At 35.6% G+C, this 411,974-nt stretch overlaps 17 protein-coding genes, 7 long non-coding RNA genes, 1 other non-coding gene and 3 pseudogenes across 36 annotated transcripts; 13 read left to right on the top strand and 15 right to left on the bottom strand.

Annotated features, from left to right (window-relative positions):
* Window positions 1-118,950: 118,950 nt before the first annotated feature.
* On the top strand, window positions 118,951-152,524 carry LOC139773470 (neuroendocrine convertase 1). The gene is made up of 15 exons (XM_071707901.1): window positions 118,951-119,272; window positions 120,535-120,700; window positions 138,274-138,378; window positions 138,630-138,845; window positions 139,639-139,785; window positions 140,134-140,200; window positions 142,122-142,393; window positions 143,784-143,996; window positions 144,577-144,677; window positions 145,503-145,568; window positions 146,682-146,834; window positions 148,437-148,606; window positions 151,072-151,205; window positions 151,893-152,024; window positions 152,089-152,524. The coding sequence occupies exons 1-15, from the start codon at window positions 119,262-119,264 to the stop codon at window positions 152,212-152,214; spliced, it is 2,079 nt and encodes a 692-aa protein (XP_071564002.1). The 5' UTR covers window positions 118,951-119,261; the 3' UTR covers window positions 152,215-152,524.
* Hrb27c (Heterogeneous nuclear ribonucleoprotein at 27C) lies at window positions 144,205-240,271 on the bottom strand. Of its 5 annotated transcripts, none has more exons than XM_071707908.1 (8): window positions 240,100-240,271; window positions 238,344-238,551; window positions 237,810-237,996; window positions 235,238-235,320; window positions 234,274-234,664; window positions 232,273-232,473; window positions 228,585-228,740; window positions 144,205-145,606 (listed from the first exon to the last, which is right to left on the bottom strand). In XM_071707908.1, exons 1-8 carry the CDS (start codon window positions 240,135-240,137, stop codon window positions 145,527-145,529), a joined length of 1,344 nt encoding a protein of 447 aa, XP_071564009.1. In that variant the 5' UTR covers window positions 240,138-240,271; the 3' UTR covers window positions 144,205-145,526. The 5 variants fall into 5 exon arrangements, with proteins under 5 accessions (XP_071564009.1, XP_071564008.1, XP_071564010.1 ...); XM_071707907.1 differs by lacking the exon at window positions 144,205-145,606 and adding an exon at window positions 202,459-205,255 and having other exon boundaries at window positions 240,100-240,270; XM_071707909.1 differs by lacking the exon at window positions 144,205-145,606 and adding an exon at window positions 202,459-203,574 and having other exon boundaries at window positions 240,100-240,270.
* Window positions 169,429-201,818, top strand: LOC139773471 (uncharacterized). 4 transcript variants are annotated; one of them, XM_071707905.1, is made up of 14 exons: window positions 169,429-169,594; window positions 186,001-186,212; window positions 189,164-189,267; window positions 189,406-189,504; window positions 189,866-189,964; window positions 190,664-190,870; window positions 195,727-195,924; window positions 196,438-196,536; window positions 196,791-196,889; window positions 197,175-197,273; window positions 198,425-198,520; window positions 198,958-199,192; window positions 199,733-199,861; window positions 200,101-201,818. In XM_071707905.1, the coding sequence occupies exons 2-14, from the start codon at window positions 186,104-186,106 to the stop codon at window positions 200,181-200,183; spliced, it is 1,656 nt and encodes a 551-aa protein (XP_071564006.1). In that variant the 5' UTR covers window positions 169,429-169,594; window positions 186,001-186,103; the 3' UTR covers window positions 200,184-201,818. The 4 variants fall into 4 exon arrangements, with proteins under 4 accessions (XP_071564006.1, XP_071564005.1, XP_071564003.1 ...); XM_071707904.1 differs by having other exon boundaries at window positions 199,721-199,861; XM_071707902.1 differs by having other exon boundaries at window positions 199,685-199,861.
* Window positions 240,272-243,308: 3,037 nt separating the features above from the next.
* On the top strand, window positions 243,309-244,668 carry Prosbeta6 (proteasome beta6 subunit). Its single transcript, XM_071707897.1, has 4 exons — window positions 243,309-243,521; window positions 243,729-243,918; window positions 244,045-244,281; window positions 244,424-244,668. The coding sequence occupies exons 1-4, from the start codon at window positions 243,424-243,426 to the stop codon at window positions 244,607-244,609; spliced, it is 711 nt and encodes a 236-aa protein (XP_071563998.1). The 5' UTR covers window positions 243,309-243,423; the 3' UTR covers window positions 244,610-244,668.
* On the bottom strand, window positions 244,277-247,767 carry Mbf1 (multiprotein bridging factor 1). Of its 2 annotated transcripts, none has more exons than XM_071707899.1 (4): window positions 247,196-247,767; window positions 247,034-247,085; window positions 245,641-245,801; window positions 244,277-245,543 (listed from the first exon to the last, which is right to left on the bottom strand). In XM_071707899.1, exons 1-4 carry the CDS (start codon window positions 247,268-247,270, stop codon window positions 245,388-245,390), a joined length of 444 nt encoding a protein of 147 aa, XP_071564000.1. In that variant the 5' UTR covers window positions 247,271-247,767; the 3' UTR covers window positions 244,277-245,387. The 2 variants fall into 2 exon arrangements, with proteins under 2 accessions (XP_071564000.1, XP_071563999.1); XM_071707898.1 differs by having other exon boundaries at window positions 247,178-247,766.
* Window positions 247,768-250,346: 2,579 nt separating this feature from the next.
* LOC139773467 (KRAB-A domain-containing protein 2-like) lies at window positions 250,347-252,084 on the top strand. Its single transcript, XM_071707896.1, is given in 2 exon segments — window positions 250,347-250,733; window positions 250,736-252,084. Coding segments are annotated over 2 exon segments (951 nt in total). The 3' UTR covers window positions 251,300-252,084.
* A 1,061-nt stretch (window positions 252,085-253,145) lies between these two features.
* On the top strand, window positions 253,146-257,230 carry LOC139773466 (phosphatidylserine lipase ABHD16A). 2 transcript variants are annotated; one of them, XM_071707894.1, is made up of 11 exons: window positions 253,146-253,668; window positions 253,771-253,824; window positions 254,034-254,347; window positions 254,632-254,813; window positions 255,222-255,336; window positions 255,411-255,546; window positions 255,785-255,949; window positions 256,018-256,145; window positions 256,230-256,426; window positions 256,516-256,667; window positions 256,764-257,230. In XM_071707894.1, exons 1-11 carry the CDS (start codon window positions 253,582-253,584, stop codon window positions 256,866-256,868), a joined length of 1,635 nt encoding a protein of 544 aa, XP_071563995.1. In that variant the 5' UTR covers window positions 253,146-253,581; the 3' UTR covers window positions 256,869-257,230. The 2 variants fall into 2 exon arrangements, with proteins under 2 accessions (XP_071563995.1, XP_071563996.1); XM_071707895.1 differs by having other exon boundaries at window positions 253,147-253,644.
* On the bottom strand, window positions 256,977-260,163 carry Rangap (Ran GTPase activating protein). Its single transcript, XM_071707893.1, has 5 exons — window positions 259,848-260,163; window positions 259,193-259,612; window positions 258,322-259,109; window positions 258,023-258,250; window positions 256,977-257,938 (listed from the first exon to the last, which is right to left on the bottom strand). The coding sequence occupies exons 1-5, from the start codon at window positions 259,951-259,953 to the stop codon at window positions 257,717-257,719; spliced, it is 1,764 nt and encodes a 587-aa protein (XP_071563994.1). The 5' UTR covers window positions 259,954-260,163; the 3' UTR covers window positions 256,977-257,716.
* A 648-nt stretch (window positions 260,164-260,811) lies between these two features.
* On the top strand, window positions 260,812-265,240 carry LOC139773464 (F-box/LRR-repeat protein 4-like). The gene is made up of 8 exons (XM_071707891.1): window positions 260,812-260,955; window positions 261,887-262,123; window positions 262,547-262,646; window positions 262,736-263,291; window positions 263,376-263,574; window positions 263,658-264,036; window positions 264,110-264,494; window positions 264,632-265,240. Exons 2-8 carry the CDS (start codon window positions 261,896-261,898, stop codon window positions 264,975-264,977), a joined length of 2,193 nt encoding a protein of 730 aa, XP_071563992.1. The 5' UTR covers window positions 260,812-260,955; window positions 261,887-261,895; the 3' UTR covers window positions 264,978-265,240.
* Window positions 265,142-269,386, top strand: LOC139773495 (uncharacterized; annotated as a pseudogene).
* A 763-nt stretch (window positions 269,387-270,149) lies between these two features.
* Window positions 270,150-271,219, top strand: LOC139773494 (uncharacterized; annotated as a pseudogene).
* Window positions 271,220-271,294: 75 nt separating this feature from the next.
* On the bottom strand, window positions 271,295-273,678 carry LOC139773463 (uncharacterized). 2 transcript variants are annotated; one of them, XM_071707889.1, is made up of 5 exons: window positions 273,225-273,678; window positions 272,654-272,860; window positions 272,414-272,585; window positions 272,238-272,335; window positions 271,295-271,700 (listed from the first exon to the last, which is right to left on the bottom strand). In XM_071707889.1, exons 1-5 carry the CDS (start codon window positions 273,265-273,267, stop codon window positions 271,435-271,437), a joined length of 786 nt encoding a protein of 261 aa, XP_071563990.1. In that variant the 5' UTR covers window positions 273,268-273,678; the 3' UTR covers window positions 271,295-271,434. The 2 variants fall into 2 exon arrangements, with proteins under 2 accessions (XP_071563990.1, XP_071563991.1); XM_071707890.1 differs by having other exon boundaries at window positions 273,237-273,676.
* A 7,081-nt stretch (window positions 273,679-280,759) lies between these two features.
* On the bottom strand, window positions 280,760-281,882 carry LOC139773462 (uncharacterized). The gene is made up of 2 exons (XR_011718351.1): window positions 281,503-281,882; window positions 280,760-281,140 (listed from the first exon to the last, which is right to left on the bottom strand). It is a non-coding gene; the product is annotated as an uncharacterized lncRNA (long non-coding RNA).
* Window positions 281,883-282,065: 183 nt separating this feature from the next.
* Window positions 282,066-287,237, bottom strand: LOC139773460 (putative pre-mRNA-splicing factor ATP-dependent RNA helicase PRP1). The gene is made up of 9 exons (XM_071707888.1): window positions 287,065-287,237; window positions 286,127-286,482; window positions 285,320-286,014; window positions 285,005-285,235; window positions 284,693-284,912; window positions 284,351-284,473; window positions 283,951-284,141; window positions 283,703-283,865; window positions 282,066-283,559 (listed from the first exon to the last, which is right to left on the bottom strand). The coding sequence occupies exons 1-9, from the start codon at window positions 287,115-287,117 to the stop codon at window positions 283,432-283,434; spliced, it is 2,160 nt and encodes a 719-aa protein (XP_071563989.1). The 5' UTR covers window positions 287,118-287,237; the 3' UTR covers window positions 282,066-283,431.
* Window positions 287,238-288,087: 850 nt separating this feature from the next.
* LOC139773497 (nucleoporin Nup43-like) lies at window positions 288,088-290,017 on the bottom strand. Its single transcript, XM_071707963.1, has 7 exons — window positions 289,769-290,017; window positions 289,440-289,544; window positions 289,240-289,364; window positions 289,029-289,150; window positions 288,787-288,938; window positions 288,431-288,677; window positions 288,088-288,333 (listed from the first exon to the last, which is right to left on the bottom strand). The coding sequence occupies exons 1-7, from the start codon at window positions 289,880-289,882 to the stop codon at window positions 288,161-288,163; spliced, it is 1,038 nt and encodes a 345-aa protein (XP_071564064.1). The 5' UTR covers window positions 289,883-290,017; the 3' UTR covers window positions 288,088-288,160.
* Window positions 290,018-293,193: 3,176 nt separating this feature from the next.
* On the bottom strand, window positions 293,194-294,295 carry LOC139773500 (uncharacterized). Its single transcript, XR_011718361.1, has 2 exons — window positions 293,734-294,295; window positions 293,194-293,414 (listed from the first exon to the last, which is right to left on the bottom strand). It is a non-coding gene; the product is annotated as an uncharacterized lncRNA (long non-coding RNA).
* Window positions 294,296-300,108: 5,813 nt separating this feature from the next.
* Window positions 300,109-316,252, top strand: LOC139773458 (TNF receptor-associated factor 6). The gene is made up of 5 exons (XM_071707886.1): window positions 300,109-300,281; window positions 300,872-301,006; window positions 301,584-301,802; window positions 314,725-314,969; window positions 315,842-316,252. The coding sequence occupies exons 1-5, from the start codon at window positions 300,197-300,199 to the stop codon at window positions 316,091-316,093; spliced, it is 936 nt and encodes a 311-aa protein (XP_071563987.1). The 5' UTR covers window positions 300,109-300,196; the 3' UTR covers window positions 316,094-316,252.
* LOC139773456 (uncharacterized) lies at window positions 305,382-306,492 on the top strand. Its single transcript, XR_011718349.1, has 2 exons — window positions 305,382-305,567; window positions 306,204-306,492. It is a non-coding gene; the product is annotated as an uncharacterized lncRNA (long non-coding RNA).
* On the bottom strand, window positions 307,154-309,401 carry LOC139773457 (uncharacterized). The gene is made up of 2 exons (XR_011718350.1): window positions 308,984-309,401; window positions 307,154-307,465 (listed from the first exon to the last, which is right to left on the bottom strand). It is a non-coding gene; the product is annotated as an uncharacterized lncRNA (long non-coding RNA).
* Window positions 316,253-316,446: 194 nt separating the features above from the next.
* On the bottom strand, window positions 316,447-320,362 carry LOC139773459 (uncharacterized). Its single transcript, XM_071707887.1, has 4 exons — window positions 320,123-320,362; window positions 318,561-318,638; window positions 318,161-318,254; window positions 316,447-317,087 (listed from the first exon to the last, which is right to left on the bottom strand). The coding sequence occupies exons 1-4, from the start codon at window positions 320,126-320,128 to the stop codon at window positions 316,837-316,839; spliced, it is 429 nt and encodes a 142-aa protein (XP_071563988.1). The 5' UTR covers window positions 320,129-320,362; the 3' UTR covers window positions 316,447-316,836.
* A 3,539-nt stretch (window positions 320,363-323,901) lies between these two features.
* Window positions 323,902-326,774, bottom strand: Rpi (Ribose-5-phosphate isomerase). Its single transcript, XM_071707885.1, has 6 exons — window positions 326,606-326,774; window positions 326,462-326,522; window positions 325,726-325,841; window positions 325,515-325,648; window positions 325,241-325,382; window positions 323,902-325,140 (listed from the first exon to the last, which is right to left on the bottom strand). The coding sequence occupies exons 1-6, from the start codon at window positions 326,735-326,737 to the stop codon at window positions 324,940-324,942; spliced, it is 786 nt and encodes a 261-aa protein (XP_071563986.1). The 5' UTR covers window positions 326,738-326,774; the 3' UTR covers window positions 323,902-324,939.
* Trnak-uuu (transfer RNA lysine (anticodon UUU)) lies at window positions 324,065-324,137 on the top strand. Its single transcript has one exon. It is a non-coding gene; the product is annotated as a tRNA-Lys (tRNA).
* A 679-nt stretch (window positions 326,775-327,453) lies between the features above and the next one.
* LOC139773454 (uncharacterized) lies at window positions 327,454-328,271 on the bottom strand. The gene is made up of 2 exons (XR_011718348.1): window positions 327,876-328,271; window positions 327,454-327,799 (listed from the first exon to the last, which is right to left on the bottom strand). It is a non-coding gene; the product is annotated as an uncharacterized lncRNA (long non-coding RNA).
* A 3,908-nt stretch (window positions 328,272-332,179) lies between these two features.
* On the bottom strand, window positions 332,180-334,137 carry LOC139773453 (probable ATP-dependent RNA helicase DHX37). 2 transcript variants are annotated; one of them, XM_071707882.1, is made up of 5 exons: window positions 333,730-334,137; window positions 333,452-333,653; window positions 333,177-333,388; window positions 333,000-333,097; window positions 332,180-332,332 (listed from the first exon to the last, which is right to left on the bottom strand). In XM_071707882.1, exons 3-5 carry the CDS (start codon window positions 333,377-333,379, stop codon window positions 332,253-332,255), a joined length of 381 nt encoding a protein of 126 aa, XP_071563983.1. In that variant the 5' UTR covers window positions 333,380-333,388; window positions 333,452-333,653; window positions 333,730-334,137; the 3' UTR covers window positions 332,180-332,252. The 2 variants fall into 2 exon arrangements, with proteins under 2 accessions (XP_071563983.1, XP_071563985.1); XM_071707884.1 differs by having other exon boundaries at window positions 332,180-332,317.
* Window positions 334,138-335,098: 961 nt separating this feature from the next.
* Window positions 335,099-335,877, top strand: LOC139773502 (uncharacterized). The gene is made up of 3 exons (XR_011718363.1): window positions 335,099-335,213; window positions 335,308-335,764; window positions 335,863-335,877. It is a non-coding gene; the product is annotated as an uncharacterized lncRNA (long non-coding RNA).
* A 2,034-nt stretch (window positions 335,878-337,911) lies between these two features.
* Window positions 337,912-343,044, bottom strand: LOC139773493 (uncharacterized). The gene is made up of 3 exons (XM_071707961.1): window positions 340,270-343,044; window positions 338,992-339,893; window positions 337,912-338,899 (listed from the first exon to the last, which is right to left on the bottom strand). The coding sequence occupies exons 1-3, from the start codon at window positions 343,042-343,044 to the stop codon at window positions 337,912-337,914; spliced, it is 4,665 nt and encodes a 1,554-aa protein (XP_071564062.1).
* Window positions 343,045-356,898: 13,854 nt separating this feature from the next.
* LOC139773501 (uncharacterized) lies at window positions 356,899-357,978 on the top strand. The gene is made up of 2 exons (XR_011718362.1): window positions 356,899-357,290; window positions 357,836-357,978. It is a non-coding gene; the product is annotated as an uncharacterized lncRNA (long non-coding RNA).
* A 35,057-nt stretch (window positions 357,979-393,035) lies between these two features.
* On the bottom strand, window positions 393,036-393,898 carry LOC139773492 (uncharacterized; annotated as a pseudogene).
* Between the last annotated feature and the right edge of the window lie 18,076 nt (window positions 393,899-411,974).

Here is a 411,974-nt window from a genome sequence, read left to right as displayed (position 1 = left end):
TAGTTATCGCAAAGAAAAACGAAAGATTATTTCCACGAAAGTATTCAAAATGATGTTAATGATGGTAGACAATTTCAATCAAGTAAAGCTTTGTATTGTCCTAGAGTCGAGAAAATATTTTGTGATGCTCATTATTGGGCATTTATGAAGCGAACAGTTTCAATCGTGGCATTCGTATTGACGTTAATGGCTCGCTCTCGACGTGGTATGTCAATTATGCGTATACATAGGATATAATGCGCGCAATACACCGTGGATAGTAACGTACACTCCTGATCCGCCTCCGTTTGTTACATATCGCGATGTAACGTGTCAGAAGTGTCTATTGATCTCAGTGATGTCGAATGCATAGAATGGTCTAATGCGTTAGCTGTATCGAATGGCCGATGCGCCGGCAATAGATCATCCGAGCGGCCGGCTGAGATTTCGGAAATTACCTATCCGATATCGCGACGCCGCGCCGCGATTTGCAAAAACGGCCACCGACGTTGACTGATGCGCGAATGACTAGGAAACTCGATTTTGCGAAAAAAAAATAGGAAAAAAGAAAAAAAACAAGAGCGACCGGAACTTCCGTGTTCCGCCGCCGGTAGGCGAATTTTCGAATCAAGCGTAAAACAAGCGGAAGATCCGATCGACCGACACCTCATGGTCGCGCGGCTGGCGAACAAATACCTGTATACTACTTTGCGTACAAGCGGATAAAACGAGCGTGTCCGTTTTGCGTCGCGTCTTTTCTACGCAGCGTCCAAAACGGAAGATAGCGTGGCATCCGTTTCTTTCCACGAAACGGCACACGCTTGTTGTGAAAGCCCGTCTTTTTTCATCTATAGTAAAATACGATTCTTCTCGGTGCGTTATACGCCACCGCCTCTATATAGAATTTACATTCGAGATATTCAAATGACGTATTTGGTATACGTGAAATGTATTTAATTTGCGTAAAAATAAATCTATGTGCACGAAATGATACCTGGTATGTCGTAACCATGTAGTGTATTTAAAACTTTATAATCACGTGAAAATTACTAATTAAAGAAGAATTTTAAATAAATAACACACATTTTTTTCCGATAAGATCAATGCTATACATATAATAAAAAGTCAAAAGAATTAATTTTACAATAAAATTGTATAGAAATAAATGTAATATGTTCATAATATCTATATGTATATTTAAATAAATATAATAATGCACAAAAGTTTTGTTTTTTGAATAATATATTATAAAATGCGAGGAAATGTGAGAGAGAGAGAGAGAGAGAGAGAGAGAGAGAGAGAGAGAGAGAGAGAGAGAGAAGTAATAAATAATTCTTTTACAATTAGAAAAAACACGCCAACTTTAACTAAAATTTAAATTTAAATTTAAATTAAAATAATATGAATACTTTTTATTTAATATTCTTCATTTTACGGATATAACATATCAATTAATTTTAAACTAATAACGAAAATGCACGAAATAAATCAAACAAGACTATTATAGCAAATTTAATAAAAAATAAATTATATACGAGCAGTCGCAGGAAATATTCGAAACAGCAACGCTTGCAGCGCGAAAATAAATGCCTGTTTTCATTTTCGTCTCAAACGTATTGAAACTGTTTGTCATAAAATCAGACTATATCACAATGAATGTACGTTGAATTTTCACGTATATCAGATATTATTGCGAATATTTTGCAATTGTTGAAAAAAAAAAGCGAAATGCGCGTCTACATCGAAAGTCTTTCTAGTTTACTGCTCCATAATGTAAAACGTTCGGGGTTTATCGTGGAATCTGGGAGCTTCTTAAGGCTCCAGGTCCTGACCGCAGAAGTATAAGTAAGGTAAAACTAAACCAACTTTAGCGCCGTCGAGTTCAAGTTAAAATTAAAGTTTAAAGACTTATAACTTCCTAACGTGCTGCTTCCTGATCCCGAGGACGAGGATAGTTAACTCAATAGGTCCCCGACATATACACGCTCACACACGTACATACACACGCACGCAGATACATATACTCACACATAACGCTTAAGCGCCAGCATTTTCAATAACTATGATACTCTTGATCTCAGTTTTGACACGGAGCTTGCATAATACGCTTAAAACTTTCGTATCTTCTTTCTCGTCACGCAACTGTCACCCTTAACCGATGATCAAATAGCAAACCAGGGGAGAATCTTGTAATAAATATCAAGATATTTCTTTCTTCCAATTTAAGATTTCTAATCAAAATTGTTTTGGCATTTATAACATTTAATGTTTAAAATTAAATATATATTTTAGTTTGAAATCAAATCTATCAAGTTAAAACTCCTTCTTTTTTCATCGCTTGTCTCAAAAATACACTTCTACAAAACATCTTTCTTTTTATTAACAGACAAAATAATAAACGCTTCAATTTGCACTGTCCTGCTCTATCTATATCACATGTATAGGGAGTTCCTTTTGCATTATTTTTATTCTTATAAAATTTTATTTTATTTTATAAATTATTATAATTTTTATAAATGTGTTATTCTTTTAAAATTATATTATATTTCTGCTTTTTCTCAAATATTTATTACATTAGTACTCACAAAAACGTATATATGTATGTAAGATGCAAATGTGTGTGAGTGTTCGTAGTACATTGAGCTCGGGTCTGCGGATTAGCTAAGCCCAAATGATATACGGATCAGTCACCCCTGAAGAAAGAGACGAAACAAAAGAGGACTGACACTGAAACTCCATCAATAGATTACCGCGCATGCACTGCAGCTTCGTTATTGTTATTAGAAGAAATTACTGCATCGTAAATTAGCGACGAAATTAAGAGACCGCACTTAATAATAGACTTGAGCACATGCTTTAGGAATTAAACCATAGGAATTAAAATCGTCTCTTATGCTTTTTCCGTTTTCCAAATACATAATTAGCATAATTTGTACATCAAATATTTTTAGCTTTTAAAATAACTTGAAGATTTAAAAAGTTTTCCCATGTCTTGTCTACTGCGCGAAATAAAATTAAAAAGCAATTTGTCGCAGTAATTTACATTTGAACAGTCACATTCGAAAATGGTAATATAATTTATTTACAGATCAAACAATCTGCAGCATACATATGCAATGTAGTAACAAGATACGCCATCGAATGTAACGTACGAAAATGTACACGAAAAAATATAAGGCATATTTATGGGAAACGATTCGTATGCTATATCGAGAGTATTAAACAGTCCGCTGCAGACTTTTATTCCTAAAAATTTATTTTTCTGCGCAACACTATTGTGTGCTTGCACAATTATTTCTGTATAACTGACGCTTTTTGTACTTTATTCATACTCTTTTTTCTATTATTGCATACGTTCGCCGAGTCAATATACCAAAATCAATATAGCACGAATGTTAAATTTACGGATTTCTAAAGTCTTTAAAAAAAATAATTGACAGAAATGTCGTTAATTATTTTGAAAGTAACCGATACAATAAAAATTAAATTTCGAAATACATTAATTAAAGTAATTGTATTGTCAAAAATATGCAATAGCAAACACATGTCTCTTCTTACATTATTTAACAAAATATATTCTGTGATCTACAAATTAGATAATCAATTTTGTTACTGATTTTAAATGACAATTCATAAATCTTTATATAAATTTATCCAAATTAGTCTGTTTTTAGAATCCTTTCAAAGTTCTCTTTTTATTGCATAGTGTATAATAACACGTAACTCAAAATTAATTATGCGTTTTTCTGCCAATTATTTAAATCATATTGAACATTGACACATAATAAATATAGATATGTATTAATTATAAACTAACGAGGAAAAAGATACGACCAATGTTTTAACAAACTATATGAGGAAACAAAACAGGTGCTGCCCACAATCGTGTGGTTATCGTTCGTTCTGATAAAAACGATTGCCAACAATGACCGCGACGTATACCAATAGCCATTTGTCTCCGTCTCTTTTTTTGCCTACGTGGAAAGGGATTATACCTTCTGATAACGTTAAGGGTTATTAATCCTAATATTTCCGCGCTTCCAACTTTCATTACATCGGAGTGCCGTTATTATATCTATCCGTTTCGTCACAAAAATCCGAACTAATTGCTTGGCAATTTAAGCTCTTTTAAGTATTTACTTTTATACAATTAGAGAATATATAATATCTAATTTTAAAATATCTTCAATAACCAACCAACTTTAAAAAGGTATATTTTTTATTTAAAATTAAGAGATACAAAGCTAAAATTCGTAAAATTAAGAAATATAAATATTTTAAAAACCCCTCGTGCTCTAAAAAAGAAAGTAAAATGCAACAAGTTCCGTATCCTGCGTTGTACACGATATTCCAAGCTTCGCGTACTTACTCTGTTATAAATTCTTTAATTAAATTAAATTAAATTTGGAAGCAATATTTCCTTAACAACAATTTAATATAAAAAAATCATGTTTTGGAATAATTTTGTTATAATAAATTAATTATATATGATTGCCATAATAATTTACAATGGTATAAATGCGAATTTGAAACAGTCAACATATAATTATTACTTTTCAAAGATTAGAAGATTATTTCATTGTAACGTAAAAGCGATTGGTTTAATCAACTTCTTGGACATCAAGCATTCGCTCGTATAAAATTGCACAATAATAGAATAAGACGGTAACAATACTTTTACACGGATAAGCAAAAGTTATAAGCTTCCAGGACAATAATTAAGCTCCCTTGGTCCGCTACTGGGATGTCTGGATAGCGTCCAGTTACACTAGCTGTTCACTACACTGTGAAATACGTTCTCTTCGTATACGAGCAGATGTGCGAGGTTCCAGGAGCAATCAAAACTACCTTTCGATCGACAGTTTATGACTTTCTGTGCGTTATGGCGAGCTCCTAGGGAGACTTTATAACGGTTCTCGGGACGAACAGAAATTATCTGCGGTAACGGCGATTGAGAGATTCTACCGCTGTCTCGTCGCTCTTCCGCCAAGAGGAAAAGGAACATTCTGTAAAGAAAGTGCTGAGACATCGATTAATTCTTATTGTCAGGGTCAGGCAGCCTTGAGGAAAAATATAATATGTCCGAACGAGCGTCTGGCCAGTGATTATCGGAGCGAAGTCTGGCTATCAGTAGCCCCACTTGAAAGGGACTACGGCTGACTAGTCGTCGGCTTTGACCACTGCAATCTCTGACCGTCTTCGCGTACAAAGTTATCGTTAGGCGAATTTACTTTCTTGCGGGAGTAAGTAAAAGAAAATTTCGACAAACTTGACAGTAATGGATATCTTTTGCTGTTTGATTTGTGTCTTACTTAAAATTTCATTATATTAAAAAAACGCGTGTGGATTTGTCGAGCAAACATATATATGCTCTCTTTGAAAATTTTAGAAATCTATAATTTGTAAATATTTATGTAACATCAGAAAGATATTGTAATTATAAATTAATTTTGAATAAAGTTTTTTACAATAATATTAACGTAATAAAGCATAATGTAATAAAGTAATTTATAGTCGATTATTGATATGTAATTTTCCAGCTCAATAAAAAAATGTATGTAATTAAATGACATACAATATCTGAATTAATCAACTTTATACATAAGCATAGAATTATTTAATATAGGTTTTTCAATAAAACTTTTAATTGATTCGTTTAAATACATATTGATAAAGTCAACTTTTTCCGTAACGCAGCATGTTATACTTAAAATAACGATCGTTTAATCGATAATCCAATCTACATTGTATGCGTATTTCATATAAATTTTAATATCACGCATGTAATCGTAATTCTAGTTTTTTAGCCAGCCTTTCAAAAACTGATTTCGTATTTTACTTATTTAAAATAGAAAAAAGCCGTTTCCCCTTACCACTCATTATTTAGAACATACGATTTAACAAGTGAAACTGCAACAAATCCTGGTTTTCACATTTTTACATATAAATATACAAAACGTGAAACAATACACTTTTTAATAAAGTCGCTTTTTCTCGCAACATATCCAACATTTTACTATGCCGTTTCAACATTGACACAGTTTCTCTAAACCATACATAACAAAAGTCCGATATAAGAGCACTTTCCGTTATTTCAATATTGAGATATCAATATTTTTCGTGCTACGATGAATCCAAAAAGTTAAAAACTTTTAGTGACTGGATAAAACAATTAGTGTCAAAATATCTATTTTATTATAATAAATGATACAATTTCTATATATTTTTTATACAGCATTACTTAAAAGAACTAATATTTTTATGAGCACAATATATCATAATAAAAGTATACTACAAATTCTTAATTAAAAAAATTAAAGGGAATAAAATTCTTTTAACAAAGAATAATACTTCTTTATGTATATGCTTTATGTAATTTACATTATAAAGCTTTATATAAAATTATAATAATAATTTACGACTTAATAATTAAATTAATAATTATGCAGTATACGACACGCTCAACTCGCTATCATATCAAAGCTCTTAGAGAGCTCGATTCTGGATTGAGAGGAAATTAATTAAGATGGCACTGTCCTATAGATCAAACCACCCCTTTTCGCACCCCAAACCACCGGGCTCCTACGGGAACATTCCATGCATAGCTTGCGGCCACATCTCAGACTGCTACATCACCAAATCCGTACCGTGCATCGCCTTGCATCCTTTACTGAACCCCTAGTCAACTATTCCCAGGTGGTACCGGATGCTGCAGACGATATATCCCGTTCCATGCTCCTTCGATAGGTAGGATATATCTACGTACAAACGCGCAACATCGCGACCGAACGCATCAGCTACACATTTCAATAACAATAACAGAGAACCATCCGTTACCTTCGTCAAGACCCTGCGGCGTGCCACGGGATCCTCGCTCTTGCTGAGATTAAGTTAGGAAATTGGACCTAATCTCGCCGTCGGCAATGACGCGGAAGGATCTCTGCTTATTTCACTCGGACTCGCGCGTTCCTGGTCGCGCGGCAATAAACAGTGTCCGGTGGCGGAAGGGACGAATCACAGGCTTCAGGATGTTCGTGCAAAATTAAAATTGCAGATGAAAATCACGAACGTGATAATAGAACGCTATTGTTTGATTCGTTTAAACACTTTAAACAAATTGTTATAAACCAATAGTTTAATCACCTTTTAATCACCAAGAAAAACCAACAATTATTTAGTTTCAGAAATTAAAAGTTTTATTTCTATAGTACCAAGTTTAAATAATAATTTAAATATTCATAGATAAAAATAAATTATATTATAGTTGAAAAAATTTTGTGAAATCATGTTGCAAATTATTATATTTCATGAAGCGCGTCGATATTCGCGTTTCAAATCTGATTTCATTACATGATTCCATCTATCATACGGTTTAATGAGTCTGGAAACCTGATTACCGAATTTATAATGTAGCAGCTTTCATCGGAGCCCGGGGAATGTTATATTTCTTATTTACCAACGATACGTAATTACTCATAATTAATGTAGTTTTATCGAATTTCCCGAGAGAGAGAGAGAGAGAGAGAGAGAGAGAGAGAGAGAGAGAGAGAGAGAGAGAGAGAGAGAGAGAGAGAGAGAGAGAGAGAAAGCATAAAGTTGTATATTAACTTTATCTATTGTAAATTTACTAAACATATATTATTAGTGCTAATTGCAAGATATGTTAAAATTAAGGTAACATGATTATTTTGGTAAATATGTGAAAAAGATTTTTAAACTATACACGAAAGAGAATAATCAGAAAACGTGTAGGCACAAACAAGAGAAGAGAAAGGCAAAATGAAGAAAGTCGACGAGATGAAATTCCCAACGGGAGAAACGGAATCGTAGAAGATTTTAATTGGCATCATTAGACCCGCGCGAATAATTAGCACTCGAACGATCGAGGGCTTAATGGCGAACCGAGAATATGGTCTTTTCACAACTCGGGCCTGCATTATGGAACACTTTCGCGGATAGCTGCGCCCTTGGCGCAGATGACAAACTTTTAATCGTGTTAATTGCCGTCTAACTTGCTCGTAATAAATGCGTCATAGCTGGCTAAAAGTAAAAATACGTCCGTAAATTTTTATAAAAATATTACTGTTCCTCAGGAACTTTTATATCAATATAAAAAATTTTCATGTTTCAAGACTAAAGCTAAAGTATATCGTCATCTATCAACTACACTTAAATTTTACACAAATATACATTTAATTATACAAATAATTATACAAAAAGATTCCTACATTAATTTCATTTTCTCTTTTTCATATAAAATAAAAATAAAAATGTAAATAGCAATTATAAAATATATTTATTTAAAATTTTTTTTCCATACTTAAGTCTTTTTATAATATAAAGATAATATAAATTTGTGAAATATCTTTAAATATTTTTAGTATTTGCAAGAAAAAGAAATATTATTTTACATATGTTATACATATAATTTGATATTTATATAAAATATATTTGATTATTTTAGGCGGTTATTTACCAAAATCAACAAATTGTCAGAGCAAATAGCGCAGAATCGCAGAAAGGATTTTGCACAAAATTCATGCCTGGATTTTTATAATTTACTCATTACACAATATTTATCCGGCGTTTTTATGTCGGAACAATGAATTGGGGTATAATAACCCAGAGCAATTCGCAACTTGCGCTATTGTTCTAACTTCTGCATAGATGAAGCAATAAGCACAGCGTTCCACGGACTAAGAAGCGTCTTACTGTAACTGCATGCATTGCTATGCTGTTATGCGTTGAATACTCGCCGAAGAGAAATATAACAGTTGTATAACTGCATAATAAACCTATTGTTCGAAGTACGTAACTATAATTAAGTTTCCCGTCAAAAAGCCGTTCTTTATCCCATATTCTGTGCGATATTGTAAATGGCTTCACTTATAGCAATGACATGTGATAATTAATATATAAATTTATATGAGAAATAATAAAAAATCGATTCTTAAAACAATATATAAAAATATTATAAAAATATGATTATCAAATGTGTGTGTGGAGTTATATATCTATATTATGTTAATTATAAAAGTGTAAACTTGTATTGAAAAGGTTAAAAGCTGCAAATTGTAAGCTCAAATTGTAATAGTATATATAGAGCAAAAATTGATAGTGCGCACACACCTCTTGCCAGTCCCTGATCCAATTGAGAAAGGCTATCAGAAGTAGTGATTAAAATGGGAAGTGAGTGCTTGGTCCGCAAAAAGGGGTTGAAGGTAGTCTGAATGGTGGTCGGTGGGGGTCTCGTTTCGGGCTTGGGGAAACGTAGATAACACTTCTTACCCGAGGGACTTCCCGCGACCCCAATCTCAAGTCAGATATTGTTCCGAGCTTTGAAAGCTCAAAAGAACTTGTGAAAAGGCATTTCGTCCCGATTCGATGTATTATACCAGGCTCATACGTATTGTACTCCTCGATCTCTCGCTCGGAGACTTTGGGAAAAAGGAAAAATATCCTGCTTCGCGCGTCTCTAGACGGACACCGTTTGTAATTTGTAGCGGTTTTCTTGGGAAATCAAAAAAATATTCTGTCAATTGCGATGGAATTGTAAGACATCATGTTTATCAGTAATTAAAATTAAGACATTTTATCAATATTTTTTTTATTAGTTGACTACTACACAGAAGTTAGTAAAATATCTATAAATAATTATTAATTTATTTACATATTATGGTTAAAAAGAAACTACAAATGTATTGATTAATAACAATTAAAGGCCTCATTTTTTATAAAAATATATGCTACCTAATTTTAAAAATGCTTTGAAATGTAAAAGTCGAAAAAATGCTTAATAATAAAGCTTAATTTTTAAATATATATATTTTAAAATAATAATGCATTCATCTTACTAACAAACGTTTGCTAACATTCAAGAGCAATTGATGAAAACTAAATTGATGTTCCAAACCGTCGTTCCGGATTAATCCTTCGAAATCTAACGAAGATGCAATTCCTTTAATCCGGCTCACCGCAAAACGAGAGTGTCTCAGCCACTTCTAGTCTTAGTGCGACCATCAAATAACGCTTCAGAGATTAAACGAAGATCGGGATGCTCGAAGGCGATCATTAAGATAATTCGTCACAGCCGCATCCCCCCGTATTTTCGCGCTCCACGACAGCTAACGAAGAAGCCCGTGAGGCGGTCCATAAGGAATAGTCGAAGAGGGTCCACCCCGTGCAGAGCGATAAATAAATCTCGAATCTCGAAAGCTGCACCGAGAGTTGTCTGCCGCGACTACTGTACGTATATAGATACCGCTTTCATCCCCTTTAGCGAACGCGCCGCATCGTGGACGGGGGCAAAGTTGGTTCTGTATGTTCTTCACGGTGGCACCGCTCACTCCGAAGGATTTAGAGGCGGGAATGTAACTGCGCGATACATCTTCCGCTTCGCGAGACGAAAGAGGAGCGAAAAGAGAACGAGGGAGAGAAAATGGGGGGGGGAGAGTGAGAGAGAGCGCGCGCGATACACGAAGAGGAATCGCACCCAAGGTCCCTGACAGCATAGTTACAGAATAAGTGACAAGTTTGTGTACTGCTCGCGGATCGTTGGATCACTTATGCATGGTAGACCGGTCCAAATTGCTTTGCGAGAGCGCCAGCCTGGAACCGGAAGTTACTATGTCTCCTAACGTGCCAGGATTTATACCGACAGGTAACTCGGTAGTCTTGAGCCCCGCAGCTCATCCCTCTGAGCGGACTTTGGATACCTTAAGTCTCGTAACGGAGGAGTAAGTTTCGCTCAAGGCGACACTTTCGATCTTCGCCGTGCTGGATTTTTCAACGGCATGCGGTATTGCACCCGGGCGACAGGCAGAAATGAAAGAGACGGGCTTTATAAGATTTGATATCGAAAAGAGAAAAAGAATGCAAGGTGATGAGAAACTTGTCAAATTACATCTGTTTGACTGAAGGAAAGTTCATTCGAGAAATGAAATTATTTACAAGATTAAAGCTTTCAAATAATACGAGACGTACTCTTAAGAAAAATAAAATATATCTTGGAAAATAATATTACAAATAATTATGTTTAATATATGCTTTGTCAACCATTTTCAAATAAAGCAAGCAAGACAAATATGTACCAATATTTAAACGTTTTTTTAATGCAAGCCACACAGTGTCGAGCTTATTTATTGAATAAATGGCTGCGTAATGTGAGTGAAAAAAGTACTGTCTAAAAACGAAGAAACTTCTCTTACGATAAAACATACACGTCACATATCGAACTGCAACTTCCAAAAAATGCTTTTCAAAAATTACGAGCGAAGTGAAATACTTCAGACAAAATATATAGTGCCGCGAGTTTCAAAATCACTACTTTCGAACAATCAAAACTTCGCGTCCTCCTCGTGCCGTACGATATTTATATCTCGCGAAAGACTCAAGGGCGTGGTTGAGCTAAGTTTTATATGACCCGAAGGAACCGAACTAAAGTTTCTTTTATACATTTTCAGCGTGAGCTCGCACTTTTCTCTTGGAGAACTTACGCTCTACTCTGCATCTCAATAGTATAGCGAAGCAGCTTATTTAAAAAAATATATATATTATAACTAGAGCCTTCTGTCATTTCTAGTTATACATGTATAATGATGCGCAACATTTCGTTGTAACAAAATTTGTCCAAATTATCTTTTTATATATTTATAACATTTACGTTCATTTTCTTGCAGCGTGTCCTGCTAACTCTATCTTGATCAGATTTGTGATTTAGTGTTTTCTTTTTTCGCAAATTTCTTCCATCACATCGCTGATTTATTCCACGGTAACATGATAATAATGTAATAAAGCTGTTTTGTTTACAATCACAATGCAACGTGCGTTTAATAAACATGAGACATTTATTCGATTTCTCACAATCCCTTTTTCCGGATTTCTCTCTATTTCGCGTTGAGAGGAAGATTTATGCTGGCGCAAAATATTAAATCCGTCTGTAGTCGCATGCTGGGGTAGCGCTGCACGTGCAGAGTCAAGCAGAAGAAGCGATAAAGATATTCAAACACAGTGGAGGAATATTGTAAATATGTTCAGAAGACTCATAGGAAATGTTTATTTATCGCCATTTGCAGAAGAAATTATATTTCTCATATCGTGCCTCATCATTAAATAAACGCGACATTAATCCTATGCACACACTTCATTTATTTCCAATAGATAAAAATAAATCCGAACGAACGTTTCCATTTAACATGACGAAATCTTAAAACCTTTTAAAAATACCATTGTGACGTGATTACCAAGTTATTTATATTTCTAAATCAAACTCAATCATAGCAATGAAAATTTAATTAATACTTTTATACATAAAAGTATCTTATTCTGTAAGAGTACATTTTTTTATTCTGATGCTCTCTCTTCCATATTTATTGAAAACACTTCATACAAAATGCATGAAACAAAGAGAATATATCGAATATTTAGATATACCAGCAATGCGACTAGCCTTTAATATTATTAAAGATTATATTACAGTCAAATTATATTTTAACTTGCGTAATTTCCGGTTTATCGACATTAACGTCTAAAATTTGCTACATGGTGAAATAAAGATTACAGGGAGATCAAGAAAATAAAAACTTCTTGCTGAACGCATGATTACAAGCATGGAGCATCGGCATGAGAGAAATTTCAATATTATACATTTACAGACGTCGTCTAAACAAAAAGAGATGCAAGAGACACAAAAGAGAATGGGCCATGAAAGTGCGAGACCGAGAGCCACATTGGCTGGTAAGGTCTCAACAATTGCAGTTTCCTCTCTCTATCCTTCCATTCCCGTCGGCAATTCCCGGGCAAGACATTCAAATCTCGCTTCGCCTGATCAGCTCGCGTCCATGCCATTTTGGTCGCATCCCAATGTATTGGAATTCACTTTAAAGGGGTGTAGCCTAGGGTGTGGAGGCCAGATCGGCGCGAGGGGTCCAGTGGAGAGCGCGAGATCGTCATCAACGGGTGGGAGCAGAGAAACTTCGAGGAATGGGAGTGGGAAAAGAGAATTCAAGGGTGAAATGGCGGCGGGTGCGGAATAGTCGAGCGGTCGCGCTTTACGATGATGGTGGCTTCACCCGTAAAAGCCAATGTAGCGCTACCGTCCTGGCCCGCCTGTGCCGCAACGTGCATCCCTTGACCTTTTCCATACGGCTCTCTCTCGCCTATCTCCAAGCGGGATATACTTAACCCTGCCGTGCATGAAGCAGTTCGACATACGAAGATCCCGAGGAACAGCTTCATTATCCGCGGGTGCTTCCTATATCTCCGGCATACGCGATACCGATCCTCGTTGTCGATAGTTCGCGCAGAGTTTTCGGAAGCCGTACAATGCCCATCAATATTTTGCGCCGATCACGTTCTCCGCGTATTTTGGAAGTAGCCGCTCATAGTACGGCGGCGTCTTTGAGCGTCTTATCGGCACGACTTTATTGAATTCTTTGAAGTGTTCCAGAAGTACACTCTAACTTTCGAACGCGTTTGTCAGTTAATGGAGCGGTTTAATGGTATGCCACGACAGTTACGATTGCTTAAAAACTCGGCCGATTTCTTTTCTTACATAAGTTTAGTCTTTCTATTTCTTCCGAGTGCAAAAAAATTTTTTTAAACATAAAACATTAATGAAGGGCGCTAATATAATTTTTTATGCACAAACAAAAGAGAGTTTGTTGCAACGAACAATAAAAGCATGTTCTTCCGCAATTATTGCAGAATATTAAAGCAGGTAAAGTATATTTTGCGTATTCTCACTTAGCGGCAACGGCAACGGCGGCGGCGACGGTGGCAGCGACGACAAACTCTCAGAAAAGATATATAATTTCTACAGCTAACTCTTAATAAATGTTACAGCGACGAAAACTAATAAAGTTGCGGAGGCAACTGGGATTACTTCTCGCTCGTGCAGTAACGGGCAAAGTAACCAATTAGTCGGCTCAGGTATTTAAAATCTAATTAGTCGAAACTCAGGCAACTGTACAAAACATAAACTCCGCTAGGTAGGTGTGCTTAGAGACCGCAAATCTCGAATTAATTATGGCTGTGCATGTTGACTATAAAAAATTGCAACCGCGATTTACAACGCGGAGCTTAATCATTTCTCGGGGACATTTAGAACGCTACGTATATAGTACATGCCACCAGAAATATCTCGAGAGCGCGCACAGAGCGAAAGCTTATTTATCGTTTACTTAAAAAATTATACTCAATAATTCTCCGTATTCCAAAATGCAGGGATACGGACATGCAACATGCTGCTGATTGACGGGAAAGATACGATGATATCGGAGGCATGTTGTATTTATCTTGGAGCGATTTTCACTCGCAATTTTTCAAAGTGCTTTAACTTGATAAAGGAAGTTTATAAAATGTGCCACAAACTCTGCTATCAATCACGTAGACATGAACGATTAAATGTGGTAGCAGCTGAAAAAACGTTGTAAATCCAAGGTGAGCCTAGATTAGAGTTTCCACGTTTCGACGTGATATGTCGACTGATAGCAAAGTCTGTGACACGTTTTATAAGCCTGCTCTGTCGGGCTAAAGCCGCTTCGCTGACAAAAAGTCATTTACGTTGGAAGTGAGTCGCGATCGATCGCTCGCTTGTATTTCCTCGCTTCTGACGTCATAATTCAAGTTGACTGATGTAGATATTGTCAGCGCGCAACATTTTCCCTGATGTACCACTTCTAATATCAGAGGGATGACCATCGCTTGTGGATATGTCGCGCGCGAATGGAGGGCGCCCGTATGCGCGAAAGTGTTAAGACGTTATTCCGCGTAAAATAGCAACCATGGGGTACATCGTATTTCAGTGCCCGACACATTGTTCATTACATGGTCCGCGCGGACAACGGTTTCTAAAGTGCTCAAACAACAATCAAGCCGCGAGTTCGGGTTCGGTACATATTGTGGAACATCGTCACTCTGAATTGGAGACCCACCCCTCCCGCTACCATCGCTGACATCGCCTTCCTACTATCAATTTAACCCCTTTAACTCTCTGGCGTGCCTACTCGGACACTTCGACCGGTGGTCACCGTCGTTTCGCAGAACCCGCGGGTATATTGCTATTTGTACAGCGGCAACTATCAATTTGCTGTAATCCATTACGGTATTAGAGACGGATTCGACGATTTAGAGACGCCAGTTTGCCGCGCGCGCGCCGAAACACCCACGCCCGGGTGCTAATTACGCACGATTTGCGTGACGCATCTTTATGTTTCGAAACGGCTAATCGTATTTTCGTAGCGCGCGGGCGGTTAAGTAAGGTAATTAACGAAATCCTCGCGCATAATCAGTGAATTTATTTATCGCAACAGGCTGCAAAATCCCGGTTACTGCGTCCCTCGGCTGGATTATTCCAATCTCGAGATTCGCGACCGAAGATATACGCGATTATTGAAAAAAATCTCATATTTCTGCACGCATATCTAAATACTTATAATTTTTAAGAGCTTGAACTTTATTAAGGATTAATGTTAATTATACGGAAGCACTAACATATTATATTCCAAAATCCCATTATTGCATACAAATATTAAGTGTACAAACGTTAAGCTTCTCGAAACATCTGATTAATTTTTAATTAAATAAATTTAATTAATTCGGTTCTGTTCATCCTACAGAGAATTTTGAAATATTCATACTTTTTAATTTACAGACTCATAAGCTTACGGGATTTTTTGCCGGTAATTCCATGGCGTATTCTTTGGCATATTCATAATAAATTGGATAGTAATAAATACCACGGCTTTTAACCCGTGCTACAGCTTCGGGCTTGAATATCGACCTACCGCACAATAAACGCGCAATCAACATTTTTTGAAAAAAAAAAAAAAAAAAAAAAGGAACTCCATTTGGTATTCTATCAGGAATACTTGCTGCAATTCGCCACATATACAGGACACACCCCATATACATATACCCCGTGCATACGAGAAGGTGTCCTGTAGCTCTCTCGATGTATGCGTTATACGTATACATACATCTACATACATCGGCGTGTTACGACAATTAGGTAGCGGAATGCAGATTGCGGTTGGCTGCTACCCGTAGTTACCATACGAAGGGGACGTTCCAGAGGGAGAAGAGGTAAAGGGGCTGATCGTGACGTCGGACCGTTGCACCACCGTGACCGTCCCCAGAGACGCAAACCAATTGAAGCAGTCATTTCGGAAGGACTGCTAAACACCGCTAGCATTTCCTAATACACGAGCGATTACATGATCTATATATGACTGTATCTCTCTGTCGCCCTTTCGATTGATTTTTCTACTGACGTGCTCTCCGTCTGTAAATTTTGATTGATGACGAAATCATCGAGATCACTGAGTATATTTCAACAAATAGAACATTTAATTACATCAACAATGATATTAACGTGCACCAAGCTAACTTTATAATAAATGTAAAAATTGTCTTCTTTTTTATTAATTTCAATATAAACTCTATCTACTATCTATACTGAACTGTTTGTTCATCTTGAGCTAAATTTATAAATTGGTCAAATATATCATGCTTTAAGAGCCCAATTCTATATTATTAAGTTGTTTATCAATATCAATGAACTTTGTGATTATGATTAATTAATAAGTAATTTGAGAAACACTATGCTGCAAATTGAAAATACACAATACATGATATTACGAAGAGAAATTGATTGTTTTGTTTACAAAGCCCCAATCTGGTGAATGCACAGCGATTATGCACGATCTTGAAAGGGCAACTAAATAGGTAACACCTCGTAATTACCAGCAATTACGTATTCTCTCTCGCTTACAGGTGGTTTTAGGAAGCTGCGTATAGAGAAAGTGGCAATTATATCCACTTTAATCAGTTTATTTTGTTCAAATTTTTATTATAAAGTAAATTAATTGATTAATTACAGTATAACATTAGAATCACAAATAAAAAAGTATTAGTTACTATAAAATCGGAATTAAATGTATAATTTTAATTAGATACATAATATAATATTAAAATTTTATACTGACAAATTTAACTAAAAATATAATTAAGAAATGGAAATAGAGAAGGAGAGAATATTTTTAAGTGTAAAAATTTTTATATTTTCGAATTAATTGCATTTCTGAATTTTTGTTAACATATAACACAGCAATGCTCGTCGATAATTTCTATTCGTTGCGTGCCAATATCCGTGAGTAATCTTTATACGCGGCGTGAATATACGGCGCACCCGCTCGCACACCTGCGTCGTCCGGGAATGGCATAAACCCCAGGAAATTGCGCCCTCGGGGTATCGTCTTCGCGAAGTCGATCAGTCTACGGACGATTGCGTCTTCCGGATTTTCCGGATTATGCAAACGCGAGCAAGTCCATTTGTCGATAAGCGAATTGGAGAATGAGAGTGTAGAAATTAAAGTATCGTCTGTGCTAATGTCTTAATACTTGAATTATGTCATTGAAGTCGATACGTTTATATAGATTCTCTTTAGAAAAAGAGAGGAAGAGAGACAGAGAGATAATATTTTCTTCTTAGAAATATGACTAATTAATAATATCATAACTAAATAATATGTATGACATAATTTATAACTCTAAATATTAATTAATTGATATTTTTAATCAACTGATATTTTTTTAACATTACAATTACTTATCGCATGTGCAATCAAGTCGGGTAATCAGTTTCACAACGATTACATCAAAGTTTGAATAGATAGCATTTAAACGTCTGCTGCAGATTACTTTTTCAAGAGATCTATGTACTAGCAGGCAGGGATGTTCACATGGAAATACGAGGATTTAAAGTACGGACGATTGGAAACGCGATACGCAGACTACGGTATCACAAGAAAGAAATCAGGTGTCGAGCGATCGAGGATTTTCGAGAAAGCAGTTTACGTCACTCCGTTGCAGACCCATTTCAGACTTCCCTGTTGGTCGCCATCAGATAAGCCACTCCGGAAACAAACTTTTCGGCAGTATCGTTTCCCGGTTCTTCCCCGGTTTTTCTCCCGAGAACCGAGACCCTTATTATCGATACCCAGATCGCGGGGTTACCTCACGATATCTACAGTACTGCTAATAACTTCCGGTCTCTTTAATTCAATTTAACCGAGAGGCAATTCCCCCTCCCCGCCTCCGCTGCCTTCGTACTTCACAGTTTCTTGTAGACAAAGCACTTTCTCTTCATTTTCAAGAACTAACTTATCAATTAATTTCTTTAGCAGTATGCAAGAGGGTGCGCTAATTATTTACCTACTATTACGACAGCAACTACGCCAATTTTCTCCACAACACGAATCAATACTGTGCTCAAGTGAGACTAAGTGAAAATTGGTCTCGACGAAAAGTGTCTAAGAAACTTAATTATCTCTCAAGAGTTTTCGAAATAAGAAAATTACTTCGTAAAAATTACAAATAAAAAATAAGATAGTAACAATATCATGTTAATAATTAAATTTATACTAATAATTTGTAATATTTATGAACATCTCGATTAGTTTTAGAATTTTATAATATTTTTAAAGTATAGTATATAATATTATTCACGTTAATCACCAATTTTAGGTGATTAATGAGTAATAAAAATTAGACAATTATTTAATAAATAACTCATTATTTTATTTTTTATAATTTGATATATTGAATAAACTCATAAAGTTGGATTTTATATTTGTTATCTTGTAAAACGTTAAAGAAATATTTTTACTTTTACTTTTTTTAAAATCTTTTTTTAATAATTACTAATTTAAAAATATCTTTACCAAAATTTATCTTTAATTTAAGATGTATAAATACAAAAACAAGATTATTTATTACTATTATAAAACTAAAAAATCTTTCTTACAAAAATTTGATAAAAAATACTTTAAGGTATTATTAAGTTAATATACCTTACGCACATCAATCGCTTGATTAAACAAATAATAAGAGCTGGGCGATTGATTGGCCACGCTCCTCCGGAAAAATAATTGAACGTTTCATGTTTCAATATAGAAAAAAGGAGTGCTATCGAGAGCATCGAGTTCCTATTATCCAGCCTGACGCTTAATCGTTATCAAAGTTCAACGACGGCTCGGAGCGGAAATAAAGTTGAGACTATCTCGAGAAAAAGTCCTATGAATGCAGGCCCAAGCTAACGATTTATCACTGACTTTTCGTTTTCTATATTCTGCACTGGAGGATACCCCCAGAAATACGCAGAACTATTGTCCCTTATGGTACCTCCAGAAAGTCAGGAAATACGTCCCGACCGTCCCGGCGCTCTTCAATGCCAGCAATAAAAATTCGACGGGTTTTCACGGACACGTCTTTTTAACGCTACGCGAATGCGTCATGGTCTAAGCGCGACTCCTATTTTTACGAATGCTATCCAAGAGGACAAAAGATCCCCCAGTAGTTGCCACCAGAATTAATGACCCGTTCGGGTTCGTCACCTGTCACAGTATCACGTGATTAACGACGCGACAAAAGAGAGAAACGGAAACGTAAGAAGTAAACTCATCGCTTTTCGCATTCACCCTCTTCGATTCACAAGCAGGATATTCTTGCCCTCTGGTCACCGCTTAATAAATAAACTGCGCTTATTTATTTAAATCGAAACAACCCCCAGTCAGAGATCCCTCGAGACAAGTAGTCAAATCCTGTTGGGGACAGAGGTGGATTTTAGATTTACACCCTTATTGAGTTTTGTACCATACACAGGAAGATACTTGTGTGTGTGCGTATGCGTGGACACGAGAATTGGATTACATAACATTCGTTTTGGTCCAATTCTTTTGGGAGTAAATCGTTAAAAATCACAGTGCTACATCACGGCATAAAAAAGTGAGCGAGCATTCATTGAATTTTTTAATCTTCGGGCATATTTTTGCGATCTCTCTTTCACATTTTTATGTCATTTTACTTTAGATATGCACAAAAGTAATTTTTGAAGTATGCAAAGTACAAGTTTACAACAACTACAACGTTTTTTATAAGCATCCAAACAATGATAAAAAATAGTTTACTTTCTCTCTTACTATGCACTTGAAAAAAAAATATATAATAATTAGTTTTACAAAAGTAGGATTAACTAACCAGAAATCTGTTTAAGTTATAATAGCAACAAGTTTTCATCGTGATTTACATGAGCTACGGACAGAGTCATAGTTTACGCAATCAACTTTGTACAACGTACTGTGTTATTTTAGTACATTGCCGATATCAAAATCGTCCGCTAGCAATTATCGTATCTGTGATACATAATTGATACAATGATACATAATCAGCGACATATTAATTACAATACATTATGTACATAATTATTAGCTTGTTTAATTCGGTAATCTATTTAATAGAAGTTGTTGCTGCATTTATTATTATTAAGCTACGACTTAATTTGCGTTCGTGCATATGAAAATAGATGCTACGATAAAGGCGCGGTGCTCTTCGAAAATGATTTATACCAAAATCGATATTGAACTCGGCAGTATTCGCGCGATGTTTGTATTGCGTCAGCGTCGGAATTGTCCCGAAGTTCAGCGTCGTCCATTAAACATCGCGTAACGTCCACCGATGAGAGTGCGAGAGAGAGAAGACACGCATAATCTCTAGTAAACCCAAAACCATTACCATATACAAGTCCCGCCTTTGTATCCAGCGCGTCCCCTGTAAATATCGCCGTTTCCCTTTGTCAATGCTTTACTCGCCCACTTCCAACCCCCGCGTTTCCGCCGTTTCAACCCTTCCCCGGCCATCCTTTACTCACATACGCCTCTCCTCTCTTTCCCACCCAAGCGCATCCTCTCACGCGCGGATGCGGATACCTCTTTCTCTTTAACGCGGATTACGAGAAGTCTCGTTCCTCGGCTCTCTCGTCGGGTGATAAATTCGTTCGGGTAGGATGCGGCGCGAACGGCGCATCCCATCCAAACCACCTGAGATATCGCCCGTTCTTCCTCCCGGCAAAGAAGTCTCATGATAAATTCCGGAGATCTTGATATCTAACCGCATAATTTCAATACTGCGAACGACATCGAATGAATCCACGACCAACGACGAAATGTCATACTTTTACAATATTTATTACAAAATCGAAAAATAAAAAATTATCGTTTTAATTCTAAAGTAGAGGAGAGATTTGTTTTGTAAAGCTTTAGCCATATATCCGTTGGTAATTTATTTAACTTTAAAATTTGGATTAAATTTATTAAATCAATTATATTTTACTGGATTAAATTTATTTACTCTATTAAATTGATTATATTACATAATAAGGCCAACTTAAGTTCGACTTTCGGTACTTTTTGAAAGTTAATTTAATAGCTTCGGGAAAAGAGTAAAGTAGTTTGAAAAATAACAGTCATCAAGCAGCGACTCTATTCGGCACGATATGATTTTCTAACACGGATGAATCTTCATCCGATGTAATCCCCCATCAGTGGAGGTCCCTAAACGAGTTTGCGACGTAAACGAGTTCGCGGCTCCACGACTACACTGGCTCCCCGTTGCTTTATACGGACGTACATAAAGATACACGCTCTTTATCAGAAACGACGTCCTCGAGGAGTTCCTGATTGGACGACACTCTCCAAAGCGTAAAAGACGGTCGTTCGCGCCCGTGTTGAGCTTTTCCCGTGGATCGATAACCGGGAAAAGAGGCGATATCGTTGTCTACGTTAAGCTCTCGGCGTGCCGCCGGATATACAGACCCATCGACAAATCGATAGAGATCCTTTCTTTAAATCGATCATGAACGAGATGGTAGGATGTTCTATCGAAAATGTGATTTATGTGATGGTTATACTTGGGCATGCGCCCTCGTCTGCGGGTCAATACTGCACCGAGTTTATTTGATGACGCTCTCAACACGTTTCTCTGTCGCGCCGATGTACTCGAAAAGTCTTATGAAGACGTGAACCAAACGCGCGTTATCACTCAAATATGAAAAACGCAGAAAATGTTAATATATTGCATAAATATAACGAGTATTGTCGCTTTAACTTTTATTTTTTTCCAGACTTTCCCGAGACTACGCAATCGTGCTATAGCGCGAACGAAACCGAAACCGGCGTTAAAAGCATGTCCGTCTTGTCAAATCCTCAGTTTATACTGGAACTACATGAGTTCACAAAGTGCCATATTTCAAGTTTCTATTTGTTGTCACAAAATGTTTCAGCCTTTTCTCCTAGACCATATCTTTCAATATTCAAACATTATATAACTTTCATAAAAAAAGATGAGAGAGAGAGAAAGCAATTTGTAATATACATATATTAAATACATATTTAAATAAATATATCATGCAAAAAATATTATATTTTATTATACAATTTAAACAAATTAATTTATTAATATCTGCAAGTAATTTAAATGATAAAACTAATATAATTAATTTAATATTTAAAATAAAAAATTAAAAATTTCTAATAAAATATTTCTAATATAATATTTCATTATTTCTATTCTATTAATTCTTTTAACTTTTAATAAAATTTCCATACTTTAATTTGTTTAAAAAATTGTAAACATAACAATTAACGAATAATTGAACTTTGTTTACGTGTGCGTGTTTTTCTTTTTAATAAAATAGATGTCTAAATATTTGTTATAGTTTTAACAGGAGCATGTCAAGGCAATAAGGTCATAAAAATGTACGATATTATTATACGATGCTATAAGACATTATGCCGCAATATGTCATCCACATATCGCGCCATAAATACCCTGCTTGAATTACATCACAGCAAGTAATCTTCACGCATATTAACGCTCATTTTACTGTTACAATAGGTATCGTAAAAAAGAAAAGGGCAAAGTAACACATGTTCATTTTTAATACATTTAGTGTAAATCAAAGTAATAATCTACTGTCTCTCTTTCATATAGGCGATCTTTTTTAAAACATTTATAAAATACTATTACAATTCTGATAGCAAAAGGCATATCAGTTAAAATATTTCCGTACTTAAATATAAGAATTTGCATAATTGGAAATAACTACCAATAAATTCGTATAAAGAAGATAATTAAAGTTTTCATAAATTTAAAACCTGATGATATTAGAAACGTTAATAATAATTTAAAACAAATAATATAAAAGTTAGAATAAAAATTTCGATATGTTATATTTTATTGATATTAGGGTAACTCGGGGGAATATGCCACACTTAACAAAAATTTGATTTTTTTCATATTTTTCTTTCTCCTTGAAGTATCTTTGCATACTGATCTTCTTTTTCCTTCTTTTATCTGTTATTTGTATATGATTTTAATAAAATATTTTGATTGTTTATTATTGAAAAGAAAGAAATAAAAAAGTGTTGCAAAGTGGCATATTACCCAACCACATGAGTAATATGCCACATAGTATAAGATAATATACCACATACAAACATGTAGTAATTTAACTTCAAAAGTTACTTTATTCATAAAAACAGTACAAATAGTCTTCAAAATAAGTCAGTACAAATAGATTTTAACATAGAAAATAATATTTTATAATTAAATCGTATAATATTAAAATTATTGTAATATTGGATTGCAACATTTGAGATTAGAATAAAAAATAAATCTTGAAAACTTTAAAACCTTAAACCTTATAAACTTTAAAACCTTATAAACCTTAAAATCTTATAACTTTGTGTCAGCTACTTTTTTGTAGTCTTCCTCGTATATATTCGAGACATTCTTGTTTAAAACATGTAAAAAAATGTGTTTTTATTACTTTCTTTATATTTCAATAGTGTTGTGTACTACAAGTAGTCTAAATTATCCGGAATACCAATTTTGGAAAATATTAAAGTACGTAACTTATTCATAGCGCGTGAAATAAATATATAGGTTTATTTATTTTTAACATTTATATGGGAAAATATTTGTTTATACCGTTTACAATCCTTCCTAATCTACTGGCATTACGTTAGGAAACTATAAACTTTTTTATAGTACTGGCATTTTACCTATACCTATGTAGTTGCAGTTGTAATAAGCCTGTACAATACGGCTGTCAGTAAAACGAACCAGCGACTACTGAATACTTTCATTCTAAATAGAACGACAAGCTAATCAAGTTAAAAATAGTGTAACGCTTAAAGAATAACTTACATAAAGCATTAAGAGAGAGAGAGAGAGAGAGAGAGAGAGAGAGAGAGAGAAGTTCTAAAAAGCACGTTATCAAATGTACTTACCTCATAAAAACTATAATACTGCCAGGAATTGAACAAAACTTATGCAAAACGTCAGATATAGAACTATGAACAATTTCATGGTATTTACAAGAGCGCTTTTAGCCGTAGCTTTGTTAAACATAACGAGTGGCATATTCTCCTGAGTTACCCTATAATAAATTTTATGCTTTGTCAAAAGCCTTCATTACAACAGCACATTTGGCATTTAATTAATAAGGAAATTTTAACGTAACGTAAAACACAACGCGTAAGCCATTGTTTAATAACAGTAGCTTCATTCTGTTGCTTTTGGAATCTCTTAAGAAGAGGTGCCTAAAGAGCCTAAAGAGTGTTAATTGGCTTAAACGATGTTCAGCGAAGAATTCGGTATTATATTTGAAAATTCCATAAGCTCTTAAATACCCCTGTCAGTTCTGTCTTTTCTCTCCTTCTCGCTTTTAAAATTGTCACAAATTTTATTAAAATATCGATTGCCAAATTGAGTGATAATAAAAGTTATCGTTAACTGTAATCAATAAAATTTAAAAAAAAGTGTTGATATTTTGTGTAGGTATTTAGAATCTATTAGCTGATTAGATTTAAAGTCTCTGTCACCACCTTTTGCACATTAGCGAAATCGTTAATAGATTTAATCGCGAAAACACTTAAGTAGATCTTGCGCTTGGCTTTCTTCCCTTTCAACCGCGAACACGCGCAATTTAATTGAATTATCATTTACGAAATCTAATGCACAAAGACACGGTTCTTGGTGCCGCACCGCTGCCGCCGCCGCGCCGCGGCGCTTATTTCCCTCTGATTTTCCGGCGGATGATTCGATAAGCCTCGAAGTAATCAGGTTCCAGTGGCAGCTGCCTACGACACCGCAGCAAGGCCCCCGCTTGTAATCCGTGGAACGGCCATATTGAAACGGAAACACAGAGGCCGGTGACAGCAGAGATTAGAGAATTACTGCGAGCCAATAACCATTAAAGAGAACGACCGACAGTGCCAATGTTCCGCGGCCGCAAGCTGGCTTTAAACGGCCCAATATTAAACACCGTATACTGCGCGGATAGCTACGACACGGCGCAAACACACTTAAGCCGTATCATCATCCTCTACAAGGACGAAAAACGACAGGGAAGAAATGCCGACAAGTAACGCGACACGAACGATAATTAATATTTACGATACTATAAACTTAACCGCACAAATCTCCTCGTTCCGACCAAAAGATCTAAAGATTACTTTACCAATCAAAAGAAGATGCGATATCATACGATTTGAAGCAGTTATGGATTTCGCGAGAGGACATGTTCAATTCTCAAGAGCACGAATTTCTCTCATAAATATACTCCGTTAAAGTTTCATGTGCGCACGAAAATTTTAGAATGTATTGCAATCTCCCTCTCCCCGCCCTCCTCTTTTCTCTTTTTCTTTCTCATTCTTTCTCCTTGGAGGCGCACGCTGGATTACTTTTACTCTGTCGCCAACGCTTCAACCGATAGCCTGAACTTTACACGTTGAAAAATAGAAATTGGTTGTAGAAGAGGTTACGAAGTTTTAATAATGTTCGCGAAGAAATAAAGCGAAGAGCCCGCGCACGTCAGTCGTAGCGCAAAGATTCCGAAAAGTTTCGTGGCGAAATCCGTTTGTAAGTGCGGTCTAAATTCGTAAACATCTGCAAGATTATCGAAAATAAAGTATCTTTTTTATCAAATTTTCATGATGAAGGGCAACCCCAATGAAAATGTCGATCAAATGTAAATAAAATAAAAATGCTGCATAATACATAAATGCTGCAAAATCGTTACTAAAATAACATTAGAGAATATTTTTTACTTTTAGAAATTAAATAATATTAAATATTTTTTTATTAAAAAAAATATAGATATATCTTGTCTGCTAAATAAGTGCTAAATAAAATTTAATATTAAATATTAAATTAACGTTATTATATAAATATTTGCAAGCGTATTATTATAAAAAGGACAGCAAAGTTCCATCAGCAGTTTATTCGCATTAAACCAACTTCCTCTGTTGCTTTGTCTTCTTTGACGTCGGTTAAATTACCCTTGGAAAACGTTGGAAAGTTTTAATAATATTCGTGGAGAAATAAACGAGCACAGAGTGACTACATAGAAAATTTTCAACAGACTTGAAATTAAATAATTCTCTGTTTAAAAAACATAAACTTCTTTCTTTTAAACATCTTTTTTTTATATCTGAAACATTTAGAATCTCATAAATTATTATCATATTTAAGTAATATTTAATGTCATTTACATAACTGAAATGCAGTTTCATGCCAATCCTTTAAGATTTATAATAGATTACCAAAATTTCTCGCTAATGTTGAGAATCTGGAGGTGTGCTTAAGCAAGAAAATGAGTATCAAAGCCAAGAAGGAGGATTGATGAAAGTATTTAGCAAACTACTTCGCGGTCAAAGTGGATTAGCGAGTTAACGTGGATGGAACTTCTCAGGTGGTTGGAAACGAGTTGCAGTAGAGTACATAACTTCAAACGCTTTTCGAGGTAAGAGCACCGCTCGACGCTAAGTTAGGTTGATTGTGCGACCAGACAAACATTGGAGGCAGAAAATTTTTGGCCGAAAATCGGTATTTATCAAAATGAAATCTCTTTAGTCGGACACTCGGATTATAGTTGGCGGTTTTCTAACACGATAAATACCGCTCGCTATCGGACACTTTTATCCTTATTTATAAATGATAAACGAGCTCTTGTATGCCGTGTTCGCAAAACAGTCCTTATCCGCGCACCTCCAAAAGCCCCACGAACACGAAGCCACCCCGTTTTCACGAGAAAATCCTGTATTCCAACTTCTACATTTAAAAAATTAAAAAATCTGAAGATTATCATCTTCATCTTGTATTTCTGCATTCATTGCATAACTTCAGCATCTGCTTAGGTAAAAGAACACCGTGTTTTACGGAAATAGCATTACGGTAAAGAAATAAGTTACGTCTCTCAGTTGCATTTTCTCCTTCAATTTATTCTTCAGTTCGAGTTCTTCTCGACGTCGACTATTCTCAGCTTCCAGATTTTCTCAATTTGGTTTAAGTCCTACTTCCACGTTTATATATTATATTCTCGTTGTATCGTACACTAAGAAAACGGTCTTTATCGGCAATTTGTATATAATAAAACGCGAATTTCAGCCTCGCAACCATTTCAATCGCGCTTGACTTTCTCGGTCAAAAGAATACCGAATATATACTTAACTTGTAACACAAGTATTTTATCTTTTCGCCACGTGAGAATTTTACCGTAAGCCGTTGTCGATTGGCTGCTATACCACTTTTTTCTCCTTTCGAGCTTAACTTCGGTTCTATATCCAGGTAGGACCGTAGAGACCGTCCGATCAATCGCGAACAAAACTTTCCAATAGTGTGGAACTAGTTAGCGATTTTTATGTCACATATAGATATACTGCGCATGTTCAGTCCGCGGCTGTTACGGTCGCTTAGTTCAGGCACGTACTACCAAGTAACGGCAGCTTATCGGCTTTCGAGCAGTGACAATCTTAGTTTGTTACTTAAAGAATTGTTTGATAAAAAAAAAACATTTAGCCATCACATCAAATTGCTTGACAAAAAGTATCATTAAAAATTAGAAAAATGTTGGAGATGTTTCGAGATTTTAGATTATAAAATACTACTAAAAATTCTCGTTACAATTGAATGGTTTAAAGTAATAAAATTAGTAGATAAGTAGAATTATGGCAATTAAAACGACAAAGATTTAATCTTTCTAATTTTACGGCCATAGTATCAACAATTAATCGTTTCAATTCGAAATTGGTGCGTTATCTACAAGGATAAAATTAAAGACTTTATCAGAGATATGGCTGATTTAAGGTAATTGCTTGTGCATGACGTCGCTATTGAATATTTCTGTTAATGAATGATAATATTGTTTACTGCAAATGTTATTAACCATGCTCAACATTTATGTCACAATAATAATTAAATAAATAAATTTGTAAAATACGCCTATATTTTACAGATTATTCTTACTATCAATAATGATAAATAACAAGGTATGTCTTAAAATAAAATATTTCTTAAAAGAAATTGTAACATGTATACGCATAGCGCTAATGCTTTAAGCATTATGCAATAATCAAATGAAAATTATATCTTGACACTGAAAAAATAGTACTAGCTAATGTTTAACGTTTACATTTTCTATTTGCTCTTCCTTTTATTTGTATCTTTTATTAGAAGCTTTTTATCAGAATTTCTATTCTTTTTATATTTGTTTCCTGGTACCATAATATATAGCAAGATTGTACTCCGAGTATCACCTTATATTAGAAGAAAGCTTTAAATCCACTTGATGTCCGCGAGAGTAATCCGCAAAAAGTTTACATGTATATCATATAGGTACACGAGTCTTTCACTTTTACGCAAAGTACTGATATACACTCAACAACGGACCAGCAGCTTTTAATAAAGTAAGCAGCTTAAGCAACCCTTGTCCATCCCGCGGCAGGTACCTCTTTAAAGTTCCATTCACTTGCTAATAAAGCAATAGTATCCCGTAACTTCTCCAGACAAGTTCCTTCCGCGCCTGTCACTCCGCTCACGCTGTAAGTCCGCTTGACCATCATTTCCGGCGTGTTTCGCTCGACGGTCTGCTCCACCCGATCGCCATGTAGTACCTACCTTACCCGTCCCTCAGGAAGTCACGTAGACGGTGACGCCTGTATGCTCGGGTACACGGGGATATATCGCGCATATACAATATATACACGCCATACGTCTCTGATATAGTCTTCCGTCACGTCAGATTGAATGTTTTCGCGCATGTCCTCCGCTTTCTTTCACTGCGACGTCACTGTCCTTCCGCGAACTTATCGATTGTCTACCTCGTGGCGGGGTTCGATCACATCGAACGTAAATGCCTCATGTTCTAAGGGTGCCACTTAATCGAAATCAAAAGCCGCGATAAGGACGCTTTGAAAAATAACAAGAGACACCGCGGACGCGCGAGATTGCGTTCCTTTCGCGCTGCGTACGTTGAAACGCCGGATAGGATCTCGAGTGTCCTTTTCGTAATTAGAATCCGAGTCCGTGGGAGGAAGCTTTAATTAAAATTTCTTTGGCCGAAGATGTCTCGGCTTTTGCGCGCGGCGTAACGAGATCCTTTTAAGAAGTGAAACTGTACTTCAGCTGGACATGATTAACAAGATCTAACAAAAATACGCTTGCATAACTTCATTTTTCCATCGAGAGCCGCATTTTCTCGAATATTGCAAAAAAAGGTGGCACAGCTATCTAGGACAGCAAAAATTTCTTTCCACGTTTATATACTGCTTTTATGTAATAACTTTTTATTCATATATAGATTAGTAACCACATTATCTGCTCCGAAACTCAAATATTCTTGCCTGAATCCTCTCATCAATTAGCATCCAGATACAATCATTGAAAATGAGGGTGCGTTATCATCTATAATATGCATTGTTATATAAAAATCAAGTGTCCAAGAAAATATATTCTAATGGTAAAGCCAGTATAATACGTTACATGTAATAAAACACAAATCTATAATATTACCATACTAACTCCATTTGATCACATAGAACTCTATCCCATCCATATGTAATCGATATCGCAGTAATTATCTGATTAAACACGGTAATTAATTAATCTCTCCATGTTACCGAACGCAAACTGAAATTTACGATAAGAACCGGTCAACCACAAAATCCTTAAATAACAAGGATCTATACCGCTCGCTGTAAACCGGCACATTTTCGAAGCACCGTTATACATCTATTTATGAGTATAGCTACGCCCGTATCTACGTGACACGGGAATACATTGAATTGGACCTGCCTGTGAGGACATAGTATCGGGAACATACATCATATCTGCGGACTTATACGTGACTTCCGTATATGGGACACGTACGTATGTGACGATCGAGAATAAAGCAGGGTTGTAAGTGAAGTGTTTCGGAAATGGTGGTCAGATAGATATGCTATGAGCGGAAAAGCAATAGCTGCGTATCACCTAGCAGTCGTGCCCAAACGTCAAGCCCAAACGGAAACTTCGTTTGATTTGTATTAATCACGATTACGTAATTCGTACTCCCACGACGTACGATTTCCGACTTTACGAAAACAAACGCGTCGCGATCATTTTTGATCGCGTATACGCGGGCATTACACGAACAGTATTTTTATTGTTTATTGAGAGAATCGCTGATTATCTATCAGTTTGTAGAAACCGTCAACTTTATAACTTATATACCGCATCACGCTTCGTGTCTTCTTCTTTTTTATTTATTACCCACTATCATGTAATACTTTTATGTGCTGTGTACTGTTTTCAGGAGATTTAATCCTGGGCCATAAAATAAATTTTACTCCGCTCTGCTTATAAATCATTCTGCGACACTGCCGCACCGATAAATTCTTCGGAGCAGTCCAAGTTCAACAGCATTGTACCAACAACTCGCTCGTCGCTACCCCCACGGCATTCGAGATCATAAGTGGGCCCGTTTTATGCCGCCAAGCATATTTGAAGTTCTGAGCAGTCTCCTCCTCCTTATCAAATATTTCTCCGTCGTCTATAGACGCTAACCCGTGAAATGCAGTCAATAAGAATTTCGACGACGGATCGCGTCAACAATACGTTTGTTCGGCATGGCAAATAATATTTCGTCAAAGATGGAAGAGGCTGCATGCCTTCTCCGTTTCCACACATTTCCGTTCCTTTCTTCTTCCGCACACCGATACGCTTCATACATGAATATCTTATATCTGTATATCTGTTTGACCGCGTGCTACCCTGATATGTCCGTCCACTTCTTTTTCCGTAGCGTTTTTCCATAGAACTTACAAATCTGCTTTATTCTCAATCGTCACATATATACATGTCGTCCGTGAGTATATAGACGTATTGATATATATAGACATGTATAGGGACATCACAGACGTATCCATGTATTTACTCTTTTCACGGTAGATACGTCAAACTTAACGTATTCCAACATTACGTGAAACTAGACATGGCGCTAGTAAATTAAAAAATTAACATAAAAATATGATATAATGTAGTGTACTAAATTTATTTATTTTAATAATAACATCGTCATTCGTGATCATAATCTAAAAATTTTCTTACAATTAGATCTTTATTACGACTTTTAGAAAAAATATTTGTAACATTAGAATTGTTACTGGGTAAGTTTTCTATAAGATTGTAAATTTTTTAAGATTAAGTGTGTGTATGTTGTTAAATAATTTGTTAATAATAAATACGTGAGGACTTTTACTCCTGGTTGCACTTCGCTATCGTTATTATTATACACATATTAGTTGTGTGCAAAATTAGATGTCTAGCAGGATATCTAGATTTCAAAGCGCCATGCCGGTGCATTAGGAATGATGGCGTGATTATCTATCCACATCCCGCGGGAGGGTGAGGGTTCGCAAAGTGACGGTAAGGGGTGGCCTGGTGGTAAATGGCTGGGGTCATCGGGGAATATCGTAGTTACGCATTAGAGGGACACAGGCACAACTGCTCTCTGATAGGTTAACGATATTACCGGACTAACGACGAAACTCTATACTATCGAACTATCCCAGACGCCCACCCAGTCAAAAGATACGGAAACACGTTAATTCAAGATAAGGTATCATTACGATTATGCGCTTAAGTTATGCAGCAAATATGGTTCAGACTTTGATTATATGCATTCTTTGTAACTTTAATCACTTTTTATAGAAATTATTTCATTTATACGAACAAAACTGAAATTTATGATAGGAATATTATAGAATATTATTTAATAATAATAATTAACTGGCGACCCGAATTTTGAAAATGACTTCATCAAGGATGGGAAATTTATCAAGATTAATTGCTAATTGTCAACCGCGTTATAATTTTCGCTTTGCACGTCACGACGCTTTTGCTATAAACGAGAAGAGAGAAACGACGAACGTAGGAAAGATGCTCGCGATAGAGCGAATTTCCGCAACAATTTCCAAGAAAAACGCTTTGACACCATAGAGGTTGCGCAATCCGTTTACCATCCACTTTGGTATGATGCATCACAGCATCACTGGCAATGACAAATCCGCTTCCGCTGTCGGCCACGTTTGTTTCTCGATGCGTTGCGACGCCTACGACGCGACGTAAAAAAAAAATCTCCCGGTAAGAGCATCGAAAAATAGGAAATGAAAGGAAGAGACGATGAAATAAGAGAAGAAAAGAACATCAAAACGTAAATCCGAACCATTTTCTCGCTAATATTGTAATCGCCTTTCCGAGGCTTTAACTAATTCTCATATTTCAAGCTGCACTCTTCTCGTATAAAACAAAAATCTTTTTTACAGAAGCAATGCTGCAAAATGTTAATTAATGAATTATGATTTCCAGATTCTTTATTAAACAGATTTAACAAAGCACTTATTTTTATAATTTTCAGAATTCTTTTAAATATAAAATGTATGTATATAAAAAATTTAAGAAATTAAGATCCATGTAACAAATAACAGATGAAAAAATAAAGCATTTACTTCGGAAACAGTTATTTCGTTATGAAAACCCGATGCCTAATACCTGCTCTCTTTTTCTCTTGTTTCTCTATTTTTCCTTGGCACTCATACAATGCTCGTTCGCGAAAATACGTTAATTACTATCTACAGCGCTTTGCCCGGCACTTTCGACGTTAATGGCATGCGATGTGCACTTTATTATATTGGAATGGAAGAATAACGCGGAAAAAGTAGAGTCGCAGGGAATTATCCGCTCAACACTTGCGACGTCTCGCAACGAAAAAATATTTCTCGAACGACGAGAAAATTTGGTATCCGCGGTTCCTTGCAATTGGTTACCGTAACGTAACAAGAAACAATACATCGGCGATTGCCGATGTAAATGCATAGCAGGGATTAGTAAATATCGTGAATACATAACGTACCAACATGCTGTAATAATCGAGTTCATGAGTAGCAAATCGGGGCAGATCGATGATTAGGTACCTATTGACATACCTTACCACTGCAAATCTATTCGCCATTATCGCTGCATTAGCCCATAAACATCGGCAAAAACAAGAAGGTATCTCACATACGTACCCCAATACCGAAAGATTCAAATAAATTTGAAACACGCAATCAATAAAAAAAAATGATGAAAAAATAACAAAATTGAATATATTCTTTTTATATTAATAGAATGGCGATTTTTATATGAAATCTCGATTCGTGCTTCACACGTCAGTCCAATTTATTAAACCTGATACAGACATTCGATAGAAAGCATTTTCATGTTTCTTTTTTTTTTTATAAAAGCCCGAACTTTCATGTAATATAAAATATAAGCTTTTATTTAGAAATATATTTTTATTATCAAGAGAGTCACGATTAGTGGTGCAATCAACTAACAGAGCAAATAAAAGTCTTGTAGTCTTGTTTGTACTATCCGTATAGTGTGTACTTTACGGAAACTTTTTACATCGTAAATAGAAGTAAATAGAAAAGTAAAACTTTTAGAATGTTTTTCTAATACACGTACATATATAAGGCTTATAGAAGAATATTCTAATAATAAAATATGAGTTAAACTATTTTTCAACAATAATAAACCATTTTATGAAGCTTGATATTAATATGGTTCTTTCTGTTAAATAATTAAAAAAAATTTTTCCTAATATTCAAACTTAAAAAAAATAAAAAATTGTTTTAATAATTTCGGAAATTTCTATAATATTTTGTTTCTTAAAAATGTATCTTTTTACTGATATTTAAACACCAATTAGTTTTCATTCTGGCGCATTCTCAAAATTCCATCAAACAGATTATTACCGTTCCCTATTTTATGAAAAAGTAGATAAACGAAAAACCGAAAGTAATTGAATATTATAGAATTCATTGGATTTAATCTTTGAGATGTGATCTTCCAGTGTTGAAACTTTCAATCCAATCTCTTGTGATGTCATATCGATGCATTATGGAATCAGCAGCGTAATCTGCAATTCGATGTAATTAAAGCGCATGAGGTGAGCAGATAACCGCGGCATGGCAATGCCGCGTCATATCCACAGTTTCATTGAATTCGTGGCATCGAGCCGGAGTAGATCATTAATTACCTATTACTGACACCCTTGCGGTACAGTTAGCACCATTACTGTGTTAAATCACCATAACCGCCGAATCCTTTGTTGCAACGCGCAATAAGATTAAATTACCGTCACTTCGAAACTCGAGCAGTAATTTAACAATGACGTATAATTGCGTTGCGCAATCTGTACCCGTGGAAAAATTTAAAAGAAAATATTTCCCTAATTTTTACAACTCACCGAACAATTCCTATTATGACCCGTTAATGTTAATTTCGCAAATACATGAGATTATTAAAATCCTTGTTATACGCAATGAGTTTTTCGAAATGTGTTTTATAATTCATCATTTATGACGTAATATGTTTTAAAAGTAGAAGTACAAAGCTATACATATTCTGATAGATATAACAGAAGGACAAAGTTTTTTAAACACTTATTGTAAATTACAAAAAAATTGTTATCTATTCTAATTGTTTATATTACACAAATAATTAAAAAATTTTCAATTTCTTAAATGAAGCTATCGGATGACAATCTTACGTATTACGTACGGTGCAAAAAGAGGCGAATTCTCTCGATTCTGATTATCCGTTACACACTTTCTCGTTATGTCACAGACTCTAATTGTCCATTGCGTACAGGCACTGCCTTGGAGATCGTTAAACCTAACTAGGCGCCCATCATCGGGTCGTCTTTCGGATGACTTCCAGCAGTAGTTTCCAACAGCCGCGGCTTACACTAGATAAACCCGAGACAGTACCCGGAAAGAGACGGCTCGATCGAGCCGAGAAGGATGGAAAATAGCGGATATATAGGAGGGAGCAAAAGGGTGGACGGCATCTGGTATCGTGAGTCTGGGTTCCGCCTTTAACGTGTTGCCGCGTCAGCGTTACACCCCTGCCAACCCCCGTAGCGATTTACTGCTAAATAATATCTAAACAGCCGCATTCACCATCCTCACCGTGCGCTTTCGCGTACCCCCCGCACACCGACGCTGTCAGTCCGAACCGGTCCGGGCGCACGACCTTTTCTACGCCTGCATGCCGCGCTACGCTATTCTGTACGCCAAACCGCCCATCCCCGCGATGTAGATCGGCTCGGTGACGTGATCGTCCCGCTCGCACGCTCGCTCAACGTGCTACGTTTGGTCGCGCTAAATATTTGCGTTGATTAACAGTCTGCCCCCGGGGATAAGCCAAGTTACGCAGCGCGAGGACACTGGCACTTCTGTTGAGCGACCTGGTTGTCGCTCGAGCTTGCAACTGCGCCGACTGCATCCGTGGCGCACGGTGCACGGTGCACGGTGCACGCTGCGGCCTGGCGCCAACGGTTAATCAACGATCCACCTCGGCGGCGACTCGCGCCGCCACGGATTCATCCCGTAACGCTTCCCTATGACGAGTTGTCACCGCGTCGCGGTTTGTCCACCGATCGCCCGACGCGCTTTAATTATACAGGCTGCGCCGGATTATGTTGATACGTCCGTGATTGCGGTCACCGAGTTACATCACGTTACACAACGCCACGGGGAACGGGCACCGATAACTTGTTAAAATTCGATCGTCGCGTGTCATTGGGTTCTTGAATCGCCAATATTGCCGTAATTGTACATGCGAATATTTATTATTTGTTAGTAACATAATTTAGCCCCTCCCCCTACATGTACGGTATAGTAAAAGTATTGCATGGCTCCATGGCTTATTAAAATGGAAACCGTTACTTTAATGAAGAAAGACGAATAATAAATTATTCCGTGTCAATCATTAAGATCTTCATCGTTAGATGTGTCGATGTGTCTACGATACCGACACATTGCGTTTAGTAATTAGAAACGAACAATGCGGATTAAAACGACAAGCAGAACGGAAATATACGTGATACAAAGTTGCCTATTATGGCAACGCGCGATTTGTTATCCCTTGTGTACTGTCACTGCAGGTCGTGCTTCACCGAAATCCAGATTCACCGCTTTCTATTGTCCTCATATTTACATGCTGCCTTCACCCGGGCGAGAGAATTAGGAGCGTTTTGGAGTTTCCGGCGCGTACGAATGTGTATGTTTCGTACACTACTCGCGGAGATGCAGCTCCTAATTACAATCCGAAACTAGTCTATTGAATAGTTCATTGAAAACGGATTCAACCGCTCGTATCTCGCTGGTAGCCGATACGTAGTTATGTAATCATAAAGGGCGATTGCATGCTTAATCAAGAATATACCATCATAGCAATATTTATCAAACGTAGCTATTACTTTATAATAGAAAGTAATACGCAATGTTAAATATTACCGAGCGTAATTAAATATAATCCTTGAATAATAATATATCCCGCCTGCATTCTCTTTTTAAAGCAAAACAACAAAAAAGGAGTTTAAAGTTAATGTCCCTTTTTCATAATTATATAAGCTTTTCTACTTAAAGGGAAAAAAAAGAAGTTAAAATGAGAGGAGAGCTTGATGGATGGACGTATGCAAATTGTTTAGCTTTAGTTTCACTGCCATTTAAAAAATTTCAACGTGCAATATGCAAATGAGCGTCGTTGATTCGGCTTTAAAGTAAATTGACGGACGTTGACAAATCCATCAAGAGAGCTCCACTCGTAGTACATAGCAGGCAAAGCAGGAAAGCGCCAAATGGGTAACCGTTGCAGGTGCATCTATATATTCAGCAAACTAACAGGAGACACCAGCTGCAACCGGGCTCCTATCTCCACTAATTAGAATGACGACAACGCCCAATGAGATCCCTTCCGGAAGCAAGTTTCATAATGAAAAATGTATCGCTATAAGATATGCTATTTTTTATGATATTAAATGAACAAGCATGCGAGATACAAAACTTCGTAATTATGTTCTTTTAAACTTGATTATATTTTACTGCCACATGTGATACATTAAATAACTTAAATATTTATCGTTTTCATTATATTACTTAATTCAAATAATTATTTTGCTTTTTGATAATAATAGCTTAGGAGTACAAATATATAATTGAATGAAAAAAGTTTATAATATCCAGAGTAATAGATATTATATGTTTGCTTTAATGTAATAATACTACTCGAAATTGATAAACAACAAAGTACATATGTTGGAAATTTAAAAATGCATTCGTGTGATTTATACAAAGTATATAACTCATGTAATGCTTTTTATACCTCATTCGTCTACAACCATTAAAATTTAGACTATTATAATTATGGAGTTATTAAATACTTTAAAATGATAAGTGAAATTACATCATACGAGCGATCCAGCCATTCTGGTTTTCTGAGAACAATGATAATCTGCCCTTAATGATAATTACCCCTTGCATTTTCTACTAACTCTGTAAGCTTAATCCAAATAGTGCAAAAAGCTAAATAACTTTTTTATCTTTGCATTAAAATAAACATTCAATATTTATTAATTAATTTTCTCATCATTAATATATTTGACTATTATATATTATCATAAATTTTACTATTTTCTGCATAGGATTTGCAAAAGACCATAAATTTAAAATAAAAGTCTGACTAAATGTATCATTTCTGAATCATTTATACTTAAAAAAAACAGATCGCGCTTTTTCTTCTATACCAACAATATCCTACTTCTAACTTTTATATTCCTGTCTTTATTTATTTATCACGTTATATTCTATATTCGCTTTTTCTTTTTCTTTTGTCAAGGCGCATTCCCTTCATTGTTTCTATCTTTTACGTTCATGTGAGTGCTTTTATACATATAATTTAAACGAATACTATCCGTCGTTAACGGATTATTGCTCTTTAGAAACTATTTGGCAACTGTCGGATAAATTCAAGCAGCCGAATCGATTATGTACTGTGAGAATCTCGAATGGTTTGCGAACAGTTATACACGATGACAATTCCCACCGATGAAACTGCTAATTAAGGTCATTAGAATGCCATACAAGATTTACGAAGAGCAATAAAGAAAGAGTATTAATTCAATTTAACTTGTGTATATTAATACCTATAAATGCCTATTAATTATTTCATTTGTTTGCTAGTTAATTTGCTCAGTCTTTTCCGCACTATTAAAATATCTTTGTTATTTGTTCTTTGTCTGCTTACATATATTCGCTTCGACACGTGAATCATAATCCAAATGCCCAAGTTCGCGTTCAATGTTCGTATTTCTAACTAGAAACTTGGACGGATTTTACCGGCAGATTCGTTCCGGGGGTCATATAACGGAGGAATTTCACCGAGTTAGAGTAACGCGGAGATGCGGCAACAATTCCCATGGGCGCAGCTGCCAACTCGCTCTTGCTCCCTGACTGTAGTCGCTAATTAGAACGGTATGAACGCTTGACCATAGCCCGGAGGTGAGCGGCAATCAGGATTAAAATGATGACACAGCTACCTGCTCCTTTTACGATGGGCACTCGGATTGCGACTCACTTTTACGAGGAACAGTGAGTTTTTCAAGAATCCCTGATGTCCTTCCCTATTTCCCTGTTAAGTCTTCTTTTGCTTTCACACAAGATCATGGCAAAAAAAATACATATAAAGCCTGCATTACAATCAATTTATTTTAGACATTATTTTTATGATTCTCAAATTTAAAAAACGAGACACTGACAAGCAAAACACATTAAATTATTTTAAAATAAATCTTTAAAAAGTACGCTGTCGGTTTAAAACATCGAACTCAACTTGTTTTTTACTTTAACTGTTTTATTTTTAAGAATGCCTTGCTTTAGCCTTTTTCATTTTACGTTATTTTAAATCTATTCGTTTTATCTTTTTATTAATTAAAAAGTTGCGTAATAGAAGCTTAACTGACACCTGTAGAGCCAATCCTACTCGCTAATAAGGACTTTCAGATAGTTCGAACGCCCATTCAAATGGAAACGCGATTGAATCTGAGATGAAGATATCGTTACATTCTTTTTACGATGGATTTTATTAGTATTCATAATTATTAAAGTTCATGACAATTTACTTATAGCATTGAGCAGTATTTGAACAAGTATTATAATTTATTTCTTATAGCTTTATTTGAATATTATATAATTATTTTATGTTAACATTTAGTATTACTATTTAAGTGATAAAAATGTACCGCGTAACTATAATTTTATATTAAGAAATAACATAAATTTTATATAAAAGCTGCTGGGCAAATTCTTGTAATTCTCTCGAGTATACAGGGTGATTCAAAAGGTTATTGTCAAACTTAAGGAGTGTCTAGAAAGATCAAAATAGAACAACTTTCGAATTGGCGACCTCCACATTCAATGCAAGCATTGCATCGTCGAACAAACTCTGGCGCACTCTCTCAAATATCCTATATAGGTATCTCACGTAATCCTTAACAAAACCTTAATAAAAACAAAATAAAGTTAGTGGAAGAGTAGCAAATTACGATTATTTCATTGGTATATCATTCGACTTCCATACATTCAAAGACCTGTACTGACTCAGGATTACTTCGCAGAACATAGATTGTAGAACGTGTAGAACGAAAGTTGTTCTATTTTGATATCACCTTATTGTATATGTGTATGGTTACTGAAAAAAATTGCATAAACAATTCGCATTACGGATAAATTAGTAGGAGTAGCACTAGATTGATAGTTTCATTATTTGAAGCTTTTCATTATGTGATTTTCTCACTTGCTGCGGAATAACATCCGCATCTAATGCCGACAGGAGGCATGTATCAGTAAATTTTGCAAGTCATTTGTAAAACAAATTATATGAGCGTTTCGACTTTTCGCGTAATTCCGAGTGGTTATATTACACATTTTCTGGGGAAAAAAAATTCGCGTTATTATGCTATCGTGTCTCGGTGCTATGCTTAAATTATCTGTCAGAATATACAAAGGCTCCGACACCTGTTACCATCGCTACCAGCCACGGCTCATTTTATTGCAAAAATTCCACGCAGTGTGGAATCGCGCTTCATACCCCGAGCACGCCTTTAGCCCGAGGGTATCCTGCGGAATCTCATAAATCGTAGACATTCTTCGCGTGCGTCCAGCCAACAGCCACGGATCGTGGCAATTCAATTACAATACCAATTTTTCATAAGAGCCCACGGCTCTCCTAACGCAATCATGCCTGTCGGTTTTGACGTGCTGTCAGATAAGCATATCGGAAACGCGTACGCACTTATCGCCGCCATAAAATTTCAGCACCACCACGATGTCGGAGAGGTATATTACCAACCCTCTTACCTGAAAAATATTATCGCATTCCTCATTCTGTTTTCAGATCTCCGATTATCGTATAGAGTCAGTATATGTCAAAGGCGTCTGTGCGGGATTGCTTTTTAAACTACACTCGATACTTCCAGTTGTAAGGCTATTACGATTAACTCTCTAAGTATCGCGCAATTCCCTTGCACGTAAAAAAGCTAAAGCGCGGTAACCCTTTCATCGAATCGAATAGAAATTATCCTATACTTCGTATTTGATATTCGTGAATAATATAACACCTATCCATGCATTCTCTCGTTTATTACTGTTTGAACAATTGATTCAAAAGTGTTTTGAGCTACTCGAAAAAGAGACGATCCGAAATCAAATAAACGATTTTCTCGAATAAACTCCCTTTGTTACGCAAGTGTGTGTTGTTTCAACAGTTGCGCTAACTTGATGCTAAGGTAGGAATAAAATAGCGAAACACGTCGAAAAAGGGAAACGAAATAAATGTACGTTGGATAGAAGCGAATTTACGAGGCCACCGCGTCAGTATACTCTGCATTTACCTCGAAATGACGAATGCAAATCTTGCTTTTCAGATCACGTCTCGAGGTGCCTTACAAACACTAGTCGACGATATACGGTCTCCGCGCCCACAAACATACTTTATGTAATACAGATTCTTTAAGACGGTCGCGTAACACACGTAATAATTGCACCTATGTGAACTTAGCACCCGACTTTTATAAAAAAAAATTTTTATATAGAGGAAAGTCTCCTATTATGAGACAGGATCCTAATATGAGATATGTTAAGCTAAAAGGCCCTATATAGGCCCTATCTGTTGATCCCACCATGAAAAAACTCCGCCATCTCATATTAGGATCCTATCTCATAATAGGGGACTTTCCTCTATGCATTCGATTACGCTCGGTTTGTACCCGATTGTACATGTTATTTCGTTTGTACCTTAAAGGGGCAAAAGTTACAGGGGGTTAAAAAATCATCAGCACCCCACTTTGAGATACAATAATCTTTCAAATGCCATTCGATTAAGCATCGTTTGTACTCGTTTGTACCGCTTTTTGTTTCGTTTGTACCCTCACGGGGGTGGAAATACGGGTTATCGAAAATTTGTATATGGGTAACTTTGTCATTTTTAGAGATATTTTAAATCCGCAAGCGGGTGCTGTTTCGGAATCGTTTGTACCCGTTTGTACCACCGCCAGTTTCGTTTGTACCCTTAAGGGGGTGATTGTACCGAATTTTCAAAATAAGGTAAGAGCTATCTTCGCCGTTTTTAGAGATATTTTAAATCCGCAATTACTAATAAGGTATATAATTATAAATCGAATGGCTCATTTAATTGGCTCTTTGAACCATTATCAGCAGTGCGATAACAGTTAAATCAAAATAATATCACGTTCGCCGGCGAGCAATAAATATAACCTACTTCCAAGTTGTTTATTTTACTTGTTAATTTCATTATCGAGAGTACTTAGTTATTTATCCACTTATTTTCATAGTTTAATGTTCATAAAATCATATCTGGCGAAAGTTTAGTCCAACACGACTATATCGGTGAAGTAGATAACAAAAAGCGGTTTAATAATTGTCGTTACAATAAGAATCTTATGAATCAGCGTGACCTAAACTTCGCCGAAAGTTTTGTAGGGTATTTACTACGAAGGAACGTAAACGTAATGATTTTGTAGTGGATACCACTGCCATTCCGGATGTCCTTCCATCCTGCGAAGCAAACCCTTCCCGGCTTTTCCTTGGAAACTCACTCTGTCCAGGAACTTGAGCTAGTCCATTCTTCCTAGGCATCTTCAGCCCTTCTCTGTGAAACGTGAAACTTCAGCTTCAGCTTCGTGGGATCTCAGACGAGTGTTCAGAACTTTGGGAAGACCGGACTCTGGCTTGCGCAATCATTGCTCAAGCCTAACCGGACGTGGTGATGCATCGTTCTCGAAAGCATATTTGGAGAGAACTGCGATACTATGGTAAATATTTCCGAAGCAAAACGCTAAAGCAATTTATTTCATTGTAGGTATATGTAATAAATACAATATGTAGATCCAGAACAGCAGCGATATCCAGTAAAAATAATTACAGAACCGATGTGAAACGAGGTACGATTTTTTATTAGTAAACTTTATTTAGTAAAAAAAAAGCAAAATAATTTTAGTAGTAAATATGTTTTAAATAATTTTTCTATATAAAGTTTTAAGTTTTAAATGTACTACATTTTTTTTTAAATTTGTACCAATTTGCAATTAAAACTAATTATTAGTTAGCTAGTAATTTTTACACACTCTTATATAATTACTTTACATAACATTTTTATATCGTGTGTGAGTAGCACATGTTCACGTTTTGGAAACTCTACAGTACATAAAATTTTGTAACTCTTATTCAGTGATTAATTTTCTTACTAAAAAAACATTTCAAAACTTATTGAAAACGGGAAACCTATCTCTCTTAATTTTCTTCTACTCTTATTTTCTTCTAATGACATTAAAATATTTCTCGATCACGATAGCTGTTGCAAAACTTGTAGAAGCGGTATTTATTGTGTCGCAAATTTTCGTCGCTATGCTGGATATTATTCTTGCCGACTGTTAAGCTCGGCGGCGTCCAAGACGGTAGTAGCGACGGTGAAAGAGGAAAGTTGGACGCGCAGACGTCGGCTAAGTTTGCACGTCAGTTTGTCCAGTTATGTTGGTTTTAGAGTCGGCAAGAGATAAAGATGTCTGAGGGGTATCTATTAAACCTCATATACATGTATATAAAGTGATGGTCGGCGGAGAAAATAGTCTCTCTTTCCTTTATCCGGCTCTGCGGCGCACTATTAAACCCCGTTAAGAGTTCCTTAGTTATAATCGCAGCGCCTTCCGCTCCGCTTCTCAAGCGGCGCGACGAGTATTTGTATAAATTTTCGCGAGGAAAACTTGAAACTGAGAAGTTCATTTTCAACGGGAGAAATGACATGCCGGTGCAACTAGAGAGTAGTTCAGAGTTTTGCTTTTTTTAGATACGTACAAATGATTGCTCGTCCGTTTTCCTCCAAACTTTTGTGTCAAGTATTGCTTATATTACTTATATTGCGTATATGTGCGTATTTTATATAATTTTACATTTTTATTGTAATTCTATAGGATTACTGAAGATTCCAAGTGCTGAGAGAACGTAACACAAACGCTTTTAATGCCACCCCTCTTTCGGGAAATGAATTGAGAAAGACGACAGTTTGATTATATTATTTTACTTTACCTTTATTTGCAGAGCATTTTCCCCAGTACTTTCAATAACTCATAGAATCATTAATTATTGTCGTTACCAGGAATCTCCGGATCGTAAAATGTTTACGCGCCTTACTGGATCCAGCAGTTCGCTGCGAAAAAGTGACCCAATTACCAATGAAATTTATCTTAATTACTATCTGAAAAACTTAATTAAGCGATAACCGTCGCGGAACGTTACGGAAGGCAAAAGATTTTCTTCGTTTTCCGCGCACTTTTAGGCGAGGAATTCTAGCAGTCAAACTATTTCGACTTCACGCGCATTAATCATCATCTATAAAATTTATCCGTGACATTTCTGTAGTTTATTATTCTTTTTAAGCTTCGCGCAAACAATTTATGCGTGAGCAATGTTTCACTACACTCTTACGCGCTCGAATAACATTGTACCTGCCCAGAGCAGGAATGTGATCAGCAGAGGACGTTGAAATAAGAGCAGTGGAATTTCAATATGGATGTAATAAATCGGAGAACTTGGCTGCTTATTTAAATACTTTGATCCTATATCCTCAGATACATTTAGGTATTCCTAGGTAATGGAAATTCCGATTGAAATTCCGAGTGCTGTTTTTTAATTTCACCTTTGGAGAGGCCGACCCCACAAAAATTCACCCTTGCCGCGGCTCTGCCTGCATCGCGATACATTCGGGAGACGAATACCGCGACGCCCGACGTCGTGGACATTTATGTATAATTTGCGACTTACGGAATTGGTTTCAATCACGAATTCCGAACGCTAATAAGAAATTATGGATACATCGTCTAAAGAAGTTGGACACTCTTAGCACTCTGTGCGTTTCCCCTTAAGTGCCAGTAACTCGGCGTGTCGAGCTATAAAATAATTGAATTTCGAGTTCAAAGGGGTGTGCAGTAATATCATTACCTTACGCCGGGTGGTGCAATTAAGGTGTGTAAGGCATTCCGATGGTACTTCGCTATCGGCTTCGGACCTCCGTCGTCGGCGAAGTTTTCTGGGCACGTAGATATTTTTATCATTTTCTTTCCCGAGACGCGAGGACCCGATAAAGGAACTCGCGATCGGCGAGCAGTTGCACGTAGATCAGATACGCCGAGATCGCCTTCGAAAATTCATTCGCAGCATCGCACGGACTTGCTCGCACTTCCAACGAGAATTTCCTTAATTCCCCCGGAGGTAATACGGCGCGTTTTTCACGGTGTTGGCGCATTTCGTGCACTTTTAACCGGGCAATCGCGTATTGGATTCGTTATGTGAAAGGAGTGTATGAGAAAAAATTGCTCTGATTGAAATTCAAAGACGGTTCCTCGATAGAGCGGGCATGATTCCGTTAAAATGAGTCTTTAACGTAACAGATTGTGCATTGTTGTATCGTTTGACAATTCGCATTCAATACTTTCGACAGAAATTTTTCATAAATAAATTGCTTCAACCTCGGCAAATGGACAAATTCTTTCGCGATGTCAAACAACTTCTGGTAACTCGTAATTTTTCCTGCAATTTAAACTTCGTTTTCTGCAAACTTTTTACTCAAATTTTACGTCATGCCATCGTGAGTTCCACGCGAGAGTTATGTCAGAGGAAAGCGAAAAAATTTACATTAACCTTGTTCTACGAAATTCTTCTATTCAAAATATATTGTCACAAAATGGAAAATAAGCACGTAAGATAAAAATTGGCCTTAAATGGGTATTCTTAAATATTAAAAAAAAAAATTTAATAACAAAATACGTGTTCTATGAAAATTCTCTATTAATGATTTAAAATGAGTCATAATTAAAAGAAATTTAGATCTTTAAGAGCCAAACTGGTTAAATCCTTTAATTAAATTGAACGCATCTTGCAATTTATATTATCTAGATAAAAATTCATTGATTAAAAAACAAGCGTACCTTCATTATGTATATCATCATACTTTTTTTTAATATAAATTAACCTCGACAATCAAGGCACCAATCGTGGTACAAAGTAACTCGAGCGTGTCCAATTAGCGCTCATGCAGTTCCGTCATTAGTGAAGTACACGCAAGCGTGATGGTTAACGCGAAGATCGGTCCAGTTTAACGAGGACACAGGTAGCGACTTGCCGGTAAAGAGAACCAATCAACGCTTGACCAACGAACGAGAGAACGCGACACAGTTGTAGCCTGTTTGTGAATGCGAGGAGATAGAAGAATCCTTTTCTCTCTTTTGCCCCTCTCTTTCAATACACCAAACGCAATATTTTCTCTTATGTGTTCCTTTCTACTTTTGCGTACGCGCAAAGAGTGGCATATAAAGGAATGCAGTTGTTGAATTTTTACACGACAAAAGAATTGATGAAATGAAATTACGTCACGTCAGTTTTATTTTATATTACTTTAATATTGATTATTTTGTAAATTCGCATCTCTCGTTCAATGATTAACTTAGACATTGACAAAAATCATCAAAGAAAAAGAGTCTATAAAACTCTTTAATTTAAATAACCGTAATAAACGCTGATGTTTAATTAAACTGAAAGTAATAAAGTTAAGTACTTTTCTGCCTGTCTCGAAATAATGTGCCCTACAATTTTTCCCAAGCGAATCAGACCTTTGTCAACCTATTCACGCGCCGCAATGCGGAGAATCACAAAATGCGCGATGGAAAAAAAAGAATGCATTGTAGTTGAGGAGTACCGTGGCGAAGAGGATTTTATGATAAAATAAGAAAGCGCGAAAGAAGACTCGCGGGCTAATTAATCCGTAAGACGAGCCGCGGTCCAACTACGGGAAAATTATACTTTGGACAGCCTCGTGCTCGTTAGCCAGACGTAAGTACGAACAAAGTCGGAGGTGCTCTTCGATATTGATCTTTCGGGAACTGGAGATATACACAATCAACTGGAACGGGACAAATAAACTCGCAATATCGAAAGAACGATGCCGCGTGTGAGGCACAATCGATTTTCCTTCCGATTTTCTTTCTGCGTTCTCTCTTGGTTTTATAAAAATAAGATAACGCATGATAGAGAACGAAACCGCAAGAGTATGAGAAATTTGGTATCTATTCTATATTAGTTTCTACGTTGAAAATGGAACATGGATACGCTTACATTTCAGCGATGGAATGATAAAGAAAACTAAAAAAAAGTGGCTAAAAAAGTAGAAAATACAACTAAAAACCGATCTACTAATTACTTGCCTAAAATCATGTTTTATTTTCAAAATAATCAACTGATTCTTTTTGTTTGTTTCACGCGTAAAACTTGTAGCGCGGAATAAGAAGTACTTCCTAATTTAACTATCTTTACGATACTTCCAATAGTCTATTTGTATCAATTTGGACGTAAATGATCCGAGATAAAATTCAGAATGCAGCAAATGACGTATGAACCGCATTATCGATTCTCGACAAAATAACGAATGCGAATGTACATACATCTCTCGATCAAGTTGAACTCTCCCTCAAATCGATTCTTATTCAGACTCTCTTTAGACGGGAAAATTTTACTTTTCTGTTTGGACTGGCTGTTTGTCATTTGCGTTGTTCATTACTATCCGAATTTCGACAGAATGCATCGGGAGTCAGTAGCGAAACGAAAAGACAGAGTGCTTGGGCGAAGGAAACAGGCGGAAGTGGAAATTACCAAGAAACTTAAAGAAGTTTAATCAGTCCGAAGAATGATGCGAACGCTGCACTAGTATCTGTGCGCACGTACATGCGAGGATGTAGACTTCCCTGAGAAGAAGCATACTTCACTTGGAAGTAGCAAAGTTCGTTGAGTCTGTACGAATCGAAAGGTACATTTCATCGAGGTACAGCTAGGTGGCTCCGGCAATAATCACAAATATCGACTTCGAAGAGCGTATCGCGAAAACAGAGAAGAGAAAAATAACATATATCTTTCGCCGTTATTTTCCCTAATTCTCTAACTCTCCCCCACAAAACATGACATACGCTAGACAAGTTGAAATTATCTTAAATCATTAACTGTAAAATAAAATATTTTATTATATTTAAAGTCTGTAGTTTCTTTATGTAAGGAATAATATTTTGAATATTTACTTTTCCTTTCGACTTCAAAACTTTTATTCTAAGTTCGTGCGAATAAAAAGTTTTATTTATTCAGCAATAATATACTTATATGATACGTTGTGTGTGTTAATAGTTTTACGTAAATTGAAAAATAATTGGTAATAATACTTTAGAAAGATCTCTCTCTGAAAGATTTTTTGCTACAGCAATAAAAATCACAATGGAAGCCAAAAGCTTTAATCAATCCACGATGCAACTGGTTCTCTCTATCACTTTTCTTATTGTTCAATCTCGCACAAAGAGGTTCCTTTTTCTCGTTCTCTCGCTTTTTATCTCCAGTTTTTAACTTCACGTTTACACGACAGTACACACGTAGAATACGTTCGACTCGTTACGCGCCAGATAATGACCGGTAAATGTCGTTCACAGGCATTTCCTGGGTCAGCAGGAAGTCGCGAGATATTGTTACAGCATTACTTATATCTTCAGTAAAAGAGGGTACAAACTCGAGGCAGATAAAACGAGCGTGTACATGGGGAGAAAAGGGTAACACGAGAAGGTTCGAACGAGGAGCAGAATCCTGAGACGGTATATAACAATGAAGCCCTTCTTTTCGCGTCGCGCTCGACGAAGTTTCCCCATCGGCAGCTTTCGGCGAGCGATCGGCCGTGAATCCGCGTTCAATAATGATGCACTGTTTGTATTTCACAGACAAGCCTAGCCCTTCCTCCGGGCGCTACAGAGGAGAAGGCAACACGGCTGCAAGGAGGATGGCGGTTTCAAAGCCGCGGAATGGAGAATATCCGGCCCTACGCGTCTAAAGGGCCCCCAAGTTGCCAGGGATGATCAACACCGCGAGCTCGCTTTCATCGTTACCTGTAACAATGCTAGGTATACGTGCCCTAATGCAACAATTTACAAACATGCTCTGCTGCGCTCACAACACCGTGTCGCTTAATCTTCATTACATCGTGGCAACTTTAGAATTTGCGAACCAGATATCGAGATAGATGTTTTTCTTCTATCCCCTTATTGTTGTTTCGAAAATATATCGAAAAAGAAAAATGTTTCAGGCTTAGTGCTGCGAATTTCTCTTTCTTTTTTCTATTTGAAAATAAAAGACGATATATTTCCATTTTAGAATCCAAATAATACACCAAATTTTCTATTTAGATATTTTGATGTTATTAATATGCTTCAATTTATATATAGAATTATTATATATACATGTAAATAAAAATTAAATTAAAAATCTCATATATATTATAAGATTAAATGCAGAAGTGAGATACAATGCTGTCTCAAGCGTTCTTTCGTCTCTAAAACGAAACGCTTCTTGAATGTTCTTCAGATCCGAGAAACCGGATCGCATAATATACGGTTTTATTTTACTTTATCGCATAGAACCAATCCTTTCCCTTGGGTTATAAACTTTGCACGTTACATTACGGCACATCCTCAAACTTGAGTCTGAAGACTCATCTCGTCGTGTAATACAGACAAGTTACAAGCCTCTTGAGTCCGCGATTTACATAGGTAACGATTACGCAGCTTGACATCCGAGACGAGCTCAAACGCGCATTATCGAATGCACTGGACGCATTGGAGTGCTCTCGGTGCACGCGAATGCATCTTTGATGCAGTGACAGAGGATATGTGGCTGGAACTCGTCGTGCACGAAATGAAATTGCGGATTATAATTACGATTCTCTCCAAAGTATACTTCACGAAGAGTAGTAAAGTGCACCCGAGAGTCTCGTCACACACATATATTCACATGCATCGCGGCTTTGTAAAACAGATTCTACAAAGGTAGAGAAGTTCAGTACTTGTCAAAATCTTATTCGCATTTATGCACTGCAGCTATCAAATTGCTATGTGAAAATTATAAGAAATAAAAATCTGTTTCAAGGAATTTTTTATCAATTAATTGTACATTCTCGATTATTTTCTGAATAACTACAGATATTTATTTGCTCTTTAAAAATTTAATATCTTTTTTTAATTACTGTCAATAATTTATGGCACGTATTTTTCCTGAAAAACTAAATAATTCTTTGCTACTCTGTAGGGGACACTCAAATTATAGTGCAACGTCTGTCTATTTAAATGCTTTGAAAAAAACAATGTCTTATTCTTTCAATCTTATCAAAATTATTCAAGATTTAAAATAGAAATTTTTATTTTCATGATTTGTTCATAAATTTTGCATGTAACTCTCGATTTTCTTTGCATTGGAATATATTGCGAACTTAAATATTCACATATATGTACATTCTTATAATTAAATTATAACAATTTGACATTTTGCATATAATAAAATTTGTTTCAATCTACAGCTCTGGTATCTATGCGAATGTTATACATCGATTTCACGAATATATGAAGAATAATTATATTCTAAGTTAAGATAAAGACAATGACAACAGATCCATTAATATGTTTCCATCATCTTGATAGACGTACAGATGCTTCGGAGGATTGTCGGATTATGTTAAACATTAGATCGATAATATCTCTATCATTCACGGATCGACAGTGACGATAAGCACGCGCATCCGAAATTCCGCGTTTCAGCCTCGAGAGCTCATTAGGAAACACCTATTAGCATGACATAACGGCAGCATTAGCTATCACGAGATTATACAATCGGAAGGACAATTATATTAGGTATCGGCCACCTTGCCACTTTAATTCATCGATCGGCTTCATCTCCACCGTCGAAAACACTTATTCGCCTTCGATCACTACGTGACGGCTGTCCTTAATGAAATTCGCGTCCGATGAGCTTATATTTTGCATAATCTTTCCAGCGTAATATAAGTTGCCGGCTTCCACAAAGTATTGACTTCAACAAAATTATGTTGTACCGCGCGCGCGCTAATGGAGGAACTAAGGAAGATGTATGTCGCGTAGCCAATGCATTGTCAATTAATACAACGAGTACGGCCTTTAGTATGACTATATCATGCAATAAATATATGATTAACGCTAATGGAGTAATTATTATTTTAAAAACGACTTTTACATTCATAAAGATGTTAAAGTAGTGATCCTACTGCACTTTATTTAAAAAATGCTACGCGTACAGTTGTATAAATAGTCAAAGATATGTGTATAACTTAGAAACAGATCTTTACATGTTTACAATTCAGAGATTACATAGATATTACTTTTCTTGGTAAAGTAATACTATAGTAAACGAAGATTACATAAATTTTTAAAATAACATATTTTGTTAAATAATCAAAAAACCTCCCAAAATAGCGCACAGTATTGAAACATTTGTCATTTTGTATAGGTATTGTTGTGTATATTAGAAAAATAATTTTAGATTCTTGAAGGGGGGAGGGCGGACCTATTCAGTTAGCAGACTTTCATTGTTAAGACTGTCCGGAAATAACATAAAAATATCTGCGATATGCTCTGATGGCAGTTTGATTCTTGTGTTTGAGTGTTTGTCGTAGTCTGAACACCACATCAATGAATCGAACAAGTCCCATTTTTCTAAGTGCAATAAACGCTTTCATAGAATTCAATTCTTTGCCATTTCGTTCTGTTAAAACATAATATTTTGTTTTGTTTACATGCCTAGGCTTGATTGTATACCAGAGACTTAGCCGAACAAACAAATAAGTTTGTTACCGCTGTCACCACGGAAAGATGCCCTGAGCACAAGAAAGTCTGAACGATATTATAAAATATATTTTATGTAAAATTAGATATATTATAATATTTAAGTTAATTAATAAACTCTCTAAATCTGAATCAGTGAATAGTCACCGATTCAGATTTAGAGAAAAGTTTTTAGTGCCAATTAGCTAATATTAGATAATATGCAAAATTCATCTCTCACCAAAGTATCTTTTCTCCTGTTTTCGAGACTTGAGATTATGTTATTATTATTATTTCTACCAACCTCTTCTCTCTATAAATGTATATAGAATTCAAGTGTGTGCGTTCATGGCTCAGGACCCATCATAAAACAAGTGGAAACTTGTACATTGCTTTCTCATAGTTTTTAAGTGTGCAAGTAGAAACTTGTTTAAGTGAGCAAGTAGAAACTTGTACATTGCTTCCTTATAGTTTTTAAGTGTGCAAGTAGAAACCTGCACATTGCTTCCTCTACGAGGAAGCCTATTTTTTTATGCATAATTATTAGTAGATATTTATTAATTTGGCTTCCTCATAGAGGAAGCAATGTGCAGATTTCTACTTGCACACTTAAAAACTATAAGAAAGCAATGTGCAAGTTTCTACTTGCTCACTTAAACAAGTTTCTACTTGCACACTTAAAAACTATGAGAAAGCAATGTACAAGTTTCCACTTGCATACTTAAAAACTATGAGGAAGCAATGTACAAGTTTCTACTTGAACATTTAAAAACTATGAAGAAGCAATGTGCAAGTTTCTACTTGCACACTTTTTTTATGGATAGAGTATCATTAAAGATATATTGGTGTTGAATTTGGCAAGGATCGGTGAAGGGGTTACCAATTTTTGCCTAAATAGTGTATAAGTCATACATGTAATCTTATATATAAGGTATCATTAAAGGAAGATTGTTATTTAATTTGGCGAGAATCGTTGAAGGGATTACCGATTTCTGCTTAAAAAGTGTATAAGATGTACATGTAATTTTATACAGAGTATTATTAAAATAAAGTTGTTTTGAATATTGCGAGGGGTGCGCGTGGGGGTGCGCGGTCGCGCCGCGGGGTACGTTCGCAACGACGCCGCTAGGCGGCGCATAATAGTAGAACTAACTCGATAGCGCACTAAGTAGAAGCGTATTTTATAAATACTGCGACGATTTTAAAAGAATTCGTTTCAACACCGCCGATTATCGTTAGACAGTTCTGAAACTTGTGACGATAATCGGCAGCGTTGAAACGAATGCTTTTGCAGATGATATCTCTAGGGGCCGGTATTCATAGTCGGTTCTTATATTTAAGACCACCTTAAGTACAATCTTAAGATGTCATTAACCAATCACAGAGCCGTATTAGCATCTTAAGATATTACTTAAGACGGTCTTGAAATAAGATCTGATTATGAATACCGGCCTAGGAGTCTCGTGAGTCGAAAGGCTCAAAACAATGTGACACACCTACTAGGCGGCCGGTCCTCGCAGGCCGGTCGTCGCACGAGCCCGGTTTGCCGTACGGCGCCTCCGCCCGTCGTCGGGATCTCACCGCTTACGACGGCACGGCGTCTAACGGTCGAACATGAGTTTCGCGAGTTCGATGTCGAGACTCGGAATCGTCTGTAGACGACTTAGGTCCCCAACTTAGAGATATCAGGCTATTAAAATCTTCGCAGTCGCGTTCGCGCCGCGGGGTACGTTCGCAACGACGCCGCTAGACGCGACTTTCTTAAAAAATTCAACACAAGAATGTTTCTCAGAATTACGGGCAATATCGTAGTGTAGTATACGTATTTTACATCAACAGGAAAATACTCTTTTCATTAGCAGATAACGCGATTGTTTTTTCGCGTTCAAGTGCGGAAAATAATGCATGTTTTACACAATTCATTTATTGGAATGTTACTGAGAAAGCCAAGATTGACAACTGGTTGTTGCGAGTTATCATTTGGTCCAGCATGCTATGTGCGGAGAATTTTCGTATCAACTGCGGCATTATCACGCTATCACGTTTAATCTTGAAATGACGAGTAGAGAAGAACTGGTTGCTGCTGCTTGCTCTCAATACTAAAGTCGCAGCGAGACCGTGACGAATTTACGGCTAATTGTTAATTGAAAGAGACATGCTTAACAAATCAATAATAATCTTTTAATGAAACGAGGTCGTACAGATTTTCAAAATTAAAAGTACAAAGAATTTCACATCAAAATAGAAACAACATCCGCTGAGACATAACAAACTCAGAGATATAACAAAATGATAAATTATTATATATTTGTTAAATTGGAAGTGCAAAACATCGGACACTATCTAATTTGTTTTTATACTTGAATAAATATGTATAAAAACGGCATAACACTAATACTAATAATAAGCGTAAATTTGTCAAACGAATGAGAATTAATATACCATTTATTTTGATAATCTTGCTTTTGATTCGAAGTACCTTGTTAGAATCTATTATTTCGAATAATATCTCGTAATTATACAAGATTAAGCGTAATTGTATCACAATGTGCTTGCATGGGCGTGGTTGACCCGCATGGTCTTTGCGAGGTATATTAAGCTATCTAAGGCAAATTATCAGAAAAATTTTTATATAGAATTAATTTGCTAATTATTTGCTATTTTTTGCTTTTAAGAGTAATTTTTTTGCTCCAGCTATTAAAAAGTTACGAAGGGCTGGATAGCTTAAGATTAAGCTATCCAGCCATGGTAAAAAACAGCATATACATAAGTCAAAGCAAAAAAACCTGCACATTGCTTCCTTATAGTTTTTAAGTGTGCAAGTAGAAACCTTCAATATTTGCGGAAGTTAGAGCAACCACGGACATTTCTAAAAAAATTCAAAATTTTTTTAAAAAAGAAGCCTTTTACCGATCGTCGCCAAATTCAATACCAACCTTCCTTGAATGATACTCTATCGATTAAAAAAAAAAACAGCTCGATATCTCAATATTTGCGGAAATTAGAGCAACCACAACATCAAATGTGCACATACATACATACATACATACACACACACATACAGACATTTTTTTAAGGCGATATTTCGACGTTTTACAACAATCTGAACATATTGGCAGAAAAAACTCAAAAACCAATCTCTTCGTTGGTTTCTTCTACCCCTATTTCATATATAATTTTTTTAAATTTGGTTGACTAAACCCAACTTAAACGCAATCGAAGGTTCATATACGAAATTCATGAAAACAAAGCTTCCTCTATGAGGAAGCAATAGACGAAGTTTTTTCAGCTTTGGTTTAAATCAATAACTGCTTAAAATTATCGTATTATATTGATAATATCCACCAGGAAAACCAATACTTCATCTGTGAAGATAATTCTTCTTTGAGAATTCCTACTTTGAGAATTAAGAGCGCGATATACTTTATCTGAGACAGTTATTTAAGGACTTTAATATTCGCGGAATAATCCTCTCAGGCTCATTAAACTCTCGCAACATTCTGAATGCTGTGCCGTTAATATTTTAAACCGATCTGCATATTAAAACCTTGACGATTTCAACTGCTTTGACTCCTCGCAAAGGCTATTACTTCCTCAAGGCGCACGAATTCTTGCCCTTTAGAGCCGAAGATTCTTCGTCTTTCTTGCGCGGCACGTCGCGTCGTGTACGGTTTCGTGGTTAAATTAGCGGTCGAGAGATCGTAAATACGTTTAAAAAGCCGTACAGAGCAAACCCTTTTAACGATATCTCCGTAATTTGCCTTAAACGACCGGTCCTCCATTTGACGCTAATACTGCTAAATCTCGCGCGAGAACCGTTCGCGCAGGGGTTAACTCTAAGAAGGGGCGGAAGGGAGTGAGATCTGCCTCGGAACGGGGAAGCGAAAGTAAGATAGATGCTCCAAGGGATGCAGAAGAAATTTTCTCAAGGCCAGCGATAAATAGCCTCTAATTACGGCTCTTTCCGCGACGGTAAAGCGCTCTCCCCGTCGCCATTCACCGACAAAAGGTATCAATCAGTTAAAAAGGAGAAAAAGAAAAGGGACATCCGCGCTCAAGGACGCTGAAACAATGAAACTGGAGAAAAGAGATCTCTCTATGCGACGAACGAAGATATCCGTCCTTCTTGTTCCTCGTTTTCCACCCTCAGCCTTACTGTCTCTGCTCCAAGAATGTAGTCCTAAAATACGAGTCCTGAAGCAGTTTTGTTCAAAGTTGCGAGTCTGCGAGGAAATGAGTTTGAACTATGATAGTTCTTCTTATGCAAGCATATGCTTTCAAGAAATTCGTTCAAGCTTCTGGTATCTTCGCATATAATGCATGTATATCTCAAAATTCCATTCAACTCTTATCTCTTAAGTTAGGAAAATTGAAGTTTTAATTGCATGTAGTAAATAAGACTGATTTATGCAATATTAAAAAGTCTAAAATATGTTTAAAATATGTTTCGTATATTCACCACAACTAACTAAACAAATAATAACAAGTGCATCTTTATACTTGCAATACAAAAAAGAACACTAGACATGTAATTAATTTATATTATTCGGTATTTTCTAAGACAAAGCAAGAATCAATGATTAATAACGGCTATTTAAAATTCAAGTACAATTTATAATTTTCTTCTAATAATGAGATAATATACTGTTTGAATAAAATGAAAAATATTTGAAAAACGTACTTAAACCGATAAAATTAAAGCTTTTGCCATTTTTATTACAAATAACATTAAAATCAATAATATTCTCTCTCACTAAAGAATAAAATCTTTCTTTCCAATAAAAATTTTTTAGAATTATCTACAGGATTCTTTCACAGATTCGGAATTCTATAAGGTATAAAGTTTAAAATATATGTGTGTGCATAATTACATCAATAAATAGACAATTAAATTGTATCGCTAGAGAAATGGTCGTTTGTAAACATAAAACAATGATTCAATCTCGCCCCTTTAAGATTAGCACAAACAGCCTCATAAAGGAAATGCCTTCGTACTTTTCCGCGTTTATCATCGTGTCGCGACTATTTCGAGAACAATCCCGGTTTTAGTGGCGCACAAAATCGAAACACGGAGGATAAAAGACATCGTTATTACTTAAACGCGCGAGCAGGGGTAGAAAGTCGTTTGTCGTCGAACTAAACGTTAAGTGATTACAATAAATAAGGAAAATTGCGGGGACACGCGTTTTCACGACAAACAATAAACCACAGTTAGCATTACCCATTTGTACTACTTGTTTGAACTTGAGAATGCCTTTAATATCGTAATTATGAACTTACTACGATTCTACTAACTATTTTATGAATTTTCATAATCATACGTTTAATATGAGAGATAAGATATCGTAAAAAAAGATCGCATTTGCGTATTGAAGCGTTAAACAATACGGATGTAATAGACGAGCAATTTAAAAAATGAAAAATTATTAAGATTTGCTATTCTTTTCTGCAGTTTTTAACCTTACTTAATAAATTATCTTGAAAAGGAAAAAATTTTGGGTAACGTTATATAATTCACTATGTATTAAAAGTTAAAATTTAAATTTAAATGGAGCTTTCATTGAATAATACGAGGTCTGTCAAAAATGTAATGAGATTAAATCAGTAGCGCACAATGTGGCAACACTGAAAAATCGTAACCACGCAGAACATAAAGTATAATATTTCCTTTTAAAGCAGTACAAGTTTCGACTTGTTTGGTTCATGTGTCATTATAATTAAATAGTATAAACAACTTCAAAATATTATGCTGGATACTACAGGAACAGTGGAAACATCGTTGGCAACGGTGTGTAGATGCTGGTAAATCCTATTTTGAAAGAAACCATTGTAATTTAATTACAAATGTATAATAAAAAACTTTATCAATTTACAGAATAATAAATTTCTTTGCCAGTATATAGAATAACAATTAAAGTAATTTAAATCGACCGTAACTGGCAATATATAACGTCTTTCCGATATGAACATAGAAAAACTGTGAGCCAACTTGGTTTGTCGGATTCACACAGCACTTTTTCGGATCAAATCGAAACATTATTAATTTCGACCATAGGTTTTGATCAATTGATGTAATTTCTAAATTAAATAGTTTAAATTTTTTTTATGTTCATTTTCTATGTTCATATCGGAAAGACGTTATATATTGCCAGTTACGGTCGATTTAAATTACTTTAATTGTTTATCAATTTAATCTCATTAATTTCTGACAGACCTAGTATATTATATCATGTTTTCAAGAGACAGTTATCCCCAATTTATTTATATTATATTTATATATTTTTATGGAGGTTTTTTGGGTAAAATTTTATGTAATTCCTGATACGCATTTTATTCTGATACACAATAAACATTATATAATATTATTTTTATTTCTTATATTTATAGCGATAGCAATATGATATACTAAAATATATTTTATCTCACAATTTACATATTCAGATGTGTAGCATGAACCATAAAAGGAAATATTAACTGCGCAACGGACTCTCTTGCAGATACTGAACTAGCAACAGAACTTTGAACGTGTCCATATTGACCAAAGTCCGCTTCATCGAGCAGAGGTATTAAAATTCACCGACGAGAGCAATGATAAGGTCCTCTACAGTGTCATGAATACCTCATAACTTCGATCCGGAAACTGCAAATACCTTTCTGAAGGCCCGTATATCGGACATCCAACATCGACTTTGCCGCGAGACGTCGCGCGACTGTTTTACTGCTCGAAGAGATCGAATCGGGCCGGACGAGTTCGTTTGCGCGATTGCAGGAGCAACTGAACGCCAGTGGAGGTTCATAACTTCGTGTGGCTAGTAGGAAGCGACGACTGGAGGAAGAAGATGAAGGAAGGGGGGAAGGGGAGGGTTTATTTTCCGGATCACTGGAAGTCGTCATTCGAACGGACGGACATCACTGGAATCCCTTAACGGCGAGTCCGTCCATTCCCAATGGTGAGCCAAGCGACGTCAGTAGAAAGGTACCTTACTTCGTAAGCGTCACGACGCTCCGTCGAATCGTTCCACAGGCCACTCTGAAATCGTCCACAGATTTCACAGTGTAACGTGCGTGCTGCGATTTATGTCGCGTCGAAATGTCTCGACGGCCCTTGAGTACTGTCAAACCTCATTCCACGATTCACAATTTATACGATCTCTGTACTTGTCTGACAAATGAAATAAAATTATTCCTTCACCAAGTTGGTAAAAAAAATATGTTTCCTGTTATTCTAGAAATTTTCCTTCACGATTTTTTGATATATATCGTTTAACTACATCCGTATAAAATTTGCAGATAATAACTGTCTCGTAAATCCGTAAATTTTGATTTTATCGCATATAAAAAATTTGTTGAACTTATAGAAAAATAATTTTAAATACGTATGTGCGTATGTGTGTGTATTTATACATAATTGAAAATTTTCCGTCGCCAATGCAACCCGGATTTTGAAAAAGTCTAAAGATACATATATGACATGCAGTTTAATTCTTCATTGAAATTAAAGATCAATCAAATTTAAAGAAAATTCTTTTAATCAAATATTTTACCTAAAAAAGTTTGTCTTGAAAATGGAAGAATCAACTTTGCCCAACTTCTTAAAGTTTCTTTAAGTTTTATAATTTTTGTAATTATAAGCTACAGTTAATTTGAGTTTATAGTTACTTCGTAATACATATTCGTAATACAAAACGTGTAAAAAGATTTTTAAAAAAGAACAGATAATAAAATAAATTGTTTTCCCAGCCTAAATACTTTTTTTAATCATAATCTAACCGTTTTATTTCGATGACAAGCTAAGAATCGCCTACAGGATCGTCTTTCCGATGCGATGCTACAGGTGGCCGGTTTGAAACGCTTGATTTACGACGAGCCTTGCCTATGAAGTTTAAAGTTCGTGCGACGAGATCCGAGTAAACAGGCTCACTGATTCGCCTCGACGAGGCAGCGAAAATCGAGAGCGTCTCAAGAATTCGACTGCAAGCGCTTTGTTTCCTTAGACTTTTCTTACCAGATTGCACTGATGACCGAAAAGCATAGATTTCGCGCAAAACTGTTCACCGTATAAGAAAATTTCTAGTCACGGAAGAGATATTGTGTATAGAAAAATTTATATTTATAATTATTAATAGTATAAAGTATCGTTATATTGAATTAAAATTAACTCTGTTATTAAGAATTTTATTTTTTTCACATAATTCTTTCTCTACTCTATTTACAAGAAATATTTTTATTCGATTTTACTTTCAATCTCTATCAAACGTTCTTCAATCTGATTTGTCTCTGCATTTCGAACAAAAATAGTTCAACCGATTCATACTACATTCTCTGTGTCTTTTGCTTATATCAATGAAATCGGGATTTCCTTTTTTAAAACTAGCATTTTACTGATTACAAAATTATGACTTCGTCAAACGAATACTAACTATTTCGGCAAACGCGTAATTTTTATTGCATAAACGCACAATTTTATTTTACATCAATTTCGCATTTGCATTATATCATTATTGATAAAAAATTTAATATTTTAATACTTCAGGCAAATTGTGACAAATATAGCCAAAATGAATATCTAGGCTACATCATATCTTTGAGGTCCGTTTTATTCCCTATATCTGACCCAGTTTCCATAATCCAATCCTGACTTCACGAAATAAGTTAAAATTGAAATTCAAGAAAATAAAGGAAATAAAAGAATGAAGGAAAAACAACATAAACTGTCTGCCATTATAACTACAATAAAATTTTGAAGTAAAATACATTAAAACGAAATTATTCATTTTTAAATTATATATCTTGTGAAATTGACTTTTTGGTATCCTAATTTATGACTGTTTGCTTGTTTTGTTAAGTTCTTCATCTTTGTTCATGTAATTAAATATTTACATAAATCGATGTATCAATGCACGATCTAAGATTTCCATCACAATATTCTATTTCAATCAAGATAATCTTATATCATCTTTGAATTTTAATCTAAAATGAGATTTGCTGCCTTGAGAAGCCAACACGAGACTGCAAGAGAAGTCAACACAATGCTAAGAGAAGCAGTATTAGGTAATTTGAACATACCGCTAAACGGTTAATTGTAGTAGGGTGCATCGGTATCTGTTAACCGAGTGTGGCCGATCGATTGCCCAGTTAATCGATTGCAGACATAATCCAGTCGAGGGTCATGCACAGTAAACAGACTAATCGATTAACTGTATATATACAAATCGTTCAGCTATGTAAAACAATGGTAATCGATACCTAAATGTATCCTTAGCCCAATCCCAATATGTCATCATTAGATTGATGTTTATTTCATATACAGTTCTCAAGTTATTATATAAATTAATTTATTATTACATTATGTCAAATGATGATAATCGATACCTAAATGTTTCTTTAGCCCAATCCCAATATTTCATTAAAAAACTAATGTTTATTTAATATATAGTTCTCAAATTATTATATGAATTAATTTATTATTATTACATAATGTCAAATTTTTACATAACAAAATTTTTTATTTCGAGAGAATTGAATTTGTATGACTTTAATAAATCAAGAACTTTTCTTACAATTCTGACACAGCATAAAAATAAAAGTAAAGACTAATTACAGTCCTACGCGTACTAAGCATTAAAATATCTGATGATTGCACGGAGAATTCTATTGCTCTATTACATTTTTCATATTCATAGGCGATAGTAGTGCAATGAATACCGGTGGTTTTCCTATCATTAGCATTAGGATATTAAGCTCTTCATGGTACTGAGTCTCTCCACTTCTTCAAGATACTCACGAGATGAGTTATCATCAACGAAAAGCTACAAATTATATATAGGTATACTAGCAAAAATAAGCATTGTGCAGTATAAGTCATTGCATTATTATTATAATGCCGCAAAATATTTAGAGCAAGAAACAAGTCCTGAATAATTTCTAACAAATTACAAAGTGATTATTAATAAATAGTCAGTATATAACGGATATACCACTTAATTGAATCACTAATGATCCGGGAGTCTTAAGCTTCTGATCATATTCTGGTTATATATAGGTAGAAATCGATGAAAAGAAGAAATTCTCCTTCTACTGATAGATAATTATCATCGTCGACTGATATGCGTAAAAACTTTATGTTCCTTTGTGAGATACGCGAAACGCGTGACGAAAGAGCCATTCTATTAATTTAATTAATTAAATATGAAATTTACAATAATGTCCACTTAAATATTAATTAATTCCGCGTTTCTTCTTCAAACGCTAATTAACAATTACGGCCAAAAATTAAAAAATATATTTAATATAAGCCTTTTTATAAGATTTTATAAATATAAAAATCTCCTTCTCTATTCTTGTTTTGTGATTAATTTGAATGAACGCCAGCTAAAAAGAAATAGACAATCAATTCTCCAAAAAATTATATATAAATTAATTATAATAGATATACCTACTATATAAATTACTCACCTTAAGACTGCTTCGCTGTTGCTCAATTCCTCTCTTAAGCCTCCTCCTCCCTCAGGTGGTTGAGGTTGTTGAATTTGCACCCACTCAACACAACATTAGCGAAAATGCAGTTAATTACGATCGTTTGCACGACACGTTGCATGACATTCCCGAAATAAAAAGAATAGCTAAGGCCGGTATGCATAGTCGGTTCTTATATTTAAGACCATCTTAAGTACAATCTTAAGATGTCATTAACCAATCACAGAGCCGTATTAGCATCTTAAAATATTACTTAAGACGGTCTTAAAACAAGATCTGATTATGAATACCGGCCTAAGACGCGATGAACAATCGCTTATAATATGCATCACAGCAATTTGTCGAAACTGTCGCACCGTTCAGCATTTGCCACACATGAACAATTGAACAACTCGTGTTAATCAAGTTTTGAAGGATACACGGAGCAACTCGCGCCACTCTGTTCACACGAGTGTCAGCTAGAGTCTTAGATATTAGGCTGCGTTCGAGAACTACGCTCTTAGCGATAGAGCGTCGTTCTATCTAATCTATCTTATAGGTCTGTTTTCTATTGCTGAACTGGCTGCACCAGTTCAGAGTTTATCTTTTGCCTTCCAATGTGGAGTAAAAAAGATAAACTCTAAACTAGTACAATCAGATCAACAATAGAAAACAGACCCTTTGTTACTTACGGAAAGTTGAACAAGGACAGAGCACGCTCATAGCGCTAAAAAAGTGTAACTTTTTAATAGTGTAAGCAAAAAAATTATTTTGCAAGCAAAAAATAGCAAAAAGTAGCAAATAATTTTGGTATTATTAATTTATTGCTTTGACTTATGTATATGCTGTTTTTTACAATGGCGTGGCAGCTTAATCTTAAGTTATCCAGCCCTTCGTAACTTTTTAATAGCTGGAGCAAAAAAATTACTTTTAAAAGCAAAAAATAGCAAATAAATAATTAGCAAATTAATTCTATATAAAATTTTTTGTGTTCTGATAATTTGGCTTAGATAGCTTAATATACCTGCATATTATAGAGAAGCAACATTGAAGGTCTGATTGGCTAACTAAATCATGTAACACAGTGTCCTTATGTACGTGGCAGCCTTATTGTTAGATACGCAATGGTACGCTGTGTGCCGTAAAAGCAAACACCAGCCGCTGGCACTAGCCAGTATATTTGTTGTTCCCCTAGAGCCTAGAACGTTACTTCATTTGTAATATTATCCAATAAAATCCTGACATCACTCAAAACGATGCAATTAATAAAACCGAATTTATGGTTAATTAAGATTATCATAAATATCGATTCGAAAATATACTTAATATTGTCGTTTCAAAATATTACTTTTATGTCAAATATTTAACATTTTATAAAATAAATTTATTTTAAATATTCTGTTCATTGTATTTCAAATTAATTTTGATAAATGGGTTACAATGGGTTACAATAATTCTAATGTTTATTCGAGAAATAAAATTTACCTTATTTTATTCGAAGAAGTAAAATGATTTCTATGATAACCAATCAATTATCTATATACACTGGGCAACAAATTATCGCAACAAAATTTACGTAAAAAATTTGCCCAACTTCAAATAAGCATAACTCCGCGAAAAATTGTCATATCTGAAAGATTTTTTTTTTCATTTTAAAGGGTGAAGTCTGTATTTTAAGGAACCATTGTTAGATTTTGAATTTAGCCTCCCGCCCTCCCGCCGTTCTTCCAAAAGTAAGGACGTGTTACGTCTCCAAAAAATTGCATACTTTGACACATTCTACGGAGTAGAATGAATTTTTTTCGTAACTATTATGGCAACCATCGTAAAATATGGACTTTTCCCTGCAAATTAAAAAAAAATTAAGTCCGTACGATTTTTTTTTCGCCGAGTTATGGCTTATCAAAGTTACCTATGCATTTTTGTGCATTTAATCACCGCCAACATTAGTATTACCCGATGAACACTTCGGGGAGGTTATTGGTCGGATTTTGCCTATCGTGTATGTGTGTGTGTGTTAGCAGAGATTTGCGCAAACTAATTTTTATTCAAACGAGGCATTGTTACGATTTTGTCTTTTGGTTCCGAATGAGCAATACAATACAGTGACTGCAATACTGTGAAGTTTTGTAATACTGAAGTAAGTAACTTCACAGTACATTACTTCTGTAAGTATAACTTCACAGTATTGCAATCACTGTATTGTATCGTTAATTCGAAAACAAACGACAAAATCGTAACAATTCCTCGTTTGAATGAAAATCAGTGTGCCCAAATCTCTGCTAACACCACACACACACACACACACACACACACACACACACACACACACACACACACACACACACACACACACACACACACACACACACCACACACACACACACACACACACACACACACACACACACACACACACACACACGATAGGCAAAATCCGACCAATAACGTCCCCGTAGTGTTCATCGGGTAATACTAATGTTGGCGGTGATTGAATGCACAAAAATGCATAGGTAACTTTGATACAAATTGTTCAATATGTAATAAAATGATAATCAACATTTAAATGTACTTTTATATTGCCTAACTGTAATAGTTCACTAAAAAATTGATGTTTATAAATGTAAAATAGCTTTCTAAATTCGAGGCATTCTCTATAAAAAGTAAGATGTAGTAAAATATAAGTTAAAAATATATAATAAAATAGGAAATACACAGAAGAGAGACCTTAACAAAACATTCTCTATAAAAGAAAGATGTAATAAAATATAAATTAAAAATATATAATAAAATAGGCAATACAGAGAGACATTAATGAATAAACATTACATAAAATAGATTTACGTTTATTCAGTTATATAAAATTATAAATTCTAAAACAAATATTCCGATGTCTAAATTTCATGCTAGGTTCCAATTTTCCCTTTCCTCTATAGAAACTCGTAGTTTTTTTTATCGAAACTAAGCAATAACTGGCACAAATTGTTCCCGTACGACGAAATAATTAATATCGACTTTGCGGATAGCTTGAACAAAATGTTGGTTAGCCGGAGGCGAGCGGAGATTCGCTCGTTGCCGCGTCTCTACGTAGTAGACAGTTTTCCGGAAAGTACATACGCGACCCGCAAATTGTTTCCAGATTGTTCTGTTGCGAACAAACTGTGGTCACACACGAGACAAACAGTAAGCCATTAAAACCATTTGTGAGTACGAATCGTGTCTCGCGGTACGTAGTATAATACAATCTAATGCAACGTGCCGCAATCACACTCCATACCGAGATACTTTTTCTTCCTTTGACATTTTGTGCAATAAATTACTGCGGTGCACAACGTAGAACAAATGAGTATTTAGAGTATTTGTCTTTAAATCAACCTGTGGCGCGAATGATCGTAAAGTTACTTAGGAAATGATACAATTTATACAATTTAATTAAAATTTGACATAAATTTAATTGCAACAAATATATATTTAATTTGTTTCTTTTTTGTATCTCTTTCTGCTATTTTAATATACTTTTAATTATATATTATTATAATGTATAATTCCATTATACCTATATAATTCAATAAACATTGTTGTCTCAATACTTTTATTCAGGAACAATCAATTCCAAATTAGTAAGAAGATACGTAAAAAGTATTTAATTACATACTGAAAAAAATACAGAACTTTAATACACACTTTAGTCGCAAAAGGTTCATAGTTTAAAAACTATCATTTCAATAGGCTCAATAGCTCTCTGCTCTCTCTACAATGTACTTTTGGTTCATATAAAGTTTTTGAATGTAAAGAATTAAAAGCATTTTCTCTTTGATAAAAACTCACCAAGCTCCAGTATTTCGAGTATCATGATACGAGCGCGTGACAGTTCCAAGTGGAGAGCCAAGAATTAATGCCGATGCTGGCGTTCATCCAATTCGAAACCCACCCGTATCGATCCTTGTTATAAGCAATCTCGCAAAATTTTTTTACTACACAAAATCTTACGCTTAATAAATTAAAATCTTGTCGACACTGCTCTACATTCATAACATATTAATATAAAATATTTATAAATACTAGATATTATTTATATATACCTTACTTATGCAATTATAAATTAAGTAAAAATGTTAATTTTAAAAAGATAATATTGCGGCAAGTGAACTTAATAAATATTGCAAGACGTACAATATGATATAAGTTTATTTAATTCAATTTTACCGACTTGCTTTATATATCGACAAGTTTCATTTCTAGCTTTTAATTAAGAAGAAAACCGAGGTGAATGAACATCAATGTTTCATCAACGATATCATAACGAAGCTTTGGATAGTTTTACGACTGCTGCTTCATAAACAGCTTCAAGTGTATTTTCACGGAATAAAAAGAATAATATATCTTCTCTTCATAAACACAAATATACTCCCGAGAATTACGTTTGTATGTAAATTTTCAGTTCCTGAGAATAGTGGGGATTTGCATAAAACCATAAATTCTTTAAGACAGACGAGGTTTTGCCTAGAATTTTGTTAATTCACAATTTATATTCCAATGAAAAGATCGCTGTAATCGATTGATGTTGATATTTGTGCACTCTGTTAATTTCATTTAATGCATTATTTGAGGTTAAAACAGTACGATAATACAGATGTTATGATAAAAACAGAAAATTGGAACTATAACACAAAAATAAAAAATGCCGAAAATATATTTTTTAAATTAATATAGAATCTTATTTAATTATAGCTTAACATTTGTTAAACTAAAAGATTTGTGTCAAGTTTTAATTATAAATTATATAGACTGTATTTCTTCATAATGTTTTTTAAAAATTTTGATAAAAATCGGATAAAACCTTTAATCAATGACGCAAATAAATCGTGCATTTTTTAAAACATAGTTTCTTGCGAAAGCCCTAGACATATAATTATATAAACTTTGTAAATCATAAAACTTATTTGCGCATAACCTCTTACTTATTATAATACGAAATATCTGATTATATATATATATAATGCTGCTTTACTGTTTTCTATGCTATTCTTTCAGCCTATATACGACAAGAGTACGTAATTAAAATAACGATCTCCGAAAAGACAGTTCTAAACAATTTGTATGCTTGTTTCAAGTACTTGCAGAAAATATTACTTGAATTATGACGACGTTCGTGGGCACATTGAATAATAAATTGTATACCTATATACGAGTTTTCTCGAGAGAAATACGTTCTATAATTTTTTCACGAGAAATGTATATTTACTACATTGTGTTGTGAATATGTTGCACATTTTATACTCTTCTGTGAAGTGATAAAAGTTATACATATTTTCATATACTCAAAAAAGATGTTATATAAAAACATCGATGGTATCTCAGTGTGAAACTTATATGCGATATATCTACATTTTTTTATGTAGCAACGATGTAGAATTAACGCAATAATTTCCATTTGCTAACAAACTTTCATTCAACAATACCTTTGGCATTGTGTGTGTAATTTATAAACCCTTACAAAAGATAAATTACACCGTTTTACCATTTTATGTCTCAAAATACAAATGTTGTACAACATTCGTTAGATAAGTTGTAGAACGTTACTCCATAACAAACGATTATAAGAAATTAGAATAGTTTCTTGTTAACTATCATGATTATCTTTTAATGATATAAGAATAGATTTAATAGCCTCAGAGAGACTAATTAAATGCAATTATTTTGTCGACGATATACGTAAGAAAGTACTTAAAATGTTTCTATTTAAGTACATTATATCCGTATCATTTTATATAACATTGCCATTGCGCTCTTTCAAGCGTTCGCGAAACGGTGAGAGCAACGCGAACAAACGAATTGAAAACGAGCTGAGCAAAGCCTTTTTACTGCGCCGACGAAAGTGTGTGTGTAAACAATTTCCGCGCTTTCGCTCGCAATATATAGCACGAGCATGAAGAGTGCATTATGCGGGTTAACGTGATGAACCGCATCACGGGAGATAAATTTTTTCTCGTCCAAACTATCTCTCTCGCCGTTCCCACCCATTTCCAAGATTGAACGAACAGCATCTTACGCACGTGCACGCACAGTGTCGCGCGGATGCTGCACGTATAATATAATGTACGTATACGTATGCACGGAGTTCGCCGTTTTCTCTCTTTCCGCTCGTAGCTCCCGGCGCCCGACGCGCAGCAGCATCCTTTGAAAATATAAAGAACGGCAATATCCTGCGTTATACGCGATGCACCCTGTACCCTCGGAAAATAAGGGCGAAGAGAGAAGCGTCGCGCGCTCGGCATAAACATCTCCCCCCCCCCCCCCGTGTTGAGCAATGCGCATTGGATGCTCGTCGTTTTTGCGTTATATTCCGATGTAGAGCTACGCTTATGGTATTTAAATTGATTGCTCGACAAGAAACGGAGAGCTCATACGTTATGAGGCTCGCTGTGTGTACTACGCCCGATGGCGATTGTAGCCGTGCAATATATCCGATGTTATGTTCCAGGACAAGTCTATTTTATGTATCGGAGAGAAACTCACACTTCATGTTCGTTATTAAAAGCGCTACGGTTTTCTTGTAAATCTTGTTACGCGACACAGTTAAGCGTTTCGCGAAATATAGCAGCGATATAAACTTGATAGCTATGAAGTCCGGATGCCAACACGCCTGAGTCACTTCTATTATTCGGTTTGTTTAAAATCTGGTCATCTATTTTATGCGCAACTTGTCTTATTAAATGCCAAAATACTACAATAAAATAATAAATGGCAGAGTAAATTTGAATGAAAGAATATTAATTTAGGAATCTCGTTTTAACATTTTCACAGAGATATTTTTATAAATATAGCATATTTTAAAAAAAGATACGTTAATAATTTTTGGCTAGATATTGCGTTATTCATTCAACTCCGTGATGCAATATCGATTAAATACTATCATGCGTTCTACTAATGAGATTTGCATCAATGAGATAAATTGCATTAATTAAGCCGGAAGATAACGCACAGCAATGCCAAATTCAAAATCTAACAAAACAGTCAAGATTTCATCTATTCGCAGTTCATCGGGATACCATGTTATTCAAAATATGATCTCCGCGGGCTCGTTAAGCCCCTTCAAGCCAATGGAATCTTGGGATAAAATTTACCTCGGAGGAGGGTGTAACGCTTCCGGAATTCCGCCGCGTCCCGACGGCGTTCCTCGCACGTGTCGCGCCCCGCATGCGAGAATACGTCTGCGGAATATTGAGCGTTCTTACGCGATAATACTCCTCTCGACCTTCCTTCACCCCTATTTTTTTCCCCGCCGTCTACTATCGCCACCTTCTAGCATCCCGTGCAGTTTGACGGAGGAGGAGGAGGGCGAGAGGAGGAGGTAAGGCGAATTTACTGATGCTAAATCGTCGCGCGGTGGTGTGGCCGCGCGAATAAAACTTCGAAGGCGAATTTTCTACTGCCGTAGCGTCGCCGTCGATATCGCCGAAACGACTACTTTCCTCGCGGGCTAACGAGCGATTTCGTCGCCCCGGATCTCTCAGACTCGTTCCCGTACGGGGGGCGAAACTTTTATGTGCGCGATTGATCGACTGTAAATGCGAGGCTTGCTTTATGTATGTGTCGCGGACGCGGCCCAGAACCGTAGCGGCGTCTCTCGTGCATTATGCTCGCACGTCGCTGCGACGGAACGCGGAGTGGAATTTCAAGGCGAATTGCTTAGGGAGCGCTCACCCTCTCGTGATGCGCTTGTTAAATTTTCCAATGTGTGCTGGTGTGATATCACTGTGCGGTTAGTAAACATTCAGCGCACTAATATGTAGCTCCGCTACATCCGCAATCATAAAGGAACGTGGATAAATTAGATTCGCGAGCCAACGATGCTATTAATATGGATTGTACGTATTTTCGACATTAATAACTGTCAAATTGTGCTTCACGGAATGCGCGACGTGTAATGAAGATCACGAGAGAGTAGGATTAATGTAATGTTCTGAACGGTGATATACTCAATTTTCTATTGAGGCAAGAGAAGAAACATCCGTTTCAAATAATCTAATAAATGTTATGTTTTTTGGAAATAATGTTCTATTTTTAGGAAATAATTTGGATACTATAAACAATAATAATAAGTGAAACAAGAGAAGCAAGACCGTTATAATATACAATCAATTAAAGAGAGAAATGTTATTTGCGGTCCAGACTGGATCTTGATGGTAGCCTAATAACAATATTATATATGTGAATTTTTGTATACCTTTTCCAAACTCAGTACACTATTTCCGCGCCGATTTCTTGTTGATCTTTAAAACAGCTCCTTATTGGAACAGTAAACCTTTTCATGCCTAAATCAATAATTAATTTGAATTTTAATGTTAATAGGCAACTCTCATTAAATCACTGTAAACCATTTATTGCGAAAAATTTGCTACAAATTTACTCTAATTAATATTAATACTTATTTAATAAATCTTATATAAGATTATATATTAACAAGGAGATTTTAGCTTTAAAGCCATTAGAATCCTGTTTCTCGGCTATCTATCTATGATTTACATCATGTCGCCGCAATTCAGTCCATTTGGCAGTCACATGAATATTAGACGGACATCCGGATTTGATTTATCCATGTAATGCTCTAAATAGTATCCGTGTAATAGTATCCTAAATAACTCGATATTGCTAGCCGCATTATCAGCCAAAAAAATTTTATTTTCTTTTATTTCTCTATTCTAATTTTCTGATCTAATAACGATAAATTATGATTTCTATCAAAAGATATACCACGTAATAATTTGATTTTTGATCTATTTTGTGGCAAAAAAACTGAATATTCGTTTCAGATAATTACACGAGCGTTACATATTCTTTTTGGTACTCTATTTTTGAAGAAACTATCAAAGTCTGGACACTGGACACCATTAATCTCGAACTGATTACAAGAATATTAATGGCGCAGATTTTAACTTCAAAGCAAAGCTGAAACATATTCGATCTTTTAAATATAAATGAACCTCTAATTGCGTACTTTTGCAGGAGATAAAACCTGCATTATGAATTTTCAGAATTCCATTCTGAATTCGACAGAATTACACTCTGAGGAATTATAATGCAATCATTTCTTTAGATTGCGTCTCTGTTTAGAAAAAAGAACAAGGAGGGAATATTTATTCTTCCGATAAATGCTATCTCCTTCTCTTGGCATGATCAAATCGCGATCGATGAAGCAAAGCGTATCGTAACGCGCAAGCTTTACTTCGAATGGTTACACCATTCTGGGAATCTCGATATTCAACGCTAGGTAGATTACCCTACTTCGCCCTAATTCGTTTCTGGGAAAACGTTTAACCCGAAATGCGTCCGTTTTTATCGCGCCGGCTGGCTTTACTACCGGCTTGTCCCGGAGTACTGCTAACTCGCGAATTCTTCCAGATATGGGGTGATAAAAATCGGGACCGAGTTAAAATACGCCTCACGCTTTTTTACGACATTGTTACATCAAACGCGACAATATTATTTTTAGCGATATCCCCAGCTGGAGCTATGGCGACGGAACGCTGAAGGAAACACTTCAGTGAAATAGAGATCCTGTTCACCTTTGTGAAATCCGAGAATTCACAGCAATTACCAGGCACTATTATTGCTGCCGCGTTGGCCTTTGCGAGACTGCGACGTGATAAAACGTATAAAAGTCTGCGCTATACGTCGTGGATATATACGGTTTACGTAATTACATGCGCATCCAGAGAAACAGATTAAAATTTTTCATGAAAAAAAATCGCAGACATTTAAATTGGAAATGCGAAACGCGCATGTGGCATAACAGCTAAAAGCAAACTATGCCTTAGAAAACATTCATGCTTCGATTTCATCCGGATTTAATATGCATATATAAGTTTCTTTATGACAAAAAGGGTAGATGCAAAAAGAATTTATTTTGATGAACATCAAATTAAACATATAAAGTGGCAAGATTATAAACCACCCTGAACTGCAGAATATATTTCATAATGAGAGGATAGACATTTTAATAAAATATTTTAATAGAACATTTTCGTTTGTGGTGTTATCATTATGGCATTTTTTGTCTAAACATTTATAAAAGTTTCTGTAATATTTTTAGCCGGCAAAAATCCCTTTGATAAATATTATACCTAGTTATATTTTCCATATTTTACATACTCCTTACAAAGATAGAGATCTTTGTAGGGAGCAGAATCAAATAAATCTTTATATTTATTGAAAATCTTTTTCTTTACAAGAAATAGCTTATGTATTAAAATTTCTTTAACGACTTGACAGAATTTCGAAACATCTGTTTTCCGCAGTTACGAACCGAATCTGACTCACGCAATCACTTTGAGCGTAGCGTCGCCGTGAAGTATCATTCGATGCGATCGAATGGCGGCCAATTAATCTCACGTGTCCTTAATAGAGGACTCCTATCGCGAAAGACTTGGAGCGACTTAGCGCGGCGCGAGAAACTTTGTTCGCGCTGAGATATCGACGCGAACGATTACGACTTTCTTGGCTTCATCCCGCGAGCACACTCTACGTCACTCAATCCGCGTAATTGGCTGCAGTTGAAATGCCGGATGAGTAATTCACGTTTGAGAGTAATAAAGAGCAAACTTCCTCGCTCTCGATAATGCCACTAATATATGCTGCGCGGAAGCGTACGCGAAACTGGATGAATGCGAGCGAGAATCGCTCGTGTTTCGATCGACTATCGGCTGCTATACCGCGATAGCGGGAAAGATCGTGATGAAACGAATGAGTCGCGGAACGAGTACCGTATTTACATATTACGCGAAGAACAAATCACGAACGACGAACTTCGTTATCGTATGCAAAATTTCATCAACGGGTGACATTGTTGTTGGATCGGATTAATGTAAACTGACACGTAGTATAACCCGAGATATCGAAAACTCTACGAAAATAACGGTTGAATCCGGGAGGAAAGATTTGCAAAACATTCTAATCTGCATTGTCTACTGAAAAAATATTTAAATCCTTTGGAAAACTTTCGCAAACATCTGCTTTCTAACTTTATTTAATAAAGCCGATAAAATCTAGGGTGTTTAAGCTTGTTTAACGCTTACAAATAAATTGTTAGAATTAACATCGACAGAAAATACGGAAAACAAATCATCGTAATAAATTAAGAATTTAATATTTAACTGGCTTATCAAAGTTACTGATAAATTTGTGTGAGTTAAACATTTAAAACTAACTTTATATCCATAGTTATTAGGTTACTTTATAATTTTTATATATAGTATACCTATTGTAAATATTCTATACTTCGCAGAATCTATGCCATTTTTTTATACGCTGTTAACAAAATCACGCCGAGTACTCGTAGTATCGAACTTCGATGAGCGTTCAGTCCTTCGAGAATATCGACGGTCAACGAGCACCATCGATACTCACAGACCTCGCCGAAACTTTCCTCAGGCGTACTTAAAACAAATTAACGCCGTTAATTCCGGGTCCGTTGGCGCGGCGAAGCGGAATGGATGCGGCGGACGGAGAGGCGGTGGGCGAGAAAAGAGAGAAAACGAGGTGGGCGGTAAAATAAAAGGATCTGAATTTATATTCGTACTGATAGCGACCGAGCTGAGAAACTGCTTGACTAGCAAGATAGCGCCAGCTCAAGCCAATTACATTCACTTGCTCAGTCTTCTTGCTCTCGTCCTCCTTTAATCGGGGCTGTCCTTTTTGCCTAAGCCGATCTTGTCTCTCATCTTCCATTTCTCTCCACATCTTCTCCCGTCAACCCTCGCAAGTCTCGTCTTTTGTTTGCTCGTCACCCGTCAAGGACACGTCGTCATTCTGTCTCTCCGTACTTCCGTGGTGCTATCTTGTCTTATTTTAAGTTCTTACTACTCAACATTGAATATACCGCCGCGATATACGTTTGCACGATAGTGATAGTACGGAAATAGAATTTGAATATCTTACGTACATTGAAAAATTTTCTGACAGCTCTTGAGGATAAAATTACAAGATGTATCGAAAATTGTCATTCTTCACGAATTTCAGATTTCTTTTTAGTAAAAATTTCATCATGTAACTTATGATTGATCATAGCTTTGTAATTTTTAATGATAAACATTTTTCTTCATTTTTAGAAATTGCGTTATATGTTATATGTGTACTTATGTTATTTTTAGTATAGGCCCGGGATAGTAATATGGAAATTATCAAACTAAGTTTCTTTTAGATAATATCCAACCAATTATATATATATATATATATTTATATATATATTTATATATATATATATATATTACACATTATATTACATTTATTGCTTGAATTTTAATGCTGCGCATAATGCAATTACTTTTTGGATACGTAACGATATGTTTAAGTATCCAGTAATATAAATTCCAAACATTCGTGATTACGTTGCTGATAGTTTGTAGATCTTGCATTTCACGGAAGCTGAAGCAAGCTCGCGTTTTACGTTTGTCAAGACGTTATTCTTACTGCTTTTCCGCGCGCGCACGTATGTGTCACGAATTCGGAATTCGACGTTGCTATCGACAGCCGCATCTTCGCAGTTCGTGCATCTCGAGCTCACGGAGTGCATTACTGCATTACGTATCTACGGCGAAGCGCCCGCGACAATCGAGCCCTGTGTGCGCCGCCCGGAAAATATGAGCTTCATCTCGCAAGATGATTCCTTGTTTCCGCTGTTTTATTTTTATGGCGACTCTGTTTCCCGGTCGATCGCCCCTATTCGAAAACAAATTTATCGCACTGCTGTCCTCGCCTCGCATTCCCAATGTGTGCGTCTAAAGCAGCCTGTGGCTCTTTCGCTAGGTGTTCGTAATTTTGGCGTAATATGTGGGCCAGAAAAATAGAACGTACGTACTTCAAAAATCATGAAGATATATATAAAACTTTAGGAACTTTTAGGAACTGGACGAATTTTGAAATCGGAATTCCTTACTGAAATAAGGGAAATTTATGGAAAAAGCTCTCTAAGATTACAGATCACATTTGTCAAATACAACATTTTTCAATCTAAAATTATAATTAATCCGTAAACAATGGAAGCGTTTGTGTATGTATTAAACAAATATATCGAAGTACCTATACAATGACTGACAGTTATCATTATATGAAAGATATAAGAAAAACGATCGTAAAAGTAATTAAAGGATAAGCCGTATACCAACGCCTTGGTCACAAAATCAAATAAGAAAATGAGTTATTTGTTCCTTGTAAATAATAGGAAATAGAGTTGTTTTAAGAAGAATTTAATATGAAATATCCGGCAAAATCATCCGAGTGTAAATACGCTCAATGGCGAAGCGTTTCAATCTCGCCACGGTAAACACTTCGGAATAAATCGTATTTATCAGAAGTTTCCTATTATTACTCAAAGCAGCGGATTTCTTATTCGAAGACGAACGTAAGCGAGCGGGATGTAATATTCCGAGACGAGCTGTACCGATAAAATTTCGAATATACCTATTCGCGCATTATTTTATCCGTCCTTCGGAAAATTTGCACTTTCAACAGATTATTATCTTATTTGATCTTCCGCTTCCTCGGATCCTTCAGACGTTATAGTTATCGAACTGAATTTATATACGCCGAGAAAGTGACGGCGTCAGCTTCTTGAAGTAAATGATTAATTATCGCAATTTCATCAGTTAGGGCAGATGTCGGGGGGTTCGGGTAATTAGTTGGACACATCCCTCGAAATCGCGATCTCCGAGAGGAGAGAGAGAGAGAGACTTCGGGCTTTTCCCATCGCGATCCTTCGAAGTTCGAATCCATCGTCACGGTTAATGACGAGGGTGCGGGCTTAACTGCTCGCCGTTTGGCCGCGGATTGCCGGATAATCTGTTCGCCGGCACGTTTGCACGTTCTGCTGCCGAAATCGCCACTCTTTTCGGTTACTAGCACGGCCGAAAGCGCCGAAATCGCAGTGATTCCCGTACTTGCAAACTCGCATCAGCGAGCTTGTTACAGCACTCAGCCGTTACGGTCCGAAAGACGGAACAAATTGGACGAGTGAAATACGCGAGGGATGTAAATGCGGGCGAGATTAGTTAAGCGTTCTCTCGCAGAAATGAACCGGTGTGCGGTACGATCGGGTAAACAGCTCGAATGATATGTCGCTTCGAGTTCCTACGCGGAGTAAGAAGAGAGAAACTTGAGTTCTTCACTATCTTTCCATCTAAATCATCGAGTTATTCGAGCATGCTCGTGTAGTTGAACTCAACTCTGCGGGAGTGGAGGAACGTCTATAACGCGATGAAGGGTGAGGGGGCCCGAATTCCTTTTGTTCCATTAACTTTTTGGCTTCCTTGATTCTCTCCGCGGGAGGATAATTGGCTAGTATATATTCCGTCGGAGTATCCAAACGCCCGCAAATTAAATTGCAATAATTTATTAATATCGTGTCATGTTACAAGTTAATTGTGTTTCAATTTTACGATTATATAAAAATAAAAGCTTGAACGTTTACCTTTAGTTCTCTTTCCTATAATTATATGTAAATCTTTAATTGACTATTGTAAAAATAAATATTAAAGCCGATACGCGGAACGACGTAGAAGATTTTGTGTCTCAGGTCTTAGGTAAAGGCCAACAGACATCAAGCAGCTTTCAAGCTTTGACCAAAAGGAATATGGAATCAGGATTATCTGCTCTATAATATCACTACATTTTCCCAGATCAAAGAAACCGAATAAATGCACTTCCGCATGCAGTTGCAGCCGCTTGCACGTGTATGTGCGTGCACCCTTAACGAAGGTCGGCTACAAGATTGTATCAAGGTTACAGGGCCGGGCCGCGACCTCATGCTAGATAGCGATGAAAGGGATTGAGTTTATGGTCGTGCCGGGTTGCAACTCGATTTTCTCTGACGCGGCGCAATAGCGGGAAAGATGGAGGAGATCGTTTAAGGCACGTACGCGTAGAAATTCGAGCCCGCTCGCCTTCTTACATTTTATGCGCGCTTCACTTTTTCGCGACGGTTTCGAATTCGAACCAACGGTGGCAGCTTCTCCGTCGCGGATACTTTACGTACGTATGCCTCCTTCCGCGAGAGACAAGTGGCGTATTATCCGAATGGTCGCAAAATCGACGCAATCGTCGATCGATGACCATCCGAGCCCATAGAACCACGCCGAAGACGACCCAACGCGCACACCCACGAGACGACTGCGGTCGAAACCCTCCCATTCGGCTTAGCATACATATTTATTCCGCTCTGCCGAGAATTTCCTCCGCCTCAGCTCGGGACACCGCCCCTCGAGCGAGGCGTGGTATCGGGCAATAAAAAGGCGAAAGCCCGGAGTGAAATTTTCCTTTCGTCGTTCACGAAGTTCGCGGGGGACCGCGCCGAGCGGTGGAAACCAGAAACGGCAGAGAGGGATAGAATCGAGTTTGCATGACATTTAAGGAGCCCGAGCCGCTGTGTTTCATAACCCTTTGACTCTGCCGGCGAGTCTGATTCCGCGCCAGTCAGCGGCTTCCGGTTTCAACGTTTCTCTCGCTGCGCGCGAGAAGGAAGGAGCGCGCCGGGAACATGATGCGAGGTAACCCATTTTCGGATGCCGTCGCGTCTATGACCGGGCTAGGAACAAAGTTGCGCGCCCGCCGCGGCATTAGAATTTTAAATCGACATCATCGGCCGCGCGGCTTCGGGAAGGGAGGTCGCAGCGGTTAAAAGAAAAAGAACGAGCTCGACCAAGCGGGGGGCAGGGTAAGAAACCGGCGATAGAAACTGGAGGCTTGCCGCTCTACTCGGCGCGTTACGATGTTATTCAAATGTCGCTTGATACCTACGAGCAATGGGATCCGTATATATGACGTACGCGCGCGATATATAGGTCACATATTTCTCTAAAGACACCGCCGCTCTTCCTATCTACATCTGTGCGTAGACGGTTCCCTTTGAACCACCTTCTCTTTCTCGAATTCAGAATCACATCGCAAAAGTATCGCGACTCTTAGCATCTACAATTTTCTCAATGCGATCAAGATAATTTAAGTGTAACATTTAATTTTAGTTGTACATATTGAATGTTGTTTTTACGATTAAAATGTATTTTCTTGTGATAACTGGGAAATCTCTTTTTGATAACTATCGATAATCAATTTTGGAGTAACTAATCCGGACTAATCCTTTTCGTATGGATTATTTTTTTAAGATTCTTTCGAGTCCCATGAACCGGCTTTAATACTTCGTGATATATAGCTATCTCATACAAACATTATGCATCATTCATATTTTCGGATATTCCATCTCATGGCACATTACCCTCTAATTCATTCGCGCGTCTTCTCCTCTCATCACGCTAATGCATTACAATATATACTATTTATATCCCATAGAACCGAACAATGCTCCGCGTAAAGGATATACAGCAAAATGATCGCTTGGGGGGGATGCGCTTCTATATTTGATTTCAAATCGCTTTGCGCTCATCCGAGCGACATAATCCTTTCCCTATATGTGGGTCACCGCCGGCGGAGGTCTATAATCCCGACAAGTTTCCGCGAGTAAGGACGCGCGTGGTCGACCAACCGGCAATCGTTGATCGATCGACACGAGGGGAACCGCGGCTGATCGATCGATCGGTCAGCCACACCATTCACACAAACGAAACGTGAAGGTCCGACAGTCACCCTTTCACGCATTCCTCGCTCTTAATTTTCGGATCGCAACGCGACCGAAACCTTCGGCTGTCATCTCTCCCGCGCGACTCGCTTATCTTTCTTATCTTCCTATTCTCTTAGATACGCTTCTCCGTGGAAGTATTTTTTTCTCAGTGCACGTATTCTCTGTTATCCACGGACGCTTCTTTTTCAAACGGCGGTGAGCTCGTGAACCAACTACGTCGCCTCGAAACGTTATTTAAGTTTCCCTATGTGCGATCCGCGGGACGCGCGACCCGCTCTTCCGCCCGCAACTCGCCTACTCTCGCCCCCGCCCTATGTATTTTCCTCAGAAACTGCGCAACATCGACTGCAACGGCGAGAACGATATCGAGCTTAAATGCGACCAGCCTCGCTATATGTTTATTTTGTCGAGCGTGACAATGGAATACGTTACGCGCGCGATGCAACCGTGCGCGGTTCGATCATTTGCATCCGTTTATTTTGAGAAGGATCGCGGTTCTCTCCGCGCCAGGTTTGAAGCGCGACCGCATTTCGCGTTTGTATCTCGTGAAATATATTCATATATCCTACTTTATATCCTATACATTGTGGCGCTGGTTGGATATTTATTATTTTCCTTTCCACGGAGAGATATCGAGGTATCATTGGTATCAATAGAAGTTTTTCCATCACCTACTGTTAACGGGTACTCGACTCGATGAAGCTAAAACTGCGCTTTTAACGCAAAGTAATAATTGTAATCGGGCAATACTATTTCGCGGTATAAACGGAAAGTAAAGCTGCGTGTAAAAATTGGAAAAGTATAAACGAGCAAAAGTAAAACAGTGCCATTTGCAGAAAAAATTTAGATAAATGGATAATAAAACATTTGCGAAATAACGATTAATACGTGCAATTGAGCTTCTGTGGTTGGCAAAGAAATTCGTTCCGATCCGAAGCGGCTTTGCACCGTTTTGCGTAATACATGTTACACGGCGTTTGGATTTCCCCCTTTCCGCTTTTCGTCGTCTTTTTATCTCTCGGTCGCATCCGTTACTGCGGCGCGCGCGTGTCTCTCGCGTTTTCATTAAAAGTCATCACTCCCGCGTTTCCCGCTGCTACATATTAATGTCGGCCACTCCTCCTCCCCCAGTAATTCTTTCGTGGAAACGTTCCCGCATCATACCCGCGACGTTGCGCGGCGCGTCTCCTCGCTTGGCGAACGATATATAAATCCTCTCGAACCAGACGCATCTGCCAACATTGTGATCCAAGTAGCCTTGAGTCTGGCTTCGCTTGTAGCGCTCGTTACTGTCGGTAATTAAATCAGCCGGTCGCCCCTTTACGTGGCGAATGGGAGAAATTTTGCCTCGATGTTGTTACGCTCTCGTTCTACGCACGCAACAGAACTTGCAATTCAAGCCGCGGTAAAGTCTACTGCAAAATCATTCACCCGCATTCAGCTACAAGCGCCGCGTGGCTACAAGCTTTATTCTTTATGTATTATGGATATATACACTCACTAAAATACAAACGCGCTACTATTATATTTGTATTATTTGCACACATAAAACGATACGACAATCTATGGATTCTGTCGAAGATATTGCAATGGTTACTTTGCTACGATAACGGTATCTGATTGAATTTTTCTATCACGTTACATCAAAATTGATCAACTTCTTAAATGCGTTACTAATTTGTTTATTTATTAATATTAACTATTTAGATTAATAAACTTTCACATATACCATATCAAACAAGTATAAGTTGTTCTTTTTTATATTTTTTCTTTCTTTAGTTTTTAAATTTACGAGAAAATCATATATTCTAGTCTAAAAGAAGAAAGTGCTTGCAGCTGGCATATGAGCGAAAATTCTTTTCTTTAAATCCAGCTTCCACCTATTTATGCGCTGCTCGAGAGGGCCACCATGGGACAGAAAACGTACGAGACAAATATCTCAATTCTTCCCGCGATCGAAGCACTCTCAAAAAAGCCACACCATACCTTCTCCGTCTCATTCTCAAGAAGAGCTTCGAAAGCGTCAGTGAAAGTGTCCCCCAAGGGACGCGGCGGCGGGCGGCGGCGGCGGCCGCGAGAAGGGCAAAATGCAGAAGTAAAAAATCCGCAAGGTAACCGTGAGCGTTTACATTGGTATTCAATGGCTGCGATTGAGCTGTGGGTTTTCGGGGAGGGTTAAAATGGAGAAATAGGTGGAACGGGAAAACTCATCAAAACGAAATCCGGACGGATTCGGACCGACCCGACCGTGGCGGGCGGCGCGGCGAATCCCTTGAAAAAATACGGATATATTTTATATCACTTTCTGCTCGTATTCAAACGCTTTTTTTTCCTGCCCCCGCTTTTTCCCATCTCCGCGCGCGTGTTGTCCCCCTCGACGATCTCCGCCGGCCACCCTTTCGCCACCCCCGGCCCCGGCCGTCTAGCGTAAAAAGCCACGCTCCACTCTCTCGCGGGACGTCAAAGCAGAGAATTCATATAAATATATGTGATTAAAGCGACCTAGCGCGAGATGCTCGGCCGTGATATTCGACAACGACGAAGAACGCGGGTAATTATGTTTGCTGGATTATGCCGCAACTTGCATACGGACAGTCACTAAAACTCATAAACTGGAAAAAACAGCGGCCGACAGTGGAAATGACAGACGAATTACGTACCAGTCGCAATAATAGTTTAAGTACTTTAAGTAGACAGAAAGTGCAATTAATATAGAAAACATGTTTCATGCAAAATGTTACATAATTCGGCACAATAAATTATATAGATTTCAATGATATTTTTTTAAGGAATATAATGAAAGAATAATAAAAAAAGAAATTAAATATAATATATATGAAATCATATAAACCAAAGTAATTTGTATGATAATGAGATCAAAGAGAAATTGAAATTGGATAAGTTACGAAAATTTCAAATTATACAAATATCTATATATTTAAATGTTTTTGTTTAATTAATTATTTTGTTAATAAGCATCACATTGTTAATAATTGTTAATAAGCAATATTACAGTTAACGCAATATAGAGTGTGTATCTCTATATAAAGTTCCTTTTAACTGAGAACATAGGAAAATTGCGTCTCTGATGTGGTCATAGCTTTCAACAATTTTGTCGAGGAATTCCAATTAGTGCCGAGCTGATATTGGTCCAAATACATCTTTAACAAAACTATGATGTTATTCACCTGACAGTGATGCAGGATAGTAAAATATCGAAATATTTCCATAACGCAGTAATAATGTTAACCATGTGTTATCGTATCTCGCTTTGAATATAGAATACGTACCAAGAGTTGTTATTGAAAACTACAGATAGCAGAAGTCAAATTAAAAACATACCGTATCTCAAAAAAATTTTTTGATTAATTCGAGTCGTCATAGTTAGATCTCGTATAGGGTAAACTCGGGTAAGATGGCCATACAGGAAAGATGGCCAACCTATATGTTCTTTCAATCTAGCTCGCCATGAAACATCGAGTCGAACATGGGTTAGCCATCTTTCCTGTATGGCCATCTTACCCGAGTTTACCCTATTTTTGTATTTGCATCACGGACGCGAGTTACAATAAACTATCCGTAAAAATCGTCAGCACGTCTCGCCGCTTTTCCGCGAAGGAATGCAGGTGGACTGGAACGCTCTCGTGGATTCACCGAGCTTCCGCAATATTTGCCAGGACGACGCAATTGCGCTAATGACAAAGCCACGACGTGCGCGTCAAGGGCGAAGAGAAGAATGGCGTGGAAACGGTTGACAGGTAGCTAGTAATACCGCGTACCTCCCCTCCCCCCCCCCCCACACACACACACGAGCGAAACCACCCTTTCCGCGTGAACGAAAGACCACCTCCACGTCCAACGCGGTTTTCCTCGAGACTTCGTTACGTATTCATAAATGGAACGCATCCGGAATATAGACGGCGGACGGAACACGCGGAATTCGTAATGCCGGTCAGTGACGTGTTTCGCGCATGCAGAGCCGCCGTGCCAAGCTGAGCCGAGACGCGGTGAATTATTCGCTCGCTTTTGTACTTTCGACATTGAAGTATCATCGTGGACCGATACTTTGCGGCGCCGTTAATGCAAACTTGTTCCCGTGCATTAAATAAGAATATCATGTTTGTATGCGGCCGGTACGGTGTGTATGTGCCCGCGCGCTCTGTATAACAAGCATATAAACTCTGAAAATTGTAATTACAAAAATTGTACGAGCGCGGTAATATTGCTAAAAATTAATGAGAGTAGAAAATATTTCATATTAATTAGAATATATACCGAAACTTTGAGAAAAGATGTGACAGGGATGTGGATCATATTTTTACGTATATATTTGCAGTATGTATTTTCTCGTATATACCGTACGGTCTCGTATATGTATATGCAATGCATATATATGGACGGTCTTTGCTTTTTCTCGTGTATACGAAGTACCATTAATGATTCTCTAACTATGCATTCGCGCGCAAAGCGTGTAAAAGGGGAGTCTCATGCGCGGCTCTGCGCGGCGTACATCACGGAACAGAAGTCAGAGACTTTTTACATTTCGTAGTACTTTGGTACACATAATATTGGAGTCATACGATTAAACTTTGTCATAACGAAACCTTTGCTTTCGCTCTCGTGTTTAATGCACGCAGTTTTTTTTCCCGCGCGAGGACATTACGCAACATGCAACCGAAAGAATTTTTGTCTGTTATTTGAAAAAAAGAAAGAAATTTTCAAACAGCTGCACATCGGAATATTTAAATGCCGCAAGTAATTACTTTAATATATAAGAGGTAAAGACAAGTCGATTGATCATGAATCAGACAATTCACGTACAATTATAGTCTTACTCGTTCAAAGAGTTTTTGGGTTAGGGTCACGTATCCTCGCGTGTTCATCTTGTTTATTACTGTATTGATACGCTGACCAAATTGCTACTTCAACCGTTATCCAAGAATGGAAATAGAATTGCCCTTAGAAGATGAAATATAAAAGCGTGGCGTGCATTCACATATAGCTGATTATGCCCGCGCGGATGCGGGCAGTAAATCGCCCGATCATATTTATGAGCTTGCACGCGTGTGCGTAAATAAGGACACGAGTAGACCGCGTAATCGCGAGGCATCGATCGACGTGTGACGTATGGGCGAGAAGTTAATCAAATCGTTTTCAGCAATTTATCAAAGCAGTCGTCGGACCGTAACGACGTGCTGTCCGCGTGGACAACGCGATACAATACGCCTGGAAATATTGGTCAACTCTGAGTTTATTACCGCACTGCAATCGGAAGTCCTGATTGTCGCAACGTTCATGACTCTCAATAAATCGCCATGAATTTTTTATGCAACTCGCAAAGCGTAGAAAGTAATGAAAATAAAGAAAACTATAACTTCTTTCCCCTAACATTAATATATACACATATCATTATAAAATCTATTTATAAGTCTATTGAATATTATAGAGTTGTAGAAAGAGGAAATAATTTTATGGAATGTTTTGAAAGACACATAAATTCACACATTTTAAATTTATTTAAAAATTTACACATTCTAAATTTATATAAAATTTCACAGATAAAAGAAACAAATAATATATTTAATAAATTTACATGTAACATGTTTTATTTTCAACCAGTTGCATATCAGAATATCATTGTTTTGAAAGTGAATATTAATAAAGTTTATTAATATTAATCATCGTACTGAAATATAATATCAGACATATAATGTAGACATTATAAAAAAGCAAGTAAACATTTGCCAAGAATTAACAAGTAATACATTACATAGATTACATTGTTAACATAACAAAGCTCATTTTTCTTGTTATTTTTAATATTGAAAGTCTTTAGTCAATGAATCATTTATTTACAAAGAATGCCAACTTGTGAAAAAGGACAAATTATGTTAAGGGGGGCACCTGGTTTAGGAGGCTAAAAAAAAGGAGATTTTTATGAATTTTTTAAATTGACAATAATGCAGTTGAGGTTTCTAAACCTTTTACAATATTTAACTGCTTATTTGAAGAGATAAAAAAAATTTTATATTGTAAAATAATTGCAAAATGGCGCCGTGGTGTATCTCTAATCAGAGCGCCTCGCCAACAATCTGCAGGAAAGATAGAGAAAAAACTAATTGATCAATCGACTTGATTCAAAGTGCGTTAGCTAAAGGCTAAAAAATGAACAACCATTCTATGTGAACCTCAAACATTGGTAAAAACATTAATTTAAATAATTGTTATTGCATAAAAACGGAGGATATTTTTTCTCAAAAATGTCATTTTTTGTTCAAGTGCTAAAAAATTTTGTATTTTACAGTTTTTTAACCATGTTCCTGGTTCACATAGAATGGTTGTTCATTCTTTAGCTAACGCACTTTGAATCAAGTCGATTGATCAATTAGTTTTTTCTCTATCTTTCCCGCAGATTGGCAACTCGGTTGGCGAGGCGCTCTGATCAGAGATACACCACGGCGCCATTTTACAATATAAAAATTTTTTTTACCTCTTCAAATAAGCAGTTAAATATTGTAAAAGGTTTAGAAACCTCAACTGCATTATTGTCAATTTAAAAAATTCATAAAAATCTCCTTTTTTTTAGCCTCCTAAACCAGGTGCCCCCCTTAAATTAAGTGCTCCCCAAAGAAACAATTAAACATGTAATATTGCTTAACTGTTCCTTTTATCTTGCGAAATAACTTGGTGTATATGTCTCAATTATATTCATTACATAATCCAGCACTTGCTACACATGCAACGTGCGGTATGTAACTATCAACATAAAACACGTATAATAACACAATGCAGTTTCATGTATGACTATGTAACTTTCTGCGAACGGCTATGTTGCAATTTCGTACAACTTGACTTGGGACATGCCAGATTAAAACTTTGTTCTGTTTAGGGACGGTTGATTAACACATTACACTACCTGCTTTTTACTTTCTAATCGTTATATCAGATATCAATTTTTATTACACTGAATTTTACTGAATATTTTTATCTTTGAGATAAATGTAAGTCGGCTATCAACTAAATATAATATTAGATATTTCGACATTAAATTGTCCATGATAACTATTAACAGAAGATAGTTACATTTCTGAATACATAATAATTATTGAGAACTCTCTTTTAAAGAACAGTTAAGAAATCTAAGCGTCTTTCTTCCGCAATCCATTCCCGATCGATCAGAAGCGATCGGTGATGTCGATGCAAATCGAAGTAGTGGCTCCAAATGTTATTCTTTAATATCCAATAGGATATTGGACTGACGGCGGCAGTCGGGTGCCCCCGATCTACGATGAAAAAGTAACCATCCCCTACAGAAGCACTCATTTACTTTTATTCGGTAAAGTAACCAAAATTAAACCTTTACATCTTTATTAATTGCAGCTAATTTATTATTATTATGTACGTCAAAATATACGTATAATACTCCAAATGTTTTATTTATTTACGCAAAATCGATCTTTTAAAAATTCTAATTTCTTTTTTCATGAGTTTAAAGTATTTTCTTAATAAAATGTGAAAACATCGATACATTTGATAACTAACGAGAGACAGCAAATTATTTTTTGCAAAAAAAAAGTTTTACAAAAACAAATAAATAATTAATTTTAAGTAAAATTTTTAATTTTGCATATTTTGGCTTAAGACAAATCAATTTCAGTATTTTTGAAGTATCTATCATTAAACTTTGGATTGAATCAAAGAGCTTTTTGTACGTATGTATTACTGCAATAGAAATATCTTCGAGATGAAAACTCAGAAACCTCGGATATTTTTTTACTTCTTACCGGAGTTACACGGATGATAAACTATCGACTTTCCGACGCCCTTGGCGACGCAGTTATGGCAAGAAGAGAAAGTTCAGAAAGAAAAGCATCCTTCGTGCCGAGCAACACGTTTCGGATATTATGTCGCGGCGGCGATCATAATGAAGTATCGATGAAACGTACGGCGCTGGATGAGAAAGAGAGAGAGAGAGAGAGAGAAGATTTCATGACAACCCGTAGGGTGAGTAAAACGTGAACGGAATCGTATTTTCCCCCAAACTCTTTCCAGAGAATTTACCGGGCAAGTGCCAACTGCGAACCTGGACTTTCGAGCACAGAAGTGGCTGGAATCACCGTAAAACGGGAAACCACCGTTGCACCAGATGTTAGTACTTGAATTGGACACCCCACATTCCTTCTTCGTCTTTAATATCCTCTTTCTTTTATTATCTGGTTGACATTTTTCTCCTAAATATTATTTGTACTTGTGAATAATGTCTTTACAATAACCCCTTCACACACTTGTTAGGAAAAATGTTAAATGTTGAGTTTAAAAATTATAACATTTAAATAAAAGTGAAATAAAGTGGCCGAACAATTAAATTAATTTATATAAATGCTCTATTCAACTATGTTATAAGTCGAAAAGATCCTATAAAATTCGTATTTGTCATTTTTAGAGAGAGAGAGAGAGAGAGAGAGAGAGAGAGAGAGAGATCATATATCAAATTAATTAATTTAACAAAAAATAAAAAATTAGAATATCATATATTCCGATAAATAGAACATATGCGAAAATTAATTAACTAACACATAGATTACGTTTCATAACGTGTAGCATTGTTAGCTTGATTTGTTCTACTTATAGTAAAAATTATTATCAAACTTAATAATTTGTTAATTATTTAGCATATAGCGTTCTTTCAAGTATATTTACATACTACTAATTTATTATTTATATATTGCACATTTCACGTAATCACGCGACATTTCTATCTGTACATTTCTTTCACTCTACACACTTGTCCGAATGACTAATAACTTTTGTCTTTCTTCCGCTTTCCTTTTGTCTTTTTCTACTAGATCTACCATCCCATCCGACGCGAACACGTACAACGGAGCCAAAGCGGAAGTAGACCGTCTCGCTCCATACAACCATGATATTTTCCATCCACCTGATCGCTGCAGCGTGCTCAGGAAGATTGGATCGTACCAAAATATTGTCGTTACCGTCCGTTGCCGCGTGTTCCAAATCGCGGCAGTTCCGAGCATGCACTCTTAAAACAGGGGCCCGGCACCAGACCGCAATTTCAAGGTGATATAAGTATCGAGAGCAATACTGCGAGAGGGAATGTAAATACCGCGTGCAATCGATGCAAGTCGTTTCTTCCAGTTCCCGAGAAGTTAAGAGGACGCTACGTGAACGCAATCGCATAAGTGTCGTCTATAATTGAAATTTATTACGCCAGACTCTCTACGGTGGACGTATCGATTTTAATTAAAATATCGGGGAATAGCGTGTAACTTTCATAAGAGCCAAATAGAAAGATTAAATAAGACATTACATCCTTTACTTAAGCTTCCCTATTTGAAAATGTAAAGCTCGCGCTTATGCCCGTCGATAAATGTATAATGATCTATGTGCGCGTTCATCACTTTGCAATTGGATTTTCATCCCCGCTTTGACAGTTATTACGGGGGAGATGCATAAAAGTGAATAACCGCTATGCAAGGGTGTAGGGAGGTTTCTTTTTGAATTACGGCCCGGCTTTCCAATTCCGCGAGGATACATCAATCCGATTAAATCGTTTGCCAAGTTGAATCTCTTGCCGTACTCAAATCTTGTCAGCTCCACTTCCTTTGTCGCGTCGCCGAAGAACGGGCCGGCGCAGCGCGGCGAACGGAGCTCTTTCGGAATCAGCTCATGGTATGGCGTGACCCTATACCGAAAGTAATCAACCCCGACGGAGACATATCAGGAGCAACCCGGACTGTTCTGGCTGGTCAATAGCGAATGTCCGACTGTAACTCAAGTCAACGCTATTCAACGCTTCACCGTACTGTTTCTATGCATTGGCGTTTAAGAATGGCATACACGCTCCATCAGCGGAACTTCTTGAGTAGCCTTATCTCTCTCTTTCTCTCTCTCAGGAATGATAAATTGTACAAACTTTATAGGACCTCCTCGCTTATCGCATTGTTAAATTTGGAGCTTTTACAAAAATTAAATTAATCGTGCATCAACTTCTTTTCACCTTTCTTGTAATATCAATATCAATGTTATCATATATCAATATTATTTTAAACGTCACATCTCAGGCACTCCTAAGGACTGATTTCTCCGAAACAAGAGGGAGTCGCGGTAAACCAGTCATTCGCTCACCCAGGCAAAAGCTCGTCTATCTTCTCGCGGTTCGAGCCATCATTTCTTGCACGAGCCGTCAGGCGCAGATTACAGAGCGCGCCGCGCAGACACGGTTGTTCTAAAATCTGCCCGCTGTGTGACCCGCTGCTAAAAGCAATCAACTTTAACCGAGACTTATCAGCGGCAGTCAAGCGCGGCGGGCAGCTGAATACAGGGCGTGACGGGGCCAACTTCATTAACCGTTAGATACGTGCCACTATACGAAGCCTCGCAGCCGCTCCGCTTCGCGCTGGGGCGCGCGCAAAAAGCTGTAATTCGCGGAATCGGGGCGGTCAGCGCGGTCGCGGGTGTAGTAGGTAGAGTATAGTATTATTTTTCACGGGTAGTTCTTTGTACGAGAGAGAGTGGGTGGACTCTCCCAGCCTTCCAACATCCTCTTTTATCCCCACTCGGCGACGACTCTTTGCTCGCGGATCCGGTTGACCGCGTGCACGCTTGGCATTTGTCATCCGAGATTCCTTTGTTCCGGCGCGAAACAAACGAGAAACTCCCCGCCGCGCCCCTCGTTACCCTTCCTCGCGCCAACTGAGTGCTCGCTAACTCACCCTCCGCCCAGCAGTAACGCTCCACGATCGCGCTAGTTCTACCCTTCCCTTTTCTTCGCGGCACCCCCGGTCTCCTTCACGCCCTCTTGTCCTCATGAGCGACTTAATCAGAAGTTTTTTTTTCACCCGACTCGGAGGTTACTGAATTGTCTCGCCCGTTGTGTGTCTCTACATCCAGTAGATTCAGCACCCGGCAAGATTCCGCTTCGTTATACGCTGCTTCGTACGGCACGGAAGTGCATACGGTTAGTTACACGCCAAATTATTTTACGCTATTTAATGGACTGTTCTCTGAGAAAATTTGAAGAGAGAAGAAATAGTCACACACACAGACACGTGGATTATAATTAAAATTAATAAACGCTAAACTATTGTATTCATTAATTTCGTCGATCTTCAATTCAAATAAAATAACTGTTATTACTATTAAAAAATAACGCACACTGCCACAGCGTTAACAAAATTTCTTTGTAAGGTAACAGGTGGCTTCTGAAATTTTTATAGTACACAAAGGAAAATAGAAAAATATATAGATTTCTTTTCTACTGAGTATTTCTGAACATACCGAACGAGAAATGTAATAAGAACTACTGTTAGTGCAATCGGCAAATAAACGCAAGAGGACGGGAAATATGCCCGACCTAACGGAATGAGGGATTCAAAGGGGTAACTTTACGAGGTAGGTCAAGTGGCTCACGGTTGGTCGGCTGGTACGTCCTCCAGAAGCCGCCGTTAGATACGACGGAGTTCATCCGTCACGACGTTATCGCATTGCCCGGTCCGACTACGTGACGAAGATCGAATCTCGTCACGGTGGTGGATGGCGATCGTGCCGGCATGAGAACATCGGCCTGGGGCGCCGTTTGATCGACTTGCCACCCCCTGAAGGGACTTTAGCAACGCGGGCGATGTCAGGCGATGACGTTCGAGCGTTGGGAAACGACTGAAATTATCAATACGCGCCTGCGTACACACGTTACATTACACCACGAAGAAGCGTTCGTTCGGAATTGTGGCAGAACTTGACGGATAACAAATATCTCGTGACTGTAATTGTATAAGGTAGGACTGTGAAAGCTATAAGCATTGCTGATATATTTTTAAGTTATTAACAACTATCAAACGTACTAATATTGTTTTCGATATTTATTTCAAATCGTTTCTTTAGAGAATATTAAATAACATATAATTATATCAAGTGCTTAATAAATGCATTGTTTAACTAAACGACGACAAAACTCAAGACAAAATAAAACAGATACAAAATTTTTGCTATTTTAACTTGTAAATTTAGATAAATGTAAAATAATGTTATGCGTAACAATAAAATTAATATCCCTGTGGAAAATAAAGGTAAAATTTGGGAGAAGAAATCTAATCGGATACGTATAATCCGTATCTTTTTATTGCGGCGAGCAAGCTGTATGCTCGAGCGAAATAATTTCCGAAGTTCCCACGCGACGTTAAGAAGCAAGGAGGGGAAAAAATAAGAAGGCGGAAGATCAGACAGCTTCTCCCATCGCGAAAAGTTTGATTGCGATACGACGGCGATGGCGGCACGGGGAACTTCGTTCATCACTCCGGAGAATTTTCCAGCGGAAATAATAATTCCCGTGGAAAACGGCGGGGCAGTCCGCGGAACTCGAGGGACAGTAAGTAACGTCAGAGCACAGCCGTCTTAATTCCTTCCACCATCTTTGTTCCGCCGCGTCGGCATCCACCCGCCGCCGGTTGCAGGACCGCATAAACTTCCCGACCGAAACCCCCGCGCCCGCGCGCTCCTCTTTCATCTTATATGAAGTTAATTACATTTTTATGAGCCACCATCCTTCTTCACGGGCGCACCCATACACCGTCGCCTTTATGTTTCACTCTGTAAGAAGCCAAGTGCGAACACTTGCCCCATTCCCCACCTGCCATCTTCGCCGCCACTTTTCTCGCTTTTTGCATCATCCGCCGCTTGCCCCCGCCGTATCGTTTTTCCACGACGGAATTGGTCGAACGGCGGGGCTAGCGGGGAACGGTGAGGAACGCGCCGTGGCGGGAAGTAAATGAGAATGACTTTATTGTCCTCATTTCGGAGCGTCTACCGTGCTACCTGATTGTGAAGAGGTGCCGAGGGAGAGAGAGATAGAGAGGGGAGGAAGTGAATAGCGCGGCGGAGTTTCCCTTAGGAGAGACGCGGAGAGGGTTAACGCGCCGGTGGAGAAAAGTCGAGGGATGCTACGCCGTGAGTGGAGGGAAAGACGTTACGTTTTTCATTTCCTCCGCTTAAAGGTGATTTCCCGAATCACCTTTAAAGTGGAACCGACGGTGTGAGTAGTTTTTAATCTCGCCGCTTAGCCCCGGGGAGTGTATTTATTGTGGAGGGTATAAAACGCGCTGTCGGCACTGCCAGCTGTCCGGGGGAGCACCCGCACCCCCCCGGTACATTACTTGAATTCCGTTCAATACTTTTACAAACGCCACACGCGGAATTAACATATCGGTCGGAGTGAGTGAATGTCAATCAAAACGTGCGTGTCGGAAGTACGATCCCTCCCCCGTTTGTCGACCCTTTCCTCGCGTGATGTTGACAATGCGTGGAGTTTCGCCGCGACAATGCTGGAGAATGTTTTTTTCTTTTTATTTTAATTGCAAACACATGCTAATTTTCGAGATACTGTCTCAACGAATCGTTTTTGCATTCAGGGCGACAGGCATCAGAAAGTGCACAACGCAACATTCTATTTCTTATAAGAAACGGATAGATAAAATAGAAACTCGTAATGCTCAACGTGGAAACTTTGTAACTTATTAGTTTTCTTTCTTCGTCCTTTTACAAATGGCTGAACCTTCCCCCGAGCTCCTCCCCGAAACTTTTAACGACGTATTAATGCGATGCTCGGAATTTCGCAGTTCTTAATGTATGGAGGTTCGGAATTACTATCTCCGATATTCAATATAAATGCAAATGCAATGTTTCGCCAACTCTGCTCTTTTCATTTTTGTCCATAATTATTTACAAGTCTATTTCATAATACTAAGAATTTTATAATTTAGGTACTTTCAAATTGTAGAAAATTATAATTTTTTTCGGATTACGTTGCATATTGTATAAATTCACATCGATGTTTGATAGACTAACAAAAAAATGTTTTCTCTCCAATTTCATGAGCTCTGAATAAAATTATATTATTAAAAAATATAATATTTAGATTTTGATTTAAAAAGTCTTTTATAAACGCTACAAAAATTTATCCAAATATTATTTGATTATTTGACGTTTCTCTTTACAAGCAGATAAATATATAAATGGAAAAAAAGATATGCAAACGAGAGGAGGAAAACGAACATAAAATTTTAAAAATTGCACTCCACACTTCTATCAAGCGCATAATTTTCCATCCGAAAAAATATTATTCCACTCACTCCGCAAGTCAGTTGGAAATCTTGATTACATCGCATATAAAACTCAAATTCTACAGCAAGCATACACATGAAATGATTTCGTTTATGCCTATCTTTTTATTAAATATATTTAAAGTCTTTTGGATCTCCAATTCTAAGCTGTAATTACAAATATTCTTTAAACATTTTTACACTGAGAGAAATAATTATTTTTTTTTAAAACATTTTGTTGATTTAATAAAACCGGAAGATTGTATGTTGCCAAGCAGATGATTTGATTGGCTTAACAAAATATTTGTACAAAATATTTTGTTCTTTTTGTTCTTTTGACTATTTTGTTTGTTGACTATATTGATTTGTTCTTTTTAACTAAACATTTTATACTATCAATTATACATAATATAACATTAACTAAATATTTCTTTGAATAAATTTACTATTTTTAAAAACGTTAATGTTCTTGGTTCAACAAAATTATTTTATTGAGTTAACAAAATTGATCATTAACTTAAAAAAATGATTTTGTATGATACCATTTTCAGAATTCAATTATTTCATTTTGTTCAAATAATAGACGTGTACTTAATTCAATAAAATAAATAATTGGATCAATAAATTGAAAAATCAACAATATTGTTTTGTTGATTCTACAATATTTTTCCCTCAGTGTATGAATAATAAGAAGTCTTATATCTTCGGAATAAAGTTCTTGGATATTCTGTTTCTAAATCCGTCTTCTACTGTCTATGCAGTTTATGCAGTTGTTATTCAACTGTAATTCGAAATATTCAGAAAATATTCTCAGAACAATTAACAAAAAGAAATATAGGAACTATATACAGTTGTAATCTCGCTAAACAAATTCTTTCTCTGAACATTTTGTTTCATAAAATAATGTTTGTAAAACCGAGTTAATTAATTATAACGAGTTAACGCCACATACAGTTATATTTTAAATTAGTAATATCTTTGTAATAAAATTATGAGAACTAATTGTTAGCAGTTGCTTTCGTTAACATTATCGACCTTGGATTATTTTCAAGAAATTCAGCTAATCGCATAAATCTTAGCGAAACGACTAACGAGTAACCGGATATCCATGTCCTGGGATTTAATGTCTGGTCTCATCGTTAGATCCATGATTCAATAAAGGAGTACCACGTTCAGCTATTGCAATCCCCGCGAACCCTTCATTGCCTCCTACCTTGGCCAACTTTGTTTAAGTCTCACAGGGTCATTCATGATAACCTTCGCGATAAGGCTGTTCCATCGAATAAGTATTTCACCCACGGCGAAACGATAAGGCCCATTCTTTTCTCTCTTGCTTCTTACTAAAGCTACCAATAAATCTCATTAACTACGTGATGCTTTCAAGATAGCTCGATCTGCCGAATATACCGCTAATTTGACGAAACGTTCGCGCCGAGAATAATGCAGCAGCATTTACGCACGTATCCGAGTTCGGTTATGCGACGGGGAGTTGGAATTATCACAAACGCGAAAATTATTTATTACTTTCTTATCGACATAACGAAAGAGAAATGGTTGAGTAAAATTCTTTGAGTCGCCTCTTAATCCTTACTTTATTTGTCTTTGACACTTGAACGACGAGGGATTCTATATATTTCTCTAAAAATTATATCGAGAACTTACATTAAAAATAATTGCTCGTGCCCAGTACCATCTCCTTCATAATCATCTTATAATATTTAATATTTCGGAGATTAGAGTTAAAGATTCTAATAAAAAAATATCGAGCTATTATAATTTTCGAGTTATGAACACGTTTGTTATCTACCGTGTAACTTGAATTACGTAAATTGTAAAACGTTATATACATCAGCTATACAATCAATGAATAATATACTAACAGATTGTTTCGTAGCTGATTATGGCAACAGATAATCAAATGTAGTTTTGCCATAAATTTGAAGCAAAAAAATAACTCACCGACCGATGCGCAACAGCGGAGAAGTAACCCTGCGTTGATCTGTAAAATATTTTTATATTAAAGCAATGTCCAAGAGAGATAATCAATACTTGAATACTAAATAATTATCGCGCCCGTTAAATTTTTAAAACGTCATTTGCATAACAACCGATTTATCTGATTTTAAAATGTTAATACAAGAAACAATAATCGCGGCTGCATATTTCCGTATTAACTCGCTCGCATAATTAATCCGCGAAAAATCGTGCAAGTAATATTACGACCGTGCGAATAAGAGAGACGCGACGTTCGCGACGTAACATCTCTTCTCGCATATGCCGGAGATCGAACTCCGAAATTACGAAATTGCGCCGGAATTAAACCTCGAACGCGGTATTGTACGAGTAATGAGTACCATGTAACGTGGACGAATCAAGTCGCGCTTGAGAAAGTGGAATCCGTCACGGGACAGCAAAATAATAAAGGGACAACAATTACTCACCCCACGGTCGCTCCGCCGTCGCCCGATGCCTCCCAGGCCTCCTCCTCCTCTCCTCGGTCCTCCTCCGTTGTCGCATCTCGCATCTCCGTCGATGCACTCACTCACGACGTTCACGGGCGAAAATATCGACACTTTGCACGGCACTCCCGGTATTAATCTCGCGACGCGGCGCGTACACGCGTTTATTACACGGCGACGGAGGAATTACGGCGGAGAAACTACGAACGAAACTATACGATCCGCTCGACGCCCGTGAATGCGGCGCGAATCCCGCAAGTAGACGCTAACATGGCGGAGAGAATTTCGTAAATCGCGCGGCCAACTTCACTCGGAGCAACTGTCGCAAGGACGCTACACACTTGCTGCTCCCACACCCGTACTTTTCGCACTTTGAACAACGAATATATAATGTCGAGAATGAGATTACTTTTATATATTGCGTATTGCGTATTGCGATATATAAGCGACATAAGAGAAATAAATGTATGAATTAAAGTCAAAGAAATATATCCGCGGAACATACCAACCGAAACTAATACGATCGTTGCTTTACTGATTATTGTCAAGCGGTTTTGGTTAACTGCAATTAAATCATCGATTTATGAACATTATTGTGTCTAGTCCCCCCGATCGCCAAATCTCAAAGCACGAGGTTAAACGTACGACGTTAACAGAAACTGTGATCGCTAATTAAACACGTCGCGGCGTTACTCGATTTATTTAGGGTCCGTTCGTATCCTTTATCTGCGTTCCGAAAACGATCCGACGGCAACTTCATTAATTCTGAAGCCGCGCGACGCGACGCGAGTCAAGTTGACGGTTGAGAAAAGCGAGACCGATCGTCCGAAATAATGTAATCTAAAGTCAGTATTATCGAATGTGACATACCTATTAGCTAATCATTCGATATATCACAGTTTTCGGCAATCTAAATCGCCGGACTCGGCGTTTCGTGCGTTACGCCCCGAACTACGATGTCTACGATCCAAGAGCAGCGCGAGCGGCGCGGGCGCCGCGGCTAAGGCTAGGACTACACTATGCGCGTTTTCGCGAATCGGATTCGCGAATCGTGCATTTGTATACCATGTGTGCTTAGCACGAATGGCATACAAATGCACGATTCGCGAATCCGATTCGCGAAAACGCGCATAGTGTAGCCCCAGCATAACGGCTTCTCGACACTCGAGTAGTGGGGGTAGGGTGACTGGCACGGTGCGCGTTTGGCGTGCCTACCAGCCTACGTCATCCTTCCCCCTACTCTATCCCCCCCTACCCGTGTTACCGCGCCACCGCGACCTCGCTCATTGTTCTGGTGTTTTCGGATCGCAGCGGAGCAATAATAAGTATGTCGTCGGACTCCGACGGTACAGATTACAGAAAACTGTGATATATCGAATGTTCATTTAGTGCATGTGCTTCGCGGAATTTCTTATCGCGTTCGGATAATACTGACTTGAGATTATCATTCTTTCGAATTACCGGTCTCGCTTTTCTCAACCAATCAATTTCTCAACTTGACTCGCGTCTCGCGTCGCGTCGCATGGCTTCAGAATGAAGTTATTTCCGTTGTTTTCGGAACACGGATAATACGAGTGGGCCCTATAAGATTCATATTTTGGCGCGAACTGTTCCGCGTGTCGTCGCATTATATTCTTCGTGATACGACATTATACGATATAACGACGAGTAGTAGGAAATGCCAAACGCGATCGTCCCTCACGAATACATATCAGGTATCGATCCGCGTGATTAAACATTAAACTCCCGCGATTAATAGTTTTGTATAGGCACATCGAGACGACCATCGACAGCTCTTTATTGAAAGTATATACTAAGGTTTTTATTTTGCTTTATTCGAGAATTGAAACGACCGATCAGAATGGGAGTTTATAAGAATGAATCCTCGTATTGTGCTTTACGCCAAACACGATCGTTCCCTCTACGAATATTACTTAATTCACTCATTCGAAGTTAAGAAAAAAGCTATAAGTTGTGTCATGATATTTATTCATTAACGATCGAGGTTGCATGTATAACGTGTTTCTTTAATGACGTGTTTCGATCGGATTAAATCTCGCGCATCACGCTTTTAAATCTTCTCTCGTTGAATTAAGTGTATTTATGTAAATTTATAACTTATAAAAAAGTCCAAAAGAAAGTCGTAATATATCGAGCGATTTATAAACGCGATCTATACGTGTGTTTCGCGTGCATAAGCTATGCATAAGCATAGCATAAAATCGGTGGACCAATGAACATCTTATGTAAATCAATATGGCAACTTTATGCTGGATGCGCATTGCATTTAGCGGTCTTATGCTATGCTTATGCTAAGCTATGCATTTTGTGTGCGATGGCCTTTTAGAGTGAAATTGCCGGCGTCATCGTCTTCGAGTCTTTCGTCGTCGAAAACGAAACGTCACGGATAACTAGAACGAATTAGCTACAAGTCCGGATAATGTCGCAACGTATTTGACTAAGGCTGCGGTCCACTTGACGCTACAAATGCTTCGAAGCATTCCTTTTCTCCTTTCTTTTAATGAAGAAAGAAGGAGAAGAAGAACGCTTCGAAGCATTTGTAGCGTCAAATGGACCGCAGCCTAAGTCGATTCATTATTATACACTCCGTATCAATGTTTGACAATCATTGCGTAAATCGTTGAAACGCAAACGGCAAAGTGACGATCATATTTGTGATCTCGTGTTCCGCAAACGTTTATTTCCAACCTATGCATATTTATCCACGTTATCAGACGAGATTCCAATTGCGCGGAAAACGCGGACGTATGTTATTTAATATTCAATGTACTTATAGAAAGTATATAAGAAAGTGTAGCTACACGAGCTACGAGCGACAGGTGTAGCGTCGTCGCGGCAGTAATCGCTTCTAAGGCCGCGAACACACTTTTTCGTAACAGTAACAGTAAGATTTCGACCAATCGCGTTGCTCGATTCGGGAACGTACGACCGTACGTTTCCGAATCGAGTAACGCGATTGGTCGAAATCCTACTGTTATGTTCTACGAAGAATGTGTGTGGCCAGCTTAACGCGTGAGGTTGGTCGTGCGATTTAACCAAATTTCTCCGCCATTTTAGATCGTCTGTTGCGTTTGTTTACATTAAAAGAAATCTAGTTACGACAAATAGATATCACCTCTTCTTTCTAGTAAGAATTAAATCATGATGAATTATTATTTCACCATGAATCTTAAGAATCTAAAGAATCTTAAATAATTTAAAAACAAAACCAGAGAGCTTGAGTTGCCAGTGAATAATTAGGAATTAACAGAGAATCTCTATTAATTAAATAAATTAATCTGTACAGTATCATGATTCCCTAAATTAAACTAAGTAATTCTAAACTCTTTATTCTCAATTCTCAATTCTCAATTCTCAATTCTCAATTCTCAATTCTCAATTCTCAATTCTCAATTCTCAATTCTCAATTCTCAATTCTCAATTCTCAATTCTCAATTCTCAATTCTCAATTCTCAATTCTCAATTCTCAATTCTCAATTCTCAATTCTCAATTCTCAATTCTCAATTCTCAATTCTCAATTCTCAATTCTCAATTCTCAATTCTCAATTCCCAATTCTCAATTCTCAATTCTCAATTCCCAATTCTCAATTCTCAATTCTAATTATAAATATTCATTATTTAATTTAGAAATATCAGATATCCGTTATTCAAACCCGATTTTCTATTCCCTCTATCCTTTATATAAAGAAATCTAGTTACGACAAATAGATATCACCTCTTCTTTCTAGTAAGAATTATATCATGATGAATTATTATTTCACCATGAATCTTAAGAATCTAAAGAATCTTAAATAATTTAAAAACAAAACCAGAGAGCTTGAGTTGCCAGTGAATAATTAGGAATTAACAGAGAATCTCTATTAATTAAATAAATTAATCTGTACAGTATCATGATTCCCTAAATTAAACTAAGTAATTCTAAACCCTTTATTCTCAATTCTCAATTCTCAATTCTCAATTCTCAATTCTCAATTCTAAATTCTAAATTCTAAATTCTCAATTCTCAATTCTCAATTCTCAATTCTCAATTCTCAATTCTCAATTCTCAATTCTCAATTCTCAATTCCCAATTCTCAATTCTCAATTCTCAATTCTAATTATAAATATTCATTATTTAATTTAGAAATATCAGATATCCGTTATTCAAACCCGATTTTCTACAGTCAAAGGTGGCAATGATATCTCTAGGAGTCTCGTGAGTCGAAAGGCTCAAAACAATGTGACACACTACTCTGTCCTTTATATAAATGTTTACAATTTACGATACGTCGCGCGTTGCGTCGCAGATATCGAGCGGGTCGTAGTATCGTAAGTTAATATCGCTCTTTTCTCGTTGTTCGTCACAAAGGGAAGCAATGATACGCGTCGTGTATGTTCATTGTTCAACGCCGGGAGTGCCGTTTAAAATGACGCGCGAGGGGTTTAATTAATATTATCGTATCGATTAATGCGCGAGCTAGTTTGACTGTTTCCGCGAGCGAGTGTTGTGCCAGTGCAACGAAGGAATCTGAGGGGAGGAGGAGCTGCCAGGGAGGCATCAGGCGACGGCGGAGCAACCGTGGGTGAGTCTCATTTTATTGTCATTTATACATATATTATGTATTTATCACGCTATTATATTATATTGTTTTATATTATATTATATATTATGCCAAAATGTCAAATTATGTACGATTCGTGATTCGTCATTTGCGTGAGATTCGCGAACAGTATGGACATTCATTAATTACGTGCCGATTCTCCAGCAGAGCGATTTTTCGACGAAATGAAAGGTCGCGAATATCAAAGAATCAATTAATTCGCGTTAATTTGCGGGTAGAACTATACACCACGCAAACGAATAAATCACGAAAGATTCGATACTGACGAACGACGAAACGAATTTCATTACTACAAATCGCGAATTGCGAATTGAGAATTACGAATGGCACATAATCGAGTTTTATATGTTACACTTACGGAATTATTCGTCTTTATTTGTTTGGATTGTTTAAATAATTTGCATAAGAATTAGAGAAAAACATTTTTACTCATTATGAAAATTTATATTTGAGGAAATAATTCTTTCGGACAATATACAATAGTTTTCCTAAATATACTATTTGACAGTCGAATAAAAAAACGCGTGCATTACTTTTTCAGATATTAATTATTTTGGACAATACTATAATTGAGATATGTATATCTTTATTTTGCAGATGAAAGCGTCGTGCTGCAACTCCGCTGCTGCGCGTCGTACCGGTGAGTTAAATTATCTTTTATTTTCAATAATGAGACGAAAGATGCGAGTAACAATTATAAGTAGTTTAATCGTGCTTGTGCATGCTGTACGATGTACGGTGCTCAGATTGAATGAACGCATAGAAAAAGCACGTGTGCGAGGTAGCGCTGCAAGACTTGTTCGTTTTGTTAGGTAAATCTCAGGGCGAGGGCGAGGCGCGTGGCTTTCGCGACCGACCGGCATCGCAGGTGGTGAACCCACGCGAAATTAAAATTTATTCCGCATCGGTAATAAGCGACTCCCTACACTCCCGGGGGGTTCCACACACAGTGCTACGAATAGCCTCCGAGGTCTCCAGCGAGATCGGCCCACACATACGCTATTAGACAGCTTGTCTAATGGTAAACTCGATTCTGTGATTTATGTATAATTATACCGCGATTCGTAATCTGAAACTATTTAGTCTATATTTGATTAGACTATATATTTAGTCTATATTGAACTATAGTTACTGTCCAACTTAAAATGTTTCTGTTGATAAATTTTTAAAATATTTTCATTATTGAGTTTTATTATAATGATTGAAGGCGTGGAACGCCCAGTGTCTAAACTCTCTCGCTTCTCGGCCACTTCGGAATTTAAACCATTCGCGCCCCGATCGCTCCGTACCGAAAAGGTTAATTAGAATTAAAGATCCTAATAATGTCGAGCTATTATAGTTTTCGAGTTATGAACATGCTTGTCATCTACCGTGCAACTTGAATTATGTAAAACATCAACTACAGTCAATGAATAACATACTAACAGATTGTTTCGTAGCTGATTATGGCAACAGATCATCAAATGTAATTTTGCCATAAATTACGGGCATGAGCAACGGATCGATTTACAAAGGCACAAACCGCACTCACGACCGCGAATTGATTTTCCAGTCGAGAGCCAATTCTCGAAACAGATTTTCTAAAAATAATATTTAACCGCCGAACATAATTAGCTTAATGGCCATGCGCCGCGAGGCGCCTAGCCGCGCCTGCGGATTATGTTAACGACTTTGATACAAATATCCTGCCATTATTGGCGTTTCATTCTCTCATCAGAGAGAGAGATATATATATATATATATATATATATGCTCAAGTTGATTAAATTATTCCTCGGGACAGGCAAACATTATTCGCTTGCTCCGAACTGCTCGCGCTCGTGCCGAGCAGAACCCGCTCGCCGAGTGTCATCGGTCCGGCGGAGATTTAAATTGTGCCCGGCAACAAAATGGAAATGAGGGTTGTAGAATGGAAAATGGAAGGCAGCTTAAAATACAGAGCGAATTGGAGAGAGAAAGCGGGAGAGATGGAGTGAGAGGAGGAATCGAGAGAGCGGGGACAGAGCGAGAGCGAGATGGGGAATAGGAGAGAACGTTACACACGCGGGAAAATGGGAAAAAGACAGAAAGAGACAGACTGTCGGCATAATTTTACAGCGGTCCGCGCGACCATTCCGCACTCACCCCGCCATGGAAAATAATGGCCGACGGATGCGCCTGTTGTTCCATTTTTGAATTCGCCACCATTCGTGCGGTCTTGTTTATGCGTTTTTTCTTCCCCGCCCCGGTCTGTTTGTCTCGCCGCGCGTTCGTTCGTCTTCCCGAGAACACGAGCTAAGGGAAAACGCGCGCGTCTGAGAAACGCGTAACCCTCTCGGCTGAGAAGCCAGCTCCGTTAACCCTATACTCTTAGCGCGAGTGCAACGCGCGTGTTTCAAGTTTCAACCCCCTTGATGAATATTCACGTAAATAAGGCTGCGTGTAACGCGGGGCGGGTTAATGTAAATTCACGGTGTACATCGGGACGTTAAAGGAGACGAGAAGAGGCCGGGGAGTGGCGTGCATTCATTTAACCGGATAATAAAGCACTGATAATTATATCAATAGAACGGGACGGGGAATACGCATTGTAGGGATTGTTATCACAACGTTGTAATTGTTTATTAGAAATTTAAATTAGATTGCGATACCTACAGGTGGTCCGGCGTTTATCAAAATTGTTTCCATTATCCTTATCCATTAGGATTCATAGATTTTGTCAGAATTAGCAATTAAACGCAAGTTCCAATTTTTATAATTTAATAAATATCCAATGCAATTGTAATTCGCCAGTACGAAATAATAACTATAAGACGTATGAATCAGCCTGACTGGCAATAATTTTATCGTCGTGACGATTCGACCATTGATTTTGGCCCGATTAATCGTCAAGACGTTTATAATCTTTGATACTTATATATATATATATATATAAAAGCATCTCATTTTTAAAATAATTTAAATTAAATTATTAAATTTATTGCGAAAAATATTACCTCAGCCAGGGTTCGAACCTGGAACCTCCTTCATTCCGTGAAATTATTGCCAGTCAGGCCGATTCATACGTCTTATAGTTATTATTTCGTACTGGCGAATTACAATTGCATTGAATTTGATACACCTGGCCTAGTAATGGTGCTCCAACCGAATAAAAATTTCGGTGTTTCCATCTTCTATTATTATTTCTCTAATATAAATTATTGCGATAAATATTACCACATGCCTCAGTAGTCGAATTGGTACGACACCTTCACGGAATGAAGGAGGTTCCAGGTTCGAACCCTGGCTGAGGTAATATTTTTCGCAATAAATTTAATAATTTAATTTAAATTATTTTAAAAATGAGATGCTTATATATATAAGTATCAAAGATTATAAACGTCTTGACGATTAATCGGGTCAAAATCAATGGTCGAATCGTCACGACGATAAAATTATTGCCAGTCAGGCCGATTCATACGTCTTATAGTTAATAAATATCGTTATTCAAAAGACAAAAATGTATCTGAGCTTCTTGAATAAAACTTGAAAAATAGAGCGTATACTATTTTATCGAAATTTATGTGAACTAGAATTATATAAATAATATGTTATCGATATTATAGATTTATAAAATTACAGCTTTCAAAAAGATACACTGGGAAAGAAAATTCCCTTACTATCTACATCTATTCAAATATTTTATTAAATTATATTTAATGATTTAAAAAAGTTTAATTTATCGAAATTTTTCCGAGGAAAATGTACATAATAAAATCTTTATTCGCACGAACAAAAGATGACATTATAAATTTTTATAATGCTTTTATTCTTTATCATACGGTTCGCTAAAGACGTTTGAATTTAATAAAATTATAAAGAAATATGAAAATATGATTTCACGGAGTTATAAATATAAATGCAAACGATCGGTGTGTAAAACACGTACTTGAAGGTACGTGTTGAAAAGTGGAGGTGTCGACCGTAGAAATTGCCGCAACCTTAGATGGTTCGTTCAAAGAGAGCGAGACCTGCTTACCGCGGATCTTCGTTAAAATTATTCATAAAGTTAATGTAATACCAGAATCCAATTAATTCAAAGAAACGGCACTGTGGTCGCGAAGAATTCTTACTCTTCCTGCCCACCGCGCGATTCGTGAAATATTAATAACTTCGTAAAACGCAAATCTTTCAGTGACCCGCAACGATGTTAGCCTCGCGATGAAACAAATTGAAAAAAAAAATAACCTGCTGTTTATATAGGGTTGGACTTCGAATGAGTATACCGTTTGTTTTCCGAAGTGGAGCTTCCCCAGACATTGCGGACGACGTCTGAAGGAGATATAAAGATCCCGGTGGCATAGAATTCGCGATTTTCTGCAGCGCAGATGGTACGGAATGATACTTTTCACTCTACATTATACGCTGCAAGCGGCTGCTTCCATTCCCGCAATTGCGGGGAAAAAAGCGGAATATATTTTGTTGTCGAACAGCGAAATTTCTTCTTGCTCTTCAATCTTACTTTATCCCGAAGCGAATAATATCTTCCACTCGACGTTTTGCGACAATTGTTAAGCGCTTAATAGCATCGGCGGAAAATTGACGTACTGCTCTATCATAAACAAATAATCGGAAAATTTTCTTATACTGGGGAGAGATCTTTTATATCGAAAAAATATTGCAGATTATTACCTTTATTATTTTAAAATTTACTTCAAATACATTTTAATTGCTATTACTTTACTTTCTTTTTTTTCTACTACACTTTTCTTTCTATATCTTTTACTTTCAGAAATGAAAAACTAGAAATCTTTTATAAGCAATTTACTACTGTTTCTTCCATTATTGTCGCATGATCAGTTAGAAACCTATGTTAGCCGTTCCATCCTCGCACGAGTGTAAATTCAATTCACCAGAGGACGTTTAAAATCAAGCAAAGCGACGCAAAGAAAGAGTTAAAAAGGGATTGAGATAATCGCGTTCGTCCATTAAAGTATTGTAAGAATAACAGGCAGATACTTCTCTCCCGAGATTACTCATAATATCGTCATTACACATTTGCGCGAGCACATTATCCACTTTAATCACTTTAGCCAAAAGTGGCTGGTTTTACTGTACTATTGTTTCCGCTTTAAATGCAGCTAGCTCGTGTATATGAGGCGAATTTAATACTCATAATACACCAACGGTGCATTATCTATTACATCTGATCTGTCAGCTTATCGAGTTATAATTTTACACGTACGTTGTAACTAGATAATGATCGACGCTGAATGGATATTTAGCGACATATTACACGTTACATATCAGATCAATTAATTATTAAGGCTGCGCTCAGTGCACTATTCGATTTATTTAACGATGCGATTATCGAGAACATTACATTGCAGAGAATGGCATAAATTTCCATTATCGATTCCAAGCGAAAGAAATATCAGAAAGAGAAATTCCATAATTCCTAATTGTATTTATTGTTAGAACAGAATCAAGAAATGATATATGTCTAAAACGTTTAATCGATGTATGAAAATAACAAGGCATATTTTATAGTCAGAAAAAACTATTCTTTTACTTTTAAAATATACTAGAAAGAAATATTGTAAAGTTTTAAAACAAGAAATTTCTTATACAAAATATTATAATAAAATAAAATAAAATTTCCCTTTTCTCTGATGTTAGAAAGTGTGTGAATAATTCATCATTTAATATAGACATGGCATTCATAAGAGAGACTTTGTCCACCGTGACTTAGAGACTCAATTCTACGAATACAAACTACGCAAATTTAAATCCGAACAGATTTTGCATAAGCGGCGACCTGATAATCCGGATCCTCACCACGAGGATACGCGTCTATGAAGAGACTTTCGGGGACGAGCAATCTGCTTCCATTTCCGCGACGGACACCTCCGACATCCTCGAAGAGAACTCGTGTTCCGAAAGTAAATGCTTCCCGCGACCGTCCGATTCCATTCTCGATCTTTTGTGTCCTGTTCTCTTGCCGCTTAGTTACGCACCTCCGCTTACCAGGAGTGTTCGCCGTTCTGTCGTTCCACCCCTGAAAGCCTGCCAACCCTTTCCGGTCGGTCTGGACAATCGGACTTTCGCAAATAGCCTCTTGTCCAACCGCCGCACTAATACTGGGAGATTTTGAAATGTAATACGTACGAAATTGGTGTACCACTAATACCTTGCGTCACCGGTCCAATCCCGCCTATGCGATTCTCCGCGAAATTCCCGCAAGAAATCCGGATAAATCAAGATTCACCGAAATTTGATGTATAGTCAGATCTTTTGGGATTCGTGACTAAACACGACGTCGTTCTAACGACGATTGCTACATGAAACTTGATCGTACATAATTAATATGATGTATTTGAGAATATTTCGGGATTGTACGTCGCGTATCATATAAACATTATAAACGATTAATATCAGAAATATCGCGTAATATTTTCACGCGTCATATATACTCTTACAATTAGTCATGTTCGATACTTAGTTCGCGCGTAAACATGATTAATGTGTTTTCGTTATTGTTATGTGATTGTAATCAAGAAACTCGAAAGGTGGTAATCTAGACGGCATCAGGCAACGGCAAAGCAACCATGAGGTAATTTAATATTTATATACGTTATTCGTTATTATCGTCAAGCCTCGCCTACTACATATATGCATCATATCGATAAATTCCTTATAATTATTTTGAATCAAAATACTGTAATTTAAATATAATATTGATGATTTTTATTTTAATAATAGAGAGATATTTGGGCAGATTTTACTCTCATTTAATCAATGATATCTTGCACGCTAATTATTGGAGATAAGTGATCTCGCACTGCTTGAAAGCGTTAAAATTCTAGCTTTCAAATGAGATTAAAATCATTTCGCTGTGATTTTTCTGTGCGAAGATATTGGCGATTATAATTTATCCATGATATCGATCTAAAGCGAAGTCGACCAGCGCGTGCGTTTCGCGCACGTATCATGTTTCAAAGCACTTATACTACACGTCTTTCCATACTTTTTTAAGTATCGTAGCATCACGCTTGTCACATGTACGTTTACACACTTGTATAAGCAACGTTTTTTCATAAAGAGTGCACCATGCTGAATTTTTAAAATGTTATAACTCCGCGAAAAATCGACGTAGCAACATGCGACAAGAGCGAATCTTTTGCATTTTGCGTTCCGCATGGCATATGTCTATGTTAAATGCATATACGCTTTTATCATGAAACTTGTTCCCGTTATACACGTGTGTAGGTACACGGAGAGAATTTTCTCTTAAAATTTACCCTGAAATCATGGTAGTTGTGGGACAACATGTACCACCAAGAATTTTATGCGAGCTGTTCTGATTAATATCTACCATAATAAAAAATATTAATATCTATTACATTAAAATATAAAATATGTTTGATTAATTTTACTAAGATATATCTAGAAAATTTCAATAATTTTTCAAAATTTACCAATCTGCTTGGTAATTTTTGTCACGTTGTTTGTAAAATGTCTTTTGTATATTTTAAAAATTCCTTGGTGTTGCCAAGTTGTCCCAAGTTTGTAGTAAATTTAAGGGTAAAATATAACAAAAAATTCTCTCCGTGTAGTGTATAACGGGAACAAGTTTCATGATAAGAAACAGAAAATATAATGTTAAAATATAAAATATAATGATTAATCGTCAATGAAGATAATAAAAACCGCCTAAAAGATATACCAGAAATATGAAGAAAGCATCAAACACATATTTCTCTTTATCAAAAATAATTGTGACTCAAAAGGTGATAACATAATGAATAATTAATAAATGATACAATCAGCAAAAAATTAGGCCTTTCAGTAAAATGGTAATAATAAAAATAAATAATAAAATAGTATTAAAAATAACTTTCGAACTTTCGCACAATATTAAGACTTCTTCTTTTTCTATTTACTAATTATACTTTTACTAATTACTTTTTTTAATTATTAATTGTGCGGAAAATTCATATTTTACAAATCTTAAATTATTCACTTTTTAAAGTGAGATTTGAATACTTTGTTGTAATCTCCGCAAATTATTTTTGTCATTACACACATATGTGTCACAGTCTCTAAATTTCATTGTCAGTTGTTATAAAAAATATTTTTGTGTATTAACGTTAAACACATTTTCTGAAATATTGTAATCCACTAATTCAATAATACATATTCTATAAAATAATTCACAAATAACTTATTGGAATAAAAATGTTTATCATTTTTTATTAAAGATTGAGCATTTTGAACGTCACACGAAAGAAATCTTGATATATTACAACATATCGCAAACTAAAGCCGAAAGAACGGAATTTTACAAAGAGAAATCTCTTGTAATGAAATTTAATAATCTGGATATCATCAAAATTGCGTAGGGCACCATCTCGAAAATAAATCCCGGACATGTATTCGGCACACAAAAGCAACGGAAACATTACGAATGCAAATTGTTCGTTTACGCATATATGCGCGCTTACGTAGAATCGACACTCGTTTGGCGTATCGATCGTGAATTACTGGATAATCCGAGCTTACGGCGTTCCACTCATGGAAACGTGCATGTAACAATAACGCCACATCGATGCAATAACAACAGCAACAACGGCGCATATCCAATAAATTATAGTACCCTTATTAAAAACCTAGGATGCGAAAGCGAACAATTGCCAGCGACGCCTGCGGCGACGGTGTGTATCTGCTAAACGGGCCACCTCTCCTTTTCCATTTCCTGTTCCACCGCATCCCCGGAACCGCTCTTAATGTCCACTTGATGGACATGGAATGGAAAGTCCGGACATAGGCGCGCACTCGTGCATATATGAGACGAAGGAGTTACAAATGGCGTTTCTCGTATCGTGATCTGGTGAGATAAAACGCGTTCGCGCACGCATATAAAGTTAGTGCGTGCATATGCTCCAATATATAGAAGACGTATACACTGTATACAGCGACCGGAGTCACTTGATGACCTGTTAAGCTTTGTGGAAGATATATACGTTTTCGGGCTGTACGTACGTGAGTATGGATCGCGTATATGGTAATTATATCGTTGCAAGCTCAGACCGCAACACTAGTTTCGCATTCGCATTCGCGTTCGCGGTTACTCGCATGTATATATCCCCGATCACGTTCGGGTTAATATAACTGAATCGATATGACCGAAGAACCGTTGATTACAAAAAGGAAATCTTAATGAAACCCCTCGTAACGTGTTAACATTGTTAAGAATATTATTGGAAAAAATATAGCAAGGTATTTCGAGATTGTCTCTGATGACAAATAAAAAACTTAGTCTTTTCGTTACATATTTGATCACGTATTGCTGCCTGAATTTAATCATTTATATCAAGAATACTTTCCGTTTGGACGAATAGAACCCAAAATCGATATTATGTGACGCTAAAAAACAGCATAAACTGGAATGTATATTGTCAATTACTTATTATTATTTTCTAAAATTCCTTTTGTTTGAATAATTTGTTTCTACATGAGTCTTTAAAAAAAAAATCGTAATATATGCATTGCAATAACAGTTTTGATATACAGCATTTAACGATAAATTAACAAACACACTGAGAGCCGAAAAACATTAATAATTCCTGTATTTTTGCTCACTCTCAACTTTTAATCTTTCTTACAGTAACCATTACGCACTACTACAGTAAACATTCTCCCCAGTAACCATCAGTACGGATTTCACAGTAATCATTACGATAGAGACCAGTAATGATTCCGGTGCAATATTTTAACGGAAAAACAAAATGAATTTTTTTCTTTTTTATTTTCAAATAGTTTTTATTTTTTTTCTAATATTTTTATAGTTTAATTTGTATTTGTGGTTCCGCATATATTTTATTTTATTAATTAAAATTACGCACTGTTTTACAATTTTTGAAAACACATTGACGGGAGACGGGAGTCGAGCCTAAGATTCCAGAATAACAGCCTAATACGCTAACGCTGAGCTAACAATCTATTCTACAATAACTATTATGGAATCTCATATATCTCTCTGAACTGCTCTGAACTCGCGCGATAGAACGAATATGGAGAGCCAACAGTAATGGTTACAGAATCGCACATGATTGAATAATGGAACTTCTCAGTAATTATTTCTTTTCTATTATTTCTTTCAGACAGTATCGCTTACGATCTTAATCTTTAGGTATTAATGTATTTTTTAGCAGACATTAATTTTTTTTAAGTAAGCATCTGTGTACTGAGATTAAAAGTTGAGGATGAATGAAAATTCAGAGACTATTACTGTTTTTCGGCTCTCAGTGCACATTTCGGAGATTAAACAATCGGCGTAGTGTATAGTTTTACGTTTGTTATTCACAGGCAGAAATCCTCGCTTTCCAGTCATCCCCCTAACGCGTCCAGTTTTCTCTTTCTCTCTCGCCCGCAACCCTTTTGCTCCGCACGAAGGTGGAGGCAGATGCGCTAAATAGCCGGCAGAGAAACCGAACCACCACCACCACCCCCACCGTCTTGAATGCGGGCGAGGGGTGCATTTTATGGGACATCGCAAGCATCCCCACCGACCTTTCCCTCGAGCTGACCTTCTTGTGCTTTCATTTCGAGATCAATCACCGCGGCGTTTACGTGCTTCTCGCGACGGGCATTCAATATCTTTTATAGATAAACAATTCCATCAAACTATACCATATAATTAATTTTTATGAGCGATATCTCTTCTTTTATAGACATAATAATTAATATTTATATCTGATAATCTCTGTCTAACAATAAGAAAAACACAAGTTTTAACAATTATTATTAAGCATTAATTGACGTCCCAAGATGATATAATTAACAAATGAAATTTTGAGATATAATTGTTAAAAAAATTCAAGGATAGGTTTAAATAATGCAATTTATTTCTTATTCTACTTACAAGCACATAATTCTGATATTTGGAAATATTGCCTGCAGTATTTTCAAACTTTTATAAAACTAAACATGCATAAATATGCAGTATACTCTATACGTATTTAATATATTTATATGAACAATATCGTAAATATGCGCCATCCGTTAGACCGGTTAGACATAAGCGATGAAGTTGACCGCGTGTGCTTTATGGGCGCTTATTGATCCGATAGTAGAAGAAAAAGAATTCGGTTTATGAAGGATCGGGCGTGGAGAGCAGGGACCCTCGTTGCCATCGATCTCGCAACTTATTCATTAAATGTAGGTATACGATAAATCAATACAATCGCAAAATAATAATGATTACATTGCAGGAAGAATTATGTAGTGTGACGATCTATCCTGTTTATGGATCATAAATATAATCGCTAATATTTATTTCGTTCTAATAATCACAGTTATTAATATTCACGATTAATCGTTAATAATATAAAAAAACCTATCGAATTAGATTCCGCAATATCTGTGACGAGATGAATGCCATGGAAATTCTTAAACCCGTGGTAGAATATAGTCGTCTCTACTGCGGCGCGATAAAGTTAATATTAACATTAACGTTAATTTGGTTCGGGTATGAGTGCGGAAGAGGTACAAGCAAGGTACATTTTCTGCGAGTGCAGCAAACATTTGGATATCATTATTGTTCCTCAGACCGATTGCAGATAAGAGCTTCAGATATTAAATACACGGGATAAGGTTTCCGCGACTTTGTACGGATTTATCTTAAGGCCAAACAAGTCTCTACGGAATTTATGGCTTGAATTCTTTCGACCATGCGATAAGGACTTCCGCGCGAGCAATTAAACAATTCTTAATTATTCGATTGAGATAACGCGAATAAGTACCTGGGTACTTGTTTTTCGCGCGCGTATCCTTATCTCGATGGACGAAATGGGTGTTCTTCGCGCCGGACAAGATCTTCTGGATTATATAGAAGTGATTATTTCGCCAACGTACTTTCCCCCCCCCCCCCCATTTTATCACCCCGCAAAACTTACAAAATTGCACGCAGAAATTATTTCTTCAGTGATTCTTTATGTAACTTTGTAAACAAGCAACGTTTCGGAGGACAAGATGCTTTCGGAAGCTAATCTTACAATCGCACTTCTCAACTATTGTGTACATTTTAGGTCGACTTGCGCTACGAGTCGAGTCGAAAAATTCTATTTATCCGGATTTACGAGAGTACCTACCGAATGTTCCAGGAACACACGAGGGTTTATCGCGCAAGAAAAAATTACGCTCTCGCATCTCTTCGTGACCAAAATTTTTCTGAAACGGTCCGGACCTACCAATCTGACTCGCAACAGCTTACTTCGTGTCCGCCAGGCGTACAGTAAAAACGTGATCATAAAAGCGACTGACACGATATCGTTTTTATCGAAACGATCTCTCCTTTTTTTTCTCCACGACCGGCAGCCATAGGTTCGATCCATTCGACAACTCGTACCTGCGAAATGGCAAGTTTTATCGCGCGATGCAGTTTCCGACGTGCCGGAAAGAAACACATCTTTATTTCAGTGACGTTTTCATAGGGTTCTATTGTGTTTAAAGGCGCGAGAACCCGTATATACACAGCGAACGCTAAAGTCTTCACGAGCGTTAAACCGAAAGTTACCGAAATGCGCCACGCAGAAGGCGACAGGGCCGAGTGGCCGTATAATTTATGCGATCATAGATGTAATCGCATTTGAATATTCACAACTATGCGCGCGTCGCCGAAGAGAGGGACGAGGAGAGAGCCAGTAACTTTATAATTACCAAGTAAATTACCTTTCCTCCAGCTCCTCGCCCTCCAGTTAGCGTCAAACCATGTACGAAAGCGAGCGCGCTCCGCGCTCCGTGGAAGAGAGGTGAATTTATTGAAAATTAAGTCCGATTTTATCGCGCGGAAAGTTTCCAATTTTCCACGGTTACTTTCGCGTTCTATTTCGACGGCCGCGAAGAATTTGTGACGAAAGCCGACGGAGTGCTTAATAAACGGTCCTACTTTCCCTCCATCTAGCTCGCGCGCGCGCTATCGCCTCTCTCCATATCTTTCATAGCTTCTTTCCCCTCCATATATTCTTCACCACTTCTCATCATCTTTGTGAAAACAAACTCGCTGCGAGATCGTTAAAATATCTCCCACGCAAATTATCGGGCGGATTTGAAATGATATTTCTCGACGTCCACATAAATGTCACGTTGCATTGCCAATAAAACTTAAATACATGTTACAAGTAGGAAAACCGAGAATAGACAAGCTTTCATAAAATACGCATTATTTTTGCAAAAAAGAACTTATTATTTATATCACAAATTATTATATCGTAAATTAAAACATGTTATATGTTGGCTTCGTTAATACTAACGATTTATCAAACTTAACTGGAAAGTCAACAAATCTGCTTGCGCTCACGATGTGCCACCTATCGATTTAATTCAGATGCTTGAAAAAACATTTATTTCTTTCGTCGCGAACAACGTCCGATTTCGGTTTTCGTATATTAATGACTCGCAAAAGTTTCGTGCTCCGCAACGCGAAATAGGGGTAGGCACGACCGTGATATGGGAAAAGAGCGTACCCGGGGGGTAGGATGTAGGAGGAGATACAGGGATGGAGGCGAACACAAAATACACCGAGTTACCTAATGGAATATGAACTTCCGATAACTATTGTAATGAAATTATCTGAAAACTGTCGGGGCACCGCGCACGGGGTGTGCACTAACACAAAATTAATGCGCGACCGAGCGCGTTATGTGTTTTACTTGTTAAATTTCAAAATTACCGTTTAGGCATCGCGCGTTTACATTTTTGCACTTTTGTTAAATAACGAAACGCGAGCGAGACACGGTTAGTGCATAGCGTATAAATTTATTGACGAGATGCCATCGACGTGTGGACAGATTTTGATCCGAGAGAGAGAGAAACGCAAATTTATAATCCCCAATATGATCATATATCGATAATACACTACGTATAAACCAAACGGGATTTAGAACAGTAATGTTATATTAACCACTTTCGATTACTGTTCGTGTTAAATACACGATGTGAACTAGTTGCAATTCCAGTCGTAAAATTTGAAATATTGGAATCCGTGATTCACACGAATATAGCAAAATTTATGGATGAAGCCAGCGCAGACGTATTGGATTTATACTTTATAGCGTACAAAAATAATCGAGGAAAACAATCGTCAGAAAATAACTTTTTATTATGTGCCTGATTGACCTAAAACATCCAACCTTGAATGTTCATAATTGACGTTTCTCAGCACATTCGATATTGAAGAATCATAGACAAAAATTAAAATACTAAAATATAGTGAATGAATAATATGAATATATCAAGAATATACGTAATATAAGGTAGTTATCGTATATGTTATAATACTGTAATAATAGCTATTATTTCTCCAACAAAAGGACAGATTTGATTCAGTGTATCATTCACCGCAATCGTCGAAGTTTTCGCATAAACAGCTGAGAAGCGGGGTCATCGTTTTAAGGGCGATATCGTTACCAAAAGTGTCGATAAAAAACAGAAGTTACGCCGTCGTAATTCTTTTGTTCCTTTAAGGGAAAATCTGTGTAAGAAAGAGAGAGCGAAAGGAAGGAAAGAGAGATAGAATGTGCAGGAGAGGTAAGGATTTATCCCAAATTCAACGTGAGCTGAAGCGAAACGAGTCCCTTTTATCGGCGGATATTCTCATCTCTCTCTCCCGCGGACTTTACGACGCTCGCTGGCTCTCTGTTTCGACTTTTATCGGCCGCCCTTCGCGCGCGTATACATCTATCCCGGGGACAGACAGTAAAAAAGAAAGGGCCGAATTTATTTATAAGCATTACCCTCGGGAGAACGACAAAGTGGAGTCGTTTCGCCGACCGAAAACTGTAAAACGCTTGGCCACGCTCGTATTTCAATTACGCGGATTTGTATGCCGCGTCGTCGTTCCACTCGAATAAGGAAATGCTTTAGCTGATGTTCATGTCGGGGATTTTCGGGGGGACGCGGGAATCCTCGATGGCCATTGTCGGTGGAATTACTCGAGGAGCGGTATTGGAAGCAAATGTCGGATAGCATAACGTTAGGATATTTACTGCTCCGTACATATTTCGGCAAATATGTGAGGGGCATTCTTAATTGCAAATTTTCTCACAAATTTCTTCTAATAATTAATAAATGTTGAACTAAATAATTAACCGTGGTTAATAACTCGACTTTTAGCCACAATTCTCTAATAAGATAGGACTAAGTTTTTTTTATTCTATAAGTATATTTTTGAAATAGTGACCCAAAATCTTGTTTTGGGCATATCTCTTGATTAATTCGAAGTTCGCAAAGATGTAATACCTGGATTTCACCGATACACTTTGGATTGAATAAACCCAGCTTACAATTAATGATTTACATCATTTTTTTTTAACTTGTAACGTTTCCTATAATATAGATAGTATCTATATAGGAGGAAAGTCTAATTAACTTAATTGAACTTAGCTTTAAGCGACGTTGGTGCAGGCGGTCCTAAATGGATTATATCCAGGATTTGGGGCAGTTTAAATCGTATGCGGAAGGTTCCCACGAGAGGCGATGGCCAACTCCAGAAACCGGCGGGGTTGGCAATATGCGAGTGAAATTCCGTATCAGCGTTAAATCCATACGGAAGTACACTCGGTACGTGTGCCTGTAGAATGCCCGACATAATTACACAGTCGGGGCCGCATAACGGCATTTAACCAGTCGTTTGTAATTGCCAAGTTACTGTACCGCGGAAATGAAACAAATCAGAAATGAAGCATATGCATATAGATGTTAATTAGCTGATGATGCACCTTGAAATGAATCACACGTCGACGGCGGGCACACAGTCTAAACGCGGGTCGATTAAACGTGACATCCCGAAAGTTAAATTGCGTTTACTTAATGGTAATCCGCGTCTAAATGCGCTTACGTGTTACGCTACTCCAAGCGTAACCTGCGAAGCGCGTATCTACTTCACATTGGTTCAATGTTAACTCTCGATTTAGGCGCGAAATGGAGTAAGATTTGTGTACTACTTTCCAAGAATATAAATTAACAGCTTATACATAGCGTTATATATATATATAATATATATATGTTATATATATTAAATATACATTTCTATAGTTTTAATTAATTCTTAATAAATTATCTAAAACTAAAGAAATTATCATTTTATCATATACTATACCTATATATTTTTATATTATAAGCGGAAAGGGATCAAAGATAAGATTTTTCTGTCTCTTTTTTATTGTTGTTGCCATTAGCTTTTAACACATAAGAGCTTATTACTTCAGTTAGCATTTTGTGTGTGTGTGTGTGTGTGTGTGTGTGTGTGTGTGTACCCTTAATTGAGTTTTTCTATTCCTTCCTCTAACTATATTATAGATGAAGCATAACTTTGGAAGCTACTACAAGTCGTTAAAATTAGTTTTTTTATGATATAGATATAGAAGTATAGATGACAGAAGAAGGTAAATCATATTTTAGCCGAAAGATTTCTGTACAAATAATTCTAAAAATTATAATTTACTAATATGTGATAAACATAAAGTGTATAAACAAATATTTAATATCCAAAAACATTAATGTGCTTACGTTACAATCCATTCAGATTACTCTGAAAAAACCTATTTTCGAACCTATAATCTTTCAGTATAAAGTCAAAGAGTTAATCCGAACTAATCTCTAAATTTTTAAAACAGTGAAAAAAAATCATTAATCGGCATTAAATATCCATTTGTCACAAAATTACAAGTATCAACATCAACTATCGCGCCCGCGCTCGCGAAGAATTAATTGAGCGTACAAAAGTAAGTTTTGCGCCAAGATTATTAGGTACGTTGACTTTCAGTTTAATAATCAGAGAGACGTGGAGGTTGAATTTTGAAGTGCGATTAATTTTGATATCATCATAAACGTCGGTACAACTGAGCATTTACATTGCAGCGGGGGAATCGTATAGGAGCAAGCGCGACGTAAAGCATCTGTTTGATGCTGTTATTTCGTGTCTCAATTACATCGCAACTAACCCATTTCGTGGGGCAATGGCTCGGAATAATTTCCTCAACAAAATTGCCGCACGCCATTCTCCTCCGCGGACTCTCGTGGGACTCGGCAACGAATGTCTTCTTGTTTCAAACGGTGTCGATTCGAATTCTCATTGTATCCCTGCATAGATTCGCCCAGTTATATGTTGAGTCAACTGACTTAAGAAACTCTGCAATACTCTTCGATAATTAACTACAATTGACTATGCAAAAAGATATTGTCTTATTATTATTCAATATTATCAATATTCTCGAAAAAATAAAAAATTCTATTTAAAAATGAGGTAAAGAAGTACACATTGTAGATATATAAGATAGGTATATAAAAGCGAATTTTTTTTTAATTTTGCTTGTGCCAATATTTGCGTGTTACGCTTATCACTTCTTTTTACTGAAAGTGGCGTGGCAGTTGCAATTAACTTTATCGATTTTTGAAGATAACCAACGCACATTTTATCTCATGTGGATTGTTATCAGTATCGAAGTTTGTATCTTTTTGATCATTTTATTCAGAATATTCGCAAATTTCAACTCTTATTCCGAGTACGTATATGAAATAATAATAAAAGAAAGAAGAATAGAAATCCCCGACTGATAGGAAAAAAATAGCACGGCTAATTGCCGAGCACACTCTTACGACCTGTTGTCGCTCAGCCGGCGAACTTTATTGCTCGGATTACCAGCGCACACTTGCCTGGATAATAGATAGTGTCTCTTTCTTTTAATCCATCCATCTGTTTTCGAATACATTATTTCAAATACAGAAAACAAAGTCGCGTGATACGAATAATTTCAAGCAGCACAACAAAATTAAATTAATAACGGAGCAAAAACGACACTTTATTAATGAATTAAATATAAATATATAATAACTTGAACCAAAATACGATAAGTTCTATTAGTTTTGCAACTATCTTTTTAACGCTTAATTAATCTGCTTTCTTCTCGCCACTCTTTATAGAAAATGAAAGAGAACAAAAGAATAGAGATATGATGAATTAAAAATTCTCAAATTTTTAATTAAATAAGACAAAAGATAATAACGTAATATTAATAAAGGTTAACAAGAACCCTAAAACGCAGATTACAATTACAAAGTAATTGTACTCTGTAAGTTGCATCTTAAGTTTTTCTTAGCTTTAATTTGTTCCGTTTAAGAAAACAGGAAATACCTTAGAGCAACATCCCAAGTTATTGCCATGTATACATACGCCTACATACACACGGTTCGATCGCTTGTCATTCCAAAAGCAATCATTGAATTTAATTATACTAAATTGCTTCTCCAATTGGTATCCTTTTTTTCACCTAAGCGTGCCAATAATCAATAAAAAACTTTAACTTAGAGCATTAGATGAATGAATATTTATCAACTTATTTATAACATAGATATCGAAATATAAGCATTCTTCTGTTATCATTTTTCTTATACGTTCTTATTGCAAGACTTTAGCAAAAGTATATAGGAATGACAAATGTATAAGTGAATGTGTAAATGAATACATGTCGATATTGCTGATCGCTATAATAATAAAAGGAACATATAAAAATGTACTAATTATTTTAATTATGATAATCCAGCAAAAAATCGTAGTTCTGTTTCTAAAAAATTATATCAAAAAGAATACTAATTGTAAGTATACTAATTGTAAGAATAATACTTTAAGCTTCCAGAATATCTCAAGCTAAACTGAAAAGAATAATTCTTTTTAACTCCACGTATAATCTTAAAATTGAAGTTTTTTTCTCAACTTTGCACGATTGACTTGGAAATGGTGTCATTTGTGAACAAAAGCGTCATCAAGAAAAAAAACTTGATAGAATTTAAAAATAAAATCCTTGGGCTTTAAAATGCTTTTTTGAAAATCGATTTACAGCTATTTTTCTCAAAGTTATGTCAAGTTTAAATTTTGTCATTTTTACTATCGATTTTGAAATGGCGTTTTGAGAATTTAAGTGTATATTTATATAACTTATAAACTATTAATATATTATATACATAAAATATATATATTTACGTAAGATATGGTTACGAAATATTATAACACTGAATTAAATTTTTGAAACTAAAATTATAGATAATAGTTTGATTTTAGAAAACCAGATGCATATAATACTATATTTTATAACAGCTTCGCCGTATTTTAAATAAAGCTATATCATCATTGACAATTAACTGTTTTTTTACATTGCCCATGAAAAAGTAGAAGCCAGATGTAAAATCCTGAGCGGAAAATAATTCGATCGATTCACAATAGGAAACAATAGCAGTACACCATAGCTTCGCTCACCGTCGCGGGAATCGCCCACAAATCGTTATCACCCGGCTTGTTCCGTCCCACGCGCGTCCGCTACGTCATGTTTGCTTAGTTTAATCCGCTACCCTTCCAATCCCTCAGCTTCGTCCACCATAGCCGTGGAGCGTGAGGGCAACGAGACACTCCCCTCTCCCCAGACGGACAAAAAGACAATCGCGGTTAATTGCCACGCACACTGTCCGATCACTTGTCACTCGCGATCCAATAGCCGGCGAATTCCGTCACCATTGTCCTCCCAGTCGCGTAGACGGTACGCGCGCGGCAGAGAAATCGCACGGGGACTGTCAGAACTCGAGGGACAGTATCGCGAAGAAAGCGATAAGAAAAAGGACGACGATTCCTTCGGAGTGACCGTAGTGCGGCGGAAGTATTAATTGCGCGATCGTCGCTATTTATTTGCTCCTCACCACCTCCCGCGTGTCCCATCGAACAAATTGCCATGGCGGTCAGGTACGTGTTACGGCGCGACGACAATGGAAACAACGTATCTTTTCTGTTGAAAATTGTATACCGCCGGCGAGAGAATCCCATGACTACGGATGATAAGTAGTTTTTATACGCCGTGCGAATGCCTCGTGCGCCACAAGTGATAAGAATGTAAAGGATCAACGAGTGCAGTGTTAAATTCGCTGTCGCGACATGTAACGTCATTTTTCTTATAAACCATAAAAGAATAAAAGATTTCATACAACACATACTGCTGCCTTCTAGAGATGTGCGAACTATTCGAACTCGAATTTCTACATGAATCTGAACTAATTGAATCGAGTCTAGATTGTTTCGAATACGAATTATATAAATTGTCAATTTTATAAAATCATATTTCCCGTTAATAAGCAAAACAGTACGGTCATGTTAATGCATTCAGTATATTACAACCGTTCACTGAGCGGCTAAATAGCAGTCAAAAAGTTTATTTCTAATTTTTTACATGCCTTGTGACCCTATCAAATTGTAAGTAAAAGTTTGAATGAAAAAAAATAGTATTTAAGCTATGAGTACTGATAATAAAATTAACAATATATTATTTTATTTTAATTTCTGTGTATGTAATTGGATAATGTTATTGGATACTACATTAGAGTATTTTAATAATTTATCTATTTTTTCGCTTAATTGTTTCAGTTACTGCGACATTAAATATTTAAATGTGTTTCTTGCCTTAAAAATAATTTATATTATATAATCAATATTATTTTTCCACATGCATCAAAATATTCTCTTGTTATTTACCTGTTAAATTTCAATCTAATAATAATTATAATGTTAATTAAAAATTATAATTCAACGATTCGATTCGAATATGAAAAAAGTAATAAAATTCGATTCGGTTTAACATAAAAAATTCTTGACTCGCACATCTCTACTGATGCCTTCAATTTACGTTAATTGTAGTGACTTATTATTAACTTCCGCTTAACAATAAATCGGAAAAACGCGTTGACCGCGTTTCTTCCCAAAAATAGATATCAGACGTTATTAAACCACATTATTAATAATGAGAATCGATCAAAAAATTCGTGAAAATAGGGCAATCGCGCATCCCTGATACTTTCGCATCTGTGATGGTAATCGAACATTCTTAATAATCCGTAACAGAACGGCTCGTGAGAAATCCGCTTAGGAAGTTTACTTCAATCTTCTTTCCCCCGCGCTGCGACGACGCGAACGAAAGAATCGCGCTAATATTCGAAACTTCACTTATTCCCCAGAGTGTGCGCGCGCGTTATTATGCAGCTCGTCATCGTTGTATCCGCATCCAATTTCATCGCCGACGCCAGCGTAGATCATCGCGAGGAGTGGGTTGTCAGGGTACACGGGGGATCGCAAGTGGCGTCGCTATTAGCCGCTCAGTCCGGCTACAAACACCATGGTTCGGTAAATCTTTAACTATTAATTTCACGTAAACGGCATGATATAACAGAGTCCCTTCGTCTGTGATTTTACATAATATCGCGAAAAAATTGCGAAACCTATTATTACATCGCATTTATATTTTCAAAAAATTAAAAAATTAAATTTTTTTTTAAATTGGCATGTGGAATCAATAACAAGATACGATATATAACATTTCCGTTACTTTAAATCCTTAATTGCTATATGCCCCGAGAATGAGCAAAAACTGCGATACGTGATTCGAACGTGATTACATGTGATCCATGCGATTATTTAATCGGTGGATATACGATATCGCGAAATGATTTCCGATTTACGTATATCGAATGTTATTAATTTCATATTTTTCCGCTCTACTAGTATATCCTAAGAGGGGAAAAAACATGTATTACTCCATATGCGTCACTGTTTAACGAATACTTAAAAATAGATTGATTTTATTCGGGGATTATCTCGCGTAGGATGATATTGTGTCAGACGTCTGACATATGGCGTGCAATAAGTGCCGCGTTACGATATCAAGTCGTATCTAAAAGCATATCATATGTCATACGCATTAAAGATATTTAATTGTAAATATATTTATTTATAATGCCGCCTTAACTTTGGACAAAATATCTTCTTTCAGTTCCAGATCAAACATTTATAAAATAACATTTCCTATGTTTAATATATATATATCATTTAATTTGTTTAATTTATTTCATCTAAAAATATACATATAGGTATGTGTATTACTGTATGTCATATGACAAAACTGTTGAAGTTTACTCAACTTCCGCAATAAGTTCTTTAAAAAATTTACTCAGAGTCATGACCTTGACAACATATGTCAAGGTCAAGGTCGTTGGCAAGTGGGGTCTTTTTATGCATAATTACCGTTTATTTTTGTATTTATTATTTTTATCTTTTCTCAGCCTGTATCTCCGAAACTATTTGTGTGTGTGAGTCCGGCCCTTATTGTATATATATGTATATGAAATGACTCGGGAAGACATCCCCAACAACATATTTAAAAATAAAGCAAATCGGAGAGAAGGCCCCTTTTATGCATAAATACCAAAAAATTTTGTACCATCTCGAAAATCGTTAAAATAATTAATAAAATTTAAAAATGGTTAAAAATATGATGTTTTATTGTCGTTAAGAAAAAAATTAAAATTAATTAAAATATTCATATATGAAAAGCTTTACATATATTTTATATATATATGTATATGCATAGATATAGCATACAAATAATTTCATTCTATGGTAACTTTTTTATTTTCAAAAAACCGTCTATCTTTAGAAAAGTCTTACTGTCTTAAGAAACATAAAAAAGTTTGGTTTTATATATATAATGTGAACAGAATAAAAAGTTAAACTAAAATTGGACGTTGCACAAATGGCTAACAATAAGTTATCAAACAGTTGTTCAACTTTTAATTGCATCCCACTGTCTTTCACTTTACTTCTAAAGGAGTTACAGATATCTTGACAAACTTATTCTTTGACTCAGCGAATGTCCGACGAAAGAAAACCTAATTGATTTTTTAGTTAACAGTAATAATGATCCAATAAACATACAAGATTTGTCAGGGATTTTTATTGAAATTTTGCAAACGCATCTTACAAGTTAGATATTTATTCCATTAATAAAGATATCTGCAATCATTTTTCGCAAAAAGATTTCTGCGATTTTTGTTTTAAAAAGAATAATATGAAGAAGGATGTTTTTATACTTTAAATAATATCTACTAGAAAAAGATTAATAAATATTCGCGCAGATGTAGAAATACATATAGATATATACCAAAGAAAGGCTGATCCTATCTGATCTCTATATGAAAGCTGTAAAAAGTATCCCAATTTCTGCGAAAAGTTTCCACCCTGTGGGTACCATTCAGCTCGCAAATACAGTTCAGGAAAAAAGGGATGTTCGTCGCGCGGGAATGAAAAAATTTTCACCTCACCCGGCCGAGTCTTTGAGTCTGGGAGGCATCGCTTTCGTACACATACCTCGAATCTGACCGAGGAGAGCGAAATGTGTTTCGGAGTTTCGGCAGCGTGCTGTGGATATACGAGAGTGCTGGATACGCCGGCGGCCGCCAAATCGTTTCCTTTGCTATACGGATGACTGCAAAGAGATTATCCCCGTAAGGGGAGCCTCACGAGCCATTTGATCGTTCGTTCATTCCGTTCCGTTCGCGTCCGTTCCGCCAACGTCGCCTTTACCGCGCGCTCGCAGACGTCTCTCTCGCGCGCGGATCTCAGGGCCTGTGGTGTACTTTGCAAAACGAGTTTCACTGCGAGATCACCGCGAGAACCCGAGAGAAAATATCGGGGCGAATAGGGCCGATATCGTATCTTTTTCCTTTTCCTTTGACGGGAACGTCTCAGGCAATCGCCTTATTTTCATCCGTAAACGCCGCCGAGCGCCGGGTGCTCCCTGCAGTTTTCGATGCGTAATATCGGAAGACGTACGAGGAGCGGCAGCAATACCAGTCCAATTTCCTAGGAATATCTCGTTAATCGTGTGTTAAATCGAGCAGCATATTACGTGCCGTAGTGCGCTATTTTCATGCGGATTCGTAATGTAGTTTAGGATATCTCGCTTTATATGGACGTACGCCGTAATCCGATATGAATTCGAACAATTAAATTTCAAAATATATATCGCGCAAATAAAATTTATTCGGGTTTTATTTGCGATATGTTATATCGAGTTACATTGTCCAAAAATTTCAAATATAAAACCACAGATGCTTATATTTGCATATAAATTAATAATTATTATAATGGAAATATACATTAAAGAAGCAAGGATTTGAAACTCGATTTTAACCGTTTATAATGGTACTTGTAATATTTTGCATATCTTAAGAACTACACAAATCTTAACGTCTCCATGCACTGCAATAAACCGAAAACGGGATCGCAGTTGTAAGGCATTGCCGCCGCCTACATTCGCAAACGATAATATCTATAGTTATCGTGAACTTTACACAACGAGTTTTGCCACTCGTGTGCGAGAAGCATCGGCCAAACGATATCGTATCTTTTCCCTGGGCTTTGACGAGAACACTGTGCAATCGATCCCTTCCATCTGTCCCACGATACGTGGTTTGCACTGAAAATACTAAGTGCTAGAAAAATTATATTTGCTCGTTCTCCTCTCGGAAGGCAATGGCAAACCACCGAGAGTATTCTTGCCATGAACACTTCTCTAAAAAAAAATATAGCCGTTCGGAATCGGCGTTAAACTGTGTAGGTCCCATGTATGTACAATGTGTATAATCTACGTGCGCAACACATGTATATGAAGAGAAGTCACCACGCTCGGACAATTATGGACATGCTGTATAAAATCAAAGAGTTGCATGGTTTCTTCGGTAATCCTCAGTCCTATTACATAAGTAATAATTAAACCATGCAACTCTTTGATTTTAAACAGCAGGTCCATAATTTTATTTCTTTAATCAATGAAATATTCATATAGATAAGAGATGAATATCTTTTTACCTGCGTATTCTTTTTTTATCAACAATGCAAAACAAAATTGTTTAACAAAAAATCTTATCAGTTAATTTTAATTACACTTTAACGATCTTTATTTTTCTTAGTTTTAGTTCTGAACAAAAACAAACAGATATTAAAAGCAAAATTAATTCTTTATTCTCGACAAACTGGCAAAAATATAAATAATGTGCACTACGTTTCAAATTGATTGTGAAAATTGTGATGCGTCTTATATAGGGCGGACAAAGAGACACCTAGAGACTAGAGTCAAGGAGCATTGTAATGATATTAAAAAACATTGCAGCAATCACTCGGTTGTGAGCAAACATCGACTACACAACAACCATAATTTCAAGTGGTCAGAGCCTAAAATCTTGCACAAGGAGTGTAATGTGAGAATGAGAGAGATTGCTGAAATGTTTTTTATAAAGAAACAGAAAGATACCATTAATCTTCAAAGAGACACTGAGAATCTAAACTCCGTATATGACGGTGTCATCTCGTCTGTTTAATTGTTTATACTTTATTTTTCCTCTTGTCAACCTTTCTGACCCCTTGATTCGTTTCTCTTTGTCAGCGTTTAGTCTCCTGAATACTTCCATTCGCATGACACGTCACATTGGAGATCCTCTCACTCGATATATGCATAATTGTGGATTTTTGATATATGAGACACGTAAGAATCGATTTTCACATTTTCTATCCACTTATGATTTCTATATGAGCAATTGTCTACAGTTGTACTTATGACTATGTTGGAACATTCCCATAAACACAAGGATGTCTTTTAAGTACCACATGACGAGTCAAAATTGACGATTAGGTAATGCTCTCTAATTTTAATGACTATCTTTTATTTATTGTATTATACAACTCTATGTTCTTAGTTTTTAGACCGCACTTGAGAAGGGCTCGAACCAAGAGCCGAAACGTAGTGCACATTATTTATATTTTTGCCAGTTTGTCGAGAATAAAGAATTAATTTTGTTTTTAATTACTGGCGGAGGAAGTTATTGTTTTAGATATTAAAAGTATAGAAAGTAATATTAAATAAAATAAAAGTAATATTAAATAACATTAAAAGAGTAAATAACCTTAATATAATAGATACATGTTTAAAGAAAAGAAAAAGAAACGAACAGTGAGGTAAATATTTAAATCTATGATTGCGCACGTAAATTTTTCAACGCAAGAGTTTCATGTGTCTCAAAGGATTCCTGATTTGTCGCGCCGCTACTATGTGTTTGGCTGCTCGCATTACGGTACGCGTTTTCTTAATGAGTTCGGCATAATTACGTAAATGTAGTTGCTTTTTTAACCTCCCGAACGTCTCCGAAAGTCTCCCTTCTTTAAGTGCGACACTTTTACCCGAGAAACTGCGAGCTGCACGCGAGAGGAGGGCATCGCGAGGGCACCGTACCGCAGCAACTGCAACTGCTTCGCCAAGCACGCGCGGTCTACCGCAATCCGCGAGCGAGCGCAACGCGTGAGATTGCTCTTAGGTTGTCTGTAAGTGCATATATCCAGCGCGGTTACGACATGTAATTATTTCATATAATTAAGCCCACTCGTAACGACCAACCAGGAGTATGCGACGTAACCGCGATGTTAACGGGCCGAATGGAAAAGTGATGAACACGTTTCAAAGAGTTTAATTACATAGCGCACGCAAATTCGTCGTAGCTCTGTAGAGTGCCCTGTAATTCGTAGCGTTTATTATCATTTATGCCTACTCTTTATTCTGCACCGCCGTACGTACTATTAAATAATACAATGTGTGCATGAATTCGCACAAACGAGCATGAGTCGAGTCAGTTTGCAACTTGTTTAGTGTTCATCATTTTACGATATAATGAGGAACAAAGATAGCGTTTGGTGCGTCCAAATATAAGGCCAGAACAAATCTTTTTCAAAGAGATAAATTTCTGAAAATATCACACAGACTTTTCTATATCAAATCTTTATATCGCGAATATATAAATTGCCGAAAATAATAAATTTTGGTACTACATTTATACATATATTGTCACCTTTATTATACTTAATATTAAATAAAGATTTCTAAATCAAAAATTCAAATATAATGTCGTTTATCAAGATCAAGTGTATGTGGAATATACCGTGAATGCCGTGTTTCAGACATAACTAGCTTCCAAAGGTAGGGAGGTTTACGCAAGGATGACTGATCCGCACAGTCATTTGGGCTTAACGAACCCACAGACCCGAGTTCAATACACTGCGGACATTCATATTTATTTACATACATATACATATATCCATTTTTTTGAACGAAAATGCAATAAACATTTAAGGAAAAGTTGACATAGACACAGCATGATAGTAAAAGCTTATTTTGTATTTATATTCCTTAATAAAAAAAAAAGAATATGTAAGTTTGGCATCGTCGACGGTAGAACGTATAATAAGAATAGGCCTTTTATAAGTGTCGTTATGCAATAATGCTAAATAGTAAATTGTGAATAACACATCATTTAAATTTAGTGCAAATTTTTGAACTAAAAATAGTATGTCATAAATGTTATTCATGTTAAATGCATTTACAATCTATGCTTATTTAATGCTCCTTATTGATAGCAAATTTAACTATGCAAAATCACAATTAGGCCTGGTTGCACCAACATTGCATAACTTTAACCTTAGATTAACTCACTCTTTATCTCTTTCTAACTGTCCCCCTTAGAAAGAGATAAAAAGTGAGTTAAGTTAAGGTTAAAGTTATGCGACGTTGCGTTGACACCGGGCCTTAATCGTCTTTTATTTACATATCTATAAAAAAAATTAATATTATAGCAGTTAATTAGCAGTGGATTGTCAAGACATTTATATATTAAAGGGATCGAATTTTTATATAGCAAAATTATAAAATTGTCAAAGTATCTGATAAAATGATATTTGATCAACGAGCAATTAGTTGAGCTGGAACTTAAGATATCTCCCTGATTTGTTTCTCATTATCATACATCTTACGCACAATCTTCTATTATAAAGGGCCGAGATTGCCCTTTCAATCAAGTCTGGGCCTCAGGGCAAATTGGAATTCGGTTATCGAGAATCTGTTATAGAATTGTCGGAATGAATTTCCTGACATGAATTTTCCTGTCGATAGATAGAAACTGTTTCTTTATTTTAGAGGCACAGCAGCGTGGATGTTTGGAGAGACGGGGATATTATCGTTAGGAATATTATCGTCGGACGGAGATATTGTCACAATAGCATCTGTTTTAATTGAAATAAAGTATTTTAAATGTTTGCTAAATATTTTATAATAAGGTATATGTGTATTACTAAGAAAAAAGTTTCCATACATTTTTATATATGTTCAAAATTAATTATTGATTTCGTTATGTTATAGATTAGAATAAGCTTCATTTTTTAATATTTTCTAAGAAAGAGAAACGTATTACGCGATAAAGTATACATATCTAAAGTTATATTTTACAAAATTTATCTAGCATTGTTTAACCCTAATAGCTCGCCACACGTCCAGTGGACCGCTGAATGTTTTTCGGTTTTTTAGTTTTCACATAATTTTCTATAAGTTTCCCTTATAATAAATTCAGTTTAAGTTTAAATCATTTTCTTAACCTGGATATTATCATAAACATCTTATTCAGATATAATAGTAAAGGCTCACAAGATTAGAAATCAACCAAAGAAAAATGGAGCGTGGAGCCGTAACAAGGTGTTGGTGTTCATATATTCTATACTTAAGTAAAGAATTAACGAATTGTAATGTACATACTGTACATATACATATATTCCAACTTAATAGACTGCGCGCCGATTATTTGTCGGACTTGAAACACAGCTATCTTGGAACATTAATACCCTTCCCTCCCCGGAATTAAATCGACATGATTTAATTATTTTAAAAATATATGAACACCAACACCTTGTTACGGCTTCACGCTCCATTTTTCTTTGATTGATCTTATTCAGAGTCTGTATTTCCAATTTCTACAGTAGTACAAGCTTAAAAATATTAATTAGAATGAAAATGACAATGCGACAAAGTCGAGCGGTCTCACGGACCATGCAGAGTGTAGCGAATTAAGGACTCGAAAATAAGTGTGGTTAGCTAAGGTTAAGAGAATTGGCAAACTAGAAATAATCTATATAGCAGTTATCATGTTCGTTATATGAAAAATAACTTGTTTTATAGGCACAAACATATTAAAACCAGTTTATGATCCGCACGGATTGTTTATAATAATGGTATTTTTAGGCGACATCTCTAACGCGAACATTAATGATGTACGTTTGTAAATTATCGGAAATTACCAATACGGTAGTTCGTTGATTCAGCGTTTGTCAATAATTGAAATAAACGACGTGGCGTCCTGCTGATCACTATAATGAACTTCCCGTGAAGTTATGTCCGTTGACAAATCGTCACAGCAATTTACTGTTCGGAGTGTGTTGCCTTTTCGTTAGCTTCCTTCCTTCGGTTCTCCGGAAAAGATTTAATCTCAATGCGGAATTAACCCACGCCAATATTCCGGCTGATAATAAATATTTGATAGAGCGTAAATCACTGTAAATGTAATTTCGCGTAATTTATATATACAAGTTACAGCTCGTGTAACTTAGATACGGCCGCACCAAAATTTGGTATATTTATAGACATGATTAGTTAGACACAATCTTATAAAATTCCAATATTCTTTATTTTTTATTTAAATATTAAATATTTTATTTTATTTTATTTAAATATCAGTCATTTATTTCAAAAATTGCGAGAGTTTCGAAAATGTCAAAAACTAAAGACTCATTTTGTTTATATTCTTATTTCATTGAATTTTCTTTTATAAACTGAATTACCTATATAATTTCTAGTGAGCGACTTTTATGGATCTGAATTATAATTGTATAACATGCATTATACTTATTTTATTTATAACATTATAAATTAATTCTAAAAGTAATCTGCAAATATCGACGAGACATTTATCAAGCAAATCTCTGTAGGTAGTTATTTTGTTACTATTGCACAACTATTTTCTTGTTTGCAATGCATACAGTTGCTAACTTTTTGTTTTAGGCATAGGGTTAGAATATATAATCAATATAACGTTAATCGGTTCAAAACAATCGACTGTATAGAACTAGTTAGAACTCTTTGATCAAATTCACGTGATGCTGGTTACAGCGTTGATTTCAATTAAAACTTTAACTTTGACATCGACTTCGATACGATAAAGTTTCAAAAGTCAAACACATTAATGCAATTTCTCTTTGCTTATATATATATAAGCAAAGTAAATTTTTTAACTCAATATTCATAAACTACATGAATTGACGAAGATTCCCTGAAAATTTCATGCCTCTATCATTAAAACTCGAAAAGTTATGCAATTTTGAATATTTGAAAAAAAAACCGATTTTTTAATCGAAAATATTGAAAATCGCTGGTAGCGACCTCTAAAACTTGTTCGATTTTGCTCCCCTTTTGAGGAAAATTCTTTTTTTAGGTAAGCTTTGATATTTTGGAGTGTATCGCGAAAAATACAAAAAGAAGGTTTTTTTGAATCACCCTATTGAATATGTAGCATTTGGATAATTTATTATTCTATCAACTTAAATTTGACAACAAAAGTTAGAATGCAATACAGACACCTAAATAAAGATTATGACATGCATTATTTCTACATTACGGGTAACGTGGTTTTTTGAATTTGTTGTTTAAACAAATTTTTAGCAACAAATTAACCGATGTTCAAGCATTTGATTATTGAAATGTGTTTTTGGATTACCTAGATGTAATTTAAAATCAAAACCAAATCCCAGATCGCTGGCGCCTATTAGTTACAGACAATTATTTTTTTATTATAAACAAAAGAAACGTAAAAAAATTGTTTCCGAAAATAAATTTTTTAACTCAATATTCATAAACTACATGAATTGACGAAGATTCCCTGAAAATTTCATGCCTCTATCATTAAAACTCGAAAAGTTATGCAATTTTGAATATTTGAAAAAAAAACCGATTTTTTAATCGAAAATATTGAAAATCGCTGGTAGCGACCTCTAAAACTTGTTCGATTTTGCTCCCCTTTTGAGGAAAATTCTTTTTTTAGGTAAGCTTTGATATTTTGGGGTGTATCGCGAAAAATAAAAAAAGAAGGTTTTTTTGAATCACCCTAATATATATATATATACGCTTGCTACAGTCCAACTATTGTAAAGATTGCCAACTTTCACTGCCTCTTTGCATTTCTCATCGTTGCTCTTCAAAATGCTCAAGACTCTCTCAGATATCTTTCAAAAAGCACATAAATATATACAAGATTATAGCTACTTCTCTCTTTGCAACGTAGACACCGTTTCTCCGAATGTTAAAATGTTAACCATTTACTATACACTCTATAAATTCGAATCCTGTATGATTTCGGAACGCGATTAAATTAAATACATTTATTTCTTACAATTTAAACATGTTAAAAACCATAACCAGAAACATAGAAACTCACTTATTTCCGATTCTTTTTGCTTTGAGTAGAAACAATTTCGAATTTAACACAAAGCATAAAGGAAAGGTTATTATCCGTGCGTTTTCTCTAAAATACTAAATTGCAAAGACTCTGATAACAATGTGGTCGTTTGTTTGTGCATGCATAACAAAGTTTAGGGTATCATTGTCAGTTTAGGTATTTACTGTTACATATCACCGTGGCTGTATAAACGCTTGCCTAAAGTGTGAGTACTGCCAGTTTGGGAACCTGCACGTGAACTTGTAGATCGTTGAGAACTTCTACCCTCCGCTGAATTCAATGCATGTAATTGAATTTGCAGTCCAGAAGTGCCAGACATCGCGTAATCCCAAGTAATACGTACATCAGAGTGTCATGGGCCGCCACTCACAATATGTTCAGCTGTTAAGAAAAATTCCACGCTGCGGTCTAGCATTTCGAAATCTAAAGCTTTGCAGCCCAAGTATAATAGTCTCGCAAAATGAAAAGATATTTGACAGATCAACTCGAATTTCTTTTTTTAATTCACATATTATATTAACGAGATGTGTATTTTAAATACTATATATATTTATATGCATTATTAATATTTATATATGCATATAGGTACATATATATTAATATTTTCAAGTCAGTTAACGCAGATAAGTAAATAATATGTTTCAAATTTAAAAATATTGTGGATATTATCAATTCATATTGCTTTAATTTATATAGAAAAGTAATGAACTTTTTTGTTATGTCTCACAAAAATGTGTAAACAAATATAACGGAAAATTATATGTTAACAAAATTTCGAAATATAAAACATACAGAAAAAGGATTAGAAAATGATCTCGCAACAAAAACCGTGATCGAGCTATTTCTTTTATATAAAAACATATCGAACACTCGATTTTATTACATATAAAAGCTATAGAGAGAGAAAAAAAAGAAATTATTTGTAGTTGCAGTCAAAAAACCGGATTTCCTGTACACTCGTATCTACTCCCGTTTGCTTCCGGTAGCATAGTAACAACGACTATGTACCAATCGCTTATGTAATATGAACAGTAAATACACGTGTCGCGTACATAATCATGCATGCGATACATACGTCAGCATTCACATATACGGCTTACATAAGACGAAACATGTACTGTAAATGCAATATCTGAAGATTGTCACGCATACACATGCGAGCTTTCACGTGCGCTTTGTGCGATTGTTGACCTATATTTTAACTGTATTTATCTTATTTATTTTAGCAAAAATCCTTTTAAACGCTACAATGTTATCTATTAAAAAATATTCTTGTAAGTTATTAATAAATTCTTTTACGAATAAATAAATAAAGTATTCTGTAAAATATTCAAAGTGAACAATATATATATATATATATATATATATATATTACATATATGAAAATTGAAGTAAGAATGTATTGATTAATTTGATGGAAATTGCTTCTTTTGAACACGCTTAAGCAAAGGGAACAAGCTTTATTAAGAAAATTTAAAACGAAGTACGATTAGATATTATCCTCTTTACAATTTTTTAATATTTTTTAATATTTTTTAATATTATCTCAACAAGTAAACTACAAATTAAAAATTCTAGTATAATAAAATTTATTTCAAATTTCATGAGAAACAAGAATCGTAAATCATTTATGTCTTTCAACCGCTTTAATTTAGGAATTATTGATATCTCGACATTAAAACTACATGCACTCTGAGATAAATCTCTAATTATACATAAGTTGGATCATTTTTTATTCATAAATTATTTGAGCAGTTTTACAAATCTGTTAAATTATAGCCTACTTAAAATTAAATGAAGAATATGATATCATTGATTGATATCTACATTTTTTAAGCTTTCCAGAAAAAGCACTTTATTTTTATAGTTTATAATTCATTGTTTGCGGGATGTTTCTTTTAAGGAAAAAAATCGACTCCTGTTTTCAAAAACTCCATATGGCTTGGCAGATCAAGAGCCTGTAAAAAGTTTGGAGAGAACACTCGTCGCCTACGACACCCCGTATAACCGTACGCCATACACACATTCGTGTACGCAGAATACACGGAGAACGCGGAGAATGCTCAAAGGAATTCGAGAGACAGGGACGAAGGTGTGGTCGGGAAACGACGAGGGTTGCTATAGAGCGGGCAAGGCCGGGTAGGGAGAAGAGGATAGAGACGTTAGGGTTTTCATTGGAAACTGACGACGCCTGCGGGAGCTTACGGGTGCGGGATTACGAGAGACAGTTGGAAATCCGATCAAAACAAATGGACTGCGAAAATACTTTGTCTCTCTCTCTCTCTCTCTCTCTCTCTCTCTCTCTCTCTCTCTCTCTCTCTCTCTCTCTCTCTCTCTCTCTCTCTCTCTCTCTCTCTCTCTCTCTCTCTCTCTCTCTCTCTCTCTCTCTCTCTCTCTCTCTCTCTCTCTCTCTCTCTCTCTCTCTCTCTCTCTCTCTCTCTCTCTCTCTCTCTCTCTCTCTCTCTCTCTCTCTCTCTCTCTCTCTCTCTCTCTCTCTCTCTCTCTCTCTCTCTCTCTCTCTCTCTCTCTCTCTCTCTCTCTCTCTCCCCCTCTCCCTGTCTTTCTCTGCGTGCGCCCTTCCCTCTTCCCATTTCTCTCATCTTTACCCACGGTTCACGCCCAATATTCGCCCGGAGGGGGTTATAAGCGACTTGGACCGCCAATTCGCAGATTTTCCTGTATCTATACCGAATACGAGACATCCCTCTTAGCAGTCGGAAAGCGCAATCTGAATACCGATAAGACGGGATCGTCCGTTGATCGCGAAGTAATGACCGGCACTGATTTCTCGCCTCTATCTATTTCTTCCCTTTTACGTGCACGAAGATATTTCTCACGGGCACCTTCGCACACGCGGAAAATACTACTATTGGTGGTGTGATGATGCTTAAGCTTCGAAACCATCGTCTTCGCGCGAGCTTAAGACGATGGAATATATAGAAAATGTACAGAATAGCATCCTTCCGAGAGGTGTTACATGTATTAGGAATCATTAAATGGCGAGGAAGTCAAGTAAGATGCAATTAAGCGAAACTTTACCAATTAGCGAATAATATCTGTTTACCAGGACAATATAATACAATAATGTGAAATTAGGAGTTTAAATTGTAAACATAATTGAATTATGCATATGAAATCAATTTTTACAATTTGAATAGATTAATATTTTTTTTATACGTATAAAACATTGATCCAGAATTAGCAAATAATAAAGTTGTCGTTTATATGGGATAGGTATATCTAAAATCAATTCTTTCTTGAAGGAAAATTGTTAAAAATTATTTTATGTCACAATTTCCCACTAAATTAAAATAATGTTAATTATCTGTTTATGCCTCTAAAGATTCGCAAAAGGCCTTTTATTTTCAATGGCTTATAGTTTCAAAATTGAAGCTAAAAATCCACTTCTTTTACTTCATCAAGTTTAGAATACAACACTTGCTTAGTTTAATTATTATATGTTTAATTGGATTGTTGAAGAAAAATCAATTAGGCGAAATTGAATTAGTTTACGTTTATTTAAGGAAAAACCGATATGTACATTCTCGGCTTAATGTTACTAAGGAAAGCCATTTCGTATCAGATTAACATCGCGATATCACGGTAATACTCGGTAATAACCGTAATATTCGCCTCGTCGCTCGCTGATTGCGAAGTAATGACCGTCCCCGATTTTCTCTTCGTGCTTCTCACGTACACGTTCCGTACAACCGCCGAATTCTCCCCGACCGCTGTGCTTACCGATTACGAGGAAAGAGGAAAGGGCCATTATCACGTAGTCGACGAATTCGAGTTTGAAGCGTTCCCACGTGGAATTTAAGAGAAGCACCCGCGTGACACCTCGAAAGCACGTGCCCTATCTACCCAAACGCTGTTCCGCGTTAAAAGCGGCGACCTTGAAGTCGTCGCTCGGTAAAAGGGTCGGAAATGCTCACGTGCCGATCGCGAACCTCTTTAAGAATTCGACGTCGGAGAAGTTTGCGGAAGCTATATCGAACCGCAAGATTTCCGGAATTAACCCCTTTCACAACGGAACACGTACTCATGAAGTAGAAGTTTCTGCGGAATTTTATTATCAGTTGTTTTAAAACTTACTTCAAAATCCGTTCACGAGATATCTTGCACAGAACATGACTTCGCTTTATCAGTGAAATAAACGACAATTAATGTCAAATTAAAAAAATATATCGTTTAATGAATTTGATTTTCCACAGCAAGCATCGTAACAGAAATAAGAAAAAGTCACAATTAATGTAAGCTTTTTACAAATAAAAGAACATTATTATAATTAGTTGAATCTTATTAATAATAAGTAAATCATTGACCGATAAGTGATTCTCACAAGTAAATAGAGATATGCCATTTACAATAAGACTGGTTTTTTATACCTGTTAATATTTACGTGAATTTATATACTTTTTTTCAACTTAAACTGCGCGCCGATTATTTGTCGATCTTGAAACATAATTATTCGTTGGAAATAAATTCAACATACTTAAATCGATAATCGATTTAACTTTTTAATGCTAATAAGTATGCTAATAAGCACGTGCACCCTTGGCTGGAGTTTTTCGCAATTAATTCTTTACAGTGATTGCAAAAGTTAAATTAATTATCGATCTAAATATATTGAATTTACTGTTCTAACAAATAACTATGTTCCAAGGCTGTCAAATAACCAGCGCGCAATTTAAGTGGAAAAAAATATATAAATTCACACAAATATTTATAGTTTAATTATAAGTTACAAGAAATACTAGCCCGACTGTAGGATGGTATATCTCTATTCATTTGTGATAATCTTATAATATAGTATCTCTCTTTTCTTTAGTTAATTAAGCTATTCGAGAAAACGTTAATAAACCTTCCTTTCGGTAAATTGTTCCGTACGCCATCATTTAATATTAAATTCATATAGTTTACATTTGTAGATCTGTGTTTGCGGAGGGTAGAAAGATTTCCGATCGATCCATGAGTCGCGATGTAAAATCCTAAATGCTTAATGCGGCGTGCGTGGCATACGTGATCATGGATACGCAAACGTGCAACATTTATTACACCGCTGTATTGAAAAGTGTATCCTGCCGGATATTCAGTAGTTTATCAGCGAGTTCAGTGAAGCATTTTGACGATCAAATTTATTCCTTCCAATCGGATGCACAACAGATATGATGGATAGTGGATTAAAGGATTTTTGCGCATGTTGTATGGGATTAAGAGGATAGCAGACGAAAGGATTATTGTTTTATAATCCCGGTGCCCTGAATTTCCTTGGATCTCTGCCGCGGAGTTTGATTGCGCTTAGTATTATCTATATCCATGAAAAATACAATACGAAAGAAATCACTGTTGTCGATCTGTCACAATTAATAGAATTAATAAAATATAATAAAAAATGTAAAATAATATACTGTAAAGATAGCAATTAATTAATTATGAATTCTTATAAAAAGAGATATACCTAAATCATTGCAAAGATATCAAAACGTTTAACAATTTATTTTGTAATTATTTTGTTATTAATTACGTATATAAAATACAAATTTAATATTAAATAATATTTTAAAGGAATAATTAAACAATCTTATATAAAAATCTTATAACAACAGAAATATAGCTAAAAATTAAAAGTAATTAGTATTAAAAATAATAATTACATATAGCATTTTAAATTTACAACTTATTTAGAACTAATACTTTTGTAGGTAATGAATTGATTCATTTTTTTTTTACATTGTCCAACTGTCAAATTGAAACTGCAATTTGTGCAGAATAGATACACGTATCAAAATGCTACTGTAACATCGCTCAAACCAATTTACGATATAAATGCCAATACGCAATCTCATGTAAAAAAGAATAACGTATATCGACAATTACCAGGAGCTGTAGGTCGGACAGTTAGGAGGTATTTCGAAATAAACGGCACGTGCCTGATGCGTTACGGAAATATCATAGCCTTTCCCCCTTGCACAAACGACATCCAGTTTCCTACCAGGTGGTCTCCCCCTCCAACACTCTTTCTCCCTCGCTCAGTCTCTGTCATATATTGCTTTACGCCAAGCGGAACATCGCATGCGGATGCCATATAAAAACGAAGGCAAACCGGCCACGTGACACCGTGGATAATAATAACGTTACGATACCCTATTTAGACTTTCGATAGTTCCCCCCAAAAGAGTCGCTCGATCTACCAACTGCTTTCGTATGCTATCCTGATCGCAGCGTCCCTTTCATCCGTTTAAAGGGCGCGGACGTCGGGACGTCTAGTTTTACCCTCACCCTAAGCGTCAACGAAGGGTTGTTGCGTCGTCGCGCATGAGATAGAGGTGTGATCGTGTGATGTTGATGAACGTTCGAAGAAGTCATTTAATTCACGTATTGAACGTGTCGATTTTACACAATGGTGTATTAACTTCTCTTCTTCTTAATTTAAAATGTAAACTTTTAATTTAAATAAATCTGATAATATTTATTTTTTGCGTATAACAAGCGTTCTATAACCGTAAAATGTTTCAATATTTTTAGATAAATAATTGATTAACTAAAGACTCTCGATATTAAAATTAATGAATAACAAGGGAAAGTGGGGCTTTGAGAGTCAAATGTGATTAATTATGCGTAAGTTAATGTGATGTAACATTTAATTAATAATTTAATACAAATTATAAATCGTCTTATAATTTGTATTGAATTATTAATTAAATGTTACCTAACGTTATTATTATTTTATTATTTATTTCTTAATCCGTGCCTTGCGGCTTTGGATAATGACTTCCAGTTTATATATCTGATGTGTTTTGTAAATTTCTTATAGTTATATAAGAGTGGGTATAAGTGCGCGCGCTCTCAGTTATTACACACACACACACACACACACACACACACACACACACACACACACACACACACACACACACACACACACACACACACACACACACACACACACACACACACACACACACACATTTTAGTTATCACTTAATAATTAATTTAAACTAAATGTTACCTAACGTTAACTCATGCACCAACTAACGCACGTGCGTTTGACTTTTAAAGCTCACTTTTCTTTGTGTTACTCGTTAATTTTAACATTTTCTATTTCTATAATTAAATTGTTTAATAAAAATAATATTAATAATATTTATTTATATTTTAAAAATTAGCTGTATTTATATAAACAATTCTCTTTAACTATATTACTAACAATAAGTACATCTCTCTATAAAGTTATATAATTAATGAAGAGAGAATGTGTCAAATTGCGAAGAAACAATTTATGTATATATAAACGGTATATATCCACCGATTCTATAGACAGTGTAGACCAAATATATCATAGTATTAATCTATGCTGATGAACACCGAGGAAAAAGGATGAGCTGCGAAAAGAGAACAGATGGAAGGACGGAGTTTTAACACTTATTTAAGCAAAAATTTAAATAAAGGCTTAATCCGACTTCAAGTTCATTAAATATGCAACCAGTATCATTGGGGCTCGCTTGATAAATTTACATGTAATGGATCTCTTCATTCCAGGTTCTCGGATTCAAGGACACATATATATGGCTTAAGGATGATAATCCGAGCCAAAAGAAAAGGGGAAATATTCGCTTGACGAAGGCTCTTAATGCAAACTCTAAGGTAACACTTTTACTCTTTATTTTATGATTTCAAATAACGTTCTATAGAGAGGATTCTGTAACGGAGCTTTGTGAAAAATTAATAATTTCTATAAATAATTTTCTTAAGTTAAGAAATTAATAATATTTCTGCATATAAATAAAAATAATATTAGTAATAAGGTTTGCAACAACAAATACAGTTGTATAAATGCAAAATTATAAGAGATAGAGGCAATCTTCTTAACATAATTTGCGTTTTATCGAGGAAAGATCATCTGGGCGGATCAGCAGAAAACCGTAAAACGACTTAAACGCGATTATGTCTCATTAGCCGATTTGGAGTCTGAAAAACCATTAACGCGAGAAAAACGTGTACAACTAAACATATACGGAGATGCATCAAATGCCATTAATAGCGAGAATCATGTTGCTGATGTCCGCAAACGGATATTCAACGATGAACTTTGGGATCAGGAATGGTATCTGGTAATAATATTTTATAACATTTATGCAGTTTTCTGTAATATTTCATTAAATAATACTCTGATGATACTAGATTATGCAATGCGGATTCGTAACAAAAAAGATTTAAGATTAAAATAATTTTAACAAATCTTCAATTAATATATAAAAGGTACATATTGCCCATGTATTACATTGTTATCTATATCATTAATATAATTCCAGAATTATAAATATTATACACAGATGTCAATTTCAAAATATTTTAAAAATCTAGTTTATTTTGATACACCCATACGAGTGAACCCGAAGAAAGTCACTTCGTAAAAGTTATAAGAAAAAATCCAAAAAAGCAGAAGCTGTAAGCAACAGTACAAATAAATACAGTTAATAGTTTTGTAGGTTTGCATAACTAATATATTTTATTTTATTTATTATTTATTATTTATACAAAACGCGTAATAGAGGTGTACATAGGGTAGTATGTTTCCAATAATGAAATCAAGAGACACGGTAGTGTCTCGCGCCAAGTACACGCGAAGCGAGACCGCACCGTGACTCTTTTACGCGACGCGACGAGTTGCGAGTACTCGAGATGTGTACACTAACTTGGCAGCGACATATATATGAGCCTCTCAGAAGCCAAAGCTGATTAACTTCACTTTTTGTAAATGATTAGTTTATAATTTCATCAACTTTCTCTATAACTTTCTCCGCTTCATGAAGTTGAGTAATTTGGTTTTTTAGGAGCTCATATATCATATTGTGTTTTTCTCACTTTTTATTTTTAACGAATTCTCTTTATCAACCGCCGTAGCAAGATACGAGGACGAATAAAGCTTTGCCGAAGCTCGACTTGAACGTTCTGCCTCTCTATCGACTGGGGATAACTGGTCGGGGAGTGAAGATTGCTGTTCTCGACGATGGTTTAGAGTACACTCATGATGACCTGCGGAACAATTATGTATGTAACAGTTACTTAAAACTTCGTGCTCGCTTCATAGATGACGAAACAAGTAACTTTAGAATTTATTTTAAACAAAAAAAATTATTTTGTTTTTATATTTATGTTATACGTATTTTATTATAAGCTATCATTATATTTAGATATTCAGATATATTATATGCAAATCATATTCATATTGTATCTAATATTAAATGTTATATCTTTATATAAATTGATATTATATGTCTTTACAATTTAACATTTAAAGTAGAATAAGGAATTATTTTTGACAAATAACGAGAACATGGTATTACTATAATATGTATGTTAATTAATTCTGTCTATAATTATAACATTTAAAATTAGGATGCGGCTATTAGTTATGACATAAATGAAGGCGATGATGATCCTTTTCCAAGATACGATGTGTCAGGTAATTTCTATTTATTAAATTTTTCTATAAATATATAATACACTGTATATAATATAGTTATAAAGTTATATTAATAAAATAATATTCGTTGAAGTATCTATTTTGCATGCTTGTTTAAACTAAATTTAAAATGTTTATGTAATTTAAATCACGAAAGCGTAATAGCTCGCTTGAAATAGCTTATGAAACATCAAGTAAAATGCATTCAGAGTATTTAGTAATGCACTTAAATCACTATAGGTACATAAACCCGTTGGTAGCGAAATTAGTTGAAAACTCGCTTGCAGAAAACTTTGCTATTTTAAAGCTTTACAAATTTTGCGCTATCCGTATAAACTAGACTATTTATTTTTTCAATTTTAACCTATGTGTAGAGTTATTACCTCCAATTGCTAATTTAACATTGGTTTTGTTTTTATATTTGAAATTATTTATGTCTTGATATCTGTCGAAAATCAGATTATCATTTATAATTAATATTCTTTTATATTAAATCTGGCTAGAGTTGACCAGCAGAATAAAATATAAAAAAAATTTAAATGACTAATTTAAAAGTATAAAAGTTTTTCTTAACAGAAAAGTTTGTCAGATCGCTTATAAAATATATAATACAATTCTTATAGTATATACAATATCTGTGTATGTATATATAGGAGAGACCGGGGCAAACTCGACACCGGGGCAAACTTGACACTAGGCTTTTTGCCAATTTAAATCTATTGGAGAAACTTGCCTTTCCTACTGTAAATGCGTCTTTATGTGCCAGTATTATCAACGGAATTTGATGACATTCTGAGTTATGGTGTAATTTTTAGCGCGACATAAGCGTTTTTGATGGTGAAAAGTAATTTTTCTGATCTCTCGAAAATTTCTACTCTTCTACTCCTCTGCATTACATATAATACATATATATATTTTTTTATCTTTTAATGTTATACGGATATACATGATATGTATATTTATAAAACAAAAATGCGAAAATATTATCCACAAAACGTATAAAATTATTTTGTAAATTCAATTTTAATTATCAAAAATAATTTACGAAAATACTATATATTTCAAAGAAACAGTTTGTATTTTTTATATAGAATTGTTATATTTTTACGTTATATTATTTATCACGTAGTATTATCATATTTTTATAAATGTTAAAACGCAAGATGGAAGTATTTGTAACTCGGTCATTCGAATAATGTAGTAACGACGTGAAAGATCAGTCAATAATATGGTCTAATAAATAATTCACTCGCTGATAAAAGTGTTAACGTTTGACTATAATTAACGTGTCGATATTAATGAAATTCGCGTGAAATCGGATCGAATATGGTTAGTCGCTTCGTTCGCAAATCAATCCATTCACAGATTTACAATCTAATTATTAATTAAATGTAGCTCTACAGGGTAAAATCATTTATGCAAAACGCAAGCGATCTAACTTCGATTGCTGAACATTAAATAAAATAAACGTTGATAATAAATTACTTAACTTTAAAGTGTTATTTAAAAAATATTTTTTCCATCAAATTCTTTTCTCTCTAGAGAACGATCTCTATATTTCTAAAAACAATTTTTATAGATACAAGGGAACACAATAGGTTTAGGATACTCCGCAGACTTCACTTGTAATAAAATACGTGTGAAAAGTATTTTATTTCTTTTTACATAACTATGTCCGAGGCATAATGCTTGCATTTTTATCCATGGATGTTATATCGTCCGCGTGAAATTACGTACTTGTATTCTGAATTTCAAAGTCGAGTAATGCGGTATATTACAGAGTGAAATCTTAAGACCTCCCACGTAGATGTTCCTATTATTTGATTCCTCTCCTCGTGCACGACGTACTTTGGCCGGCATCGCCGACCCCGATTGAACATTACTGTTTCACGATCGTATTACAAATTCAACTACTCCTCAGGGATGAACGGTCACGGCACCAGATGCGCCGGCGAAATAGCGATGGAGGCCAACAACCAAAAGTGTGGCGTCGGTGTCGCCTTCGAGGCTTCCGTCGGTGGCATCAAGCTCCTCGATGGCCTGGTGAACGACCGTGTGGAAGGTGAAGCTCTGGGATTCAAATCGGGACTTATTGATATCTACACAGCTTCCTGGGGACCGGCGGACGATGGAAAAAGTTTGGAGGCACCTGGTAGACTCGCTATCGAAGCGCTCGAACGTGGCGTAACAGAAGTCAGTTTGCCACCAAATTATCTACTAATATATATAATAAACAATATCTGTAAAAATAAAATATATTTGTCTTTAATAGAAGAAAGTTTATGCAGTAATTTAGATTTGAGGCTTAGGATTGAAACAAATAATAGATTATCCTAAAGGCAAAACTATACTTTGCCATGATCGTATTATTATCGATGACTTTTAAAAATGCGGCAAAATTTTTGCGATAATTATATTTCAGTTTTTGTCAAATATAATATTTATTTTCTGTTTCTGGTAACATTTCTGAAAAGAAAGAGAGAAGGTTATGAGCTTTGTACTCAAAGGTCTCTTTAATCGGATTACGAATGGGTTGACTTTACGTCAGAGTGAAACAGATTTTCTGGTCATTTAACGTTTAAACAAGCTTTTAACACCGACTAAGCTTAACTCGGTGTAGTTAAACTTTAATCGCGTTTTCAACGGTGATACATTACTTGTTGATCATTTTTGCAAACAGTAAAAAAATTCTAAACTGTTTTTCTCCTCCGCTTTTTTACTTGTTACATCCCTCTACTGGCGTAATTTTTTACAATATTCAGTTATCTACGAACTGCGTACTCTACGTGAATGTCCGGTAAAGTAAATTATGTCTCGCGATAATTAAGTTTATCTTTTAATTAATAAATTCCTGTAGAAATTATTAACTCAGAAATATTTATTAACTCATTTAACACTCGAAAGTTTGACTGAAATTAAGGATGATTAGGAAGGTGTGACGAAAAAAGATTTGAGAATAATTTAATCTCATAAATGTATAATATGAGACTCGAAAGTTATTGCGCGTCCCAACTTTTATCGAAAATTTTGTTACCTTAGTATAAATCCGTTTTGATTCCAAAAATGTGTCAGCTTTAATGAGCTCCATTTTTGGCGGGAACATTTGAAAATATATCATTCTAAAGGGTCTGGGGTCCGCTGGACCCCGGGTGGCATTTAAGGGTTAATATTATCGGCGCAGACATTAATTCCGAAGCTTCAAAGAGACGCTAGCAAGACACTCGCGTTTATAAAGTGTTCTCTTCTCATTTCTTTTCGAGGATTAAATATGAACGAAAAGAGTGTAACAACGACCAGAGAGAAAGGCTCGATTTACTTGTGCATATTTTATAGCGACATCTTTTATGCAACAGCATCTTTCTTTCTGCGAAACTATAGCATATTTTCTAAATGACGCAGCAATTTTTGAATATATCATAATTTTCTCTTTTATTTATCTTTTAGCTTGTTGATGAATTATTATATGCCCGAGTAAATTATTTGCGATTCGATATTTCGACGTAACATGAAAATTTTATTACTTCGTAATTTAATTTTGCTTTGACGTCGCTTGTGGAAATATTAATAACTAAATATTTGACAGGGTCGTAAAGGCAAAGGTAACATTTATGTATGGGCTTCTGGGAACGGTGGCTCCAAATCGGATGACTGCGGATGTGACGGATACGTTGGGAGCATATACACCGTGGCTGTCGGATCAGCCAGTCAAACCGGAAGATTTCCTTGGTATGGGGAAAGATGTCCTGCTACTCTCGCTACGACGTACAGTAGCGGCGCGTATCATGATCAGATGATAGTAAGTATTTCCCTTGGTGTGTTAAGCCCCTTGCACAATAGGCGATAGCGATAGCGATAGCGACAGCGACAAAGGTGCCGACAAAGCTGTAGCTTTGTCGGCAACTTTGTCGCTGTCGCTATATCGCTAACGCTATCGCCTATTGTGCAATGGGGTTTAGTTGAATTTAATAAAGATACAAATAGAATAAAAGATAGCTGATAATTCGTCTATTTCAATTTGCTTTATTGATAAAAACATATAAAACATTTACAAGGCTCGCAATATCTTAATATCTTAATCACACATGTATGTTTTTTCTTAATTTTCTCTTAAACGTATTTGCAAAGTAAGGAAAGTATATTATTCTTATCTAAAACAAGAACTGTTGCTGTAATCATAAATGTATCAGAATTAAAATGTCATAGCTTTTGCTGATGGTAGTAATCTCTGATTCAGTGATTTTCTCAATTATCTTAATTCGACTTTTTTACATCTTCCTTGGAATCGAACGAAAAGATAAATATCTGCGTATATGAAAAGAAAGATTTATATTACGAAAGGCCCGAATAATTTAATAACTTTCCTTTGCACTGCGTAGGCAACAACGGATCTACGAAACACCTGCACGACTAGGCACACGGGTACTTCAGCTTCCGCCCCATTAGCCGCCGGAATATTGGCTCTCGCGCTGCAAGTAAAGTACGAACATATCCCAGCAATCTCCCATTGAAACTTTTCTTTGAAACCCGGAAGCGCTAACTAACTTGATTATAAGTACTCAACTACATATTATTTTTCGTTGCGCCGTCAATAAAAAGGAATACTTCTTTAGCCCAAACTTTCTTCTCTCGTATTCACGATATTCGCTCTATTAACACGCATTTCGCCATTAACTCCGAACTTTAGGAACTCAAGAGAAATTGAATTTGGAATTTTATTACCACATAATAACGTATAATTATAATTATAATAATTATAATTATAACAGAATAAACAGTATAATTATATAACAATTAATGTAGAATAAAGGTGAACGTACATTAAACAAATATGTTGAGATAGTAGTTTATAACGATATACACATTGAAGACTTTTATTGTTTTATCAAATATTCGCACGCATGTAATAAATAATTTAGATCATAAATTATAACGTTATTATTAAAAAACTTTTTTTTTTTTTCAAAGTTAATTTTAATTTTTACTAATATTATTTTTACATTTTATAATATAATTCTTTTTGAGATTGAATTTCTCATTCTATTCTTGAAATCGAAATATTTCTTCATGGTTTATCCTTTTCTGTCTTCATTACGTCTTAAGTATGTATATGTACGACCGATATATGTGATGTATGTGAAATATACAATATTCGATATATCGAGAGAATGAGAATATATTGAGTTTTTAATTTATCCTCGATTAACCTACGACCCAAAAATAAAGACGTTATAAAGACGTTGTCAGCAATATTGCCAATATTTTAATCGAAGATCGAACTAACGACTTTACTTTATTTTTACAGCGAGGACTTAACGTGGAGAGACATTCAGCATCTGATAGCTTGGTCATCGGAATACAGTCCTCTCCGGTGAGCGTCTCCCGAATAGCAATTCAGGCCACGTGTATCTGCAATTGTGCCAGTTTAAATTCTTATTCTCTCATACTGCGGCAGAATAGGTCGCGGCGTCGTTTGCAATATAAAACTGTAATTCAGGTGAAATCATTTTTCTCGATCTACCGTTAGAAATTCTCAGTGCAATCAACCGTGATTGACAAGTAAGGCGGAGGGTTCACGAAGCAAAATTATGTTGAGTGATAATTGAGCTTCTCAGAAGCCAAACTGATCAATCCTACTTTTTATAAAGTTCTTTTCCAATATTTAATTTTATGTATGACAGAGCACATAATTAGATTATGGCTTCATCAATTTTCTCTCTTTTTTATTTTATTGAGTCGATCAGTTTTGCTTCTGAGAAACTTTTAATTATGATTGCCTTTAAACACTTTTTTCCGATCTTTTCAAGCACGTTTACAGAAATAACTTAATCCGTTTGAAAAATCTGAAATAACTTTTTGACATTCTATGGTATCGGATATATTTGTTACATTTTTCACGATATCAAACACATAAATTAACTGTGCTATACGTGAAAATTATTTCAAACAATGATGTGTAACTTTTATCGAATAGTTGTCAAAGAAACGAGGTCGTGCATACGATGGCGGAAGAAAAATTGCTGCTCGATCATGCCCACTGGGATACATACGCAGATGGTCATGCATATTTCTAACCGTTATTGCTTGTTCACGTAATTTATATTCCGTGCTAATTGCGTTCTATTGTCGTCTCGTAAAAGCGATCATGATAGCTTTCGCATAAACGTATTCCATTTACGTTGATGACAATTATTCGTAATCGTCTTTTATTAGCATACATGTGATATTTGACAATTGATGCTTCGAAATATTTTACTTTTTGTTCAAAGGACAATATCAAGCTTTGTAATAATATTCTTTATAAATCTATCATTGTTGATTTGAAGAATTTCAATAATAGTGAATATCATTTTTTTTCCATTATTATAGAAATTTTAACGAGAAAAAAGAAGTCTGAGAGAGAACAATTTTTCTACTTTACATCCGCTTATGGCGCAACTTCTTTCCCAGAATAAAAGCTTTAATATTTGCATAAATTTTCCAGCGAAAATCCGGGCTGGTTTAAAAACGCGGCTGGATTTTGGTTCAACTCGCGCTTCGGTTTCGGACTTATGAACGCGTACGCGCTGGTGACGACGAGTTATAACTGGACGACAGTGCCGGAGAAAACTATTTGCAAAGTGGATAACGCGTACATGTGAGTAAATTAGTTCAGCGGATTTAGTGCGGTGGCTTAATTGCGCGATACGCGAACGTCGTACTAAACGAGCAGCACAGGTCGTACGAATAAAATTGATTAAATGCTTCTGCTCTTGCTTGTAGAAGCAAATATATTTGCGCGGCATTTAGTGCAATATATATTTAAATTATTAGAGCGGCAAAGCGTTCAATTTACAGATCTTTTTTCTTTTTTTCTATTTTATTTTGGTTGCTCAAAACCGCCTAATTTCAATATTAGATTTTTCTATATTATATATATATATATATATATATATTTGTTTTTCAATATTTTTAATACATTATATTTGTTTTTCAATATTAGATTTTTCTAATTTAAATAAGATTAATTCAGATTGATGGTGAGATATTAATGCGGATCGGACATTTACGATGTGCCACATATTTACGCTGGATTATTATTAGATTTTATTTCACGTGATCTATAAGTACTAAAAGAATAACGATTTTTCGCACCGTTCTATAATCCCCGAATGTCGCATCAATCGAATGAGGCGACCTCCTTTTTCAGGGAGGCATTTGCGGATGCTCGAAGAAGCGCGAGATAAGAAGCGCATCGTTAAGTTCAACAAGAATTTAACGACGCGATCAACAAGATCGTAAAGGTCCTCATTTGTTACGTTACGACAGTGGGCAGAGAAAATGGAGCGTCTTTTGTGGAGGATTTTACTCGAAATACGTTTCTGAAAGGGCAATTTGTTTAACAGCCGGAACTCTCCGTACTTAGATCGCTAAATGCAAATGTGCATGATCATTTCAAATAGCCATGACCGTACGCGTAACCGAGAACATATGCTAATCTCGTTACAAAACGTCCCGTCCTCTCAACCCATGTAATTCAAATACACACGTATCTGCATACTTTGAGGATTTACCTTGTTTCATGTCCGCGTTGTTACCTACTTCACGCCGAGCCATTTGCGATTACTCTCATAATCTCACTGTGAGTGATGAGATATTATAGTCACGAAGGCAGCTTCATTAATTCAGACTTTTTACATGCTCTAAGTATTATCATCATATCTTACCTATAATTTCAAAATTATTCCCCCTTACGATTACGTAATCTCATACGTTAGAATATAGATGTTTCAAATGCCGAAGAAACGATTTATAATCATATTAGGTATGTGTATGTGTGTATGTATATATACACTGAAAAAATTTTTATTATTTGTAAGAAAATAGATTTCTTTGAATTTAGTTTCCTTAATTCAAAGAAGTATTAGATTTGAGAAAATATTTTAAACTCAGAAAAATGTTTTTTTAAATCTACTCAATACTTCTTTGAATTAAGGAAATTAAATTCAAAGAGATCTATTTTCTTGCAAATAATAAATTTTTTCTCAGTGTATATATATCTATATACTATGCGTTTTTTAAATAGGATACTGTTTGAATAAAGAATTTCTGCACATTTCAATTGTACATGAAGGCCCTTAGATCCTTCGTACGACCTGTCAATATTTCAAGAATATTCAACGGCTCCGGCGTCTTGCGAAATGCTTGTTTCCAAAACTTCACTTGCCTACGCATAAATATTCAATGTTTTTCGTTGCAGCGCCGATACGAGACTGATTTATGGAAATTCAAAGAAACTGCAATTCAATGCCGGTAACGTTTGTCGAACATCGGGGAACAAAATAATTTCTTTGGAGCACGTGGAAGTCGAGGCGAATCTCAAGTACTCTTGTCGCGGCGCGCTGCAAATGCATCTGACTGCGCCTTCAGGTATTACATTTTTGACTTCAACCATTTATCATATCTTCAAAAGTTTCCTCTACGTGTCCCGGCTGATAAATAAAGTTCATGTACATGCTCAACGAGATCGGGAAAAAGCACTTTTTTTCTCATTTCTAAACTTCTGACTGTAGAAAAAGAGATAAAAAAGTAAGTGGTGCTTTTAATAAAACTTATGCAACAAATGGAGCGAATTAGTCTCTTGAGTCAGTTTACTCGGCTATGCTTCATTTTAAATGCACCTCTGGAAACGTCAATCTTCATTTATATCCGACTTACAGAAGTGAAAAGCACGGAAAGTCGAGGGAATGAGAATAGCAACCATATGAGAATGGTCGCGGAATAGGCCATTTTACGTTCGTAGATAGGAAAGAGAGACTTCTAAAAATACCATGCAAGGAAAGTCCTCTATAATTATATCGGGGCTAAAGTCTCCGAGAATATTCTTCGAGGCTAAATGTAAATACATTTAACTACATTCATAGAAACTCGCTTGTCAACTGAATTTATCGAGTTCTATTCATTGTTCTATTGGAGTTTATGAAAGAGAGAAAAACTAACAAATGTGCGAATGGAAGTAATACGAAATTTCTTAATACGCATCTCTATTGCGTCGTATATTTACCGCAGAATCAAATATCCATCTGCGTCTTTTGCAAATTTATTATTTAAAATACTTTTATTTGTTTAGAAACTAAAACTTTAGTTACTTTAAAATACTTTAAAATACTTTTATTTGGTTAGCAGCTTAGAACTTTAAACGATATTTTAAATTACATTAAATATTTTATTAGTAATTCAAAAAGTAAAGCATCAAGATGATTAAAAGAAAAAGCACTAAAAATAAAATCTATATCCTATTATTAAAAAATAAGTTTTTAAAAGAATTTCTCTAAGTTTATGGGATGAATAGATATTACGCAATTTTAAGATTATCAATCAAGAGTATTGCATAATTTGATATAACACAGCTCTGTTAAGGAAAGGTGACGAATAGCGAACGGATCATTTCAACGGAATTAATACCACCATTAATATTGCAAGTCACGTTTCTGTGTCGCATAGCAAATGCAGTTAACAGCACAAATACGTTCTTACTTCAATTTATAGCTGGAAATTCAATTTGATGCTACTTCGATGCGGCCTGTTTATTCGAAGAGGGACAGAATTCGATGGAAATAGGATTTATTCGTTCAATAAAGATTGCGCCGCGTTTAGTAACGTACATTACTATATAAACTTGATAAATGTATAATAAATGTCAGAAAGGAACTCAATAACTTCGTGTCAAATAGAACGGTGCTTCAGACGTGGACATGAACGAATAGATAGGCAATCATCACGTTGGCCAATGCGTTATTTAATTCCATACACGTTTACCGATTGACGTTGTTATCGACAGACGATGTCACTCGCATCGAAATACCGAAAGAAATCCGAAATGTATTGAAATGCAAGAAAAGAATGACGAGTAAAAACATCCAGACTCATCTAATGCAACAATATCGTGGTTTTCGGATGTAATACTTTTTTATTTTTATATATTCACAGATTTTACTGGCAATATTTTAGCAAGAGCACTCTCCATTTCAAACAAAATCAATATCATATTGCATTTTTTATGAATACGATAAGGGGAAGAAAGTCGTTTTAAACGTGAGGCAACTTTTAATAGCAATTTTTTTCCTTCAATTTCAAGGAAAAAGTTTTTCAGACGATTAATTTACATTCTTTATTAAAACCTTTTAATTTTTTGTTCAACTTTCCTAAAAAACATTTAATATTACTTATAACAAATATCTGTAAATAAAACAGTCTAATTTTTATTATATTTCATATTTTTATCATTATTTTTAATATCACAAAATTAAAAAATATAAAATTTTATTTTGGACTTATTTCTATTTCCTGTGAGACAGAAAAAAGTTTTATTAAAAATACTTGGATAATAATATTTATATTTTATTTGTTGTAAAAAATATTATAATTTTTTATGTATTAAATAAATCAAGAATGTTTGCAATTAAAATAATTTAAGATTTCGTGAAAGTTTAATTTAAAGAGAGAGAGAGAGAGAGAGAGAGAGAGAGAGAGAGAGAGAGAGAGAGATTATTCCTTTTACTTTACAAAATCTGTAATTAGGTCATATAATATTATTCAAAATTACAAGCTTTACTGTACACATGCGAGAAAAAATCAATAACGTTCGTATGCAACTGTAATTAACATCCATGGAACCGATCGTATTTAATTATTTTAAACTAGGATGTATGCGCGTGCTTGTAATAAATTAAATTTAACTTGACGTTTTTACATTAACGTGATCTTTCTTTTTTGTAACGTAGCAAAAAAAACACCATAAGAAAATATTTATCACGACATTCTTAAAATTGCGTCTGTGAATTGATGTATACACAAATTTCACTTATGCAAATCACGTATACTTCGTTTCTTAGGGACCTTAGTCCGGATTCTAAGTCCAAGGAAGCTGGATAATTCTGACGCTGGTTTTACGAAGTGGAAATTCATGTCGGTCGCGACGTGGGGCGAAGATCCTCGTGGAACGTGGACTTTGGATATACTTGATGAAGTAAGACTTTGAAAGTGTCTTATCGCAGATTCTGCGGTTATCGATATATCAACATGTTGTGAGAGATCTTCAAGTATATGTAACCTCCTTATTATTTCTAAGAAAATGTTACGCAATCATACATTGTACTAACACATAAGCAATGAAAACAGAACATAAATTTGATCATAACACGAAATATAGCTATATTCCTTTCGTGAAATACAAATTTCCATAAGGAAACTTCACGTTACCTTAGAAGCATTTTATATTAAAAATATAAATACATTATATACTCGGTACAATGTATTGCTCAGAACATAATAATAGTAAATACATACATTAATTCAGGGAAGAATATCTCGATTAGGCACATAAGGTAAGAGGGTTCACTCCCTTTTCCATCAACCACCTTAAATTATAGCCCGTGGATTTCAAAGGTCTATATACCACACAGGAATATGAATAAATTTATATATATATATGTACAGAATATCTACATATAAATAAAAATGTTGTAAATTTTCAAGGCACTTTTTTTCAAACGATATATTGAGACCCACGGTTCCATCGGGCGATTACATGGGTTACCAAAATGTTTAATGCGACTGATTGATCGAATATTGATCGGTTGAAATTACCTCTCCGCATATCGGTATCTGTCATGCGAGTATATTTAATTGATCGTGTATATTTACGCGCTTTCAGATAGGCCCGGAGCGGAATAATGGCACAATTGAGGCATTTACATTAATTTTGCACGGTACCGTGCAAATTCCACTTTACCGCAGGAATGGACCGCGAATCTACAACGAAGACTACAATCGAATACGCAAAACCGTAAATAAATACCATATAATTTAATTGTTTATTATATATTTTACTAATATCACCTTTTTTTCAGTACGACATGGTGGAATCGAACTCAGTAAATTCCGAAGATGAATACGACCAAAATATATCATCGCCAGAAATTAATACCATCTTGTATAAGCAGTGGTTGAAAAAGCTATTGTTAAAAAGATTATGATAGTCAACTTTCTAGTTGTATCGTTGAATATTAAATTATTGAAACAATTAGAAACACTCGAATAATTATCACAATCCGCCAAAACGTTCACATTTATTAATACTCACGCAGGCTTACGTCACGCTTTTAAAATAGACTAATCGTAATAGTAATATTTTTCATTAATTACATCGAGCTTCCGTTCTGAGAATACGACACAATATAATAATGGCAAATTTATGAGAATTTATCAGCATGCATTAACAAATGCTAGATAATGAATTGTGATATCTTTGTAATGATGGTAACATAATTAAATGTTTCCTACGTATATGCCAGCGTGAGTAGTTCTTTGTAACATCTCCTGTGTGTGCGTGTGCGTGTGCGTGTGCGTGTGTGTGTGTGTGTGTGTGTGTGTGTGTAATACATACACATAATGACGCGCCGTAGTTCGTATAACGATGGGAATAACAGTGCATTATGACGCGACAAACAGTTTTACATCGAATTTAACACTTCTGTGTTTAATCAAAAACCACTTTATCCCAGAAAAACTGTGCAGATGCATTAAAAAATTTTATATCTTTTTATTAACTATACTAGGCTACTATCCCTATTTTTTGTATACGTGTTACTCTCATGAAACTGGGAGTACCATTATCTGTAGGGGAGACCAGGGCAAACTCGACACGATTTTTTCAAAGGCAATTTTCAACAATTAATTAAAATTTTCAAGCAAATTTAATGGTACACATTTAAAGAGCGTTCCTTCAGGTACAAAATTGCTTAAGGAAATTTTGCTGTACGTCGCTTAGTTTTGCCCCCAGGAAAGGAAAAGTAACGCAAAGACAAATTTTCAAATTGGAAAATGCCGGGGCAAACTCGACACTTTGCCTGATCGACACAATTTAATCTGGAACTTATTTTTTATTGTTTGAAACTAAATATACATTTCTTTATCGTGTATTTAGAAAGTACAAAAATTTGGAATTAAGTAAAACAATCATTGGAAATAATGAGAACAAAAATTGTTGAACATTCAATTATTTTCATCTAAACTCATGTCTGAAAAACAATTTATGCAAGTAAATTCGCGATTACACGTGCGCACACATTTGTCATGGGCCATATAGCTGCATCACAAGCATCATTTATTATTGGGAGCCAATAAAACAGCGTGTCGACTTTGCCCCGTCGACTTTGCCCCGAACGTCGTTTTTTACTTTTGTTACTCCAAAAATATACAAATTTTGAAAATATGCAAAAACTATTATCGGATTCGTATAAAGCATCGAATTTCCCATCAAAATCACTTACCGGTAGATTCGCAAGAGTAAAGCTCGATGAAAGAGTAGACATTTTCGAGAGATCAGAAAAATTACTTTTCACTATCAAAAACGCTTATGTCGCGCTAAAAACTACACCATAACTCAGAATGTCACAAAATTCCTTTGATAATACTGGCACATAAAAACGCATTTACAGTAGAAAAGGCAAGTTTCTACGATAGATTTAAATTGGCAAAAAGCCTAGTGTCAAATTTGGCCCGGTGTCGAGTTTGCCCCGGTCTCCCCTACATATCTCAGGAAAGTATAAATATTTTTATCTTTTCTTTTTTTTAAATTGAAATACCTAAGCGAACAAAGCTTTATTTTGGAACCATAAATAGGGAAAGTTATAAAGGCTTAAAGCAAAGGAGAGAAGGAAAATTTTCCTTTTTATATAGCCGGAAAAATCATATTTTAGTAAAAAATATAAAACTGATACTTACGTTTAAAAAAGTTTAAAACAACCTACAGTATTATAAAATATAAGGTTGTAATATATTATTGAAAAAAATGTTTTTCTAGAATTAAGGGGTTAAGTATATTTTAAAGTTTCTTTAAAAGTTTTGTAACTTCATGGATAAAGAAACGTTTACACAAAAATACATATTAATGCGCTTACTCTTATTCATACTGTACTAATATATTTTGCAGACAAGTCATTAAAACATATAATTAAAAAATTATCTTAAGTATTAATTTATTGGTGCACATTGTTCGCTTAACATCGAGCGATGCTTCTCGCATCGTGAGTTAAAAAGAAAGCATCGAGAACAAACAAATTAAACATACGTATTATTAAAGGGAAGGCGATATTTGCATCTTACACGTTTAGTTAATTCGCAAGTAATGGGATGATACGTGTATAATTCGATGTCTTGTGAATCTCGTTCCTAATGATGCTTTTCGTTTGAATTTGTATAATTCAGGAGAGATTTTAAAACATACACGCAAGCAACTTTTTATAAATGGTGTACATAAACTTTTAACTGATGTTTCGAAAAACACATATTTTATCATTAGTTTGTTTTCTCCGCTTAAAGTATATAAAATATAACTATAAATAACGCTTTGATCTAACATAGCACAAAAAAATCTCATAGGGTATCGATTAGACATTCGTGAAGTAGGTACTGTATTCACGACATGCTTGGTCAAATGTGTTGGTGCCTTCTTTAGTAGAATTGAATGATATTTGACTCTTTTCTAACATCTACATCTTCTCGTAAAGAAGACAATATGATAACTATTTTATTTCTTTTCGGACAATTAATATGAAAGTAATGAAAGTAAATTTACTGCAATTAATGATTCACGTTTACTTTATGCTAATAATATTATTAGCATAAAGTAAACGTGAATCATTAATTGCAGTGAATCTTTTAATATTCTTTGGTATCTCTCTTTTTTTGCTTGAATTGTCTCTATCATACTAACAAGTAAGTATAAAGTTATTTTTCATGTTTTGCACTAGAAGCACTGAAGTGAACCGTTTATTACAAGTAAGTTTTTTTCTTGTTTAAGTGTTGAGAACTCACCACCAAAGTACAAGTATTTCTGTGAATCACCCTGTACATAAAGACGCATCGTGGTTTTATGACGATGGGATAACAGCGCATTATGACGCGACACACAGTTTTACATCAAATTTAACACTCCTGTATTTAATCAGAAACCTTTTTCCGAAGAAAAATTGTGCAGACACATTAAAAAATTCTATATCTTTTTATTAACCCTAGGTTACTATCCCTATTTCTTGTCTACGTTCATTACTTATGAATCTGAAAATACTTTTATCAGTTCATATCTCTAGCAAGCATTAATATTTTTTACCTCCTTTTTTAAAAATCGAAATATCAAAACTTAAGCGAACTATATAAGCTTTACTTTGGAAGACCATAAAGAGGACAGAAGTTATAAAAGCTTAAAACGAAGGAAAATTTATGTATAGCCAGTAAAATCATATTTTCGCAAAAGATATAAAACTGAAACGTTTAAAAAAGCTTTAAAGCGGCTAACTGCATCATAAAACATAAAATTTAAATATTATTAAAAATAAATGTTTTGCTAGAATTTAAACAATTTTAATATAAAGCTGCAAGGGATCAAGTACATTTTTAAGTTTTCTTAGAAGTTTTGTAGCTTCTTGGATAAAGGAGCGGTTACATAAAAATACATGTAATACACTTATTCATTCATGCTATAACAATATATTTTGCAGACAAATCATTAAAACATACAATTAAAAAAAATTATCTTAAATATTAATTATAGGTGCACACTATTCGCATAACATCGAGCGATGCTTCTCGCATCGTGGTCTTTTGCATTGAAAGGACAAGTAAATCGAGTTTTCCTATCACTAAAGGCAGAACTTTATCTGGACCTTACACATGTATCTAATTTGTAAGTAAGGGGATCATATATGTGTTATGATTCGCTATTTTCTCCCTTAACAACGCTTTCCATTAGTTTTCGTAATTTCTCGGTGATTCCCTTACCATGTAATAAACGTCTTTTTATATGTGGTATGTATAATTGTTTAGCTAATGTTTTTAAAAACTCAGATTTTGTTAACTTTGCGTCGTCCTCTTTGTTTAAATTATGTAAAATATAACTATTAGTAAAGCTTTCATCTAACATAGCATAAAAGAATTTCATTACCCAACGAATAGACTTTCGTGCAGTACTGTATTCACGACATAATTGGTCAAATCTGTCAGTGCCTCCTTTGGTAGAATTATAAAATTTAATGATTTCTTGTTCTTTTTCAACAACTGCATCTCCTCGTTTATGTAAAGAAGACGAAGACAATACTAAAATTATTTTACTTTGTTTCGGACAATGTGAAAGTAATGTCACATTATCAGCATAAATAAAACGCGAATCATTAATTTCAGTGAAATTTTTCATTTTTAGTGGTATCTCTCTTTCTTTTGCTCGAATTGTCCCTACCATACTAAGCGAACATTTATTTTTCATGCTTTGCACTAGAGGCACTGAAGTGAAACGTTTATTACAAGTAATGTTTCTGTGACTGTCATAGATCGGCTCTGATAATTTACGAACATAATAAGAAGGCATAGACTTTTGAGGTCTCTTATCGTCTTTTCCAACGTGAGGAATAGCATTTATCATATAATAAGTGTCTGAATCGTTCATCATAACAATTCTAAGTCCCACTTGTTCCTTTTTAGGACCCATTTTCACATGAAAAGGACATTTACCGCGAAAATTTACTAACTGCTCGCCTATTGTCACATTTTTACCCGGCGAATAATACTTTGTACAATTCGATATAAATGAATCCCAAAGGTCACGAATTGGTGCTAATCTATCACTTTGGCGACGTTCTTGACGTGTACTTTTATCATCGAACTGTAAAAATGCTATTAAAATTTCAAAACGTTGTAGTGCCATGGTTGAGCGATAGATAGGTGTTTCATGGTCTGGTTTTCATAATTTCTTTACACTAATATAATTTTTTTTTTTTTTGAATCCACAAAAGTATGAAATTCCTATAAGGGCTTTTAATTCCTCGAGAGTAATATCTGATAAATAACATATATATTAGATTTTTTACAATTTTTTCGTTTTTGTGCCATCTCAGCATTAGTATATTTGACAATTTTACTTAGCATTTCGTCAGTAAAAAGGAGAGACCATACTTCTATTGGAGTATCCTTATTCTTCGCATCGTTCAACACTTCAGGTTCATAATCCGGTACTTTATCTGCTTCTGTTTCATCTTCTTCCGTCGGCGGTGTAACGGACCATTTAAAGTAGTTGGGGCTATACATAAAACGACCCGCCAAGGATTCAGTTCCTCGCATTGACGCATGCTCTGGCTTTTCTTCACTTTCAGCCTGATGCTCTATGTTTTCTACGATGTCATATGTTTCTTCTTCCGATTCGATAGCTGCGATAGCACTTAATTCTTCAACATTATCTTTATCTGAGGAACTTTCATTACTTGCCAAGGATATAGTTTTTCGCGTCGACGCATGCGCTGCCCCTTCTTCTTCACTTTCAGTCGATTGTTCTACGTCCTCTACGATATCATATGCTTCTTCTTCCGATTCGATATTACTTAATTCTTCAACATTATCGTCCTCTGAAGAACTTTCGTTATCAATAGGTTTTTCAGGTTGAGTTCGCAACTGCTCTTGCATATCTTTCTTCTGTTCGCCGCTGGGCGTTTCCATTGCTGACTAAAAGTGATTGAAGATACTAGTTTATATTACAAATATAAAATATTATTAAAAAGTATGAACATGCATAATATAACAAAAATATAAAGTTACGTTGACAAAATATTGTTCTTTTGATATATATACTTACTGGATAATAATGCGACGCAGTTACTTTGATCACGTTTGTAAAATCTATAAACACTTTTGCGATGTTTTCGTTTTCGCTGCTGAGGTCGATTTGGCATTGTCGTTATAACTGCCACTTCGGGAGAGTCAAAACTTTATTCTCTTCCCACCACAATAAGGCAAAGATATCACTAGTGAAATCCTATGAGATACCAACCGATAAAAGTTTCTACTCGAGTTTCTCAGGGTAACCTGGTGTTAATTCTATATATTTTTTGGGTGTAGACTAGTGTAGATGAGCGCACCATCTACACTAGGCGTGCAAAATATATAAAATGATACAGAGTATGAGGTAACGCATGAAATACATTTAAATGATGATAGCAATTTCTAGTGCGAGAAAAGATACGTGTGATTAGAAATCGGGAGATCTAGAAATGGCGCACTCATCTACACTAAACGAACGGACGATTTAGAATGGTTAAACCGATCAAAAATACGCAAAAACATCAGTGCATTATCCCTATTGGCAACGGGAAAGTTATCGCTAAAAGATATTCTTTTTCGAAAGATATCGAGTACTATAGCTTAATTAAATAGAATTAGTTATTAAACGTAGCACAGTAGGCTTTTTTGTACAAAAAATTCATTACGGCCAATAAAATATGACACCAAAAAATGTCTTTTTTTAAATTCGTAATAACAATATAATATCAAGATACATAATATTAATCTGCCACTAACGAATGCTTTTTGACTATTTTTAGTCTGAGTAATGTTGAATTCAAGTTGTTACAAAAACTTAAATTAGGTAGAACTTTTCCAAAAAAATTCTTGCCAAAAGGTTTCAAAAATGTCGTAATTTTCAAAAGAATTTTTATAAATTTTGGTATTTTATTTAAATGACGAACTACACGAAATACGATTTTTTGCTCTTTAACATCGTAAAACACAACTTTAGACTGTTCAGAAATAAAAAAAACCAAAATATTATAATATAAATAAAGATATATTGTATTACACATATTGCATTAGAATTATTAAATATATGCATGTTATATTTAATTTCTTAAAAGTGTTTCTATTTAACATGGAATATACTAATTATTTAGGCAAATATAAAAAAATACAAAAATAATTAAAAATAAGTCATTAAAAAAAGATACAGAATTAACTCTAAATTAATACTCTTGGATCCGGGAAATTCGAGTAGAAACTTTCATCGGTTGGTACTCAGGTAATAATAATGATTTCTTTGGCTTGTGGTGGGAAGGGAACAGAGTTTTGATTCTCCCGAAGTGGCAGCTATAACGATAATGCCAAATCGACCTCAGCAGCGAAAACGAAAACATCTTAAAAGTGTTTATATATTTCACGAACGTGATCAAAGTAACTGCGTCGCATTATTATCCAGTAAGTATACATATTAAAAGAACAATATTTTGTCAACGTAACTTTATATTTTTGTTATATTATGCACGTTCCTACTTTTTAATAATATTTTATATTTGTAATATAAACTAGTATCTTCAATCACTTTTAGTCAACAATGGAAACGCCCAGCGAGAAGAAAGATATGCAAAAGCAATTTCGAACTCAACCTGAAAAACCTATTGATAACGAAAGTTCTTCAGAGGACGATAATGTTGAAGAATTAAGTAATATCGAATCGGAAGAAGAAGCATATGATATCGTAGAGGACGCAGAACAATCGACTGAAAGTGAAGAAGAAGGGACAGCGCATGCGCCGACGCGAAAAACTATATCCTTGGCAAGTAATGAAAGTTCCTCAGAAGAAGATAATGTTGAAGAATTAAGCGCTATCGAATCGGAAGGAGAAACATATTACATCGTAGAAAACATAGAGCAACAGGCTGAAAGTGAAGAAAAGGCAGCGCATGCGTCGATGCGAGAAACTAAATCCTTGGCGAGTCGTTTTATGTATAGCGCCAACTACTTTAAATGGTCCGTTACACCGCCGACGGAAGAAGAAACAGAAGCAGATAAAGTACCGGATTATGAACCTGAAGTGTTGTGCGTTGCGAAAGATAAGGATACTCCAATAGAAGTATGGTCTCTCTTTTTTACTGACGAAATGCTAAGTATAATTGTCAAATATACTAATGCTGAGATTGCACGAAAACGAAAAAATTGTAAAAGATTAAATATATCTTATTTATCAGATATTAATCTCGAGGAATTAAAAGCCCTTATAGGAATTTTATACTTTAGCGCATTAGAAGAAAATTCTAGTAATGTAGAAAAACTATGGAAATCATCACCTGTCTTTTGCTCAACCATGACACAACAACGTTTTATATATTTAATATCATTGTTACAGTTCGATGATAAAATTACACGTCAAGAACGTCGCCAAAGTGATAGATTAGCACCAATTCGTGACCTTTGGGATTCATTTATATCGAATTGTACAAAGTATTATTCGCCGGGTAAAAATGTGACAATAGGCGAGCAGTTAGTAAATTTTCACGGTAAATGTCCTTTTAAATGTGTTAAAATGGGTACTAAACGGGAAAAACTGGGACTTAGAATTGTTATGATGAACGATTCAGACACTTATTATATGATAAATGCTATTCCTCACGTTGGAAAAGACGATAAGAGACCTCAAAAGTCTATGCCTTCTTATTATGTTCGTAAATTATCAGAGCCGATCTATGACAGTCACAGAAACATTACTTGTAATAAACGTTTCACTTCAGTGCCTCTAGTGCAAAGCATGAAAAATAAATGTTCGCTTAGTATGGTAGGGACAATTCGAGCAAAAGAAAGAGAGATACCACTAAAAATGAAAAATTTCACTGAAATTAATGATTCGCGTTATCTTTATGCTGATAATGTGACATTACTTTCACATTGTCCGAAACAAAATAAAATAATTTTAGTATTGTCTTCGTCTTCTTTACATAAACGAGGAGATGCAGTTGTTAAAAAAGAACAAGAAATCATTGAATTTTATAATTCTACCAAAGAAGGCACTGACAGATTTGACCAATTATGTTTTGAATACAGTACTGCACGAAAGTCTAATCGTTGGGTGATGAAATTATTTTTTGCTATGTTAGATCAAAGCTTTACTAATAGTTATATTTTACATAATTTAAACAAAAAGAACAACACAAAGTTAACAAAATCTGAGTTTTTTAAAACATTAGCTAAACAATTATACATACCACATATAAAAAGACGTTTATTACAACGTAAAGGAATCACCGAGAAATTACGAAAACTAATGGAAGGCGTTGTTAAGGGAGAAAATAGCGAATCATAACACATATATAATCCCCTTACTTACAAATTAGATAAATGTGTAAAGTGCAGATAAAATGCTGCCTTTGTGATAAGAAAACTCGATTTATTTGTCCTCAATGCAAGAAACTACGATGCGAGAAGCTTCGCTCGATGTTATGCGAATAGTGTGCACCTATAATTAATATTTAAAATGATTTTTTTTTAATTGTATGTTTCAATGATTTGTCTGCAAAATATATTGTTATAGCATGAATAAATAAGTGTATTATTATGTATTTTTATGTAACCGCTCATTTATATATCCAAGAAGCTACAAGACTTCTAAGAAAACTTAAAAATGTACTTGATCCCTTGCAGCTTTATATTAAAATTGTTTAAATTCTAGCAAAACATTTTTCAATAATATTTTAATTTTATGTTTTATGATGCAGTTAGCCGCTTTAAAGCTTTTTTAAACGTTTCAGTTTTATATCTTTTGCGAAAAGATGATTTTACTGGCTATACATAAATTTTCCTTCGCTTTAAGCCTTTATAACTTCTGTCCTCTTTATGGTTTTCCAAAATTAAACTTATATAGTTTTGGTTAAGTTTTGGTATTTCGATTTCTAAAAAAGAAGGTAAAAAATATTAATGTTTGCTAAAGATATGAACAGATGAAGGTATTTCCAGATTCATAGTAGTAATGGACGTAGACAAGAAATAGGGATAGTAACCTTGGGTTAATAAAAAGATATAGAATTTTTTTGATGTGTCTGCACAATTCTTCCTCCGAAAAAGGTTTCTGCTTAAATACAGAATTGTTAAATTCGATGTAAAACTGTGTGTCGCGTCATAATGCGCTGTTATCCCATCGTCATAAAACTACGACGCGTATTTATGTACGGAGTGATTAACAGAAATACTTGTACTTTAGTGGTGAACACCACCAACAATGGTTCTCCACACTTAAACAAGAAAACAAAATTATGGACCTTTGATCGCGTATAAAGCTGGGTCTAATCAACCAAATCTTAAAAAATTATATATGAAATAAGGGTAGAAAAGACTGAAAAATATAATAAAATTAGAAATAGATCGATATCTGAATATTTGCGAAAGTTAGAGCTACCACGGACATTTTTTAAAAAATTCAAAATTTTTTTAAAAAAGAACCCCTTTACCGATCATCGCCAAATTCAATACCAACCTTCCTTGAATGATACTCTATCGATTAAAAAAAAAAACAGCCCGATATCTCAATATTTGCGGAAGTTAGAGCACATACGGACAACATATGCACACACATACATACATACATACATACAGACGGACATTTTTTTTTAGGCGATATTTTGACGTTTTACAACGATCTGAACATATTGGCAGAAAAAACTCAAAAACCAATCTCTTCGTTGGTTTCTTCTACCCCTATTTCATATATAATTCATTTAAATTTGATTGACTAGACCCAACTTTATGCGCAATCAAAGGTTCATATATGAAATTCACGAAAACAAAGCTTCCTCTATGAGGAAGCAAAAACTTACTTGTAATAAACGGTTCACTTCAGTGCTTCTAGTGCAAAACATGAAAAATAACTTTATATATAGTATGATAGGGACAATTCAAGCAAAAGAAAGAAAGATGCCAAAGAATATTAAAAGATTCACTGCAATTAATGATTCACATTTTCTTGATGCTAATATATTATTAGCATAAAGAAAACGTGAATCATTAATTGCAGTGAATTTACTTTCATTACTTTTATATTAACCCTTAGCTGGCACTGTGGGGTATTAAACGCCCCAGACTAGTTCAGCTCTAATTTAAACCCCCCTATAGTACGAAAATGGTACTTGTGGCGCCATGTCTTGTTAGTTCGAAGAACCCTCTTCCTCCTGGAGTATAGAGCGTAATTTTAAAAGCGTTAATGTAACTGTGACAATCAAATGAAATGAACCGGGGTCATCAGGGACCAGTGTGCCAGCCATAATTATTCAAAGAATTTTTTCCTGAATTTTTTTTTCATTGGTTTTCGTCATCAGTGTGTAGTAGAAAAAGATAAGTCCATCATGTTGTACGATATTTAATTTTTTTTCAAGAGCGTATAATATTATTCCGGTTTTATTAGATGGCGTATCAATTACGGCCTTATCTAATAAATAAATAATAAATAAATTGGATAAATAAATTTTACTTAATTAATATAGAAAAATGAATGAAAAATATCAGGGAATTTTGTCCAAATTATTCTCACGATTTTCCTCGAGCAGCTGTTGGCGTATGGGCCGAGACCGTAATTGATACGCCATCTAATAAAACCGGAATAATATTATACGCTCTTGAAAAAAAATTAAATATCGTACAGCATGATGGACTTACCTTTTTCTACACACTGATGACAAAAACCAATGAAAAAAACAAGCATACTTTGAAAAAATAAGTAGTACTTTTTTGGCTGAAATTCGTCTCTTCAACTCCCCAAATAAATACCTTTTGTGAAACGACCATTATCAAACTATTTTTTTCCTTAAAGTGTTGTATTTCAAGAGTGTCAAGTTAAATTTTTAGCTCTTAATATGAATTCTTGAAATGGAAAAGTTATGAATTTTTGAGTAAAAATAGTCATTTTGCTTCCTCATAGAGGAAGCTTTGTGATGGTGAAAAAAAAATTTCTCGAGATTTTGATGGAAATAGGTTTAGAATGTTCCAAAATGTCGAGAAATCATATTAGTAAAAAATGTCCGGAAGTATGTATGTATGTATGTGTGTGTGTGTGTGTGTACGGATTTTTTGTACACGCATCTACTTCTATTTTTTAGATACCGGGTTGAATTTTGGTACACAAATAGAGTATCATAGAAAGTATGTTCTCCTCTAATTTTATTAAAATCTGTCGACCGGTATGGATTTTAAGGAGATTTTCATTTTTTAGAAAAGTGCATGTTTTACGCTGTAGCTTTCTCAATATTTGAGATATCGATCTATTTCTAATTCTATTATATTTTTCAGTTTTTTCTACCCCTATTTCATATATAATTCTTTAAAATTTGATTAATCAGTTCTTGAGTTATAGAAATTTCAGTAAACTTGACTGTTTTTTTTAACAGAAATTTTAAAGAATTATTGATTAATTAATTTGTTATAGAACGTCGAGCGTATCTCTCCTATTCCTTTGTGTGCGGCTGTCTGGACCATTTAACAACTGACATTGGCAGTAATAAACATTGCTGAAATTCGAGACTGTACGGAACTAGATAACAGCCCTTGCCTCTGTGCATACAAGGTATAGTGTAAATCATGAGTTACAGGCGGACGTAACTGAACCGAGGTGGACTTGCAAATGACGAGCATTAATTCCTTTGCAATTGGATGCGGCTAACAATAAGATTCAGGAATGAGCTTCGAACAATAGCATATTTATGCGTACTTATCTCATTGCGTCAATTAAGATTTCATTAGCGTATTATTTTTAACTTTGATACATAAATGCTTCATATACTTTCAATCCTCTTTCTCGAAAAACAAGATATTTCTGGAAAAACAGGGTTTGGATGACATAGTTAAAGGTTTTAATATTATCGACATAAATAAACAGACTTATTGTAAAATTTCTCTCAATTCAAATTTTCCGGGAAATTTCCTTTCCGCGAATATTTGCTTTAGATATGCAGGCTCTTTTATGCACCATTCTAGAAATCTACATATATTCGGTTTTGCAATCTTGAAATGTCGTATAGATTCAAAGATACCTACATGCGAGCGTTTCCTTTTGCACGTACCAGCGATTACCATAGAAGAAGAGAAAGAAAAATATTTGAGTTTACAATCTGAATCATCTTTACAACAGGTAACATTTGCGCTCTACTTTGAACATTTAAGTTCAGTAGTACAAAACACATGCAAAATTAAATAGTATTTTATTCTCTATTATATATTGTAAAGATGATATTTTACATAAACAATAAAAAACATCAAGTTTTTATTTTGTAATAAAGTAAAAAATATTGCAATAAAGTATCGATAATATAATAAAATATTACCAGTGTAAATAAAAGATTTCATGGTTACAATATTTTATAAATAAAAATAAACATTAATTATTAAAATATAAAAATATTAAACAACATATATTTATAACATACATATTTATAATACTACAATTGCACAAAAGTTTTACATGTTTGACAAATTAAATTATTTTCATTTTTTCTATTTCATAAACTACAAGTATCCAATTTTTAATTTTATTTTAATTCAATTCAATTCTATTTCAATTCCATTTGAGAAATCGAATATTATACTGTTTCAAAATAACGCTTGATTAATTTAAAAGTAATAAAATATAAATTCAATATTCCATACTGTATTAAATTAGGTATTCTTTAAATTAATAATCTACATAATTCGCAAAAATATTCCGATCTATGTAGGAACGGCTTTTACAAAACTGATATACCGTATACTGTTAATACTACCGCTGTTGTATATCTGCACGTTCCGACTATAAATCATTTGCTGTACGAACCTGCAAGAATTGAACTTACACAAGCTCCCGAGTATATTTTACGATGATATATAACTTCACAAGCACGAGCAAAATATTGCAAAACTATTTATCGTAACTAAGAAGCATCAGAATCCTTTGCTCTTTCCGATGCAATATAACTTTCGAATCAATTATTTTATTTATTTCTTTTAAACATTAAGCCTGTAGCAACATTTGAAACGGATGGATTTAGTCTGGTACGTAGTTTACCGCTGCTCATTTAGAAAATTAGTTTTGCGACGAGTTAATTTAACGCCGAGAAGTTGGCCTAAAGTAATTTCGCGAGAAAGATGATCCTGCGCGTCGCTCTAATGTCATGTACTGAAATTTTACACAGTAATATTCCAGCATAATTCATCAAAGAGAACCGCAATGGCAAAATCAAATAGCTTCATAATTGGTGAAATCAAATGATACCATAATTTCAATTTATTAATACGCTTACATACATGAATGAAGTGGCAAATAATAATCCTCACAAAGTAATTGATCAATATAATAAATAACGTGAGCAGTTAGTTAATTTCATATTGTTTGTAAATTTCTATTTCTTCTTAATTACTCTGATTGGCGTGTCAAATGCGGATTGGATTTCTTGAGTCGTTTCCTGTAGATTTCTCGGCCGCTAAATTCGAATATATCAGTAAAATTTTTCTATCACATCTGGTTTTTGGAAAAACTGAGGTCAAATATGTAAAAAAAAAGACGTGTTTTTGACCATTTTTGACAAAATATAGGAGATGAACTCGATGTGTTAAAAAATTCGAAAAAATCTTAATATAAAGGTTAGACAATATATTTTAGATTAAGCAAACCCATAATTAATCCGTAATCCCCTATCGCGAGCTACAACGTTTCTTTGTGATGGGTTGCGCGCGCGCTGACGCCTCACCAGTGTTGGCCACCACAAAGAAACGTTAAAGCTCGCGATAGATAATTGCGGATTAATTATGGGTTTACTTAGCCTAAAGTATATTGTCTAACCTTCATTTTATGATTCTTTCGAATTTTCTAACACATCGAGTTCATCACCTATATTTTGTCAAAAATGGCTAAAAACATGTTTTTTTTTACATATCTGATCTTAATTTTTCCAAAAACTAGATACGCTAGAAAAATTTTACTGACAGATTCGAATTCAGCGGCCAAAAATCTACAAGAAACAATACAAGAAACCCAATCAGCATTTGACACGTTGACCAGTGTTATCATTGTTTTTTATAAACGTCAAAATAATACGTTACTTATAGGTATAAATTACTAAAATCGTTTTATAAATTAAATTTCGAATTTAGTAATAGAAGGTTCTTCGTTTCTTCGTATAATTGTAGATTTAAAAATTACATATTGAAATATCTTTCAAGGGATTTTTAGGAATTATATAAAATAATGAAATTTGTCTATAATATAATTTAATATTAAATTTGATATTCTGCGTAGCTTTTAAGAACATTAATTATTTCCAATAAACTAATAACTAATGAACTAACTAGAAAACTACTTATACAGCTGGAGCGTGAATTGGAAAGATAAGATCTGAATTAAATTGAAGAGACGAGATCTAAATTATACAAAACAAAATTAAATTTTTGAGTATCCAGAGACACGCGGTGTAGCAAATCACGACATATTCTCGGAGAGTTCTACTATTTTAAATTCCTTTAAACCTCCAATAACGAAATTAATTAAAGCTATTTGCTTTAATTTATCTCTCCAAATATTCCACATCTCATTTTTGCTAATAACAAAACATGTTTCCTCTATAGTCTTATATATTGGAACTAATTTTTCTGCTTTATATTTCCTTGTATACAACGTCCGCGCATATAAAACTTGTATGTAGTTTATTCACCAGGGAATTGCAAGTTTGATGTACTTTTTATTACAGGTAGAGCGCCTCCATTTTTAAAACTTTAGATTCATGAGACCAGATACGGTAAAAAATAGCACTATATGTATCAACGCATATGTATTGCTTCCTGGAAGTTTACCCGTTGAAATAACGCGTTTGAATCACTTTATGGAAAGATTCCGATACACGAAAGGAATCGTATTACTTTCATGCATCGGAATCTTTCTATAAATAACAGCTTTCATTTTACTATCCGGCATTAAAAATGCTATCCTGAGACACTTATTCTTAGATAATTAAATAATTAAACTATTATAACTAAAATTACTTTATCAATTGCGTAAGATCTTTCTTGCGAGATAATGTTCAACTTACATGCCCTCAGGCGCGATGAGTTTTATCAAAGACCAGAAAAAAAACGCTCGTAATAATATATACGCAATTATTCTGCAAACATGCAACGATCGATTGCTACGCAATATTATTTATTTGTACCACGTTATTGCTAAAGTTTTGATTAGTGACAGCCAATATATATCGCGTAAAAACCGCGTGTAGAAATTTTCGATGCGACGCAAATTATGATGTAATTACATTTCGTATCGATTGGGCACGAATAAAAATTATTGACGCCTACTCATATCGTTCCAAAAAAAGGTCTCCTTGACCTTTCTCAACGAACGAATTTCAGTGGACGACTTTCGGTGTATTTTGTAAAATCGGAGGGCTATACGTTTTTACCAGAGGACGCGCGATATTAGTGACAGCTTAATAGTGCTGAAATAGTGCGAATATAAAGATTTAGGCGACAAAAGTACAAATCGGTATACATTAGAGTTATTTTAGCTTTCTTTTTCCATACAAAAATTCGGGACTTTTTTTTATCAAAAATCAATATTTTTATATTTTATCTTTTCGTATTTCATGTTTACAGTTTCCAATTCTATAAGGAATCAAACGTTACATTTCTTTAAGATTGTACTTCATTTATTAACAATCGATATACAGTACAACCTCTGATGTACAATAGAAGAATACTTATATAAGTATATGTAAGATGAAAATTAAAAAGAAAAGTAAATAACATATAAATATAATTATTCTAATTAAAATTATTTTGATATATACTTTGACAAAACTTTTTAATTATGATGGACGTATTCTGATCACGAAATATTTAGCAGCAGAAATTATATTTTCCTATTGATTTAATAATTTAGTGTGTCTACTAAAAATCTTTAAAATGTATGTTTATATAGCATTATACCTTTCACGATTATCATTTAAAATCAGTATAATTTAGTTTCTAAAAAATTATCGCACGGATTTATCATAAAAAGTAGCCAGTCTTGTTACAAAGCGCATGTTAATAAATCCTTTCTAAAAAAAGGCATGTTAAGTCGATACTCGCATATCTCGAAGTTTATTGTTGCCGCTTTTCCGCGATGCTGCTTGGTTCTCTCGCTGTGCTTACTTCATGAGCAGCTGTCATCTTGTATATTTTGATTTGGCAGTTGTGTATTGTGTTAAAGCTAAATAGCGCGCGCGAAGCGCGCGTTTGTGATGTCTAGTATTTTAAAAAATAGATTTAAAGAAAAATTAATATTTCTATTAGAAAATGGTATATATGTAATTGTAATATATTGTCAGTATATTATTTAAATTGCAAAAAATGCAAAATTTCTTAAATCAGACAATTGTACTTTTGTTCGCTGATGCTTTTATCATGGTCGGACAATGAAGAATAGAAAAGAATCGCTACGATTTCAAGGCAATTTCAAGCTGTTTCCAAACGGACAAGTACGAATACACGCCAACTGTAATAGTGAGCGACTATAATAGTGGTTCAACCCTCCACATGGCTGCGCTACCGTCGACCTAATAACGGAGGGTGCCTCGCAGGCGAAAGGGGGATGATTCGGCCAGTAGCATGCCACCTCTCGTAGCGTGAATATCGGGCGAGCTCTCGTCGCGGAGGAATCGTGGCGGAAGAACGCGGCACACATTGCTCATCTGACTTTTTAACCCCGTTGTACCGTGATCGAAGATCGAGAGAAGAGTGGTGTTTTATCGCTGGGACATTTTCAGGGAAACGAAACAACGCGTAAGTGCACATTTAACAGAAAACATCTCTGCAAATTTGAAATTAAAAATATATATTTAAGGGACGCGTGGCGGAAATGGCTAAACTTCACTTTAATTGACGCATACACGAGTGTGTGAAGGAAAATTAACGCCGGTGCGTGTATAAATATATGATGGAAGTTGCGCAGTAAAATCATTAAGACTAATGAAGCGGTCTCGCTACTTGTGGTAAACTCTGAATAATAAAAGCTAAATGAAACCGAGTCCCGTTATTATAAATGTTTTATTCTTATTTTAGGCACGAATATAATTTTATGTCAAGTACTACGTTAATTGCAGGCACCGAGATGTGTTAGAATTTTTTTGTAGAATACATTTTACGTGTATTCTAGAAAAAAAGCTGTGTGACGGAACAATTTATGTGTTTGTACGGATTACCTTTGCAAGTATAAACGTGTGACCCAATTGAATTCTAATGAAGGAAAAAGGTCGTGAAGATTGCTGACACGACCTGCGTCGTATGACCCTGTACCTACACACTCGGCATCCATTTCTCATGTGTAGTCTCGCAGGGGAGGCATTCGCGTTCAAGGCGATCTAATTAATCATTAGAAACGCATACCCTTGACAGCTCTGCTCATGGCAATTTAACAGATTCTTTAGCAAATTACGCTTCGCGCGACTCCACGAACTAGTTAGAACCCATTTTCCGCGCTTCAAACTCCGATTTACTCTGCCCGATTCACTGTTCTACGTTCTACGCATCATTAGAGATTTCGAAAAATTTGAGACATTATAAGAAATGAGAGATTTACTTGTTCGCTTACACAATTTCTTTTTATACATGAGTGAAATAGTCCTGTAAATAATATTTCAAATTATTTAATTCTTTTTTTTAATTCGTTTCTTTAGCAAAAACTTTGCTATATACATTAATATCCTTTAAAAATACTTTTTGAGAACTAAATCAATCAATTTTATTTTAGCAAAATCGTGATTTAAAACTGTCAAATTGTTTGATGTGACGAATCAGCAAATTATGAAAAAATTAAATTTTCTTGAGAAAAAATTTGGAATCAATCAAAAAATACTGCAAATTTTTGTGCTTTATTGTAATATTTTTTTATTATTCGATTCTATCGCATTCTCTCTCTCTTTCTACATACGTCAGCCTCATTACGTTACAAAATACAGCTTTTCCATTGCTGTATAACAGAATGATGAGAGAGGAGTAACGAACTTTAAAATTAAATCCCTTAAGAGATTTATAAAAGCCACTCGTTAGCCTTGGAAGTAGTAGCTATTGTTATAACGCTAACGAAAGCATATTCAGAAAGTTGGGACATCAAAGTTTTTACAAAAGCATAAACTATGATTTCAGAGGATTAATCGTAGTATGGTACTATTGGGATTGAAAATGTGTACTTTGTCACAAAAGAGAGATTTTAAAAAAACATATACGCGTTCTGCTTTTTTTTTAATATAAAATCGGGATTGCCCCATAAATCTTACAAATGTGAAGGGGAAAAAAAACGAAAAAAATATGACATTCATATTTTACCGTGACTCATCAATTTTAATAAATTTTTACTTTTTAAATTGAATAATCAAAGTAATATGAGATGATAATTACGGTATTTTCAACGTCTCCATATAATAACTCGCCATCTGAAACGGTATTGTGCATGTTTTGTATATTAACATAGCCGATTTATGAATCTATCGATTAATCACAATAATAACGTTGTCTTTTGCGAGGAAAACTATTTTTAATAAAAAGATTAAAAGTTGAATATTTCCTTTATATAACCATCGGGTCAAAGCGTAATAACAAAATAGAACGTTGCAAACGAAGCGAGCCAATAAATTAATTATGTATATTATCAAACCATTAGTACCTACCACATTTAATATTTCGTAAAAGCTAAATTTATAAGAGAATACATAAAATTAAAACAGAAATAGTAACAACAAGAAAAAATTTCACGAAAAAAAGAATGTAATACGACCCGTTTCCAAATACGAAAAAGTCTCGCGTTCAAGCCGGTTCCACGATTTTCCAGGTCAACTCTGGCTCTGGTATGACAAGAGCTGGAACCAGCGGTAGAGAACGAAACTTACATACCTGGCGAACCAGCCAGGTGATATTTTTCACGAAATTCAGAGTTGGATGCATGCGCGTGACGCTAACAAGCGAGGATAATACCCGGCAGCTAACGCTAAAATAATTTAAGCGTTGCGCGCGAACGTATATATCACATTCGTGCATTCCGCTCGCATACGTGTACACGCGATAGTCGCGATACGGATGATTTGCCACGAGACTGATCGACGTTCGTGTTTCGCCCAACGCCTGTCATTTTACATCGATATAATCGACGGGGATATGCGAAAACACGCGACGGGGGAATTGAAACTGACAGCGACGTAAACAAGAAGCAAATTAACAACTGCATTACGCACCTTACTGCACCCTCGTTAACAAATCAACGTGAACTAAAATGTTCGAGACAATTAAAGAACCATCGCCGCGAATCATCTTGCCGTATCGTTTTTTTATGTGTACCTGGAGTTTGAAAAGGTTCTCTTATACTCTGGGAAAAAAAAGACAGTTAAGCAACCCACGATTAGTAATCAAATTATTTAGATTCGTAACTCTAATAAACCCTGCGTAACTAAAAATCGTAATTAGCTATTCTATCTATTTCAAAGATTTTTAAGTTATATTAGTATATTTTCAAGTTATACTAGTCAATTCTCTCAATTAGTTATGTCGATATTCAGTTACGCAAAGATAATTTTCACTTAATAAGGGGCACTAACCAAAATGTTAAGTTGCTTAACTGTGGGACAAACCGGTCAAAATTTCTCCCAGAGAATAAGGATGAAACCTATATTGTCTATACGTCTATATATTATACAAAGGCACATACAAAGAATAAATTTTAATATTATCCTATGGGTAGAGATTGTTTGATATTTCTGCAAGCTTCGAACGAGAGGAACTCCCTGTTGCGCCGTAAATATTAAAACACTCAGGGATACTTCCCTTCTCTCTATCCAAATTTGTTCCTCAGTCAACATTTTCAGACAGTGCAAACAAAATATTAAAAATTTTGCCAATTACTGATATTCGGTTCAATCTGTGGAATATTATTTAAAGAAATGATCTTTCATTGTTTACCGAACTTTATTGTGTGTTCAGTGAAACTGCATGCATTATTCAGTCGTTTACCTTGGCATATCGGCTGCGTTCAACAGAGAATTGCGCAATCGCTAAATAGCAATCGCAAGCGTCTGATACTTACCTTCAGGTCCAGCAAATTAGGGTCAAATACCGCAAACCAATACTCAGTAATTTTCTCTGCTTAACGCGCTCATTAATAGCTAATTATTTCTCACAGTAAGTGAACACTTACCGTTCTCTTCATGCTACGCCCAAGTAAATATAATATCGGGTGTCCTAAATTGGATTAAATGTATACATTAAATAAATAAGTACCAAAAGACGGTATTTCAAATTCAAGTTTTCAAACGCTACACTGTAGAGTGTAGACATACCTACTTTTTTAACTTTGCAGACTGAGGATTAATTAGTAAAATTATTTTTACGTAACTGTTTAGTAGATAAAACAAACCTCAAAGAGGTCTCTAACAAATTTTTAATAATCGAATAACTGTTTAAGTAACTTTTACTAAATTTTTTAAAGTGTTTAAATTTAATGCTGGCTCTCGAGTATCATTAGAGAAACATGTTACATTATGTACAGTGTAGGGGAAGGATATAGCGTACCCTAGTTCCCGACTTTCTTTGGTAAAGCCTTAGAAGATAGTTGAGATACAGCTATGAGATCACGTATATAGGATCTAAAACATTCTGAACCCAATTTTAAATTTTATCTCTATTACTACACTTCTATAACTTAATTATTTCTTCAACAAAGTTAATAACTGTCTTTCAGCTAATAAACGATTAAAGTTCAATCGAAGGGAAGTGTAATTCGCTCGCGAATTCCGTCTAACTTCCTGTATACTTTATGAAAGATAGTAACTGGTGGCTGCACGCTGGAAATTCTAGATGCTCGATATATGTTTGTGCCCATGTTCGGGCGCTTGGTAGGTCCGTAGAAAGTTTCGTTCGACAGAAAGCTTGAGTTATCGAGAAAGCGTGAACAAGTTCCTAAACCCCGCTTGGCAAACTATGCTGCCGGTATAAGACAGACGACTTAAGCGTCAGGTAATTACACTTGCGGAAACTTGAAAGTGATTATTTAGCCAGAACGTCTTTCACGCGAAGCGACGGCAAGGTGACCAAGTGACTTGAGAATTTATTTGCAACTAATCTAGCCAGTTTCCGTTTTGGAGAAATCTTTCGTTCCCTTCTTATTAAAACCTTTAAATCTACGTGCACGCAAAGTTTTTGTTTTTCCATATTCGTTTCTTTGTATCGCGATCTCGCGTGATGCTCGCCGATACGATCGCGGTTAGCATTCACTGCGCATTCACTGCGATTACTGTAGTATTTCAAATTCATATCCCACGCAACATATTTTTTAATCCTTAATATTATTTGCGCTACGTTTGATACACTGGAAAAGAAAGTATTGAAACTATAAATCAAAATGATATTAAGATATCGATAATTTCCTCTATAGATCCTCAATTATTTATTGAGTATAAACATTTAAGTCTTAAAACGAAATATTTCTACTTAACTAAAATTTTGTTCAAGATAAATGGAGAATAATTTTATTAACTAATCTACAAATTCCTTACATAAGTTAATAAATATTTATTGTATAAACTGTAGCATATGATTTATCGTTGAGTTCAGTTCAAAAGTGAAATCGTGTATTTATGCATAGGTGCTTATATGCGCGTGTAATTATTTACCAATATTATTACCTTATCTATCCACAAAATTAATGAAGACACCTTGGGTTCGTGACACGAGAAATACGAGTTAATTACGTTATCATGGGCCGCCTGATTGTATCGCGGTCTTATATTTAGCGTGGCTGCGATAACTGTGTACACGTCAAGGCGTTAGTTTAATGAAGTCCTGGACGATTCTTCCCCCCTGAGCAATACGAGTACTCTATTTCTCTTCCATCCGGCCGAGCTCGTCCCTTTTCGAAACGAGACTTGTGGGGAAAAGAGCAAATACGCGAACCTCAGAGAAGCGAGCATCATTCATTCGGAGCACGATTTTTCATCGATCATCCGGCAACTGAGTGATAGAGCAAACGTGCAGTCAGACATCAGTATAATTTCATAATAGAGAAACGTGCGCCCAGTTCTACTACGCAATAAGTTTCCGTTCTTATGATTGCATGAGGACTATATGCCGTATGCAACAATTGAAATGTGTTTTTATATGATGATTTTTAAGTTCATCTTCAATTCACCGTAATTTTATTCATCATATGAAAGTTTGTCCTCCTCGCTACGTAAATAAAATCGTATGCAAAATTAAGTACGTAAAGAAACATGACGTTCATATCTTAACGTTTGTTATTGGAAAAAAATCAACTTTACCGACTTGCTCAAATGCAAATGTGTGCGCATTCTTAATTAAAGTTGTAAAAATAGCTCTCTAAGTTAAAAAATAAAAGTATTATTTTCTGTCAAAATTTATAAAATGACATTTCCAAAAAATTTAAGTTTCAATTTCAGAGTGCGCAATATATTTTTATATTTTTATGTATATTTCTATATTTACAAATATTTCAATCTGTATCGCAATATGTAATGGCAAAATGTTATTATTTGCACGATTATTGTACATATATATACATATATACAACATATATACAACATATATATACATATATACACACACACTATTAATTTATTCTCTACCATAAAGTCTATTTTAAAACAAAAGCCCACTCAGCTTTATAAAACTAGACTGTGAAAAATCGGAAATTGTAAAACATTCATATATACTGATATATACAGTTAAAAGCAATTTCAATACCTTTTCCCTTCGTGTATCAGAAATATAATTTCATACGTAATTTTAATTTTGTACGCTGATATCCTTCGCCTTTAAAACTCTATTAGCGTGCTTTATTATTCCATAAAAATAGAAACGATTGCATGCATATAATATCTGACAATTGACCTAGTAATAGAGTGTAACGTGCGTTTCATTTGATCGGGAATTATATTCATCGATTCATAAACGTCATCCGCTTGTGCTCGATCAAGGCTGCTCGATTAAGTGCGACGAATTATACGAGAGAAATTCAAGTCGAGCACATTCTTCCATCAGTACGGGATCAAGTGTCATTTCGATGTTTATCGCATTACTCAAACTACGTCAAACCGGGCGAAATTTGTACAAATTAGAACACACTTGTTTCTCTCGCATCGCAGTTCTATTAATGTTGCTTTCATATTACTTCTAAATTATATATTAAATAATAAACAATTTTGTAAATCGCCAGTGATGAATAACAATGTATTTCAGTTTTTTCGACTTAACTGGCAAGCGGGTTTCGTACAGTCACGACGTTTCGGCACCTTGGTTTGGGCCCTTATCAAGTGAAAAACTATAAATAACATAACGCAAAATATAACGAATCAATCTAACATAATTTAAAGGAAGTAACAAAAAACTTTTGTTACTTTTTAATTTAAAGGTAAAGTAACTTTTGTTACTTTCTTTAAATTATGTTAGATTGACTCGTTATATTTTGCGTTATGTTATTTATAGTTTTTCACTTGATAAGGGCCCAAACCAAGGTGCCGAAACGTCGTGACTGTACGAAACCCGCTTGCCAGTTAAGTCGAAAAAACTGAAATACATTATATATTAAATGTTTAATTATTATTGTCGATATGCAGATTTCGAGTTTTACAGTAGTTGTTTTTTATGCTTCAAACTTATAAAATTATAAAATGAAAAATAAAGATAACAATAGGCTAATTAAGACTGATTAAAACTTTCTTAAAATCTATAATTTCAATAAATCTTTAAAGTTTTAAAATTTTAAACTTATAATCCTTATAATAAATTTCAATATTCCAATTTTTAATTTCATTGTTACTACTACTTGATTTGATTTCTGCGTGTTAACTTTAAATATTGTATAATTTCTTAAAATGTACCAAGTTTACTCAAGTAATAAGTTAATTTTGGGGACATCTTTCTCTCTTCTATTGCTCAATCATCTTCAGTTTCGGCATGCGTCTATCTTATATCTGGCCGTGACAGGGCCGTGACATTCGAGTTCCATTCGAGAAATCAGTATACCGTAACATTGCACAGCATCAAAACCTTATCGCATGTGTTTGGGTTATATTGAGAGAACAATGGTACACCTCCAAACGTTCCTCGAAATCCAATTGTGCATCTGTCATCGGCCGCGTGCTATAAACGCTCTTCGATCGCAGTACCACGAAACCGTGTATAATATTAAGTACATTGATAAAAAACTGACCAATTCTTGGAAAATTTATGTCTTACACAAGGTTCCTGTAGAATAAAAGTTACCTGCCAAACTATTTTATTAATATTAAAGTGGAACAATTCTCTTTTATGAAACAATTGCTTTAATTCTCCTTCGCGTCTTGACTTCTTTTAAAGTACCTCAAATAAAATACTCAGAGTGACAGTGGAATAAGCTCACAATTTATAAAATCTACTTTGAATGCAACTTTGTAGTTTAAGTGAATCTTGCAAATTAGTATTCTAGGCTATTTTATCTCTGAATGTTAAAAGATTATTTAATTCATCAAATACGCAGTCAAAATTTCGATTCTTGTGACGTTAAAAATTATCACATTACAGTATTAAGATTGTTATATAATATTGATAAACGACAAGCAACACGACTTTGCTAGGATAACAATATTAATATATCGGCGCAACCACATAAAATTTTATCCTGTATATTCTTTTCTCTGAAAAAATTCTCAAGCGAGTGTGCATCTCATTACACGTAATTACAAAAAAATATTTCTTTATCAGCACAATGCATGTCTCATAAAACAAAATGCATAAATGCAACAGCGAGATTTTAGACTGGACGTTAACAGAAAAGGAGCAAAAATATCAGAAAGAAAGAGTTTCAGGCAGAACCGAAGAAATATGAAATTCTCTTTAGAACCCCGGCATCTCGTCGCTGCCCGCTTTAACTCTTTAGAGAAAAATGTCGACTTATACACCTGCGTGACAGTAAAATATGAAAAATGGCGGCGGCTTGAAGATAATATATTTCAAAGTAACGCCTCTCTCGGCGATAGAGATTTATGACTATATTTGTTGAATGCTCGCTCGCTGCATCTTTTATTAATTTAATAACTGCACTTATCCCGCCGACAAGATGCTAATGCGACCAAGTTGCGAATAATAAAGCATCTGACATTGCATTTCAAAGATGCTCTATTTGTGAGAAATAAAATCTCCTTGGAAATATCACTTGCATCCCACGTACATCTAATAATTCGTTATTTAATATGCTTATCTATTAGGGGAGAATGGGGGAATGACAGTCATCAGGCAATGCCGGTCACCTGTATTTTACATAATCCAACAGTTATATCAAACTTTTTTTGTCTCTATCCGTTTACATACATGATTATCGAGTAATTTATTATGCCGTGCCTATTAAACCAACATAAATTAATAAAAATCTGGTGATTCTTATTTTACGCCCTTTTTCTTATAAGAATCGATGTACTTTTAATAAGAGTTTTGCGAAATTTTTAGTAGTTAAAATTACATCTAACCGTTATTTATGACTTTTTTGGACTTTAGCTTCCATGTCGCCCATATTAAAACGATGGCATCGTATAAATATATTATTATTAATATAACAAATTCACTCGGTTTTTGGGGTAACGGTAGTCGCTCGCACGGGGAAATTGCAGTCGTGGCGCACTTGTTAACCATCGGGCACATGCCTGCAAACGTCGAGTGACAGCGTAACGCCGGAATTTTAGGTTAAAATTTCAATTTTTCTGTTAATCATTAATTGTAATTATATTTTCAATTTAAGATGCCTCGTTGTAGACCAAGAAAAACCGAAAGAGAAAAATGGTCCTCAGACGAGCTCAGAGCAGCTATCGGGGCAGTAAAAGCTGGAATTCCGCTGACCGCGGTTATCCAAGATAGGCCAGTCAGTAAAGACACTAAAATTCGAAAATTTAACTTTAATTACAAAAGTTTTCAAATTTTGATGGAATATTGGGTGAGTTGAAATAACAATAAATCTCATTTTGCAACCATCCCCGAGGTCCGGAACATGTTAAACATTGCAAAAAAATGTTTATTTATTATAACTTTGCGAAAAAAATTGCAAAAATCCTGCAAATTTAAAGCAATGTCTATTGTAATATTTTCCACAATGTGTTAGATTTGCAACCTATTTCGAGACGCGCAACATTGAAATTTATTGTAAAATAACGTTTTTATTTATAACCTGGAGGAAAAAATTGCAAAAGTGCTGCAAACCGATAGAATAACTTTTACAATTGCCCCGAACAGTTGTGCCAATTTGCAACCTTCTATGTTGCACGCAATATATATTTTTGGTAAATATGCATAATAGGGGACCCAGCCCCAATGACCTTGACCTTGACATATGTTGTCAAGGTCACCCTCCTGAGTGACTTACAGAAAGTTTTAGCCGTCGCTTGTTTTTTATTAAAAAATTATTAACAAAAAAAGTTTCAAAAATATAGTAGTTATTTTGAGTATTGAAAGGTATAAATGACTAATAAATATGTCGAAATAGTTCACACATACACTTTCCTACATCCTCACTAACCTATGTATTTTTTAAAATATCCTACTTACATAGGTTAGATGACGCGTTTTAAACACTTAAATACTTTTAAAGCGCGTCATCTAACCTATGTATTTTTTTAAATATCCTACCTACATAGGTTAGATGACGCACTTTAAACACTTAAATACTTTTAAAGCGCGTCATCTAACCTATGTAAGTTAGTGACGCGCTTTAAACAGTTAAATTTCATGGCAGAGAATAGTTAGTATATTGAAAAGTATATATTTCTACTTTAACAAAAAGACTGTTCAATGTATCAACGATTAGCTGCTTTAAATGACTTTTCTTTGTTCATACATGTACTATTTTTACATACACTTAGTCATTTATGCCTTTCAATATACTCAAAATAACTATCTACTATATTTTTGAAACTTTTTTTGTTAATAACTTTTTAATAAAAAACGAGCGACGGCTAAAACTTTCTGTAGGTCACTCAGGAGGGTAACCTTGACAACATATGTCAAGGTCAAGGTCATTGGGGCTGGGTCCCCTATTATGCATATTTACCATATTTTTTAAATCAATGATGGAACAATTGTTTATTTGGTCGTAATTTTGCCAAAAAAATTGCAAAAGTTTTGCAAATTGGTTGCAAACGTTGAGATTATTTTTCGTCACAAACTGTTAAGTTTGCAACCTCGGACAAGATCCGCAACAGTGAAAAATTAGCAACAATTATTATTTTGCACTTTTTACAAGCGTGAAAAAAATTGCAAAAGTTTTGCAAATTTTACGGAGTGCTTCAAATGTCTTCCCTTATCCAAATATAAATTTGCAACCCTCTACTAGTTACGCAAATTATTGTAACTTATTAATGACTAATTTTGTGTTACAAAATTAATACAAAAGTGTTGCAAATCCAGGGAAACAAATTAAAAATACATTTACACATAATGTCGAATTTGCAACCTCCTGCTTGTCACGCAAAATATTCAAATCATGCTCAATACTACGAGGCCCCGATGGTTGCTTCGCACCTGTGTATGAGGCTTTAGTTTTCTATGTTGTTGTGGTGCGTGACACACAATAGAAAAGTACGCGGACTTTTCTTATCATTTCTCCTATTTTAACGGTACACATTTTCGGCTTATTTTCTGACCTTTCTTGTTGTTTTTTATTCACGTAAGAAAACGTTACACGAGCAGCATCGTTTGACAGCATCGTGCTTATAAATTAATTATGGAAAACGAAAATGTTTGTTTTATTTGCGGTAATGATTTACAAAGTGGAGCTATTGACGACGTTAAAGAAAAAGGTATCAGTTAAGCAAATAAAAATTTCTTAAATCTATAAGACATTACGAAATAATTTTAAGATTAAAATATACTAATGTACCTTCAAAAAATATTTTGCGTTAAATATATTTAAAAATCATTATAGGTATCAGTTCTTTAATTAATAGTAGTGAAAAAAGACAGGACGGGAAGGCAGCTCTTATTGTCGGACTGAAAAATGTGAGAGTGCATCAGAAATTTAGAGAAATTTACCCTGAGAATGCGGAGATGAATGTTTCTGACAATCCTGGACCTTCTGGCAGTAAGAGATGAAAACTCTCATAACTATAGTGATTTTTATGTTATGCTCGAAATTTTATTTTAACTACAATAAAACAATTGCATAGTACTTTTAGTTACAGATTGTTGCATTTCGGAAAACTTAGAACTCGAGAGTGTCTTGTTCCCTTTTTCAATTCTGCAAAAATCGTAAAGTAGTTGTATTTTGAATAAAGAAATCATCATTTTCCTAACTCTTCAAAACTTTCTAAATGTAACAATCGTCGGAGTCAAAATATTGTATTCGATCTCCTTAACTCACATTCCATCAATAAATACTCAGTACATTAATACAATCATCGAAAAGTAAAGAAAAATATATTTGATTTGAATATTTTGCGTGACAGATAAAAGGTTGCAAATTCGACATTATGTGTAAATGTATTTTTAATTTGTTTCCCTGAATTTGCAACACTTTTGCATTAATTTTGTAACACAAAATTAGTCATTAATAAGTTGCAATAATTTGCGTAACTAGTGGAGGGTTGCAAATTTATATTTGGATAGGGGAAGACATTTGAAGCACTCCGTAAAATTTGCGTAAAACTTTTGCAATTTTTTTACGCTTGTAAAAAATGCAAAATAATAATTGTTACTAATTTTTCAAGGTTGCGGACCTTGTCCGAGGTTGCAAACTTAACAGCTTGTGACGAAAAATAATCTCAACGTTTGCAACCAATTTGAAAAACTTTTGCAATTTTTTTGGCAAAATTACGACTAAATAAACAATTGTTCCATCATTGATTTAAAAAAAAATATGTTGCGTGTAACATAGAAAGTTGCAAATTGGTACAGCTGTTCGGGGCAGTTGTAAAAGTTATTCTATCGGTTTGCAGCACTTTTGCAATTTTTTCCTCCAAGTTACAAACAAAAACGTTATTTTATAAAAAATTTCAATGTTGCGCGCCTCGAAATAAGTTGCAAATCTAATACATTGCGGAAAATATTACAATAGACATTGCTTTAAGTTTGCAGGACTTTTGCAATTTTTTTCGCAAAGTTATAATAAATTCACGTTTTTTGCAATGTTTAGCATGTTCCGGACCTCGGGGATGGTTGCAAAATGAGATTTATTGTTATTTCAACTCACCCAATATTCCATCAAAATTTGAAAACTTTTGTAATTAAAGTGAATTGATTGTCTTTAATGACTGGCCTAAGAGGCGACCGTAATTACCCCACACGTCGGACAATTGCGGTCAATTCAGAGATTTTTATAATCAATGCAGGTTTAATTATTTATTAGCTTACTTGACTTTTATGCTTCTACTTTCGAAGAATGATTGATGAAGTATCCGTCAACTATTCCATTTTAGTTCTAAAGACATTTCTTTTTCAGAAAATAAGAAATAATTCTTACTGACTGCAATTCCCCCATTCTCCCCTAATAACTTTCTCTTATACATACCTGTAAATTAAGTAAACGATTAGTGCTAACATTTTTATGGGGTTGGTGCAAAAGAAATCAAATTTCAATTTACAGGTGTCTTTATCATTATTACTATATTCTTTTTATATTTAAAATATTTATTTTAATTGTCAATAATCATGACTCAACTTAACACTGTCACAAAGTTTGTTATTGTGGAATTCTACTTTTTAGCTGACGATGAAAGGGTCGTTGTGTTGTGCAGTTAAATTATATTTTCAATCTGAAGCACGAATAATAAAGCATTGTAATCCGAGAAGCTTCAGTGACAGTAATTTATGCCGCTTTGTTTAACACATTGCGCGAATCGTACATTTACTTTTCAATATACGGATGATGAATGCGCGTTGCGGATGATCAGGAAACGGAAACATTGTCCCCGATATTACATTATTAACGAAACAACACGCTACTAGCTGAAAAGGCACTCTAGCTGATCGCATACAGCCATGAAATGTACAATAGCGCGCGATGTATCGGATAATGGAACTAATATCTGCTTCGAAACAATAAAATAAATGCAAAGATGTAATATAACAAATATATGTAGCAAGAAAAATCTATTCTTCATTTATCTCATTATAAAATAAATCTTTTAAATTATATATATAATATAATGTTAAAATTTAATGCCCAAAGTATGTTTTTCGCATATAACAATTCATAAATAATTACATACTACAAAATTTAACGGAGAGACAGGAAGAATTAATATAATTTTTCGCGTTATGTGCATATTACATGTTTAGATTAATTTCATGTAGTCATTAAATATATGCCATTGTAACGTCTACGATATTTTTAGCATTTTTAATCTGTTTGTATAGTAATGACAACAGCTGAGATGTATCGAGTTACTTTGTAACAGTGAGAAACGGAAGTGTTCGAGAAGTCATACAAGATTAAACGAATGCAAACTTCAACAAGTTCAGCAATATTGAATTATGTAGGATTTCAGCGATAAACTCCGACGGCGGCAGCGCTTTGGCTCGACAGTAAAGTCAAGCATAATCAATCATTAAAAACAGATGGCAGTCGTAACTTGCAATGCTATTTATGCTAATGAATGTCTTATGGATAAAAGCGCATTTTCCCAAGCGACAGACGTACAATGATGAGATATATTCTGCAACTCGCAAACATCGGTAACCCGTCGCGGCGCGCGGCGCGCGGCGCGCGGCGCGCTTTCCCGCGCTATCTCTCTCAAGAATATTCTTCGCTGAATTAGAGAATTAGACATAAGGATATTGTATTTATTATAATACTAGTATTACATTGTATTCACCGCGAAGGATGTTTTCGTCCAATAGACAGACACGTATTCTACGCATATTACGATCATGCCGACACATATCTTATATTACATATCTCTCTTCTAGTATAAAGTTTCTAGTATAAAGTTTCTAGTATAAAGAAAGACGAATATTAATTACAGCGGGAAATAGTTGCTGACAAAAATAGCGAGAGTTCCTGTTAACAATTTGTGATCTCTATCCGACGGAAACACTTGATATAATTTCCAGTTCCGTTTAAACGTCGATCATTATTGAAGTTTCGTGAAAATCTGATTCAGCTGCGAAATACTGCTGAATTATGAGATATTGCCGCAAGTGCGCCGCAACAGATATCACTGTAATCATGCGGTAGGTAACTTCATCAACGAAATTAATATGTGACTTGCCACATATTCGAGCGAGCGATGCCGATTCATATTAAATATATCTAATTCGCTCCAGAAATTCGCAACTCGAATAGCAAGATAAAAGTATAGTACGTTATAAACTCGCAATGCGTGATCTCTTGATTTTCTTTTAAATAGATATGTTTAAAAATAAAAAAAATTGTACAATTTTAGGAAATAAGAAATGTGAAGATAAATGATAATTTCTTATTATTACGCGCGCGTATTAGAAAAATTAATAGTTTCTCCGATTCATCTCATTAACTAATCCCTGAAATAATGTCTTATGGTATCCATTTAAACGTTCAAAAATTTAATGTGTGCAAAATTAATAATACTAGCGTATTTGTAAAGTTAACATTTCTTTGCTTATAAATATCTACATTTATCCACGAAATAGCATCTCTAGAAACGAGGTAAAGCGGAGGATAGAGATTAAACGAAGCGGAGATATATGCCTCGCAAGCGAAAGGGTTGGGGAAGCTTTTCTTGTTACGGTGTAGCTGACTAATGTAGAGAAAATTTAGACATTTCTGCCATTGCGATTGCACTTTTCTCTCTTTCTCTCTCTTTCTTTTTCTCTCTCACTCTCTACATAATTCTGGTTCTGCGGTGATAAAACAAACATTACTACATAACAAACTTCGAGAAAATTCCGAGTAAATATGCACGATGTAACTGCGTTTAAACGAATGTCGAATTACGAACGTAGGGGTTGTTTGTAGTTCACTGTGGAATATGAAATAATAAGCGTCGAAATTAGAAATTGAAAAAACCGAAATAATGAAACAATTTCACAACTACACTAAAAAAAAAAATTTATTATTTACAAGAAAATAGATGTCTTTGAATTTAGTTTCCTTAATTCAAAGAAGTATTAGGTAGATTCGAGAAAATATTTTTAAAATGTTTCAGAAAAATGTTTCTTCAAATCTACCCAATATACTTCTTTGAATTAAGGAAACTAAATTCGAAGAAATCTATTTTCTTGCAAATAATACATTTTTTTTCAGTGCACTGATTAACTCTAACTGATTAACTCTAACGTTGCTTAAGAAACGACAACACATCTTTAATGATATTTTCGTAGTATTTTGTTTCGTTTTGTATTCAATGTTAATCGAGCAGCACAAATTATATTATTGAGAAGTAACATATTTATGTTGCCTCAATGTTCGGAAACGTGTTATAATTCGTAATGCTGGCTAATTTGAAATATTAAAATTTATGTAAATTCATGAAATTTAGTGTCATAGCGTCTCTGATATAATTCGAAATCTGTGAATGAATTAATTAGCCTCTATGAATTATATATATCATACTCCGCTTACCAACCCTCCGCACATGTATTATTCGCCCTGACCGTATTGTGACCGCACGAACAGTAAATTGTAATAACAGATTTTACCGCAATAAAACGGGAAAATTCAAAACGCGACAAATTGAAATGTAAAGAACGAGAAAACTCGTGATTAATTCATCTGTCATTGATATATGTATATATATTCAGCCGGCTACAAGCTGTAATTGCATAAGATATATATACAAGTTTTAATAGACAGTAATTCCAATTTCACATAACAAGCACTCAGAATATTTCTGATAATTGGTATAATAAATTAACACCTGCAACATAATAAACGAATACGGCAAATAACTGTCGTCGTATTTCAATTTAACTTTCAAATATATCAGTGAAAAGAGAAGCCATTAAGTCTACAGATCTGCTATATAATAGTTAAATCATAACTTCAAGAAACATTTTATTCGTATTTTTCCTCAATTCAAATATAACCCTAGATTTATATAATCCAGATATATCGTTACATTGACTTCTTTTTTTTTATTTAAAGCCCACTGTGTTTCAGCGATTCACTCTCGCGATTTTGATCTCTTTTGAACTCGTAGACTTCCACACTGATCGTACACTTCGCCACTCATCATCGCTCGACTTTCCAGATCGTTGATAATTAGCAGTTGAGCTGCAACCCAGGTGCATTAACCCAGTCGCGCAACGACGCCGATGACAATGCCAGGCTCGGAACAACGGCATCAGTGAAAGATGGTGGACAAGGAAGAGTTGAGAATAACGAAGGCGAAGACCCCACCACCGCCGCTGAATCTCAGCGAGGCGATCGAAGATGAAGTGCTGAACCAAAAGACTGCTAGAAGTGAGTAAAGTACCGCATCTGCCTCCACGCAAAATGTCCTGCGAAGCGTGCGAAGATTTAAAGCTGTCTCGGCAATCCCAAGCAAAATGTGAATATATGAGATGTGTAGAAGCGAAATTCACATTCTCCATTTTCCAAGATTTACCGGTAAAGCCGGAAAAACCACTCATACATTTCAGGCACTGAATTGCCTGGATTTTCTTTTAACCGATTGGCTTTTTCCGTAATTTCCGCTTTCTTCAGAACGAACAAATTTTTCGTTTTCACGGTGTATTAATTTATGATCATCCCCTGTGTCAAGAGGGTATTATCATTGAATGAAGTTTGACAATACGTATATGCAGTGAAATAGAACTCCATTATGCAGAAGCGATAATAACATAATATTGTATGAAAACTTTAATCACTATCTTTTATCTTGCATACACAGACGAGAGGAAGATAATTTCTTTAAAGCAACCAACCGTGTATGCTTTTCGGTCTCTTTATTAAAAAAAAAACACACGAGAGAGAAAGAGAAATTAATAATTACGTGTAATTAAAAGATGTTTTGTGTATTTTTCTATTTTGCTTTGTGGACCGTGCAGTCTATTAACATGCAGTCCCGCGGAAGTAAAAAAGTATTCAATTTGCATTAAACATTCGCAAAATCAGCCATTCAACTAATTAACAACACACTGTGCACACACTCGCGTATTTCATCCCCGTCTGCCTTCCGTCCTTTCACCTCAATTGCACACACGATCGATATCCGTGCGGACCGAATTTATAAAAAACAGTGTGTGCAGCGGTAACGACAGCACGTGTGCCGCTACGACGTAACTGTCGGAAGTTTAAAATAAAAAGCCCGTAACGCGCGCACGGGAATTAATTGAATCCGCACTCAGAAAAAAGTGTAGCATCAGATAGTACAATTGTGAAGATCTCTTCTACAAATAATAGTACAAATAGGGACAGGGATAAATTGTAGTAAATGAGTCTAAAAAATTGTTCTAAAAAATTATTCTCAGATTGTCTGAAATCAATTGACAAACTGTTTAAGACTGTAAAATATTATAATATTAATTCGCACGTTTGTTTCACAGAATCACAGTTTTTGTGTTTGCATGTGACAAAATAAATTTGCTACAAAATTGTAGTTAATCGGTGTATTTCATATTTTCTATTACATTACAATTTAAAGTTACTTATCTGACAAAATAAGGTCTACAATATTGTGTTAACTTTTTCCGAGAGATTTTTCTCAGTGCGTACTATTTCACGTTTCTCGTTCGAGATCCTACTTTCCACAAAAACCATTACAAAGTAATGGAAAAATTAATCCGTGGTATATCCACGTTGTATTGAAAATATGATTCATATTTTGCAAAAACCAGATGCTAAATATTAAAAAATTGGAGATTTAATCCATGTATATCCATATTACGTAGGAAGAAAAATATTACGTAGATAGAAAAATATTGTCACGTATTTCGTAAAACAAATAAAAGTTCGAAGAGATCAAAAAACGTTACGATATAGAATACTATAGAATACTATATTTCGATATAGAAAATTCAAATAAAGTCATTTCGTAAATGCATATAGTTTTATCACAAAAATTGATTTAATGATGGATATCATAAAGATAAAGCAACTGATATATTTTAATTAGAGAGAAAAATGCCATTTTTTATGGTCCGGGGACTGGATATTGGTAGCCTAATAATAATAACAATACTGTGTGACCTTTGTATACTTTTTCCAAACTTGTCAGTAAACTGCGTGCGACTGATTTTTTGTCGGTCTTTAAAACACAACCCCTTGTTGGAACAGCAAATCCCCCATATCTAAATCGATAATCGATTTAAATTTTGACGTTAATAAGCATCTTTATTAAGTCACTGTCAAGAATTTATTGTAAATGTAGGGAGGTCCAAGTTCGAACGGTGGATGGGATGATACTTTTCGCAATAAATTCTTTACAGTGACTTATTAATAAGGATCATTAGCATTAAAATTTAAATCGATTATCGATTTAAATATGTAAATTTACTGTTTCAACTAGAAGCTGTGTTTTAAAGAGCGGCAAAAAATCGGCGCGCAGTTTACTCAGTTTGGAAAAAGTATACAAAATTTACACAATATTATTATTAGACTACCAAGACCCAGTCCCTAAGCCGTAAAATGACAGTTTTCTCTCTAATTAATTGTATATCATAACGGTCCTGTTTCTTATTATAAAAGTTATTATTATAACTTTGAAACTATAAAGTAAGTTATTGATATAGAAATGAATTTCTTAAAGACCGCCCACTAACTATTAGTGCTATTTCTTATTAAAAATTGAATCGAAAAGTCCTGAGCCATTTTTTTCCATAATGCTTAATAAAACAGTAATTATTAAGTAAAGTCAATCCAAACAGCATTGTCTTTTAGCCGATCGTATATGAGTGATCCGCGCGCCTGATAGAATGCATGAGCGCGTGGATCACTCACATACGGTGGGCTAAAACATGATTTGTAACAAACATTAAAATAAAATACCTCCATCTCCAAATTTCAATACGAGATGGCAATATTATATATCGATTAATATCGAATGTCACAGTAACTCTGTTGATTTTATTTCAAAGAAGGTAAAAGAAAGTGCCAAGTACACGCTTTCCCATACAAAAGATTTGATATCAAAGACTAGCACCAATTTGTAGTTGTCATAATATATAATTATAATACATATGACTATATATATTATTATTACAAAATCTGATACATAAAATGGTATAATAATAATAATAATAATAATAATAATAATGTTTCGTTACATAATTATTCTTTATATTTTTAACTAATAAGCGTTTAACTTTAAAAATCGACTGTTATCTCACAATGTACATATGTATTTTTTAAACAACATCTTTTTTATTCTACGTTTTATATCTATTTTCTATATTGTGTTTTTTTTTCCTCAGTCCTTAAGAATGATCTTCTTCTACACGAGGCTGTGATAAAGAACGAAGCGGACACCGTTCGCAAAGTACTTAAGGAGACTGTCGACGTAGATTCCAGAAATAATGTAAGTCACTAAAGGTATACTCCGAAAACAAAAATACATAATAAAACACCATTTGTCGTTCAATTTGTCGACTTTTTTGACAAGATTTATTAAAAGCGACAAGCGCTTCTAATATTTATTACTAAAAATATGTCTCAGTATGGTCGTGCTCCGATTCATTGGGCAGCGTCTAGAGGAAACACAGAAATTATTGAAATGCTGATACAAGCTAAATGCGATATTGAAGCAAGAGATAAGGTATGACACATCTCTCTTCTTTTTCTTTTAATTATAATCTATTAAAGAGAGAAAGGTTCATTTAAGAAATAACTGTAAATTGAGGTATATAGCAAAGTAAAATACATTTTCTCGTAAAAGAGAAAAACTCTTGCACGTTAAAAACAAGTGGAGTCTCTATAAAGATTTAATATCGTCGAGTGCTTTCATACAGGAAATTAATGTGAACGTGCCGATTGATAAATGGTTACTTTATTACGAAACATTAAATATGTTTTTTGGTGCGACACTTCTTTCGGAATTTTTAATCTAACCGGCGACCGACTTGATGAAATTCCTCGCGTCGAACATTAATTTCCGAGCTGTTCATTTCTCTTTCAAGTATGGAATGCGACCCTTACATATGGCCGCCCAACACGGACACCGAGACGCGGTGAAGATGCTGATAAATGCCGGGGCAAGCGTATCTGCGATCAACAAGGTATAACCTTCAAAAATCGCTTAACAATCGCTTCATTAAATATTTTCATGTAAAAGTAGATTCAAGCTGTTCCTTCGTAATACGACTTTGAACTTTGAAGTACGACTTCGTAAATGTCGAGGCTCGTTGAGAAAGTTAAGCATATAGGAAAGTTGCGCGGAATATTGCGATAATAATCGCACACAAAAAAACTTTATTTAGATAACGAGAAAACTTTATTCAAATAACGCAAAAAAATTTATCCGTTACGTAAATTTACAGAACACATCGTGCGGGATCAAATCGTATACGTTTAATTGGAGTTTATTGATCGCGAACATTGTAGTAAAAGCGAAAATACCGAAACAGAAATCTCGCGGAGATTGTGGGAAAAAAAGTGAAATAAGTCACCGGGAAACCGCGGCGAGGTTGAAATCAATAACGTGTCAATATTGATATTGGCATCGGTCCTAAATAGTAGGCGTACGCTTTCATCGCGCCCCTCCGGCACGTCGCGCAGAATTTTATCACGCGCGTGCCGATGCGAAGAAAGTGAGAGAATTATAGAAGAATTCGCGATGTGCGCGCGAAGGCAATCGCGGGGATTCCTTTACGGATTGAAATTACGAGAAGCATTTACGGCGCGGTGTAGCGAATTCTCCTTCGCGGGGAAGTCCTCCCTTCGCAGCGGATATAAACAACAGATTTCTTTCTGTTTAGAAACAGTACACACTCCTAATGTGCGGTGCTCGCGGCAGCAACGTAGCCGTGGTGGAATACCTCGCGGAAGCGGTGGAATCGTTAAACGGCGAGGCCACCGACAGCACCGGGGCGACTGCCCTTCACCATGCAGCCATCACCGGACATCCCGCGGTAATCACGGCGCTTGCAAATATCCCGCGGATCGTGCTGGACGCCACGGACAAGGTAAGCGGGAATATCAGTGAAGTATGACATACCGTGACCAGAGGAATCCTCTGATTACAGTATGTCACTTCAATTTTTACTACACGTGAATACGCCGGTATGTTCGAATTTTGCAGAAAAAATAATTTACAAGTTTAAGACAGTATTTCAATTTTCTAACAAAAGATCATTTTATTTCGTTGGTTTCTGCAGAGAGATGCAATAAGACAAGCTTTCAAAAATTTGACGTTAAAGATATAAAGATAAAGGAAACAGGTTTTGTTCGAAAATAAAACGGATTCTACGCGACGTCAAAGGAGCTCGAGAAGTCACTACTTCGATAGTTATATTGTCAATAAAATAAGATAGAAAAAGATATATATATCAAAATATTGATGGTTTGAATTAAATTTAATCGTAATCAAAGGGAAGATACTTTCCATAATTTTTATAAAAGTTAAACCAATAAATAAACCAAATGACAAACGATGACTAATTTATCTCGTCCAAATTGGAGATCGACAAGATTGAATATATCAATGTGCGCATCGCGTGCATACCGAAATGGACCAATACAGGTTCTCGCGCAATACGGGCATGCTCCGACCTCAGTTTCTCGAATTTCGCGTTGCAATGAGATATTCCACACCCGGAAATCTGATTCCCACCGAATTTCGCCCCAATTCAATGTATACATATATGTATTTCGGTATATACATTGTATATATTTCAAGGGATACCCGTCCATCTGTCCATCCATTAACATCTTGGTTGCCTGAACTTCGCTCGCAAAAGTTCTCTCATGTAACAACACCACCAGTCAAAAGTAAATTCTCCTGCGTAAATTCCGCATAGGAAATGCATTCGCGACTGTATATACACAATTCGCTGTCATAAATTATTAATTAGTTATCTCTTTCAGAAAGTATTTGCATACATGAATTATGCACAATTTTATGCATCCCGTCCTTCGCTCGAAAATCACAAACTAATTGCCTGCAACAATATTTTGAAACATAATTTCGCCTTTAAAAGCCAAAATTATTAATTATTTGTAAAATAATGCGGAAGAGAGCGCATTTAATGTAAATGCGACGCTTTCGATGTAATCATAATTGTTGCGCGCAGGCAGGTTGAAAGTAAGATGATATGTTTGTTCGATTTAGCGCGAGTGACGCGGTCAATTAGCAACTCGATGCAGCGTCCAATTAGCCGCAACGTCCGAGCAAATAAAAATTCATTATCCTCAAGCTAATAATAATTCGATGTATCCATCAGGGATCGTATATAAAGCGGATTTTTAGAAGAGGGAAATAACCGCTGGAATCAGTTATCTCCTGGCAACGCCAGTTCCCCAATAAATCATTCGTGCGATCAATCCTCGCGTGTACATCTCTCTCCCTCCCTCCCTGCCTCCCTCTTCCTCTTCTCGCTATTTCCGGTAGATGGAAATAGCGGGTCTCCTATAGCTTTTATTCATGTGCCGCAGCGACGATAAACATCTGTCTACAATCCAGGATCAGTTTTGACGCGTGACGCGGGCAATCCCTGGGACATCTCAAGCTGCTTGCCGATACCCAGAGAATACCGTATATACACTTGTTAGCATCCCTACGAGCACGTTTGGGACATGCTTAAGAGTCCTGTTGAGCCCTGGCCTTTTGAACATCGGGGATGTGTGTTATATAAGGAATACGTAAAAACGTAGCTCGATAAACGTAAAACGGAGGAGAAGATGAAATTCTTTCGAAATATTTCGCTCGAATATTGCAGCCAAGCAACCATGTGCGTAATAAAGATTGACGATCGAAGCCGAATTATACAGGGTGTCCCAGGACCTCTCCGACAAACTTTGAGGAATGATAGGTCACACAGAGGGGATCATTTTTTGTTAAGGAACATATGGTCGCTGACGCGTCCTTAAGGAGCTATGCATCCGAATAGTCAGATCTCCGGTAAAATGTTTTGAACAAATAACATTTATTTTTTCTTGCATGTTCTGACAATTTACAATAATAGCTGTTCAAATTGCCTGCCCTATACCTCATTACATTGTTGACACCTTCGCAGCATTGATCCGAAACAACCCTGCCATACTCGACAGAGTTGGACAATCAATGCTGCGAAGGTGTCAACAATGTAATGAGGTACAGGGCAGGCAATTTGAACAGCTATTATTGTAAATTGTCAGAACATGCAAGAAAAAATAAATGTTATTTGTTCAAAACATTTTACCGGAGATCTGACTATTCGGATGCATAGCTCCTTAAGGACGCGTCAGCGATCATATGTTCCTTAACAAAAAATGATCCCCTCTGTGTGACCTATCATTCCTCAAAGTTTGTCGGTGAGGTCCTGGGCACCCTGTATAGCAGACTTAATAAATTATATCAAGCTATATTATATTATTATTTGCTTGCTATATTATAAATTATCTGTCGCGATATATTAAACTCTCTCGCTCGCACACGGGAATGTAATAATAATAAATTTCTCCTTCTCTCCGTCGCATTTTACGAGAGTGATGACAAAATTAAATATCTCGCATGTCCGAGAAACAGCGAAAACGCGTCAAAAATTGTACGAGAATAATAGCACAGTGACTCGGCCATGGAGCAGTGCGGTATCGATCGCTGGGCGAATGAAGACACAAAAGGGGATATTTATAATTTATCGACAGGAACAATCGACCGTCCGTTTAACGCCGCGGCGGCAAGAGGAACCGCTCGGATTTCCGCGTGTGTAGTCGATAGATATATATGTACACACGCTCGCCAGGTAGGTCAGAGCGTGAGCGAGCATTATCTCCCTCTCTTCCTCTCTTGTTTTAAATCCTGGGAAAGTGGGTCTCTCTCTGCCCCCGGTTGTTGTCGACTGCCATAGTGTTGGTGTCCTTATCGAGAGGCAAGCGCGCAATCCCCCGAGGATGGTCCCCGCGAACTGCAATGTGAAACTCGACCAACCGTCGGCTTGAGTACATTTTACGGGAGCCTTTGTAAACAGACTCTCACTTCCCCGTATCCCGGATTCTCTTGTGCCTTCTCATTCAATTTACTCGTGTATCCCTTCTCGATTCTCCTCGCACGCGGAATTCTAATTTCCCTGAGATAGGCACGGTGCACGGGCGTTCCACCTCCGTCTTTACATTCCGCGCGGCTTGCCGCGTCGGTTAATCATTCTTGGGCAATCGGTCGCTTTTTCGCCCCTTTGAAAATATCGATTTGATGCCAGTTAAGAAAAGCCATAGAATTTATTGGGATAATTATGAATGAATATAATCGCGTATCAATATTTTCTAATAATAATATAATTGATAATCGTCAAATCTTGATAATTTCGTGATATTTTAAGTTACTTCCAGCCCCTCAGAAATATCTATTTGATGCCGACTAAGAAAAGCTGTAAGACCTATTGAAATAATAATGGATAAAAATAATCGCATTTATCTTCTCAACATTTTCTAATAATGCAATTAATATCAAATCGAATTTCTATAATCTCGTGATATCTATTAAGTTTTCATCTCCTTGAAAATATCTACTTTATTAAAAAAAGGGAAATATCTCATAGATATCTATTGGATAAAGATAATTGTGGATAAAGATAATTATATATCAATATTTTCTAATAATCCAATTGATAATCGTCAAATTTCTATAATTTCGTGATATATATTAAATAGGGATTCCTTTATCACTTTTAATAATTTTATTATCAAATTGGTCAGATTGAAATATATTCGAATGTAACATTTATTCAATATTAAATAATCATAATTTGCAATATTGATATATTTGATAATCTGTTATATGTAGTAACAGAAAATATCGGAAATGGATTCGATATACGAATTTAAAAGATGTTTCAATGATAAGATATTCAGCAACTCCATTATAAGCATTGTAATGCCGGTAGCATCGCTACAGGCAAAAACTCCCGCCAAAAGTTTCTTTAAATAAAAGAGTTCCTTTACTCCCTTTCTCTATAAATAAGATTGATAGGCATCGTTGTAGATAACTCTGGCGACGTGAATTTGTGTCGAGTTCATTTCCGATGTTGCATAATGTTAGATCATAAGTGTAACGAGTGTAATGGATAATATCTGACAAAGAAAAACGAAACATTCTTAGAACTAAAACTATTACATTCAGAAGTTTCAAACAGCTGTTTTTAATATCCTGTCCAAAGTTTGTACACTGTAATAATAATCAATATGGCTCATGGATATTTACAAAAAAAATAAAAAATCTACACTGTTTTTATTCGTTGAAATAAACGTTCTGTAAAACAAGAAAAACATGGAATAACATGTTTTTCCATCACCAACTGCAAAAAGTATGAAGAATATGTTATATAAAAATACAGGTGACCCTCGAATAACGCAGTACTTGGAATTGCACGGCGTCTCGAAAAACGCGGTAAAAAAATTGTAACAACTCTACTTTTTAAAAGTTTTTTTTAGATAATCCTTTGAAACCAAATTCCCAATTTTATTGTCGATCTAGAGTCTTGAATTGCACACGGTTTTCCATACGTAACAGCACGAAACGTGATCTCTAAAATTGTATGACTTCCAAGTCTCGAATAACATGCGATTTTCAATAAGACGGAACCAATTAATCGTGTTATTCGAGGGTATTGTATTTTCTCTTACACAAATATTATTGTTCGAATAAAAGCTTTAAGTAATTTTTAGAAAGCTCTTTTGGTTTTGAAAATGATTAATGCATATGTGTCAGTGCTAGGTCATGAGAGTGACCTATATCGTAAATATGGGAAAATTATGATAGTCGCGATATTTTTTTATAATTACAATTCGAAGTCGTTCAAGCACTGATTGAACTTCTAATATTACATAAATCTGGATTTATTTCCAGAAAGGACAAACGGCGTTGCACTGTGCTTGCGCTGAGGAACACTTGGACGCGGTTGAGGCCCTTATAGGATTAGGAGCGAATGTAGACGCCCAGGATAACGATGGCAATACCCCACTTCACGTAGCTACCAGAACGAGGCACACAGGGATCGCGCAATTATTATTAAAGGCTGGAGCGAATACCGAGCTAATCGACGCGGTAAATTGAATAGCTGAGCGAACATTTGACCCTTTGTTGCATATGTATAGTGTCCCTATTTGAAGACACCTATTTCTATTCATTGAATCAGCCATTAATTAAATCTCGATTTCAGATTTGCAATTAGAGATTTGTGCAACCCTAAAAATCCTCATATACTAAAATTCAGCAAAGTATGTTTAACAGAAAAATTTGTACAACAAAGAGTTAAACGACAGGTAAAAAAGGAATGACTAGATAAACAGAATTACACGTATAAATCTGTATTTTCAGCAATTATAAAATATTAATAGATATTAATTTTTTTTAATAACTGAAAAAAAATTAGAATAACTTCTATAACAAATTTATGTTTTTACTCAGCGATAGCTTCTTCATATTTAATTGGATGAATCGGCATAATTCGTAGAAACGAAGCATCATTGTATATAACAACGTATCATTATCTTGTATCGCGTATTCCATATCACGGATCGTTATTTCGTATGATTAATCTGTATCAACTATCTCCAGGAGGGTTTTACTCCCCTTCATGTCGCCGCAAGCCAGGGATGTAAAGGAATACTCGACTCCATGATTCAGCACGGGGCCGATCTTAACAAGCAGTGTAAGGTACAGATATATCTCGTTATTTCCAAATATAATCCGTCCCGAGACTGGTTGCATGTATAACGATGGCCAGCAATATATTGTCGATGCATTATTGCGCACAGAAATATCTCGACGTTCGATCGCAGGCACGCAATCGTGATGCGATGAACAATATTAAATTAGCAAAAAGAAAAAGGGACGCGAGAGAATTTAATTCCACCGCGAAAAAAAACGTACGAACGGATCGTATGAATTTTCTCCGTTATCTGTTGCAGAACGGTAATACACCTTTGCATCTGGCCTGCCAAAACAACGAAGTAGAAACGGTAGAGATATTAATTAACAAAGGCGTCGATCTCAATTGTTTGAATTCGGTATGTAAAACACGGACTACATTTTGTGTATTTAATTCCTTTTCATTATATTATATTATATTATTATAATGTTAATTAATTTAACTCCTAATAATCATTGTATTATTAATGCCATGAGGAATAAGGTTGCATAAACTTATTTCACTCTAGTCTACGCAAGCAATATTACGCTTGCTAAATCTCCAGACTAAAAATGGAATTTTTACAGTCACACTCGCGGTATCAATATCGGAAAACTTGTAATAGAATTGTTTAATTTTTCTGTTTCCTATCGATTTGCTTCAGAGGCTCCAATCGTCCATACATATCGCGGCCGAGATGGGACATACGGATATCTGCGAATTACTTCTTGCAGCAGGCGCGAATATCGAGCAGAAAGAACAGGTAAATACCGTCCAAGTATTGTACCGTATAATTAAGAGAATTGGATATTATCGTGTTATATCCTTTGACGATATAATTAACTAAATCCGTTTATATTCCAACCCCATATTATCGACGCTTGACTAAATCATTTGTGGACATTGTCTCGTTTTATTGAATAAATTGCTATGCCATGAATTTAGAGCTTGATCTACGGTAGAATTATAATCGAGCACAAATTATTCAATAATCAATTAAACTTTACTTATAAACTAATCACTAAATCCGCTTGACAAGTTAAGTCGTAATTCTTATGATGCGCTAAGAAGGTTCCAAAGACATAACAACTAATTAAAAAGGGAATCTAATTAAATCTCCGTAAATCAAAAGAAGCGCTGAAATATTGTTATAAGCTAAAAAATAACTCTTAAATACTCTTTGTATATTATTGCATTCTTTGATAATGTCCCTTAATTAACAGATCTGCTTTAATAGTGACCTCCTACGTTGTAATGCTTTAAATTCGATCAAGTAATTCAATAACGTTATCGTTTATTAACAATTATTATTCCACATGAACAAATAGCTACAATAATCTTGACAATAGTAATAAAAATAGAAATAAAATAGCAGTAAGTATGTGTATAAAAATGTTGATAAAATTAATGAAAGTACTTATACTAGCAAAATAAAGAACTAGAAACATGATGAGAATTCGTTCGTCGTTTATTAAAGCATTAATTATTAACAATAATGCAAAATAACAAAAAGAACTTTAACGACTTAAGTTTCCTCAATATTTTGTTCCTTACAACTTTTTGCTTTGCATGCAGAAGCGCTGCAAAAGGATAAGAGTGCTATAAAAGATTTAATCTCACGACACACAGCTCCAATAATATAACATCCCACTCTTAATTAACACATCGGACGAAAAGTCTGTCGCGCGTGCACAGCACGAGACGAGATGGGGGAGAGAGAGAGAGGAGGTTGATTCCGTCGACAATGTGACACGTGCCACGGGAAATTGACTTGCGCTATTTGCAGAAAGCTCCGAACGCCTTATTCCCCTGATCCAGTCGCGCTGCGGTTAACGCGATATGGGTGCCAGACTGACGGCAACCGTCGCGAACTCGATAATAAAGTTAACCCGAAGTTTATCCTGATGTTTGCAGAGCGGCCGGACGCCACTTTACATCGCAGCGAGGGGCAGTTTCACGGCCATCGTCGACATGATCATTAAGACCGCCAGATTGGATTATCCGACCCCGGTAGGCACACATCCGCCGTAGTTATAAGAATTTCGTTTAACGTCGATCGCCTGTCCTTTCACCTTCCGGCCTAGACGCCGTAAGCTACTTTTACAAACCTTGGAATTTCGATAATGTTAAAAAAAAATACGCAATATGACGTAGTATCTCACATATTTTAATCGCGAAAATTTTCAATCTTCAATTTAAATTTGTTTAGTTTGCTTGTGGCGCTCTTTATTTTTCTATTGAATTATTATATATTCACTCACACGAAAATGTTATATTGCTCCAGGTATTGTTCCAATAAAAAGCATGAATTTGATGCGAGTTTAAATTAAAATAACAATCAAACAAAATACTTAAATACGCGTTTTATTGTCAGTCACCACGTGCTCTATTTGTTCTACACACATTAAATTAAAGTCAGATAATAAAAACAAAAAACTGAAATTCAGGAAATCTCGAATTCTGACAAAGAGGTCCGAGAGCTGACTCCGGCGCGAAGATGGTGGAGGGAAGGATCGCGCGGTGGCAGCATCTCCAGCAACAACGGCCGTCTCACGGAGCAAGTTCGATCCGTTTTATGGAAATTGGCCTACAAGCAACTGGCACCTGGAGACTGGAAAAAGTTGGCCTTTCATTGGGCTTTCACCCCCGAGCAGATCAGAGCTATCGAGCATCAGTATACGGGTAAATCGGTATTATGAGTCGTTATTTCTTGAGACATATCGATCGATATGACAATTATTTATCATACATCTCTGCGATTTTCATACATATTGATGCATATTTTACAATTTTTACATCATTAGTTTTAAGGTATTAATTAAAATTCACATTTAAAAATTTTTTAACTCACAATCAGTTAAAGATGAAAAAACATAATCATTTGAAAACTTAGATTTATACCAATCCATCGAGATACAAAAGTAAATATACGTTACTCGCAAAATAGTAATTCGGAAAATAATAATAAACATACATCATACATTATATCACAACCCAGGTAGCAGAGTGACTTCAAATGACGTATTAATAACCTTTTAATGATGACTCTAAAGTCAATAAGACGTCTTTAAACGTCATCCTGCTACCTGGGAAGTATGATAAAGTGACTAACACAAAATTAATTACGGATTATATACATATACGTGTAGAATTTGTACCTCGATATTTCTATAGTGCGTCTAGAGCAGCTTTATGAAAAGGACGATAAAGCCTCAATTGTAGGTCCCTCGAGTTACAAGGAGCACGGATTTCGAATGTTAATGATCTGGGCCTCCGGATTGAATCCTGACATACCATTGATAAAAGAGCTCTGTGAAGCTTTATCAGCGGTGGACAAGAAGGCAGTTGCTGGTATAAATTCATTTCATTATTATTATTATTATGATTATTATTATTATTTGATTGTTATCTCAACAAACTTCTTGCCGTGCACAATAAAAATATCCCTTATTCACGAGGATAACAATGGACTACAGCGCCACTGGCGTTTATAGAGATAATAATAATACGCGTGATATGTCTAAGATTAAATTTCATATTGAATACATTTTCCAACAAAGAGATTCTAGTTGCTTTTACCCATTTTGCAGATTCCATTCGCAAACAGATGGAGCAGGGAGACGACGGTAAGAAATCGAAAGGACAACGATGTCACAAATGCTCCATCACGTGAATATTTACAAGTGCCAAGTGCTCACACGTTAATTTTACACACACATATGATATATGAAAATGTAACAAATGGATATTGTAATTTACGATATAATAGCTGTTCTCGTTAAAAGCTTACTTGCAATGTAATGAGGAGAGTTCAACGAACTTGGCGAATGCCATTAACGAAGAATTTATGAGAAAGAAAAAGAAAAAAGTATATACGATGTTGTATAAATGCCTTTTGTACCAATGATACGTAATGTTTACGCCAAATTCTTAGGAATAACCCGAATAACGAATATATAATTTTATGGCAAAGCTATCATAGCTGTCATAGATCATTTCGAGAGAACAAGAATTTTTCTTTATAAAACATCAGGCATATAATTCCCTCGACGAGAGTTTTTACATCAATACTCGCAAACTTTTTAGTCAAAATTTAACGTTCGAACTTAACTCAAAGTAAGACTCGTCGTAAATAAAATTAATCTGTCGGTGTTATTGTGTAAAAAATCACGTAATTTAAAAATTCGAAAGAAAATAAAATTTATAATAAATTATTCACAAATTTTTGGACCAGGAAGATTGTATAATCTTATCCTATCGTATTCTAGACAAGTTGATTGAAGATTATAATTACATACAGTAGCTTCACTTTAGAGTCACTCACTTTAAAAAAGTCTATAGACCCGTTATATCGTCGCTGGGTTAAATATCATTTACATGACGCGACAACGGTGAAGAAGATATCTGAATTATATACAAATAATATGTGCAAAAAGAGAAATACTTAAAATGGAGTATTTGAACAATTATACGTACGAAACCAAGCCGTCCTAAGCTAATCTTAATTCAGGCGGACTATCACGTTTCCGTTTTACTTCCGCGATTCTTTTATAGAGAAGCGCCTCCGTAATTCGTAGAAACAAAAGTACAGTTAGTACACAGAAGCCATCGAAAAAGCGATACAATTGTAAAATCAAAGTAACAATCGAATGTAGAGACTCTTCGGAATATTAATAACGCATAGAGTAAGTGTGAGAGTAAATTTTGCAGGGCTTTCGATGTGATAACAGTTTATTAAACTAGATCTCGAATAAGGAATGTAATGTAAAATCCATAGCGATGATCGCACGGTTCTCGAGAGAGAGAGAGACAATCTACATATCTGAAACTTACAAATTTAGATCTAACTACGAACGATAACATTGTACGCGCGTAATTTCATCTTGTATTTCGCAGAATTATATAAATTAAAAGTTATATATATGTATATATATATATATATATGAAACTTTTGATTACACAAAATCAAATACGTCATAATACATTTTTAAGCGAAAAGCAAATCATTTCTTCTCTATCACATTTAGCTTACATAATTTTATAACGTTGATGAGAACTACATGATTAAAAAGCTATCGAGAAATAATTAAGTGTAAAAATACTTTTTCTGCATTTTGTCTATAATTTTCAATTCTCTCACAAAATTAAAACAATTATTAACAATGCGATAATATGAAATATAGATGAGTAAATACTTACCGCATGGATTATAAAAAAAATCATGGACTTCCGAAGCTGCTTTCTGAAAGTACGATTTTACAACAATGTACATATCTCGTCTTGATGTAATAAATCGTTGTATTCTGTATATCATCGTATATGTTATTGTTGCAAACATTATATAAATTATATGATATATGTAGAATAACGTAGGTTTTTAAAATTATACATACTTATTAATAAGTTGTATTGTGTGGCAATCGTGGCGCAGAATGATGGTATTTGGAGAGGAAACCGACCTTCAAGGCTGACAACCTATTCTCAGGAAACAAAATCGTATTTCGAAATCTAAAAAATTATGAGACGGCCGAGGTTCGACTTTGATTGTAGCGCCATTGATTGATTGAATCCCTACCAAAGATGGCACCACACTAATTAACCGCGTTTTCTCGCGAGCGCTCGACCGCGCCGACTTAAGTATATAAACAAATTCGACAACAATATTCATCGCCCCGATCGACGCTCCCACCGAGATCTCATCGGATGACGAGAGCTAGGCGGGCATATACCTGGGGAGTCTCACCATCGCGACCCGCAGAGAGTCGCATGGTATTACTTGGTATAACTTGTCTTGATAAATAAGTTCAAATTTTCACGAAAGAACGCAGCTTTCACTCCCAAATTACAAACAAGAAACCGAGCTGAAGGGAAAAAGGATCAAGGTAGAACGTCGAGCAAGACAAAGTGATATATAGGGTGATTCGTAAATAATTGACAACTCCAAAGCGTTTCTATTAAAATGTGAACGTTTATTAATCCGTATGGAATATCAATTACTCTATGCTATAAAAGAATGCATCTGTTGCTAGCTTCTTGGTTCGACAGTATGTAACAAAATACTATAAACAATAATATGGTATTAGAGTGGCGAATAGTAGAGAAATGGAGATGGTGCCATCAACAGCAGTCGTATCGCGACGGGTATTATTCTATAACTCTTTAGTTAATATTATCATTAGACGCGTTACACGACTGTACATCCTAATGCGTGTCTTCCTTCGTTGTCACAAAAATCTTCAGGATCTCTTTTCGAAATTCATCGCGGAGGTGCGTGTACCGGGACGCAGGTGCATCACAAAATATAAGTCGACGCGCGTGTCTCGTAGGACACGCGGTCGGGGCCCTATATTCCTCATCCCCTATTTTACAGTCGAGTACATTTTACAGGTGTACATGCGTATAAATGTATCTCCGTGTCTAAAACACTACTCTTATCCCTTAGACCACTATCGCAATTTGCAGTAAATACATTTGGCGTTTTGACCTTACGCAATTTTTTTGCTGCAGGGTAATTCGCGCGCTCGCTCCATTCGTTATAACGGGCCTTTGCAAATGGGGCCTTGAAATAACGACGAGAGAGCTGTATAAGACAAATGCAATATATTTTTCAAATTGAAATGCACAGATTAATTCATTTCTCCGGGTTTCTGTATACGAATACGCTCTGCCTCTTGAAAACAATCGATTCTAAACAAATAAATAATTTGGCAATATCGATATTACGCAAATCAATGCATTATTGCATTCTCGTTAATAACGTCGCGGACGACAGTGTTAATTGCCCTACGTAAATATAATTTTTTAATCTAACTGATTGTGAGAATCGGAAAAAAAGTGTATTTCCTCGGATGCTCTGAGACTTTGAAAGCGAGACTAACCGCGAAAAGAAGAAAAGGGAAAAAAAGATATCGAGAGGATCGTGTCGAATGATCGGGAGTCACATCTGTGTGCTCGCAGTGCGTTAAACTTGACGCGCGCTTTTAACTTTTTTCTTTTACCTCAAGTCCACAAGCCTCACGTCATCCAGTCAGTAAAATGAATAGGATGTCTAGCAAATAAACTCCCTACGGCAGAAATCGAAAAAAAGAAAGTATTAGGTTTCCATATTCTAACGCTGTCGTCGCGCGCGCGACAATTAATAATTGGAAGGAAAAACACGAAAATAGGAGAGGGTGGAGGAGAAAGCGACAATCTAATCGCCCGCAAACGAAAATGAAAGAGAACTCGGAAGAGACTTAACACGGTAGGATGAACGCTGCCGTTGAGAATAAACCTAATTAATGGAGAGCCCTCGAGTCGATCTCTCGAGCTGTACGGCACGTAAATAAAAATAAAAGAAAAAAAGATATCGTCTTCCACGGTACAGCCGTCGTGTATTCTTGCAACACGACCGTCGATGGTTCGTTATCCGTCCGATTGACTGTTTCCTCCATTGTTTTACGACACTTCTCGATAAAGGGGACGCAAGGATAAGGATGCGTTACTTTACTATTTCTTACGCTATAGTCCGCGGTACAATTCTAACTTGCGTGTAAACCAATCCGTGAACGTGCATCGACGTTAATATATATATTCACAATCACACAAGCTGTTTGGCTTGTTCTTTATCTGCATCTTCCAAAATCTAGGTGCCGAGGCTCGCTGTCTGTCGCTTAAAATCCGGACACGCAGGGCATGCAAACGTGCGCGCGTTTCGAAATAGTGAAAAAGAGAAATGATAAACACAAGTCAATCGCTGTAAGAGTTTTGCACGTTTAAACCTGCCAAAAATATATATGTATTAATGACAGATCATTGATAAGTTCTCACGAGTCTATTTATCAATAGATGTATTGCAAATGTTTAGACTTAAATGTTATTCTACTGGGGAAAAACTGAACTTTTTGTAGAAAAGTTATCGTCACTATCCATATCATTACATTATATTATGTATATAATTTTTTTATAATTATCCAATATATAAAACTCTTAGAAATCAATCAATAGCAATTATAATGTTTAATCTCAATTGTAAAAGCCGTGCATTCTCTCGACTTCGTTCAAAAGCTCGAACAATTCGCGTTTTAGGTGCGCGCGAGATGTATTCAGGTCGAAAAGTCAAGTGGTCTAAAATCAATTTTAAACTTCAATCGGCACTTCGCTACACGTACATAAAAGTATCTCGACGTACGACCTCGCGAGTGGCACCAATCAATGAAGTGTCGTGCTAAACCTTAAATCTACTTGACACCGCTCGATCCGCCGTAACGGATGTATCCTCGAACTGGGTTTTTCGTCGCGATTTCCGCAAATCTTCTCCCTCTTCTCCGTTGAATACACCTATACAAGCCGACGTCGAGTAAATTTGCGGCAAGTAACGTTGCGCCTTCTTCGATTGTTCGCACTTGTTTCTCCCTCGCTCGTCCCACGAAGTACCATACGCCGATCCCTTTTTCTTGACGAGTTTTTCTCCAATGCAGACTTAAAGTAAAATAGGGCGGGTGTATTCTATTACAAACTATTTCAGTAGTAAGTATGCATATGCACGAATGTGTATACGTTAGCAACAAAGAGGGGAAGAAGGTGATCTCGGAACCAAAGCCGAGACCGGGACTCTGTCTTATTCCTTCTAGCGGCGATAAGGATGATAATTGTTGGTGCTCGACGTGGTGGATCCTGTGTAACCCCTTTGGGGCCCACCGGCACCGCTGTAGTTGTCGGTTCCTGGCGCAGCAGGAACACTCGACGACGATCCATATCTGGCGCCTGTGTAGAATCGCATAAAAGAACATAGTACTGCGTGCCAGGACGTGGCAAGAGGACGTAATCGGAGAGGGTGGTAACAGAGCAGTGGCTCGCGTTATTTCTACAATAACTCAAGAGACTGATCCTCGATAGGAGACCTGAGACACGTGAAAAACGATGGAAGCTTTAACTCTTTGCAACCCGAATCACGAATGTCGATCATTGTGATCGAAAGTAGATAAAATTTTCGTAATACAATGCTTTTACTATTGCGTGTAAATCCTTCGTAGATATATGCATTGGCCGCCAATGTAAATCTGATATATAAATTTGAGCGTTAATAAATAACTAATTAATTATTTGAATAATTTATTAATGTTCGTGTATTTAGATATTTGTTAGTCCAAATGATTAGATACATGTTTGTGTTACTTCCAAGTTGTTAAAAGTATCCTTCGTTGCGGAATATTGTAGCAGCTTGGAGATACGGTAATATTTTTAACGTGATATAGGACTGCAAAGAATTAAGAGTGTCGGGATTAGCTGAGAAAAGAAGTTAGAACGGAGAACGGAGACTAAGCAGGGCAATCTAAAGTTTTCACACACTCCAAATTTAATCGATAATTTGGATAAACATTTGAGATCAAATAATTACCAATTTGATAATAAAATAATAATTACAACTTATGTATTTTATTATTATTATTATTATTAATAGCACATTGCGATCATAAAAATAGCTTTGGTTGAATTTTATATTTGGTTTAATTTTAGAAATCAAAATATTACTGAAAAATCAGAAAGATAAATATAAGTAAAGTTAATCAAATAACTTTACAAACAATTAAAAAATATGAGTCGCGATATATAAACAAAAATAAACACTTTATATGAGAAAATTACGCTATGCAAATTGATAATGATTGTACAAGTTAAAGCATCAGATTTCCAATCATAATTTTAATAAAGATTTTATTTTTAAAGAAATATATCTGTTAAAATGGAATCGATTTAAAAAAAGATAAATAATAGGAAATGCAAAAAACTTTAATAAAATATTGCCTTTATTTAAATTGCTTGGATTTATAAATAACTGACCAACTTTTCTGCAATTATATATATATATATATATATATATATATATATATATATGTATATTAGATACACAGAAACGACAAGTAGCAATGTGAGAAAGTAAAATAAAAACAAAAAAGAAAAGGCAGAAGAGGGAAGATATTTGGAGCGAGCAAAAGTGAAATCCGAGGTAAGCAGTTTAAAGGTGCTTTGTGTAGGATCAGAGAACATATGTCTCGCTTCTAAAACGATCTGAGGCGCAGAATGGATGGGCGGATGAATAGATGGATAGATAGATAAATGAATGGATCAATGGATAACGGATGACTGAATGGATGGATAGATGAATAGACGAATACTTGGATGGGTGGGCAGATGGATGGTATGGATGAACAGACGGATGGAGTTTTGCGGAGAGTAATTCGAAAACTCGAGAGCGAACGGGCTAAATTAACATCACCGACCTAGATCTCGTATAAGAGGCTACCACACATCTTCCTTCCGTATCCGAGAGATCCGAGCGTGCATCATAGCGGCGGCTTTTTAGGACCTCCGGACGAGTTTCGGATCGCGACGAGAGTTCGTGATTAATTTACAAAAAAGGGACGCCTGAAAAGCGAGGTCAATTCGTTCGCACTGACCTTACCGATCCGTTCACGGCAGGCATAAAACCGGAGTGTCATCACGATTTATCGATTCCCTTTCAACGCTTTCCAATTCAATCTTATCTTTATCAATCTTTAACGTTTTTGCGCTGAGAAAAATATGTCGATCAAGTATCATCGAATTGAAAAAAAAAGTTACTTTCTGAAACTAACCCAGCGATGCGAAGCGAATAATTAAATCTATTTAATTGATAGTTTATAATCGTGATATTCTATCCGAGTTCTACTTTTGTCTAACTAGAAACTAAAGAATTTAAATAATACGTTAAAAAAAAACAATAAAGTGATTGTAATAAATTAAATTTTCTCGAAGACCGTAACGGACATCGTTTATCGGTTGTTATCTCGTAGCATTCGCAATTGAAAAGCGTTAAATGAATCTATCGTTTAACGGCTTATACCTTTAACGTTTAATTACTTAAGACAATTATAGAAACATCGTCACGGTTAGAGATAACACATGTATATCCATAAAAAAGCGGGACACACCTTAAGACTTACTACAAAGATATTACGCTCTAAAGGTTAAGCGATAAAATTTAATGTTAGCTTAATAATGAAAAATCGTACAGCTAACATATGTGACGGTGGCTTAGTTAATCTTACTGTATAAAACCGAGACACACTTACTTCTGGCTAATTTAATTAATTAATCCTTACTCGGTAATCTTACTGCGCGCCATTCTCGATTGCTGGAGAAACGAGCTCAAAGTCACCGCTATAAAATTAACAAATTGCAATATATAATCGAAACTATGAAGATACAACCGGCACGTGTGTTACGCGCATGTGGGGAGATTCCGGCCGGAAGTTGCGCGCGTCTCCACTCTTGCACCCATTCTCTCGCATTCTCTTGCGCTTTCCGCCACTCTCGCACTCTTCCCCTTTCCCGTTTTACTCGCGCACTTGTGAAAACCTGTTTCTCTCTCGGCCTGTTCGGACGACGTCGACGGGGTTTTTTTTTTTAGCGTCTATAAGGATGGTAATTCGTATGTTGGATCAAGGAGAACCGTTGGGGACCAGGGGCTGCGTCTCCGTTGGGAATGAAGGTCGGACTTCCGGTTTCGACGTTTTTGAATTTGGGGATCGGGAGGACGTCTGCGGGGAAAAAAAGGTAGGGAAGATCGTTAGAGCTCGTTTCATCTCTGGGAAACGCACTTTTCTCCCTCGAGTGCCACTCCTCTGGAGGGAAACTCTCGAGCGAGTTTCGTGCAACGGTCGAGGGATAGTACAAAATGAGACAGAAGAGGAATAAGAGGGAGAAGAATGGAGAGAGAAAGAGGTGGATAGAGGGTTCGAGCGTTTTCTTTTTCTCTTCGAGGATGGTCTTACTTCAAGTGGCTGAACGGTCTTATGAAGCTCCTAATTTAACCCTTTAACCGAGTTCTTTTCGTAACATTAACGCTGTAATTGTATATTCTATGTTCATTGCAGCCTAATGATCTAAATCTTATCTAAAATTATTATTTACGTATGATAATATGTGATATACGAATTCAAAAACAACATCGTACATTATTATAATACACAAATCGTCTCTATATCAAATAACTTATAAATTAGAAATCGTATTATCTAAAAATTTGTCCTGAGTTTATTTAGTTGAAAATTATATATATATGTATATTTTCGTGCCATTTTGATATCGATGCACTTTTGGACGATTATTTCGTCATCTATATGTGTGTATATATATATATATGTCTATCTATATCTACATACGTCATTATATCTATTGTATCATATTAATATATGAAACTATGTTACGTATGTTGCGATCTTTAACGTATAAAAATTATACGCACATTAAAATTACGGACGCCGGAGAAATATTTTAACTGCCTGCCCGGTTAATGGGTTAAGTGTACTTAGAGATTAAGCTTCGATTTATGAACATGTCAACACTAATGATACAAATCTCTCAATTACGAAATCAGGAAACTAAAAAAAAAAGAAACTCTAAAAAAAGCTTTTAAAGTAAATCTGTATTCAATTTGCACGTATAGCTTCGCGAATTAAATCACCTTTAAGTAAATACACTGAAAGTGCTGACATGTCTAGTACCAGGCCAACTCGAAACTGAGACTTTCCCGTAACGCGAGAAAGAATTCGTTATTTAAAAAAAAAAGGAGAAATTATATCCAATGCAACAGAGCTCTGTTTTCAATGTATACCAATTATTATGCAGAACGCCTCAGATTCGAGAGAACATGGCGGGATATGTACGTTGGGACGCGCATAAAACACTGCACTAATTAAAAGCTTGTTTCCACCGTTTCCGATACGTTTCTGAATTGCCTGCGGCAATGGAAAATCCAAAGAATCCGGTCAATATTTTTTAACAGTGGACCACCTCTGTAATTTCGTTCTCGTTAATGACAACGGACACCGTGCATACGTAAAATTGTCGCAACATCAATTTCGTTAATTTCTTTCCGCATAAAAAGCGTCAATTTGCACGCGTCAGAAATTCTCGTTCCTGCACGTTTAAATATAATTATATTCACGATATATCACTTTTCCAATGAAACATCCTTCGCACGTCGATGCAGTCGTATTTCGATTGTGCGCACATGATCGCGTATGCACGGTGGGAATCGCAATGCGTGAGGTAATTGCAAAACAGAAGCGGCAAAAAGAAAGTAGAAGGTCATCTGGAACGTATATACCGGATGGACCGGTGTATCGATGGCGCTGATCCGAGGGATCGAGGGGGATCGATCGACGGACAGGTGCGTCATCGCAATCAAAGTTTCTAAGAAGACACATGTATAATCTCTCTTCTCTCGCGCACTCGCATGCTCGCTGTCATTCACACCATGTATTATATATACAAATTATATATATATATATATATTAAATTATATATATATAAATTGTTCTCTTTGAAAGAAAATTCTTGAAAAAACAAGAGGTATTCAAACTGATCACTGGCACTCATATACAGCATCCCGCGATAATAACTCTATGCTAATGCGATCGTCACTAGGAATAAAAATTTATGCTGTGCAGTGTTTTAAGTCTCTCAACCACATGAAATTATAGTTACACGCAACTATGTAAGGTGCGAACTAATTTAAGTGAAGGGATCGAGATTAGTTCGAGATTGACAAGATGGAAAAAAATTTTTTTTTCATCAATATCATTTTCTATTTAATCATAATTTCTCATAATCTATACCAGTGTGTATTTTTACGAATAATGATCCATTTTTTCTCTATATTATATCATCATAGTAATCAGCATATCAACTTATCATCATTATATCATTATATATATGTGTTGTATATAGATTTATGTATATATATAATATTATATATATATGTCTCATTATGATCGTTATTAATATTATTAATATATCTTAAGTATCAATTAATCAATTAATCCACTAGAAACACCGTTAAGCATATTAATATTAATATATATATATTTTATATATATATGTGTATATGTGTTCAATGAATAATAATAATAGCGGTAAGAATAATCATAGTAATAATAATAATAGTATAAGTAGTAATTGTAATAGTAATAATAGTGGTAGTAGTAATAATAGTAGTAATAGTACAGTAACTATCATAATAGAGTACTGTTATTTTATGTGTCGTCGAGAGTGGGGGGAGGGAGTAAGAGCGTATGGTGTATGACGTACTCGTATGGGCTAAATAACACGACGAAAGCAACGTGTGTACGCGCGTGTGTGTGTGTGTGTGCGTGTGTATGTATTCGAACATGCTTACCGACAAAAATTAAGTAGCAAAGCAAAATTACTCCCAAATTGTTATATACATCTCATTTGTTCATACGTCTATGTAATCGATTGCACCAAGTACAAGAAATACATTTCGCAGAACAAATATATGGCTCTTGCGTTTCACGCAGTCAATTACATATATATGGATAAGTATTAAAATATATTAAACAATTCACGAGTAATTTATTTGTTCCTTAACGTTTATCGGCAAGCGCAAAATGTGTCGAAAGTAAAAAAGGAACAACGAGAAGAAATCAACGGAACGAGTCGACGTCGATCCCTTCTTTGGACCATCCTATCTTTACCGTTTTGCTACCACATCGAATTGATTGATGTCCTTCCTTCGAAGACACGTCAAGGATTCTTCCGAAAAAAGAACGAACAGACACGTTTTTCTAACACACATCTTTTTCCCGACTCCGGACAACTATATGTGTTCCTATCTTTGATTCGTCCTCTTTCTACTGCCCGCCTATTTACCTTCAATCCTTCCGAATTTCCTAATCGATCCTTCTACCTCTGAATCCCTGACCTATGCCAGTTATCTGTGGGATTCATTTTCAAAGTGCCTGTTTCGTCCCGATTTCGACGTCCAACTTCTGAACATCCCTACTTATCGCTTCAAACTTCTGCTAACATCTGAGATTAATATCGGGGGTACGGTTCACTTAATAAATCTGCTCGCGATACTTTTCTCATATATTCATATCTAGTTTCAGATTCATACTATACGTAACGTTACCGTTGTATCAATGTAACATCAGATATTCTATGAGTTTCAAATGGAACAATTTGCACTAGCCATTATAGAACCAGATTATCGCCGACATTTAACGTTCAACATTCTCCAGGAGAATATTTAAGAGCTCATGCACAATGAGAGAAATAAGGAACAAGGAATTGAACATAGAGAGAATTCATAGTTGCATCTTATTTCAAGACACAGTCTTGAAATACAATTTTTTAGATTTATTTTATTTTGAAAATTTTATGTTTGAAGCAAGAAAGCACTTTTTGCTGGAAGCACATTGAAACGGTTAGCAACACGCATTAGCTTGCAATAATTATTTAAGAATTAAATTTTAATATTTCATTAATTATATGACTGAGCTAAAAAATCTATATTCATGCATTTTCGTCTTCTATAGGAAACACGAAAATAGTTTTAAAAATCATTTTAAATAGGCTAAAGTTGATGAAAAAAATCCAGTTCCCATATATTTTTATTAAAAATCGTAATTACATATAAAAATATATTTCAATTCACATGGTTCTCAAAGCAGAAAAATGATATAAAAATATAGCTTATTAAAATTGTTATTTCGCGCTATATTGATTCAGTAGCAATATTAACTATATTAGTCAAAAAATTCGTACTAATACAGTTTCCACCGAGCAGATGAAATTATCAAGAACAATCTGCAACAGATGTTTCATTAAGAAATGATCATTCTGGCGCTAAACGGCTCTATGAGAAACAGTTTGGCGGTACGTTACGTACAGTCTGAATCTCAATTTATAATGCAGCTTAATTAAACTTCGGCACGTGCTTTCGTTAATCCCGAAGGAACGCCTCGACCGACTTCGGTCTCGTCACACCCACACCACCACGCGAACCACAACGCCAATCGCAGAGCTCCGCTATTCCGCGTGAAAACAAACGCAGAAATTCGCGTCACGTCAAATCAATCTGATACGTGTACCGAAAACGCCATTCGTGCCTCCCTCGTCATTTGTCGTTCGCCCACGCCAAATCTCCCGTGGTCTCTCCCCCACCTATCGTGTCGGAGATAACATCGCTAAAAATAGATAACGATCGTTAATTATTTTTTTTTTAACTACTTTCGTAATTTTCACTCGTCGATTCATCTCTGCCAGCTTCTCCGTTTCCTCGCTCTCTCCTTTTTTTTTTTCATTTTTGCACGCAGGACACCAACAACGTCCCGACGAGTTCTATTTTGACGATCGTTTCTTGTCACATTTTGATAATTAACATTACGCACGTGCCCTACGAACCTACGAAACGCTCCGTCGACGATAAGGATATACGTCCGCGAAAAGAAAAACGGAGACACAAAGACACGAGATCGCAAGAGAAGTGCGATGACCGAGAGTCTCCTTCAAAGTTTGATTTGTGATCACGCGATTTCCTCTTCATTTCTCCCTCCCATTCTCTCTTTTTTTTCTTTTTGCATTACGAATTCGTTCGGGGATCGGAGGGTGGTCCCTTCCGACAAGCGGCAGATTCGAGGGGGGCTTCGATTTGGAAATATTGCGCCGGCACTTTTCATCACATCTTCGTTTTAATAAACACTAATGGTTTTTAGCTATGCGTTTTTTTTCCTTTAATGCAATAATACTCCCTATAGTGCTATAGTGCAGCTTAATAAACTTTACTCTGTTTCGCGTGGTTTTTTTACTTAGTAAGATTTGGCAAATCTTAAACCCCTGATTTCGACGCGCGACGGTCGCGCGCCAGCTTGTATCCCCGTACGATCTATGCTCCTGTATTACTAAAATGTATATCTGTGAACGTTTCTCTAAATATGTGTACGTATGTGTGTCTGCCATTTAGTTGTTAACGTCGGATATTTACGCCTACATGCTCACTCGTCGTCTCCTGATCGCTCATAATCGCGCAATCCTTTCGCTCGTTTTTCACCTTTTCACACGATCCTCTCACACCGTCCTTCCCCCGTTGAGGAATCGAATCTATTCGTATTTCTCCCCAAAATCTCTCATACTCTTCCTATCTCCTGTAGTTTTATGGTTTCTTCTACTTATTATCATCACTTTCTTAAATAATATTGACATCACAAAGACCAAAAGCTTGCGCAACAGACTTAACTTCAATTCACGATTCTTTCTACCCAGAAAGGTTTACTAAATTTTTCAGGCAATAAAATTGATAATATCAATGAATAAATTCCAATAAATTATTCGACCTACTAAGTAGCTTTTTTAATGAACTTTTATGAATATATCAAACCTGTTTAAAAAGCACGAATGTATTCGATTCCTCCTTTAATCCATTCATTATCAGTCGCTCGATCACCTCTCCTATCAATTCATTATCATGCAATTTCGTCAATCACTCGATATTTCATTCTCTCGCATCGTGTGTGCGCACGTCCATTCGCTTCAGTCACTTCGTACGTTTTGTCCTGCCTGTGATTTATCATATCCCATTTTTACTTTCGCCCATCGTCTTGCTTTCTAACAAAAGAATTAAATTACAACGACTTATATAATCAACGACTTAGATACGCTTTCCTTTTTCCTTTTACTTAAGAATTACGGAATAATTATGATTCTCACGAGAACACAATAGTTGGCATTTGTTGGTTTCATTAAAAATATTTCACTTTTCCTATTTTAATACTTGTCTACAACGGCCTTATTTCGAGAGTTACGAGTTTAATTAATTAATTAGACAATAATCGATACCTTAATTATTGATCCTATGCACCGTACCCTCCCTCGTCCCCGCCCGTTCGGAAAGAAGCGGGGCGTCTCGGGTGTCTCTATATATATAATGTGTTTATGATAATTAAAACGAGTCAAGTGAGTTTCATTAATTACTTTTTTTCCTTTCCTGCGTTAAGGTACTCTGAGATAATTGTTAATTTATAATACATTTGTACACACACACAACTTATCTCTTAATCAATAATTATATCGATTTACCGCTACGACGTCTTGCCCAAGAGTTTTTCCACATTCATTCGTCTTTCACCCCGTTCGCCTTTTGCCGACGCCGTCGCACCCTCCGGAAAGGGTGCACACGACGACCGTATATCGTCGCGATTTTAAGACACGTTTAAAAAGAGTCCGCTTTATCATGTCATCGAAGCACGAAGTAAAACGTTCGTACCGATAGTATAGTAAAAGAGAACGAAAATAAGCCGTCGACTTTGTTTCGCGCGTTGTTAGAGCAATTCATTTTTAGAGCTTACCTCGATAACTGCGAATCTTAATCTTTGTTTGTTCAGACCTTTTTTAATAAATGTTAAATGTTTTAGAATCGTTCGCGACGTGATGGGATATCGAGAACCGCGCTCGAGATGGAACGAAAGCGAGTTAATAAAAAAAAATTTGCTGATTCCGGGCAAACGGAAATTTCCTTCGCATTTGTCTTCCCTCCGTAAACTACCTCGCGTTAAAAGAAAAGGAGACCTGTGGTGTAGCACTTTCGGTGTGTACTTTCTATCCTCGTATTATTTAATGCGATTTCGGCCTTACCCAGCTAAACCTTACGATTTTTCGTAACAGCTATCATCCTTAGGCGGAGGTAACGAGTTTATTAAACAACTTTTATTTCTTTTTTGTCCCTTTATCGAGTAAACTAGACCGTAAGACGTTAGAGATAGCCCATTAACTATTAGTAACAATAAACGCGAACAGTCAGTTTGACCTTACAGCCAGCCTTTCCTAATTAACTCTACTCCGAGGATGTGGTTTAATTAATTTCCAGTCTTTTCCAGGTTCGTCTTATATATGTCCCTATTTATCTACCTAACCGAGTCCAGGTTTTCTTTTTTGCCGCGCCCGTTTCGTCTCACATGCACACCGGCACACCCACGCAGCATTCGGCCGCACAGGATTCTTACAGGACCACCAATTAAAAGCTCTCACTCTCATCGTCGATTTTTTAATTAACGTTAAACATGCGCTCGCCTTACTAATCTAAGCTACGCTCTTTCTCACACGCGCCTTATTACTCCGTAGCCTCGAGAAGCTGTCGATATAGTACTTTATCAAGAAAATAGTAAAGCCATGGCTGATGACAATTAATTAATTAATTAATTAATTACAAATAGAAATTAATAACAACAGTAGTTTTCGCCTCTATTTATCTCTCTCTCTCTCTCTCTCTCTCTTTCTCTCTCTCACTTCCATCCCCGATCTTTCGTTTTAAGTGGTACTAACGCGTTAATAGTTAATAGTTAATTAGTGATAATTGTAGCAGTACTTTGACACTTCTTTTATCTTTTAATAAGGTTTTGTTTTTCCGCTTTTATCCTAAGCCTAAGTGTCACGGCAATATTTCCAAATCGGGCTGAAGCGCGCGAGTACGCGGCGTGCACGACGCGGCCTCGCGAGGAGAAACAGCAGACGCGCGATTGTGTTATTTTCCCTCTTTTCTTTTTTATTCAGCTCGATAAAATACGCTAACTACTCGTTTGTATCGTATTATGCTTCGCGACGACCCTTCTCTCCGGCTGTCCCTGTCCACGAAGGGACTGTCAGACACGAAAAGGGCCGTCGCTGTCGTGTCTCTACGGAGGGCAGTGGTCGGTTGAACGTATTTCGCTCGGCGAAATAATATGTTGGACGAAAATAATTGTAGCGCCGACGAGACGCGAAAATTGAAAGCGATAGTTCCGGCCTAGACTAGAGGCAATCTAGTCCGTTCTGACGAAACCCCGAAATTCCGAAATGAGCGAAACGCGAATTCAATCTCGATTCAATAATTGTCGCGTCGTAGTCGATAATTGAATCCCAGGATTGGAAATGCAAACCGTTTTGACATCAACCCAAACTATTCTCTTGATTGATAAATTTTTCGAGCGGCTTCCCTGGCGAGCAAAATTTGAGCCAATATAGGGATGAAAGCGAAAAGAATTATTCGAATCTGTAACCCGCGCGTGTATTCATATTCAGATCAATCGGATTAAACGCAACATTGCGATAATTTTCCAATAGAGTTACTAATCTCCATTTTCCCACAATTCCCACAATGATCAGATAAATTGCCGCAATTTTTCAATGTTTATGTAATTACCGCTATTTTCGTCATTAAAAGTGATGTCGCAATTTCGAAATTGCTCTGATTCGCGACTCTGATTTTGCGATCCTATTCACCAGAGATACCGAGTCAAATCGTAACGAGCGGAAAAGAATTAAGTTAAAAGTTAACGTATTAAAAGATATCCCCGAAACGTTCCAACCACCAACCCGTCCTAGATTTGTCTATCAATATTAACACAATGACATCCATTGTGTTTTGCTACATCTCTGGCTGTTCTCCTACACTTACGCACACAAGTACAATGTGGCGTGGATGAAACATCAAACATTAAATATTACTCGTTAAAATATAAACAGTTATCTAGTTAGTATATGCGCATACAGACTCGTAAATACTATACTCGGTGTAGCTCGGCTGTATATCCGCCGTTGTTTGCTTAGTAAATGATGTAAACGACGACGGGGCGAGCGCGGGTCCCTCCCGACATAAAGGGGTAAAACGCGATACTCTAGTCGACAAAGTTCCCCAAGCGCTCGCTTGTATATAAATCTCTCTCGTGTATGCGCTACTTTGAAAGCGTCTACGATGTGTTTGTGTGTTTATTCGATTTCTTGTGTGTCACATTTGCGTCGCGTCTGAATCACAAGCATTAGAGAATCGTTAAATGCAAAAGGTTCGACATATTAGCGAGCTACACTGAAAAAAAAATAGTTAGATTTGAGAAAATATTTTTTCACATAGTACCAATGGCCTATTTACTTAATATAATCACATATTTATTTAGAATTAGATATCTTTACTTAATTTAAGTAAAGATATCTAATTCTAAATAAATATGTGATTATATTAAGTAAATAGGCCATTGGTACTATGTGAAGAAATATTTTCTCAAATCTAACTATTTTTTTTTTCAGTGTAGGGTTGAGTTGGTCGGCAACTGTATAAACTTTGCGGCCGAAAAATTAATAAATGATCAAAATGCGTTTAAAAGGGTAAGTCAATTTATTCATAAATAAATATAACGAGCAGACGCTTAGATGAAAACTTACATGATATCTCACTGATACAGCTCATTGATTTAAAATCAATGCAGGTAAGGCCAGTACGATATGATCGCGGGCGATTCTTTCGTTCAAACAATTAAATTCACGAACGTTTCGGCGTTGGAAATGTCAAAAGAGTTAAAAACTGACGCTCTGAACGTTCCGAAAATTTAATTATTTTAACGAAAGAATCGTTTAGCCCCACGAACATTTGTACTCTTAAGATCTATCCAGACAAACTTGCACAAGTGCATAAGCATATGCATAAGGAAATGGATTGGTCCAATTAATTTTACTTATGCTTATGTTTATACGCTATGTGCCAGTTTGCCTGGCTAGACCCTTAGCCTTACTTACAATTACATGAGAGCACAAAGGTGCAATTATTTTCATCCCGTTCGAAATTTCTTCCGTCCGAAACTTTATTATCGTCCAAAACTCTTTGTCATCTCGTCGGTCACAACTTCGTTACGTGTCGTTACATGACTTTGTCCAAAAGACCGTGATAACTGGTCAACGCGATTCTCGAACGAATTCGGCCAGACACATGTACGTTGCCATTGTGCACCTATATAATTAAATAAAACAGAAAAAAAATTTTTTTAAAATATAAAAAAAATTCCTAAAATAAAGATATAACAGTATTTGCTTTATAAACCGCCGCTGTTAAAGATTTATATAGGTTGCCAAACCATCGTACGATGATAGGGGATGCACTCCTATTCACACGCATGATCAATGATCGCGATTGGTCATTTAATTAGCCATTAGTAGTAATTCCTTAATTAAGTTCCCATAACGATCTAGTTACTGAGATTGAACGTACCATCTAATATTAACCATGACGTTTTATTATGAGAAAGATAAACTATTGATTCACAGGTTTCACGTTATCCTCTCCCTTATCAAGCCGCGAAATGCATTTATTATCTCGTCGCGCACTCTTCGACGTACTTATACGTCGTAGAATGAAATTTACAAGTATCGTATCTCTATCGAGTATAAGTTTGTATAGTAACCAAAGTCTAATTAAATATTTAAAAAAATCCAACAATTATTACAAAAACCCTCGCCGCGCAGTCAGTTCTTTTCGTCAGTTAGTTAAGTTTACGAATTACAACTAGTTTTATGCTTTACATCGATCTATTGGCAATGTTTACATAAGCATACATGTGCCAGGCATTAATTACTTATTTCATTCAAACGGAATCGAATATTGTGTTTACACGCGTGTGATACTCCCACTCGGCCCCTGTGATATCTCTAAGAGTTACCGTTAATTAACTAGTACTTAAACAAGAAAGTGTTTCTTTTCGGGTCCCAAGTGACTTAGAGACTGGCTTACTTAAGGAGAACGGATTAACTGTGTCACTAAGACTTCCCGACTGGTTTCTTTTTTAAAGGAGTTTTACTTTCGAGTTTCGCTTAGAATACACCCTGACAGATCGATTGGGATATAACCGAGCCCCTCTCGAGATCGGTTTACGTGACGCGGCCGCAAATGTGACGTGCCAAGTAATACCAAAGAGATGCCAAAACAAATGATGTCCTTGCGACAGGGCAATGGCAATCCCCGATTGTTCCTTCCAAGTTTTTTTTTTCCATTTGTCACCGTTCGTTCTGCTATCCCGAACCTCAGTAGTCTCAGTTGCAAGAAATATCTTGAACGCGGATCTGCAGAAACGGATTGCCAAAAATTGGCGCAGCCCAGAAAAATTGCGCAATGAAATAACTGCATCGATGCTGAACTAAATTATAGCAACCGTTTGCCAAGGATTGATGAAGATAACTGTAAAAATGACCTAATTCCATAGACTGAAATTGCTGTGGATAACCCTGTAGAAAAGACGTACGAAAGATAAGATCCAACTTCCCTAAAAAGAAAAAAATTGATGATTCTTACGAATATCCCTCCGCACTTTACCCTACGCATATTCACCAAAGTACTCGAGATAAACATCATCGTCTATTTTGTATTTTCACGATTAAACAAGAATAACTGCCTACGATTAAGCAAGTTAAAAGCTTCAGTCTCGATTTGTGCAATGCTATGTCGATCCGAGTCGATCGAATAACAATCGTCGAATAGAATCTAAGCCTTATTTCTACAACGGTTGACGAAAAATATCCTTGCAACCAACATTACTCCGTCAACAGCGTCGATAACGCGCCTATTTTCCACAAAAAGGAAAAAAAAAGGTAGTGTTATGTATCTGGTGTAGCTGTTGTATTTATCTAGTATAGATTTTATATATGTATTATATATATATATGTACGCACGTGTGTGTTGTGTGAGGGAGCATATATTTACGTATCGGACATACGCGTGCACGAATGACCGTGCATACAATGTACATACCTTTAAAAAAATACTTATGACCCCTGTACGATATACGCATATATTTTTAAAGGTATACATTTATACGAGCAGACATACGAGTGCGTGTACATACACATATGTCGTAATGAATATATATATATATAGATACATGATAGAAGTAGTGTGTAAACAGTGTTCTTTCAACATATGCTTTATGTTGGTTATTCATCAATCATTAATCATTAATATAGGAGCTACAAAAGAAATTATGCTCTCAAATATCGTTCACTTGCCTTTTTAAACTTAACTCTCTCTCGCTCTCTCTCTCGCTCTCTTTCTCTCTCTCTTTCTCTCTCTCTCTCTCTCTCTCTTTCTCACATTTCCCTGTCTCTCTCCAAAAGAAAACCTCCTACACCCTTCCTTCCTCTCTGTTTTTCAATTCTATATCGTATCTTTTGGCTTTTTTTTTTGCGTGAAAGAATTCAAATAGAGATCATGCGCCTCGGCCTGGAACGTACACCTCTGTGCTGTCCAAAAGATGTCCGACTTCAAATCTCATGATTGCTTATTTTCCATTTTTATCTCCCGTTTTTCTCTACTTCACCATTTTTATCTACAGAGTTGTTATAATTTCACTGACTTTCTTGTAAAGATGTAAACTTTATTTAATATAATTATTTAATATAATATATTTATTTAATGTAATCAACCTTCAGAATACTTGAATATTTTTCACTCAACAATTCTTGTTTAAAAAAAATAAATAAATAAATAAAGATACGTCAACTTTACCTGTTGTTTACAAAACTTCTTTAGTCATAAAAATATAAACAAAATGAATTATTACTTAAAATTCATTTTCTTTTTTAATAAATATCTTTTTAATAAATTTTGCTTTAATAACTGTCAAGAATAAATTTTGCGTACATGTTCTTTTATAAATAATAATTATATCTAAAGCTCAAGATGTTTGATAACTTTCGATATAATTTACTCTCATTAGATTTTTTTATATCATCACAGCTAATAATGTTCAAAGGCTCATAAATTGCATGTCATAAATATAGAAAGTAATTCACCCGGGCTTATCTGTCTCTTATCTTACAATAATTGTTCAATGTGAGAATCAATAGTGTCAGGTCTGCATCTATCATCTATTGATGGTGAGAAATGGTTATCAGTAGAAGAGATAGTTCATTGAACATTAATTGTAAGATAAAAGTTTAACGGTAATCTATCTGCAACGTAATAGACCGATTAAAAATTATTCGATGTTGTAAACAGAGCAAACTGACAGATAAAATTAAATGAAACGTTTCGTTGAGGTACATTCGTCGCAGGCATAGACCTTTCATGCGCAAAATGTTCTTAGAAGCTTACAGCTTCCACTGCGGAATTCCTTTTGTTGTAACGGATATTCTAGATTGGATCGAACACAATTGAATAGAATATTTCGTCGTGACATCATCAAACCGGAAAGTCGAAAAGTCGAACATCCTCTTTCAGCACAGGGAGACATTAAATTCGGGGCACTGGGAGTAAGACGGATGGAAAGCGCGCGAGCGTAAAGATCATTTAACAAATATATTCTTATTATTGAGACGGGCATTACGGCGTCCGCCACGTTTTTATTTTTTTTTTTTTTTTATATTTTTCAGAAAATCGCATATCGCATATGCAAATAGCCAAATGCGCATGCAGCACACTTGTGTGATACTACTAAACTTACTACCATAGATTTATCTCATTTATTCTCTATTTTATTCTATTCACGATTAGCTCGTAAGGGGATACGACCTTACCAATACAATGCTAAAAGTTTACAAGTATACAGGTCATGTTATTACAGTTAATAATTTCATTTATTATCGTTACAATCATTACCAACTTTACGTCTATTACCTTATTACTTCACACTAAAATATGATAAAAGTAGATCAATCGATTCTCTCATCGTACCGTGTGCGAGATATTATTTTAAAGCATCCCAACGACTGTAGGAATTCCATTCTACTAAAATCGAAATAACCATTCGACCGTTCTCGAGCGAAATAAATAGCGGCAGAATATATTCCCCCCCTTCTTGCGTCAAAAAAAAACTAAAAACACCCTCTCTTTGTATATATCATTTTATCTCTTCTCTTTTTTTTTGTATTAGTGGCTCTCAAAGCAATCTAATAAGATCTGAGAATCATTAAGTCTCTCGATCACGTGCCTCAAGATTCGATGATCAAAATAATTATACGTTTTATAAGACTTTATTTATTCGTTTCATCTCCTAGCTAACTTGCCCAATTCGCTAATGCACTCGTGGTTTTTTTTTTGTTTGTTAAAAATCGCTGATCACTCTCCCGATACACTCATTACTTCTCAGTACTGTGTATTTTCGGATCATTGGATTGTGTGCGTGTGTGTGTAAGAATCGTGGATAGAGTATATCTGTCTTGCGTGTGATTTATCCCGCTAAGGCGGTCTCTCGATTCCTTCTTCTCTCATCTTTTCTCCTCTCGTAACGATTGAAATATCAGCCCGCTGCACAAACCTTAACATAAACATATTTTAGAATTTTCCCTTATATAAAACTCACTTGTTTAAATCTCTACATTGTTTTTCGCATTACTATATACGTTTAAGACAATAATTACCTTGTCCTATCAGACTCGCAGGAGAGAAAATCACCTTGTAATTATAATTTAATGCCTTAACTGCTTCTATGTAAACGTAATTTAGAATATATCTCGTGTGTGTACAACACATTTGTCTCTTATATTAATCAGCTTTGTCCCATTTGAAATTATTATTTTTTTTTACTGCCTTTTACTCGCGCCCGCACGTGCGAGCGATTATCACACTACCTGAGTACAATATATACCGGCGGCCTCTTCTTTATTATCTGACCTCACGCATTGTCTTAATATAGCTAAAGAAAAAGCAGGCTAATGAAGGTTTTGGTCTCTGTCGAGATTTCCGAGGGGAATCGTACGTCGATATTGGTTTTCGGTTCTTCGCGAAAATTACGTTGTGTCGATCGATATTCAATTATCCGAAACGAAGCAAGATCGATTTGACAAAGAGTAGACTCAGGCAGTGACAAAACGATACTTTATCGCCGAAAATGTGTCCTTCTTCTCTCGATTAATTAGACGCGTTATCGCGGCTGCACTATGATGTTCGTTTCTCGACCAGATCTCACGGTTTATCGGCAGATAAATGCCCATCCTGTCTAATATCGGTCTTACCTATCTACTATTGAACGACGCGATTCCGTTGGAGAGATTATGGTGCACTATGATAATAATAAAAATAATAATAAAGAAGAGGAACTGCGCGATGTTCGCAATTTTAAAGATTAACAATCGCTTTGATGAAAATGCAACAGCCAATGATTACACATTGCGGTACCAACTAAGACATATATATTATAATAATTAAAAACGGCAGGAGAAACTCATGTATATCAATAGAAAGTGTTTTTTCCACGATGGAGTTACGATACGAGTAATAAGTAGTTAAGTGTAATATTTAATTATACGACCAGTCTTTAGTGTGCGGGACGCTAAAATGTGCGCTTAACGTTAAAAACAGACATTTCGCGACGTCCCCGGAATTATTTATACATTTAAGGACATTTCTTTAAATATCGAAATACTTAACTTGCCTGGCAAAAAAAAAACCTAACTCGCATGCTACGCATTCGCTTGTAGGATGAACAAAGATGAATCCACATATTATCTAATTAAGTTAATAGAGAAAAAAACCAACGACTTAACTTAGTGGCTGTAATATTTATAGTTTCCTTCTTTATATATGCTGCGTTTCGCTCTATTGACTGTACGTTAAAAAAAAAATAGTTTAACACGAAATCGTCTAAATGCATGAAAAACGGAGAGAGGCATTTACAGATACATGTGTGTGTTTGTGTGTATGTGTGCGTGTGCGTGTGTGTGTGTGAAAAGATAGTAAAATTTCTCATTTTCGATTTAAGAAATGGAATAAGAGATTACAATTACGGATACGTTCTTTACAATTATGAAAAGTCACCATAATTTATAAATTGCGAAAACTGGTACAATGATTGGTTTAGCATTAATAAAAAAAAAAAGCAAGTAAAACTGCTGAAATTTGTACGCTCTTTTGCAAGCATACGTAACAGCGCAGAGAAATAAAAAAAAATTAATTGAAATCTAAAAAAGTTCTAACAGTCAAACTTCTTATGAGCAGTAAAACGAATTTTTTATAAGCAACCCAAATAGATAATATTTTTGATCCAACAGTAATAATTTCACCAAAGAAATTGTTTCATTTTTAAGAAAAATGTTTTAAAAATATATACAACACTCAATTCGCTCTCCCCGTTTCTCAAAGTCATGATTATCATATAGAATAAGAAACCTAACGATCTGTAGCAGATGTTGAATACAAAGTTATCTTTTTTAAACGCGTTTAATGTCCCATATAGAACAGAAATGAGGGATGCCTCGATCTACTTAAATAAAGATGACGGATTGTCGAAAGTATCGCAATAAAGGCGTTTCAATACTGAACCTAGGGCTTCCTTACAGGATACTCGGCATGTAAAGTGCCTTCCTTTAAAAACGAAATAAATACGAGCGATTCAGAGCAGTAAGAGTAGATAAACATAAGACAGGGAGGAAAAAAAAGCTCAAAGAAACAATAATAAAAAAAAGAGAACAACAACAACCCTGAGAGCAAGCCGCACAGTTCGCGAAAACCGCGAATGAGGCAGGTAGTATAACAACGGCTAGAATCAAAGTATATCTTCCCTATATGCTATCTATTACATTAATTAGATGCGTCATTTCTGTATTTAAAAATACTAATAATATTGCGTTGAATATAAATATATTATCTGTTATAATTAGTAATCGTCAATTATAATCGAATAGTCCCGCTCTAAAGCCTCCTTCGTCCTGCTTTCGTTTTGTGTGTTTTTTTTTAATTTCATTTGTGCCACCGCTTCCGCTTCCTTCTCCCAACTATATTACCGTCTCATAATCTAAAATATTTTGTATGTACATATAGTTGCAGCCATTAACTCTTTGTAATCCTTTCTTTTTTTCCCTCCCCCGTCTCCGCGCTAGTATTTAAATTTACTTTTATCCGTCTGAGACTCGTTAATATAATAAATTAATTAGCTCGTTTATACCAATCCTCATACCAAACGCATCGATTATACTTAAGTGTCCTGTACAAATCAAATGTAATAACCGCATTTCCTTAACACCTCGCATACACTTAAGACTTTAAAATTCACGCTTTAACTTTAGTTAAAAATCGATAATAGTAAGGAATACAATATTAGTAGTAATAATTATAATTGATACACTATAAAGGTTCTTATTCCGCATCGTTATTTATCGGTATTTATTCTCTATAAAATAAGTTGTAAAAAACAGCCGTAGATAAAACACGTCGCTATTATTTGCCGCTCCCTCCTTTGCAAGTTAGGTATTAAATAACGCGTTATTTATTTAGAACAACCATAGTGTTTTTTCATCACGTTTTCATTTATATATTTTTCCCTTACGAATTTATCGCTTGAATGTTCGATAATATGTTAACTATTTAACCCTTTAGTTTGCAAACGCTGTAAATATATTTTTTTTTCCGTGATTAAAAACTAAAATTGAAAATTAGGATTTGCTTTTTTAGAAGTTCTCAATCCAAATTGGGTAGAGGCAAATAAAAGTTTAAGTAAATCAGCATCGAAACTCTATCTTCTTACTAAAATTTGACATCGTTACATTGTATATATGTATTGAAATTTTATTTAGAATATAGGACTTAAAATATAATAAATTTATATAAATATAATGCATTTTAATTTTATTTATTAAGAATTTTGGAACAGCCGCAGCGCTAAAGGGTTAATTAGTTTGCTTATTTTGCGCGTTTAGAGGTAAAAGTGTGTGTGTGTGTGTGTGTGTGTGTGTGTGTGTGTGAATACGTGTTCATGAGTGTATATCGTTTATATCTGTTTCCTTTGTATTATCATAATAATTAGGGTGTAAAATTGGTTGTTTGATTGAGCTCTCTAGTTCGCACTTTTGTTTCGTTATGTGTTTAGTTAAGTGTGTTATTGCGTTGATCCCAAAAGTTCACACGAGTCGCGTTTGTTAACATTGCACTCGTTTTTTTTTTCTTCATCCGATTGGCGTGTACAACACCGGCTTTTTCTCTGCGATACATTTCGTCGCAGACGAAAAAGAGAAGTTACCATTATAAGATTTCTAACAAAATGCAAAGTGGTTTCTAAATTCGAAATCGATACGTCGATCGATATACCCCGGTAATAAATACCGTCGTAAAAAAAAAGAAAAGATTGGCTTATTCTACAGCTTTGAATGCAACGCGATTCAACACTTTATTGTCAGGATGCGTAACAAGCACTAATGACATGAAACAGCGAAATGAATAACGGAAAGAATACGAAGAAGAAAAATTAAATTAACAGTCGATCGTTTTGCACTTAAGATACAATGAAGCCTTACACTGTCGTTCGATGGACAAGGAAAAAAAAAATTATGGGCAATAGTAAAATTACGTTATATGAGATCACATTTATAACGCTTAACGAAATTGCTGGATTCTGTAACCGTAATCTATTTAATTACACCTTTACGTGTGGTATATAAGGTCTATCTTGGTGAATTATACATTAGCATAATACTCGCCATTCTCATCGATAAAGTAAGACACAACGCGACCCGCTCGGTAATTAAACATGAGCATTTGGAGAGCACTCTTCCGAAATATTCCTCGTTTAGATCTATGGTAAATCCTACAGAGTAAATACAATTAAGTCATATATTTAATCAGGTAAACTTTTCAGGTCGATATCCCCCACCGAGATATATCCACACGATTACAATATACCCCTCCCTCCACCTTATCTATCAATGATCTCGTTCTACTGATCTAAAATTTAAACACTTATAAGCATCATCGCATATTTCATAATTATCGTCGACAGTAATAATAGTGTAATAGTAATAGTGCAGTTGTAGTACTTGCAGTAGTAGCAATATAGCAAGAGTAAACAGTGATAAGTATTAATAGTAATAATAGTTGTATACAATAGTAATAATAATATAGAATTAATAGTAACAATAATAATCGTAGCCTTAAACGTGCCTAATAGTATTATAAATCGGAGGTAAAAAATAAACCAGTTTCCACGTGCATTACAGTATGGTCGAACAGAAGCCAGTCCGACGGCCACACACTAAGTTCTTATAATACAATTTGTAAAAATATTTATGATTGTTTGTCGGGTTTTCTTTTCTCCTTATCCCCTCCCATTTCACGCGTTGATATCATTTCCAAATCGTTGGAAGAATAGGAAAGCAGCTTGCTAAACTAATTTAAGGAATCAGTATTCAAGTATCAGTAAACAAGAAAAAAGAGAAAAAAGGAACTGAGAAAAATACGTATTTAAGATATTACTAGTGATATGACATGAAAGTAAAAAAGGACGCCTGCAGAAATTGCATCCTGCTGCTGTGTGTCAAAGATTTATATAGATATACATACACCATATTAAAATGTTCTATATATTTTACACTATTCTCTGTAGTCAGCCTGTGTGATCGTCTTACTTAATTATCTCGTCAATTATCTCGTTATATCATTTTTCTTTTTTTCTTCAATTATCCGGTAATAACAACTATTTAATAAATACAAGATCGTGGAGGGACGAGTGTCTCGAATGTGCAAGTCATTCGCGCTGACTTTCCATCAGAGACCATAGTTTAAATATTTCTTTTCGTTTATTCTTATCATCTGTGTTACATATACCGTGTCTGCTAACGATTAGGAAGTGAACAAGCATCTAATTTTGTGCTTGCCTTGAGAAGAATTTCTTCTCGAACGAAAACTTATTCACCTCCATAATAAATGCCATTAACGATTAAATGATTAGCATTCCTGATTCTTTACGCTCGCTTTTACTTTGTTTACACGCTTTAGAATCTTTTCCTTAGAATCTTTTTTTAGCACATTATTTGTATTTTTACAATTTGATATCGCGCTTTCTTTCGTCTATTTCCCAGTGCCATACAAACTTCACTTGCATCATGGGTATGTACCCTAACACTGTCGATTTGTTTATTTTACTTAACAATTAATATTTAATTTATATTCTTTATCCAGAAAGATCGTGAGCCGTTCTCACGAGCGATCAATGAAGAAATCAATATCTGAAAAAAAGCCTTAAACTCCTTCTTTGATACTTCCGTTGGCCAAGTTTACAAGATGTTTCAATATTATAAAAAAAAAAAAGGTATCCGTTAATTCGACCGCTCGCGAACGACATGCTGGCATGAACAAGAGACACTCCGTTTTTTGTCGTCGATTTTGTTTGCAGATCTTAGCGACTTTTTTATCGAGTATTTTATTGTACAACTAATCGTAACTCTAATTGGCTGGTTTCTACAAAAATACATAGTGCCAAATTTCTCTAAATGACAGGTATCTTCCTCTAAATGACATTCCTAATGCGTAAGAAACGTGAATCGATAGAATGTCTCATGTCATAGCGCAGATTTCACGATCAACATACAGTTTGCGTTTATCTTGAATATGAAGAAATAACCCACGAGCAAGGCCAAGCCATTCAGCGCATCTCTCCAACTCGAGTTAATTAAAATGGTCATGAGGTGGGCCACTCTTTGAAATCAAAGCCTTGCTGGCCGGGTTTAGGAGCGCTGGCGGCATACCCACCTTGACTATTTTCTCCTCCTTGATACGAACGCTGAGGATAAGAAGTATCAGGGTAATTACTGTATGCAGAGTACCCAGTGTAATCTGGAGTCTTGGTTGAACTGCTGCTGGATCCTGGCGCACCTGAACCGGTATTTTGCCGTGAATACATGTCACCTGCAACATTTTTATACAACACTTAAGTCATCGTGCTTATCTCGTTCTAATAAGTTGTAAAAAAAAATGTAAAGAAAGTGAAGTTAAACATCATGGTGCTTAAAAAATTATTAAATCTAATTATTTACGGTGTACACAATTTACATGGTACACTACCTTATACTACTATCTAAACATCGTATATTCAAAAATCAAAAGAATAAATAATAAAATTAACATACAGAAATATACAACTATTACTTTTATATATGAAATAATATTATTGAAGAATATATACAAGGTTTTTTCTGTTTATTTTCTGTCCGCATTTATTAATTTTATTTTTTTGCATCTTTCAATATTGAGAAATAAAGATAAATAATCAAACATCTTTACTACATGACAAAGATAGATTTTTGAAACAACTTTTCAGAGACAACAAAATAACATTATTTTATTCCGCTTATGTAACAAATTGTAAAAAGCATCGTAATAGTAATAGTTTTCTGTTTATGAAAGTCTTAATCATTCTGTTCAATTATTAAGTTTCTTTTAAAAAAATTATATTTAATCACACATAATATATAACATATATATATATATATATATATATATATATATATACATAAATATACATAAATAATATATGTATACATATGTGTGATATAAGTATATATTAAAAGATATAGTTTATAAATAATTATAAATATACATGAATTTTTTGAAATAAAACTTAATAATAAAAAATTTATAAGAATTTATATTATTTACTCTTATATCCTTATAACACTGCAAATAATTTTACTCTGCAAACATCTGTGCATAAAAGAATCTCGCACCTAGTATCTAAAGTCTTATAAAATTAAATCATATACAACTATTACATGAACTTTAAATCAGCTATCACAACATCAAGATAATGAGATCAGTATTCATATATTAATTTATATATGCGATTAATTTACCTTTCAATATCAATCTTTACATGAGAAATTTAGAGCCACGTAATAATAAATTATAATTATATCAGAAATTTTCTAAGCAACTTATAAAATATCTAAATCTTGTTAAAAATATTTTAAAGTAATAAATAATATACACTCGAGATATATAACTGCTTTAATCATGCACTTAGTATCAAATAACTAATAAATGTATGAACAAGCCATTTTAGCATCTTAAATATTTAAATGTCTCATATTTCTCATATACAATTATAGTTTTTGTACTATACATTTGTGCTCACAATTATCATTTACAAATTGTAAAAATCAAGAGACACGGCAGTGTCTCGCGCCAAGTTGCACGTTACACTGACGCTATATTACTTTAAACAACAAATAATATAAAAATATTCACATAGAAATAACTCGATTTTTACAAATAAGATATTTATATTAATTACAGGCTTCATTACAGTTACAGTTAAATACGAACTATGTTTTACAATAAAAAGCACTAGGTAGACATACATTTATTACACACAGGCAAAGATATTAAAAATATTATACTGATCTCAGGATCTTAAAGACGAATTGATGTCGGTTGTATAATTTCCAATGTCTTTTTAAATTTTTATAGCCTATAAAGCAAATAGCTGATAGTTATTGACGTTTCTTACAATAGATCATATTTGTAATTGTCAATAGAGAAGACATTAATTCGTCATTAGTCAGACAGGCGATAAAAGGAAATAGAAGAAGAGACTACAGAATATTATTATCCTGCATCACAAATAATTATAGAACATTAATTTTCTTTAACTTTCGGCATTTGTAAAGTGATTATTTTTGTTTTATAAATTATAAATTATAACATGCTCTCGGATCTTGGGACAAAAGTATCTTTTGAGAATCTGTTCTAAATCTGTTATGATATGTATACTATAAAAGTATGCAATACATATATATGTGTATATTATATATATATATTATATACACACATCACATACACACACATATATATGTATATGTAATTTCCAATGGTAAAGATGGTTAAATAACCCGATAAATGGGTACTGGCAGGGTACATGCTTTTCGAGAATCTATACGTAAAAAGTTAAGCGTAAAAGGTGTATTTGAAAGACAGATTAACAAAATGTAATAAAAAAATTTGCAGAGGAAAGGAATATCTGGGATAGGTCAGGACGCTTCAGTAAAAAAAAAAAAACTGTAATTTAACGTTATGGCTCAGAAATTACCGTTTCTAATACTCGAGGCGTGATCTATAACATCGTGTAGCGAATAAAACATGAGATAATAAAGCAGATATGATGGGAATAGAATAGTTGGGCGAGCGGCAGTGCGTCAAGCGTACAGCAAGCATTACTTTCGATCCAAAGAATAAACAATATGCAACGAGCATATGGCTATATCCCACTATCCCCACTCAGTTCAAGCAGAAGCCAGTATCTATACGCCGTCTTCTATTTATTCTATATATATATATATATATATATATATATATATATATATATATATATTATATACAAAATGTACACGTATAAAAATATAAATGTGCACACGCGCACATATGTATGAAATTATATTTCAAATAAAATTATAATATGAAATTATATTTCAAATAAAAAAGGGTGATTTCTGAGCCTTGTATACTCATTGTAAATGTAAGTACAAATTTTATTCTACTTCCTTCAATCTCCATTGTAATAGCTATCACGTTATTCGTCAAATGTATCAAATTTTCAGTGTATTAATTATTAGAAACTCAAGCATAGTATGTTAATGCAATTTTTTATTTAAAAAATAAATGTTATACATGCTACACATAATCTATACAAAAATAATTAACGTAATACTTTAACCATTCATTACTTTCTTCTTAAAAGCAGAGTTACTGTTAAAATCGTACAATCTTGAAAAAGTACAAAAACGTTAATATGTTACAAAATTCATCAAGCCTATTTATCTCGCAATTGTTAAACTATTAATCCAATTGTTAACATACATGTGTGCTATCACATAAAATATCGCAGTTAACAAAATCAGTTATGAGAATTGGAGGAAGTCTCTACATCACAAACCAAAAAAGACAATGAACATTCTATATGTTGAAAGCATCAACCCTTTGAGTACGATGAACCTATATGTACGTTCAGCGAAACTCATCGGTGTGATCTATGGATTCATATGTATACGACGAAAATCGTTGGCGTGGCTTATGGACTTATATATGCGTTCGATGAAAGTCATCAGCATGGCTATGGACTCATGGACTCATATATACGTTTGGCGACGTCTCCATTATATTCTCAACATAAGTAAAAACTATGATATACATATGTATATCACAATTCCAATCACAGCCGTCATTATCGCGATCACCAAGTGCATCCATAGAGAACGTTCAGCTTCTAAGTGCTCCGTACTCAAAGAGTTAATTCTCTCGAAGACCACTAGACATAAAATCAGGCTGGTATAAGAAATTACATTGCTGTAGCTAGGCGCATAGAATTAGGTTCAGAATGGAACTAATTGCGATGCCAAAAGGGTGGAAAGAGGAAACTTTGCTTGACTTGAGCTTGAAGACTCACCCTGCGGGCCAGAGGGGTTCGAGTTGGAGTTGGGCTGCGAGGAGTTGGGCTGAGGGGGCTGGGGTGGGGGCTGGGTCCCAGGAGGAGGCCCATTCTGTGGCATGTTCCAGGAGCTCCAGGAGCCCCCAGGCCCGCCTCCCGCAGCCCCGCCAGTACCCGCCGTGGGCCCGTAGCCCCCTGAAGCGGCCGCCGCCGGCCCACCTGCGATCATCAACCACACAAAACACGTGTCACCGACCGCATGTCACAGCTCACCTCATTTTTCTTACCACTCTGTTTAATTTATATCACTATTGTTTTTCCTCTAATTTGTTACAAATGTAAAGATGTCTCTACTTCTTCAGCGTTACTTAAGAATGCCTCTTCGGCGACTTAAACATTCATGCTTGGTTCTCTTAATGAATAACGTGGAAGAAGAAGAAAAAGAAGAAGAAAAATAAAGCGGTAGATAGGCGATGATAGTATATGCAAAAGTTGGTCTTGCACAAAATATTATTAAATATGTGTACATGTCGTAGTATAGATTGCAGCAGTATAGGTAGCGTCTCTATTTTATAATACATAAATGTGACACTTGTTACCGTGAAATGTAAGCATGTGACATGTTATCATACCCAATGTTAGTACTTGCTATCTTTAAGCATATTAGAGATAGTACACTATTTTTAACATAGCAATTGGTGCTTTAAGATAATATGTTGTAGATAAGTGGAGTAAGAATATCGTTTTAGTGTAAAACAAAGTCTGTGTAAAGATTCAGGCAAGTAAATTTCAATTTAAAAAAAAGATAGAAAGATTAAACTTAAAGAGAATCAAGCATATTTATAGATAAATAACGTCTAATAGAAAAAACGATATAAGAAAGATTAAACTTGAAGAGAATCAAGCATAATATTTATAGATAAGATTATGAGGTTCAATATTTCGAATACGTATATATTTAAGATATATGTTATGTCAATCCAAACTAAGTGTTATTCACAATACTTGGAGATAATTAGTCAAAGTTATATCATAATTACAGTTGCATATTTTACATGATTACTATAATATAATAATTACTAATAAAATCTATACATATCTATACATTTATATCAGACCTGGAAAAATTAAAAACTAAAAAAAATAAGTTATTTTTAAGAATATTTATAAAAATAACATTCTCTCTTTTAAAATTGCATTATGTTAAAGTTATACGATCCGCTTGTTATATAATAATAATAATAAACAAAACACACAAGTCTGGGCTGACATAATTACTTAGTTTTTTAACTTTCTTTGTATCACAACAGCCTATTATATATTTTTCTAAATTTTTTCTAAAAATCTCCAGGGGGCATCGTAAAAGTAGATCGTATTATATTGTAATTTGTAAATTTCTCATGTTCTTATCTTTTTCTTTCTTCTTCTAACCTTTCTAAGCAGGATGGAAGAGGATAGGAACAGGATCTATTATATTCATTTAAGTAAAATTTTATTGCTACCTAAAGTAGGTATAAACGAAGTTGATACTTTTGATCAGACTTTAACAACTTTAGAAAAATTGTTCATAGCGGTTTAACCACATGTGTCAATAATATTACCGTAAATTTTAATTTTTCCAGCGAGTATTGATATCAACGTCGTTCATAATCATGTACCCTGTGTAAAATAATGCAGTAATCCATTCAATAATATTGTCAATTTCTATTGCTCAAATAAATTTTCTTTAAAAAATCTCTTTAACTTTGCCAACTGAATATCAGCTGTTAATATTGTACACCGACAATATAATCGAGAGAGATTGGAAGAACATTTTTTTTACATATATCAAAATTTTCTAAAATTTGCGTACCTCGGTCAATAAGTTATTGCTATCAATATCGGGCGAAAAGGGTGTTGAATTGCATTAAAACTGTCTCATACTAATTCACAATCGATTGGATTAAGATCTCGATTAATATTTGCTAACAAACAGAAGAGGGGAAATGCGTGGCTTTTCGGAATTACATCCGAACTCACCATAGCTTCCGTAACCTTGGGTAGCTGCAGTAGGTTGAACGTTATAACTGCTACCCCATTGATGCGGCGGCGGCGGCGGAATTTGCTGCTGCTGCGGTGGTCCTGGCGGTGCGCCCCAGCCCTGAGTATTGTACTGGGTGCTGTATCCCGCGTATCCACCGGTTGGCGGATTGGTACCCCAACCCTGATATTGTTGCATCATATTACCAGGCGGACCCATGGGTCCTCCCATCATGGGCCCACCCATCTGCCCGTTCGGTCCACCCATAGGCCCCATATTACCAGCCATTCCCATTGGTGGGCCACCCTGTTGAGGTGGGCCCCACTGACCCTGATGACTATCGTTCATTTTGCTCGATGAATCCCGCGGTTCTGCCCTTTTAATCTCAACCTGAAATGAACAGATACCACACAAATGTATTATAAATTTCATTCTTTCTAACAAAAATAATAAAGATTTCAGACTTGTATCAATTATCAAATTTAAAAAAAAACTATAGAAATTTACATTATCGTCATCTACAATTATCTTTACAAATTAATGTATATTTTAGGCTAACAAGTGGGCTATCGTTAATTAATTTTATACTCTGCACTAACGCTTGTGCTACCTTATATAGAAATAATATTTAACTCTAATTATAAAATAGAGAGCCATTAACTGAACTTATATTGTAAACTAACACATTTTTTAGTGTAATAATACTTATATAATAAATATTTAAAAATATTTATCACACTTAATACTATTCAAGTTATAAAATTAATTCAATTCTATCCCTTTCAATTCTACGTATAGTTTGTATATACAGTAATGTTCGTATTAGTAAATAATTTATGTGACTAAAATTCTTATATAATATTAATAGGCTTCAAGGGAGGAACAATATCATCACATACTTATTTTCTATCTTTTGCATAAAGTCACACAGTTACATGATGATGGTGTATTGATGTGCTATACCTGCTTTCCATTCAGGTTGACAAAATGTTCCGCAACACATCGGTCCACTGCTTCTTCATCCTCAAAACTGAGAAAGCCGAATCCTGTCGTCCAAACGTGAGAGTATAATCAAAAAATGTTGGCCACAATAATGCGAGAAAACAGATTTTACAATACAATGCATAAAATATGCACACAACCAAAACCTTTCCCCTCCCAAAAAAAAAAACAACTAACAACCTTCAGTCTTATGATACTTATTAAGTAATAATTTTGTCATTTATATTACTAAATTAATAAAATAATCGCTTTATATATTGCGCAATGTAAATTCAGTAATTCATGGTATGATTGCCACATTGTGATGATCTATATATTATGATGGTAAGATTTAACAAATTAAAGTTAACACAGCTCAAAGTCCATTAGAACGCTAATTTAATTAACATACTAATACACAAACTTGCTTAAAAGAAAAAACATCATATAAGTGACAGACAGCAGGAATTGAGGAAGAGATTATTGTGCCACATGACTATTGGCTGAGCACATCTCTCCTTGTTGCAACAGATTTATCGCAATGTTTCATTACGTCATTGTGACTTTTACTAAAGGTACTTTTTAAATAACATAAACATTTAATATTATGAGGAGTGTGAAAAATTACACTATTACACTAAATATAAAAATCAATAATTTATTTTTTATGTTTACAATTTAATTTAAAAATTATTCCTCAACTATCCATGCTTACTTTTTTATTACAAAATTAAGAATTAATAAATATTTATTTATTATAAATAATTAATCATTTATTTCTTATCTATATTGATTAATGTCAATACTATTACGCAATTAGTGGTTGTAATTATTAATCTTTCTATACATAATCTAGATTAATATATAACAAATATCGCGTTTAAATTGTGGGTGGAATTGTATCTAAAAGTTTTAGTAAACAATCGCAAATAATGGTAACAATTTTAATAGTGATAAGATTCAGACTTAAAATTTTCATATTAGATTTATAGCACACACCATCTGTATTTCTATGGCCGGTATTCATAGTCGTTTTTTATTTTAAGACCGTCTTAAGTAATGTCTTAAGATGCTAATACAGCTCTGTGATTGATTCATAACAGCTTAAGATCGTACTTAAGATTGTCTTAAATATAAGATTCGACTATGAATGCCGGCCTGAATGTATTTTTGTATATAAGTTCTATGTACAATATAATATGCAATAAAAATTACGATGCCTTATGATACAGATAGGATAAGCATTATTAAACAAAGAATATGTCCGTGTTATCAGACGATTTTGTAAGATTAAAATTGTCTTGCTTTTTCTACAATTTCAATGACGGCTGACTTTAAGAAGCTTCTAAACAGAAATAGAATTTCGTTCAATGTAAGGAAATAGCATAAAGCCTTAGAGTATCGGCTTCTTGAACGCAGCCGTTCAGTCTTTATAGCTGAAAAATATTTTAAAATAATTGATAATTGCTCATATCTAATTGGATTTGCTAAATACTAGTCACAATCTTATTTGTAAGCATAGCAATGATGCTTAGCCAATAGTTTCCAACTAAATATTTAATCGTTACTTAATTCAGTGTTATTGTGATTAACAATTCTTTTTTAAGATAACATGCGTTATTATCCGTTTTACAAAGTAACTTTTATATAAGATTAATATAAATAAGATTATAATTATGGACAAAAAATACATAATTATAGATAAAAAATTACATAAATGAGTTATTCAATAAGATGTCTAATAGATAATATCTAATAAAAAAATGGAACTTGTAAGATTTCTTCCTAATTACATAGCAAACTTAAGCTATGTGTGATTTACAGTAGCATAATCTGACTTATACTTAATAAAACTTAGCCGGAAACGCATTATTTATAAATAACTGTATTTAATTTAATGTAAAATACCGCAATATGTGTGTAACAATAATGAAAAAAGCAAGATATATTATTACAAGAGATAAATCAGGATATCGTAATAATTGCGCAATATTAGATAGATTTAAATATAATTGTTAAAAATCTTACAACAATCAATATAAACTGCACTAGACAAATATAAATTACAAATATAAAAATTATTTATTCTTATTAATCTTATATCAATTTTTATTGTACATCAATAATGGGTGTGCTGTAATCGTCAGAATTTTTGATCCAAACGAGTTTGCTTTTAAAAAATTATTTTTAATGCCAATTAAATATTCAACTTTATTTTCATTTATCCTCCTATATTTACAATATAATAAAAAAACATTTTTCAAGAATTCTGACTGTAACTCTGATCATCATAATAAAAATATTTATTTCATCACTTTGATGCATTATTTTATAGTTTTCACGACTTATTTTCGAAATTTATAACACTTAGAATATTGAAAATATGTTACTTTGAAACTAGCAAAATATATATAACTCTTCCTCTCTTAAGGAGAGAAAGAAAAAGAAATAATGAAATATCTGCAATGCTAATAAAAATATCTTACAAAAATGCCGTGAAAATCATCAAATGCATCAACGAATATATCTTGATAAAAGAATCACTCGTACTCACCTCTCGATTTCTTCTTCTCCTGATCATACATTATGACTACTTCCATGACTTTACCAAAGCGAGTAAAATAGGATCTTAAATCAGTCTCCGTCACGTTACTTGGCAAGCCACCAAGAAAGACTTTCGGGAAACCACCGCTGCGTTTTGGCTTTTGTAGAGTACGCGGGTTACACGGTTTTGGATCAATCTGTAATGCGAAACATCAACAAAATAGGTTTCATGTAACTTTTACTTAATGTACATTTAAGATCATTGTAGTGTCTCAATCTCCTCAATTTCAATGTCCTCAATTTCACAAAAATATAACGTCATTATATATAAGGGGCGAAGTATGGCTCCATATAAGAGTATTCAACTCATAGTTAACAAGTTGGTTAAAAAATTGAAATTTTTGAGTGGAAAAATACGAGATCGTATAAGATTGAGTTTCAGGAATCATAAACCGATACATACATGACACTAAATACAAATTTTCTGCAATATATTTAAATACGATTCTACAATCTTATTTAAGATAAGTATTAGGATACATACCGTACGTCCATCAAGCTGGTGGGGACCATTTTGAAGGACCAGAGAAACATTAGCGGGATCGCTGAATGTTACAAATCCAAATCCACGACTGCGACCAGATTCGCTGTTTTTCATAACAACACAATCGATGACTTCACCATAACGGCCGAAGTAACGTTGGAGATTTTCTTGGGTTGTCTCCCATGATAATCCACCAACGAACAATTTTCTGGAACGAGACGAGAGTATCTCTTCAGTATCGTTAACATACTAATTTATTCACTACGCATTAATACAATTTGTATGACAGATAAATAATATGTCGCTGTCGATGGGTCTTAAATCTACTTCTTATCTTTACAGGAAAAATACTCGGTGATATTTCTCGAAACACGGAGTCACACACACGAGTTCTTCAAGTCATTTTTATCCTTCATATTAGTAGTAATATTTGAAAAAGAATATTTTTTTGGATAAAAAGAGATCCTAAAATTGTTTCAAAACAGTTTCTGAAAATAACATTAACATGTAACAATATGTATAATTTACATCTCAAGCATATTAATTCATTTCAATGTTTTAATTAATATTGTTTAATAATTAGATATTCTATAAACATATCTGAAGAGAGATTGGTTTATAATAAAAGTGGACGCTTCAAGCTCATCACACAAACGTACAAATCTTCGCAAAGCACAGCGACAATCGTATCCTTTTTCATTATTACAATAATGCAACTCTTATACCGACACTTTCATACGCGGTATAAATATTCATGAACAACAAACGTGATAATTCCACATATCGCTTTCTAAACTACTTCAAAGTAACCATGCTCAAGGTAGACACTTTGGGGAGTCAGCGTCCCAATACTTTGGAGCACGCGAATTTGTAGAAAGGGAGAACCGGCTGCTCCGAAAAGATAAAAACGTGCTGAGTCATACGAGGCATAAATACCGCCGGCGCGGCGCCGTGCCGATGCTCGCGAATATCAAAATCAATTGATATCCACAACGCCATTCGTCCCCCCGTCGCCACCGCTGTCGCCGCCGTTTCGAAAACTCAAACACGCCATACCTAAACGTTATCGTTCGCATCCGCTCTCTCGTTACCGCGCGCGGAGGCGCCGCGCCGGGATCCTCCAGACGGGACCGCCGCGCGGGCTCCGCTCGGGAATTGGAGCGTAAAAATAGAGAGCAAACCGGCAGAGGACGGGCGCCCGAGGACGCGAGGCGCTTTCGCGCACCGCTCTCAGCGTGCGCTGCCATAAAAGAATGCGCGGGCGACGAACGGGGCCGCGGAGGCAGTGGCGGCGGCGGCGGCGGCGGCGGGGCGGGAGGGGAGGGGGATCCCGAATTTTCGCGGAAGATCCTGACGGGTCGAGAGACTCGAGAGAGAGCCCGACGGCGCGAACGCGCGGCAGAGCGAGGAGTCGCCGCGTCTCGCCGCCGCCGTCGCCAAAAAGGAAAAAAAAGCGAGAGCCGCCAGCGTATACGGCGGCATAGTGTCCGCCGTTGACCGCGATGACGTTCCACGCCGTCGCAGGACGGAATCCGGGAACGCGACGACGGAACGACGGCGTGGAAGGGTCGAGAGAGGGACGAAGGGATCCGTTCCCGCGATCGCCGGCGACGGCGACGGCGGCGGTGGTGGTGGCGGTGAGCGGTAAACGGGAACGATGATGGCCCCGCCGAATACGGGGAGCGCGAAGGACGGCGCGGGGGGTTACGCGATACCGCCCGCGCCGACACCGGGGGGGCACCCGGTTTCTACTCACCCCTTTTCGTCGTCGTCCATTTCGGTCTTCACTCTCATAATATTTCACTTAAAACTACGAGAACGCGGTCAATTTCAGGGCGCGAGTGGGAATATGGCACGATGCTTTAGCGCGGACGAGGGTAATGGCTCCGCACAATGCGACGTCGGGAACAGAATGTAAACGTAACGAAGCGACGCGCGTCACTTCCGGTCTCTGGGCGCGACGACGCTGGTCGAATCAGCGACCCGGCAGGGGCGTCGCCAGTGTCGCAGCCACGTGGCCACGTGGGCGACTACGACTGGAATTCCGATTAACTTTTACGTTCGTTTGTACCAATTCAGATTGACTTTGATCTCGGTTTAACTTACTTTTTATCTTTTTCTAATTCTTTAGAAGCAGAAAGGAATGAAAAGTAAGTTAAACCGAGATTAAAATTATAATCTGCGTTAATAGAAATGGACATTTAATCGGCGATTGATTTGTCAGTAATTGCAATCGATCAATCAAAGATTGACAATAAGTTATACAGGTTTTATTATAAAAATTTTGCTTCGAGCAATTCTTCCAGTCAATTTAATCTTCGATTAAGCTAATCGGAACCTATAAATTAAAATATGACAGATTGCAAATGACGCCGAGTGCAGCTACGAGTAAATCAATTTCCGACGATAAAGACGCATCTTTGCGAAAGAAGGATCGATGATTGCATATGGGCCATATGGCATTCAATTATGCATAAATCGACAGATAAACGCGCAAATCGAAAAAAGTAAAATATAAATTATCTCGCGCTGTTTGCCAAATTCGATTTATCTGCACCGAGCCTCTCTCGATTTACATCTCGAACCGACTCAAATCACCCAGGGAAACCTGGGTTCCCCTCTCTGCGCACGGCCCTGGGAGGAGAGCCGTTTATTCGCGTCGTGCGATATATATATGTATTTCGCGCGATATTCGTGTCGCGTTCATCACGCTCGCGTGCGACGATTTACTCGCTGGAAACGGGAATATCCACGTATCAACGACGTGCGAATGTTAAAACGTCGCCTGAACACGCCGGTCATTCCGAGTTCAACGATCTGTCCGTCGCGAGGTCCGTTCCGCGCGCCGCGTTCGCACTGTTCGCAGCCTCTTTCCTCTTTCCCTGCAGTTGCCTGCAGTTTCTGCACTCCGGGCACTCGGCGAGTGCGGAACGAATCGCGCGGAACGCGTCGGACGGAAGGGACGAAAGTCACGAAAGGTGCAGAAAGCGAGGGCCGAAAGGAGTAGATCTATAATACACGCGTCACGGTTCCCGAAAGGGTTTTCTAACCGCCGAATGCACTTTTTTTACAGGAATCTTGAACAAAGAATAATAGGAAAACGTGCACGTGGCAGCAAAATGCGCGGCTTGACGCAAACTGGAAAAGAGCTTCGAGCTTCGAGCGACAGTAATAGAGGACGATGGATTCGACTGCGTCGATGAGTCGATCTCGTCCCGGAGATTTTTTCACGTGTCCTTCGGCGAACGTTATAGAACTCGTCGAAGGCATGGTCGCCCAATTCGTGAAGCGACGATATGTCACGTCCGACGTTTTATGTCGCCCTGACGAGACAAAGACGAGAAAAAGCGTTTATAAAGAAAAATTAAAACTATTTAATAAAATTATGTAACGTTGCATGGTTTGCTGAGGTGAAAGAATTGTACTTAAAATTCACGCGAATAATATATTAAACAAGATCCAGTATCCAGTCCCGACCGGTTTAACGGTCGTTTTCCTTAATCTGAATGAAAATTAATAAGATGATGTCTGCGCGAGGCTCTCTTTCTCTGCGAACGAATAAGCTAAAAAGAAAAAGAAACCCGCGGGAGATTATATATATAGAGATACATATCGATTTTAATTGTAACTAATATTTCCATCGCGTCGTTTGTCCCCTACTTTATATACATGTTACAGCATTGTGTTACAACCGGATTTTCGTCTCAAAAATCTCACGATCATGGTGTGTACGTGGCAATCGAGAAGTTGTTGAAACTAAATAACTTAATTATTTCGCGTGATAGATAAAAAACACAGAATGTTAAATATTATATTAATCCATCATTTTTATTAGCATATAATGCAAAAATGTAAACTTGTAAAAATAGACATGTAAAAAATATATTTTCGAAATGACGAAGATCAAACTTGCGCAATAATCGAGGGGTGTCTTTGAAAAAACTATTCTAGAGAAATTTTTTTCATAGAAATGACTGGAATCTAAACATGCAGACTCATATATATGTTGAGTCACGCAACCTATTATAGCTATTAAATTTTCAACTTTTTTACGTTTGTTTGAACAAGTCCATAAATGCACATTCTTTTCGTATGCCATGTGCAAATAAAAATAACAAATTTTAATTTATACAAGCTGGTTACGAATTTTTTCCTCCGTATTTATATTATATATCCTTACAGAAATTTAATACTGTAAAGGCCATTGCACGTAACAGAGTTTTAGTCATAATCGTAAGGCCGTAAGAAAATAGACCAATCACACTCGATTATTCTTTGAGCTCAAGAAGATTGGTCTATTTTCTTACGGCCTTACGATTATGACTAAAACTTTGTTACGTGCTATGGCCTTAAGTGATTATTTGGCAAGTATTTAATTACTTATTTTGAGTATTAAAAGCACTGTTTTTAATGCTAGCCAAATAATCACAGTATTGAAATTTCTGTAAGGGTACAGTGTATAGAAGTTATAAGTATACAATAAAATAACAGCGATATTTTTATCGCGCTATATACATCAGTCGTTTTAACGAGCGCAACATTGAATAGAGGATATCTGTTAATTATTTTCCTCCAATTTACACGCATTTCTGCCTTTGTAGGCCTTCCGAGAGTTATAAGCGGGAAACACAGACTTTTGCATAACGCATAATGCATAAGCATAAGAAAATTGATTGGTCTATTTCCTTATGCATATGTATATGGACCAATCAATTTTCTTATGTTTACGCATTATGCGTTGTGCAGAAGTGTGTGCTCCCCGATTTATATATCCCGGCAAACCGGCCTCACTTTAAGGCTGCGTTCGGAAACGTCACCCGGGTACACACGGGTATACTCCCTTCTCCTTCTAACTCGCTGAGATAGAAAGAGAAGGGAGTATACTCGTGTGCACTCGGGTGACGTTTCCGAACGCAGCCTAACATGGCGATGACGAATGGAATTACGAACACGCGTAAATCCGCCGTGTCTGTTTTGCCGTCCGATGTTACGCTGCGCTGTTGCGAGAAAACTGTAGTGTCATTCGGTGTCATTCGATCTCGAGCAATTGCATTCGGGACACCTTAACGAACCAAGCGCGATGGATCTGTTGACAGAAACCGGGAAAGGACGTTTACCCGATTACGAGGTGCAGGGAGCGAGAAAAGTGAGCTTCAGCCCGTACTCCGACAACGGAGGGTAGGTCGAGTGGAAGTAACCTATACCTCTATTGATTTCGAGCATCACGACTGAAGGACAGTCATTTATACATTCCTACGGTTGATCGTTATTCCTGATTTTCACTTTCTGACACTTCTTTGTTTCTACAAGCTTCATATTCTTTATATACTTATTATGGAGTACTTGAAGTTCACATAACTGTGAAGATTCTGTCTCATCCTCCAGGAGTGTGGTGGCTCTCGCTGGGGAAGATTTCTGCGTCATAGCCGCGGACACGCGTCTCAGCACCGGATTCTCCATCTACACTCGGGAACAGGATAAATTGTTCCGCTTGTCGGACACCACTATCTTAGGATGCTCCGGCTGCTGGTGCGACACCTTGACGCTAACCCGTCTTCTATCCGCTCGCATGCAGGTATAAACTTTCCACTTCCGAACTATGTAGATTAGGATTGGAAAATAGTAAAGTATAATTATATGATATCATACAATATACATATTAAATTGTCAGACAGTATGTATAACAGTTGTCTTGTTTCAGATGTATAAACATGAACATCAAAAGGAAATGACGACACCAGCAGCGGCACAAATGCTGTCGATAATGCTGTATCACAAAAGATTCTTTCCTTATTACGTCAGTAACATACTTGCTGGATTAGATGAGAACGGGAAAGGCTGTATATACAGTTATGATCCAATTGGGCATTGCGAGAAAACTACGTATAGAGCTGGTGGTTCAGCCGGCGCACTTTTGCAACCACTCCTCGATAATCAGGTATATACATATATTTTAACCTCTAATGTATACATATAAATTTATCTTTATACAATGTGAAACGGGAGTTACATTAAGAAAAGGGAGTTACATAATTGATACTGCAACTTATAACTATAACTTATAATTTTATATCTTCTAGATTGGCTACAAGAACCAAGAAGGCGTCACTCCTGCGCCCCTGACTCAAGAAAAAGCTGTAGCAATCTTGAAAGACGTTTTCACTTCTGCGGCTGAGAGAGATATATACACAGGTGATGGAATAACTATCAAAATTATTACCAAGGATGGAATAAAAGACACCAGCTTTGCTCTGAGAAAGGACTAATGGGGGAAAGAAAGCATTTATACTATATCTGCGCAAATAAAGTTATTTGACTATTCCAACACTGTTACTAAATTCTTTCTCTTTCAAATATTCTTTGAAGAAGGTAACACGGAGAGAGGGAATCTAATAATTTTTTTGTAATAGATCTTGAATGCACATATTGAAATTGCATACATGAAAATCTGAAATATATAAATACACGTAAGCGATACTTGAGACGTTTTTTCTTTTAAATATTTATGAACTACATTTTCCACTTAATATATGAGCGTGAAAATCTTATCTATATTTATTTTATAAATTTTTAATAAATCTTTTTGATGCTCTCATTCAGAACAAATACCTAATACTTTATCATAAATTAAGAATTTTATTCTGTCACTCAAACATACGTTTCGCTTTTATTTCATGATTAGCATTGGTAATGTACACTTAAAAATCTATAACAAACGATTTACGCGCGAAGGTAACTCAATAAGCCTTGTTTAACGTTATACGCTATGTTACTTTATGCACCGTATGTAATCTTATATTACTCCGTACGTATTCGTGATATCCTAAAATATGTTTCTTTTTATTTCATACATAAAGACAAGTTAATTATAACCCATTTTTTTACCATTTTCACAATATCCATATAACCAAAGGAAAAGAGGGTAGGGGTTTGTGTTTCTTTTTCTTTTTTTGTTGCGTTCCATTCTACCGTCTTCCTTCTCATAGTTCTTCCTTGGGAACAGTATATAAGGATCGAAAGATAGACATTGCTTCCCCCCGAGATTCACTTCTTCGTCCCGGGGGCTGTCATCGGTTTACCACGATCTTTACCGCGCAATTTCATTCCGAGTACTCGCTCGATTTTGCCGATCACCATCTGGTTCGGTATTCCACGTCCCGCCTCGTAGTCATTGATGACTTGCGCCTTCTCGTTTACTTTCTGTAAGAAGCACATTGAAAATAAATGAAAATATTCGTGCTTTATTCTCCTCTATTAATAAGTGGTTTGATGAAATTGTATGACACAAATACTTTACCGTAGCCAGATCTTTTTGCGACATTCCTTTGCTCTGTCGTCCTTGCTGGATAAGTTTGCCAAGTTCGAGTGGAACGTGATCATGCTTCAATTCCTCTGTCTCACGATCCAATTTGGCCGTGTTCTTCGTCGTCACATGTTGTCTGTTCGCACCACCACCCCCTAGTCAGAAACATTATTTGCCTCAGTGGTCGAATTGGCAAAGATGCCCGTCACGGATTGGAAGGAAGTGCAGGCAGGTAGGTACGAACCCTGGCTGGGGTGATATTTCCGCAATAAGTTCTTTATACAATAGTTTTAAAGGATGCTTATTGATCAAGATAAACATCAAGGAGTTAAATTGATTATTGATTTAGGACTGGTTGTTCCAACCTATTGGTGAACTAACTAATAGTTAAATCATGTCTATCCTTGTTTAACTTGAAGGAAAAACAAAGACACATATATGATTTAACTATTAGTTAGTTTACCAACAGGACCCTTGGAACAACCGACCCTTAATGTGTATTAATTAGACCAACAAAACTGTGTTTCAAGACCGACAAACAATCGGCGCGCAGTGAGTGGAAAAAAGTATATAAAACATTATATCACATAAAATATTATTAGACTGCAAAGATCCGACCAAAGATGGCACTTCTCTCCGTTTAATTGTGGTATTATTTTTCTGTTTCAAAATTATTGTATTTTCGATAAAATATTATCAGGAAAAAATAGCAAGACAACATATGTTTGCGGCAAGACACTTTTAGAATATTATTATTCTATATATGTAGAAACCGCGTCACTTAAAATCTTGCTTAATGGAAAATCGACGATATATGCTGTCTCTTTCTATTATAGTATAATAATTTATGTAGTATATTGATAATATATTATACATACTTCCTGAAATAGGTAACCTATATACATAATATTTACATATATTTATTCTACAGGTACATTAACATTAACGCATCAAAGTGCTTTTAAATTACTTTGAACTTTTTACCTATGACTCAATATGATATAATAATGCGGATTACGTGCACTTTTTTTACTGCAACCGTGCTAATACTTGCATACCTTGTCATTCTCAAGAAAGGAAATAAAAACATGATAATTAGCATTTTTACAATTCGCAGTTCAGTGGAACTGTTTTTTTAAAGATTGTTTGGAATAAGACAAGTCTTATCATTGTCTCCAACTGATTGCTCCAGTTTTTTGACACAAATCTTTCAGCACCTTTTCCCCTTATGGAACCGTGATGTAACTCGGTTCCTCTTATCATAGATAAGAGAGTACGCAGAATCGTTCGCTCGGTACGCAGACTTTGTTTATGTCGCGACAGGAACAATCGCGAAAAGAATATGCAAAATCACCCGGCGGGTGAGAGTCGGACTCGTGCTACTCACACTTCGCCTGCGTCTCCACGGCGTAGCCCTGTCGCCGAGCGTCGTTAACCGCCTGTAAACAAACACAATCCGGTTACACAATCGCGCGGCGCAAATACCTATTGTACGCGGCGGCTGACCAGCCGCTGCGGACCACGTACGTACACGAGCTACATTGGTTACCTTCTCAGTTTTCAGCGTGGACGACTTCGGAGCGCGTTTACGGAGAGTGATAGGCGCGGTGTCCCAGTCTGACATGGCGTTTAAAAAAAAAAAAATAAAAAGAGGGAATATCTCACAACAACAACAACGGGGGACTGCGGAGGAGGTTTTGTTCGCGGTGTCCGGGGGGGGTGGGAGGAACACGAAGCGCTCGCGCGAAGGACGTTTTCTCGGACACGCGTGTGGCCACTGCGACGATAGCGACCGCTCTATACTCCCGCCGCCGTGGTGCGTGGTGTCGTGGTTGCGTTTCCAGCGAGGTCCCCCCAAGCAAGGTCTTCTCTCCGCCTCGCGGACGTTCCGAAAATCATGCGGCGCGGCCGCTCGATCGACCGGCGCGAAGCCGTGATGATTCCGCGAACATCGGGGGGGTCGTCCGATTTACCGAAGATACCGCGGGGATACCGCGCGGCGTGCCCTCGCAGCTCGCAGCTCGCCGGATTCGGCCGGATCTTTTCCTCGCTTAATTTTTTTCGCCGCGACGCCGGCCGGAAAAATTGCGACGCGGCGCGACGCGACACATTCCCGCGAGTCCCACGAGCATCGACCCGTGCGACGGCGTGACCGCGAATTTCGAAATCCGTTATCCGAAACGCGACTGCGGTGTCCCAGGACTGCCAGGGGTGAACCGGTGAAGTCCCGTGAATGGCCGTGAAGCCAGCGTATGGCGTACCGGCGTATGGCGGAATTAAAGAATTAATTGAACTTGGCTAATCTCAGGCTCGTTTTCGTTTACGCCGGCACAAACATCGGCTGTCCCATGGAGCGTATTTAAAGCGGCGTAATGATTGACAAGCCAATCACAGTGTTGTTTTACAAAGCTTATTTTCAAAATGGATACTCAAGGGGTCTTGTGATTGGCTTATCGATTATTTCACCGGCGTAAATATATCTCTGTCCATGGGACAGCTGATGAAGTTTTCAACGCGATTTTTTTAACATATACATTCATACATTAAGCAATATTCCATAATTTCCATATGCGTGTACGTGGGTGTGTATCATTGTAGCATAAACGTCAGAACGCGCTGCAAAAACTAGCGTAAAATCTGTGCTGGCGTAACGAAAACGAGCGTAAAGCTTGTGATTGGTCAAGTTTCCTTTACAGCGTACGCCGGTACGCCGTACGCTGGCTCCATGGGACTTTATTCCCAGCGTGACAAAACTCCAAACTGTGAAATAATACAAGTTTAATAGGGAAATTATGAAAAACGTTTATTGTAATTTTACGTATATAATTTTTTTTATTACAAGATATTTCTACTTTTATTGCATGCGTTTGGGATATGATGCAGATTTTATGATGATTTAAAGCCTTATTTTAACCCTTTGTAACTCATGTTATCAAAAATAAAAAATATGACAACTATTTTAAATTGATTTACAACAGATAAATTCATGATTTAGAATGTTGATGGAAACTTTCCCGGTTTGTAATAGTAATGTCACCAGGAGTTACAAAGGGTTTCGAAGAAAAATGGAGCGTTGAGCCGTAACAAGGTCATATATTCTATACTTATAATGTACATACTGTACATATACACATATTCCAACTTAATAGCTATTACATTATATATAAGTATAGAATATGAGAGAGAGAGAGAGAGAGAGGGGAGAGAGAGGGAGAGAGAGAGAGAGAGAGGGAGAGGGAGAGGAGAGAGAGAGAGAGAGAGAGAGAGAGAGAGAGAGAGAGAGAGAGAGAGAGAGAGAGAGAGGAGAGAGAGAGAGAGAGAGAGAGAGAGAGAGAGGAGAGAGAGAGAGAGAGAGAGAGAGAGAGAGAGAGAGAGAGAGAGAGAGAGAGAGAGAGAGAGAGGAGAGAGAGAGAGAGAGAGAGAGGAGAGAGAGAGAGAGAGAGAGAGAGAGAGAGAGAGAGAGAGAGAGAGAGGAGAGAGAGAGAGAGAGAGAGAGAGAGAGAGCACCAACACCTTGTTACGGCTCAACGCTCCATTTTTCTTCGATTGATTTCTAATCTTGTGAGCCTTTATTATTATAAAGCCTTTTACATGTGTTTATAATATCTACAACATTATCAAGTTTTTTTTATTGTAGAATTGTAGATGTTAATAAATGCGAGCAATTAACAATGTTGGTGATAATATATGTATAATGGAGAAACAAGACTTTAATATATGAAACTGATTTAAAAGACTAATATGTTTAAAGAGCGGCGGATTACACGCGCAATTCTTACTTTTAATAATTATATAATAATTATATACGTGCTTGCTTTATCAGCGTTTACACATATATAAAATATAATAAATCTACATCTACGTGTATATGTTACGGGCAAAATCAGCATTGCACAACGCGACTGGGCAAAGTAGTTTATTAGCGGACATTATTGCCCGGTTTGATGTGGGCAAAGTTAACACTGCCCATCCAGCGATGGCAATGTCAGCAACTATTATCAGATTGCGGACTTTGCTCGGTTCCAAGTGGGCAATGTCGACAATGCTAAATGTCCGTCCATTTAGCGCAGCTTAGTCCATGGAGATTTAGCATTGTCGACATTGCCCACGGAATCCGTAATAGTCTAGGTTTCTCAATTTTTGGGACAGATATTTATATAATAAAATTACTAGGTGCAAATTTAACAGTATTTATTAGAATACAGATCATGATACAATACTACATCATCCCGCGCTCACGCCAGTGTCGCCAACTGATCCGCGGGGAGAAGCCACTCGAGACTCTCGAGAGTCGGGCGGTGGGGATACACACACGAAAAGGAAGCACGTTCGCGTTCGCAGTGTTCGCACATGTGCGTATCTCGAGAGTCTCGAGTGGCTCTCAGCAGAGAGAAAGATGAGAGTGATCATGCCCGCGTTTTGGCTGTACCCGAATTCTATCGGTATGTGCACGTTTTTGTGCTTCTCTTCTGTGCTATGTCCACTATTTTGTGGTAATGTCAACGATTTCTTTCTCTCTGCTCTCAGTCCCCGCGGATCAGCTGGCGACACTGGCGTGAGCACGAGATGATGTAGTATTGTATCATGCGATTAAGTTAACGTACGAGACTCGTAACAGTGGAAAATTGTCGAATATTTTACGCAAAACTGTACCTTGTCTTTGAAATTTTGAGCGAAATTGTATTCATTACTTGTGTACCATGTCAGTCATGTGTGATACGGACTCAGATAGAGATGAAATGCGTCAGAAGTTCGAAGAAAAGTTAAAATCTTTAAAGCTACGTGTAAATTCTTTTTTAATAGAAAATGCAAACGCATATGAAAATTTAATTTCTGCGGTAGAAGAAGCAAAGGTGAGGACCAAAAAGACACACACCGATTACAGGCGCCTTAAAAGATACGATGTATTATCTATAGGTGAATCTAAGAAACTTATTCAACCTTTGTTAAAAAACGAGAAGGAGATTAAGTATTACACACATAATGAACAAGTTTTTGATATTATCCATGCGGCACATCTGGAAACCGGACATGGCGGAAAACATAAATTAGAAAAGAATATTAAAACGAAATACATAAATATAACGATCGAGAGGTAATTCATATCTACCTTGAGGTTTGTCTCATCTGTAAAAAGAAGAAAGCCCACCCCAAAGAAATCAATCACCGAGCACAAGTAGACCTGATCGATATGCAAACGAGCCAGGATGGAGAATATAAATTCATTTTAAATTATCAAGAATACTTAACCAAATTTGTGTATCTTCGCCCGCTAAAGACCAAGACTGCTGCAGAAGTCGCTTATAATCTTGTAGACATATTTTGCGTTATCGGTGCTCCATCCGTCTTACAATCAGACAATGGAAGAGAATTCTGTAACAGCGTTATAGAGGAATTAAAAAATATCTGGCCTGATCTTAAAATAGTGCACGGCAAACCAAGACATTCTCAGAGCCAGGGTAGCGTTGAACGTGCGAACCAAGATGTACAGGATATACTCGCCTGGATGGAGGACAACAATTTGACTAAATGGAGTGAAGGATTACGTTTCTGCCAATGGAAGAAAAATACCAGTTGGCATTCTGCAATCAAACAAACACCCTATGAAGCAATGTTTGGAAGAAAGGCTCACGTTGGTCTTCAATCATCTTAAGGGTCGACAGGAGTAACACTACCGACCTCTGTCGGGTTGCTTAGCTGCGAGTCCGTATTTTATTTATTATAAATTGTTTAAGAGCCAAAATGGAAAATCCGGCTATGTACCGGGTTGCGGCTGATCTTACTGATTAAAACAAGCATAAGTTTAATAAGATTTGTTAATTAATTTGGCTAAAATTTGGGAAAAACCGTTTCTAAGCAGCTTTGCAAGCCTGAAAAGCTGCTTAGAAACGGTTTTTCCCAAATTTTAGCCAAATTAATTAACGAATCTCATTAAACTTATGCTCGTTTTAATCAGTAAGATCAGCCGCAACCCGGTACATAGCCGGATTTTCCATTTTGGCTCTTAAAAAATTTATAATAAATAAAATACGGACTCGCAGCTAAGCAACCCGACAGAGGTCGGTAGTGTTACTCCTGTCGACCCTTAATTACCGTCGTCAGTAATAAATGATATAGTAACAGAAGAAGAATTTAGAACACGTAATTGATTCAACTGAAGTACGTAATGACAACGGATCATCTAATTAGTTTAACACATTATACAATTATCTATGTAAATAACGAATAATCTATGGAGGGAATCAACGAAGATTTATTCGTCAGAAAATATCAGAAATTAATTTTCTTTTTTTTTTGCAATTTAATTTTTGCAATGCTATTATTTTATAGCCTTGGCACAATTTTCAGAATGCCAGGGAAAGTTAATTCAATGGTTTGTAAAAGCTTCGATTTTATATATTTTTGAAAAAAGAAAATAAATATTATGCATATTCTGTATTGCAACTGCGAACTAAACAATTATACGGTTTTTTGTCGTTTAAAACTTTACAGGTCAGCGTAGAGATAACAGTATTAGTATTATATATATATATATATATATATATATATATATAATCTTATATGTACAGGTGATAAATAAATTATTATAATTGAAATATATGTACATCTAATCTAAAACCTAATCTAAAACTACTTTTTTATTGTTATAGAACTGATTACAAAAATACAGTTTTAAGAAATCAATCAATCAATCAGTCAATTTACAATAATTTACACTGCTTACATATATTGTCTCTACAATCTCTCTTAAAAAAAATTCGCGTAAACATAACGTAAACAATACGTAAACAATCCATGTAATCTTGAAATTTACGACAAAAATTTCTAGTTACGATTAATATTTATCGACGTTTTTATTCCTTGATACGTGACTCGATGATAGCGTAATTTCTCCCGTTATCATCTATGCTGATATTTTGACCATCTGCTTTTTACTTTTTGCGATACTGATGATCGCGAGGACGTTGACGAACTACATATTGCACTACGATTTGTCTACGATCGCACGAAATTCGTTTGATTTTCTACCGCGCCTCTATACTACTATAATATGTACACTATTCGTTAAAATGTACAACTTATTGACGACAAAATCAATTTTGTAGATTACATGCACTTGGCGATAGCCGAGAGCATCCATCGCTTTCGATATACCTAAAAACGAAAATGACGAAATGTACATAGAAATGATCTAGATCCAACCCACGGGAGACTGTGCGACTCCCCGGGATCTTAGGTCTGTTCTGTTTAGCTGAATTTCTTGCACAATTAATCTTTTCTCTTATTCTCTCCAGCATGAAAAGAAAAAGAGAAAAGGTGAACCGTGCAAGAAGTCCAGCTAAAAACGAACAGGCTTCGTAGCGTAAACGTGGCAAGTTCGAGAATCGCAATATCGCAGTTCAAAATTTCGACAATCGTAAATATCGCAACGTTCAAGGTGGCGAGCCAATCGGCGTCGAAAACCGTCGAAATTGGGTCGAAATGCAGAGGGCGCACGTGACGGAAGTACAGTCGAAGAGTCAAAACGTTGAAACGAACGGGTTAACTCCTGAATTCTTTATTAATTAAATCTCTCTTTTCTTTCTTTTTTTTTGGTTCAGCGTCTCATCTAGGAAAAAAAGATATGTAGTACGTATTCGCGCTTATCGGAGAAAATTCAGGAGCAAGCTTCTCATCCATCTTTACGTCTCTGTCTCTGTTCCTCGCCCGCTCTCTCTTTCTCTCCTACTTGCCGTCCTCGCCGATCTATTGCGCGCGTTCGATCGACGAGAGTCCAGTCGTCGAACCCCCCCCCCCCCCGCCCCCTACGCCGTTGTTGTTGGTCCTGGCATCGCTGTCGAGGACCCTCGATCCGCATCGCGACGTCCGCACCGCACGATCTGCAGTAGCATATTCATATATCGGAGGCTGTTCGGCTGACCGCGCGCGGGCGAGATGTCGTTGATCAGGACGCTGTGGAAGTGCGCGTTCAGTCCGCGGCTTTTCAAGATTTACGAGGTAACGTGGATCGGTCTGGTCGACGTAAGTACGACACACTTATTCAGCGACTCAGCGTTTTCCCCCCCGGAAATTTGCATAAAAAGTTGAGGTTATAATACGCGTATGCGTGTGTCCGATTTACAGAAGTCGTACGAGGCGAAGAACCTGGAGCGATGGGGCGATCATATCGTGATCTCCGTAAGTGTTCCGCGCGACAGATAGAACGGAGGTTGTGACGTTGCCGAGTGTTCGTCGCGCTCTCTTATCGCGCCGCTCCACGCGGGCGAGGATCTTCCAAATACCGGCGAACGCGAATTTCCGTCACAACTTACTAATCGTCTGAATATATCTTATTATTGTGACTGTAAGGATGTGCAAATTCATAAATTGTTCTTGCGCTGTTGCAGTTTGCGGCGATATGGTCCATGAGCCTGTACGCCGTACCGGTCATTGCCATGTTCGCCATGTACCAACGTGGCTACTCCTTGACGGATAACGTTTCTTGCTTGAGCAAATTGGCAGCTGGCGCCGGCGCGCTTCTCGTCGCCTCGTTGGCCGCACGCGGTTACTCCAGGGTTAATAATCCGGTGTACGTGAAGTTTGTGGAAACCTTGAACGAGACACAGTTACATTATAATGCCAGTACGAAGCAGGAACTTAATAAGTACGATTTTGAATTCTGGGCATGGCCTGTGGACTTTGATGTGTCGGAACTAAACAGGTTGGTCTCTATCTTTATCGATAATTAATATGTTAAAGATGTTCGAGAATCTTCAGCTTTCATTCAAGTGACAAATCTAATAAATTTTAGTAAAATTGGGATGTTTGTAGCAAAAATTTTTCAAGTTTTGACTCAAATGTCTTGGAAAATCGATATATATTTCAACATTTTGCTTAATTCCCTCTGAAAACTTGGAAAGTAGGGCTCGCACATGAAATATTGATGTTCTAAGTTAAAACTAAGATTGGCGATTTTAAATGGCTCTAATTATATGTTTCTTGTAGTGATACTGCAGATAAGTTGACACTAGAAAAAATTGCAAAGGCTAGCGGACGCCTCAGACGACAAAGCGGCAAAGAATTTGTATTTGCTATACCATGTAAATTGCTTTCTTATACGATAGCACATACATTCGCGGGTAAATTGATTTATCCTGGCAGTATATCTTTCATCGGCTGGATACTCGGTAACGCATTACGATTACACAGGCACACAAAAAAAAAAGTGTCTTGGCCGAGACACTACACTAGTGTATTCCCATGTACTTTTTCCCGCTGAATCCGAATCCGAAGTCAGAATTGTCAGATTGGCTAAAATTTATGAGATAACCACAAAAAAACTCAAAAACACGAATTTTTTTTCCCTTTAATTCGTGTTTTTGAGCAAAAAAATTGTTTTTTTGTGGTTATCTCATAAATTTTAGCCAATCTGACAATTCTGACTTCGGATTCGGATTCAGCGGGAAAAAGTACATGGGAATACACTAGTGTAGTGTCTCGGCCAAGACACTTTTTTTTTTGTGTGCCTGTGTTATTATTGTATTTACGTTTTCACGTTTTTACGGTACTAATTATTTTGCATCGCAATGTTAAAGGCTCCACGTTGGTGAAAGGAAGAGTAGATTTGATGAAACTAGGTGGAGAAAGATTCAAATTAATGACTGCTGATAAAAATCAAATTGACGCGATGTTTGTTGATCGGCGTAACAAGTAATGTAAACGATAACTTTATCGACATCTTATGTTATGCTGAAAACTGTTTTCTGATGTGCACCATATTGCAGAAGTGCTTATGGCGATGTATTGGTTGTAACTTGCGAAGGGAACTGTGGTTTTTATGAAACAGGGATTATATCCACTCCTCTAACCAAGGGCTATTCGGTGTTGGGCTGGAATCATCCGGGTTTCGCCAGCAGTACTGTAAGTGTTATCGCTTGCAAAGGAGTGAGCCTCGCGTATATTTCACAATAACAATCCGACGGGAAGAATTGCTGTTACTCCGCCGTAAGACTCTTTTTATTGCAACGATAAAATTTTTGCCGATGTTGCAGTTATTGTCATTCAGACAGTAAATGCAAAATTGGAGTAATGGCAAGCCTTCTTCTTCGAGGGCCGACTTGTATCTCGTATAACAGTAACAGTAAGTCATGACACAAAGGGTGCGCCATATCCAGAGCAAGAGGAAAACGCCATCGATTGTATAATGCGTTTTGCGATCGAGCGTCTAAAGTTTCCCGAAGAACGGATCATCGTGTACGGTTGGAGCATCGGAGGCTATCCCGCTACTTGGGCCGCTATGAATTATCCTTCTATTCGGAGCTTGGTAATATTCGGTTCAACTGATTACACACGTAAAATCGATTCCATAAATTGATGAATTAATCACCGCAGGTTTTAGATGCTACGTTCGATGATGTACTTCCATTAGCTATTAAAACAATGCCACCGTCCCTAGAAGGTTTAGTCCGCAACATAATCAGAGATTACTTCAATTTAAACATAGCAGAACAATTGAATAGGTATATTCTATGGCACATCATCATGATATAACAAAATTATAGTATCCCATGTGTATCTCTATATATTATCTTTTAATTTGATAGATATAACGGGACCGTATTGTTAGTGAGAAGAACAGACGACGAGATCCTCTCTATACCTCCCAACAGCTTATCTGGAAATCGCGGCAATATGTTGCTGATGAAATTACTCCTTAGACGTTATCCGCATCTATTTTCCGAAACCTCTGAATCTGGGACAGTCTTATCGAGGTTCTTATCCGCTGAAGCGTCTGACAGAAGTAAGGAATTGAGTATTAAAAGCGTTACTTAAAAAAACATATGAAAAGAAGTATATCATTATCAAATTGATTCTTTATATTTGCGACAGCGTCGATATTGGGATCGTTCCAAGTGGAGGAGAAACGTTGCCTAGAATTGATAACGGCTAATATACGAAGCGATGATGGGGTGATAAATTATCCGTCTACTCTAGGACAGAATTGTAATACTAGGACAAAATTACAGTTGGTTCTCTTCCTTGTACGTATTACATACACAAAGATTCGTAGATTTGAAATCGAAAAACAGCAAGAAAATTGTACTTTGATTGCTATTATTCCCCAAACTATTTTCTAGGCAACAATGTATATGAAAGATCAATCATCGTCGCACTGTATCCCGTTGTCTGTTGATCTGTTTCATCCGGGTTGGGATCCAGCATCCGCCATTGCTGTGAAGTAGCTTTCACAATACTATACTTGGAATATCAGAATAAGCTTCCCGAGCTTTTCTTATTTATATTAGTACATTATGAACAAATGAAAGCGGTAATAACGGTGCAATTTCGTATTAAGTTTTACTAGCACACATACACACAGGCGTTATTTATTCCATATTAATCTATAATCAATCTTACAAATTTTTGTGAAAAATTTTACATATTAGATATAATTTTTAATTCATAACAAGCATTTTAGTTGAGTTGCAATAGTTATTTGCATTTTTAAATTGATTATACGAGTCGCATATCACCAAGTACTGCTTTGTATAAAATTCATTTGTATTACAATATACATATTAAAATTTAAAAATTGATTCTTTAATATATTGACATTAATTTTAAGAAATAGCTTTTACAATGGTATGTATTACATTTTATTAGTAATTTAAAACCAGATAAAAGTAATTTGCATTAAAACTCTGAAATGAGAATATATATATACACACACATACATGTACATTGTAAGATAATAACTGTATTTTTCATTTCGATATTATAACTTAATTATTACGTAATTATTATTCGTAATCATTACTCATTTTTTAATAAAAAGAAGCGACTTCTTATTGTGAAATAAAAATAACATTGCAAAAAGAAGTTTGCATTGAAAACATTTAATATTAAAAGTACAAAATTCCGCTTTAAAATTATCAAAATTTATCTGAAAGATTACTTATGTATATATTTTGCAAAATTCATATATAATGATGATATCTTAGTTCTAATTTTACATGAAATTTCCACTATTTTCCATACAATGTATAAAAATAAATAACTATATGTCATACCCCGATAATTTCCGGTAATTTTACGTAACTTGAATATTGTCTAGAACAGTTTTAAGAGCAGTTTTAGAATCTTGGAATGGATCGACTACATTTGCGCGACTAGTCTTCATTGGTTTCTCTAGAAATACTTTCAGCACACTCCTTGTTTGCGCTAAGAAATAATCTCTCTGAGTAACTTTTTCCAAAGCCTTGAAACATCCTTCCAAATTCCAGTCAATTTTCCTACTGGCTTTGTCCTCGCCCTAAGAAACAGATTGTTAATCGTTTTACTCGCTTTCATGTATCTTCTACATGCATAAATAATAGTAATTCTTAATTTTTCTTACTTTCATTAAACCAAGATTAACTAGCAATGCATTATTCAAAATGGAGATTTGATTATTCTCTACGGCATAAGAAAACAGCTTTGCGTATAAAGCATCTGACAAGGATTCTGCTTTCATTCTCACATCCATGTAGCCACTGCCGCATAATGCCGATACTTTCATAATTATCCGTAAAAGCTCCTCTATATATTTCTGTTCTGTAGCTGTGTTACTTTGATTTGCCAAATTCTGGAACAAGAAGTAAAAATCTCGCTAGAAATATCACTAATTAGTACAGATATCCACACATTAATACGTACCGTTGCATAGTCGATAAAAGCTTGCACATTATCATCTTGCAACAGGTGCAACAGCAACAGTTTCTCAGCTGTTGGCGATTTCACAAAGTCCGTTACTGTTACCACTGTGGTTTCTGCAATATTATCTTGTTCCTTGTTGTCCTCTTTGTCACTTGCTTCATCCTCATCACTTTCGTTCTCTTCGCTCTGTTCATCCTCATTATCATCTTCCTCCTCCTCGTCCTCAGTATAATCCTCATCCAAAGAATTCAATGCATCAATTCTTCCCAATTTTGTGAGAATTTGTCGAAGGTTCTCGCGTCCTTCCGTTCCAAAGCAATTACCGTCCAGCTGTAGATTTGTCAGAAGAGTTTTATCATGCATGGCTTTGGCGACAGTATTTCCAGCATCCGCGCGTAGCTCGTTATTACTCAAGTCCAGATATCTGAGGGACGTATGATTGCCGTGAATCTCTAACGCCTCCGCTAAGACTGAAGCCCCTTTAGTCTTTAGTAAACAATCACCGAGGTTTAGTTCCTCCAGACCCCGGAAAGTCGGTAAAGCTTTAGCGAGCGCTCTGGCTCCTTTCAGTCCGATCGTATTGTCGTTCAAATTTAACATCCGCAAATTAGGATTGGCAGATAAACCCTGTGCAATCGCTGCGATGCCTACGTGATATATGCCGTTCTGTTGCATCACAACTTCCTCCAATGTCTTTAACCTTTCAAACACGGACGCCAATGCTTGCGCGCCCTCGTTCTCCAGCCGATTTCTGCCGACGATGAAAACTTTCAGCGCGAGCGGCGTGCCTATAGTAGAATTCAACTCGATTAAGCATTAAGAATACATTACAATACGTATAATTGCATACACATGTTACATAATATCTCACCTTCTTTAGAACTGTTCTCATGGCACTTCTCCAATGCTTTAGCCAACATCTTTCCACCTGATATACCGAGACCATTGTTGTTCAGTTTCAACTGTTGAAGGGTATAGCACGGACTCGACGCCAACAGATTTGCTAACCCTTGAATGCCGATTGGGCCGAAAGCATTGTCGCTCATGTCGAGCTCGGTTAGCTGGCTACCAGCGGTGCACAATGCCGTTCCTAGATGCTCCAACGCTTTTGGGATTTCTGTTTTCAGACGACCAGTGAACATGTCCTTCCATAGAGCCTTCTTCAACGGAGTCCCCTTCTCCTTCAACGCCTCCGCTATAGCCTCTGCGGCCGGCGTTCCCAACGTATTTCCTTCCAAATCCAAGTACTCCAAGCACGGACATGCTTTAATCGCTTCCACCACTTGGAGAGCTGTACAACACAATAAATTCATCAAATTCTCTGATAATAAATAAATAAATAATTTAATTTATACACACACGTGTAAATATAGAATTCAAACGTTTGCAGTGAAAATTTCGCAAAGCAACAGCTGCGTTTAGAGACCGAATTAAAAAAACACAATCGTTTCAATAGTTTCGTGCGCTTTACGTACAACGTGAGAAACACGAGGGGATACATCGTCGAGAAGATTCTAACGACTTACCGTCATCCGCAGTGTCCAATACGAGCGACTGACCGGCGAACGAAACTCCGACCGATTTCCGGCTCACGTCCTTCAACTGCTCGCCAATCTCGCCTAGACTGAACATGTTGCGCGTTTGCGATTGTCACAGATATTTTGTAAAACGATCCTGATGGACGATCCTTCGATATAAGGCTACGAAACTGCGAAGCACTGCGAAGTGCGAATAAGCGTCGACAAACTCGTCCCTTTGTTGGCTTTGTTGATATCGCTTCCCCACAGTGCGTGTTTCGCGTTCCGCCAGGTGGTAGTAAACGCGACGAAATTCGTATGCGCGGGAAACCGCTGCCAACACGTGCCAAGCACTGGAAAGAAAGTCACTATTCGGTCACGAACGTAATCGCGGCCATCGTGGGGTTAGGCTTGGTTAGGCTGCAGGGTGATCTTCATGAAGCTTCGATGAACTTTGTCCACATTTCTACTGATGCAATTTGACTTTAAAGCTGGCCACACACACTTTTTCGTAACAGTAACAGTAGGATTTCGACCAATCGGGTTACTCGATTCGGGAACGTACGGCCGTACGGCCGTACGTTTCCAAATCGAGTAACCCGATTGGTCGAAATCCTACTGTTACTGTTACGAAAAAGTGTGTGTGGCCAGCTTAAATTAATTTACTTTTTATCTTTTTTTAATTATAAGAATTAGAAAAAGATAGAAAGTAAGTTAAACCGAGAATAAAGTTAATCGATCTGCATTGACAGAAATGAATAATGATCGATGATTGAGGGGATCCTAAAGCCGTCTGTATTACCGACCAAATTCTATATCTATCCTTGTATAGACAATAATAATAGACAAGGATAGACAAGGTTATAGGTTATATTGCATTCATTACAATTAATCTTTTTTTGTAGGCTTTTATTCTTAGTTCCAATTGCACGATATTGTAACGTCCTTTGCAATTTCTTCGTGCAATGCCTAGTCTCTGTCGGTAACACAGGTCACTGTGTTTATCGACAGCGCGCTGCAAATACTGACGCGAGAAACCATTGTTCGTCACTGCCTGTCTCATTTATCGTATCTCGTATCGTCACTTACTTCAACACGTGGTCCACGTGGAAGCAAGGTAATAAACTTGTACAAGTAGATATGAATCTTTGCAATATAATTATAATAAATATATCGGGTGAGTTTTATTTCATGTGCCAATTATCTTTGCCAATTATCTCAGAATAAAGTATTGGTTTATTGGAAAAATGTTTCAGATAAAAGTTGGACGGTTCAAAGGGGCTAATAAACGCCGCGATCTTATTAGAATATTAGATTTTTGGTCCGGGGCCCGTGTTAAGCCCAGTAGGGCTCTAGTCACATTTTTTAAAATAAAAACTACCATTTTTTATTATATCGTCTTTCTACTAATTAATTTCAACAACTTTTGTCTGAAACATTTTTTATTTGCTTTATACTTTTTTAGATATTTAAAGAAAACTTGGTAATTTTTTCAATGTTTAGCTTACGGTATCTCAATAATTGTTTGTCGGAGGAAAAAGTGGTACAGGAATTTTGACTTAAATTTGTCTCAAGAATATACTGTTGCAATAGTACCCTAATTTTTTAAATATTATATGTATATATGAAAGTTTCAAGGAAAAATGGGGGTTTCCATTAAAAAAATTTAACTTGGGCGCTACCGGGCCGAACACCGGACTCGGACCTAAAATCTAGTAAAATCGTTTATTGGCCCTTTCTGAACCCTTCAACTTTTATCTAAAATATTTCTCCAGTAAACCAATACTTTCTGAGATAATTGGTGGAGATAATTGGCATACGAAATAAACTCACTCTTTATGATATTATAATATAGCATTTTGTATGACATATATACATGGCTAACAAAGCACAAAGATTATTACATTGGCTGCATTCCGATATTCACTGTCAGTAGTGAACGTCTATATTTTACGTCACGTATACTATAGATTTTCAGTACTGAAAGTTGCTGACAGTGAATATCGGAATGCAGCCATTATTACTTTATATCTTTTATCTTTTTTCAGAGAGAGAACATGACATCCAATTATAATTATCATTCTTTACATTGTGAGAGTGATGTCCAATATCCTTATACTGACAGAGTAGTGGTAGGAGAGGATTATGTTGATTTCATATATCAATTTGTGAAGGACAGCAACATATCCGCAAAAAACTGTATGAATACTACTAGCATAAGTAATATTCGTAATAATATAATTGGAACACCTAGCAATTTTCCAAACCATGAAAATATTCTTATGGTATGTGCATTTTCTGATATTATCTGTTATTCACGAATATAAAAGAAGCGGATTAATTAAGACGCGATGAATGATGCGCAAAAGTTATTGTAAAGTTTTAAATTTTTATATATTTTCCAACCTTATTAAACTGCGCGCCGACTAAATTGTCAGACTTGAAACACAGCTCTGGGTTGGAATAGTAATAATCCTCTCCTGATATTATCTGTATAATTATTATCTCTATAATTATTATTGTTCTATAGAATTATTATATTTCTATAGAAAGTAATCGCAATCTAATTTTATGCTACAACATTTGGTAATAGTACTTTTTTCCAAGTAGCAAAGATGACGTCTAAAGATGTCTTATTAACGTCATAGACGTTATTAAGACGTTATTTGACGTCACTTTGCTACTTGGGTTTTTGCTCTTTAATACAGAAGAAGTATGATTTCGATATTTCAATATCTCCATGGCAAAAACAAGTGCCATATACTTTTGCATCAAAGCGTTTTAGAGATGCTTATTATCATTATATTGGTACGTAACATCTGAATTGATAAACAAGATATTGGCAAGAAAAATGTTTATGTTCAGAAAAGGTTATACGTAAATTTTCTATTTTGAAGATCTCGAATTTCATGAAGCTGTATATCCAATTAGAGTCTCTATATATGAAGTATATAATTATGGGAACGTAACTGAAGTTTGGGCCCAAGATTCTGATGATGAGAGTCGGTGGTTTCCATTGTGGGATGGAGACCCTCAATTCTACGGAATTTCTACATCCTATAGACGCAGACATTCGGGATCACGGATATTTTCCCCGCTTTTACGGTCTTGTAACTTTAAAACCAAAAAGTTCAGACTACAATTTATATCCAACTCTTGCACACAGCTAGATGCTGTGTTGCTGATTGGTACATCAAAATTGATTTTCCCTAAAAATCCTGAAGATAAGAGTTTATCTGAACTGTTACATCGTATTTGGGTACAAAGACATTCTTGTTCGAGTTATTGTATTTGTTGTTCTAAACAAGAACAAAATGACTCTCAAGAGAAAGATGCTTGGAACATGTATCTATTGGAGGACTTTTATAATACAACACGTGATTATGAAAATGCACACTCGGATATACTTGATCTTCAAAAGGAATTTCCTAAATATTGCGTTATTTGTAAAAGGTATTATAAATTGTCGATATTAAGTAATATTCAATCTTATTTTATTTACTTAATAATGAAAATATGTTTCAATGTTATTTGCAGCGATGTAGCAACGAATTTTCACAAGAGCAAGCTCGCGCACAAGCAAGTATCTCGAGAGGAAGATGTGCCATCTTCTAAGCAGGGATATGTGAATCACCCTTTATTAAGAAATCATTGGAATTATGTAAAATTTATAGAAGATATCAAACTCTCTTCGGGAGAATCCAAGAAGCAACTTGACAGTTTTTCTACGCTTCCTGTAAAATATTTGAAGTTTATTTTTTGTAATAATTTATTACAATATAATCTCATGTATTAAAATTTTATATTTTGTTTTTGCAGGATGAAATAATACTAATGATATTAAAATACTTGGATATGAGGTCGTTTTGCCGTATGAGTAAAGTAAATAAACGCCTCAATAATTTAACACAGGATCCTTTTCTCTTTAAATGTTTGAACTTACGAAATTTAAGAAATGCATACTCTGAGGATTCATCCTTTTGTTATGATAAAATTCTATTTTATTTTGCATCCAAATGTAAATATTTACAACAGTTAGATCTTACAAAGAGCTGCATTTCTGCTCCGGATTTCGTAAACTTTCTTCAGAGTTGCGGCAATTGTTTAACGCACTTACGATTAAGTAGTAGTCTAAATGGCAATTTTGTTGACAAATTATCTCTATTAAAAATTTCAGAGATATGCAAAAATTTGAAAGGTACATAAATAAATATGATTGTTAAGATTACAGATAAACTGTATATGACTAATATGTACATTCTTTTTTTAAGTATTGGATCTCAGTTATTGTACTCTGGAGGGAATGGACCAAGAAGTTTCGAGTCTCGAAAATCTAGAATTTCTAGAGAATTTAGATCTTAGAGGGTCATGTATAAAAGCTGAATCTCTTTGCAAAATACTGCAAAAGACTCGCCGGATGCGTGACTTAAATTTGAACATGTTTCTTTATGAGGATGATGATGATGATGATGATGATGATGATGATGATGATACAAGATCATTTACACGCATACATTTAGACGCAATTACGATACAATTAAGAAATTCGTGTCCAGACTTGGAAATAATAGATTTATCGGGCAATATTATTACATCGCGAGGTATTCATGCCCTCGCCGAATGCAAGAATTTACGAAAACTGACAATGATGGAGATGTACGTGTGTGTTACATTTTCTTTTAAAACATTCTTTATCAAAATGTGTGTTTACATTTCTTGCAAACACCATGAAACGGTTATTATTTTTCTGTTTGCGATTGGAAAACCACTTAATAGTATGACTTTTGTTACAGGAATTGTATAATCAATAAGCATAGCTTGCATAGATTGTTTTCCTCCTGTCAATACTTAGAAGAAGTCAATTTGATGTATCTCAGTATGACGGGTCCCTATAAGGATGTCTATGAAGGACTGAGACTGTGTAAAAACTTAAGACAATTATACTTGGATAATATATCTAGTTTCGCAATTCTCGAGCAGTGTCCTAAACTGCAAACAATCTATGTTAATATGCGGAACAGAACTGACGACATGCGTGATAGCCAGGCGTTCGTTGCTCAGGCGAAGGAAAAATATCCACACGTGTCCATCCTTGAATATCAAAAGGGAATATGTGATGAGGATGATGAAGAATGGTGAATGTGAAGGAAAATGGCTTCCTTACCGATTTCGCTGAAATTTAACAATATATTATGTATTTTGACGTGTTAAATTCGAATATATAAGTTAAAATCGTCGCTCTCAAGTAGAACGAAAGTTATAAAGATAAAGTACTAAAAGTGACAATTTTCGGGTTAAGAAATATGCTATATCGGCAGGGTACAAGTACATACCAGAGAAAGCATGCGCAGTGATGTAAAAGTGCGCAAAATTATTTGAAATAAATAAGACTTTAGAAATGATTCTTGTATATAGTATTAAAAAATATTAGAAGTGGGCGGGGGAGGGCTTTCACCCTTCCCCCTGCACTTCCACCCCGAAAAAAATCTATCCAAACCCAAACCTATTTCTGACAAACTGAAATTTTCATTTTGCACTTTATTAATCCAGTAGAATTGCAAAAATAATTTCTCACGATAGTCTCAGTTTGCAGACCATGAGCCATGTCTGCAGTCATTCTTCCATGACACTTTTTACTTTTAAATTGAATTGGCAAGTTCTTTAAAATTTTGTTTCCTTGTTTTGATTTAATGTGCTTTGCGATCGACAGAACTGTTTAAAGCAAAATTTCTAACTATATAGATTTGTCATTCGTAATTCTTTTTATATAATGTATATTAAACGACAAAATATTATTAATTCTATCTAAGTTAACAAAATAGTATAGATATTACTTGATAAATTAATCGGCGATTAATTCAACCGACAGAATTGCTTAAAAATTATTTGATAAATTAATCGATATAATTATAATTTTATTGGCAGAATTTTATTGAAAGCAAAATTATTCCTGTTCTTTTTTTTTCATGATAAAGCCCATGTACATAAATTAACAGAATAGTGCAGGCATTGCTTGACAAGTTTATCAACGATTAAATTAATCAGGAGTTCGATTGAAATTATCCTAAAAGACCTAAAGTAATGAATCGTCTTCGTCTCTTTCTCATACTACGTTTACGCGAGCGTTACTTTTGTAGTAACTTACGATAATTTCTTCGCGTAAACGGGATTTTCCTTCGCGTAAACGGGATTTTGTAGTAACTTGCGATAATTTACTCCGCGTAAACGAGTGATATATCGTAAGTTACTACAGAAGTAAAGCCCCTTGCACAATGCCAGGCAACAAGCAATAGGAACAGGAAATAACCAAAAAATCGTTAATTACAACCTAAAAAATTCGAATGCTATGATTGGTTGGCAACAGGCAATAGGCACAGAATTTCGAACGTGACGGAAACTCTGTGTCTATTGCCTGTGTCACTGTTTATTCTGCATTTATACATGATTTCTGATTTCTATTCCCTGTTCCTATGCCTGTTGCCTGGCATTGTGCAAGGGGTTTAACGCTCGCGTAAACGTAGTATCAGAATTATTTCTTTTCTCGCTGCTATCATTAAATATTTATCTGAAAATTCTATTCACCGATTAAAGCGAATTTCCATACTCTCACGAATATATTCACCTTGGGGCTTTTCACATCATGATGGCGTACTTTAAGGCTGTTGGTAAATTTATTGACAACTGCGGTCTTACGAATGTAATGGTGAATTCGCAAATGCTGGCGAACGGATCTGTAAACAGTTACATTGCAGGAAAACACTTCAACAGATGCAAAAGATTACATCCAAACGTATCATTGGCTCTGCAAATTTTGCATTTTGAACAATATTTAAACCTGCATAATACTGTATGTAGTGAAGAAATGAAAATGTATTTAGTTGAATATCAAAAAACAAGATCTGATAAACCATGTATACAAGAACGCGATTTACTAGATTTATTCAATAACTATGAAGAATTCAAGCAGCAAACGGAGATCATGGCAAAACTCCGCAGTTTTATATGATGTATATTACCTTTATAGAATATTATTTAACACTGAGTGCAAGCATACGAACTGTAAATTTTGAACTATTTACATCTATTTTGCCAAAAATAGCAAACCTATTTTTTGCTTTCAATCAACAAAACTACGCACGTTATCTAGTCAAATATTATAATAATCTGATAAAAGTTGATCAAACTCATCCAGGATTAAGGGAACAATTCGAAAAGGGATCATTCGGTGTGAAGAGAACTAACAAACCAAGTTCAAGACAACCGATTGATTTAACCCTGGAACAGACGATAAACGCTGATGCTGCCAATAAGCTCACAGGTATAAGTCACACAACAAACTCTATTTCTGCAAGACAACGGTGGTGCAAAAGCCACACCTTAAGATCAACAATCATTAGTTTTATAATGAGTGAGACAGGACTGAGAAAAGGTCAAGACATAACGGCCGACCTGAAAAAGAGCAGGATCGAAAAAAGTTCGCAACAGCTTCAAGATTTTCTTTCTCACATTAAACAAAATATTAATCCGTTTTCAGCCGAATTGGATAAAAATTATTTATTCAATATTTCGACAGGACAAACAGCTAAAGAAGAAATTGAGTTTTTTATTAAATGTTGAAACAATGGGTAACGAACAGAGACTTAAATTTATTACGGAATGTGTAGAAAATGAAAAAAGGTTTGAAAATCCTATCAAGAGAAACAAAATTCTTAACTTTACTGACAACATTCAAAAAAAGAAAATGTCAGTTTCAGGAAAAGTCGTCGAACTCCGTATGCAACGTGATTTGTTTGGGCAATTTCTATGCATATCTCTCAAAAAAACTTTAGATATAGATAAAGTTTTATCGTATCCTCTAACGCCGGTGCCATTGTCAATGTGCCACATAGATGGTTCTATTTGCAAAACAAATAAAGCAATATTATTGAAAGTTCTCGAGCAGCACATTATTGAAACACATACTCCACAGCGCACTGACGTTAAAGTTTTCGATGGTTTTTTAATGCTCCATCTAATGAGGGACATTCTAGCAAAGTACGAAAATATATCGATCAAAATCCTTCAAATGTTTTGCTCGAATGAAGCTAAAGTTGTAATAATCGCCTTTGATCGATACCTTTTTCCATCAATAAAAGATAACGAGCACTCTTTGAGAGGAATGGAAGTCGCACAGTTTCACATCGAGGGACCCGAGCAAATACGCAACACCGATTTTAATAATGATTTGAAAAATATAAATTTCAAACGAGCTCTGGTTGAATTTCTTTTAGAGCACTGGACACTCGATCACGTAGCACCTTTCATTGGTGATAAAACTATTTATGTTAACTACGATCAGTGCTACAAATACGTTGTACGCAATGGCGTTGTAGAGAAAACAGTCGATCAATCTTTAAGCTGCCCGGTGCACGAAGAAGCCGACACGAAAATTGTTTATCACGTCTGTCACATCGATTACGACGCGCATGTAACAATTAGATGCTCTGACACTGACGTGGCCGTCATAATGCTCGGCAACATGAGCGTTATAAGTAATCGTAAGATTGAAATATCTATGGAAGTCGGTGTCGGCAATAAACAACGCTTTATAAATATCAGCAAATTATATAAAAAAATAGGCCCTCAACTGAGCGCAGCACTGCCGGCTTTCCATGCCTTCACTGGCTGCGATTATAATCCTTCCTTTTTCAAGAAAGGGAAAAGCCGTCCCTACAAATTATTACATAACTCTGCAGTATACATTGATAGTTTCATTAAACTAAGTAACGCACCTGACGGAAACTTGGAGAGCACGTTTACAACAATTGAAGAATATGTTTGCCGACTATACAATTTTAAAAAAATTAACAGTGTAAACGAAGCAAGAGCTGCTATGTTTTTCAAAACGTACAACATCTTGGACAACGATATGACATATTTCGTCTGCCAGCAAAAAATATAGACGGGTCAGCTCTACCGCCTTGCAAAATCGAACTGCACCAACATTTGCTTCGGACGACGTACATCGCTAATATTTGGGCCCATGCACATCTCGCTGTTCCAACTGAATTGCACCCGACTGATTACGGCTGGAGAGAAGAGGACAACAAATTTTTGTTCAAATAGTTCGACGGCGATCAGCTACCCCCTTCTCTTGGCGATATTACCATCGAGGAAGAAAAAGAAAGTACTGCAGGTCAGAATTATACTTCACTATTTCACTATTTCTTTATTCAAGTGTAATTTTTAGATTAGTTTTGTTTTTAATTTAAAAATACAGTTTAGAAACAATTAAAACAATTTTTTATTATAACGTGAACACTTTTTATAAATAATATTCTAATTAATTTCAAAATTTTGCTCTTGCGTTATTATATTATTATATTATATATGTATTAAAATTATAAAACTAAATTAAAAAACTTTTTTATGCGATTATTTTTTATGTAATAATATATTATTTATTATATTTGCTTACAGATGATGAGGATCGGACGCCGATGATCGATATGGATTACAGCGACCACGAAAGCGAGCAAGAGTTTGAGGGCGATGATGAGGAAGACTGAAGAGTAAATGTCTCATACCTCATACGTATTTAAAAAAAAAAACGTAAATTAAAAATTATTTTTGTCAATAAATGCGTTAAATATAATTACATATTTGAATATAATCAATAGCATAATTTAGCGTGAGAGAGAAGCAGCTGATGCCGTGAGATAGGCGCAACGCGCCCGCGCGCATATACGCACCGTTTTATTAATAAAAATCAAGTTATCTGAAACCAAGAAAGCTAAAACTTTGTAAACTTATAGTTATCTGTAACAGTTACACGAAAATAATTGTCCGCTGAGGTTTTCGCAGTGGAAAAGTGCTCAGCTGATGCAGTGAAGAATGCCACGCGCCCGCGCTCATAGCGACGCGCCGTATCTTTCAGTCGTCAGCTGAGCACTTTTCCACCGCGAAAAGCTCAGCGGACAATTATTTTCGTGAAACTGTTAAAGTCGACTATCACTTCCCCAAATTTCAGCTTTCTTAGTATAAGTTTACTCAGCGCATATTTTTCGCATGTTTGGGCGGGAAGCTGACGTACAACCCCCCACCATGAAGTCAGCTGACTATTATTTTCCGTCTATTTAGATCATAATAAACGTACAAACAAAGTCTCAGCTTTCTTTATGTCGGTTTATTTTTATTATAATTATACGTGTGTGGGTGGCTGCCGCGGCAACACCCACCGCAAATGCGCAAGCTAACGGTCACTTCGTTTAGTAGCAATACTAAATGAACCATACAGCAAAATCTTAGGTTTCTTAATTTTGGTCATAAAAAATGGCAGCGGGCTCCCGGACTATTACTACAGCAAGTAACATTATTGGGGAAACATGCCCTTTGGAATTGTCTCAGAAAAGAAGTACTGCCGTTTCCATTGAAAACAACAGACTGGTTGAACATTGCTCGAGAATTTGAAAACCAATGGCAGTTCAATCATTGTATAGGTGCTATTGACGGGAAACATATATTAATTGAGGTATGTAGAAATATTAAAGAGTTTAATGAATGATAAATTGCATCAGTAAATAATATTTTTTTGTAGTGTCCTGACAATGCTGGCTCCGCATATTTTAATTATAAAAATGCTCACAGCATTGTATTGTTGGGAATCTGTGATGCAAAATATATATTCACATTAGTCGAAATAGGTGCCTATGGCCGTCGCAGTGATGGCGGAATTTTTAGAGATTCCATAATGGGCCAAAAATTCAACGAGAGACAAATGAATGTACCGAAACCAGAACGGCTGACAGTCGATGGAATGCCTTTGCCGTATGTTCTTGTCGGTGACGAAGCATTTCAACTAAGTGATTATTTACTTCGACCGTATCCTGGCAGAGGAGGTCTTAGCCAAGATCGGAATATTTTTAACTATCGTCTCAGCCGTGCTCGAAGAACTATTGAAAATGCCTTCGGAATATTGGTCAGTCAGTGGAGAATTCTAAAAAGACCCATCAATGCTACTGTTGATAACACAATTAACATGATTAAGGCCATCATATGTCTCCATAATTGGCTTCGAAAGCGTGACGATACAAATGAATATATTTCACCAAATATGGTTGATCAATATGGTTCTAACGGTTTAATTCCTGCATCTTGGAGACAAGAAGTAAAGGATTCGGCACTCCAAGATGTTGGTATTTACGGTAACCATAACAGTAGCCGATCTGCCATAGCTATTAGGGAAGAATTTTCTAATTTTTTCAATGGAGAAGGAGCTGTTCCCTGGCAATATAATCGTAACTAAAACAATCCCTTTAATTTGAGCGATGATGGAATAGCTTAGTACATTTTAAGTAGGATTAATACTTTATTTTTAATACGCTCTCTGTTCGGTTATATAAATATTCTGCTGTAAAGAAATTTGAAGCACCCGTTGCAGTTTCGTTATAGGTAAAGGATTAAATAAAAATCACAACTGAATTTGTTACTCGTATTGCACGCTTCAATGCCGCACGCTGTCATATTAATATATTAAACTATTACATTTTTATATGTAATGTATAAACTATATTTTAAACGAAAATATAATGTTTTTATTGCATTTCCTCGATTCGTTTTATTGCGTTTCCTCATTCATCACTCGAGTGTGAACCATTTGTACGATGTCCAAAAGTGTTTCCAACCGTCTCGCGTACGGTAGTCGACGCAATTGAAGTCCTGCTGCATGCAACATAGCGTCAACTTCATCCGATGGAGGGGGCGCTAGTAAAACGATATTTGGCTCCTCTCTAGACAAGGCATCTGCGATTCTATTCATTACGCTTACAGATTCTTCATCTGTGACTGTGTTTCTGCGAGATCTTCTATGTGAGTCTGGTGAAGCTGTAACATAATCATCATTGCCATTATTATCATTATCACTATTGCTATTATTATTATTATTATTATTATTATTCATCTGTTTACTCTAAGAAAAAGAAAGAAATAGAAGGATATTAGTATTTGACCTTAAGAAAATCGATGAAACATTTTAAAGAGGTTCGAGTTTTCAGAAAATGTGTTTTTACGCTGGAAAGTTCTGTGATAACTGGCTACATTTTTGTACGCTAATACAGCATCATAAAAGATATGTATATATAAAATTGCTAAGAAAATTTAGATTTTCAGGGGATTGAGATTTGTAAAAAAATTATTTTTCACGCAAACTTTATAAAAAAAGCGTGCAAATTAGAAACTTGCCATTGCTTTCTCATCAGTTCAAATCAATTTCGTTCTCGAAGCTTCCTCCAGGAGGAAACAAAAATTGAAAGATCCTCTTGCTCAGAGAGATTTTTTATGATCGAAATAAAATAATGATGCAACGTGCAAGTTTCTAATTTACACAATTTTTATATTGGAATATCTATGAATTTCCCATACTTGATATTGTGGTGCTAATGTCATCTCTGTCGTCATCATTTGGTGTAGTTGTATGATCAGCTTCTTCTTGCAAATCCTGACTCACATTTGTGTGGGTTCTACCAAAAAAATTGTAATAATAATAATTACTATTATAAAACCAACATTAAAATAAGATTTAAGGAAAGAAGTATTACGTTCGTAACAGGCAAGAATCGCGCAGAAATTCCATCGTGTCGTAATATTTCCACTTCTCCTTGATGTCAATTCTTGCGGAACCGCTGGCATGCTGCTCAGCTTGAACAATTTTTCGAAATGTGTCTCGCAAGCTTTTAAATTTTTTTTGAGCATCTGTTGCATTTAGTTTGCCTATAACAGTAAATTACAATCAAGACGAGGCTCAAATCACTTATGTGAAGAGACATATTATTCCTTACCATTCAGTTCTGCGGAGACTTCATCCCAGAGACGCCGTACAGTCTCTCGATTTCTTTGCTCCAACGGTAATGAGATATCCCATAAAGGAGTCCGTTTCTGCACTCCCAGGATGAGAAGTTCCACTTCTACATCGGTCAGTTTTTTGTTTCGGGCAGTTTTCGCGATGGGTACTCCAGTCGATTTTCTGGAGAGTCTGACCGGTTCAGCTGCAAAATGACGAATTACAAGGATTTGTCATTCTCAAAAAATTTTCAAAGTGTCTGGTTGTGCGGCAACCGCACGAATAACTATATATTAATGTCCGAATATAAAGTCCGTAAATATTGACTAAATTTAAGGGGATTTTGTCAGGACAGTGATCTCTGCAACGAGACGGGATAAGACAGACAGGCAGGGTAAGTGGAAACCACTCTCCCCTCGTACGACCCTGACTGGGACCGTTTTTACTCGCGCGATACATTGCACGGGGCAGAAAATTAATTAGGTAGTTAGCCCGGTTAAATTAGAACCCATCGATAATCGGAAACCGAGGTAATGAATCGGCTCGGCTTGTCTATCCCGCAAGCTTACATCTCGACTTACATCCCTCGTGCTTGAACGGCAGATCTCTCATTTGGGCTAAAAACCAGTTCTCCTATGATTCCTATGCGGATCCTCAGCCGCCCCCGCTTCGGGAAGAAGAACGAGACACCCGCGGGGGGGAGGAATGTGCGACGATTGCACCCGGTTAAGGGTCGACAGGAGTAACACTACCGACCTCTGTCGGGTTGCTTAGCTGCGAGTCCGTATTTTATTTATTATAAATTTTTTAAGAGCCAAAATGGAAAATCCGGCTATGTACCGGGTTGCGGCTGATCTTACTGATTAAAACAAGCATAAGTTTAATGAGATTTGTTAATTAATTTGGCTAAAATTTGGGAAAAACCGTTTCTAGCCGGATTTTCCATTTTGGCTCTTAAAAAATTTATAATAAATAAAATACGGACTCGCAGCTAAGCAACCCGACAGAGGTCGGTAGTGTTACTCCTGTCGACCCTTAAGGGGATCCTGCAGCCGTATGATTTACCGACAAGGCATAATCGGTCTAAGCAATATCTTTGAATTGGCTGAACAGAATGGAAAATCCTTTTACACGATTAAAGTACGCACAAAAATGTAGAGGGCTGTACATGATTTTTTCTGATAAACTAAAAAAAAAATTTATTTTTATAAATATTGTCTTCACCTGACGACAATATTTGCTTTATACAAAAATTCTGCAGTATTTCTATAGAAAATAGTGATGCAGCCCTCTACAAAAAACTGTCAGGAATAATATCGTGCAATTAGAAGTAAGATTTGAAGCCTAAAAAGAAAGATATTACTTAGACCAGTGGAAGATGCAAGGTTAGGTGCTATCCTTGTCTATATCCTTGTCTATACAAGGACAGATATAGTCGGTGAGCACTTCTTTATCGACGCTGATCGAGTTCGCCTGCGGCTCCAGCATCCCCTTAAGGGGATCCTGCAGCCGTATGATTTACCGACATTATCGTTTTCACATAAATCTTTTAATTGGCTTTATAGAATTGCAAAAATCTTTTACAGAATTAAAGTACGCACAAAAATCTAGGCTAGCAAACGCGATTTTATATAAAAAAAACACTAAAAAATTAAAAATGTTACTTATTTGGGCACATACAGCTGTCACCTGACGACAATATTTGGTTAAAACAAAAATTCTGCAGTTTATACATACATAATGTTTGTCTCCTAGCCTTAGGAAAACATGTAGGAATAATATCGTGCAAGTAGAAGTAAGATTCAATGCGTACAATAAAAGAAAAATGTGAATTTTATTTTAGTACTGCAAATACGGATGCAGACTGACAAGAAGAGCAGCAACAGTAGTTGTCGAATCTTGCAAGAGATGGCGAGCAATCAAACAAGGACAGATGTCATTTCGTTAGACAAAGACAGATATAGGGAAAACAAAATTAGAAAGGTTGACATTATCGACATCGAGGAAGTTCGTCTGTCACTGCAGGATCCCCTTAAGGGGATGCTAAGGGCCTGAGCAGAATAGCTGACTTATAATTTTAAGACAGTGTTTTATGCTTTAGATCTTTGTTTTTAGCAACGCACAATACTGTCTTATGTCTCAAGTCTTACAATGTTGACACTTTGTACACTCGTTTAAGACTTGAGACACAAGACAGTATTGTGCGTTGCTAAAAACAAAGATTTAAAGCATAAAACACTGTCTTGAAATTATAAGTCAGCTATTCTGCTCAGGCCCTAAAGCTAAGGCCGAACTTCCTCGACGTCGGTAATGTCAACTCTGTCAACTAAAGCAAAGGCCGAACTGATATTGGAGACCTCGCGTGGTGACAACGCGAAACTCCGGTTTCAGTGTTACCAACTAATTTCAGGTTCTATGAAGTGGTGTATGTCCGTACACGTACACACACCACTGAATTGCTCACACGGACGCACGGTAGAGAGACATATGCTATAGACGCGGCAACGCCGCGCGGCGTTGCCGCGTCTATGGATTCTTTAGCAATACGGCCTGAACCTGAAAATGCTTTCTGGCCGTCCGTAGCAGAAGGCAGTAACGTATCAAGGCTGATAAGCACCCGCTTTTTATAAATTACATATATTCTTATGCACACATGTGCGTATATATATATAATATGTATCTAATTATTATGTGTATGTTTATAATTGTCTGATGACAAATAATAACAGTAGCATAATTGAGAATGTGAATTAGTATACATAGTATGTATTGACGCGGGTACTTATTAGACGTGGCAATTTACTGCATCTCTTGCACCTCAAATAATTTTTTTCTTGTAATGTAAATGAATGATGTAAAACTCTTTCAAAGGATCTATCCATTCTTGATGGGGTAAAATAATAACTTCTATAACAAATGCAATAAATATTAAATTTATAGTATTGATTTATATAACTAATTTTATTCTGTCCTTATATATAGAAAAATATACACTCAGTCTTAGCATCAGAGTAGAGGGTAACGCAGCTGATGAACAGTATAGATAACAAACTGAATAAAAATCTTAATTATTATAACATAATGATATATTAATAAGATTTTTATTCAGTTTGTTATTATATCTATACTGTTCATCAGCTGCGTTACCCTCTACTCTGATGCTAAGACTGAGTGTATATTTTTCTATATAAAGACAGAATAAAATTAATTATATAAATCAATACTATAAATTTAATATTTATTGCATTTGTTATAGAAGTTATTATTTTACCCCATCAAGAATGGATAGATCCTTTGAAAGAGTTTACATAAAAAGCTCAGCGTTGGAAACCTCATATTATTCATAATTCTCCATTATTTGTTTAAATCTACGCAGGTTCCTTTTCAGTAAGATTGATAGTCTGAAGTAATAGGTGATGGCAAAAAATCTGAAATTATTGCACTATCATGCAGAAGCACTAAGAATTTAAATATATATTTTTATGCATATTAAAAGATATATTAGCAATCAGTCTAATTAGAAAAAAGATGTACCAGATAATAAAAAAGAAATTGTATATAAAAAAATGGTTTCTAATATGTATTCAGAGAATGTTGATTTATCATATTATTCTTTCAAACTTGCTTTCCTCCTTTTGAAAATTTACACCAAGAGAAACTTTTGTAACATATTATATACTTTGTATTGATTTTTTTTAACATCTTTATTTCTTAAAAAGGAAACGAAAACCGTAGAAGAAAATTATTAAACTTATTTTTATTGTGTTGAGAATTCATTCAATTTTATCGCTACGTGTCTCAACTTCTCTTGTTCAAAACAAAAAACTAATTTATAGCTTTTGATTTTATATATAATTGTTAAATTTCAGTTTTGTCAGATGCAATTTGTGCGAGCTTATTTCGTGGAGCAAATATTTTGTTGCGTTTTCGAGAGTGTTTATCCGATCATTAGCGAAGCGACGCGATGCATTTATATTTGATCACGAGGGACTATGCGCAAATTTTCGCATTGTTTGCGGATTTTATAACTTTATTGACGAATATAAGATCTAATATTTTTCGCATAATTGATTTACGATTACTCGCGTTTTATTGAGGCTCAGATGTACACCCGTCTGTATCACGTCAATAAAAATCTGGCAGCAAAATGAGTATGAATTCATTCGTTTAGCAAAGGATGCACGTTGACCTTAGAAGCGCACGTTGGAATTTCATCCGGAGGGAAAAAACTTTGTCGCGTTTTTTTAATCTTTCTGATTCTCAAAATAAATTCTTCGTGTATATTTTTCGCGCTCATAATATTATTTGATTTGTGCAGATTAATTTTCTTTTCATGCATGAAATATATTTTGGCAACTATGCCGTCTATAGGAAGAAATCTGTCGGACTGTGCTAACTCGGACCACGTGCGTTTCTGACGTTTAGATATTAGTGAAATTCGGTTAGAAAACAAAAAAATGACCTGTCTCGTTTCTTGATAGAAATTCGAGATGCTAAATACTAATTTATTGGGTGCGTTCGGGAAGACACTATTAGTGCTATTTGCTTATTTTATCCTTGTTTTACACCTGATGAACGATAAAGATAGAATGATGCAATAGCGCTAATAGCGCGCTTCCCGAACGCAGCCATTGTGTTATAAATTCGACGTTCGCTTTTCGCGTGAGACTGGCATCGGCTTCCTATGTCGCTAAACGGGCCTTTTTCAGTTGGATACGTTTTTTTTCATTATAATATACAGAGGAGAAGAAGCTAGGGATAGTGGGATAGGTAGACATACATTTGTACGACAATATCGGGGGTCTATCGATCGTTAGTACGATTATTTTTTCTCTGGGCCCGGAGCCTCGTCCACGATGACAATATCGCGGACACGGGACGTCTCCAGAATCGTGCTCCGATTACTTTGTACTAAGAATAATTCTGCATAAATTTCTTTTGTGCCTTTATATCATATGTATTTTTCAAGCAAAGTTCATTTGCAGAATTTACGCGATGGAAGATATATGTATACATATATAATTAGTAATAATTGAAAAAATGTAAAAAATGCCTAACGAGGCATCTGTATGACATATCTGTCAAGCTCGTTCTTTGAAACGGCTTTATAATCGCAAAATCCTTTTACAGGAGTAAAGTAGAGGTACTAATGAAGAGTGGGAATATATAAAAAAAGTAGTAATAATTGGAAAAAATGTAAAAATGCCTAACGAGGCATCTGTACATCATGTCAACAGTGTGTCTGCTGAACGCGGCCATTTTACATTTTTTTCAATTATTACTAATTATTTTACAATCCCACCCTTCATTAGTACCTATACTTTACTCCTGTAAAAGGATTTTGCGATCTATGAAGCCGTTTCAAAGAACGAGTTTTAGACAGATATATCGTTGAGTTCATCTGATCAACACTCTGCGTGATTGGTTGGTTCTAAAAGTAAGAGCCAATCACGTTCGACTGCTACTCAGCGGCTTGGTCTGCTTGAACGCGCCCAATGCCTAACGAGGCATCTGTACGACATATCTGTCAAAGCTCGTTCTTTGAAACGGCTTCATAGATCGCAAAATCCTTTTACAGGAGTAAAGTTTAGGTACTAATGAAGGGTGGGATTGTAAAATAATTAGTAATAATTGAAAAAAAATGTAAAAATACCTAACGGGATATCTGTACCACATATCTTTCAAAGCTCGTTCTTTGAAACGGCTTCATAGATCGCAAATTCCTTTTACAGGAGTAAAGTAGAGGTACTAATGAAGTGCGGGATTGTAAAATAATTAGTAATAATTGAAAAAAATGTAAAAAATGCCTAACGAGATATCTGTACCACATATCTTTCAAAGCTCGTTCTTTGAAACGGCTTCATAGATCGCAAAATCCTTTTACAGGAGTAAAGTTTAGGTACTAATGAAGGGTGGGATTGTAAAATAATTAGTAATAATTGAAAAAAATGTAAAAATGCCTAACGAGATATCTGTATCATATATCTGTCCTGGTTCGATTGCTGTGTAGGAATCAGACAATGTAGCCAACCCCGAAACTGCCCACAACTGCGTGCGCCATCACGCCGTCTCTCGCAAGATCCGTGAACTACTGCTGTGACATGATTGCTGCTCTGCGTGAATATTTTTGTGAAAAATATACACGATCGTTTCAAAGCTCCCATTTTTATTCTAGGCTTTCGATCTCAATTTCAAAGGTACGTTATTGTTTGTGCACGTCTTCTGAAGTGCGGGAAAGTTTAATTTCGTACATATTACGTATACAACTGTTTATATTAGAAAATAAGGTTATGAGGTGACAGCATTTTAAAAATTTTTTCAATTATTACTAATTATTTGACAATCCCGCACTTCATTAGTACCTCTACTTTACTCCTGTAAAAGGATTTTGCGATCTGTAAAGCCGTTTCAAAATAGGAGCTTTGACTGTTTTTGTCGGTAATTTGAACGGCTTTAGCATCCCCTTAAGGGAATCCTGCAGTGACAAGCGAACTTCCTCGATGTCGATAATGTCAACTTTTCTAATTTTGTTTTCTCTATATCTGTCTTTGTCTAACGAAATGACATCTGTCCTTTTTTCGATTGCTCGCCATCTCTCGCAAGATCCGGCAACTACTGTTGCTGCTCTTCTTGTCATTCTGCATCCGTATTTGCATTACTAAAATAATTTTTCGATGGATCTTTTTTTGTGCGCATTGAATCTTACTTCTACTTGCACGATATTATTCCTACATGTTTTCCCAAGGGCAGATGATAAACATTATGTATGTATAAACTGCAGAATTTTTGTTTTAAGCAAATATTGTCGTCAGGTGACAGCTGCGTATGTGCCCAAATAAGTAATATTTTTAATTTTTTGGTGTTTTTGATATAAAATCGCGTTTGCTACCCTAGATTTTTGTGCGGACTTTAATTCTGTAAAAGATTTTTGCAATTCTATAAAGCCAATTAAAAGATCCATCGAAAAACGATAATGTCGGTAAATCATACGGCTGCAGGATCCCCTTAACAAAGCTGATCGCGCCCAGCGGGCGAAATTGCGCCCGTTGCGACGAGACGACACGACACGACACGACACGACACGACACGGCACGGCACGGCGCGGTACAGCGACGGTGACGATACAGGGCGAATCGCGAGACGAGACGAGACGACACAGACACGAATGCCACGCGAGAGGGGAACGAAGCAACGTATCGGCGGATCGACGATCAATGGCGTCGTAGGTTTTTTATATAAATAAAATTGACTAAAAATTACAGATACAAAATGTAAAAGTGATTGATTTGGGCGATGACTGGTAAAGGGATTTACAAAAAGAAAAGAGAATGAGATACACCCGCTTCGCGCGGGCTCAAAAGCTAGTTTTGTTTATAAAAGACATCACGCTTCAAAATGATAAGCGTGTAAAACATCTTGTCCGTAGTAGACATCACGCTTAAAGAGTATAAGCGTGTAATAAATAATGTCCGTAATGAACATCACGCTTAAAAATTAGAAGCGTAAGAAATCTTTCCGTAATAGACATCTCGATCGCTTGTGGAACATAAATGCATGTGTAGTGTACACACACACACACACACACACACACACACACACACACACACACACACACACACACACACTCAAACACACACACCCAGGGTGCAAAAATTATTTTTACATTTCTCTCCTGGCGGAAGAGACCACCACCTTCTCGCGGTTTCCGTTGAGCAACAATATGTACGTTACCCTTATTCTACATAGAAGTCGTAGTCGTGAGTTGTAAGAAATTGACCAATCACAGATTGAATATTCTCTTCAACTTCGAATGTGATTGGTCAATTTCTTACAACTCACGACTACGACTTCTATGTAGAATAACCTTTATACATTTAATGGAAAATAAATTCAAAGACAGAAAGAAGAACAGTGTATAAACTATAATTTTTTTTAGTACTTAATAATATCATATTGCGCTGAAATTAATTCTTTAAATAGAGATTGTTGAATAAACAGTGATTCTTTTTAAATAAAAAAACGTACATATTGACCAAGAGTGGATTTTTATATTTTAATTTAAATTTTAATTTTGTATTAACATATAAAAAAATGTATATAATAATTCTTTATTAAATAATTTTTTAGATTTATTAATATGTAGGAAAATACATCGATAATTAATGTCGCGCGCCGATATAATGTCACGCGTCGCCTGGTCGCCTCGTCAACTCGGCATTCACGAGATCCGAAATCGCATAGCCAATAGCCATAGCTCGAGAGAGAAGAAAAAGACAGCAGATCTGTCTATCCTTTTCTACCGCTGACGCTCGAAGCTGGCCGAAGCCAGCCGAAGCGCTCGGCTGCGTTGCTGAACCGTAAAGTTGGCATCTCTGCCCATCCCCACCACTGGCTGGCAGTGGCTGGCAAAAACCGCGAGTCTGGCATCCTTCTACGATCAATGATCGCGAGAACCGTACCGATCGACCGTCTCGCGGAGAAGGTCCTGTTTACAAAACGGGATTTTGTAGTAACTTACAATAATTTCTTCCGCGTAAACGAGTGAATTATCGCAAGTTACTACAGAAGTATGCTCGCGTAAACGTAGTATTTGTTTAAAAATTCAGAGGGACGCGAAATATAACCTAACCACTGCACTGAGAAAAGCCGTAGTGTACAAGGCACCTAACCTCCTCACCCGAGGAACTGGAAAAAACCCCCCCTGACAGAGAAAAGAATCGTTGTAGCGTCGAGCGTCAAAGCTAAACGCAGTTTAGCTTTTTTCACTCGACGCGGAAATTAAAAAATCTATCACGTGACCAGATTTGACGCTCGAATCCAGCGTCGAGCGTCATCGTGAAATCGCACCTTTATGCGTTATGCAAAAGTCTGTGTTCCCCGCTTTACTTCCGTAGTAACTTAAAGCCCCTTGCACAATAGGCGATAGCGATAGCGACAAGGTTGTCGACAAAGCTAGCTTTGTCGGCACCCTTGTCGCTGTCGCTATCGCTATCGCCTATTGTGCAAGGGGCTTAAGGGTCAACAGGGCTGCGTTCGGAAACGTCACCCGAGTGCACACGAGTGTATACTCCCTTCTCTTTCTATATCTCAGCGAGTTAAAATCGCCGATTAAGTTAATCGGAATTTAGTCACAAGTCGTTCATGATGTAATTTCACGAACAAAAATTCCTTCCATCTTCCATGCAGGTCCGTGTAACATACGATGATTCACATTTGCAACGACCGTGTACTCCAAAATAAGAAATGTCAAAATCCACGAACGTACAAACAATAATAAAGTAAGATCAGTATAAGGCTAATCTCGAATCGTTTTCTCCACAGAAAATTATTAAAATCAGAATTATTAATTTAATAAAATAATACATACCGATTTTTTGGCCAGACGTGAGACACATAAAAATCAATATTAATATTGAGATAAAAGCTTCGAGTTTATTGGAATGAAAACGTATATAATGCAATAAAACATTTGTTATAACTAATTTCACATTTCCATAAAAATCTTTTTTTCGCGCATTTTATGTACAAAATCGAAAAAGTATCTATATAGTTATATCAAAGTATAACAAAAAAAAAAAAAAAAAAAAAAAGAAACTGTTACAGTAGCTAGCTGTAACACAATTCCGGAGTTAGTTACAAAAATCGTTTCGAATATTCGAGACAGAATTATTTCATCTTTCCTTCCCTCTAAAAAAAATCCATATTTTTATTGTTAATATGTGTAGATTATTAATGATGAACAATAAACATATAGGATACTCAAGTTCAATTTTTCTTTCAGGTGCTAATAAAGATGCTTTATTACACTGAATGCTGCTTTTTCATAAACTGGCCACCGTCTATGTAGATGTGTGTGTATGTGTGTATCATGCATGTTGTGTGCTTATGAACTTTATTATATTAATATATCATAAATACTTTTTTCTTCATTAATTTGATTCTTTCAGACGTGTCTAGAAATGTTTCTCAGCTTTATTCTAACAATTTAGTAAAAAGTTTATGCGCGTTTACAAGCATAGGTCATTCTCGCTATCCATATCATTAAAAAAAAATGCCACCGTACACACTGCGACATATTCTAAATTTGAGAAGGGGGCACAGAATATGAAGCGTTAAATCGTATCCGAGTCCACGGCAAAAAGAGCGACATGTTATGAATGAAAAAGAAATGTTTTTTTTTTCAAGACAATCTTTAGGCGAATATGAGAAGACTATGTTCTTTTTTACTGTATATAGTGGCCATTTTATATACCTTCACATTATATGGTCAACATTTAATACAAAAATTAATCTATTATATCTAGTGACAATCCGAATGCGTTCGAATGTAAACGTCGATTAATGAACTCTACTGTTAAAATACTTAGAGACTAAGCATTCTCTTAAATGTACATAAATAACCCTCTTATCGATTAACTATGCTTTTGCTTGTGTGTCTCAAGTTAATAAATTGTCCATTTCCATTCCCTTTTTTTTGGGCTTAAATATCGAAAGTTTAAATTAAATTTTTCAAATGTTCAATTTTTACATCGTACAAGCCAGCACTGAGCTTGTACAGAAACCTAAATGTTTTAATATACTTCTTCTGTGCCTTTTGAGTTGAAGGACAGAAAGTGTGATTCTTCATAATGTGTCTCACAATGTTTCGTATGTGATGTGACTCCGATAGGTGAGAAAGTCGCGTGCCGAAGTTCGCCACGTTAAAAAGCAGATTTTGACTGAGCATTCTCGACAGTTTCTTGCGATTTTCAAATCCACGTCTAAAGTATATAGAGGTTAGAAGCCTTCCTGATACTGTTTCGAATCTAATTTCGCTTGAGTGAGCTCCAGCTGTCTCTTCGCTTCACACTGGGGGAAATTTTGTAGATCGTAATATTGCGGTGCTATCATGAGCAACCAATCAGCTGTAAAAAGATATATAAAATCTCAATAAAAAAACAATTAAATTAACGGATGCTACTAATTGTAATAAATCGACGAAAAGAAAAAGTATAGTCTAGCCCGAATGTGCACCGATTGTATAATAAAATAACACGAGAAAACTTACGTTTAATGTCAGTGACTGTTCTGATGTAATTTTTAGTGGTGAGCACAAATTCATTATAAATAACCCACTCTGGTTTGTGATCGAGACAACTGCTCGGATGAAGTTGTACTACCTGGTTATCTTTGATGGTCAGATAATGTCCCGTTCTCTCTAAATGCGCTACCTGCATGTTGAAATAACAATATTAAGATGCATATAAAATAAAATAAAAGCATGGTATATAAAGAGAAACTCAATATTTATGTTACCTGCATGAAGAAACCATTAACAAGAGCTTTCCTGATGTTAATGTAATAATCTTTTGAATTGAAGTCCGTCGAAGTGCGTTTTAATACAAATCTGTCCATTATTCTGCTCAACTGTTGTCTTACGTTGTCTCCGCTCTTCAGCGATCGATAATTCACGTAATTGTCGTAACACCATTGAACATCGTCCATATCTGTAATTAATTCATCACAGGTAGAACCGTAGAACTATCAAACTACAGGCCTGTTCGTTTTCGCTGCACTTCTGAACCAGTGCGATAAGTTAGAATTAAAGAAAATATATTTGTTTCATTCTAAGTTATTACACTAGGTCAGAAGTGCAGCGAAAACGAACAGGCCTAATATTTCAGATTGATAGAAATAATAAGAAGCAAGTACTTACGTTGTTTGAAAGAGTGATACACGTTAAGTAATGTTAGATGATCACCATCAATGTGTGCAAATTTCATTTTTGCGTCATCCGCAGCCTTTTTCGATTCATTCGGCCTCACAAAGCACTGTGGGACTAATACCATGTCAATCATCAATATACTACCATGTCATCTTACCACAATTCTGATTCTATTACTTTACTTTTAGAACTCTTTCTTATATATTTTACGTATGATTTTCGTAATATTATATATTAATAGTTAATAATACATAATATAAATAAAATAATTATTAAATTATTAGTAAACAGTTGCACGGGTATTATCGCGTACAGCAAACCCCAATACGTTACCTGAGAGCATAGCAGTAATGCTGAGTATCTCATTGCTGCAATTATGATTGCAAGAAGCTATAAGCATCTTCGCCAACTGTGGATCTAATGGAAACTCTGCCATTACCGCGCCAAGATCCGTCAGGTTTCCATCATCGTCAAGAGCTGCTAGATAATTCAGAAGTTCCAAAGCTCTCATAAGAGTTTCGGGCGCAGGTGGATCCATAAAGTCAAAATGTACCTGTCGTATAATATGCAATAAGTTTTACGATGTTTACTTAAAAACACATGATCAGTTATTATTTTAATAATATAATATTACGATAAACGCACCAGATCATCAATGCCAAGCTTCTTCAATTGCAATACGACGCTTCCAAGATTAGAACGCAAAATCTCGGGGTAGGTATTATCTTGCATCTCGTTTTTGTACGCCTTTTCTGTGTATAATCTGAAACATTTCCCGGGTCTTGTTCTGCCAGCGCGACCGGCTCTCTGTTGCGCTGAAGCCTTGCTGATAGGTGACACTAAAAGAGATTCGACACGAATCCTAGGGTTGTATACCTATAAAAAGCATTAGAAATTAATAACAAGGTTTATTGATAGTAAAAGATTATTAATTTAAATTAATTAAAACGTCGCATTTACTTTTTGCTTGGCAAAACCAGGATCTATGACAAAGACGACCCCATCGATAGTCAACGATGTCTCCGCGATATTAGTCGAAACGACGACTTTCCGGCCGATAGCACCGTTAGGTTTGGTAGGCGGAGCAGCTTCGAATATTCTCTGTTGAAGATTCGGTGGCAGTGTCGAATACAGTGGTATACACTTTAGTTCACCAACTTCAGGTCCCAGGTTGTCCATTTCTCGTTTAATTCTCTTGCAAGCTTCCTCAATTTCCTCCTGACCGGTCAAAAACAGCAGAAGGTCCCCGGGAATCTCTTCGCACATCTGTATCTGAATGACAGTTCTGATTGCCGCCTCCAAGTAGTCCCTCTCCGGCTCTGGCGTATAAAATATCTCGACCGGATGTGTTCTACCAGGTACGTTCATGAGCGGTGCATTGTCGAAATATTGCTGAAACTTTCCAGCGTCCAAGGTAGCACTCATAATCACAAGTTTCAAGTCCGGTCTCTGTTTGATCACTTCTTTCAAAACACCCATCAGCAAGTCAGTAGCTAATGTTCTTTCATGAGCTTCATCTAGCAGTATCACTTGATAGGCATCCAACATGGGATCAGACATGCCTTCCCGAAGCAACATACCGTCAGTCATGTACTTCAGCACGGTCCTTGGCGAACTGCAATCTTCAAAACGGATGCTGTATCCTACTTCTTGACCTGTAACAAAGTTACAGAAATTTTTTTTTAATTTATTACCGTCACAGCACTGTTCTGATAATATTACAATATTCTTTAATTATCCAACATAACAAATAATTATAATACGTACCTAAGGCAACGTCCATTTCTTCTGAAACTCTTTGAGCAACGCTCATAGCTGCCACTCTTCTGGGTTGAGTACAGGCGACTCCTTTCGTTCCAATACTTCTTGAATATTCTACACACCATTGCGGTATCTGGGTAGTTTTGCCGGAGCCTGTCTCTCCAACAAGAACAATGCATTGATGCTGCGACAGCAATCTCATAAAATCCGCGCGATATTCAAACACAGGCAGAGTTATTCTTTTCTTATAAAGTTCATAGTATCTCGGCGTGTATGGCAGCATGGTATATGGATTGAACTGTACTTGGCTCTTCGCCGCCGTGGGCCCTGGGATTGTTGCATTGTTGGAAACGGAGCCGTCCCTGCAAAATGATCATTGTATGAAATTTTCCATTCTACATACGTATGCAACAAGCAGTACGCAAACTAATGGCGTACGCACTGAGTTGAAAGCAAGTATCTCTATGCAGAACAGAGGGGCCTCGAGATATTGTTAACGCACGCATCGGCACACGTGCGAGATTAATAAAATCACGGCGATGTGTGCGAACAAGCATATATAATGTGCTCGCTAGAGAAAGAGCGACTATTAAAAACATAGTTTTATTTTATTGCAAATGCGAAACACAGGTCAGACAGAAGAACCGTTACGAAGCGCAGCGACGAGAGTTTTCCTCGTTGCCGGAAGTGAGGGGCTGTCGAAGTGACGAGCCCGAGACACGTCCGAGACTCGTCGTCTCCGTGGACACGACGTCGGAAAATCAGCACGCACGTGCCAGGACGCGGAACGCCAGGACGCGCGTGACAAGTGCTGGCACTGGCACGGGGTGCTGATACTGATGCCCGCGATATTGCACATGGCAAAGGGGAACGACTGACCGCCGCCGAGTACCCGCCGTCACGCGTCGTCCGCGCGAACGCGGGGAACACGTTGGTGCACTCACGTGGCTTTCCGTTTGACATAGGGATCCATGACCTCGATCCTGCGCTTCGACATAGCGTCCCCGTCGCTCCAGACGCGGTCAAGCAGGAGCCAAAACTGTTTACGAAATTCCAAGCGAGGCGTCAGTCAAGATGGCAAGCAGGCGCCAGCAGCAGCGGCTTGGAGCTTCCTGCCTTTGTGGTAGAGGCAAGGGACAGCAGATGGTGTTGACGGCGGTCGCGATGTGTGTGTGAGAGAGAGAGAGAGAGAGAGAGAGAGAGAGAGAGAGAGAGAGAGAGAGAGAGAGAGAGAGAGAGAGAGAGAGAGAGAGAGGAAAAAAGGAAAAGAAGATAAAAACCCTGATAGAAATATTTTACTGAAAATATAATGAAATTTTACTGAAAATCTCTCTCAATTGACCTAATTTCATTATTTCATCAATATTTCAGTAAAATTTCAGTTTTCAGTTAGATTCAGTAAATTTTATCATACCTGGTATAAAAAAAATTTTGTTATTACTTTTTAATAGTATAATTTAACTTTCCTTATATTTCACAGTATCACATTACATTTCATAAAGAAAATTATTTATTTTAAATTTATTTTAAATATATTCAGTAATTTTTCAGTAACTTTTATTTTACTTTTCATCCCCAGTACAGATTTCATTACAGTACTTTCAGCAAGATATTTCCATCAGGGAAGAAGAATTTGAGAGGAGAAAGAAGAGAGAGAGCAGAATGTCTTTTATAATAAAAGAATAAAAGAGAAATTAAAAATATTGGAAAATAGAATTTTCTACAAAAACAGTCTATTGGGCAGTCTATTGCAAATTATAATGCAAGTAGACAATTGCTTAATTAATCAAGTACACTTTTAGTAAAGTAGTTGATGATAGAATTTCGATATAATGCTTGATAACTGAAGTAATTAGTATTAAATATTAGTGGCGTTTCACTACTTTTTTACTGAGGTAAAGTTAATTTCGCATACGCAGTACAGATGGATGACATATATTGTCGGAAAAATAATAAATGCCAATAAGTACAGAAAAGATGGCGATTTCAAGTTTATTCTAAATGTAATAAAGATATAAAAAATAAAATATATACACACTGTTAAATAAGTACATTTCTTACAATATACATAGCTTCATTGTCACATCCAAACAGCAGCGTCGATCTGTTGATGTCGATACTGTTTATCGGTTTGTGCATAGCGGCGCACAATGAAGTCACGTTAACTTTTCCATTTGTACTAATTGTATTCAACCAATGCATGTCCGTAGAATCTAGTATCACAAAAAACAGAATGTTAGAATCAATCTTTATGACGCAATTGCATCGTGTGTAGTTGAGCTCCTTACTAATTGCTTTCAAGTCACTTACCGAGTTTCAGTTTTGAACTCTGTGCATTGTTCCAATGCCACAATTCTCCGTTGACGGAACAGGTGAAAAGATTGTCGGGTCTGTCCTGATGGAATAGTATCTCGCTGACAGCTTTGGTGTGCGCATTAAGTTGAGACATTGGATAAGTATTCTGCCTTAAATCCCACACGGTTAAACTGCCGTCGTCTCCGCCGGCGATCACGATATGCCTTTGCGTAGGATGGTGCGTAATACTCGTAGCCGCTGTCTGTGAAATCATTTGTCACTTGTATAAAACTCACAAGATTTTATAAGACTTAAAAAGATTAAAGGTTTATATATTGGAATTATAATAAAAAATAATATAAAACACTTACTTTAACTTGATCGGAAAGCATAAAAGTAGTTGCAGGCACATCGCGATTGTTTCTCAAGTCCCAAACTTTCATATGTCCTCTCGAATTTCCGGTAAGCACCTCATTGTGTTTTAAGAAATCGGCGCAATATATGGAGCAGCTATCAGCATTTTCTGAGAATAAAAGATAACAAATATTTAAATACAATAATCAGACTGTATATTACAAACATATATTAGTATACATGTTAATGCAATATTTACCGATAATCCTAACTGGTTTCTTCTCTGCAGCCGTGAGAAGATTAAGCTTTCCGTCCTCTCCCACTGAAGCTATATCTTGTTCAAAAGTGGACAATGCGGTACAAGAAGCATAATCCGTTGTTCTGTAAAAATACATTGGTAAGAATGTAATAATACTTAATATATTTCGACTTCAAAGCTTAGCACAATCAATTTAACCAAGTTTGCTCACTTAAAACTATGTATAAACTCCCATGCCATGTGCTCCTTAAATTCGGTACAGGTATCCTCATCAATTTGCAGTAGTCTTATCGAGCCTAAAGACGAGGCGGCGACAAAGAAATCTTTGCTGATAAACTGAAAATTCATGTTCCATTAATTCTTAATGCGTAAGAATAAAATTAATTTTATCAGGAAAGAATGGTGTACTACCTTCAGTTCAGTTACATCCCCAAGGAATGAGTACGACGACAGGACTGCAGGGTATGGTTCCTCATCGTAATTCGTTCTAAATGTCCAATATGTTATTTTATTTATCTGCGGAAGAGAAATTTGAGATCAAGATTAAGTTCCAAGACTACTTGAACTCCTCATCATTATAGATTCTTAAATTTCTATTACTGAAATATATAAATGTACAAAGTTTCAACTAATTATTATTAATTAAAAGACACAGTTTTATTACATATACAAAAACACTGATAAAGTATGTACAATTATCTGGAACAAATTTATAGGTTAGGTATGCCAGAAATCCTTACCGGGTTATCCCAACTGCCGGTTAAAAAATTTTTCGCTTCCGTAAAATTTCCATGCTGCCACCTTATCTTGGAAATTTTCTCGGATACGAACGTCCCTTGTACATTCTCGCCCATTTTTCGATAAAAGTCGCTGTAGATGTAGATATAGCCAAAAAAAGTCGAATATCACAGTAGTCCAACTGACCGCTTCTCCCGCCTCCCGCCCGAATGTTAACGATGCCGCCATTGTGCACGTTGCTTAAGCCCATTTCATACAACAATGCGGTCCACTTGACGCTACAAATGCTTTGGAGCGTTCTTCTTCTCCTTCTTTCTTCATTGAAAGAAAAGAGAAGAGGAATGCTTCGAAGCATTTGTAGCGTCAAGTGGACCGCAGCCAATAAAGCTTGTCCCTCATGAGCTGCTTAATTAAGCAGCTTATATTGTTTTATATTTTATATTTTTAGTTGAAAAGTGCTATTCTCTTTTTATTCATACGAATAATTATATTGTATGCTTTTCACTCCGTTTAAAATGCAGAAAGATGTTTGCATGATATCAAAACAGATAATTATAAACTTCAGTAATCAAACACAATGGATAAATATATAGATGCAAATTACTCTTGTCTCTTTTCTCGTAATCTGAATGCCGTCTGTTACTCGCGCACTTACCCTCCTTACTTCTTATCCATTATCCCCACTCGGCATGTAATATTTCAGAGGCATTTCTGCAAATTTCCATTTGAAATATTACATCTTTCATTAATATTTCAGAAATTTTTCACGACCGTTTCTACATCATTTCGGCAATGTTTCAATGTCCGCAATTATTTCAAATGCGACTATGCTGAAAGATTTCGGCAATGTTATGAAGTATTTCTCAAACATATCTACGAAATATTGCGGAAACACTTCAGAGATGTTTCAAATACATTTTACACTAAAAAAATGTTTCGTATTAGCAAACAAAATTTTCTTACTGACGCAAAAACTATTTGTTGATATGTGAAAAATAAAATATTTTATTACCGGAACAAAAAAAAATATATTAAGCCGTATATGTGCGTATAGCCGTCGCGCGTTTGTCCGAAGAAATCCGCTCTCTCAACCGGTCACCCATCCAAGTAGTATACCGGCGCCCTTGTCGCTTGACATCGATGATCGAACAGGGTAGTTTTTTTTTTTTTAACGAGGATAATTTATTAACTCATATAAATACACTATTATTTTACTATATACATTGTAGTTCTTGCCTATTTTAGCTTAACCTACTTTGTCAATTAAATACAAGTTGAACTTATGTCCATTTCCGGTACTTTTTACTTTATTCTCATTACATTATATACCTATCCTTTGGAATATACTTTGTAGGAAAAACATGAAAAAACCTACTTGTCAGATGAACATTTAGTGCAATAAACATTTGCAACACTTTTGAACTTACTTAAATATTGCTTTTTTATATATATTTAATTTTTGGTAAGGCACTTATTCATACTTAAAGTGTTTTGGCATGTTATCAGCTCTAAGCTGAGTTATATCTTTTGTTAGATTATTATGTTCTAATTGTGTGTTGTAGAATCTTTCCGCTATACTATAAATAAAATCTCTTATATATGGCATTTCCGCTTGTTTATGTAGATCTACTATTTTACAATATCTACCTTCGTTTAGAATCAGTCTTAAGCACTTATTTTGGAATCTTTGTATAGGTAACAAATTCGTTATAGCTGTTCCGCACCAAGCTGCCGCCGCATATGTGACTATCGGCCTTAATATCATCTTATATATCAAAGCCTTATTGTTATGCTTACTAACTGCAGAGCTTCTTACTAACAATGGATAAAGTTGTTTCATTACCATGTATGTTTTTCTTAAAACTATACTGATATGTCTTTTATACGTCAACTTATGATCTAAATTTACTCCTAAGTATTTAGGAATACTTTTACAATTTATTGTCTGGTTGTATACTCTTATTGGTTGTATAATACGTGAATCTTTGATTTTTCTCGTAAAGACTATTACTTCTGTTTTCGCTGCGTTTAGTGTTATTTTCCATTTATCATAATATTTCTGTAACATATCGATGTGTATCTGTATCTGTTTGGCCGCAACTATCGCGCTAAAGGAGTGTGCGTATGACGCCGTATCATCCGCAAACATCGCTAATTTGGTTTTCTCAAATCTATCTATATCATTTAAATATATCGTAAACAGAGGTGGACCAAGTACCGAGCCTTGTGGTACACCTGCTCTAACATCTCTTTCTGTGGAGTAAGTATTATTTATTCTTACTTGCAGCTTTCTGTTTCTTAAATACGAATATATTAGTTTGATAATATAAATAGGATAATTATTCTTTATCATTTTATATATTAGACCATCCCTCCATACTTTGTCGAACGCTTTCTCAATATCCAAAAGCATCATAACTGTAACATTACCCTTATTATAATTAAGTCTTATATCATTAATTATTCTAACTACTTGTTGCACCGTATTGTGTTTCTTTCTGAATCCAAATTGTTCATCTATTATTATATTGTTTTGTTCTTCATATTTCCTTATTCTAGTCGCTATTATCTTCTCTACTACCTTACTAATACTTGATAGGAGACTAATCGGTCTATAGCTAGATGGTTTGGTCGGATCCTTGCCTGGTAACAGGGTAGTGGTGATCCTCTGACTCTGACGTGCTTCTTTCTTTCTTATACTTGCTTATTTTGGTGAGCATAAAGCTATCGCATAACAATATTAACAATACAGATATACGAATAAATCTTTTTTGCCAGTCAGCGTCGAATATTATTTTATATTAAATATTATTAAATATTTTATATTTTATATTTTATATTAAAAATGCCATATGACAAAATTTGGAATATCAGAAAATTCTTAATAAAAGAGAAAAAATGCAATAATTATATAATAATAAATTTAATGTTTATAAGTTCTAAAGTTTGTCAGCAACTTTTCGGAAATATTACAAATGCAATGTTGTATGTGAAACATTCAAAAATATAACGCGTACAATGCAAACGTAATAATAGTTTTATCATGTATCAGAAATGTTTCTAAACCATTGCATCTGCAATATTTCTCCCGCAATATTGTAGAAAATTCACTGCCTGCAATTCAATTTTTCATTACCGACGCAATCTTTCGGAGATTTTTCACAGGTATTTTAGATGCGGTGTTGCGTTTGATATGTTACAGAAATATTATTCGTGCAAAGTAAACGTAATAGTGCTTTTGTAGAGTTTTGGAAATGTTTCTGAAATGTTTGCGAACTAGCACGGAAAGATGCTCTACCATGCATCTTTCTTAATTAAGAATATTTCATATTTCAAAAATATTTGAAAAAAATTATAGAACCAATAAATTTAAAATATTTTGTAAATATTTTGGCTCGGGTTTAATTGTTTATAACAAAGCCGTGAATGAACATAAAACATTTTTATTGTTAAGGGTATTAATTACTACATTATAAAATAAGAAAATCTATTGAAAGTCATTCCCAGATCAATAATATCGGCGTCCCAATGTAATTGGAGGAAAACTGTCAAATTCACGGTTTTACCACGATTCCAGTCGAACGGATAAAGGTTTTAGCAAATCTCAGGAATATTTCTTCTCCTTAGGCTTCCCTCTATTGATTATACCTGAAAAATTAAAAATAAAAATAAAATTAACAAAATGGCGTTCAGAAAACAAAAAATTCGGGAAAATTCGAGTTATTTGTTATTATAAAATTGTAGCAATATTTTTTTACAATTTGATTTCAGGTATAATTCATGCATCATAGTGTTTTACAACTTCTGTATAAATTTCAAGTTGAAATCACGGTGAAGTCGAGTTCTGAAGATCAAGTTGAAGTCGCGGTTCTCGAGATATCGTGGTAAAATCATCAAAAAATGTAGTTTCGAGAAAATTGCATTCAAAGTTTTGGTACAATATTTATGTTAGAACAGTCGTACTTACACGGTTAAAAAATTTCCTGCACTGTAGAATGCAGTGCATCTCCAAACTACGTTCGGTTTCAGCAGCAGCCGCAAAACTTCTTTTTTCCTCTCGTCGAGTCTGCTTTGTACTGCTAAGCTCCTTTTTATCCGCGCCTGCTAAGCGAATACTGGGACCGACCGCGCGAATATCTGCGTTCAGCCGGCCGCGCGCCACACTACGTTTTACACTCTCCTGACCTCAATTTTGCGAATTTTTCAAAAAGACAAACGGGAAGATATTTCTAAAGGATCACAGTATCGGAATATGCAAAAAACTGAAAATCAATTTTTTCAAAATTTTAACCCTCCCTAGTCCCCTTAAGACATATTACTTAAGACAGTCTTAAAATAAGAACCGACTATGAATACTGGCCTTAAAATAATTATTCACGACCGGGTTATTTTTTAAGATACATATTTTATTTATCTACACATCCTGAAGTCGGTGAATATGTTTCTGTTAGTCGATACCCAGGTAGCACATACACGTTTCAGAAATGTTTTATAAGCGTTTTTCCGAAACGTTTTATAACCGATTTCTAGAAATGTTTCTCACGAGTAAAAATGTCCATTCGAAAAACGTTCGATGGAACGTTTCTTTTCCGATAAAATAACGTTTAAAAAACTATTATAGAAACGTTTTGTTTTAATGATAAAGACATTTTAGATAAAGACATTTAAAATTCTTACTTTTCACGTCTTTTGAACGTGTTTATGACGTCTTTGAGACATGCGTGAGAATGTTCTAGAAGCTTTATGCATATACCATCTATGACGTCTATTCTTTTTCGAAGAAATTCCTGAACTGGTGCATATTCGTGCAATAAGTTAAAGTGAAACAAAAATGGGCCTACGCACAAGGATTGTCGTAACCGTTTACGACTCTGTCGTAAGTCATACGCCGGTGTCGGAAGTCAATGCACAAGGATTGATGTTAGCGTATGTCGTATCCATCGCGTCGCATACGCGACGGATACGACATACGCTAACGTCAATCCTTGTGCGTTGACTTCCGACACCGGCGTATGACTTACGACAGAGTTGTAAACGTTACAACAATCTTTGTGCTCTGGCCCTATACTTGTCTTACTCTAACTTAATTGCATTACTGATGTACACCAGTTCAGGAAGTTCTTCAAAACGGAACACACGTATAAATGTTCTTTCAATGGCCACGTTCAGCAGAACGTTTATTTTGCAACTGTTGGAAGTTTTCTAAGCTCAGATTTGTCCGATGACAAATAGATTAAGACAAAATTAATTTAAGTAAATAAGTGGATATATGTGCATGGATAAAACGATTTATTTTGTGCAATAATAATTAGTGCAATATAAATTTAAATGTTTCAAAAAAGGCTATTGAAGCTATTATATATATAGATAAAGCAAATTATAATTTTGAAAGGAAAAATTTAACAAATCGGTATTTTTGGTAACTTGTGAAACGTAAAAAATACGTTTCTTAAATCATGGTTTCAAAAACATTTTTGTTCAAACGTTTCTTAATGGTTCTTTACGGTTATGGAACTATGTATACATTCAAAAAACGTATATAAAACTAATGTGCTACCTGGGTAATCTCTTATCTTTCGGGATAGGTAATAAACGAGGTTTTGTTCCTAATTCTCGATACAATATCTGCGCATTATCTCTTATTTTAAGGATAAAACTGTAGGGGAGAGTTGGCAATTACCGCGCGGTTGACAATTCCGCGCCATTGTTTATCTCAATAACTATTTGTATTACGCGCCTACAATGATGTTAATATCATAGAGTAACACGAAATACCCCACCCGCATGCGCCGTCAATGCGTTCCGGCCGTCCATGTAAACACAGTGCGCTCTGGAAGCTTCTCTGCTTGCTCGTTGCAATTTTGCTGGTAGTTTCGATAAGAGGTGAGTAATATAATATTTACATTAGAGAAATAAATTTGACCGATTTGATAGGCTAAAACACTATAAAATTAGGTTGCAAAGTGATTTTAGAAACACGCGTTTCTTTCCTATATATTTTAAGGTTGTAAAGTGAAATGATTGAGTTTGATAATTTCGCGCCCAAGGTATAATACTCATAGGTATAACGATAACTGTGTGTTAAGAGTTACCAAGACTGTTTAGTTTACAATGTAAGGTGCTTACAGAAAAGATCGTTGCTTAAGTTTTGATTTGAATTTATAATGATTGTTATTTGTTAACGCATTCACTTATTTTTATATGTAGGTACCTACTAGACGATATTAATGCATAAATATAAAAAAAACATTTTGTTATTGTGTTCTACTTCATGTCACTGGCTGAAGCCAGAGTAATTTTTATAGGTATGGCTTTATTAAACTGGGCACGATTTTATCAGACCTGATCACGATATTATCAGACCAGTTTGATAATACCGCGTTTTCTCATTTTTTGGAAAATTATTAATATTTCAGTTTGTGTTTAACTTTCAAGATTATTGCTATGATATATGGATAGCCAAATAAATGACCTATCTAAAACTGCACAGTTTGTTTTTTTGAAGCATTTCTGAGCTTAGATATACGCTTCGGTTCTTAGGGGCTCGGTAATTGCCAACTCTCCCCTAAATGTGTAGAATTTTCCTACGTAAATAACATTTCAAAAGAATTACATTAAGAAAAAAAATATACATATTCTAGTCTATTAATGTAAATAAATGTTCATTTTAATGTTCTTCTTAAAATAAAGATAATTTTAAATGTATATTTTCTTAAGTTTAAATATACTTTCTCTTATTTTAAAATCATTACTTTTCAGCTTTGCATTGTCTTAATCTTTGTCATAAAACCTTAATCTTTTATCATAAAAGTAGTGTGGGAAGTTGATTCAAGCTGTCCTGCCACTAATTAGAACAAGAGATAATGGATAAGAAGTAAGGAGGGTAAGGGTGCGGTCACATGGACTGATATTTTCCGCGTAACGCGTATCGCGTAACCAATCAAAAGCGCGAATATGCGTAACCGAAAATGCGAAACGCTTTTAATTGGTTACGCGGTTACGCGTTACGCGGAAAATACATGCCATATGACTTCAGCCTAAGTGCGCGAGTAACAGACGGCATTCAGATTACGAGAAAAGAGACAAGAGTAACTTGCATCCATATATTTATCCATTGTGTTTGATTCAGTACTTCGAAAAAACTTAAATTAAATTCTCATGCGTTCGTATTCTTCCTTTTTTTTAAAAATTGTTTATATTAAATTGTTTTAATTATTTTTACGAAAATTCTCGAATACGCACTCCACCAATTATCAAGAAAAATTGTCTAAAAAATTTAAATAGCTATAACTTTGTTTAAAAAAAATGGGAATCTAAATCTAAAAAAGGAGTTTAAAATCTCTACTTTCGAAAGATCGCGGCAGTTGTTTTTCATTTTCTTCAATTATTGTAATTTTAACGATAACCAGAAAACGATGTAAGTACCCGATAAAATGCGAAATTTTCTTGTTACTTTGTGGTGAGCGTGTCACGTACACAAAAAGGACCTGAAAAAATGTTTTGACTTTCTCATGTTAACAAAACAATGGATACATTGAATCATCGATACACCTACGGGCATCAACTAAATATATAATTAAGGGGATCCTGCAGCTGTATGATTTACCGACATTATCGTTCTTAGCTGGATCTTTTAATTGGCTTTATAGAATTGCAAAAATCTTTTATAAAATTAAAGTCCGCACAAAAATCTAGGGAGACAAACGCGATTTTATATCAAAAACATCAAAAAATTAAAAATATTACTTATTTGGGCACATATGGGGCGGCAGTGTGGTCTAGTGGTAGAGCGCCAGACTCGTAATCTGAGGAACCAGGTTCGAGTCCACTAGAGCCATGTAGTATGGAAAAAGTTTTTTTCCGAAGAAACTGCGCCCTCCGTGCAAGATAGGATCTTGTGCGGAAAAACTGGGCTCCGTCTTTCGGAAGAGACGTTAAACCGTTGGTCCAAAGGAAAGGGATGAGTGGGATAGGGTTGGGTACGTCCCTTCAAAAACGCCGTAAGATACTAGACTGTGAACCCTACGGGGATATACAGTAAATAATAGTTTACTAGTTTTTTTTACTTATTTGGGCACATACAGCTGTCACCTGACGACAATATTTGCTTAAAACAAAAATTCTGCAGTTTATACATACATAATGTTTATCATCCTCCTTTGGGAAAACATGTAGGAATAATATCGTGTAAGTAGAAGTAAGATTCAATGCGTACAAAAAAAGATCTTACATACGTCATCCTGCAACCATACACTCCTCAGTCCTCTCCATCATCATCCCACGCTTACCGATTCCCAAATTGTTTTAAGCAATTGTGCCGATTGAATTATCGCCGATTAAGCTAATCGGAGTTTGGTCAAAGTCGTCAAGCTTACAATTATCGGTCTGTTATATTAGATCTTATACTATTTTAAATTTCGCAATTTTGATTTCAGATTTGAATTTAGCGACTCCAAAAACATAAAGATATAGGGTCCTATTCCAATTGCTCCGTAAAAAGTATCTCTTCTTAAATGTGTGGATTTTTCCGTCATTGACGGTCAAGGAATTAATTATACCGCAAAATAAATGTTTAATGTTCCAATAAGTAATTAATAAGTAAAAAATAAGAATGCTTAATAATATGGCACTAAACCAAGGTAATATCAATGTCTCTAACTGAACTCTAACAGACAAATCAAATTGGTAATGTTAGACTTGCGCACTGAGCAAAAATAATCAGCTCAACTCCGCTTACAAGTCATTATACATATTTGTCTTGATGTGATCACCTGTCCGTACTCTAGATAATAGACGATGTAACGTTCCTTAACTCTAAAACCCTAAATATGGGTAAAATTTACCCAGACCAACTTTTGACACGTTTATCGCTCTTAAAATGTGAGAGATCAGAAGCACTACATTAGGTTTAAAATTAGTTTATTAGTCTTCATATTGGAAGACACGATTTATGTTGGCTGCTTTATCACATAAGCATTCTCGACAAGGAAAAACAACAAAATTTCGTTTGAGTAAATTTTACTCATGTTTAGGGTTTACGTAGTTTTAATCGTTTATGGTTCTATAACGTTAACGCTTGATTTGAAATGAGATTATCTTATCCGACAATGATATTAATTATATTTCAACAAATAAACTTACGAACTTAATAGCAATCACAGAGAGGAATACAAAAACCTTGATCTATATATAACATATCGAAAAATTCAATATTTAAAGATATAAAATGTATTTATCAATTTCGTAATAAATGTAGCTTGAATTGTTGTTATGTATCACTAGCACTTACATATTCCGCGTTTTCCGATTAGTGAAACGGATGTAGATATTTGATTAATTAAATGAAAATATTAGTCGTTGATAATTTTATTAAAATACTTTATACACAGTTTATATCATGCATTTTTATTTTATGTTATACTTTACACTGTTACGTAAATTCCGACATATGTCTACGTCAAATATTTAGTAAAAAGGAAAAAAAATACATTTTCTTTATTATACGAATTTATAAAAATAATATAATTTTTGGATTCCTTATTTGAAGAGCATATATAGGTGTGTGTATATTACACGCGTGCGCGCATAAGCGCGTGTGTACAGAAATAGGTATTTTCTTCTCTTATAATCATCCAAATCTCCAAAACAAGAATGCTTGGCTGCGTATCGCTTACAATTTTGATAATAGCTGGTGTCTTCCCTTATCTCTAATCGTTTTCGAGAAAAACGTGGTGGACTTCCTATCAGACTCACTCTGTATTACAATTTTATATGAAAATTTTTTTCCCGGGAAGTTTCATAGAGCTGATAAAAAAATTGATTTTTTAAATTTGCTTTTTATTTGTAATATTCCGCAAACAAGCGTATATTTTTTTTCTCCAGAAACGACTTTCGAAAGTCGATTTTTCAAGTTATTTTTTTTTATTCCATGTCAATTTCCTTAAGTTGTATTAAGTGAGTCTTTTTATCTGTCCTGATGATAACCGATATTCATGTTTAAACTCGACGATAATTTTCAGCTTAAAACAACTTTGACCATACTCAGATTAGCTTAATCGGCGATTAATTCAATCGGCACTTGCCAATTGAATTAATCTCTCAAAATAAAATTTTTATATAGTTAATAATTTAATTTGAATATTTATTTATTAAATTAAAATCCGAATACAGATACAATTGATAAAAACGGAACATATTACTTGAAGTAATATTGAAAATTCTACACATAGAATAATATGCACGCCGCGTAATGAGAAATAATTTTTTATGAAGTATCTCGCTATATTATCTACGTAATTTTTCTTCAACGCCTTCTCATCGGTAAGAAGACGATAAAATCTATTTTTAAGAGCGAGTGGAAGCTACTCGCTGTTTATAATTTCGGCCACACGTTGTAATGAATTCACAACGTGTCGTTCACGTGCGGCGAGATGTCGAAGATCATACGCTACTCCATATCACTGTTTTCACTCTATTTGGCATGCAGTGGTGCGAGTGAATCTTTGCGAAAAACACGTAGGTGTGAAACAGTTGTTTATCACGTGCTAATAGCTTCTAGTGCCCGATAAAATTAATAAATAACAACACAATTAAAAATCCTATCTTAATATGTGCTGTAACTAGTAAAACTCAAAACAGAACTAGAATTTCGATAAATCAATTTTAAAAATTGGAAACATACATTAGGTAATATCATTAATTGAATTAAGTCTTGTTTGTCTGATTCTTTTTCCTTTATATTTATTATATAGATAAGAAATATAAGATTTGTGCATAATTAATAATATATATATACAGTATAAAATTATTAAATAATAAATCTGTTTGTTAAATTTAATGAAATCTGAAAATAAAATGATAGAAATAAAAATATAGAAAACAGATTAAACGTCTATATTATATTCGATATAATATTTTACAATAAATTTCTGATTTCAAAATATGGAAAAGTTTGTAATCTCGAAGAGAGAATATAGTTTTGTTATAAAATAACATGTATAAAAATCGTTTTATAATCTATATATGTTTGACAAAGTTGCACGCACTTTCTTTGGCGCGTTCGCTAAAAAGTACAGATTTATCTACAGACACATTGCAATTTTTAGCGACGATTGAGGCCAATGTCAGCAGCGACGATGTCACGGAAACGCAGCATACCACTTGCAAGATCGCAACGGAAGATGTGGTCGCGTATGCACGTGCCACTGTTACAACAGTACTCACTGGAGTATGTAAATCGAGTGAGTAAAAATCAAAATTGATAAAATACAATATATTGATAAAATTAAAATTATAATATAAATATTACTATTGAATTAACTATAAATATTAATATTAATATTATCTTGACACATATTAAAGAACGCTATAGCAATTATCTTTCAATGTACATAATATTTACAATAATATCTGCAATCAGTTAGAAGAGAATAAAAATGAAATCGTTAGACAATAACTTAGGTATCTTTCTTCAAAAAAATAAGTAATTCTGATCATTTAAATTTTATTAGAAGAGAACTTCTTACGCATCCAAGTATCAATTCTTATGATTTTCCAAGCTGCAGTCTTAACTTATATTATTATATCAAAATAATAACGCAAAAGAGTTATGAGCAATAATACTGCATGCGGAAAATTTCAAACTTCTGGCGCGTCGAATAAAAGCTCTTACAATTAAGTAACTATAAATAAAGACGATCGCCAATCCATCCGATGCCGTTGAGCATTAAAAGTCGATTGGATTTTTTTATTGGGACGAAGATAATTCCGCTTTCGTAAACGTACAAAAAGTTAATCGATGATTACGCATGCTTTCAGAGACGATGGACGAAAAATTCGCGAGTCTGGAGGAAAAGTTGAGCAAGGAATTTACGGATATTAAGTGGTTACTTTACAGCATTCTGGAGCAGCAACCGAATTATTTGAAAAGTGTAAGAAACGCTAATCTTCACGGAACGTTCAACGGTTATTTATCCCCGAGGCAAGATGAAATCGATAAATTCAACAATACCATGCAAAATTTGTCAGTATTGAACGGTTAGTGCAATCATTACGAAATAATCTAGCTGTGCTTTATGGATCAAAATACGTTATAATACTCTTTGTGAGATATAAAATTTTTTAAAGTAATTTTTAGCGCGTATAGGAAAATAATTTATTAACACAGTTTATAATAGCAGTAGACTCTAAAGTTAACTTTACGCTCTCAACTAAATATGGAGTAGTTCTTCGTGCAACTGGTGGACTTGAAGTGCTCAAAACTTCGCAAGTGCCTCCGCTACTATACAACGGCCTATCTATTTTGCATGTATGAATGAGATTAGTGAACTTGCTAACGAAAGAACGATCTTGTAACAACTACAAGTGTTGTTAAGTTTCAATTAACTATACATCTGTACAATAACTGAAAGGAAACTTCTATCTTAATATTTTTATATTATAATTATTAACATATACGTGGTCTGTTTAAAAAGTAACGAGACTGAATTTTTTTCTCAACAACTAGTCAAAACGGGACTGCAGTGGATCGAAAGCTACATTCATACTCTACTTTCAGTTAAAATTTCAAGTCGATAACATTAACACTTGTGATTCTACAATCATTTGTATAACAGTACGTTTGGGTGACGCGTCGAAAATGGAACACAAAAAAATCGAGCAGCGTTATGCGAAGTTTGGCACGGTAAATTCTTAGGTCAGTCATATTAGACATCCATATTAGAACCTTCCAATTAATCTTCCCAGGTTGCAACCATCATGAATCGCTTTGATTTGAGGTGCTATAAGTGGGATTTATTTTGCTTCGCAAAATTAACGCGCAATAAAAAGTTACTAACAGTATTATCAACAAAAAACGCGATTTTTTTATTTTTTTTCAAATATCTCGAAAACTAAGCAAGATAGGGTAACTAACTATACGTACCTTTTTTGTAGAGCGTAAAATTATCTACAATAATGATCTGAACAACATTTATCGTCAAGTCAGTCGTTTAGCTTGCACGCGCCGTCAAAGTCCGAGACTCGGATCTCGAAAACTCTCGATTTCATCGTTTTTTTGATGTTGCGCCGGTGATTTTTTTCCGTCATTTAAAATGGAATTAAAAATCCCCAAAAAATCACACATTATCTGAGAACTACAAAGAAATACTTCTCATGATGCAACCGATTTTTTAGACCCTTTTTTTTAGTTTGTAGCTATGTAAGCAAAAAATTTTGATTTTTTTGGAATAGTCTTACAAGGAGATGCTACGAACTGCTAACTCTACTTTTGAATAAGCTTTAGTGCATTCAAAAGGGGAGGTCGAGAGTATAAACCGCGTCAGGGCTTTTGGGTGTATGGGCTTTAGTTTCGGAGAAAATTTATTGTAAAATTATTTATCTTAAAAAATAAAACAAAATTGTGTTACCTAACTCAACCCAAGTGGTATGTATCTTTGTATTCCTGAGGGTCTTTCTATCAACCCAAGTGGTAGTAGTTTTAATTCTCCTTGATAAAATTATAATATTACAAAGAATTATTTTAATCACAAAGAATTAAAGAGTAACATTATACAATAAAAATATTTAATTAAAATAAAATAAATAAATTTTTCTTCACATTTTACATTTTGACTCTCAGATATTTATTATTTTATTCTTTTGACGCACTTAACATCGTTCGCACGATGTAGCTTGGATACAACATCTGGCGACGCATGATTTAGTGCTGCGTGCTTAATTTTGTATATCTCACTTGAGAAGGACCAAATTGTGGTCGAAACGTCGTGAGTAAAATAAATAGGAACTGGCCAGTTGGGTCGCTTAATTTCGAACTTATTAAATTTTTCTTGTAAAAAACTTGACGCTGCTTTTTTAAGGTCAATCCAGACAAACTTGCATAGGTGCATAAGCATATGCATAAAGAGATGGATTGGCCTATTTCCTTTTGCACATATATATGAACCAATCAATTTCTTACGCTTATGTTTATGCGCGATGCAAATTTGTCTGGATAGACCTTAAAAAAGCAGCGCCAAGTTTTTTACATAAAAAATTTATTTATTTTATTTTAATTAAATATTTTCATTTTATAATGTTACCTCTTTAATTCTTTGTGATTAAAGTGATTCTTTGTAATATTATAATTTTATCAAGGAGAATTAAAACAACTACCACTTGGGTTGATAGAAAGACCCTCAGGAATACAAAGATACATACCACTTGGGTTGAGTTAGGTAACACAATTTTATTTTATTTTTTAAGGTAAATAATTTTACAATAAATTTTCTCCGAAACTAAAGCCCATACACCCAAAAGCCTTGACACGGTTTATACTCTCGACCTCCCCTTTCGAATGCACTAAAGCTCATTCAAAAGTAGAGTTAGCAGTTCGTGGCATCTTCTTGTTAGTTTTTCGCTGTTTTTAGTCCTTAGAATTTATTTGAGACAAATTTTATTATATGCATCTTGTTGTGGACAAAATTTGCAACAAAAAAGGACCTCTGTATTTTTTTCGTACGACAAACGCTGATTTTTTTATTGACGCGCAAAGTTATCCAATATTGCGCACAGGTCGGATAACGCATGTTTTGCACAAAAATAATTATTTTTTATTAAAATTTACGTGATTTTTCGCATTATTATTGAACCATATTGCAAAGCCGTTTTTGTCTCCTTTAAAATTTCTTGAAAATGATGACATGTATGACACGACTTACATTGAAATCATATGTCCTCCTTCAAACCAAACAACTTTCGTCTAAAGCATTTTTTTCTAGAATCACAAATAAAAAAGTTTTTGGGGGTTGATTAAAATGGGACACTCTATATGTATTATATGTGTGTATATATATATCAGTACAAAATTACCTTTTTCAAAAAAGGTAAAAAAAAGGCGCCAAGTACACGCGCAATGTATATTGTAAATCCAAAAATCTTAAATGGTATAATAGTAGCTTTATTTCTCCCTAACAAAATAATTCACAAAATTGCGTTACCTAACTCAACCCAAGTGATATGTATTTCAAAAAAAGATGTGAAATCTTTAAATTGCGCCAATTGCAAAGAGAATATATATACTTTGAAAAATAATTGTTGCGCAACTACTTTTAAAAAATAAAACTCAAGTGGTACGTATCTTTATATTCACATTCAAGGGTCTTCTCGTCTTAACCCAAGCTTTAATTCTTTTTAACAAAATTATAATATTACAAAGAATCATTTTAATCACAAAGAATTAAAGAGATAACAGTACAAAATAAAAATATTTAATTAAAATAAAATAAATAAATTTTTTTTGTAAAAAAACTTGGCCCTACTAGACATTGAAATTTAATAAAATATTAAAATTTTGATTGAATTTAATAAAGCACAGAATTTTTGATTGAATAAAAAAGCAGCGCCAAGTTTTTTTACAAGAAAAATTTATTTATTTTATTGATGAAGCCTGATAAACGATAATAGATATCAGCGACGGGCATAAATAGGCTGTAGGCTGATAAAAACTTTCAAGGTGCACACCCACATACTTAAAGAGATTATCATTCTATATTTCTATGCACCAATGATTCTGTATATAAGCTGAGCGATCACCGAACTGATTCACTTTGAATTTCACTGAGCTGACTACAGGTGAGGATACGAAAGCTTCATCTCTATATAGTTTAAAAGTATTGTTCTACTTTCTCAATAGTTCTACATATACTTTATAAAACAGGAAATCTCTCAAGCAATTAATCGAAAATGGGAAAATTTATCGTGCTTCTTTGCTTTACGCTTCTCGCAATGACTTCGGTCAGGGCCTGCCTATTGCCCGGATGGAACGTAAGTACCATTGCATGATATTATGTTTTGAACTGTAATATATGAGTATCTCCACATTTTTTATTAATTCATATATTTGTTTCGTGAAAACCATTAAATTAATTAATATAACTTAATAGTATACTTTTTTAAAAATATGATGGATTCTATATGTAATTTATAGAGATGACATAAATTAAAAATTTAACAAATGTAGTAAGATTTTTATACTTGATTGTTATTTATATATTATATATATTTATGTATATGTATATACATATATATACATATGCATATATATATATATATATATACATATATACATATATACATGTACATAATATTTTAATTCGGTGTATTAAATGTTTTCTGTATGTAAGGAACACATTTCATCTCTTTCCTCCAAGTTATACACAATTAAGCAGAATAAAGAAAGAGTAAAATATATTGTTGTATAAAGTGTCACATTTTGAATATTTTAAGTAGTGAGTAATGACAAGATTTGAGTGTTGATTACAGGGAACAATTTTATAAATGTGTGGATAATACGGATTAAGTCAGAAGTGACGAAAGTGCATTGAGTTTAAGTTTAAATAATTAAGTTATGTAATACGAAAGACATCGTGCAAGATAATAATCTCGCGTAATCTTTTTCAGTGCTTTGGCGGCGTACTTAAGTGTTGCAAGGGACTTGTGTGTGATAAAAATTTTCGTTGCATCAAAGCATTGGGCATAAACAGCGCAGGACCCGGAGGACCATGGGGACCCGCAGGCCCAGCAGGCGCAGGAGTAGAATGGCCACAAAATGAACCTGCCCCTGCCCAATAATCATAAATGGTAGCTCGACCTGGACTTTGTTGCGTAGAACTATGATTTAATCTTGATTGATTTAAAAATATGTGAAAATTTATACAATAATTGGAAATATACACTTGCTTAATCATTACCCAGCAATATACTCTTTATGTCTCAATGACTAAGAACCCTTCTTCACATTATCAACCAAATTGAAGTCAATTTGTTGAACAGCAATTTTTTTTCTCAACAATTAGTAACACTGTCAAAACGAGACTGCAGTGGATCGAAAGCTACATTCATACTCTACTTTCAGTTAAAATTTCAAGTTGATAACATTAACATTTGTGACTCTACAATCATTTGTATAACAGTATGTTTGGGTGACGCGTCACAAAATTGGAACATAAGAATATCGAGCAGCGTTATGCGACCAAATTCTATGTCAAACTCCAGGACAATGCAATGGGAACATTTAAGAAGTTAAAACAGACTTACAGAGATCAAATTCTATCCTGGGCATAAGGCATTTTTAGATGATGGTGAAATTATGAAGATGCCATGAATCCCGTTTTGGACCAACAATGACATTGTACATGAGTTATTACATGGGTTGATTATCGTGGTTGTTTATTTTATAATTTACGTCATGTATATGTATACTTGTTTCTAATATAAATACCAGGGTACGTTCTTATTTTTATAAAAATATTATCATATAAAAAGAATTATTTTTGCTGTTCAACAAATTGACTTCAATTTGGTTGATAATGTGAAGAAGGGTTCTTAGTCATTGAGACATAAAGAGTATATTGCTGGGTAATGATTAAGCAAGTGTATATTTCCAATTATTGTGTAAATTTTTACATATTTTTAGATCAATCAAGATTAAATCATAGTTCTACGCAATAAAATCCAGGTCGAGCTACTATTTATGATTATTGGGCAGGGGCAGGTTCATTTTGTGGCCATTTTATTCCTGCGCCTGCTGGGCCTGCGGGTCCCCATAGTCCTCCTGGTCCCCATGGTCCTCCTGCGCTGTTTATGCCCAATGCTTTGGTGCAAGTAAAAGTTATATAATTACACACATATCCCGTGCAACACTTAGGCCCGCCATCAAAGCACTGAAAAAGATTACGCGAGATTATTATCTTGCACGATGTCTTTCGTATTACATAACTTAATTATTTAAACCTAAACTCAATGCACTTTCGTCACTTCTGACTTAATCCGTATTATCCACACATTTATAAAATTGTTCCCTGTAATCAACACTCAAATCTTGTCATTACTCATTACTTAAAATATTCAAAATGTGACACTTTATACAACAATATATTTTACTCTTTCTTTATTCTGCTTATTTGTGTATAACTTGGAGGAAAGAGATGAAACGTGTTCCTTACATACAGAAAACATGTTTAATACACCGGATTAAAATATTATGTATATGTATATGTATATATATATATATATATATACTAGCTGGTTACCCGGGCTTCGCCCCGGAGGACATATGTAATAAGACACACAAATAGTCTCTCTCTCTCTCTCTCTCTCTCTCTCTCTCTCCTCTCTCTCTCTCCCTCTCCCTCTCTCTTCCTCTCTCTCTCTCTCTCTCCTCTCTCTCTCCTCTCTCTCTCTCTCTCTCTCTCTCTCCTCTCTCTCTCTCTCTCTCTCCTCTCTCTCTCTCTCTCCCTCTCCTCTCCCTCTCCTCTCCCTCTCCCTCTCCCTCTCCCTCTCCCTCTCCCTCTCCCTCTCCTCTCCCTCTCTCTCTTCCTCTCTCCCCCTCTCCCTCTCCCTCTCCCTCTCCCTCTCCTCTCCCTCTCCCTCCCTCCCTCCCTCCCTCTCCCTCTCCCTCTCCCTCTCCCTCTCCCTCTCCCTCCCTCTCTCCCTCCCTCTCTCCCTCCCTCTCTCTCCCTCTCTCTCCCTCTCTCTCCCTCCCTCCCTCTCTCTCTCTCTCTCTCTCTCTCTCTCTCTCTCTCTCTCTCTCTCTCTCTCTCTCTCGATTATTTCCGAAAAATTGAAAAAATTTGAAAAACCGGTTTCCAGAAAATCGATAACAAAAAACTATACACATAGTGGCACTCCCCGGAAAATTCTACCCTTATTTCATATACATTTGGTAAAAATTCGGTTCAGAGGTTTAGGCTGAGCGATATTAAAGAATCCGTGAAAACACGTTTTACTCCTTTTCACCCCGTTAGGGCTCGAATTTCTAAAAATCCCTTCTTAGTGGCACTCCCCGGAAAATTCTACCCCTATTTCATATACTTTTGGTAAAAATTCGGTTCAGGGGTTTGGGCTGGGCGTTGATGAGTGAGTGAGTGAGTGAGTGAGTGAGTGAGTCAGGACATCTTCCTTTATATATATGTATATGTATATATATGTATATACATATACATAAATATATAATATATAAATAACAATCAAGTATAAAAATCTCACTACATTTGTTAAATTTTCAATTTATGTCATCTCTATAAATTACATATAGAATCCATCATATTTTTAAAAAGTATACTATTAAGTTATATTAATTAATTTAATGGTTTTCACGAAACAAATATATGAATTAATAAAATGTGGAGATACACATATATATTACAGTTTAAAACATAATATCATGCAATGGTACTTACGATCCATCCGGGTTTTGAGCAGGCCATGACCGAAGTCATTGCGAGAAGCGTAAAGCAAAGCAGCATGATGAATTTTCCCATTTTCGATTAATTGCTTGAGAGATTTCCTGTTTTATAAAGTATATGTAGAACTATTGAGAAAGTAGAACAATACTTTTAAACTATATAGAGATGAAGCTTTCGTATCCTCACCTGTAGTCAGCTCAGTGAAATTCAAAGTGAATCAGTTCGGTGATCGCTCAGCTTATATACAGAATCATTGGTGCATAGAAATATAGAATGATAATCTCTTTAAGTATGTGGGTGTGCACCTTGAAAGTTTTTATCAGCCTACAGCCTATTTATGCCCGTCGCTGATATCTATTATCGTTTATCAGGCTTCATCAATAAAATAAATAAATTTTTCTTGTAAAAAAACTTGGCGCTGTTTTTTTATTCAATCAAAAATTCTGTGCTTTATTAAATTTAATCAAAATTTTAATACTTTATTAAAGGGTACCCCACGTTAAGATAGGCAAAATGCCACTGTCAATGAAACGGAAAATTGACTTTGGATTTGCATAAGTACACTAAAAAAAGAATTTTCTACGATTTTTTCGACCATCCATCCCCCCTCCTTTTCCTAGTGGCACCAAAAAACCGCTTTTTTTGAAAATTAGTTTTTTTCTCCGGTTCCTCCATGTTAAAAATTTTGAAAAAATTTGAGAATATAGCTTATAAAAAGTACTTAGCACACAATTTTTTTGAACTTTAGGCGCGTTGAATACCTAACCTAAAAAAATAAAATAAATATTTGAATCAATTTTTTTCTAATTTCTTTGATAGTTGCAGGTCTAATTACTCTAGAAAATTGTATATTTTAGTGTTCTACATGTATTAGAATTTTTTTCAGATTTTTCGGAATGGTGGGCCGTACTCAAAAATGCGAAAAACCCTATTTTTAGCCACTTTTGGGCCTTTTATGGTCCTCAAATGATTGATAGTGCCTTAACTGACTCTAAAATAAACATAACATATTACTTTTGGATATATGTTGTCAATATTTGATACATTCCGATACGTCTCATATGTTTTTGAGCATGAAATCGGTCATAACTCAACGAGAAAACCCTACTTTTTGTATAAAAGTGCCTATTTTTCGTCGATTTCTGGATTTTTGGTTATTTTATCTAAGTTTTTTTTGCATATGATTGGTAAATGTGAATATAAATATAATAAAAAATTGTACCTCTTATACATATATATTTCAAAGAAATCGTTTATTTATTCAAATATATACATTTTCATGAAAAAAAAATTAATTTTTATTATTTCATGATCGTCTCTTTAATCCTCCTCGTCACTATCTTCCTCAATTACTGGTGTTACTTCTTCGAAGTCAAACAATGTTGTAAGTATCTCAGCTGGTCGAATAATCCTTGACAAGTATCTTGCATGAGACAGGTAAAAAACTATGGCGGCTATATGCGAGCAACACCCTATAGTTCTGTTACCATTAACGCCGTTACAGCAATAACGTCTGACAACGTTGAGTCCCACACTATCAGGTTGATATTGTAAATAAGATTTGTAATATTAACCTGATATCGCCATAGTTTTTTACCTGTCTCATGCAAGATACTTGTCAAGGATTATTCGACCAGCTGAGATACTTACAACATTGTTTGACTTCGAAGAAGTAACACCAGTAATTGAGGAAGATAGTGACGAGGAGGATTAAAGAGACGATCATGGAATCATAAAAATTAATTTTTTTTCATGAAAATGTATATATTTGAATAAATGAACGATTTCTTTGAAATATATGTATAAGAGGTACAATTTTTTTTATTATATTTATATTCACATTTACCAATCATATGCAAAAAAACTTAGATAAAATAACCAAAAATCCAGAAATCGACGAAAAATAGGCACTTTTATACAAAAAGTAGGGTTTTCTCGTTGAGTTATGACTGATTTCATGCTCAAGAACATATGAGACGTATCGGAATGTATCAAATATTGACAACATATATCCAAAAGTAATATATTATGTTTATTTTAGAGTCAGTTAAGGCACTATCAATCATTTGAGGACCATAAAAAGCCCAAAAGTGGCTAAAAATAGGGTTTTTCGCATTTTTGAGTACGGCCCACCATTCCAAAAAATCTGAAAAAATTCTAATACATGTAGAACACTAAAATATACAATTTTCTAGAGTAATTAGACCTGCAACTATCAAAGAAATTAGAAAAAAATTGATTCAAATACTTATTTTATTTTTTTAGGTTAGATATTCAACGCGCCTAAAGCTCAAAAATATTGTGTGTTAAGTACTTTTTATAAGCTATATTCTCAAATTTTTTCAAAATTTTTAACATGAAGGAACCGGAGAAAAAAAATAATTTTTGAAAAAAGCGGTTTTTTGGTGCCACTAGAAAAAGGAGGGGGAATGGATGGTCGGAAAAATCGTAGAAAATTCTTCTTTTAGTGTACTTATGCAAATCCAAAGTAATTTTTCCGTTTCATTGACAGTGGCATTTTGCCTATCTTACCGTGGGGTACCCTTTCAAGGTCTAGTAGCGCCAAGTTCTTTTTACAAGAAAAATTTATTAATTTTATTTTAATTAAATATTTTTAACTATAAGACGTATGAATCGGCCTGACTGGCAATAATTTTATCGTCGTGACGATTCGACCATTGATTTTGGCCCGATTAAATATTTTTATTTTGTACTGTTATCTCTTTAATTCTTTGTGATTAAAATGATTCTTTGTAATATTATAATTTTGTTAAAAAGAATTAAAGCTTGGGTTAAAACGAGAAGACCCTTGAATGGGAATATAAAGATACGTACCACTTAAGTTTTATTTTTTAAAAGTAGTTGCGCAACAATTATTTTTTAAAGTATATATATTCTCTTTGCAATTGGCGCAATTTAAAGATTTTACATCTTTTTTGAAATACATATCACTTGGGTTGAGTTAGGTAACGCAATTTTGTGAATTATTTTGTTAGGATATATATTCTCTTTGCAATTGGTGCAATTTAAAGATTTCACATCTTTTTTTGAAATACATATCACTTGGGTTGAGTTAGGTAACGCAATTTTGTGAATTATTTTGTTAGGGAGAAATAAAGCTACTATTATACCATTTAAGATTTTTGGATTTACAATATACATTGCGCGTGTACTTGGCGCCTTTTTTTACCTTTTTTGAAAAAGGTAATTTTGTACTGATATATATATACACACATATAATACATATAGAGTGTCCCATTTTAATCAACCCCCAAAAACTTTTTTATTTGTGATTCTAGAAAAAAATGCTTTAGACGAAAGTTGTTTGGTTTGAAGGAGGACATATGATTTCAATGTAAGTCGTGTCATACATGTCATCATTTTCAAGAAATTTTAAAGGAGACAAAAACGGCTTTGCAATATGGTTCAATAATAATGCGAAAAATCACGTAAATTTTAATAAAAAATAATTATTTTTGTGCAAAACATGCGTTATCCGACCTGTGCGCAATATTGGATAACTTTGCGCGTCAATAAAAAAATCAGCGTTTGTCGTACGAAAAAAATACAGAGGTCCTTTTTTGTTGCAAATTTTGTCCACAACAAGATGCATATGATAAAATTCGTCTCAAATAAATTCTAAGGACTGAAAACAGCGAAAAACTAAGACTATTCCAAAAAATCAAAATTTTTTGCTTACATAGCTACAAATGAAAGAAAAAGGGTCTAAAAAATCGGTTGCATTATGAGAAGTATTCTTTGTAGTTCTCAGATAAGTGTGATTTTTTAGGGATTTTTAATTTCATTTTAAATGACGGAAAAAAATCACTGGCGCAACATCAAAAAAACGATGAAATCGAGGGTTTTCGAGATCCGAGTCTCGAACTTTGACGGAGCGTGCAAGCTAAACGACTGACTTGACGATAAATGTTGTTCAGATCATTATTGTAGAAAATTTTACGCTCTACAAAAAAGGTACGTATAGTTAGTTACCCTATCTTGCTTAGTTTTCGAGATATTTGAGAAAAAATAAAAAAATCGCGTTTTTTGTTGATAATATTGTTAATAACTTTTTATTGCGCAATTAATTTTGCGAAGCAAAATAAATCCCACTCATAGCACCTCAAATCAAAGCGATTTATGATGGTTGCAACCTGGGAAGATTAATTGGAAGGTTCGATGTCTAATATGACTGGCCTAAGAATTTACCGTGTCAAACTTCGCATAACGCTGCTCGATTTTCTTATGTTCCAATTTTGTGACGCGTCACCCAAACATACTGTTATACAAATGATTGTATAATCACAAATGTTAATGTTATCGATTTGAAATTTTAACTGAAAGTAGAGTATGAATGTAGCTTTCGATCCACTGCAGTCTCGTTTTGACAGTGTTACTAGTTGTTGAGAAAAAAAATTCAGTCTCATTACTTTTTAAACAGACCACGTATATTGGTTCTAAGAAACAATGTATCGCAGAACGCATACTTCCTTTAAAATTTTAATTTTAAATGAATTTCAAATAAATAATAAATACATCTGTAATAAATAATAATTTGTGTTGCAAATTTTAATAATTGCCATAAAATATATAGTTATCAAAATTTTAATTTGAGCTCTGAACAAACAAATAATTTTTGCGCAATTCGTTCGCGCTTCAAAGCTTTTAATACAAAAAATTAAATAATTTTCTTTTTAGTCGCATACAATTCGAATTATAATGTTATAATCCATTTTCTAGAAGCAAAGGCTACGCAAGATGTGACATTTTAACTTCGTATGTGTTATCGCATGTGTGCGAGATTCTATTCTGGAATAATGAGATCCAAAATATAACGTGGATGACGCGTGTAGAAGTCTTACATTTCTTGCATAATATGCATTGTTATACTTATTCATAGCCTAAGCTAAGCATTTGTATGTAAGAGATCCATGGTTTTATGTAAATGGATTCTACGTTGAGAAGGGAGGGAAGGTGAGAGTTCGCCTTGTCCATGGGATGACAAAGCTGAAGCTTAAGTCGGGATAAACACGATTCAAACAAAATGAATAGTGGAACGAAGTACCGAGATTTATTTCGAGTTGCAGTACATGATTAACTCCGTTGCGTTTGAATAGTAAAAGCTTCGTGTAATCCGCTGAGAAACCGGTAAAACTTATAATACGACCGCTGTTAAATTTATAGTTTTATTATTAAACTTTAATTATTAAGGTATATATGCAATAAATTATCAAATATTATAATAAGTATGGCTATAAATCAATCAATTTTTATGTAAATAATAATTATTTATTTAAAATATTTTGCATCATTGATTTAATAATCTTCTAGTATACATTAATCCTTTTTGGTAAAAATTTGATGACAGGCTTATTTGAGCGAATATTTAATATTATAGATAGTTAAATTTTTAATTTAACATTATGTAATATCTTATAAATTTAACTGTTGACGCAAGATTTACTCCAAATTAATTAAAATACGAGATTTTATCGTTTGAAGCATACTTTGTCCTAATTTAATAATTTCCGATCCTTTAATTAGTTTGTTAATTAGAGTGCTCGCCTCGTGTGATATCGAGAATAAAATTCTAGATCCAATATCTGATAACTTAATTCACGAAAATCTCTATGTTCTTTTACATAAAAGATCACATAAAAATAATACGTCGACAGAAGGAAAGTAAATATGAATTGAGAATTAAAATTCTAAATTAACAATCATCCTTATTCCAGGTTCGACGAATGCGTTCGTCTATTACTGGCAGGTAAGGAACTTCAACGTGATGCTGGCGAGCTGGCAGACCGGCCGTTCGATGCGCAGCCCTACCTTCTACGCGGGTCGCAGCGGCTACGCCATGTATCTAAGAATTGCTCCGAAATACTTTCCCGATGGCACAGTCTTCGTAGGTGTTGGATTGACCCGCGGCCGTTACGATTCCGTTCTCGAGTGGCCGTTTCCTTACAGAATCCGCCTCGAGGTACGCACAGGGACACTATGATCGAAACCAAGTCGGACGATCCCGCGGGATAAGTCGGTAACCCCCCTGAATAAAAGAAAATTTTACAGGAGATCCTGGAATCATGATGGGTAATACAGTTGCGAAGTATAAAGGAGGGCTCGCGGGCGAGCAGGCGGCCCTTTAAAGGGGTGGAAAGGAGGACGTCGTATCGAACCCTCGTCGCGGCTACTTACGAAAATTTTTTGAGACGTTTTCAGAACAGAAGAACTTTCCTAACGCGATCAAATGATTTCAAACAAAGTTAGAAAGTTGCGACCTTGCGAACACGATCCCTTGTTGCTTGCATTCCATTATATAAAAAGGATGGATAAAATCAATGGAGTTATCTTATTTTTTTCAATTTTACTTTACTATTCTTAGATAAATTTTATATACGCATAATTGGTTAAGAAATATCAGATAATTTAAATCCTTTAACAAATAGATTTATTTCTTCTATCTCGAGTTTTATGTGTTATCAGTGATTTAAATTTTCGAATATTTTCTGTTACACTTTTACACGAGAAGTTTATTATTCAGAATTAATGAAGTAAAAAAATGTTAAAGTTGATAAGTTATTAATAAATAAATATTAAACTTACTAAATTAATTACACACTTTTTTATATTCACTTATTATTTCATTTATAATAATAAAAAAATATACTGCCTTAACAATATAATTATGTTTCTTTATGCAAAGAAACAAGCAGATATAATAGAGTTATTTTCCATGAAATTATTTCTTGATAAATCTGTTTTATCTAACTAGCTTTATATTATATTATTAATAAAATGCAACATTAAATATTTATTTATGTATAAATAATTGTTATTGATGCGTCTTCGCAGGTATTAGATCATTCTTTAAAAGGCGTACGTGAGGATCGACGGTCTCGAATTTGGGATCCGGCCACGCTTTGTACAGAAGATTTCTGGGGTAGACCCGCAGGAGTGGCGGATAATCCGGAGTGCGTCGGACTCAGTATTCCCAGGCGTATAATTTTATCAAAATCATTATCAATATCGGTTCAACGATATTCAGGAAACACCAGGTATATGTGGAATGGAAGTGTACTAATAAAACTCATCGTTTATTTGTAAACTGTTTAAGGCAAATGTATAGTTATAAAAAAGCAATATTTATTGTGTTTTTACCATATTGCTACAAACAATATTATTAATACTTTTGCTACTATTATTAAGCAGAATATGCATTGTGATTTATTTTGAAAATAAACAAGAAAGAGCAAAATCAATAAAGTCATTTTATCTTGCGTATTAATTAATTAGATAACAAATTTTATAGAATTTATTGAATACACTCCAGATCCAATTTAACAGTTGTTTAAAAAATATGTAATTTTTTTAAATTTACTGTTAGCAAATTATTTGAGTTTGTCGGGAGGATGAGGTACGTACAAATAAATGCATAATTGTCAAAATGCTCCAGCAAATAAATGAATATTTCTAATTTAATTCTAGCTAACATCAATATTATACTGATTACATTTTTATATGCTTCTTTTGCGAATTATACATTCGTAGCGGTAAAATTCTCGCGGAAGTTGCACATAAAATAAAATGTGTAATTATAATTGTACAATTTTCTTCTTTCAATTTAGATTTCTTCAATTATGACGAGACAGAAAAACGGAAATAAATGTATCAAGGCATAGGCACCGCTTCAGTTAAAACGGTATAATCTCATAACTTAATTCTCATGAAATATTTAATTAGTATTATAGATAAATTTCTAATACACATTTAAAAACAAGAAGACAAAGTATAACTCCATCTGTTACAAATTCTGGCGGTGCCCATGCATCAAGTTACGTCCGTCAAAATTAGCTTTCCATCGTGTCACGTAGGGGCATTTGACCCGAGAGATAAATTCGCGGCATTTGTTGTAATCGATAATCGTACTCCTCACGATCTATCGCTTTCCAAACGTTTTGTTTGGCGGCATTCAGCAGTGCCCTGTACAGAGAAACCGGAAGCTGAATGTTGTCGCTCGTTACTTCAAGGTCCTGTAAATCCCGCAGCGTGGAAGGTCCTTTCTTCTTCACTCTCCTTTTATCCGTAAATCTACCGCATCCTATGAGATATCAAAAATACTTAATCGATTCCTAAAAAGCTTTAAATCACGCTGCCGTCTTACGATTCTATTTCATACAAGTGTTTTTACAAAAACAAAACATTTTTAGTTTTTAAAAAGTATTCAATCCTAGCTAGCCACACTTATTTTCGAGTTCTTAATTCGCCACCCTCTAATCCGTGAGACCGCTCGATTTTTGTCGCATTGCCATTTTCAGTCTAATTGATATTTTTAAGGTAGGGATAACATGAACCATTATGTATAGAAGAGTGTAGTTGGACAAAGAATTGGTTTATTGAGTTAGGTAAGAATAATAAGGAAAGGTTGAAGAGACTCTGGAATTAGGTGGTTAGACACCACCAAAGGGAAGGTAGTTGAAGAAAATATAGATATATAGGAAAAGGTTAGCGAAAGGAAAAGAAGAGAGGAAGAGTAGGTTGGAGAGTAGAATAGATGGATAGGCCGATGCGTTGTGATAATGATAAAATAAGTTAGCAATGTATGGATGGAGTGAATAATTAAGGAAATTTTTAAATCAAGTTCACTTTTTAGCTATGTAGCTGAAGTTAATAAACTATATTGTAAGAAAAAGATTGCAAGAAAATAGAGAAAAAGAATGTTTTCGGAAAAAAATTCTCAAATAGTTTTGCAAATACGATTTAGGAAAAAGTAATGTTTGTTTGTTGTAACGGATACCTGATACTTAAAAAAAAAATCACGATTTGTTCCAAAAAGTATATTAATTTAGTCATTTAAATTGTAGCAATTTTCGCAAAGAAATAATTTAATGGGTGCAAATACAGATAGTATAAAATAATAAGATGTATAAATGGAAAAAATACAAACTTTTTACTTTTAGCATGACTTCACATCAAACATAGATTGTTATAAGTATTTGGATTTGTTAAAAAATTATTTTAAAAACTTATAATTTCTTTAAACACATATAATATGGTAAACTAGAAAACCGAAAAAGTTCCGCGGTTCACTAAACAGGAATGTGGCAAACTAGAATTAAAATTATTTATGGAAAATATTGTTAATCGCTAATAAAAGTAAAAATTATTTCTTACCCGTGAAAGCATTGCAAAATGGTCTCTTCGACTTGATTGTTTTCTCCGCTTTTAAAGCATTTAGAAGCTGCCGTTCGAACTGTAAAAGTGAATTCTGCCCGCGCCCACTTCCATTAGAACTATTTTTATCCTTCCAAAATGTGTAAAACTCGGTTGATATTTAGTATTGAATTTGTACAGAGAATAATCCTCTTATTATTAATCTATTGTGTACATTTAAAACCAAGTCGTACATCAGAGATTTTTCCACATTTTTTTCGTTCGATAATAATTGATTTAAAAGAGCAAGCATTTTTAAAAAATAGGTATTATAATAGTTTACAAATTATAAGCAATTTAGAATTTATGAAACGCTCTGATGCGAATTGAGTAAATTATTCATTAAAATGTATATGTTTACCTTGTCTTTTAAAACCTCAGTATTTGCCACCTTCAACAGGCACATGCAAGCCAGAGTACAGCAAAGATATTTGATAATCTGTGTAATGAAACAAGGAATTAACAGACACGCAAAGCTGTTTAAACATTTTTTTTTCGTGCAACGCCGTGAATAATGTAATAAAAATAACATTTGACAAGTAAACGCCGCACTATATCCTGTACGGATGATGATTCACAACATAAATGTTCGCGTTACATAAGCGTATAGAAGCGTTATAGAATCAATGTTTAAGCTGCTTAAACATCCGAAATCAATATTATATTATGGTTAATTAACAATTAATGAAGTGGTTACGTTATTTGGAACGCCATACGAAATGAATTCGATTTGATTTAATTAACTTAACGGAGATAATCGATAACAATTCCGCATGTATTAACATTTTTTTAAATATAATTATATAATACGTTTCGCAGAAAATTACAATTGGTTTGCATATATAAGAGTAAAAAAAACAAGATGTACGTCAACATTCATTACTTAATATGCAGTTGTTCTTGTAAAAACGATCGGTTCGTTATTTTATACTGAGAGCGTCGGCGTCCATATGTTAAATGTTTTTTTTTTATTATTGTAATATGTTCGTAATATGCATTTAAATCCAATATTTGCATATTTTCTTAAATCAAGAGTGACTTTTTACCAATGAGTTTATTACAGAAAGTTTACATATTACTGTTTTTCAAATTTAAATGTTAAATGTATTAGCAGATAAATCACAAATTAAATTTTCATTAAAATAGAACTTTTTTTGTATTTACATGAAAAATAATGTTCTGTTATCTATATACAAATTTAAAATTTAATTTACACTTGGAATTTTATATGATGTTATGACATATTCGCGTTTACTAAAAATTATTAATTGGTAATTAAGTGGTCTGCATAGATTTATAATACTTGATTGTTATGAAAAGGTATAATCAACTTCTTATTAATATTTAAATTTAATATTATTAGCAATTATGTTTATTATTAATACTTAATGTTATAAATATTTAAATTTATATATATGCAATCATAATAATAGCAATCAAAAGAATTGCAGTATGTGGAAGCATGTTCCATCCAAGAGCCTTATTTCATAAATGCGTGATCTAAACCGTATGCACACAGTATCTAATAAAACGTTTCCATAGTTGATGAATTTTTCATCGTAAGAATTCTTTTTAAATTACTTATTTTATGTCCAATCTTAAAAATGGTAATATAAAAAGAAGATTTTACTTTCTACAAATATATATAATAAAATATTTCGCAATGTCTTTATAAATCGATATAAATATTAAATATGCGCCAGATATTATAATGTTTAACTTAAAATATTTTTAAAACATATATACATGTCTCAAAAGTATATAAAGTATTAAAGTATAATATTAAAGTTTCAGAAGTAACTGTAATGTGTACTCGATAAAATTGATCACTACATACACATTTAAAATCAGTTTTAGTTTCTATACTTCATAATTAAGATGTTCATAAAGATGTTAGATGAAAAAATCGAAAGTACAACCAACCTTCATATCGCGATTTTTTCGAGCAGTTTATAGGACCTTCGGAGATTCTTCAAGACGCACCTCTGAAGCGCGACACCTCTCTCTCTCTCTCTCTCTCTTCTCTCTCTTCAGAAGAAGTTACGTACTCGATCAACTATCAATACAGGATACGCGTTCGTATGCCAAAGGACAGGTCGCGCGCGGTTGAAGCCGTGGCTTCTCCCTCTCGTTTGAGGGGTGAAATCGCGCGGTCGCTCTTCAAATACAATCCCCGCAAACCCCCTCCGCGTGGTAAGTACCACGGGGGGATGCAAGCGACCGGAGAACGCATGACCACAAGGGCGCGGGCGACTGTCGTATTTCACACTTCAAAAAATCCTTCTTCATCGAGTACACGTGTTCCAGACCTATGATTTCGTGGGCGACTTATACATCTGATATTTAACTCTTGCAAGACAATCTTTTTTTGTTCATTATTAAATCTTGCTAGGTGGGAATGCAAACAGGAAATACTCTGCGCGATCAGAGATTTTTATTTTGTATTACTTTTAATAAAAAGATGAGTGATAGTAGATAATTTATTAATAACCGTCAAAAATAATTATGTCAATAATAATTATTCTATAATTATCAGAATGTAACTCTTTCTCCTCCCATTTCCCTCCCTCTCTCTCTCTCTCTCTCTCTCTCTCTCTCTCTTTCTCTCATTTTATCTGTTAACATTTTACTTAAACTTAATTAAAAAACAAATTAAATTTTTATTTTAACTTTAATACATTCAAGTTTAATTGTATAAATAATCAGCCATATAAGACATCATATTCTTATCTAGAATATTTTTTAAATATTTTCTGTGTAAACGTGTGTAAGCGAAATTATACAAGATAGCGGAATCTATTTTTGGAAGATATTAAATATTTTCTTCAAGAGATGCGTTTGCATAACACTCAAACTTTTGCATAACTGTTCACTATAGATTATAGTCGAGAGCTCCGATGCCGTGACTGCTCGCGGGATATACATCTTATGCAGATCTAATAATTCATGTTGCCCCTTAAGATTCACGGATCATAAGTTGTCATAGGTCACGGGGTTTAACGGCAAAGTCTCAACGGCATACTGACGCAGCAATGCATCCCAACTATTTTATTGCGTATCAGCCCGCCCGCGAGAGAGAATTCTCGTTCTCGCACTTCGTTACGATATTGTACTAATTGGTTACAGATTTCAAAACAATTCGATGTGCGCGGTATTCAAATCTATTGCAATACAATGACGATTTAATTGTTATTTTTTTACGTAAAAATAGTAGTGCAGTTTGTAGAAAATTTTTTTGCGCTTCGGAAGCATGTACGAAATAAAAATTGACATACACACAGGTATCCATCGTTGAGATCAGTAAAATTTCGATCGTTACTTCAAAGTGCTACACGAAATATATATTGTTCTTTCCAGATTTGTTTGTCTTTGATTTGACTAAAGTTAAAATCTCAACTCGATCTCCATGCTTTTACACGGCAAATTTTTAATAGCGCAAGTATTTGATAAGATGTATAATAATTTGTTTTGATAATATTTGAGAAGATAACATATATTATAGACTTTCTGAGCAGAAATTTAGAAAGAATATACAATTAGTAACTATCCAATAAGCAAACTGTCCGCAGTATGACAATTAATAGATTGGCAGCAGATTTGCTCAGATACCTCGCAACAGATTCGGCTGCGTCCGCATTTAAACTCGTGTGCGGCCGGAAGCCTGCCGATAATCTGACAGCAGATTGTCGGCAGAAACCGAGCAGAATCTGTCATTTCGCAAACATTTAAATGCGAATATATCATTAAATGCAGATTTTATTACTCAGTTTCCGCAATCAATTTTTCATTATATTCGATTAGCAAAGTCTGTTATATTTCGGCTGGCATTCCATCGACAAAATTTGCAGCAGACATTTTTAAAATCTGTTTTCAACATATTTGGCTATGCGGGTAGGCCGGGTAGCAAATCTTAGATGTGCATAAATTTAAACAGTTATCATCAACAATAAATGCTTTGCTTTTCAGTTTTACGGATGTAAGATGAGGCAATGTGAATACCTCCTTATAGCGCTCCACGTGGGTACGATTTATCGCGTACTTACGCACAACAAACGAGAGCTTGGACTACGCAAAGGGAAATCGAAAGCGACGGTATCGGAACTGAGGATTAGTGCTGATTAAATCGATGCCAGGAAGCGAAGTATGGCAGGTTGGCCGATAAGAGTGTCCGTGTAAAAATCGTAGAAAAAACAGTCGGGGGGGGGGGGGAGAGGGGACTTAAGTACTTACACCATTCTCACATCAGAACCTGCTGAGTTACGATTAGGTCGTTCAACCTTGTCGGCTAGTGGCTATTCACATTTTCCTTTTCTCTTTTTCTTTAGCTTTCACACATCACCATCGACAAAATTTTCGGTAAGATCGCTTGAAAAGTCGCTAATAGATAAAAAAAATACTCAATTAGTATTTTAGTAATATTAAAAAACCAACACCTTCTTCAGCGGCCAAACGAAGGCGCGATAATATACAGAAGCCGATAAAATAGCGAAATTTAAAGAAAGATGAGATCTTTGAAATAACCATTTTCTGATTCTAAAGCCTTGTGTACACGATACTAGAAATCGGTCCGAGTTTCGGTTTAAGCCAATGAAACTGCTGCTTTTCTGTAAGAGCTGCAAGTTGATTGGCTTAAACCGAAACTCGGACCGATTTCTAGTATCGTGTACACAAGGCTTAATGAAGTAATTTTTTGAAAGGATTTTCTCATTTATTAGATTTAAAAATATTTTTTAGATATTTTTGGAGCAAAAAATTGAAAATTGTGATTTTGGCGACTAAAAAATAAAAGAAGATGCACAATTGAATATTTTACATTTTTCTCCGCTCCCCGTAAATTTACCATAAATTAATATTTGCGTTAATATTAATTGCAAATATATTAAAAGTCTCTTTTACTATTGTTAAAGTAATTATCTTGCGAGAGAGAGACTTTTCCAAATTTTCATGATTATAACCAAATGATTAAGACGATAAAAGATATATAAAAAGATATATCAACTAATAAAAGACTAATCTAGATATCACTAATAAAAGATATATCACTAATAAAAAGATATATCAATAAATATATTTCTTAATACTTAATTCAAAATTATCAAAGGATGCTTCTTTCAGCATAAGATACATATAGCTTCATAATTATCATGAACGCCGAATAATAAACAACGTAATAAAATCAGCAGACTAGCTATTTAAATAAAGACGACCTTTAATTTTACGACAGATATAAACGCTGGTGCTGAATTAACGACGCGGGATAGTAAATCACTGTTTATAGCTACTGGATGATAGTTCACTTATAAATAGGAGATGAGGATTTCATTTATAAATATGTGCCTTATGTAAAATATATAGCCGTCTGTTGCATAAATGAAAATAGATACATATATTATCGTTTATAGCAGTCCAGATTTTATGCGAAAACATTCAACACGTTGATTCTCAAAAACGTTCGTTGATAAATCAATGGCTTAAATGAGTCAGAAAGAAAAGGTCAGAATACAAACTAATTTTTTTTAATTTAAGTAGGCATTTAATTCCTTTCTTGGCTGTTATATTTAAAAAATAATAATATAAATAAAATTTCTAGAATTTTAGCAGCAATTTCTGGTTTCGAAAATAAAAAATTTATCTTTTATGGAAAAAATTCTAGTTTTTTAAAAAGCTTATAAAGGAAGAAGAACAACTCGTATTATCTATACTTTTAAATTCTTTAAATTGTATGTTTTATTGATAAACGTCATTATAGATTTTATTTAATACAATATTGGTTGTTATATTTCAAAGTATAATATATATATATACATATACACGTTTTCAACTGGGTGAGATACAGTATAATATTAACCTCCACATCTCTTAGTCGCCCGGATAGCTCAGTCGGTAGAGCATCAGACTTTTAATCTGAGGGTCCAGGGTTCGAGTCCCTGTTCGGGCGATTTTTTTTATTCCTTATAATACGAATAACTTTTTTAATCAGAACACGGTCAGTATTAACAATAATTATAATTGCACTGGTTATTTTTTAATTTATAAATTTTTCTTTTGTTGTGTAAATGATAAACGTATATAGTTAGTTGATTCTAGACTCAGCATACTCTAGACTATGCTTATGAAACTGAACTACTTGAAATTGTAAAATTATATGCGCATAAATATAAAAAATATTGTTTAAAATAATATAAAATTTAAATAAGATCTTTTGTTTGTGTGATTATTTATATATAGTTATTCTTATTTTTATCTATAAATGTACTAAAATATATATACAAAAAATATTGTGTAAAAATCTATATATTTCGAGCTTTTTATAGCTGTATAACTTTTGTACCTCGAGATAAATGTATAATACAAAATAAACATTTTGTATTATACATTTCACATGTAAAAATTCTCTTATTTACACTTACAAAATGTACTTATAAGAGGATTGTGTGACTCGATCTTACATAAGATATACGTTTTGACTAAAAATAAGTTCATATGATAGTAACAAAGAACATAATAAAGTATGATACGTACAAATTGCATATATAGTAAACAGGAATATAAAAAAATGTATTAAAAAAATAGCAATGATAACGCAACTGGAATAACACAAAATAAAAGCCAAGGTCGCAAAAAAAGATTATCGAGAATCTTGACAGCATTAACTGTAGGTTATCGGACAGTTGTTGCTCAACAATGTAATTCGCGCGTTAACGTTTTCCATCCAATTCCGTGAAATTGGATGAAAAACGTTAGACATTGGATGACTTTAGTTCCATTACACTGCCATCCGGCATGCCAAAGAAAGCTTTTTCAGCCATATTCAAGAATAGACCAGTCTCTATGACTCCAGGTATCAAGGATATTTCGTTGTTAGTTTTGTTCAAACATGTTACATCTTGAGGAAACTTCCAATCCAAAATAAAATTACCATTATCCGTTATTACTGGACCCTGCAAAAGTAACAAATTATAATCAAGTTTGTTATTCATATTATTTATTGATTTTATAATAATCTAGAGATAATACTGTAGATAATAAAAATATATTTACAGCTTTAGCGACAGCCATTCTAATTTTCACAATTCCTCCATATCTGTTTTCAATTCTACGTTGAATTGGTACATACGCCATAGGAACTACTTCAATAGGAATTCCCTTCTTATAATGCTCACCAAGCCTTTGTGAAATTTTTCTGTAAGTTGAGGAAAAACGTAAGAGCGAATCATTTAAACTCTGTATCATAAAGTCCGTTGTCAATATGTAAAATCAATACTAAAATCAATTACAACAAGATTAATATATCAATAGACACAATAATACTTACGTATAGTCTGCTATGATAATAAGCCGCTTGGCACAGCAAGCAACAATTTTTTCTTGTAACATACATCCTCCTCCACCCTTAATGAGATTCAAGTTCTCGTCAACTTCATCTGCTCCATCAATTGCGCAATCCAGCTGTGCCGATATTAAATAATGTTCATAAAAATATATAATAAGAAATACAACATAAAGAATAAAAGTTTATAAATTACCTGTGAATGAGTTTCTAAATCACCTAAGGTCAGATGACTATCCAGTACAAGTTGACGAGCTTGAAACGACGTAGGAACACAGATAACACTAAGTCCTTCTTCTTTAACGCGTTCGGCTGGAAATAAAGTACAAGAAACTGTACTGTTGTAAATTGCAAGGAGTTAATTTTTGAAGATAATATTTGGTATGTATACTTCAACATGACAAAGAAGCATTTCATGAAAAAAGTCCAGAGAATAAAATATTATTACGTATTATATCTCAACAAGTAAAAATGATTATAATGAGGGCAAAAGTATGCTATATAAGTAATACAGAGATCAAATCTTAAAACAGAGCTACATGTGTCTTATTAAAATAATTCAAAGAATGCACAAGATATAAAACATCTCTTAAAATGTTTAAAACTTTTAATTATATATATATATATATATATAGATCAAGAAAATAATTTTCTATCAGCAATATGTCAATGCGTTGCACTGTGCAACAATAATTTACATATTACAAGAAGACGTCTCAAGATTTTCCTCTATACGTGTTCTTCTTTATGGACACACATGCATATATAAAAACAACGGAAGGCCTTTATGATTTTATTTTTAAAAATATGAGAATGTGTGTGGAGCTAATGCTAAGATAATTGACTGAATTGCAATATTTGAAGTGCGAGTCTTTAAATGAAATTATTTTCAATTATGAAACATAATTGCAAATATTAAATATCACTATTACCAAGTCTCTGAACAACGTAAACCACAGTGGATCCGCTGCCAATCCCGATGGCAGTGTTATTCTAGAAGACAACGTGTTAGTATAACCTCCAACAGAAAACTATACCGATCGGTCGTGCGATTTCTCTCAAGCAAGTCGACTTACCTGGACGTATTCATCCACAGCTTTGTAAGCCGCAATTTTCTTGGCGTTCTCGATCGGATTTCCGCCCATTCTCGGTGAATTTCTCGGAACACTGTGCAGCGATCTGGATATTCGAACAAGCGAACGGATCATGTGCGCACAAAACGTATTTGAAGTTATCTCGTAGAAATAGAATCATTTTCACAACTACGTCGTTTCGCTCGGTAATGGTACATGGTTCGTGTCCGCACTATGGTTCATGTCCAAACTACCCACACTTCCGAAAACGCGAGTTTGGCGTAAAAGGTCGTCAGGCTGATTTTTCAGAATACGGGACGCGACGTTATTACGGCAATAAGCTCGAACTCGTCGAACGCAACGACATACAGTCTTTAAAAAAGCTTAAAAAAAGCATAAATTTATAGACAGATAGCCCTGGTCTCCCCTATTCAAATGTATATATCGATGATAGTTTATACAGCATCGAAAAATTGCAAAAACGTTGCAGAAATAAGCACGATTACAATAACTTTGGCCCCTCAAAATGTTAGTGGTTTTTGGAGGCATTTTTGGCGAGAAACCCGGGAAAAATAGTTAAAAAATTGAAATCGTCGCAATTGAAATACGCACGAAAACACATCGCGCGAGTGTTGATTTCAAGACAAAAATCGAAAAAAATTAAAAAATCACATTTTTGAGCTGTCACCTACCGTAAACGTTTGCTTAATACAGGAGTTGTACAGTTTGTATGTACAAAATAAGATACACGCGCCATTCGTATAATGTGAACAAAGAATACCGTACATGAAAAACTAAAATTAATAACGTAACAAAAAAGTAAATAAATTCAAACGGCCAATTTCGAGCAATTATCAGGTGTTAAAGAAAATTATTTAATACATTCAATATAGTATACAAATTCGTTAACGTTTCGCGCCTTACTTGGCCTTCCTCAGAACAATAAAAATTACAAAAACGCATATATATCTCGCATTATTCTAAGAGTACAACGAATCAACTCATTACGACGCCACAATTTGCATTAATCCGGTCTCACCAAAGCAATCGGACAGTTAGTCATATTGAAGTCAGAAGTGTCAATTATTCGTCAATCCACGCACTGAGTCGGTCGCTTCTCCCGCTGTATGTCCCTTATTCGTCCATCAAAACTCATATGGATGTAAATTCCTTGTCTCACAACCATCTTAGTGACAACTATGTTAAAAATAGAATTCACATAAGACCGAAAAGAACTTTTGATTTAAAACGAGCTTAGCCACAAATGACTCACATAAGTAGTCGATGAAACAAAGAGCCGGGGTGAATTCATTACAACGTCTCGCAAAACGTGTGTTCATCGTGAGAGATAGCGGACGACTGAGACGATACCCGCATTACAAGGACACGAAAACATAAATCTTTGTTATTAACCCAACGTTCAAGATAATCGATTCAAGATGTCAAAATAAGCATCGTTTAGCAGTTCCGTGTCTTTATTTAAATTTATACCATTAATCTGCTCTTTAATATGTATCATTTCTGCGGTTAATCTCTTTTTGTAATTATGCTCAACTTCCAGAATGCGCGTATTATCCCAGTCAAACGAATGATTAAATTTAGTAGAATGTTCCGAAACAACAGAATGCTTTGAATCATCTAATCTTATATTGTTTTTATGTTCCTTTAGTCTAGTTTGCAACTGCTTTTTTGTTTGACCGACATAAGAGGCATCACAATTTTTACAACATATTTTTTATAAACTACGTCATTATTAGAAAAATGGGCGTTCTTATCCTTATGGACCTTAATGATGCTACTAAGATTGTTAAGAATGCGATATCCCACCGAATTTTCAGATTTATCGATTGCTGAAGCGATGATTTCGGAAGTGTGCCCCAAATACGGAATAACAATAAAACTTTTTTTCCCTGCATTTTCGGAATCATCACTCGTATTGTTATGCTTAATCGACTGAAGTTTCCTCAGTCTCTTATTAATATGTAAAAAAATCAAATCAATGGGATACCCATTACCAAGCAATACTTTGATGACAAAATTTAAATTTTTCTTATAAAAGCTAGGATGTGATAGCATAATTCCTCTGTCCACTAAACTATAAATTGTTCCTATTTTATGTTGAATCGGATGATTAGAAAAGAAGGACAGTAGCCTACCAGAAAACGTTTCTTTATGGAACCAATCTGTTATAATTGTGTTTCCCTTTACAATCAACATCAAATCCAAAAAGCTAAGACGGCCATTATTCTCGTATTCGATTGTAAAATTAAGTCTATCATGATAACCATTAAAGTGATCCAGAACATCTTGAACGCTATCCCTCGGAATCTTCATAATAATATCATCCACATAACGTTTATAAAACGATAAATGGATGTCCAATGCACTCAGAACACTCTCCTCCAAATCCTCCATGACAATGTCGGCCAATGTCGGGGACAAAGGGGAGCCCATTGGAGATCCAAAAGTCTGCTTATATGTGACACCATTAAACGTGAAAAAAGTGGAAGCCAAAACAAATTGGACTGCAGTAATAAACTCAGCGCGAGATAACCTTGTTTTTTCTTTTATAAACTTCCATCTCTTTTTTAAACCTTCCACGACCAACTCAGAAGGTACGTTCGTAAATAACGAAACCGCGTCCAGTGAGATTAAAATCTCCGATTTCTGCACATTTATTTTCGATAGGTCAGTACATAATTCAAAACTGTTATCGACGTGGCTCTTTGGTTTTGGTAAACTATCAGCTAAAATTTTTTGCAAAAAAGCTGCTAAATTATATAGTGCCGTGTTGACAGATGAGACTATTATTGAATGTATTAAATAATTTTCTTTAACACCTGATAATTGCTCGAAATTGGCCGTTTGAATTTATTTAGTTGTTACTTTGTCGAGCGAAACATTTGTTTATTGTAACAAAAAAGTTTGAGCCTTCGCTACTATTTTGTGCCAAAACACATGCAGGTTAATAGAATAAGCAGTATTGCGTGTAGCGAGAGATGGCGCAGCGATCGAACAAAGACAGATTACTATAGTTAAACAAGGACAGATATAGAGAAAACAGGATTAGAAATGTTAACATTATAACCGACGTCGAGGAAGTTCGGCCTTCGCTTTAGGATCCCCTTAAGGGGGGAGACTCGTGTCTTTGACCCTTTTTTTTTGATAATTTTTTATAAAGAACTGAGAGTATTTATTGAATCCTAATAAAATACACCCAGGTAGCAAGACTCGTCATTTTGACGTCAATTGACGTCAAAAGTCTGTCATTTTGACGTCTTTTGACGTCATTTGACGTCAAAATGACGAGTGCTTGCTACCTGGGCATGATAATGTTGACGATTAAATGTACAAGAAAAAAATTTTTTATAGTAGAAAAAATACAAAATAGCGGCGCTCGAAGTTGTCGTCTAGATTTTGCGCGGGAGAATGCCCAGGTCCTTGTAATGAACTGAAATCAACGAACCAACATTTTTTCGTTAAATTATGATCCTCCGATGCGCATGAACCTAAATATACATTAAAATTTTTATAATAAATATTATTTTTGGCCATTTGTGTTTATAAAAAAAATCGTGAAATTTTTTTAAAACGTCCTCTATTTTTCAATTTCTTTTTTGCTAAATTTAGGTTCATGCGCATCGGAGGATCATAATTTAACGAAAAAATTTTGGTTCGTTGATTTCAGTTCATTACAAGGACCTGGGCATTCTCCCGCGCAAAATCTAGACGACAACTTCGAGCAGCTGCAGCGCCGCCATTTTGTATTTTTTCTACTATAAAAAAATGTTTTCTTGTACATTTGATCGTCAACATTATCATGTATTTTATTAGGATTCAATAAATATTCTCAGTTCTTTATAAAAAATTATCAAAAAAAGGGTCAAAGACACGAGTCTCCTCCATTAAGGGGATCCCCTTAAGGGGATCCTATAGTGGAGGCCGAACTTCCTCGACGTCGGTAATGTCAACCAAAGAGAATTTTCTAATCCTGTTTTCTATGTTATATATCTATACCTGTCCTTGTTTAACAAGAGGCATCTGTCTTTGTTCGATTGCTGCGCCATCTCTCGCTACACGCAATACTGCTTATCCTATCAACCTGAATGTGCTTTTGCTTAATAAACCTTCATTAAAGAAAATCTTTTTTTCTAGGCGTTGAATCTTAGTTCTATTTACACAATATTGTTCCTACACGTTTGCTCTAGGGCGCTGAGGTGTCATTATATATATATAAACTGCAGTATTTTTGTTATTGTCGTCAAATGACAGCTGTATGTGCCCAAATTAGTAAAATTTTTAATTTTTTTTCGTTCCCGATATGAAATCGTGTGTAGCGCCGTAGATTTTTGTGCGTACTTTAATTCAAGTACAAGAACTTGCAATTCTGTAAAGCCAATTTAAAGATTTCTTAAAATAAAAAAATGTCGGTAACTACTGCCACTATAGGAGCCCCTTAAGGTAGTCGACTCGCTACGTGCTAGTCATGTGACTGTTTGTAGGTTTTCACGTTCAGAAATATATTTCAGGCAATTTTTGCTAAGGGAAAAATAATTTTATGAATTATGGTGTAAAATTTCATACGTGACAAAGTATGTTACTTTTTCCAAATTCTGTGATTTTTCTCATTTGACTCCGTTTTGATCAGCTGATCATGCGAGTCGTCGAGAAAGGTTACAAGTGAGAAAAATACTTGGCAACGTCGCATTTTACGTCAATTACTGAGAAAGGGTTTCAAAACGTATGACAGGGGTGTCAATCACTATCCAATTCGGCTAAGAAAGACGAGCCCCATAACCTGCAACTACAGTGATTAGCCAGCGGCGTTGCCAAGTCTTCCCAACCTAACCTCGACCAAAAAATGTCTGCTCGATTACCGCATTTCCACTAAAATAAACTAAAAAATTAGCAGCGAAATCTCCGGTAAACTATATATTTTATGGTTGCATCGGATTCTTCGAAATCTAATGTACAAAAAGCAATGTTTTTTCTCACTTCATCTAATCGAAAAATGCGAAAATATGTGATTGAAACCGTGATAGAGCCTTCTTTTTCTGGCCGTCTGGTATGAAGTAATGCAAAATTTGTGATTTTCGAGATCGATTTTCTAGAGTAAATAGTCGGTAAGAAGCCACAGAAAAAATCGACTGCAAAGCTGACCCTAAGAGCAAAAAGTCGACTTTAAGTCGACTTGAAGTCGACTTCTACCGAAACTGACTTGGCAGAGAAGTCGACATTTTTAAGGACGAAAGTCGACTTGAAGTCGGCGAATGTCGCAAAAACCACCGACTTAAAGTCGACTTCCCGTCATGATGAAAAGTCGACTTCCCGTCATGACGAAAAGTCGACTTCCCGCCAACTTTTAAAGTCGATAAAATAAACCGCCGCGTACGTCTGGAGGTCGATTGTGTATCTTGAAACGAGGTAAAAATAACAAAAGTTAACAGATTTTATTAGATTTTGATAAATAAAATCGTAGATACGCTAATGAATTTTCTCACTTTTGTAATTTTTACCTCATTATTTCAAGATACACAATCGACCCCTTGCTGGAGGGCTAAAACTGATGCATTTCGATTTTTTTTCATATATAAAATAATTTAATTATCTAAAAAACTGTATAATTACAATCCTAATGTTTTATTCTTAATTACAAAGGCGGCCATATCTGTGCCACTTCTGCGTGCGCGGATTCCGGCAGCCACTTCTGGTAAGCTGACAATAACAGAACTAAAATTAAAACATTCCAGCGTTAATCGCGAAACAATATGCAAAATTAGCTATATAAATATATATCATATTATTATCATAATGTTGTAAATATATAATAATATTATATATATATATATATATATATATATATATGTATATATTATTATAAATATATAATATCCACAGACTTTTATACTAGACCACTAACATCTATGGACGCACTGCCGAAAAGCTGATGCGAGTGCAAGGTGCAAGTGTTAGTGAAGGGTGCGGCCATATTGAATTAACAATAAGTCACTATCGGGTGTTCAGTTGCTCATGATGTGCGTTTATCTGCATTCGTTATTACAGTACATAACGAAGCAGGCGAATGTTTTTGTGTTAAATATTGGTACATGTTATCAATAAGTTTGTAAGTCATGCCTTCGACGTGTAGCGTACTTGGATGCCGAAATCGAACCACTACTCCTGTAGTATTAAACCCTTTCTTTTGGACATTCTGTATATGCCAGACTATTGTATAGAAATCTTGTATAAAACCACTTGTATAGAATAGTAGTATAGCATATCTTGACTAAAATCAACATGGCGGCAAGCATCACGGGCGAGATGTCTGTCAGCGGTCTAGTATTGTATAGAAGTCTATGATAATATCTAAATATTATTTTATAAATTAAAATCTCACATTTTTTATCCGAACCCCAGATTTCTAGCAGTTTGTGTTTGGACACGACTCCCTGCGACTGCAGCGTTTGTACTATTGCTTGAGTGCGTGGTATCAACCTGAAAAAATCGTATTGAATTGATGTAATCTATTCGATAAATCAACGTGAAATCAAAAGGAGATAGAATAACGATTTACCTAGCCCATGACTTGGTGATGCTCCCAGGTGTTGTCAGCAGCGACGGGACAAATCGTTTCAGCTTAGGGCACACTTGACCCTCCAAGAAGAAATACGCTAACCACTTGACACCGTCCACGGATGCTCTATATCCATCGATGGTAGTGCCCATTCGGCCTTTCCGAATGTACCAGACACGCGGCAAATGATCTTTCCGGTTCATTGATTATATCTATAAATATCTTTATAAATAAGTAGGAAAAACATTATAAAGCAACAATTGTGATAAAAATACCTTGGCGGTGGATCAACCAATGGTTCACTAAGATGGCATAGCATGAGCGAATTTCGGCAATCATTCGGGTTCTATCATCGTGACACCTCGCATGTACATCTTATTCGTTTCGTACACCTCTTTATAAACCACCTATTCCGGACTGATTTTCCGTAGAACGCACGAAGAATGCATGAACACAGGTTCCTTCATTTCTGGTGTTCTGAAAGATGATACAGAATGGAGAGGTCGCATTCAATAGGTCTTAATTATCGATGATAATTAATAACACACCATACCTAACCTGTAAGCATGTTTCCACTTGGCCTTATCCTGATCCTCTTTTACCTCGTCGGGCAAAACCTTTCTCGCGACTTGATCCGCCATACCTGCAAGAACTATCTGGCGTCTTATCGTGTCCTGTCTCGCGGCACGTATTCCTCGCACTCGCGTAAACTCTGGTCCACTCATCTGGTCCTCCAGCCTCCTCGAGATTCGCCGCCATATTGATGATGCATGACGCGCCGCTTGACTGTTTTCCGTCTTTTTATAAGTCGACTATTTAAAAGTCGACTTTTAGTCGACTTTCCGCCATTTTTAGAAGTCGACTATTTAGAAGTCGACTTTTAGTCGACTTTTCGCCATTTTTAGAAGTCGACTAGAAGTCGACTTATAAAAGTCGACTTGCCGTCGACTTTCCGTCAACTGTGCTCTTAGGGGATCATATAATTTGATATAAAATCCAAAATCGAAAACTTTATCTAATACATGCCCTGACGAGGCGACTACCTTAAGTCGAGGCGCCATCCCCGAGTATATTTTAAGAAAATTATTCTCAACGCACAGACCCATGTCCGGTCACAGCCGAACGCCGAGCACACAGCCGCCGCACACGTACACGGCTGTATTCGCTGCTGTATGCGCGCGTCCGTGCCAGATGGTGGGAGGTCCCAACGTCCACGAACTAACAGTACTGTGTGGACCTACAGAAATAGATGCAATAGTATGTGCTCACCACGTGTTCCAACATTTCTTTTCTTTCATGATTTTTTCATTCTACACGGAAAAAATCAAAACTGCCTTGCTGATAAACAGTAAGTAGTATGAAAATCGATAGAAATTAGTTTTACTGATTAATTTTTTGATTCAGTTTCGAGTTAAATTTCCGGTAGATAATTAATTATTTTTATTCACTGTGTGATCTTTTGTGTAACTTATTGTTAGATCGCTATAACCTATATCAAACAATGAGATAAAAGATACATTAAATAAATAAAAAAATACATTTTGAAAAAGTTTAGTCATTTAAAAGCGTAAGCGTAAGTGTAGCGAACGTAAGCAATTTAAATTTTGCAATTTTTTTCTTTGGTGCACGTGAACGTGTGTAAGCCGTATGTTCTTCTACCGTGTGAAACACAGTACCACGTGGTAGAACATGTTATAACGTGTATCGGAAAATGAGATATGCCCCTGACATAATTGGGCCACCCAAATTTCAAAATTACGGACAACCATTTCATTTACCAATCTCTTTTTGTGATATGGAGGTACGTGTATTTTCTGGTACTACCTATCTCTGTTATAGTCCTGTACAAAGTAATCGCTATATATTATATGTTACAAGATTTTCTACTATTTGACAATTTTGATTTTCTAATGTAGAGGATAATGGATGGTAAAAGTATTTCAATATCTCCGTGGCAAAACAAAGATTTCATGAGACCCATTGATAGGTCGATCAGACAAACCAATTGTTATGCGACAGGCGAAAAAAGATATATTGGTATGTAATATTTAAATCGATAAATAAGACTTTGTTAAGGAAGATACGCTTTTGCTGAGAAGAGAGTAAATATAATAATATTTCCTATTTAAAGATATCGAGTTTCATGAAGCTGTATATCCAATCAGAGTCTGTATTTACGAAATATGTAATCCTGGAAGCGTAATTCAAATTTCGGCTCAAGATTCCAATAATCACTGGATTCAGTTGTGGGATGAATCGTCTCAGATTGTACCCCCGAAATCAAGATTATTTTCTCCACCGTTGTCGCATCCGTGTAACTTTAAAACCAAAATGCTCAAACTAGTATTTAAGGAGAGTTCACATGTCTCTTACACAAAGCTAGATGCTGTGATGCTCATCGGTACATCAGAATTGATCCTATCTAGAAATCCTAACGAGAGTTTAACTAATCTGTTCAAAGAAATTAACTGCATGTACTCTCCATACCATGACGATGTTCATAATTTAACAACAGATTCAGAAAGTGCACACTTAGATATAGTTTATCTGCAACAGAATTTTTCCAAATACTGTGTTATTTGTAAAAGGTATTATTATCATCGACATTAAATAATATTTGAATCTATTTTTTCTGTTAATAATAAAAATTAATTTAAAAATTAATTTGTTCCGATAATATTTGCAGCGACATAAGAAGGGTTTCTACATATCCTATATATTCAAATTATAAGAATAATTTGAAGCACAAAAAGGTATCTCAGGAGGTAACCCCTGGTTATGAGCAACCTCTTGATCAGAGATATCCGCGTCGTATTTTCTTAAAAAGTAATTCGAATTGTGCTAAGAGAGTGAAACTCTCATTGGATGAATCCAAGGAGCTATCGTTAGCTTTTTCCCAGGTGCATCAGACCCTCTCCAAGGAGCTATCACGTTGCAGTTTATCTGCGCTTCCTGTAAAGTATTCTAAGAAATCTATTTCTCATCACAATATTTATTACAATAATGACATTTCGTACTTTGAGTATTAAAGTATTTATTTTGTATTATATTAATTATATATTATCTTTACACAGAATGAAAAATACTACTAAAAATATTTAAATACTTAAATAAAAGTAAATAATAGGCGCTTTGATATTTTAACACGGGATCCTCTACTCTATACATGTTTGAACATGCGATATATTAGCTCTGAGAAAAAAATGTGCGATATATTTTATTATTTTACACCTAGATGTAAATATTTGCAACAATTAGATCTTACAGATTGCATCTTTGATGTTAATGATTTCGTAAACTTTCTTGACAATTGCGGCAGGCGTTTAACGCATTTAAAATTAAGTGAGTTCTCATTAAGTATCATCGACTTAAATCCTGTCCTACTTAAAACTTCAGAGACATGCAAAAATTTGAAAGGTATATGCATATAGTATATGTATATAATTGTCAAGATTATTGGTAAATTGTATAACAATTTGTAATACAAATTTTTTTTAGAATTGGATCTAAGTTATTCTGACATACCCTGGTAGAAATGTATGCAGTTTTCCTAGACACCCTTCCAGTTACTGTCTAGTATTACTGCATTCTCATTTGTGTAACAAGACTGCGTAGGAAATGGACAAGAACTTGATAGAATTTTATTCAGTATCTGAAGCAGTTTTCCTGGTAAAAATATATGCAGTTTGCGTGGACACCTGCCCAGTTATTGTCTAGTATTAATAGATGATTATTAGTTAAAATACTGCGCAGGAACTGGATAAGAACTGAACAAAGTTTCATTGAGTTTCTATTGTTTCCAAGACATATTGTAATATTGATTCAGTTTTATAACGTGCGCGTATTATACAGTCTGTATAAAATTAATTTAAAAGATTGCGTAAAGTGTTAAAAGATCTTAAAACTGCGTGAAGAATGAGTGAACGTGTAGAAAAACATAGAGCAAGGAAAAAGAAATTGGAGAAAATAAGGAATATGACAGGACAAAATTTTGTTGCAGAAATGACAACTAATAAGGCTATGATTGTAAGTGAGCAAAAGACAACAGAAATGTATATTAATAATACAGATTTGAATTGCGATGAGAACACATCAGACTATTCTGATAATAATAATATTAATGATATAAAAAGTAAAACTAAAACTAATCCTTAAAAATGAAATTTTTGAAGAAAAATGTAAAAGTGTTTATGATATATATGCAATCCGAATATAAAAATAAGGTCAATGAGAGTGTCATTGTTATTTCCTTGTTTATCGTGAGGAAATGGAATGCTGATAGGAAGAATAACTCTCCAAGTAACTTATTCGTCACTTTATTTCTTCGAGCAGTCAACGGAACGTCTAGTCGGTACGAGAGCCTGGCAAACACTAAATTCGTGGATGGGGGTAGCGCGAGACGGTGAAGATACTGGGACTAAATACAACATAGATCGTCCTGTCGATAATACAAATCGTACATACCGCCCGCCATTGAAATCTTAATTTCAATTAGAATCAAATTACAAATATAATAATATGGGGTGACTTTATACAATTCAAATAATACGAACAAACTAAAATTCTAAAGAATGCTTCTCCGTTGACTGATACAATAAATTAGATTTAACGTGAATATATAAATTGGATATAAAGATAAATTATAGAATTTACAGATCTTTGACTATAGTCAATCATGAGTCAATTTTACAAATGCAGAAGGGAAAATACATTCTTCTTCAATGGTACATGAGGTTCAGTCCTGCGGTAGCAGGCTGATTTTGCTGATGGGCCTCTTGATGATCCCGTTCTTTGTCTTCAATGTAAGAACTCGAACCAGTTGATCCTTTCCAGGGTGAACATCAATGATTCTTGCCAGCTTCCAACACAAGGGTGGAGTGTTGTCCTCCCTCAATACCACGATTCGCCCAGTAAGAGAGGAGGAAGATTTTATCGTCCTCCACTTTGTCCTTTGGTGCAGCTGCGTCAAATATTCAGTCGACCATCTCTTCCAAAAATGTTGGACCATTGTTTGAACTCTTTGCCATCGAGAAAGTCTATGCTCATTAATTTCTGTGAGATTTGGCTCAGGCAAAGCTTGGAGAGGACTGCCAATAAGGAAATGACCTGGTGTTAAGGCACAAGGATCATTTGGATCACTGGAGATTGCGGTAATAGGACGAGAATTAAGACATGATTCAATTTGGGTCAATACAGTATACATCTCTTCATACGTTAATAACGCATTTCCTACTATTCGCTTTAAGTGGTATTTAGTCGATTTTATACCAGCCTCCCAAATACCTCCAAAATGAGGCGCACTCGGAGGAATAAAATGCCAGTCTATCCGATCAACAGACAATTCAGACACAACTTTATTCTCAAATTGTTGTAAACGCAGTAAATTTCTTAATTCTTTCAATTCTTTATTTGCACCAACAAAGTTTGTGCCATTATCCGAGTATATGTCACTCGGCTTTCCTCGCCTTGATATAAATCGCTTTAGAGCATGGAGAAACGTTTCCGCGGTGCAATCGTAAACTAATTCTATATGAAGCGCTTTAGTAACGAAACAAACGAACAACGCAATATATGATTTTATCGTACGCTTTCCACGACCAGGACCCTCCTTTATCAAAATCGGTCCGCCATAATCGACACCACATCGCAAGAATGGGCGTGCAGGCTCAGTTCGACTCAATGGCAAGTTACCCATAAATTGCTCTACGGGAGTCGGATTCGCTCTAAAACATTTAACGCATTTTCGAATAACGCCTCTAACGGAACTTTTCCCATTCAAAGGCCAAAATCGCAACCGTAGTGAATTTAAGCTAACGTTAATTGCACACCTGCATGCAACTGCCGAATATGTTCATGCTCTATTATCAGTTTTGTTACATGATGTCGGGGTGGCAATACTATTGGGTGCTTAGTGTCAAACGCGAGACTTGCCTCTCGCAACCTTCCCCCAACACGAACAACACCATCTGCATCGACAAATGGATTTAATGACAACAATTTGCTAGCCTTATCCACCGATTGCTGCCTAGACAGATCCCTCATTTCAGGAAGGAATTCTTCGCGTTGAATTAATTTTATAATTTTAATAGTTGCTTTCTGCAGCTCTGCAGTTGTTAATTTTCCAGTATCTTTAACTGTCGGGCTCTTAAGATTATGTATAAAACGCAAACAAAATGCTATGACTCGCTGGAGCTTATTATAACTCGAGAATTTATATAATAATTCAACCTTTTCATTGGTATTAACGGCAACGAATATCCTCCGCGGTTCTAGAGCTTGATCATCAACAAAGGTTTCAGCCTTTCTACTCGGGTAAGCATTAGACGAAAGCCAATCTGGACCCTTCCACCAAATTTTCGACTCAATTAATTTTTCAGGCAGGAGACCACGCGAAACTACATCAGCAGGGTTATCATGACTGGAAACATGATGCCAGTCTTTAATTTCCGTTAAAGATTGAATTTGCGCGACTCTGTTGCTTACAAATGTTTTCCACGTGTTAGCCTCTTTAGAAATCCATGCTAAAACTATCTCTGAATCAGTCCAACAAAATTTTCTTGTGACATTGATGTTAAGTTGACTTGTCTTGTCTAATTCTTCAGCTGCTAATAAAGCGCCACACAATTCTAAACGCGGTAGAGATATAGATTTTAGTGGAGCTACTCGAGATTTAGCACAAAGCAATTCTACGTTTGATTTACCCGAATTATCAATGCTCTTTATATATATACACGCGCCGTAAGCAGATTGCGAAGCATCACAGAATGCATGTATTTCTATTTCTTGCCTATAGCCAATAACTTTCCTAGGTACCTCTAAATTGTTAAGTAGAAAGATTTGTTCAGTAAGTTTACATAAACCATTGTTTATGTATAGTTTGTGGTACCGTTTCGTCCCACGTTAATTTTAAAGACCACAATTTTTGCAATATAATTTTTACTAAAACTGATACAGGAGCAACTAATCCCAAAGGATCAAAAAATTGAGCTATAGTAGACAATATTGTTCTTTTAGTAACTTTAGCATTTTTGCAATTAAAATTGATAATAAATTTAATAGTGTTTGACTCGTGATTCCACCAAATGCCTAATACCTTTGTTTCTTGTTTATCTAAATTTATTTCAGAAGCTGACGTGTCGTTTGTATTGATCTCTGATATTATATCTGGGTTATTTGAAGCCCATTTATGCAAATGGAAGCCTCCCCCCGCCAGAATTTCTTTAATCTGCCTTGCTAATTCAATAGTTTTCTCAACCGTATCAGCACCCGTAAGCAGGTCATCCACATAGAAATCTTCTAATATCGCGGCTTGAGCCTTTGGATATTTTTTCCCATCTTTCTTTGCTGTCTCTTGTACACAATTAATCGCAAGAAATGGTGCGGAGGTAATACCGTAAGTTACTGTAGTTAGTCTTTTAAATTTAAGTTTTAATTCAGAAGCCTCTCTCCATACTATTTTGTGAAACTTACGATGTTGAGGAGCTAATTTAATTTGCCGATACATTTGTTTAATGTCTGCACAAATAACGTATGGATGACATCTGAATCTTTTTAATACGATAACTAGATCTTGTTGCAAAGGAGGACCCGCCATCAGAGCGTCGTTAAGACTAACTTGATTACTACTTTTCATTGACCCGTTAAATACTACGCGTAACTTTGTTGTTAAACTATCCTCGCGTAAAACCGCATGATGAGGAAGGTAAAACTCATCGCCAGTATCAGATAAATCTTCATCAGGAATAGGCTCCATATGCCCCAATGCTTCATATTCCCGCATGAATTCAATGTATCTCTTTTTAATAGAAGGATCCCGATCAAGCCTTCTTTCTAATGCATAAAAACGCTTAATTGCGATCTGTTTTGAAGATCCTAATTCGATACCCGGTTTAAACGGTAATTGCACACAAAACCTACCACTAGCATCTCGAGTAGTAGTATTCTGGAAAAATTGTTCACACTCGACATCTTGTGATACTTGACTAACTATATTCGGTTCTTCAATCTCCCAGAACCTTGACAATTGTTCCTCAAGAGAAATGGTACAATAAGCGCCTGCCACAGAACGAACTATATTATTTACAGCTCCTCCGGCTACCCATCCCAACAAGGTTTTCTGAAAAATAAGGTTGTTAGGTCCTGTTTGGATTTGACCCACACACAATAATTTCCAGAAAAGTTCTGCACCGAGTAATAAATCAATCGGCCCCGACAAGCAAAAGGATGGATCTGCTAGATTTAAATTATCAGGCACTGCTATGCTAGACATCGAGAAGGCCGCGACAGGCAAATTTTGCGTGATTTTTGGCAAAATCAAGCAATTAATTCTGGCAGAAAATGAGTTAAATCTCGACTTAATGCGGATATCTACTGATCGAGTAACTGCATTCACCGCCTGATTAATGCCTGATATAGCGATATTTGTAGAGTCTGATTTTAGACCAAGTTTTTCAAACATTCGTTTTGAAATAAAGTTAGACTGAGAACCCACATCAAGAAGGCCCCGACATTCATGTGTTATGTTATTTCGATCATAGATATAAACTATAAATGTAGACAATAGAACCTGAGCACCAACACGTTGTTGTTGGTAACAGCAATTCGTACTAAAGGTGACTGCTGAGCACATTCCATTCACGTTAGATGTGTGTTTATCGTGATCTTCTATATTCGAATAATGAAGAATGCTATGATGTCGTTTCTTACAATGTTTACAAGGACCGCTACGACATTGACTTGTCTTATGATTTTCTCGAAGACAGTTAGTACATAATTTAAGTTCCTTGACTTTGTCGCAACGTTCTTTTCCTTGCAAAGTTAATAATGTAGGACATACGTAAATGGAATGCGCTTCTTTGCATACGGAACATTGCGCATTTATGGCAATATTTACTGATTTTATATTCGACCTGCATACTTGCGGTTTGAATTTATTATTAATTTGCGTTTTTTCGCTTACTTTATGCGTTTGTAGATTTTCCAACGATCGGCAGCGATGCTTCAAGAATTCCCGTAGATCCTGGATTTCGGGCATTTCATTGGAATACAATGAATTTTCCCATTCGCGTCTAGTAGCATAATCAACTCTAGATAAAATAATAGGTATTACGATAGCATTCCAGGAATCCACCGGAACCTTCAGCCTTCTCAATGATTCGAAACTGCTGTTAAAATTGTCGAGTAATAATCTGAGCGATTCATAAGAGTTATTTGCTACAGTAGGAAGATTTAACAAAGTATTTACTTGGCTCTGAATTAGCATTCGAGGATTTTTAAAACGCTCTTCAATCGTTGACCACGCGAGATCATAGTTATCCGACGCGACCGTAATAAATTCAATAGATTTTAATGCACTTCCCATTAATGCGGAACGCAGATATTGAAATTTCTGTATATTATTTAAAGCATGATTGTTATGAACCAAGGAAGAGAAAGCATCGTGGAAAGGTAACCACTCAGAGTAATCTCCAGAAAATTTTGGTATATCAATGACTGGTAACTTAACTTGAGACACAGTCATATTTGCGGGGAAGTTAACGGGCGATGAATTACCTGAATTTACAGAAGTAATTACATCACGCTCAATTAAATGTTTAATTTTGGAGATCACCCGGAAATATTGAGTTTCGAATGCTTCGCGTTCATCTTCATGATCGTTAGATGGTTGCAAGATTTCAATTTTCGATTGCACAGTGTCAAATTCACTGAACACTGATTCGTATTTTTCTAAACGTGTTTCCAGCTCTTTTATGTCTGGTTGATCGGACAATTTGCTAAGATATGATTCCAATCGAGTGGTTTTTGCTTTTAATTGCGCTCTACGAGTCACAAGCTCGCGTGTATCAATAGCCGTACTAGCCGTAGCCATGATTTGTCATGTATAAATTAATGAAAGAATAAATAAGAATAAATAATGTATAATATATTGACCCGAATCAAATTTAGGAATTTGGAATTCGAGGATGTAGCCACTCACCTGAGCGATTTCTTATTTAGAGTTCTTATATACCGTTTGTTGTTCGTGCGTTCGTCCTTGGCCGTAACGTTCACGAAATTCCGTGCGCGAGGGCTGCGACGTGTATTATAGCTGAGTCCAGTCCTCGCTTCTCATCCAATAATTATGCTGATTGCTCGTTCGTGTGATGGGATGAGTTGAGATAATTCTCAATGTGTAGATGTTTGCAACTAATATACGATTAGTTAGGCTCTCGACGTTACCGTGCTCTTATGACTTGCTCCTCGGAAACTGCCGATGGAAAAATGGAGTAATTTCGTGCTCCAGATTTACCGGAGTACGTAACTTGTACATCCGGCTCGAAGGACCATATGTTATTTCCTTGTTTATCGTGAGGAAATGGAATGCTGATAGGAAGAATAACTCTCCAAGTAACTTATTCGTCACTTTATTTCTTCGAGCAGTCAACGGAACGTCTAGTCGGTACGAGAGCCTGGCAAACACTAAATTCGTGGATGGGGGTAGCGCGAGACGGTGAAGATACTGGGACTAAATACAACATAGATCGTCCTGTCGATAATACAAATCGTACAGTCATACTGCAAAACATCTTTGGTATATAAAATATATTATATACCGCTACTTTTAGTATAATACGCACGAAAGATTTCCTGCACTATGACTCTCATTAACCTCAAAATTTTACATTTAGCAATAAAATATTACTAGGGCAAAACTGTCCATTTCTTTATCAGTAGATTTGCTTATTAATCAATTCAATCGTTCATTTATTGTCCAGTTATTGTTCAGTAAATGAGTTCAGATTTTGCGCATCTTTTGTGCGCAGTAACTGAAGGAAAAGCGTTACATCTTGATTGAAATCCCAAGTAGTTTTACTTCTCAGTTATTAGACAGAAGTTAATATAACTGTCCAGTAACAGCTAAAAAAATGCATGACATTTCTACCAGGGTAGATGACGAAGGATTTTCGTATCTCGAGGGGCTAAATAATTTGGAACATTTATACCTTTTTGATACTGATGGATTATACTTTTTTGATACTGGTATAAGAACCGAACGTTTTTGCAAAATACTGCAAAATAATCAACGGATGCGTCAGTTATCGGTAGATAGCGTCTTAATAGACGATGCAGTTCTAATAGAGTTGGGAAATTCGTGTCGTGACTTGGAAATAATATATTCACTGAACACATGTAATCTTACATCTCAGGGTATTAATGATCTCCCCTGGTAAAAATTACCGTTAGAAACAGTTAGAAACAGATAGAATTTCTGACGGTATGTAACGGAATCCTATCCGCTGTAACTGCAAGCTTGTCTAGCTCTATCCGTTTCTGTAAGCAGCACTATTGTATCTGCAAATACAGACAGAAAATGTAACGACGTATAACTGTATCTAATGGAAATCTATCGGCATACAGCATCTATAAGCTTTTGCAATAGAAAAACTTGTCTGTTTCTGTCCGCATTCTGTACGCATCAGATGCTGACGGTATCTATCCGTAATTGCGGATACCGCATCCATCTGCATCTGTACGCAATGTCGACCTACAAGAATTTGTCTGCAGCTACGAATACGAATCCTGTCTGTTTCTGTCCGCATTCTGTACGCATCAGATGCTGACGGTATCTATCCGTAATTGCGGATACCGCATCCATCTGCATCTGTACGCAATGTCGACCTACAGGAATTTGTCTGCAACTACGGATGCGAATCCTGTCTGTTTTTGTCCGCATTCTGTACGCATCAGATGCTGACGGTATCTATCCGTAATTGCGGATACCGCATCCATCTGCATCTGTACGCAATGTCGACCTACAGGAATTTGTCTGCAACTACGGATGCGAATCCTGTCTGTTTCTGTCCGCATTCTGTACGCATTAGATGCTGACGGTATCTATCCGTAATTGCGGATACCGCATCCATCTGCATCTGTACGCAATGTCGACCTATAGGAATTTGTCTGCAACTACGGATACGAATCCTGTATGTTTCTGTCCGCATTCTGTACGCATCAGATGCTGACGGTATCTATCCGTGATTGCGGATACCGCATCCATCTGCATCTGTACGCAATGTCGACCTACAGGAATTTGTCTGCAACTACGGATACGAATCCTGTATGTTTCTATCCGCAGTCTGTACGCATCAGATGCTGACGGTATCTATCCGTAATTGCGGATACCGCATCCATCTGCATCTGTACGCAATGTCGACCTACAGGAATTTGTCTGCAACTACGGATGCGAATCCTGTCTGTTTTTGTCCGCATTCTGTACGCATCAGATGCTGACGGTATCTATCCGTAATTGCGGATGCCGCATCCATCTGCATCTGTACGCAATGTCGACCTACAGGAATTTGTCTGCAACTACGAATACGAATCCTGTCTGTTTCTGTCCGCATTCTGTACGCATCAGATGCTGACGGTATCTATCCGTAATTGCGGATACCGCATCCATCTGCATCTGTACGCAATGTCGACCTATAGGAATTTGTCTGCAACTACGGATACGAATCCTGTATGTTTCTGTCCGCATTCTGTACGCATCAGATGCTGACGGTATCTATCCGTGATTGCGGATACCGCATCCATCTGCATCTGTACGCAATGTCGACCTACAGGAATTTGTCTGCAACTACGGATACGAATCCTGTATGTTTCTATCCGCAGTCTGTACGCATCAGATGCTGACGGTATCTATCCGTAATTGCGGATACCGCATTCATCTGCATCTGTACGCAATGTCGACCTATAGGAATTTGTCTGCAACTACAGATACGAATCCTGTATGTTTCTGTCCGTATTCTGTACGCATCAAATGCTGACGGTATCTATCCGTAATTGCGGATACCGCATCCATCTGCATCTTCGCGACGACGCCGCTAGGCGGCGCATGATGGAAAGCGTTTCTCACATTTAAAATACAACCAGCCATAATATATAAGCAGGCGTTCTGTCAGGCGACAACCAGAAAAATTACAGTGTCGTAACTAAAGGAATCCCTTCTCCTGGCGTTTAAAGGTAGAATCTACCTGATAACTACAAACCTCCCACAATGTACATGTATTTGCAGTAATAAGAAATGAATAAAATGCATTTGCAGTTAGAAACGGATAGAGCGGGCAAATCATAATTGCATGCAAATGCAGATAGATATCCTGCCTGGTTTTGCAATCAGATGCGGATAGACATTCAAAACTGGTTACGTATAGAAACGGATAGGATTCGTAATTACGTTTGCGCATAGATTCGGATAAGTTCCGTTCCGTTAGGAATCAGTTAGATGCAGTTAGCCTTTCCCCACCGTCTTTGCGTACACAGTCTTATAGAATCTGCAACACTTTTCATCTGTTTCTATCCGTAATTGCAGGGAAAGAAACGCATAGTAAAGCAGTCAGAAACGGATAGAATGCACGTTCTATCCGTTTTTAACGGTAATTTTTACCAGGGTCGCTAACTGTAAGAATTTACAAAAAGTGAACCTTCATCTGTAAGTGTGTGTGCTACATTTTCTTTTAAAACACACATTATTGTATTCTTTATTGAAATTTGTTTGCTTCTTTTGCGAGCATCTTGAAGAAGTCACATGAATTTTCTTTTTGCAATTAAAGTACTGTACTAATTACATCATTTTTGTTACAGACACAGATACCCAGCTCATGATGAAAGCTTATTTAAATTACTTTCCTCTTATCAAAACTTGCAAGAAGTTCATTTGTCCCGTGCTATCCTCACTGATCACCGGTTGGAATTACTAGCGCAGTGCAAAAACTTAAAAAAGTTATATCTTGTTGACGTTGTACTTGATATACCTGATAAATGTTCCGTTATTTTGAAACAATGTCCTAAACTGCAGGAGTTTTATTTCATGTACTGTAATATAAATCAATTGGTTAATGAATTGATTAATCAATGGAAGGAAAGATATCCGCACGTGTCCGTCTATACATTCTGCTGACAATTGAAATAGTTTTTGTTTAATAGGTTAGGACAAATCAATTTACTTTTTATATGTTTACTTTTTATATTTTTATACTTACAAATTTACTTTATAAAAATTATGTGCTAAATTAGGTTTAAAATAAGTTAATATTTAATAAAAACTAAATATTCACATTTATTTATAGTTTTGTTATTTTCGAACCGTTTTATCTTTCTTTTCTTTTTCATAATTTGAATTTTTTGGGCGATGGTGTCATTTCTTTGTTTGAAATAATTGTTCAGCGAAATACTAGAAAAACTACAATACATTAATAACATCGTTAGTAAATTTTTGATATTTTTTTATGTTTCTTTCGTTTAGAAATAGATCTTCTGTGATACTTTTTCTAGTTGCAGTTTCTAAAACAGCTTTCCGTAAAGTTCGTTGTAAAAATTTATTTTTATACTGTTCTGAAAATACTCATGAAAGCTACTATAAATATTGGCAGAATTTGTCCGCTGTTTTCTCTTGAAAATTACACTATAATCTTTATATATTTAATTTTAAAATTTATCGTTTCTCCATAAAATAAAAAAAGGACACTTTTAGAATAAAATATTGCTCGAAGTATTCGAACCTTCCCACTCTATCATATTTCTGCTTTCACGCGAGATGAGATGTCACATGGGTTTACAACTTTCCACGCGTGGAAAGTTCACGCATGTACTTTGCAAGGCGCACTATGTGTCCAGTTGTTGGAAAAATTTTTACAAAGATTTTTACCAAGAGAGCCGCAAAAAATATCAAAATTCGGAAAAGGCCCTATTCTGAATAATTACCTACAATTTATTTCCATGTTCCTAGAAAGCGTACAAATCAATTTCATAGGCAAATAGCATTTGAACACAAATAAACGGGCGAAAGCCATTGGACCAGGCAGATAGCATTTGCCTAGTCAAAAGCTATTTTCTTAAAATAACTTTGCCTACGACACATAATATATATATATATATATATATATATATAGATATAGATATATATATCTTTATGGTTTGGCATAAGTTGGGGCCAACCATAAGCGATGTGTACATACGTATACGTTGATATACATCGACATTCTAACTTGTATTTCGGAAGTATTTTCCATATGTATAATCAAAATACAAAGATATATCAAAATTTAGTTTCCTTATATAATTTGTTAATTGTCGGTACCACTAAAAAATACATAAAAATATGATTATAAGCAATATACATAACGTGAAATGCAGTATTCATGTTTTTGCAATAGCCATTTACATCGTATTTCGTATTTAGTTATCGTTTGTACACATTATATAAACTATTATATAAAAAAGGATGCTAAGCGCGAGCCCGAAGTGGGAGATGTTTTGAGGGGAAGCGAGGTCTTTTCCTCGTGAACCATTGCACCTCGTGTGCACGTGCACATCGTTAGATGGTCTTTTCCTGCCGAACCGTCGTCGGGTCTACTCGCCTATCCGAGTGATCCGTGAATAAATCGTTCGACATCCGACGAGTAGGGTAAGTATCCGGCCGCGACCGTTATCCGCAGGCTTAATTACAAGCTTATTAACATCCGGAAGTGAATATTTTTCGGAAATATATCGTTTTTCATACGAAAATCGCGAGTGAAGCGAGATAATGCAATCGGGGCGTTACCCATTGTAATCCTGTACTTCGAGTACAAAATATATATTCTTGTTATTTGTTATCAGAAAAGCAATTGCAAGTCAATTAATCCGCCCTCATTAATCCGAATCCCAGCAAAAGCTTTCCGAATCCGAAATACTAGTTCGCGACTTCGTAAAGGGCGTAGTCGACAAAAACGCATTATTGCAGCGGAAGTGCGACGAAGCTGAGGATCGAGAGGAAGTATTCCACGGCAATCGGAAGTCAACCGCAGTTTATCAGCGTTCTTCGTAATCGCAGTTAAAACGAAGTGGCGACCGTTTATACGTACGAGTGAGTACATTTTAAGAAAATTATTCAACGCACAGACCCATGTCCGGTCACAGCCGAACGCCGAGCACACAGCCGCCGCCCACGTGCATGGCTGTTCGCTGCTGTGTGCGCGCGTCCGTGCCAGATGGTGGAGGGTCCCAACGTCCACGAAATAACAGTACTGTGTGGACCTACAGAAATAGTATGCAATAGTATGTGCTCACCACGTGTTCCAACATTTTTTTTCTTTCATGATTTTTTTATTCTATACGGAAAAAATCAAAACTGCCTTGCTGATAAACAATAAGTAGTATGAAAATCGATAGAAATTAGTTTTACTGATTAATTTTTTGATTCAGTTCCGAGTTAAATTTCCGGTAGATAATTAATTTTTTTTATTCACTGTGTGATCTTTTGTATAACTTATTGTTAGATCGCTATAATCTATATCAAACAATGAGATAAAAGATACATTAAATAAATAAAAAAATACATTTTGAAAAATTTTATAGTCATTTAAAAGCGTAAGCGTAAGTGTAGCGAACGTAAGCAATTTAAATTTTGCAATTTTTTTCTTTGGTGCACGTGAACGTGTGTATGCCGTATGTTCTTCTACCGTGTGAAACACAGTACCACGTGGTAGAACGTTATAACTTGTATCGGAAAATAAAATAAAAGATACTTTGAGTAAGATAAAAAATACATTTTGGAAAATCTTAAACCCATTGTACAATAACTGTAAGAGTATGCGGTAAGACGTAAGCAGTAAAAGTTGACCAACTACAATCGATTATTCTTGGATTGTAAAAATCTTATTAGTCAATGGCTTACTGCTTACGCGTCTTACATCTACTCTTACGACTATTGTAAAATGGAACTTTATAGTCATTTAGAAACTATAAGCGTAAGTCTGGCGAATGTGAGCAATCTAAATTGTGTAATTTTTATGTTCTTTCTTTTGTGCTCGTCAACGTGTGTGCCACGTGGTAGTAGAAGAACACAGAGCTCCCGATATTTCAGATTTATAAAAGAACATTTTTCTACATTAACAAAATTAAAAAATAACTGTTATTTTCTTTAAAATAATTAATTATTTAATAATGATATTCAACACACACATGCAGACTATGTAATAATGTCAGTACTTAGCAACCCGTGAAACACTCATTGATATAAATATGGTATAATATACGTATCAATGGTTTAGAATTGGTACCTATAGGTATAAGTAATAGACGATTATTATACCGTATAGCAGTATACGTTAAGAAATTGTAATAAATATACATTTTTTAAACGTTTCTACTACGGTGATATACGTATTAATAATTTAGGATTGGCAAATAATTATATAATAAACGATTATTATACCGTATAGCAGTATACGTTAAGAAATTGTAATAAATATACATTTTTTAAACGTTTTTAATAAACCTAATTAATACTTACTGGTATAAAGTAAAGTAATAGACGATTATTATACCGTATAGCAATATACGTTAAGAAATTGTAATAAATATACATTTTTTAAACGTTTTTAATAAACCTAAGTAATACTTACTGGTATAAAGTAAAGTAATAGACGATTATTATACCGTATAGCAATATACGTTAAGAAATTGTAATAAATATACATTTTTTAAACGTTTTTAATAAACCTAATTAATACTTACTGGTATAAAGTAAAGTAATAGACGATTATTATACCGTATAGCAGTATACGTTAAGAAATTGTAATAAATATACATTTTTTAAACGTTTATAATAAACGTAATTAATGGGTTGGGTACGTCCCTACAAAACGCCCTTTCAGACCCCTTGGGGTAATAAAGTATCATTTCTATCTATCTATAAACCTAATTAATACTTACTGGTATAAAGTAAAGTAAAGTACATTTGTAAATTGCCAATATAATAAACAAATAAATACGTTAATAATCTTTGATACTTATATATAAGCATCTCATATTTAAAATAATTTAAATTAAATTAAATTATTAAATTTATTGCGAAAAATATTACCGAATGTACTTTACTTTACTTTACTTTACTTTACTTTACTTTATACCAGTAAGTATTAATTAGGTTTATTAGAAACGTTTAAAAAATGTATATTTATTACAATTTCTTAACGTATACTGCTATATAATATAAGAATCGTTTATTATATAATTATTTGCCAATCCTAAATTATTGATACGTATATTACACCATATTTATACCAGTAAGTATTAATTAGGTTTATTAGAAACGTTTAAAAAATGTATATTTATTACAATTTCTTAACGTATACTGCTATATGGTATAATAATCGTCTATTACTTATACCTATATCAATTCTAAACCATTGATACGTATATCATACCATATTTATATCAATGAGTGTTTCACGGATGGTAGCGCATCTTTCCGTGCTAGTTTGGAACGACGCCGCTAGGCAGCGCATAATGGTAAGACTAACTCGTAAGTAAATTTCAGTTGAGTGCTAATATAAGCAGGTCTCTGGCGAAGCAAAATCATGACATTCGCAAGATATGTATATTTTTCAAATATCGAGATGTACCTATATTTTACAGATATTTAAAAAATCTTTCAAACATGAAACACAATTATTACTAATTGTTAAGTGTATAAAAAACGTATCAAAACTCATAGAACATACGTATTACACACTACGTGTAAAAAACGCATTAGATATAGGTGTATAATCGGTGGACATGTCCGCAATCTATCCCATTTAATATATGTATTTATGAACGTATTTATATACGTATATGAATATACGCATATAAATACGTTTACAAATACGTTTGTAAAACGTTCATAAATACGTATATTAAATGGGATAGGTTGCGGACATGTCCACCGATTATACACGTTTATCTAATACGTTTTTTATACCGTACGGTACGTATGGTTCTATGAGTTTTTATACGTTTTCTACACCAATCCGTGTTTCACGGGAATGCAAATGGAAGCAAGATAAATTTATTGTTAGATTATACATATAATCTTAACGCTATAATTATAAATATATATGATATTATAATGCATTTTAGCATATGCTAAAAAAGAAAGGATTATTATCCCGTGAAACACGGATTGGTGTAAAAAACGTATAAAAACTCATAGAACCATACGTACCGTACGGTATAAAAAACGTATTAGATAAACGTGTATAATCGGTGGACATGTCCGCAACCTATCCCATTTAATATACGTATTTATGAACGTTTTACAAACGTATTTGTAAACGTATTTATATGCGTATATTCATATACGTATATAAATACGTTCATAAATACATATATTAAATGGGATAGGTTGCGGACATGTCCACCGATTATACACGTATATCTAATGCGTTTTTTACACGTAGTGTGTAATACGTATGTTCTATGAGTTTTGATACTTTTTTTATACACTTAACAATCAGTAATAATTGTGTTTCATGTTTGAAAGATTTTTTAAATATCTGTAAAATATACCCCTCCATATGTAGTAGGCAAATAGTTATTTTAGGAAAATAGCTTTTGATTAGGTAAATGCTATCTGTCTGGTCAAATGGCTTTCGCCCGTTTATTTGTGTTAAAATGCTATTTTCCTAGGCAAATAGCATTTGCCTGAACGCTTTTTAGGAAAATGGAAATAAATTGTAGTTAATTATTCAAAATAAGGCCTTTTCCGAATTTTGATATTTTTTGCGGCTCTCTTGGTAAAAATCTTTGTAAAAATCTTTCCCAACAATTGGGTTGGATTTGATTAGCTTTTTGGATGTATTTCCGAATGACCCCTGCTCCCGATCGACCTAAAGTTTTACACATAAGTTTTCAATGTGAGCAATAAAGTGCGCGTGGTCCCAACTTCGGGAAATTATCCCCTCCCTGCAAGGGGGCAAAACTTACAGTCTCCACGCATACACTTTCCACGCGAGACGAGGTGTCACATGGGTTTACAACTTTCCACGCGTGGAAAGTCAACGCATGTACTTTGCAAGGTACACTATGTGTCTAGTTTAACGGTAGTGCAGCTCCCCGCAGGGGGGCGGAACCAACTGGATCCACGCATACACGTTTTCACCCACACAACATTCTTTTGTTTCGTACAAAAACGTGTCGAATGAGCATCGTTTTATCAACATTGGAGGTGAGGATCTATGTAAGTTTTTTTAAGGGGGGATTCTACTGTAATGGGTCAAAAAAATCGAATTTTTTTTGCATAAATAAATAGTATAAGGTTTCAAGAACATATTCCCAAAGCGTTATCATCGAATTCGTAAAATTGACGAAACTACAGCTCCTTTTAGTGAGGCGCGCGGAGGATCGATACAGCAGAAGTACGCTGTACTGACTTCGCAGCGTTCTCGGCATTCTATCGTTGTGGGAACAAAAAGATCCTTTGTACCTGCCTAGACCCTCGACTATTTTGTTTGACCCTACATGTGTTTATATTTATGTGTTAGTATTTTTGTGTGTATGTGTATGTGTGTGTGTGTAAAGAAGTTCGAACAGCCAAAAGAATGACAAAAACTGCCGAACAGGAGTTCTACGAGGAAGAGGAAGGCATTTTATATGGGCCCGGAATAGCGGATTGAGCGTTATTTAACTGTAAGTATCGTGGAAATATCAAAAACTTTATTTCTTTATTCAACTGCGACTCTTTTGACCCGCCATATTAAATCCGCCATTTTGAATTTTAAAAATCTGATATCAGATTCGGATTCAGCGACCTCAAAAACCTTTATATTGAAATCTTCATGCATTTCTACGTGCTTTTTTGGCTGACAGCAAAAAATAAACTTTAAACGCGTTTTTCTCAAAACCACTTTTTCCAACTTTGCGTACAGGATAACTCAAAAAGTAATCAATCAAATAACTTTTGCCACGCATGATTCGATTCCTTACAATTTTCTCCAGGGATTGAACCTACCGTTACATTTTATTGTTTATTTATAAAATTTTTATCAACAATAGAAGATTGATTTTTTGATCGAAAAAATGTCACTTTTCTTACGATTGCTGTAACTTCTTCAATTTTTCATATTTTTATTTGCAAATAGGTTCAATCCCCGCGTAATTTATTAAGCTTTAAAGAAAATTTTTGTTTTTTGCTTTCAGATAACTCAGCTCGTTGCTACATTGTACGCAGATAACCGTTGCGCTACCGACATTGTGCCACAAAATTGTACGTCAACACAATAAAAATTAATGAAATTGAAAAAAAAAATATTTTTTTTCTTCTTTAAGAATGCCTCTTTATATTGCAAAAAAATTAATCCAATATCACTTATAGTTTTCTTAAAAAAAATTCCCAAAAAATCATTATTTTTCGCCCGGCTACAGTAGAATCCCCCCTTAAAGAATTACCTAACTTTTTAATAACGATCCTCAACTAAAACCTTCACAACATTACTCAAAGTGATGACCTTAACAACATATTTTAAAATTATAGAAATTAGGGGTGGCTCCCTATAATAATAAATATTCACCGTTTTTAAAAATAGATTTGGAGTTAGATTAGTTTTTTATGCGGAGGAAGGGTTTTCCCCGCCTATACATGTGTACTTGCTTGAAATACATCAATGCATGTTTCGCTGAATGCCATTTGCCTAGGAAAATAGCATTCGACTAGGAAAATAGCAAAAATAAATGGGCGAAAGCTATTTGACCAGACAGCATTTACCTAGTCAAAAGTTATTTTTCTAAAATAACCATTGCCTACGACATATATATTAAAAATTCCTCAGGAGATTGTTGTTTGTCTGTGAGATACTCTGCAACACCTCTAACATTTTGAAGAGTTGGATCCAGAAATGCACTGTAAACATGATAGACGGAGAGCTCGGAGCCAAAAAAGTCTCTGAAATGACAAAAGCTAGTTTTTTGATAGTCGATTACAGTACTGGTGTACATGAATATGCTCTGGTCAGTCAAGCAATCTAAAAAATAAATTTAAATTCAATATATTATCAAAGATAATAGACTTTTATAAATATAAATTGTATACCTGTATCTTCCAACGGTGGTTGAATTACGACGTCATTAATGAATTTTCTCTCTCTTTCTATTTTCGCATAGAAGAAATAGCGACATTTAGTAATAGCATTTAAAAGTTTCGTTTCTTACCTGTCATCTGTTACCTCTCACCTGTCACTATACCACAAATTTTGTACGCGCGAATTTCAATTTGGTAATGAAGTTGATGAATTTCATTATTGCAAATAAAATTTTGTATATATAATACTATAATAATTTTTACGTAGGGGAGACCGGGGCTAAAAGGTCAGTTTTTTTTCGGTGCCGATTTTTAACAACAAAATAAATAATTTTAGTTAAATGTGTTATACCACTGTAAAGAGTGAACCTTTAGCTACAAAATTTATATAGGAAATTTTTGTCTACGTCGCTTTGTTTAACCGGTATAGAGCAAAAACGACAACGGTGGAAAAATTAAAATCTCAAAAATGCCGGGGTTTAAACGTCACACTGCATTTTCAATACATATACGTACATCTAATCCTGAAAAATGATAGAATACATTTTAATAATTGTTTTTTAAGAGAAAAATATAAAAATTTATTTAAAATTTTTATGCGAAACATTATTAAAAAATAGTTACGAGGGTTCCTCTTTCCGCAGAAGTCACTCGCCCGACTTGTTTCACTCCTCGACGTCCGATGACTCTATTCGGTGTCTGAACGGTTGTAATTCCCGTCTCATCCATATTCCATATGCAGTGAGCCTGGAAATGCCCGGAAATGCCTTGGAAAAGCATCTGGACTGCTTACTGACCGATTAGCCCCAAACACAAATTTCAGGTCTGATCGCCCACGAAATATCAGACATCAACGATAATGAAAAAACTACACTGGATTCGTGTTCAGCATGCATTACTCTTTATAATCACGTACCTCGAGATTTGGAGAGCAAATATTATTGCAGATATTACAAAATTTCCACGCGCAGAAAATGTAACTTTCACCTTCCGAAAACACGTTTGCCCTCGTAAAAATCATAATACGGCAGGTAACCTGCCGAAACTCCGTTGGTCACATGGGTACCATAAGCAGCGTTTACAATGTTAATAGCGAGTTCACACAATATACAGGTTCCGAGATATTTGATTTGACGCTTCAACCCCGTTGACCTTTTAGCCCCGGTCTCCCCTACTTAAATTGCTCAATATTTATTTTCTAATGATTGTAATTACATTTTTTTTTATTAAAAATCAGATTTTCATAGGAAATTAATACTATGAATATTATTATTAATAATTCAATTATATTTTAAACTAAAATTAGTAGGAATGACGTCAATCAATAACGAAGACAAGAGCGAGCCGCCGCCCGCCGCACCGATCGCGCGCGCACAATGTTCACACTTTTTTACGCTGACTGACGGGCGTTGTCCTATCGAATGGTTGACTGACTACTTTTTTTATGTTTGATATCGTATAAAGTACCTATAAGAATTTTTTTAGACTTTGTAAATGAGTTGCACATTATTATTTTTTCATACATGCTCCGGGCCTGACCGACCACCCCCGTCCTAACACACATCTGACTGACTAAGATAATTCTTCTTTATATGCAATGTGTAACCTGCAGAAAAACTTTCAGTCTTTGTCAATTCATTTTATGCACTCGTTAATCGCGACATGTTTGACAGCTCACCTATGACACCTGTCCTAATGATTGCTTGACTGACCAGAGCATATTCATGTACACCAGTACTGTAATCGACTATCAAAAAACTAGCTTTTGTCATTTCAGAGACTTTTTTGGCTCCGAGCTCTTGGACTATTACCGGTCCGCGCTCGCGACACGATTCTTGTAGCAACGCGTTAAATTGCGTAGTCAGTCGAAGCACGCGGAAGCGACAACACGCGAGATATATTCTCTTCTTTGTTCGGACTTGCGATATTCAGTAACCTCTCGTTGTAAAGTTTATTTGGCAGTATTATCAGAAACGTCTTATAATTCACACGAATAGTGACTTTTGCTGCTCATTAACGTTAATGTTCACGGTGCGCGGCATTTATCGAGCGATCTTGGGGCGCGCAAGCCGGCGAGGCCTCGGCGTTGCCTCATTACACCTGCGATAGAGCGAAGTGTAATTCTCGCGCCCGCTATAGAGGAAGAGAGGGTGCGCGGGTTTCCTCTCCGTACGAGATATCCAGGAGAAAGGACGTTCCATGCTTTGCCGACATCGTCCTTGACGATAAGACTACGATCGAACGCTAAGTACTCTGTACGTGTTATTTTCTATGCAATATCGGACAAGCTCTTGTATCTCTTTCGACATCATTCGGTTGAGTCGGTTTCGCGATAGGTGCGATCCTATTCGGTATGCATTCTATCGGGCCCGCGATGGCCATGACTGATGAGTAATATTGCGTTAGTGCAATTATTCCGTTTGATTGAATGATTTCGTATGTTCTGTCGTGACCGATACATCTCGCCGCCTCGACGGGATTCGAGATCTTTACAGTTGTTTACATTCTCGTCGGCAGTCTTGCCTTTGATTTGACTTACCCCCTCGTCGCGTCAATTGTTGTATTGTGAACTACCGTTACGCTTATCCGTATTCGATTCCCGATTACTATATAACATTATTCGAGCTAACAGCCTTGCACTGATTCATTTGCGTGATATTACTCGTACTTTATTCACATGTGTTATATTACTCGCAACATATCTTTGGTGGATTTATTGGCATTACATTACTTACATTATTTTTTTCACTGATATTTTTTGTTGGGATTTTGACATTTCTTTTATTTTGTGTTATTTCAGCGGCAGTTAAAAAATTGAGAGGAGACAAGCTAGACACAGGAAAAGCAGAAGATGGGATAAAGGAGTGGTTAAAAGAAAGATGTTTTAGAAAAAAATAAATTTTGTGAAATAAATTTTGTGAAATAAATAGCTTTTCTTTGAAATACTAGCTTTTCTTTTTCTTTCTAATGTTTCGTGAACGTTTATTCGCACGTTCTCTGAACGTTTCTTAGCACGTTCTCTGAACGTTAGGAACAAACGTTCCATGCAAACGTCAGACGAACGTTTTTGTGGTGGCACTTCCGAACTATTTCCGAACGGATCAGGTTCGAACGTTACCTAAACGTTTTACCGGCGTGCGTGTGCTGGTAGGGTAGGCTACAAAAGATTATGGATTAAATTATGTATAATGTACTTTTTTTTTAAATACGTATGTAACAGAATAAATCAACAAATAGTAGACTCCAGCAAGATTAAATATTTGTCGTAATATATTCTAGCCTATCCATTTTAAGGTAACGGATTAGTGAGATATAATTATCATGTGCAATTAATTTATTATTATAATTCAACACGTATGTATATTATAAATCTGCTATATTTCACATAATTGTTACAGATCCATTCTTTCAATAAAAAATAAAAAAAAAAGAATTTGCATTCACCGATCCATGCAGAACAGCGAAGTTATCAGCTACGACTGTAACACAAATTTATTTAATTAAACGTTCAAAAAGCAATCAATATTTTAAGAAATAATTATATTATAAGGATCGAATATTTTATATTCGATCTTTGAATAAATATTTAATAAAATAATCATATAATTTTCGAAAAGATACTATATACTTTTTAAGTAAAAGCTTTTTAAATTTTTTAATACAAAACTTTTCTAATTCTTGCTTAAATCTTAAAATAAACAAGTTAAGTACTAATTAAATAGACAATTGATATAAATTATAATGATATATGAATAATAAATTATTTACTGTACAGTTACTACGCTAAAGGTCGGCCCATCCTGGGGTGCGTTCCGATTTCCCACCTGCATGGGTGCTGAAAATCTATAGTGCACGTAACATATACTATAGGATTTTTAGCACTCGGGTGGGGAATCCGAACGCAGCCCAGCTGCAAGTTTGGCTCGGCGAGCTTGATTCACGAGCCGGATTCGAACGTTTTTTCACCACATACGAAAGGAAAATGTGTGAATTTGGCTCGTCTGACGTCGAGCCCGCGCGACTCGTGACATCCCACCCACGAACAAGTAGAAACCGAGCCGAGCCGGACTTGCGAGCCAAACTCGTACGTAGATAGACCCCCTTAGTCTGATTACCTGAACGGGATTTCTGAACGCGATACGACGTGACGTAATAAACCGCCGGGAGTTCGTTTATTGTTTATTCGATCGGTGGCGGCAACATATGTCAAGGTCAAGGTCATTGGCGGGGACTGTGTAAAGCGGGGAGCACACACTTCTGCACAACGCATAATGCGTGAGCATAAGAAAATTGATTGGTCCATATACATATGCATAAGGAAAGACCAATCAATTTTCTTATGCTTATATGCATTATGCGTTATGCAAAAGTCTGCGTTTCCCGCTTAAAGCGGGGAGCACACACTTCTGCACAACGCATAATGTGTAAGGATAAGAAAATTGATTGGTCTATTTATTTCCTTATGCACATGTGTATGGCCCAATCAATTTTCTTATGCTTACGCATTATGCGTTGTGCAGAAGTGTGTGCTCCCCGCTTAAAGGTAAATATTTGCCAAAAACACAGCAAATTTTACAATAAAATATCTAATATTTCTATAATATGTTATTAACCACAGTAATTTCTTTTATCGACTGTATAAAATCGAGAATCCATACCTATCTTTATACTTTCATTCGAAGGTTCTGAGACCAAAAAACCCAACCCGCAATAAAAAAAATGTATGACATGTACCTATATTCATACAGGCTGTAAATTTTTACAGACCTAGAAGTATAGTAAGCGTTTATACTATATAAATTTGAAATAATAATATGAGCTTGAATGAGGTTATAAGTATATGTAATATATTTATAAATAAATAATAATGTTTATAAATTATAGTTATAACAGTTAATAGTATAGTTAATAGTAAAATAAAAAAAATAACAATTCAATGAAAATATAAGTGTATGCTTAGAAAAAAATAACAAGTAATAAAATAATTGTTATAAAGAACGATGCTGAAATGGGATCAAAATTTGCCTATCAGGGAAATATATAAAATTAATCTATCTATCTATCTATCTATCTTTATATTTTTAGGCCTGTTGAATTCGAATATAAAGTTTAAAATTGTCTAAACTATAGGGAAATTTGTGAAAAGACTCGTTTTGCAGCAAATAATTTTTAATGAACAAATTGTGAATAAAAGAAGTCTTTTTTTATTAGTATTTTTGAGAGAGAGAAAGGGGGGGGGGAGCTGGGACCGCTCATTTTCATCGAAATTCTACATTTTTATAGTTCTATGCTTTACAGGCTCACGCTGCGTTTCCTATTTTTTTCATTGTTTGTTATAATATCTCGCATACGCATTTTTCTTCTCTAATGGTGCCTCTTTATGTTGACGCTTGATGCTCATTTTCAGCGAGCAAAAATCTTCAGAAATAATATTTTATATTTATATATATCTGTAAAATATTACTACTTGAAGATATTACTTAAAATTAATTAATATTACTGAAGATCAGTCATTGCGATAGTAATCCTGCTCAGTACGAGAGGAACCGCAGGTTCGGACATTTGGTTTACGCACTCGGTCGAGCGGTCGGTGGTGCGAAGCTACCATCCGTGGGATTATGCCGAACGCCTCTAAAGCCCGTATCAGACTACGGATTGGGATTGAGATTGGATTGAAATTTAATCAATCAGAACAGAGAAAACTGATCTCAAGTTTAGTAAACTTTGCTCTAATTGATTAAATTTCAATCCAATCTCAATCCCAATCCGTAGTCTGATCACGGCTTAAGGCCGTATCCTCTCTAGTCAAAGGTGGCAATGATATCTCTAGGAGTCTCGTGAGTCGAAAGGCTCAAAACAATGTGACACACTACTAGGCGGCCGGTCCTCGCTACGCGGGCCGGTCGTCGCACGAGCCCGGCCGTACGGCGCCTCTGTCCGTCGCGCGTCGTCGGGATCTCACCGCTTACGACGGCACGGCGTCTAACGGTCGAACATGAGTTTCGCGAGTTCGATGTCGAGACTCGGAATCGTCTGTAGACGACTTAGGTCTACACGATATAAAAGTTTCAAAAAATAATTGTCTTAAGAAAAATGGAGATTCTTACTGAAATGAATTAAAATTATGTCAAACATAATAAAAATTGGATAAATTAAAATTATGTCGGGACATCAAAATAATTCCGAATTTTTATTATGTCCCGACATAATTGTAAGTCATCCAACTTTTTTAATGTTCGACATAATTTTAATTCATTAGTAAGAATCGCCATTTTTTTAAGACAATTATTTTTTGAAACTTTCATATTGTGTAGAATATTATTTATGCTATTAAAAAGGCTATAAGAATATGCAATAAAAAATGGGGGGGTTTTATTTAAGAAAACTCTGATTATATTGACCTGGCCTTGAAAAGGTCATTCAAAGTCAAGTCCATATTTTCATCATCTGTCTCCCTTTTTGTACTACAACTTTTATCTGAAACATTTTTTCATATCTAAAGCCGGTTCCGAAATCCGAAGAAGGGTGCTGGGTCAGACTTTAGAGATACCCATATAAATAAAAAATATTACTTCTGAACATTTTCGCTCGCTGAAAATGAGCGTCAACGTGAAAAGCACCTTTACTGTGGGGATATATGTAACAGTAGTTAATATAACAGCTGTTACATTTATATATGACTAGCCGGTTACCCGGGCTTCGGCCCGGAGGACATATGTAATAAGACACGCAAATAGTCTCTCTCTCTCTCTCTCTCTCTCTCTCTCTCTCTCTCTCTCTCTCTCTCTCTCTCTCTCTCTCTCTCTCTCTCTCTCTCTCTCTCTCTCTCTCTCTCTCTCTCTCTCTCTCTCTCTCTCTCTCTCTCTCTCTCTCTCTCTCTCTCTCTCTCTCCTCTCTCTCTCTCTCTCTCCTCTCCTCCCCTCTCCTCCCTCCCTCTCTCCCCCCCTCTATCTCTCTCTCTCTCCCCCTCTCCCTCCCTCCCTCTCTCCCCCCTCTCTCTCTCTCTCCCCCTCTCCCTCCCTCCCTCTCTCCCCCCTCTCTCCCCCCTCTCTCTCTCCCTCTCTCCCTCTCTCCCTCCCGTAAAATTATATCCCTACTTCATATACAATTTTTTAAGATTCGGTCAATTAATTCCCGAAAAATTGAAAAAATTTCGGTACCGGCTTCCAAAAAGATCGGTAACGAAAAATTATACACTTTATAGCACTCCCCAGAAAATTCTACCCCTGTTTGATCTATAATTCTTTGAGATTTGGTCAATTATTTCCCAAAAAATTAGAAAAATTAAAAAAATCGGTTTCCAAAAAATCGGTAACGAAAAACTACACACTCTATAGCATCCCCAGAAAATTCTACCCCTATTTTATATGGTTTTAATACAAATTCGGTCCAATAGAGTTTTTAAATTAAAAACGCACAAACATACACCACCCGTAAGAATTAAAAAAATAAAAAAAATCAGTTTCCAGAAAATCGGTAACGAAAAACTACACACTCTATAGCACTTTCCGGAAAATTCTCTCGGGTGGTGTATGTTTGTGCGTTTTTAACTTAAAAACTCTATTGGACCGAATTTTTACCACAAGTACATAAAATAGGGGTAGAATTTTCCGGGGAGTGCTATAGAGTGTATAGTTTTTCGTTATCTATTTTCTGGAAACTGATTTTTTTAATTTCACCACCCGTAAGAATTAAAAAAATCGGTTTCCAGAAAATAGATAACGAAAAACTACACACTCTATAGCACTTTCCGGAAAATTCTACCCCTATTTTATATACTTGTGGTAAAAATTCGGTCCAATAGTTTTTAAGTTAATAACGTTCAAACACATACCACCCGTAAGGATTTTATATAATAGTATAGATTATATATAGACAAATTTTTCTCATTTCCTCAAACTTTACTTTTTATAAAAAATGCAATGCAAAGATAATCTTTTTAATTATTTTTAGGTTCTTTTTTTATTATAAAGTGTGAAAGACCCTCGAAATTCAAATATAGATTAGAATAGGCTATAAGGGTCACACGCGGATCAAGGTGCGTTTAAATATTATAGTGATTTATTAATCAAATTCCAACAATCCAAACGTTTCGGCTCCTGTCCGAGCCATCCTCAGTGGTATAATGTTAACAATAATAATATGTTCTCCTTCAACATGGTGAGATTACTGTTTCAATTTTACAGAAACCTAGTGAGACTACAAGGTCCAAATCTGTAAAGTAATTAAGGAGTTACATCCTTGTCTTAAATTAGAATTCTAGAATAACTCACCAGGTACACTGAAAAAAAAATTTGTTTATATTAAGTAAATATATTTATTTTAGTATTATTTCCTTGATTTAAAGAAATATTTTGTAACTTTATAAAGAATTTATTTTATACTTGCAAATATTTATTTAAATATTGGAAATATTTGTTTAACATTTTATTTTTTTGTTTTTAAGTACACAAATTTTTTATTTAAATATTATTTTCTTAAAAACAGCAATTTATTTTTTAACATGAAAAGCATTGCCTTTTTTAATATTAATAAAACAAGTTAAATAAATATTTTATTAAATTTACGAACTAAATTTCTTAATTTAAAAAAATTAGATACTTTGCTTTACTAAACATGCAATTATATTAAAATAAATAAATGAAAGCTTAATGGAAAGAATAAGTTATTTCAAATAAAATAATGACTTATCTGAATATATTAAATTATTTTTTCAAGTAAGTAAATTAATTACTTGGATATAAAATAAATATATTTTTAATGTAGACAAATAATTATAAAAATCTGTAATAATAAAAAATATAAAAATATATTTTCTTCAATGAAAGAAATAAAAATATTATGATTTAGTAATCTACGGCCGAGAGTCGGCTCAGTACTGGGCATGTATTGGGTCGACTTAGAAAATTTTCGCTCGAGCGGCGCCGGAGGTAACAACCGCGCGAAAGCAACACGCCGCGAGGGGACTTAGAAAGCTTTTTGCTCAAGCGGCGCCGGAGGTAACGACCGCGGCACAAAAGCAATACGTCGCGAGGGGACTTAGAAAGCTTTTTGCTCGAGCGGCGCCGGAGGTAACGACCGCGGCGCGGAAGCAACACGCCGCGAGAGACTTTTCGCTAGAGCCCACGCCGGAGGGTAACAACCGCGTTTGTGCCTCTCGGTTACAAGTACCCCGAATTATGGTGTCATTCGTCTCGCTTTACGTCAACGTGGCGTATCGTCGACCCCCGAGACCAGCTGCCGGATATCCCGTACGATAATCGAATTCGCGTCGTCGTCGCTCTCAGCGGTCAAGCCCCGATGGTCTCGATATTTCGCCTCCGGCGCCCGTAAGCGACCGTGCGTAAGACCGTGCGTCGCCGATCGCTCGGCCGGCTGGTTGGGTACTATAAGAGGTGCGGTGCGCTCGGCGAGCCGAGCGACACGAGCGATACGTACGGATGTGCAAACGCGTTTCGCTTGGTCTGTACGAATGTGTAAAACGTTTGTGGAATACGTACACGAAAGGGGCACGTACGACGAAGTCGATGCGGGGAGCATCGTTTCCCGTTCGCTCGCGCTCGTAGTCGATCGCCACCGTCGTGTAACTTATACGAACACAACACTGCCACGAGTCGGTGTCGAAAGACCGAATTGGACTTGGAGAAATTCTCGCTCGAGCGGCGCCGGAGGTAACGACCGCGGCACGAAAGCAACACGTCGCGAGTATGATATGGCAATCAGTGTTGTCCCCGTACTAGTACTCTGTGTCGATGATATTGTTTTTCAAATTTAATAAACATGGTTTTTATTTAAAAAAATATTTTTTTATTTTGAAAATATATTTTGTTACTTTGAAAAATGAGTTTCTTTATTTAAAAATATATTTTGTTACTGTAGATTTATAAATTAACTTTCTTATTATACAGAAAAAAATAATTTACTTAAAAAATGATATCGTTTTTCAAATTTAGTAATTATGGTTTCCATTTAAAAATGAATTTTTTTATTTTTAAAATATATTTCTTTTTTTGAAAAATGAGTTTTTTTATTTGAAAATATATTTTGTTATTGAAGGTTTATAAAATGTATTGCTTATTTAATTCAACTAACAATTTACTTAAAACAAAAAATGATTTTTTTTGTTCAAAATAGCAGTTTTTTGGTTTAAAAATATATTTTCTTATTACTACTGCAGAAATCAAACCTTTTGATTCATTAAAAAAAAGATTTACTTATTTTAAAAATTTGCATATTTATTTGAAAAACAAAATTTCTTTTATTTTGTAATGCGTTTTATAGTTTAAAATATTAGTTATTCAATTGAAGTATATACTTTTTGTTTAATAAATAACATTTACTTACTTTAAAGAAATAATTTTTCTACATTAATAAATGTTTTTTTTCTTTCTAAAAATACAAATGTTTCAAATTATGAAAATAATTTTCTTGCAAATAGTCAAAACAATGGTTTTCTTAATTCAAATTAAATTTTCTTGAATCTAGCAATTTTTTTTTTCAGTGTAGTCTGGAGAAACGAATACATCGCAGAGTCAAATAAAAAGATGTGAACATATGGCAAAAGCAATGATCAGTACAAAGAGATCTGTACGAGGAGATCCCGTCGACACGACGCACAACACAATAATGATTCGGTAACACAGGCAGGGACACGTCTTATGACAAACTTTGGCAGATATAAATTGAAAAACGTGTAGGTCAAACGTAGCAAATAATAAATAATATGAAGTGAACGATGATAAATACAAAAATTTTTCGCTGGTCGGGAATGTCTTAGTCAAACATTGGTAAAAATAAATTTAAACGTAGGGGAGACCGGGGCTAAAAAGTCTACGGGGTAAATACGTCTAATCAAATATCTCGAAACCTGTATATTGTGCGAACTCGCTATTAACATTGTAAACGCTGCTTATGGTACCCATGTGACCAACGGAGTTTCGGCAGGTTACCTGCCGTGTTATGATTTTTACGAGGGCAAACGTGTTTTCGGAAGGTAAAAGTGAAATTTTCTGCGCGTGGAAATTTTGTAATATCTGCAATAATATTTGCTCTCCAAATCTCGAGGTACGTGATTATAAAGAGTAATGCATGCTGAACACGAATCCAGTGTAGTTTTTTCATTATCGTTGATGTCTAATATTTCATGGGCGATCAAACCTGAAACTTGTGTTTGGGGCTAATCAGTCTACAAGCACCCGGGGCTAATCGGGCTAATCTCATTGTGGCGCGTCGGGCGCACGACTTCAGCTCACGGCGATTTTAGGTTAGGTTTCCCTCGAGCGTGATTCTGTCTTCCCTTGCACGTGCGTCAGTTTGTGTAAGAGGGAAATGGTACGCACGTATCGTCGCAAAACGGGTGTTTTGGCCGACCGAAAAGATGGCGGACCGTTGTTTTCGAGATCGCTCGCGCTCACGGTACGTCGGCGAGGTACGGCGAGGCACGGCACGGCTCTGAGATCCCGCGATTTCCGTGCGAGAGTTGACATGCCGCGCGCGCGGTAGATCGTCCCGACTCCCGACCGCGGTAAATTGTCGTTGTTGGTCGTTGTGTCAGTGACAGTCGCGCGTGCGACCGCATCGTCCAGCGTTCGCCGCATCGTCTCGGCGTCATTGTCGCCGCCGTTGTAGTGGTGGTGGTGTCGGTGGTGGTCATCGTCGTCGTCGTCGTCGTCGTCGTCGTCGTCGTCGTCGTCGTCGTCGTGGTCGTGGCCGTCGTCGTCGTGGTGGTCGTGGCCGTCGTCGGCGCGTCGAGGAATCGGCGCGAGGACGCCGTCGAGTCGGTAAAATGGTCGCGCTCCACCGCGAGCTTTTCTAACCCCCCTGTCGCTATTTATCGCTCCCCCGCGAAAAACGCGGCTTGGTTAGGTTGCTCGAGGGTCCGCGCTGATCCTATGGCACCGGAACGCCGTCACGCGTGTTCCCCGTGGTTGCCCGCGTTGACAATGTGACGTGCCGTTGGGGAGTTTACGATTTGGTTAACCTCTGTATTCACGTGCCTAAATTGTTTTATGGAATAGGTAAAACAATTATTTTTTAATAATGTTTCGCATAAAAATTTCAAATAAATTTTTATATTTTTCTCTTAAAAAACAATTATTAAAATGTATCCTATCATTTTTCAGAATTAGATGTACGTATATGTATTGAAAATGCAGTGTGACCGATTAGCCCCGGGGGGGGGGGACCGATTAACCCCGGCATTTTTGAGATTTCAATTTTTCCACCGTTGTCGTTTTTGCTCTATACCGGTTAAACAAAGCGACATAGATAAAAATTTCCTTAATAAATTTTGTAGCTAAAGGTTCACTCTTTACAGTGGTATACCACATTTAACTAAAATTATTTATTTTGTTGATAAAAATCGGCACCGAAAAAAACCAGACTGTTTAGCCCCGGTCTCCCCTATAGATTACAACTTAAAAAAATACGAAAATTCCACACATAAAACAACGGTAAAAAAACATATGATCTTGCGGACGAACAAAGGTGTCATGGACGTGGTTTTTACAATTTCTCTAAGGTAGAAACGTATGCGTGGTGCAAAAACTCTGTATCAGACTGAAAGTTCAAACTGTTCTTTTGTAATTTAATATGTAACATTTCCGATACAAGTCGCTTCGATAAAAACTTTTCCTTGTCCAATATTTCCACATTTTCCCAATCAAATTCGTGGTTAAAATTTAATCTATGTTCCGTAATGACGGACTGAGTACCGGTGTTTCTACGGATATGATTACGGTGTTCCGTAATCTCACTAGGTTTCTGTAAAATTGAAACAGTAATCTCACCATGTTGAAGGAGAACATATTATTATTGTTAACATTATACCACTGAGGATGGCTCGGACAGGAGCCGAAACGTTTGGATTGTTGGAATTTGATTAATAAATCACTATAATATTTAAACGCACCTTGATCCGCGTGTGACCCTTATAGCCTATTCTAATCTATATTTTTTTATTATTTTTCCTGTATATACAAACACAGATTATACAAGAGAAAAAAAATATATATTGACATATTTTATATATAATTATATATATTTATATATGTTTTTATATGAACATTTTTTTACCGGGGAGTATGTTAAAACATATAATATTTTTAAAAATCTAAATACATAATTACAGAGATTATTTAATACCGTAACCTTGTTGTTTGCAACGTTTTTTCATATACTTCACAGTTTCAGAGATATTCATTCATAATCAAATATATTGGAATTTTTTTCGAAAGGTTATTTCAATTCCTAAACATGCTTTGAAGCCAATAAAAAAAATATGTGTTAGTTATTTTTTGCTACTTTACAATATATCCAAAGTCCATCAAAATCGGTGAAAGACAGTTCCAAACATTGCTTACTTTTATGCGTATATACATACTTTATCGCCTTACTATATTTCCACAGTAAGAGAAGAAAAATGTGTATATGCAATATATTAAAGTAAATATCGAAAAAAATAGAAAACGCAGCGTGAGTTTGTAGAGCATATAGAACTATAAAAATGTAGAATTTCGATGAAAATGAGCGATCGCAGCCCCTCCCCGTTCTCTCTCTCTCTCTCTCTCTCTCTCTCTCTCTCTCTCTCTCTCTCTCTCTCTCTCTCTCTCTCTCTCTCAAGAACATCAATAAAAAAACTTTTTTCGTTCAATTGTCATTTGTTCATTAAAAATTATTAACTGCAAAACAAACCTTTACTGTAAGAAAATAGTATATTGTGCACCAAGGAGTGAAAGTAGCGGTTTTCAGACGAGTGTGAAGTTTGCCGCCCTCGCCTTCGGCTCGGGCGGCAAATCACACGAGTCTGAAAAAGCTTTCGCCCCGAGGTGCACACGATATTTTTCACAATATCTTTACGGAAAGTTCGACTTCCATGCCTAGAGAGAGGCGAGAGTGGTCAATTTCACGCCAAGGCAGCATAGCGGGCGGAAAGTAACCTCCCTGTTTAGCGAGTGGAAAGTGGTCACTTTCCGCCCTAGGGAGGAAAGTGGTTACTTTCCGCCCGCTATGCCGCCTTGGCGTGAAATTGACTGCTTTCGCCCCTCTCTACAGGCTTGGAAAGTCGAACTTTCCGTGGAGGTGTTGTGAAAACTGCATTTTCACAAATTTTCCTATAGTTTAGACTATTTTAAGCTCCATATTCGAATTCAGTAAGCTCAAAAATATAAAGATAGATCAATTTCATATATTTCCCTAATAGGCAAATTTTGGCTTTATTTCAGCACCGTTTTTTATCTAATGTAAAATGTTGCGAGCGTGCCGCCCGGTACCTATGCTTTTCGAACTCCGAGCTGAAGCATGCAGCGAGCAGTCTTTCCGTCAAGTTGCGAAGCATCCCCTTGACAACAAGAGGCTGTTTAACAACGGAGCTTTTCAGAATTATCTCGGCATTTAAACTGTTCTGACGTGTTCTCTGGTATTCCGTTAAAATAAAGAGATTCGATCGTCTAATTACGTGTCGTTATTTCCGTGAGTGCGCGAGTGTGTGTGAGTGCGAGAGAGTCATCCGAGGAGTCACGAACTCAACGTCGGCCTGGGCGTAACAAAAACATGTTTTATTAATAACAAATATAATATTTTTGTATATATTTATTATATTTTAACCCAATTAATACATAAAAAAGAATTTAGAAAAAATCAAGTTTTAATAAATATTTATTTTTATTAAAAAATTATTTAACTTATATTTATATAATAGATATAATAAACAAATATCAATTGTGAAAATAAATTTAAAATAAATCATTTTTAATTATTCTGGACGAGCAAACACAATATAAACGACTTTATATGATAATGATTAGCCTCATTTTAAATTGCTATAAAATAAATATTATATTTTCTTTTTTCTAAAAACCATTTTTTTACGAATCTTTAAATATGCAATCCCATAAAAAATCTGCAATATAAAAACGTTTTATTAATTGATATCTTAATTTTTTTAGAAATACTGTCATAATTGCTTTTTTTGTCTTTTAATTATTTTTTTGGTTTCCTTGCTTTTTTCAGAAAATATTGAATAAATCTATAATACACATATTGTCCTCAAATACTAATAAATTGTAGAACAATCAAAAATATGCAATATGTAATTAATAACAATAACTTTTAAGTGAGGTGTAAAAATCACTCTAAGTGATCATTTATATAAAAAAAAAAAAAAACAATTAGGCTCTTGTTCGCGGGTTAAAGAAATAACATAAAAAAATCGTGTCGCTAAAAAGCTATCTCAATATCGTTATAAATAATTAATTGCGTGGACTAGTCAAATCGCTAATTGTCCATTTAAACTGATTATGTTTCAGTAATTAATAACAATAGCTTTTAATTGAGGTGTAAAAATCACTCCAGGTGATAATTTATTTAAAAAAAAAGAAAAAAAACACAATTATATAGGCTCTTGTTCCCGGGTTAAAGAAATAACATAAAAAAATCGTTTTGCTAAAAAGTTATCATCTCAATGGTTATGAATAATTAATTGCGTGGACTAGCCAAATCGCTAATTGTCCACTTCAACTGATTATGTTCCAGTGAACTATAAACAGAAAAGTATATAATATATTGCTGTTGACTCGAGTACTCCAAGAGCAATGCATTCTTTAATAAACAATTCGACGAAGAAATGAACGCCAGGCCGACCTCGTATTCTCATGATCACTAATAATAATAATAAAAATATTTAACGTTTTATAAAATAATTTTAATCTACCGTCGTTTTAAATCTAAACATATTATCTACTTTATAATTAAAAATTATACTTGCAATATGCACTGCATTCCGTGAATTCGATTTGACGGTGTTTCTTACTTTCAAAGTCGAATTTTAAATTAATTCGCAAGTTGAAGTCGGACAGTTGAAAAAAATGATAACGCGATATAAGATTTATTCTATAATTCAAATATTCTCGAAGAATTAATAATTGTACGGAAACTTTACATTTAAATAGTTTAATATATCTATCTGGCTGAATAAAATAATGTCAAGTGAAAAATCGATTCGCGAAATAGATCATATAATTTTTTACAAATTATAAACTTTTAGACGAAAACTAAGACATTCTACTTTATAATATGGCGAATAGTTAATTAATTAATTAAGTAAACTAGCCAAGCTATTAATTCTTCTCATGTTTTTCGACTGAGTGTATTGTACTTTTTATCAAACTATTTATTCAACGAAAAAACATATGTCAAGGCTAGCATTAAACTTTTACATTCAAGAAACTTTTAACACTATATAAAATAATTTTACATCGATTATTTTCTGTTCTTTTTACACTCTTATTCTGCACACCATTTGAAATGTGATTGTTTTAGATTAGATTATGTTCGGGTAAATTATACATTTAAAGCGCGATATATGATTTATTTAAATAGTATTATGGAATTAATAATCTCTAAATTTTGCCATTAAATAATTTATATATTTAATGGCAAAATTTAACGATTATTAATTCCATAATACTATGATTTAAATAAATCTTATATCACTAAATTTGGCAATTAAATAACTTATAATTTTCAGCTTCGCATTTAGAAAAGAGTCTTGTGATTGCAGCGCATTACTCACGATATTTTAATTATAAATTAAATTACTAAAAACATTATAATTTGGTAAGTTTATAATGTCAATGTTAATTGGCAAGTAATTAATTCATGTTTTTTCTGTTTTAATTAGAAAAATTCTCATATTTCTGCTGCGTTTCTAAAACAATTTAGGCAACTAATGCTCAAAGCAATAAAAATAAAAACTTTGAAAAAACTTTGAAATGTCTTAGTTTTCACGAAACGTTTATTGTTATCGACTGACGATTGGCAATATATACAAAACGCTGCGACGTTTCGACCTTTGGATTAGGTCCTCCTCAAGCTTCTAACTGACAAACAATTCAGAAAAATCAATTCGGTCGGAGGGATAACAGTTTCAATGTTGAATTAATAAATTAATGAAAAGCAATACCTTGTTAATCATGTCAAAACCTACACGTCCGTATCTTAGAAAATTTTACCAGAAATAGTCATAAAGACAGTCACTATAAGAACAATGGTCAAAAGTCAATGCAGGAAAAGTGTCAAATATTTAAAACATTATGTGTTCTGTGAAAATATACTTTACGTGTAGTTTGTGACACACAAGAATGAGTGCAATAGGATGACTTCGCCCGCATCGATGCAACAATGTCGCTCAGATAAGCTGAGTAAACCATTATCGAAGGAGCGCCGACAGCAAGCGTGATCACATGTCGGTGTTCAGAAACATACTGATCGTTTTCTAACTAACTAAGATACGGACGTGTAGGTTTTGACATGATCAACAAGGTATTGCTTTTCATTAATTTATTAATTCAACATTGAAACTGTTATCCCTCCGACCGAATTGATTTTTCTGAATTGTTTGTCAGTTAGAAGCTTGAGGAGGACCTAATCCAAAGGTCGAAACGTCGCAGCGTTTTGTATATATTGCCAATCGTCAGTCGATAACAATAAACGTTTCGTGGTTTATAATCATTGGCGGAATAAACAATTATTTCTTGTCTTAGTTTTCGTCTAAAAGTTTATATAATTTGTAAAAAGTTAATATTATAGTTGGGAACATAAAATGTTGTGACCATCGTCTATGTACCTACCTGAGGAATGTATAGGTACCCTTAGGACGAGTTATCTGTAGAACCAACCAGAATTTTCCAGAAAAATCTATATAACCTTTTTGGACCCTACAAAAGGACTCTCGGCATACGGCGGCACTTCTCAGCAGTCCTTCGACGGGTCAAGTTCAAAGATTTTAGTACGCTATACTTACGACTCATAGTCGATTACTAGTGTTGCATCGATATAACTTAAAAAAGTATTATTGTAAGTAAAGTAATAAATAAACAAATTTTGGTGGACACAAGATGGATCAATTCTGGGACAAGTGGCGTTGCAATTCGTTTAATTGGTAAGTAAAATCTATGTTAACCCTGCATTTATTCCTTATAATATTCCGATTTTTAATTATCGTGTAAATATAGATTTTGCGTTCGCACATTGACGATCTATTAGAATATGCATATTTCACAAGATGCAATCGGCCTCAAGTATATCCCGTGAAAAATCGATAAAAAGACGATTAAATTTTCAGATATTGCAAATATCGTGCATATCTATTTATTACAATTTTATCTTGCATATTTAACTTGCATTATAACGCATAATAACGACCTTTAAAACAAGCGTACAGCATATTTATTGTTAAAATGTAAAAAACGCATAAACGCGAAATGTTAAGAGGACATGTGAGGCCGCGCGCCATTTTTAGCGTGTAAAATTAACCACGTGGTAGAAGAACGTTTTTCACATCTTCACCATCTTCAACCTACGACACGCGGTACGATTTTGTCTGTTGGAATGCTTGCGCGCGCCTGTGCTGACGATCTTCCTGATTGCTAACAATAAGCTGGAAATTGTGTAGTATCCGCTAGTCATGCTGCTTGGCTAGATTTCAGTGATAAATTAGAAAATGCTATTTTTCTTGCATGATTTTGTGTTTGCTCATTGTGAGAGCCAATTAAGACGCAGCCTTAGATCGCGTGAGCAAAATTTCTTTTCACACGTCGCGTCGTCTAGCTGCTTAAGGGTTTAACTGATGGGGAGAAACATGTAACGTCCACCGGTCCACCACGTGTTGCAAAAGTAATGGAAAGAAAAATGGACAAAGGAAGCTATTTTAATTCTGATAGAGGTCTATAAAGAGAAATTATGCTTGTACGCACGCCAAATTACATTAATAAATATGTTTGAAATTAAAGAATATATGCGCGCTACTGTCAGCTGTTCAACTAGCACGAAAATTGTCGCATTATTTGAAATTCTGAAGCCAAGCTAGCAATACGGCCAGCAGCATTTCCAGCTGCTCTCAACGCAAATCTAGCTATATAGCAATTCAGCAGGCAAAAACGCATCGTGTACCCATAGTCATATAGGGTACGTTTCATTTAGCGCTCGCAATGCTCTTAGAATCGTAGACCGAGTGTTGGGGAAGGGTAGAGGCGCAGGTAGAAAAAAGGTGCTTCTTTGTCCTTTCTCGTTTGCACGCGAACAAAAGGAAACGGAGGGGCACAAAAGAATTTACCGACTTGGGTCCCCTAACTAACCCCCCAGGCGGACACTCAGTATCGCGCCATTCCCACGTGCACGCCACTCCGTCGCCGTATACGTGCCGCACGTAACGTGCGCCTCTATTCTCAGTTCCCAATAATCCCAGTAGGAATTTTCCACTTTTTACATAAAGGCAAATGCTAGATATATTGTGTCTTATGTGTATATATCACGGGTTTTAATAATACGTCTTATTTGCAAAGCATTGTGGACATTGGACGGATCAACTCCGGAACAGATGGTGTCGCGACTAATTTAATTGGGGGGGGGGGGGGGTATGTACAACCTATATTAACTTCACATTTATCATTTATTACAAATTTAACTATCGCGTAAGAATACACGAGGCGGTCTTGCGCTGCGCGTATATCACTGTTGGAAAATTTTTGTAGTTTTGTTAAAAAGGGTCCTTGTTAAAATTTTTGTGTAAAATAATGAACACATACATGTGTAGATTTAACACATGCCTGCTATGTTAATTGAACTTTACAAATTAAAAATGTAAAATTATTAAAATAATTTAAAAAATATGTTAAAGTAACACAATTTGAACGTATTTATTATTTTCTGTAAATGTGTTAAAATTTACAGAAAAGGAGTGTTGATTTTATCTTATAATTTTAACTTCAACATAAAAGTTATGTTAATTGTACACATTTACATTTCCTTTCTGTTGAAATATTTTAACATAGTATCGGTGTTACCCATTTAACACATCCATATTAATTTAAATTAACACAAAAATTTGAGTGGACTGTTTGGGACATGTGATTTATGTTATATTTAACACAAATTTTCTAACAATGTACTTAGCGCGAGACACTATTATATGTATCTCTTGATTCGGTGGTCGTACATGTTGCGCTTTTTTTTATTTAAAGCTTATTTAAACACTAATCGTATCTTCATTATCTGTTAAAATATGTTGTTTTTTTTTTGTAAAACTTGTTCGGCTGAAGATGTATCACGCAAACAATTGTAAAAATATAATATTTTTAAATGCTGTGAGTACCGCGCCGAGTATCTATAGCTAGAATCATCGACATATAGTATGGACTGCGCACAGGTATAGAAAAATATGACCGGCGACTCACACCGGTGGAAGAAAAGAGATAGCGACTGGTAGGGGTCAAGCTGTCTTTTTCTATCAAGTGTGTACAGACAAAGAGGGAACGAGGTAGAGGTCAACTCTACCGGACACTTTTTGAAGGCTTTCATATAGGGATCGCGCAGTCCATACTATATGTCGATGGCTAGAATATTTAATACGTTTATTCGTTAAAACGTAAAATAATAAATAATAATTGTAATAAAAGATGTAAGCATATAGTAAAATAATAAATAATAATCGTAATAAAAGGTATAAATGAGGAAGTTCAGGCATTTTAAACCACTCTAATGGCCAATTTCTTCACCGTCGGATAACTCTATCCTTCGGTGTCGAATAACTCTATCCTTTAATCGTGTCGCGATAGCAGAAAAATTATAGGTGCGTATGAAATTACGGCACGTTCGATATTTCATAAATAAAATGCAAATGCAAATGAAATGCATTTCTATGGGTGCATTCCGTTTCACGCATGATGCGCATGTTGCATCATTTAGCCTTGTTTAACATTCGGCGAACAACAAACGGAATGCACCTATATTCTATTTGTACATTTCTATTTTATACCATAAAAAGGTAAAAATAGTGATTACAGACAAGTCGAGATAGTTCTTTTTCTTAAATGCGTTTTATTTTATAAGTAAAATTTATGAGTAAAAAATTTATATTATTATAAGATATTATTACATTAATAAAAAAGTTTTAAACATGTATTTTTATATAACAATGTTATAAAAATTAGTTTGTGTAATACATTACAATAAAATAAATGTACAATTTAATAATAATTATAGACTATTTTATTATTAATGCCTTAAAACACAATAAAAATTATTTTTTTTTGCAAGATTAATGAAGTAGTCCCCCTCGCCCGACACAGTTCAAATTACCTGACAAAAATCTTATTATACCTTCGAAAATTTTGCTGTAACATCAAGAGACACGGTAGTGTCTCGCGCCAAGTACACGCGGAGCGAGACCGTTAAACTTACTATAAATAAACGAAATTGGTTAGAAACACGTTGTAATAAACATTTGGCATTATAACTCAGCGTAAACAAAGTTCAGCTATCTTTAAGGTAGTTCTCCGGTCCTTGTACTAGAGAAAATCGATTTTCTCTAGATTTTCTTGAAACTGTGAATATACATTAATTTAGGTGTGCTTTATGCGTGGTATAAACTTCAGTACCTCTTGCGGTATAAAAAATCAAGATACTGAGCCTCAAAGTTTCAACTTTTACTAAATTTTGGTACAAATTGAAACTTCGGAGGCTCAGTATCTTGATTTTTTATACCGCAAGAGGTACTGAAGTTTATACCATAAACGCATAAAGCACACCTAAATTAACGTATATTCACAGTTTCAAGAAAATCTAGAGAAAATCGATTTTCTCTAGTACAAGGACCGGAGAACTACCTTAAAGATAGCTGAACTTTGTTTACGCTGAGTTATAATGCCAAATGTTTATTACAACGTGTTCCTAACCAATTTTGTTTATTTATAGTAAGTTTAATGTTACAGCAAAATTTTCGAAGGTATAAGATTTTTGTCAGGTAATTTGTACTGTGTCGGGCGAGGGAAACTTCTTCATTAATCTTGCAAAAAAAAATAATTTTTATTGTGTTTTAAGGCATTAATAATAAAATAGTCTATAATTATTATTAAATTGTACATTTATTTTATTGTAATGTATTACAAACTAATTTTTATAACATTGTTATATAAAATTACATGTTTAAAACTTTTTTATTAATGTAATAATATCTTATAATAATATAAATTTTTTACTCATAAATTTTACTTATAAAATAAAACGCATTTAAGAAAAAGAACTATCTCGACTTGTCTGTAATCACTATTTTTACCTTTTTATGGTATAAAGTAGAAATGTACAAATAGAATATGGGTGCATTCCGTTTGTTGTTCGCCGAATGTTAAACAAGGCTAAATGATGCATCATGCGCATCATGCGTGAAACGGAATGCACCCATAGAAATGCATTTTATTTGCATTTGCATTTTATTTGTGAAATATCGAACGTGCCGTAATTTCATACGCACCTATAATTTTTCTGCTATCGCGACACGATTAAGTATGCGTTGTGATTAATATCGGGAGTCACACAAAGTATGACATAGCCGCACGATCGTTGTAGTCTAGTAATTTATAATCGCGCTTAATTTTGAGCGACAATTTATTGCGAACAAATTTTGCTTAAATGCCACGAAGAAATAGCAATAGAAAGAGAAGAGCGGAGGAGAAGGCCAGAAAGATAGCCAGATGTGACAGCGAATCGCTGAAAATAACATTTCGTGACTTATTTTATTATTTGTTATTGATGGAAATAGTTGTTTATTTGCACAATAGTACATTTTAGATCACTGTATAATACAATAATGTATTGCACGTAGTATATTGTTTAATAAAAATAAAATATTTCAGATTGTATTTTAATGTTTTAAAAATATTTAGTAAAATATTTTACAACATATTTAATATTAACAAATATACCTATAAAATATCTTTAAATATTTAAGATTTATAATAATTTAAATTATATTATTGGATTTTTTGGTAAATATGCATTATAGGGGACCCAGCCCCAATGACCTTGACCTTGACATATGTTGTCAAGGTCACCCTCCTGAGTGACCTACAAAAAGTTTTAGCCGTCGCTCGTTTTTTATTAAACAGTTATTAACAAAAAAAGTATCAAAAATATAGTAGTTATTTTGAGTATATTGAAAGGCATAAATGACTAATTGTAAGTGTATGTAAAAATAGTACACGTATGAACAAAGAAAAGTCATTTAAAGCAGCTAATCGTTGATACAATGAACAGTCTTTTTGTTAAAGTAGAGATATATACTTTTCAATATACTAACTATTCTCTGCCATGAAATTTAACTGTTTAAAGCGCGTCACTAACTTACATAGGTTAGATGACGCGCTTTAAAAGTATTTAAGTGTTTAAAGCGCGTCATCTAACCTATGTAGGTTAGTGAGGATGTAGGAAAGTGTATGTGTGAACTATTTCGACATATTTATTAGTCATTTATACCTTTCAATACTCAAAATAACTACTATATTTTTGAAACTTTTTTTGTTAATAACTTTTTAATAAAAAACGAGCGACGGCTAAAACTTTCTGTAGGTCACTCAGGAGGGTGACCTTGACAACATATGTCAAGGTCAAGGTCATTGGGGCTGGGTCCCCTATTATGCATATTTACCACAGTTAGGTTTTTGTATATTCAAATTGCAGAGATAAATAAGAAAGAAATAAAGTTGTATTGCAAATAAAATATTGACATTTTAACAATTAAAATTTTGCTACAAATTTCTCTTTTACAAAAAGAATTAGCAGAATATTTTTATGTATGTAAAATAAAACAAATGTAATATTCTTTCACTTATCAAACTACGTGTCGATTATATGTCGGTTTTGAAACGCAGTCTCAAGCTGAAGTTGGAATGGTTGAGAGAAAAGATGTCCTATATAAAAAAAATGCACGTATATATAAAAATATAAAAAATATTAATTACAAATTTAGCTTTACCAAATTAGGTATGTCTAAAATATATAAAAAATTAAAATTAAAAATTACGTTCAGCGATATTTTTCAAATAAATGAATTTTTTCTAAGTACATAATTATTTTTCAGAAAATCATAAAAACTGCATAAAAAAATTTTTTAATTTATTAATTTATCTATAAAATAACAGTTACATTTTGTGCAAATGCAAGCTTCCAGAGTTTCAACTTTTCACTGCTTTAAAAATTATTTATGTTTCCGTAAAAATTCTCATATTAGTACGACGTTAGACATTGCAATTATGTTAAGCAGAAAAGAATTTTCCATTATTGTAAAAATAAAAGAGACAAAATTGTGTATTGAAAAAATAAATAAATCTGAAAGACAGCTACTTGAAATAAAAGACTGTCCTTGACAATAAGGGATTTATGGTCACCGGATCACCGTAGGTACGATATCCATTTTAGAAAAAGGATTGTTTTTTAATGATTTAGGACTACCTGCGTTCAAAATTCATGAAACGTACAACAGCTAACAAAAGTTTAAAGCGTGAGAGAAAAAAATAATTTATTACGTGGTGATTTCGAGCCTTAGTCTCTGAGCATCTTATTTTGACAGGGGGGGGGGGGGTGGAAAAGAGAAACGAGCAGGAGCGCTTTATGACATAGTGTGGCTCTTTCTTTTATGTTTTCGGACTACCTGCGTTTAAGGTATACATGAAACGTACCATAGCTAATCCTAAAATACAAAAAAAGTAACTTTCACTGGGTAATTTCAAGCTTTAGTCTAAGCATCTTATTTCCATTCGGAAAAGTCGAACGTACCATTACTTTTAAATTCTATGACGAGATGACTGACAATGAGTTAAACCCTGACTGACAATGAGTTAAACCCTTATAGTTAAACTACCCACCCTTTTTAAGCCTTATGTCCACGATACTATAGAAATCACTCCGAGATCGCCAGGGGCGGATTAAGCTAATATGCAGCCCTAGGCAGATTTTGGTGAGGGCCTATGTAAGGCGAGAATTTTTTGAAAGTTAATTGAACATTTGAGCACTGAAAAAGGAACTGTAATTAATATAAAACAAATAATGCTATATTCTAAATAGGATAATACTTAATTGAACGAAATGTATGGTTTTTGTTTAAATTTATTTTCAGAGTTAAAACATATCTTAATTAACATACAATTATACTTAACATTAAATGTATTATTATTTTGGCAATATTTTTGGTTTGATTCATTAATTTGCAAGTATAATATGATATGATTATAATAATATCTTACGTGCTTTTTTCCGCGAAATCGTCTATAATATAAGAATAGGAAATTTTTCTCAATAAATCGCTTTCAATGTTCGAGAGAAAGATTATTGAGTCGATCTTGGCCCATCGATGACCTTAATCGATTTTTTATCAGTTTCAATTTTGAAAAGGATCTTTTGCTTGTACAATTCGTGGTCATAAGAGTGAGATATATTTTCAATACAATGCAAGTATTTGGAAAAATTTCTTGCAAGTCTTTTTCAATTATTAACTTGTACATTTTAGCCTCCTCTTTATCTTCGCGACTATGAAAGCGATTGCGACAGACATTGTTCATGCTATGATTATTACGACGATGTACAACGCGCTACAAAATGTCGCATAAATATTTTAACGATGCAATAATATCTTTATCTGCGTGATTAAACGATTTAAAAGATTGTAATAAGATAATTTCGTGGTGATTTAATACTGCTTTTGACAAATGCAGTATTCGGGATTGCGTGACTGTGAAAAAAATAAAAAATTTTAGAAAATATTACTAATAATTCTTTTTGTCTTATAATATATCTTTTTTATTATATGTGTGGCAAGAATCTTGTACGAGTTATTATAACGAAATATATGTAACTTACATTACGGACAGACAATTTTATTTGTAAAATAACATCTGATAAAGCGATATCTTACTCATAATTTATATTAATTTATTCGTTACACAAATGATCGCAAAAGCTTTCATGTCCGACAATAAATACTATAATTTAACAATAATATATAGCAGTTAATTATGCGTTTATTTACCATATAACAGTTCCTATTCCATATGCATTATGGTGATTAACATTATTTACGAACAACTATATACGCGAGCGCGCATGCAAACCTATCTGATAGATCTACACGGATCTGCGTGTATTTGTATACGCAAACTCTGTTTTGAAACATTATTTAATAAAAACAAGCATTTATTAACAAATGGCTTGAAGGATGTGGATAAAATTCGTAGTTGTTTATCACGTCCATTAATAAGTTTGAAATTCAAAATTATCGCAGGTTACTTCAATCGAATTGGTACCGAAGTCGACGTATCTTTTTTCATCGAATTTAATTAAAATTTAGTTTAATGAACAGCAATTACATATGTCACATATATGTCTCTAACTCCTTTACAGCGAATGCTTTTGTTAAATTTTACAAAGTCGATTTTCCTCTAATATCCGATCCGAGTGTTCCAGTTCGATATATTTATAATTTAATTAGTTTTGTGTTTTATTCCATACATATAAAATATCGTGAAAAATTTATCAGATGTTATTTTTCGAAATTAATTTTATATATATTATAAAAATATGTTATCGCAGATAATGTATCTTAGCAAGGAAACATTACTCTAGCATTAGTAGTGTACATTTGACAGATAATGAATCTTGACAAGGAAATATTGCTCTAGGGTTAGCAGTGTATGTAGATTTGACAGACAATGTACCTTGGCAAGGAAATATTGCTCTAGGGTTAGCAGTGTATGTAGATTTGACAGACAATGTATCTTGGCAAGGAAACATCGCTCTAGCGTATACTAGCTGAAAAAAGTAATTATTTATTATGATAGACATATATTTAAATGGAACAAGAAAACTTTTTTTATTTGGTTTTTATTGAAATATGCATAGTGTGAAACGGTGGAATAAATTAACTATGTGGAAGACAGACGTACGTGAAAGACATATATTTAAATTGAACGAGAAAACTGCTTCTTTATTCGGTTTTTAATATGTAATTATTTATGTTTGCTTTGTACTTTTCAAAGGCTCCGGATATATCTCCGGAAACGTCTGTAGAGAATGTCTTGCATTAATGTTATGATATCTACATTGCCCTTGCGACCCTTGGCGCGCACTCTAATAACATTGCCCTCCCTGCTCTCGCTGATAAAAAATTGCTCATAATGGAGCACATCATTTGGTCGAGTTTAGTTAATATTTCTATCGTTAACATAAAATAGAAAAACTTTTATTATAATTTTACAGTGTCGTCCACTCACAATACAGCGATTTCAACTATGCGATAATTTTTTAACCGATTGACTAATTTTGTATTTCGACACTGAGGATGGTCCTATAATGGACCGAAATGTCTGTAGATTTTTAACTCAAATATAGAATTATGAACGTCAACACTTTGTTACGGCTCTATGCTCTATATACTCCAACTGATTTTTAATCTTTTGAGCCTTTATTACTTATATTTCTATCCTTCTCTGTCCGTTACTTAAGTCTACGAAAACGACGTGACGTTCAGGAAGGTTTGTCCAAATCTTTTTCCAGAATTCTGTACATACTTTTTATATGTATGCCAGTGAGCTCCACGATGAGTCTTGTGGACACATAGCGGTCCGATCGAAGGATTTCAAGCATCTTTTCCACGTTTTCGGGGGAACGACTTGTTTTTGGCGGCCCTGGTGGATTGCCAGAGATATCCTCTCTACCGTTACGAAATAGATTATACCAGTAAAGAACGGTATAATCAGCCAAACAATTTCTACTACCGTACATTTTCTCAAGTATTTCGTGCGTTTTGCTAACTGTTATGTCCAGTTTGAAACAAAATTTAATATTTGCTCTTTGTTCCATTCTATTTTAGTTAATAACGCTTTGGTCTAACATAGTATAAAACAATTTCATCGTCCAATCAGTACATCTTCGTGCAGTACGGTATTCCCAACATTTTTGGTTAAGTGTATCAGTGCCTCCTTTAGTCAAATTATAAAATTTTATGAGTGAAAAGTTTTTTTTCATGTTTTGCATTAGAGGCACAGAGATGAACTGATTATCACAAATAATATTTCTGCGACTACAACGAATCGGTTCTGATAATTTATAAACATGAGTTTCTATATCGTCTTTTTTACATCTAGGTATAGCATTTACCATATAACTTGTTATTGAGTTATTCATTGTAATAATTTTGAATCCTCCGGTTTTCGTTCATTTATTAGTACAATCTGCTATTCCTGTTTCTTGTTCAGGCAGTTTCATCTGTTTGAATGTTTCTGTTTCACTTCGATGTTGCATAATCCCATGAAAATTGTCGTCACTCATTGATGTAGAAGTACTCGGTGCGGATCTCTGCTGATCTCCTTGATTTCCAGAAGTTTGCCTATGTCTATTATCATGATGGGAACTTGTAGATATGCATAATTTTCTTCAACTACAAGTTGTTGTATCGTTGCATCTAATTCTGATAGCAGTTTGCGATAGCAGTTATCCAGATGACTTTTAAAGAAATGTATTCCATTAATTGTTTTAGTAGAAAACTGACAATGTTTGCAAGTTGTTTTACGATCCCTCGGGTTGACTGTTAAATGTTTCGATACCCAACTACTTGTTATTTCTCTTTGTATTGCATCTATTACTTCTCGATGTCGTTCCAGATGCTCCAGTAAATAATTCTTTCTATATACACGCAACACTGATAAACAAATTGTGTACTTTCCAATGTACTTGCATTTGTTTGTGAAATATCGGTCTGGCATGCTGGATTCGTCTCCCCATATAAAGTTGCCTTTCGTGGTAAATATATTATGTGTATGGAATAAAAGTGTGCTTCTAAAAATAATTTGTTTGTAGAAATTTCTTGACACTGATTGACATTGCACTTTATTCTACCGAAACGTAAAGGCCTACAGTGCTCCATAATCGAATTACAATGTTATATGTATAAGTTGTCCAGCTGCCATTATATCCGCACTATATCACGGAGAATGTCTTACTAAATGTGACATACTGGACTACGCCAAAGAAAGTATTCGAAATAACCGTTTGATTAAGGTTGCAGAGAAACATGTGAATTTGTTCTCCTCTTCTAAATAAAAAGTCACGTACCGGACGAAACGATAGCCCTGCCGGACCGTGCGTTAATTCCGCCGAATTAACCTTTTATAGGCAGGTTGGTATTTTTATTAACCGTGGTAAAAAAAGTAAGTCTAATTACTTTCCAGTTTGGAAAGTAATAATGCAATGCAATCATTAGCACGCTCTAATGCTATTCGTAAAGTACGATTTTGAAATTCCAGAGTAGATAACCTACTCTGCAACTCGTCACATTTAGCAGTATCGACTGCTGTTAGCTTATTTGCGTACAATAATTTCACATCGGTTGATTGAGCTCTTGCTCTGCACTGTGGGCAATAAGTCGAGTCGCGTAGCCATTTCACAATACATTTTTGTCCAAATAGATAACCACAACTGTAGGGAACACAGACGGTGTTCGCCTGTGTTAAACCATGCCTCTAAACATATAGGGCATATAGTCTCGTCATAATTAACACTCGCCATAATTCGATAAGAATCACTTTATATAATTATAATACGGTATAGTGTCGTGCCTTTAATAAGCCTTTTCCTCCATCACCACTTGCATCTCTTCAGCGTTTTAAACTTCTTCTTCTTCCTCGTTCATCATCATCTCGTCGACCAACGCGTCGATGCCCAGCATAAAAAGGGATCGGTTAGATTTTTGCTGTTCCTTCATTTCTTAGAAATATTTAGGTTTTGGATTTCCAGGGGGTTTATCTTTGGGTTGCTTTACAATACAGTATTTGGATTTTCAGGTTTTCTCAAGTACACTTTTGATCGTTGTTGTTGTCTTGCAGCTTGAGGTGGTTGATTTAGATTGGGTAATTTGTTATCCATTTTGAACTTTGGAAAAACACTAATATTTTCTTTAGGGTTGTTTGCGAACTTTGCACCGCAAAAAAATTGGGCGGAGAAATTCTAGTACTCGCTTTCGAGGATCCCTCCTACGCTTGATGATCGTGTGCAGATTCCGTTTTTGAGGGGGTGGAACTTCCGGGTCCACTAAAATAATTTTACTTATACCGGGTTGATTGATATAACAGTAATCGATCTTCCCCAGACCCGCTCGGGAGTATAACGAACAAAAGAAATTGTCACGAGCCCAAGATGACAGCGAACCGGTCGAACTCGCGACAGCCACGAAAACATATTCTTTTACTTAAGGGTTTACAAAAAATTCTTTATTGAAAATTCCTAGTAATGTTATATTTCATCATATAATTAGAGGGATTTATTATCGCATCTCAGAAAATTTATTACTTTATTGCTCCTAGCATAAAAAGAGATCGGTTAAGTTTTACACGAAAACAAACAATATTTTTTACAAGGACTTGCAAAAAATCCGGGAGTCAAAGGCCGATAAGTCAGCCAGACCCGCGATAACGCCAACGACTTCAATGCCTACGCCTATCGACCCAAAACCCGCGATGGCGAAAACGAGAACGTCACGAGCTCAAACGTTGACGTAAATCCGCGAAATAAACCCGTATTTAATGAACTCTCAGGGATCCTACGGTCGATAGACTACCTTTAAATAAAAAGATAAAAAGAAAAAGAAATAAGTAGAACTCGCTACTTGATGACTTCCTTGATATCTTTGGACTTTGCGAATCGGATAGCGGGCCCTTCATGATGTGGATGTAGCCGCGTCCTGGGTTAGATTTCGCGCACAGATTTTAACTCGGAATCGGAACTCAAGCAGCAGAAAAGATTACGATTTAAAAATACCGAGGTTGACTGAAGCTGAGAAGAGACTAAAGCTCAAGAAAGCGAATCCCGCGATGTCAGGGTTTATATAGGAAAGTTTAAGGGGTGGATTTTATCGTAGGATGTGTCAGTTGCTATTTTGACGATTTTAGTTGGTAGGATGTTTTTTCACCCAGGATGTAGATTTGAGTTTTCGCCTATCTCTTGACGAGCTAAGTACAGTGATTTTTACGGCTGTTTATTGGCGAATTTGGTCAAAAAGCTCCCACCGTCGAATTTTGAGGGCGCAAGCTCTTTTTCCAGTGACTCACTCAGTTTTTCGCCAAATCAAAATTATACAATAGGCGATGACGCTCCCACATTGCTCACCAATAAATAATTTTAAAAACTTAAATGTACATCCTGGGTGAAAACCATTACCATTATTCTACCAACAAAAACCCTCAGAACAGAAAAACTGAACAGAAAAACTAAACACATCCCTCAACAAAATTTACCTCTTAAAGTTTCTTATACATATAATCCGCGACTTGTCGTCAGTTAAGCTCCAATTCCAGTTCCAGTCAGTATTTTTCGTTTACTGACTACCAGTCTTTTCTTCAGGTTTTTGCGGGTCCAGTACCGAAGCAAACGTTTATTGCGTGCAGTTTAAGTTCAGTAGCGTGTGCTTTATTAAGTTCTGTGTGCATCATCACCGCAAGACCGAACCTACCAAGTTCCGACGAAGCCTCTACGAGGGTGCAGGGCCTTAACGAATTTACTCTAATCCAGACCGTACGAAGCACAGCTTCGTATCAAGTACTAATAAGTTAGATTAATTATTCTTTTTTTATTCTTTTTTTATTTGAACGGAAGTCTTCTCTTCAAACTCTCGAATTCCTGGACGTATTGCTACCCTTCAATTTAACCTTTTAAGTCTTTCAATCTACATTTTTACCATCGGTACTTCGGGTTAGCTGATTAACGTCAGCGTCCAGACCCGTATCACTTCCATTCCCGCTACTTCGGGTTAGCTGATTAACGTCAGCGTCCAGACCCGTATTACTTCCATTCCCGCTACTTCGGGTTAGCTGATTAACGTCAGCGTCCAGACCCGTAGCATTTCTTATTACGATAAATAAACAAATTCATAAAATCGTCCACAAGCAATCGAGAGTCTTGGTCAAGTTGACTTCCAGCGCGGTTATCAATAATTAAATGATTTACAACAATCAAATAAATTTTAGTGGATCCGCGCATTCTCAGTTATAAACGAAAGAAATCAGCCGCCAAGCACGTGCGGAATCGTCGGAACAGGCGGGCGTGTCGCCAACAATTATTAGAAAACGAAATTTCTCACACACGCAAATTCGGATCCCCTGAGACCCGCAACTCCATCTCCTCCTCCATCATCTGACAGAGTCAATCCCTCAAACCTGAGAAATTACCTTCCTTACCCCTTGATTGCCTCCCACGTCCGAGCAAAATTCACCCCCTTCCTTTCCTGTCACGTATCGGATATTTCACCACCAATGAATAATCTCGAAAACTAAAATATCTTACCAACCATCTGCATGAAAATATCTTACCAACAAACCTTCAAAACAGAAAACCTGACACATCCCACGACAAAATCCACCCCTTGAAGTTTCCTACGTAAACCGCGACATCGCAGAACTATCATCAATATTATTTTACCGCCACTATCAGTCACGCTGAGTTCCGAGCTGCTTAATCTTGAACCATGTGTCAAACTTAAATTGTGCGCATTACTTCCGCAACCCTAAGTGTTAACAAGTGCCGACGAAAGTCATCACGAAGCCACAGGGCCCCAAAAATTTCGGAACACAGTCGAGTAAAAATTAAACCAGCAAATAATGAGTTCTGTTTTTTTCCCTTTCTCTTTTCTATTTCTCCCCCTTATTAGGGATGATCCATCAAACTCTCAAATCTCCTGGCTTCATTAAATATAAGTTTCATTCTTAAATTTTATTTTGATAACTTGTGGATACCGCCAGTTCAACTCATCGGTATCGATTTGGTCGATCGACGTTGGCATTTAAATTTGTGGCGATTTTGCTGTCGCTGCAGGTATGGCTTGACCTATGTCAGCCTTCGAACTCTCAGCGTCTCTTCGTTTTCGCTGCCGCGGATTCGGATGTTCGCTGTCGATATTTGAATTTATAGCGATTTCGTTATTAATATTTCCTTAATTTTGTTTTAGTTGTTACAATTTTTTACATAACAATTTTTATCTCGATACCATTCCAAAAAATGTCGTAACCCAATATATGTTGCAACATACGTAATATAGCGGGTGCTTTGATGTAACAGGAAAAGGATAATAACGAATTAATTTTACAAGTAGTGCTGGTTTCCGGCATAAGAGATTTCATAATGGAATTATCCAAAGTATCCGAACGGAGAGATTCTTGTTGAATCTGGACTACGAACAAATCCCATATTCGTAATTCTGATTTTGACATAGCATAATAGTAATACCAATTCGTAAAGGTTGAGTGAATCAATAGCCCGAAACGTTAATATCATATTTTCATCATTGAATCTTGTATTGTTGTTCATATCAGTATTATTAGTTAATTCTAATGTCACATTTTCCGCTCTGATGTCTGAATCTGAGATTAAAATCCCGAAAATGGCAGTCCATAATAACTGTGTCATAAGAGACATTGTCTACTTTTTGTCTTTATAAGGAATTTAACCGGACAAATTACTATTTTTAATATCACTCAGTCGTAATAAATATCGTGATATCTGAATATAATAATGCGATTTTCTTGATGGTTGAATCGAGAAATGCAGTAGTTCTAATTGCCCAACTGATGATATATCTTACTTGACACGTGAGAAGTATTCGAATCGGGAATCCATTTGTTCCTACGTCTTATGTATATGATAGATCGCGTAAAAGAGTCACGGTCGGTCTCGCTCCGCGTGTACTTGTCAAGAGACACGGTACGGACTGTAAAATAAAATTACGTTTTCTAAATTTTAAGATCTATAAATTTTTAGATTTTTAGAGTTATAAAAATTCGACATTCAAGTATTTATATACTTTGAATCGTCTGATTTTGACATATATTTGCTAAAATTGAATCACGGCTCATTAGATCGAAATGGGAAATAATTTTACAATTATTTTACAATTTGCTGTTATAAAAGTGCACTTGTTTATTTACAATAACCTTTATATTTGGATTCCATCCTTTCTATATCCAAGGTCCACCTGTTTGGAATGTTCTTGATAATGTTTAATTTGTAAGATTTCTTTATACATTCAATCATTTAAGTAAGTAAAGGGAATAGGTACTCGAAATTAAGGTCTATTTTTTTTGCTTCTTCTTCAGGCAGCTTTTTTTGGATTTCTTTCGTATTTCACGTCGAGATTACATACCATGAACATTTTTGTTTCACGTTTATTTCGAAGGGCCTGGTCCATTTTCGTCAGAACCGTCTTTTCTCCTTTTCTTACAATGTATGTAATTATATTTTTCGGTTTTGCGGAGTTATAAGAGAATTCGACATTCAAGTACTATTAATGTACTTTGAATCGCCCAATTTTGACATATTTGCTAAAATTAAACTAATTTGCGTCGTCAAAATTTTTAGGATAAAATTTTCCATACGTAACGAGCTATTCCGGGAGCATCGGTGGTCAAAATATAAGGTTCTGAAAAGTCGAGATATTGCAAAACTGGTCCTTCGCTTAATTTTTAATACCTCAAAAGACTCTTCTTGAGCAGATGTCCATTCAAAACGCATATCATTTTTTAATATCTGGACTTGTTTCATATTTGATCTCAATTTTTATTATATCTGAATTATTTTCATTTTTATCACTATTATCATCAGTATCATCACTATTATCGACGAGTTCCGGTTGCACTTGTGGCAGTCGTGGCAGAATAATCATAAATTTACTGCCAAAGTAATTATTATGATCTTGAATAGTATTCCGTAATCCTTCCCCAGTAGAATAGTCTGTGGATCTGTCACAACTCATTCCAGTAACTGTAACAACTTACCCGACATATGGGGCTGATTGTTACAATTGTAGTCGCCTTATAATTATCATTGATGCAAAACAACAAAATTAATTGGACTATTTAATTTAAAAAATTATATTTTTGTGTTTTATATATATACGGCTATTGAAAAATTTTTTTGCGATTTGTATTTCATTTATTAGTTACGTGTAAAAAAATTATTTAAAAAGAGCAAACCAACCAGCCCCAGTTTCCCTATGTCATTGTTTTTATGTAAAAAAAATTAATGCGGAATACATACATAAAACCTGTTTTTAGATTCTTACCTTAACAGTGTATGTAGATTTGACAGATAATGTATCTTGGCAAGGAAATATTGCTCTAGCGTTAGCAGTGTATGTAGATTTGACAGACAAGGTATCTTGGCAAGGAAACATCGCTCTAGCGTATACTAGCTGAAAAAAATAATTTTTTATTATGATAGACATTATATTTAAATGGAACAAGAAAACTTTTTTTATTTGGTTTTTATTGAAATATGCATAGTGTGAAACGGTGGAATAAATTAACTATGTGGAAGACAGATGTACGTGGAAGACATATATTTAAATTGAACAAGAAAACTGTTTCTTTATTCGGTTTTTAATATGTAATTTTGGCTTGTACTTTTCAAGGGCTACGGATATATCTCCGGAAACGTCTGTAGAGAGTGTCTTGCATTAATGTTATGATATCTACATTGCACTTGCGACCCTTGGCGCGCACTCTAATAACATTGCCCTCCCTGCTCTCGCCGATAAAAAAATTGCCCATAATGGATCACATCATTTGGTAGAGTTCAGTTAATATTTCTATCCCTGACATAAAATAGAAAAAAAATTTATTATAATTTTACAGTGTCGTCCACTCACAATACAGCTATTTTAACTATTGCGTTAATTTTATTGTAATTATGCGATAATTTTTTAACCGATTGACTAATTTTGTATTTCGACACTGAAAATAGTCCTATAATGGATCGAAACGTCTGTAGATTTTTAACTCAAATATAGAATTATTAACGTCAACACCTTGTTACGGCTCTATGCTCTATATACTCCAATTGATTTTTAATCTTTTGAGCCTTTATTACTTATATTTCTATCCTTCTCTGTCTGTTACTTGAGTCTACGAAGACGACGTGACTCACGTTCAGGAAGGTTTGTTCAAATCTTTTTCCAGAATTCTGTACATACTTTCTATGTGTATGCCAGTGAGCTCCACAATGAGTCTTGTGGACACATAGCGGTCCGATCGAAGGATTTCAAGCACCTTTTCCACGTTTTCGGGGAAACGACTTGTTTTTGGCGGCCCTGGTGGATCGCCTGAGATAGCCTCTTTACCGTTACGAAATTGATTATACCAGTAAAGAACAGTATAATCAGCCAAACAATCACTACCGTACATTTCCTCTAGCATTTCGTGCGTTTTGCTAACTGTTATGTCCAGTTTGAAACAAAATTTAATATTTGCTCTTTGTTCCATTTTATTATCCATGGTATTTGTTCAACGAGTGTCAATAAGGTACTATCAACTATACGAGACGGCGCTTTTTCACATGGACAAAAAGCAGTACTTATGGCTTAGTTTACGGTTGCAATATAGGTACACACAATATGCATATATACATTTATTTTCTCTTTTTATGTGTATTTAAGTGGTCAAGATTAATAAAAAAAGAGAGATAGTAGTTATATTAGGCCGATTCCACCCCGGGGGCAATGAGGGGGGGTGAGGGAGGGGGGGTATCGGGTTTCGCGGGGGGTAAGGGGGTGAGGGAGGGGGGGTCTCGGGTTACACAAGGGTATCGGGTTTCGCGGGGGTGAGGGGTGAGGGGGGGGGGGTATCGGGTTACACAAGGGTATCAGATTACGAGGGGGGTGAGGGGGGAGGGGGGGTATCGGGTTACGAGGGGGATAAGGGGGAGGGGGGTATCGGGTTACACAAGGGTATCGGATTACGGGGGGTGAGGGAGAGCGGGGGGTGACCTTGGCATACCACCGGGATGACTCACCGGGATGACTCACCGGGATGACTCTTAATATAATTATTTAATAAAAAAAATTTACGTGACTTAAACTATAGAGTTAAACGCAGGAAGAGATGGCGTCGAAGACCTTTTTTTTCTGGGTCTACGTTCAACAAAAAAATCAACAAAAAAAAACATTTTACGTGACTTAAACTATAGAGTCCCATAGTGGGGAAATGAGAGTGGAAGACAGGAACGGACAAGTTCATACGTGCCGTGATGCGATTATTCTATTTTAGATAAAAGTTTTTATCTATATTTTAATAATTTTATTAATTTTTTAAATTTATAATAAATCGGTTATATAATTAAAAAGGACATTACCGCAACGTATATATATATATAGAGGAAAGTACCCGATTATGAGATACCATATCTATTTTGTGTGATTGCCGGAAGTCTATGGGCAGAATTGAAAAAAATAGATCATTTTAAAGGAAATTTAATAAGCTTTAAGATGCTGAAATGTAAAATTTAATTTAAATATTAATTTTGCTGAAAATTAGAAAAATGTGAAAAAAGAGCTTTCAAAAAAATCGAAAAAGTGTGCTCCTAATATGAGAGACCCCGGGAAATCGCTATTTAAGTGCAAAATACATCATATTGCAATTAAAAATCTTTATTTAAAGTTTTTGAAAGACAAATGTAATGGAGAAGCATATTTGCAACAATCGTAAACCCACTTATACTCAATATTGTACCTAATCTTCCCCCTCCACCCTTTCCCCTCAAATCAAGGTCAGCACAGTCTTATAAATTCGTATAAACCTTCCCTTAACGTTAATATAGTATTTTCTCTTCTTTTATTACTATACAATAACTTTCATACTTCAGCAACCCAGGAGTACCCTGAGTATCTCATGTTACGAGCACCACGCCTTGCGGTTTCGCGATCACCAAATCTAATCTCTACAATTGAGCAACTCAACATATCCCGTATTTTCCTATTAATACGACCTTACTCTATCGCTGCATGCTGAACTTATTGCCAAATATTTATTAATTATATAATAAACAAAGTTTAAAGACTCATATCCATGGCACTTGACAACATCCAATTTCACAATTTCTTTCTCTGCAACGACTACACGCACGATCAAACAATGAATTTTCCACTAAATAGGTTTTACCCCAAGGGCAATAAGTTCATGGTGGAACCAACAGATAGGGCCTATTAGTTTAGCAGAAACCTCGCTGTCGCATATTAGGAGCCTATCTCATAATCGGGTACTTTCCTCTATATATATAATTTAAACATAGAGGAGGCTAATGTTAGATGAAAACGGAAGAGATAGATTGAAAAATAATTTTGCTACTATTTATGTTAATATTCAATTTTTATTCGTTATTTACATTTTTGCTTCATATACAATGTTATCTAAGGCGAAAGCAACTAGTTCGCAATCTATAAGCGAACTTCCATCGGACACCTCACTAAGTACTTTTCTCGCTTGACATTTATCCGTGATACGATTTTGTCGCAAGACTGTTACAAAATGGTTATACTTATTACTAACATGTTGTATATTTTGACATAAATTGAAATATACATGTTCGGCACATTGTTCGATTTCAAACAAAAATAATATAGTTGCTGGTATCATGTATAAGCATGTATCGCGCAACGTAAGTTTTACAATATTAGCGTCACGCATTTTAACAAGTTCTATAATTAGATCTCGAATAGACAGCGATGAACCGACAGTCGACTGCATGAGTTGTTCGATATCCATGCGTCTTTCGATGATCGTTGTCCACGTTGCATGAGGAAGCACGATCTGATTTCCCCGATTGTCACCAAGAATCAATTCCACAAAGGATGTAGATCCCACATTGATCCTATATCCAAATACTTGTAAGCCGTGACTGTCAGGGCAAATCGTCTGCCCAAGATACGAGGCGTATAACGAGGTTCCGATTTATTGAAACTGTAGAAAAATAAAGTAGATAAATTAATAAAATTAGAAAAAATAAATTTTAAAAAATTTATACAAAGTAATACTTACGTTTTGCGCTCGTCCGATGAAACTTCACGAAGCTTAGGCGTATAACAAGGTTCCGATTTTTCACGAGGATACGGCACGTAATAATTCATACTTGTGCTTCCCTCGAAGCCGCGAAGTCCCTTATCGGGAATATCGCGAGTGAACATCCACTTCTCAGAATTATTTACGTCTTCACTGCGACCAGCCATTGTTCTTATTTCTCCGTAAAAGGTATACTTTTTTCACTGTTGAAGTTGTCGCTTCGAACGATGAGACTAGATTGATTTGGCTTCGTAACACTAGTTAAAACGTTAACTCCGTTTGCAACGTTTTAGAATATTGGGCGGCGCGCAGATGAAAAATTATAAGGGAAGGGATAATTCCCCTTCCTTCAACATTTTCAAGCACCAATGTCAGCGCTGCTTACGTAGAAGTTATAAAAAAGATTCATACAAATGACTAAGAAGTGGAAAATGAACCAAGTATACGCAACAACACCCTACCTTCAAAATTATGATGTGGTGGGGGGAATTAGGAGAGGGAAACCACTAACAACTAATGGGAATGGGGAAAAGAAAATAAAGCATTGTAAAATTATATATATAATTTATTTTTTTAAAAGATCCCAATTCTTCTGGCGTCGCGACCACCACTTAAATAATTTTAATACATTTTGTAATGCGCAATTCTTAACATGTTTTCCGCATCGCATAGTGTTAGTAACATCTAGATTATTTAAAGATTTGACATCTTTGTAATCCGCATCCAAAGTCTCGATGATCAGCTTTTCTCTCGCATAATTCTCAAGTAGATCCACCAGCCATTCCTGTTTCTGGCATTCCTTGACGTACACGAGAGTCGGTATCTCGTCATCCTCTTCTGTATCAAGCACGGCTGACGTAATTAGGCGTTTTACCATACCATACGGCACGTTTCCCTCATCCCATGGTAATCCATGGTGATTTGCAATCAACCAGGAAGCACATGACTTGTCAGATTTTGTGAGAAGACTCCACGGCATGGGGCACGTAAAGATGTAATGCTCCAGAACGGTCCCGTTTCTCAGCACCGCTGCCTCCTTTACGACAAATTTCATCCCGACGATGAATCCTTGCAGATCGACAAACGTTGGAACGATCATGATGCAACGAAGGAATGATCCGTACTGTACCGTATCGCACTACATATGTCGCTCTTATATCGTAATATTTGTCAACACGGCGATTTACATGAGTTTGCGCACTACATTAGACAGCGGGCAGTATTCGATTACACGATCGTGCAAGATGAGACAATAGGCGGTAGTATTTGCAGGTACATTTTCTTTACAGTCAAATTCTATTCGCACATCCACGGTGGCGCTCTTGACAGACTCGTTTTGTCGCGAGCAATCGATGACAACAAAAGGTCCTTCCATTAGGAATGTGTACACGATGCAAAGCGTATCACTGGAATCGTATCCGTAATAAGTTTTACGAAAACGCGCGTACATATCAAAAAGAAGCCCGTATCGATTTTTAGTAAAATCTAGGTTCAAGTCATCGTACGGATAAAATTCGGAGTTTAGATAAAGCTTGACATTGGTCAAATTACAGTCATCGAATACGCTAACATTTTGAGACATGATATTCTTGCGGCCGGTCTGCAGCGCAAAAATAACGTATCGCGGCTTCTCTAGCTGAGTCGCAGTCTTGACAGCCCACGAATGCTTGGTCGTGCTCTGCAAGAGGGGATACTCGTACAGATCCCACGAACGAAAACTGACACTAAGATATCGCCCGCTCCCCAAGGCCCGTAACAAGGATAGTTTATTAACCTCGTTTAACGTAACATGAGGCATTCGCCACTGTACTTTAAACAGTTCGATTTCCGGCTCCCTCGCCGGATTTCCTACAATGCAATTGTTGTCGCTACGCGCACGTATCAAAATTAATTCGTGACGAGCATTAACAACGACGCGTTTGTAATCTTCACAAAAGCCCAGCAACATCTTGAGCGGTACGCAAAAGTTGAAGTATCCTTCCGATATGCTCGATGAAACGTCCCATCCGGCATTCCGCATGAGTTGAGAATCATTATACGATAGCGATACGTAGTTCTTGATGGTACTTGTTATTCCAACGTTTCTGTTGCGATCAATCTCCACACCGTTGAGCTCGTATCGAATCTCATCGAACATGAACGCTGCACAATTATTTACAAGCGTTGCCTGAGACTCGTCCTCGTCATTCCTTCTCTTTATTACCAATCTTCCTTCGACATAGAGAAAGCTTTCACACGGCAACGTGTATAAATCTTGCTGTTGTATGGGTATTCTTATCTCATCGTTGTGTCCAAACGTCGTATTGGCGTACGGATTGTACGTGTGAGTCTCAATCTTGACGACGCTATCGTCAAAGATCGGTTCACCTCCAATGTTTAAGATATTAGCCATTTCGTACGACGAAACCCAATGATTTCAAAAATTCAACGTTCGACGCAGTGAGTTTCTTCTTTGGCGATCGGATTGTCTCTCTAATTATGTTACTCGTCTGTCGCACCTTCTCCACTTCGTTCAGTACGAGCATCTCACGGTTTACCACAGTCGTCGTCTTCGCACATGCAGTCTAACGGTGATCTCTTCTCCGCGAAAATCAATCAATCGACCGTCCTGATCCACGACGCGAATCGTTAGATCAGTAATGCTCCGTACGATGATCGGAAGGTAAATAATCTGCGCCGGCGTTTCCGATATCTTATATCCTGGTGGCACATTCGGCGAAAACTCATGTATCGTGTGCACATACTTGTCGTTGCTGTATGCACCCGCGGTCACGTTACACTCTATGCGAATGATGTTTACACTGATGATATTTATCGGCACGTCCGATTCGTACCATTGTCGCGGCTCCAGCACGCGATTCGCTGAAAATCCCAGCAACGATCCAATGTTGTTCGGTTTGGTGAAATTTATTCGATAAGCACATTTGATCTCACTCTTCATCGTATTGTTGTTGGCTCGAATGATCAACGGATATTCTTCATCTTCGCCGACATGTTTCTTTCTCGCAATATTATTAGTATTATTATTATTAGATTGGTCCAATTGTAAAATTGATTGTTTCAAATACGTGTCTATGTCACGCAATTCGTACGATCCTTCGGGAACGGTAATCTCCTTATCGTCAAAGTAGAATTTATTGTTCGAAGAATTTACATTCGGTATCGTGTGTTACGTCCTGCAGACTCCACGATTTCCCTTTTTCGCGGGAATTCTTGTGCGCCTAAGAGTGGCCCTTAAGTTTAGAATAAACAAACCGAGCACGGACGGTTATCGATCGGCGAGTGAGCTTAGATCTCCTCACATTCCTTTTTTTTTATGATCAAATAAAACCAACCCTCCAGATTACGAATTGGTGACAGACGGGGCGTATGGTGACCAGATTCTCAGCAACCTTATCGGGCCCATAACTATAAACCCGGCGACACGACGCGTAAAAGGGGCCTTAATTCCAGACAGGGGTTGATGGGGATCTGTACTGTATCGTGCGACTAGCTCAAATTTCCCGCGCAATGTTCCGACAAACAGAAACGAGATCTAAAACGTGCTTTTGGAAATCTTGTAAGAGCACGTGGCGGAAGTTTCTGTTTGCACTTAGCAATAAAACTGCAATAAAACTGCACTTGAGATTGGAGGGATATGCGTCGTCTGTCGGTGATTCGAGCAGGGTCGCGAGATAAATAAGGGACCCTAACAAAAGAGAAATCAGCGATAGTCGAAAAACAAATGAGTCACTGGAGGAAACGATAGGTTGCAGCAAGACAGTGGGGGCCTTACGAGGGGACTCACCAATGAACAACCGGAAAAATCGACAACCGTCTCTAGCTTTCTAGGATAGGCGAAAACTTAAGAGTCCACCTCTTGGGTGAAGACCACATCCCACCCAATAAGAAATCCTTAAACACAAATTAGAAGAATCCCGCCAACCAAAAGTTCCCAAAACGAAAACCAGACACCTCCCACAAGGAAATCCACCCTTTCCACCCTTGGAACTTTCCTATAAAAATCGCGACTTTAAGCACTTACACTTCACTTGCTATCCGGCACGACCCAGTTTGGTTTTGAGTCCGCACACTCGTCCCTGTTTTCAGTTACTATTATATCAAAGACAATTTTCTGCCTTTCGGCAACTTAAGGAATTGGAAGTAAATTCTGTGCGCGCTAAGTGCCACCAACCATCTTACCGACCCGGCGAGACCTGCGGTCAACACCAGCCCCGACAGAGATACACATATACGCATACATATATACCTGGTTCATCAAAAAGTAAGTCCCACATACATATATATATATATATACGTATATATCGGCTCTCCTCCGTTTATATATTCACGGGTTAGGGAAGTCTCTCAGTTATAACCCTTCCATCCCTCTAACTACCTTCGACTATTTTTACCCCTATTACTTCCGAATTAGCCGATTTATCGGTAGATCCGCCATAGTCTTTCTCTATTGCTTTGAGTTAGCTGACTCGTTGGTAGACTCTAGGTACTCCTTAGATTTCGTTTAATCTCCAAAACCTGAGATGACTTCCCCACAGTTAGCGGATTTTAATATTTAACGATCCGCTAACTTGTAGTGGATTCGGCCGGTCCCACCCATAAGAAGTCGCGAAACGCCGCGAAACACGAAAGACGTCGTCAACACAAGCGGGCGCGAAAGGAGGTCGAAAACCCAGGATCGGAATTTCCCCCGGAACAAGATAACCCCGGTCCTCCGCATCTCGCCATTCCGCCGCCTCCACCAGCGTTTACGGAGGAGCCCTGTTGTTCATCACGGGAGAATCGCCCTGTTGCCGCACCCCGTCGCGTTGTCCTACCCTCTCGCCTTGTTCCCGCACCTTTTCGGCCTGTTTGTCGGGTGGCCCCGTTTCGCGTGGTCCCCGTCAACCCCGACCCCGCCACCTTGCTTGAACCTCCCGATTCCCCCTCCTCTTCCCGAGGACCATCCCCGACTCCGTCGACCACCTCCACCGTCACCCTCGAGGACACTATCGATCCCGAGATCGTTACACTAGATTAACCCATGAAACCTGTTGGAATAAATTTAATTTATGTGTATTGTAATCTTATATGTTTTCACAACCATATACATCTCACTGCATCCGACTTAGTATGTTTGATTCAATTTAATAACACACATACCTTACATATATGTCCGACCTTCACTTTCATAAATGTATTCTACTTATTTGCCTAATTCTCATTTATTGTTTACCTAGTTTATATTGTCATAATAAATGTTGTCTTATGTTAAACGTTGATTTCAATCTGCATTCATTATAACTGAACACCTCACCTACCACCATTCCCCTCTCGAAATTGCACGAGGTCCGATCCTGAGTTACAGGGATTAAATTCCTTGACTCGAAAGAGGACCGACGATCGCACCGCTCACGGAAGGCGTCTTAGCGTCCCTACGGACGTTGACCCTTCCTGAGTCATAAAAGTGCGTTCGGCTCGTGCCACGCGCCTCAGAGCGCGAACCTGCGAGCAGTACTCTTAAGCGTCTAGTTGCGTCCTTCCTTACCCCGACCCCCCTGGTTAGCCTTTCCTTCGCTTCCCAGATTTTCTTATCCTAATCCCGGGGTTGGACGTAACACGTGTAATAGGTTTCGAAATCTGTCAGACCGAGCTCGTAATCGCCATCGCTCAAATCCACGGTGGGAAGGTAGCTTACCGCGAGGATGCTACTCTTGCCGGTGAGCGTAAATGTCAGTGACATGTTTGAATGAATACTGAGTTCAAACAATGCAACGCCAGTCTTTAAATTGATCGTCAACCGTCTGTAGAAAGCGCAGACACAGTTGTCCACAATTGCTCTGATCGTATCGTTGATAAGGTGTGCGATTGTACTCGATTTGCGTCACGTTGTTCTTTAGATACAGCACCAATTCTCTCGGCGGTCGAAGATTACCATAACTGTCGAAATATATGGCTCGATCACCCCTCTTCGCGTATGCCACCCAGTGAGTACCCGGTCCCTCAGCGTTATCCAAATTCACGATGCCACTCTCGTTTCGACGCACTCCATCCATCGGTAAAGTAGTACGCATAAAAATACCTCTAAAATATGGAATGTGCATACGCTTTGCAAGTTGTTGCAGTTGTACGTTGGTAGTTACACCTTTCGGAATTTTTAACGTTTCCTTGACATTTTTTTTTTTACTCGAGACTCCATGCCCGCGTTTGTATGGAGCGAGATAAAGTCCGTGACCTTCCATGGCGCGATTGTGACGTTTAAGTTCTTCCAGCTGACACCGCGCGACTTTGTTATCGTTCACAGCCTTCGCGACTCCCGCCGCTCCACCGACCAACGAACCGAGAACTCCCAACAACGGTAGAATGGGCAAGATACCACCGCGTTTCGCCGCTGGAAGTATCCGTTTTTTCGAATCCGCTCTCTTCTTCATCTTCGTCTTCGCCTTCACCTTCGCCTTCATTTTCAAACCCATTCCGAGTTTCCGCTTAGCCTTCATGGCCGCCCAGACGGCTGTAGCTGCAGCTTTCTCGCAGAGAGTCGAGTCTTTTGCGACGGCACACAGTGGGGCAAACGCCTCATTTTTCGGTCATTTGCTTATAACTTCTACATTTTTCAATGAAATGACTTGAAATTTGACATAAATAATGTACGATTATTATACATTTAGTGTATGAAATCAAAATTATTTAATTAACAATTTTTCATAAAGCGCATAGATAATTTTTCAATTTTTTAAATACTTTTTAGAGTTTCTTTTAAGTCGGTTTTACTTTTTAAAAAATTTTTTATTTTATACTTTTTTAGTGCTTTATTAAATTAATATGAATAATTATTATCGCATATTTTCTTACTGCTCCGTACCCTGATGTTCTAGCGCGATATTTTATGTACTAAAACCTTCCTGGAGAATTGCTCTATAGGACAGTGAAAACCGCATTTAAATCCGTCCAGTAGTTTTAAAGAAAATCATAGACATACATACATACCCGCCGAATGTAGAACCTCCATTTTTTGAAGTCGGTTAAAAAATAAAGTTAATTTGACTTTCAATGATAGTCTTAAACCTCGGGATGTTTAATTTTTGTGAGTTTTATAATAGAAAAGGAACTGTTTTTCTTGCTTCTCACATATATTTCTTGAACTTAATCATCATAATCTACATCATTATCGCTGAAATATAATAGACATTTTGCATCTTCAGTTAATTCTTTCTTTTTATGTCCCATAATTTTTCGCGAATTAGATATTATTGGATCTGAAGCAATTATCAAATTATTAAAAATATCTTCATTATTTTGTATTCGCGACATTTTTCGCGAATGATTTTCTCTATATTTTCTAAAATATTTATGGTTTGCTTCCAGAGCATCTTCAGATAATTGTCCTATTGGTACGATAGCATTTTTTATAATATCACTGCCATGAATCAATAATTTGTGGACTGAGACTGGCATGTAGTACCATGGGTATAATGATACAAATAATTCGGCAGTTCTAAAAGCATAGGATTCGAATTCCAACACGTTAATCCTATTACCGCTAGCGATTACTTGCAACAAAACTCCAAATCGAGTTATTAAATTCTTATCTAAACCTGTAATGGCAGCTGATAATTCTGGATTAGCAAAAAATTGTCTGGCAATCAAATTTATTTGCACGCATATACAATTAAAAAGTTGACGATTCGTTCGGAAATTTTCCATTTTGCGAGCGTGTTAAAGTATAATCTTTTATATATTTTATATATTCTATATATTTTTCACTGTATCCTGAAAAGGACGCAAAGTGAATTGTATAAAGCAACGACAAAAATCAAAACTAACAATAAGCTCAACTTGGGGTTGACAAGAAATTACAGAACGCGTCTTTAACAGACTACTGATCGAGAAAAAGTGACGACATGACGAAAACGAGGTGACCCCTCCCCCCCTCGAGGAGAACATATGTGGTGCAATTTGATTGGCCCACGTGTCACGTAAGGACCACGCGTCACGTAAGGGCCACGTGTCCCGTAAGGACCACGTCACAAATGGAGAGAGTGGCCTCCACAATTTCATACTACATACATACTCACCATACACTATATTAGCATGTAAATGTTTTTTATAAAAGTAACAAAATAATTTTGCAAATTCATATACATTTAGATCTCGTGATCTTTGTTAGATGCTGAAGATAGTCCGAATAAGGACCGAAACGTTCGAACAATATTTTTAATAAACAATATTTTTAATAACAATATTTTTAACAAAACTTTCGCATCGTCAACAGCGAACGGCTCTTAATTAGCAGCCCGCTTTCCCTACGATTGGATTTCCAATAGAGCCTCGACTCATCACTATTATATTAATTGACATAATTAATTGTTATAAAATATGGATGTAATTAATCATTACAAAATAGCAATATTTAAACAAATTATATATCCCCCTTCGTCTTTCTTTTATGAGAAAATAGACATCCATATTCACTCGACATGATCGAACGGCGTCCGCTGAGCTATTCGACCATGTCGAGTGAACTTTGACGTCAATTTTTTCATAAAAGCCGGACGAAGCCGGATAAACAACCATATATGTCCAAAAACTAGACACTTTGACCTATCAAATGGCGCAGAGCGAACCTTAATCCATTTTAATCCACAAATTTTCTTCCTGTTTGAATATTGAAGTAAGAACTTTTTAATAGTCGAATATGTCGTGTATATTTATTAATACATAATAGTACTCGAATGACATAAAACTAAAATAAATATGTTTTTTGAACCCTAATAAATAAGTTCTGATAGGCATTTAACTCATATTCGCAGTTATGCTTTCGGCGGAGACTTTAGAAAGTAACCTATCGAATTACTAGAATTTCAGTATTCACGAAAATGTCATACTTTATCAGATCATTTTGAGGAAAGAACAAGGGATAAAATCAATTATAAGCACATTTATTTATAGTTTAGGATATATATTAACATAAAATCTCGTCAAAATTTGAATTATACGTTTTTCATTTTTTCGTCCAATATCCGGTTTTTGATAGATTCGCCCCACTGTGCGGCACGTCCTAGCGCTCTCTCGGCGAGTATCTTGTCGGCCGCGTGTCTCTCGGTGAGATCGTTGCTGCGAGAATAAGCTATGTCGTGTTCGCGACACGCTGCGTCCAATGGATTAATACCTTTATCACCTCTTGCCAATCGTTTTTTTAAATGAGTGCCCGGACCACAAAACTGATAACCGGGGATATGTAATTCGAATGGAAGTGCGTTTATCGCGCGATTTAATAAGCCTTTGCCTATTTTCGTTGGCATTCGCCGCAATCCTTTATCAATGGCGCGGGACCGTCGATGTGCGTTCGCTGCCACGGTTGATTGTAATGCTCGTAACAGCGACGATATGTCTGAACCTCTGAATATGTCTTTATATGTTCCGGAAGCTTGTCCCACACGTAGTGGACGTGATCACCACACATTCGCAGCAGAACAGGTTTCGGCACAAATTGTAGCTGTTCGACACTCAAATCGCGGATATCGGAAGGTCTCGACAGCAGGACGAACATCTTTGCTACTGAGCGATTCGCGGTTCCGCGCACCTATAAATAGGCGTTCGGCCGGAAGCTCCAGTCGACAGTCTGAAAAATGAAATTCGTGCGACAACCGTTGACGATTCGCGTGACGAATTGTGACGACAGGTTACGGTCGATGGGGAGCAACGCGGAGAAGCGCAGGCACGGTGCGATGCTACCGACTACTATACGCGCGATCATTTGCGGCCCCTCGAATTGCGGTAAAACCAACGTTCTGATAAGCTTGCTGGAAAGTCCGCACGGTGTACGTTTCGAGAACGTATATGTGTACTCGAAATCGTTGCAGCAACCGAAATATCGATACTTGGAGAATGTATTAACGTCGATAGAAGAGATTGGTTACTTTACGTTTTCCAACAACAGTGACGTCATTCCGCCGAGCGATGCGCGTCCAAACTCAATCTTCGTCTTCGATGACGTTGCGTGCGATAAGCAAGATGCTGTGAGAGAGTACTTCTCAATGGGTAGGCACTCGAGCGTCGACTGCTTCTATCTCTGTCAAACGTACGCGAGAATACCTAAACATCTGATACGTGACAACGCGAACCTACTGATCCTGTTCAAACAGGATGGTACCAATCTGAAACACGTGTACAACGATCACGTAAATACCGACATGTCGTACGATGAATTTTGTGCGTTGTGCCACAATTGTTGGCAACGCAAATACGGGTTCGTAGTGATAGACAAGGACAGCGCGCTTTCGAACGGTCGATACAGAAAAGAATTTAACGTGTTCGCGATACCGCAAAAGCGGTCAGTCGTTGTCGATACCTCGTCGAGTTAAAACGTGAGATTAACACTCTGCTTTTTTCCCGCGATGGCCACGATCGACAGGAGCGAGAATATTCGCGAGCGCGAGAAAATTGTGAAGGAGATTGCGAAAACGAGTGATTCGATTCGTAAGAAACTTCGCGCTTTGAAGACCGGTAAGATCGTGAAGGACATTGAGTTGGACGCACACTTTAAGCCTCTCATCGGACCGTTGCAAAAGATCGCAGACAACTCGATCTCGATGAAGAAAGAGGAGCCAACTGAGAGCGACGCTGACGTGGGGATAGAAACGTTACCCTTTCAGCAGCGCAAGAAAGAGGAGAAGGAGAAGGAGGAGGAGGAGGAGGAGGAGGAGGGGGAGGAGGATGAGGAGGATAAGGAGGATTGGGAGGATGCGACGTCGAAAAAGAGGAAGCGATCAGAATCCTGGTTGAATCTCTCATCGACACCGCATAAATCTGATCAATCGAAACGATCGAAAGTACTACCGATAACCTCCACACCGTCCACGACGGCGAGAACCGTGCAAGATACAATTCCCCAATTCCTCGCAAGCGCGAATGTTTTTGAAACCACGGACGACTCGATCGCGACATCCATACAAAAGCAGTTGGAAACGTCGAAGGGACGAGAAACGTTTCTACAAGCGTTGCAAGATCACTTGGGTCCACTGGGCCGAGAGTACATCGGGGCTTTTCTGAGCGCCGATCGAAGTATAGACCCTGTATACGGCGTTTATTTCAGCAAGGACGGAATGATGCTCGGTAATAAAAGTTTTGACGTGAACGAGGAGGATAGAATAATTATCGATGGTAAACGATATATCGGCACACACGGTCTTTATGAGTTGATCTTCAAGAGAATGCCCGATGACGAGATCTACACGGAGGGAGATATGAAAAAGTACAAGAGTCTGCTGTTGGAAACGAGTGCTCATAAATTCAAGCACGATCCTCGCGAGCGAGTAAAGAGCAACAGGGGACACAAATATACACAGATAATCGCATCGTTGTTTCCTAGCGAATCCAGGAAGAAAAAAATCTGGAAAGGGATTATGCATGCCTCACGCGATGACGCTAACCAATAATAAGATCGACTACGTGCACTGGGACGACCCCAACGAGCTGGTGGATCGTCTCCGATTGCTCGACGCTTCGCGTCAAGCGGGTCACAACGGTCACGACAACGAGATCCTGTCGATCATCGAGGAACTTCGCGAGGCTGGGCTTATTATAAATTAAACCGTGCGTCGGCGAACCATTCAATCACCATTGAAATGCCGATCAACAAGTTTGGCATATCGCTCGGACGAGGCGAGACGCAACCGAACTATCAATGCAATGGATTAGTCAGAAATTACGTGCGGGATAACGCTCTTTGTATGGTTGCCGCCAACTTTGATGCAAAGTCGCGCAAGATTCGACGCGTGGCGCAACCGGAAGCTGATGATGATGCGGTTAACAAACTATACGTGGATCAGTGCTTTAAAATGTCGAGCAATCGACAGAAAGATTCAGACGAGAAGCTGGCTGCGTTCGAGAAGGATCTGCAAGCGTTACGGATTGCGATACACGAGCTTCGGCATTTGACCACCGCTGAGTAAAAAACGAACAACAACAACAACAACAACAACAATGGATAGCAACAAATGGAACGGCTATGAACGATTAACGGACGACGATGAACGGCAACGACGAACGGTTCAGGAACGGCTCAGGAATAGCTATCAAGCGGCTAACGAACGACTCAGAAACAGCTATGAACAACTAGCGAATGGCTATGAACGGCTAGCGAATGGCTATAAACGACTAGTGGACAAAGAACGGCCGGCAGACAAAGAACAGCTATTGAAGGACAATGAATGGAAATAAACGGCTATTGAATTGTTTAAAAAAAAGTTTGAGATATAAATCATAATATAATTTCTTTGTGCATATTATTACGCACCGCTAAAAAAAACATGACATCCGATGAACGTAAAAATATCGAGAAGCAACGACTCGTCGAAGAACTGCATGCTCCGGCGAGAAGAAATTTTCCACGAAGACACGTCATAGTTCGGGAATACGACGACCTGTGGCAGGCTGACATTGTCGAGATGCGCCCATACTCACGTTTCAACAGAGGTTACTATTATATACTCACTGTCATCGATGTGCTGAGCAAGTATGCGTGGGCTGTACCGCCCAAGAGTAAAGGTGGAAGCGAGACGGCTGAAGTTATCGCCAAGATAATTCGAGAGAGCGGGAGATGTCCGAAAAACTTACAAACCGATATGGGGAAGGAATTTTACAACACCGACGTGCAACGTCTTCTGAGGAAACACAACATCAATCATTATTCCACATATTCGGTGTTGAAGGCGTCGGTCGTCGAGCGATTCAATCGCACGTTAAAGAATAACATGTGGAAGATGTTTACGTTCAACGGAACTTACAAGTGGATCGACGAGCTACCGCGTCTCGTCGCGGAGTACAACGCGCGCAAGCATCGAACGATCGGCATGCGGCCCGTCGACGTTACTCCTGCAATCGCTAAAAACTCTTAACCACGGTGTACAGCGCGATCAAGATCGCAGGTTTGACAAAGTTCAAAGTAGGCGATCGGGTACGCGTTAGCAAGCACAAGACAGTCTTCGAGAAGGGTTACACGCCAAATTGGAGCACCGAGGTGTTTAAGATCGTTAAAGTGCAACGCACTAATCCCGCAATCTATCTGCTGGAGGACTATCGCGGAAAATCTATTGCTGGAGCGTTCTACGAGCATGAGTTACATCGCGCGGCTTACCCGGACACGTATCTCGTGGAGAAAGTACTGCGCAGGAGGGGTGACGAGGTCTACGTGAAATGGCTGGGATTCGATGGATCGCACAACTCATGGATACACAAGGACAATGTTATTTAATTCATGCAGATCGTATTTTTAAAACATATGAAAAATAAAGTATGTAAAAAATATGAAATACATACATGTATACAATATCTTTATTAATATCCCTTCCAACATTATAATATACGTTACATTACCTTACCTTATATTACATTACGTTACGTTACCATACATACGTACATACATATATACATACCTACGTACATACCTACCTACATACATACATACATACATACATACATACATACATACATACATACATACATACATACATACATACATACATACATACATCACATTACATTACGTTACGTTATACTATTACATTTTATACATACAATACACTACGTTTTTGGAGGGGGTATTTGATAATGCCCCCACGGTAACGTATCGATCAAATCGGGTATAATGTATCGCTTATCGTCGTACGGACTCAGAGCGATCTTTGTCTCGCGGATGGTGTTCACGTCATGCAATTTTGATCTTATAGAGAACTGCTGTCGCGTCATTTCAATTGCATCCTTCAGACAGCGCGTGTAATCGTCGAACGTTATAGTACGCGCTACGACGTTACTCTTGACGCCTTTTGCTTTTTTAGTGTCTTTTTTACCATCCACCTTCAACGCATACATCTTCGCTCTGAGTCCAACGAATTCCGTCATTATCGCGCCATTGTTTTCGTCTTTCATTAAGCCTGGCACCTTCTTGTTTGCAAGTGGTATACCGTACGCGTTATCTACCGGATAATCGCTTGTGTCGAATCTGTCGATGTCGCGTTTCATCGTCTCGTACACGTCGTCGCACTCGATGTGGTATATAAGGCTGTCCGTATCGGTGTACATAACTTTACACTTGTCGCGATACAACGGTAACATGTACTCGTGATGAAATTCATACAAACATATCTTGGATATATCGAGGATGCACATACCCACGTAGATTGGTTTGTTGAACTTCACCTCGAGTTTTCGCAGTTCGACGGCTACCAGATCTTCCGAAAACACACTCCTGCTGTGGAAATTCGGTCGCGCGATCATTGCCTCCGCGCCGTATCGTCCGTCCCACGTCGTCAGTAATTTTACATCGACGTGATTGCGTACATTTTCCATCGTTTTCCCGAAAACCGCGTTATTCATTAATTTATATAAATTTTTCTCGAACTCATTTTTTGCTTGCGTTCGAAATTTTGTATTGAGTTCGATGTAAGCGCGGAGCCACGCAGATTGAGCGAATTGCAATACGCGATGTATCTTTGTGACGCGAAGGCCGTGGCGCGTGCACTGCTGTAGGTTGCGATAATGAATGACATAACGCTCCTTATTGTATAAAGTCGCGAGAAGTTTGTTCTCTCGCTTGCCGGGCGGTTTATCGCTCGTCGGACAGAACGGTAGATCAGCGTGCGCGTCGTGTTTATTCTGCGGATACTCTAGATCGACCTCGAGAATATAACCCGCGGACGAATCCAAAGCATCCAACCAAGCACCAAGAATCAGGTATAGATCACTGTATTCACCCAGGGTTCGAACGGAGAATCGCTGCCATACGTTCGCGGCGTGCGCGTAATCGCTCTCGGATACGGTGTCACCAGTCAAGGAACTGTAAAATGAATCGCGCGGTGGTAAACACGTATCCTCCAGCTTTTCGACACAGTCAATGTACTCATACGGAAAGACACCTTTTCGCGTCAATAATTCAAAATCGTTGTCGGATAACGTGGAAAATTTTGAACGTATAATTTTTAATTTATCATTATCTAGGAAGGATGACAATTTTGCGAGACTCGCGCTCAGAAATTTATATGAGTCGATAAATCTTAACTTTATATTGTTTTGCGAATCAGATCTTTCCGTGGTGTCTTTCACGTGTTTAGTAAATGAGATGTACTTTTCCTTTGTTATAGGCAGTACATCGATCTTGCCTTCGAACGCGGTAGCTATCTCCTTGATAATAAAATGCGCGTCATAGCCCGACAGATTGTGGAATATTACTGGGATGAAGTCAGAATCCTTATAATTCAAATTGCATGTCGAATGTGCGGGACCTCGGTACCTACCGGTTAAATGACAGTGATCGCGTACCCGCGTGTCGCCTGGCGCGAACGGTTTCTCGCACACGTGACATTGCGTCGCACTGTTAAATTTTTTCCACTCGTCTTGCGTGAAATCCGCCATGGGTATATTAGTGGACAAGATAGTCTTTACGTCGTGTGCTAAACGTCTTAGTTCCTCGGCGAACCACGCGACGCAATCCTTATCGCGACGAAATCGATACGCGGATAACGAGTCGTCGTACGAGCACCGCACGTAGTATCCTATGCTAAATACCTCATGGTGTTGGTATATGCCGGGCGTTTCAGGATCCGCTGCCGTCTTCTCCAGGGTACATTCCAGGTCGGCGTATACGATAAACGGAACTCGTTCTTTCCTGCCGTAGTTGTTGAATTGCAGCCACTTGTCGTTATCGCTCGGTAACTTGATCGCGCAGTCGTTCATCTTCCGACAGTCGATGGTGTGGGCTTCCAATTTCTCGCTCGTGTAGAAATAGTGCAAACATCTGTAAATAATGAAATTTTTTATATATTTTTTTCATAAAATTATTTTTATTTTTATTTTTTATTTTTATTAGGATGTATACTCACCGATCACAAAAGTATTTCCGACCATGGCGCGGGCCCAATTGTGAGCTAATGAGACGCGATAGGTTCTTGATCCATGCAAAATGTCCCACGTTGTTGTCATTCACGTACAGCAGATTTACATGTTTGTCCATCTTTCGTTCGGTGAGTCGTATTGGCAGGATAGCAAGTTTCTTGTTTTTTTCTGGATGGTATATACATTGATTGAAATGCCGACGTTGAGATCTTCAAATTTTTTAATTTGACGCAACGACATTGGAAATTCAATGCCTTGTAAATTTAATACTGTTTTATAATCAGGGTATGAAGATTTTCTATATGTATGTTCCACGACTGGATACAGCGCGGCGACCACCGACCACGCGAAACATGCATTGTCCGTAGATTGCACGTTAATCACCGCTTTCTTTAATTTAATTTCTTGCGGTAAATCGATGTAACACCCCGCGTGCAATGGATTGTACTTATTTATGTTTAGCATTAAATTATGTATACGTGATAACGCCCACCCGCTATCGCGTTCCTGGAATTCCTCCAGCGTTGCTAAAGTGGGCTTGATAACACGCAACTTATACCACTCTTCCAAATCGGACTCGCGAAAGAGTTCACAGTTTCCCGTATTGACACTTTTATTTGCGCGTTTATCGCCCGCCACAAACTCACCATTAAACATTGTGTTTATTTTTACACTGTTATGTTCTTGTATGACGTTCCGCACATGATTGAATACAATGTTTCCCGCGTCCTCGAGAAATTTTTGCGGTTCAATGTAATCGGTATTGATTACCGCACCAGTCAATATGCGGCTTTCGAAAGCCGTATCTATCTCGCGCCATCTGAGTCCTGTCTCACCCGCACTGTATCCTGCACCCACATGCACGAAACGTTGACGTACTGAATCTTTTTTACTTTCGATTCGTGCGATTTGAGCCACCAATGACTGTTGGTCGCTGATTGATAATCGACGCCGTTTATTTCCGCTTTGTTCTTCCAACACTTCGAGATATTGATTGCATCGCTGCTCCCACGCACTAAATTCTTCGATTGAATTCAGTTGATCGGCTTGCTCCAACAACTCTTGCTCCATATTTTCGTTTCCTTCGATCCAAAGATTCTAAAGACTGCTCGCTCGCTTGCTTGCTTGAGAATACTATGATTTTAACACTATTTTCCGTCGTTTTTATACTTTTCTTCTATCGCTTTTTCTCTTTTCTTAATCATTTCTTCTTCTTCTACTTTTACGTCACAGAGAGGTGACATCCCTTAGACCCTTTGGATCTCAATAAGCAAACAAGCGATTTGCTTATTAGTAAAAAAAATTTTGTCCGAATGGTAACATAAACCATGTCCCGACACATAGCTCATCAAAGGACGAGACAATTGTAGGTCATAAATTATAGCAGTCTGCCGTCGGTGCTCAATTCTATAACATTTGTATGACTCTTATCTGGCCAGATGTGCCTCCACGCAAAAAAAACATAGAATTTGTCCATCCCTGTTTTTCACCATTATGTTGAGAGAGATACAACCCTTCCACCAATCATAGTATATTTACACATCTGGTGATGCAAATCTCAGAATATCAGGTACTTGCACTCATGCGTTCGTGCATAAAAGAGTTGGACTGTTTCTACCTTTACTCCCTCCCCCCCCCCCCTCCCACCTGAGCAGCTACGGGGACGGATGTCCCAACACGTAGCTCGTCAAAGGATGAGACATGTGTAGGTCATAAATTATAGCAGCTTATGTATGTATGTATAATACTAATGAAAGGAATATTAATCACACATTTTCGTATTTTATATTTGAAATATTTATTCATTATATAATTTTTACAAAAGTTTACCATTTATTATTTCCCTAAACATTTTGTCCCTAAAGTACGGTATGTCGTTCTGCGTGAATGTTATTTTTTTATTTGCACAAACGTATTCGGCAAACATGCAAGAGAATACACCACAATCGCTGCCGTTCGTCTGTTGCGGAATGTTCTTGGTGGAATAAAATTTCCAATCACTCATATCATAAGGTTGTTTCTTTTTGTCAAGACTCTCATTTTGTAAATATAGTTTTAGCGCAGCCAGACATTTCACTGCCCATACTGTCGTAATAAATAATTGTTTTATCGCGGAAATCTACTATTGACATACACCAGTGAACATTCAGATGTATAGGGATAATAATAAGATCATGCGCAAATATGTCTACCTTCCTGGTCCATCGCTTCAGAGACGAGTGGCCGCCCGACAGAAGTTTCGAATAAAAAAACGTGTTCATCGCATGTACTTTCGGATACTTGTTCGAAGACGTGCTTCTGGCGATCAGCAGATTCATATAAAAATTAATCACTTCGTCGTTCAGCCAATTTGAGTCAGCCAGCGTGTAAAGA

This window comes from Temnothorax nylanderi, unplaced genomic scaffold (assembly GCF_030848795.1).
Source record: "Temnothorax nylanderi isolate EJ_2023f unplaced genomic scaffold, tnyl_v1.0 TNYL_tig0062_pilon, whole genome shotgun sequence".
NCBI lineage: Eukaryota > Metazoa > Arthropoda > Insecta > Hymenoptera > Formicidae > Temnothorax > Temnothorax nylanderi.
Note: the sequence above shows the minus strand (reverse complement) of the source record. Positions and strands in the feature narration are given on the sequence as shown.

Bases quoted from the DNA above. Each gene is read 5' to 3' on its own strand.
- LOC139773470 (XM_071707901.1), top strand. The intron at 138,846-139,638 runs GTAATAATATTT...CAACCGCCGTAG, and splicing joins GGGATCAGGAATGGTATCTG to CAAGATACGAGGACGAATAA. The intron at 145,569-146,681 runs GTGAGCGTCTCC...TAAATTTTCCAG, and splicing joins TCGGAATACAGTCCTCTCCG to CGAAAATCCGGGCTGGTTTA.
- LOC139773471 (XM_071707902.1), top strand. From the start codon at position 186,104: ATGGTGGACAAGGAAGAGTTGAGAATAACGAAGGCGAAGACCCCACCA. The intron at 186,213-189,163 runs GTGAGTAAAGTA...TTTTTTCCTCAG, and splicing joins GAACCAAAAGACTGCTAGAA to TCCTTAAGAATGATCTTCTT. The intron at 189,505-189,865 runs GTATGACACATC...TTCTCTTTCAAG, and splicing joins ATATTGAAGCAAGAGATAAG to TATGGAATGCGACCCTTACA.
- Hrb27c (XM_071707906.1), bottom strand. From the start codon at position 240,137: ATGAGAGTGAAGACCGAAATGGACGACGACGAAAAGGG. The intron at 237,997-238,343 runs GTATGTATCCTA...TTCGCATTACAG, and splicing joins ACCAGCTTGATGGACGTACG to ATTGATCCAAAACCGTGTAA. The intron at 235,321-237,809 runs GTGAGTACGAGT...TTTGGACGACAG, and splicing joins GGAGAAGAAGAAATCGAGAG to GATTCGGCTTTCTCAGTTTT.
- Prosbeta6 (XM_071707897.1), top strand. From the start codon at position 243,424: ATGGATCTGTTGACAGAAACCGGGAAAGGACGTTTACCCGATTACGAG. The intron at 243,522-243,728 runs GTAGGTCGAGTG...CTCATCCTCCAG, and splicing joins CCGTACTCCGACAACGGAGG to GAGTGTGGTGGCTCTCGCTG. The intron at 244,282-244,423 runs GTATATACATAT...TATATCTTCTAG, and splicing joins AACCACTCCTCGATAATCAG to ATTGGCTACAAGAACCAAGA.
- Mbf1 (XM_071707898.1), bottom strand. From the start codon at position 247,270: ATGTCAGACTGGGACACCGCGCCTATCACTCTCCGTAAACGCGCTCCG. The intron at 247,086-247,177 runs GTACGTACGTGG...GTTTGTTTACAG, and splicing joins AGGTAACCAATGTAGCTCGT to GCGGTTAACGACGCTCGGCG. The intron at 245,544-245,640 runs GTAAAGTATTTG...TGCTTCTTACAG, and splicing joins CGCAAAAAGATCTGGCTACG to AAAGTAAACGAGAAGGCGCA.
- LOC139773466 (XM_071707894.1), top strand. From the start codon at position 253,582: ATGTCGTTGATCAGGACGCTGTGGAAGTGCGCGTTCAGTCCGCGGCTT. The intron at 255,950-256,017 runs GTAATATTCGGT...TAATCACCGCAG, and splicing joins ATCCTTCTATTCGGAGCTTG to GTTTTAGATGCTACGTTCGA. The intron at 256,668-256,763 runs GTACGTATTACA...ACTATTTTCTAG, and splicing joins TACAGTTGGTTCTCTTCCTT to GCAACAATGTATATGAAAGA.
- Rangap (XM_071707893.1), bottom strand. From the start codon at position 259,953: ATGTTCAGTCTAGGCGAGATTGGCGAGCAGTTGAAGGACGTGAGCCGG. The intron at 259,613-259,847 runs GTAAGTCGTTAG...TGTGTTGTACAG, and splicing joins ATTGGACACTGCGGATGACG to CTCTCCAAGTGGTGGAAGCG. The intron at 258,251-258,321 runs GTACGTATTAAT...TTCTTGTTCCAG, and splicing joins CTTTTATCGACTATGCAACG to AATTTGGCAAATCAAAGTAA.
- LOC139773464 (XM_071707891.1), top strand. From the start codon at position 261,896: ATGACATCCAATTATAATTATCATTCTTTACATTGTGAGAGTGATGTC. The intron at 264,037-264,109 runs GTACATAAATAA...TCTTTTTTTAAG, and splicing joins GATATGCAAAAATTTGAAAG to TATTGGATCTCAGTTATTGT. The intron at 264,495-264,631 runs GTACGTGTGTGT...CTTTTGTTACAG, and splicing joins AAACTGACAATGATGGAGAT to GAATTGTATAATCAATAAGC.
- LOC139773463 (XM_071707889.1), bottom strand. From the start codon at position 273,267: ATGAGAGATCTGCCGTTCAAGCACGAGGGATGTAAGTCGAGAT. The intron at 272,336-272,413 runs GTAATACTTCTT...TTTTTTTGGTAG, and splicing joins GATTCTTGCCTGTTACGAAC to AACCCACACAAATGTGAGTC. The intron at 271,701-272,237 runs GTATGGGAAATT...ATTATGTTACAG, and splicing joins CATTAGCACCACAATATCAA to CTTCACCAGACTCACATAGA.
- LOC139773460 (XM_071707888.1), bottom strand. From the start codon at position 287,117: ATGTCGAAGCGCAGGATCGAGGTCATGGATCCCTATGTCAAACGGAAA. The intron at 286,483-287,064 runs GTGAGTGCACCA...ATCATTTTGCAG, and splicing joins TATGTCAAACGGAAAGCCAC to GGACGGCTCCGTTTCCAACA. The intron at 284,913-285,004 runs GTGCGTTTATCG...ATTATACGACAG, and splicing joins AGCTTGGCATTGATGATCTG to GTACATTTTGACTTTATGGA.
- LOC139773497 (XM_071707963.1), bottom strand. From the start codon at position 289,882: ATGGGCGAGAATGTACAAGGGACGTTCGTATCCGAGAAAATTTCCAAG. The intron at 289,545-289,768 runs GTAAGGATTTCT...TCTCTTCCGCAG, and splicing joins CCGGCAGTTGGGATAACCCG to ATAAATAAAATAACATATTG. The intron at 288,939-289,028 runs GTAAATATTGCA...TTTTATTCTCAG, and splicing joins GAAACCAGTTAGGATTATCG to AAAATGCTGATAGCTGCTCC.
- LOC139773458 (XM_071707886.1), top strand. From the start codon at position 300,197: ATGTCGAAGATCATACGCTACTCCATATCACTGTTTTCACTCTATTTG. The intron at 300,282-300,871 runs GTAGGTGTGAAA...TGCAATTTTTAG, and splicing joins TGAATCTTTGCGAAAAACAC to CGACGATTGAGGCCAATGTC. The intron at 314,970-315,841 runs GTACGCACAGGG...GCGTCTTCGCAG, and splicing joins CTTACAGAATCCGCCTCGAG to GTATTAGATCATTCTTTAAA.
- LOC139773459 (XM_071707887.1), bottom strand. The intron at 318,255-318,560 runs GTAAACATATAC...GGGCGCGGGCAG, and splicing joins CTGAGGTTTTAAAAGACAAG to AATTCACTTTTACAGTTCGA. The intron at 317,088-318,160 runs GTAAGAAATAAT...GATATCTCATAG, and splicing joins ATTTTGCAATGCTTTCACGG to GATGCGGTAGATTTACGGAT.
- Rpi (XM_071707885.1), bottom strand. From the start codon at position 326,737: ATGATCCGTTCGCTTGTTCGAATATCCAGATCGCTGCACAGTGTTCCG. The intron at 325,649-325,725 runs GTAATTTATAAA...ATATCGGCACAG, and splicing joins ATTTAGAAACTCATTCACAG to CTGGATTGCGCAATTGATGG. The intron at 325,141-325,240 runs GTAAATATATTT...TTACTTTTGCAG, and splicing joins GAATGGCTGTCGCTAAAGCT to GGTCCAGTAATAACGGATAA.
- LOC139773453 (XM_071707882.1), bottom strand. From the start codon at position 333,379: ATGAACCGGAAAGATCATTTGCCGCGTGTCTGGTACATTCGGAAAGGC. The intron at 333,098-333,176 runs GTAAATCGTTAT...CGATTTTTTCAG, and splicing joins ATCACCAAGTCATGGGCTAG to GTTGATACCACGCACTCAAG. The intron at 332,333-332,999 runs GTGAGATTTTAA...TTTTAATTTTAG, and splicing joins CTGGGGTTCGGATAAAAAAT to TTCTGTTATTGTCAGCTTAC.
- LOC139773493 (XM_071707961.1), bottom strand. From the start codon at position 343,044: ATGGCTACGGCTAGTACGGCTATTGATACACGCGAGCTTGTGACTCGT. The intron at 339,894-340,269 runs GTATTAGGCATT...ATATATATAAAG, and splicing joins TAGATAAACAAGAAACAAAG to AGCATTGATAATTCGGGTAA. The intron at 338,900-338,991 runs GTTAGCTTAAAT...TAAATGTTTTAG, and splicing joins CATGCAGGTGTGCAATTAAC to AGCGAATCCGACTCCCGTAG.